The following is a 493,055-nucleotide window of genomic DNA, read 5'->3' as shown; positions in this document are numbered from 1 at the left end:
CCTCCCTATCTTGGCTGATGAATGTATCTGATATTGCAGACTTCTTTCTTGGTTCTTTCATGACCGCAAGACCAAAACTAATCAGTCCAATTAGACGAACTTCCAGATTATAGCTCTGAAGTCAACTCAACAAGTAACATATCCAACAATATAATTTGCCAAGTTTAATTCAGAGGTTGAGGGAGGGTGGCGGGTGGAGGAGAGACAGTTCCTGATTTATCACAGCAGCTAAAGCCATACTCCAGTCTGAATACAAAACAAAGAAATAAAGCTAGATTCAGAGCACTCTAGCTACTGATCATCGTGTTTTCCCAATATTAAAAAAAAAGGAAAGAAAGAAAAGAAAAAGAAAAACCTAAGTTAAGAACATTATCTTGTAAAAGCCCGCAAAATAGTTGCAAAATCTGTAAAACACCTTCAAAGGATTTAGTTAAATGTTAAAAAAATCAAACCCAAAGGGAACTAGAAAAATATACACGTAAATATTTACCTGATTGCAGGGCTTCCCTGGTGGCGCAGTGGTTGAGAATCCGCCTGCCGATGCAGGGGATACGGGTTCGTGCCCCGGTCCGGGAAGATCCCACATGCCGCGGAGAGGCTGGGCCCGTGAACCATGGCCGCTGAGCCTGCGCGTCCGAAGCCTGTGCTCCGCAATGGGAGAGGCCACAACAGTGAGAGGCAAAAAAAAAAAAAAAAAAAAAAAAAAAAAAAATTTACCTGATTATGATGGTAAGATGGTCTTTCTTAGAATGGAAAAGAAAAAAAAATAAGGAAAAAGATTAAGAGATTTTACCACATGAATACTTAATTTTTCTGTACTAAACAAAGACTACCATAAACAAAATCAAGGCCTGAGACAAATAGAAATATATATTTGCCACATATATAGTACTCAAATGATTTACATCCTTAGCTTTACTTTTAAAAGATACATTGGGATGTAATTCACATTCCATACAGGTTGTCCAGTTTAAGTGTACAATTAATGGTATTTTGTATATTCACAGGATTGTGCAATCATCACTACAATTAATTTTAGAGTATTTTTATCACTTCAAAAAAGACCCTCTGTACCTATTAAAAATCATTCCCATTTCCTCCCATCCCCTCAGCCCTAGGGGGTTTCCACTTTCTGTATCTACGTATTTGCCACTGAGGACATTTCATATGAATGGAATTATGCAAAAGGTGGTCTTTTGTGACTGGCTTCTTTTGCTTAGTCTGATTTTTACAAGGTTTAACCATGTTGTACCATCCATTAGTACTTGGCTTCTTTTTTTTTTTTTTCTTCAATTGGGATATAATTCCCACACCATAAAATTTACCCTTTTCAAATATACAATTCAGTGGTGGTTTTGTATAATCACAAAGTCATGCAACCATCACCACTATCTAATTCCAGACATTTTTGTCACCTCAAAAAGAATCACCATACCCATTAGCAGTCACTCCTCATTTCCTCCTCTCTTTAGTCTCTGGTAACCACAAACCTGTTTACTCTATGAATTTGTGTATTCTGGATGTTTCATATCAATGGAGCCATACAATATGTGGCCTTTTGCATCTCACTTCTTTCACTAAAAATACTGTTTTCAAGGTTCATCCATGTTGTAGCATGAATTGGTACTTCATTCCTTTTTATGGTTGAATAATATTCCATTATATGGATAAGCCATATTTTATTTATTCATTCACCAGCTGATGGACATTTGGGTTTTTTCCACTACTTAGCTATTAAAAATAACACTGATATGGACATTCATGTACAAGTTTTGTGGGGTTTTTTTTGTGGATATGTTTTCATTTCTCTTGAGTATATACCTAAGAGAAGAATTTCTGGGTCATATAGTAAGTCTATCTTTAAACTTTTGAGAAACTGTCAGCCTGTATTTTATTGTTGTTTTTTGTGTTTTGTTTTGCGGTATATGGGCCTCTCACTGTTGTGGCCTCTCCCGTTGCGGAGCACATGCTCTGGATGCGCAGGCTCAGTGGCCATGGCTCACGGGCCCAGCCGCTCCGCGGCATGTGGGATCTTCCCAGACCGGGGCACAAACCTGTGTCCCCTGCATTGGCAGGCAGACTCTCAACCACTGCGCCACCAGGGAAGCCCTGTCAGCCTGTTTTTTAAAGCAGCTGTATCATTTGACATCCCCATCAGCAAGGACTCCAGTTTCTCTACATCCTCATCAACATTTGTTATGATCTTTTAGTTTATAACTACCTTAGTGGATATAACTATCTCATTGTGGTCTGGATTTACATTTCCCTAATAGCTAATGATGTTGAGAGTCTTCATGTGCTTATTGGCCATTTGTATATTTTCTTTGAAGAAATGTCTGTTCAAATCTTTGTCCATTTCTTAATTGGGTTATTTGTGTTTTTATTACTAAGTTGTAAGAATTCTTTATGTATTCTGGATACAAGTCCCTCATCTGGTAGATAATTTGTAAATGTTTTCTCCCTTCTGAGGGTTGTCTTTCATTTTCTTTGAAGTACAAAAGTTTTTAGTTTGTTGAATTCCAATTTATCTATTTCTTATTTTGCTGTTTCTTTTTTTTGGTGTTATATCTGAGAAATCTCACTTAATGCAAGGTCATAAAGATTTATCCACATGTTTTCTTCTAAGAGTTTTATAGTTTTTAGATCTTCTACTTGTTTTTGATCCCTTTTGAGTTAATTTTTGTATGTTATAGATTCTCTTGTATTCTTTTTTTTTTAACATCTTTATTGGAGTATAATTGCTTTACAATGGGGTTAGTTTCTGCTTTATAACAAAGTGAATCAGTTATACATATACATATGTTCCCATATCTCTTCCCTCTTGCATCTCCCTCCCTCCCACCCTCCCTATCCCACCCCTCTAGGTGGTCACAAACCACTGAGCTGACCTCCCTATGCTATGCGGCTGCTTCCCACTAGCTATCTATTTTACTTTTGGTAGTGTATATATGTCCATGCCACTCTCTCACTTTGTCACAGCTTACCCGCCCCCCTCCCCATATCCCCAAGTCCATTCTCTAGTAGGTCTGTGTCTTTATTCCCGTCTTACCCCTAGGTTCTTCATGACCTTTTTTTTCCCCTTAGATTCCATATATATGTGTTAGCATACAGTATTTGCTTTTCTCTTTCTGACTTACTTCACTCTGTATGACAGACTCTAGGTCCATCCACCTCACTACAAATATCTCAATTTCTTTTCTTTTTATGGCTGAGTAATATTCCATTGTATATATGTGCCACATCTTCTTTATCCATTCATCCGATGATGGACACTTAGGTTGCTTCCATGTCCTGGCTATTGTAAATAGAGCTGCAATGAACATTTTGGTACATGACCATTTTTGAATTATGGTTTTATCAGGGTATATGCCCAGTAGTGGGATTGCTGGGTCATATGGTAGTTCTATTTATAGTTTTTTAAGGAACCTCCATAGTGGCTGTATCAATTTACATTCCCACCAACAGTGCAAGAGGGTTCCCTTTTCTCCACACCCTCTCCAGCATTTATTGTTTGCAGATTTTCTGATGATGGCCATTCTGACCGGAGTGAGGTGATACCTCAATGTAGTTTTGATTTGCATTTCTCTAATGATTAATGATGTTGAGCATTCTTTCATGTGTTTGTTGGCAATCTGTATATCTTCTCTGGAGAAATGTCTATTTTGGTCTTCTGCCCATTTTCGGATTGGGTTGTTTGTTTTTTTGTTATTGAGCTGCATGAGCTGCTTGTAAATCTTGGAGATTAGTCCTTTGTCAGTTGCTTCATTTGCAAATATTTTCTCCCATTCTGAGGGTTGTCTTTTGGTCTTGTTTATGGTTTCCTTTGCTGTGCAAAAGCTTTTAAGTTTCATTAGGTCCCATTTGTTTATTTTTGTTTTTATTTGCATTTCTCTAGGAGGTGGGTTAAAAAGGATCTTGCTGTGATTTATGTCATAGAGTGTTCTGCCTATGTTTTCCTCTAAGAGTTTGATAGTGTCTGGTCTTACATTTAGGTCTTTAATCCATTTTGAGTTTATTTTTGTGTATGGTGTTAGGGAGTGTTGTAATTTCATACTTTTACATGTAGCTGTCCAGTTTTCTCAGCACCACTTATTGAAGAGACTGTCTTTTCTCCACTGTATATTCTTGCCTCCTTTGTCAAAGATAAGGTGATCATATGTGCGTGGATTTACCTCTGGGCTTTCTATCCTGTTCCATTGATCTATATTTCTGTTTTTGTGCCAGTGCCAGACTGTCTTGATTACTGTAGCTTTTTAGTATAATCTGAAGTAAGGGAGCCTGATTCCTCCAGCTCCATTTTTCGTTCTCAAGATTGCTTTGGCTATTTGGGGTCTTTTGTGTTTCCATACAAATTGTGAAGCTCTTTCATTCTTTTGTGTGTAGGTCTCCAGTTGTCTCAGCATTATTTGTTGAAGTGACTATTCACTGAATTTTCTTGGCACTCTTGTCAAAAGTCAAGTGACCACACATATAAGGATTTATTTCTGGACTCTGATTCTATTCCATTGATATATTTGTCTATCCTCGTGCCAGTACCACATGGTCTTAATTACTGTAGCTTTGTAATAACTTTGAAATCAGGAATTTTAAGTCCTCCAGCTTTGTTCTTCTTTTCTCAATATTGTTTTGGCTTTTCTCAGGCCGTTGTGTTTCCATACGAATTTTAAGATCAGCTTGTCAATTTCTGAAGCTGTGATTTTGATAGGCACTGTATCGAATTTGTAGATCAATTTTGGGAGTATTGCCATCTAAACAGCACTAACTCTTTCATTCCATGAACATGGGATGTCTTTCACTTACCTAGGTATCCTTTAATTTCTTTCAACAATTTTTTTGTCACTTTCAGAGTACAAGTCTTGTGCACCTTTTGTTAAATTTATTTCTAAATATTAAATTTTAATGCTATTTATAAAGGAATTCTTAATTATTAACTTCATTTTTGTTTTTTGTTGTTATTGTATAAAAATACAATTAATTTTTGAATAATGATCTTGTACATACACCTTGCTGAACTTGCTTGAACTTTTTCAAACAGCTTTTGAGTAGATGCCTTAGGATTTCTGTATACAAAATTGTGTCATCTACAAACAGAAATAGTTTTACTTCTCATCTCCTTAACTTTTAACAAGTTCTTACAAATCAATAAGAAAAAGACAAACAAGCACCCCAACAAAAACTGGCAGTGAATGTGAATAGGTAGTTCACAAAGAACTGCACGTGGCCAATAAAATACGCTTAACCTCACTAGGAATTAAAGGAATGCAAATTTAATTAATATGATACTACATTTTGCCTATGAAAATGACAAGGCTTTTAAAAAAGGAATAATAGCCATTTTTGACCAGAATCCTACACTGAAGGGAGTGTACTACTCTCCTGTAGGGTAATTTGGGAATGTGTATTAATCATTTTAAAGAGGTTTACAGTATTTATCCAGTAATTCTTATTCCCAACATTTATTCTAAAGAACTAATCAGAGATGTGCAGAATGATCTATGTACAAAGAGACTCATAAAGCATTATTTGTAATATAGAAAAATGGAAAAATCTCAGAAGCTTGACAATAGCAAACAGATAAATTCACATCCATACAATGGAATATTATACTATCATAGAAAATTAATTGCTAGAGATATGCAAGGTCATAGGAACAGGCTCATGATATATTATTAAGTGAAATAAACATGCATAATATAATTCCAATTTTGTTCAAAATTACTATATGTATGTGTGTAATATGTGTAAATATATATACACATATATATACACACACACAGTGGTTCATTGCTGAATGAGGAAATGTGAATTCATGTGATTTATCTTCTCCTTTACACTATTTTGTATTCTCCAATGTTTTAATTTACACACATTTATTACTTCTATGATAACAAAAAGCCATAAAATCATTAGAAAAACTTATTGAGTCTGATGTTCTGGTCCATAGAGCCTCTAAAGCTAGGATGATTGAAGTGGTGTTAGAAACCAGATTCTTGCAAGTGAGAAGAAGAGGCAGATGGGCCAGGCCTTGGAGGGCCTTGAACACTAAGACTTACTTGTAGCCTGTGGTTTGATCAGCTTTGTGCTCTAGTCTGGAATTTGTTACCAACTTATTATATGGTCCTTGGACGATTTACCTTCTTTGATCTTTAGTTGTCTCATTTGTAAAATTAGAATATTGGTTTAGATAACCATTAAAATTATCCCTAGGTCAAAAGGTACTAATCTACTGTCTACCTTATACTAATAGGTGGCTTGCTACCTCATCCAGAGATTGCTGGGTCTCAGGAGCATGAGACACTACTGAGTGATAATAGGACAGATCCAGAGCATAGCCACCCACCTCAAGTGACCTTTTCTAAAACTTTCCAGGCTCCTGGAGAGCATGGTCTCAGTTCAAAGTCATGAACACTGAGGGAATCAGGAGATCCTGGTTCACTTCATCTTGGATGAGGTTTTAAATTCAGACATCATATTCAGTTATACAATTTATGAGGACTCCCTTGTGCATTACTATATTTATCTTTAAAACTTGGCCATTGTATGGGACTCAATAACTACTTGTTAAATAAATGAATGAACCGAAGTACAAATGACAATGTTAACTAGATTTACTGTGGTGATCATTTCACAATGTATATATGTATTGAATCATTATGCTGTACACTTGAAACTAACATAGGGTTATGTCAATCATACCTCAAAATAAAATAAAGAAAAATAGTGCAAGTTGACAATACATGTGAAAATACTGCAGCAATTGTAAAAGTCAGCACAACATATAGCTATTATAGCTCACTCTGATATGGAGGGCCTCTCACAAATTGTTATTTTTGCTAAAATAATAGGCAAACTGATAGTTTCCCAGAACAGATACTGATGGCTGTAAAACAGTCATGAGTTATGATTTCAAGGTGGTTCAGGAACCCACCTTGAAACCATCTTCTAATTTTAAAATTAAAAGAGATATAAAATTTAAATTGAAAAGCTCACATGATACATATCACCTAGGCCTGAACTAGGTCCATCTGATAGTTCTGAAAAAGATAGAAACAAAGGTCATGGGGAAAGAAGAGACATGGGAAGCAGTAGGAAACCCAATTTGTGGAACTTTATTGTTGACTTTTTGTGGGGGAGACTGTCAGCTTTCCTAAATTTCTCACTGAATCTTAGGATCATATTATCCAGGCCATTGTCTGAAAACTTAAGATTCCTTATATTAGACTATATTAGACTCTCTTGGTTATTATGGACAGACAACTCATAATAAACAAATAAAGGAAATTTTTTAAACTGAAAAATTCAGTGGCAGTGGTGGTTTCAGGCATAGCTGGATCTAGAGGCTAAAAAAAATGTCGTTAGGAATCAATCTCTCCTTATTTTGTTTTCCCCTGTTTTGGCTTTATTCTCAGGTGGGCTCTTTTCATGTGGTGACTCCTAGTAGCTTAAAAACTGTGTAAGAGAAAAGAAATTTTTTTCTTCCCCTAATAATTTCAGCACAAGTCCCAGGATTTAATATGACTGGGCCAACTTGGGTCATGTACTCAACCTGGAGCCATTAGTGTGGCCAGATGGATGGAATGCCTTAAATAGGCCCACTTGAATTATCTGCTAATTTCTGCAACCAAGGGACGGTCCTACCTCAAATTTATGGATAAAGAACGGGGGAAGGATGGTCACCCAAAAGAAAATCAAAGTGCTTTTACCAGAAAAGAAAATGAATGCTTTGCAGACAAAAAACAACAACTGTCTATAACTCCCCCAGGCCAGCTTCAATACATAGTCTCCCTACTTGTGTTTGTACATTCCTAGCATCTGGGGCAGTTGGCTCCATTGAGCTCAGCTGGGCTCATTAGAGTTCTTCCTAACATCATCATATCTACCTCCTGCTATAGCCGGTCTTTGCCACTCTCAGCAATTTCTTTCATCCCTACGAATTTAAAAAGATGAATCAGGTGAATCCTAATTCATAATTTGCCACCTCTTCCTGGAAATTGATATATGGACATTGGGTTTGGTTGCTTTACATCTATCCTCAGGATCTCATAACCACTCCTAATGAATTTACAGCTATTCTCTAGTCCCCAAAACAGGGACTTCTGTTTTGAAATGGCCTGAGGCCCTGATCCTGCCCATAATCAGAGGGAAGTGAGAGTGGGAGTCCATGGAAGGATGTAGTGTGGGAATGGGTTTTGCATCGTGGGAAGGCAGGAAATCAGCAGTCTAAGAGAGGGGCAGTGCAGGAGCATGGTGGTCCTGCCAGTCCTTGGAGGAAATGTCATCAACACCTCCACTTGGTGGAGGGGAGTTACAGGAGAAGGAAGCCAGTTGCCTATATGGCTGTCTCATCTGCTAGTTCATTCTTCCTCCGAGTATCTCAGCCCAAGGGTGATCTCATCATGGACCTCAAACTAATTTAAAAAGCTGTTTCTTAATATCCTTATGTGCAAAAGCACACATTTCCATAAACTTTTAGTTATATTTATTAAATAATGACTACTTATTGGCAAATCCTAATTAAAGGTTACTTAAAATATAGTAAGAGAATGGGCTACTAAGGGAAAAAAGAACTGTGTGTGTGTGTATGTGTGTTTTGGTTTATTTGACTTTGTTTTTCTAGTGAAGACAAACCCAAGGAGAATAAAAAAGCATCTGCTTCCCAGACCCTCTGCCCTGGGAAAAACAGACCTCCAATATGATTCTAAAGTATCTAGCATTCTATACACTATCTTAGTCCCATAAGTAAATGAATTTTGCACTTCAGGACCATTAAAGGGATTGATGCCGGCTCCTGAGAGTCAGAAAAGGCGGCATTGACTGGACTAAAGGGAGAAGACAGAGGCTGACAAAGGACAGCCTTGGGGGCTTGTGAGTCCAGCAGAAGCTCAGGTTGGATTTACTCTCTGGTGAAGTGGCTGCACGGTGCACCAGGTGAGGCTAAACAACAGCCTTGGCTGCCTGGAAAGTGCATGAGACTTGGGGAACTAGGTTTGGCCTGAAAGATTGGAGACAGCTGACTTTGTTCAAAATGGATTAGGCTGCCCACCGTAAAACTTGGTGATGACATCAATGAACTGAAGACCTGAGTGCCATTCCTCAAATGTTCTGGACAGCATCAGTCCAGAGACTCTGACTGGACCCTAGGAATGGGGTGACCCTTCCCCTCCTGTAATGATACTGTGCCTCTCAATAATCTGGCAAATAGCAACTTAGAGCTAGAATTTAAAAGTAATATACCTTTTTCTGCATCTGAGTGTCATGGATTGGATTCATAGCTATTTGGCAGTCATAAACCAAAATTAGCAAATTATTAGTGCTTGCTGCAGGCTAGTTCAGCATTTTCCTAATAAGTCTGGCAGAGGTATAGTAATCTGGCTTCTACTCTGTGAGGTATTAGGAATTCCTACCAGTTTCAGAAAGGGATACAGAGTTATCTGTGTATCATCAGTGTTGATTGAAACTTTCCATGGTTTCAACTGCCAATCTTTTAGCTTTTTCATTATTTCATTAATTTTTAATTTTACTATTAGTTTTGCTTCATTCTTATTATTTCAGTTTGCTATGGTTCGTTCAGTTAACCCAATGATATGTGTGATGATGTGTGTTTGCATCAATATAATTTTACCCTAAAATTTGCAAATGTATAAATAGATTTTTAGACATCGGTTGATCACTCAGATATCAAACAGCCATTCCTTCTTGCTAAAAACAGATGTTTATATAATAATTTCCCCTCTTCCCCCAATCAGCTTGAATAGTAGTATTTGATTGTGATTGTCAATTTTTTTTTTTCTGCTAAAATTTGGAATGGGTGGAGACTAAGCATCCTCTACTTACTAAATGAGATTTGAGCGGTAAGTTTGGGGACTGCTACTCAGAGATCATAAGTACCCTGCAGTCTCTGAGGCTCCTGGTTTCTTCTCCACTTTCTCTTGCCCTTGCCCTTGCACACAGGGATAGAAGAAAAGAGCTATTCTTTCCCTACCACAAATTTATCCCTAGATATAACACTGAGGAGGTGGACTTGTACCCCCTGGTCTGGAGGAGTTCTATGCTGTTTTGGGGACCAGACAATTGGCAGTGAGACAAGGGAGGGAGGCAAAAGGTGGGGTAAAAAGACCTGAGACTCCAGGCCTATGATCTCTGTTTATCCACCCCGCTCCCCTTCCCCATCAGAGAAATTTACATAGTCCTCCCAGTTTTATTCCTTTGGATTCTTTCTCAGGTCCAGACCAGTTTTCTAGTTTTTTTCCTTAACCAGTCCTTTACCATTTTCCCCAACAATAAAAACTATTATTAACACAATTTCTTTGGGTTGCCTAATTTTACTGAGTATGGATATGCCTATGCTTGATTCAGCCAAACTTACACAAAAGTTTTCCCTAAGTCACCTCTGAGTGAATGGGGACCCAAGAACGGTGGCTCCTCTATGCTTGTCACCATTCTAAGTGCTGTAAGTCTATTCACTCATTTCATCCTGATGACATCCCTGTGAGGGAGGCACTGTCATCACCCCACTTTTACTAACAGAAAAACCAGAGCAGAAGAACACAAAACAATGTGTCCAAAGTCACGCTGTTGGTAGTGGCAGAGCAACTGAACCCTGGCAATTTACTATGTGCTTTTAACCACCATGGTATCCTGCACCTGTAGAGAATATTCAGCCAATATCTATACACATGGTGTTTAAGCAAAGAAAGTAAATTTTATGTTGGCCCCAAATCAACATCTTCTGACCTGTGCTTTGGTACTTGTGGTTTTAACTATACTAACTTGTGTTTTTTTGTCTGATCTTTCGATTGATGCCTAGAGAGTAAAAGAGAATAAAGATCATAAATAGGTCAATATGTGATTGGCTTGTTTTGATTACTCTGAAATGCTCTGTTTTCTAAGATGACATCTTGGTGTCAACAATTTCCTGGCACAATTTGAGGGCATTTACCTACCCCAGTAATTTGAAAGGGAGGTGGGGAGAGAGAGAGAGAGAGAGCGCGAGAGCGAGAGAGACAGGGAGGGAAGTACACAGAGAGATTAAGTGGAGTGAAAGTTGCAGGAGGAAAAAAATGATCAAGCCTCTTGAAGTGTGGAGTAGGTAAAGAATTTATATGACTTTTGACATAATTATTTAAAAATTTAACAACAGTAAGAGAAAAGATCTCAAGGAAAGATTAAAAAGTGGGTGTTAAGCAGATTAAAGGAGGTTGCCAATGATGACCACCACTTTATCAGTGTTCCTTGGAGTCCCCTGTGCTTTGCTTGACCATTTGACTAATGTCTTCTAATTTCTTTTCCAAATAACCACACTGAACACGTTAACACTGATATCGGTTAAGCTCAGCTGATTCGAACACTGTTTATTATAGAGCAGGATGTTTTGTTAAGGTAACCAATAAGAAGGAGATTTTTAAAAATTGTTTTAGTTACCTGCAAGAATAAGTGATTTTAGGTTTCAGGTATCAGAGTTATTCAACATACACATTATCTTCTTAAATGGAGTTTTGTCTTGGGGAACTTTTAAAATAAAATCTGTAGAGCTGGAATTATCCAATGGCAAGAGAATCCATTAAAGCAAAGAAAGGGAAAAGCAAATCATGTTCTCTCAATATCTAGCTCAGTTAGGTTGCCAGTTATTGATTTAGTCTGGGATACAGTTACATTAAATCTTCCTCATTATACAAGTCCTGTATATCTTTTTAGCTTCTCTATCTATGCTTTAATCTCTGAGTTCAAAATGAAGCACAACATGCACAAACAATTTTAATATGTTTTTGTGTCACTGGGAGCATGTTTGTTCAGAAAGTCTCCCCCAGCATTATGATTTGGTTTGGTTTGGCCAGGAGTCTTTCTAATAATTAAAACATCCTACCGTTTATCCCGCATAGCCACCTAACCTGAAAGCCATTCAACATCAAAATGCTTTTGCTTGCGATTTCTTCTTTGGAATACTATATTACTTTTCTGAAATTCTGACTGTGAATTATGCATAATAACCTAGATCACAGTGATTACTTCAAGTTTGCCAAGGCCTTGCATTGGAAATGCAGAATCTGGAGCCCTACCTAAGAGCTCGTGAGATGGAATCTGCCCCCCTTTTTTTTTTTTTTTTTTGCGGTACGCGGGCCTCTCACTGCTGTGGCCTCTCCCGTTGCGGAGCAAGGCTCCAGACGCGCAGGCTCAGCGGCCATGGCTCACGGGCCCAGCCGCTCCACGGCATGTGGGATCTTCCCGGACCGGGGCACGAACCCGTGTCCCCTGCATCGGCAGGCGGACTCTCAACCACTGTGCCACCAGGGAAGCCCGGAATCTGCCTTTTAACAACCTCTAAGCTACTGGTAGATACATTAAAATTTGAGAAGTTTTGCTCTAGGAAATGGCTGTAGAGGGTGACGTCAGTCATGTAGAGGCAATGCCACTGGACAGAAAATAGCCTCTCTTCAACTTGCTCATGTAAATATAAAAGCATTTTTCTTAGGCAATGTATGTAGAAGTACCAAAAAATTGTATTCTTGAGCTGCAATTGTGTTTATTTCTGGGCAGAATAACATGAATAAAGGTATTAAAGAGAATGAAATGATAAGGTAGAGGGTTAATTTGACTGGAGGAAGTTTGGCCTGACCAGGTTTGGGGATAACATCCAGTCCTGTCTTTAGCACCTGCAGCCACTGGCTTTGGTCTTCATCTGTCACTTTTACTCATCATTTTTTTAACTGCCATTGACAACTTGAAGATCACCAGACATGATTAGCTGTTAATTGTTTTGGCAAGATGCTTTATGTTACCACCTTAATTGTTAGTAGCATTGATCTGGGAACATTATTTATTTCTTCTTTAAACATTTCTTTGTCATTTTGTACTCTTTCTTTGTCTAGACCATTGTAATATAGAATAAGGTAAGAGAAAGAATACGTGAATACTTCTGTTTTGTAAAAACAAGCATATACTTCATGTGGGCATTGACTTGAAAATATTCCAGAAAAATAGTTTAAGTTGCTAGATTTACAATCACTAATATTCATAATCCTGTCCACTGGGATATAAGAATAATAATTACAGGGCCTGTATTTTCTAGACCCCAAATTAGAACATACATGACCAAGAGCAAAATATGTAAAATGAGAATTATCCTGGGAAACTTGATTAGTAGGTTAGTTATTGTTCATAAATAGAATGGTGATTTTAGAAAAATTTACAAACAGGCTCATAGTGGAATTAAATGTAACTCATTATTTTGGATAACATCCCTAATCTTTTAGAGGACTCAATATGCACAGTTATGGCTTATATTTTTAAGACTGTTAGTTGAAATGCAATGTACTTAGAGAATGGTACATATTATCCTAAATATATCACTTGATACATTTTTACAGAAGGAAGATACTCAAGAAACAGAATAGAACCAGCATCACAAAGCCCCTCTTGTGCCCTCTTGTACCTCCTTTCAATTACTATCCTGCCTTTTAACAGCATAATTTAGTTTTAACTGTATTTGTACTTCTGTATAAATAAAATTATACAGTGTATCCTCTTTTTCCTTTCAACATTGTTTTTGAGATACACCCAAATTACTGTGTGTAGTTTTAGTTCATTCGTTCTAATTGCTGTATAGAATTGCACTGTGAGGATATAAAACACATTTTATCCCTTCTACTGTTGATGGCCATGTAGGCAGTTTCAGTTTTTAACTATTACAATTAGTGCTGTTCTGAACATTCTAGTATGTATCTTTGGGTGAACATAGATAGGTATTTGTGAATCTACTTGAGAGTGGAATTGCTGGATATACATTGTTGTGCTTTAGAAGATTCTGCCAACTAAAATTGTTGTACCCATTTATACTCCAGTATATGAGACCAAGTTTTTCCACATCCTCTCCAGCAGTTGTTGTCATCTAACTTATAAAAATTTTAGCCACTCTGTGTGTCGAGTAATATTACATTTAGATTTTGCTTTGTATTTTGATATGCCTTACATTTTAGCCAAGGTTCGAAGAGAACCTTTTGTTGAGTCTTTGTTATAAGTGATCACAGCTCTCCTACAGTTATCCAAGTGCCATAGTTAAGTAGGGTAAAACTAGGCATGATGTGAGAGATCCAAAATGTCTATTTGCTGAAAAATATCTCCTCCATGAGGTTTTACTTGAGATTTCCATTTTTGACATTTACTCTTTCAGGGTCTTGGGCAGCTGCGGACCTCTTGCCTGGGCTAGAGAATTATGCAGCCTGTAGAAATTACTTAAGTAATAATTGAATATTTAATTTGAGTAGCTCATCACCATTATTTATCACCTAATGGTGGGAAGGTCCTTGAAAATCAGAATATGTGACTCAATGGGAGTGTATTAGAGAATGGAACAGGGCAAGTGGGTGAATGAATGAGGCAGGGAAGCAAAGAGGTATCAAGTACAAAACATTGCTTGAATATGTAGGGCCTATCAGAAGGCCTGGGGGAGCCAGGCAGCCACCCACCAAGGGGAACAAGGAGTGACCCAAGAGGGCATTATTGCTCTAGAAGTCTAGATTATGAACAAATTAGAGTTTTACCCACAGTTGGCCCTGACTGCAATAGACAGGTGCAGATTCTTTTGTGTAAAGAGAAAATAGACTTAGTCCTAAACAGCAAATGTTCATCAACTTTAAATTACACCTCAAATGCTGCTGGTGTCTGGACCATTGATGGATGAGCTAGGTCTTTCCAGGTCTAATGCTGAGTAATGCAAATTAGATTCTCCTGAGTTATGCCTAGTGCAGCTGGAGGGCACAAAATATTTGCCAGGGACATACCTCCATGCCAAATTCTTGCCAGTGTTGTTAATAGTATTGTACCCTGTACATCTGCAAGCACTCTTAGTTTTATTAATGACAAAACTATGTTTTTGCCCTTTCTTTCACCTTTTCATTTTTGGATCAGTAATAACTTTGGTTTCATCCTGACTCTTCACAAAGCAAATGCTAACCTGAAAGGCATTCAGTCTGTTCTCCCACCATGCAAGCAGTGAGCGGGATCCACTGAGATAAATCTCAGCTGTGCTTCTCCATGTAGATTTGCATGCTATGGGGGATGGACAATGTGAAGAAGGGAGGGAAATGCCTGGGGACATCATGGGCAGGAATCGCATTTCTATGTTTTTTTAGGGTTTGTGGCTGGCTATCCATTCAGCCCTCGTCCTCTGATCCAGTAACAAACACCCTGTCACTTTTTTTCTGGGAGTTGTGAGGAGAAGTTATCACACAAGAGCCATGCTAATCACTGGTTATGAGTGAGAATATAGTGGGAAAATGATGGTCCTTCTCCCTTATCCACTAAGAACAGAGAGAAAGAAAGTGAAGATGGCTCTAGATTGAGCTGCTCTCACACTGTGACAATGTTCATTTGCAAGTTATGTAAGTAAAGGCAGTATTAACATATACAGTAGATTTTAATAGCTCTGGTAGACTTTTTTTAAGCCCCCTTACCACAGTGCCTCAAAAACTCCTTTGAAACACATCATTTCAATCCAATTTGAGTCTTTGCATGAAATACAGGATTACTGTCAAAGTGCATATTAAAACATGATACTATTACAAAGATGTAACCAATTTGCTCCTTCAAATCATGTCCTATATACTTTATTTAGGCTTCTGTTCCAATATGAGAAGGATCTTGCCTTGCCAAAAAAATTCTCAGCAGTCTATCAAATACAACTCATAGCAAAGAATGGTCTAATAGGAACCTCAGGTGAAACCAATAGTACCAAGACTCACCTAGGCATGATAACCACTAGAGGGCAATATTGGCCATACACTTAGGGGTTCTAACTCTCCTGTGGAGAGCAGGGTAGGTATAGAACTGATCGCCATAGAGACAAATTTTTGTTGAACACCCCAGGTGTGCTAGAGTGCTGGGTTCTGTGATGTTCCTGGGCATGAATAAGACCTTATTCTTCATCTTGAGGAGGATAGATTCAAAAATAAGAGCTTATAATCATGTATTGATTATGATTGAACTATAAACTATTTTATTTATTTACTTTTAAATTTATTTTTATTGAAGTATAGTTGATTTACAATATTATATTCGTTTCAGGTGATATAAACTGTATTTAAAATTTTTTTAGATATAAATTGATAGATGAGGTTGTAAGTGAGGAAAAATAATTTTCCCTCTGCCCTTCTAGGTTCTTGGTTGAGACTCTCCCTATAATAGAAGATTAACAGGAGAAAAACAAAGAGAAGGTTAATAACATGTATACCTCCTATATACATGGGAGATACCCAGGAAAAATGAGTAACTCCACCAAATGGCCCAAACCACCACCTTAAATACCATCTCCAGCTGAAGAGAAAAGAAAGATGTTGGGTCGGGGTGGGGGCGGGTATGGGAGGTTATCAGGCAAAGCACAGTAAACAAGGGTCTGGTTGTGAAGCAGATTTAAATCTCTGCCTTCTCTGTTGATAAGAGTTTCTAGAGATTTAGTCATCCCCCTCTTCTTGGTACAAGGAGGGAAACGCCCTTACAAATGGAGATTTCCCTTATCTATGTGTCTTACGAAGGGGTAACTTCCACTCAGTTTTCAAAGCTTCTCCTGTGTCTGATGTTACTTAAAAATAATCAGCCTAAAATAATTCTTATGCCAAAGAGGCATATTCTGCTCCCCTTTAATGTACAAATTTGATGTAGACAACATTAAAAGAGGTACAAATACAGCCACTTAAAAACTATGCAAAGCATAAATGGAATTAATTTGGAAGTCTGTTTGGCATAAATGAGTATTGGAGGACAGACTAAGCTATCTTCATTTTGTCTTGACTATAGAATACTCTAACTTAGTAAAGATGCCTTGCTAAATTGTTAAAAAGTCAATAATTTTTCTTCTGTTATAGGTAGACTGTTTTCCCTTAGTAGGTTTCATAATTTTTGCTAAATTTACTGGTGAAAAGATGAGAATACTGTCTTATTGAATTATTTGTCATTTGTCTCTAGGATTAAAAATTATTTTTAATTCAAATGAAATAATTAGATTAGCTAGTTATTTCATAAAATAATTGAGTGCTGAAGTCATTCAGCATAAATCCAGACTTTATTACTTTATTGACTTTGCCCATTAGCATAAAAAGTTATCTCAGGAATATTAGTTAATATTTATTAAGCACCTCCTAGATAGAGCAGTCCTATCAAGTGGAAGTTCTTAAATTTTTTTTTTTTTTTTTTTTTTTTTTGTGGTACGCGGGCCTCTCACTGCTCTCACTGTTGTGGCCTCTCCCGTTGCAGAGCACAGGCTCCGGATGCGCAGGCTCAGCGGCCATGGCTCACGGGCCTAGCCGCTCTGTGGCATGTGGGATCTTCCCAGACCGGGGCACGAACCCATGTCCCCTGCATCGGCAGGTGGACTCTCAACCACTGCGCCACCAGGGAAGCCCGGAAGTTCTTCATTTTTAACAAATATCAGACACAATCTTGGTATATTAATGTGATGTCAAGAAATCTATTTTAGATTAAGACAACATTTGGTTTGCATGTTTCTTAAACATCAAAGATAAAAAAAAAAGGTAGCACCATTAAAACTGATAGCTTTTCAGTCAATGTTGATTAAATTAAACTGAGTTTGGAGAGTAGGAAATGAAGAAACTAGACCAGAGCAAATAAAAAAGTCTCAATTAATGACATTACAGTTGTGACATGTGGACAAAAGCCATATTAAGCAGTTGCTATCATCAATTCATATGTTGTCACTTTTGCAATGTGGCAACTGGCTCCAGAGACAGAAGATCTTCTGGAAGTGGTGCATCCTGGGACACTGTTTTTTGTTTACTCCACAAATGATCATCAGTCATAATGATGCAGCAATATTGGTACTTGCATGAGGAACTGTCAAAGCAGAAATCAAGGGAGACCAAAGCATTAGCACATGCTATTCCTTTTTAAAATATCAAAAATACTACTTAAAGTCCTTTCCTTGAATTTCCTAGCTTCTCCCAAAAGGAAAACAAACTGTCCCTCCCCACCACCCAACAAATCTACAAGCATTTAAAATATATCAGCAACTTATTTATGACACACATACCTTAAGTAGCTCAAGAGACCAGAATTCCATCAAGTGAAGAGATAGGCATGCATTACATTGCTCCTTTATTTAATTACAAAATACAAAAGCCCGTTAGCAGAACGGCCTGTAAGCCTGGAGAGAGGATGCTGACCTGCCATGTGGTGGACTTGCAACTTTCTCTCTGGCTTGCTCTGGCTTGCCAAGCTGGCGGGGGCTTGAGAGCAGGCATTGTACGTATGGTCAGTCTCGAGAATGATGCTGAACTATGACCACTTCGTTGTTTTCACATTAGGGAAATATACGTATGAAATTCCTGCAAAAGACGGCTATAAAAGGTATTTTGTAAATTTTTATTTATGTGAGTTTAAATATCTTTAGGGAAAAAGTATGAAATTATAATATAAACCTATAATCTAGCTTGGTTCTGCTACCAGCTGTGTGATGCAGGGGCAGGAGTGTGAGTGGAAAGGGAGAAATCATTTTAAATCACTTGAAATGCTTGGTTTCCCCATTTGTAATATTGATAACTGGCCTGACCTAACTGTAGGAAGTTTGCATGGATCATATGAGATTATGTATGTGAACAACACCATGTAAATTGGAAAGCAAAAGTCCTTATTCTGGCATCCATGGCTGGTTTGGGGGCCTTCTCTGAAATTACATTCAGAACTGAGTGTGAATGTCCTTATAGACATTTTCCTGGAGCTTATATCTACTTCTCTAAAAGTTTTTGACCCCAAAATAGATTTAAAAGAAAGCTACTGCTATAAAATAGGAAATATACATGTGATCTTATTTTCATTATTATTCCATTAAATGATTCATTTTGATTATTTTTAATCTGTTATTTCAGAGTTGTATGGTGATTTTAATTTCACCAATGATAATTTCTACCCCAGCTTATACATATGCATCCCTTTCATATGCAAGGAGTAGATAAATCAATGCTTTTGATGTAAGATTATCATGCTTCTCAGGTTGAGAAATTTTTTAATGTAATTTTAAAAGTCAATAATACCAAACATCCACTGGAAGAAGGAAGAGATTCTTGGGAGGACAGAGCAATGCCTAAGACAATGGGCTAGTCCTTCTCCAAAGAGAACCTTTCACAAGAAGAGAGAGAGAAGTCTCCATTGGCTGGATTTGTATCAAGCTTTCTTTTATTCCCCAGTTCAATCCAGTTTTATTTAAAACAAAAAACTATTATTGTTTTTAAATTATAAAATATTACCTGTTTGTAGAAATTTTTTAGATAATACAAACTTGTAAGGAGTGAAAAATCCTTCTTCATTACCCAACTCTTAACTCCCTAATGGTAACTACTATTAAATACAAAGGAATTGATAACATTTTCAAATAATAACCTAGAGTCACTTTGGATATTATTTGTTCAGCTAGTATTTATGGAGTGCTGGCTCTGTGTCTGACTCTGCTAGACTCAGGGATAGAAAAAGGGAATAGGATGGGTTCAATTCCTGTCATCATGGAGTTGACAATTAAGTAGGGGGCATGGAAAAGCAAACCTGTGTGCTAAGCATGGTATCAGACAATGGGAAAATACAGGGGCACCATTGGAGGAGGGGAAGTAGGTCTAAGCTGAGATTTAGAGCAGGAGGGAGCTGGCCAGTTGGTGAGGGGGCAGAGTGGTCATGTTTTATTATAGTACATGTATAAAAAAGTCACTTACTCATATAATCAATTTTAGCAAATCTTGTTTTGGAGTCTTTCTGTAAATGTCTTATCTGCTCCATTAAATCATTGGCTGAACTGATGGTTGTTCTATAAAATTATCTCTACCTACACAGCATCCAAATGCTACTCATCTTCAGTGCCACCAACCATGTTACCAACTCACCTACCAAAGCTCCAAGTCACATCCATCATGTAAAACAGAATTGAGTCAGGTATTGTCATAAAATTATTCTGTTTCATCTGTACAAGTTTCAAACACATTAGAAGCAAGAAACATGTATTCTTTTGTATCTTTCAGCGCTGTATTATTCAATAGTTTTTACTACAATCCACAGAAAAAGAATACATTTTACTTTGGGATCCAATATGTACGTATATAATGCACTCTGATGTTTTCTATTCTATTTCATTTTCTTTAAAAAGACATGCTTGTTGTGACCCACCAAATGGATTTTTATGACTCTAAATTGGTTTCCTTATGGGTCTCAACACACAATTTGAAAAATACTTCTCTAGGATTTATAGTACAATGTTAGGCACAAATTTAGGGGTCAATTAAAAAATAAACCCTCTTCCTAATTGATCCGTTTAATCAGAATGTTACTTTCAGCCACACAGGAGGGAAAGCCATTGAACTCACAACTTACATTACCTGGTATAAAAGGAAGATAGCAAAATTAAATGGGCCAGAGCCATTCTTCCCAGAATTTTGATTTTAGTCGGTCTAAGTTGTAACTCTTCTTATCCCTAGCATGAAGTAGAGGCAAGAAGCAAAATGGAGAAGTTTTATGGTCCTGAGTCAAATCTTCACAGCATCATTTCTTTTGTGTTGCTTGAAGTGTTTTGATGGAGAACAAAATCAAATATAGATGATTTGGGCATTATCTGTCATTCCGAATTCTACACATTTATTCCATTTTATTTTTTGAGTTTACATAACAATATCTGGAGCTTGGGGAACACACAGAGGAAGTGATTACTTCTGCAGGGGTTGGAGATGGGTGCAAAAGCAGCAGAACAAGACAGATGGGTGATTTGGGAAGGTTTACCAGATTAAATAAGTAAAGAACCTTGAGGAATTATTCTAACATTGTTGGTGAGGAAAGAGAGGCAGGGAGGGCACTATAGAGAGACCAGCATTAGCAAAGTCCCAATATTGGAGTAACGGCAGGAGGATTAAATGCTGTGACAAATATAACAGGAGCCAAAAAAGAGAACGATCAAAGATAATGTCTTACACAATTAGCTACCTAGTGATGACAAAAAAAAAAAAAAAAAAAAAAAAAGGAACTCAGAATGAGGAGGGCTCAGAGCTTTGGGGAGGAAAATATTGCATTTGGCTTTAGACATACCAATGTCAGGTTTCATTTAAAGTAAACCATTTGGGGTAAAATGACAGAATCAATGGAAAATTGAATACAGTGAAAATTATATAAATTTGTACTACTGTAAATTCCTTTATATACTATCTCATGGAATTACTTATGAAACTAACTCAAGTTGGCTGAAATAAGACTACTAACAGGTATTAAAAACTGGCTGCAGGAATGTAAATATCAGCAATGATAAATCACAATGTATTGGATATAGGGAGTTGTCTAAAGGTGTGGTTGATGCAAAGGCTAGTCTTGTTTAACAACATTATTAATGAGCTAGAAGAGGAATTAGCAGATGATACATTAAAAAGATTAGAAAAATAACACAAATGGATGAGGATAAATTTCAATTATATTAGGAAGATGACTCTATGGGTAATTTATAAAACACAAATATTCAATGGCTGGGGGAAACAGCTGGAAAGTTACAAGGACAAAAGAGGTATGGAGTATAAATAGGTATTACATTGAACTTAATTTATAGTAAGAAATAACAAAACTGAGATGAATACATTACAAAGAGGTAATTTTTCCAAAACGGTGCAGTAATAGTTTTTTTCCACAAGCCCTTGGGAGTCTGACAGTCTGTGTAACGCTGAACAGTAGTAACAATTGGTTATGTATATGGAGCAACAGGTGACAAAAAATGAAAACAAAAAACCTTGTCAGCCAGGCTGATTAGTAATTTTCATGGCTTTTAAAACTCATGTAGGGACTTCCCTGGTGGTGCAGTGGTTAAGAATCCACCTGTCAATGCAGGGGCACATGTTCGAGCCCTGGTCCAGGAAGATCCCACATGCTGCAGAGCAACTAAGCCCACGTGCCCAACTACTGAGCCCGTGCACCACAACTACCGAGCCCGTGCACCACAACTACCAAAGCCTGTGTGCTTAGAGCCCATGCTCCGCAACAAGAGAAGCAACTGCAATGAGAAGCCCATGCAAGGCAACGAAGAGTAGCCCCCGCTCGCCGCAGCTAGAGAAAGCCCGAGTGTAACAACAAAGACCCAACAGAGCCAAAACAAAAACAAAAACAAAAACAAAAACAAAAACAAAACAAAACTCATATAAAATGCATGATTTTATATCATAATTGTGCAGCTCAGAAGTGAAAAATTAAATAAAATTGAAATTTGAGATCTATAGCTCTTATTTTCTTCTCACATTTTAGATAGCTGCATGCATCCAGTGAAATGTTGCTAAAGCTGTGGGCTGTTATGGAAGTAAATTTCTCCCCCTCAACATGTACAAGAAGAATTCTTTTTTTTTTTTTTTTTTTTTTTTTTGCGGTACGCGGGCTTCTCACTGCTGTGGCCTCTCCCGTTGCGGAGCACAGGCTCCGGACGCGCAGGCTCAGCGGCCATGGCTCACGGGCCCAGCCGCTCCGCAGCATGTGGGATCTTCCCAGACCGGGGCACGAACCCGCGTCCCCTGCATCGGCAGGCGGACTCGCAAACACTGCGCCACCAGGGAAGCCCAAGAAGAATTCTTTAAGGAAATCTTTCATTTAAAATTAGTCTTGGGGTATAAACTAAATGGATAACATCGTTTTCATCTTTGCTCTACTTTTCTTTTTATGAATATCTTTTTCTGATTACAATGTAACATTTATTGCAAACAATGATTTTTATAATTTTTTTTTTTTTTTGCCGTACACGGGCCTCTCACTGTTGTGGCCTCTCCCGTTGCGGAGCACAGGCTCTGGACGTGCAGGCTCAGCGGCCATGGCTCACGGGCCTAGCTGCTCCGTGGCACGTGGGATCTTCCCGGACCAGGGCACGAACCCGTGTCCCTTGCATCGGCAGGCGGACTCTCAACCACTGCGCCACCAAGGAAGCCCGCAAACAATGATTTTTAAAAAGCACAAATAAGTAATTTAAATTACTCATAATAATATCATCATTTATGGCTACCTAGAGTTAACCTTTTAGTCTGTATTCTTCCAGTCTATTTTCTATGCCCATAGAAACAAAATAAACACATTGCAAATATTGCTTTGTAAGCTTTTTCATTAAATAATAAATGATGAAAAGTTCCCATGTTTTTAAATTGTCTCCGATAACATGACTTTAATGACTACATAGAATTCCATCACATGAATGCGCCATATTTTATTTAGTAGTGTTTTATTTTGCATGTAAGTTGCTTATAATTTTTAGCTGCTATAAATAACAGCGATGAACATCCTTGCACATAAACCTTTGTTCATATGATTTATTAGAATCTAAAGGATATAATATAATTCCTAGGAGTGGAAATGCTGGATCAGAGAGTATTAATGCTTTTTCATAGCATGAAAATATATTAACAATATTCCTTCCATAAAAGTTTCACTGGGGCATGAAGTGCCTATTTAACCTCCTCCCTTCTCTGGATGGCTACACAGTGAGGAGATGTTTACACACAACATAATAATATTGTCTTATATGTGTTCAGTGTTCACATTTTTGCAAACTATTTCCTAATTTGGCTCTAACAAAAATTCACACAAAGTATATTGTACATCATAGCTGATCCCCAAAGGCTAGTTAATGTTTTCTCAGGGAAGAACAATGTTTAACTGAAAGAAATTTCTGTATTTGACATATCTAAAAACAATCTGTATCTGAGCTAGGGCCATGTAGTCAAAGGGGTGCAAACTTTAGATAGGAATGAGGCCTGGGAATATCATGTCTTGGCAGAGAAATCAAGGGTCTGGTCTAGGAAGAGATGGATCAGTCAGACCATCAGCACATACCTGGCAAAGGTCCCAGTGATGCAAGGATACATAACCCGGTGCTTAAGCAGAAATCAGAACATACTTGGAGGGAAAACACAATGACCTTGAATTTCTATAAACCTAATTTGACTCATCTATGAAATAGGCATCATGATAGCAGTAATAATATAAGCCCCAAATATTCCTTTGCGGATTAAATGAGATAATGTCTTTGAGAGTACTTTGTACATTTTAAATCACTATAGAAAGGTTAGTTATTATCAGGCTGAAGGGAAATGCAATGAGGTGACGATCAGGTAAACAATCTGGGATGTCACATGTGACAGTTTCTACATTTTAAATTTTAATTCTTTAATTTTTTATATAACATCTGTAAAAGTTATTATTTTCTGATTTAAGTGCTACGTGTCTACTATTAGCACAAAGAAGAAAATTAAAATGACCTTCTTTTTCACCACCCAGTGATAACCCTTTTAAATGCTTGGCTCAAATTCCTCTTCTGTTGTTTACTAGCAGTGTGACCTTGGGTAAATTATCTCATGCATAAAAGGGAAATAAGAGTAATAATAATAATAATAATAATGATTCGCATTTATTGTATACTTATCATTGCCAGTCCTGCAATCACTGTTTCATACGGATTAATTCGTCTCCTACTTCCACTAATCTTATGAAGTAGACCTTATAATTAGCCCCATTTTACAGATTAGGAAGCTAGGCTTAGACAGGTTCCTAACTTGCCCAAAGTTATACAACTAGTAGGATCATTAGTAAATAAAGTGGGAACATACCTATTTGACATTAACAATAATGTGCAATCAAGATGCATGAATAGGACACAAGTATGGAAGTACATGATAACCATTTGGTGATCATAGCTAAGAAAAATTTTGGGAAGTACACAGGGATTAAACTTAAGAAAACATGGTCTGTAAATAATGCCATAGCCTTTCCCGATGATCCAAAGTGTGATTAGAAAATTCGTAGTATGTGTCAGGGAGTCTCCCTCCTACACACACGGTAAAAATCAGTAATTGAAAGCAAACCAGTTTTCCAGGGATTTACAGTCCCAGAACCTTCCTCAACACAGTAAGCCAGGGAGCCACTTCTCAAATGATCAGAATCAAAGCATGCTATAAAACTTATTTGCCTTTCTGATGAAAATACTATACACGGTAACATTACAACTTATTAGGACAAGGGTTGGCAAACATTTTCTGTAAGGGTCAAGATCATGGGTCTTAAAAGAGTTGTAAGTAGGTCTCTCTACTTTTTCACATGTTATGAATTGACTCTTCCATCAAGCTGATCTATTCTGCTATGTTTCTTAGAGGTATGATCTCATGTTTTCTGTCTTGTAGATCAGGGGTCTCCAATCCCTGGGCCGCGGACCGCTGTCAGTCTGCGGCCTGTTAGCAACCGGGCCACACAGCAGGAGGTGAGCGGCAGGTGAGCGAGCGAAGCTTCATCTACTGCTCCCCATCGCTTGCATTACCTCCTGAACCATCCCCTCCCCACTCCCATGGAAAAATTGTCTTCCATGAAACTGGTCCCTGGTGCCAAAAAGGTTGGGGACCGCTGTTATAGATGGTGTCCTTCCTTTCTTTCTACAGCTGATATTAATCAAGGAGGGTTTCCTGTTTTTGTATTCCTGCAATGACTTCTATGTGATTCTGGGGGTGGGGGGGGGGATTGAGTGCAGTTTAACACCCATGCTCAATCGACTGTATTTCTCTGGAACCTGAAGAGTGTTTTTAAGTTTGAGGCTGGTACGCTGCTAGCAGAGCCTGCCTGGATATTCCATAGACCTTCTTCTTCAGAGTCTTTTTCCAGCACCTCCTTAAAAGAAACCACCTGATTCCTAGTGGGTGGTTAGATTAGATCCAGGCTACTGCGGAAAAAGCACAGGACTAGGAGTTGAGACATGATTTTTAGGCCCTAGTTTGTCACCAATAATTTGTATAACCTTAGGCAAGTCACAATTTCTCTAGGCCAGTTTCCTCATCTGTATATTATGGTGTTTGGTCTAGACTGGCGGCTTTCAAACCAAGATCCTTTGGAATATGGACACTTTACCTATGTGACTAAAGTTTTTGGACGTTGAAATGGGGTAATTATCTGGCTTTTTCCAATTCTCAAAAAAAAATTACTGAATAGAGATTTTTTTCTCAATTTAAAAGTCTTTACCTCTAATTTTTTTCTTAGATCTTTTTTCCTTTTTATGGTTGCTTGGATTAGCAGATGAAAAACACATATGAACAAGAAGTGAATGATCCTCATTTGAAATATTTGGAAACTATGAATTATTTCAGTTTTGAAGACCTGTGTTCATGCTAGTGATTGTACGCAGTACATATATAGTCATACTGTCTTTTTTTTTAGGATTAAAAATTTTTTTGAAACATAGTTTACAGTGTCATGTTAGTTTCAGGTGTACAGCACAGTGATTCAGTTATATATATATGTGTGTGTGTGTTTATATTCTTTTTCGGATTCTTTCTCTTATAGGTTATTACAGAATATTGAGTAGAGTTCCCTGTGCTATACAGTAGGTCCTTGTTGGTTATCTAGTTTATACATAGTCGTGTGTTTATGTTAATCCCAAACTCCTAATTTCTCCCTCCCCCCATTTCCCCTGGCAACCATAAGTTGTTTTCTATGTCTGTGAGTCTCTTTCTGTCTTTAGGCAAAACTGTTCTCAGTTCACATGGTTTTAAAAATCTATCAATATTTATGCTATTCCAAAAAGAATACCACGACTTACAGGTGCTTTCCACCTGAGCAAGTTTGAGAACCACTCTTCATATAAGTTTTTTGGTTGAGACTTCATATTGCATGCATACAGTATATTTTTCTTCCAGCAAAATTGTTCTCAGTTCATATGAAATTAAATATATCAGCATTTCATAATACATTGCAAAGAATACCATAGATTTTCACGTGCTTTCCATCTGGGCAAGTCTGAGGATGATGAAATATTCTATAAGTTTTCTCCTAGCTCCTTTTGAAATTCTTCATTTTTAAAAATATCTCCTTAAATTGTTCTTTTTGCTCATCCCTGTCTTGCCATTTTTTTAAACCCAATATCAGTTTTTTTTATCCTGCCATCATCTGTTCTGTACGCAGCCAACCCAGGAGGGTTGTTTTGCTCTGAGTACCTATGGGGAGGGCTGGCTATTTTCCAGTACCTCAGTACGGCTAGACTATTCTGCCATTTAGCTCTGGGGTCAGTCCTGGGAATTTGATTGAAGATCTTAAACAATGTCTCAGTCTAGCTTTTAGGCATAAATGTTGAAAGTCAATCGGTAATAGAATGTGTGTGTGTGTGTGTGTGTGTGTGTGTGTGTGTTAAGTGAAAGATAAGGCTGGATAAAGGCTAGATGACCTGGAGGCCTTTTCTAGGCTTATCTCTGCTCTATGACCTTTGACAGCAGTTGGATCCTACTTTACTGTAGTGTTTTTTCTACCTTGTCAATTTAGCAAGGTTGGAACTATTTTTCCCAGAATCTCTTTGCCTGCATGGTACTGGGTTAGGGATGCTGCCAAGAGAATTTTGCACAAAATTTGGAAGGCACAAGTGAAGGAGCAGTCACTCTGTTCTAAGGGTTGGTGCAGGGCACCAGGAACACTGCAGCTTGTGCACATTGTTGCTGATCTGCTAGCTCCAATCTGTCTTCCCAGGTTCTAGTTTTCTCCCTTTCTTGAATCACTTCCAGTATCTCCTTCCGCCTGCTGACCCTACTGCCCCAAGTGACTTCAGGCATATGCAGAAGCAGCATCCTTCTAAAGATTCCCAGCTCCTACAGTTGTGTAGGGTCTAATCCTTACAATAAATTTCTCATTCTATAGCACTCATGGTGATTCTACTTCCTTGATGGAACTCTATGTGATACACTTTCCAATGGCACAGTTTGCTTTTTGAACTTTGCTTTACCATACAGAAGTGTAGAATGAAGGAAGAAACACATCCATGCCTTTTCTCTCCCCAGAGCAGGTCAGCAGGCGTATGGTATGCAGTTGATCTCGCTTCTCTGAAGAGCACTGCTGTCTGACAATGACTCAGGGCACCCCACTTGGAAGGAGATATGGAGTGGAGGAAATGGACACAAAGATGAAAAGAAAACATCCACTAAAAAGGTAATCTCTGCTCTGGCTTCAAGTTTATGGCTCACATCTGCTCATTTTCAGAATGCTGCTTCAGTTTGATCTTATGATTTCTGTGGTGCCTTCAATCTCAGGAACTAAAGATATGTTCTAGATAAGTCATGACTGTTGGGACAACTCACTCCATCCTAAATGAAACTCTACTTATTACTTGTGCTATAAAGAAGGAGCTGAAATTTTGATGCAAGGCTCACAGGGATTGGGGGGTGGGGTGGGGTGGGTCATGACTGTTTTTCCAAGCAAACAATCACAGAAAAACAGGAGCCTCTCCTTAAATCCACCACCACTCTGAAAATAGGTAGAGCCTGTGATTCTCTACCCAGGAATGGGAGACTGAATGTCAGAAGTGTCTTTACTTTCAAGGAAGCCTACAGCCTGGATTTGCATTATTTTTTTTTCACATCTTTATTGGAGTATAATTGCTTTACAATGTTGTATTAGTTTCTGCTGTATAACAAAGTGAATCAGCTATATGTATACATATATCCCCATATCCCCTCCCTCTTGAGCCTCCCTCCCACCCTCCCTATCCGACCCCTCTATGTGGTCACAAAGCACCGAGCTGATCTCCCTGTGCAAAGCAGCTGCTTCCCACTAGCTAGCTATTTTACATTCAGGAGTGTATATATGTCAATGAACTTACATTTAAAAAATTTTAGGGTTAGTGCTCATGTGTTACTCTGACATATCTAGCAGTCAGAGCCAGAACTCAATCTTCCTTGTGCCAGACTAGTATTTTATAAACTTCACTCATTTACTCATCTACCTTCATAATTTCATACACCTGTGCTTTTTTCACTTAATTTCTACTTAAACTTAAGTATATTTACCATATTTCATTGAGTCTAATGTAGTTACCATTATAAGATACACCCTTATTTTTTGTACCACCAAGAAAAAAAATTTTTTGAACTAAATTGCACAATGCCTTCTTATAAGTTTTATTTTCCATTTATTGAAAGTGCTCATTTAGATTTCCCCTTGGCCCTGGATGAGTTTCCTAACTATTTCCTACCCAACTTAAAAAAAGAGTTTGTTCTGTGTCCATAGCTGATGAATATTAACACTGGGTCATGGCCCAAATAAATCCACTTTTCCTTGCAGTAGGCTTGTCCAGTGTAAGATTTCTGAGTTTTCAATCCAGGGACTCCTAGCCTTGGGTTTGGGATAGAGAAGAACAGGACAAAGAGACTGGATGGGCTGGGCTGGACAGAAGAGTTAGGAAGGGGTTGCTGAGTAGATATTTTAGAGCTGCTTCGCTCTGCTCCATGGGACAAGAGTGCAGTTTGAGGCGGCAAAAGCCAAAAGATTGTGAGACACATCCTGATTCCAGAGATATCAAAATATGAAAGAAAGTGCATATAGCTTGCCAGAAATATAAACAGAAAGTAATACAATGAAATATATGATGATAATCTCTAACAAGATACTATAACTGTGGAGAGCTCTCCACCTGAGGCATGCTCTAAAAAGGGAAATTTGTCAGTGTTAGGTGTTAAATCGTATTAGGACCAAACAAAGGCTTTCTCCTTTATTGAATCAGAAATATTGGAAGAGTTGAAAAGTGAATAACCTTTCAACTTGAGACTCAATGTTAATTAATGCTGGGTCTGGGAACCATCTAAAACCATGTTAGTAGATACCACCGGTAGTTTGCAGCTTACACTTTGGAAAACACAATGTAAATACTGTCCTTTATCGTTTCTGTTATTATCTGCTGCAAGAGCACTAACAAGTGGACCAGGAAAGATAAAAAAAAAAAAAAAAAGTGCTAATCACGTCCAAGCGAGGATGAGTAGATAACAGGGATAAGTCACAGGTGGAAAACTGAGTCCTTACATAACCTCAGAATTGACAGAACAATCTGCTGATCTAACTATTGAAGCACTGTTGTTTTATTTTTTTATGGCTTCATAACAAATTACCACAAACTTAGCAGTTTAAAATAACATCTATCTATTAGCTCTGTCTGTGGGTCAGAAGTCCTACCTACAATGCTCAGTAGAGTTTTCACAAGGTGACAAACACGCTGAGCTCTTATCTGGAGTATCAGGGGAAAAATTTGCTTTCTATCTCATTCAGGTTGTTGGCCAAATTCAGTTCCTTGTGATTGTAGGACTGAAGTCTTCAACGTTTTCTTGTTGACTGTCAGCTGGGAGGTCATACCAAGTTCCTCTTTGCTTTGGTCCTTGCCCTATGGCTCTCCATCTTAAAAGCATGTCAGATCCTTAGTCTTGACTTTGATTTTTCCCTTCTGCTACTAGTCAGAGAAAACTTGGCTTTAAAGGGCTCATGTGATTAGATCAGGATTTTACATCTGCAAAATCCCTTCACGGTACTATCTACATTAACATTTGATTGAATAACCAGGGACAGAAATCTCAGTGGGCCGTCTTTAGAATTCTGCCTACCACAGTTGTCCTTCGAGATCAAGCTTGACTGTATAGAAATAAAAAGGAGACCCTTGAGATGTTTCCATAATGACTCTGGACAGAATTAAAGATGGACCATAAACTGAAGTGTCTTCTTGTAGTTAATACTATAGCTAGTCTCCAAAATAAATCACCAGTCAAAACAAATACAGAAGAGTTAACCTATTTATTTTTATGTGACCACAGATTACTTCACAGTAATCCATTAGTGAATTTCACTTAGAAATAACAATTTGACAAAAGTATAAAATGTCTAAACCTCCACTTTTCTGTTTTCAGAGATGCTCCTAAACACTAATAGAGATTTTTTTTTCTTTGTTGTTAAATCTTAAACTGGGGACAATGTTCATAATCAAATTAATTCTCTCACCCATAAAAAAGAATTTTGGGGCTGAAAATATTGATATTTAAATATCTGAACTTCACATACACACATTCACTTTTAGCTATGTCTGCTTAAAAGCTGGAATCAACAGCTGACTCTCACTTTATTACTCAGAACTCAATCACTGTAGGAATACAGAGAAGTTCAAAGATACAACATGATTTTGAAGCCAAAATACACTAACTTCATCCTACTGAAAGGAGACAGTTGTGTCCCACTGAGATGATGGAGTTCAGGCTGCACCAAAAGTTCAGGCAGGCCCGCTGTAGCACCTCCCTGCTCTGCAGTATGCAGCTTCTATCTGGTGCTCCCCAGAGCTGGGAATTAACCACAAACACCGCCTTGGGGACCAGTGTTAGCAGCTGAGAAACTGCAGAAACAAGCTGCTTCTCAGTGACTTCCAGATATTATCAGAAGGCAAGAAAATAATTAAAATCCTAATTAAGTAGTTTCTCATCTGGCCCATTTGAAGACGCTCCAAAATGGTCAGATTTAAGGCATGGTAAACAACTGAAGTGTTAAGTGTGCTTTTTATTTGAAACCTTTGTCAGAGGTCCGGTCTACATAAAGAATGTGAAATGGAGAATTGAGGCAATATCTGCGTAATTCAAAGCCAAAGCAATTTTGCTTGTGTTATCTCTATTTTTCAAGTGAAAAACCTATCTTTCTTTTACTTAATTTTTTGCATAAATACTTATTCATCATTTTTTAGCATAATATTGTATCCAGACTAATTTTCCTATTCATAAATGATATGGAGAATATGGGAGATGGGCTGAAAAAAATCCTAAGAATACAATGAAGTTTTAAATACTAATTAATTTCTCAAAATTTTTCTAATTTTGGCATTTTTACTTATAAAATTATAAAGTTATACATATTATACTACCTGTATTAATTTTATGCTCAAAGGCTTAAATACAAAATATATGATATCTATCTTTACAAGTGAAATTTAATCATGGCTCTGTATTTTGGAGCCTGATTTTCTTCTGGCTACCTTCGCTCAGTTTTACTTTATTTCCTCTTTTGTATGGACCCAGTAAGAAACAAACATTACTGTGTTTTCCAGAAATGTAATTTCCTAGGAAACATTTGTTAGAATTATATTATAAAAAGGCATGTAACAGGCTTCCCTGGTGGCGCAGCGGTTGAGAGTCCGCCTGCCGATGCAGGGGGCACAGGTTCGCGCCCCGGTCCGGGAAGATCCCACATGCCGCGGAGCGGCTAGGCCCGTGAGCCATGGCCGCTGAGCCTGCGCGTCCAGAGCCTGTGCTCCGCAACAACAGTGAGAGGCCTGCGTACCGCAAAAAAAAAAAAAAAAAAGGCACCTAACGAGATTAAGCATACTAATCGACAACATTTGACCTATGTGTGTGTGTGTGTGGGGGGGGTGCTCTGTAGATTTCTCAGCAGTAATTTATGTTATTATTTGGAAATTGCTATTTAGAGGTGAATACACATACACATATTTAAAGTTTTAAGTATGAGTAATGTCATAATCAGTGTTATATCCAAGCGAATTTTTTTTTTTTTTTTTTTTTTTTTTTTTGCGGTACGCGGGCCTCTCACTGTTGTGGCCTCTCCCGCTGCGGCGCACAGGCTCCGGACGCGCAGGCTCAGCGGCCATGGCTCACGGGCCCAGCCGCTCCGCGGCATGTGGGATCTTCCCGGACTGGGGCATGAACCCATGTCCCCTGCATCGGCAGGCGGACTCTCAACCACTACGCCACCAGGGAAGCCCCAAGCAAATTTTTTAAAAGGAACATTTATTTCCTGTGATTCCTACCACTTTCAGATTCTCCCTGACCTTGTTGGTTTTGCCAAACCTTGCCTCTGGGACTCATCACTTTGTTGCTTTCTCTTCTCTGAGTATTCTTCCTTTTCTTTTAAAAAAAATACATTGAATAAATTTGACTTGTAACATTGTGTAAGTTTAAACAATCTGATTAAAAAATGGGCAGAAGAACTAAATAGACATTTTTCCAAAGGGGACATCAAAGTGGTCAACAGGCACATGAGAAGATGCTCAAGATTAGAAACCATCAGGGAAATGCATATCCAAACCACAATGTGATATCACCTCATACCTGTTAGAATGGCTGTCATCAAGACAAGAGACAACAGGTGATAGTGAGGGTGTGTTGAAAATGGAACACTTATACATTGTTGGTGGGAGTGTAAATTGGTCCAATCACTATGGAAAAACAATATGGAGTTTCCTCAAAAAAATATCTACCACATGATCCAGCAATTCCACTTCTGTGTATGTACCCAAAATAAATGAAAACAGGATTTCTACCATGTATTTGCACTCCCATGGTTATTGCAGCATTATTTACAATAGCCAAGATATGGAGACAACAACCCAAATGTCCATCAATGGATGAATGGGTAAAAAAGATGTGGTGCATTTACACAATGAAATATTATTCAGTCTTGAGAAAGGAGGATATCTTCCTCCCACTTTTCCTCTCTTTTCCAAATCTTTTCTTTGGAGAAGAGATTGGTGCTTCAAAGTATGAACTTTGGAACTGGACGGCCTGGTTTGAATCCCAGCTGTGCCACTTACAAACCATATGATATTGGGCAAATCACTTAATCTGTCATGCCTGTTTCTTCAAGCTGGAAAATGGGGATAATGTAGCACTAATCTTGGGTTATTTTGAAGAGCAAATGAGTTAAGCATATAGTATGCACTTTATAATTGTTAGCTAATATTATTTCCATTGTATTAATTATTTCTGGAACACCATTCTATAGTAAACAAAACCTCCTACTTCCTTAGCCTTGTCATATATTTTACCTCTTGACCTCAACTGAAACTTAGATCCTCTTTGAGGACAACTCAAGCAATTCAAGTGAAGGTGGCTCTACCTTGCAGGTTTAGCTTATCCCAGTTCTAGAAGGAGGGATCAACATCCCAGTCACTTCCAACCCAGTACTCCAGCACTATAAGCAAAAACTTCTCCTTGTTTGAAGCTTCTTTCTCCCTCCCTTCTAATTAAGCTTCGAATACATCTCAGTAAAAACTTTGACACCCGGGTTATAGTTTTCCTCTCTTCCCCATGTCTTCATACGTGTAATTTCAGTGTCCATGAAGAAGATTCACCCAATGCTCTAGCTTCCCAGTAATTGATCTCTTTATTCTGATGACTTTCACTTTCTCCACACTTCAGCCCCACCCTAGACTTTGTCATCACTCAGATCAGCTCTATCTCAGAAATAGTATCCTGAATATCATAGTCTTTGACCATAATGATGTTCATTGGAAAATGCGAAAGGAGCAACTACTCTATCTAGACTGTAAATTAAATTCTTGACAATAGGCCTGTGTCTTTTGCTTGCTCATTTGCCTTCCCCACAAATCACATAATAGGAGTTTAAGATCTCGGTTGATTGATTTATAGGTAACTATCTTTCCCAAGCATACTGGAGTAAACTGGTCACTATTCTTTTCTTTCTCTTAGTGTAATTGTAAATAGAGTTTCATCTTATACGCAGTTAGTTTAGTAACAGAGACTATTATTCCACATGTACATAGGTGTAGGCAACACTTTCTGAAGAACTGACCTATATTTCATGGAAATATTCTGATCTCCTTTGTTCCCTCTAGCTAAGAGTTTCCAGATCAGCTAGATTAGTTTCAGATAATTCTGATGGCTAGTCACAATTCTCTGATCAATGTGCTGGAAGGAAAGGGAGCAAAAAAGATGATATTCTTAGAGGCCATTGTAACAGAATAGTCTAGATTAAAGATAAGAAATCTATACATTATAAAGTTATTACATAGATGCCATTTTTGTTTTCAGAAATTGAATTCTAGAACCTCCTCCTATCTAACTTTTTTGTTTCTTATAGTACATTTTTGTATTATAAAAGCAATACAGCGTTATTATAAAATTATTTTTTAAAAAAGAAAAGCAATAAAGAGAAAATAAATACCGCCTATAATTCCACATTCTATTATAACGATATAAATGCCTTTCATACTTTTTGCTAGGTACATACTATGTGTGTAATACATGCTGATGTACACTTTCTCTTTTCAAGAAATTTTCAATACTGTACATATTTTGTAAACTTTTTCCTACTTAATAAAGTATATATTTCATATTTCTCCATGTTAGTAAGTATCCCACTACAACATTGTTTTTAATGAGTGTGCTGCATTTCACTGAATAGACGTAATATACTGTATTTAACCAAAATACTATTGTTGAACATTTAGAGTGTTTCAACAATGCTGTAGTGAAGTCTTTTCATACTTCTTTAACTATTTCCTTGGGTTACATTCTTAAAAGTTAATTCCTAGGTAAAACTACTTTACCTAGGAATATTTAAAAATAGTTTTTTAAAACATTACAAAAAGAATACATGCTAGTTGTAAAAAGAATCCAATTCAGTAAAATACATTCAAATGTATATTTGTCTACTCATATTCCCCATCTTAAGTGTTGCTAGAGTGAAATTTTAGAGATGTTTAATATTTTTATTAGACTAATTCCTGGATATCACATTGCTGGATCTCAGGATGTGCATTTTGAAAACTGTAACAGACACAAATGAACTTACTTACAAAATAGAAACAGACTCACAGACATAGGAAACAAACTTATGGTTACTACAAGGGAAAGGGAGTTGGGGAGGGATAAATTAGTTTGGGATTAACAGATACAAACTACTATACATAAAATATAGATAAGCAACAAGATCCTACTGTATAGCCCAGGGAACTATAGTTAATATCCTGTAATAAACCATAATGGAAAAAATATGAAAAATAATATGTATATATATGTATAACTGAATCACTTTGCTGTACACCCGAAACTAACACAACATTGTAAATCAACTATACTTCAATTAAAAAAAAATCACAAAACTCTGACATACACTGCCAAATTGCCCTTACAGAAGATGTATGCTTCTTCCAGCCTGGTATGAGACTATTGTTTTCCCCTGATCTAGTCCAATATCAGATATTATCATTTAAAAAGGATCTTTGCCAATTTGGTAAGTGAAAAATTGTAACTTTAAAAAAAAATTGTACTTTTGATTCATGGTAATGTTAAATGCCTTAAAATTATTGCATTTATTGCATTTTGGGGAAATTATCTGTTCATACGCTTGGTTACTTTTTCCATTGAGTCATGCTTCAGAGAGACTGGCTAGCTCTTCACCAAACCCACTTTATTTTTCTCCTAAACACACATCTAGACTACATTTCTTAGCCTCCCTTGAAGTTATATAAGAATACCAAACCGAGTTCTAGCCCAGACTGTAATAAACCTCTGAAGGTCACAAGTCTGGTACAAGTCTCACCAGGCTAAATTCAAAGTGTCAATAGGGCTTGTATTGCCTTCTGCAGACTCTAGAGGAGAGAGAATCTGGTTCTTTGCTCTTTCAGGTTGTTGGTAGAATTCATTTCCTTGTGGTGATAGGATTGCATTCCTCTTTTAGTTTGCTGGCTCTTAGGTGAGGGCTGTTCCTAAATTCTAGAGACCACCAACCTTCTTTGATCTGTGGCCTTGCCTTGTCCACCTTTGAAATCAGCAATAGGAGTCCCTCTCATGCTACAGATTCTCCGGCTGCATCTCTCTGACTCATGCTTCTGCCTTCTTCCACTTAATGGGCCAATGTGATTGCAATAGGGACACCTGGGTGATACAGGATAATCTCTCTATTTTAAGGTCAGCTGATTAGCAACCTTAATTCCAACCTAGATTTCCTTTTTCCATGTAGGGTAATATATTCATGGACATAATACAGGTAAGCAGCCACAATCCTGCTGACCACACACTCTCTTTCTTTCTCCTTCCAGAATATAATGTGTAGGACAGATACCATGTTTATTTTTGTATCCCCCTTGTTTAGACCAGTGGTTGGCACAAATAATATAACTAAGGATTTGCTGATGAATATATGAAGAATATTTTCATCAAATAACTTGTTGAAACTGTACCATTAAGCCTACATTCCAATAGTCTTGTATTTGAATAACTGTTCCATGTGGAATTAAATATTTCTGAGAATATTTTGGCATAAACAAATAGCATATATTTTCCAAAACATACCATTAACATTTGATATAATACCATTTTGCTTTTTTTAATATGTTATTTTCTACACATCTTATTCTATTTTTTTTTCTTTTTTCTTTCTTTTTTTTTTGTGGTATGCGGGCCTCTCACTGTTGTGGCCTCTCCCGTTGCGGAACACAGGCTCCGGACACGCAGGCTCAGCGGCCTTGGCTCACGGGCCTAGCCGCTCCGCGGCATGTGGGATCTTCCTGTACTGGATACAGGTCTTGTGTCTCCTTAGGTAGGTTTATTCCTAGGTATTTTATTGTTTTTGTTGCAATGGTAAATGGGAGTGTTCCCTTAATTTCTCTTTCAGATTTTTCATCATTAGTGTATAGGAATGCAAGAGATTTCTGTGCATTAATTTTGTATCCTGCAACCTTACCAAATTCATGGATTAGTTCTAGTAGTTTTCTGGTGGCATCTTTAGTATTTTCTATGTATAGTGTCATGTCATCGGCAAACAGTGACAGTTTTACTTCTTCTTTTCTGATTTGTATTCCTTTTATTTCTTTTTCTTCTCTGATTGCTATGGCTAAGACTTCCAAAACTATGTTGAATAACAGCGGTGAGAGTGGACATCCTTGTCTTGTTCCTGATCTTAGAGGAAATGCTTTCAATTTTTCACCATTGAGAAGGATGTTTGCTGTGGGTTTGTCATATATGGCTTTTATTATGTTGAGGTAAGTTTCCTCTATGCCCACTTTCTGGAAGTTTTTATCACAAATATGTGTTGAATTTTGTCAAAAGCTTTTTCTGCATCTATTGAGATGATCATATGGTTTTTATTCTTAAATTTGTTAACATGGTGTATCACATTGATTGTTTTGCATATATTGAAGAATCCTTGCATCCCTGGGATAAATCCCACTTGATCCTGGTGTATGATCCTTTTAATGTGTTGTTGGATTCTGTTTGCTAGTATTTTGTTAAGGATTTTTGCATCTATATTCATCAGTGATATTGGTCTATAATTTTCTTGTTTTGTAGGATCTTTGTCTGATTTTGGTATCATTGTGATGGTGGCCTTGTAGAACAAGTTTGGGAGTGTTCCTCCTGTTCCTCCCTCTGCAATTTTTTGGAAGAGTTTGAGAAGGATAGTTGTTAACTCTTCTCTAAATGTTTAATAGAATTTGACTGTGAAGCCATCTGGTTCTGGACTTTTGATAGTTGGAAGATTTTTAATTACAGTTTCAATCTCATCACCTGTGATTAGTCTGTTTATATTTTCTAATTCTTCCTGGTTCTGTCTTACAAGGTTGTACTTTTCCAAGAATTTGTCCATTTCTTCCAGGTTGTCCATTTTATTGGCATATAGTTGCTTGTAGTAGTCTCTTATGATCTTTTGTATTTCTGCTCTGTCAGTTGTAATCTCTCCTTTTTTCATTTCTAATTTCTTTGATTTGAGTCCTCTTCCTTTTTTTTCTTGATGAGTCTGGCTAAAAGTTTATCAATTTTGTTAATCTTCTCAAAGAACTAGCTTTTAGTTTTATTGATCTCTGCTACTGTCTTCTTTGTTTCTATTTCATTTATTTCTGCTCTGATCTTTATGATTTCTTTCCTTCTATTAACTTTGGGTTTTCTTTGTTCTTTTTCTAATTCCTTTAGGTGTAAGGTTAGAATGTTTATTTGAGATTTTTCTTGTTTCTTGAGGTGAGCTTGAATTGCTATGAACTTACCTCTTAGAACTGCTTTTCCTGCGTCCCATAGGTTTTGGATAATCGCGTTTTCATTGTCATTTGTCTCTAGGTATTTTTTGATTTCCTCTTTGATTTCTTCAGTGATCTCTTGGTTATTTAGCAGCACACTGTTTAGCCTCCATGTATTTGTGTTTTTTACTGTTTTTTTTTTTTTCCTGAAGTTGATCTCTAATCTCATAGCATTGTAGTCGGAAAGTATGCTTGATATGATTTCAATAATCTTAAATTTTCCAAGGCTTGATTTGTGACCCAAGATATGATCTATTCTGGAGAACGTTCTGTGTGCACTTGAGAAGAAAGTGTATTCTTCCACTTTTGGGTGGAATGTCTTAAAATATCAGTTAAATCAATCTGGTCTATTGTGTCATTTAAAGCTTGTGTTTCCTTATTTATTTTCTGCCTGGATGATCTGTCCATTGGTGTAAGTGAGGTGTTAAATGCTCCCACTATTATTGTTTTAACGTTGACTTCTCCTTTTATGTCTGTTAGCATTAGCCTTATGTATTGAGGTGCTCCTATGTTGGGTGCATAAATATTTATACTTGTTATGTTTTCTTCTTGGATTGATTCCCTTGTTCATTATGTAGTGCCCTTCCTTATCTCTTGTAACTGTCTTTATTTTAAGGTCTATTTTATCTGATACGAGTATTGCTACTCCAGCTTTCTTGTGATTTCCATTTGTATGGAATGTCTTTTTCCATCCTCTCACTTTCAGTCTGTATGTATCCCTAGATTTGAAGTGGGTTCTTGTAGACGGCATATATAAGCGTCTTGTTTTTGTATCCCTTCAGCCAGTCTGTGTTTTTTTGTTGGAACATTTAATCCATTTACGTTCAAGGTGATTATCAATATGTACGTTCCTATTACCAGTTTCTTAATTGATTTGGGTTTGTTTTTGTGGGTCTTTTTCTTCTCTTGTGTTTCCTGCTTACAGAAGTTCCTTTTTCATTTGTTGTAAAGCTGGTTTGATGGTGCTGAATTCTTGTAGCTTTTACTTGTCTGAAAAGCTTTTGATTTCTCCATCAAATCTGAATGATATCCATGCTGGATAGAGTAATCTTGGTTGTAGGTTTTTCCCGTTCATCACTTTAAATATGTCCTGCCATTCCCTTCTGGTTTCCAGAGTTTCTGCTGAAAGATCAGCTGTTAACCTTATGGGGATTCCCTTGTATGTTATGTGTTGTTTTTCCCTTGCTACTTTTAACATTTTTTCTTTGTATTGAATTTTTCATAGTTTGATTAATATGTGTCTCGGTGTGTTTCTCTTTGGGTTTATCCTGCCTGGGACTCTCTGAGCTTCCTGGACTTGACTGACTATTTCCTGTCCCATGTTAAGGAAGTTTTCGACTATAATCTCTTCAAATATTTCCTCAGACCCTTTTTTATTTTCCTCTTCTTCTTCTCAGACCCCTATGATTCAAATGTTGGTTTATTTAATGTTGTCCCAGTGGTGTCTGAGACTGTCCTCAGTTCTTTTCATTCTTTTTTCTTTATTCTGCTCCCTGGCAGTTATTTCCACCATTTTATCTTCCAGCTCACTTATCCATTCTTCTGCCTCAGTTATTCTACTACTGATTCCTTCTAGAGTATTTTTAATTTCAGTTATTTTGTTGTTCATCACTGTTTGTTTGCTCTTAGTTCTTCTAGAACCTTGTTAAATGTTTCTTGTATTTTCTCCATTCTGTTTCCTAGATTTTGGATCATCTTTACTATCATTGCTCTGAATTCTTTTTCATTTAGATTGCCTATTTCATCTTCATTTATTTGGTCTTTAGGTTTTTACCTTGCTCCTTCATCTGTAACATATTTTTTTGTTGTTTCATTTTTTTTTTCCTTATGGGTGGGGCTGTATTCCTGTCTTACTTGTTGTTTGGCCTGAGATGTCCAGCACTGGAGTTTGCAGGCAGTTGGGTAGAGCTGGGTCTTGGTGCCGAGGTGCAGACCTCCAGGAGGCCTCACTCCGATTAATATTCCCTGGGATCTGAGGTTTTCTGTTAGTCCAGTGGTTTGGACTCTGAGCTCCCCCCACAGGAGCTTGGGCTTGACCTCCAGCCTGGGAACCAAGATCCCATAAGCCATGTGGCGCGGCAAAAAAAAAAAAGGAAAGAAAAAAAGGAGCAGTATAATAACAAAGAATAAAAAAACAAAATAATATTAGGAAGATAAAAAATACATTAGAAAATATAAAAATATAATTGACACAACTGCAACAAGGTAAAGCAAAACCACAACAGAAAAAAGAAAAAAAAAAGCCTTGGCTATAGAGGGTGGATTTAGGTGGGGGGGTGGAACTTAGACAGGGGTGGGGTTTAGAGTGGGGTGGGACCTGGGGGTGGTGACGTTCAAGCATGGGGCAGGGCCTCTGCTTAGGACCTGCGGGCAGAAGGGGAGAGACAGCGTGCATCCAAAGGGGGCCCTCTGGAGTGTGGAGTTCCAGAGTTTAGACATAAGGCCCTGGGTGAGGGTGTGTGGGTGGGGTTTAGGCCCAGTGTGGTTGGAGGGGCGTTTTCAGAGAGGGTCTCCGAATGTAGAGGTAGGGCCCTGGTGGGGGTGTAGGGGCAGGGCTTGGGCTCTCGTTGTTAGGAGGGAGGCTCCAAGGACAGAGGATTAGGCCCAGGAGCCCAACAGGCTCCCCAGAGCCTAAGTGGACAGGGAAAGTGCTGGCCATATTCCCTTCCATTCCTCTGCGCCACCTCCTCCCTGCCTGGATCTCCCCCAGGGTTTCCGCCGTCCCTGCTGGACCCCTAACCAGGCGTGGGTCTGGCTGGGTATAGGACCTCCTCCCCTTCCCCCCAGCTGCCCCTCAGGGGTGCTGGTCCTGGAGGTCTGGCCCCCTTCCCACCCTCCCACTCCCTTAGGACCTGCGCGGATGGAGGGGGACTTGGTGGGTAGAGGATCAGGCCTGAGATCTCAGCAGGCTCCCATGGGTCCAAGTGGTCAGGGGAAACCTGGCCACTCTCCCTTTTGACCCTCTGCCCTCCCAATGGTCCCCCAATTTCCCCCTTCAGGCATGGGATCCCTTCTCCTCCCCCAGCTGCCCCTCAGAGGCGCCAGTCCCATTCTGCCTCCACTTCTCCTTCCCCCTCATCCCCCCCATGCCCCATGTCCTACCTGGTCACTGGGGGTTCCTCCCATCCCCTTAGGTGTCCGTGGTTCCCCACCAGTGCCTGGTAGGCCCCTTAGTTGTGCAGAGACGCAAATTCCAGTCCTTCTAGTCCACCATCTTGACTCCACCCCTGAGTACTTTTTTAAAAGTCATTTGGTTGGTAGATTTAGAACACATCTGGCTGGCTATCACCTACAATGAAAGTACAAGTAATGTTAAATTCAGTATAACCTAATTTGTTAAAAAAACTTTTCAATAAATGTATGTTCTACTTATGTGAAATTCAGTGGGGTTAAATTTTAAAATTGCTGTAAGAATCCCATTTTAAGCTGGTCTTTCCCATAAGAAGGCCCCATAGACCTTCTCCAAAAAGATCACGTGAAATGGTAAGAAATACTAATTATACATTATTACCATAATACAATACTACACTTACTAGTGTAAAACTAACTGGTGGTAGAATGATTGTGTTAGTTACAAACAATTGACACTAGAAAATTATTTTCTACCTAGTAATTTTAGAATTACATAATATGATCTCCTTTTATTCATTCTTTCCCAGAGAAATTTAACTGTAAATACTTTTCTACACATATGCATGCATGTACACACACACAATCTGATGAATCTGATTGGCAAAGGCATTAATTGCAGCTGGCGGGGTTGTGGTGTCTCTGTGTTTTTGTCCTTTTAGAGTTATGTGTTATTGTTTTTATATTGCTACTTCTTGAAAGCAGATTGAACTTAGATAGCTTTCCCTTTAAGAAAAGAAGATTTTTCCAACTAATTTAACAAAAACAATTTTTCCATATTTCTAGAAGAGATTTGAGACCTGAAAGTTTTTTTTTAACATCTTTATTGTAGTATAATTGCTTTACAATGGTGTGTTAGTTTCTGCTTTATAACAAAGTGAATCAGTTATACATATACATATGTTCCCAAATCTCTTCCCTCTTGTGTCTCCCTCCCTCCCACCCTCCCTATCCCACCCCTCTAGGTGGTCACAAAACACCGAGCTGATCTCCCTGCGCTATGCGGCTGCTTCCCACTAGCTATCAATTTCACATTTGGTAGTGTACACATGTCCATGCCACTCTCACTTCATCCCATCTTACCCTTCGCCCTCCCTGTGTTCTCAAGTCTATTCTCTATGTCTACATCTTTATTCCTGTCCTGCCCTTAGGTTCTTCAGAACCATTTTTCTCTTTTTTTAGATTCCATATATATGTGTTAGCATACGGTATTTGTTTTTCTCTTTCTGACTTACTTCACGCTGTATGACAGACTCTAGGTCCATCCACCTCACTACAAATAACTCAATTTCGTTTCTTTTTATGGCTGAGTAATATTCCATTGTATATATGTGCCACATCTTCTTTATCCATTCATCCAATGATGGACACTTAGGTTGCTTCCATGTCCTGCCCATTGTAAATAGAGCTGCAATGAAAATTGTGGTACATGACTCTTTTTGAATTATGGTTTTCTCAGGGTATATGCCCAATAGTGGGATTGCTGGGTCATATGGTAGTTCTATTTTTAGCTTTTAAATGAACCTCCATACTGTTCTCCATAGTGGCTGTATCAATTTACATTCCCACCAACAGTGCAAGAGGGTTCCCTTTTCTCCACACCCTCTCCAGCATTTATTGTTTGCAGATTTTTTGATGATGGCCATTCTGACCGATGTGAGAGATGATATCTCATTGTAGTTTTGATTTGCATTTCTCTAATAATTAATGATGTTGAGCATCCTTTCATGTGTTTGTGGGCAATCTGTATATCTTCTTTGCAGAAATGTCTATTTAGAGACCTGAAAGTTTTTAAATGATACTATTATGTCTGTTGAAAAGTTCTATTTACAATGTTATCATTAAAAATTTTCATTTTTCAGTTTAATTTTTATGATTTTTGAACATTTTTAATTAAATTATCCAGGTTTACTTAATTTATTTTTTAAGGTAATCTTTGAAAGGCATTATTGTGATTATTAAAATCCAATTCAAATTAGAAGCAATACAAAAAAGTTTTAATCATTATTATTTTTACTACAATTCTGGTTAGTTTGAACATTTAAAATATGAATTATGACACATTTTGTAAGGGATTCTATACATTATACATTTCCATATGTTAAATATAAGGGGAGTATAAGTCCCATATAATAGTATTACTAATATTTCTAAATTATAAAAGCACTATTTTGGGTTTAATAATTTGCCAAATTTACTAAAGTTAACAAAAATCTGGAGGGATTCAAGAAGAGAAAATGGGTTTTTCTTCATAAACATATTTTGACCCAATATTCTAAATGGGTTATAAAGTTTATTTTAGTGAATTAAGTTCTACTATTTGTTACTCTGGGGTAATAGTTGCTCTCAATTTGTTTTATTAAAGTACACTTTAGTTTTAGTTTACTTTCTGATGGCTCTTGAAACAAGATATGAGTTGATTCATTTGAATGAATCTAATTAAGAGGCTATGATTGAGAAATGAAAGTGAGGGAGTCTTTTTTGTAATATGTAGACTTCCTTAAATGTCAGAAATTGCTGTGATGTACAAGGAACACAACATGGAACCTAGCAGAAGAAAAAAAAGTAATTTTATCTGCAACGTAAATGTTCCAATTTATTTGTCTGACTAAAGATATGGCTGGCAGCTTCCCATGACAGTTGCCATCACAGGGTACCATTCGATGATCCACAGTTACTTGGAATTGGTAAGTTTGATAAAGGATTTTTTTTTTCATCAAACATGTGCCTACTGAAGCTTGGCTTCTCAATTTTATTTTCATCAATTTTAGGATATTTTCCTATGAAAATATTTTAGTCTAAAGATGTAGTAAACTTGGACAACTAAAAATGAATATGCTTGGGCTTCCTGGGTGGCGCAGTGGTTGAGGGTCTGCCTGCTGATGCAGGGGACACGGGTTCATGTCCTGGTCCGGGAAGATCCCACATGCCGCGGAGCGGCTAGGCCCGTGAGCCATGGCCGCTGAGCCTGCACGTCCGGAGCCTGTGCTCCGCGACGGGAGAGGCGACAACAGTGAGAGGCCCGCGTACCGCAAAAAAAAAAAAAAAAAAAAAAAAGAATATGCTTTAAAGCAAATGTAAAAACTTCTTTCTGATAAATATTACTGAAGATATCTTTAAAAAACCACAAAGAGACCGGGAATGGAAATTATTAGAGACTGTACAGTTGGGGTGGGTGAGAGGATTAGAAGAGTCAGTTTCAGGATAATACGAAACTGGCACTCCATCAACAGTAGAGAATCAGGGTAGGGTGTTGTAATCTCCCACCTACTTCCCACTGCCGTTTTGTTGCACTGCTGTTAACATTGTGCAGATTTTCTAATTCTTCCTTAATCTTTACCTGTAAATGAAAAAAATGTTTGTTGCTCTTAAAACATTATGGAATTGTAAACATGTTGTCTATTTCTGCCTCCATCCCACTCTATGTTTGGGGAGATAATATCAAAGCCCTGAGGAAGAATCACAGAAATCTGTTTTCTTTTAAAATTCAACACTCTTGACAGGGATTAGATTTAAAATGGTTTTCAAGGAGACCTCAACATTGTGGAAAGTGGATTAGTAATAAATCACATTCACTTGCTAGTTCGGGTTACATGGTGTTAACAATATGAATATTTAGTTGTTATCGATAACAAGGTATATGTATACCTAGAAAAAAATCTTTGGGTATATTGAACAATAAAAAAAATGAAGAAACTTTTGCTTGTTTTGTAAAACAATGGACAAGCTTCATTACATAATATATGAGGAGATGGAATCTTGTGGAATTAAAGAAGAAAACTCATCTTATACCCAAACTAACTAATGTTTGAAACATAAAGAGGCTCACTCTCTCCTCATATGCTCCTCAGTCTGAGGATGGGATATAAATGGGGAGTTTGGTGGTGTGAGATGATGGATGAGGGTCTCCTCTGGTTGCCAGAGGATCTGTGACCAGCACAAAAACTGCTTGGTCTGGGTTAATTAATTGCAGGAACAGTTTATTCAGATGCAGGGCAAGCACCTTGGCTAAAATCTCAGCATCTGTGTTGATTAAAGATCTGAGGTTGAAGGAAGCACATAGTTGGGGGTCTTAGATATGTTTGTGAGCCATATGGGCTTCTTTTAATGAGGGAGGGCTCTGTGATCCAAGTCTCAAAGCTATGCTGTTCTAGTCAGCATTAATGGAGTATCTCTTGTCCAGCACCAAGGTACTTCACAGTTCTATTAGGGCAATCATTTTTCCTGGTTATTTGTTTCAATAATGTATTCAGAATCTCACCAGTATATTTCATTTCTTACAGACCTAGTGATAAGAGAACAGGGTGCAAAATCTTGCTGGCCTTATTCTTGTTTCAGGGTAGATCCTGAACAAAAATCTGTTTGTTTTTTTTAACATCTTTATTGGCGTATAATTGCTTTACATTGTTGTGTTAGTTTCTGCTGTATAACAAAGTGAATCAGCTATATGTAAACATGTATCCCCATATCCCCTCCCTCTTGGGTGTCACTCCCACCCTCCGTATCCCACCCCTGTAGGTGGTCACAAATCACTGAGCTGGTCTCCCTGTGCGATGCGGCTGCTTCCCATTAGCTGTCTGTTTTACATTTGGTAGTGTCTATATGTCCATGCCACTCTCTCACTTCATCACATCTTACCCTTCCCCCTCCCCATGTCCTCAAGTCCATTCTCTACGTCTGGATCTTTATTCCTGACCTGGCCCTAGGTTCTTCAGAACCATTTTTTTTTAGATTCCGTATATATGTGTTAGCCTATGGTATTTGTTTTTCTCTTTCTGACTTACTTTACTCTGTATGACAGACTGTAGGTCCATCCACCTCACTACAAATAACTCAATTTCATTTCTTTTTATGGCTGAGTAATATTCCATTGTATATGTGTGCCACATCTTCTTTATCCATTCATCTGTTGATGGACACTTAGGTTGCTTCCATGTCCTGGCTATTGTAAATAGAGCTGTAATGAACATTGTGGTACATGACCCCTTTTGAATTATGGTTTTCTCAGGGTATATGCCCAGTAGTGGGATTGCTGGGTCATATGGTAGATCTATTTTTAGGAATTTTTTTTTTTTTTTTTTGCTGTACGCGGGCCTCTCACTCTTGTGGCCTCTCCCGTTGCAGAGCAACAGGCTCTGGATGCACAGGCTCAGCGGCCATGGCTCACGGGCCTAGCCGCTCCACGGCATGTGGGATCCTCCCAGACCGGGACATGAACCCGTGTCCCCTGCATCAGCAGGCGGACTCTCAACCACTGTGCCACCAGGGAAGCCCCCTATTTTTAGTTTTTAAAGGAACCTCCATACTGTTCTCCATAGTGGCTGTATCAATTTACATTCCCACCAACAGTGCAAGAGGTTTCCCTTTTCTCCACACCCTCTCCAGCATCCATGTGTATACTTGTGGTTCATTCATTTTTACTGCTATAGAGTAATCTGTTGAATGAATATACCATAATTTACCAATCCACTCTACTGATTCAGGACTCTGGATGGTTTCGATTTTTGCTATTGGGAAAAGAGCTAATATAAGCATGTCTTCTTGCACAAGTGGGCAAGAATTTTTCTAGATATAGACCTAGGAGTGGAATTTCTGGATCATGACATACGTATGTACCAGATTGGAAATTTCTGGGTGTTGTCTAATGGTTTTCTAAAGTGATTTTTACCCATTTTCACATTCACTACTGTGGTATGAGAGGTCCTGAGGCTCCAAGTCTCTGCCAACACTATATGGTCATAATATATGTTCAAATATGTATATTTTCATAATATATACAAATATATATGTAATCAAGTTGTGATATCCTATATCATTATAATTTTAATTGGTAGTTCACTAGTTACTCATGAGATACAACACATTTTTGTATGTTTATTTGCCATTTTTCATCTTCTGTGAAATGTCTTTGCCACGTTTCTATTGGACTGTTGATAATTTAAAAAATTTTTTATTCATTCTTTATATAGTCTGTATACTAATCCATTATGGGTTAGGCAGATATCTTCCAGTTTGTGGTTGTCTTTTCACTGCCTTTGTTGTGCCTATTGATGAATAGAGTGCTGAATATTTTTGAATTTTTATTTTGAAATAATTGTAGGTTTACATGTAGTTGTAAGAGATAATAGAGAGAGATTCCATATACCCTTTTTGCAGTTTTTCCCAATGATAACACCTTGTTCAACTGTAGTACAGTATTACAACCAGGGAACTGACATTGATACAATCTACTGATCTTATTCAGGTGTCACCAGTTTTACATAAACGTGCGTGTGTGTGTGTTAAATTCTATTCACATTTTATCACTTGTATCTTGGTATAACAACCACCACTTTCAAGATACAGAACTGTTCCATCAACACAAGGCTGTCTCATATTATTACTCCTTAATGCTCACATTCATCCCCTTTCCCCCACCATCCCTAACTGCTGGTAACCTCTTATCTGGCCTCCATTTTATCATTGCAAGAATGTTGTATAAATGGAATCATAAAGTATATAACTTTTTGAGATTGGCTTTTTTCACTTAGCAGAATTCCTTTTAGATCCATCCAAGTTGCATGTATCAATAGCTTGTTCCTTCTTATTGCTGAGTACTATTCCATGTTATGTAAGATAGACGTATCGCATTTTGTTTAACCATTCACTCATCTGGGTGTTTCCAGTTTTTGGCTATTGTAAAGAAAGTTTTGTGAGACTAAAAAATTGTTGTTTTTAAAAAAATAATTAATAGACTTCATTTTTAAAGAGGTTTTAGGTTGACAGAAAAAGAGCAGAAAGTACAGTGAATTCCCATATATACCCCCTTTCCCCCAGTTTCCCATCTTATTAACATTTTACAGTAGTTTTGTGCATTTGTTACAATTGGTGAGCCAATACTGATATAGTACTATTAACTAAAGTCCATATTTAAACATTACGTTTCACTCTTGGTGTTGTACATTCTATGGGTGTGGAAAAATATATAATGGCATGTAGACACCATTAGAGTTTCATACAGAATAGTTTCCCAGCCCTAAAAATCCTCTGTGCTCTGCCTATTCATCCCTCCCTCCCCCAACCCCTGGCAACCACTCATCTTTTTACTGTCCTCACAGTTTTGCCTTTTCCAAAATATCATATAGTTGGAATCATATAGTATGTAGCCTTTCCGGATTGGCTTTTTAAAGTTAATATGCATTTAAGTTTCTTCATATCTGTTCATGGCTTGATAAGTCATTTGTTTTTAGCACTGAATAATATTGCATAGTCTAGATGTACCACAGTTTACTTACCCATTTATGTACTGAAGGACATCTTGGTTGCTTCCACATTTGGGCAATTATGAATTAAAATACTATAAACATACACATACAGGTTGTTGTGTGGACATAAGTTTTCAGCTCATATGTATTAGTAACAAGTCGCACAATTGCTGGATGATAGAATAAGAATATATTTAGTTTTGTAAGAAAATATCAATCTGTCTTCCGCAGTGGCTGTACCATTTTGCATTCTCATCAGCAATGAATGAGAGTTCTTGTGCTCCACCAAATGACAATATTTGGTGTTGCTAGCTTTTTTATTTTGGTCATTCTAATATGTGTATTGTAGCATCTCATTGTTTTAATTTGCATTCTTTAATGACATGTGATATTGATCATCTTTTCATACGCTTACTTGCCCCCTGTATATCTTCTTTGGTGGGTGTCTTTTGAGCTCTTCTGCCCATTTTTTTACTGGGTAGTTAGTTTTCTTATTGTTGAATTTTAAGAGTTCTTTGTATATTCTAGATAACAATCCTTTATCATGTGTCTTTTGCAAATATTTTTCTCCCAATCTGTGGCTTGTCTTATGCTCTTGACAGTGTCTTTTGCAGAGCAGAAGTTTTTAGTTTTAATGAAGTCCTGCTTATCAATTGTTTCCTTCATATACGTTGCCTTTGGTGTTGTATCTAAAAAGTCATTGCCATACCCAAGGTAATCTAAGTTTTCTGATATGTTTCTAAGAGTTTTATAGTTTTGTGTTTTACATCTAGGTGTAGATCCACTTTGAGTGAATTTTTGTGAAGGGCATGAGGTCTGTGTCTAGATTCTTTTTTGCACATGGATGTAGAGTTTTTCCAGCACGATTGTTATAAATACTGTGTTTTCTCCATTGTATTGCCTTTGCTCCTTTGTCAAAGGACAGTTGATTATATCTATGTGAGTCTATTTCTGGGCTCTCTATTCTGTTCCATTCATGTGTCTATTCTTTCACCAATACCACACTATGTTGGTTACTGTAGCTTTATAGTAAGCCTTGAAGTTAAGTAGTGTCAGTCCTCTGATTCTGTTCTTTTTCTTCAATATTGGGTTGGCTCCTTTGGGTCTTTTCTTTCTCCATATAAATGTTGATCTCCACAAAATAAGTTGCTGGATTTTGATTGGGATTCATTGTGCTTTTAATTTGCATTGCAGACTAACAATGTTGAGCATCTTTTTATGTGTTTATTGATATTGGCATTTATCTTTGATAAAATGAGTTCAAATATTTTTCCTATTTTTTATTTTTATTTATTTATTTATTTTTTTGTGGTACGTGGGCCTCTCACTGTGGTGGCCTCTCCTGTTGTGGAGCACAGGCTCTGGACGCACAGGCTCAGCAGCCATGGCTCATGGGCCCAGCCTCTCCGCGGCATGTGGGATCTTCCCGGACCGGGGCATGAACCCCTGTTGCCTGCATTGGCATGTGGACTGTCAACCACTGTGCCACCAGGGAAGCCCTTTCCTATTTTTTCAATTGAGTTATTTGTTTTCTTATTGTTGAGTTTAGAGAATTCCTTATCTTTTCTGTCTTGAAGTCTTTTGTTGGATATGTGATTTGCAAATTTTTTTGCCCAGCCTGTAGCTTGCCTTTTTATTCATTATATTTCTCAGACCAAAAGTTTTTAATTTTGATGAAGTTTAATTTATCAAATATTTCTTAAATGATAGTACTTATATCGTATCTAAAAACTATTTTCCTATTTCCTATTTTCCTAACCCAAGGTCACAATTATTGTCTTCTAAAAGATTTATAGTTTTGTATTTTACATTTAAGTCTATGATACATTTTGAGTTAATTTATGTATAAGGTGTGAGGTATCAGTTAAAGTTCTTTTTTGACATAAGCACGTTCAGTTGTTCAAAAAAGAAGCAACATTTATTGAAAGACTATTCTATTTCTATTGAGTTGATTTTTCACCTTTCTCAAAAATTGATTGATCACATTTATTTAGATCTATTTCTGGACATCTTTTCTGTACCTCTAATCAATGATCTATCCTTTCATTGTTACAATATAGTCTGGTCACTCTAGTTTTATATCAAGACTTAAGGTTGTGTCATGTCAGTCTTCCAACTTTGTTCTTATTTTTTGTAATTGTTTTGATTATTCTCATTTCTCAGCCTTTTGCATAAATTTCAGAATCTGCTTGTCTATACCTACAAATTCCTGCTGGGATTTCGATTGGGGTTGTGTTAAACATAGATAAGTTTTGGAATTATTGACAAATTAAGTATATCAAGTGTTTAAATCATGAGCATGGTATCTTTATCAGTTCATTTAGGTCTCTGATTTCTTTAATCAGCATTTTATAGTTCTTAACATACAGGTTCCTCACATCTTTCTTGATTCTTAAGTATTTAATATTTTGAGCTATTTTAAATGGTACGCTTTTAAGATTTGGTTTCCAATTGTCTGTTGCTACTATATGGGCACATAACTGCTTTTTGTAAGTTGACTTGTATGTTTTTTGTATATCTGACCTTGTTTGTATACTGTAACCTTTCTAACTCAGTTTTTTTGTAGACTCTTTGGGGTTTTCTATATAGACAAACAACTTATTATCTTTATCATTCTTTCCTTCTGCTTGCTTAGGTTTTAATTTGCTCTTCTTTTTCTTATTTTCTAAGATGGAAACCTAGATTATTTATTTGATATCTTTATTCATAATATATGCATATAATGGTATAAATTTCTTCTAAGTACTGCTTTAGTGTATCCCACAAACTTTGATATGTTGTGTTTTTATTTTTTACTTACTTTAATATATTTTCTAATATTTTTGAGACTTCCTCTTTGATCAATGGATTGTTTAGAAATTTGTTGTGTAATTTACAAATATTTGGTGAATTTTCTAAATATCTTTCTGTAACTGGTTTCTAGTTCATTTCCACTATGGTCAGAGAACATACTTTCTATGTTTTTAATTTCTTTAAATTCATTAAAGGCAAATTTAAATTAAATGACACAAGATATGGTCTACTTTTATAATGTTTCATGTACACTTGAAAAGAATGTTTATTTGGCTATTATTTAGTTAAGTGGTCTAAAAATTTTAATTAAGTTAATTTGGTTGATGGTGGTTTTGAGGTATTGTATCTCCTTACTGCATTCTGTCTAATTATTCCATGGATTATTAAGAGAGGAGTGTTGAAATCTCCAACTTTAATAGTGGACTTTTCTATTTATAGATTCAGTTCCATAATTTTTTGCTTTATGTATTTTGAACATCTTTTGTTAGGTGCATACATCTACTTAGGCTAGCGATGTATTCTTGGTGGATTTTTATCATTATGTAATGTCCCTTTTTTTATCTTTATTGGAGTATAATTGCTTAACAATGGTGTGTTAGTTTCTGCTTTATAACAAAATGAATCAGTTATACATATACATATGTTCCCATATCCCCTCCCTCTTGCGTCTCCCTCCCACCCTCCCTGTCCCACTTTTTATAATAATCCACTTTTTATCCCTGGTAATTTTCTTCTTCAGAATTGTATTTTTTCTGGAGTGACATCAGCAAGTTGGTAGAATAGGAGTTCTCTATTATCATCCCAACACAGAACACCAATCTTGACAGTTATCCAGGGATACGAGTACCTTTGTGAGAGTCTGGGAGTCGAGTGGAGAAGTTCCAGCACACTCTTGGGGCAAAAAAAAAAAAAAAAAAAAAAAAAAAATCTAACATTAGACACACTGAGGGTAAGAGAAACAGTTTCATTTTGCCCACATCACTCTTCCCCCAAAACAGCAAGACTTATTGCCAGTAGAAACCCCATAGCCCATGACTTCTCCCACAGGGGAAAGTGAGAGTGTGTGAGTGAGAGCCAGGCTTCCCTAGCTGTGTGGGACACTGCTCAAGAGGCCCAACTCTTTCTTGCTTCATCCATATTGCTGAGGAAATCTCCAAGACTGAGGGACTGGGAGATGCTGGAAGACACTGGGAGCAAAGTAGCCAAGGCTCAGAACTCATCAAAGGGACACTACTAATGACCTTTCAGTTCTTCCTACTAACCAAGTTACAGACTCTATTAGGAGGTTCACCCACTAGCCACTGGATATAAACCTCACCTGTGGGCCTCCACAATGGACCCACAAGTACCTACACCACTCTGTGTGCCTCACCCATACCCCCATCTCACATCCCTCCCCCATTCTAGTACAGACTCCTATGGGTGGCAAGAGTGAGCCTTTTCAGGTAGCCAGTAAGGAGGTGTAGAAAGTCAGCCTGACTGTGGGATTGGGAGAAAGCTCACAAACTTGAGCATTTCAGGTTATTGCCTGAGAGAAAACAAATAGGAACCTCAAAGCACTTAGCCTGACTTTGTGGGATTGAGAAAAGGCATACAATTTTAAGAACTCCTCACTAAGAGGGAGGACTTCCCTCGTAGTCCAGTGGTTAAGACTCTGCACTCCCCCTGCAGGAGGCACAGGTTTGATCCCTGGTCGGGGAAGTTCCACATGTTGCACAGTGCGGCCAAAAAGAAAAACAAATGCACTCACTAAGAGGGAACAAGAAGTGTGAATCAGGCACATCCATTGAAAAGGGCTGAGAAAGCCTCAGAATCCTTAAGCAGACTGACAGGTGCAGGTATATGTCTCCCAAAGCCAGTCAGCAAGACTGGAAAAGTGATTACTGCTTCAAATGCAAAGACATCAATGCAAAATTTCAAGGAACACATAAAGTCAAGGAAACATGACTCCACAAAAGGAACACAATAGCTTTCCAGTAAGTGACCACAAAGAAATGGAGATCTACAAATTTCCTGACAAATGACTTAAAATAATTATTTTAAGGTTGCTCAGGGAGCTACAAGAGAACATAAATAGATTACTCTATGAAATCAGGAAAACAATACATGAACAAAACAAGAGGTTCAGCTGAGACCTATAAATCATAAAAAGAAAAAACAAATTCTGAAGATGAAGAATACAAATAATGAAGTGAAAAATGCAACAGAGTTCTTCAACAGCAGATGTGGTCAGCAGTAGAAAGAGTCTGCGAGCTTGAAGACAAATCATTTGCAGTTATTCAATCAGCATACTCTGATACCACAGTAATACATAGTATCGAAGAGACCTTTATGAACAATTATATGCCAACAAATTGAATAACTTAGAAGATATGGATAAATTCCTAGAAATACACAATCTACCAAGACTGAATCATGAAGAAATAGAAAATCTGAATAGATCTATAACTGGTAAGGAGATTGAATCAGTAATCAAAAACCTCCCAAGAAAGAAAAGCACAGATGCACATGGTTTCACTGGTGAATTCTACGAAACATTTAAAAAAGAATGAATGTTAATCTTTCTCAAACTCTTCCAAACAACTGAAGAGGAGGGAACACTTCCACATGCATTTTACAGGGCCAGCATTACCCTAATACCCAAATCAGACAAGGACATTACAAGAAAAGAAAGCTATAGACCAACATCTCTGATGAACATAGATGCAACAATCCTCAACAAAATACTAGCAAACTGGCTTCAACAATATATTAAAAGGATTATACACCATGACGTGGGATTTATCTTGAGGAAGTAAAGATAAGTCAACATACACATTAATAAATGTGATATACCACATTAACAGAATGACAGATAAAAATCATATTATTATCTCAACAGGTTCAGAAAAAGCACTGGACAACATTCAACATGCTTTCAGGATAAAAAGTCTCAACAAACTAAGCATAGAATGAACGTATGTCAACATAATAAAGACCATACATGAGAAGCCCACAGCCAACATTATGCATAATGGTGAAAAGTTGAAAAAATTTCTTCTAAGATTAGGAACAACACAAGAATGACCACTCTTGCCACTTCTATTCAACGCAATATTGGAAGTCCTAGCTAGAGCAATTAGGCAAGAAAAAGAAATAAAAGGCATCTAAATGGGAAATGAAGAAGTAAAATAGTCTGTTTGCAGATGACATAATCTTATATATAAAAAATTCTAAATACTCCACTAAAAAAACCTGTTAAAATTGGTAAGTTAGTTCAGTAAAATTGCAAAATACAAATTCAAAACAAAAATCAGTTGCATTTCTATACACTAACAATGAACTATTTGAAGGAGGAATTAAGAAAACAGTCCCATTTATAATAGTATGCAAAACAATAAAATGCTTAGAAATACATTTAACCAAGGAGATGAAAGACCTGTACATTGAAAAGTTGAGACATTAATGATAGACATTGAAGAAGACGTAAATAAAAGGGAAGATATAGCATGTTCTTGGATTGGAAGAATTATATTGTTAAAATGTCTGCATTACCCAAAGTAATCTACAGATTCAAAGCAATCACTATAAAAATTCAATAGAATTTAAAAACAATTCTAAAGTGTATGTGGAACCACAAAATATCCTGAATAGCCCAACGCATCTTAAGCAAGAAGACCAGAGCTGGAGGTGTCACATTTCCTGATCTCATACTATATTACAAAGCTATAGTAATCAAAATGGTATGTACTTGTTTTCAAAGAAGGCTGTGTATTTTAGTCTTTTAGCTGGCTATATTGCCTGCACACATAAATATACATATTTACACACACATTCACATACATCTGGATTTGTTTCTAAATAAAAAGTGAGAATGGCTAATAGGCAACTAACTATCTCTGCTTTAATGTACTTTTGGTGTTTACCTATACTATGAGGATATATGTAACCATTCTTTCTCTTTTGGAAAAATTAAATAATTTATTTGATCATTTTATGTAACATTTAAAGTATCTTGTTAATGTTATTCTTTTTGTTCAAGTTATTCAACATACTTTTAATATAAAAACACATCACTCCTAGGAAAGTGTAGAGGAACAATTTTGTCTTTGTTTAACAAAATAAGCTTATTTTGTCATGGGGGTTTAAGGTTTCAAATTTCTTAGCAATCGTTTGTTTTCAACAACAATTTCTCTTTTAAGAATGCATTTTTCTTCAAAGAAAAAAAAGTCAAGAATTGCAGCATCAGCCATCTTAAGTGCTTCCCCATGAAGTTTAAATCAGTTTCTCAACTTCTTGGGACAAACTCTCATCCCAGGAGAATACAGGGTATGAGTACCTACAACCTGGAAGAGCAGCCTGTTATGTGACACCACTGTGGGAAGTAATCAGGTCACATGTGGCATTTTATTAGTGGAATTCCTCTTTCTCTGATGAAAACCAACTATTTTAATGTATTTTTTAAAACCCAAAGAATATAAATACTCTTTTAACGCAATATGCTGCTATCCAAATGCATGTTTGCTACACTTGAATATAGAATGTATATTATTGTCAAACGGAATTCAATGTGGTAAAATAAAAAACACTAAATTGGGGCTTCCCTGGTGGTGCAGTTGTTAAGAATCCACCTGCCAATGCAGGGGACCCAGGTTCGATCCCTGGTCTAGGAAGATCCCACAGTTGCTCCTGCCCATGGAGCAACTAAGCCCGGGTGCCGCAACTACTGAGCCTGCACTCTAGAACCCATGAGCCACAACTACTGAGCTCATGCACCACAACCACTGAAGCCTGTGTGCCTAAAGCCTGTGCTCTGCAACAAGAGAAGCCACTGCAATAAGCCTGCTCATGGCAACAAAGAGTAGCCCCCGCTTGCTGCAACTAGAGAAAACCTGTGCACAGTAATGAAGGCCCTACGCAGCCAAAAAATAAAATTTATTAATTTTTTAAAAAGCAATAGATCTAAAAATTATATATCAACATTTATAATATTTATTCCTTTTATTTAGTTATATCCCTCTAGGTTGGAGCACCCAGAACAGAAAATTATATTCAGAGGAAAAGCACTTAGCTGGATAATAGAACATAGCATTATAAAAGTTTTTCCAACACCATTCTCCTTATTTTCATCTTAGCCCCCATTTCTGTTGTCATCCTGCATTGAGCTATACCAGAAAATGGATTTAATTTACCCTCAAATTTGGCAATTAATCTAATTTAAGTCCATTAATGTTTGAAACTATTTATCTATTGTTCATTGTTCTGTTTGTACATTTTAATTTAACATGATATTTAAATGTGATCTCCTAGTTTTGAAAAATATATGTCATACTTTTTCTTGGACATTAACACATATCAAAAAATTACCTCCTAAGATAAATTCATTTATCTTAAACATAAATATAGTTATTAAAAGTAAAGAAAAATATTTGGCTAATAACACATATTTACACATTATCTAAACCTGCTCCGAACAAAGTTATAAATATGAACTAAGCACATGGATTTAGAGGGAGGAAAATTCACTGTAAGATGGCATGAAATAAATTCAAAACTCATTTCCCATACTCACAGATTATTACCCAAATCAGCATGTATAAACAAATCCTTGTTTGCATTTCAAACTATGCTATTTTAAATATTTCTTCATTCATAGAGAGAAAATTTACAAAATTAAGATATAGCATTTAAATCTGAATGGAGTATGCTGCTCTAAATGTGTGGAATGATTATTTATAGGTGAGTATGAGGCTTATAGTTTCATAATGTGGAAAACAGATAAACAAAAAGATAAGTGGTTGACAGAGGACCACCTAATATTGGCCTCAGCCTACTAATATTATTTTCAGTTAGTAAAACTCAGACAGAAGCAGAAATGTTTAATTTAGGGCATAGGAACAAATCAAATGGCACAAAACAAATGTCATGTAAAACAATTATTGAATGCCGTAAGCAAGCAAACAGGTTTACGGGTCTCAGAATTGACCCTGACTTAATGTAAACTCAGGAGGATATACAAAAGGTAAGTCAAGGAGAAAATGATCAGTGCACATGATCATAAAAGAAAGGCCAAGTTTTAAATAACTGCCACATCATGAAGTAATTTCAATCATATTACAAACATTTAATTACTATTTTCCCTAGTATAACAATAAGCCTATAATGACTACCTCTTGCACACTATTTGTTACTCTGTTTAGACTAGCCAATAATTACAGGAGGCAAAATTTCACCCAACATGTTAAAGTTGTCCAGCTGCCCTGCTTCTGGAAAGTACCAAAGCCAAGAATGTCTACACAACCCTTGTAATATCATATAGTTTTCTGTAATTTTGCACATGTACAGCAGAGGGCACTAATATAATTATAGTAGTTGGACCTGATGGGAGTAGTTATCTGTGATTCTGGGATTCACCAGAAGTAGTAAACTAGAAAGTCTTTCTCATCTTCATCAGTGAATAGTTTCCTACTATCTAAATAGGGAAATTCTTTGCATGAAATTTACTTAAATTTTATAGCTAAAGGGCCATAATAATAGAAAGTTAATGTTGATTATTCCCTAAGAAATCAACAACACAATGAGTGATCTTTGAACATCGTAAACCAGCTTCCTCAGAAGACCAATAACACTCCATCAACCTTTCTCCCACTTCCTCTTGCTCTCACATAGCTACACTCACCTAACTGCATCTTCTCCCAAAACATCGTCCCAGAAATCTAAAAGTGAAAAAAGTTGTGGCTATGTTAGCAGCTTTTTATGATACAGTTGAAGCATTGTCTGATCGTAATGATCTCCACAAGGTGATGGAAACTTACAGACAAGTGGAAAGACCAACAATTAGCTGTTGTGAAAGAGTGAGAAAGTTAACTGAAATCATACTCAAATATGTTGTTTCACCACAGAGAGGGAGAGCAGATGGTCACACAGTTTTGTGTTCTTCATTTTCTAGGTAAAGTTAATAGAATAATTGCTATTCTTAGCAAAGTATGAAGTATGTAGAGAGAACAGTCACTTGTTTTACAAATTTAACTGTGATAGATGTATGGGCTTTGCTTTCTGGCAGACTGCCATATCCCTCTTTTCCCCCCCGCAGATACCCTGGTGCAAGCCACCATCATCTCTTGCTTGAAATGGTTTTCCTGCTTCTATTCCCCTTTTCCTAACCCCACAATCCATTATCCCCGCAACAGAGTGGTCTTTTTCTTTTTTAATTAAAAAAAATTTTTTAAACATCTTTATTGTGGTATACAATACTACAATGGTGTGTTATTTTCTGCTGTATAACAAAGTGAATCAGCTATATGTATATATATATATCCCAATATCCCCTCCCTCTTGTGTCTCCTTCTCACCCTCCCTATCCCACCCTTCTAAGTGGTCACAAAACACGGAGCTGATCCCCCTGTGCGATGCAGCTGCTTCCCCCTAGCTATCTATTTTACATTTGGTAGTGTAGATATGTCAATGGCACTCTGTCATTTCATCCCAGCTTACCCTTCCCCCTCTCTGTGTCCTTAAGTCCATTGTCCACGTCTGCGTCTTTATTCCTGTTCTGCCCCTAGGTTCTTCAGAACCATTTTTTTTTTTAGATTCCATATACATACAGTACTTGTTTTTCTCTTTCTGACTTACTTCACTCTGTATGACAGACTCTAGGTCCATCCACCTCACAACAAATAACTCAATTTCATTTCTTTTTATGGCTTAGCAATATTCCATTGTATGTATGTGCCACATCTTCTTTATCCATTCATCTGTCGATGGACACTTAGGTTGCTTCCATGTCCTGGCTATTTGTAAATAGTGCTGCAATGAACATTGTGGTACATGACTATTTTTGAAATATGCTTTTCTCTGGGTATATGCCCAGTAGTGGGATTGTGGGGTTATATGGTAGTTCTATTTTTAGTTTTTTAAGGAACCTCCATACTGTTTTCCATAGTGACTGTATCAATTTACATTCCCACCAACAGTGCAAGAGGGTTCCCTTTTCTCCACACCCTCTCCAGCATTTATTGTTTCTAGATTTTTTGATCATGGCCATTCTGAGCAGTGTGAAGTGATACCTCATTATAGGTTTGATTTGCATTTCTCTAATAATTAGTGATGTTAAGCAACCTTTCATGTGTTTGTTGGCGATCTGTATATCTTCTTTGGAGAAAAGTCTATTTAGGTCTTCTGCCCATTTTTGCATTGGGTTGTTTGTTTTTTGACATTGAGCTGCATGAGCTGCTTATGTATTTGGGAGATTAATCCTTTGTCAGTTGCTTCATTGCAAATATTTTCTTCCATTCTGAGGGCTGTCTTTTCATCTTGTTGATGGTTTCCTTTGCTGTACAAAAGCTTTTAAGTTTCATTAGGTCCCATTTGTTTAATTTTGTTTTTATTTCCCTTACTCTAGGAGGTGGGTGGGTCAAAAAGGATCTTGCTGTGATTTATGTCATAGAGTGTTCTGCCTATGTTTTCCTCTAATAGTTTTACAGTGTCTGGCCTTACATTTAGGTCTTTAATCCATTTTGAGTTTATTTTTGTGTATGGTGTTAGGGAGTGTTCTGATTTCATTCTTTCACATGTAGCTGTTCAATTTTCCCAGCACCACTTATTGAAGAAGCTGTCTTTTCTCCATTGTATATTCTTGCCTCTTTTATCAAATATAAGGTGACTATATATGTGTGGGTTTATCTCTGGGCTTTCTTTCCTGTTCCATTGATCTGTATTTCTGTTTTTGTGCCAGTACCATACTGTCTTGGTCTGATATGAGAATTGTTACTCTAGCTTTCTTTTGATTTCCATTTGCATGGAATATCTTTTTCTATACCCTCACTTTCAGTCTGTTTGTATCCCTAGGTCTGAAGTGGGTCTCTTGTAGACAGCATATATACATGTCTTGTTTATGTATCTGTTCAGCCAGTGTATGTCTTTTGGTTGGAGCATTTAATCCATTTACAATTAAGGTAATTATCTAAATGTATGTTCCTATTACCATTTTCTTAATTGTTTTGGGTTTGTTATTGAAGGTCTTTTTCTTCTCTTGTGTTTCCTGCCTAGAGAAGTTCCTTTAGCATTTGTTGTAAAGCTGGTTTGGTAGAGCTGTATTCTCTTAGCTTTTGCTTTTCTATAAAGGTTTTAATTTCTCTGTCAAATCTGAATGAGATCCTTGCTGGGTAGAGTAATCTTGGTTGTAGGTTTTTCCCTTTCATCACTTTAAATATGTCCTGCCACTCCCTTCTGGCTTGCAGAGTTTCTGCTGAAAGATCAGCTGTTAACCTTATGGGGATTCCCTTGTATGTTATTTGTTGCTTTTCCCTTGCTGCTTTTAATATTTTTCTTTGTATTTAATTTTCGATAGTTTGATCAATATGTGTCTTGGCGTGTTTCTCCTTGGATTTATCCTGTATGGGACTCTCTGCACGTCTTGGATTTGACTGACTATTTCCTTTCCCATATTAGGGAAGTTTTCAACTATAATCTCTTCAAATATTTTCTCAGTCCCTTTGTTTTTCTCTTCTTCTTCTGGGATCCCTATAATTCGAATGTTGGTGTGTTTAATTTTGTCCCAGAGGTCTCTGAGAGTGTCCTCAATTCTTTTCATTCTTTTTTCTTTATTCTGCTCTGCGGTAGTTATTTCTACTATTTTTTCTTCCAGGTCACTTATCTGTCCTTCTGCCTCAGTTATTCTGCTATTGATTCCTTCTAGATAATTTTTAATTTCACATATTGTGTTGTTCATTATAGTTTGCTCTTTAGTTCTTCTAGGTCCTTGTTAAACGTTTCTTGTATTTTCTCTATTCTATTTCCAAGTTTTCGATCATCTTTACTATCATTTTTCTGAATTCTTTTTTAGGTACACTGCCTATTTCCTCTTCATTTGTTTCATCTGGTGGGTTTTTACTTTGCTTCTTTATCTGTGGAGTATTTCTCTGTCTTCTCATTTTGCTTAACTTGCTGTGTTTGGGGTCTCCTTTTTGCAGGCTGCATGTTCATAATTCCCATTGTTTTTGGTCTCTGCTCCCAGTGGATAAGGTTGGTTCAGTGGGTTGTGTAGGCTTCCTGGTGGAGGGGAATGGTGTCTATGTTCTGGTGGATGAGGCTGGATCTTGTCTTTCTGATGGGCAGGACCACATCTGGTGGTGTGTTTTGGGGTGTCTGTGAACTTAGTATGATTTTAGGCAGCCTCTCTGCTAATGGGTGGGGTTGTGTTCCTGTTTTGCTAGTTGTTTGGCATGGGGTGTCCAGCACTGGAGCTTGCTGGTCAGTGAGTGGAGCTGGGTCTTAGCGTTGAGACGGAGATCTCTGGGAGAGCTCTCGCCCATTGATATTACATGGGGCCGGGAGGTCTTTGGTGGACCAGTGTCCTGAACTCAGCTCTCCCACCTCAGAGGCTCAGGCCTGACACCCGGCCAGAGCACCAAGACCCTGTCAGCCATGTGGATTTAATCTGGAGAAAAGTCATTTCTAAGCCATCAAGTCTAACCAGCAGTTCTCAGTGGAGGGCTCAAAAAAAATTTTTTTTTTTTGATGTGGACCATTTTTAAAGTCTTTATTGAATTTGTTACAATATTGCTTCTGCTTTATGTTTTGGTTTTCTGACCCCGAGGATGTGGGATCCTAACTCCCCTACCAGTGACCAAACCAACCCCCCCTGCACTGGAAGGCAAAATTTTAACCACTGGATTGCCAGGGAAGTCCCCAGAGTGGTCTTTTATTAATGTAGTGAATTCACATCTGTCCTCTGCTTTAAAATCCTTGAGGTCCTAGAACAAAATACAAATTACTTTCTTCATCTTACACCACATTTCCTTTCACTCTAACTCCTGTCATAGTTGCCTCGTCTCTGATTTTAGAACACACCAAGCAACTTTGCTCCTCAGGGCTTTGCATTTGCCATTCACACTCCAAACTTTCTAAATGGTTGTTTTCTTTTCATCTTTCAGGTTTCTGCTTAAATTATACCTCTCAGAGAGGGCTTCCCTAGTCAACCTAAAAAATTAGTCACTACCCAGATACTCTCTGTCTCATCACACTTTCTTTCCTTTCTAACACTTATCGCACTCTCTATCTTGTTGTTGCTTTTAAAGTTGTTTACGTTTTTGTCATTGCCTTTCCCCATTTTGAGTTCCACAGATGTAGGGATTGGTTTACCTTTTCCCTTCTGTATCTCCCATGCTAGGCCTGTAGCGCATAATAGGTAGTACTCCATACATAATTTGACTCACTAATTAGATCATTGTGAGATATCTTTTGCATTCCAGAAGCAATGCCTGGCATGATTTAAAAAAATTTTTTTAACAGCTTAACTTATGTTCTTTTTCTCAAAACAGATTGATTCTCAATCAGCTGCATATTAGACTCACTTGGGGAGCTTTAAAAAAATTACAACACCTGGGCCCCACACCACAGCCATTAAATCAGAATCTCTGGGGATGGGACACATGTATTATTATTTGAAAAGATCCTTTAGTTGATTCTAACCTAAAGCCAGCATGGGAAAAGCTATTATTAACTATTGTTCCCCTTTCTTTAAACTCCAGATCAGCTCATTTGTTACTCCATTAATATCTTTTAGTATGATTCCTTTTCAAATGATTTCTTTAAGAAATGTTTCTGGGGAGACCAGGGTCCCTTTGTGGCTCTTACCAAATGCTTTGTAAAAACCACTTCAAACTTGGAGTTTACTTATGGATCACAAAACTTGTTCCCTAGCCATGTGGATACTTTAATCTACTTGGGAATGGGCTTCTTTGGGATAACAGACATTTCCTGGGAAATAGTTTATATGGATGTGTCAACCGATGAAGCACAGCAGTATTTGATTTCACTCATAAGCGTTTGCTTTTTATTCCTACTTTCACTTTCCCTGTTGTCCGATAACCTCCCAGATATGTGCTTGGTGTGCTTCCCACTCAATCGAAGGAACTATCATTTGCTTAAACTTTCCTTATTGGAAATGCTTTCCCTGACCACTCTCCCTAAAATGGGGCTCAACCACTGCCTTCACTCACTCTTCCCTTTCCTTGCTTTATTTCTGTTTACATAACTTTTCACTAATTAACAAGTATATTTACTTGTTTATGGTGTATTTTCTCCTACTAGAATATAAAGTCCATAAAAGCCAGGATTGTGACTATTCACTGCTATATCCCTAGCAATGTTCAGTAAGTATTTGTTGAAAAAATGAAGGAATGAATGAACAGTGTCTGGCAAGGGTTCCCCAAATTTAATTTCATTTTCTCTCTTTCTTCCTTTTATTATCCCATGGAATTTTGCTATATCAGGAAGCATGATTTGGGGGAAAAAATGTTGGCAGCACAGGAACCATTTTATTAATTTAAGTCTCATTTTTCCCCAGTAGTAGTTAGCATGCATGTGATCTATTTATTATCTTATTTTAACCTTGATAAAAGTTACCCATAAAAATATTTCCTGTTCATAGCAAAGCAATGTCCCACTAATGTGAGATATAATGAACAACCATAAGAAATGTCTGGTAATTGCTGAAGACAAGACTTTCTTTGGCTTATAGGGAGCTAGTTGAGAGACATTTCTCAAGTGCTTCCTTTGTAAGGGCGTTGTGATAGGTATCATGAGAGGTACAGAAAAAAGAGAGTTATCTTCTGCCTTCTAAATGTTCTAAATGTGAGAATAATAAAATTATGGATGCAAAATATAAAATAGATGCAGAATGAAAACTGAAAAAAATAATATCTTGGGGGATTCCCCCACCATTAGATAAAGTGGCCTAAAACTTCTGGAAACCAAGTTTTAATGCAGAATGTGAATTCAGTAACGAAAGTACATGCATTCACTTTGGTGCTTGTCTGTTCACAAGCTCTGTACTTTTTCTTTCTTTTTCCTTAAGATTTATTTATTTATTTATTTAGTTTTTGGCTGCGTTGGGTCTTCCTTGCGATGCGTGGGCTTCTCATTGTGATGGCTTCTCTTGTTGCGGAGCATGGGCTCTAGGTGCACAGGCTTCAGTAGTTACAGCATGCGGGCTCAGCAGTTGTGGCTCGTGGGCTCTAGAGTGCAGGCTCAGTAGCTGTGGTGCCCCGGGTTAGTTGTACCGTGGCATGTGGGATCTTCCCAGACCAGGGACCGAACCCGGGTCCCCTGCATTGGTAGGCGGATTCTTAAGCACTGCTCCCCCAGGGATGTCCCAGCCCTGTACTCTTTATCTAACTCTTGCCTAGATTCTGTTCCCTCTTCTTTATAACATGTGATTTCCCTTTTCCTCCTTTATGGACTTGTAAGTTAGAGTAATATCCAACCAGCTGCCATGTGAACAACACAAGGGTTGTTACTTTAACTCATTTATTGGGTATAACAGGATGCTATTTACACTCTGTCCCAGGTGTTGCTTATTAGACTACATTGGCCTCTTGGGCTGGATACCTTCTGTTTGCCTCTCCACCTTGTCTCTTGATGTTTCTTCACCCTGCTCTGTGTCCTGCTGGGCTGCCATGTAAAAACTGGTTGAGTTCAGCCAGTGGGGAGCATGGGAGGAGATGGGCCTGAGGGAAGAGAGTGAAGTTTGAGTATTTGTTCCCCTTGCTTCCTGTCTCTTGGGTCTGTGTCTTTCACCAGGCAGCTCTCTGTACACAGCCCTTTCTGTCTCCTCGTTCCAATAGCTGCTGACTCCCCTCACCCTTTCAAGTTTAGGGTGATAAAATCTCCCACCCTTTGATTAGCATTGAGGTACTACACTATCCCTTGTGCTTTCTCTAGATCCTACCCTTACCTTTGTAATTAGTCTGTATTTTAACTGGTCCTCAAATTACTCAATGTGAGTTGCCATCAAATTCCTACTGGGACTCTGATCAGCTTGCCAAGCAGGAAGAGAATCAGAGCCTGGAAATTCCAACCCTCTATTCACATGATTGGTTGGCTCCCCATGGCAGCCAGCCTCCATCCTTAGGTTCGTTCCAAAAGTCAACTCATTAAGATAATAAAACACATTTAGGAAATTACAAGGGTTTTATGTGCTCTGTGCCAGAAATGGGGATGGGGACAAAGACCAAATATGTGTTTCTTATTATAAATCACAGTATCACAAAAGGCAAAATGCCACTGTGTGTGTGTGAGTGTATGCATGTATGCCTATATGCTATGACAGTGTATGAACACTGTTATAGGGAATAGATAAGCATCATTAAGACAGAGATGTTAAACCAGATCACTGGCAATGGAAGAAGAAGGCCTTCATGTTTGGGGTGAAGGCAAAGAAGAAAAATAGGTGGAAGAGTTGGAGTACTTTTGCAATATTGCCTTGAGGGTAAAGAAAATCTACATAAAATACCAAGGACCATGGTTCTATCATCGCCTCTCTTAGGGAAGAGGAAACTGAAATACAGATGAGAAAGCTGAAAAAAATAGTGTTGTCTCATTCTAGCCATGTGTTCAAACAAAGAGCCTAAACTGTGAAACCTTGTGTATTGAATCAGTGGAACTCCTCAGGGAATTTGGGATTGTATTCCAAACTTCACCTAGCTAAGTAAGCTGATGACAGTTACTCAGAACAACAGCACACAGCTTATTTTTTTCTCTAGAACAACACCCACACTGAGAGTTAGGACTTAATGGAGATAATTTTAGAAAAGCCTATTAGTAAGGAAAGAAAAGACAGTTATTTAAACAGTTTTGGACTGTTATGTAATCATTGAAGATGAAAATGGAAGATGAAGTTTTGTTGTTGTAGCTCTGTAAGGTCATCCTTTTTGAACTGTGGGAAAATCACATGGGACAACTGGAACTGATGATGCCATCCTTAGATACCTATGATCTTGACCTAGAACACTCTCAGGACTGATCAATACTTGCCAGGCATCACTCAAACAAAATTGTGTTACAGTCTTCCTTCAGTATCCTTGAGGGATTGGTTCCAGGACCCACCTGGATACCAAGATCCGCTGGTGCTCAAATCCTTTGTATTAAATCAAGTTGTATTGCATATAACCTATGCACATACTTCCGTATACTTTAAACCATTTCTAGATTACTTGTAACGCCTAATACAATGTAGATGCTATGTAAATAGTTGCTGGCATGTGGCAAATTCAAGTTTTTCTCTTTGGAACTTTCTCGAATTTTTTTTCTGAATAGTTTTGATCCATGTTTGGTTGAATCTGCAGTGTGGAACCCATGGATACAAAGGCCAACAGTAATTACAAGTACAAAACAATTTTCTTGGTTTACTCTTGACTCCTGGATTGCAGTTTGTCCACAGTAGACTGACATGATATGTCTACTGCTGATTCAAGTGCCACAATGGCACATTCTAGCTTGTGGGATTATCTTTTTTTTTTTTTTTTTCGGTACGTGGGCCTCTCACTGTTGTGGCCTCTCCCGTTGCGGAGCACAGGCTCCGGACGCGCAGGCTCAGCGGCCATGGCTCATGGGCCTAGCCGCTCCGCGGCATGTGGGATCGTCCCGGACCGGGGCACAAACCCATGTGCCCTGCATCGGCAGGTGGACTCTCAACCACTGCGCCACCAGGGAAGCCCTGGTATTATCTTTTAATGTTGAAGGAGTGGTAATTGGCTATTCTTGATTTAGATCCCTAGAATATGGCAAGAACCTTAAAATTGAGATAAATGTCAAAATGATATGAAAGAAATCTATGATATTTAATGTCTTACCAATACCTAATAGTAGCTTTAGATTTAACAATTAAATCCATTGCCCAAATAAAGAGTATACCAAATTGGTAAACATGTCTTAAAATTTGGCATTCTTTCTGAAAAACAAGAAACATAAAGGCTGAGAAAGTGCTAACACATTTTTCTCTTTTTAAATAGAAGTTAGATTTAAATTTTTAAAATTAAAGTGAGAGATGCAATTTAAATGCCATATTAATTTGCACATTTCCCTCATTTTCCCCAATATTTCAACTATACAATGGTGATATAGATAGAATCGTGTGTTTCTGTAGTTTAATATACTTCATCCTCAGCAGACTTTATTATGTATTTCTGAAGGACAGAAATCATCACTTTTAAATGTTTGAACAGAAAATTGCACAGGAGAAACACTTGATTGTTTTGGACATTTTTATTCAGGTATTATTTCAGATCTTTAACTTTCTGAGTTGCAGGTGTTAATATACAGTGTTTCACACATTTCTGTCATTTTAGCAAATAACTAATGCAAGAAAGAACTTCCTATGTATGTTTCTGAAAATGTGCAAGTTTCAATTCTTGAAAATTGTCTGCCAGTAAAGAACTGTTAACAACTCAATAATGAAAAGACAAACAACCCATTTAATAAGTGGACAAAGGACTTGAATTGACATTTCTCCAAAGAAATAAACAAATATCTAACAAGCACATGAAAAGATGATCAATGTCATTAGTCCTTAGGGAAATGCAAATCAAAACCACAATGAGACACTATTTCCCACTCACTAGTATAACCAATATAAAAAAGGAAAATGATGGGCTTCCCTAGTGGCGCAGTGGTTGAGAGTCCGCCTGCTGATGCAGCGGACACGGGTTCGTGCCCCGGTCCGGGAAGATCCCACATGCCACGGAGCGGCTAGGCCCGTGAGCCATGGCCGTTGAGCCTGCATGTCCGGAGCCTGTGCTCTGCCACAGGAGAGGCCACAACAATGAGAGGCCCGCAGACTGCAAAAAAAAAAAAAAAAAAAAAGGAAAATGACAAGTGTTTGTGAGGATGCAGAGAAATTGAAATTCTCATACATTGCTGGTGGGAATGTAAATGAGGCAGGTGGTTCTTCAGTAAATTAAACATAGAATTACCAAATGACCCAACAATTTCACTCCTAGGTATATACACAAAATATTTGAAAATAGGTGTTCAAATAATAACGTGTATGCGAATGTTCATAGTAGCTCTATTCACAATAGGCAAGATGTGGAAACAACCGAAATGCCATGAATGGATGAATGGATAAACAAATTGTGGTATATCCATAAAATGGAATATTATTCAGCTATGAAAAAGAATGAAGTACTGATACATGCTAAAAATTGAATGAAGCTTGAAAACATGCTAAGTGAAAGGAGCCAGACATAAAAGGCCACATGCTGAATGGCTTCATTTAGATGAAATATGCAGAATGGGCACAACTATAGATACAAAGCAGATTCGTAGTTACCTGGGGCAGGCTTGGGAGATAGCAGAAATTGAAAGTAACTGTTTAATAAGTAAGGGTTTTTGGTTTGGGGTGCTGAAAATATTCTGGAACTAGATTGTGGTGATTGTTGCCTAACACTTTGAATGTACTTAACAACTCTGGATTGTTCTTTATTTGCAGCCACTTAAGTGGCTATAATGGTAAATTTTGTGTTATGTGTATTTTAGCACCAAAAAAAATTTTTAAAAATTGTCTACCTAGTCATAGATTTAGATATTTTCCTTCTTTTCAGTCAAATATGTATTTTTTTTTTTTTTTTTTTTTTTTTTGCGGTACGCGGGCTTCTCACTGCTGTGGCCTCTCCCGTTGCAGAGCACAGGCTCCGGACGCGCAGGCTCAGTGGCCATGGCTCACGGGCCTAGTCTAGTCTCTCCGCGGCATGTGGGATCTTCCCGGACCGGGGCACGAACCCGTGTCCCCTGCATCAGCAAGCGGACTCTAAACCACTGCGCCACCAGGGAAGCCCTCAAATATGTATTTTTATCCATTGTACATAATAGAAGAGACTCCACTACTTTTCAAAAGAATTTTTCTATTTATTTTTCATTTTAGATGAAATGATGCCCTTCTGAGTGAGTACCAAATAGCCATTGAAAATGTACATTCGCATTGATTTCATGCCAAACATGTGAGTCATGTGATTAGAATTCCCATTGTTTTAAACCCAACAAAGTCTCATGTGCTATCAGACCTAATGCTGTATTTCAAGTGACAGGTATGGAGTAAGGGTAGGGATCAAAGGCACGGGTTTTAGAGTTAAGTGGATCCGTATTCTAGCTTTTCTAATACCAGATGTGGGACTTCAGACAAGGTAGAGTAATTTCTCAAATCTCAGTTTTCTCACTAGTAAAATGGGGATAATAATATCTATTTTACCCTCATGTTGTGAGAACTGAATGAGTACATATATGAAAAGTAGTTATCACTGGACTCAGCATATAGTAAATGTTCAATATGGTAGCTCCTTTTAAGACAGGCTTATATGTACTTTTTCTAGTGTAATCCTTTTATAAATTTTGTTTAATATTCACCTTCAGTGGGAAGAAAGCACAATCATCCTGCCTCAGCAGAATTCTGACTGGGAGAGTGCCTTTTTTTTTTTTTAACATCTTTATTGGAGTATAACTGCTTTACAATGTTGTGTTAGTTTCTGCTGTATAACAAAGTGAATCATCTATATGTATACATATACCCCCATATCCCCTAGGGAGGGTGTCTTTTGATGTGCTGACTAGATTCACAAAGCGGTACTTTTGATTAAATGAAGAGGTCATCAGTTAAAACGGTCACCTCCCTATTTCCACAGTCCTCCTTACCCCATCTAGCTCTCCAAGTACTCTGGAACCTTTTCCGCAGAGGACAGCAATCTAGCTTTCGGTAGAACTCGAGTGCTAGCTCAATGCGCATCTCCTTACTAAACACATCAGGAGTAGGACGTGTTTTAATGACAGAAAAAGAGGTTATTCAAAGTTTATAAAGAAAGGAAGCCGGAAGGAAGGAAGGAAGGAAAAAAGAAAAAAAAAGAGGATGAACAATAAAGAGAGTTGGTCTTGTTTCTTTAACCACGCTCCAAATTAGTCCAAGGATCCAAACTTTGGGAATGCGGGTCACACTCTGATACGCAGCCAACTGCGTAAAGAAGCTGACATAAAACTCAAAGGAAGTCCTGACTCTTGCAAAAGACAAAGGGTGCACAAAAGTTCATAATTCAAATGGGAAACCTGCCCGCTAGTCCCAGCTCAGCCCAAGGCTTTCCACATCTCCTCGACATCAGTCAGCTGGTTGTCAGCTGTACGTCAAGCAGTTTTGCTAAAGGGTTTGAAGAAAACACTTAAGTGTAAAACTTATTCCCTGATCCTCAAGGAGTTTACAACAGCGCTGGAGGGATTAGCCCTGTAACTAACACTACAGGGCGGTCAAAGAAACGTGACAAACGAGTTGGCAGGGGCCTTGAAGGCAGAGGAATTCACAGTTAGGGATCATTTGGGGGTAGGGGCTTGTCAAGGAAGCCTTTAAGAATTGGGATGTAAGCTAGGCGCAAAGCGGCGGGTAGGGTTTTAGGCGTGCGGGAAGCCGTGACGTTGCAGGTTAAAGACTGACCAGGGCACGCGGGGGTGGTGCGCGGGGCGGAGCCGCCTGACTCCTTGGGCCACGGCGCGTGCGCCGCTAACGCTCGCGCCGGGCGCGCGGCCCGTGGGAAGCCCGCCAGGACCCGCGAGCGCGAGACCCCGCGCGCCAAGGCGGGAAAAGTCGGGCGCATGCGCAGCTCAGAGCTTCGGGCTCGCTAGGATGGGGAAGGGGAGGAGGAGTTTCCTAGAGGGAACTTGACCCGTTAGCAGCCGCGGCCATGGCGGCGCGCTTGCCGCCCTCACAGCTCCCTCCGCCCGCCGCGCGACAGTTGGGGCCCGGGTCCCCACGTGTTGGGCTGGGAGCTGTGGCACACGAAGTGCTAAGCAAGACTTCGGGTCTTGCGGGCGCAGCGCGGGAGGGCGTCGTGGACAAAAGCGATTTACCCCGGCGGGGCGAAGAAGGGTCAGAGGGCCAGCGAGGGCCAGGGGGGACAGCTGCGGCTCAGGCTCCCCTCCTCAGCGCGCCCATGGGGTCCATGCGACTAGAGGGCATCTCGGTAGAGGAGGCGATGGTGACCCGGACGCAGCTGCTGGAGGAAGAGCTGAGCAGCGTAAAGGAGGAGCTGGCCCTGTGTCAGGTATCGAGGTGGCCGCCGGCCTTTCCCCTCCACAGCCGGGCCGGGGCCGGTGGGAAGTGCGCCCGTCTCCTTCTGCCTTCGGCTGCGTAGCTGCGCGGGTTTGGGACCCACCCACCTCCGCCCGGCGGCGCCCGGTGCCGGCTCCCACACCCAGCCTGGCCCGCAGCTCTGGGCTGAGGGAGGCGGCCTCGCCCGGCTCGCCGACCTCGGGCTCCCGCCCTTCTCCGGACAGTGGGCGGGCAGGGTCGGCCTCGGCGCCCTGGGTTTGGTTGACCTCACTTGGATCCCACCAAAACGCGCAGTCGCACCCCCACCGCCCCCAAGCCCAAGGGCTGTGTCGTGACTGTAGTGGTACTTGGTGCAGCAGGAATGCAATCCTTGAGTTGAAATGTGGAACGGGAAAGTGGAAACACTTTTACTGAAATAAAACCCATGGATGAAGGAGCCTGTTTTTAATTGTCAAACCCACACTTGCCCTTGTTCTTAAGTAAAACTTAAGTTGTTAAAACAGACCAATAATTTTTAGGGAGTATCAGGCTGGGAACTTTCATTCACAGTAGATGATGCTTAATATTTATTAACCAACTATGTTAATTCCATACTTCTGGAGTGAGAAATCTCATTTTCATATTGCCTGGGAAAAGCATTTACTAGATCAATTGCCTTAACATTACTTTCCTGTTATTTGTAGAGTTCGTATACACCAAAGATGGCTTGACTACTCATGTTCAGAAAGATTTGATTTTCCTTTATAGTTTTGCATCCTTACCACCATCTCTTCTCTGATTTTACCAGAACCTTTGGCAGGGTTGGGTGACTAAATGTTGGGAATTCACTCAACAGTAGATCTTTGAGTCACTCTGTCTTCAAGACAGAACCAATTAAGAACTGCTAAACAACAAGGTAACTTTATAAGCAATATCATAAGTTTAGATTAATAAAAATTCATGAATTTCATTCTCATAATTCTATTGGATTCTTTTGCAGGATTTTGTTGATTGAGTCAAGGATGTAAAAACACAGCAGTCTTGTTCAAATTGAATATGTCTTTGCTTAAACAAGTTGGGGAGGTATTATGTGACTGCCTCCTTTTGACTTTCCATTCTGTATTCTTCACTGGGTAAGGAGCAAAGGGATAAATAAAAGACACCAAGGAATTAAAGCATTTTGTCATCTCACTCTTCACCTTTGGGTAGTTTAAAGATGTGAATCCATGATAAAGGGCTTTGTTACTTTGGCAAGTCCTAATCTAAGATGCTATTTGCCCATATCTTATACACCCTTTCTCCCCTACCCCTTACTCTGTATTTACCATAGTTATGCCCTGAGCTGGATAAGGAACTAAGATGTTTACTTTTGTGACTGACTTGATTAAGAAATCAGTCTGTTGGAAACAGCCCAATGATCCTCTTCCCCCAATCCATTAACTATTCTTTCAAAATGTGACTACGGAAGATGTAAGAATTGAGATGGTCATAGGTAGCCTGGAACAATGGTTCTTGAGTTTATAGTACTGACACTGTTAGATGATCATAGGCATTCCAGTAATGTGAGATGAGGTTGGCACTATCCCATACCATAAAACTTCAGTCAAATCATACTCCTGCTGTTGGGGAAATTTGGGAGACATAATAATTGAATTGTTTTATAAAAAGCATTTAATTAAACATTCACTTTTACATTTTTAAAATTAGTTCTTCCACTTATATATTAAGCTAGAAATCACAGTACCCAAGAATACATAGTATTAACCCCTATGTTTTCCACAGCTCTCAAAAATTATACCCAAGATAAGAAATTCATTTTACATGTCAACCTAGTAAGTAGACACACATACACATGCATATAATTTCAGAAAGAGTATTTACCCTGTGTGTCCTGAACTCTGATGTTTTCTTTTAAAATCTATTATTTAAGAAAGTGCTGCTAATATCTACTAAATTAATTTCACAGCCCAGTAATGGGTCAAATGTATAGTTTGGGAAAAAGAACCCCACTAATTAATTAGTCTCAGGTCATAAGTTGCAGCTTCATTTAAATTAGTTGGTTTTTTCCCACGTTTAGCTTACAGGAATTCAATTATATGTGCTTGGTGAAGAAAAAGAAAGTGATCCCATGTACCATTCTAGTCCATTGGAATGACTCAGAATAAGCATGTAACAGAAAACAATCTCTGTTCCAACTGTTTCTCTTAATATCAGTATCTCATCCTACTCTATGTGATTGTGATATTTAAACTTTTTTTCGTATGGCCCCAGATTAGCAAGCAATATACACATACTTAGATGAAGAAAAAGTGGTTGATTTCAGTGTGGGAAGAAAAGTTGTCTGTATTGGATTTACTGAGGATAGGTTAGCTTCCAAATCTAGCTTTTTCTAAGGAACTTTCAAAGGTACTCCAAAGATCAATTTTAAGTTCATGACAGTCATGCTTTATTCACTGATTTAGAACCTAACTTCACCATCCTCTTAGTTTTGATTTTGTATTTCAAGATTGTGGTCTCTTTGTGACCAAGAATGGGGTTGTGGGTATGTGTATGTGCACATTTTTCACCACTTGTAGAATATCAGATGAGAAAAAGTTAGGTATGTGTAATGTATATATGTATAGACACACACAGGTGTACACACACACACAAATTTATGTATATCTCAAACCATATTTCTCTTTTTAGTCACAGCCAAAAACTTTTACTAAACCTATATACCAATTTCAGGTAAAGATATATTATAGCATTTAAATGAAATATATGTGCATTACTCCAACTTTCATGATGAAATTAACTTTCATGATGTATGTGATGTTGGAATTAAGAGTATATGACTAGAGAAATCAACCAGTTACATTTTGTATTAGACATTTAGGTGTGTTGAAACCTTGTCCAGTCATTCACAAAAAAAAAAAAAAAAATTGAGGGACTTCCCTGGCGGTCCAGTGGTTAAGACTCCGTGCTTCCACTGCGGGGGGCGCAGGTTTGATCCCTGGTGAGAGAACTAAGATCCTGCATGCGGTGCAGCACAGTCAAAAAAAGAAAAAAAAATTGAGAACATGTTGTATAATTAGAATTCTCACTGTTGTTAGGAGCTGTATTCTAATAGATGAATCTTTTTGTACAGTTATTTTTCATAATGATAATTTAGTGAGTGGCTAGTTTGTGCCATACTTTGTAATTAAACTCTTTCCATTGTTTTCTTTGAGTTCTGGTAGGAAATTATTTGTTTAAAAACAGAAAATAGTTTTCATATGTTTGTTGAATTCATTCCTGCAGTAGAGGTCGATCGAAGGCCTATTATGTTTGCAAATACTAAACTAGGTGGTGGGAGAGTAGGTACCCAGTGAAAAAGACAATTTTGCGTGTCTATATCTGTAAAGTTGATATTTATTTCCATGTTGATAAGTGAAAGTCAAAGCCAATCCACTGCTAAGATAACTCAGACCCAAATCTTCGGGCATTTAGTCATCTCTCATTGGCTGAGTTTAATAAACTTTGTGAGAAGGAGTAGGATTTTTAAATTTATATTTTAAATTATTTGATTCGTGTGGAAGTCCTGTAGTAAGAATAAAATATTTTATAATGAGTAATATTTAAGTATTTTTACTTTTACTTTTTTGAAAAGAACATTTTAAGTGACCAAAGGAAAGGAAAATATAAAGATAATATGGTTGGTAGTAGTTAGTTTCCTTGTTTTAATAATGCGTGGAATAGTTTGGAAACTAGTTTTGTGTTTTTTGGGGGCTTTGTTTCTTTTTGTATATGAAGGAGCGTCTTTTTAATAATTAGAGGTATAATTCACATTGAAGATAATATAGCATTTGAATAACTAAAAAACTTACAAAAACGAATACATATTGTACAGTAGTCCCACAATCCATTTGTAGCATTTTATTGCTCAGAAAAGAACTTCTTATTCTCAAGTCAAGTATCACTTATACATTTGAGTATTTTTAGGTGACAAAATCTGAATACCATTGCTGATAATAAATTAATAACAAAAGAAATTAGTAACTGAAGTTTAATAGAGAAATTTGGAAATTAGAAAGTTCTCCCCCTAATGACTTCTGGGTATAAATTGTAGTTATAAATTAACAATAGACTGTTTCTGGAGGAGTCTTTTCTTCTGGTTGCTTTTTTTTCTGGCCTCTATGATAAAAACAATTTAAGGAGAGTTTGTTGTTACTTTCTCTTTGGTGGGGATTAAAGAGGAGATGTGAAATAACCATTAACCATAACAATAGCAAAAGGAAAGAAAAGAAAAAATGTATAAATTAATATGTAAAGATTTTTTTCATCAGATATTTATTGATTTCTTACTTTGTCCCTCTAACTGTATTAGAGCTAAGTCCTTTATTAGTAAGTCATACTTACTTAAGCTGGAGTAACTCAGTTATTTTTTAAATGTTGAAAACCTACTCCTTTTTAAGTTTTTGCTTTTGTTAACCTTTCTTGCTTAGTATTTTGGGTAGAGCAGTTGAGGTGAAAAATACATGTGACTCTTTACTATTTTTTTTAACATCTTTATTAGAGTATAATTGCTTTGCAATGGTGTGTTAGTTTCTGCTGTATAACAAAGTGAATCAGCTATACATATACATATATCCCCATATCTCCTCCCTCTTGTGTCTCCCTCCCACCCTCCCTATCCTACCCTTCTAGGTGGACACAAAGCACTGAGCTGATCTCCCTGTGCTATGGGGCTCCTTCTCACTAGCTATCTATTTTACATTTGGTAGTGTATATATGTCCATGCCACTGTCTCACTTCGTCCCAGCTTACCCTTCCCCCCACTGTGTCCTCAAGTCCATTCTCTACATCTGCGTCTTTATTCCTGTCCTGCCCCTAGGTTCTTCAGAACCTTTTTTTTTTCTAGATTCCTTATATATGTGTTAGCATATGGTATTTGTTTTTCTCTTTCTGACTTACTTCACTCTGTATGGCAGTCTCTAGGTCCATCCACCTCACTACAAATAACTCAGTTTTGTTTCTTTTTATGGCTGATATTCCATTGTGTATATGTGCCACATCTTCTTTATCCATTCATCTGTCTATGGACACTTAGGTTGCTTCCATCTCCTGGCTATTGTAAATAGAGCTACAATGAACATTGTGGTACATGACTCTTTTTGAATTATGGTTTTCTCAGGGTATATGCCCAGTAGTGGGATTGCTGGGTCATATGGTAATTCTATTTTTAGTTTTTTAAGGAACCTCCATACTGTTCTCCATAGTGGCTGTATCAATTTACATTCCCACCAACAGTGCAAGAGGGTTCCCTTTTCTCCACACCCTCTCCAGCATTTACGGTTTGTAGATTTTTTGATGATGGCCATTCTGATTGGTGTGAGGTGATACCTCATTGTAGTTTTGATTTGCATTCCTCTAATGATTAGTGATGTTCAGCATCCTTTCATGTGTTTGTTGTCAATCTGTATATCTTCTTTGGAGAAAAGTCTGTTTAGGTCTTCTGCCTATTTTTGGATTGGGTTGTTTGTTTTTTTGATATTGAGCTGCATGACCTGCCTGTATATTTTGGAGATTAATTGTTTTGTCAGTTGCTTCGTTTGCAAATATTTTCTCCCATTCTGAGGGTTGTCTTTTCATCTTGTTTATGGTTTCCTTTGCTGTGCAAAAGCTTTTAAGTTTCATTAGGTCCCATTTGTTTATTTTTGTTTTTATTTCCATTTCTCTAGGAGGTGGGTCAAAAAATATCTTGCTGTCATTTATGTCATAGAGTGTTCTGCCTATGTTTTCCTCTAAGAGTTTGATAGTGTGTGGCCTTACATTTAGGTCTTTAATCCATTATGAGTTTATTTTTGTGTGTGGTGTTAGGAGGTATTCTAATTTCATTCTTTTGCATGTATCTAGCCATTTTTCCCAGCACCACTTATTAAAGAGGCTCTCTATTCTCCATTGTATATTCTTGCCTCTTTTATCAAAAGTTAAGGTGACCATATGTGCATGGGTTTATCTCTGGACTTTCTGTCCTGTTCCATTGATCTATATTTCTGTTTTTGTGCCGGTACCATACTGTCTTGATTAATGTAGCTTTGTAGTATAGTCTGAAGTCAGGGAGCCTGATTCCTCCAGCCCCATTTTTCTTTCTCGTGATTGATTTGGCTATTTGGGGTCTTTTGTGTTTCCATACATATTGTGAAATTTTTTGTTCTAGTTCTGTGAAAAATGCCATTTGTAGTTTGATAGAGATTGCACTGAATCTGTAGATTGCTTTGGGTAGTAGAGTCATTTTCACAATGTTGATTCTTCCAATCCAAGAACATGGTATATCTCTCCATCTGTTTGTATCATCTTTAATTTCTTTCATCAGTGTCTATAGTTTTCTGCCTACAGGTCTTTTGTTTCCTTAGGTAGGTTTATTCCTAGGTATTTTATTCTTTTTGTTACATTGGTAAATAGGAGTGTTTCCTTAATTTCTCTTTCAGATTTTTCATCATTAGTGTATAGGAATACAAGACATTTCTGTGCATTATTTTTGTATCCTGCTACTTTACCAAATTCACTGATTAGCTCTAGTAGTTTTCTGGTAGCATCTTTAGGATTCTCTATATATAGTATCATGTCCTCTGCAAACAGTGACAGTTTTACTTCTTCCTTTCTGATTTGGATTCCTTTTATTTCTTTTTCTTCTCTGATTGCTGTGGCTAAAACTTCCAAAACTATGTTGAATAAGAGTGGTGGGAGTGGGTAAACTTGTCTTGTTCCTGATCTGAGTAGCAATGATTTCAGTTTTTCACCATTGAGAACAATGTTGGCTGTGGGTTTGTCATATATGGCCTTTATTATATTGAGGTAAGTTCCCTCTGTGCCTACTTTTTGGAGGTTTTTATCATAAATCGGTGTTGAATTTTGTTGGAAGCTTTTTCTGCATCTATTGAGATGATAGTATGCTTTTTTCCTTCAATTTGTTAATATGGTTTATCACATTGATTGATTTGCGTATGTTAAAGAATCCTTGCATTCCTGGGATAAACCCCACTTGATCATGGTGTATCATCCTTTTAATGTGCTGTTGGATCTGTTTGCTAGTAGTTTGTTGAGGATTTTTGCATCTCTGTTCATCAGTGATATTGGTCTGTAGTTCTCTTTTTTTGTTACTATTTTGTTTTGAAGCAAGCTATAAGATAAATTTCCAGATAACATTGGTTTCAGGGATTTTGTAGTTTCATCAACATACCTTTTAAAAAGAGCACATAATGCTACATAGTTTAACATTTCCTTCACCAGAGGTTTATGACATGTAATTTCTATATATGTTGACATTTCTTGTCCTTAACTGAAATCATTTTAATACCTAAATGCTGAATTCTTGCTTCTAAAAGATAAAGTATGACATATAAGAATAGTTAGGTAAGGTAGTACTTTGCAGTACTCCCGCTGTCAAAAGTCTTTAAAAAACAGTCAAACAAAATCAAAGATTTGAGCATTAAAAAATGAAAACATAAAAATTTAAGAAGTAAGTATGGGTAAATATATTTCCAATCTTGGAGCAGAGAAGGCTTTTTTCTAACTTGTAGAAGAAAACCATAAGCCATAATGAAAAAGATGTTTGAATATATAAAAGTAATAACTACCTTTTCCCCAAAAATCTCCATCATAAATAAAGTCAAATAAACAACAACATACTGGGAACAAATAATTGTAACACATTTGGTAGACTTAAGTCCAATTTTAAGATTTCCAATGACATTTCTTATATTTAATTGGTGGAACTCAGTCACAAAGCCCATAGGCAAGAGAGGCCAGTCTTTTAGTTGGCAGCAAAGATCAAAAATGGTTTCTGTTACTAAGAGGAAGGGGAGAATGGATGATGCCACACAAGTAAAACCAAACAAATAAAATAACAAACAAATATAGTATTATGAAATGAAATGTGATTTGAAAAAAAAATTAAACAGGGTAAGGGGTTACCAGAGATTTGTGGGTTTTGGTGGCTATAAATATAGTAGTTAGGGAAGACTTCTCTTGAAGAGGCAACATTTAAACAAAGACCTGAGTGATGTGAGGTAATAATGTACATGAAAATCTGGTAGATTGTATATTTAAAAGGACCTGGTACAAGTAGAGCCAGAAGGTCCCTGTGAATAAGAGGGTGAGTGATAGATGAGGCTGGAGGGCCAGATGGTGTAGGGTCATGTCGCCTTGGTAGAGTTTGGATTGTTTTCCTAATCTGATGGAAATCCACTGGACGATTTTGAGCTGTAAGGAGCCCAGGAGACCATTGTAGGGAGCTAGGCAAGAGGTAGAGTTGCTTGTAGTAGGATGGTGGATAGTACTTGTTCCACTTGTACTAGGTAGAAGTGTTCAGAATTGGGATATATTTTGTAGGTAAGGCTAATAGGATTTACTAATGGTTTGGATATGAAATGTGAAGAAAGAGAGCAACCAAGATTGATTCCTAGATCTTAAGTTTTTAAACAATAAGTAGGTGGTGGTGTCATTTTCTGAGATGCAGAGCGGGCAGGTTTGTGAGAGGGTAGGAAGTCAAAAACTTTATTTTGGATAAATTCAATTTGAGATGCCTATTAAGAATTGACAATATAGAGGACCTTGAAAAATGATTTTAGCGTTATGGTGGGGAGGGAAGTCTGACTGGAGGAGATTACAGAGTGAATGGGGAGTGAGGAAGAAGAGATCATGATTGTAGGCAACTGTTTCAAGGAATTTTGCTGAAAAGGGCAGCTGAAAATGAAGCAATAGCTAGAGGACAGTCTCATTTTAGAACAAATTTACCTTGATATTCAGCCCTTCAGCATTTGCACCCTTAAATGTGAGTAGTAGAAATAGTAAAATAAATGTGGGTTACCAGTGTAAGAACTTTTTAAAATAAAGCTTTCCTGTTAAACTTTTCAAGAATCTGTTTTATAGTTATAGAACTAGGGATCAAGTAATTATGTTTTTAATTTTTTAATTTAATGCAGTATATTGCCTTCTGTGCTGTAGCTACAAAGCAATGAATTTAAAATGTCTTTTATTTCTTTAAGGCTGATAAAGAATTCGTATGGTCTTTGTGGAAACGTCTCCAGGTGACAAACCCAGATCTCACGCAAGCAGTCAGTTTGGTTGTGGACAGGTGAGTAACCAAGTTATTTTTTCGTCAGTATTTAGTTGGTTGAATTTGTTTTTCTTCATTATTAAAATTAACACTTGGTGTTAATCCCCTGAAGAGATTCATTTGATTTCCAAAGGAATGTTGAGCATGATATTACAATTACTGGATTTATTTCAAGGTGTGTCAGTTTGCTAAGTACAGCTAGGCCTTATCTTCTGCTCATATTCTGACATATTTGGGAAGTTTGCAGGTAAGAGAGACACTTTGTGTGTATGTGTTTGTGTCTGTGTGTGTTTGTTTTAAGCTCTTACTACTCAACTTTAAAAATTGGAGAAGTTCCTGTTGTTTGGCTTCAGAGACTGACCCTGTAGGCAACTTCCTAGACATGATCCTTCCTAGACATGGCTCAGTTTTCCCCTAAGATAATTGCAGTGTGTACTTGAGAGCCTGGGTTGACCTTGCCAGAGTAGAGTAAGTGTTCTGGAATAGGTTGAGAGATTTCCGTATTACCCTGTAGGGGATGCCCAGTCATTTAACTATAGATTATTGGGCCTCTCCTTGGTCATTAGAAACAGTGGAGTGATGCTGGGTACTTCTTATCAAACATTTGGTATACAGTAGTCTCATGACACTTAGATAGCAATTAAAACACTTGCTTTCCTATTAAATGGATATCATTATATTTCCTAAATGAGAAGCTAAGCATATGGTTGCCTTTTCTTCTTTTTAATTGGAATTATGATTATATAATCTGAATATCAGTTTTTGATAACTTCAAGTATATTCACCTTTGGAGTCGCTAGCCCTGGGATCATTCTAATATTGTTTGGAATTTGACTGAAAAATCTATGATACATACCCATGGCTAATTTTACCATCCTTGGTTATCGTGAACTCTTAAAACAGAATAATTAGATTCTTCTCATGGTCTTGTATGTCTAATTCATCAATGAGATTTTCCTTTTGATGATCAGAATTAAGTCTTTTGTTGAAGTACCCTTATTAGTTCCTCAGTCATTCTCGAGATTAAATGTGATCACTCTCAGTTTTACTGTTTTTTAGCAGAATAGGACTTCAGAAGATATATTCTTGGGATTTCTTTAGTCATTTCTGTGATTCTTTCATTATCCTCCTCTCCTTTTAGTTGTATACATTTTTCAGCTTTCTAATTTGTTTATTTTTTACAACTTTCTAAAGCGATTCTTAATTTTCCCTTTACTCTTGGTTGAGACAGAACCAAATAATAAATTATTGTTAGGTCATCTTTCTCATTCTTTAAGATTTTTATTTTTCACATTTTATAATATACATAATATACAGTCACATAAAAGTATATCAACAATTTATAAATAAATATACACATGTTTTGGGGTGGGTACTCAAAAGCCTTTTGCTCATAAGATATGTAATGGAAAATTTTGGAGATTACTGCTTTACAGCTATAATCTTGAAAATTTTAATGTGTGCAAGGTATACTTGGAAAATTTCTTTAAAAACATTTTTAAATTTTTAAAATTTTTATTGGGCTATAGGGGATGGGTTGGGAAATATCTCTGCAAGTTATGCCCTACTAGGGAAATGTCCATTCTAATTTTCCTGAGATAGCTTTTGGAGCTTTTTGTTTTTCTTGGAGCTGCTGCTCTTGCTGGCAGCAGCCTCTTCAGGTCCACTGCTGAGTGGCTCCTCCTTGGAAGAGAATTTCCTCTTTTCCTTGGGGACTGGAAAATTTCTTAAAATGCAGGTCTCTGGAACTTTCCCCTGATCTACTGAATCTTTAGGGATGAGGCCCAGGAGTCTTTAAAATAAGCTTTCCAGGTAATTCTGTTGTCCATAGATCTGATGTCCAGGTAATTCTGATGTCCACAATGAGATACCTTGGAATTTGAATTGACTTTTGAAATTGGAAACTTGTAATTTGCATTTATAATTTTATAATTATGTAAATATTATTTCCTTGAGAACCATGTAGTGTGTTTGGACCTGTTGATAAGGGAAATGGTATGACAAAAAAAGAATATTCCAAATATCAAAGTCAAATAGAGTATCTTTCTTTATAGTCCATTAATTACCCAAATTATGCTACATTTAAGTTATTTTATATTTGTGCCTTGGTCTTCCTGGACAACATTTTTTCCCCCTGGAATTTCTAATTGCCTTTCTTTTCTGCTATTTCTTACCATAAAGAATGTCAATGTTCAGACATTTGAATAATGGGCTGAAGACATTCTTCCTTGGGCCCTTTGGTTTATGGTATGAATTTTGGCCAATTGCTTTCTAAACCTACTCATAGCTGCCATCCTAGGGTTTTTTCTTATTGTACTCCTGAACTAGTTCCACAGTTTCTAAGATCCTATGTCTTCCTCTTTCTTTTGTTGGATTATATTTTCAAAATTTTTTTCTCAGAAGGGATGCATAAGTGGTCCACTTTCTGACTCCTTACATGCCTAAAATGTCTTTCTTTTGTCCTTATGTTTGGTTGATACTTCTGCTGAGCATATAACTTCCCTCAGATTTTTTTTTTTTTTTTTTTTTTTTTTTTTTTGCGGTATGTGGGCCTCGTGCTGTTGTGGCCTCTCCCGTTGCGGAGCACAGGCTCCGGACGCGCAGGGCCAACGGCCATGGCTCATGGGCCCAGCCGCTCCGCGGCATGTGGGATCTTCCCGGACCGGGGCACGAACCCGTGTCCCCTGCATCGGCAGGCGGGCTCTCAACCACTGCGCCACCAGGGAAGCCCTCCCTCAGATTTTTTAAAGTATAGCTTTGTTATCTTCTTTTAGCATACAGTGGTGTTATCAAGTGTATGTATGATCCCAGTGCAAGTGAGATTCTTATTTCTTTCTAGGTAGCTTGCTTGAAGTTTTTAGGATTTTCTCTTCATATATATGATATTTTAAAATTTCAACATCATCTTTTAATTTGAGTCTTTTAAAAATTCAAACTTCTCAGCCTTTGTGGGTTCTTTTAATATCAAGACTTGAGATTTTATTTCAATTGAAGAAAAATATGATTCTCATATTTTCCCCCTTGTCTGTTTTTTCCTTCTGTACTCTATTAGAGATTGGACCTTCTGGACTTGGCCTTCTTTTCTGTCATATTTTCCATCTTTTAATTTTGTCTCCTGAATGGTCTTCTTACATTTTCTTCCATCAGTACATGGATTTTTTTTCATTTACCCTATTTAGTTATTTGATTTTTTTTTAGTTTTAGAAATCAAAATTTTACTTCTAAGAAATTTCTTATTTGATTTTTCCTTTTTCATAGCAGTCTTCTTTAAAAGGATAACTTTTTAATCTTTCTGATTATAATTTTTAAGTTCTTCTCTGTTTCTTACATTATCTTTGTTTCCTGTTGGGTAACTTCTGTTTGTTCCTACTCTTTTACTTTAATGCTGATAGTTTTCTTCAAGTGTATGACGATTCTTTAGTGACCATGTTTTTATATGAAGGTCTATATTGCTTAATGTAGAAATGTTGCTTTTAATGAGTTTACTTTGCATTTTTATATAACTGTTACCAAGAGGCTTCTCATCTGAATGAAAGGATTGACTATGGGCGTTGTGTAAGAAAAGGGAGGGGACTATCAACAAGCTTTCCTGAGGGATGTATGGCAAATGCGCTTCAATGTACAGAATGAGAAGTAAGCTCTTAAGTCAGTCCCTTCTCTGATTGTATTGTTTGTCCCAACAACCATAGTAGGGACCTTTTTCAGGAACATGGTTCTTTTGAAAGTAGCCTTGGGCCATTTGTTATAGGCAGATACTGCAGGTAGCTGTTCTGAACATGGATGAACGGGAAGCCCAGATTTTTGATTAATGGTTTCTTAGTCATCTTGATTCCTGTGGACTTATGCTCTCCATACTTACTGATTGGGTAATTAGAGCCTCTCTGAGCCTCTTCCAGAAAAAAATAGCTTCCTCTTCCATTATAGACACTATTTGGATTTTGATTTTCCTCCTCTGGGTTTGTCTCAGTGAGTCCATTCTTCTGTCTTTCAGATATTTGTCCATTTTGGACCCCTTTTCTTATTTCCAGGCTAATAGACTCAAGGCAGTGTGATTTGGGCATGTCAATGAGATGTTGTCAGTTCATTATTTTCAAGAGGAATATAATTATTATTCAAAAGAAAATAATATTTTTAGAGTTACAATATATTCTATTATTTTGATATGCCATATTATTTAGTCAGTGTCTTATTGTTGTACATTAAGTTTCCTTTTTTTATGAAAATTGTATGATGATGCTGTGATAAATGGCCTTGTGGATAAAGCTTTGCCAGAATCACTGGTTTTAACCAGTGGTGCTACTGACATAGTAGATGGAGGCTGGGATTGCTAAACATCCTGAAATAAATAGGATAATCCTGCTCAATTAAATAACCCTCAGAGACTTTGAGGGTTCAGTTCCAGACCACTGTAGTAAAGTGAATATTGCAGTAAAGCAAGTCACACAACTTTTTGTTTTCAAGTGCATATAAAACTTATATTTATACTGTAGTCTATTAAGTGTGCAACAACATTATGTCTAAAAAACAATGTACGTAATTTAAAAATATTGTTAAAAATGCTGTCATCTGAGTCTTCAGAGAGTTATACCCTTTTTTCAATAGTAACATCAAAGATCACTCACTGATCACATATTATCGTAACAAATATAATAATAATGAAAAAGTTTGAAATATTACGAGAATTACCAAAATGGGACACAAAGACATGAAGTAGGTTTTGTTGGAAAAATGGCGCTGGTAGACTGGCTTGATGCAGCATTTTCACAAACCTTCAATTTGTAAAATGCAGTATCTGTGAAGCACAATAAAGCAAAGTGCAATAAAATGAGGTATGCCTGTACTGCTTCAAATGCCCTTGGCACCCATTTGGAAACATGCTGGTCTTATCAATAATTCTTTACTTTTCTGCCTTTTTGGTACTCTTTTATAATGTCCTTGTAAGTGTTTTGGTGGGGTGTCTGTTTACATGTTTTTGTGCGCATGTGTTTTTATTATGGAAAATTTTAATTTGATGCAAGGATAGGGAGAATACACTAATGAACTCCCATGTTTACTCATCACCCAGCTTGGACAATTATCAGCACATGACCAATCTTGTTTCATCTATAAACTTCTACTTCCTTTCTGCTCCTCTGCTCCCTCTACCACAGTGGATTATTTTGAAGGAAATCCTGGACATCCTGTTATGTTACCCACAGTTCCATTGGTGTTTACAGTCAGTTTTTGTTATTCACAGGAGTTATGTTTTATAAAGTCATGTGAACACTGAATTAGCAAACATGGAAATATTGCTCCTAGGGGAGATAAAGGATTAAGTTCCTATGAGCCTCTGGTCATAACATTTTGTCAACTGATCAACGTATAACCTTGCTTTACAGGTGTTTCTATTTAAAGACATTTAATATATATTGTTTATTTGTTACTATTGAGCTCATGACCAATGGTACTGTAACTCATGCCTGAACACAGTTTATCTAACACAATTTTTTCTCCATATGCAAGTCACAGCCTTCTTGCACTTAGGAACACTAGACAGCACTTCAGCACTATGCTTAGTGGTCATTTGAAACAGTGAAATCATCAACAGAAGGGCAGAAATGTGAAAAATGTGGTACTAGATAGACCATGAGAAGAATACTTGTTTATAGTATGAGAGCTGAAATAAGAAGACAGAGCATCCCCTTGTTTGACCTCAGCTTGGAACATGTGGTTCAGGTGACTTAAATTTTTCACCACTTTCTGCATGTCTGCAAATGACTGAAAAAGTGCAATGGTATTGATTTTAGGCTTAAAATAAGTTTTAGTGAGTAGGAAAGTTCACAAATTCTGAATCTATGAATAAGGATTGACTCCATCTCTAAAAGATAAGGCCTTTTAAAAACATAACCATGATATCTTTATCATACTTAGAATTCTATAATTATTCCCTAATGTAATAAAATATCCAGTTTTCAGATTTCTCCAATTCTCTCATAACTTTTTTTGAAAGATGTTTGTTTCTATGAGGACTCAAACATAGTCTCCCTACTGAGTGTACAGGTTCCTTTTCCTCCTCTCCGTCTTTCTCTCTTTTTATTTGCAACTTATTTTTGGAATAAGTTGGATTATTTATCCTGTAGAGTTTCCCACATTCTGGCCTTCTTTTTTTTTAATAATTTTTTTTTTTTTTTTTTTGCGGTACGTGGGCCTCTCACTGTTGTGGCCTCTCCCGTTGCAGAGCACAGGCTCCGGACGTGCAGGCCCAGCGGCCACGGCTCACGGGCCCAGCTGCCCCGCGGCATGTGGGATCCTCCCAGACCAGGGCACGAACCCACATCCCCTGCATTGGCAGGCAGACTCTCAACCACTGCGCCACCAGGGAAGCCCTGGACTTTTTTGATTATAATCTTTTTTACTCTGTAATTATCATAAATTTTAAATGAGACCTAGAGGTTTATTCAGTTTCAGGTTTGATGTTTTGGCAAAGAAATCTTCGGTGTAATATGATTCTTACCACATCATATTAGGAGACACATAATGTGTTATCCAAATCTCTTTTTTTTGTGTTGTTAAGGTTGATCACTGGATTATATCTCTAATTTAGAATAGCCTATACTCTTCTTCTTTTTCTTCTTTTAATGGATAAGTTTGGGTAATGTTGCCATCTTAACAATGTTAAATCTTCTATATTATGAGCATGGGATGTTTTTCCAGTTACTATTTATTTGTCCTAAAATTTCTTTCAATACCGTTTATAGTTTTCAGAGTATGTTTTACACCTTTTTGGATAAATTTTTAACATTTTATTCTTTCTGATTTTATTATAAATGGAATTGTTTTCTTAAGTTTATTTTCAGATTGTTCAGTGTAAGTGTATAGATTGTTTTATATTGATCTCTTATCCTGCAACTGTGCAGAACTCATTTTTCAGTTCTAATTTTTTGGGTAGATTCCTTAGTATTTTCTACTTACAAGATCATGTCATCAGCAAATAGACATAGTTTTGTTTCTTCTTTTCCAAACTTGATGCCTTTTATTTCTTTCTCTTGGCTACTTGCCCTGGTTAAAATTTCAATACATTGTTGAGTAGAAGTGGCCAGAGCAGACATCTTTGTCTTATTCCTGATCATAGGGTGAAAGCACCCACTCCTTCACCATTAAGTATAAAGTTATCTGTCAGTTTTTCATAGATGTCCTTTAGCAAGTTCAGGAAGTTCCCTTATATTCCTAGTTTGTTAAGTGTTTTTATTATGAAAGGTTGTTGAATTTTGTCAAGTATATCTTCTGTATCTATTGAGATGATCATGTGATTTTTGTTTTCTATTTTAGTGATATGATTTATTATAATAATTGATTTTCAGATGTTAAACCAACCTTACATTCCTGGAATAAATACCACCTGATCATGATACATAATTCTTTTAATATGTTGTTGGATTTGGTTTGCTAGTATTTTGTTGAGGACTTTTGCATCTGTATTCATAAGAGGTATTAGTCTGTAGTTTCCTTTCCTTATGACGTTTTTGTGTGTTTTTTGTATCAGGGTAATACTGGCTTTATAAAATGGGCTGGGAAGTATTCTCTTCTCTTCTATTTTTTGGAAGTTTTTTTGAAGCACTGGTATTAATTCTTCTTTGAATGGTTGGTAGAATTTAGTGGTGAACCCCTCCAGCCCTGGACTTTTGTTTGTGGGTAATTTTTTTAAATTACAAATTGAATTTCTTTACCTATTACAGGTCAACTTGGGATTTTATTTTTTCTTGAGTCACTTTTGGTATTTGTGTTTTTCGAGAAATTCACCCGTTTCTTCTAAGTATCTAATTTGCTGGTGTACAATTTTTCATAGTATTCCTTTATAATTATTTTTAGTTTTTATTAGGTTATTAGTAATATACCCTTTTTTATTTCTGATTCTGGTAATTTGAGGCTTTTCTTTTTTTTAATATTGTCAGTATAGCTAAAGGTTTGTCAGTTTTGTTGATCTTTTCAAACAACCAGCTTTTGGTTTTCATTCATTTTCTGTATTGTTTTTCTATTTTCTATTTCATTAATTTCTTCTCTAATCTTTATTCCTTTCTATTTGCTTTAGGTTTAGTTTGCTCTTATATTTTTCAGTGTCTTATGGTAGAACATTAAACCTAATGTTGACTTAGGACCTTTCTTCTAGCTTAATATAGGTATTTATAGCTATAAGTTTCTCTCTAAGCACTGTTTTAGCTGCCTCCCACGCATTTTGATATTTTGTCCCTTCATTTTTACTCATCGTACAGTATTTTCTGATTTGTCTTTTGATTTCCTCTTGACCCATTGCTTTTTTAATAATGTGTTTAATTTCCACACATTTGTGAGTTTTTCCATTTGATTTCCAGTTTTATTCCATTGTGGTCAGAGAACATACTTGGCATTATTTCTAACCTTTTACATTTATTGAGTATTTAAAAAATAGTCTAGCATATGGTTTATCCTGAAAATGTTCCATGTGCACTTGAAAATGATATATATTTAACTGTCATTTTTTTAGAAGAGTATTCTAATGATGTCAGGTCTAGTTTGTAGTATTGCTCAGGTCTTCTATTTTCTTGTTGATCTTCTGTCTAGTTGTCTATCCATTATTGAAAGTGGGTATATTGGAATTCTCCAGAGAGCACAGAACAAAAAGGATTGTGTGAATGTATATGTAGAAAGAGACTTATTATAAAGAATTGGCTTATATGATTTTGGAGACTGGCAAGTCCACATCTGCAGTGTGGGCTGATAGGTTCGAGACTGGGAGAGTCGATGGTGCAGATAAAGGCAATCTGCTGGAGATTTCTTGTTCAGGGAGGCTGGTCTTTTTGTTCTGTTCAAGCCTTCAACTGATTGGATGAAGCCCACTTACATTATGGAGGGCATTATGCTTACTCACGGTCCACGAATTTAAACATTAATCTCATCCAAAAATACCCTCCAAGTTGACACATAAAATTAACCATCACAGTAGGATATTGAAGTCTCCAACAATTATAATTGAATTGTCCATTTCTTCTTTCACATCTGTCATTTTTGCTTCATGTATTTTGGTCCTCTGTTATTAAGTATGTATATGTTTATAACTGTTATATCTTCCTGATGGATTGACTCTGTCAGGGACTCGTTATAAAATGTGCCTCTTTTTTTTCAGTGACTATTTTGTTTAAAGTAAATTTTGTCTGATATTAGTATATTTACTACAGCCTTCTTGTGGTTGTTATTTGCATATTGTTTTTCTCATCCTTAACTTTCAATGTATTTATGTCTTTGAATCTTTCTTTTGCATTACGTAAATATTTTCTAATGTAGCATTTTAATTTAATGAATTTTTCACTATATTTTTTGAGGTTTTTTTTTTTCTTTAGTTAATGCTCTAGGGTTCGCTATATGTATCTTAACAAAATCAGCTTCAGATTTAGCCAAGCTTAATTCCAGTGATATATAGAAACATTAATTCCAGTGATATATATAAATACAACTATATTCCCTTCAGTCCCTTTTTGTGGTATTGTTATACATATTATCTATTAATATTACAAACACAGCAATGCATTGTTATAATTATTGCTTTATTATTCAGTAGTCATTTCCTTAGCCCAATAAAACTTTGCTACAGCTGACCTCATTTATGCTGTTATTGGCAATTATATTACACATATATACATTTTTATATGTTTTGAGCTTATCGATACATTATGTACGTATTATTTTAAGCAATTGCTTTTCAAATCAGTTAAGAGAAGAAAGTAGAAAGAAAACTTACTTTTAAACTTTTGTTATGTTTATATAATTACCTTCACCAGTAAATGTTTTCACATGTGGATTCAAATTATGGTCATCCCTCAATATCCACTGGAGATTGGATCCTGGAACCCCACAGATACCAAAATCCTAGGATGCTCAAGTCTCTCATATAAGATGGTGTAGTATTTGCTTATAACCCATGCATATCCTCTGTAAACGTGAAATCATCAGCATCTCTAGATTACTTATAATAACTAATACAATGTAAATGCTATGTAAATAGTTGCCAGCACATGGCAAATTTGAGTGTTTTTTTTTGGAACTTTCTGAAAAAAATTTTTTTCAAATATTTTTGAGTTGCAGTTGATTGATTCCATGGATGTGGAACCCATGGATATGGAGGGCTGACTGTACTGTCTTGGTTCACCTGGTTCTTTTACAATTTCTTTCTCTTTTTGATTTTCTCTATTTGATGTAATATTCTTATGAAACCTTTCTTTACTTTTTAAACCATGGTTTCCTTTAGTTTTGTGAATATATTTATAATGGCTAATTTGAAGTTTTTTTTCTTTTTCCCAAGTGTGGTCACTCTCCCAGATAGTTCCTGTTGCCTGCTTTCTTTTCCTGGTGTCTGGGTCATATTTTTCTGTTTCTTTGCATGACTTATAATTTTTTTGATGGAAAGTGGTTGTTTGAGACATTGTATTGTAGCAAATCTGGTTACTGTTCTGCACCCTTCTCCTCCAAACTTGTTTATATGGTTGGCGACCAACTGGATTATTTTAGTAAAGTCTCTTTCCCCTCCCACAATGTTAGGTCACGGATGTTGCTCCTAAGAAGGTGCAGGTTTTGGGTACCCAGCTTTGTCACCCTAGGATGACAGTGATTTTGGCTCTCCTCCTCTCTTTTCTTTTCTTTCTTTTTTTTTTGCGGTACGTGGGCCTCTCACTGTTGTGGCCTCTCCCGTTGCGGAGCACAGGCACTGGACGCGCAGGCTCAGCAGCCATGGCTCACGGGCCCAGCTGCTCCACGGCACGCGGGATCCTCCCGGTCCGGGGCACGAACCCATGTCCCTTGCATTGGCAGGTGGACTCTCAACCACTGCGCCACCAGGGAAGCCCCTCCTCTCTTTTCCTGACCACAACCAGTTGTTAAACTTCACAAATTGATGGCTGATTGCTCAATTGTTTTTAACAATGCCCTAGAGCATAAAATGCTCTAAAAACCAATTTAATCAAATTGTGGCTCCTTTGATATTTCTGAGTCAGTGTTTGATATTATTTTCCACCCTTGAAGGACTTCTTTCATGTGTCTTATTCCTCATTTCTCTCCTGCAAATCAGCAGGCCTACAATTTAGCCTGTGTCTTAACTCTCCTTCCAATTGACTTTCACCATAACCTGACTCTTCTTCAGAGTGCCTTTAGGCTTGAACTTCCCTACACTGTGATGCAAATGAAGTCATTTCCCTTTGGGAAGAGATTAGGATCTGTGTGCTTTATATCCTGCCTCTCTACCCTGTATTCCCAACCAGGCAAAATCTGAGCCAAGCCTCTGGAGCTGGAGGTGGGACCATATCATGCTTCTCTGAGTGATACCTCCGTTCTACGTGCTGATTGCAGTAGTCTTCTGTTCTCTTGGGTTGCTTCTCCTGGTGTGGAACCACTGTGTCATAAGCTGGGGCAAGGGAGTTTGGGTCTCCAGCATTCTCAATGCTCTGCACCTGAGGTAGAACTTTTACTACACAAACAGAGGCTGGGCAGAAGAATGGGTCCTCACGGCTCAAGTGCACTTGCCTAGGACTTGGCCTCAGCCATAGTTACCTCTGGGATGGGGAGGGTTGAGGAGGGGAGGATGAGAAATGGTGATATCTTGCTCTTCCTAGGAAAAAAGGTCTCTGACTGGGAACCTGGGGGAGATGGAGTCTTGTTGTCTTGGCTACAGCAATCTGGAGTCGACTCTTCACCTTGCTGAGCTGGGAGGGTTAGAGAGAGGGAATGATCTTGGTTCAGATACCATAAGAGGCTTTAAATTTTTTTTTTTTTTAATAGCAGTCACCAGTTTCACTAGGTGGTAGATTAGTGAGCTCCTCACACTGTCATGTGAGAAGTCAATCCCCCAGTGTTTGTTCTTTTGAGCTGCTAAATTCTGGGGTAATTTGTTATCTAGCAATAGACAACTTATACACTGGATCAAAAGACCTATGCAATTATACATGTTAAATACTGCCAAATTGTTGTGCCAGTTTGTACTTCCACTAGCAATGTAAGAAGGTGTCTGTTTTCTCCACATCCTGGCCATCGCATTGTTTTCAAATTTTTGTATCCTTGTTTATCTGAAAGGTAAAAAATGATATTCTGAAATAGGTTTTACTTGCAGTTTTGTTATTATATGTGAGTGAAGACTAAGAGCCATTTTATATCTTTTTCTGTGGACTTATTTTATATATCTCTCTATGTCCCTTGCCTGGGCATTTCTAATTCATGTCCTGTGGTGCTCTTCAAATTCAGTATATTATCTCTAGAACTTATTGGCTTCTCCTTTGAGTTTTTTTACTACCTAACTTTTTCACTACTGCAAACATGCCATTTTCTTCCTTTTCTTTAAATTTCACATCTTAAGGGTAATCTTTGATATCTTTTGGTCTCTTTTGAACAGAAAATCAATTCCCAAGTTCAGTCACTTTCTCTTTTGCAGTGTCACTCAAATACAATAATTCCTCTGTGTCCTTAACTTCCAGACCCTCCATCTAGGCTCTTAATATCTCAGCTCTGAACATCTTATTGATTTCTTTCTCAAACATCAGTTCTGTTTTACATCTTCACTTTGAGACAAAGCAAGAGATAGGGCACCAAAAAATTTATAAAATTCTAGGACCTTTTAAATGGATACCTAGAGGAAACGTTACCTTTTGGCATGGATGCCAAGGGGACACCAAATGTTGCAAGGAAATAGGACTGTGAGATTTAGAAATCCATGGCCATCATTAAAACAGCTATCTCTACTACATTTACTCATTCAACAAATATCAATTGAGTGTTGTGTGAGTGTCAGACACTATTCTAAAAGTTAGAGAAAGCTCCGTGTTTGGCTGTTAAGGAGTACTGTCTAGTCAGAAATATATTTGTAGAAAGAAACAATTTGTTATAGAGTTTGCTAAGTAATATGATAAATGTATTCATATTTATGTAATTATTTCTTTCCTTGATCTGGAAAAAGATGTAATAAGAATTATCATTAATTCTCTTTAGGTAGAAGTTTATGTTGCTGAAAATAAAACTTTGGTTTTCTTAATAGAATGATATAATACAAATAGAAAACTTTTGTGTATATTATATTTTCCTTATGAATTTATTTGTAGAAAATATTAGTTTCTATGATTTATAGATACTTGAGTTTACCTGTCATTTTATGAGTTTATTATGAACTGCTGCTGAAAGCACATTTTGGATATATCACTTCTTATTTATTAGCCCTGCAAATCTGATTTCCTTGCTATTATGTATAAACTCTCACTTAACAGTATCATTAGTGGCATAAGAGTACAACCACTGTATTTTAATTTTGAATGTGTAAGGAAACATTACAACTTGAATAGGTAGGAATGATAAACATTGAAGAATCAGTAATATGGAGTTTCAAAGAATATCAATACATTAGGAACTTGAATTGTTCAACTTTTCTTTGGATAACTAAAAATGTATTAAAGTGATTTTTGTGACTCAGCCAAATTTGTGCTTCAGACAGAAACTTCATCCTTTTAAAATTAATGATACATTGTCTATAAAGAATGCTATTTTGAGTTTGAAGTAGAACAATAGAAACTGCTGTTATTTTGCTTGCTAACATTATGTAAATAATCTTCTGGACTTACCCAATACTATACAGTCCTGCATTTTGTGTAGCTCTCCCTTAAGGTACTGTGCTTGTGATCCACCTAGAATGACAAAGAATCCAGGAAGTGGCTTTCTCTGTTTTGTTGCTACTAATCCATTCAGAGTTGGGCTATAGTTTTCTTAATCTTCTTACAGTCCTCTTAATCTTTCTCTCTCTCTCTCTCTCTCTCTCTCTCTCCATTTGCTACTGGTTCTAATCTGTTTGTCTTGCATACTTTCTGTTCTTTCTTTTCTGTTATTTGATATATATTTAAATGTCTTAGGGCAATCATCTAACTAAGTATGGTCTGTAGACTTGTGTCAGTAGAAAACACTAAGGAACATGTATCAGAATGTAAATCAAACTTATGCCTTCTTCTATGAGAAAGTCTTGTTATTTATACTGCCTTATTTCATAGAAGACCAGTAATAACCAATTCACAGCCCTGCATTTTGAGTAGTACTGCCTTACATTGCTGCACTGTGATATGTACCACCTTCACTAGAGATACGCTAAGCTCTGTGAGTAGAACAGAATAAATTATGAAGAGAACCAGAATAGTAGTCTTCAAGGAATCACCAACAATTCTTGAGGCCATAATTAAACATACAGTTGAGGAAAATGCATCATAAAAGTGCTGTTAAATTTAAAGTTTTGTGGGGAACCTTCAAGATGGCGGAGGAGTAAGACGTGGAGATCACCTTCCTCCCCACAGATACATCAAAAACACATCTACATATGGAACACCTCCTACAGAACATGCACTGAATGCTGGCAGAAGACCTCAGACTTCCCAAAAGGCAAGAAAATACCCATGTACCTAGGGCAAAAGAAAAAAGAAAAAACAGAGACAAAAGAATAGGGACGGGACCTGCACCTCTGGGAACTCTGGGAGGAAAAGTTTCCACACACTAGGAAGCCCCTTCACTGGCAGAGACGGGGGTGGGTGGGAGGGAAGCTTCAGAGACACAGAGGAAAGTGCAGCAGCAGGGATGCAGAGGACAAAGTGGAGAGATTGCCGCACAGGGGATCAGTGTCGACCAGCACTCACCAGCCTGAGAGGCTTGTCTGCTCACCTGCTGGGTAGGGTGGGGGTTGGGAGCTGAGGCTCAGGCTTAGGAGGTCAGATCTCAGGGAGAGGACGGGTTGGCTGCTTGAACACAACCTGAAGGGGGCTAGTGCAGCACAGCTAGCTGCGAGGGAGTCTGGGAAGAAATCTGGACCTTCATAAGAAGCAGGAGACCATTGTTTTGGGGGTGTGCAAGGAGAGGGAATTCCTTCTCCGTCTGCCCACAGAAAGCAGAGAACCACCTAAGCGAGCTCCAGAGGTGAGCTCAAGCCTCGGCTATCAGCTCGGACCCCAGAGACAGGCATGAAACGCTAACGCTGCTGCTGCAGCCACCAAGAATCCTGTGTGCAAGCACAGGGCACTATCCACACCCACCACCCCAGGTGCCTGTGCAGCCTGCACTGCCAGAGACCCATGATCCAGGGACAACTTCCTCAGGAGAACACACGGTGTGCCTCAGCTTTGTGCAGTGTCATGCTGGCCTCTGCTGCCACAGGCTCGCCTAGCATTCGAATTATAACTACCATTATCCTCCTTCCCCCCGGCCTGAATGAGCAAGAGCCCCCTAATCAGCCGTTGCTTTAACCCCTTCCTGTCTGGGCGGGAAACAGATGCCTGAGGGCAACCTACCCTCAGAATTGGGGCCAAAACCAAAGCTGAACCCCAGGAGCTGAGCAGACAAACAAGAGGAAGGGAAATTTCTCCATGCAGCCTCAGGAGGAGCAGATTAAATCCCCCAAAAAAACTTGATGTACCCTGTATCTGCGGAATACCTGAAGAGATAATGAATCATCCCAAAATTGAGGAGGTGGACTTTGGAAGCAACTGTAGACTTGAGGTTTGCTGTCTGCAACTGATTTGATTCTGATTTTTATGTTTATCTCAGTTTAGTTTTTAGCACTTGTTATCATTGGTGGATTTGTTTATTGGTTTGGTTGCTCTCTTCTTTTTTTTAATTATTATTATTTTTTATTTAAATTTTAATAATTTTTAATTTATTTAGTATTTTATTATTTTATTTATTTTCTTTATTTTTTCCCTCCCTTTTCTTCTGAGCCATGTGGTTAACAGGGGCTTGGTGCTCCGGCTTGGTGTCAGGCCTGAGCCTCTGAGGTGGGAGAGCCGAGATCAGGACATTGGACCACTAAAGACCTTCTGGCTCCAGCTAATATCAATCGGCGAGAGCTCTCCCAGAGATCTCCGTCTCAACACTAAGACCCAGCTCCACCCAGCAGCCAGCAAACTCCAGTGCTGTACACCCCATGCCAAACAACTAGCAAGACAGGAACAAAACCTCACCCGTTAGCAGAGAGGCTGCCTAAAAGCATACTAAGTTCACAGACACCCCAAAACACACCACTGAACGTGGTCCTGCCCACCAGAGAGACAAGATCCAGCCCCACCCACCAGAACACAGGCACCAGTCCCCTCCACCAGGAAGCCTACACAAGCCACTGAAACAACCTTACCCACTGGGGGCAGACACCAAAAACAACGGGAACTACGAACCTGGAGCCTGCAAAAAGGAGACCCCAAACACAGTAAGTTAAACTAAATGAGCGGACAGAGAAATATGTAGCAGACGAAGGAGCAAGGTAAAAACCCACCAGACGAAACAAATGAAGAGGAAATAGGCAGTCTACCTGAAAAAGAATTCACAGTAATGATAGTAAAGATGATCCAAAATCTTGGAAATAGAATGGAGAAAATACAAGAAACGTTTAACAAGAACCTAGACGAACTAAAGAGCAAGCAAACTATAATGAACAACACAATAAGTGAAATTAAAAATTGTCTAGAAGGAATCAATAACAGAATAACTGAGGCAGAAGAATGGAGAAGTGACCTGGAAGATAAAATAGTGGAAATAACTACCACAGAGCAAAATAAAGAAGAAAGAATGAAAAGAATTGAGGACAGTCTCAGAGACCTCTGGGACAACATTAAACACACCAACATTCAAATCATAGGGGTCCCAGAAGAAAAAGAGAAAAGGAAAGGGACTGAGAAAATATTTGAAGACATTATAATTGAAAACTTCCCTAATATGGGAAAGGAAGTAGTCAATCAAGTCCAGGAAGTGCAGAGTCCCATACAGGATAAATCCAAGGAGAAACGCACCAAACACATATTAATCAAAATATCAAAAATTAAGCACAAAGAAAAAATATTAAAAGCAGCAAGGGAAAAGCTACAAATAACATACAAGGGAATCTCCATAAGGTTAACAGCTGATCTTTCAGCAGAAACTCTGCAAGCCAGAAGGGAGTGGCAGGACATAGTTAAAGTGATGAAAGGGAAAAACCTACAAAGAAGATTACTCTACCCAGCAAGGATCTCATTCAGATTCCATGGAGAAATTAAAACCTTTACAGACATGGAAAAGTTAAGAGAATTCAGCACCACCAAACCAGCTTTATGACAAATGCTAAAGGAACTTCTCTAGGCAGGAAACACAAGAGAAGGAAAAGATCTACAATAACCCAAAGCAATTAAGAAAATGGTCATAGCAACATACATATCAATAATCACCTTCAATATAAATGGATTAAATGCTCCAACCAAAAGACATAGACTGGCTGATTGCATACAAAAACAAGACCCATATATGTACTGTCTAAAAGAGACCCACTTCCGACCTAGGGACACATACAAACTGAAACCAAGGGGATGGAAAAAGATATTCTATACAAATGGAAATCAAAAGAAAGCTGGAGTAGCAATTCTCATATCAAAGAAAATAGAGTTTAAAATTAAGACTATTACAAGAGACAAAGAAGGACACTACAGAATGATCAAGAGATCAATCCATACAGAAGATATAACAATTGTAAATATTTATGCACCCAACATAGGAGCACCTCAATACATAGGGCAAATGCTAACAGCCATAAAAGGGGAAATCGACAGTAACACAATCATAGTAGGGGACTTTAACACCCCACTTTCTTCAATGGACAGATCATCCAAAATGAAAATAAATAAGGAAACACAAGCTTTAAATGACACATTAAACAAGATGAACTTAATTGATATTTATAGGACATTCCATCTAAAACCAACAGAATACACTTTCTTCTCAAGTGCTCATGGAACGTTCTCCAGGATAGATCATACCTTCATACCTTGGGTCACAGATCAAGCTTTGGTAAATTTAAGAAAACTGAAATCATATCAAGTATCTTTTTCCAACCACAACACTATGAGACTAGATATCAATTACAGGAAAAAAACTTAAAAATAGACACATGGAGGCTAAACAGTACGCTAATAAATAACCAAGAGATCACTGAAGAAGTCAAAGAGGAAATCAAGAAATACCTAGAAACAAATGGCAATGAAAACACCGTGACCCAAAACCTGTGGGATGCAGCAAAAGCAGTTCTAAGAGGGAAGTTTATAGCAATACAATGCTACCTAAAAAAACAAGAAAAATCTCAAATAAACAACCTAACCTTACACCTAAAGCAATTAGAGAAAGAAGAACAAAAAACCCTCAGAGTTTGCAGAAGGAAAGAATCATAAAGATCACATCAGAAATAAATGAAAAGGAAATGAAGGATACCTCAGCAATGATCAATAAAACTAAAAGCTGGTTCTTTGAGGCCGGAGGAAGATGGCGGAAGAGTAAGACGCGGAGATCACCTTCCTCCCCACAGATACATCAGAAATTCATCTACACGTGGAACAACTCCAACAGAACACCTACTGAACGCTGACAGAAGACCTCAGACCCCCCAAAAGGCAAGAAACTCCCCACATACCTGGGTAGGTCAAAAGAAAAAAAGAATAAACAGAGACAATAGGATATGGACGGGACCTGCACCAGTGGGAGGGAGCCGTGAAGGAGGGAAGGTTTCTACACACTACAAGCCCCTTCGAGGGCGGAGACTGCAGGTGGCGGAGGGGGAAAGCTTCGGAGTAGCGGAGGAGAGCACAGCAACAGGGGTGTGGAGGGCAAAGCAGAGAGATTTTGGCACAGAGGATCGGTGCCCTCAGGCACACACCAGCCCGAGAGACTTGTCTGCTCGGCCGCCAGGGCGGGCGGGGCTGGGAGCTGAGGCTCGGGTATCGGCTTTCAGTCGGAGCGCAGGGAGAGGTCTGGGGCTGGCGGCAGGAAGAGACCCTGAAGGGGTTAGTGCTAGCCCGGAGGGAGTCCGGGGAAAGGGTCTGGAGCTACCGGAGAGGCAAGAGACTTTTTTCCCTTTTGTTGCCTGGTGCGCGAGGAGAGGGCATTCCCCTCCCTCCCCTCTGCCTGAGTGAGCCAGAGCCCCCGAATCAGCGGCTCCTTTAAACCCGTCCTGTCTGAGCGAAGAACGGACGCCCTCCGGCGACCTACGCGCAGAGGCGGGGCCAGGTCCAAGGCTGAGACCCGGGAGCTGTGAGAGCAGAGACAGGGAAATCTCTCTGTGCAGCCTCCGAGGCAGCGGATTAAAGCTCCACGGTCCATTTGATGTGCCCTGCGTCTGTGGAGTGCATGAATGGACAGCGAATCATCCCAAATTGAGGAAGTGGACCTTGAGGACAAGATTTAAGACTTTCCCCCCCTTTTTTTTCCTCTTTTTACAACGAATTATCTCAAATTAAGGAGGTGGACTTAGCAAGATTTCAGACTTTTCGCCCTTTTCCTCTTTTTACAACGAATTATCCCAAATCGAGGAGGTGGACTTGGAGAGCAAGATTTTTGATTTTTCCCCCTGCTCTCTTTTTGTGAATGTGTATGTGTAATCTTCTGTGTAAGATTCTCTCTGTATAGCTTTGCTTCCACCATATGTCCCAGGGTTCTTTCGGTCCGTGTTTTTTTTCAATAATTACTTTTTAATTTTAATAACGCTACTATATTTCATACTTTATTCTATTTTACTTTACCTGCTCTTTCTTTTTTTCCTCCCTTCCCTTCCTCCCTCCCTCCCTCCGCTCCTCCTTTCCTTCTTTCTTTTTCTTTCCTCCATCCCTCCCTCCCTCCCACCCTTCTTCTTTCCACTTTCTTTTTCTTTCCTTCCTCCCTCCCTCCCTCCCTCCTGTCTTTCTTTCTTTCTTTCCTTCCTCCCTCCCTCCCTCTCTTCTTCCATTCACTCTTCCTTTTGCTTTCATTCCTCCCTCCCTCCCTCCTTTCTTTCCTTTCTTTCCATCCTTCCTCCCTCCCTCCTTTCTTTCTTTCTTCCTTCCTTCCTTACTTCCCTTCTTCCTTTCTTTCAATCTCTCTTTCTTTCTTCTACTAATTATTTCTTTCTACTTTTTCTCACTGTTATTCTGAGCCGGGTGGATGAAAGGCTCTTGGTGCTGCAGCCAGGAGTTAGTGCTGTGCCTCTGAAGTGGGAGAGCCAACTTCAGGACACGGGTCCACAAGAGACCTCCCAGCTCCACATAATATCAAGCAGCGAAAATCTCCCAGGGATCTCCATCTCAACACCAGCACCCAGCTTCAGTCAACGACCAGCAAGCTACAGTGCTGGTCACCCTATGCCAAGCAACTAGCAAGGCAGGAACACAACCCCACCCATTAGCAGAGAGGATACCTAAAAACATAATAAGGCCACAGGCACCCCAAAACACACCACCAGACGTGGACCTGTCCACCAGAAAGACAAGATCGAGCTTCAACCACCAGAACACAGGCATTAGTCCCCCCCACCAGGAAGCCTACACAACCTACTGAAACAACCTTAGCCACGGGGGACAGACACCAAAAACAACGGGAACTACGAATCTGCAGCCTGCAAAAAGGAGACCCCAAACACAGTAACATAAGCAAAATGAGAAAGCAGAAAAACACACAGCAGGTGAAGGAGCAAGATAAAAACCTACCAGACCTAACAAATGAAGAGGTAATAGGCAGTCTACCTGAAAAAGAATTCAGAATAATGATAGTAAAGCTGATCCAAGATTCTATTTCCCAGATCCAAAATCTTGGAAATAGAATAGACAATATGCAAGAAACAGTTAACAAGGACCTAGAAGAACTAAAGATGAATCAAGCATCGATTAAAAACACAATAAATGAAATGAAAAATACTCTAGATGGGATCAATAGCAGAATAACTGAGGCAGAAGAACGGATAAGTGAGGTGGAAGATAAAATAGTGGAAATAACTGATGCAGAGAAAAATAAAGAAAAAAGAATGAAAAGAACAGAGGACAGTCTCAGAGACCTCTGGGACAACATTAAACGCACCAACATTCGAATTATAGGGGTTCCAGAAGAAGAAGAGAAAAAGAAAGGGACTGAGAAAATATTTGAAGAGATTATAGTTGAAAACTTCCCTAATATGGGAAAGGAAATAGTTAATCAAGTCCAGGAGGCACAGAGAGTCCCATACAGAATAAATCCAAGAAGAAATACGCCAAGACACATATTAATCAAACTGTCAAAAATTAAACACAAAGAAATCATATTAAAAGCAGCAAGGGAAAAACAACAAATAACACACAGGGGAATCCCCATCAGGTTAACAGCTGATCTCTCAGCAGAAACTCTACAAGCCAGAAGGGAGTGACAGGACATAATTAAAGTGATGAAGGAGAAAAACCTGCAACCAAGATTACTCTACCCAGCAAGGATCTCATTCAGATTTGATGGAGAAATTAAAACGTTTACAGACAAGCAAAAGCTGAGAGAGTTCAGCACCACCAAACCAGCTTTACAACAAATGATAAAGGAACTTCTCTAGGCAAGAAACACAACAGAAGGACTATACCTACAATAACGAACCCAAAGCCATTAAGGAAATGGGAATAGGAACATACATATCAATAATTACCTTAAATGTAAATGGACTAAATGCTCCCACCAAAAGACACAGAGTGGCTGAATGGATACAAAAACAAGACCCATATATATGCTGTCTACAAGAGACCCACTTCAGACCTAGAGACACATACAGATTGAAAGTAAGGGGATGGAAAAAGATATTCCATGCAAATGGAAATCAGAAGAAAGCTGGAGTAGCAATTCTTATATCAGACAAAATAGACTTTAAAATAAAGACTATTAGAAGAGACAAAGAAGGACACTACATAACGATAAAGGGATCGATCCAAGAAGAAGATATAACAATTGTAAATATTTATGCACCCAACATAGGAGCACCTCAATACATAAGGCAAATACTAACAGCCATAAAAGGGGAAATCGACAGTAACACAATCATAGTAGGGGACTTTAACACCCCACTTTCACCAATGGACAGATCATCCAAAATGAAAATAAATAAGGAAACACAAGCTTTAAATGATACATTAAACAAGATGGACTTAATTGATATTTATAGGACATTCCACCCAAAAACAACAGAATACACATTTTTCTCAAGTGCTCATGGAACATTCTCCAGGATAGATCATATCTTGGGTCACAAATCAAGCCTTGGTAAATTTAAGAAAATTGAAATTGTATCAAGTATCTTTTCCGACCACAATGCTATGAGACTAGACATCAATTACAGGAAAAGATCTGTAAAAAATACAAACACATGGAGGCTAAACAATACACTAGTCAATAATGAAGTGATCACTGAAGAAATCAAAGAGGAAATTAAGAAATACTTAGAAACAAATGACAATGGAGACACGACGACCCAAAACCTATGGGACGCAGCAAAAGCAGTTCTAAGGGGGAAGTTTATAGCAATACAATCCCACCTTAAGAAACAGGAAACATTTCGAGTAAACAACCTGACCCTGCACCTAAAGCAATTAGAGAAAGAAGAACAAAAAACCCCCAAAGTTAGCAGAAGGAAAGAAATCATAAAGATCAGATCAGAAATAAATGAAAAAGAAATGAAGGAAACGATAGCAAAGATCAACCAAACTAAAAGCTGGTTCTTTGAGAAGATAAACAAAATTGACAAACCATTAGCCAGACTCATCAAGAAAAGAAGGGAGAAGACTCAAATCAGTAGAATTAGAAATGAAAAAGGAGAAGTAACAACGGACACTGCAGAAATACAAAAGATCATGAGAGATTACTATAAGCAACTCTATGCCAATAAAATGGACAACCTGGAAGAAATGGACAAATTCTTAGAAATGCACAACCTACCAAGACTGACTCAGGAAGAAACAGAAAATATGAATAGACCAATCACAAGCACTGAAATTGAAACTGTGATTAAAAATCTTCCATCAAACAAAAGCCCAGGACCAGATGGCTTCACAGGCGAATTCTATCAAACATTTAGAGAAGAGCTAACACCCATCCTTCTCAAACTCTTCCAAACAATATCAGAGGAAGGAACACTCCCAAACTCATTCTACGAGGCCACCATCACCTTGATACCAAAACCAGGCAAGGATGTCACAAAGAAAGAAAACTACAGGCCAATATCACTGATGAACATAGATGCAAAAATCCTCAACAAAATACTAGCAAACAGAATCCAACAGCACATTAAAAGGATCATACACCATGATCAAGTGGGGTTTATTCCAGGAATGCAAGGATTCTTCAATATACGCAAATCAATCAATGTGATACACCATATTAACAAGTTGAAGGAGAAAAACCATATGATCATCTCAATAGATGCAGAGAAAGCTTTCGACAAAATTCAACACCCATTTATGATAAAAACCCTGCAGAAAGTAGGCATAGAGGGAACTTTCCTCAACATAATAAAGGCCATATATGACAAACCCACAGCCAACATTGTCCTCAATGGTGAAAAACTGAAACCATTTCCACTAAGATCAGGAACAAGACAAGGCTGCCCACTCTCACCACTCTTATTCAACCTAGTTTTGGAAGTTTTAGCCACAGCAATCAGAGAAGAAAAGGAAATAAAAGGAATCCAAATTGGAAAAGAAGAAGTAAAGCTGTCACTGTTTGCAGATGACATGATACTATACATAGAGAATCCTAAAGATGCTACCGAAAAACTACTAGAGCTAATCAATGAATTTGGTAAAGTAGCAGGATACAAAATTAATGCACAGAAATCTCTGGCATTCCTGTACACTAATGATGAAAAATCTGAAAATGAAATCAAGAAAACACTCCCATTTACCATTGCAACAAAAAGAATAAAATATCTAGGAATAAACCTACCTAAGGAGACAAAAGACCTGTATGCAGAAAATTATAAGACACTGATGAAAGAAATTAAAGATGATATAAATAGATGGAGAGATATACCATGCTCCTGGATTGGAAGAATCAATATTGTGAAAATGACTCTACTACCCAAAGCAATCTACAGATTCAATGCAATCCCTATCAAACTACCACTGGCATTTTTCACAGAAGTAGAACAAAAAATTTCAAAATTTGTTTGGAAAAACAAAAGACCCCGAATAGCCAAAGCAATCTTGAGAACGAAAAACGGAGCTGGAGGAATCAGGCTGCCTGACTTCAGACTATACTACAAAGCTACAGTAATTAAGACAGTGTGGTACTGGCATAAAAACAGAAAGATAGATCAGTGGATCAGGATAGAAAGCCCAGAGATAAACCCACGCACATATGGCCAACTTATCTTTGATAAAGGAGGCAGGAATGTACAGTGGAGAAAGGACAGCCTCTTCAATAAGTGGTGCTGGGAAAACTGGACAGGGACATGTAAAAGTATGAGATTAGATCATTCCCTAACACCATACACAAAAATAAGCTCAAAATGGATTAAAGACCTAAATGTAAGGCCAGAAACTATCAAACTCTTAGAGGAAAACATAGGTAGAACACTCTATGACATAAATCACAGCAAGATCCTTTTGGACCCACCTCCTAGAGAAATGGAACTAAAAACAAAGATAAACAAATGGGACCTAATGAAACTTCAAAGCTTTTGCACAGCAAAGGAAACCATAAACAAGACCAAAAGACAACCCTCAGAATGGGAGAAAATATTTGCAAATGAAGCAACTGACAAAGGATTAATCTCCAAAATTTATAAACAGCTCATGCAGCTCAATAGCAAAAAAACAAACAACCCAATCCAAAAATGGGCAGAAGACTTAAATAGGCATTTCTCCAAAGAAGATATACAGACTGCCAACAAACACATGAAAGAATGCTCAACATCATTAATCATTAGAGAAATGCAAATCAAAACTACAATGAGATATCATCTCACACCAGTCAGAATGGCCATCATCAAGAAATCTAGAAACAATAAATGCTGGAGAGGGTGTGGAGAAAAGGGAACACTCTTGCACTGCTGGTGGGAATGTGAATTGGTACAGCCACTATGGAGAACAGTATGGAGGTTCCTTAAAAAACTAAAAATAGAACTACCATATGACCCAGCAATCCCACTACTAGGCATATACCCTGAGAAAACCATAATTCAAAAAGAGACATGTACCAAAATGTTCATTGCAGCTCTATTCACAATAGCCCGGAGCTGGAAACAACCTAAGTGTCCATCATCGGATGAATGGATAAAGAAGATGTGGCACATATATACAATGGAATATTACTCAGCCATAAAAAGAAACGAAACTGAGCTATTTGTAATGAGGTGGATAGACCTAGAGTCTGTCATACAGAGTGAAGTAAGTCAGAAAGAGAAAGACAAATACCGTATGCTAACTCATATATATGGAATTAAAAAAAAAAAATGTCATGAAGAACCTAGGGGTAAAACGGGAATAAAGACACAGACCTACTTGAGAATGGACTTGAGGATATGGGGAAGGGGAAGGGTAAGCTGTGACAAAGGGAAAGAGAGGCATGGACATATATACACTACCAAACGTAAGGTAGATAGATAGTGGGAAGCAGCCGCAGAGCACAGGGAGATCAGCTCGGTGCTTTGTGACCACCTGGAGGGGTGGGATGGGGAGGGTGGGAGGGAGGGAGATGCATGAGGGAGGGGATGTGGGAACAGATGTATATGTATGACTGATTCACTTTGTTATAAAGCAGAAACTAATAAAAAAAAAAAATCAAAAAAAAAAAAAAAAAAAAAAAGAATCCGCCTGCCAATGCAGAGGACACGGGTTTGAGCCCTGGTCTGGGAAGATCCCACATGCCATGGAGCAGCTAAGCCCATGTGCCACCATTACTGAGCCTGTGCTCTAGAGCCCGTGAGCCACAACTACTGAGCCTGTGTGCCACAACTGCTGAAGCCTGTGCACCTAGAGCCCGTGCTCCACAGCAAATGAAGCCACCGCAATGAGAAGCCCGTGCACCGCAATGAAGGGTAGCCCCTGCTCGCCACAACCAGAGAAAAGCCCGCATGCAGCAACAAAGACCCAACGCAGCCAAAAATAGCTAAATAAAATAAAAATAAATAAATTTATTAAAAAAAAAAAAAAGCTGGTTCTTTGAGAAGATAAACAAAATTGATAAGCCATTATCCAGACTCATGAAGATAAAAAGGGAGACGACTCAAAGCAACAGAATTAGAGATGAAAAAGGAGAAGTAACAACTGACACTGCAGAAATACAAAGGACCATGGGAGATTACTACAAGCAACTATATACCAAAAAAATGGACAACCTGAAAGAAATGGACAAATTCTTAGAAAACCACAACCTTCCGAGTCTGAACCAGGAAGAAATAGAAAATATAAACAGACCAATCACAAGTACTGAAATTGAAACCGTGATTAAAAATCTTCCAACAAACAAAAGCCCAGGACCAGATGACTTCACAGGCAAATTCTATGAAACATTTAGAGAAGAGCTAACAACTATCCTTCTCAAACTTCCAAAATATAGCAAAAGGAGGAACACTCCCAAATTCAATCTATGAGGTCACCATCATCCTGATACCAAAACCAGACAATGATGCCACGAAAAAAGAAAACTACAGGCCAATATCTCTGATGAGCATAGATGCAAAAATCCTCAACAAAATACCAGCAAACAGAATCCAACAGCACATTAAAAGGATCATGCACCATGATCACGTGGGGTTTATTGCAGGAATGCAAGGATTCTTCAATATGCAAATCAATTAGTGTGATACACCATATTAACAAATTGAAGGATAAAAACCATATGATCATCTCAATAGATACAGGAGAAGTTTTCGACAAAATTCAACACCCATTTATGGTAAAAACCCTCCAGAAAGTAGGCATAGAGGGAACCTACCTCAACATAATAAAGCCCATATATGACAGACCCACAGCCAACATCGTTCTCAATGGTGAAAAACTGTAACCATTTCCTCTAAGATCAGGAACAAGACAAGGTTGTCCACTCTCACCACTCTTATTCAACATAGTTTTGGAAGTTTTAGCCACAGCAGTTGGAGAAGAAAAAGAAATAAAGGGAATCCAAATCGGAAAAGAAGTAAAACTGTCACTGTTTGCAGGTGACATGATACTATACATAAAGAATCCTAAAGATGTTACCAGAAAACTATTAGAGCTAATCAGTGAATTTGGTAAAGTAGCAGGATACAAAAATAATGCACAGAAATATCTTGTATTCCTATACACTAATGATGAAAAATCTGAAAGAGAAATTAAGGAAACACTCCTATTTACCAATGTAACAAAAAGCATAAAATACCTAGGAATAAACCTACCTAAGGAGTCAAATGACCTGTATGCAGAAAGCTATAAGACACTGATGAAAGAAATTAAAGATGATAGAAACAGGTGGAGAGTTATACCATGTTCTTGGACTGGAAGAATCAACTTTGTGAAAATGACTATATTACCCAGAGCAATCTACAGATTCAATGCAATCCGTATCAAACTACCAATGGCATTTTTCACAGAACTAGAACAACAAGTTTTACAATTTGTATGGAAACACAAAAGACCCCAAATAGCCAAATCAACATTGAGAATGAAAAATGTAGCTGGAGGAATCAGGCTCTTGGACTTCAGACTATACTACAAAGCTACAGTAAACAAGACAGTATGGTACCGGCACAAAAACAGAAATATAAATCAATGGAACAGGGTAGAAAGCCCAGAGATAAACCCATGCACATATGATCACCTTATCTTTGATAATGGAGGCAAGAATATACAGTGGAGAAAAGACAGCCTCTTCAATAAGTGGTGCTGCGAAAACTGGACAGCTACATGTAAAAGAATGAAATTAGAATACTCCCTAACACCATACAGAAATATAAACTCAAAATCGATTTAAAGACGTAAATGTTAGGCCAGACAGTATAAAAGTCTTAGAGGAAAACATAGGCAGAACACTCAATGACATAAATCACAGCAAGATCCTTTTTGACCCACCTCCTAGAGAAATGGAAATAAAAACAAAAACAAATGGGACCTATTGAAACTTAGAAGCTTTTGCACAACAAAGGAAACCATCAACAATACAAAAAGTCAACCCTCAGAATGGAAGGAAATATTTGCAAACGAAGCAACCTACAAAGGATTAATCTCCAAAATATACAACAGCTCAATATCAAAAAAACAAACAACCCAATCCGAAAATGGGCAGAAGACCTAAATAGACATTTCTACAAAGAAGATATACAGATTGCCAATAAACACATGAAAGGTTGCTCAACATCACTAATCATTAGAGAAATGCAAATCAAAACTACAATGAGGTATCACCTCACACCAGTCAGAATGACCATCATCAAAAAATCTACAACAGTAAATGCTGGAGAGGGTGTGGAGAAAAGGGAACCCTCTTGCACTGTTGGTGAGAATGTAAATTTATGCAGCCACTAGGGAGAACTGTATTGAGTTTCCTTAAGAAACTAAAAAAGAACTACCATACAACCCAGTAATCCCACTACTGGGCATATACCCTGAGAAAACCATAATTCAAAAAGAGTCATGTACCACAATGTTCACTGCAGCTCTATTTATAATAGCCTGGACATGGAAGCAACCTAAGTGTCCATTGATACATGAATGGATAAAGAAGTTGTGGCACATATATACAATGGAATATTACTCAGCCATAAAAAGAAACGAAATTGAATTATTTGTAGTAGTTGGATGGACTTAGAGTCTGTCATACAGAGTGAAATAAGTCAGAAAGAGAAAAACAAATACTGTATGCTAACATATGGAATCTAAAAAAATTGGTCTGAAGAACCTAGGGGCAGGACAGAAATAAAGACGTAGACATGGCGAATGGACTTAAGGATACGGGGAGGGGCAATGGTAAGCTGGGACGAAGTGAAAGAGTAGCATTGACATATATACACTACCATATGTAAAAATATATAGCTAGTGGGAAGCAGCTGCATTGCTCAGAGAGATTAGCTCTATGCTCTGTGAACTCCTAGAGGGGTGAGATAGGGAGTGTGGGAAGCAGATGCAAGAGGGAGGGGATATGGGGGATATGGGGATATATGTATACATATAGCTGATTAACTTTGTTATATAGGAGAAAGTAACACAATATTGTAAAACAATTATACTCCAATAGAGATGTTAAAAAAATAAAGTATACATGATATTTAAAAAGAAATTTAAAGTTTTGCAAATATTGTAGCTAAGAAAGCTAGAAAGAGGCTTTCCCCCTTTCCATACTTTATTGGTAGAGAAAGAATTTATGGGTGGGTTTCATAAACTTATGAGCTTTAGGTCTTTTTTGGATTTAACTAATTCCTATTGCAGTTGGATGTTTCCCTGAGTTGCTGAATTTGAGTGACTTTTTACTGCACGTGAGGATGGATCAAGGGAGGTTGTTTGGTGGGAAGGACAGCCTATAGATCACAGGACATAGAGCAATGATTTTAAGTGAGTCTACTAGAAACATTTCTAATTGCGTGGGGTACAGTTGTGTTTTTCATTTTGGTTTCAGTGGATTGAATGACTTTTCACACTTATTATTGATTTGAAATTAGGTCAGAGAATGTTAACTAGATTCTTACATAGATTGCTGGTTTGGGTTATATCTCAAGAATTAGTACTAATGTATTTGTTTGACTATCATGATAATTATACTCTCTTTCTCCCCATTTTCAGAAATTATTCCAGAGATAGGAGCATAATAAATTGTGTTTAAGTTTATGTTAATTGTGTTCTTGTGATTGATTAAATATCATTAAGAAGATCATATACAGACACCTCTTCTACTCATGTGGGTCTATAGCTTTTTTTGTTTTTTTTAAAGATTTTTAATTTTGATATCGACCATTTTTAAAGTCTTTATTGAATTTTTTTACAATATTGCTTCTGTTTTATGTTTTGGTTTTTTGGCCACGAGGTGTGTGGGTTCTTAGCTCCCCAGCCAGGGATCGAACCCACACCCCTTGCATTAGAAGGCCAAGTCTTAACCACTGGGCAGCCAGGGAAGCCCCTGTAGCTTCTTGAATACTGCTTTCACAGCATTTATATTTCAGTGTAATTATTTATATGTGTCAGTCTTTTGACTTTCCTATTGCAGATTGTGAGGATAGGACCATATTATACATGTTTTTCATAGTGCTTAGCACAGTCCTTGAATTAGTGCACAAACATACTGAATAAATGAATGAATGAGCAAATGAGTGAATGATATTAAAATACAAGGTAGTAGAAGCTAATGTCTTGAATGTAAGAATAAATAAGTGTATTTGTACGTTAAGGAGGTAATGTTAGGAAATAGTCTAAGAAAGTCCTCAAATTTGTTTTGTTCATTGCATCCAGTGAATTAACTGCATGATTCAGTAAATATATTTTAAAAAGTAATGTTGATTTATTGAAAGGATCTTTCAGTTTTTCACATAAAACATTTGTTAGGTTTAATTTAATAAGCACAAGACCAAGTTTTGGATTTGACATTAGTATTTGTGATGGTCCCTATTTTTACTTAGATCTTTAACCTCTACTGGCCTGAAAGTATAGATTCCTAGAACATTTTTAAAGTTACTTTTTAAAAAAATAATTAATTTGAACATTGAATCACATATTATCAAAGAGAGAACATCACATCATTAGCATATGTAAAAAGGAAATTTGAAACTGTGACAGCAGGAGCTTGAGTAAATATGATGCCTTGAGTATAAATATTTATCTCTGCTTCCTCCCAAAATCTCACTAAAATGACTGTAAAGGATTTTCAAAAATATATAAGTGCCTATGGATAAAGAGAACAGGGGAAAAGATAATGGGCAAGATATGTTAGTAAAATTTTAAATGATAAAAAATAAATTTATAAGTGCTAACTGTCCAAGCAAAATGGAGAAAACTGAAATCTACAGTATCTAGAAAGTCTTAGGAATGGGTGACAACTCTGACCTCTGATGATTGGAGTGAGGGATGGTGATGCTGGAAAATAAGAAAATTGAATTAAAGTCTGTATAAAGAATATATATACACTCTCTAGTCCTCCTCTTGTCAAGGTAGGAGGCAAGAGCTTTATTCCAAAATAGAAACAAGTAGTCACTGCACTTAAGGAGATCAGCATATTAAGGTACAGGCCTTAGGTTTATGTTGAAAACTGAGCAAATAAATGAAAGCCCATTCTTCTGAACAATGAGTACTCACTGAATTGTTTAGCTTTGAGATTGCTGGAAGCTATTATTCATTGTCCTATCCAGGCAGAAACCTTAAAAATTCATGTCTGGAGAAAATGAGTAGATTTAGAGAAAGAACAGAGATATAAGAATATTTAAGAGTCTCCTAACAAAATGCAGGTCCCCTATTCAGGTACCTATAGAGAATATGTGTTGGCAAGCTGCACCTCCCCCAGGTCAAGAAAACTACCAACAATCTTTTTAGTGCCACATTTTTATATACAAATGGACAACAAAGGACCTTAATACATTTGAGGAAAACCCCCAACATGGAAGACAAGAAACCAAAAGTAACAAAAATGGAACTCATAGGAGACAGAGGTAATGCTGAAGAAAACTAAGAAACTATAATAAATATCATATAATAAATATCATAATAAATATAATAAATATCATAAGGCAGTAAGATTTTGCCTGTATGAAACATGACCAGGAGGCAAAGAATGAGAAAGAGCACATGGAAGTTAAATATGATTGTCAAAATAAAGAAGTAACTGGGGGCAGGGGTTTGGGTGGCGTGGAGAAACAAAAAATTGAGTAAGTTTTCCAAAAATTAGAACAAAGATTTAGTAAATAGGAGCAAAAAGAAAAGAACATTAGAGAAGCAATCTAGGTACTCTAACAGTGATTATTAGGAATTTCAGAAGTAGAGAACAGAGAAATGGACATTAGTAAAGAAGTAGTTGAAGAAAATTTTCTGACTCAAGGGACATGAGTTTCCAGATTGAAATGCTTTTGACCATATAGGTAAAAAAAAAAAGTATAGGTCAATAATATAGAAAGGTATTTTACATTTCTCTTTGAGAATTCTGGAAAGAGTTAAAAATGTAAGTTAAAAAACTGAGCAGGGCTTCCCTGGTGGCGCAGTGGTTAAGAGTCCGCCTGCCGATGCAGGGGACACGGGTTCGTGCCCCGGTCTGGGAAGATCCCACATGCCGTGGAGCGGCTGGGTCCATGAGCCATGGCCGCTGAGCCTGCATGTCCAGAGCCTGTGCTCCGCAACGGGAGAGGCCACAACAGTGAGAGGCCCGCGTACCGGAAAAAACAAAACAAAACAAAAAAACTGAGCAAATAAAAAAGTGGCACAATTTTTATTTTTTAAAAAGGAAGAAGAGTTTTAATACTTCTCTCCATTTCATTAGTTAACCACTAAATCATCACCTCCTGGTAGGATTTCAAATGTGATGCCACATTGATTGTGAGAGGAATGTGAGCCTCAGTCCCTTGAGATTTTCTGTTCTGGAGAGTTCCTTTAAAAAAAAATTCCTCAATGTCGTATTCGTTTTCATTTCTCAGTTATTCCATCTACCTTTTATATTACAGATTAGAGACATGGTCTGTACTGATTTTACTTTGTGATCCACACACAATTCAAGGTCCTGAAAGTTCAGCATGAGTTGCTTTTTCTCTTAGTGGGCATGTGTTTAATAATGGAAGGAAAGAAGGAGAATAAGGCTATTAAAGGCCTAATAGAACCTAAAAGTAAAAATGTACAAACGGTATTTAAAGGGGCACTACAAAGCAAGTAAGGTATTTTTTTGCTTGCCTTTAACAGTTGGCAGTACGTGAAAAATTCTACAATGAGATGGCATATATATCTTTACAGTGACATTAATTCAGTCAACCAAATGATGAGGTCACTGATAGCAGAGTGACACATTTCTTAATTCCAGAAGAAACAGTTATATATGAAAGGAAATGTAATCATAGTACACTATATTGCTCAGCTGTGAACAATAATTATTATGTATAGAAGTAATATGAACAATTAGTATTGATGGAACCAAAAAGTGGCATATATAAGGATAAGTCAGAATACCCCCCTAGAGGTGCTTGAGTAGTCTTCTTTGGGGGAAATTCACAGAGAGGGGATGCCTGGTAAATGTGCAGGTACTGCATTGTCCTCTTCACTCTGGGGCTGTATACAGCATTCTGGCAAGGCTGCATATATCTTACCCTGGGAGAATGACCCTCATCACTGCATGATGAGGACAGCACCTCTCCTGTTTGATGAGAGGCTGGGAATCAGTAAAATACGTATAATTATTTCTTGCTATCCAAATCTTCACTTCCTGAGTATAGATAATGAAAGCTTGGAGAGTGAGAATACTAAGTTATTGAAGTCTTTTGGTTACTGTATTTTAGATAGCAAGTAGCAAAAGTTCAGATAGTAAGGGATATAAGCTCTATCTCACACACAGAAAATAAAGTATGCTTAAATCTCTTCCTGTGACCATTGGACTCAAGTGAAATCTATATTGGGAGGAGATGGGTAAGAAGTAAAAAGATTGTCTCAAATTAAAAATTCAAAAAATGGTATAAGGGAGAAGTGACATCAGCAAGATGGTGAATAGAAAGTCCCAACCTTCGTTCCTCCACAGAAACACTGACTCAATGACACACAGATCAGAATACCTTTATGAGAAGTCTAGATTCCAGTTAAGTTGCAGTACCCAAGATGAGCACAAAACCAAGAACGCCACATTGAAACAGGTAAGGAGAGCAATTTCATTTTACCTGCATCAGTCCCTCCTCCAAGCAGGCACAGCTCAGCACCAAGAGAGGTTGCCTTAGCCTACTACTTCTTCCTTATGGTAGATAGAGGTGGGGAAAAGAGCGTGGAATCTCCATCAAATGTTGTTGGCCTTTTGATGCACTGCCTGAGGGGCTAAGATTTTGTCTCACCTCACTCAGAGTGCTGATGGATTCAGTATAGTTCAGGTACCTGGGACAGCTAAGAACAAAGGAAGACAGCAGGCAGCTTGCTGTTGCCTGGCACAGCTGTTTGGGATTAGGAGAAGGCACAGAAACTGAGGCTTCTCCTCCAGAAGGGAGGGAGAGGAGTGGAGCATTCCTGGCCTTTCAGTGTGCTACCTGTTCATCTCAGCAGGGCCACTAATGAAACTGGCATACCTTGGTGGGGGCAGCTAAAAATAAAGGAAAAGGGATGGGTTCTTCCTGTTTGAGAGGCTCCCTGAATCTCAGCTGGGCTTATTGCCGAAGATCTTTCCTTGTCAAAGCCAGTTCATGATGCCTGGGAGAGGGGTGGCTGTTTCTTCAAATGCACAGATACCAACACAGATCTATGAGGAACGTGAAGAATCAGGGAAACATTAAACAATCAAAGGAATAAAGTTAATCTCTAGTGACTTACCCTAAAGAAATGGACATTTTTGAATTGCTTGATGATTTCAAAGTAATCATCTTTAGGAAGCTTACTGAGTTACAAAAGAACACAGACAACTAAAGGAAATCAAGAAAATGATACATGAGAAAAAAGTGAAAATACCAACAAAAAATTACTGTAAAAAACCACTGAACAAATTTTGGAGCTGAAGAATACAGTAACAACTGAAAAATTCAGTTAAGGAGTTCAGTAGCATATCTGATCAGGCAGATGGAAAAGTCAACAAATTCTAAGACAAGCGATTTGAAATTAGCCAGTCAGAGGAGCAGAAAGAAAAAAAGAATGAAAAAAGAGTAAAGAGAGCCTAAGGGACTCATGGACCAACATTAGTGATTAATAAGCATTATGGGAGTCCCAGAAGCAAAAGAAAGAGGTGTAGAAAACTTATTTAATGAAATAATGGGCTAAAACTTCCCAAATCTGGGTAGGGAAATGGACATCCAGATTGTTGAAGCTCAAAGGATCCCTAAAAGAATGAATCTAAAAAATTCTACGCAAAGAACAGTTGACCATTCAAAAACTGGGTTTGAACTGTGCAGGTCCACTTATACCTAGATTTTTTTCAATAAATATCTTTTGTAGTTAGTCTTTTGTAGTTGCAGTGTTTTTCCCCACGGATTCAACCTACTACAGATCAAAATTTCCATCCACTGTTAGTTGAATCCACAGACGTGAGATCTGGAGATATGGAGGGTCTACTATACTATGCCATTTTATATAAGGGACTTGAGCATCCATGGATTTTAGTATACATGGGGGCTCCTGAAACCAATCCCCCATGGATACTGGAGTCCAGCTGTATGATCAGATTCTCAGAAGTCAAAGACAAAGAGAATTTTGAAAGCAGCAAGAGAAAAGTGACTGGTCATATACAAAGGAGTCCCCATAAGACTATAAGTAGATTTCTCAGCAGAAACCTTACAGGCCAAACGGTTGTGGGGTGATATATTCAAAATTTGGAAAGAAAAAAGCCTGCCAACCAAGGACACTGTGCCTGGCAAAACTGTCCTTCACAAGTGACAGAGAGATAAAGACTTTCCCAGATAGAAGCTAAGGCAATTAATACATCACCACTAGAACTGCCTTACAAAAAATGCTAAAGGAAATTTTTCAAGTTGAATCAAAAGGATATAGAACAGCAACACAAAGCATGTAATAGTATAAAATTCACTGCTAAGGTAAATATATGGACAAATAAAGAATAGTCTAATACCATAGTGGTAGTATATAAATCACTTTTAATTCTAGGATATAAGTTAAAAGACAAGTCTTGAGAATAACTAACTATAACTGCAAGAATATGTTTATGGGTATACAATATTAAAAAAAAAACAAATTGTGACCTCAGTAACATAGAGTGTTTATGAGGTGAAGTAAATGTATTTTCTGTATGTGATTGAAGTTTAAGTTGTTATTAGCTTTTAATAGAGTGTTATAACTTAAGTTGTTTTTCTTTAAAATTAATTAATTATTTATTTATTGGCTGCGTTGAGTCTTCGTTGCTGTGCACGGGCTTTCTCTAGTTGCAGCGAGTGGGGGCTGCTCTTTGTTGTGGTGCGTGGGCTTCTCATTGTGGTGGCTTCTCCTGTTGCGGAGCACAGGCTCTAGGCATGCGGCCTTCAGTAGTTGTGGCACACAGGCTCAGTAGTTGTAGCTTGTGGGTTCTAGAGCGTAGGCTCAGTAGTTGTGGCGCATGGGCTTAGCTGCTCCATGGTATGTGGGATCTTCCGGGACCAGGGCTCGAACTCATGTCCCCTGCCTTGGCAGGTGGATTCTTAACCACTGTGCCACCAGGGAAGTCCCTTAAGTTGTTTTATGTTAGCCTCCTGATCATCACAAAGCAAATACCTATAGAAGACACACAAAAGAAAAAGAGAAAGGAATCAAAGAATATCACTACAAAAAGTCAACAATTACAAAGGAAGATATCAAGAGAAGAAAAGGGGGAGAAGAGATGGGGAGAAAAGAGTTACAAGACAGAAGACAATTAAAAAAATGGCAATAGTAAGTCCTTATATATCAATAATTATATGTAAAAGCATTAAACTCTTTAATCCAGAGACCTAGAGTGGCTGAATGAATAGAACTTATATAAGACAAAATAGATTTTAAGCCAAAACTGTCATAAGAGACTAAAAGGTCATTATTATATGACAAAGGAGTCAATTTATCAGGAAGATGTAATAATTATAACGAGATATGCCCTTAACATCAGAGCACCTAGATATATAAAGGAAACATTGACAAATCTGAATAGAGAAATAGGTAACAATACAATAATAGTAGGAGACTTCAGTACCTCACTTTTAGTAATGGATAGAGTATCTAGGCAGAACATCAGTAAGAACACAGTGGACTTTAACAACACTATTGACCAAATGGAACTAAAAGAGGTGTATAGAACATCTACCTAATAGCAGCAGAATACGCATTCTTCTCAAATGCCCATGGAACATTTCCAGGGTAAATCACAAGTTAGGTAACAAGACAAGTCTTAACAAATATAAGTAAATTGAAATCATATCTGGTATCTTTTCCGGTGAAGGTGGAATGAAGCTAGAAATCAATAACAGAAAGAAAACTGTCAAATAAACAAAGATGTGGAAATTAGACAACACATACTTGAACAACCAATGGCTTAAGAAGAAATCAGGGGAAATAAAAAATCTTGAGACAAATGAAGTGGGATGCAGCAAAAGCAGTACTAAGAAGGAATTTTATACTGATAAAGATCTACATTAAAAAGAGGAAAGATCTCAAAAAACTAGTTAACTTTACACCCCATGGAACTTGGAAAAGAAGAGTAAACAGCCCAGGGCTAGCAGAAGGGAAGAAATAAAGATAGAGCAGGAGTAAAAGTAGAGATCAGAAAAACAACAGGGGAAAAAACCCAACAAAACTAAGAGTTGGGAAAAAATCAGTGACACTCGGAGCTGTTTTTGTGAAAAGATCAACAAAATTGACAAACCTTTAGCTAGTGTAACTAAGAAAAAAAAGAAAAGGCTCAAATAAAATCAGAAATGAAAGAAGTGACATTACAACTGATACCACAGAAATACAAAGAATTGTAAGAGACTATTATGAACAAATTTATGCCAACAAATTGGATAACCTGGAAGAAATGTACAAATTCCTAGAAACAGACAACCTACCAAGACTGAATTCTGAAGAAATAGAAAATGTGGAAAACCTATGAGTAAAGAGATTGAATCAGTAATCAAAAACTATCAAAGAAAACTGTAGAAGCAGAGGCTTCATTGGTGATTTTACCTAACATTTAAAGAAGCATTAACACCCATACTTCTTAAATGCGTCCAAAAGAATTGAAGAGGTGGAAATATGTGTAAACTCATTGTATGAGACCAACATCACCCTGATACCAAAGCTAGAAAAGGACAATATAAGAAAAGAAAACTGCAGAGCAATATTTCTGATGAAAACAGATGTAAAAATCTTCAACAAGGGCTTCCCTGGTGGCGCAGTGGTTGAGAGTCCGCCTGCCAATACAGGGGACACGGGTTCATGCCCTGGTCTGGGAAGATCCCACATGCCGCGGAGTGGTTAGGCCCATGAGCCATGGCCGCTGAGCCTGCGCGTCCAGAGCCTGTGCTCCGCAACGGGAGAGGCCACAACAGTGAGAGGCCCACGTATCGCAAAAAAAAAAAAAAAAAAAAAAACCTTCAACAAAAGACTAGCAGCCTGAATTGAACAGTACTTAAAAAGGATCATATACCACAATCAAGTAGAATTTATCCCTGATGTGCAAGGATGGTTTGACTTGTGCAGACTGATAAATGTGGTATACTACATAAATGCAATGAAGGATAAAAATCATATGATCATCTCAATTGATACAGAAAAAGCATTAGACAAAATTCAATGTTTCATGAGAAAATCTCTCAACAAGCTAGGTATAGATGGAATTTACCTCATCATAATAAAGACCATATATGAAAATCCCACAACTAACAAATAATATTTAATAATGAAAAGTTGACAGCTTTTCCTTTAAGAGCAGGAGCAAGGCAAGGATGCCTACTCTCTGCACTTCTGTTCAACACAATATTGGAATTCCTAGCCAGAGGAATTAGGCAAGCAAAAGAAATAAAAGGCATCAAATTGGAAAGGAAGAAAATTGTCTCTAGAGTTGACATGATCTATTTGTAGACAACCCTAAAGGTTCCACAGAAAAACTGTTAGAATAAACAAACTTAGTAGAGTTGCAGTATATAAAATCAATATACAAAAATCAGTTGCATTTCTATACACTAACAAAGAACTATCCTAAAAAGAAATCAACTATCCTTTCAATATCCTTACAATATTGTCAAAAAGAGTAACTTAGGAATAAACTTAACAAAGGAGGTAAAAGACTTGTACACTGAAACATCAATGAAAAATTTAAAAGATACAAATAAATGGAAAGACATCTTGTGTTCATAGATTGTTCATAGTTTAGAAAGCTAAATATTGTTAGAATGTCTGTACTACTCATAGCAATCTACAGATTTAATGCAATCCCTATCAAAATCCCAATGACATTTTTCACAGTAATAGAACAATCCTAAAATTCATGTGGAACCAAGAAAGACTGGCTATCTAAAGCAATCTTGAGCAAGAAAAACAAAGGTGGAGGCATTATACTTCAACACAAAATGAATTAAAGATTTAAATTTAAGACCTGAAACTGTAAAACCTCTGGAAGAAAGCATAAGGGAAAGCTTCATGACATTGGTCTTGGAAATGATTTCTTTGAAAAAATTTCTGAAAAAATTAGAAATAGAACTAACATGTGACCCAGCAATCCCACTTCTGGGTATATATCCAAAGGAAACAAAAGCATGATCTCAAAGAGATATCTGCACTTGCATGTTCATTGCAGCATTATTCACAATAGCCAGGATGTGGAAACAACATAAATGTTCATTGATGGATGAATAGATAAAATGTGATTTTATGTGTGTGTGTGTGTATATATATATATATTTATATATATACATATGTATATATTTATATACATGCAATAGAATATGATTAAGCCTTAGAAGGAAATCCTGCAATAACAACGTGGATGAATCTGGAGGACATTATGCTGAGTAAAATAAGATAGTGACAGAAGGACAAATACTGCACGACTCCACTTACATGAAGTATCTGGAATAGTCAAACTCATAGGAACAAAGAGTAGAGCTGCTTTTTTTTTTTTCAGGGCCTGTTGGAGAGGCAGAAGTCGGGGAGACTTAGTCAGTGGGTATTAAGTTTCAGTTATGCAAGGTGAATAAGTTCTAGAGATCTCCTGTACAATATTGTGCCTGTAGTTAACAATACTGTATTGTGCACTTAAAATTTTTTTTTTTTTTTTTGTGGTATGCGGGCCTCTCACTGTTGTGGCCTCTCCCGTTGTGGAGGACAGGCTCCGGACACACAGGCTCAGTGGCTGTGGCTCACGGGCCTAGCCTCTCCGTGGCATGTGGGATCTTCCCGGACCGGGGCACGAACCCGTGTCCCCTGCATCGGCAGACGGACTCTCAACCACTGCGCCACCACAGAAGCCGTGTGCACTAACAATTTAAGAGGGTAGATTTCATGTTACATTTTATTACTACAATAGAAAAAATTTTGATATAAAATACATGAGGAGAAGGAAATGACAAACAAGACGTAAAGACAACCCTCAGAATGGGAGAAACATTTGCAAATGAAGCAACTGACAAGGGATTAATCTCCAAAAGATACAAACAGCTCATGCAGCTCAATACTAAAAAAACAAACAACCTAATCAAAAAAATGGGCAGAAAGGGACTTCCCTGGTGGTCCAGTGGTTAAGGCTCCGCACTCCCAATGCAGGGGCCCGGGTTCAATCCCTGGTTGGGGAACTAGATCCCACATGCTTCAACTAAAAGAGCCTGCATGCTGCAACTAAAGATCCTGCATGCTGCAACTAATGATCCTGCATGCCACAATGAAGATCCTGTGTGCCGCAACTAAGACCCGGCACAGCCAAATAAATAAATAAGAAAAAAAATGAGCGGAAGAACTAAATAGACGTTTCTCCAGAGGAGACATACAGATGGTCAATGAACACAGGGGAAGGTGCTCAACATCACTAATTTTTAGAGAAATGCAAATCAAAACTACAATGAGGTATCACCTCACACTGGTCAGAATGGCCATCATCAAAAAATCTACAAACAATAAATGCTGCGCAGGATGTGGAGAAAAGAGAACCCTCTTACACTGTTGGTGGGAATGTAAGTTGATACAGCCACTATGGAAAACAGTATGGAGGTTCCTTAAAAAACTAAAAGTAGAACTACCATATGACCCAGCAGTCCCACTCCTGTGCATATACCCAAAGAAAACCGTAATTCAAAAAGATAGACGCACCCCAATGTTCATTGCAGTACTATTTACAATAGCCAGGTCATAGAAGCAACCTAAATGTCCATCAACAGAGGAATGGATAAAGAAGATGTGGTACATATGTACAATGGGATATTACTCAACTATAAAAAGGAATGAAACTGTGCCATTTGCAGAGATGTGGGTTGGCTCTAGAGACTGTCATACAGAATGAAGTAAGTCGGAAAGAGAAAAACAGATATCGTATAATGTCACCTATATGTGGAATCTAGAAAAATGATACAGATGAACTTACTTGTAAAGCAGAAATAGAGACACAGATGTAGACAACAAACATATGGATACCAAGGGAGGAAGGGGCTGGGTGGGATGAATTGGGAGATTGGGATTGACATATATACCCTACTATGTATAAAATAGAAAACTAATGAGAACTTACTGTATAGCACAATAGGTGCACAGGAAACTCCACTCAATGCTCTGGGGTGACCTAAATGGGAAGGAAATCCAAAAAAGGGGATATATGTGTACATATAGCCAATGCATTTTGCTGTACAGCAGAAACTAATACAACATTGTAAAGCAACTATACTCCAATAAAAATTAAGTAAAAAGAAAAGGTAGACTACCACTTACTAGCTGTGTGACCTATGGCAAGTTATTTAATCTCTTTGTGTCTCAGTTTTGTCACATCTGTAAAATGGTAATAAAAGTATTTTCCTCCTGGGGAAAAAAATAAAATAAAATACATGAGAAATAAACAGTTCCTCATCCTATTAAAGGAATTTTAACAACAAAAAGAAATACTATAAAGATATATGACTTAAGGAGGACATTTATGGGTGGTAATAAGTACTGTTTTTTTTGTTATGTCCTATTAACATGTTTGAGTGAAAAAGTAACAGACATAACTTGGATAAAAATATATAAAAATATGTTGCCATTCTGTTTCTGAATGTGCTGATCTATTAATTTAAAAACTGTATAAGCATAGCAGATTTTTAGGCCTTTTATTATTTTGAAAACTCTTAAGTTACTTGTTGAATAAATATCCTATATTAAGCAGCATTTATTAACCACAGTATTTATTTTGTTATACTTTATGTACCATTTGTTATAAAGACCTATCTTTTTCCTGTTTTGGCTTTACTTGAAACCTGAGATGTTTAAAGCCTTACTGAATAAAGATTATGACTGGGGACAGGAGGTGTGGTAGGGCGGGGTAATCAGTTCTGTGGTTTTGTGTTGGTTTTAGTGAGGGCAATAGTTTTATCAGAAGACCAGGTCAGTTTCAGCCACAAACTATGAGGGCAGGAAATTTTGTTCATTGCTCATAGTCTGGCAACTGGTTTTTACATTTACTTTGAATAGATTTGGAATTTTGAGTAATCCTAAAACTGAGTATAATGGCAGTCTTGTAAATATCCAGGATCTCTTTTGATTGCTTCAGATAATTCCTGGTACATTGTTTTGAATCACTGAAATTGGCTCTGGCTCTAGGTATATGACTTGAAACTAAAAATTAAACTGTTTAGAAACTCTAATTTATGCTTTCATTAGAAGGAAAAAAGACTAGGTCATTTTTGTATTTCTGGGGGGAGTCTAAAATACCCCTTCGGACTTTAAAGAGTAAAACTTAAAATGCTGATGTCACTCCTTACAGTTCGTTATGCTGAAAGTCAGATCTTATTTTCTTTACATACAAATATAGTGCTTCCACTTCACTGTTATGCAGAAAGTTGCTAATTAGTGGACACTGAATATTAGAATTTTAACATGGTTTCTTTTTTTGATTGATTGACTGATTTAACATCACATATTTATTGAATGTTTAGGAGAGGCCCTGCACTGTACCAGGCACTGTGAATACAATGATGAACAAGACAAATATAACCTGTTGGTGCTTACAGTCTTGTGGCCAAACCATACTTATGTCCACAATATAAAGAATATCAGGGCTTTCCTGGTGGCACAGTGGTTGAGAGTCCGCCTGCTGATGCAGGGGACGTGGGTTTGTGCCCCGGTCTGGGAAGATCCCACATGCTGCGGAGCGGCTAGGCCCATGAGCCATGGCTGCTAAGCCTGCGCGTCCAGAGCCTGTGCTCCGCAACGGGAGAGGCCACAACAGTGAGAGGCCCACGTACTGCAAAAAACAAACAAACAAAAAGAATATCAAACTGTTAAAAAATATTTCAAATATAATTTTATCATTTCTTCAGACTTCTAATAAAGTTCTGTTACTGTCGTGGAAGAGACTGCTAGTGCTAACCAGCATCTGTAATCTTTTTTCTGGGCATCCAGCTAGACTATATTTCCCAGTTTCCCTTGCCTTTAGATATGATATTGTGACTTGAGTTCTGGTGAATGGATTCTGAGTGGAAATGTATATAGGCATGTCTTGTTTTATTGCACTTCGCTTTATTGCACTTTGCAGATATTGCATTTTTTACATATTGAAGGTTGTGGCAACCGTGTGTCCAGCAAGTCTATTGGCAATATTTTGACAACAGCATTTGCTCATATTTGTTATGGTGATCTGTGATCAGTGATCTTTGATGTTACTATTATAATTGTTTTGGGATGCCACAAACTGTGCCCATGTAAGATGGTGAATGTAATTGATAAATGTTGTATGTGTTCTGACTCCTCCTTGGACTGGCAGTTCCTGAACCTCTCTCCCTCTCCTTGGGCCTCTGTATTCTGTGAGACACAGCAATATTGAAATTAGGCCAATTAATAACCCTACAGTGGCCTGTGTTTAAGTGAAAGGAAGAGTTTCAATTCTCTCACTTTAAATCAAAAGCTAGAAATGATCAGCTTAGTGAGGAAGACACGTTGAAAGCCGAAATAGGCCTAACACTAGGCCTCTTGTGCCTGTTAGCCAACTTGTGAAAGCAGAATTCTTGAAGTCAATTAAAAGTGCTACTCCAGTGAATGTATGAATGATAAGAAAGCGAAACAGCCTTATTGCTGACACGCAGAAAGTTTTAGTGGTTTGGATAGAAGATCCAATTGGCCACAACATTCCCTTAGGCCAAAATCTAATCCAGAGCAAGGTCCTAACTCTCTTCTGTGAACGCTGAGAGAGGTGAGGAAGCTGCAGGAGAGAGGTGAGGAAGCTGCAGGAGAAAAGTTTGAAGCTAGCAGTGGTTGGTTCATGAGGTTTAAGTGAAGAAGCCATCTCCAGAACATACAAGTGCAAGGTGAAGCAGCAAGTGCTGATGTAGAAGCTGCAGCAAGTTATAAAAGGTCTAGCTAAGATCTTTAATGAAGCTGGCTACACTAAACAAGAGATTTTCAATGTGGATGAAATAGCCTTCTACTGGAAGAAGATGCCATCTAGGACTTTCATAGCTAGAGAGGGGAAGTCAACAGCTTGTCTTCAAATCTTCAAAGGACATGCTGACTCTTCTTAGGGGCTAATGTAGCTGGTGACTTTAATTTGAAGCCAGTACTCCTTTACCATTCCAAAAATCCTAGGGCCCTTAAGAATTATGCTAAATCTACTCCGCCTGTACTCTATGAATGGAACAACAAAGCCTGGATGATAGCACATCTGCCTATACCATGGTTTACTAAGTATTTTAAGCCCACCGTTGAGACCAGGTGCTCAGACAAAAAGATTCCTTTCAAAATATTACCGCTCATTGACATTGCACCTCGTCACCCAAGAGCTCTGATGGAGATGTACAATGTGATTGTTGTTTTCATGCCTGCTAACACAACATTCATTCTGAAGCCCATTAGGAGTAATTTTGACTTTCAAGTCTTATTATTTAAGAAATACATTTTGGGGGCTTCCCTGGTGGCGCAGTGGTTGAGAGTCTGCCTGCCGATGCAGGGGATAGGGGTTCGTGCCCCGGTCCGGGAGGATCCCACATGCCGCGGAGCTGCTGGACCCATGGGCCATGGCCACTGGGCCTGCACGTCCGGAGCCTGTGCTCCGTGGCGGGAGAGGCCACAGCAGTGAGAGGCCTGCATACCGCAAAAAATAAAAAAATAAAAAAAAACAAATACATTTTGTAAGGCTATAACTGCCATGGATAATGATTCCTGTAATGGGTCTGGAAAAATTGAAAAACTTATGGAAAGGATTCACCATACTGGATGGCATTAAGAACATTTGAGATTCATGGGAAGAGGTCTAAATATCAACATTAACAGGAGTGTGGAAGAAGTTGTTCCATCCCTCATGGATGACTTTGAGGGGTTCAAAACTTCAGTGGAGGAAATAACTGCAGATGTGGGGGAAACAGCAGGAGAACTAGAATTAGAAGTAGAGCCTGAAGATGTGGTTGAATTGCTGCAATCTCATGATAAAACTTTAACAGATGAGAAGTTGCTTTTTATGGATAAGCAAAGAAAGTGGTTTCTTGAGGTGAGATCTACTCCTGGTAAAGATGATGTGAAGATTGTTGAAATGACAACAAATAATTTAGAATATTGCATAAATTTAGGTGATAAAGCAGCAGCAGGGTTTGAGGGGATTGACTCCAATTTTGAAAGAAGTTCTAGTGTGGGTAAAATGCTGTCAAATAGCATTGCATGCTGCAGAGAAATCTTTCCTGAAAGGAAGAGTCAATCCATGCGGCAAACTTCATTGTTGTCTTATGTTAAGAAATTGCCACAGCCACCCAGCCTTCAGCCACCACCACCCTGATCAGTCAGCAACCACCAACATCGAGGCAAGACCCTCCACCAGCAAAAAGATTACAACTCGTCGAAAGCTTTTTTAGCATTTTGAGCAATAAAGTATTGTTAAATTAAGGTATGTACATTTTTTGACATAATGCACACTTAATAGATTACAGTATAGTGTAAACAAAACTTTTATATGCACTGGGAAACCAAAAAAAAAATCTGTGACTTACTTTATTGTGATGTTTGCTTTATTGTAGTGTTGGAACCAAACCTGTAATATCTCTGAGGTATGCCTGTACCACCTTTAGGCCTGGCACATGATAAGCACTTTTTAGGTCAGGCACTCTTTTACTAGCTCTCTTGTCTCATCTGCCAGTTGAGTGGAAAGGATTTTAAGGATTCAGCATACCCAAAAGATGCTGGAAGCCTGGGTCTCTGAGTGGCTCAGTAGAGCAGAGCACTCTCCCTCTTGAATCCTTTTCTAAGTTGTATCAGACTGATGTGAGACTGAAGTAACTGTGTGTAGGCGTGTGTTAAGCCATTGAGATCTTAGGGTTGCTTTATTTTAATAACTTGATTCTTTTTCTTTTGAAAATTTTGAAGCAGCAGTTATTGTTTTAACATTTTCTAAAATGCATGTTGAACTACCTTTTTTCTTGATTTCTTCTCTATTTTGGATTCCTGGTTGGAGATGATTAAGGATAGTTTTCATTGCTATCATTCACTATGCCAGTCGGTCAAGAAATCTATGGGTGTTTTAAGAATCCCAAGTGAAAAAAATATACTATGGGTGTTAGCTAGAGTGTTACAAAGTACTCAAATAAAATAATTGCAAATATTTGGGTTGTTTACTGACTTTAAATTATATATTTTTCATAATTATAACAGAAATGAAAGCCTAAAGTTTTTTATGCACTGTTCTTTTAATTTAATTTTATTTTATTGAAATATAGTTGATTTACAATGTTGTGTTAGTTTCAGGCGTACAGCAAGTGATTCAGTTATATATATGTATATATATCTATTCTTTTTCATATTCTTTTTCCTTATAGGTTATTATAAAATATTGAGTATAGTTCCTGTGCTTTATAGTAGGTCCTGGTTGGTTATCTATTTTATATACAGTAGTGTATTAACTGTTCTTTTTATTTTCTGGATATCATTCTAAAATTGGCTAAACTTTTAAAACTTAAAAATGAATTTTAGGGCCTCCCTGGTGGCGCAGTGGTTGAGAGTCCGCCTGCCGGTGCAGGGGATACGGGTTCGTGCCCCGGTCTGGGAGGATCCCATATGCCGCGGAGCGGCTGGGCCCGTGAGCCATGGCTGCTGGGCCTGTGCATCCGGAGCCTGTGCTCCGCAACGGGAGAGGCCACAACGGTGAGAGGCCCGCGTACCACAAAAAAAAAAAAAAAAAAAAAAAATGAATTTTATTTAGAAAAGTCTGAATGTAATAAAATGCATAGTATGTCATACATAAACCTCTAGGGATTTTAGTGCACTTATTGCCAAGTCTAGTTATAAATGTACATACTTTGCCTCAATAAAGTATTTGATGTAACAAGTGTTTACATTAAAGCCTCCAACATTATCAGTATCTTACTGGTTTTTGCTGATGTTCTGTCTTTGGTGTCATACAGTTTAGGGAATAACCTTTGAAGACGTGTGGGGGAAACTTCTAGAATTTTAAAAAGACTTAAAAAAAATTTATTTCCTCCCTCCCTCTCTCCCTCCCTTCCTTCATTTTTTGGCTGCATTGGGTCTTAGTTGCAGCTTGTGGGCTTCTCTCTAGTTGTGGCCTCTGGGTTTTCTCTCTGTAGTTGTGGTGCGTGGGCTCCAAGGCGCGTGAGCTCTGCAGTTGTGGTGTGCGGGTTCCAAAGCGCATGGGCTCTGTAGTTTGTGGCAGTGGACTCTTTCATTGAGGCGTGTGAGCTCGGTAGATGTGGCGCACGGACTTAGTTGCCCTGCATCATGTGGGTTATTAGTTCCACGACCAGGGATTGAACATACGTCCCCTGCATTGGAAGGTGCATTCTTTACCACTGGCCCACCAGGGAAGTCCCTGAAAAGATTAATAGTTATGGTTTGTTGGAGGATTTCTAGAAATTTTTATGGAGCAAAAGTTAATGTGTTCAGCAGAAGTGAGGACCAGTAGTCTTTATTTCTATTGTACTCTCTTCTGGTTCACTGATTCTCACTCTGTTTTCTACAGAAAGCTATTGAGCCCATCCATTGAGTTGTTTATTTTGGTTCTTGTACTTTTCACTTCTAAAATTTTTATTTGGTTCTTCCTTTTTTAAAAAAAAAGTTAATTTATTTTTGGCTGCATTGGGTCTTTGTTGCTGCGCATGGGCTTTCTCTAGTTGTGGTGAGCAGGGGCTACTCTTTATTATGATGCACGGGCTTCTCATTGTGGTGGCTTCTCTTGTCGCGCAGCACGGGCTCTAGGCACGCGGGCTTCAATAATTGTGACACGCGGGCTCAGTAGTTGTGGCTCGCAGGCTCTAGAGCACAGGCTCAGTAGTTGGGGTGCATGGGCTTAGTTGTTCTGCAGCATGTGGGATCTTCCTGGACCAGGGATCAAACCCATGTCCCTGCATTGGCAGGCGGCTTCTTAACCACTGCGCCACCAGGGAAGTCCCTTATTTGGTTATTCTTTGTATCTTCTATCTCTTTGCTGAGACTTTCTACTTCTTTGCTGAGGCTTCTAGTTTGTTTCTTGTGTCTTTATAACTGCTTGTTAAAGCATTTTTATGATGGCTGCTTTAAAATTGTCATATAATTCTAACATTTCTGTCATTTTGGTTTTAGTTTTTATTGATTGTTTTTATTCAGTTTTATATATTACTGGTTCTTGGTATGATGAATGATTTTTTATTGCAACTAGACATTCGGGTATGATGGGCTGTGCGTCTTATTTAAACCTTCTGTTTAAGCTGGCTTTCTCTGAAACCACTCCATCAGGGGAAGAAGTGGTGCTTCTCTTTTACTGCCAGGAGAGGTTAGAAGTTCAGGTTCCTTTCTTGATTCCTGTTGACGCTTGAGGAGTGGGGAAGGGTTCTCATTACTGCTAGATTGGCTTGGGAGTTACTGCTTTCTACTAGGCCTCCACTGATATACCCTAGCTGGGAGGAGCAGTGGTACCTCTTTACCATCCTCATGTGGCCTCCACTGAGACATGGGAGGAGGGGAGCCTTGTTACTGCTGGGCGGGGGTGTTACTGACAAGGGTTCTTGGCCTTCCCCAATGGATAGAATTGACTAGAGGCCAGACAAGAAATTCAGGCAAGGCGTTATTGGAGCTCCTGCTGCAGCAGTGGGGAGCGAGAACCAACAACAGGTTCCCTTGCTTGCTCGCTCCCTGGGCCGGGAGACTGCTTTTGCTCCAGGCTCTTCAAAAGTGGCAGTTGGGTTTTTTTTGGTCTCTGTATCTTTTGGGTCCAGAATTTGTCCCAACTGCGCATGTACGCAGTGATTTTTAGTCCCATACAGTTTCTTTGTATTTTGTTGCTCGAGGAGAGGTGTGTCCAGGTGCAAGCATTGCAGCACTGCAGCAAAGGGCCCCAGGTCCCAGCAAAGGGTCCCAGGTCCCAGCCTGTCTCATTGGTTCTGACTCTCTACTAGCCACCTCGGACACTACCCCAGTGGGGAAGGGGATGTGGGGAGCCTCATTACAGCTTTGCAAGGATTGAAGTCTAGGTTCCTCACTTGGCCTTTGCTAGTGTGGGTGGTAGTGGGAACAAGTTTTTTTTTTTTTCTTGTGGAGATAGGCTGCGGTAGAGTGGTTAATGTGTAAATATTTTCTTTTTTATTAGGCTATCCCCTTCCTGTTCCCTTTTGCTGGGGCTTTTTTCTTACTGCACTTACTGCACCATTTATACTGCACTAGGTTGTTGGCTTTTTTCCCTCCAAGTCTGGGATATATGAGGCAAAAAGAAAAGCAGCATTTTCTCATCATTGTGTTGTTTCTTAGCCAATCTTTCTTTCAAGATTCCTAGCCAGTCTGCCTACCTTCGGAGGCACCCCACCTTCGGAGTTTTCCTATGTTTGTTTTACATATAATGCCCATGGTTTTTGGTTGTGCTTTGGGGGAGACAAAGAGAAAAAATACATTGTAATTCTTTTTCCCAGTAGTGGAAGATGATCATGTTTTTTAAATCTTATATTTTGACACTGGATTTGAGAGTTAATTGAATTGACGTTGTTGGAACCCAGTGTTCAGAGCAGGGCTTAAACAGTTTGATAAGTGAAGATTTTACCTTAGGGAAAGGTGTTGTGTCATCATCCTTCCCCTTCCATGTCATAGTACTCTTTACTGATTGTTCACAACTCTCTTTCCTATTGAGCTCTGAATTAAAACAGCATTCCAGTCAGCCCTCTGCTGTGCTTTTGCACAGGTGAGGAAGCCTGTTTGCCATGTCTGCCCTAGAGCTTTATTCAGTTGGACGTAATTATGTGAATTATAATAGGAGGGTCCCAGCTGGAATACATCCAACATCTATAAAATTGATATAGTTACTCATAAAGTCAAGTGAAATAAGTCATCGTTACTTGAGGGTCTTTGTCTTTAAATTATCTTATCTTCATGTATGTGTGGGCTATTTTATCCCAGAATTATAGCAGTTAAGTGTAGGCCTTTCAAGTCCTGCCATTGGGAATTATCATTTAGGGTTTCTTTTTGTCTTAGGGGGCTTATATAATAAATTTATAATTAGTAAAACAAACCAAAAAGTTTAAAAACCATCTGTAAGTCTAAACTATATTATACTCATGAATGGCAGGCATATCATTCTGTCATCTGGAAATACCACTGAGCAATCCTCATTCTTTTAACAAACTTATAGTTTTAAAGGTTACTCAGGAGAATATAAACCGAGTAGAAAGGGGAGATCACAAAAACTCATTGAGTAGGATTGTAGTGCTTTGCCATATATTAGACTTTTGAAAACTATCTTGTAGCAATAAATATTACCTTATGAACAAATGTTTCTTCTTTTTAAAAAATTAAGAAAAGGCATGTAAATGTTCAAATAAAACCTCAAGCATTAGAAAATATAAACAATTATGGTAACTTTAAAATTTTCACATGAGACCACAACAGTAATCTTTGACCACTCAGTAACATTGATAAAGGCTTCCCTATTCTTTTCAATGCCTTTGGTAAAATTTCATGTTATCATCAAAAATAAATGTTTCAAAGGAAAATGAACTAGATATAATTATATATAAACAATGCTGAGATCAATAGCATTTAAAGTAGTTGGGAAGTAAACTGAACATGAAATACACTTCTGCATCTGCTTATTTTAAAATACCTGGAGGCCTTGTTTTATCCCAAAGGCATTTCTAATTTACATAGCAAAGATAATATTATTTATATTTTCCTTTAATATTCAGATATGTTTATTTTCACCAGAGAAGAAATGCACCTAACATGTGAAAGCTAGTATCTAAATCTGTGGTTAAGAACCAGTCAGGTGTAAAGTAAATAACTTCTGGTTGAAATGGAAAAATAGTGAACTTTTTGAAGTTTCACACTGGGGTCATGAGATAATCTCTTTTATGATAGCTTATGAAAGAAAACAAATGATCCCAAATGACCATCTCACACTTTGGATTAAACTGAGTCTCTATAGACATTAATATTATGACTAATTTGAAAAACAGATTTTTTTGAATTATCTTTAAAGTGTATTGGTGATTTCACCAACAAAATGACTCTTGGAATCTTAAATGAACTTTATTATTTGAAAAATTATCAAGTATATATATGTATAAATAAAATGCTTGCTATTTTGGAATTTGAAGTTTTAAATTATATAAACATGAATAATATTTGTTAAAACATACACAGTATCTTTGTAATATTACTTCAACAAATTTAAAACTTTTTTATTTTAATAAAGAAGCTGTTAAATATAGTACTTATGATAAATAATGATTTCAAATTTTCACTTTATGTGTAAGACACATTGCTTTTCAAGAGTGAGCATTCATGGAAGGAAGAAATACTATGAAAAGATAAAATGAGATAATCTTCCAGCTGTGTATATGGATAGTTGTGAGGTAGGAAGTAGTAGCTTTTGTAATTGTGAATTGTATTGAGGGAGAAGTACAGCGTTACTACTATGACCATGTACACAGTTGCCATTGGAATTATGGATTGGCTTCATTAGGATTCAACACTACCACTTCATCAGAATTCCCACCATCATAGTTGGTACTGCAAGATTAATTTATTAAAACAATAATAATAATACATATTAATAACTATACTCATAAAATAACTGCCCTCCCCAAATAAACATGCCTTTATTCAGAACATGGTAGGCTCTAAGAGGATCTCTTAGGTGAATATTTGAAATGGTAGAGGAAAGGATACATAATTCTTTTTCAGTCTAAGGGTTCTCCAGAACAGTGAAGGGCTTCAGCCATTAAGGAGGTAGAGGAGGATGCAAAACACGTAGAAAGAGCTTTCCTATGCCTTGTAGGTTTCACCATGCTAGACAGGCTTTTCTTTCATGTCTTTTCTTTTTTGAAGTATTTTTCTTTGGTTCTCAGAATAAGTGAAACTTTTTTATGTTTCCCAACTGAAGGTAATTTCTCTCATCTTGAACCCCGTTTATAATTTTTTTTGTAGATTTTCCATATTCTGCTATGTGCATATGCCCACTGAATAGACTATAAACTCCTTGAGAAGGGTCTTCATCTTTGATTCACTGATAATATATAGCAAATCGTTCATAATGCATAGTGTCTGTCAGTGCTTCTCTAGAGAGTTGCTCCAGGTCATCTCTTTGGGAATTGGGTAGTTGTTATATGAAGAGAATCTCATAACAAACAAAATAGGATACATGGTGGTAGGCATTAGGAAGTAGTGAGAACATATGTTAGAATTAATTTTGGCTTCCTTAACTAAGACATTTGTTAACTCTGTTTCCAATCTGTTATTCAAGAATATTTATTAAATATTTACCTTTTATTTGATTTTGGATTAGAAATCTTAGCCAGGCTATCTTGCCCAGTATACTTTAGTAGTGGGTGCTCACTTTCCTTTCTCAGGGTTGTAGGTGTTATCGGTTCTTTTCCTTGTTTTTCTGATTCTTAGTTTATAGCTGCCCATCATGTGGATGTATTTTGGTTTTGTTACCATTTACAAGGCACATTAAACAAACATTACTTTATCTAATTTAGATACTTATTGTCTAAAATACTGTAAAACATCATTTGATTATCCACATATGGATAGTTGATAGTTTGTTTTTATGCATATTTAATATAAATATTACTGTCCTTTCTACAGTATATGTGCTTTCTATATTCTCCACTCTAACCAGATTGTCTACTTAATATTTTATATGCAAACACAAGTTTGATGAAGCAGGATTTATAAATAAGGTTTTTGAATGGAATTGGAAGTTGCTTTACATTTAGAGCCGAGTCTTTGACATCTGGATTGTTTGGTTCTTTGTGTACTACTTTTACCTTGTCCAGTGACATAATTTCTGACTCCTGATGTTCTAATTGAATTTTCAGAAAGGCCTTGTCAGCAAGTGGAAAGAACTCAGATATGGAGTTAGAGCCGTGTGTTTGAATTTTGACTTTGTTGCCTGTTAGCTTTGATTTGATAAGTTATATAGCCTCTCCTAAATTTCCTACTCGGCAAAGGCAATATCTACTTTACCTACTGTGTGTGTTGTTAGTAGGAGTTAATTTGAAAATGTCAATAATTTGAAAATTATTATACACTATAGGAGTTTAAGTGACTGCTGGTATTGCTTCTACCTAGTTCATTTGATAGCAGTCCTTGCCCATTCCTGTGCTATCTTGTTCTTAAAGAGAAGAAAATGAAAGGGTCAGAGAAGGGTAAAACATTTTTTTTTATATGAAGAAGCAATATGGGTCATTAGAGAAAATTTGAGAAAGGAGAAAATAGCAATCATTCATAGACCTACTACCTAGTGAAAACTTTTGTAATGTTTGACATATTTTTCCCAATATTTTTCCTATGCAAGTAGGAAATTTAGGGTTTGTTTTTGTTTTGCAAAAATTGGAGTGTATTTTTGTATTGTGCTATCAATATCAATAACATTTTCTTATTTTCCCTCTGCTTTGAAAACTTTATTTTTCAGGACCTGTATAATATTCTACTTTATGAATTTATAGTAATTTATTTAATCCCTTACCTATTGTTTAATATTTATAGATAGTCCATTTTTCACTGTTAGAAATATTGCTGTGATAAATATATTTGAAAAAAATCTTGAAAATCTTGGATCAAAGATCTGAACTTAAAGAAGCTGTATAATATGTAGCCAGTAGTACTATATAAGAGTACCTATTTCATGGCATTCTCACCAGCTTTGTGTAGTTTATTATCATGAATAATTTAGGTGTGTAAAAATGTATAAAGAATAATTTAATAGCACTCTTATACTCTCTGCTTAAGTATTAAAACATTATATATGTATAATTGTAATTTTTTGGTATTCTTTCCAAATGCTAATTTTACTTTCCTTCTACGCTTTTGTACCTAAAGACATTACACTTTTCTTAACAAAGTGTAATATTATTTTTTACAGTTTTATTGAGATATAATTAATAAATTTTAAAAATTGTATAAATTTAAGATGTACAGCATGATGTTTTGCTGCATATATACTTTGTGAAATCATAGTTACCTTTTTTATGTGTTTTGACTATTTAAGATCTAATCTCAACAAATTTCAAGTATACAATATAATATTAATAACTATAGTCACCATGCTATACATTCTATCTTCAGAACTTGTTCATCCTACATAACTGAAACATTGTACCCCTTGAACAACGTCTCCCCAGTTCTCCCATCCCTTAAAACCTGGCAACCAGCATTCTACTCTCTGCTTTTGTGAGTTTGACTTTTTCAGACTCCACATATAAGTCAGATCATGAAGTATTTGTCTTCCTGTGTCTGACTAATTTTACTTAGCATAATGCCCTCTAGGTTCATTCATGTTGTCACAAATGGAAGTATTTCTTTCTATTTTAAGGCTGAATAACATTCCATTCTATACATATACCAAATTTTATTCATCTTTTCATCCATTGATGGACAATTAGGTTGTTACCATATCTTGGCTATTGTGAGTAATGCTGCAGTGAACATGGATGTGTAGTTAACTCTTCATGATCCAGATTTCATTGCCTTTGGATGTATACATGGAAGTGGGGTTGCTAAATCACATGGTAGTTCTATTTTCATTGTCTGAGGAACGTCCGTACTGTTTTCCATAGTGGCTGTACCAGTTTACATTCCCACCAAGAATGCAGAAAGTTTCCCTTTTTTTTCCCACATTCTCACCAACACTTGTTATCACTTGCCTTTTTTTTTTTAATCACTTGTCTTTTGATGATAGCTATTCTAACAGGTGTGAGGTGATAATTCATTTGATTTTGATTTGCATTTCCCTGATGGTTAGTGATGCTGAGCACCTTTTCATGTACCTATTGGTCATTTGTATATGTTCTTTAGAAAAATGTCTATTCAGGTTTTCTGCCCATTTTAAAAATCAATTTTTTTTTTGCTATTGAGTTGTATGAGTTCTTTATATATTTTAGACATTAACCCCTTTTGAGATATATGATTTGTAAATATTTTCTGCCATTCTGTAGGTTGCCTTTTCGTTCTGTTGATTGGTTCTTTTGCTGTGCAGAAGCTTTTTAGTTTGATTTAGTCCCACTTTTTGATTCTTGCTTCGTTGATTGGGGTTTTAGTGTAATATCCAAAAAAATTGTTGTCAAGAGCATTATTAAGGAGTTTTTCCAAGTTTTCTTCTAGGAGTTTTACAATTTCAATTTTTATGTTTAAGTCTTTAATCCACTTTAATTCTTGTGAGTGGTGTAAGATAAGGGTCCAAATTCATTTTTCTGCTTGTGGTTATATAGTTTTCCCAAATACATTTATTAATGAGAAGTTCCTTTTTCTACTGAGTATTCATGGCTCCCAATTAAAATATTAGTTGACTATATATGTGAGTGTTTATTTCTGGGCTTTTGATTATATTCCATTGAGTTTTGTTCCTGTTTTTATGCCAGTACCATACTATTTTGATTACTATAGATTTGTAGTATAGTTTGAAATTGGGAAGTGTGATGCTTCCAGCCTTTTTCTTCTTTCTCAGGATTGCATTGGCTATTCAGGGTCTTTTGTGGTTCCACAGAAATTTTAGGATTGGTTGTGTTATTTCTGTGAACATTGCCATTAGAATTTTAATAGAGATTGCATTGAATCTATAGATGGCTTTATGTACTATGGATATTTTAGTAATATTAATTATTCCAATCCATGAACATGGAATATCTTTCCATTCATTTGTATCTTCTTCAGTTTCTTTCATTGAAGTCTTGTAGTTTTCAATGTACAGGTCTTTTACCTCCATGTTTAAATTTATTCCTATAATTGTTTTTGATTGTATTGTAATGGGATTTTTTTTCTTTATTTCTTTTTAGATGTTTCATTGTTAGTGTATAGAAACACACTGATTTCTTGATGTTGATTTTGTGTACTGCAACTTTATTGAGTTGATTGATTAGTTCTACCAGTGTTTTGGTGGAGTGTTTACGATTTTCTATATATAAGATCATATCATTGAAAAAGAAAGACAATTTTACTTTTTCTTTTCTAATTTGGGTAAATTTTATTTCTTTTTCTTTTGTGATTGCTCTGGATAGGATCACCAGTACCATGCCAAATAGAAGTAGTAACAGTGGGCATCTTTGTCTTATTCCTGATCTTAGCAGGAAAGCTTTCAAACTTTTACTGTTTAGTATTATGGTAGCTGTGGAGTCATCATATATATCTTTTATTATGTTGAGGTATATTCCATTTATACCCAATTCGTTGAGTGTTTTTTAATCATAAAAGGATGTTTTGTTTTGTGAAATTCCTTTTCTGCATCTATTGAGATGATCATATATGAGTTTTATCCTTCAATTCTGTTAATGTGGAGTTTCACATTTGTTGATTTGAATATATTAAACCATCCTTGCATCCCAGGGATAAATCTCACTTTATCTTGTTGTATGATCCTTTTAATGTGCTGTTAAATGCAGTTTGCTAGAATTTGGGGGGGTGGATTTTTGCACCTTGTGTTTATTGGGAATATTGGTCTGCAGTTTTCTTTTAGTTTTCTCATCTGGTTTTGGTATCAGGGTAACTGTGGTGTGGAAAATGAGTTTAAATGTGTTTTTTTCTTCAATATTTTGGAAGAGTTTAAGAAAGATGGCATTTATTTTTTAGATGTTTGGTAGAATTCACCAGTGAACCATTGGACCTGGGATTTATTTTGTTGGGATGTTTTTGATTCAATTAATCTCCTTTTCAAATTTTCTGTTTCTTCATGATTAAGTCTTGGTAGGTTGTCTGTTTCCTCAAATTATTCCATTTCTTCTATGTTATCCAATTTGTTGGCAAATAACTTTTTATAATGTCTCTTATTATCCTTGATATTTCTGTTGTATCTTTTGTGATAAGTCATTTCATTTGTAGTTTTATTTGAGTCTTCTTACTTCTTTCTTAATCTTGCTAAAGGTTTGTCAATTTTATCTATTCAATAAGTCAACTCAGTTTCATAGATATTTTTTTTTCTAGTCTCTGTTTGTTTCATTTATTTCTGCTCTATTCTTTATTAATTCCTTTTTTCTGCTATTTTTGGCCCAAGTTTGTTTTTTTGTTTAAGTTCTTTGAAGTGTAAAGTTAGGTTGTTGGAGATCTTTATTTTTTCTTAATGTGGGCATTTCTTGCTGTGGATTTTTCTCTTAGAACTGCTCTTGATCTTCCCCCAAGTTTTAGCCCCTTGAAAGCACTTTTTCATTTGTATCAAGTTACTTTATTTCTTTTTTGACTTTTTGCTGTTCAGGAGTGTGTTGTTTAATTTCCACATATCTATGAGCTTCCCAAAATTCTCCTGTTATTGATTTCTGATTTCATGACATTGTGGTTGTCTGGATACTTGATATGATTTCTGTCTTCTTAAATTTGTTAAAGCTTGTATTATGGACCAGCATATGATCTGTACAATAACACAATAATAGTAGGAGACTTTGGCACCCCACTGACATCAATGGACATATCATCCAGACAGAAGGATCAGTAAGGCAACAGGATCCTAAGTGATGTAATAGATCAGTTGGACTTAATTGATAATCTACAGGACACCATATCCAAGAAAAACTAGAATACACATTCTTTTCAACCATGCATGGAATGTTTTCAATGATAGTCCACATACTTGGTCACAAAATAAGCCTCAACAAATTTAAAAGTATAGAAATTATGTCAAGCATATTTTCTGCCCACAACTGTATGAAACCAGAAATCAACCACATAACGAAAAATGGAAAAAGGATGAAAACATGGAGACTAAGCATCATGCTATTAAAAAACCAATGGGTCAGTGATAAAATCAAAGAAGAAAACAAAATACCTCGAGACAATCAAAAATGAAAACACAACCTTATAAAATCTAGGGGATGCAACAGAGCAGTTCTAAGAGGGAAGTTCGTACTGATACAGGCCTTCCTCAAGGAACAAAAATCTCAAATAAACAACTTAACCTTCCACCTAAAAGAATTAGAAAAAGAAGAACAAACAAAACCCAAAGTTTTGGGGGAGGAAAGAATGAAGATCAAAGAGGAAATAAAATAGAGAGCAAACAAACAATAGAAAAGATCAATAAAACCAAGAGCTGGTTTTTTGAAAAGATAAACAAAATTGACAAATCTCTAGTGAGGCCTCACCAAGAAGAAAATAGAGAAGGCCTAAATAAACAAAATGAGAAGTGAAAGAGGAGAAGTAACAACTGATAGCACAGAAATACAAAAAAATCCTACAAGAATACTGTGAACAGTTATATGCCAATAAACTGGACAACCTAATAGAAATGGACATGTTTCTAGAGACATAACTGCCAAAACTGAGTAAAGAAAAAACTGATAATTCAAACAGACTGATCACTATATGTGAAATAGAATCTATAATTAAAAAGCAAAACAAAACAAAACAAAAAGACTCCCTGCAAACAAAAGTCCAAGACCAAATGGCTTCACTGGAAAATTCTACCAAACATGTAGAAAAGAACTTCTACCAATCCTTCTTAAACTATTCCAAAAATTGAAGAGGAGTGAGTACTTCCAAATTCATTCTATGAAGCCACCATCACCCTGATACCAAAACCAGACAAAGCCACTATAAATAAAATTACAGGCCAATAACTTTGATGAATATAGATGCAGAAATCCTCAACAAAATATAAGTAAGGTGAATCCAACAGTACATAAAAAGTATCATACACCATGATCAAGTTGGATTCATTCCAGGGTTGCAAGGATGGTTCAACATATGCAAATCAATCAATGTGATACATCGCCTTAACAAAAGGAAAGACAGAAACCACATATTCATCTCACCAGATGCAGAAAAAGCATTTGACAGAATTCTACATCTGTTCATGATAAAGACTGTCACTAAAATGGGTATAGAGGGAACATATCTCAACCTAATAAAGCCATTTTCTACAAATCCACAGCCAACATAATACTAAATGGTGAAAAGATGAAAGCCTTCCTGCTAAATTCAGGAACAAGACAAGAATGCCTGCTCTCACCACTTGTATTCAACATAGTATTGCAAGTCCTAGCCACAGCAATCAGACAGGAAAAATAAAGGCATCCAATTTGGAAAGGAAGAGGTTAAATTTTCCGTATTTGCAGATGACATGATACTCTATTTAGAGGACCCTAAATTCTCTACAAAAAAAGTATTAGAACTAATAAATGAATTCAGCAAAGTAGCAGGATACAAGATTAATACACAGAACTATGTTGTATTTCTTTACACTAACAATGCAATTTTAAAAAGAGAAAGTAAACAATCCTGTTAAAAAAATTGCTTCAAAAAATAAAATACATAGGAGTAATCTTAACAAATGAGGTGAAAGATCTGTTTGCTGAAAACTGTAATACATTGATAAAGGAAATTGAAGCTGATTCAAAGAAGTGGAAAGATATCCCATTATCTTGTATTGGAAGAATTAATATTGTTAAAGTGCCCATAATACCCAAAAGAGTCTGCAGATTTAATGCAATCCCTGTTGAAATACCCTTGGCATTTTTCACAGAACTAGAACAAATATTCCAAAAATTTATATGGAACCACAAAAGACCCAGAATTTTCAAGGCAATCATGAAGAAAAAGAACAATGTAGAGGCATAACCTTTCCAGACTTCAGACAATACTACAAAGCTATAGTGATCAAAACAGCATGACATTGGCACAAAAAGAGACATATACATCAATGGAACAGAATAGAGATCCCAGAAATAAACCACACACCTACGGTCAATTAATCTTTGACAAAGGAGGCAAGAATATACAGTGGAGAAAAGACAGTCTCTTCAGCGAGTGCTGTTGGGAAAGCTGGACCGCCACATGTAAATCAGTGTAGTTAGACTACTCCCTTATACCATATACAAAAATAAACTCAAAATGTTTTAAAGACTTTAAGACATGACACCATAAAACTCCTAGAAGAGAATATAGGCAAAACATTCTTTGACATAAATCATAGCAATATTTTCTTAGATCAGTCTCCCAAGGCAAAAGATATAAAAGCAAAAATAAACAAATGGGACCTAATCAAACTTACAAGCTTTGCACAGCAAAGGAAGCCATCAACAAAACGAAAAGACAACCTATGGACTGGGAGTAAATACTTGCAAATGATGCAACTGACAAGCAGTTAATTTCCAAACTATATAAACAGCTCATAGAACTCAATATCAAAAAAAAAAACAAAGAAAAAAAACAAACAATGCAATCAAAAAATGGGCAGATGGCCTAAATAGTTATTGGTCCAAAGAAGACATACAGATGGCCAACAGACACATGAAAAGATGATCAACATTGCTAATTATTAGAGAGATGCAAATCAAAACCACAATGAGGTATCACCTCACACCAGTCAGAATGGCTGTTATCAAAAGTCTGCAAATAATAAAAGCTGGAGAGGGTGTGGAGAAAAGGGAACCCTCCTACACTGTTGGTGGGCATTTAAATTGGTACAGCTACTATGGGAAACAGTACAGAGGTTCCTTAATGAACTGAAAATAGAGATACCATATGGTTCAGCAATTCTACTCCTGGGCATATATCTGCAAAAGACGAAAGCTCTGATTTAAAAAGGTGTGTGCACCCCCAATGTTCATAGCAGCACTATTTACAATAGCCAAGACATGGAAGCAACCCAAGTGCCCATCAACAGATGATTGGTTTAAGAAGTTGTGTTATATACATACAATGAAATATATAAAAAACAGTGAAATTTTACCATTTGCAGCACCATGGTTGGACCTAGATGACATTATACTTAGTGAAGTCAGACAGAGAAAGATAAATACTATATGATGTCAATTATATGTGGATTCTGAAAATAGTACAAATGAATCAATATAAAAAACAGAAACAGACTCACAGACATAGAAAACTAACTTATGGTTACCAAAGGGGATAGGGAGGAGGGAATGACAAATTAGGAGTGTGGGCTTAACAGATACACACTATTATACATACAATAGATAAGCAAGAAGGACTTACTGTATATTAAAGGGTATTATATTCAATATCTTGTAATAATGTATAATGGAATATAATCTGAAAAAATCTGAATCACTTTGCTGTACACCTGAAACTAACACAATATTGTAAATCATCTATACTTCAATTAAAAAAAAAAAGGTCCCATTAGTGGTTGTCAGGGGAGAAAAGATATGAAGAAAATTATCACATGTATAGATTTCTTATTTGTGTTTCTAAGGGCAGTTCTGAAGATTAATTCATTTCTAATTTGAAGGCATGTATTATGGAGCATATTTTTCATGTTGAAGTTAAAACAAAGATTATTAATTTTTAAAAATTATTTTATATTTACATTGAATGCATTTATAGTTTCTAGAAAAACTCGCATTTGTTTTTTTAATTTGGCATTCTTTTTAAATTACTTTTTTTCACTGGTGAGAATTGTTAATTATCCAGATGAACACAATATTGTTTAAAAAATATTGTTTGGAAAATACTGTGGTACTCATAAATAAGACTGAGTAATTCAGCTAAAGGGTCTTAGGCATTGGTAAGAAAATACTTCAGTTTAATTTTAAATAACTTCTATTCCTATTGTTTGAAGTTTTATGATATTTTCCTATGCACTATCTAATCTCCTGTTAATCCCTTCTAATGTGTTTTTCATTTCAGATACTAAATTTTTCACCTCTAGAAGTTCTTACATTTTTTACATATTCCATTTGTTTGTTATAGTCATGTTTTCCTTTAAAATCTTGAGTATATTTTTAATATTTATAATAGGCATTTAAGGTCCTTGAATTTCCTGATTTCATTATATGAGTCATTGATATTTCTCTACATTATGGATCATATATTTCTTATTTGCATGCCTGGTGATTTTTGATTGGATTCTGGATAGTGTGAATTTTATGTGTGTTTGATGATTGTTGTATTCCTTTAAAAATGTTGGACTTTTTCTTGAATGCAGTTACTTGTAGTTCAGTTTGATCTTTTTGAGACATTGTTAGCATAGATACAGGGAAGCATTTCTTCCCGTGTAAGGTGAATTTAGTTCCACTATTAAGACATGGCCCTTGTGGGAACTCTGTCTTATCTTCTGTAGATTACAAGGTCTTTCCTCTCCAACTGATGGTAACATGAACTATTTTTAGTCCTCTGTCACCTCTAGAAATAGTTTATTGCTTTCCAGTGATTCTCTCCCTTGCTTGGAGTACTTTCCTCTCAGTCATGGACAGATCAGTTTTCAAACAAGAGCCCTCTGCCATCCTCTCAGTGCAGCTCTATCCTCCAGTATTTTGCCTCACAAATTCTATGTACCTTGGCTTTCCTGAACTCCAGTCTGTGTCTACTCCACTTAATGAGACCCTGCCCTGAGTTCTGTTTGGGTTTCCCTTCCTTCACTGTAGCTTGGAAACTGCTTTTAGATGGTGACCTGCAGCAATCATAAGCTTACCTCATTAGTTTCCTTCCTTAAGGGATCACTGTCCTTTGCTATCTGTGTCCAGTGTCTGAAAATATTCTGTATGTTTTGTACAGTTTTTAAGTTTTTTAAGGCAGCAGGGTAATTTTCGGTGTTTGTATCTCTCTATGGTTGGAAGCAAAATTTAACTCAGCTTTATATGCTGAGGAATGACCCCCAAAATTCAGACAATTTAAAATACATAATGCATTGTGAACAGATAGTAACTTAATATACAATTGAAATTATGCCAAGAAAGGAGGTTTTTAAAAAATCTGATTAGCTTAATTTTATTCACATTGCAAGTTAAATTTTCCACTAAATTACCAGATATAAAAAATTCAACAAATTTTATTGTTGTATTCAGAGTTTCAGATAGCCCTCTTACAGTAAAGTTGATTGACTGATGTAAATAATGATGTCTGTACTTGGAAATTCTTAGTGGTTAAAAATTTGTGGCAAAACAACTATATTTAACCTTGAGGGTATACAACTTACTTCTTATTACTTGAGTTGTTATATTCTTAACACTTCTTCAGTTTTAGACTTGAAGAGCAATGTAAGAGCCTGCTGAAATGCTTAGGATAGTATAGGATGAGGTGAGATTAAAGTTGACTGAGACTGAGTAGAATTGTAATTAAAGGAATTAAGAACTACTACCAGAAGTTGAGAGACGTTTTAGTAAAGATTTCTGTTACTGTAAGTGTTGTAATTAATAACTATTCACAGATTGTAATCTTTAGTCATTTAAATAATAAATTTGTTTTCTTTAGATATTAACTCATAGGTTCCCAAATTGTCTCAGTTCATAGTGCCCTAATTATCTCAGTAATATTTTCATGGCACTTCAATTTAAGGAGAAGTACCTGAGAGTTCTATCAACCAAGTATGTATGTCCTAACAATTTAATAATCATCAAAAATATACATATAAATTAAAAATGTTTTAATTTAATTCTTTAATAGCCATTATTATTTGTTACAGGATGTGTGAGACTGTTGGGTACTAGACAAATTTCTCAAACCTCGGGTTCAGATTGGACACTACCACCCTCATTTCTTGTTTCACTATGCTTTTTGCTCTCACCTTGATTTTTATCACAGCAGTTGTCAAAAACCCAACTTCATAAGGACATGACGCCATGAAAGGAATGTAGTGCAATATGATATTGAAACTCTGAACTTACTTTAGCTAGTAGTTGGTGCAGTGTCCAACAGATGTTAAGTACTGCTGTGTTTCCCCTGTTTAAAATATCCAAAAGAACCCCTGTGTGTTTGCTACAGCACCCCTGGGAGCCTTGACACACATTCTGTGTGCTAGAATTAAATCATTCTCTTTTACTTAAAACATTTTTATTTATTTATTTATTTTATTTTGGCTGCGTTGGGTCTTCGTTGCTGTGCATGGAATTTCTCTGCTTGCAGTGAGTGGGGGCTACTCTTCGTTGCAGTGCGCAGTCTTCTCATTGAGGTGGCTTCTCTTGTTGCAGAGCACGGGCTCTAAGCGTGCAGGCTTCAGTAGTTGTGGCTCGCAGGCTCTAGAGTGCAGGCTCAGTAGTTGTGGCACATGGGCTTAGTTGCTCTGTGGCATGTGGATTCTTCCTGGACCAGGGATCAAACCCACCTCCCCTGAATTGGCAGGCAGATTGTTAACCACTGCGCTACCAGGGGAGTCCCTTGTCTAATGTTTATTTCTGTTTTGTTTGGAATTCCAGCATGATTAGTTCCTAACTAATTTTTCTATTTCAAAATGTAGAACCCTTTTTGATCTTTTGTGATTAACAAAGTTTCTTAAGAAAGTGATTTAATAATGGTGAAATAAAGGAATAGTGTTTTTGGCATTTTTCCTTGGTGGAAAAGTATTTACAGCAGAGACTTCATAGAAAAATGTTTGAATACGTTGGTTTTGTTTATAAAAACCTGGAATACAAAGAGAAATAGTGAATAAATAAAATATTAAAACATAAGAATAAATGGGATTAAAATGAGATACATTATTACTGTACAAGCTAGTGTGAATAAATAGAAAAGAAAAATATGAATTTTATTACAGGGAGGTTTAAGAGAAAATAATTAAAACTATTGATGCTGTTATTGGGTTTCATAGTATCAATTATTGTCTTGTAATAGACAAAGGATATTCTTGGTTAATCCTTAAAGGTAACTTCCCACTGAACTGAACTGTACTATGATTCAAATGATTTTTTTAAATGATGTATTTATAAGGAAGTATATTTTGAACTATGTGGAAAGTATTATTTTTGTGTACTATTATTATAAGTATATATTTTCAGTTACATGTGTTTGTAGTTTAATACATCATAGAACAACCATAATGATAATAGTGTATGTTTATTGAGTGGGCCACACACAGTTATTAGTGCTTTCCATGTATTGACTAAATTCCTACAATAGTCCTATGAGATAGACTCTATTATTATTCTCATTATATAGATCAAGGAAATGAACCACAGAGAGGTTAAGTAATTTGCCCAAGCTTATAGAGGTAATGAGTGGTGGAATCAAAGTTTGAAATCAGGCAGTATGGTTCCAGAATTTCTGTTTTTATCCACTCCCCAAAGAGAGAATTAGCTTTCACCTGAGTGTTAACAAAGAAAATGTTGTCGCTTAGGAAAAAAGAAAACAAGTGAATGTGATCTAAATTTATTTTAAGATCCTAGACTTTAAAGTCTTTTATAAGTAGATTAGTTCAGGGAAAAGGAGCCAACCACAATGCCTTTAAACTTTAAGAAATAAAATAAATATATTACTTAGTCATATTTTATTTTATTTAAGATTAAATTAGGAATCTTAAATTCAGGACTAAAATTTGAATATGTTTCATGTTGAATTCAAGGAATTGGATTTTAACGAGTAACTACTAGAAGGTAGATCTGTTGCAGAGGTCATACTAACGATTTGGGGGGAGAGTATAACCATGCCTAATCATAATTTTGAACTATAGTACTGCTAGAAATGAAAGATACTTGGTTTATTGGGCCAGCAATATGACATTTTCCTTGTATCCTTTGCTTCTTAATGAAGACTATTGTTTCTTCCTTTTAAAATATACTTTCATCTCAGCACAAAATACCAAAGCATTCAATTTATATGTATGTTTTTATTGTCTTTAGTCTTCTTGAAATTTCTGTATTTTTTATGAGTTTTTAAGTTCTAGATTTATATAGATTGTGGTATAGTTTGTGTACCTAATGGTGCTTATAAATACTTTTTATTTAATTCAGAATTATTACCTGAATGCCTAATATGCGCTCAGCATTCTGCTTATTATGTGAGGGGAGAGAGGGTCAGGGGAAGAAAAAACAGTGTTTCTCAGGAATCTGGTTGTGGTAAAACATGTAATAATTATTTTAGAGATATCTTCCCTGACCTCCTTTATTAACTAAACAAACTCTCTTTCCTGCATTTATTCTGTCTCAACATCTTGTTTGTTTCATTTGTCATGCTTGTTAAATTAAAAGATGACTTTTTCTGTGATTAAAGATTTGTTTTTCACCCATGAATTGTGAGTGATTCACCCATGAATAGATTCACCCATGAATCTATTAAAGATTTGTATAAAATCAGAACTTCTGGAAATCTGTTTAAGATTAAATTTTAATGTCAGGAATTTTCAAATCGACAGTCGGTAAAGATGGTCTCTCAGCTCAGGCTGTCTTAATAAAATACCATAAACTGGGTGGCTTACACAACATATATTTATTTCTCACTTTCTGAAGACTGGAAGCACAAGGTCAGGGCACCAGCATGGTCAAGTTCTGGTGAGAGTCCTTTTCTGGGTTGCAGGGTGCCAACTTCTTACATCTTCATGTGGCAAGGAGAGCTCTGGTCTCTTCATTGCCCTGTGAGGGCACCAATCCCATTCATGAGGACTCTACTCTCATAACTTAATTACTTCCCAGTTCCACACCTCCAGATACCATCATATTGGGGATTGCATTTCACCATATGAAGTTTGGGGGCACACAAACTTCCAGTCCCTAACAGATGGTTGAGAGCACAGACTTAGAAGTCATACAGATTAGAGTTTAAATTGCAAATATTTCCATGCCTTCCGTACTTAAATTCTTTAGGCCTCAGTTTCCACATCTGTTAAAAGGATTTTAAAAAGAGTTTGTTGAGGGATTGGAGAAGCATCTAGTTAAAATCTTGTCCTGTAGGAGGTACTCAAAATTGGCATCAATACTTAAAAAGTTCTCTCAAGTGGTCAAAACTTTGATCAGGGATGTGTAAGGAATGTCATATTTAATTTTAATCATTGAAGAGTTATAATAGAGAAAAGGCATTTATATCAATATTATCTTTACTGAGTTGTAGATTCATTTGTTTTAAGAGGTTTCTGAGCTGTAATTTACTCATGACCTCTATGAGATTGTGATTTATCAAGGTTTATGATGAGATTGGGGTATCTGCATTTTAAAACAGCTTCACAGGCAATTCTGACATTCCAGAAGACACTCTAAACTAGAAGGTGAATATTTTTATCTTTACGCATAAAAAAATCTGAGTCAATATTTAACAGGTGTAAAGACTGTTAGAGAAAAATTTACACATCTTTCATTGAAACTTGTTTAATATTGAACTCATATCTGTAAAGAAATTATTTTTCATGATTCTTGGTTAAGAACACAGCTATGAGCTATGGGGCTTCCCTGGTGGCGCAGTGGTTGAGAGTCTGCCTGCCGACGCAGGGGAGACGTGTTCGTGCCCCGGTCCGGGAAGATCCCACATGCCGCGGAGTGGCTAGGCCCGTGAGCCATGGCCGCTGAGCCTGCGCGTCCGGAGCCTGTGCTCCGCAACGGGAGAGGCCACAACAGTGAGAGGCCCGCGTACCGCAAAAAAAAAAAGAAAAAGAAAAAAAAAGAACACAGCTATGTAGACAGGGCCATTTGGTTTGGAACCTTGGCTCCACCACTTGCTTGTTGTATGAATTGTGGCAAAATAATTACTTTTATATGCTTTAGTTTTCTTTTTGTGAAATGAGAATAATGAGTTGTTTCGAGTTAATCAATGTGTAGTAATTTTAATCATCATCATCATCATCTCATGTTATAGTTTAAATACGTTTTATGTTTGTTTTTGGAGAGTCTTGAGAAAAGCCAGTTAGCATCTTGTAAATAATAGGCTTTCAAAAGTAACTCCTTTTTGATGTTTAATAATTCTTTAATATTAAATCTTTTACTTCTTAAAATAGTGTATACTGTACTTGAATTTGAATACTCAAATTCAAAAATGTATCTGAATCTCAAATTGAAGATGTTTAGATTTTACCAAAATTAATACTTTTTACTTTTTAATTTATATTTTCACATGAAACCTATACAGAAATTGCTTTATTTTCCTAGTTGTTTTTACATCCAAACACCTTATCTTTGTATAAATCTTGAAGACACGTTTTGCTTTCCTTTTAACATTCTATACTTATAATGTGATAGGCTTCTCAATACTTGTTTTATTTTGCTCTTCTATTTTCAAGGATTCTTTCTCTCTCTCTTTTTCTTTCTTCCTTGAAATGAAAACTCAGTCCTGAAAAATGTTAACTATAAAAAGGAATTTAAAAAGTAAGATGATTTTTAGTATCTATTGCATGTTTATTTAGGTATGCATGTTATATCCTTGAAATACTATTGTTTAAGGATTTAACCTCACAGAGGATGAGAGATTATCTCATATTTATGTTTATAGTTAAAGTTTAGGTGCTTAATAAGCAGGCTGTTCTTATAAGGTTATATTATATACTCTCATGACTGGGAAAACCTCCCTCCTGTTCCATTCCACTCCTAAACACATGGGTTGCACAGCTGCTGTATAGTTGTACACTGTCCCATGTGTATTAAGCGAACACAGCCTGCAAAAGGGTTGCATTTTGGAGCATGGTGGTAGCATGGCTGGTTGGAGACCACAGAAGTATAGCTGCCAGAGTTCTTCCATCTGGCAGCAGTGCTGCTAGGCAGCTCCACACAGGGCATAAATATATTTTTGCTGAGCACTTTTCCTGTTGCAACATCCACGAATGCCTAGGCAGCGATGTGGATGGCTGGCAAGATGGTCAAAGGGACTAACAGAAAGGTGTTTAATTGGAGCCACTCTACTGTTTAAGGTGAAAGAACATGCAATAAAGTACGAAGAAACACATTTGAACTCTTACTATACATGCAGGAAGCTTGACAAATAGTCTTTTAACTTTTAAGAAGACCTTTAAATTAAAGAATTGTGAAATTGTAGTAAAGCATAATTACTTTAAAAAATTAGTGTTTGTATGCATGGCAGAAGGTGACACAGAAATATAATTTTTGATTTTAAGAGAAGATAATTGTGATTGTCTTCATTTGATGAAAGTTTATGTCTGCTTTCATTAAAAATTCCCAGAGCATTGAACATAAGTCAACATTCCATGGAGAAGGAGGTATTATGCAACTTGCATGTGTGCATATCTGCATATCGGAGCACAAAATATTGACATGATAATTGCAGTCAAGCCTGAGTGAACAGTGGCCTGTGGGAATTCAGCTGGTGTTGTACCAACTGGATGGCTGCTCAGGACACAGTTTGAAATGCAAGGTGCAAGTTAGCACTTTATTCAGCACAGGCAGGCATCATTTAAAAATCCTTGGGGGCAACCCTGGTGATGTGCAGATGTTAAAACAGTCTGTTCTGAAGTGCTGATATTTTTGAACACTGTAAGAGACTTCTCAATTCTGGGTAAAAAATATTTACACAATTATTAAAGACATATAATACACAATCTTTTCCAATTCTTTTATGGATTTTTTAGATGAAAAATGTTGAGTATATGCAGAAGTAACTGGACATGCAGTTAAAAAAAGGAACAGGAAAATCAGGAACTAAATAGAGTCACTTAATTTCTAACTATAAAATGGAAGAGATTTTGAGTTTCAACTTTGTGTACTTAGAAATGATGTTAAATGAATAAGGATATCTGAAACAATGGTATATTATTTAGTCATGTATCAAATCTAAACTGTTATGTTCTATTAAGTTATCACTTCTTTGTTTAAACAGTTCATCAGTACTCCATAATTTTACAAATTCAGATTCAGATGTTGTAGCCTAATTCTGTTCTTTGTTCTAATTTGGAGCTACCTGATTGAATAGGGAAAAAAAGAATAATTTTTCATGTCTCAGGCTGACTCTTCTAGCACAGGTTTTGGCTTTCACCTGTAGTTTAAATATATATTTTATATTGAAAAACAAAATAGGGTAGTTAGACATTCTAGATTATGTAATAAAAATTAAGTTGTGATCTTCAGACAAAATAGATGTTCCAAGTATACTTGAACCTTTAAAATATTTTATACCAGAGGTTTTATGTGTATTAGGATCTGTTGACTTAGTAATGTGTTTTCATTCAGAATATTAAGAGTTTTTTCTATAGCTTTTTTTTACTGTGGAATAAATGTTTGAAAAATATTTGTGTTAAGTTTTCAGGTTTTTCTCTTTTTTGAGTTTTCTTATTACATTATTCATAGATAGCATTCTAGTAATTTATTATACATACTCAAAATAAGAAAATAGTTATAAAACAGTTTGTGGATAAAAGAATAAATAACTTGTAATGGTATAATTCTCATTTCCCTAAACTTCCATTTTTGTAAGTGTTACTGTTTTAGAATCCTAACGCATAGTAGAAATTGAGAATGCATTTAAATGGAAAGCCCTTAAAAAGAATAAAATGTACATTTTAATAGATTCTGTTCTTAAATGAAAGAAAATGTTAGTACAATGTTTATTTTGTGCATTAGTGTTAATTAAGAATAATCAACATCGGTGAGTTTTGCTTTTTTATTTTCTTTGTTTTCTAATTCAGACCAATATCATTGCCTCATTTATGGTTAAATGTTTCTTTTAGACTCTAATATTTCATTTTTGACATCTCATTAAAAATGGGCTCAAACCCAGAAAGTATGATCCTGTCATATTGTATAATATATGGCATGGTCTATAACACAATAAAATTTTGTTTCTTAATGATTTAGAATAATTTCTCAGATTTTTGAGTCTAGAAAAAAGGCAAGAAGTTAGCATGGTAATTCATGTGGCTAAGTACAGCAATGTTAAATGCTTAAATGGGTGGTACTCTTGGGAAAAGTGATTGGAGCTTTAAACTTGTACAAATTTGACAGCCTCTCTTCACTTCATTTTTCATCCTAAAGAAGTCTGCAGATATTCTTAGCTCACATCATTATTGCACATCAGTGGTTCTAATTAGCTAAACAGGAGTTTGTCTCAGTCATTGATCATCATCAACTTCTTGACAGTGTCTTTATTTTTAGGAACCTTTTTTTAATGTCTTTTAAATACATAGACTGTACATTAATTAAATTGACCAGATAGGTTGGTGATTTTTAAACTCAAAGCAATTTTTTTCATTGTGTTATTCCAAGTAAAAAATAGTGTATTCATATTGTAGCATTGTTTTCTCTTGGGAGCATTTTCCTGTTAAGAAAATATTAGATATTCCATACCACCAGGAGGAGCTGCTGAACAACTCTCTATATAGATTTTGAATTGTGATATTTTTTTCAACTTCAAAACTATAACATAGTAGTGAATTTTGGAATTTTTTGTTATAAAATATATCATTGAGGTGTATTTTTGAAGTTTATATTTTATATGAAGATTCATATTTCATTTATGACCTATACTTTCAGTATTATATTATTCACCTTAATCTATTGAGAAATGTGTCAGTTATTGTTATTTCAGTGACTCTCAGACTTCAGTATGTATCAGAATTTTTTGAGGCTTTGTGTCTCAGTCAGTTCGGGCTGCTATAACAGAATACCATAGACTGGGTGGCTTAAACAACAAACACTTATTTCTCATAGTTCTGGAGGCTAGGAAGTCCTATATCCAGCTGCCTGCCAACTCCATTCCTTGTGAGAGCTCTCTTGTAGACAGCTGCCTTCTTCAAGTATCCTCACATGATGGAGAGAGAGATCATCTTTCTCTCTAATCTCTGTCACTAATCCTATTCATGAGGGCCTTACCCTCATGACCTTCCAAAGGCCCTACCTCCAAATACCCTCACATTGGGGATTAAGGCTTCAACATATGGGTATGAAACTTTCAGTCCATAGCACCTTATTGTTAAGCACAGATTGCTGGGCTGTACCCTCGGAGTTTCTTCCTTCAGGGTGGGAGGAAGATGGTGCATTTCTAACAAGTTCCTAGGTGATGCTGATGCTATTTCTTTCCTGACCCACAGAGTAGCACTGGGTTAGAGTGTGAGTTGTGTACATACTTGCATCGTAGGAGATAATTGCTCTGGTACCAAGCTAATTTGGAAGCTGTAATAATGCTTTTGTTTGGGGTTTGTGGCCTATAGTCTAATTTTATCCTTATCTCATTTAAAAGGACCACCAGAATTTATTTTGACAAGAGTTGGTATTTTTTAGGCTTGTTACAAAAGAGTGGATTAGAAAGACTTTATCCTTGTAAATTAAACTAATTCCTGGGAAGTTAAAAATAGATTCATGTATATTCAGGAAGGAATTTACAGAGGAAGTTTCTGACTGGAATTAATATCTTGGCTGTCTCAACCTGGGTCTTTGTCCTTGGCTAAATCCAATCATGCCCTGCCCTTTGGGATTTGAAGTTATTTTTCTCTGGATCCATATACAGTTGACCCTTGGGCAACCAGGGGTTAATCCCTGTATAATTTATAGTTGGCCTCCATATTCTTGGTATCTCTGCATCCACAGATTCAACCAACCATGGACCCTATAGTACTGTAGTGGTTGCTGTTGACAAACATCTGCATATAAGTAGATATGCATTTCAAACTTGCCTTGTTCATGGGTCAACTTAAATGGATGTACCTTAAATGGATGTAGTATTCTTTTTCAATAGTTATGATTTTATAATGGTAAATTAAAACTTCAAGTGATATTTTGAAATTGTATGTTAGTGACAAATAAAAAAATATGTATTTTTAATATATAAAATAGTTTTATAGATCAGTAAAAATAGTAAGATATAAAATAGTAGATACATTGACAGGCAATGGCAAATTAGGGGGGAAAAGGCATTTTAATTTCTGAAAGTATGTTTAGTTTCACTGTTAATAAAAGAAGCAAATAAAAAGAAAGCCTGGTTGAAGACAGTGGATTGTGATCATGCATTAAATGTGCTGATAATGCTTGGTAAAGAGGAAATAAAATAATAAAGCAGGATAAAGTGCAAACAGTAAAAATAATAGTCATAACATGTTTGTGAAATTTCAAACGTTGTTTATTTCAACTCTCCATCTACTGTGTGCCTACATCCAGAGGGCTGACCATGGCTAGAGAAAAACATTGAACCATGATGACTGGTCTTATGTAAATTTACGACCATTAACCTCAGTGCTTAATACTGCCTGGTAGTCGTCCTGTTTTGTTTTGTTTTTTTTTTTTGGTTTTCTGGCTCATTTACTATCCCAGTATCCTAGAAGACTATTTTATGCTTACTCACTTGTCAACTTCTTTTTTAATCTTTAAAAAAAAATGTTTTTGGCCACACCATATGGTTTATGGGATTTTAGTTCCCCAACTAGGGATTGAACTCATGGCCTCAGCAGTGAGAGTGCCGAGTCCTAATCATCGGACCACCAGGGAATTCCCAACTTCTAACACTTTGTTTCTCATTCTCACTGTCAGCTGGTAGCTGTTATAAATTTGTTAAATTAATACTTGTTAAGTAGAGCACAGGGTCGTGGATGGTGAGCCATGGTTCAACAACAGACCAGAAGAGAAATTGAAATAGAAAAATTTATTACTCAAAAGTCCTGGAGGAAGTACTTGGCATGCTTCAAGGGACAACACGGGGGGATCAAGGCAGAGTGCAGACAGAGAAGGACAGACCTGGGGCAAATGCCTTTATTAAAGTTTATGGGTGGAGTACTTTCAGGTAAGTCCCACAGGGTGTCTTACCTAAGGGGCACATAAGGGAAAGGCGTTGGAAGGCAGTGGAGACTACTGAACAAGGGCTATTGGGAAAGTCATATCAGGGACTTAAATTTACTTGTGACTCTTAAAGCTGCTATCTCTAGGGCATGTGCTTGCATGAGGGACTAGAGTCAGTTTAAGTTTGCTGTTCTTTGAGTTATGCTCTTGCCTCAGTGCTTTGCACTTGTTACAGGTCCCGTGGCTTGGAAAACTCTTCTGTGAGAGCTCCATGTCTCTCACTTCCTTTGTTTAAGTCTACCCAAATACTACCTTTAAGGACAGTTATTTGTTAATTATTCAGTAGCAACGTGCAACCTTCCTTTTACTCCCCAGTTCTCTAAAGCTAGGCATCTCTTTCTCTGTTACCCTAGTTCACTGTTCTTATTATACTTATAGCCAATTAACATATTATGTATTCACTTATATATCATTTATTTTCAATATTCATAAACTAGAATGTTAATTCCATGAAGGCAACCACTTGTTTTATTTTGTTCACTGCAGTATCCCTGGTCCCTAAGAGAGTGCCTGTCATATAATGAGTGCTCAGCAAATTCTGATGGAATGTAGATATGGATTTGGGGGATGGTATTTATTTTGTTACGTACTCTTTTAGTCTGAGAACTCTATTTCTGAAACATTCTCAGCAATTATCTCCTAAAAATATTGCTTTATCTTTCATCCCACTATTATCTACTTCTAAAACTCTTTAGGCATATATTGGAGTATCCCAGTTAAAACCTACATGTCTTAACTGTGGTTTCATATTTTTCATCTCATTGTTTTTCTATGCAGTATTCTGGATAGATCCCTCATTACTATCCTCCTTTTCACTAATTCTATTTTTGCATCTATTTTGAGCTTAGCCCATTTAATTGTTTTTTGATTCGTTGATCATAATTTTTATTTTCAAGGTTCTTTTTTTAATGAAGTTCTATTTTTAAAAAATTTATTTATTTTATTTTTGGCTGCATTGGGTCTTCGTTGTTGAGGGCTTTCTCTGGTTGTGGAGAGCTGGGGCTACTCTTCATTGTGGTGCACTGGCTTCTCATTGCAGTGACTTCTCTTGTTGCAGAGTACGGGCTCTAGGCACGTGCGCTTCAGTAGTTGTGGCACGCAGGCTCAGTAGTTGTGGCTTGCGGGCTCTAGAGCGCAGGCTCAGTAGTTGTGGTGCATGAGCTTAGTTGCTCTGCGGCATGTGGGATCTTCCCGGACCAGTACTTGAACCTGTGTCCCCTGTATTGGCAGGCGGATTCTTAACCACTGCGCCACCAGGGAAGTTCCGTATTTTCAAGGTTTCTAACAGATTGTTTAGATCTACTTGTTTTTGTTTTATTTCTTGTTTTTGTTTATAATTTTTTTTTTTTTTTTTTTTTTGTGGTACACGGGCCTCTCAGTGTTGTGGCCTCTCCCATTGCAGAGCACAGGCTCTGGATGCGCAGGCTCAGCAGCCAAGGCTCACGGGCCCAGCCGCTCCGCGGCATGTGGGATCCTCCCGTACCAGGGCATGAACCGGTGTCCCCTGCATCGGCAGGCGGACTCTCAACCACTGTGCCACCAGGGAAGCCCCCTGTTTTTGTTTATAATTTTAGTCATTATTTTATGTCTTTAAAGATACTTATTTTAAAATCTTTTTCAGAGTGTTCTAATGTTTTCATTTTGTCTAGAATGATTGCTTCACATTATTGCGTTAGTGTGTGCATGTGTTGTGTTTGTGTGTAGAGCGTGTTTTTTCGTAATGTGTTTTGGATTTTTTGTTTGTGGTCAGTCACATCTTGTGTGGGAGGGTTGCTGTTATGATTCTGATCCGCCTCTTTCCCCACTACTCCTCCTCTTCTAATGCTTTTTTCTCCAGAAATTTTGTTCTTGTCACTAAATTGTCACCCTCACTGCAACCCCCCATCCTGAAATCTGTTTTATATTGGTAGTTTGGGGCTCTTAGCCAACAATACAACAGAGGATTTGCTATACTTAGTACATGAGCTGTGGGGGTGCTTTGGCTCAGCCTGTGATTGGATGCTGTATATATAAACTTTTGCCTTTATAGACTTTCATGTAAGCCTTAATTCCAGGCAAGGATGGGCAGTTTTTTCAGCCTTCTTTCAGGTGATGGGAGTTCCACCCCAGTCTCTGATTTAAACAATGGGCCTGGCTATGCTTCTACTTATTGAGCAGGACATGTTTATTCCCTGCTGTCTCCAGGAGCCAGCCTCCTTTCCACCTTAGCCTGCATCGGGATCTGGACAGCAGACAGCAGCTTCATCCCCATTCATAGCATTGTACTTCTGTTTAGTTTGTGATCCTCAGATGTGACTGTGTCTCCTTAATTTTTTTGCTTTGTGTTTTTCTATTAATACTATAATTTAGAGAATATAGAGGAGGCTCAAAGTGTGAACTTACTATGCTAACTTATTGGAAGTCTAATTTAAAATTTTTTAATGTATTATTATGCCATCTGCATCTATCTCCTTTAAGTAGTGGTGTGTTTTTGTTTTTTGTTTTTTTAATTGAAATATACTTGACAGATAATATTATATTAGTTTCAGGTGGACTACATAGTGATTTAACATTTGTATACATTATGGGATGATCATGATAAGTCTCATAATCAACTGTCCCCATGCAAAGTTATTACACTCTTACTTACCCTATTCCTTATCCTGTATGTTGCATCGGTGTGGTTTATTTATTTTATAACTGGAGGTTTGTACCTCTTAATCCAATTCACCTGTTTCCCTCCCCTCCTTCTCTGGCAACTACCCATTTGTTCTCTGTATCTATGAGTCTTCTTCTGTCTTGTTCTGTTTGTGTTTTTTTTTCTTCTTCTGTTTTTCAGATATCCCATATAAGTGAGTTCATATGGTATTTGTCTTTCTCTGTCTGACTTATTTCATTTAGCATAATTCCTCCTAGATCCATTCAAGTTGTTGTAAATGGCAAGGTTTCATTTTATTATACTTAAGAAATATGCCATTGTGTATATATACCACATCTTTATCCATTCATCTACTGATGGGCACTTAGGTTGCTTCCATACCTTGGCTATTGTACATAATGCTACAATGATCATTAGTACCCTTATATCTTTTTGAACTAGTGTTTTTGTTTTCTTTGGGTAAATACCCAGAAGTGAAATTGCTGGATCATTATGGCAGTTCTATTTTAAACTTTTTTAATTTTTTGAGGAACCTCCATCCTGTTTTTCATAGTGGCTGCACCAGTTTACATCCCCACCACCAACAGTGCACATCCTCACCAATACTTGCTATTTGTTGTCTTTTTGATGATTGCCATTCTGACAGGTGTGAGGTGGTACGTCATTGTGGTTTTAATTTGCATTTCCCTTATGATTAACGATGTTGAGCATCTTTTCATGTGTCTGTTAGTCATCTATATGTCTTCTTAGAAAAATGTCTATTCAGGTCATCTGCCTATTTTTTATCATTTTTTTTTCTTTTTGGTGTTGAGTTATATGAATTCTTTGTATATTTTGGATATTAACCCCGTATCATCAGATATACTGTTTGTAAATATCTTCTTCTATTTAGTATGCTTCCTTTTTGTTTTGTTGATTGTTTCCTTCATTGTGCAAAAGTGTTTGATTTTGATGTAGTCCCATTTTTTAATTTTGCTTTTGTTTGCCTTGCCTGAGGAGGCAGATCCAAAAATATATGCTGTAACTGATGTCAGAGAACATAGTGCCTAGGTTTTCTTCTAGCAGTTTTATGGTATCAGATCTTTTATTTAAGTCTTTAATCCATTTTGCGTTTTTTTTTTTTACGGTGTGATAAAGTGGTCCAGTTAGATTTTTTTTTTTTTGCATGTAGCTGTCCAGTTTTTCCAATACCATTTATTGAAGAGGTTGACTTTTCCCCATTGCATATTCTTTCCTCCTTTGTTATAGATTAATTGACCATATAAGCGTGGGTTTATTTTTGGGCTCTATTCTGTTCCATTGGTCTATGTGTCTGTTTTTGTGCCAGTACCATACTGTTTTGATTACTGTAGCTTTGTATTATGGTTTGAAATCAGAGAGTGTGATACCTTCAGCTTTGTTCTTCTTTCTCTAGATTGCTATGGCTATTCAGGGTTGTTTTGTGTTTCCATACAAAGTGTAGAATTATTTGTTCTAGTTTTGTGAAAAGTGCCATTGGTGTTTTGATAGGTATTACATTGTAGATTTCCTTGGGTAGTATGGTCATTTTAACAACATTGATTCTTCCAATCCAAGAACATGGTATATCTTTTCATGTATTTGGGTCACCTTAAATTTCTTTCATCAGTGGCTTATAGCTTTCATAGTATGAGTCTTCTACCTCTTTGGTTAGATTTATTCCTAGGTATTTTATTCTTTTTGATGCAATTGTAAATGGGATTTTTTCTTAATTTCCCTTTCTGATAGTTACTTGTTAGTGTATAGAAATACAACTAATTTCTGTATGTTGATTTTGTATCCTGTAACTTTTTTGAATTCATTTATTAGTTCTAATAGTTTTTTTTGTAGCTTCTTTAGGATTTTCTATAGTATCATGTCATCTGCAAACAGTGGCAGTTTTACTTTTTCCTTTCCAATTTGGATTTGTTTTATTTATTTATTTTTCTAGTCTGATTGCTGTGGCTAAGAGTTCTAATACTATTTTGAATAAAGTGCTGAGAGTAGGCATCCTTGTCTTGTTTCTGATCTTAGAGGAAATGCTTTCAACTCTTTACCTTTGAGTATTATGTTGGCTGTGGTTTTGTCATATATGGCCTTTACTATGTTGAGGTAAGTTCCCTCTATTTCCACATTCTGGAGAGTTTTTATTGTAAATAGGTGTTGAATTTTGTTAAAAGCTTTTTCTGCATGTACTGAGATGATCATATGATTTTTATTCTTCAGTTTGTTAAGGTGGTGTATCACATCGATTTGTGGGTATTGAACCAACCTTTCATCCCTGGGATAAATCCCACTTGATCATGGTGTATGATCCTTTTAATATATTGTTGAATTTGGTTTGCTAATATTTTGTTAAGGATTTTCAACAAAATATTAGCAAAAAATCCTCTAATTTTCTTTTTTTGTCTTTGTCTGGTTTTGGTATCAGGGTGATCCTGGCCTTGTGGAATGAGTTTGGAAGCATTCCTCCCTCTGAAGTTTTTTGGAATAGTTTGAGAAGCCTATGTGTTAACTCTGCTTTAAATATTTGGTAGAATCCACCTGTAAAGCTGCCTGGGCCTGGACTTTTGTTTGTGGGGAGTTTTTTGATTACTGATTGAATTCCATTACTGTTAATTGGTCTGTTTATGTTTTCTGTTTCTTCCTGATTCAGTCTTAGGAGTCTGTACATTTCTGGGAATTTGTCTGCTTCTTTTAGGTTGTCCATTTTATTGGCATATAATTGTCCACAGTAACCTTTATGATCCTTTGTATTTTTATGGTGCTGGTCTTAACTTCTCCTTTCCCATTTCTGATTTTATTTATTTGGGCTATTTCTCTTTTTTTCTTAATAAGACAGTTTTGGATGGAATGTTCTGTATATATTGATTAATTACATCTGGTCTAACGTGTCATTTAAGGCCAGTGTTTCTTTATTGATCTCTGTCTGTATGATCTGTCCATTGATATTAGTGCTGTGTTAAAATCCCCTACTGTTATTGTGTTACTGTCAGTTTCTCCCTTTATGTTTCTTAATATTATCTTTATGTATTTAGGTGCTGTTATGCTTAGTGCATGTATATTTACAATTATTATATCTTCTTGTTGGGTTGATCCCTTGATCATTATGTAGTATCCTTCCTTGTCTCTTGTTACAGTCTTTAAAGTCTATTTTGTCTGATATAAGTATTGCTACCCTAGCTTTGTTTTTGTTTTCATTTGAATGGAATTCCTTTCTCCATCCCCTCAGTTTTAGTCTGTATCTACATCTGAAGTGAGTCTTGTAGGCAGCATAGATACAGAACTTATTTTGTGTCCATTCAGCCACTCTTTGTCTTTTGATTGGAGCATTTAGTTCATTTACATTTAAAGTAATTATTTAATAGCTATGTATTTATTGCCATTTTGTTAATTGTTTGGGGATTGTTTTTGTAGGTCTTTTTTGTTCATTCTCTTCTTGTTCTTTTGTTTGCTCTCTTCCCTTATGATTTGATGACTATCTTTATGTTATGTTTGGGTTCCTTTCTCTTTTTTGTTTGTGTGTTTGGTATATGTTTTTGATTTGTGTTTACCATGAGGTTCATATATAACAACCCATATATATGTGATTAATTTAAGTTAATGATCTCTTTAAATTCAATACAGTCTAACAACCCTACATTTTTACTCCACCCATCCCCACATTTAATGTTTTTGATGTCATGTTTTACTTCTTTTTGTATTTTGTATCCTTTACATATTATAATAATTACTTAGTATGGATATAGATGATTTTACTATTTATGTCTTTTAACCTTCCTACTAGCTTTATCAGTGACTGATGTACTACCTTTACTGTATGTTTATCTTCACCAGTGAGATTTTTCTTTCATAATTTTCATATTTCTAGTTGTGGCCTTTTTTTCTGCTTATGGAAGTTCCTTTAACTTTTCTTGAAAAGCCATTTTAGTGGTGCTGAACTCTTTTAGCTTGTGCTTGTCTGTAAAACTCTATCTTTCCTTCAAATCTGAATGATAGCCTTGCCAGGTAGAGTATTCTTGGTTGTAGACTTTTTCCTTTCATCACTTTGAATATATCGTGTAACTCTCTTCTGGCCTGCAGAGTTTCTGCTGAAGAGTCAGCTGATAGCCTATGTTAGTTCCCGTGTACATAACAGGTTGCTTTTCTCTTGCTGCTTGTAAGAGTCTTTTATTTTAATTTTTGCCATTTTAATTATGATGTGTCTTGGTGTGGACCTCTTTGGGTTCATCTTTTTGGGGAGTCTATGATTCCTGGCCTTGGATGTCTGTTTCATTCCCCAGGTTAAGGAATTTTTCTGGTATTATTTCTTCAAATAAGTTCCCTGCTACTTTATCTCTCTCTTCTCCTCTGCCACCCCTATATGCAAACGTCAGTATGCTTGATGTTGTTCTAAAGGTCTCTTAAACTATTTTCCTTTTTAAAAATTCTTTTTTTCTTTTCTGCTTGGGAGAGTTCTACTACTCTGTCTTCCAGGTGCTGATCCTTTACTCTGTATCATCTGATCTACTGTTGATTTCTTCTACTGTATCTTTTATTTCAGTTATTGTATTTTTCAGCTCTTGTTTGGTTTTTCTTTATATTTTTAAACTCCTGTTGGAATTTCCACTGTGTTCATCCAGTTTTCTCCCCATTGAACCTCTTTTTGATCATTACTGAACTCTTTTTCAGGTAGATTGTTTATCTCCACTTTGTTTAGTTCTTTTTTTTCCTGAGGTTTTGTGTTATTTATTTGTTTGGAACATATTTCTCTGTCTCCTCATTTTGCCCTATTCTCTATGTTTATTTCTGTATGTTAGGTCAGTCAGTTGCATTTCCCAATTTGGAGAAGTAGCCTTATGTAGGAGACACTCCATGGGGTCCAGTAGCACACTCCCCTCTCATCACCAGAGCTATGTGCTCTAGGGGTTCTCCTTATGTTGGCAGCATGTACCCTTCTGTTGTGGTGGGGCCAACTACTGTGGATATGTTGTTAGGCAGAGCTGGCCCCTGGCCCAACTGGCTGTGAGGCTGTGCCTCATGCAGTGGCCGTAGGCCTGCTGGAGAAAAAGGTAGGTTTTCTGTGTCATTGGCTGTATGCCCAGGGGAGCCTGGGGCTGGGTCCTTGCATAGCTGTCTGTGCAGCCTTGGGTGATTTACAGCTGGTGCTAGCCCACAGGTGGGTGCCAAGTCCCCCGGTTGCTGGTAGGGTAGAGGGAGGATTCCAAAATGGTACTTGCCAGTGCTGGTGTTATTGCAGTAGAACAAGTCCCCCAAAATGGCTGCCACCAGCATCTCTGTCCCCCAGGGGGTCCCAGTTGCCTCTTGCCTCTCCAGGAGGCTATCCAAGCCCAGCAAGTGGATCTGATCCAGACTCTTTTCATACTGCTGCCTCTGCACTGGAACTTGGACTATGTGAGATTTTGTGCATGCTTTTTAAAGGCGGAATCTCTGTTTCCTGTAGCTTCCAGCTCTCCTGAACATGAGCCCCACTGGTTTTCAAAGCCAGATGTTCTGTGGTGTCATCTTCTTGGTGTAGGATATCTGGGCTGGAGAGCTTGACATGGCACTCAGATCCCTTGCTCTTTGGAGAAGACCTCTAAAATTGTGATTATGCTCCCAGTTGGGGGCCACCAATCCTGGAGTGTGGATCCTGACTATATTGTGTCTCCACCCTTCCTAACCATCTTATTGTGGTTTCTTCATGTCTTTATTTGTGGAGTATCTTTTCTGCTAGTCTTCAGTTTACTCTCATAAATAGTTGCTTCATAAGTAGTTGTAATTTTCATGTTGTCCAGGGAGGGACAGTCCAGTTCAGGGTCTTCCTACTCTGCCATCTTGGTCACCAGCAGTGGTATGCTTTTATGATTGGTGTCTCTTAATTCTAATATCCCCTGTGCTTTCTAAACTCCTTTGCTTCATCTCACTCTTTCTTAAGTAAGGGTTCTTTCTTTCTTCCCTGTATACTTTGTGATTCATGAGTGATTTAGGTACAGATTCCTATTTATTTTACCTATTTTTAAAGTTTAAAAAAATATATAACTGAGCACCCAGTACAGTTCTCCCCCATTTATTTATTTATTGGCCACATCCCCACGGCATGTGGGATGTTAGTTACCTGACCAGGGATTGAACCTGTGTGCACTGCATTGGAAGTGCAGAGTCTTAACCACTGGACCGCTAGGGAAGTCCCCCCCATTTATTTAATGTTGGTTATTAGTAAGTCTTTGGTTTTCTCTCTTTTGGGGCTTTTACTTAAAAAATGATAACTATTTCATTCTTAACATAATTGCATATATAAAGCATTTACATTAACAAGAGCATATTGACATATTCAGTAATTATTTTAAATTTATGATATAGTGGCTGTTGTAATCAAGATTAAATTGTTTTAATATGTTTTGTAATGTATCTAAATATATAAACTAAACTTTTTTTTAGTATGAAGTTGTCTTAGTTGTCAGCAGTTGTAAGTTGTTGTCACTTGCCATATGGCTTCTGATTAATTCTGAAAGAGCTGTCAACTTCCGATAATTTAATTTTCTATATTTTAATGTGAAACTCATTATCAGGATGTGAAAATTTAAAGAATTGGCTACCAATTATGACTAATAAAATTTTAATATATATATTTTTTGTTTCTAGAGAAAAACAGAAATCTGAAGCAAAAGACAGAAAAGTTTTAGAAATTCTGCAAGTCAAGGATGCTAAAATACAAGAATTGGAACAGGTTGGTGTTACAACAGAAAATACTAAATTTATAATATTTGTTCCAGGTAGTAGGTCTTTACAAATATTTAAAAATTTTTTTACAATAATGTTCATAAATAATATCAGGGTCATTATGTCAAGCTATTACTATAGTCAAGTTACTATAGTACCTTAGTCAGTTATTCTTTGTCTTCTGAATTAATAGACTATGTTATTTATACAATAAAACTCTTAAGATGATATTGTAATTTTATAGTAGTAACTATCAATCACTTTTTGTTGAAATCTGCTTTTTTTTAGCAATTATCATTCACTTCTGAAACTTAGAAATTTTAAAACGGTTTAATTTGTAGAAAAGATTTAACAACTGGGATGATTCTATTTGATCTTTTGAAAACTTGCATTTTCAAATTATGCAATTCTATAATTGTAATTATACAATTTCATATAACTATATATTTTAAATTATATGTAATTATATACTCAGTATATTATCGCTACAAAAATCCATGTGGTCATTGCTTCCAGGAATAATCTTCAAGGTATTAACATCTTAAAAATAAAGGTGAAAGAAATTTAGGAATGGCCTATATCATGATATAGTATTTAAATTCATTTTATACCCAGTAGCTCTTTATAGGCTAAATTATCTGTATTTTCTAGATTAAATGAAGGTTCTTTCTGGCACCTATGCTCTTCCGACTTCTTACTCTATTTTCCTTCCTAGCCAATTAAACAATCATGAGAACTTTCATCTAAGGTTGGTTATTGTTATTAAGTTGTTTTATTAAAGGACTAAAAATGGAAGTTAATGTAGATAAAAGATTAAACAATTTGTTCATTCTCTACATCCATATAAACTTGTTCTAAAATCAAATATAGATTCCTATATGACATATAAATTTGAAATTTATACCTTTTCCAGCATTGTATTTTCCTTATGAAAATGTCATAATTGGTGCTATAGTGATAAAATTTTAAAAATAACTTTTTAGTTTATTTTGGGAAAAAACAGTTGTATTTGCCACTCGAATATCAAACAATATCCAAATGAATTTTAAGATAGATAAATATTGCCATATGCCTTGTATATTAACTAGGCTAGTCTAAGCTGTGTAATAGATACAATGTTAAGACTTGGAAGTGGCAAACATGATTTGTACCAGCATTTCATTGAGAAAAACCAGTCATGGCCACCGCAAGATTCAGGGGATTTGGGAAAATGTAGATCCAGGATGAGCAATCTCTTCCTCAGTCACAAGTCTGTTCTGTGGGGGAGAATGGATTTTGGCACTCTTTTTGATATCCTTTGGCATTAAGTTTGCAATGCTTTAGGGAATGCTCAGTTTACCAGGTCTAGATAGTAATAGCATAACATTTAAAAAAATGTTGACTTTCTTAAATGACAATATATTTTTCCTTTGTCTTTGCTAAATTCTTTTTCTACTTCCTTTTCCTTGGGTAGATATTATTTCACTATTTACATTTTGAGTAGAATCGTTCAGCTCATAAAATATTAAATGCCCATGAGAGAAATTATTTGTTTTTTAGGCACCTAATTTGTTTTCTAGGGCCTTTAATTTCTTAGTCTAAACCATGTATACATGATTGTCACTTTCTACAGGGTATATTTTCAGTTTAATTCAACAAATTGCTGTATTAAATGTAGACATTATCTTGTGATGGTACTGTGGAAAATTCAGAGTTAAATTTCTTGCCTTTAATGATTTCTAAGTCTCTATGAGCAGTAGGGTGGGGATAAAAGTGAGGTGCAAGTAACCATATTCTGCTACATTAGATTAAGGTTCTGTGAGGGTGGGGACCCTTGTATACCCAACATCTAATATTTACCATATTGCCTGATTTATAATAGATGCTCTTTGAATATTTTTAAATGTGTGTCTTAAATTGAATAAAACCAATGTATTTTAAGTGCCATGAGAGAATCACAAGCAGAATGCTATAAAGATTTGAAGGAAGGAGAGATTAAATTCTGTGGAGAGGTCTTAAGGTATTCAAATGTTTTTTTTTTTTTTTTAAATAAATTTATTTATTTATTTTTGGCTGTGTTGGGTCTTCATTTCTGTGTGAGGGCTTTCTCTAGTTGCGGCGAGCGGGGGCCAGTCTTCATTGCGGTGTGCGGGCCTCTCACTATCGCAGTCTCTCTTGTTGCGGAGCACAGGCTCCAGACCCGCAGGCTCAGTAGTTGTGGCTCACGGGCCCAGTTGCTCTGCGGCATGTGGGATCTTCCCAGACCAGGGCTCGAACCTGTGTCCCCTGCATTAGCAGGTGGATTCTTAGCCACTGAGCCACCAGGGAAGCCCCAAATGGTTTTAATAGGTAGAGATTATAGGAGGATTTGCCCATGGTGAACATCAGGCAAAATTCTTGAAGCTGGGAGTATAGAGTATGTTTGGGTGATACTGAAATTTATTGTTTGTTTCATAGATAATATGTAGCAGTGTAGGCTGAGATAAGACAAATGTTGTATTGGACCTGTATTAAGGAAAGGCCTTGATTGTTTGAATGAAGTAGTTGGACTTACAGGCCAAAGGAATCTATCTAAGCTTTTCATTCACTTAAGTTAATTAATCTGTAATCTCTGAAAATAAAACTGATAATCCAGTATACAATTAGAAAAAGAAAAGCAGAAAGTAGAATGATCTGTAAGAAGATTATTTCATAGTATAAGAGTAATAACATGAACCTGAACTATTAGTTTTGCAAGAATTAAAGATATATAAATTAGAACCATAAGGAACTGACAGTAATTTGAAAGTGACTCCTGGTTTTCAGCCTGGAGAATCCAGGAGAGTAGTGGCGTTGTCAGAAAGAGGGTTATTATAAAGAGGTACAACTTACTGTGAGGATGACTTCTGAGCTTCTTTTAGACAATTTGTGTTTTAGTTATTGGTGGGAATTCCATTTAGAGATTTTTAAGCAAACCATTGAAAGCATGGATCCAATCCTTGGGAAGGAGTTTTTTCCTTGATATATAGATATCTAATGTTATAGTTAGAGGGAAGACTTTAAACAGAATTCTAAGAACTAGATATTTGCTGATATTATTAATGGGTGAGAGGAAGAACAAGTTTCAGTTAAAGAGATGAAAAGACTGTTCAGAGAAGTAGAAAGAGAGAAGTATAATATCATATGTCATGAATTGAGAGAGGAGAGTTTCAAAAAACAAAAGGTGGTTAATGTAAAATGTTACAAAATTCATGGGGTTTGTGAAAAAATATTAAATTCAACAATCACGAAGTTTTTAGTGATTTTTAGAAAGCAACACAAGTGGAATGGTATATGACATTTTAAGAGATCACTGAATTCTTAGAAAGTAGTGGAAACAAATGAGGAAATTTAACAGTGCAGAGAAAGAAATTTTTACATTCAAAAAATGTTAGGCAAAATATTTGAAAGTAGTGGAGAAGGAAATTAAAATACACAATACAAGAAGACTTAATTGAGTTAACAGAATTCTAGTTGAAGGTGGAGACCATGAGATCAAGAAGATAACAAGACTTAATATATTTATTCTAATTTTTTCATCTTTAGTCATTCAGATTATATCTTAATTTTCTTCTTAAACTATTATCTTTCCTCCAGCATTCTTTCAGTTAAATTTGTTATATATTTGTTCATCCTTTAACATTGCATATTTAGATGAATCTCTTGTATATACTCTTTGGTTGAACTTTGTGTCTTGACTCAATATTTACGTCTTTACCTTTTTTTTTTTTTTTTTTTTTTTTTTTTTTTTTTTTTTTTTTGTGGTACGCGGGCCTCTCACTGTTGTGGCCTCTCCCGTTGCGGAGCACAGGCTCCGGATGCGCAGGCTCAGCAGCCATGGCTCACGGGCCCAGCCGCTCCGCGGCATATGGGATCCTCCCAGACCGGGGCACGAACCCGTATCCCCTGCATCGGCAGGCGGACTCTCAACCACTGCGCCACCAGGGAGGCCCCGTCTTTACCTTTTTAAAGATAAGTTTATTCCATCTGCGTAAGATGTGATATACTTATTTGATCTTTGTTCTCTGATTGACCTTATGCTTTCTGCTTTAGTATTTTCTTTGTCTTTTTAGAATTTGCCACATACCTGTCTTCTCTTCATTTGTGTGTGTGTGTGTATATGTGCATGCACTCTTACGTTGATAATTTGGAAGGTTTAGGGTCTGTATCAGTTCTTCTAGTGATTAAGTTTATTATTTTATATATAATATTTAACACTACACTTCTTAAAATTGAAGTATAGTTGATTTACAATCTTGTTAGCTTCAGGTATATAGCAAAGTGATTCAGTTATATTTATGTGTGTATACATATATGTATATATATTCTTTTTCAGATTATTTTCCACTATAGGTTATTATAAGATATTGAATATAGTTCCCTGTGCTATACAGCAGGTCTTTGTTGTTTATCTTCTTTATATATAGTGGTGTGTAGCTGTTAATCCCAAACTCCTAATTTATCCAGCCCTCCCTTTTCCCTTTGGTAACAATGTTTGCTTTCTATGTCTGTGAGTCTGTTTCTGTGTTGTAAATAAGTTCATTTGTGTCATTCTTCTGGATTCCACATATAAGTGATATCATGTGATATTTGTCTTTGAACAGTATACATCTTGATGCTAACATATTCTAAAAAATATAGACAGTATCTCTCAACTGCATACTGTAAAAAAAAAAGAGAAAATTAGCAAATTTTTACTTATTCATCCTTTCACCTGCATTTTAAAGTGAACTTAAAGAGAGTAATTGGAGGACTTAATTTCCTGTTCTTAGCATTGTTGGTTGTATTTTTTTATACTGTCAAGATTTCCAGTGTTTATGTTTCATAACCATTTTCTCTATTATTTTCTATTATAAATTCTATAGGAAAATATCTTGTGGTACATTAGTTTTTCTCCTGCTGTATAACAAATTAAAGCCTTAAAGGAATGTACACATTTATTAAATTGCTGTGAGTCAGGAGTCTGGGCAAGTTTAGGTGGGTCCTCTGCTGATTATCTCGATTGTAATTGAGGCTTCAATTGGGTTATGTTTTCATCTGGAGGCTTAATTTGGGAAGAATTTCCTTCTAAGTTTATTCAGGTCGTTGGCAGAATCCAAGTCCTTGCAATTTTAAGACTGAAGTCCTAAACAGGAACAAAGTCTGTAATAGGATTCTCCAGAGAAACAGAACTAATTGTGTGTGTGTGTGTGTGTGTGTGTGTGTGTGTGTGTAGAGATAGATAGATAGATAAAGATATGATAGAGAGACAGAGACAGAGAGAGATTGAGAAGTTGATTTTAAGGCATTGTTTCATGTATTGATAGTTGTGAGCTGGCAAATCTAAATTCTGCATAACAAACTGGAGACCCAGGGAAGAGTTGATATTGCAGCTGAATCCAAAAGCATTCTGGAGGCAGAATTCCTTCCCCCTCAGAGGATTAGTTCTTTTTTTTAAGGTCTTAAATTTGTTGTATGAGACCCATTCACATTATGGAGGCGTTACCTGCTTTACTCAAAGTCTACTGATTTAAATGTTAATCACATCTACAAAACACTTTCACAGCAACATCTAGACTGGTGTTTGATTAAAAACTGGTTATTGGGGCTTCCCTGGTGGCGCAGTGGTTGAGAGTCCACCTGCCGATGCAGGGGACATGGGTTCGTGCCCCGGTCCGGGAAGAGCCCACATGCCACGGAGGAGCTAGGCCCGTGAGCCATGGCCGCTGAGCCTGCGCGTCCGGAGCCTGTGCTCCGCAACAGGAGAGGCCACAACAGTGAGAGGCCTGCGTACCGCAAAAAACAAGCAAACAAACAACAAAAAAAACTGGTTATCATGGGTAGAGTAGTTTAACCAAGTTGACACATAAAATTAACCAAGTGGGTAAAATGTACTGAGAGAAATAGGCCTTTAGTGTGAGGGTTTTATGTTTATCTGCTAGGGGTTAGGCTGTGTTTACTGTTTGTTTAGCAAAGGCTAACGTTTGCTTTGGTGTCCTTTTTATTTGGGTTTCTTGAGAGACTTCTTAAATATCATCCGAAACACAAAGTTCTTTCAGTTGTATTACCTTTTTATTATACAGAAGCCCTATTGATGAAACCTATTGTGAGGTGTCTGGGGAGGGGAAGTATTCCATAGTCTTATGTTTAGGTCTCAGTCTTGTAGTGAGCTTGTGCCCCTAGGCTCTGGCCTTCACAAGTGCTTCTCAGTTTTTTCTCCCTTAGGAAAGATTGGAAGGCTAGAGGGTTTTGGAGTTGGGTTTTTACATCCTGGGGGTTGGTTAGTCTCTGGTAAAATCCCAGCAGGCTCGGGTAAAATAATTTCTCTCGAGGAGGGGCCTTGTTAAGAAATATATACTTAGGGGAAATTTTATTTTATTTTATTTTTAAATTAGTTTTTATTGGAGTATAGTTGCTTTACAATGTTGTGTTAGTTTCTACTGTACAGCAAAATAAATCAGCTGTACTTATACATATATCCCCTCTGTTTTGGATTTCCTTCCCATTTAGGTTACCACAGTGTATAAAGTAGAGTTCCCTGTACGATACAGTATGTTCTCATTAGTTATCTATTCTACACATAGTATCAATTGTGTATATATGTCAATCCAAATCTCCCAATTGCTCCCACCCCCACCCTTTCCCCCTTGGTATCCATACATTTGTTCTCTATGTCTCTGTCTCTCTTTCCACTTTGCAGATAAGATAATCTGTGACATTTTTCTAGATTCCACATGTGTGTCTTACTGTATGATATTTGTTTTTCTCTTAATGACTTACTTCACTCTATATGACGCTCTCTAGGTCCAACCATGTCTCTGCAAATGACCCAGTTTTGTTCCTTTTTATGGCTGAGTAATATTCCATTGTATATATATGTACCACATCTTCTTTATCCACTCCTCTGTTGATAGACATTTAGGTTGCTTCCATGTCCTGGCTTTTGTAAATAGTGCTGTAATGAACATTGGGGTGCATGTGTCTTTTTGAATTATGGTTTTCTCAGGGTATATGCCCAGTAGCGGGATTGCTGGGTCATATGGTAGTTCTAGTTTTACTTTTTTAAGGAACCTCCATACTGTTCTCCATAGTGGCTGTATCAGTTTACATTCCTACTAAGAGTGCATGAAGGTTCCCTTTTCTCCACACCCTCTCCAGCATTTACTGTTTGTAGATATTTTGATGATGGCCATTCTGACTGGTGTGAGGTGATACCTCATTGTAGTTTTGATATGCACTTCTCTAATAATTAGTGATGTTGAGCATCTTTTCATGTGTGTGTTGGCCATCTGTCTGTCTTCTTTGGAGAAATGTCTATTTAGGTCTTCCACCCATTTTTTTGATTGTGTTTTTTCTTTTTTGATATTGAGCTCCATGAACTGCATATATAGTTTGGAGATTAATCCTTTGTCAGTTGCTTCCTTTGCAAATATTTTCTCCCATTCTGAGGGTTGTCTTTTCATCTTGTTTATGCTTTCCTTTGCTGTGCAAAAGCTTTTAAGTTTTATTAAGTCCCATTTGTTTATTTTTGTTTTTATTTCCATTACTCTAGGAGGTGGGTCAAAAAAGATCTTGCTATGATTTATGTCACAGAGTGTTCTGCCTTTGTTTTCCTCTGAGAGTTTTATAGTGGCCAGTCTTATATTTAGGTCTTTAATCCATTTTGAGTTTTTTTTTTTTTTTTGTAGGGTGTTAGGAAGTGTTCTAATTTCATTCTTTTACATGTAGCTGTCCAGTTTTCTCAGCACCACTTATTGAAGAGACTGTCTTTTCTCCATTGTATATCCTTGCCTCCTTTGTCATAGATTAGTTGACTATAGGTACGTGGGTTTATCTCTGGGCTTTCTATCCTGTTCCATTGATCTATATTTCTGTTTTTGTGCCAGTACCATGCTGTCTTGATTACTGTAGCTTTGTAGTATAGTCTGAAGTCAGGGAACCTGATTCCTCCAGCTCCGTTTTTCTTTCTCAAGATTGATTTGGCTCTTCGGGGTCTTTGTGTTTCCATAAAAATTGTAAAATTTTTTGTTCTTTTTCTGTGAAAAAAGCCATTGGTAGTTTGATAGGGATTGCATTGAATCTGTAGATTGCTTTGGGTAGTATAGTCATTTTCACAATATTGATTCTTCCAATCCAAGAATATGATATATTTCTCCATCTGTTTGTGTCATCTTTGATTTCTTTCATCAGTATCTTATAGTTTTCTGAATACAGTTCTTTTGCCTCCTTAGGTAGGTTTATTCCTAGGTATTTTATTCTTTTTATTGCAATGGTAAATGGTATTGTTTCCTTAATTTCTCTTTCTGATCTTTTGTCGTTAGTGTATAGGAATGCAAAAGATTTCTGTGTATTTTGTATCCTGTGACTTTACTAAATTCACTTATTAGCTCTAGTAGTTTTCTTGTGGCATCTTTAGGATTTTCTATATATAGTATCATATCATCTGTAAATGGTGACAGTTTTACTTCTTCTTTTCCAATTTGAATTTCTTTTATTTCTTTTTCTTCTCTGATTGCCATGGCTGAGACTTCCAAAACTATGTTGAATAAATAATGGTGAGAGTGGACACCCTTGTCTTGTTCCTGATCTTAGAGGAAATGTTTTCAGTTTTTCACCATTGAGAATAATGTTAGGTGTGGGTTTGTCATATATGACCTTTATTATGCTGAGGTAGGTTCCCTCTATGCCCACTTTCTGGAGAGTTTTTTTTTTTTATCATAAATGGGTGTTGAATTTTGTCAGAGGCCTTTTCTGCATCTATTGAGATGGTCATATAGTTTTTGTTCTTCAGTTTGTTAATATGGCGTATCACATTGATTTGCGTATATTGAAGAATCCTTGTATCCCTGGGATAAACCCCACTTGATCATGGTGTATGATCCTTTTTATGTGTTGTTGGATTCATTTTGCTAGTATTTTGTTGAGGATTTTTGTGTCTATGTTCATCAGCAATATTGGCCTATAGTTATCTTTTTTGTGATATCTCTGTCTGGTTTTGCTATCAGGGTGATGATGGCCTTGTAGAATGAGTCTAGGAGTGTTCTACCCTCTGCAATTTTCGGAAGGGTTTGGGAAGAATAGGTGTTAGCTCTTCCCTAAATGTTTGATAGAATTTGCCTGTGAAGGCTTCTGGTTCTGGAGTTCTGTTGGTTGGAAGATTTTAAATCACAGTTTCAATTTCATTACTTTTGATTTGTCTGTTTATGTTTTCTATTTCTTCCTGGCTCAGTCTTGGGAGGTTGTACTTTTCTAAGAATTTGTCCATTTTTTCCATGTTGTCCATTCTGTTGGCATATAGTTGCTTGTAGTAGTCTCTTATGATCCTTTGTATTTCTGTGGTGTCAGCTGTCACTTCTCCTTTTTCATTTCTAATTTTATTGATTTGAGTCCTCTCCCTTTTTTTCTTGTTGAATCTAGCTAAAGGTTTATCAACTTTGTTTACTTTCTCAGAGAACCAACTTTTAGTTTTATTGATCTTTGCTATTGTTTTCTTCCTTTCTATTTCATTTATTTCTGCTATGGTCTTTATGATTTCTTTCCTTCTACTAACTTTGTGTTTTGTCTGTTCTTTTTTCTCTAGTTGCTCTAGATGAAGGTTAGGTTGTTTATTTGAGATTTTTCTTGTTTCTTGAGGTAAGATTGTATTGCTATAAACTTCCATCCTAGAACTGCTTTTGCTCCATCCCATAAGTGTTGGGTTGTCATGTTCTTGTTGTCATTTGTTTCTTGTTATTTTATGATTTCCTCTTTGATTTATTCAGTGATCTCTTGGTTATTTAGTTGCATATTGTTTAGCCTCCATGTGTTTACAGTTTTTACATTTTTTCCCCTGTAATTGATTTCTGATCTCATAGCGTTGTGGTTGGAAAAGATGCTTGATACGATTTCAATTTTCTTAAATTTACTGAGACTTGATTTATGACCCAGGATGTGATCTCTCCTGGAGAATGTTTTGTGTGCACTTGAGAAGAAAATGTATTCTGCTGCTTTCAGATGGGATGTACTGTGAATGTCAGTTAAGTCTATCTGGTCTAATGTGTCATTTAAGGCTTGTGTTTCCTTATTAATTTTCTGTCTCTCTGATCTATCCATTGGTGTAAGTGGAGTGTTAACGTCCCCCACTATTATTATGTTACTGTCAAATTCCCCTTTTATGGCTGTAAGCATTTGCCTTATGTATCGAGGTACTCCTAAGTTGGGTGCATAAATATTTACAATTCTTATATCTTATTCTTGGATTGATCCCTTGATCACTGTGTAGTGTCTTTCCTTTTCTCTTGTAATAGTCTTTATTTTAAAGTCTATTTTCGGGCTTCCTTGGTGGTCCAGTGGTAAAGAATCCACCTTCCAATGCAGGGGATGCCGGTTTAATCCCTGGTTGGGGAACTAAGATCCCACATGCCGTGGGGCAACTAAGCCCACGTGCTTTAACTATTGAGCTTGGACGCCTCAAGTGGAGAGCGTGCGTGGCACAAACTACAGAGCCCATGCGCTCTGGAGCCCGCATGCCACAACTACAGAACCCACGTGCCCTGGAGCCCATGTACCACAGCTAGAGAGAAGTCTGTGTGCCACAACTAGAGAGAAGCCCACATGCTGCAATGCATGCTGCAATGAAGAGTGCGTGTGCTGCAACTAAACATACTGTATGCTGCAACGAAGACCTTGCCTGCTGCAAGTAACACCCGGCGCAGCCAAAAAAATAAATAAATAAAATAAAGTCTATCTTGTCTGATATGAGTATTGCTACTCCAGCTTTCTTTTGATTCCCATTTACATGGAATATCTTTTTCCATCCCCTTACTTTCAGTCTGTATGTGTCCCTAGGTCTGAAGTGGGTCCCTTGTAGACAGAATATACACGGGTCTTGTTATTGTATCCATTCAACCAGTCTGTGTCTTTTGGTTGGAGCATTTAGTCCATTTACATTCAAGGTAATTATCAATATGTATGTACATTTGAGGTAATTATCGATATGTATGTTCCTATTACCATTTTCTTAATTGTTTTGTGTTTGTTTTTGTAGGTCTTTTTCTTCTCTTGTGTTTCCTGCCTAGAGAGTTCCTTTAGCATTTGTTGTAGAGCTGGTTTGGTGGTGCTGAATTCTCTTAGCTTTTGCTTGTCTGTAAAGCTTTTGATTTCTCCGTCGAATCTGGATCAGATCCATGCTGGGTAGTGTAGTCTTGGTTGTAGGTTTTTCCCTTTCATCACTTTAAATATGTCCTGCCACTCCCTTTTGGCCTGCAGCGTTTCTGCTGAAAAATGAGCTGATAACCTTATGGGGATTCCCTTGTAGTTTATTTGTTGCTTTTCCCTTGCTGCTTTTAATATTTTTTTCTTCGTATTTAATTTTTTTTAGCTTGATAACATGTCTTGGCATGTTTCTCCTTGGGTTTATCCTGTATGGGACTCTCTGCACTTCCTGGACTTGGGTGGCTATTTCCTTTCCCATGTTACGGAAGTTCTTGAGTATAATCTGTTCAGATATTTTCTTAGGCCCTTTCCCTTTCTCTTCCTCTTCTGGGACCCCTATAATTCGAATGTTGGTGCAGTTAGTGTCCCAGAGGTCTCTGAGACTGTCCTCATTTCTTTTCATTCTTTTTTCTTTATTCTGCTCTGCATCAGTTATTTCCACCATTCTGTCTTACAGGTCACTTATCTGTTCTTCTACCTCAGTTATTCTGCTATTGATTCCTTCTAGGGTATTTTTCATTTCAGTTATTGTGCTGTTCATTACTGATTGTTTGTTCTTTGGTTCTTCTAGGTCCTTGTTAACTATTTCTTTTATCTTCTCGATCCATGCCTCCATTGTGTTTCTGAGATCTTGGATCATCTTTACTATCATTACTCTGAATTGTTTCTCAGGTAGATTACCTATTGCCTCTTCATCTATTTGGTCTTGTGGGATTTTACCTTGCTCCTTCATCTGCAACATATTTCTCTGTCATCTCATTTTGTCTAACCTGCCTTGTTTATGGTCTCCTTTCTGTGGGCTGCAGGGTTGTGGTTCCTCTTGCTTCTGTGGTCTGCCCTCTGGTGAGTGATGTTGGTCCAGGGGCTTGTGTACGTTTCCTGGTGGAAGGGACTGGTGCTTATGCTCTGGTGGGTGGATCTGAGTGTTTTCCCTCTAATGGCAGGGCTGCATCAGGTCGTGTGTTTTGGGGAGTCTGTGAGCTTAGTATGACTTTAAGCAACCTGTCCGTGGACGGGTGGGGCTGTGTTCATGTCTTGCTGGTTGTTTGGTGTGAGGTGTCCAGCACTGGAGCCTGCAGGCAGTTGGGTGGAGCCAGGTCTTGGTGTTGATATGGATACCTCCAGCAGAGCGTACTCCAATTAATATTCCCTGGGCCTGGGAATTCTCTGGTGGTCCAGCCTGCTGGACTCTGTGCTCACACCATGGAGGCCCATGCCTGACCCCTGGCCGGGGAACCAAGACCTCGGAAGCTGCACAATGTGACCAGAGAAATAAGAAAAAAAGGAAGAAAAAAACCGAAAAGTAAAGAAAGCTACCAGAGAAATAAAACCTAAGACAAATAGCAAAAACAAAAGCAAACAAACAGCAGCAACAACCACACAACACACACACAGAAAAAAAATAAGAGAGCAAACAAACTAAAGAATTCAAAAATGAGAGAAATCAATATGGACTAAAGTAATAACAAAAAATGAAAAATGAAACAGAAAGGAAGCAAGCAAAAAAGTGAAGAAAATATAAAATATACACATGAAAGCATTAAAAATAAAATAAAAATCAAAGAACCAAAACCAGAGAAAAACCCCAAAACAACCAAAAAGTAAAATAAAAATAGAAAAAATATATATATTAAAAATATAAGTATAAAAGATTAAAAAAAAAGCAGCAACACCAACAACTGAACAAAATGAAACAAACAATAAAAGCATAACAGTAATAAATATATTTTCCTGGGGCATCCTCTCTCAGTGTCCTTGCTTCCACAGTGAGCCATAGCCAATCCCCACCTCCCAAGGAGGCCTTCCAATACCTCTGCATAGGTCTCTGCACCTGCTCTGGGCACTGTGGGGCAGCTCAGAGTCTGACCTGGCCTGACTCTCGGGTGTACTTGCCCCCAAAGTTCACTGCTGCGAAGGCTATACTGAACTCAATTGTTGGAACACTCGTCTATTCAGGTATCTCACAGATGCAAGATTTACCAACCCGATCTCGGGGATTAAATCCGCAGCTTCTGCAGCTGCATGGAAAGATTTCTGTTCCTCTTCCTTAGTTGCACTGCCCCTGGGGCTCAGCTTTGGTTTTGATCCCTTCTCTGCATGTGCGCCACCTTCCTTCCTTGCCCAGGCAAGAGAGAGTGGAAGCAGCAGCCGATTGGGTCACACTTACTCAGGCCGGGGAGGGGTACGGCGGCTACAGTTGGGGGGGGTGGCCACAGTTGGGGTGTGTGTGAGTTACCTGCGGTGGCCGGGACCAGCAGGCAGTTACAACTGACTGTGGTGCACTGGCTCTGGTGGGAGTCCCCCTCCCAGTACCCGTGGATGCAGGAGCTGGCGTGTGAGGGTGGTGACTGCCCTGCCCCGCCCCCCATGTGCCACTCAACAATGGCACTTCACCTTCCAGGCAGACCACACTTCCTCTAGGGGCATTCCTGGCTGTGCTTCCCTCACTCCTGTCCCCTCTGCTGTGCCCCGGGGAGGCAGAAGCTGGCTGCAAAGGGGTTGTAATGGTGGCCCCACCCCTTGCATACCACTCAAGAGTGGCACCTTGCTTCTATGGTGTCTGGAACTTTTCCCACAAACTTTCGTGGTTGTAGAGCTCCTTACTCCTGTCCCTTCAGGCTGTCTTTTGGTAGCCAACAGCTGTCCCCTCCCTGGCTCCTTACTCCAAACCCCATTTTCCAGCACCCAGACCTTGTTTGCAATAGGTGACTCATGACTCAGGCTGGAATGCACAGAGCTGTGGTGTAGACCATGTGTGCAGTTCTTACTTTGTCCTGCCTTCCACTGACCAATGGCTGCGTTCTCCTTTGTTTACCCCGAAGGTCCTTTTCTTTCCCAGCTGATTTACCTACCATGAGGGAGTTAGAATTTCTGAGTTGCGGGGACCTCTCCTCACCTTCAGCTTCCCGCCAGGGTTGCTAGTCCCATTTTTTATTCCTCTTTTTTTTTTTTCTTTCTTTCATCTTACCCAGTTGTGAGGGGATTTTTCTTGTCCTTTTAGGTTTCGAAGTCTTCTGCTAATGTTCAGCAGGTGCTCTATGAGACTTGTTCTATTTGTAGATGTATTCTTGATGTACTTGCAAGGAGCAACGAATTCCACGTCCTCCTATTCTGCCATCTTGACTCCTCCCCACTAGGGCATATTTTTAAATGTCTGTGTTCCCTCTCCCCCCACAGAAAGCAGGAAGGGACTTTCTCTGATCTTCACGGTGACAATCTGATCGTGCTCCTGTGTGTAGAATTCACGAAATTATGGGAACTCCTCTAGACTGGGCCCTCCTAGACGTTTTAACTCTCAAACATGTCCACACTGATCCTCCAGTAATTTGTTACTTGCAAATTTGATTTTCCTACCCTGTTACTGGTTTCCATGGAGTTTCCTTTCTTCTGGGTTTTTGCTCTGCTAAATTGTCATTCTCTGTATCTGCCTGTCTCTCTAGTTTCGGGAACAGCAATTTGCCCTATGACCTCAGTTCTCTGATGACTCTAGGAAGAGGTGTTGATTTTCAGTTTGCTCAGCTTTTTTCATGTTGTGTGAAAAGGAGAGACAACTTCCAAGTTCCTACATCCTGGATTGGAAGCCAGAAGTCCCTCCATTATGTTTTTGTTTTTCTACTGAGTAATGTTCAATAGCCGCTACTTTTCCAAACTTGTAGTCTGTGGAATGGAGTAACAGTTAAGAATGATGATTCCTTTAGTTTATTTAAATCTTAACTATGTTTCTAGTCAAACTACTAGAAAGTCACACACACACTTTTTTTTAGGTAGTTGCAGGAAAACTTTCATAGAACAATCTAATAATATAACATATTTTATTGATAATAGTGTAAAAATTGCCATATATCTTCTTTTGTTAAGACTACACTTTACCTTTGTTGCTATTAGTTATAAAGTAAATCTTGTAATAAATTTCTCCTTCAAGTATTATATTAGATAACATGACTCTGCTAATAACCGAGTGTATTGTATTCAATTAGATGATTTTTTTAAACATTATATTTCTTTTTCCTTACCTCTAGGAAGCTCATAGATAAGTTTTGTTTCTCATTTACATTTAATTCTCTCACCTCTTCCCCTTTCTCCATTTACCATTGTTTTAGTTGTTGAGGTTTCATTACTTCTCTATTTTTTTATTAAAATTTTTATGTGCATTTGAAAGTAGGTCATATAAATAATATATTAACTATGCTCAAGTATTGCCTCCTACAGTTTTAGGTCTTCTGTGCCACTGCTGCCACTCCCCACTTTTTTTCAAAAATGCTTCATATTCACGATCATTCTCTTCTTACTCTATAGACTTCTTTTGACCATGATTTGAATTATTCATTTCATGGCTTATCCATAATAAATTATTTGTTTCAGACATACTTTCTCTTGTCACTCTTTATGCTTTATGGTTCCTCTGAGTTCTATCTGCTATTTTAATATTAACTCAAGGCAGACCATTAAGAATGTACTCTACTGTATCCAGAAAAGTTTGTTTGAAAAGGTTTCATGAAGCTAAATTTAGGACTTAGAGGGTATTATGCTTAGTGAAGTAAGTCAGAGAAAGACAAATAATATATGATATCACTTATATGTGGAATCTGAACAATAAAACAAACTAGTGAATATAACAAAAAAGAAACAGACTCACATAGAGAGAACAAACTAGTGGTTACCAGTGGGGAGAGGAAAGGGGGAACGGACAAGATAGGTGTAGGGGATTAAGAGGTACAAACTACTATGTATAATGTAAATAAGCTAAAAGGATATATTGTACAGCACAGGGAATATAGCCATTTTGAATAATAACTATAAATGGAGTATAACCTTTGAAAATTGTGAATCATGTTATATACCTGAAACTTATATAATTTATTATAAATCAACTATACTAAAGAAAACAAAATATATGAATTGTAACTATATATACCTATGCTTTCATTATAGAAACTAGATCATTGAGGGTATATTTTATCAGGAAAATATTTTGAGTTGTACAAAATTTAACAGATGTTTGAGAGTTTATCAGTCCTCTTCCACTGGGAGTACATCTTTGTCTAACTTATTACTTTAATGATTATAATATATAATACCAGTTATTAAACTAATTATCAAAATTTGATAGTTTTGGTTAACTAAGTTCCCACTGTATTTTGTGTTTTTATTTAAAAATTAAGTCTATATTTGTCCTGTGGATTACTAAATTCACTCAACTGCCAACATTTTAATATATTAAATAATTTTCATGAAAGGGCTTGCTATTGGTGTCATTTATATTGTCAAGTTAAGTTTAGTTCACGTTATTGGGCAAACCCTTCTGAACCTTAAATCATTTGATCTAGTGTCGCACCTTCCTGATAGTCTCCAGAATAGATGAGAATGCTCAATTTTTGTCAGTTCTTCTTTGAAAGGATAGGCCTGTAGGTATTTCACTCTTAGTGTTCATATGATTGAATTTATCATTCAGTGTCAGTCTCATTCATAAACACTTACTATAATCTAGTTTGGGAGATAGTATGAGTACATAGATAATCAGTAACACTAGGTAATTTGTTATGTGTCAAATGAATAATGTAGGCAATACAGAAATTTAGAAATAGCAGAAATTACTGTGATAGCTGGGGAAGGCTTCATTGAGGAGGTAGAAATTGAATCTTGAAGAAGGCTGAGACTTAGATGAGAAAAGAAAAATAGGCTATGAATTGTGGATGGGCCATGTTTATGCATCTGTTTTTATGCTGTTTGATTGATGTCAAACACATTTTGATATGCCCTAATAATTAAAATAGGAAATAAAAATTAAAACTAATATGAGGTACCATTTATAGCTCATTTGTAAAAACTTACCAAGCTTGAGCGTCATGTTGGTGCATATGTGGAGCTATGAGAACTCTTAAAGTACATATAGCCTATGAACTAGTAATGCCACCTCTTAATATAAATAATCAAGAGCAATGTTTTATTAATGTGATCCCCACAATGAAAAAAATATATTTTACTTCATGACCCAGTATACGCAGAGATGAAATAAAAGTTTCATATATACACTACTATATATAAAATAGATAACTGATAAGGATCTACTGTATAGCATGGGAGCTGTACTTAATACTCTATAATGGCATATATGGAAAAAGAGTACAAAAAAGAGTGGATATATGTATGTGTATAACTGATTCACTTTACTGTGCAGCAGAAACTTACACAACATTATAAATCAACTATACTCCAATAAAAATTTAAAAAATAATGTAGTTCTTACTGTATATAATAAAGGTAAAATATAACAAAACATATATCAAGTATGAATTTAATAATGTTTAAATAAAATAGAAATTGTAAATTAAACACTGCAAAAAAATTTAAGAGATACTAGTTTCAAATATTGGTTGAAAAAATGAGTGGGTTGACAAAAGTTGAGTAAGTTTAGTAAAGAGTTAATATCAGGACATGGATGTCTGCTTTAGCATGTTGGTTCGAGGTGGCAGCAGATAATTCAGATGGAGGTATTTTAGAGAAAACTGGAAATGTGGGATTGGTGATTGGGAAAGTGTCAGGGCTGGATTATGGATTGGGTAGTTTTTCAGACAGAGATGAGATCAGAAGCCAAGAGAGTGGATAAATTTTCTGAGGGAAAAGCTGTAAAGATTTGAGAAGAGGGAAACTAAGAATTGAGTCATGGATACATCCTCCAATTAGATATCATTTACTCTGGTAGGTGAGAAGAATATTCAGTTAAAAATTATGGCAGTTTTAATATTCTGAATATTCTTTCTACAGAGCAAGATACTTTTTGTATCAAGGCAGACTTTCCATTTTTCATTCTTTAAAATTGCTTATGCTTTCACAAAACTGTATTCGTTTCTCTAAAAAATGTTTTCTTCCAAACGATAGTAAAATAGAGAATAATTCTTATTTTAGCTACATAAGCATTTTCTTTAATTAGAATGTTTTGTAAATTTTCATTTTTTCCCTATTACACACAGAAATCCAAAAAGTTTTCTTTCTGTATGTGGCTTAATATTTGGTATCCAGTTTTTATGGGTTCTTCATCTTAAACTAGTAAGTCAGTACCATATTTGCACATTTTACTTGAAAATCTCTGGGAATGTCATAGGAAATGAGTATTATGATAATGGATGTTATTTTGAAAGGTAGTTAATTCTAATATTATCAGTCAAAATCTAAAACTTTTTACATAAAATTATTTTTTCTTAGAAATACCAGCTCATCAGTAATTTTGCTTTTTTCCATAGAGAGAATCAGGACTAAAACAGGAAATAAATGACCTTGTAAAACGGAACATTGCAGTAGATGAAGAAAATGCTTTCTTAAGGAAAGAATTCAGTGACTTGCAGAAGAAATTTAAAGATAAAAGTCAAGAAGTTAAGGTGTGTTGACTTGTACATAGTTTTACAGTACTTTCTTTGAAGTCCTACTTAAAGCTTTGTCAGCCTTTGTGGCACAGAAAGTGACAAGCTTGGAGGAAAAATTGCCTTAGGCCCTGCTGTACCATACAGTTTTATCACATGCAGAAATTCTGAGAAAGATGCTTTAAAGCTAAGACTCTAAGCTTTATAACTTTCAGATAAATAGTTAATGATGGAAATGGAGCTAAGAAAGTAGGAGTGTGAATATGTGGCTTCTTGTAATTAGATTCTGATGGGACTGGCATTATTAATTGATAAAACCCAGGTCTGGGAGGATATGTCTGTGTGGGTCTCAAAAATAGCTGGGGACAGCATCAAAGGCAGCTTGATCAATTAATGGGCTCTTTGCAAATGTGTACTTATCAAAGCTGTCATCCAGTGAAAAAATATGACCCATCCACCTGCATGAAAAGAGGCCAATAAAAGTATACAGGTGACCTTGGCCATCAAATATAGAAGCTGCGGTGGGGGTAAAATTGTACAGTTTATATTTGCTGATTAGTTCTCACCTGTTTTTTGGTTTGTTTCATTTTATTTTGTTTATCGGCCCCTGTGGTACTGTTCTACAGGACACTAAAGAGTGTGTACAGAATAAGGAAGAGCAAAACAGACTGGTTATAAAAAATCTGAAGGAGGAAAATGAGAAATTAAGTACCCACTGCGCTGACCTGCTAAATGACCTGGAGAAACTGAGGAAGCAGAAAGCACATTGGAGAAAAGAAAAGCATAGCATTGATGCAAAAATAAAGGTATGCAGTGAGAATGGAATCTGTGCTGTTATTTTGGATCTAACTTCTTATAGGAAGTTTATTACATGTTATTTTCTTTAAATAACAAGTTATATATTCATATCCGCCAGTGGGGACTAGCATTAATTTATATTCCTTCAGTTAAGACCCACAGCTTTTTAAAAATTGATGTTGCAAAGCAGGAAACTGACTTCAAATACTTATCTAAAATGTAATCATTAAAAAATAAAGGCTATTGCATTTTGAAATAAAACATGTTTTGAAAAAACATATTTAGAATTATGAATTTTGGCTTTTTTCAGTTAGGGATTAAATTTATAAATATAGCTAGGATTCATTGCAATACAGTTTTAATACTGTATTTTCCAGGTCTTTTAAAAACTATGTAAAAAAAAGCACAAAACAGTTAAAAAATACTCACATGTGTTTTATATGTGTTTCTTTGGCTTGAGAGGGCCTTATTCATCGTAAAATTTTATTTTTATAGAAGATAAAAGGTACAATCAATCTTTATAATATTCTTATATCCTTTTTGATCAGTTTTTTTCAAAATAATATTTTTTTGTAGCTTTCTCTTGGTCTTGAGAATGTTTTTGTTCATTTTTTCCCATTGAATTTCAGGTTTCTCTTTTAACATAGATCTTGTTGAAAAGGCCTCAGACAAATTTTAGTGCTAGTAAATATGATAGTCCCTCTATGTATACATGCTTAAGAAGAATATATAACATAAGTATACACACACATATATATATAGCTATTAAAATATAGTAAGAATGGATATGTGTGTCTATACATGTGTGTGAGTGTATGCATGTGTGCCTGATTATTTAAGGATTTGTATGTGAATCTATTCATTGCAGATATTTAAGGAAATACATACAGTAATTCTGTTAGTGCACAATCAGGGAATGACTGAGCCATTGAGAGAAGTGAATTCTGGCACATTTGTTTTCTTATTTTTATATCAGTTTCTGCTTCCCTACAGCCTTTAAGCAGTTTGGTAGTGTCATAAGGGTAAGTGGTACTTCCTTGTGTTAATCATAGCTACATGATTTTTTGATGATGATTTCATTTCCTTATTTACCTTCAAATAGTCCATTCTATGATTTACTCTGATTTTCAGTTCTGATTTTTTTTCTGTTAGAGTGCTTATCTTTTCTTATTAATTTGTAAGCATTCTTTATTCTAGATAACAATACTTTTAAAAATATATATATATCACACATACCTTCTGTTCAGTGAGTCTTGAATAAGGTGAATTAAACATTCAAAAATTTGTGAATTTTTATAGAGTCATTTTTATTATTTTCTTCTCTAATGTTTTTGTTTTAGAAGTCTTATATTCTTAAGTATTCCCTACCCTAAAAATTTTAATCTATTTAGGATTCATTTTTGGGTGTGGTCTTCCACACCATTTATTCAGTAGTTTATTGATTTGTGATTCAGTCTCTCTCACATCTCTAAGTTTCCATGGGTGTGTTTGGGTTTGTTTCTGGACTTCCTGTTATTTTCATGGTTTTAGGTATTGTCGTTTTAGAATTTTACTCATTATTTTGTAGGGTGATCTACTTTTTCTTCTTTTTGTAAGTCTTGAGCCCTATATGTGCCTCTTCACTATCTAATAATATTTAAGGATCATTTCATTAGTTTTACTGAAAAATTCTGTTAGAAAGCAGGTTGGAACATCATCTAATTTATGAATTAATTTTGGAAGAATTATAATCCTGGTATTTAAGAATGTGGCATATGGTTTTGTAAGTTTCTTAAAATGGTGCTGTTCATTTTTATTAGATTTATTCCTAGCTTTTAATATTAATATTAAAATATTGTTTTATGCTAAATAATTATTTTTGCTAAATAATATTTTAAATTATATTTTTAATCATTTCTAGAAGACAGCAATATTACTGAATTATCTTGAGCTTCTTTTCAGCAATTTTCCCCAAATGTCTTATTCGTTCAAAAAATGTGTACATTTTCTAGATTTTTCTAAGTTATATAATTAAATTGTCGTAAGAAAACTGCCTCTTTCTTTCCTTTTGGTGTATAATTCACATACCATACATTTAATCCATTTAAAGTATACAGGCCAATAGTTTTTAGTTTATGCAGAGCTGTGCAACTATTATCAAAATTACTTTTAGAACATTTTCATCATCCCCAAAAGAAGCCCTGTAACCTTTAACAATCACTTCTCATTTATCCTTAGCTCTGCAGCCCGAGATAACCACTTATGGCCTTTCTCTCTATATAGATTTATCTGCTCTAAACATTTCACATTAATGAAATTATAGTATATGATCTTTTGTGGCTGACTTCTTCCACTTAGAATAGTGTTTTCAGGGTTTATCCATGTTGTAACATGTATCAGTACTTCATTCTTTTTATAGTTTAATAATATTCTATTATATAAATATCCTACATTTTATTCATTTATCTCAAGTAGAAGGACATTTGTGTTATGAATAATACTGCTACAAATATCTGTGTACAAGATTTTGTGTATACATCACACATTTTTATTTCTCATAGGTACATACCAAAGAGAGAGATTACTAGGTCATGTGATAATTCTGTTTTTAAGCTTCTGAGGCACTGTCAGACTGTTTTCAAAAGCAGCTGTACTATTTTACATTCCAAACAGGAGTTACTGAGGGTTCTGATTTCTCTCTGTCCTCGTCAGCACTTGTTCTTGTCTGTCTTTTTGATTGGAGCCATCTTTGTGGATGTGAATGGCATCTCATTGTGGTTTTGATTTGCTTTTCCCTTATGGCTAATAATTCTGGTCATCTTTTTATATGTTATTGGCCATTTGCATGTCTTTGAAGAAGTGTGAAATCATTTCTTTTGCATATATTCTGGATACAGGTCTCTTTTTATTGATATAATTTGAAACTATTTTCTTCAGTTTTCTGAGTTGTTTTTTATATCCTTAATGGTAGTATTTGAACACAAAAGTTGAAAATTTTGATAATTAATTTATCTACTTTTTCTTTTGTTGCCCATGCTTTTGGGCATTCTCAGATACATCTCAGATATGCATCTTGAGAAACCATTGCCTAATCCAAGATCATGAAGATGGACACTTATGTTTTCTTCTGAGAGTTTTATTTCTTACCTTTAGGTCTTGATCCATTTTGAGGTAATTTTTGATGTTATGATGTTTGATAGGAATCCAGCTTCATTCTTTTGCACGTGTATTCAGTTGTCCCAGCTCCGTTTGTTAAAAAAGACTATTCTTCCCCCACTGAATTTATCCTGCCATGTTGATCGAAAATCAGTTGACTGTAAATATAAGGGTTTATTTCTGGACCTCAATTCTATTCCTTTGATCTATACATTTATCCTCATGCCTATGCCACACTACATTGATTATTGTAGACTTATAGTAAGTTTTCAGTTGGGGTTTGTGTGTCCTCCAGATTTATTCTTCCTTTTTCAAGGTTGGCTATTCTGTGTGTCTTGCATTTCTATATGAATTTTAGAATCAGCTTTTCCATTTCTTACAAAAAAAAGCAAGCTGAGATGATTTTGGTAGAGATTGTATTGAATCAGAAGATCAATATGGAGAGTGTTACCATCTTAATATTATAACTCTGATTCATCAACATAGGATGTTTCATTTAGTTAGAAAATTCTTTAATTTCTTTCAACAATGTATTAAAGTTTTCAGACTATAACTTTGTATTTCTTTGGGTACATACATTTTGAAATATTTAATTATTTTTATGTTATTCTAAGTGGAATTGTTTCTTAATTTTCTTTTTGGATGGTGCATTCCTAATGTAAAGGTACACAATTAATTTTTGTATATTAATCTTGTATCTTGCAACCTACCTAAACAGGTTTATTCCTTAGAATTTTCTATGTGTAAGATCATGTCATCTGTAAGTAGAGATTGTTTCCTTCCTTTCTAATATGTATGTCTTTTATCTCATTTTATAGCCTGTTGCCCAGACTAGAACCTCTAGTATGAAGTTAAATAGAAAAAAGAGAGAGTGGACCTCTATGTCTTCTGATCTCAGGAGGAAAGGAGTCACTCTTTGACCCTTAGGTATGGTATTAGTGCTTCTTCCTGATCTCAGGAGGAAAGGAGTCACTCTTTGACCTTTAGGTATGATATTAGTGCTGAGTTTTTTTGTTGATGTACCTTATCAGTTTGAGGAAGTTCCCTTCTACTCCTAGTTGGTTACTTTTTTTATCATGAAGGGGTATTGCGTTTTGGCAAATAAATGCTTTCTATGTATCTATTGAAATGGTTATGTGGTTTTTGTCTATCATTTTATTGGTATAGCATATTACCATACTTGATTTTTGGATGTTAAACAAACCTTATGCTGGTGGGATATCTTTATCTGGCTTTGGTATCAGGATAATGCTGGCCTTAAAGAATGAGTTAGGAAGTGTTCCCTCCCTTATATTTTTTGGAAGAATTTGAACAAGATTGGAATTAAGTCTTTTAAAATGTTTGGTAGAATTCACCAGTGAAACCACCTGGTCCTGGAATTTTCTGTGTTGGGACGTTTTGATAACAGATTCAACCCCTTTGCTTATTATGGGTTTGAGATTTTCTATTTATTCTTGAGTCAGTTTAGGTATTTTGTATGTTTATTGGAATTTGTGCTTTTCATCTAGGTTGTCTAATTTGTTGATGGACAACTGTTTATAGTATTCTCTAGTCATCTTTATAATTTCTGTATGGTTAGTACTAGTGTCTTTACTTTCATTTCTGATTTTAGTTACTTACATCCTTTCTCTTTTTTTCTTTGTCAGTCTAGCTAAATGTTAGTTAATTTTGTTGTTCTCTTCAAAAGAGTCAGCTTTTTGATATAGTTGATTATATTGTTTAGTTATTCCCTTAAAAATGTTTCTACAATAATCTTCATTGTTTCTTTCCTTCTTCTCTCTTTGGATTCACTCTGCTATTCTTTTCTGTTCTTTAAAGTATAAAATTACATTATTGATTTGAGATATGTCACCTTTTTTAGTGTAGGCATTTACAGCTATACGTTACCCTCTGAGCATTGCCTTTCTTTGCTACATCCTGTAAGTTTTGGCGTGTTATGTGTTTTTTAAAAAAAATTTATTTAGGGCTTCCCTGGTGGCACAGTGGTTGAGAGTCTGCCTGCCGATGCAGGGGACACGGGTTCGCGCCCTGGTCTGGGAAGATCCCACATGCCGTGGAGTGGCTGGGTCCGTGAGCCATGGCCGCTGAGCCTGTGCGTTTTGAGCCTGCTCCGCAACGGGAGAGGCCACAACAGTGAGAGGCCCGCATACCGCAAAAAAAAAAAAAAATTATTTATTTTTGTCTGCGTTGGGTCTTCATTACTGCATGCAGGCTTTCTCTAGTTGAAGCGAGTGGGGGATACTCTCCGTTGCGGTGTGCGGTCTTCTCACTGCGGTGGCTTCTCTTGTTGCAGAGCATGGGCTGTAGGCATGTGGGCTTCAGTAGTTGTGGCATGCAGGCTCAGTAGTTGTGGCTCGTGGGCTCTAGAGCGCAGGCTCAGTAGTTGTGGCACACAGGCTTAGTTGCTCCATGGCATGTGGGATCTTCCTGGACCAGGGCTTGAACCCGTGTCCCCTGCATTGGCAGGCAGATTCTTAACCACTGCTCCACCATGGAAGTCCTAGCATGTTATGTTTTTGTTTTCATTTGTCTCTGGATATTTTCTGATTCTCTTGTGATTTCTTCTTTCATCTATTGGCTGTTTAAGTGTGTATTGTTTAATTTCTATATATTTTGAATTTTTCAGTTTTCTTTCTGTTACTGAGTTCTAGCTCCATTCCACTGTAGTTGGAAAAGATACTTTGTATGAGTTTAATTTTTTTAAGTTTATTATGAGCTTTTTTATTGCTTGACATATGGTCTGATATGGTGAATGTTCTGTGTACTTAAGAAATATGTGTATTCTGCTGTTTTGAGGTAGAGTGTTCCATGTATATCTGTTAGGTATACTTGGTTCATAGTGTTTTTCAGGCTCTTTGTATCCTTAGTGACCATCTATATAGATGTTCTATCATGATTTAAAATGGCCTATATTCTCCAACTATTATTGTAAAACTCTATTTCTTCCTTCAATTCTATACTTTATATATTTTAAGGCTCTGTTTTTTGGTGCATGTATGTTTATAGTGCTTACACTTTGATGAATTGACTCATTGATCAATATATTATGTCTTCTTTTGTCTCTTATAACAGTTTTTGACTTAGTTTATTTTGTCCAATATTCTTATGTCTATCCTAGCTCTCTTTTGTTTATTATTTTCATGGAATATCTTTTCTCATCATTTGATTTTCAATCTTTTTGTGTCTTTGCATATGATAGCCTCTTTTAAAAACATATAGTTGTATAATGTTCTCTTAATCCATTTTGTGTCTGCCTTTTGATTGGAGAGTTCAATCCATGTACATTTAAAGTACTTACTAGTGAGTAAAGACTAACTTCTGCCAATTTATTACTTATGTGCTGTATGTCTTATAGATTATTTTGTCCCTCATTTCCTCTATAACTGTCTTCCTTTGTGTAAAGTTGATTATTTGTAATGGCACATTTTGATTCCCTTCTCATTTGGGGGTGTATATTCTATTTATATTTTCTTTGTCGTTACCTTGAAGATTACATTTAACATCCTAAACTTATAACAATATAATTTCAGTTGATACCAATTTATCTTCAGTAGCATACAAAACTGTTCTGCTATATTGCTTTTTCCTTCCATTTTCAAGTTATTGTTGTCACAAGTGACATCTTTATAAATTGTGTGCCCTATAATATAGATTTATAATTTTTTATGTTTGTCTCTGAAATTATGTATGATTTACTTCTTCTTCCTAAAGAAGTAGGGTTAAAACCAAATATAAAACAGTATTGGATTTTATATTTGACCATGTATTTACCTTTACTGGAGCCTTTATTTCTTCATATGGCTTTGAGTTATCATTATATATTCTTACATTCTGTCTGAAGGAATTTCATTAGCATTTCTTGTACATTAGATTTAATAATGAACTCCCTCAGCTTTTATATGTGAATGTTAAAATTTTTGAAGGACACTTTTGCTGGGTATAGAATTCAATGTTGACTTTTTTTTCTTTCAACACTTTAAATATATCATCCCATTGCCTTCTGGCTTGCATGATTTCTGATGAGAAATCAGCTGTTAATCTCATTAACAATCCCTTGTATGTGACAAGTCACTCTCTTTTGTTACTTTCAAAATTCTCTCTTTGTTTTTGGATGAATTTCATAAGTTTGATTTTAGCATATCTTAACGTAGGTCTCTTTCTGTTAATCTTACTTGGAGTTTGTTATGGTCTTTGGCCTTATAGATACATATCTTTCATCAAAATTGGGACTTTTTTGGCTCTTATTTCTTCAATGTTGTTTCTGCCCCTTTTTCTGTCTCTTCTCTTTCTGGAACTCCCTTAATGTATATATTGGTCTGCTTAATGGTGTCCCACTGTTCTCATAGGCTCTATTCACTTTTCTTCATTCTTCTTTTTTTTCTGCTGCTCAGATTCAATAATTTCGCTTGTTCTGTCTTCTAGTTTGCTGATTCTTTCTTCTGCCTGCTCACATCTGTTGTTGAACCCTCTGGTGAATTATTCATTTTTGTTATTATACTTTTTACCTCCAGAATTTGATTCATTTTTATAATCTCAAGCTCTTTATTGATATTCTTTTGGTTTATACATTGTTTTTCTGATTTGCTTTAGTGATTTTTACATATTTTTCTTCAGCTCTTCGGGTATATTTAAAATAGTTGTTTTAAAGTTTTGCCTTGTAAATCTGGTATCTGAGGTTTCTCAGGGATAGTTTCTGTTAATTTTTGTGTTCCTTTGAATAGGCCATACTTTCCTGTTTCTTTGTATGCCTTGTGATTTTTTTGTTGTTGTTGAAAATTGGGTATTTGTGATAGCAAATTTATAATGTTATAACTCTGGAAATCAGATTCTACCCCTTCCCAAGACTTTGCTGCTTCTTTAATTGCTGAAGGGTATGGTAGTCTTTTTATCTTCCAATTTACTTTTGCACAGTCTCTAGTCCTGTTCTGTTGAGTCATTGAAGTCTCTGTCTTTTAGCTTTTGTCTGTTCCTGTTGTGACAGAAGTTTTCCTTGGCTGACAGGAGCTAAAACAAACAAACAAAAACAAAACAAAACAAAAAAAAGAAAAAAAACACACACAGAGATACAGAACAAATCTCTCCCCCAGTCTTTGTAGATTGGCTCTCCAATGGGACATTCCTTTAATACTTTCCCAGACTTGCACTAAGCTCAGGGGTTATCCCAAAGTGAAAGCATAGGGTAGCTCTGGAATTTTGTGAATACGCATCTTTCTATGAGCATATGTTTGGATTTCAGAACACTCCCATATGTATCAGTATTTTTGAATGTCTTATTTTCCCGAAGAATTTCCCACAGAGTTTAGTCCCATGACTTAGGCATTGTATTGAATATCTCAACCAGTCATCTTTTGCCCAAGGAATCTGTGGTTTATTAGTTCACTTTATGGCATTTTTGAGCCATATTCTCCACTTTTCCAGTCGGTGTTCCCACTCAGGTCTGAGATAATCACTTTGCATTATTTCTTCAGGTCACCCCTAGACAAATTAGAACAGACACATATAATAATTTGCTAAGAAAGTTTGTTCTGCTCTCTCTCAAACCAGGAAGGATTCCTTACTGGGAACATTGGCTACTGCCACTATATGAATTATACTGTTTTAAGATTCCTGGCTTTAAGATGGCTAGTGTGCTGAGAATAAGGTGGGGAAGGGCAAATAAAAACTTCACAAATCTGTTAATCCAGTTTTTAAGTTGCTTTTTTCTTGGTTCAGCATTTTCTTTGTTACTGTAAAATTTTGAATGCTTTCTAGAGTTTTTGCAACATTGGTTCTAACAGTTTCTGCTATTTTTCTCCGTGTTTCTGCAAGAGTGCTTGGAGCTGCATACTCTCCAATTGAGCATTTTGAATATGTTATCTCATTGTCTCTATCCTCCATCATTTCTGAAGAAAAGTCAGTTGCTAATCTTTTTGAAGTCTGTTGGAAATGCTGAGTCGTTTTCTCTTTTGTTTTGTAAGAATTTCTCCGTGTCTTTGGCTTTCAGCATTTTTACCATGATGTGTCTGTTTGTGGATCTCTGTGTTTATGAATAGTACTTGGAGTTTGTTGAGCTTCTTGGATTTGTAGATTAATGTTTTTCATCATTGTTTGGTAGTTTTTGACTATTATTTCTTTGAGTATTTTTTTCTGTTCTTGTTCTATTGCCTCTCGTTCTGGTAGTCCCTTTATGCTTGTATTGGTGCATTTAGTGGTGTGAGGTATTCCTCTGGGGCTATTAATTTGTATTATTCTTTTTTCTTGATATAGCTTCAGGTTTTTTGTTCTTATTCCTGTCAGTTCATATTAAATGTTGAGCTCTTCTAGTGAGGTTTTTTTGTTTTTTTGTTTGTTTGTTTTCATTTTAGTCATTGTGCTTTTTAGCACAAGAATTTCCATTTGGATGTTTCAAACCAATTTATATTACTTTATTTATATTTTCCATCAGATGAGATATTGTCATTTTACCTTTTTAAAAAAGATATGATACTTTTTAAAACATGGTTTTCTTTTACTTTTTAAATGTACTTATAATGCCTCTTTTGAAGTCCTTGTGAAGGCTGGTATCTGGATCCTCTCATGGGCAGTTGCTATTGCTTGCTTTCTTTTCTTTGCATGAATGACACCTTTTCTTTGCATGTTGTAATGTTTTTGTTGAAAAATGTACATTTCAAATTATATGCTTAGAGGAGTCAATTTAGCACCGTGGCAGAATAAAAAGCTATCTTTGTCTTTACCCTTCAATCTACAACCACTAAAATATCCAAAATACAATAACGATGCCTCTGTCCAATATATCAGGTTGCTGGAGAATTCCACACATCTGTGCATCTAAAGGTGGGTGGACTGGAACATATGGAGGAGGCCGAACCAAGGGAACAGCAGAGGCATGCTTGAAGTCCTGGTCCATCAGCCATGGCAGCTGAGCCCACAACCCCAGAGAACCTGGCAGTGGCAGGGCAGGTGGTGCACATGACTCAAGCCTTCTGGCCACATGGTTACTACAGCCACAAGTAACCGGGCAGCAGTGATAGTGGGGCCTGGTACCCCATTCCTCCAGCTTCTAAGGCACCCATTACTCCAGCCCCTCACATGCACATCTGCAGCTGTGGAGCTTAGGACACTGGACACCACAGAGGCACTTGCAGGAAACTTACAACACTGGACACCATGGAGGCACCCACAAGACCCTGGCTCCCCCTTCCCTTTCCCCCATGATAGTGGAACCTGCACCTTGGGATCCCAGATGAAGGAAGAGCCCACCATCCAAGGGCCCCAGGCAGCAGCAGCTGTGACACTGGCAGAAGCAAGGCACCAATGACCCCAGAGACACAGAAACAATAATGAAGGCACAGGGCCACACCTCTGACAGAGGCAGTGGAACATGGAAAGTGCAGACTCTCAAATAGAATCAGAGGCAGCTCAGGTAAGAGAAACCCAAAACTTGTGCTATATTGCTACCTACTGGAAATCAAAAGAAAGACCTCTAATTTCTAACGTGTTGAATTGCTAGAATCAAGCAGAAAGGTGTTCCCTACTTCACATGCACCAGCAGAGGAACAATTTATCAAGCACCATGAAAAACCACAGTAATATTGTACCACAAAAAGAAAATGACAATTCCACATAAATTAAACTTAAAGTCATGGAACATTGCAATCTGATTGATAGAAAATTCAAGAGAGTTGTCATGAAGAACCTCAACTAGCTACAAGAAAACTCAGAAAGGGTGTTCATCGAGCTCAGGAATAAAATTAATGAACAGAAGGAATAATTTACCAAAGAGGTTGAAACTAAAATAAAAGAACCAAACAGCAATTCTGGAGCTTAAGAATTCAATAAATGACATGAAGAATGCATTAGAAAGCATTGGATATAGAGCAGACCATAGTGAAGAGAGAATTAGTGATGGACTTCCCTGGTAGCACAGTGGTTAAGAATCTACCTGCCAATGAAGGGGATGCAGGTTCGAGCCCTGGTCTGGAAAGATCCCACATGCCTTGGAGCAGCTAAGCCCGTGCGCCACAACTACTGAGCCTGTGCTCTAGAGCCCGTGAGCCACAACTACTGAGCCTGAGTGCTGCAACTACTGAAGGTGGTGCGCCTAGAGCCTCTGCTTTTCAACAGGAGAAGCCACCGCAACAAGAAGCCTGGGCACTGCAATGAAGAGTAATCCCCACTCGCAGCAAGTAGAGAAAGCATGCATGCAGCAACGAAGACCCAACACAGCCAAAAATAAATAAATAAAATATAAATAAATTTGTTTAAAAAAAGAGAATTAGTGAGCTCAAAGATAGAAATCTTGGAATGATACAGTAGAAGAAGAAAGAGGATTGAGATATAAAAAATGAGGAAATTCTACAGTAGTTATTCAGCTCTTTTAGGAAGGGCAGCAATAGGGTAATGGGTACCCCAGAGGGAGAAGAGAGGGGAAGGGAGCAGAGAATTTATTTATAATAGCCGAGAACTTCCGAAACGTGGGGAAGGAACTAGATACATAAGCCCATGAGGCTAAGAGAACACCTAACTGCCTCATTGCAAAAACCTTGTCCAAGACACATTATATTAAAGTTGTCAAAAGTCAATGACAAAGGAAGATTTTGAAATTCAGCCAGGGAAAAAAAGATGGTAACCTACAAAGGAACCCCCATTATGCTATCAGCAGATTTCTGAAACCCTACAGGCCTGGAGGGAGTGGAATGACAGGCTCAAAATACTGAAAGATTAAAAACTATCACCCAAGAATACTCTGTCCAGCAAAGTTATCATTCAGATATGAAGGAGAAATAAAGATTTTCCCAGGTAAATAAAAGCTCAGAGATCATCAAAACTAGACCTGCCTTACAAGAAATGTTGAAAGGTGCTCTTCTACCAGAAACATAAAGGCAAAAGTACACAAAAGTTTGAGCAAGGTGATAAATAGAATCAGAAAACTGTAATTAATAGAATTGGCTTTTAAATGCTTTATTATAGCATAAAATTTAAAGGGGGAAAAGTAGGAAAAATAACTATCTACTTCAATTTGCTAACAAACTCACAACATATAAAGGGATAATTCAAGACAACAAAAACAAAAAGGGAAGAGAAAAAGGATGTAATTTATATATGTAAATGAAGATAAGATGCTATCAACAGAAAAAAGAGTACTTTATCCATGAGACGTTTTAGACGAAACTCACAGCAACCACAAAGCATAAATCTAGAGCAGAGACATGAAAAATAAACAAGGAGGAAACTGAGAAAAAAAATCATAGAAAACCACCAAACCAAAATGGCAGACGAAAACACAAAGAAAAAGAAATGATGGAGATATAGAGCAACCAGAAAACAAAAGGTAAAATGGCAGTGATTAGTTATCATCTATCAATTATAACTCTTAATGTAATTGATTGAATTCACCAATCAAAAGACACAGAGTGACTGGATGCATTAAAAAACAAGACTCAGGGCTTCCCTGGTTGCTCAGTGGTTGAGGGTCTGCCTGCTGATGCAGGGGACACGGGTTCGTGCCCCGGTCCAGGAGGATCCCACATGCTGCGGAGCGGCTGGGCCCGTGAGCCATGGCTGCTGAGCCTGCGCGTCTGGAGCCTGTGCTCCGCAACGGGAGAGGCCACAACAGCCAGAGGCCCACGTACCGAAAAAAAAAAAAAACTAAAAAAAAAAAAAAAGCAAGACTCAAGTATATATTGTTTCCAGGAGACTCATCTCAGCTCTAAAGATGAATGTAAGGTAAATGTGAAGGGACTGACTATGATACTCCAAGCAAATGACAACCAGAATAAGTGGATGTAGCCATACTCATGTCAGACAAAATAGACTTCAAGCCAAAAAAGGTAACAAGAGACAAAATTGAACAGTATATCATGATAAAGGGGACAATTCGTCAAGAAGATATAATATTTATATATGCATCTAACATAGAAGCACCGAAATATATAAAACAGTTATTAGTAAAACTAAAAGGAGCAATTGACACTAACACAGTAATAGTAGGGGACTTTAACACCCCACTTGCATCAGTGGATAGTTCATCCAGGCCAAAAGTCAACAAGGAAACAGTGATCTTAAATGATACATTAGACCAAATGGATTTGATAGATTTGTACAGGGTATTCTGTCCAAATGCAGCAGAATGCATATTCTTCTCAAGTGTACATGGAACTTTCTCAAAGTTAGACCATATATTGGGACACAAAGCAAGTCTCAAGAAATGTAAGAAGATTGAAATCATATCAAGCATCTTTTCAGTGGTATGAAACTAGAAATCAACTACAAGAAGAAAGCTGGAAAAAATCACAAATATGTGGAGAATGAACAACATGCTACTAAGCAACTATTGGGTCAACAAAAAATCAAAGGAGAAATCAAAATTTATTTGAAGATGAATGGAAAGGAAAATAGGACAAACCAAAATCTGTTGGAGGCAGCAAAAGCAGTACTAAGGGAGAAGTTTATAGACATTCAGGCCTACCTTAAGAAACAAGAAAAATCTCAGTTGAACAATCTAACCTTACATCTAAAGGAACTGGAAAAATAATAACAAATGAAGCCAAAAGTCAGTAGAAGGAAAGAAATAATGAAGATCATAGTGGAAATAAATTAAATGGAGACTAAAAAGACAAAAAAATCAATGACATTAAGAGCTGGTTCTTTGAAAAGATAAAACCTACAAACCTTTAGCTAGACTCATTAGGGAAAAAAGACAAGGCTCTGGTAAATAAATTTGGAAATGAAAGAGGAGGAATAACAATGGATACCACAAAAATACAAAGGATTATTAGAGCATATTATGAACAGCTATATGCCAACAAGTGGAACAACCTAGAAAAAATAGACAAATGTTTAGAATCATACAGCTTCTAAGACTGAATCATGAAGAAATAGAAAATTTGAATAGACCACATAACTAGTATAGAAATTGAAACAGTAATCAACAAGCTCCCCAGGCCTGGACAACTTCACAAGTGAATTCTACCAAACATTCAAAGAAGATTTAATACCTATTCTTCTCAAACTCTTCCAAAAAACAGAAGAGGAGGCAATGATTCCTAACTCAATTTATTAGGCCAACATCACTCTCATACCAAAACCAGACAAAGACAGCACACAGAAAAAGAAAATTACAGGCCAATATCTTTGATGAACATAGATGCAAAAACTCTGAACAGAATATTAGCAAGCCAAGTAAAATAATACATTAAAAGAATCATCACCATGATCAAGTGGGATTTATCCCAGGGATGGAAGGAGGTTTCAACATCTGAAAATCAATCAACGTGATACATCACATCAACAAAAGGATGAAGACCATATGATTACCTCAATAGATGCAGAAAAGGCATTTGACAAGATTCAACACCGATTTTTGATAAAAACTCTCAACTAAATGTTTATAATAGTAACATACCTCATCATAATGAGAGCTGTAAATGACAAGCCCACATCTAACATCATACTCAATGGTGAAAAACTAAAAGCTCTCTCTCTAATATCAGGAACAAGACAACAAGACAAAGAGGCCACTCTTGCCACTCTTATTTAACATAGTATTGGAAGTCCTAGTATTGGAAGTCCTAGCCAGAGCAATTAGGCAAGAAAAGGAAATAAAAGGAATCCAAACTGGAAAGAAAGGGATAAAACTCTCACTGTTTGTGCATGACATGATTTTATATAGAGAGAACCATAAAGACTCCACAAAAAAGGCTATTGAAAAAATAAATACGGCAGAGTTGCAGGGTATAAAATCAACATACAAAACTCTGTTACGTTTGTATATGCTGACAATGATCTAGCAGAAAGAGAAATTAAGAAAAGTCATATTTATAATCACAACAAAAAGAATGAAATACATCAGAATAAATTTAACCAAGGAGTTGAAAGACCTGAACACTAAAAACTGTAAGACATTGTTGCTAGAAATTGGAGAAGACACATAAATTGAAAAATATTTTATGCTTATGAGTTGGAAGAATTAGCATTGTTAAAATACCCATACTACCTAAAACAATATATAGCTTCAGTTCAATCTGTTTCCAAGTCACAAGGACATTGTTCACAGAAATAGAACAAAAGTTTCTAAAATTTATAATGGAACCACAAAAGACCCTGAATAGCCAAAGCAATTCTGAGAAAAAAGAACAAAGCTGGAGGTATCACAGTCCATGATTTCCAGCTAGACTACAAAGCCATATTAATCAAAACAGCATGATATTGTCAGAAAAACAGATACATAGATCAATGGAATAGAATTGAGCACCCAGAAATAAACCCACACATATATAGGCAATTAATATACAACAAAGGAACATATATATATAAAGACATTATAGCCTTTTCAATAAATGGTGTTGGGAAAACTGGACAGCCACATGCAAAAAAATGAAACTAGACCACTGTCCCACACCATACACAAAAATCAACTCAAAATGGATTAAAGACTTAAATGTAAGTCATGAAACCATAAAACTCTGAGGATAACATAGGCATTATGCTCTTTGACACTGGTCTTAACAGTGTCTTTCTGGGTACGTCTTTTCAGGCAAGGGAAACAAAAGCAAAAATAAACAAATGGGACTACATCATCCTAAAAAGCTTCTGCACAGCAAAGGATACCATGTACAAAATGGAAAGACAATCTACTGAATGGAAAAGACATTTACAAATGATATATCTGATAAAAGGTAAAATCCAAAATATATAAAGAACTCATACAACTCAAGAAATAAACAGTCCAATTAAAAAATGGGCAGAGGACCTGATTATACATTTTTCCAAAGAAGACATACAGATGACCAACAGGCACATGAAAAGATGTTCAACATCACTAATTATTAGGGAAATGCAAATGAAAACCACAATGAGATATCAGCTTACTCCTGTTAGAATGGCTATTATCAAAAAGACAAGAAATAACAGGTGCTGTTGAGGATGTCGAGAAAAGGGGAGCCTCAGATACTCTTGATGGGAATGTAAATTGGTTCAGCCACTGTGGAAAACTGTATGAAGAGTCCAAAAAAATTAAGAATAGAGCTACCATATGATTCAGCTACCCCATGTCTGGGTATTTATTCAAAGAATATGAAAACACTAATTCAAAAAGATATATGCACCATTATGTTCATTGTGACATTATTTACAATAGCTAAGATATAGAAACAACCTGAGTCCCCATCAACCAATAAATGGATAAAGAAGATATGGTATATACACACACACACACACACGCACACATACACACACACATGCACAGAGTAGAATACTACTCAGCCATCAAAAAGCTGGAATCTTGCCATTTGTGACAATATGTATGGACCTTGAGGGTATTATACTAAGTAAAAGAGTCAGATGGAGAACTGTGTGATTTCACTAATATGTGGAATACAAAAAACAAACAGACAACAAAATAAACTAAAGAGAAACAAACACATAGATACAGAGAACACAATAGTGGTTACCAGGGGAAGTTGTGGTGGTGGGGGGTGAAATGGATAAAAGGGGTTAACTGTATGGTGATGGATGGAAACTAAATTTTGGTGGTGAGCATGCTGTAGGGTATACAGAAGTAGAAATATAACGTACACATGAAACATAATATTATAAACCAATGTTATCTTAATAAAAATAAATCTAAAATAAAGTAAAAAGAAAAATAATTGTTTCAAAGCAAAAAAAGTTAATAAAAATAAAATTATATACTGTAGCTGTTTTGGGGTTTTGTTTTTTGTTTTGTCTGTTTGTTTGTGTTTGTTTTTATTTTTGGCTGTGCTGCATAGCTTGTGGGATCTTAGTTTCCTGACCAGGGATTGAACTCACACCCTCAGCAGTGAAAGTGTGGAGTCCTAACCACTGGACCACCAGGGAATTCCCACTGTAGCAGTTTTGGATACTGGTTCCTCACTGCCGTAACATCAGGGCTTGTTGACGTTTGCTCATTGTTTTTTTAATGTTTTCATTGGGCCATTTTAGGAAATATGTTTCCCATGCTGTTAACAGTCTCTTGTGGTTGCTTTTCATAGAGCACAGACCTGGACATGTACACATTCACCCTGTGATTTTAGCAGGGCTCTACTTCACTGTCTGTTCTCTTGATTTGTCTGTTCATGTGTCTGTCTCCTGATTTGTCTGTTAATATGTTTGTTTGTTAATATGTCTGTTGGTATCACACCCAGCTGTTGGCCTCCAAAAACTGACTGATTAGATTCTTCTATTGTTTTTGTCAGTGTCCTGGGACACAAATTGCTCCACAGTCTAATCTAATTAAATCTTGGCCTCTCCATAGGGTTTTTTTTTTAATTGTGGTTAAGTAATATAACATAAAATTTAGAATCTTTCATCATTTTAAGTATACAGTTCAGCAGTGTTAAGTATATACACATTGGTATGCAGCCAAGTTGCAGAAACATTTCATCCTTCAAAAGTGAAACTATATTCAAAAACAACTTCCCATTTCTCCTCCCCCCAGCTCCAGGCATCCACTAGTCTGCTTTGTGTCTCTATGAGATTCTTCATATAAGTGGAGTCATACATTATTTTTTGTAAGTGGCTTGTTTGGCTTTCCATAATTATCTCAAGGTCCATCCATGTTCTTTCATATGTCAAAATTTCCTTCCTTGTTTCTTGTGGTAAAAAACACATAACATGAAATTTACCACCTTAACCGTTTTTAAGTGTACAGTTCAGTAGTGTTAACTATATTTACATTGCTGTGAAAGAGATCTCCAGAACTTTGTTGAACTTTGTTGACTTCAAGACCTGCAACTCTGTTTTTTAATAACAACTGCTTAGTGCTCCCTTACCCTAGGCCTTGGTAACTACCATTCTATTCTGTGTATCTATTAATTTGACTACTTTAGATACTTGATATAAGTGGAGTCATCTGGTATTTGTCCTTTTGTGACTGATTTGTTTCATTAGGCATAATGTCCTCAAGGTTCATCCATGTGGTAGCATGTGACAGGCTTTCCTTTCTTTTGGGGGCTGCATTGTGCTTCATTTTATGTGTATAGCACGTTTTGTTTATTCATTTGACATTTAGGTTGCTGCCACTTGGCTATTGTGAATAGTGCTGCTACGAACATGGGTTTACAGATATCTCTTCAAGACCCTGCTTTTAGTTCTTTTGAATGTACACCCAGATGTGGATTATATGGTGGTTCTGTTTTTTATGTTTTGAGGAACCCCCCATACTGTTTTTGAGAGTATTTTTACAGTCCCAACAACACACAAAGGTTCCTACTTCTTCGTGTCCCAGTGAACACCTGTTATTTTCTGCCTTCCCTTCCTTTCTCTCATTTCCCTTTCATTCCATGTTTCCTTCTTTCTTTCTCTCTTACATCCACCCACACACCCACCTATATATCTATCATTACTCTTTTTTAATAAATGGGAATTTAAGAAGTATAGATATACCTCAGAGATATTGTGGGTTTGGTTCCAGACTGCCACAATAAAGTGAATATTGCAATGAAGTAAGTCACAAATTTTTTGGTTTCCCAGTGCACATAAATGTTATGTTTACACTATACTGTAGTCTGTTAAGTGTGCATAGCATTATGTCTAAAACAACAGTTTACATATCTTACTTAAAAAAATATTTTATTGCTAAAAACAGCTAACTGTCATCTGAACCTTTAGCAAGTTGTAGTAGTAACATCAAATATCATTCACCACAGGTCACCATAACAAATATAATAATAATGAAAGAGTTTGAATTACCAGAGTATGGCACTGAGACATGAAGTGAGCAAATGTTGGAAAAATGGCATTGATAGACTTGTTTAATGCAGGGTTACCACAGTCCTTCAATTTGTAAAAAAAAATGCAATATCAGTGAAGTGCAATAAGGGGAAACATGATAAAATGAGATATGCACGTACTCACAGTGCTATCTTGGCTGAAAGCCAATACTTTTATCTTCAGAAGTTCATTCTAGTTGCTGCAGGGAGAATATATGAGGTATGGGTGCATTGCTAGAGTAGATTTTTAGTGCTTGACCTAAAGCTTGTTGCTCGCTTTTGTAAATAATGAATGTATAGTGTATTTTTGGGTATCCTCTACTTTTAGATAAAATATTTATTTAATATTTTATGAAAATAAATTAATTTTATAATATATTTTTGAGTAAAAATATTTTTGAAAAAATGTACATCAGTTTTTTTAAACATTTTTATTGTTGGAGTATAATTACTTTGCAGTGGTGTGTTATTTTCTACTGTGTAACAAAGTGAATCAGCTATACATATACATATATTCCCATTTCTCCTCCCTCTTGCATCTCCCTCCCACCCTCCCTATCCCATCTCTTTAGGTGGACACAGAGCACCCAGCTGATCTCCCTGTGTCATGCAGCTGCTTCCCACTAGCTATCTACTTTACATTTGGTAGTGTATATATGTCCATGCCACTCTCTCACTTCGTCCCAGCTTCCCCTTCCCCCTCCCTCAAGTCCATTCTCTACATCTGCATCTTTATTCTTTATACATCAGTTTTAAAATTGTTTCAAAATGAAAAAAAGATTTAGAGAGTTATCAGGAGGAAAAGACCAACTTTGAACTTTAGGTGAAATTTCACCACAATCAAGTGAACTCAGCATGATCTGAACCTGAAACATTGTAAAATTATTTTTATTTTTTTGCTGCACCATTTTTTCTTCTCTGAGTGTATCTGTATTTAAAACTGAGGAAATAATATCTATTTGTTTTGAGTAATATTTAAGTAAATGAGCTCTTTTTTTTTGTTCATTGTAATTAACTTTTTTCATTGTATAATACTTCCTTTATTGTAATTTTAATAAGTAAATTTCTACATAGATTTTCAAGTTTATTAGCTTCAGATTCTTAACTTTCACACTAGGAGACGATGATACTTTTACAGTTTCTGAAAAAAGTAACCTGTGACTGGTGTAAAATTTATTGATTGTATTAACATTTTTTAATTTAATGAAACAAAAAAGTAAAATTTAAAGCACTACTGATTTTTCACTGTTATTTTGTGGATTAGTTAAATAGACTTTTAATTTTATTTATTTATTTGATATTTATTATATTTGTGATATGAATGCTCTAATTTTAGGTCTTTGAAGACAGTTTAATGGAAGCAAGGAAAGAAATTGAAGTATCACAGAGTAAATATAATGCTGTATCATTACAGTTGAATAATAAACAGACTGAACTTATCCAGAAGGATATGGATATTACCCTGGTCAGGCAAGTATACTCACTACTTAATTTAACATTTTAGAAATGTCCTTTGTTATGCAGAATGCCAGCATTTTTGTTTATTATTAACACCCTAAAATGACAATATACATCTTCTGTGAGTACTTATGTCTGTGCATTGAAACTATCTAGAATTAACGGGGACAATCAGGGGTTTCGCAGGACTGGAAAGAATCATGCTCAAAGAGTAGCCTTGGTTCAGTTTTTAACAAGGAGGATGCATTCATTCCTTGTTTCCTTCTAAAATTCCTACCCATGCATTATGTAATATTATTGTTATAATGAATAATAAATGAGTGATCCAGTTTTGACGTTTTATTTTATTATGTTCTAAATAGTTTTAGTTTGTGAAATATTCTTTCTATATCAAAATAGTTAATTTTGTAGCACTACTTATAAAGTGGAAGTACTTGAAAAACTTTTTAAGTGTTTTGAGAGATGTTAAACTACCTATTAATTTATTTTATAATAATCTTTATCAGAAAATATTGTTAGAACAGACCATAAATATATATATACACATATACACACATATGTTATACATATATACACATGTATGTATGTGTGTACATTTTAAAATTTGAACTAATTAAAATAAATCATACAAAGTTTATCACATACCTGTATAAGCACAATTTCATTCTCTGAAATATGTCATATATTTATATATGTAATATACTATCTATATAATATTTATATAGATATACAATTATAATTAACATTATATATAATTATGATATACATAAATATTTATATATACTTAATACTTATTTTTATATATAGTGTATTACAATATATATATTGGAGTAGTATTTTTGCTTGGGTAATAGATTAATACATATTATTATATATTATATATTATATATTTATATATAATATATATTAATTTATATTATATGTTTTATTATATATAAAAATATATAAGCATTATATATTATAAATAAAAGCAAAAATCCATTGTGTCACATTTTAAAAACCTTTTTACCATGGGGTGAGGAAAAGTATTTCTTTACAGATGATAGACTTTATGCACTCACGGTATAATTTTTTTAAGCCAGTAATTTGATGAAGTCAAAAAAGTAATTCTAAACACTAATAGAATCTTAGTTTTAGAAGCAATCTTAAAATTTTAAATTATTCCTATCTTCTTCCCTATAAAAAGGCTTTTAGTCTTTGCTTGATACTTTTAGTTTATAAGTTTCTCAGTACTCTTCAAGACTGTTCTTTTTTATTTTGTTCAAATTTCTAGATTGTTTCATATATTTAGTTGACATTTGCCTTTTTACAGTATGCACCCATTTGTATCTTGGTTCCTTATCTAGAGAATCTCAGGAACAGTCTAATCTGTTCTGTAGTTCAGACCTTCAAATAATAAAAGATAACTTTATTAATAAATTTTTTTATTAACTTATTAACTGCTTCTGTTTCTCATAATTTTTCATGTATATGTTTCACAGACGTTATATTGTTTTGGGTTGCCTTTCTTTCTCTTTTTTTTTGTTAGTAAAAGTATGTAATATAAAATTCCCAAATAAATGGTTAAGTGGAATATTATACAGCTGTAAAAAAGAAAAATGTAGCTCTGTATATATTTACACAAATCCTCCAAATAAAAAAAAGTGAAAACAAGTTGTAAAAAAGTGTGAATAGTTTGCTACTGTTTCCTTTAATAAAGCACATTTGTATGTGCACAGACTTCTGATAGAATACAGAAGGTAAGGGGGCTTCTGGAGAGAGGGATGGGGTTTGGGGACAGGTAAGACAGGGAGACTTCTTCATTAATGGTCTCTTGTAACCTCTGCACATGTGGCCTCTTAAATTTTAAAACATTTTTCTCGATTCAAGGACTCCCAAGGGTTTACTCTGGCTATGAATGTAAGTGAAAGCTGCTGGGTTAATTTTTCTACTGAGCTCTTGGATAATCATTAAAATATCAGATAAAAATAATCTCTGTTTGTTTTGGAGCTGTAGTCTCAACATCAATTAGTATTATGGCAGGTATTACATAAAGAAGATTTACTACAGTTTGCGTTAACGTAATCTTGTGTTCCTTGCAAAAGTTCCAACTGAGAGGAGGTCAGGCAAAAGGAAATTAACCTGGGCTTAAAATGTGCTCACGGGTAATCCAGGCAGTTTACTAAGAGTTGACTGTAGTTCAATCTAAATTTACCAGGGAACTGTCATTATCTGCCAACACCACTCTCTCAAGCAGACTGCCCACATGGCTGCATTTCAGCCCTCTTCATTGTAAGAGTGAAACACAGCCAAGCATATTTTTCATCTCTTGTAAGTGTCTCTACTTTTCTTCCACTCTCAGTTGAAAAGACCTACATCTAACATTTTTGTTTTTGTTTTTGTTTTTGGCTACGTTGTGTCTTCGTTGCTGCGTTGCAGGCTTTCTCTACTTGTGGTGAGCAGGGGCTACTCTTTGTTGTAGCGTGCGGGCTTCTCATTGCGGTGGCTTCTCTTGTTGCAGAGCATGGGCTCTAGGTGCGCAGGCTTCAGTAGTTGCAGCATGCAGCCTCAGTAGTTGTGGCTTGTGGGCTCTAGAGCACAGGCTTAGTAGTTGGGGCACATGGGCTTAGTTGCTCTGTGGCATGTGGGGTCTTAGACCAGGGATGGAACCCGTGTCCCCTGCATTGGCAGGCGGATTCTTAACCACTGCACCACCAGGGAAGTCCCTACATCTAACATTTGATCTAGTTAATATATTTTCAGGTTGGCTATATTACAAAATTCAAAAAGTAAAATTTATGAAAGAATAATAATTTGAAAGATCACTAAAACAAACTTGTACAATAAGCTATAAACTCACCATATTTGTATCCTGAGCATTAAATCTTTTGACTGTTTTTACAAATGGGTGTTATGACAACATAACATTGTTTTTCCTGTATTACATGAAATAATATTTAAGAATTAAATTCCCCTGAGGTAATAAAAAACCTTTTTAGAAGAAGTATATATATTCCACCTTCCAGTGTGATATGGTGTCCAGGTATAAAGGACATCTAAATAAAAATAAAATCTTGGAGAAGTTAAATGCTAATATTTTTCAAAAATATCCTAGGCAAATTGTACAGATTAAGGAATGAAAATCACATTTAAACCAATCCACGTGGATTAAACTACTGTTGCTATCACTGGGCTATGACAGTTACAATTCCACAACTTTTATAATGCGACATAATGTGAAGGGCAAGAAAAAACCACCTTAGTTTTCCAGCTCTTTGGAGAGATCTGGGGCAAAGCAATCAGAATTCAGTAACAGGATTTTCTCAGCTGAACTAAGGACAGAGAATAGACGGTATGAGTCAACTCCCTGGCTGACTGTTACCTTTGGCCAAATAAGGAAAATGTCTTCTACAGCCAAAGGGAGATGAGAACCTCAGTAGGTAGATGGATTTCAGATTTGCACTAAAATTGACTTCATTTGGGATGTGGAAGCGTCTAGGTGAAGGCCGGTTAATTGATAATTGACATCTCTTCCCAGTCTCTGCTCTCAGACACTGAGTTGATTATGCTTCTTAAATACTTTATGAACTCCATCCTGATCTCTTCCGGTCACCCTTAAGATTTGAGTGCACCAGCTTCAGCTTGTTCAAGGGTGGTGCCAAAGCAGGGTTTGCTTTGTCACTTCCAGAGCCTGGTTTATGGTGTGCAGTTAACAGACATTGACTATCCTGTAAAAACTGCTGCTGGACAAAGCAGGAATACCACATCTCAATTTCCTTCAGGTGGCTTGGGATGTCAGCATTGAAGATGATCACCACCCCGTAAGAGTCCTTCATCAGGGCTGGCCAAAAAGACTCAAACTTTGGATCGCCACCACAATCCCAGAGCTCAGATTCATACCCTGTGCCTTTGTTGTTGCTGGTAGCATATGGGTTCTCAAATTCCAGGATCCTCACTCCTTGGGTTGGGTTGTATTCGGCGATGTCAGAAGATTTTGTCAGGAAGTTGGCCCAAACGGTTTTTCCAGTCTCACAGGGCCCCACAAAGAGGATCTTGGCTATCAGCATTGCGGTCTGCTGCCCAAAGACCTGCCAGAGCCCACCCAGGTGCTGCCGGAGCCCTTGCTGCTGTCAGGGCAGAGCCTGGGTTGCCTTTCTGAATGCATTCCATCTTGTCAGAGTTTATATCATCAATATTCTTCTTAAAATATGGCACCTATAACTACATAAAATATTCCGACAAGACCTTTCCATTTTAAAGTATGATGATTTTAAACTATTGGATGGAACATGCGGTCCATTCTAGGGTATGTGAATGGGATTTGAAAAATTATGTTTTCTACTAAATTTTGCACCTGCATTTATCTGTATACTTGAATTTAGTGTACTGCAAGAACTATAAGCTTCAGTAAATAAGGCAATGATATCCATAGATGGACATTTTCTTACAAGATGGTAAAGAGATGAACTCTGTGTAATTTTAAGTGTTTGATTATAGGACTCAAAAAGGAGGAGGTAACAGCACAGAGCTGGAAGATTTCAGAGGACTTTGACTCAGACCCTCATTATAGGGTAGTAGTTGAGATGTCTTCAGTGTTTTTCCTGAATTGTTTGAATAATAATTTTCTGAATACACTACATGTCTCCTTCATTTTTATTTCTTGTTGGTGTGTGGTGGTTATGATATACCAGCATTACTGTATTGAATCTGTATATTGTGCAAAAGACATACCAAGCCATAACTGTAGGAAAAGTGGTCTAGGCACTTTCTTATTTGGATATACTTTTACTTGTTGATAAATGATGGAGTTGACCTAGCTTTATTTCTTTATGGGTTTATTTCTTTGAATTCCTAATTATTTGCTTATTTATTGAATAATTAATCCGTGTTACCCATTATGCTATGGAATATTGCTGTGAAGTACCACAAATGATTTTTACCTTGTGTTAGAATATAAATAAATAATATACATGTCTGTAACATATACAGAACATCTTAGTATAAACCTAGAACTTGCATAAAAGTCAGTAACCAGTTAAGTTGCCTAACTAAAATTTTTGCCTGACTAGTAATGATTCAACAGTTACGTGGAGAGTGAGCTAAATGAATAGCTTAACTTCCATTGAGAAGGTGGGCTAATGTCAATTGATTTGGGAATTTTAGAAATTAGTTGTGAATCTCCAAAAAAAAAATGAAAAAATAAAGGTCAAGACAGAACAGTCACAATTTTGGTGAGGAATATCATCAAAGTCAGAATCCTGAAATTGGACTAATGCATCTGGATTGCTGGTGTTCCTAGGCACTTAGCAGAAGCAAGTGTAAATTAACTCTGGAGGATAGTAAAGCAATTCTGTCCTCAAATTATGTCTACAGTTTTACAAACTAATGTCTAGCACATAGTCAGAAATATCAAGTATGTGGTAAAGCAGTAATAAAAATTAAAAGACGTAAGAACTGGAGGAGATTGGTTCAAGATGGCATAGTAGAAGGACATGCGCTCACTCCCTCTTGCGAGAGCACCAGAATCACAACTAACTGCTGAACAATCATTGACATGAAGACATTGGAACTCACCAAAAAAGATACCCCACATCCAAAGACAAAGGAGAAGCCACAATGAGATGGTAGGAGGGGCGCAATCACAAAAAAATCAAATCTCATAACTGCTGGGTAGGTGACTCACAAACTGGAGAATAATTATACCACAGAAGTCCACCCACTGGAGTGAAGGTTCTGAGCCCCATATCAGGCTTCCCAACCTGGGGGTCAGGCAACGGGAGGGGAAATTCCCAGAGAATCAGACTTTGAAGGCTAGTGGGATTTGATTGCAGGACTTTGACAGGAGTGGTGGAGAGATTCCACTTTTGGAGGGCACACACAAAGTAGTGTGTGCATCAGGACCCAGGGGGAAGAGGCAGTGACCCATAGGAGACTGAACCAGACCTACCTGCTAGTGTTGGAGGGTCTCCTGCAGAAGCGGGGGTGGCTGTGGCTCACCGTGGGGACAAGGACACTGGCAGCAGAAGTTCTGGGAAGTACTCCTGGGCGTGAATCCTCCCGGAGTCTGCCATTAGCCCTACCAAAGAGCCTGTAGTCTCCAGTGTTGGGTTGCCTCAGGCCAAACAACCAACAGGGAGGGAACACAGCTCCACCCATCAGCAGACAAGCGGATTAAAGTTTTACTGAGCTCTGCCCACCATAGCAACACCCAGCTCTACCCACCACCAGTCCCTCCCATCAGGAAGCTTGCACAAGCCTCTTAGATAGCCTCATCCAGCAGAGGGTAGACAGCAGAAGCAAGAAGAACTACAATCCTGCAGCCTGTGGAATGAAAACCACATTCACAGAAAGATAGACAAAATGAAAAGGCAGAGGACTATGTACCAGATGAAGGAACAAGGTAAAACCCCAGAAAAACAACTCAATGAAGTGGAGATAGGCAACCTTCCAGAAAAAGAATTCAGAAGAATTGTAGTGAAGATGATTCGGGACCTTGGAAAAAGAATGGAGGCAAAGATTGAGAAGATTCAAGAAATGTTTAACAAAGACCTAGAAGGATTAAAGAACAAACACCTAGAAGAATTAAAGAACAAACAGAGTTGAACAATACAATAGCTGAAATGAAAAATACACTAGAAGGAATCAGTAGCAGAATAAGTGAGGCAGAAGAACGGTTAAGTGACCTGGAAGACAGAATGGTGGAAATCACTACCGTGAACAGAATAAAGAAAAAAGAATTAAAGAAATGAAGACAGCATAAGAGACCTCTGGGACAACATTAAACCCACCAACATTCACATTATAGGGGTCCCAGAAGGAGATGACAGAGAGAAAAGACCCGAGAAGATATTTGAAAAGATATAGTCTAAAACTTTCCTAACATGGGAAAGGAAATAGCCACCCAAGTCCAGGAAGCACAGAGAGTCCCAGACAGGATAAACCCAAGGAGAAACATGCCAAGACACACAGTAATCAAATTGCCAAAAATTAAAGTCAAAGAAAAATTATTATAAGCAATAAGGGAGAAACGACAAATAACATACAAGGGAACTCCCATACTGTTGACAGCTGATTTCTCAGCATAAACTCTACAAGCCAGAAGGGAGTGGCACGATATTTCTAAAGTGATGAAAGTTAAGAAACTACAACCAAGATTACTCTACCTGGCTAGGATCTCATTCAGATTTGATGGAGAAATCAAAAGCTTTACAGACAAGCAAAAGCTAAGAGAATGCAACATCGCCAAACAACTCTACAACAAATGCTAAAGTAATTCTCTAAGTGGGAAACACAAGAGAAGAAAAGGACCTACAAAAACAAACCCAACACAATTAAGAAGATGGTAATAGGAACATACATATCAATAATTACCTTATATGTGAATGGAATAAATGCTTCAACCAAAAGAGAGAGGCTCACTGAATGGATACAAAAATAAGACCCATATATATGCTGTCTGCAGGAGACCCACTTCAGACCTCAGGACACATACAGACTGAAAATGAGGGGATGCAAAAAGATATTCCATGCAAATGGAAATCAAAAGAAAGCTGGAGTAGCAATACTCATATCAGATAATACAGACTTTAAATTAAAGAATGTTACAAGAGACAAGGAAAGACACTACATAGTGGTCAAGGGATCAATCCAAGAAGAAGATATAACACTTATAAATATATTCACCCAACATAGGAGCACCTCAATACATAAGGCAATTGCTAATAGCTATAAAAGAGGACATCGACAGTAACACAGTAATAGTGGGGGACTTTAACACCTCACTTACACCAATGGTCAGATCACCCAGGCAGAAAATTAATAAGGAAACACAAACTTTAAATGACACAATAGACCAGATAGATTTAATTGATATTTGTAGGACATTCCGTCTGAAAACAGCAGATTAAACTTTCTTCTCAAGTGCACGTGGAACATCGTCCAGGGTAGATCAAATCTTGTGTCACAAATCAAGCCTTGGTAAATGTAAGAAAATTGAAATCATACCGAGGATCTTTTCCAACCACAACACTGTGAGATTAGAAATAAATTACAGGGAAAAAAACTTAAAAAGCACAAACAGATGGAGGTTAAACAATACATTACTAAATAACCAAAAGATCACTGAAGAAATCAAAGAGGAAATCATGAAGTACCTAGAGACAAATGGCAATGAAAAGATGATGACCCAAAACCTATGGGATGCAGCAAAAGCAGTTCTAAGAGGGAAATTTATAGCAAAACAATGCTACCTCAAGAAACAAGAAAAATCTCAAACAATCTAACCTTACACCTAAAGGAAGTAGAGAAAGAAGAACAAACAAAATCCATAATTAGTAGAAGGAAAGAAATTATGAAGATCAGAGCAGAAATAAATGAAATAGAAACAAAACAATAGCAAAGATCAATAAAACTAAAAGCTGGTTCTTTGAGAAGATAAACAGAATTGACAGACCTTTAGCCAGACTCATCAAGAAAGAGGGAGAGAACTGAAATCAATAAAATTAGAAATGAAAAAGGAGAAGTTGCAATGGACACTGCAGAAATACAGAGCATTATGAGAGACTACTACAAGCAACTCTATACCAATAAAACGGACAACCTGGAAGAAATGGACAAATGCTTAGAAAGGAATAACCTTCCAAGATGGAACCAGGAAGAAATAGGAAATATGAACAGACCAATCACAGGTAATGAAATGGAAACTGATTAAAAATCTTCCCACAAGCAAAAGTCCAGGGCCAGATAGCTTCACAGGCGAATTCTATCAAACATTTAGAGAAGAGCTAACACAGATCCTTCTCAAACTCTTCCAAAAAAATTGCAGAGGAAGGAACACTCCCAAACTCACTGTACGAGGCCACTGTTACCCTGATACCAAAACAAGACAAAGATACTACAAAAAAAGAAAATTGCCGACCAATATCACTGATGAATATAGATGCAAAAATTCTCAACAAAATGGTAGCAAACAGAATACAACAACACATTCAAAGGATCATACACCATGATCAAATGGGATTTATCCCAGGGATGCAAGGATTCTTTAATATACGCAAATCAATCAATGTGATACACCATATTAACAAATTGAAGAATAAAAACGATATGCTTATCTAAATAGATGCACAAAAAGCTTTTGACAAAATTCAACACCCATTTATGATAAAACTCTCCAGAAAGTAGGCATAGTGGGAACCCACCTCAACATAATGAAAGCCATATGTGACAAACCCACAGCAAACATCATTCTTAATGTTGAAAAACTGAAAACATTTCCTTTAAGATCAGGAACAAGACAAAGATATCCATTCTCGCCAGTATTTTTCAACATAGTTTTGGAAGTCCTAGCCACAGCAATCAGACAAGAAAAAGAAATAAAAGGAATACAAATTGGAAAAGAAGAAGTAAAACTGTCACTGTTTACAGATGCCATGATACTATACGTAGATAATCCTAAAGATGAGACCAGAAAACTACTAGAGCTAATCAATGAATTTGGTAAAGTAGCAGGATACAAAATTAATGCACAGAAATCTGTTGCATTCCTATTCAATAACAACAAAAGACCAGAAAGAGAAATTAAGGAAACAATCCCATTTACCATTGCAACAAAAGGAATAAACCTACCTAAGGAGGTAAAAGACCTGAACTCAGAAACCTATGAGACACAGATGAAAGAAATCAAAGATGACACAAACAGATGGAGAAATATACCATGTTTTTGGATTGGAAGGATCAATATTGTGAAAATGACTGTACTACCCAAAGCAATCTACAGATTCAGTGATATCCCTAGCAAATTACCAATGACATTTTTTACAGAACTAGAACAAAAATCTTAAAATTTGTATGGAGACACAAAAGACCCCGAATAGCCAAAGCAATCTTGAGTGAAAAAAACAGAGCTGGAGGAATCAGACTCCCTGACTTCAGACTATACTACAAAGCTATATTAATCAAGACAATATGGTACTGGCACAAAAACAGAAATGAAATATAGATCAATGGAATAGGATAGAAAGCCCAGAGATAAACCCATGCACCTATGGTCAACTAATCTATGACAAAGGAAGCCAGGATATACAATGGAGAAAAGACAGTCTCTTCAACAAGTGGTGCTGGGAAAACTGGACAGCTACATGTAAAAGAATGAAATTAGAACACTCCCTAACACCCTGCACAAAAATAAACTCAATATGGATTAAAGACCTAAATGTGAGAGCAGACACTATAAAACTCTTAGAGGAAAACATAGGAAGAACACTGTTTGACATAAATCTCAGCAAGATCTTTTTTGACCCACCTCCTAGAGTAATGGAAATAAAAACGAAAATAAAGAGATGGGACCTGATGAAACTTAAAAGCTTTTGCACAGCAAAGGAAACTGTAAACAAGATGAAAAGACAACCCTCAGAATGGGAGAAAATATTTGCAAACGAAGCAACGGACAAAGGATTAATCTCCAAAATACATAAACAGCTCATGCAGCTCAATATTAAAAAAACAACCCAATCCCAAAATGGGCAGAAGACCTAAATAGACATTTCTCCCTAAAAGACATACAGATGGGCAAGAGGCACATGAAAAGATGCTCAACATCACTAATTACTAGATAAATGCAAATCAGTACTACAATGAGGTATCACCTCACACTGGTTAGAATGGGCATCATCAGAAAATCTACAAACAGCAAATGATGGAGAGGGTGTGGAGAAAAGGGAACACTCTTGCACTGTTTGTGGGAATGTAAATTGGTACAGCCACTATGGAGAACAGTATGGAGGTTCCTTGAAAAACTAAAAACAGAATTACCATATGACCCAGCAATCCCACTACTGGGCATATACTCAGAGAAAACCATAATTCAAAAAGAAACATACACCCCAATGTTCATTGCAGCAATATTTACAATAGCCATATCATGGAAGCTTCCTAAATGCCCATCAACAGACAAATGGATAAAGAAGATGTGGTACATATATACAATGGAATATCACTCAGCCATAAAATGGAATGAAATTGGGTCATTTGTAGAGACATGGATGGACCTAGAGTCTGTCATACAGAGTGAAGTAAGTCAGAAAGAGGAAAACAAATATCATATATTAATGCATATATGTGAATGTAGAAAAATGCTAGAGATGAACTGGTTCGCAAGGCAGAAATAGAGACACAGATGTAGCGAACAAATGTATGGACATCAAAGGTGGGGGAAAGCAAGAGTGGGTTGGTGGTGGTGGGATGAATTGGGATTGACATATATACACTAATATGTATAAAATAGATAACTAAGAAGAACCTGGTGTATAAAAAAATAAATAAAATTCAAATTAAAAAAACTGGAAATGAAAGATAAAGACCTAGTTATTTGCCTATATATGAGTAATTAACATAGCAAACCCAAAAAAATTTATAGAAAGATTTCTAAAATTAATACGTGGATTTAGCACACTTGGTAGATACAAGGTCAGTGTACAAAATTCAAATGCATTTTTTATGCCAGCAAAAAAATTAGGAAATAGACTTAAAAAGAATATAATTTATAATATAGGTAAAAATATGAACGGCAAATATAATGAAAGATATGTGTTACCTCTATACAGAGATCTGTAAAACATTATTGCTTGAAATAGAAAGTCTAGTGTGTACAGATAAATACGGAGTTCATGATTTGCAAGACTCAGTATGATAAAGATGTCTATTCTCTCCAAATAGATATTGAGATTCAGAGGAATACAAATTATCAGCAACAGGAAACTGTTACTACCCCTAGGCCAGAAGGGGCAAGGAGAGAAGCTTTTACTGGATCTCTGTGAGAAGTCTAGCCCTGGGAGAGAGGCTGACTAATAGGAGAAGTATTCTTAGATAGAGGAACAGAGACACTGCCAACTGTGGCTCATTGGAGAGGGAGATAGGGAATGAAATACCTTGACCTCTTTTTCCTTTACCCTCTAATCATGGACCAGCACTTTCAACTACTCAAATATAAACCCAGAAGAAAGGGAGCCAATGTAATGTAGTCTGTGGAAGTTGGCCTCTCAGGCTAGATTGTAGACTAGAGTACAGAGAGTAATAGTGTAGAGATGATGAATATTGGATAAGAGAATATGTGGTGCATTCTCCATTTCTGCTCTTTTTCAGAGCTTTCCTGGACATTTATTGCTTAATTAATTTTTCCATATAAACTTTAGGTTAAACTGGCTTATTTCTTGTCTGCTATTTTATTATGGCATCAAATTTAAAAGCAAACTGAAGGAGAATTGCCCTCTTGATGATGTCAGTTTTTCTGTCCCAGAGTATGGGAATGACATTACATTTGTTTCAGTACCTTTCTGTCCTTATGAAATGTTTTGTTCCTTATGCTGGTTTTGACCTTTCTTCTTAAATTTTTTTCCTAGCTCTTTCATGGTTTTTGTTACTGTTTTAAATGGAATCTTTCTTTTCCCTATAGTTTCCTACTGATTTTCCTTTTATTACTTGTTGTTTTTTTGTGCTATTTTGTTTTGATGTGCTATGATTTGGTGGGTAAAGTGTCCAACAAAGTTATTTTGTTTTTACTGTGAATTGTACTTTTTACTTTTTTTCTGTATAATTTTTTTTGCCTTGAGTTTTAATTCCTCTGAAATTAATATTGCTATTCTTTTTTGGGATTTATATTTATATGGTAACAAACTAAGTATATAATTGTTTAGGTATAATGATACATGTGAATTACAAGAAACTACATGTAGTACCGAAAAGTACAAAGAAGATAGAGGGAAAAAATTAGAGTTAAAATACAACCCCAGAGGAATAATAGCTGTTAAAATTTTATTGGAATCATTCTATATTTTTCTCAACACATATTTATAGATTGAAGAGTAGGTAAACAAGTTCTTAGATAAAAGGGACTGTATTGAACATTTTTGTTTGTTTGTTTTTGGCTGCATTGGGTCTTCGTTGCAGCACATGGGATCTTCGTTGTGGCATGCGGACTTCTTAGTTGCAGCATGAAGGCTTCTTAGTTGCAACATGCAGACTTCTTAGTTGTGGCATGAGGACTCTTAGCTGCTGCATGCATGCGGGGTCTAGTTCCCTGACCAGGGATTGAACCCGGGCCCCCTGCATTGGGAGCATGGGGTCTTACCCACTGGACCACCAGGGAAGTCCTGAATATGTTCTAATAAGTGATAACTTCAGTTTTTGTGATATAATGGAACAATAAGACACTGAAATGAAATTGAAAGAATTATTAAATCTCAGATAATTTTTTCTTCTCTATAAGAACCACTAACTATTTTTCTAAAGCTAAGAAAGAAATGGCATGAAAAAAACTTTGGAGGTTGATGTAATTATGTTTTTTTTAAGAAAAACTACATTTCATCTTGAATTGGATTTGATACCCTGCTACATACACTTAGTAAAATAGGACATACATTCAACCATTTTAACTCCTTCTCATTTTGCATCTCAGGATTCATAACCTTTATCTCCTCATGCATAACCACCGTGCCTAAAGATATTTAGACTTAGTTTTCTATATTGCTTCAGTGCTCTTCATTAAACTTTTTACTCTTGATGTGTTTATTCCTATACTCAATTTTGATTCATCTTAAAGGCCCATTTTTACCAGGGCCTTCTCTGTTGCTGGAGTATGCTTTCTCCTCCATTAACATCAGATTTAGCCATGTGACTTATTTTGGCCTGTGGAATGAGTGTGAAAGTGACGTATATCATGTCCTGGCAAGTGTTTTAAAAGAGTCATTGCTTGAATTGCCTTTACTTTTTGCCCTCTGCCGTTAGAGTGGCATATTACTAATGCCGTCTACTGCTCCAGTTTGGGGCTTAGGATAGGGGAAAGCCACATGTAATGTGAGCAAGCAAATCTTTGTTTTTGTAACTGTAAGTTTTTTTTTTTTTTTTTTTTTTTGGTAACTGCAAAATAACCTATAGATGCTGTCTGAAACCCTTTGTCAGTCTTTGCTGTCAAATTTGATGTCTAAAGGGATATTCCTAATTTATCCTATGGCTCATTCAATCCCTTAGTAAACATCACTATAACTGAGCAATACAGTATTTTTAATCAGCTTAACATTCTTCTTCTTTTTTTTATCTTAAAAAGTATTTTTTTCACACACACACACACACACACACACACTGTATTTTATTTTTACAAGAAAGAAATAAACTGACACCAAGCATTGTAAATGGATGACCACAACAACAGCAACAATGATTGCAATTACCAAACACAAAACACACTCATACTATGTCATAATATTGACAGAAACATAGATCAATGGAACAAGATAGAAAGCCCAGAGATAAACCCATGCACCTATGGTCAACTGATCTATGCCAAAGGAGGCAAAGATATACATGGAGAAAAGACAGTGTCTTCAATAAGTGGTGCTGGGAAAACTGGACAGCTACATGTAGAAGAATGAGATTAGAACACTCCCTAACACCATACACAAAAATAAACTCAAAATGGATTAAAGACCTAAATGTAAGACCAGACACAACATTCTTCTTGAGATGGGAAGAAGTGTTGTTGGTTCTCAGCATAGTCTCAGTTCAACCCACACTTTCGTTTATTCTTTTTAATCGTATCTGGAGGAACTTCTCAAGTTTGAACCTACCAATTAATTTTACTTTCCATAGTTTTGGTTTGCCTCATAACTTCTCTCATTATGGATTTTAATGCTATTATGACATCTTTCTTTCTTAACAATCTTTCTTCTTTCTTCTTTATGTTATCCTTATCATTTCATGCATTCAACAACTGTCTTATCCCATGTATCCTAGAAAACAGAGGCTGAGTGAAGGTTACTGATTACTTACTTGAGAGATTCAATTCCAAGGCAGAGTGAGTGAGAGAAGAATAATCTGAGGCAGGGAAGGATAAAGAGTAGTTCAAGGAAACATCATTGTGCTGGCCACTGCTTCATGATGAGCCATGAAGAGACATCAGACGCATTGAATTAGCCACTCAGGTTGATTCTGGACAGACTGTAGAAAGAAACCGTGCCCTATAGCAATCCATCAGATAGAAAAAGCAAACAAAACAAACAAAAAAACTCTTCTTGTGTTTTATCTTCCATCGATCAAAGTTTGCTGCTTATACCATGCCTGTGTTGTAGCATTTTATCCTAATCTGGAAGTGGTACAAGGAGACAAATATGCTAGGCATGCAGCTGGTTGACCTCAAGTGATGGAGCCACATGAGCTGCATAAATGTTATAGGCTTAAGTGGTAGTTAATAGTCTGAGGCAGAGCAAGGGACTAAGAATCTAGGAGGCTGGTGAGCTGAATCTGAAAAGGTATATAAGATGTGTCTAAGACAACAACAAATATTTAATAGGCTACAGGAACTATGCTAGGTTGTCCATTTATAGCAGTTAGCAAAAAAGTCCCTACCTTCACAGACATTTTTGTTAAGATTATCTTCCCGTCTTGGCTTTCTATTGAGATAATTAAGAGAAGTGCAATGGTTTCTTTTTCGTACATTTTCTAGACCTTTCTTATAATTCCTTCAATAACTCCTACTCAGAGGTATAATTTTCCTCTGAGTATGCACAATAAAATTTCTTTTTTCTTAATTCTAAGTACTCCTTTTAAATAAGTCCTGTTTGTTTTTCTTTACTCATTTTCAAATGAAGATAGGTCTACACAAGTTAAGTGTTTTCCAGCTGTCCAGATGTATGTTTCCAAAGCCTTATTTGCAGCTTACTTTGATACTGATCAAATTCCACTTTCATATTTGCAACATTGTTGTACATTCTATCTCATCTACTTTTCAGAGGGTGGTGTGAGAAGACACAAAGAAAGAAACATTTATACATAATATAAAATTATGCTTCCATTCCATTTACTGAGAGTATGCCCAGAAAATAGCACAAGATGAGAGACAAGAATATGCTCTTCTCTTAGTTGATTTTTACTCCCCAACTGTCTCATAGTATGAACATCTCCCAACTCAAGTGTTTCTTCTGATTAAAGATACATATATTTTGTTCCAAATGACCCTTAAATCCAAGCCAATTACTGATTCTGGCCCTCTCTTTAAGAAAAATTATCTTCTGTTATTAGAGGAGAAATAAGTTTTTTGTGTTTTGTATTGTATTGAAAGATGATATGTATTATCATCATGTCTTCTTTCTAAACGCAACATTTACTTAGGTCTCTTGGCTAACACATATCTTGACTATCTATGCTGATGGAATTTTATTCTACAGCTACTGCCTATCTCCTTTGATAATTCTTGCCAGTGTTATTCTTGAAAAATGACAATACTCAGCAAGAATCATTACTATGTGTCTCTTCTCTCCCTCTCTTGTATTATATTTTCTCAAGGCATGTGCCATTATTGATTCTCTTCTTTCCCTTCCCCCATTTTTGGACTATTATTTTCTACAGGTTTCAGTTTTTTGAATAGTTACAGAAAAAAAGTGCTATAGTCTAAATGTTTGTGTCCACCCAAAATTCATATGTTGAAAGTCTAATGCCTAATGTGATGGCATTAGGAGGTGGGGTCCTTAAGGAGGTGCTTCGGTTATGAGGGTAGAACCCTCTTGTAAAAAAGACCTCTCAGAGGCCCCTAGTGCCTTCCACCGTGTGAGGATGTAACAATAAGTGTGCGACCTGGAAGAGGATCCTCACTTGACTATGCTGGCAGTCTGATCTCAAACTTCCAGCCTCCCCGACTATGAGAAATAACTTTCTGGTTTTTGTAAACTACCTAGTCTGTGCTGTTTTTGTTATATCAAAAGGACTAAGGCAGATGGTGTATGTACATGTATCTGTGTGGGTTCAGGGGTTTCTGTTGTATCTGGAGAACATTAATATTCTAAACCTGTAAAAAAGCAGAGTTCCGGAATTCTCTGGCGGTCCTGTGGTTAAGACTCAGCACTTTCACTGCTGTGGCCTGGATTCAATCCCTGGTCAGGGAACTGAGATTCCGCAAGCCGTGTGGCATGGCAAAAAAAATAAAATAAAAATAATAAATAAATAAATAAATAAATAAGCAGAGCTCATTTCTCCCATATTAATATTCATCCATGTTCAACAACTGTCTGCATATCTTTTATGTTTTTTCTGACTTTTAAGATTTATCTTATGTGAATGAATCACCAGTTTGAGGTTATAAGTAAAGAAAAGTCTCCATTAAAAATAGTCTCCAAAATATATACTATAATGTATAGTTCTGTGAAATACATCTCTATAAATATCTTTCTCTTCAAATTTATTTTACAACATATTTTCTAGTTTTATATGACCTGTATCACACAGGATTCACCAGCACAGGAATCTGGAAACCTCTATCCCAGAGGTGTGGTTTTCCTGGACCCTTAGGGCCATGAAGACTGTCACTCCAGTTCATTTGTCCTTCTACTTACCAAGTTTACCCTGGGTTGGTTGGAAGGAGTGATTTCACCTTGTATTGCTCTCCTTCCTTCTGACAAAAAACCTCATCATTTCCTTGAAGATGGGTTAGAGGAGTCACAGGAAGCCCAGCCTAGGCCCCTGAGGTGACAAACTAGTGGTGGTTTAAGGAACTTTTGTTTGAAAACTTAATTTACCTTTTGGGATTCTTTTTAATACATTTAAGTTTCTATATAATATAAAATGAAAGGTTGAGTTACCCTGTATTCAGAACTGATAGTTGGCATCAGTGCTTATTAATTCTTGGAACTGAAGTGTAACTTAATTTCAATAAGAAGGTGGTTGTATGACTGTATGTCCAGGGTTTTTATTACTATCAAGCTATAAAAGAAAATTGATAAGCGTTTGGCTTTGAAACTCATAGTAGTTCTATCAATACTTCCTAGGTGTATGTGATAAATATTAAATACTTCATATTTGTCTTATTAATGTTTGCCTGCAGTAAAAAATAATAGATGAAAAAACTGGAGGCTGATCTATAACTTTAGATGAACAAAATTATTTAACTAAGATGATCTTTATTCATGCTTCTCTCTATTTATTGCTTGCTTTGCACAGGAAGGAGTTGCAGGAGCTGCAGAATCTGTACAAACAGAACAGTGCGCATACAGCACAGCAAGCAGAACTGATCCAGCAGCTTCAGCTTCTGAATATGGACACACAGAAGGTACTGAGGAACCAGGAAGATGTTCACACAGCTGAAAGTATATCGTATCAAAAAGTATGCTTTTATTCTGTCATAAAAATGTAAATTTATATGTGTGAACTTATAAAAATATATAGAATTCAAATTTTTGCACATTTCAATATTGCTTTATTACTCCCTTTTATATTGCTTCTTCAAAATTAAAAATGAAATATGATTCAATTTGGTAATATTCAAAATTATGTGAGTATTTTTATGGCTGTTAAGGCTGAAACATTTAAAATATACATGCAAATTTATTCTGTAGGATATTGTTTTTATAAATTGGAGTTTTGATATCTACTATGAAACATACTAGGACTGTAGTCCTCAAACCAGGAAGGATTTGGAGAATGGGATTATTCAGCCTTCTATAATGAGAAATTATTCAACAAGTATGATTCTAGTTTATGACCTAAAGCAGTCTTTCAGTTATAGAATTTGCACATTATTTTATTGGCAAATCTGCACAAACACAAATGGGTATGCTGATGAGGTCTTTAGGATCAATATTTTCCAAGGATTTTTCTCTCTTTATTTTGTGTTTCTTTTAAGTAGTCATTTTACTTTACAGTTGTTTAAGGAGCCCCTCAAGAAGGCTTACCCAGCTATTTAGGTATGCTGACACAGCAGCAATAATTACAGCTAGTAATTAAAAAACACTTTTATTGAATTCTTTATGTTTTGTGTGGTGTACATATTTATAGAAATAATTTATTTTCTACACAGATCAACCCTATGAGATTGATGTTATTTCCTCTTAATAGTTGAGGCAGCCAAGGCTTAGAGAGGTTAAATGGTGCAGTCTATGTTATTTGGGGATTATTTCTGTCTAAACTTACTCTTCTCCTAAAAAAGCACTGTGGAAATTCAACATCTACAATTAATATGAAATAAATAACTATTAAGTAAACTTTATACACATACTTTCAAATGATGCTTTGTAACTGTGGTTTTTCGACTAAATTCTGTGTTTCCTTCGAGTTTCTGTCAGGACGAGGATGACACCAAGCATCAGGGTAGTGTCCATCCTCTCCACTTTGAATAGAATAGCTCTACCTTTTTGTTTTATACGGTGGGATTGCCCATTATGCTTTTGTTCCTAAACCAGACTCCATTGCTAAATTGACTTGAAAAATTGGACCTTATTCGTAACTTTAATTCTTTTCTCTTTTTCATTGTGTAGGTATTTAACGCAAACATTTCTTCCTCTTTCTTGATTTTTGCTTGAAAGTCCCTAACCCATGGCAAGTTATATTAAAATATGTCTTTAGGGTTGCTTGTTGTTAAAGTTCATAACTCTTTTCTCTCATGTGCAAATACTTTTGCTGTTTCTCCTCTCAGTTAGCAAGAGAGAACTTGGTAAGGTGGAAGAAAAAGGCAGTGTTTCCTTTGCTATTTACTTTTTCAGTCTTTTGTTCCAAGATTCCTTTTTCAGCCTTGCTTAACTTAAAATTTAAGATAAATTGTTTCAGCCTTAATTCTACTTTTTGGTTGATCCTCCTTAGCAGCCTTTGCAGAGAGCAACCATTTTTTTAATACCCTACCTGAGAACTTTTGTAAATTCAATATCATTTCAAACAACTGAATACTTAAACATTTTTATTTGAAGTGATTATTACCAAAGTAATACATGCTTGTGATAAATTTTCAAAAAATTCAGAAGCGTATAAAAAAATAAAGTTCTCTGCCCTCCTGCCTGAAGCCCTTGCCCCAGACTTTACTGCTCTTAATATTTGAGAGTGTATCCTAGAGTTCCTCTAGAAGAACAGAGTATTTTAAAATTATTTCATCTTTTTAATTATATAAGAATTATATAAATATATTATCATAAAAATTTGAAATGATAATAGAAGTACTGATAATGCTAATATAACAGATTTGAGTTCTCTTCCACTCATCCCAGTTCATTTCATTCCCCTCCCCAGGGGTAATCATCTGAGTAGTCATTCCAGACCTTTTCATGCATTATATACTGTGTTTGTGTACATATACACATATCACCAATCTAGGTATCTTACATTTTTAATATTAATTAATTTATCCTTACTGTTCGTTAACTTGTTGTTTTCAAATAATATGCCTTGGGTATATTTCCATGACAGTATGTATAGCTCTTGCTCTTCTCCTCCTCCCCATGCTCCAACAGAAACATGTAAAGTACAGCGTGGATTTACCAGAATATAATTTGATGATTACTGAGGTCTCCCTCCTCAACTTTTTATTATAAACTTCAGAAGGAGGTGTTCCTCATCTCTTCCCCGGCGTCAGTTTTCCCTACTGGATCATTTCTAACCACATAAAAACATGCTGTTGTGTCTCTGATCTGCATGGAAGAACAAAACAATTAAGCAACAACAAAAAAAACCTGTCTTGACCTTACTATATTCCTTTCCTTCCCTTCCTTTGTCTCCTTTTCCAGCAATATTCCTTGCAAGAGTTAACTTGTCTCAAAGTGCTCTTCTTCCATTCTCTTTTGAACCTATTCCAATCAAGTTTTTGCCCCTTTCACTCCACTAAAATTTCTCTTTGCAGAATCATTTGTGACTCCCATATTGCTGAATTCAGTAATCTTCTAGCAGTCTTCACCTTACCTTACTTACCAGCAACATTGTCACAGTTGATGACTCTATCCTTTGAAACCCTTTTTTTCCTCCTGGCTTACAGCATATCACAGTTGTGTGGTTTTCTTCTTTCAGCTTCTAGCTGTTTCTTTTCTGTTGCTTTCTAGTCTTCCTTAGTCGCCCTGTCCTCTAAATGTTAAAATGTTCCAAGCCAAAATCTTAGGACCTCTTTTTTTCCCTCTGTTTAAATTCATACCCTAGGTGATTTTATCTACTCACCTAGGCTTTCAAAATCATACTGTCTATATGCTGATGACTCCCAGATTTGATTATCTGCTCTGGATCTCTTCCCTGAACTCTAGGAAAGAGTATATCTAATCGCCTACTTAAGCATCTTTTAACTTGATGCCTAACGGGCATCTCAGACTTCACATGTTCAAAACTAAGCTGTTGTCTGCTCTGCCTTCAGAGGGTGTCTGGAATCCTACTACTTCCCACTACCTCTGCTGTGACTACTAACTTGTATTACCTGAATGATTGCAGTAGTTTCCTACTTTGTTTCTTTGCTCCTGACCTTACCCACTTTGAGTTTATTCTTAACATAGATGCCAGAATGTTCTTGCTAAAACTTAGTAAGTCAAATCAGGTCATTCCTCTCTTAAATTACCCCCACTGGTTTCTTGTCTGATTAAAAGCAAAAGCCGAAGTCCTTACTACAACCTGTGAGACTCTACCTGATCTGGCTCTGCATTACCCCTCTGATCTCATCTTTTTTTTTTTTTTTTTTTGCGGTATGCGGGCCTCTCACTGTTGTGGTCTCTCCCGTTGCGGAGCACAGGCTCCGGATGCGCAGGCTCAGCGGCCATGGCTCACGGGCCCAGCCGCTCCACGGCATGTGGGATCTTCCCGGACCGGGGCACGAACCCGTGTCTCCTGCATCAGCAGGCGGACTCTCAACCACTGTGCCACCAGGGAAGCCCTGATCTCATCTTTGCCTTCGCTTCTTAATCTCTCTGTTTTGGCCACATTTAACTTTGTTTTTTCACTTGAACATACGAGGTATTCTTCACCCTCAAGGTCTTTGCACTGGGTTCCACTGCCTGAAATCTCTTCCCCCAGTTATCTGCATAGATGACCTTTTTACTGCCTTTATTCTTCACCTCTCACAGCTTAAAATCTATTTGATAACAGACATTAAATAGGAGATGTAAGAATGATACATGTTCTAACAGTAGTAGGAGGTTTGGGAACATAGCTGGGGCAGGTTCCTAGTTTAGGGATAAAAAAGACTCTCTTTGATGAAGTGATATTAGTAATGTTTATTCTGAGAAGATAAGAAGACATCAATGAGAGAAATTTCTCATAACTCTTCCACATGACTATAGCTGAAGCCATAAATTCCCTAGTCAGTCAGTGCTTTTACTAAATTTGGAGAGGTAGAGTTTATATGCTCCTATTTGGAGAATGTGTCATAACCTGAACTTTGATCTGGGATACTTTTTGAAACCATGTAAACCTTCCCCCAGGATCATGACTATCCCCTCCAAGAATTATCATGGACAATAATGAGAGATATGATGCCAATATGGTGTGCTTATGAACAGCATGGAGGCAAAAAGAAAAAAGCAAGCAGATCTGCTGCTTTAGAGAACTGGCTTAGTTTTCCTTGTATTTGTTCTATTTTTTTCTCTTTCCCACCCCCAGTTTGAACTCCCTTTTCTTTCTATTAGTTCGTCAAAAGTTAACCTCTCAAGGGGTGGGGGTTGGAGAGGAGAACTTCACTGATTTTTAACTTGATACTCATTCTGAATTTATAATTTTAATGGTAGCATTTTAATTTTGATATTATTTTAGATCCTTGAAGTTGTTCCTAAGGTTTTCATTAGTATTTTCAACTAGACTTAATTTAAAAGTTCTTGATTACTTATTTATACTTCATAAATTTTGCCTACAGTTAGTAGACATTATAGTTAATATTTCTTTGGTAGTCTGTGTGTAAATAGTTATCCATAAAAACACAGGAAAAAATCTTTACTGTATACTTCCATCTTCCAGAGGCAAATACCATTAACATTTCGAGTATTTCCTTTTAGGTTTTTAAATGCATTTTAACATATCTTGAATACCCTAATTATCTTTTCACTTCATGTTATATAAAAACAATATCATGACATATAACTATTTTGGAGGCACTAATATAACTTATTTAACCATTTTTCCAGTGTTGATCATGTGTGCTGTTTAAATATTTCACTATTATAAATAAAGCTGCAGTAAACATCTCTTTGTTGTCAGCTTAGACTATTAGCATTCATTAGAGAATATTGAATATGTACACATACACACACACACACACTCACTCACACACACCCCTAGGAAACAGTTTCTTTTATGAAAAGGCTAGTGACATTATATTAATGTTGTACAGTTCACTCTTAATTAGTTCATACATAAAGATAGCTTTTTAAAGTTATTAAATAGGAAGAAAGAACAGAGGATCATGGAGTTTGAAGGAGACCTGCCTACCACATGAGAAATGATCAGTAAATGTTAAATTATTGAACCTTGAGGAGTTATGTACAACACTATCCCACTTTGGATAATGCAATTTAAAAATCATAGATGTTTATTTGAATTGTTAAAGTATTTTTAAACTTTACAGGCATATATTTCTATCTTAATTTAAATATTATTCCAGTCCATTTAATTTTTAACTATTTGAGTGAGTGGTCCTGGAGTGTGTAAAAATGTAGAAAAACTAAGAATACAAGTTGGAAGGCCTTCCAGTTGGAGCATAATCATAAATAAAGATAAAGAACATAAACTTGTGCTATAAGCCAGGGAGAATGTGTGTTTACATGTACACACACTATTTTAGAAATATATTATTTAAGCTGAGGTACAAATGTAAGTCACCTCCAACAACCATATATGAATAATGGTTAATATTTATTGAGCTTATTTTGTATCAGCCACTGGAAAAAGGGCTTTTGCCCACTATTTAAGCCCCACACCAGCCCTGTGTGGTATATTAGTAGTAGTATCCCTTACTATTTTATAGATCAAGTAACTGAGTCTTAGAGTATTGTTTTAAATCAAACAGCTACCAGGTGGTAGAATTCAAATGTAGGTAATCTTGAGTCCAAAACCCACAATGTTAAACTCTGTTATAAAGCCCACAGTATATAGTTCAGTTATGCATAGAATAATGTGGTCTTATCCTTAAAGTGTTCTGTAATAGATTCTATAAACTTGCATAATTCATTCTACTCAAAATTCTTTCAATACTCAATAACTTTTAATGTTGGGGAGTTTGTTTTGATATCTGAGTTAAATGTTATTCAAAATATTCCATTGCATTCTTTTTGGTGAAAGGGGAGCCCAGCATGTTATCATCCTCTGTGAAAAGAGCCCCCATCATTATTCTTCAGCCACTGTTTCTCCTGATTGTACAAATTTGCTTTCTTCTATTTTGTTGCAACTTTAAACTTTTTGACCTACAGATTTCTTTTGACCTGCAGATTTTTTTTTTACTAGACCTGTCACCCCCCCCACCCCACCCCTAAAATATATCAGCTGTGGAGTTAAGGATTTTTAAATTTGGGAATGATCACATTACATTATTTATCATGAATAAACAGTATGCTACTGTTCAGACTTCCAGTGTTCATTTACATCAAATTATTCATTCTAATCCTAGAATATTTTACTTAATACTTGTCTTTATTCCTCTTCCACATGTAGTTTTCTACATTTTTTTCAATAAATTTGAGTAATCAAGTAGTCCATGCAACAATGAAACGAAACTGTTTACTTACAAATTAAGATTTGTAAATATATTTTCACATTAATTAATTATATTATCCCCAAATAATAATTGGGGCCTAGCTGTAAGACTCAGGTGAGTTGAATTACAGTAATAGTTTATTTCCAATTCTTACTAAGTTTACTTCTCTAAGAGTTAGGTCTTTTTAATTTACTGTTTCTAATGGAGTTTCTCTGTTCCCTCTGTTCTCTCAATTCTCCTTTCTACATTTTTTTCCTCTCATTTCCCTTCCTTTTTTCCCAGTTATTAAGTTGCTTTATATCATAGTATTTATTTTGTTATCTGAAAGGATAAAAATAGTTGCCTTCAGTGGTAGGATAAGGAGAATGAGGAAGGGAGATAAAGGTGAAGAGAAAAAAGAAAAAAATTTTGAGCACAGGAAAGAGGTGAGTCATATTTTCCTCGAGGTCTCCATAACAAATCATTAGTCTCATACACAAAATTACCTAACAAATAATGTGGAGGGCTCCTCTAGACGATAAATACCCATCAAGAGAAATAAAGTAGTGTGTTTTCTTCCTGTGAGCATGTTGTAACCATTTATTTAAGTTTTAATAGTTTTTCTACCCTTGCATGTCATTTATATACATGTGTATGATTTAAACATAGGAATTGTATCAGCATTTTCAACTTCTAGACCATCTAGCATGTTTGGGGTACTAAATATGTATTTTATCAGTTTTTGTTCTGTTTAATGATAATTACATGATGTGAGCTAATATCAATCCAGGAAAATAAGGAGTTAGGTTATGCATACTTTAGTTTAAACTGGATGTTAAATCAGATTGTTTTCTTTTCATTTTTATGCTTTGAAGAGTTATAGTTTTCACTTGTAAAATTTATTATCTCAGAGTAGCAGATAGTATACTTACAAAAATGGAATATTATATTTTTTAAACAAATTAGTCATTGGGTCACAGAGCTTATACATTTCCAAAATTTTTAAGGTAAATAATATATCATCTTGTTCCTCAACACTAATAAAAATATGAGAAGAAGAGTACTTCAGTCTAAGCCCCTGAAAATTAAAGGACTTGGTGTTTGGGGTGCTATTTCTGGAGATAACTTGCTTTCTGTCCCCTAGAGATCCTTACAGTGTTTTTTCACTTTAATTTCTTCAACAAAAAATAACATGAAGAATAGTAAACATAATAAATTGCTTATGGATTATAATGATTGGTACTTCTAAAGTATATAGGGGAATGTATGATTAAATTTTTCTATGCCAGAACCTTGCAAAAGATTCTCATCTATTCCAGCTTTTTGGACTATTAGAGGAAAGAAATTATAGAGAAAAGTGCCTCTCTGAAAACTTCTGAAAGCAATTGCAATTGCTAATAGAGAAAAAGCATGCCTAATCAGGATGCCTAAACCTAAGCAGATGAATGAATTTGTTATATTACCTAATTGACTCACTTGAGAGGTATTTTTTGACTCACTCTGCTGTTATTAATGGGATGAGAATAAGATGGTGTCTAGCCAGGGGACCAGAACATCCAAAACCTTTGCCTTCTTGTAGGATCTCCTAGAGAAACAAACATTCTATCATTCTGAGGCTTTGTCACCAAAAAATACTTTAGAAATAAAAATAGACAGATGACCTTCTTGAAGGCTTTTCTAGCTAAGTTTACTGGTGGACTGGGGCCTAGAATTAAAAATGACTGGAGGACTGTCTTTGCTTTCTTTAAGTTCACAGCTGAGTGGTCTGATTGCTATTAAATAAGTGAAGTCCAATTAGCCATCAAGAAAATGGGCAAGTAGGAGATGTATATTTTGAGTAAGAACTAAGGAATAATAGAGAGAGTGTCCCAATTCCTAGAGTAAGGCTGACCTAGATCACCTGTTTCAGGCTTTTTAAAGTTCTTTTTCACCTGCTGCTTGGTGGAAGGGTGGATATTTTCAGAGAAAGATAGAGCTTGCCTCAATGTCTAGAGTTGCCCACCTAGTCATATGAGATTAAGCCAGGGCAACTTCTGAATAGGAAGTACAACCGCATAAATTTAATGGCAGAGAGAGCCAAGTAGAGAACACAAGAGAGCTGTTAGTCTTCATTTTTATGGAAACAAGAAAGAGAGGAGAGAAGAGAAGAGACAAGAAAACAGACATTAAGATAGAGCCTTCATCCATGAAGGAATAGGCCCTGGAGCCTTACATCTATGAAGGAAGATCCCAAGACATGGCACCCAAGAGAAAAGTATCCACATCCTTGATACTGATGGCTAGGAAATTGGTCTTCATTCCTGATGACACACTATCATTATGCCTGCACCTTGGGCAATGGGGGCGGGGGGAACTGTGTTGCTAATACTTATTAATGTTCATGAGATTCTTAAATATTTGAAATCTGTAAATTCTTTTTAAAAAATTTTTATTGAGGTAGAATTTGAAAACTGTACATTTTTAAATTATATTATATTCTATTATTTTCCTCCAAAGATTTGTGCTGATTGGGTAAAAGCTGATTAGTATTAATAAAGCATATAAATAAGAGGGAGAAGGGTTAAATAATCTTTTACTGAATAAATGACTCTGTATGCTATTGGGCACAGCTTTAGTTCTTTCTAGTCAGCTTCTCTCTTGTCTTTAGATTTTGCTTTTTCCTTTTCTACCCTGAACTCAATCATGAAACTCAGCAACACGGCACAGGTAGGTCTCTGAAAGGCCCACTATGATCCCTTCATTGTTCCTCAAACCTGTCAGGTTCCTCCTCTCTCTTCCCTTTTAGAATATCCAATGTATCAGCTGTGGAAAGAATATTGGACATATTCCCTGGTATAAAGGCAATTGGAAGGAAAAGTACAAATTTATATCCTGCAATTCTTTATAAATCATGAAGGACAACGCTTTCTTTATAAAACAATTTTTAGACTGGCTGTAAAGTGAAATGGGTTATTTAAAGTATTTATAATAGTATAAAGGTATAATCCCTTACAGAAAATAAAAAGTATGTTGAACTAATTGTATGTCAGAGGAGTGATTTGGAGGGTCTTGTTTTTATGACAAAGTATATATCTGAAGAAAAGCATTGAAAAAGAGGTTTTACAAGCCTTTTTAAAAATTTTAAACTTAAAAAAATAAACTATAGCATACAAACAAAAAAATACTGTGCCAACTTTTCTGTAGTTAAGTTTCTTCCCATGAGGCAAGGCCAACTAATCGAAGATCCTCCCCATCTTGACTCGGATGAGCAAACCTAAAAACCTACTGTATTAACATAATTTTGAGCTTCTGTCTTTGGAGATTTTGCTTTTGTTATAAGATCTCACTATCTCACTATTAGCCTTATTTTTTTTTTTAAGTAGATGTTAATTCTTAGGTCACATTCCAAGTGTCATCAGCAAATATATATACAGGTTTTTTTTTTATCAGAATCAGTTACCACAAATTGAATTATGCCTCATTAATTCACAATCGTAAGTTAGGATTTTCATCACCAAGTAAGTTCGTGTGTATTGGAGAAATACCATTGTTTACTATATATGACTTTATGCCACCAGTTATATACCTTATGCTGTCTCACAGTCTTAATAAACCCTAGTTTTAAATTTATTTAATTCATGTTGCCTTGAGTTAAAAAAATTAAAATTAGCTGTCATCACTTTGGACCCTGATTCTGTTTTTATCACTCTGACTGAGGTCTTCAGTGATTTCCTGTTCTCTACAGGAATAAATCCATCTTCCTTAACCTGTCATTCAGGAGTCTTTACATTCCATCTACAATCTTATTGCCTGGCTTTCTCTCTTATTATTCCTTCTGCTGCTCCTCCTCTACTTTAGCAGTAGATGCTAGTTTTTACTAAATGGGAACTCTTAATGAAAGTTTTTCTTTTTTTCTTTCAAATGTATATGTTGAATCCAATTAGGCTGTTATATCTTACTCTCCCTTTCTGTTTCTTCCTACCACTGTACGTATTTTTTTTTTAACATTTCTTCTATCTTTAGAATGACTTTTTTATTTTCATTCAATTTCTATAATACCATCATGGCTCAGTTCAAGTCCGTTCTTTATCATGAAAATTAATATAGCTAGCTTAAAATGTTTGCATCCCTGTATTACAACTGGCCAATAGAACATCTTGTCTTTTTAACATCAGTTGGAGTTTTATATTGGTATGTGGTTATATCATTTAGTTTCGCATATGTTTTTATATTGTTTTTCCTCTTAGACTATTAAAATAACTTGAGGGCAATGAGTATGTCATATATAGACCATATATATGTATAAGTTTGTATATATATATATAGACATAACTATTTTATTGATTATTAATAAATTTGGTTATATGTTTTGAAACAGCTTTACAATGAGTTACATATTTGGTTTGAAACCACAAAATCAAGTGAAGCTATGCTCCGACAAAGTGTTGTTAATCTTCAGGATAAGCTATTTCAAAAAGAGCGAGAAAACGCTAAATTAAAAGAAAAGCTTCATGAGTCACAAGGAGCACTCTATCCTTTACCTCAAGAATGTGATTCAGACCACTCAGAACAGGTGAGACATTTTCTAAAAATATTACCCAGTATAATATCTTATTAAATTTTCTAGTATAATTGACTAAAACACAAAAATTGAATAAATTTGCATATATTAGAATGTAAGCGTGGCAGATTTATGTTGTGCTATTTTTTGTACTCTGTAGACATAAATATTATATACAATGTGGATTCATATAGAAATGCGTATAGAAACAGGGTGTATCTGGTATAGTTATTGGGATGAAACATTTGGCTGATATATGATAATGAAGAGGAAATTAATAGGTCATGTCCATTTTGAGACGTTTTATTGAATGGGGTAATGGAATGAAAAGAGTATTGAATAGAAAGTCACATAAAAGTACTTGCCATAATTCCTGGTATGTGGTAGTTAATACCATTTAGTCCCAGTTCTTTCACTATCTTGATATATGATTTTGGACAGATCAGTTGACTTTTCTACCTATTTTTGTCCTGTTAAGTGAGGTAGTACAAATGTATAGATAAATATGCAGATTCAGGATTCAAATAAACCTGGGATCAAATTATAGCTTTGCCTGTGAGCTTTGTGAACTTGAGCAAATTTCTTAACCCTTTAGCCAAAGTTTCTTCACAAATAAAGTGTTGATATTAATAGTATCTTTGTCATAAGAGTTTTGGGAGGATTAATGAGGTAATGCATGTCAAATGCAGAGCCTGTCATATAGAAAATATCCAGTGGTACCTCTTTTAGATAATTTTCAAGGTAACTGTCATCTCTAAGTATGTATTATAAAACAATCTTACTCCTATAAAGTTATTTGTTTTTAAGGCACTCAGCACTTCTTTAAATATTAGAATTTAAAGAAATGAAATTAACACAAGTACGTAATTGGGAGCTTAAATGTTTATTAATGATCCTTTAACTTTAATGATCCAGTAATTTTTCAACCCAGCATATTTTGTCTTGCTAACAACTCAAACATAAGATTTTTAAATTTGTATTGTATTATATTGAATTTTTTGGACATCAGGTGCACAGAATTGGATTAGTCATAAGATTTGTATCATGACACAGTATTATTGGTTGGTCCCACCAACCAATTATTGTTGGTCCCACCAACTAATTCAAGGGTAGGAAATTACTAATAACTTATATCTACTTGTATCCTTCACCCTTTACTGGCACCCTGATTCTCTCACCAGAGGTAACTACTGAACTATTTATCATTTTGATTATTTTTTAGAAAGTTTTATCTCATATAAATTTATGAGGAACTAGAATATTGTTTAGTTTTGCCATTTATAAAAATGTATCAAATTGTATTGTTTCCTGGGATTTGGCAATTTTGACTCATCACTGTGTTAAGATTCATCTATGATGTTTGGTATAACTTCATTTATTTTGACTGATATAAAATATTCTGTTATATGTGATTATATCATAACTACTTGTCCATTCATTTGTAGATGAGTATTAGGGTTATTTCCAGTTTTTTGCTGTTATGAATAATGCTGCAATTGACATTTTTGTACATGATTCTTAGTACACACGTGCATGCATTTTTGTGGATTAACTATCTCAGAATGGAAATCCTAGGTCTAGGGTGTGAAAATGTAAACGTTCACAAAATACTGGTCACTTATTTTTCAAAGTGGTTTTCATCAATTTTACTCATATCAACAATGCATTTGGTTGTATTTCCTACGCTTACTAGTCAAGTGAGTGCCCTCCTCTGTAAAATGTCTATTTATGTCTTTTATCCATTCTTGTACTGGATTTTTTCTTATTGATTTGTAAAAGTTCTTTAAATATCCTTGATATTAATCTCTAGTAAGTTGAATATGTGGCAAGTATCTTCTCTCAGTGTGTACCTTGTCTTTTCATTTTCTTTAACATGTCATATGATAAACAGAAATTCTTAATTTTAATTTAGAAAATTTAATCTTTTATAGTTAGTGCTCATTTAAGAAATTCTTCCCTACCCCAAATATGGAAATATTTGTACCTCTGTTTCCTTCAAAAAGTTTTAAAGCTTTGCTTATGTCATTTATGTTCATAATTCATTCGGAATTGTATTTCACATACAGTATAAGGTAAGGATCCATTTTTATTTGTTTATTTTTCCCCAAATATTAGCCAGTTTTTCCAAATCAACCCATTGGATGATCCACCTTTTTTCTTGTGTAGTGCTGGGCTACCTCTATCATATATCCTAGTTTAGTATATTGAGTTTCTTTCTAGACTCTTTTCTCTGTATTCCTGGATAATGTTACATCATCTTAATCAGTATAGCTTCTTAGTAAGTCTTTATATTTGGTAGATTACTTTCTTACTGTTCTGTAAAGTCTCTTGGCCATGTTGGCACTTGGCACTATAACTTTAAGGATAATTTAGTTTCATGAAAACACTTGAAATTTTTTGTAAATGATTTTATTGAAGTGTAACATACAAATAGTAAACTGTACAAACCTTAAGTGTTTAACTCAATGACATTTCACAAATTGAACACATCCATATAAATACCACTCAGATCAAGATGTAGAATATTACCAGTATTCAATAAACCTCCATAATGTTCCTAATTAGTGGCTACCCCTACAGTGTAACCAGTTTTGACTTCTATCATCATTGATTAGTTTTGTTTCTTTTTGAAACTTACAGTATTTTACCTTTAAACACTCTATGCTATGGGGTTTTTTTGTAAATATCGTTTATCATATTAGGAAGTTCCCATCTATTCACAGTTTGAAAGCTTTTTCATGAACAGGTATTGATTGTATACAGTGTGTCTTTTAAGATGATGCTAGGGTTTTTCTCATATATTCTGTTAACATGGCTATTACATTGATTGTTTTTCAATTATTAATTCAGTTTTGTATTTGAAATAAACCTAACTTTGTTGTAATGTTTTATTATTTTCATATTGCTGGATTCAATTGGCTACTATTTTTCTTAGGATTTTTGCATCTATATGAGGGATATTGGGCTGTACTTTTCCTTTCTTGAATGTTTCTTATTAGATTTTATCAAGGTGATGCTGGTGTCCTAATATGAATTGCAAAGTATTCTCTCTTTTTTACTTCACTAGAAGAGTTTGTATAAGACATATTTCTTATTAAACACTGAATGCTCTCCTTCTAACATAAGGAACAAGTCAGTTATATTCAACATTGTACTGGAGATTCTAACTAGTACAGTAAGGCAAGAAACAAATAAAATCATGCTAATTAGAAATAAGGAAGTAAAACTCTTTTTATTCATAGAACCTGAGCATCCGTATACAAAGTATACTGAATCTATGATGAAACAACTAGAAATAGTAAGAAAATTTAGCAGTGTTGCAAGATACCATCAATTTACAAAAGTCAATTATATATCTAAGTATTAGAAACAAATAATTAGAAATTGAAATCGAAAAAGACCATTTATAAGAATATCAAAACCTGTGTAATAATTAAGGATAAATTTGATAAAATATGCCCTAGACCTATACACTGAAAAGTACAAAACATACCAGAGTGAAATTAAAAGACATATGTAAGCGGACAGCTAGGCCAAGTTCATGAATCAGAAGATACAATGTTGTCAAAATGTCAGTTCTCCCCAAATTGATCTATTTATTATGTAATCCCAATCAAAATTCCAGAAAGCTATAGTTTTTAGATAAATACAAGCCAATTCTAAAAATTATAGGGAAATGCAAGGGACCTAAAAGAGCAAAATAAAGTATTGGGTTGGCCAAAAAGTTCATTTGGGTTTTTCTATAAGATGTTATGGAAAACCCTGAACGAACTTTTTGACCAACCAAATAGTAAAAAATAAAGTTGGAGGACTTACACTACCCAATTTTGAGACCTATTTATCAAGCTAAAAAAGAAAAAATGGTGTGGTATTGATGTAATGATTGACAAAATAATTGATATAACAGAATAGAGTCCAGAAAAATACCCACGAATACATGTCGCTGTATAGTACCTCTTGAAATGCGGATACTGTAAGTCACTTTGTTCTTTTTCAAGGATGCTCTGTAGACTCTTGCTCTACTGCTTTTTTATAGAACGTTTAGTATTAGCTGGTCAACTTTACAAATAAATATTCAGTTAGAAATGTTTCTAATTTCCCTTGTGATTTTCTTTTTGCCCCTTTGGTTATTAGAAAATGTGTTATTTACTTTTGAAATGTTTGTGTTTTTCCCTTGTATATCTTATTTTTATTCACTTCTAATATACTTCCATTATGGTCAGAGATAGTGTTCTATAAGATTACTGTATTTGGAAATTTATTGAGACTTGTATGGTCCAGCATATAGTTTTGAAGAATGTACTATTTATACCTGAAAATAATTTTTAATCTGCAGGTATTGACTGGGGTGTTCCTTAAATATCAATATTAATTATGTCATTGTGGTTGACAGTGTTCAGACCTTCTGTCTTTAGTGATTTTTATCCTTAGTTTTTTTTTTTTTTTTTTTTTTTTTTTGCAGTACGCGGGCCTCTCACTGTTGTGGCCTCTCCCGTTGCGGAGCACAGGCTCCGGACGCGCAGGCCCAGCGGCCATGGCTCACGGGCCCAGCCGCTCCGCGGCACGTGGGATCCTCCCGGACCGGGGCACGAACCCGCGTCCCCTGCACCGGCAGGCGGACTCCCAACCACTGCGCCACCAGGGAAGCCCTATCCTTAGTTTTTAAATCAGTTTTTCTGTCAGTTGCTGAGAGAGGTGTTAAAATCTTCCAGTATTATTGTAGATTTTTCTGTTTTCCCTTTAGTTTGTCAACTTTTGCTTCATGTATTTTAAAGCTGTTTTATTAGGGGCATACATATTTATGATTGTCATTTCTTTCTAATTAAATGAACCCTTTGCTATTGTAAAATGCCACTTTTAACTATAATAATATTCTGTTGACTTGAAACCCAATTTTATGATGTTAATATAGACAATCAGTCTCTTTAATGGTTACATTTTCCATGGGAGATTACCTTTTTCTTATTCTTTAAATTTCCATCTATAGGTGTCTTAATATTTAAACTGTATACAAAGTAAGATTCTGTTTTTTATTCATTCTGACAATTTCTTCCTTTTCATTGCAGCATTAGTGCACTTAAATTTAATTATTAATATGGCTGGGTTTAGGTGTACCATCTTACCATTTGTTTTCCATTTGTCCTATTTTTTGTTCCTCTGTTCCCATTTCCTTCCTTTTTCTGGATTAATTGACTGTTTATATATTTTTAAAAAGCAATTTAAAAACATCACTTTTCTGTCTTCTGTACTCCACTGTTTCTCACAGTATCACTGGAAATTTGTTTCATTGTTCACTTAAATGTGATGTGTCAATTTTGGCTGGCTTTTTTCCTGAATATTTAACCTTTGGTTTTAAGCACTTAACTGTGATGTTCCCAAGAATGATTTTCATCGTAGTCATCATTCTTGTAGTTTGATAAGCTTCTTCTTTTTTTTTTTTAAAGGTTAGACTTTATTTATTATCCAGATTCTATTTCTATTTCCTGGGAATTAAAAAAAAAATTTTAACATCTTTATTGGAGTATAATTGCTTTACAATATTGTGTTAGTTTCTGCTATATAACAAAGTGAATCAGCTATATGTATACATGTATCCCCATATCCCCTCCCTCTTGTGTCTCCCTCCCACCCTACCTATCCCACCCCTTTAGGTGGTCACAAAGCACTGAGCTGATCTCGCTGTGCTATGCAGCTGCTTCGCACTAGCTATCTATATTACATTTGGTAGTGTATATGTGTCAGTGCTACTCTTTCACTTCATCCCAGCTTACCCTTCCCCCTCCCCATGTCCTCAAGTCCATTCTCTACATCTGCATCTTTATTCCTGTTCTGCCCCTAGGTTCATCAGAACCATTTTTTTTATATCCCATATATATGTGTTAGCATACAGTATTTGTTTTTCTCTTTCTGACTTACTTCGCTCCATATAACAGACTCTAGGTCCATTCACCTCACTACAAATAAGTCAATTTCGTTTCTTTTTCTGATGGAGTAATATTCCATTGTATATATGTGCCACATCTTCGTTATCCATTCATCTGTCAGTGGACACATAGGTTGCTTCCATGTCCTGGCTATTGTAAATAGTGCTGCAGTGAACATTGTGATACATGACTCTTATTGAAGTATGGTTTTCTCAGGGTGTATGCCCAGTAGTGGGATTGCTGGGTCATATGGTAGTTCTATTTTTAGTTTTTTAAGGAACCCCCATACTGTTCTCCATAGTGGCTGTATCAATTTACATTCCCACCAACAGTGCAAGAGGGTTCCCTTTTCTCCACACCCTCTCCAGCATTTATTGTTTGAGATTTTTTGAAGATGGCCATTCTGACTGGTGTGAGGTGATACCTCATTGTAGTTTTGATTTGCATTTCTCTAATGATTAGTGATGTTGAACAGCTTTTCATGTGTTTCTTGGCCATCTGTATGTCTTCTTTGGAGAAATGTCTGTTTAGGTCTTCTGCCCATTTTTGGATTGGGTTGTTTGTTTTTTTAATATTGAGCTGCATGAGCTGTTTATATATTTTGGAGATTAATCCTTTGTCCGTTGCTTCATTTGCAAATATTTTCTCCCATTCTGAGGGTTCTCTTTTCATCTTGTTGATGGTTTCCTTTGCTGTGCAAAAGCTTTTAAGTTTCATTCGGTCCCATTTGTTTGTTTTTGGTTTTATTTCTCTTACTCTAGGAGGTGGTCAAAACAGATCTTGCTGTATTTATGTCATAGAGTGTTCTGCCTATGTTTTCCTCTAAGAGCTTTATAGTGTCTGGCCTTACATTTAGGTCTTTAATCCATTTTGAGTTTATTTTTGTATATGGTGTTAGGGTGTGTTTTAATTTCATTCTTTTAGGTGTGTCTATCCATTTTTCCCAGAACCACTTATTAAGGAGGCTGTCTTTTCTCCACTGTATATTCCTGCCTCCTTTATCAAAGATAATGTGACAGTATGTGCATGGGTTTACCTCTGGACTTTCTATCCTGTTCCATTGATCTATATTTCTGTTTTTGTGCCAGTACCATACTGTCTTGATTAGTGTAGCTTTGTAGTATAGTCTGAAGTCAGGGAGCTGGATTCCTCCAGCTCCATTTTTCTTTCTCAAGATTGCTTTGGCTATTTGGGGTCTTTTGTGTTTCCATACAAATTTTGAAATTTTTTGTTCTTGTTCTGTGAAAAATGCCATTGGCAATTTGATAAGGATTGCATTAAATCTGTAGATTGCTGTGGGTAGTATAGTCATTTTCAAAATGTTGATTATTCCAATAAAAGAACATGGTATATCTCTCCATCTGTTTGTATCATCTTTAATTTCTTTCATCAGTGTCATATAGTTTTCTGCATATAAATCTTTTGTCTCCTTAGGTAGGTTTATTCCTAGGTATTTGATTCTTTTTGTTGCAGTGGTAAATGGGATTGTTTCCTTAATTTCTCTTTCAGATTTTTCATCATTAGTGTGTAGGAATGCAAGAGATCTTTGTGTGTTAATTTTGTATCCTTCTACTTTACCAGATTCCTTGATTATTAGCTGTAGTAATTTTCTGGTAGCGTCTTTAGGATTCTCTATGTATAGTATCATGTCATCTGCAAACAGTGACAGTTTTACTTCTTCTTTTCCGATTTGGATTCCTTTTTTTCTTTTTCTTCTCTGATTACTGTGGCTAAAACTTCCAAAACTATGTTGAATAAAGTGGTGAGAGTGGGGAACCTTGTCTTGTTCCTGATCTTAGTGGAAATGGTTTCAGTTTTTCACAGTGAGAACGATGTTGGCTGTGGGTTTGTCATGGCCTTTATTACGTTGAGGTAGCTTTCCTTTATGCCTACTTTCTGCAGAGTTTTTATCATAAATGGGTATTGAATTTCCTTGAAAGAGTTTTCTGCATCTATTCAGATGATCGTATGGATTTTATCCTTCAATTTTTTAATATGGTGTATCCCATTGATTGATTTGAGTATTTTTAAGAATCCTTGAATTCCTGGGATAAATACCACTTGAGCATGGTGTATGATCCTTTTAATGTGCTGTTGGATTCTCTTTGCTAGTATTTTGTTGCAGATTTTTGCATTAGTGTTCATCAGTGATATTGGTCTGTAGTTTTCTTTTTTGTGACATCTTTGTCTGGTTTTGGTATCAGGGTGATGGATGTTGGCCTTGTATAATGAGTTTGGGAGCGTTCCTCCCTCTGCTGTAGTTTGGAAGAGTTTGAGAGGATAGGTGTTAGCTTTTCTCTAAATGTTTGATAGAATTCGCCTCTGAAGCCATCTGGTCCTGGGCTTTTATTTATTGGAAGATTTTTAATCACAGTTTCAATTTCATTACTTGTGATTGGTCTGTTTATATTTTCTATTTCTTTCAGGTTCAGTCTCGGAAGTTTGTGCTTTTCTAAGAAGTCCAATTCTTCTAGGTTGTCCATTTTATTGGCATATAGTTGCTTGTAGTAATCTCTAATGATCCTTCGTATTTCTACAGTGTCAGTTGTTACTTCTCCTTTTTCATCTCTAATTTGTTTATTTGAGTCTTCTCCCCTTTTTTCTTGATGAGTCTGGCTAGTGGTTTATCAATTTTTTAAGGTTTTATTTATTTATTTATTATTTATTTTTTTGGCTGCATTGGGTCTTCATTGCTGTGCACGGGCTTTGTCTAGTTACAGTGAGCAGGGGCTACTCTTTGTTGTGGTGTGTGGCCCTCTTATTGCGGTGGCTTCTCTTGTTGTAAAGCATGGGCTGTAGGCACACAGGCTTCAGTAGTTGTGGCACACAGTCTCAGTAGTTGTGGCTCACGGGCTGTAGAGCACAGGCTCAGTAGTTGTGGCACACAGGCTTAGTTGCTCCGCGGCATGTGGGATCTTCCCAGACCAGGACTCAAACCCGTGTCCCCTGCATTGGCAGGTGGATTCTTAACCATCTGTGACACCAGATTAGTCCTAATGGTTTATTAATTTTCTTTATCTTCACAACGAACCAGCTTTTAGTTTTATTGATCTTTGCTATTGTTTTCTTCATTTCTTTTTCATTTATTTCTTATCTGATCTTTATGATTTGTTTCCTTCTGCTAACTTTGGGGATTTTTTTTTTTGTTCTTCTTTCTCTAACTGCTTTAGGTGTAAGGTTAGGTTGTTTATTTGAGATTTTTCTTGTTTCTTGAGGTAGGATTATATTGCTATAAACTTTCCTCTTAGAACTGCTTTTGCTCTATACCATAGGTTTTGGGTTGTCATGTTTTCATTGTCATTTGTTTCTAGGTATTTTTTGATTTCCTCTTTTATTTCTTCAGTTGTCTCTTGGTTATTTAGTAGTATAATGTTTAGCATCCATGTGTTTGTATTTTTTACAGTGTTTTTCCTGTAATTGATATCTAGTCTCCTAGTGTTGTGGTTGGAAAAAGATACTTGGTACAGTTTCAATTTTCTTAAATTTACCAAGGTTGATTTGTGACCCAAGATATGATCTATCCTGGAGAATGTTCCATGAGCAGTAGAGAAGAAAGTGTATTCTGTTGTTTATGGATGGACTGTCCTATAAATATCAATTAAGTCCATCTTGTTTAACGTGTCATTTAAAGCTTGTGTTTCCTTATTTATTTTCATTTTGGGTGATTTGTCCATTGGTGAAAGTGAGGTGTTAAAGTCCCCTACTGTTATTGTGTTACTGTCAATTTCCCCTTTTATGGCTGTTAGCATTTGTCTTATGTATTGAGATGTTCCTATGTTGGGTGCATAAATATTTACAATTGTTATATCTTTTTCTGGGATTGATCCCTTGATCATTATGTAGTGTCCACTTTGTCTCTTGTAATAGTCTTTATTTTAAAGTCTATTTTGTCTGATGTGAGAATTGCTACTCCAGCTTTCTTCTGAATTCCATTTGCATGGAATATCATTTTCCATCCACTCACTTTCATTCTGTATGTATCCCTAGTTGTGAAGTGGGTCTCTTGTAGACAGCGTATATACAGGTCTTGTTTTTGTATGCAATCAGCCAGTCTCTGTCTTTTGGTTAAAGTATTTAATCCATTTACATTTAAGGTAATTATCAATATGTTTCTTCCTATTACCATTTTCTTAATTGTTTTGGTTTTGTTGTTGTAGGTCTTTTCCTTCTCTTGTGTTTTCTGCCTAGAGAAGTTCCTTTAGCATTTCTTGTAAAGCTGGTTTGGTGGTGCTGAATTCTCTTGGCTTTTACTTCTCTTTAAAGGTTTTAATTTTTCCATCAAATCTGAATGAGATCCTTGCTAGGTAGAGTAATCTTGGTTGTAGGTTTTTCCCTTTCATCACTTTAAATATGTCCTGCCACTCCCTTCTGGCTTGCAGAGTTTCTGCTGAAAGATCAGCTGTTAACCTTACGGGAATTCCCTTGTATGTTATTTGTTGCTTTTCCCTTGCTGCTTTCAATATTTTTTCTTTGTATTTAATTTTTGATAGTTTGATTAACATGTGTCTTGCTATGTTTCCCCTTGGATTTATCCTGTATGGGACTCCCTGTGCTTCCTGGATTTGATTGACTATTTCCTTCCCATATTAGGAAAGTTTTCAACTATAATCTCTTCAAATATTTTCTCAGTCCCTTTCGTTTTCTCTTCTTCAGGGACCCCTGTCATTCAAATGTAGGCACATTTAATGTTGTCCCAGCGGTCTCTGAGAACATCCTCAATTCTTTTCATTCTTTTCTGTGAATTCTGCTGTATGGCAGTTATTTCCACTATCTAATCTTCCAGGTCACTTATCTGTTCTTCTGCCTCAGTTATTCTGCTATTGATTCCCTCTAGAGAATTTTTAATTTCATTTATTGTGTTGTTCATCATTGTTTCATTGCTCTTTGGTTCTTCTGTGTCCTTGTTAAACATTTCTTGTATTTTCTCCATTCTGTTTCCAAGATTTTGAATCATCTTTACTATCATTACTCTGAATTGTATTTCAGGTAGACTGCCTATTTCCTCTTCATTTGTTTGGTCCGGTGGGTTTTTTACCTTGTTCCTTCATCTGCTGTGTATTTCTCTGTCTTCTCGTTTTATTTAATTTACTGTGTTTGGTGTCTCCTTTTCACAGGCTTCAGGTTTGTAGTTCCCGTTGTTTTTGGTGTCTCCCCACAGTGGGTGAGGTAGTTTCCGTGGCTTCTGTAGGCTTCTTGGTGGAGGGGACTGGTGCCTGTGTTCTGGTGGTTGAGGTTGATCTTGTCTTTCTGGTGGGCAGGGTCACATACAGTAGAGTGTTTTTTGATGTTTATGGACTTATTATGATTTTAGGCAACCTCTGTGCTAATGGGTGGGGTTGTGTTCCTGTCTTGCTAGTTGTTTGGCATAGGGCAGCCAGCACTGGAGTTTGCTGGCCGTTGGGTGGAGCTGGGTCTTAGCGTTGAGACGGAGATCTCTGGGAGAGCTCTCGCCCATTGATATTACATGGGGCCGGGAGGTCTCTGGTGGACCAGTGTCCTGAACTCAGCTCTCCCACCTCAGAGGCTCAGGCCTGACACCCGGCCAGACTCCCTCCCAGCTAGCTGTGGAGCACTAGCCCCCTTCAGCTGTGTTCACGCAGCCAATCCATCCACTCCCTGGGATCTGACCTCTGAAGCCTGAGCCTCAGCTCCCAGCCTCCATCCTCTCCAGCGGGTGAGCAGACAATCCTCTCAGGCTGGTGACTGCTTGTCGGCACTGATCCTCTGTGCAGGAATCTCTCCACTTTGCCCTCTGCACCCTTGTTGCTGCACTTTCCTTTGTGGCTCCGAAGCTTCCCCCCTCCGCCACCCGCAGTCTCTGTCCGTGAAGGGGCTTCCTATTGTGTGGAAGCTTTTCCTCCTTTACAGCTCCCTCCCAGAGGTGCAGGTCCTGTCCCTATTCTTTTGTCTCTGTTCTTTCTTTTTTTTTTTTTTTTCCCTATCCAGGTACGTGGGGATTTTCTTGCTTTTTGGGAAGTCTGAGGTTTTCTGCCAGCGTTCAGTAGGTGTTCTGTAGAAGTTGTTCCACATGTAGATGTATTTTTGGTGTATTTGTGGGGAGGAAGGTGATCTCCATGTTTTACTCCTCTGCCATCTTGAAGGTCCCTCTCTCCTGGGAATTCTGATGAGCTTCTTGATTTTTGTAAATAATATATTTTTTACTGAATTGGGGAAATTTTTGACATTACTTTCTGAAACATTTTTCTGACTTCTCTCTCCTCCTTTTGAGATTCCTATTTCCCTTATGTTAGACTCTTCAGTGTTACCCCAAAGCCCAATGAGTCTCTCTTTATTTTTTTCAATCTTTTAATTTACATTCTTTAGATAATTTATGTTAATTTTTATTCAATTTAAGTGACATTTCTGTTATCTCCAGTTTTTCTGTAAGTCTTTTTCTGTGAATTAATCTTCAAATGTTGTACACTTCAGTTCTACAATTTTCATTTGATTCATTATTGTAGTATGTATATATGTGTTGAGTTTTTCTATGTGTTCATATCTTATAATCATAGTTTTCTTTAGATCCCTATAATAATAGTTAAAGTAGATTCTTTAAAATTATTATATTTTAATTCTATCTTTTGGGTCTTCTTGGATTTAATTACTAGTGGTTTTCTTTGCTTTGAATATGGGTCATATATTAATGTTTTGTCTGTGTAATGATTTTATATTATTTAGTGTATATAGTAACATATTTTTTAGAGACTCTGGTTTCTGTCATATTAGTTATGAGTGCTGAACTAACTTTTTCTTTTTCTCCCCCTCCTCTGTCTCTTGAATTCAAATAAGTTAGATGTAAACTCCAAACCCTGATTTCCTTCAGGTGGGAACAACTAAGTTGCTTTTAAGTTCTTTTAACCTTATCTGGATTGCTTAGAGGACTGCCCACTGCATGACTACTTCAGGTGTCAGTCATAGTTTCGGCTGTCACCCTTCCAGAATTTCCATTTTTTCTAGCTTTAGTGGTGGACCTGAACTTTGTCCTATAGTTCTTCAAGCCAGTAAAACTGCAAGTTACTATTGGAATTTTAATCTCCCCACATCATGTCTGTTATGAGCCTCTCTCAGATAAAAATTCACAAAAATGGGAAACTTACCTAGGCTCTTCTGTTTTCCCAGTATCAATTCTTGTCCAGATTTGTCCTGTGTTTGATCATTCTCTGTTACCTTCAGGTAGTTGTTTTTATATTTTGCTCAGAAATGAAACAGTTATATGCAGGAGACTTAATCTGATAGAAATCTACTCAGCTATTATTGTAAATGGAGCTTCCCAGTCTTTGACTTTTTAGTGTATTTTAACTAACTTACTTAACTTACTTTAGAGTGTATTTAATTTTTCATACAGTGGAAGGAACTTAATTCATTCTAACTGCTTTATCTTACCTATTTTTGCTATTGTTATCTTAACATTTTAATCCTACATATATTTTTACTCTGTAAGCCATTATTATTATTATTTTTTTTTTGTGTGTGTGTGTGTGTGGTACGTGGGTCTCTCACTGTTGTGGCGTCTCCCGTTGCGGAGCACAGGCTCCGGACGCGCAGGCTCAGCGGCCATGGCTCACGGGCCCAGCCGCTCCGCAGCATGTGGCATCTTCCCGGACCGGGGCACGAACCCGTGTCCCCTGCATCGGCAGGCGGACTCTCAACCACTGCGCCACCAGGGAAGCCCAGCCATTATTATTATTAAAAAATCAGTATTCACTGAGAATTTTTATCCCTTTGAAAGCTCTTCATTCTTTTCTGCAATTCTGTGTTTCCCTCTAGGATCTTTTGCCTTCTGCATTAAGCACTTTTTTTAGTATTTCTTTTAGTGAGAGTCTGTTGACAGTGAATTCTCTCATTTTATACTTATCAGAGAATGCCTTTTTTGCCTTCATTTCTGAATGGTATTTTCAGGTGGTTAGAATTGAAGAATCTTTTTTTCTTTTAAAGATGATATGCATTGTCTTCTGGCTTCCATACTTTGAGTTGAGAAGTCATCTCTCTCTTTCTCCTTTGAAAGTAATATGTCCATTCTCTGACTACTTTTTATGTTTTCTCTATTTTTGGTTTTCAGCAGTTTTTATATGATTTCTCTAAGTGTGGTGGTGTTTCTGGTTTTTTTTTGTGCTTTCAAGTTTATAAAGTTTTTTTTCTTTATATGCTATTCCTCATTCTTGGAAAATTCTTGCTAAATATCTCTTCAAATATGGCTTCTGCATATTCTTTCTCTCTTGTCCTTGTGAGATTTTGATTACATATTAGACCTTTCCACCATGTGCCATATAGCTTTTGACTCTTTAATATTTTCAAAGGTTTTTTTCTCTTTGCTTCAACCTTGATGCTTTCTTCAGTTCATTCATTCTCTCTTCTGTTATGGGTAGTCTGATGTTTCATCCATCTACTAAATTCTTGAATAGAATGTATATTCTACTTTTATTGGGTGGAGTGTCCGAATTGTCTGTGAGGTCTATTTGGCTTGCAGTGTTCTTCAAGTCTTGCATTTTTTTTTGCCTGTCTTCTGTCTCGTTGCTCTACCCTTTATTATTTGTCTATTTCATTCTTCAATCCTGTCCATTTTTGATTCACACATTTTGGGGCTCTGCTGTTAGGTGCATATATATATTTATAATTGGAATATCTTCTTATAGGATTCACTTTTTTATCATTTTAAAATGTCATCTTTATTTGTAATGACAATTTTTGCCTAAAGTCTATTTTGCCTAATTTTGTTTATTTATTTTAATTTCCTCCCACTTTTATTGAGATGTAATTAACACATAACACTGTATTAGTTTAAGGTGTAAATGATTTCATATCTGTATATATATTAAAATGATTACCACAATAAGTTTAGTTAATGTCTATCACCTCACAGTTACTATTTATTTCTTTTGATGAGAACATTTAAGATCTACTGTTTTAGCAACTTTCAAACCTACACTAGAGTATTGTTAACTACAGTTACCGTGCTGCACATTGCATCCTCATTACTTAGTTATCTTATAATGAAGTTTGAGCTTTTTAACCACCTTCACCCATCATTACCCGCAGCCCCCACCACCCATCTCTGGCAACCACTTACCTGTTCTCTGTTACCTGTAAGTTTGTTTTTCTTAGATTCCACATATAAATGATATCATACAAGTGTTTGTCTTTCTCTGTCTGACTTATTTCACTTAACATAATGACTTCAAGTTCCATTTGTCACTAATGGCAAGATTTCCTTCTTTTGTGTGGCTTAATAATATTCCATTCTGTGTGTGTCTGTTTGTGTGTTTGTGTATACACAAATCCCTTTATCTGTTAATGGACAGTTAGTTTGTTCCTGTGTGTTGATTATTGTAAGAAATGCTGCACTGAACATAGGGGTGCAAATGTCTTTTTGAGACAGTTTCTTTCATTTCCTTCAGATATATGTCCAGAAGTGGAATTGCTAGGTCATATGGTAGTTTTATATTTTGAGGAACCTCCATACTGTTTCCCTTAGTGTATTTACCAATCTACATTCCCATCAGCATTGCACAAGGATTCCCTTTTCTCCAATACTTGTTATTTTTTGTCATATGGTAATAGCCATTCCAACAGGTATGGGGTTTTATCTCTTTCTGGTTTTGATTTGCATTTCACTAATGATTAATGATGTTGAGCACCTTTTTCCTGGACCTACTGGCCGTCTATATGTCTTTTTTGGAAAAAATGTCTATTCAGATTTTCTGCTTATTTTTAAATTGGATTTTTGTTTTTGTTTATTTTTTGTCTATTGAGTTATATGAGTTTTTAAAAATATATTTTGGATATTAACCTTTTATCAAATATATGATTTGCATATATTTTTCCCACTTGATATGTTGCCTTTTCATTTTATTGGTGATTTCCTTTGTAGTGCAGAAGGTTTTTAGATTGTTATAGTCCCACTTTTTCACTTTTACTTTGTTGCCTTTGCTTTGATGTCAAATTCAATAAATCTTAGCCAAGACTGATGTCTAGCAGCTGAATCATCTGCGCTTTCTTCTAGGAGTTTTATACTTTCAGGTCTTACATTCATTTTTAATCCTTTTTGAGTTGATTACTATGTATAGTGTAAGATAGTCTTCCAGTTTCATTCTTTTACAAGTGACTGTCCAGTTTTCCCAGTGCCATTTATTGAAGAGACTATAATTTTCCCTTTGTACGTTCTTGACTCCTTTGTCATAAATTAATTGACTATATATGTGTGTTTTTATTTCTGGGCTCTCTATTTTCCGTTGATCTATGTTTCAGTTTTTATTGCAGCACCTACTGTTTTGATTACTATAGATTTGTAGTACAGTTTGAAATAGGGAGTGTGATATTTCCAGCTTTGTTCATCTTTCTCAAGATTGCTTTAGCTATTTGAGGTCCTTGTGGTCCCATACAAATTTTAGGATTCTAGTTCTGTGAAAATGCCATTGAAGTTTTTTTTATTTTGTTTTGTTTTGTTTTGTTTTCAGTACGTGGGCCTCTCACTGTTGTGGCCTCTCCTGTTGCGGAGCACAGGCCCCGGACGCGCAGGCTCAGTGGCCATGGCTCACGGGCCCAGCTGCTCCACAGCATGTGGGATCTTCCTGGACCGGGGCACGAACCTGTGTCCCCTGCATTGACAGGCGGACTCTCAACCACTGTGCCACCAGGGAAACCCCCATTGAAGTTTTGATGGGGATTGATTTGATCACTTTGTGTACATTTGAGCAATATTAACTGTTCAATCCATGAGTGCAGAGTATCCTTCCATTTATTTGTGTCTATTTCAGTTTCTTTCACCAATGTCTGATAGTTTCCAGTGTACAGGGCTTTCTTCTCCTTAGTTAAATTTATTCCTAGGTATTTTATCCTTTTTGCTGCTATTGTAAATGGAATGGTTTTCTTAATTTCATTTTCAGGTAGTTCGTTGTTAGTATATACAAATACAGCTGATTTTTGTATATTGATTTTGTATTCTCCAACTTTATTGAATTTGTTTATTAGTTCTAACAGTTTTTTTGGTAGAGTTTTCTATACATAACATCATGTCATCTGCAGATAGAGACAGATTGACTTCATCCTTTCTGATTTGGATGCCTTTTAGTTTTTTCTTTTGTATAATTGCTCTAAGGACTTCCTGTACTATGTTGAATAGGAGTAGTGAGAGTGGGCACTCTTATCTTGTCCGTGGTCTTAGAGAAGAAGCTTTTAGTACTTTATAGTTGAGTATAATGTTAGCTATGGACTTGTTCTATATAGCCTTTATTAAATTGAGTACATTCCTTATATACTCAGTTTGTTGAGAGTTTTTATCATGAATGAATGTTGAATTTTGTCTAGTGCTTTTTCTGCATCTATTGAGATGATCATATGATTTTTTTCCTTCATTTTGTTAATGTAGTGTATCACGTTGATCGATTTGTGGATGTTGAACCATTCTTGTATGCCTAGAATAAATTGGTTTTATGATGGTGTATGTATTTTAATACATTGTTGAATTTGGTTTGCTTATATTTTGTTGATGATTTTGCACCTATGTTCATCAATAATATTGGCCTGTAATTGTCTTTTTTGCACTATCCATGTATTGTTTTGATATCAGGGTAATGTTGGCTTTGTAAAATATATTTGGAAGTGTTCCATTCTCTTCTGTTTTTGGAAGAGATTAAAGATTGATATTAATTTTTTTGTAAAATGTTTAAATCTTTAAGCCATCTAGTTCTAAACTTTTCTTTGTTGGAGGATATTTAGTTACTGATTAAATCTTTTTACTAGTTATTGGTCTGTTCAGATACTCCATTTCTTCATAATTCAGTCTTAGGGAATTGTATGTTTCTAGGAGTTTTTCTGTTTCTTCTGGGTTATCCAATTATTATTATTATTATTGGTGTATACATTGTTCATAGTAGTCTCTCACGATTCTTTGTATTTCTGTGGTGTCAGTTGTAACATCTTGTCTTTCACTTTGAGTTTTCTTTGAGTCGTCTCTCTTTTTTTCTTGGTAAGTCTACTAAAGTTTTGTGAAGTTTGTAGTTTTGTTTATCTTTCTTAAGAAACAGCTCTTTGTTTCATTGATCTTCTCGGTTGTCTTTTTAATCTCTATTTCATTTATTTCTGCTCTAATATTTATTCCTTCCTTCTACTAACTTTGGGCTTAGGTTGTTCTTTTTTTTTCTGTTCTTTGTAGTATAAAGTTAGAATGTTCTTTTGAGCTGTTTTCTTTTTCTTAACATAGGTGTTTATCGCTATGAACTTCCTTCTTAATATTGCTTTAGCTACATCCCATATATTTCGATATGTTGTGTCCCTTTTTTGTTTGTCTCAAGATATTTTAAATTTTTTCTTTTGATTTCTTCTTTGAATCCTTGGTTGCTCAGTATCATGTTGTTTAATGTTTTTGAATTTTCTAGTTTTCTTTTTGTAACTGGTTTCTTGTTTCATACCATTATGGTTGAAAAAGATGCTTGATATGATTTCAGTCTTTTGAAATTTATTAGGGCTTGTTTTGTGTCCTAACACATGATCTATCATGGAGAATATTACATGTTCCCTTGAGAAGAATGTGTATTCTGATGCTTTTTGGATGGAATCTTCTGTACATATGTGTTAGGTTCCTCTGGTCTAATGTATATTTTAAGTTCAATGTTTCTCTTTGACTTTCTGTCTGGATGATCTATCCATTGTTGAAAGTGGGATATTGAGTCCCTTACTGTTTTATATTGGTGCCTATTTCTCCCTTCAAATCTGTCATTATTTCCCTTGTATATTTAGGTGCTCCTATGTTGGATATATAAATATTAATAAATGTTATTTCTTTGTGTTGGATTGACCCCTTTATCATTATATAATGACCTTTGTTTTCTCTCTTTCCAGGCTTTGGCTTGAAGTCTATTTTGTCTAATATAAGTATAGCTACCCTGCACATTTTTGTTTCCATTTGCTTGGAATTATCTTTTTCTATCTCTTCACATTCAGTCTGTGTGTGTCTTTAAATTTGAAGTGGATTTGGATGTCTGTTTCCTTCCCCAGGTTAGGGAAGTTTTCAGTCATTATGTCTTGTAATAAGCTTTCTTCCCTTTTCTCCCTCTTTTCTCTTTCTGGGATTCCTATAATGTGAATATTGTTCCACTCGATGGTATCCCATAAGTTCCTAAGCTATCTTCACTCTTTTTCATTCTTTTTTTTCCTTTTGCTCCTCTGATTGGACAGACTCCACTCCCCTGTCTTTGAGTTTGCTGATCCTTTCTTTTGCTTCACCTAGTCTTCTGTTAACCCCCCCAGTGTATTTTTCACTTCAGCTGTATTCTTCAGCTCTGTGATTTATTTCATAAGTTCTTGTATTTTTTATTTCTCTGTTGAAATTCTCACTTTGTTTATGTATTGTTCTCCTTGTTAAACATCTTTACGGCTATTATTTTGAACTCTTATCAGGTAGATCACTTATCTCCATTTCATTAAGGTCTGTTTCTGGGGTTTTATATTGTCCTTTTGTTTGGAACATATACCTCATTTTTTTCATTTTCCTTGACTATTTATGTTAGTTTCCATGCATCAGATTAAACAGCCACCTCTCCTAGACAGGAGTGAAATCATGTAGGAGATGAAATTTATCCTTCCACCTTACCTTAGCTCTTGATTGTCTCTCAAACTTTTGTGATTGTCCAGACATTCTTCTTTGTTCTTAGTGGCTCCCAGTAGTTGAGGGTATGCCAAGATCTTTCAGTGTCCCATAGGGGAGGATTTCAGTCAGCACCCAGCTGCAGGCTGATTGGAAGTCAGACTCTCAGGCAGCAGCTTTTACAGTATGCAAATAGACCTCTTTTAGGGAAGGACTGCTCACTTTGTACTGAGCCCTAGAAGGATAGCCAGTTAAGAACTGTTTCTTGTTCTTACCACACAGAAAACACACACACACACACACACACACAAAAAAAAAAAAAAAAAAGAATACAAGGAAACTTTTGGAAGTGATTAAATCAATTATACATCAATAAAGCTAAAAATAAAAGATGAAAAAAAAAGAAAACTGTTTCTTTGTTTGCTGCAGTCCTGTTGAACCCATGGATACAAACCTCACTGGCCACGATAGTTAAGTGATAAAGAGGTGCATTACCTGGGCAGCAGCTGAAAAAGCTAGGGTGCCAGATGGGTCCACAAATCTTCTTTCAGGGTGATACTGGTGACCTGGAGTAGGGTAGAAGGGGTGTGAAGATGGCACCCATTGGCCTAGGCTGGCAACTTTAACTCACGCAGCTGGAAAAGCCCAAGCTGCCTGTGGGTGTGGCTCCAGGTTCTGGTGTGGGCAAAGTGGGATTTATGCAGCTGATGTCTTATACCTGTGTAACTGCAGATACCTTGGATGGCTCCAGTGTGGTTCCTGGCTTCAGCAGGAGTTGGGGGAGGTCATGTAGATGGAGTAGGGAGGAACTCAGGCTGCTGGCATCAACTAGCTCACAAACCTGTGGGACAAAACCTTGTGAGATCTGCAAGGATCCTTGATGAATTGGTGGCCGTTGGCTTCATCAGTGGTGAACTCTGCTAAGATTGTTTGCAGAGCAGATCTCCGCGAACCAACCATCGCTCTGCTGCCTATCTGCTAAAAGTAGCCTCTGCTTTTCTTCCTTGTTACTAGCTGGCTCAATGTCTCAAGCTTTGCTGGTCTGGGTGGGGTGAAACTGAAGTCAGACTTTTGTGTAGTGCCCCTAGAGGCTATAAAAGCTGGTTTGCTCACCTTGCTGTTTCTTTCCTGGCGAGAAGAAAATTTTCTAGCTTGGAAGTTCCTTCTTGGTGCTGAACAGTGCCAACATAGGTTATGGAATGATGCAGACAAAATGAACTTGTTTTCTTTCTTTTCTTGTGCAATTACTCTGTTTTTTTTATTCCACTGTGTGCTAAAACTTACTAAATATACCCTAGTGACCTCCCAGAGCTGTTTTCGTTCATGGAGAGCTGTTCAATTGTTGATCTTTGTGGGGAGACAGGGAAGCTAGATTCTCCTATGTCACCTTTTTTTTTTTCTTCCACCAGTACTTCTTTTTTTTTTTTTTTTTTTTTTTTTTTGTGTGGTACGCGGGCCTCTCACTGTTGTGGCCTCTCCCGTTGCAGAGCACAGGCTCTGGACGTGCAGGCTCAGCAGCCATGGCTCACGGGCCCAGCCGCTCTGCGGCATGTGGGATCTTCCCGGACCAGGGCACGAACCTGTGTCCCCTGCATCGGCAGGCGGACTCTCAACCACTGCGCCACCAGGGAAGCCTTATTACTTCTTTTTAATACATATGTTTTTGTGTACCAGGTTACTAATACTATTAATGAGGTTACTCTGCTGGAGTATTAATTTCAAGGGACATGACAATACTTCAGCCGTGAAATGTATTATATATATAAATTTCAGCTTAGGATTTATATTCTATATAGCTCAGCCATATTTCTCCCAAAGTTTGGCTAAGCATGTTTCTCCTTCTTCTGTGGTATAGTTTGAATGGATTCATTCTAAGCAACGAAGACAAAACCCTCAGCAATTATGGACCCTATGCTTTTGAAATTATGAATGTTAACAGAGAAAAGTGAAAAATAATAACTATTCATAAGAGTGATTTTTCAAACAGATTTATTTAATCCTTTTTGCAATAAATATTAATATTTTACACATAAATTTAAATAAATTACATTTTAAAAATGTAATGTGATGTATTTTATGTTAATAGGGAGTATATATGCTCTTTTAGTCTCTCATATTGGTTGATTTTTCTCAGAATCTGACCTAGACTTTCCTAAATCTGCATTGACTTATTACAGACTGCTGTTTGTTGTTCCATTAAGTTTGATCATTAGATTCATTAGTGGGGTAGTTAAGACAGATATTGTTAATTATATATAAAATAAATTTATGCATAAATATATAAAACATATTTATATGTTTTCATAAATATTAGGTGCTAGAACGGCATATGGTATACTAGACACAGCTGTCAAATGTTTTCAGGACTGTTCAGGTTAGTATTTGTATTCACCTGTGAGGAAACTAAGGCTGAGACAATGAAAGAAAAAACTCAAAATAATTTTTCTCTCCCTGCCTTGTGTAACTGGAGTTTGAAAGTGAAGTGGATGAATATTAATTAGATACTGTTCAACATGTTTTTCTTTTCTTTCTTTCTTTTTTTTTTTTTTGTGGTACACGGGCCTCTCACTCTTGTGCCTTCTCCCGTTGTGGAGCACAGGCTCCGGACATGCAGGCTCAGCAACCATGGCTCATGGGCCTAGCTGCTCCACAGCATGTGGAATCTTCCCAGACTGGGGCACGAACCCGTGTCCCCTGCATCAGCAGGCGGACTCTCAACCACTGCGCCACCAGGGAAGCCCCAACATGTTTTTCTGAATGACCATTTTTTTTGTAGCTAATGAGATGACCTTAAAATATATACATTTTATGGACTGATAACATAATGACTCTTCTCTTATGTGGAAGACTGATGTAGATGTTTAAAAATAGGATTTTTGAAATGAAAGTTGATTGTCCATATATTAAGGACATTTTCTTTAAAATTTTATGGCAAGTGCAATAATCATACTATTAATCAGAACTCTCTATTAGTTGATATACCTAAACTTACTTTATAAATATTTACTGATGTCCTACGATGTGTTAGGCACCGTTCTTGGTGATGAGGAAACTTTAGGGGACAAAATAAGGTCTTGGCACTCATGGAGCATACATTCAGGTCAGAGAGTCATCGTCAAAAAAATAAACACACGTTACATGGTAATAAGTATTATGAAGAAAAATAATGCAGTTTGAGACACATGGTGATAGAGAGTGGTAGTGCTATTTTATGTATGGTGGTGAGAGAAAGCTACTCTGATCAGGTGACATTTGAGAAGAAAACTGGAAGGAGTGAACTTTTTTAGATATTTGAGGGAAGAGCGTTCTAAGTGGAGGGATCAGTAAGTGCCAAGCTCATGAAGCAGGAGTTTGCCTAGCAAGGAAGCCAGTGTGGCTAGATCCAAGAGAGCTGTGGGGAAGAGAATGAGAAGTGACCTCAGAGGGACAGATGTGGGATCATGGTCCTAGGGCCTCGTTCGGCCTACGTAAGCACATAGGTTTTACTCTGAGTGAGATGGAAAGCCATTGGTGTGTTTTAAATAGAAGATCAACATGAAACCTGTTGGAGTGTTTTAATCGGACTCTTTATGCATCTCTCCATCCTTCCATCCATTCATTCATTATTCAGTTATATAGTTAATATTTATTAAAATCCTACTGTATTCTAGGTACTGGATTTAGTGTGAAGGGATACAAAGATGAATAAGGCAGTCTGCTCTTATGAATCTCATTAATGCAGAGGGGAAAATAATTATTATAAAATGTGCTATTATGGAAACATGAGCAAAGTATGAGCTCTGTGGAAAGAAACTTTGCAGGGAACATGTGTATGGAGAGGAGGGGGAATGCCAAACTTTTCACGGAGAATGTGGAATATGTCAATTTGAAATTTAGGAGTTTCTATCTTTTTTTTTTTTTTTCCTAGCTTCTTGTTGGAAGTGGATTAGCATTGTGTTAGAGGTGAGAAAGTTTGTGGTGTGTCTTGGATATTGAGAATAGTCTAGGTAAGTGCTTCTCGGATGTGAATATGCATCTCAGTCACTTGGAGTTGTAGGGGTCAGGGGCATTGTTGTAAAATAGTTTCTGATGTAATAGTAGGTCTGGACTGGGGTCTGAGATTCTGCATTTCTTTTACATTCTAAGATGATTCTGTTGTAGCTGGTCCAGGGATCACCCTTTGATCAAGAAGAGACTAAGTGGGCAAGTGGATTATACAGTTGAGGAGAAATACTAGAAAGATTTTAGTTTTTTCCATTTTTTGTATCCTTAAATAATTTTTTTCAAATGCTTATAGTGGTGCTTTTCAGTGCGTGATTTTGGGGAGATATATTTACAGAGTAGTAAATAACAACCTAAATTCTGGAATCTGGGTCCCTTATCTGTGTTACTTTGAATAGTTACCTTTTCTAAGTCTCAGTTTTGTTACTTGAAAAATGGCATTATAATAGTACTTACCCCATAGGAGTTTTATTAAGATTACAGGAGGCAATGCATGATGGAGCAATAAATGTTAGGTCTTAAAAAAGCACTTCTTATGTGATTTTAGCAAATTTGAGGGTTTTTTTCTGTACTGGTGGTGATTTATCTTTTCTTTTTCCTGATCTCACTTGTAATCTGAATTATTGGTGAGCCAACTGACAGTCTTTGCCAGAGAAAAGGACAAAGCTAATTGGTTCATATGGGATTGAAACCTGTGACCTATGATTTCGTAACACCCTGCTCTTAACTAGCTATATTCGGAATGACTGCCTCTTCTTATCTCAGAGTGATTGTTTATCTTTTCCATGCAGAAGTACTGTTTCTTGCCTTGGAGGAATATCTTGCAGTAGAGGACAGGAGAGAAACCTAAGCCTTAAAATTACTCTGTTTATCTGTGAATGAGATATACTCCATGTGGCTAACAGCAGGCGATAAGATTGTGAATTTTAACCACAGGCTTGTTAATTTTTATTTCTTTGCACAGATACTCTATTCCCTCTTTTCCTAAGTGTTAGAGAATTGTCCTTTTGTATGTTATTTTAGCTTATGTTCTCACTTTCTTTTAAAAAAATTTTATTACTAAATATTTGAAATCTACAAAAGAATAAATGTAATGTCTGGGTACCCACCAGTAACTATCCCCAACACTCTTGATGCTACCTATATGCTACTCTCTGATCCCATCTTACTTCTTTTCTTGGACTTCTGTTGATTAATTCCTGCCTATTAAAGCTATGTTTTGTTAAATAATATAAATGATTATAAATAATATATTGTTTCTTATAGCTTTTATTTAAACCTTAGCCATTTCATACTCTGTGTATATCATGCTTTGCAACTACATTTTTTCTTTGAATTTTATTTTGTAATGTAACTCATTGTTCTTGAGCATAGCTTTAATTCTTTTCCTCTTCTGTGCAACACTCTATTATATGAATAGGCTACAATTAATTTATCCACTCCTTTTGTCAATGAACATTTTTTGTTTTAATTTTTTTAGCTATAGGAATATTTACACACTGCTGCTGTGAACTTTCTAGTACATGCCTCCTGACACACATATGCAAAACTTTCTCTAGCATATATTGCTAAGGGTGAAATCACATGTCATGAATATGAAGATATTCAGGCTTATAAGAAAATGCCAAATTATTTGCCAAAGTGGCTGTCTCAAATTATAGACTTCTTACTTGCATTCTTAAAAGAAGTAAAATGATACCTCATTCTGGTTTTATTTTGTATTTCTTTGATTTCTAATGAGCTTGAGCATCTTATGTTTATGTTATATGAAATACTTGTTTGTGTCCTTTGCCAGTTTTTCTATTAGAATGTTTATCTCTTTGTTGAAATTCTTTATTTTGCATACTAATCTTTTATTAGTTATTACATTAGTATTTGATATAATGTCAGCTTCTGTATTACATAAACCCCAAATCTCTGAGGTTTAATGTGATTTATTTCTTATTTATATATAAGAGTATACTGTGGGTATTACTTGGATTTTCAACTTCCAAACAATGATTTAGAGATCTAGTCTCCTTTATCTTTTGGATCCACTAGCTTTAAATGTGGCTCCTAAAGTTGTCCTGAAATCATCTCTACTCCAACCAGCAAGAAGGGAAAAATGTCCTAGGGAATCACATTTAGGAAGTTTTTATGAATAAGACTTAGAAGTGGTACATATCACTTCTGCTGGCATGTCCTTAGCTATAACTCAATTATTTGGCCACATGTTATCTAACTGCAAAGAAGCTTGGGAAATACGTGCGCCCAAATATTGGGAGGTATGTGCCTATTTCCAAAAAGGGAAATGAGTTTGGAGATCAACCAACAGTCTCAGCTATCAGTTATGATTGTTGCAAATATCTTCTTGCTTATAGCTTTTCTTTTCACTTATTCTATGGTGTCTTTTGAAAAATGAAGTTATTCATTTTAATGTCATTTAATTTCTCTATTTTCTTCTCAACTTTGGTGCTTATTGTATCTTGTTTAATAAATCTTACTTTATCTTAAACTCATAAAGATATTTTCCTAGATTTTCATCTAAAGCCTTATAGTTTTGACTTCCACATATGAGTCTTTAATCTATGTGGTATTGATATTTGTTGTGGTGAAGAAGATAATTCAGTTTAATTTTTTAAAAATCTGGATATCCGTTTCAGTACTATGCACTGTGCTAATAATCACTCCATTTCTCAGTGATCTACAGTGCCATCTCTGACATTTATTATTGCATGTATATATGGGTTCATATTTAAGTGGGTCCATTTGCATTGGGTGATTTTTTAAAAATCTCTGAAATAACAACACTGTATTTATTATTTTAGCTTTATAATGAGTCTTGATAACTGATACAACAGGTCTCTTTACCATATTGTTCTTCAACAGTGTTTTGGATATTATTGATCCTTTGCTCTTTAGTATAGTGTTATAACCAGCTATCAAGTTCCCTGAAAAATCTCGTGAAGATTAATTTGAGGGGAATGGATATTTTTGTCATTTTAAATGTTTCTATTCCTGCATATGCTGTCTTCTTCAAGTTAGGTCTTCCTTAATATATTTAAATAAATTTTTGTAGTTTTACAAGTTTTTGTAGTTTTTATAAAGTTTTGTAGTTTGTATAAGACCTTCATAGAGGTCTTATATCTCTTTATTAGATATGTAATATGTAATGTCTTTTATTAGATTCTGAGTAGCTTACATTTTTGTTGCTGTTTTAGATACTTGCATTTTTATTAGGTTTTCTGTTTCTTGTATATAGCAGTGCAAATGATTTTTAAATGTTTATCTTATTTCCAGCTACCCTAATAATCTCTTAATAATTCTAAGTTTTTTTTAGACCCTCTGGGTTTTCTATGCAAACAGTATGTGATGATGGCAGTTTTGTTTCTTCCTTAAAAATCCTAATTTGTTATACTGATCTTTGTATATTTTACCATATAAAAGTTCAATAGAAGTGGTTTGAGTGGGTGTCCTTGCCTTGTTCCTAATTTTAAAGGGACTATTTCACTATGGACTATGACGTTAGCCATAATTTTCTTATGGATACCCTTTTATCAGATTAAGGAGTCTGATAAACTAATATCATAAATGGTGATAAATTTTATCAAATGTTTTATCTTTTGATACCTGGGACACTTCTAGACTTTTATATATTGCTTTATTCATCTTACTGATATTTGTTTTTTAAATCTCTATGTATGACTGAAATTGGTCTGTTATATAACTTTTTGTACTATCTTTATCTGGTTTTGGTAATAATAGGGCCCTCATACAATGCGTTATTGAGCTAAAGAAAGAATTAGAAAATTGGACTATTAAGATGACAAAATTACTCAGAATATAGTACAAAGATACAGCATGATGGGGAATATGAAAGAGGTGAGTGGACATGGAGGAGAGAGTGAGAGTCTAATTGTAAAAGGTGAGATAGAGAATAGAGGAGTGGTAGTAGACTCTTCAGCTATATTTTGGGTTTTCTCAAATCTGCCTGGTCAGTTTGACTTTAAGTCTGCAAGCTTCTTACTGCTTCACTTTTTGGTTTTTACTTTTTTCTTTTTTAAAATAATTCATAACTAGCATGAGAGTATGACAATTCCAAGAGAAACTCCATTGACACAAGAGTTAGGGCTTTTATGGTGACTCACATAAATCAGGATAAAAGGCATAATGAGGTTAGTTTAGTGAATTCAAGGCAGATAGTGGTGGCAGGCAGTGTATTTGGGGATAGAGAGGGCTTTGCCTAAGGTTCCTTATTGACATCTGTAGATTGAGGTGAAGAGATCTATGGAAATTAGGTCTTAGCCCCAATGCGTGGCCTTTCCTTCAGCCCCAAATGATGGTGGAAGAAAACCTAAGGGAGGCATGGTCTTAGACCCTGCATGTGGCTCTGTGTTTGTATAAAGGGTATACAAAGTAAATGAAGAAAATATATTTTATGTAATTGGAATCAGACAGTATATGAATTTGTATCCTGCTTGTACAATTACCGTTTCATTATAATATGATTAAATGTTTGAAAACATTTTTATGACTGCCTAATAGTCTAATTAGGAATGTACCATTTTTTTAACCTAAATATTTCCCTACTGTGGGGCATTTAACTTATTTCAATATATATTTTTTCTATTTCCTCTGATTTTATACCATGATGAATATTTTCATTTGTCTATCTTTATTCTTATCACTTGTTTCTGTAGAATGAATTCTTAAAAGTAAAATCTCTGTGTCAAAGATTATGAACCTCAGGCTTTTGAATATATATCATGCAGACTAAACTACATTCCAGAAAGATTATACCAAATTATCTTCTCACAGTGTATGAGAGTGCCCACTTTTTATAACCTTGCAAGCTTTATTATCATCTAAAAATAGCCTTGTTAATTCATTCTTTTGTTTTTCATCTCTGGAAACTAGTGAGGTTTTTCACTTTCACTTTTCACTTGATTTTTTTTTTTGCAAATGTTCTATCAGTTTGCATTTTTTTAAAAAATGTATTTATGTACATGACCTCAAATATATACTAAAGGAAATAAACTCTACATATTTATCACACATATTTTCACATTTTATTGTTTGTCTAGTTCATTAATGATTTCTAGACCTTCTAGACTCAGTTCTAAGATTATTATTGATAACTTTTTCCTGAACCTTTTTTCTTAAGATTGAGATGTACACCTCTTTTGTGCATTAGCAGGTATTAAACTTCATTGTTTTCCTTGTCTGTCTCCCCTCTGAAGTGTGGGCTCCTTGAAAGCAAGAAAAGTTGGTGTCTTATGCTTTTATCCTCACTGTTCTTTGCCAGTGATTGATACTTTGATTTAGATAAATGCTTTTTAAATGAACATATGAAAAAGTGTATATCCTGGTTCCATACCCATTTAGCCTATCCCAAAGTGATCCAAGTATTCTTTGACACAGCAATTCCAATAAGTAGGAGGAGGAGCATTAAAGCATCAGTTTTGCAAAGGATTATCTTGTTATGATGTGGAATAGTTGTCATTTCTTTAACAGTGCTGAATTGATTATGTATAATTTTCCAACATAGCAAAGGAGAAAAAATACCAGTATTAGTTAACTCTGATTTCTTGCCAATCAGGGAGTGTAGTATTGATAGTGGCTACTAGGCATCAACTAAACTATTTTAATTTCTCAGTTGGCAGAAAGGAGATCAGATTGTAGTAACTTAACTTAGACTCAGAATGCTATTAAGCCTTGTCATACTGTAGTTGGGAAATATTATGCCAGAGTTCATAATTGGTTCACTTTTGTTTGCTTTTTATGATTTTTATTCTCTTATCGTTTCAATTATACTTTTTTCTCATTTTCAACATGGAAGAATATCAGTCTTATACTTTCTCTAGGTATCTTACTGCTACAGCACCAAAATTATTTTTTAATTATTTAGGACAAATGTCATATATAAGTAATTTTAAATTATACTTATCATCATCTTATTTCACACTTAACTAATTTTTAATTTGTATATGTAAACTCATTTTGAAAAGTTGATTTACTCTACAGCATTATTTTAAGTAAAAACTGCTTTGTAATTTATTGCTTGATTTAATTATACGCAACTAGTTTATATTTTTCATCTATTTGTATAGGTAGGCATGGCCACAGAAGTATATGGGGAATGATCTCCTGACAGTTTCATATTTAATCAACCTTCGGGAGAAAACAGTAATAAAATTATATTATGACATCATTTTTAACCTTGATAAATGAATAATTATTTTATTTAAAAGAAAAATTTGAAGTCTTTGTCTTTTATAGGTTAACTATAAACTTTTTTCTTTCCTAAAGCTATTTGTGTATTATATCCACAACATTTAAACTCGTTATAATCATATAACTCCACTTCCCTGCTTGAAAAATAAACTATTTCTTCCAAAAAAAAAAAGGCTTCCAATGGATATTCTGATATTTTAAGGCTGCCTTAAGTTCCAAGCAGTATGAAACAGCCCAAGATATTAAAATCTAGAAATGTATCACGTATAATAGAAACCACAACTCAGCTTTAACTACTCTATAGTGGCACTTCTCTTGCCGCTATAATAAAACTTAAGAATGTTTTAGTGATTTTTTTCCCTACTATTATTCAAAATTACATTACCCTTACTGAAATTTGAATGGCTTTTAGTGGATTAATTAAACTGTAGCTGGTTTGCCATCTGGGTGCAGCTTGTTTAGCTGCCTTTCCATGGAAAGATTTCTCATGGAAGAAAGACTATTTTTTTTTGTTAGAATACAGCTGCTAGGATTCACTTTCTAAAAAAGAAATAATTATTCTTTCTTACATGAGATTTGTGATGAAATTCAATTTGTAAAATAAAAAAACATATTTTTGCCTTTCTTTTTAAAGGTTATTCATAGTACAACACAAGTTTTTAATATTTTTTATAAATTTGTAAAAAATATATTTTGTGTCTTGATAACTTGTAATATTAAGTAGATCCTAGGTTTAGGCTAGATGTGAAAAAATGGAAAAGAGGGAATTAACTAAATCTGATTTTTATGGCTCAAGTGGTTTCATTAAATTAGAGTGCTCTGTGTTGTTCATTAATGAACTTGTGCCATATGCTTTAACTGTTCTGGTCAATAGCTGATAAAGAAAGGCTTTTGGGTTTGCTTTTTCTTTATTTTTTTATTTTTACTTTTTGTAAAGCTGGATAAAAATATCCATGTGATGGGCTTTTATCAAAGGAGTTACTTTGAATTCAGTAACTACTACTGAGGCAATATGGCTCGCAATTTGCGACACAAAGGTAGTCATACATTATTGGAATACAGCCTACTGCGCTTCACATTACACAGATGTGAAGGCCTGATTATAGCTGCTTCATAATTAACAGTGATCCGATTTGTTTTGTGGCATAAATGGTGCATGTGTAGAACATTAGCCATGGCACTCTCATTCAAATTCAACTCAAGGGCTCAGCGGCAGGCGGGTCACGAGCTTCAGGGAGTAGAAGCACAAGCTCCTCCATATGTTCTTGCTGCATCTTACTATGGCTATGAGTGCAAGATAAGTTCCCCAAAGAACCTAATCGTGTTCTGTAATTACAGCGTGGCTTTCTGCTGGCTAGAAATGAGGGAGAAGCTAAAACACTCCCTCATCAGATAATTTGTAAATTACTTTACATGGCGGATGCCTAACTCAGTTGGTTTTCAACTGCTGAAATTATAAATAATTGTAACAGATGTGGCAATATGGCTGGCCTCCAATAAATGAGGCCCTTGATAATTTGGCCAACCCTTTGACAGGCCAATTTAATAAAATGTGAACAAAATCTTCTTGCTAATAATTTATCATCCTTTTTCCCAGTAGAATAAATTTAATTACCCTAGCAGTTAACAAGGTCACACCCAGATGCCAAACTCGGCTACAGTTTTGATAATGCAATCAGGAATTGAGAGGTGATGACAGCGTTGTTGTTTTTTTCATTACCTGGCTTCACATAAACACAGGTGGCGTAGCTTTCTTGTCAGTTTTTAATAATTACAGGCTATTATGGAATGCGTAGTTAGCAGATTGAAAACCACACTTTAGTGAATTTGTTTGAGTATGATTGAGGTTTTAATGTATAGAGATGATAATGCATAACAAGCATAGTCCCTTGCTTATACCATTAGTGCACAAATTTTGATTTTTTTACTGGTGACATAAGTGTCAAATGTTTATAAAACTTAGAGTATGCATTATAATAGGTAATGGATTACACATTTCATTCCTTGAATCTAGAAATTCATTTTAGGATACCATTAACAGATATACTTTAAATATTCAGAAATCTGGCAGACTGTGAGGCTTTATAACATATTTTGGAAAAACCTGATTGTGTTTAATTTTGCTTTTTAAGGTAAAAAAACAAATCTATAGAAAAATCACTTAGTCTTTTTATCCTAATTTTTAAGTAAGGCCAGGATTAGTTTACTGTTGGTATTAGAATCTGTAGTCAGTGTGTATACTACACAGTTAATACTCTAAACACTGTTCTGTGACATGTAAATATTACTAATTATTGTCAGTGCAGCCTGATATTTACATGTCATAGAAGAAATAATTAGCTTTTGGTTTCTCAATTTCATAACAAAGATACTGTTGTCTACTGGTTGTGACTCTAAGCCAGTAAAGCATCCATTTGTAATCCATTCAGTGTAAAGCTTTATATGGTGTATGGAAATAAATTTATGACATTAAAATTTCCCCTTTTATTTTGCTGTGCCCTGATTTGGCTTTACCACACAAGTGTTAGATACTAAAGGAAAGTTTAATTTGACTATGTTATAGTACTGAATTTTTCAGTATTGTGTTATTAGGTTGGTGTTTATGAGAGGAAATGGTGACATTTTAAAGTTTACCTAAATGTGGTAAATAATTTCATTATATTTTGTGATCTCTAAATGTAATCTGAGTATATTTGGGTTAAAAGTGAATGGATGGAAGAAATGCAAATATTTATATATTTTTTAAAAGTGTGCTAGCTGACTTTGTTGATACATTTATTACTCAATTTCATAGTCTTTCTAAAAGGGAGATGTAAGTTTAAGTTGGTACACTTAATTCCATTTGTGAACTTTTGTGACAAGACTATTTTGATTTATGATATCATGTTGATTTAATAGTTTTCTTTTTTCTTTATTATCTTGACTATATGATTATTATTGAAGTCATCTGTTCTCAGGTTATGGATGAGTCAGCTAACTGTTGTATAAATTGGCAATAGATATATTTCTGCATTTCTAAAATCAATTTTAAATGAAATGTAAGTTTTTGTAGAGATTCAGGATTTCATGAGAAGAAAATTATGTGTATATTGGTAAATATATATATATATATATATATATATATATATATATATGCACTTTTTAAATATTCTGTCTTCTTCCAAGAGGATTTGAGTTGCTTTTCAGAGAACTGTCATTCAAGATGTCAGTTTCTCATATATACATATATATATAATATATATATATATATATATATATTCATAGGGGTTGGATATTTTATATACACAAATATTACAGATTTTAAACACACATATATGTTTTAACCTATACTTAATTTCCAGTGAGATATTACTTGGAGAGAAACTATTTCTTTTGCTGAGGTATCATGTCCTTTTTAAGTATTTTTGTTTTGCAATAGGCTATATTATGTGTTGACAGGTTTGGAATTTGTAAATTTCTTAAATAAGTGAGATAATGTATGTGAAATGCTTACCTAAAGCTAAGCACTCAACACTTTTCACTAAATGCTAATTATTATTTTAATGAAGTAGTAAATAAATTAGTATTTTAAATTAGAACTTATTAACAGGACAAAACAATTTAGCTTATAATTCTTTGTAATTGTGATAGTTGTGGAAAAAATTTCTATTTATTAAGCAGTATTCACTCAGCCTCCACTGTAGTAATGCCATACAATGTTGCTTGAATTTAAAGCAACATGACTAGATATTTAATTTATATAATGTTTTAAAAGTAATTGGCACAAGGCTTCACTTCCCCCCCTCCTTCTACTCTAATAGCTTTTACAGGAGTTTTTGATCAAAATTGCCTCTGTGAATCAATGTGAAAAAGAAGTTATGTATTAATAATAGTTAATTTAAAGAGATTAGTTCCAATTGGAGGCATTTGGATGCACACTCCACTGAGCATTTCTTATCAGATTATCTATGGTCTAGCATCATACCATTATCTTCCAAGATTATAAACTAAAAAGTACACAAGGATTTTTGACATTAGAGGAAAAAGTTTATTTATAAAATACTAATAATTCTTAGCAAGAAAAGTTAAATTTTCAAAGATTCTAGGATTTTAAGGGCAATCGATGGAGTGAACTTCCACAGACAGGCGATTGATTATCTTGATCTTGCTAGGCCTGTAAAGCAGTGCTTAAAAAAGGTAAGAATAAGTAAGGATATATGATGATATATATTATACCTATAATAATTATATGTGTAATTATTATGTTTAAAAAGCTGGTTAAGTGAGTACAGTTTGAATGGGGGACAAAAGAGTAACTTGACAGTCAAGTAACCTGACAAACACTACTTTGGTAGTGTGATCAAGTTCAGTGTCATCAGTCAAATCATGTTGATAGTGTGTGCCCTTGATATGATATGCTGGCTTCTGTGATCTTCCTCCCCAAAATTCATAACCCCAGTCTAATCATGAGGAAAACATAGACAAATTCCAGTAGAGGGCCATCCTATCAAAACAGTATACCTAAATAGTACTCCGCAACACTGTCAATGTCATCAAAAATAAGAAAAATCTGAGAAACTGTCCCAGCCAAGAGTTGCTGACATGACAACTAAATGTAGTGTGGTATCATGGATGGGATCTGGGAGCAGAAAAGAACATTAGGTTAAAAGCTATAGAAAGTTGAATAAACTAGGGACCTCAGTTAAAAATAGTGTATGAAAGTTGGTTCGTTAATTTTAACAAATGTACCATATTGATTTTAATTGTTAATAATAGGGGAAACTGGGTGGGTGGGGATGGGAGGTGTAGGAGAAGTCTCTATAGTATCTGCTCAGTTTTTCTGTAAATGTAAAGCTGTTATAAAAAATAAAGCTAGTAATAAAAAAAAAAGTTAAAGGTCAGAATTAAAATGGTTTTCCTTTTCTCTTTAAAGTATGGGAACTATATCCCAAACTTATCATTAGTGAATTCTGAGAGATGATATGATAGAGGCTTTCATTTATATTTCTCCTATCTGTACTGAAATTTTTATACTGAACTTTTTATCCCTTTTATTTGCAGAAAAAATTACATTTTAAAAACTATTTAGTGACATGTTCATTGTAAAAATATTAAGGAAATTCAGATATGTATGAAGAAAATTCACATATAATACCTCCATTCAGAAATAATGCTGTAAATTCAGGGTTTGGAGGAATTTATGTCTATACAGTATGCTGTATTCTTCTGTAACCTGTGCCTTCCTCACTTAACAGTTTATCATGGATATCTTTCTGTATCAACCCTCAGCATGATTAGAACAAAGTCCAAGGCTTGGTACATTATTATGTTCTTTGATTCATATTTCAAAATTTCCCTAGGAAATCTGTAGCAGTTTATACTCCCACCACCATGTTCTCAAGATACAAGAGTCATAAACTGTGTCTGGCCAATATTTTAAAATTAGATTTCTCTTAGAAATTTGAATTCCTCCATTCTTTTGAAAAATCAGTAGATCTGGCAGTAGTGGGCCACATTCCTCTGTGAAAACAACTGGCTGGAGCTAAATAGCTACTACCACAAATACCCTCCTTATTCCCTCAAAATGAGGGTGACTGCGATTTGATGTTTCATTTTACTTATACTTTTTAAAGTGGTTATATTAAGAGAAATGTGAAATACTTCATGTGCATGTATCTCTAGCAAAAGTGATAAAGGACAAGAGAGAGAGGGAGAGAAAGAAGACTCCATTTTTGAAAAACTGGGAGCATTCATAAGTTTCCTTGTGGAAGTAAAGTATATATGTATATGTTCAGTATGTATACAAAGTGTCTCTGTCGAAAGAATTTTAAAGCTATAATTTAAACATAACTCATTTTACTTATTTATTTACATTATGGCTCCTATGTGAGCTGGAGTTAATCACTACTTTAATAGTATTTTAATTTTGAAGTTCTGTTATTGTTTACTGATGAATTTTAAAGGAATTCTGCCTAAATAAGAAATCTTTTATTAATATAGTAGTAATGTCCACTGTTGGAGGCTTTTTAATATCTTCATAAATATTTTAATGATTTAGAATTGCAGCTTCTTGACCAAATATTCATGTTTTTATATTCTTATCTGTTGCATTATAACCCAATGATGACTTGGAAAACTCATTTATTAAAGAGCAGAGGATTGCTTATTGGATATACCAATAAGCTAAAATTATGTTTTTCTGGTTTTTTTCTAAATTTTTGTTTGATTTTGAACAATTTATTTAAAATTTCTTTGGTAAATGATGTGATATTAATATATTCTTTGTAATTTTATTTAACAAAACCAGAACAAGAATAGGTAGCCTTTGTAAATTGTTCAGATTGGCAGCCCAAAGGAAAAATTTATAAGCATCATAAATCTGTTTACAAAAGAGGAGGAAAGAATAAATAAAAGCCATACAGTGGTTAAAGGAGGAGAAAAGAATATGTCAAACTTCTTTAGAGTTTGGAAGAAAAGTGCTTAAGGTATTTTAATTTGATGTTCAATGCAAGCTAATAGAGTCAGTATTTAATATTGTAAGTGTGGTAACAGTACAATATAAACAACATTCTGAGGAAAATATTTAGTGTTGTGATAGAATAAAGATTGGGAAACAAATCAGGTGACTTATATATGAGGAAAGTGTAATAGAATGATGATAGTATACTGTAATAGTATGATGATAGTATAATGAGATGATCCTTCTCTTTATAAAAATTACAGGTTAGGATTAGTAAAAATTTGCCTATCCCCTAAAAAAAGAAAAAAGTAGTCAAAACCAGGAAAAGGTAATACTTCTCATTGTTAGTTCAGAAAAGTTAAACATACATATTTTGCTTATAATCCTTAGGAATATCATTTAGGAAGGATGGGACTCTCCACATTTTAAATGAAACTATTTTCAGGGCTACTGGATCCATGTTGGTAATATTAGAATCATAAATCTGACTTTTCTTTCCTGGAAATCAACAAAAACTTGGTTTCACTATGATCTAGTGTTTTTGTTTTTTGTAAATGGAGTGGTTAATTTGAAGTAGTGTATACGCATGGATTTGAATGGTCTCAAGTATATTCAGTTAAGATGGTGGTACAATTTTGTTGAATGATAGTTTTCATTAATAGGTTTCTTACAAACTTAATTTTCCTGTGATTTCTGTTGTTAAAATGTGGTGCTTACCATTAACAGTTTATCTGGCATGGGAATAAATTTCAAAGGAGAATACTGTGAACTCTGCTGACTTTAAAAAGTATCAGAGTTCTTTGAGTTATTACTATATTATAATACATTAAAAGCTAATTAGACCTATAGTGCTGTTGGTTTCCTTTTCTCAGGTTTATATTCAGTGGTATTGCATTGAGCATTTACTGAGGAAATACCTATGTGTATAATCATTAATTTGAAATAATTTTATAGATGAGTTGTGTATATCATGCACAACTTGAAATTTTTTCTCCTGAAAATCTGTATGACAGTATTACTTATGAAAATATTTACACAGACTCTTGGTTATTTTATTGAAAATGCCGTTCTATAAGGATGATAGAAGCTTAGCTAATGCAGGTTTACAGTTTATTTTTGAAATGAAATGTCCTTTCTTGGAATACTTATGATTTATATAATATAGGAACATATATAAATATTTGCATGAATGTGTAAATAATGTAAGATACAAACATACTTTTTAAAATAGGTTTCTCAACAGCCATCTTTATCAAGCTTAGAAACCTTAATGGTCTCACAGAAGTCTGAAATTGAGTATTTACAGGAGAAACTGAAAATAGCAAATGAAAAACTATCAGAGAACAGATCTACCAACAAGGGTTCCTCAGAGAAGAGCATCTTGACAAGTACTGAAAGGAAACATAAGGTAGGGACATTTGTCATTTTGTGAATTTGTCAGGATGAGGCTGGCAAGGCAAGTGATGAAGTTAAAAAACAAACAGCAGCATTTACTTCTCTGCTTATATTTCTGGAAGCTTTTAAAAAATATTCTGTGTCAAACGTTTTATAAAATCATGGTTGGGAGTAGCAAGTTTTCCCTTTTTGAACTGAATAATCTGTTCCTTATTTAATTAATTAAATATATTAATAATGATATACATCTTTCACAGTAAATTAACATTCTTATATTAAAAAGTTTTGATAAGTATCCCTCATCTAACTAATCTATAGATAAATTAAGTAGAAATTTTAATGTGGTATTAGTCCTTAATTCAATTTTCTAATTTTAATTAGAAGAAAAATATCTTAATGTTTCTGTTTCATTCAGATGTGATATTTAAAATACTTCCCATGTGGAATATAAACTATAAAATGGAATTTAACATTAATATGTGCAGTTACATATTTTCAGATTTAAAGGTGTAACAGTGGAGAATAATAAGCAAATTTTTTGTGGCATGATTCTTATTTATTAATGTCTCAGCTTTTCCTTTTTGTAGTATTTATTGCATATTTTTATTATATTGCAAAAGATTCTATGAACATTAACTAATATAAACATTTCAGAATATCACATTGTAAATATATTATTTCTATATAAATTGAATTAAGCTTTTCCTAAAAGTAAGGAGTTTGAGAGGTATATTTCTCACACTTGTTACTTCAGCAGTAGAAAATATTTTTAAAAGTAGAAAATCATGTTTTCAATATAATTGTTTCTCATTCTTTTCATTTTTTCCTATGAGTAGGACTAATGTCTTAATAAAGGAAGTATTTAAAATGAGACCTATGTTTCTGTGGCATTCTTATTTACTCCCCCTAATATTATTAGTAATTTTCAGAAGAACTAGCTTTATTTATGTATGTATGTATGTATTTAAACATAACTGCGTTATATGTTTCTTGCCATTTTGGAGTAGTTTCACAGCATTGAGCTTTATTTAAATGAAAGAAAATACTCCTAAAATTGAGAGACCTTATAGGGCCTAATTTGGTTGTGTGCAGTATTGTTGAGCTTTAAAAATGTACTGCTTTGATGTTTCATTGCTTTTAACAAAAGTCAAGAAAATGAGAGTGATATTTTGAAAGAATTTTCTTTCTTTTTTATAAGGACATGCAGTAAGTATGAACAATATGTTGCCCAGCTTAATAGTTGCTTTCACATATTCCTTCTCCAGATTGGTATATGAAGCTGTACATAATATAAACACACATTCTTGTCTCTAGTTAGCCACATTATAGTTAATGACCATATGGTCATTATGGTATAAGATCTACTGTCTGTTGTATTTATATTCCTCAAGCATATTGTTCCTTCAACTTCACAGTGTGTTAAACTATTTCAAAGGGAAAAAAATCCTTTCCCTCTTGTTTCTGGTTGTCCTATCAAGTGTAACCTTGGACCCTTATAGAGCAATTAGACCAGCCTCTATCCCCTCCTTTGTAATGAGGTTTCTTGCATTTCTGAGTCTATAACCCTTTAGTCTTCCCTAATGGGACATCATTATTCTGAAAGAAACAATGTAAATGTAAATGAATATTCTCATTAATGAGTCACAGAGAAACCTTTAGCGGTAGCACTGTGGTAATTCTGCTTGTTATTTCTCTGGTATTCCATGCAAGATTTTTTTTTTTTATAATTCATTATTAGTATTCAAAATTACTTGTTCTTTAATTTTGCATGTCTTTCATAATGCAGTGTTCCAACTAGTTCAACCATGTCCTTGTTTTATTCTCAAGGAACCACCTGTGAAACGCTCAAGGTCTTTGTCCCCAAAGAGCTCTTTCTTAGACTCAGAGGAACTAAAGGAGCTGAGAAATGCTGAAAGAAAGATTGAAAACTTAGAGAAGGCACTACAGCTAAAGGTGAACATTAAATCCTTTCTTTAGTAATAACCTTGCATATGTAAGGATATGCCAAAGTAAACATTCATTTCACAAATTACTGCTTATCATTTATCTTTCCTGAATTTAATTACTTTTTTAAAAATGTGTAAATTGGTTAGTCTAGTTCTTAAGATTTCTGAGGATCGTAAAGTAATAAAAAATTTTGCTACTTTAAAAACTAAATGTTTATTCACTACTTTAAAATTATTAGGGAATATTTTGACTCTGTATTGGGAATAAATTTCTTATAGTTCTCAGAGGCCAAAAAATACAACTACAGCAAATGGAAAGAGGAATTTCCTGTGGTTCTTTATATATGATAAACATACACAAAGAAACGTGAGTTAACAACTATGCTAACCTAGTTCAGGCCACTTAAAATTGTCCTTTACAGAAAAATTATATAGTCAAAGTGGCAAATAAATATGTATTTTTTTTCCATTTCAACTGAATTTGTCTCAGAATGCATGACATTTGAATCTGTGTTCTTCCAATCTTTAAGAAGCATATGCATTTATTGTTCTATCTTTAAGAGTTTATACTTTCCAACTCATACTTTGTGAATTATCTTTCTCAGAAGAAGTTGGTTACGTGTATTGAACCAATTTTATGTGACTATATTGAGGGCTTTAATTTTTTCTGTGAATTTAATATGGCTAAACTTGTCATTCTTCATTCACAACTACCGGAAGGCCAACACTGTTTGAGATTTAGCCATTTAACTGAATCTCAAATAGTTTTATAATATTCTGTGACAAGCCCAATTTATAGATGATTAGAATCCAAATATTTAAAACTTAGATTCTTTGTCATATAGATTATTCTTAGGAGGAAAATGTTTTGTACTCTAGAGCAAAATATAGTTTAGAGATATAGTTAACCGTAAGCTACAATTAGAAGTTTTTTTCTGCCTTTTCACTAAACATTGTTTTAATTTATATTTATTCAGATTTAAACTATTACTTCTAAACAAAGGAAAATAATCATCTGTTGTTTCTCCCCAAAATAAAATGATCAGATGACCTCAGCTTGCTAAGATTTAGCCTACTTGAAATTTATACACCTGTAGTTATTTGCTCATTCATTTGTTTACTCATTTGTAACTTATTGGCTAATGCAATTAACCAAGCATTGTGCTAGTCACTTGTATAACAGGAGAAAAAAAATGATGCTGAGTGAGTAGTTAGAATCTAGTGTATTGGTGTGAACGTGGAGGTACAAACAGGATATTATGAGCATGTTTAGGACACCATCATCCTTCTTTTGCATAATTCTTGAAATTTACATACCAAGGCTTCTACTTCTGTCCTCTATTAATCTGGGTTCTCTGGAGAAATAGAAACAATAAGATACAATCCTTTAGTCTTCCCTAATGAGATATCATTATTCTGAAATACATATATGTGTGTGTGTGTGTGTGTGTGTATATATATATATATATATATATATATAGCGAGAGAGAGAGAGAGAGAGAGAGAGAGAGATTGATTTACTCTAAGGAGAATTGGCTTATATGATCACATGATTATGGAGTCTGAGATGTCCAAGATCTGTAGTTGTCAAAATTGGAGATCCAGGAGAGCTAATGGTATAGTTCCAGCCTGAGTCCAAAGGCCTGAGAACCAGGAGAGCTAATGATGTAAGTTCCAGTCCCAGTCTGAGTCTGAAAGCAGGAGACCAGTGTCCCAGCTCAAAGACAGATTGGGGAGGGCAGTCTTCTTTATTTAGTGTGTTGATTCAAATGTTAATTTCATACAGAAACACCCTCACAGATACACACAGTAACAGCGATTAACCAAATACCTGGGCAGTCAAATTAACATAAAAAATTAACCATCACATATCCCACTCCACTCATTTGCCCCCAAAAGTCTGTGAGTCTTTTTTAGTTCCTTGTTTTTGGCAGGAAGGAGTAGAGGAATTCAGACATTTTTAGATCTATTCTCTTCCACTTCTTAAATTTCTTGTTTCAGAGAGTCTCAGAAACATTATACTAATTTATTTCCTCATTCCTTTTTTCTAACAATGGCTCTCTTGGATGAGGCCTCAAGTTTATTTTTAGAGTAAAATTATTTTTCACACGATTTCTTTTTCATTTATATTTTTTCTGTATTCTTTCAAGTTAATTGATGATAATTGTGAATTTCAAATGATTGTTTTCTTTCACAGATTTGCAAGATAAGGGAAAAAATGGGAGCAAATTTTTTTCTTTGCATTTTATCATTTGGTAAGAAAGGATTTCTTATTTTAAAGGAGCAAAATAGCTGAATGAAAAAGGCACTATAATCAATAGAATTTGACAAAAGGAATGGGTAAAAAAAACATGTATATTAAAACAACTCCAAGGAGTGTAGTTGGGCCCAGGGCATTTTTTAATTTACAACCTGACTTTAGTAAATGTAACTCATATTTAGTGAAGACAGAAGACCTGTTTCTATCTTCTCGATTATTAAGCTATAGTATTAATGCTATTGCTATTACTCAAGCACGTGACTATAACGTAAGATAGGAATTAGTGGTGTGTTTGTGTCAGTTTCCTAGGGCTGCTGTGACAAACTACCATAAACTGACTAGCTTTAAAAGAACAGAAATGTATTGTCTCAAAGTTCTGGATGCTAGAAAAGTCCAGAATCAAGGTGTCAACAGGGTTAGTTCCTTCTGAAGTCTGTGTGGGAAAATCTGCTCCATTCCTCTCTCCTAGCTACTGGTAGTCTCAGGTGTTCCCTGGCTTATAGATGGCCTTCTCCTTGTGTCTTCGCATCACCTTCCCTCTATTCAAACCTCTCTCTGTGTCTAAATTTCTCCTTTTTATGAAGACCAATCATATTGGATTAGGACCCACCCTATCTCATTTTAACTTGTTTATCTCTATAAAGATCCCGTCTCCAAACAAAGTCACATTCTGAGATAATGGGTTTAGCACTCCAACATATCTTTTAGGGAGAGATTCATTTCAACACATAACAGTGTCTTATGGTTTTTAAAATACATTGGGATCATGGAGCTCCTTTTGAAGACCATTCCCCACTAATACACCTTGAATTTTTGTCATGGTCTTTCCCATGTTGGTATTCTTTTGAATACTGCTCTGCAAGAAGCTAATGGGAACATGACAGACAACATGTTCCTTGCTTAAATATGTGAGCAATGGATTAATGTTTTTCTATTTTTGTGATCCTTTAACATACCAATGTGCATTGTGAATCTATAGGAAGGTAGAGATACATTATTTATCAGATTTACTTGATTATACCTATTAATATTTCCCAAAAGACTGTTGCTCCATGGAAGATACTGTTGGAAACACTAAAGACAAAAGACATGATCATGGCATGGTAGGTAGCTTTAGGGTCCCAAGTTGATCACCAAGGTGGATTGAAGGGAGGGAGGGAGGAACAAAGAAATTTCAGGAGCCTCTGGTACATATGTATATAAATTTTGATACATTGACATGCTCTTCATGCATATTGTTCTAAAACTATATATTATAATAATATATAATTGTATAAACATTAACATATTGTCTTACTAAGCTCTCTTCTGTGGCTAGTTGTACCTGTTTTCAAGATGGGCAACCAATGTTGTAATTGTAGAGTCAATAGTAACAGAAGAGATGAAAGTTCTTATTATAAAAATCCCACCCAATTCCAAATCCTGAATTCATGGGTGTAGTGAATTATAAAATTTAATTTGGAAACCAGTGCATCAGAGCTTTATGAAATTCTTACTATCCTTGAGATTACTAGTGCCATGAATCTCTGCTTTACTGACTTTCATGCATTTGGCAACTTAATTCTTTTAGTACTTTTCTATGCCATTTAATAACATTAATATGTCCTTTGAATATAGTTTATATGTCTTTTATTTTTTAATGCTCTAATATTCATGAAGTTTATACATTCTGCTGAAATTAAACATCCATGGAATCCTTGGTATTCTATAAATGTTTTTTTTCTTAACTTAAGAAACCTTGCTATCATACTCTGAAGATTGAGCCACTGTTTTATTAATAGTGTTCATGTTCTTAGTTTGCTTTATGCCTGTCAAGAAGCCTTTGAGCAAACTAGATGATTTGATCAAGAATCATTTCTATTCTTATCAACTCAGAAGTATAATTACAAACATCATTGAGAAAAGTCAGTTGATACAACTTTACTATTTTCTAATATTTTAGTCATTGAGACTTGTTTGTACAAGTTAGAGCCTCTAGTTTAGCTAGTTTAATTGCAAAATACATAGAAGTTACTCTGTAAATATTTTATTGAATGATCTAATAAATGGACCTAATTCCGTGACTGCCCATGGGATATTTTTGGCTTGCTGACTCTAGAACTCAGGCTCAGTAGTGGTGGCGCATGGGCTTAGTTGCTCTGCGGCATGTGGGATCTTCCCGGACCAGGGATCGAACCCATGTCTCCTGCATTGGCAGGCAGATTTTTAACCACTGTGCCACCAGGAAAGTCCGTAAATAGCTTCATTTTGAAGATGGAGAGATTGAGACGTTGAATTTAAGCAGCTACGTCAAGGTAAAATTTAGTAAGTTTGAGCAGCAGGAGTTGAACTCTTATCAGCACTTAACACCCTGCATATAATAGGTTCTTAATATATGGTTCTCCAATTGAAACAAACAAAATTGAATTCTGTATCCTGAATTTTTAACCATAGTATTAAACCGTGCTACTTTTTAGCAAGTAATTATGCAGTTGCTGTGATTTATATCTTCTAAAACTCTTTAGAATAACATTTATTCTAGTTTCCCCATCAGTAATGCCGTTTTCATGCTTTTTCATCAAGCACTTCCATTTCCATATGGCATACATACCACTCGGTACACACAGGGCTCAAATACATCCTAATAACTACTTAAGAGAATTATTGAAGTTATCCTACTAGATATATATTCAAAGTATAATGACAACATATAAATACTGTTGAGACAGGTAAAATTGCAGTAAAATAATGCAGACTCTACAGATTCAGTGCAGTCCCTATCAAACTACCACTGGCATTTTTCACAGAACTGGAGCAAAAAATTTCAAAATTTGTATGGAAAAGCAGGAGACCCCGAATAGCCAAAGCAATCTTGGGGACGAGGAACGGAGCTGGAGGAATCGGGCTCCCTGACTTCAGACTATACTGCAGGGCTACAGTGATCAAGACAGTGTGGTGCTGGCACAAAGACAGAAAGATAGATCAATGGAGCAGGATGGAGGGGCCAGGGATGGACCCACGCACATATGGTCACCTTGTCTTTGATGAGGGAGGCAGGAGTGTGCAGTGGAGAAAGGACAGTCTCTTCAATAAGTGGTGCTGGGAAAACTGGACAGGGACATGTAAAAGTATGAGGTTAGATCACTCCCTAACACCATACACAAAAATAAGCACAAAATGGATTAAAGACCTAAATGTAAGGCCAGAAACTATCAAACTCTTAGAGGAAAACATAGGCAGAACACTCTATGACATAAATCACAGCAAGATCCTTTTTGACCCACCTCCTAGAGAAATGGAAATAAAAACAAAAATAAACAAATGGGACCTAAAGAAACTTCAAAGCTTTTGCACAGCAAAGGAAACCATAAACAAGACCAAAAGACAACCCTCAGGATGGGAGAAAATATTTGCAAATGAAGCAACTGACAAAGGATTCATCTCCAAAATTTACAAGCAGCTCATGCAGCTCAATAGCAAAAAAACAAACAACCCAATCCAAAAATGGGCAGAAGACCTAAATAGACATTTCTCCAAAGAAGATATACAGACTGTTAACAAACACATGAAAGAATGCTCAACATCATTAATCATTAGAGAAATGCAAATCAAAACTACAATGAGATATCATCTCACACCAGTCAGAATGGCCATCGTCAAAAAATCTAGAAACAATAAATGCTGGAGAGGGTGTGGAGAAAAGGGAACACTCTTGCACTGCTGGTGGGAATGTGAATTGGTACAGCCACTATGGAGAACAGTGTGGAGGTTCCTTAAAAAACTACAAATAGAACTACCATATGACCCAGCAATCCCACTACTGGGCATATACCTTGAGAAAACCATAATTCAAAAAGAGTCATGTACCAAAATGTTCATTGCAGCTCTATTTACAATAGCCCGGAGATGGAAACAACCTAAGTGTCCATCATCGGATGAATGGATAAAGAAGATGTGGCACATATATACAATGGAATATTACTCAGCCATAAAAAGAAACGAAATTGAGCTATTTGTAATGAGGTGGATAGACCGAGAGTCTGTCATACAGAGTGAAGTAAGTCAGAAAGAGAAAGACAAATACCGTATACTAACACATATATATGGAATTTAAGAAAAAAAAAATGTCATGAAGAACCTAGGGGTAAAACAGGAATAAAGACACAGACCTACTTGAGAATGGACTTGAGGAAATGGGGAGGGGAAGGGTAAGGTGTGACAAAGCGAGAGAGAGGCATGGACATATATACACTACCAAACGTAAGGTAGATAGCTAGTGGGAAGCAGCCGCATAGCACAGGGATATCAGCTTGGTGCTTTGTGACTGCCTGGAGGGGTGGGACAGGGAGGGTGGGAGGGAGGGAGACGCAAGAGGGAAGGGATATGGGAACAGATGTATATGTATAACTGATTCACTTTGTTATAAAGCGGAAACTAATACACCATTGTGAAGCAATTATACTCCAATAAAGTTGTAAAAAAAATCAACTGACCATAAAAAAATATATATATAGATTTCTGTGTTCTTTTCCATATTCTATGGTAAAAGAAATTGAATTAATTTAAATAGTGTTCTTAAGATTATGGTCTTACTATGATTAGTGTCCTTACACTAATTATATGTGCACTTATAACTAACAAAATAGTGACGTGTTATGTGTGGACAAATCCTGAAAAAGAAAAAAAATTGAATATGTAAGATTGGTTCATAAATACATGTATATATACTAATTATCAAAAGGAATGAAACTAATTTGATGCCAAAATTTTGAGATTACTTAAGTGATTTTTAAAAATGCCATGAGTGCCTCAAATTTATCAAGCAAACCTGTTCTGTGACTTTAGGAATTCTTCTTTTTCTTCTACTTAAATAAGTATTACAAATTAATTCATATTTATATGCTATTTTCTTTCAAATTTCATACTTAGATTGGTAGCCTTTTATTTGTAACAGTATACTAATACTTTGTTCAGACTTGTATACTTGCTTTTTTGTGTTCTACAGAGCCAAGAAAATGATGAGCTAAGAGATGCCCATGAAAAACACAAGGAAAGGCTACAGATGTTACAGACTAACTACAGAGCAGTAAAAGAGCAATTAAAACAGTGGGAAGAAGGCAGTGGCATGTGAGTTACATAGCTCATAAAGCCATTTCCCTAAATATTAAATGGAATGGAGTAGCATCATATAGGTGCTTTAATGGCTTTTGTTTGATTTTAAAGAAATTATTTGGTAGTCAGATCTTTATTGAGGATTTTAAAATAGAGAATATAATAAATGAAAATAGAAATATCTTAGCAATAACTATAGATTTTCCTATCATTTGCAGAAATCATTAGCATAGGTGATTATGAATTATTGTATATATTTTTAATATCTATAGAGTAACAACAAAAGTATATAACAAAGCAAAAATAGTTCACATCCATATGATTGAAAAACTACTTTAAATAAATAAAATACTGATGTTACAATATATATAACTCAAAAAGTATTTAAGTTTTATTTGAAAGACATGAGAAATAGGAAATTCACATATATAGTTAACTATCTTAAAACTACTTCATCCTAATATGCAATTTGAAAATCTTTACTATCCATCAGTTTGTTCTGCAGCTTATCTGAATGAATTGGCAGTCTCAGTTCAATTGCTCTGAACAGGTGTTCAGATCTTGGTTAGTCGTAAATGGCTCCCCTGTTAACAGTATCAACAGAGGGCAAAGGACTGAATGAGTACAGAAAATCTACTACCGTCTCATCTTTTGAGATGGATCCTTTAGGGCAATGTTGATGATACACATTGGTCTGTTCTACAGAGAAAGTTTCTAAATTAGCCAGTACTGCACTTTTACAAAAGAAAAATGAACAGTTTGTTTTATGTACAGAGAATGAAAACGTAAAGGTCATTTGGCATGTTTTATAGGTTATTGTCACATCTAATTTTTCCTTTGAAGAACAGAAAGTGTTTCATATTGCTTTTCAGTAAAGCAATGATAAATCTATTTGTCCTGGATTTAGCCTCTGCTTACCTAACTTTTTAGTAGTCACTAGAAGTGTGAAGGCTGCTTGCTAACTATCTGATATTCTGATAGTCACTGATAACTGCTTGTTTTAAGATAGAGCACATAAACCACTTTCAGATTGGTTGACAGCAAATTCTATATGTGTTGATTGCTTATAGTCCTTTTTTAAACTGTGACATTTCTGCAATGTATGTTTTATTACTAGTAGAATAAATGAGAGAAATAGACCTGAGAATATCACGTGTCTGCTTAAAAGTTTGCTTTCCATAGCAGCAGTTTAGCTTTTTAGGAAATCGTGATCTAGGATTTTAATTTCTACATACTTAGGTTTTAGGAAATTCATTGCATAGTGAACTTGATTTAGAAATTTGGTCAATAGATATTTTTAAATTTTAGGGAATGTATAAATGAATTTTTATTACACTTTGAGCATGTTAAGTAAGAAAGCAATTTCATTTTAAAAATAGGATGGAAATCAGGAAAATAAAGAGAGCAGATCCCCAAAAACTTCGACAAGAAGATTCTGACGCTGTATGGAATGAACTGGCCTATTTCAAAAGGGAGAACCAGGAGCTAATGATTCAAAAGTGAGTTTCCTTTTTTAACAATGTCTACTTAGATAAACATTTGAGAGAAATTCTTTGTGTCTGAAAGGCCATGAGAGAAATTCCTTATAAAACTTGGAAAATGAAATAATCTGGTTTGCCTGTAAAAGTGAGAAAAAAGATTAGCTTTTAAAATATATATATGTATAATGCAATAACAAGTTGCACATTTGCTAGCTCTAGCTGAAACTGTATAATATGATCTAGGGACTGTGTTAATTAATGTGGCTCTCATCTGTTGGAGGTGTCGCTCTTCATTAGCCTGTATTTTAGACACTGCCGTGCTTCATTTTTGGAATGAGGTGGAGAGGGGATAACCTAGCCAGGCATCCTTGTTTGATCTCCTAGATACATACGCAATGCAGAATGCCTGAGCTCTCTTGGTTCCCTGCCCTGTCCTGCTAATCCCAGCTGAGCTCATTATGGTGTAGCCTTGCTGCTACTCTTGGAGCTAGAGCTGTCCAAGCTAATTACTGGTAGCAGCAGAACTGCCTGTTAAAGGTCTGGTATGGATCTGCTAACATGGTCCTTGGCGGTGACCTGCAAAAGACACGAGGGAATTGCTTTCTTTCTTGCTGTGCACTGCCTGTCCTTTGGGCTTAATGCTGATCCCTCCACATAGGTCTTTTAGCTGCCCTAACTATAAAACTTGATGAAGGATACTCATATTTTAGAAAACATACAGTTTGCTTCCTTGATCTTATAATTCACAAGCTATTATATTCAGCTTGGCAAAGAAAGGACACTTTTTTTTTTTTAAACAGAAAGGAGTTAGACCAACACAATTAGCCTCTTGCTACTTAACTATTTCTTCATTTAGAGTTAAATTTTTTACACTCAGACCATGTAATTTTTTTGAAGGCTGGATGTCTTTTAGATTACTAGAATTTAGTATCATGTGGCATAATGTAATTAAATATTGAATTTTCATAGCTGTAAATTAGAATCTTATTTTACATACTATATAATAACACATGTAGCTTTAGATTGCCACCTTTTCCATGCAATGATAAACTTTTGAAGAAATGATCATATCAGTATACATTTAAATGTATACTTCCAATTACCTCAAAGTATACTATGTTCTATTAGTATTAAATGTTTGATGCTGATAATAAAGTTTCTTATCTTGAAAATTTTTGTAGATTTTATAGATTTGTCCCAGATATATTCCCTGATAATTTTTGATAGCTTTGTTGAGATATAATTCACAAGCTATGTAATTCACCATATAAAGTGAACAAGTCGGTGTTTTTTAGAATATTTGAAGAGTTGTGCACCCATCATCACAATAAATTTTAGAACAATTTCATTACCTACTCCCCCCAAAAAGCCCCACACAGTTTACTTGTTACCTCCATTAATTCTTCCACTGCTCTCCACCCCTTAGCTAACCACTAATCTGCTTTCTGTGGGTATAGATTTACCTATTCTGGATATTTCATATAAATGGAGTCATATAATATGTGGTTCTTTGTGACTAGCTTCTTTCACTTACCATAATATTTTCATAGGGTTTATCTGTGGTGTAGCATGTATTTGTACTTTCTCTGATAATCTTAAGTGATCTTTTTGTCTCCAAATACGAAAGTTAATTTTGGACAAAATAGGTGCGAAACCTAATTAACTAGATGCAAGATCTAATCTATTCAAAAAAAATTCAAGCAGAGGTTAGTTGTAAGTGGTGTTTATTTGAGGTTTATTTTGCTCATTAATGAAATAGAACTAAAGAAAAACTAATAAAGCCTTTTTAAGGAAGTTTGGGAACTGTTAGAACCCTGGTCTGTTCACCCAGCAGTATGCGTATGTTACAAGTAGCTCTGTAAATTAGATGCTAAGAGTCATTAAAAGTGTGGATTTTTCCCCCCTGAAGTTCATTTAAATTTATTAATGTGATAGCCATTTGCAAAATATTTATTTTTCATATCAGTTTTAATTTATTAAATAAGAGTGAAGTTTGAGGTGATAACCTTGAAGAGTGCTAAATAATTGATGTAAACTTTAAGTCATATAATAATGTTTTGGGGTGTGTGTTATTTTGTGAAACATTTATTCAGTTAAGAAATGTGTTTGAGTTACTGCTGTGTGACAGGCATTCTGCTTGGTGAATGAAATGAGAACATCAGACAAACTTCCTACTCTCAGGGAGTTTTCTTGGGAACGTTCTGAGGAAATATAATGTTAAAAATTAAACTAGAAATATCATGATGAAACAATAAGAAAGGAAACGTCTTTTTATTCATTGAAGTTTGTTTACTGATGACAGAATTTTTTTTTTAATTTATATATAGTACATTTTAGCATACAGTTTTTTGAGTTGTAGCACATATAGTGTTATAGATATATTACATATATCTATAACATGCACAATAGATTCAAGTAACTCTTACCACAATCAGGATACAAACTAGTTCCATCATCTCAAAAAATTTCCTTGTCCTACCCGCTTGTAGTCACATCCTCCCACCATCCCTAGCACCTGGCAACCACTGATTTGTTGTTCCTCCCTGTAGCTTTGCCTTTTTTCAGAATGTTATATGCATGGAATCATATAATCTGTAACTTTTTGAGACTGGCTTCTTTCACTTGGCATAATGCCTTTGAGATTTATTCATGTCGGTTCGTCCAGTTTGTTCCTTTTTCTGCTAGATGGTATTCCATTGTATAGATGTACCACAGTTTGTTTGTCTGTCTCCTGAAGAATTTTTGGGTCTTTTCTAGTTTTTTGCAACTATGTATAGTTTTTTGGTATACATAGATTTTTTTTTTTTTTTGGCTGCGCTGCACATCCCGGGGGATCATAGTTCCCCAACTAGGGATTGAACCCACGGCCCCTGTGTTGGAAGTAGGGCGTCTTAACCACTGGACCGCCAGGGAAGTCCTATACATAGACTTTTGTGTGAACATAACTTTTTAATTCTTTAAGGTAGATACCCAGGAGTAGAACTGCTGTGTGTATGGTCAATGTCTGTATAACTCTGTAAGAACCTGTCAAACTGTTTTCTAGAGTGGCTATACCATTCTTATTCCTACCAGGAATTCATATGAGCCAGTTGCTCCACATTCTTGTCAGCACTTGGTGTTGCCATTTTTTTTAAGACCATTCCCATAAGTGTGTATTAGTATTCCATTGTAATATTAATTTGCATTTCCCTAATGGCTAATGGTAATGATCTTTTCATGTGCTTATTTGCTGTCTTTATATCTTCTTTTATGAGTGTCTTTTCAACTCTTTAGCTCATTTTTAAAAGATTGATTGAACTTAATTAAACAATACTTGTTCTTTATATATTCTGTATGCAAGAACTTAATCAAATATATTATTTGAAAATATTTTCTCCCCATCTGTAGATTGCCTTTTCATTCCCTGAACAATGTCTTTTGCATGACAAAATTTTAATTTTGATAAAGTCCAACTTACCAATTTTTTTCCTTTATGGATTATGGCTTTGATGTCATACCTAATAACTATTTTTCTGACCTGATGTCACAAGTATTTAGCCTATGTTTTCTTCTAAAGAGTTTTATATTTAGCTCTATGATCCATTTCTTAGCTAATTTTTGTATAAGGTGTGGGTTATAGGTTAAAGTTCATTTTTTACAAAGATATATGCCCAATTGTATCAACATCAGTTTTGAAAAGACTATTCCTTTTCCAATAAGTTGCCTTTGTAACTGCCAAATATCAGCTGACTATATTTCTGCAGGTCTATTTCAAGACTCTTTATTTTATTCCATTAATGTGAATTCCTAAACTTTTGTGAGCCCCATACTGTCTTGATCTCTGTAGCTCTCTAATAAGTCTTGAACTCAGTGTGAGTCAAATAGCTTTATTGTTTTTCAAATTGTTTTAGCTTTTCTCATCACTTTGCTTTTCCATAAAAGTTTTACCTATAAAAATAGGTTTAAAAATAGCTATAACTACCAAAATCTTGTGGGAATTTTGACTGGAATTGTGCTAAATCTATAGATTAATTTGGCTAGAATTGACATATTAACCACGTTGAGTCCTCTATTCTAAGAAGACTTAATTTGTTGAGATTTTCTTTTATCAGTGTTTTGTAGTTTTAGCATGCAGATTCTGTATGTCTAATACTGTTGTTAGATTTGTACAAAAGTATTTAATTTTTGGAGCTATTAGAAATGATATTATAAACTTTAGTTTTGGTTTCTACTTGTACATTGCTAGTGTATAGAAATAATTTACATTTTTACATGCTGACATATCTTGCATTATTGATATGTTACAGCTAAGTCTACTATGTTATTATTTATATTTTCTGTTTGTTTCCTCTGTTTCTCTTGTCCTCCCTTCCTATGTGTTACTTGAACATTTTTTTAGAATTGGTTTTTATTTATCTATAAGGTTTTGGAGTATATCTCTTTGAATAAGTTTTTTTGGTTGTTTGTTTGTTTGTTTTGTTTTGTTTTGTTTGTTTTTTTTAGTGTTTGCTCTCAGTATTTTACACATATAACTTATTATAGTTTATTGGTGTCAACATTTTACCACTTCAGGAATGTAGCAACCTTACTTCTATCTGTGTGCTTTTACCCTCCTCCCTTTATAATATGTTGTCTTAACTCTTGTCTCTAAATACATAGAGAAACCTATTAGTTGTACATCAATATCAAAGGATATTTTCACTGGATAGAGAATTTTAGGTTGGCAGTTTTTTTCTTTGGCACTTGAAGGATGTACCACTTATTTCTGGCCTCCGTGGTTTCTGATGATAAATACACTGTTATTTGAATCATTGCTCCCTTAAAAGTAATACATCATTCTCTCTAACTGCTTTCAAGAATTTTTCCTTTGTCTTAACTTTTTAAAAGTTTGATTATGACATGTCTTGGCATGAATTTCTTTGGGTTTACTCTTCTGTGAATTCTCTAAGTTCCTTGAATCTCTAGGTATGTGCCTTTTGTCAAATTTGGGAAATTTTGGTCATTATTTTTTCAAATAACTTCTTTCAGCCCCACATTCTATTTCTTCTACTCTGGGACTCAATTGACATAAATGTTAGATCTTTTGGTATTGTCCTACAGGTCCCTGAGGCTTTGTTCATTTTATTTTTCAGACTATTTTATCTCTGTTGTTCAAATTGGGTAATTTTTATTGTTCTGTCTTCAAGTTCGCTGATTCTTTCCTCTTTTGTCTATCATCTCTGCTATTTAGCCCATGCAGTGAAGTTTTTTTGTTTTGTTTTGTTTTGTTTCTTGGTTATCGTGATTCTTAATTCTAAAATTCCCACTTGATTCTTCCTTATTTCTCTTATTTATTTGCTGAGACTTTCTGTTTTTTTCAAGATCATTCATAACCGTTCATTGGAGCATTTTAATCATGGCTACTCTAAAATCCTTATCAAGTAATTCTGACTTGTGTGTTACCTTGTGGTATCATTTCTTAGTTATGGTTTCTCAATCAAGTTGAGATTTTCTTTGTTCTTGGTACGATAAGTGATTTTCAGTAGTCTCTTGGACATTGGAGTATTATGTTTTGAGACTCTGGATCTTATTTAAATCTTTTACTTAGCAGACCTCTGATGACATCATGCCTGAGGGAGAGGGTCACATTATTACTGCCTGGAAGGGGTGAGAGTCTTAGCTCCTAACTTGACCCCTGCTGACATTACATTGAAGGGAGTGTGAAGGAGTGTCTCATTACCACTTGATGGGCATGGGAGTCCAGGCTTCTCACTTGGCCTTCAGTGTTAGAGAGAGCAAGACTGTTTTTCTGTTTTTCTTCCTCTAGTGGTATATGGCTAGAGTAGGGGTGGTTATTGTCAATAAAATTTCTGTCCTGTTAGTCTGTCCCTTTCCTGGCTCTTTGGCTTGAGAGAGCAGACTTTCCTTGAGACATTTTGTTTGTGTCTGTTGGCATTTCTGGGTCATGAGTTTCTCCAGTACTTAGTTTCAGATATTTCTGAGCAAAGAAGGAAGCCAGGGAACTTATCACTGTGAGTTGTTCTTCTAGTGCTGTTCCTCTACTCCTAAGGTCCCTATCCTATTCTTCTTCTTTTCTTTGCCTTTCAGTCTTCTTGTATTTGTTTTATGTACTGATCTTCCTCAGCTATTGATGACGTTCTGTCCCAATAAACCCATAATAAGTTTAAAATATCATAAGTTAAAAATACATTTAATATACCTAACCTACCTGACATCATATCTTAGCCCAGCTTACATTGAATGTGTCAGAACACTTACATCTGCCTACAGTTGAGCAAAATCATCTCACACAGAGCCTATTTTATAATAAAGGGTTAAATATCTCATATAATTTACTGACTAGTGTACTGCAAGTGGAAAACAAAATGGTTGTATGGGTGCAGAATGGTTGTAAGTCGTAAATGGCTGTTTACTTTCATGATTTCATGGCTAGCTGGGAGCTGCAGCTCTCTGCAGCTGCTGAGCATCGTGCAGGAGTATTGCACAGCATATCACTAGCCCAGGAAAAGATCAAAATTCAAAATTCTAAGTACAGTTTTTACTGAATGCATATTACTTTTGCACCATTGTGAAGTTGAAAAGTCATTGTCAAACCATTTTAAGTCAGGGACCTCCTGTATTGTGTTCAGGGTTTTTATATTTAATTAATGGTAAGAATAGGGATAAATATGTCTTCCCCCTGTCAGCAACAAGAAGTTTCAGCTGGTTTTTCTATAGACCAGGCACTCTTATTTTTGTGGCATACAGCAGGATCTAGTTTAATAATACTCAGTCCTGACTGTTTAAGGAGTAAGATTTATCCCTATTTATACAGTAATAACTATCTTTAAAATATAAGGCTAGAAAACATTAAAAGAAGATGTCTACTAAAACTACTTTTAAAACAAATTTGAATAGTACTTCTAAGACAAATCTTAAAAATTGAGTTAATTTTTCAAGACCCTGATAAAATATTCTGTGGCAACTGTAAATCCAATCCAATTGTAAAAGTTGAGTTAACTTTTCAAAATCCTAATAAAAATTTGTGTGGCAACTCCAAATCAGGCTTTAAAATATAATTAAAAATGACACTACCACTGACCTATATTACAGGTGTTTTTACCACTGAGTATGGTCAGAGTTATTTGTTGGGACTGTAGTATGGAAATCTGAGGCCTTGAGAAATTTGCATGGAATATAGTTCCTATAATAATTCATTTAGATTTATAAAATACATCTACTTATTATCATAATGATATCTTAAAGGACTAAGAACTTAGTAACGTATGAACTAATAAATTGGCTGGTTCCTTCGATATTTATCTAACAGATATTCATATCTTCATTTATTTAGGCATTCAGTATTTAAACAATGTAATTTAGAACTAGGCACTAAGCTAGGAACTGAATATGCAATGTTGTACTGAAGAGTACTAATTTCAGACTCTAACGAGGTTTATTCTAGGGGCAGCTGCCGTGTGCTGATGAGGTGAAACCACTCTTTGGTATGCTAGAAGGAAAGAGGCAAGGAAAGCTTTCAGAAATGCCAGTAGGCTCACAGCTTTTTCACTTAGTTGAGGATGTTGCCTTACTGACACTAAGTTAGATTTATGAACCAACAAAGTCAGGTTAACATTCTGCTAAATAAAAACATTAGTATATAAGTATTTGTGTACATTTTTTCTGAGTAGTGATATAAAACTATAAAAGGGGCTCAGGTGCCACAGGGTATTAAGCTTTTATTATACAGCAAATCCAGCTTGTCTTTGATAGGAACCCTAGAAGTCAAGGGAAGGTGTGCAGACATTCACTGTATGTTTTCTGTATCCTTGGCTAAATAAATCAGGAGCTTGCTGTAGGTGGGGTAGTTTTGGTCTTTTAATACTAATCTGTAGTCTGTATAAAATGCTGCAGCTAGGCACTCTGCTAGACACAGGTACACAAAGAGAAATAATATGCCACCCTTTTTATCAGGATCTCACAGCTTAGCAGGGAAAACAAGCAAATTATGATAAGAACTTTTAATAAGGGAATAGTATTGGCATAAAACAGGGAAAATGGCATTATGATTTTTCCGTTTGCTCAAACCAGAAACCTAGGGGGTTATAATTGATTTACTCCTCTATCTGACCTCCTTATAACAGTCCATACCAAATCTTAATGATTCCACATCACAAATATTTCTGACTTCTGTATGGGAATGCAAAATATTTGCAAAGAATTACTGATATTTTTCCTAGTTGATGCTGAGTAGTGAACTTGTCGATGAAGGTAGTTAGAGTTGGGGGTCAATTATAAAGGAGTTTAGAATTTGCGATTAAAAACTTGTTTTGTAGATATGGGGAATTTGACCCTCTAAATAATAACTAAAGTCTTTATTTCAGTGATCTTTTGATCATTTTTTTAAATGATGAAAAGTAAACAAGCTGTAGATCAATGGCATAACCCAGGATGGAGTGCTTTTGTCTCTCTTAGGTTTAATATTAAATATATGTAGGTTGTAATTTCACAGAATATTTTATAAAATTCAATAATAATTTCTTGAGGAGTTAAAATCAAAATATCATGGTAGGAAATTTCAGCTATTTTTTTCTTCTGCAAAGCAACTCACTGTCTTCCTAAGCAAGAATATTTTTTTTTCCATATGTAGAAATGAAGATTTTAGGAACTGCATTTCTCTAACATGATTTGGAAATAAAATTCCTAGCCAAAAAATGTCTGCTAATCATAACATATTTTGAAAACAAATGTATTTTTGGATAACCATTAGCAATGTACAAATTACATATTAGTTTTATTTTAAAGCATACAATTCAGTGGCATTTAGTACATTTAACATGCTGCACAGTGGGTTCTTTCCATTTTTTCCTCTTCTTTCTCTTTCCTTCCCTTCCATCTGGCTAATATATAGAAATGGTTTGTACTTTTGTTTTCTGTATAATCAACCTAAATCATGGGGGATATAATATATTTTTATTGCAGTAAAATATACAAAACGTAAAATTTACCATTGTAACCGTTTTTAGGTATGGAATTCAGTGCCATTAAATATACTCACATTGTTGTACTACCATCCATCTTCAGAACTTTTTTTATCTTCTCAAATTGTAACTCTGTACCAATTAAATAATAACTCCCATTCCCCCTTCCCTTAGCACCTCTTTCTTTTTTCTGTCTCTATGAATTTGCCTATTCTAGGTATCTCATATTAGTGGAGCCATTTTTCTTTTTGTGTCTGGTTTGTTTCATTTGTGATAATATTTTTAAGGTTTTCCATGTTGTAGCTTGTGTCAGAATTTCTTTTCTTTTTAAGGTTGAGTAATATTACTCTGTATGTATATACCATGTTTTGTTTATCAATTCATCTGTTGATAGATATTTGGGTTGTTTCTACCTTTGGGTAGACTATAGTAATATTTCTGTTGTATTTTCATTATATTTTGCTGAACAGTTAACAAGATTGTTAGCTAAAAATATATATAATTTTGTATTTATTGACAGATATTTCACTGAAGTAAATGGCAAGTATATTTTTGAGTTTTATTTTCTAACTCCAGAGATTAACTTTTGATGTTGATACCTTAAATGTTTTTCATACATATGAGACCATATACATATGGTATTTATTTTTTGAGGTATATATCTTAGTCCATTGGTCTACTATAATAAAATACCACAGACTGAGTAGCTTATGAACAACAGAAATTAATTTTTCACAGTTCTGGAGGCTGGAAGTCTGAGACCAGGATGCCAGTATGGGCTGGTGAGGGTCTTCCTCCAGGTTGCAGACTTCTTGTCTTATCCTCACACTATAGAAGGGGTGAGGGAACTCTCTGGGCTTTCAGTACTAATCCCATTCATGAGGTCCCCACTTTCATGACCTAAGCACCTCCCCAAAGCCCCACATCCTAGTACCATCATCTTTGGCATATCCTTTACCAGAGCCTTGTTTATCCCTATTCATTAGAATGATCCTTTTGGGTTCTTTGTTGAGTACCCCTGGTGGTCAACAATATTCTTCTCTCTAGCTGGTCAGAGTTCAAATGTCTCCCAGTCCGTAAGAGCTCTGCGAATAGTTCTGTTTATAGCTCTGGTTGTCCTCTGCTTGCCTTAGTGAGTTTCATACTATGCGTGTGCAACAAAATATTCAGCCACAGACTCAAATGAGTTCTTATGCAGATTTCTGCAGTTCCTTCTCTTTGTAGCTTCCTTCTCTGAGTACTGTGCTTTACAAATTCCAAACATTTCAGCTTTCCCAAACTCCAGTCTCTTTTTCTTCAACTCAGTGAAGACCCCCTCTCCCTACACCATGATCTAGCAAGTGCCTCCTGGCAGAAATCTGGACTATCCTTAGGGTTCTCTTTGTTGATTTCCTTTCTCTCAGGGATCATGGCTCTTTGTAGCCTATTGACCAGCTTCTGAATACAGTCATCTCATATAATTTGTCCAGTAAGAAGTAAATTTTGAATTGTGGTTCCCGTACCAAACAGAGTATCAGAAACACCATAATAAATGGGTAATAAATGAGAGTCAGTAAACAGCCAGTATCCACCCTGTATGGGGGTGCTTGAGCACTGACTCTTTGGAAGTCAGCCACTTTCGCAACACCCATCAAGATGTGGTTTGTTGGTGCCTGGGTTGACTCAAGAACAAGATGGTCCCTAATGTTTATAAATGCATCATAGTAAAGGTAGGGACTGTGTGAATTCTTCCTAAAAAAAGCCAAACTGTAAGCATAGAATACCTCTAAAGAAGCATGAAGTAACATTTGTAACAACTGTAGCCCTGTGTTCCACTGGATTAGTGATCTGAGAGCCAAGGAAAACTAAGTTGAGATGAGCTACATCTGCTTTTTCTTCGTGGGGCCATCTTGCTACATTATGTTCTATGTTCTTAGCAAAACAAAGCAAAAACCTAATTTAGACTTAATCACTTTGTAGATGGGTATGTATGTGTGCATGTATGTGTGCCCTTCCCATCAATCTGTAACCTAAGTTGCAAATGTATAAGATCCCAATTTATAAACTCTTTATATGTGTGTATTTATGTTTGTTTGAACAAAAATATAACTATATGTATAAAACTGTAAACATCAATTTTTTCAAGAAGTAAACTACTTGTTTTGTTTTTTACTTTATATACCTTCTTATTTGAATTATTATAAGAATTGTTTTTATTATTTTGTTGAGTACATAAAAGTTTAGAACTGTTATATCTTCCTGGTAAATCATTTCTTTGACTATTATGTAATGACCATATTTATCCTTAATATTGTTTTTTTTCTTAGTGTATATTTTATTTTTTATTGTGATTACATTTTTAATTTCTTTTTTTGTCCTCTTCTGGTTTGTAAATTTTTGATGTGTTTTCCATTCTTTAAATGTTTTTTCTTGAAATTTTAACATGGATCATTTATTTGACCATCTGAAGTTTGTCAGTATACCTCTGTTCTCCTTTAACAATACAAAGATCTTAAAATGCTTTAACTCTGATCCTTTCCTTCACCTAACATCATTTTGTTGTTCAGAATTTTAGTTCTACCTTCACTTAGGTATTATGATTGCTTTGCTTAATAAATATTTGCTTACTTCCATGTACACATTTACACGTCTTTCATCATCATTCCCTATTTTGTTTCATACATTGCTTTTGAGTTTGTTTTCTTCCTAAAATCTATTCTTTATTAGTTCTTTCATCTAGGATATATGAATAGTAAACCATGGAATGTGGAAAACATTACTTATTTTCCATCTGACTTTTCTTGTGATATCAGAAGTCTACTGCCATTCCTGAGTTCTTTGTTAGTTGATTTTTTTCTCAATCTTTTGATTTTAGAGTTGTCTCTTTTTCTTTGGTGTCCTTCAGTTTCAGTATGTTTCTAGTGTGAATATAGTTTTATTAATTCTGTTTTCAATTTTTGATACTCTCTTAATCTGTTAATTACTCTTTTTCATCGGTTCTCAACTTTCAGTCATTGTGTGTTGAATATTGTTTTCTCCCCATTTTCTTAATTCTCTCTTTGAATAATTTCTACTAGATGCTTTCTGGCCTTCTCATTCTAACACACTTTATATATAGTTACTATTTCCTTCTGTTTGTTTCTTTGTGTTGTCTTTAATTTTACAAATTTTCATTAGCTTTGTCTGTGTGCTATTTAACCCATCCACTGAGTTTTAAATTTCAATTATTATGTTGTTATTACTACCTTTAGTTGTTTTATTTATTAGCATTTCTAGATTTAGTATTTGGTTCTTTTTCTTATTTGTCTTCTCTTGTATCATAAACCCCTGTTCTTTTTAATATATGTTTATCACCTCTTTTTCCTTTTTATCACCATTTTAAAAACTCTAATTTTTTAAGAACTCATTTTGAATTATTCTATTATCCTTTTTTCCTTGCTGTACATTCTCCCATTTTGAATGGGGTGATATTTAGACTGTCATTCATGGCTTTGAGCATATTCATATTTATTCTTCTCTGCAAACCTGACTTCTTTGAGAATTATTTTCTGTGGTGGTTTTCCTCCTGTCCATTCTCTCAGTTTTAGACACCTCTGCAGTGGATGATTGTGTCTGCCTGAACTCTCCAGTGTACATGGCCATAAACCAGTTTTTACATTGTTGTCATTTCTTTGGTTCTCTGCAAATGTACAATGGCTCAATTTTGAAACCAGTAATATAGACTTAGGATCCTAATCTCACATGGTTGACTCTGTCTTGCTCTCAGACTAGGACAAGAAACCTCTTTTTAATGGAACTTCAACCAGATGAGCCCAGATATTCAGGTATTCATTCAGCAAAATTTTTTCTCCCAGCTTTCTGCAATTAGTCCAGTTTTGTCTGTCAGCCCTGAAGGGCCTTGCACATAAACTTTCATCTCCACTCGGGTCTCAAGGTCTGAAGTCTCCATGGGCAGTATTTGATCCAGGACTCTTGTCATGGTACCTCAATTCCATTTTACTAGTAAGGGTTTTTTGTCTTTACTTGGCATCTAGAGAGTTACTCTTTTGGCTTTCAGTGATATGTATTAACAATTTTATTATTATTTCACATAGCGTATCTGTTAGAAAATGATCTGGTAACTCGATAGATGTTTTTTTTAATTATACAGTTTATGTTTTACCTATTTAGCATGTTTATTTAGACAAAGTTAAAAATCAGTTGAAACATTTTACCTTCCAGATGCTCATTAAAATTCAATTTTAATTGTTAGGATTTGTTAATATTAATATACTCTAGCTTTTATTTTACTACTGTCTAATTCATGTATTTTTAAAATATTTTTGCCACTGTTATATGTTTGCTATATTATTCCTTAACTTACACATTTAAAATTATTGTTTATTGTGTTAATTTTCATAGGATGAACCTTCAAGAAGAATTGGATAAACTTAAAGTACATATGTCTGTTGATAAAGCAACAATACAAGAATTGAATACATTTATGGCAGAGAGAAGAGAAGGTAATTTTTTGTGAGAATAAATGTTTAATGTAAGCAGTTTAAAATTATCCAGTTCTTTATGTTTTACTTTCATTTTCTTCTAAGAATCTCACCCTGTTCCCCCTCTTTCCACTGCTTTACTCATTCATATCTCATTAACATTTTCACCTTTCATGAGAAAATCAAATAGAGAAAACACTTAAAAGTCAGCTTTATAATTTATTAAAATTTTTAAAAATATTTGATAAGGAGAAAATATTCATTTTTACTATTCATTGACAAAGTTTTACTAGGTGTGTTTGTCCAAAGTTTTATATGTAATATAGAGTTATTGATAATATAGAGGTAGTTACTATCAATAATTCATTTATATTTTTATATGACATTACATTTTTCTGGAAGTCATTTAGTTCTCACCTGGAATCACAATCTTAGAGCTAGAAGGAAACTTGGAGATCTGCAAATCTGAAACCTGCCTGACCCCTAGCCTGAGAGTGTTGAGTAAAAGGGGATGTATCTATTTCAATTGCAAGATTATTCCTTTGTTAAAATCAAGATTACTATATTTACAATATGACTTCAGTCCATCCTCAGATACCTCATTAAAAAAATAAATAAGGTTGATATGATAGAATTTCTTCTTATTTAACCTTGCTACAGCTTAATTGTTACCACTGTGCTTTTTAGGTGTTGACAATTTATACTTAATAATTCAATTAATAATTTATACTTAATAATTTGTATGTAATATTTATTTAAATTTTTATGTATCACTCATCTGGAAGTTGTCCCAATTACTTTGTTGTTCCAGTTGCTCTTATTTAGTTTACTAGTGAACTTGTCAAGGCCAGTATTTGAATCCTTCTATTTTACACCATTGATTTATATCATATTTTATGCTTACTCCTTCATTGAGTTCTTTTTTTTTTCCATAGATCAAGGCAATGATCATTAATGACTACTAAGACCATTGGGTGAAAAGCTGATGGGGCCTTTTTTTTTTATTATTCTTTTTTCTTTTTACCTTTTGACTCCCTTCACCCATTTCTTTTATCACGTCTGGCCACTACCAATCTATTCTCTGTATTTCTGAGCTTTTTTATTTGTTTCTTCGTTTGTTTAGATTCCACATATGACAGGCATCATATGGTATTTGTTTTTCTCTCTCTGACTTATTTATCATAATGTCTGTGAGGCCCATCCGTGTTGTCACAAATGGCAAGATGGCATTCTTTTTTATGGCTGAATAATATCCATTGTGTGTATGTATATATGTATCACAATTTCTTTATCCTATCATCCATCAATGGACATCTAGGTTATTTCCATATCTTGGCTACTGTAAATAATGCTGCAGTGAGCATTGGGGTGCATATATCTTTTCACGTTAGTGTTTTCATTTTCTTTAGATAAATACCCAGAAATTGCTGATCATATGGTAGTTCTATTTTTATCTTTTTGAGGAACCTCCATATTGTTTTACAAAGCGGATGCACCCATTTACATTCCCACCGATAGTGCACAAGGGTTCTATTTTCTCTGCATTCTCACCAAGATTTGTTACTTCTTGTCTTTTTGACAACAGCCATTCTAAAAGGTATGAGATGATATCTCAGTGTGGTTTTGATTTGCAGTTCCCTCATGATTAATGATGTTGAGCATCTTTTCACATATCTGTTAGCCATCTGTACAGGCATATCTAGGAGATTCTGTGGAGTTTTTTTCCAGACCACCACAATAAAGTGAATATTGCTATAAAGTGAGTCATGTGATTTTTTTGGTTTCCCAGGGCACATAAAAATTATATTTACACTATATCATAGTTTGTTAAGTGTGCAATAGCATTATGTCTAAAAAATGAATGTACCTACCTTAATTAAAAAATACTTTATTGCTAAAAAATGCTAACCATCATCTGAGTTTTCAGTGGGTCATATAGTCTTTTTTTGCTGGCGGAGGGTTTGAAATATTAGGAGAATTACCAAAATGTGACACAGAGACACAAAATGACCAAATGCTGTTGGAAATGGCACCAATAGACTTGGTTGACAGAGGGTTGCCACGAACATTCAATTAGTAGAAAAACACAATATCTTCAAAGAACAGTAAAGCAAAGCACAATAAAACAAGTTACGCCTGTATGTCTTCTTTGGAAAAATGTCCATTTAGATCTTCTGCCCACTTTTAAATTGAATTGTTTGGTTTTTTGTTATTGCGTTATATGAGTTTTTACAATACATTTGGATATTGGCCCATTATCAGATATATGATTTGCAAATAGTTTCTCCCATTCAGTAGGTTGCTTTTCTATTTTGTTGATGGTCTCCTTTGCTGTGCAGAAGATGTTTAGTATGATGTAGTCCAACTTATTCATTTTTACTATTGTTGCCTTTGCTTTTGGTGTCAGATTCAAAAAATCATCCCCAAGATCTAGGTCAAGGAGCTTACTGCCTGTTTTCTTCTAGGAATTTTAGGGTTTCAGATCTTATGTTCAAGCCTTTAATACATTTTGAGTGAATTTTTGTATATGGTATAAGATAGTAGTCCAGTTTCATTCTTTGCTTGTGGCTGTCCAGTTTTCCCAACACCATTTAATGAAGAGACTGTCCTTTCCCTACTGTATATTCTTGCCTCCTTTGTTGTAAATTAATTGACCATATAAGCTTGTTTTTATATCTGGGCTCTATTCTGTTCCATTGATGTATGTGCCTATTTTATGTCAGTACCATACTGTTTTAATTATTAGCTTTGTAATATAGTTTGAAATCAGGGTGTACATGATGCCTCCAACTTTTCTTCTTTCTCACATTGCTTTGACTATTTGGGGTATTTTGTGGTTCCATCAGATTTTAGGGTTATTTGAATTTGTTTTTTCTTTTGAAAAATGCCATTGGAATTTTAATAAAGATTGCATTGAATCTGTAGTTTGCTTTGGGTTGTATAGACATTTTAACAATATTGGTTCTTTCAATCAATGAGCATGAAATATCTTTCCATTTATTTTTGTCTTCTTCAGTTTCTTTCATTAATGTCTTTTAGTTTTCAATACACAGGTCTTTCACCTCCTTGGTTAAATTTATTCCTAGGGATTGTTTTATTAATTTTTCTCTGATAGTTCATTGTTAGTATAAAGAAATAGAACAGCTTTTTGTATACTGATTTTGTATCCTGCAAATTTACTGAATTTATTTGTTAGTTCTTAGAGTTATTAGCAGTTCTAACAGTTTTTGATGGAGTCATTAGGGTTTTCTATATCATGTCATCTGCAAATAGTGACAGTTTTAGTTCTTCCTTTCCAGTTGGATGCCTTTTATTTATTTTTCTTGCCTAAGTGACTGGCTAGGACTTCCAATACTATGTTGAATAAAAGTGGTGAGAATGGGCATTTTATCTTGTTCCTGATCTTAGAGGAAAAGCTTCCAGCTTTTCACCATTGAGTATGATATTAGCTGTGGGCTTGTCATATATGGCCCTCATTATGTAGAGGTAGATTCCTTCTGTACCCAATTTGTTGAGGGTTTTAACCGTGAAAGGATGTTGAATATAGTCAAAAGATATTCCTACATCTGTTGAGATGATCATATGATTTTTATCCTTCTTTTTGTAATGTGGTGTATCACATTGACTGATTTACAGATGTTAACCCATCCTTGCATCGCTGGAATAAATCCCACTTGATCTTAGTGTATGGTCCTTGTAGTGTATTGTTGAATTTTGTTTACTGATTTTTTTTGAGGACATTATATCTATATTCATCAAGGATATTGGCCTATAATTTTCTTTTCTTGTGGTGTACTTTTCTGGTATTGGTATCAGGATAATACTGGCCTTGTGAATTGAGCTTGGAAGAGCTCCCTCCTCTTATATATTTTGGAAGAGTTTGAGAAGAATTGGTATTAATTCTTCTTAAAATATTTGGCAGAATTCATTAATGAAGCCGTCTGGATCTGATTTTTGTTTGCTGGGAGGTTTTTGATTACTGATTCAATCTCCTTATCATTTATAAATCTATTCAGAGCTGGTTCTTTAAAAAGATAAATAATATTGACAAGCCTTTAGCTATACTTACCAAGAAAAAAAGAGAGAGAACTCAAATGAAATAAAATAAAAAAAACAGGAGATGTTGTACCTGATACCACAGAAATACAAAGAATCATAAGAAAATATTTTTAACAAATATATTCCAACAAATTCCACAACCTAGAAGAAATGGATAAATTCCTAGAAACATACCACCCACCAAGACTGAATCATGATAGAATAGAAAATCTGAACAGAACAATTACTGTATGTCTGTCTGTTTCTCCCATTAGGTCTCTTAATATTTTCTTTCTGTATTTAGGCACTCCTATGTTGGGTGCATGAATATTTACAAATGTTACATCCTTTTGTTGGACTGACCTCTTCATCGTTATATAATACCCATCTTTGTCTCTTCTGACAGTCTTGTCTTAAAGCCTATTTTGTCTGATGTAAGTGTAGCTACTCCAGCTTTCTTCCGGTCTCCATTTGCATGGAATATCTTTTTCAATCCTTTTGTGTTCAGTCTGTGTGTGTCTTTAAATCTAAAGTGCGTCTTTTGTAGGCAGTATATAGATGGGTCTTGTTTTTTTATTCATCCAGCTACTCTGTGCCTTTTGTTTGGAGAGTTTAGTGCATTTACAGGTAAAATAATTGTTGACAGGTATGTATATATTGCTTTTTTGTTCATTGTTTACTGGCTGTTTTTGTAGTTCTACCTGCTTCCTTTATCCTTCTCCTACTCTCTTCCCTTTTGTTTTGATGACTTTCTTTAGTGGTATAAATATAGTTATATTCCTGTCTGTTTATCTTTTTTTTTTTGCATTACGCGGGCCTCTCACTGTTGTGGCCTCTCCTGTTGTGGAGCACAGGCTCTGGACGCGCAGGCTCAGCGGCCATGGCTCACGGGCCTAGCCGCTCTGCGGCATGTGGGATCCTCCCAGACCGGGGCACGAACCCGTGTCCCCTGCATCGGCAGGAGGACTCTCAACCACTGCGCCACCAGGGAAGCCCCCTGTCTATCTTTTATGTGTTTATTGTAGGTTTTTGCTTTGTGGTTACTAGGAGACTTACATATAACATCTTATAACTGTCTGACATAACTTGACAGAAACTTAACTTTTAAAAAAAATTTTATTTTATATTGGAATATAGTTGATTTACAATGTTGTGTTAGTTTCAGGTGTACAGCAAAGTGATTCAGTTATGCATATCCATATATCCATTTTTTTCCAGATTCTTTTCCCATATAGGTTATTACATATTATTGAGTAGAGTTCCTTGTGCTCTAATACTAGGTCCTTGTTGATTATCTGTTTTATATATAATACTGTGTAAATGTTAATCCCAAACTCCTAATTTATCACCCCCCACCTTTTCCCTTTGGTAACCATAAGTTTGTTTTTGAAGTCTGTGACTCTGTTTCTGTTTTGTAAATAAGTTCATTAGTATGATTTTTTTACATTCCACATATAAGTAATATGATATTTGTCTTTCTCTGTCTGACTTACTTTACTTAATATGATAATCTCTAGGTCCATCCATGTTGCTGCAAATGGCATTACTTCATTCTTTTTTTATGGTCGAGTAATATTCCACTGTATTTATGTACCACATCTTCTTTGTCCATTCCTCTGTCGATGGACATTTAGCTTGCTTCCATGTCTTGGCTATTGTACATAGGCTGCAGTGAACATTGGGGTGCATGTTCTTTTTTTTTCTGGTTTACCCCACTTTAAATAATATTAAGATTAATTAGGAACTTCAGGTGGTTTCAGCCTAATCCCTCTATTATTAAATTCCCAATCAATGTTTCTTTTACTGGTTTTAGCATCCATTGGTTATTGTTACCAAAATTCATTATTTCATTTGGGGTTGCAACACAGCAATTTTCTGATTTTAACACTTTTTGTGCACTTTTTATCTGGAATTCTATGAAGAAGAATATGGAAAGAAAAATCTTGATTATTCCTCTTTACCAATTTTCATTTGGTGACTTAGCATCCTCCAAAGGTGATCAATGAGTTGGTGGCTTTTGTTAGTGTTAGAAACTCAGAACTTTTGTTGATATATTTAAAGTTTCTTTTATCCATTGAAGGCATTATTCTTTTTGATATTCAGATTGTTCCATCTTAGGTCAGTGGGAGCCTTCATAGTATATTTTGTTTTGTGTATTTTTATTTATTCTGGATTATTCTTTTTGTAAAGTTTTTATTGGAGTATGGTTGATTTACAATGTTGTGTTTCAAGTGTACAGCAAAGTGAATCATTTATACATATACATATATCCACTCTTTTTTAGATTCTTTTCCCATATAGGCCATTACAACGTATTGAGTAGACTTCCCTATGCTATACAGTAGGTCCTTACTAGTTATCTATTTAATATATAGTAGCGTGTATATGTCAATTCCAATCTCCCAATTTATCCTTCCCCCACCTTTCCCCCCAGAACCATAAGATTGTTTTCTACATATGTGACTCTATTTCTGTTTTGTAAATAAGTCCATTTGTATCTTTTTTTTTAGATTCCACATATAAGTGATATCATATGTTATTTGTCTTTCTCTGTCTGACTTACTTCACAAAGTATGACGGTCTCTAGGTCCACCCATGTTGCTGCAAATGGCGTTATTTCGTTCTTTTTATGGCTGAGTAATATTCCATTGTGTACATGTACCACATCTTCTTTATCCACTCCTCTGTTGATGGACATTTAGGTTGCTTCTGTGTCCTGGCTATTGTTAATAGTGCTGCAGTGAACATTGGGGTGCATGTATCTTTTCGAATTATGGTTTTCTCTGGATATATGCTCAGTAGTGGGATTGCTGGATCATATAGTAGTTCTACTTTTGACTTTTTAAGGAACCTCCATACTGTTCTCCATAGTGGTTGTACCAATTTGCATTTCCACCAACAGTGTAGGAGAGTTCCCTTTTCTCCACACCCTCTCCAGCATTTATTGTTTGTAGACTTTTTGATGATGGTCATTCTGATCAGTGTGAGGTGATACCTCATTGTAGTTTTGATTTGCATTTCTCTAATAATTAGTGATGTTGAGCATCTTTTCATGTGCTTTTTTGGCCATGTGTATGTTTTCTTTGGAGAAGTGTCTATTTAGGTCTTCTGCCCATTTTTGGATTGGGTTGTTTGTTTTTTTGATTGTGAGTTGCATGATCTGTTTTTATATTTTAGAGATTAATCCCTTGCTGGTCGCTTCATCTGCAAATATTTTCTCCCATTCTGTGGGTTGTCTTTTTATTTTGTTTATGGTTTCCTTTGCTGAGAAAAAGCTTTTAAGTTTAATTATGTCCCATTTGTTTATTTCTGGTTTTATTTTCATTACTCTAGGAGGTAGATCCGAAAAGATATTGCTGTGATTTATGTAACAGTGTGTTCTGCCTATGTTTTCCTCAAAGAGTTTTAAGTATTCAGTCTTAAATTTAAGTCTTTAATCCATTTTGAGTTTATTTTTGTGTATTATGATGTTAGAGAATGTCCTAATTTCATTCTTTTACATGTAGCTGTACAGTTTTCCCAGCACCACTTAGTGAAGAGACTGTTTTTTCTCCATTGTATATTCTTGCCTCCTTTGTTGTAGATTACTTGACAATAGGTGCATGGGTTTATTTCTGGGCTTTCTATTCGGTTCCATTGATCTATGTTTCTGTTTTTGTGCCAGTACCATACTGTTTAGAAGGCTGTAGCTTTGTAGTATAGTCTGAGGTCAGGGAGCTTGATTCCTCTAGCTCTGTTTTTCTTTCTCAGGATGGCTTTGGCTATCTGGGGTCTTTTGTGTTTCCATACAAATTGTGAAATTTTTTGTTCTAGTTCTGTGAAAAGTGCCACTGATAATTTGATAGGGATGGCATTGAATCTGTAGATTGCCTTGGGTAGTATAGTCATTTTGATGATGTTGATTCTTCCAATCCAAGAACATGGTATATCTTTACATCTCTTTGTGTCATCTTTGATTTCTTTCATCAGTGTTTCATAGTTTTCTGAGTACAAGTCTTTTGCCTTCTTAGGTAATTTTATTCCTAGGTATTTTATTCTTTTTGATGTGATGGTAAAAGGGATTGTTTCTTTAATTCTTCTCTCTGATCTTTCATTATTAGTGTATAGAAATGCAAGAGATTTCTGTGTATTAATTTTGCACCCTGCAACTTTTGTTGGTGTCTCCAACAACATTTTTATATACAGCTTGTGTTAAGTAGAAGTGAAATATAAAGGAAAATAGATTTATGGAGAACCTTGTGCAAAGAGGCTTGTTATGAATAACAGAAGATAATCCTCTCACCTCTATCACTCATGAAATTCCAAGGATTTTAGAAGCTTTGTGTGGGGAGCCAGGGAAAAAGACCAAATATATATTTCTTACTGTATATTATGGCAAGTACCCTCGAAAGTAATATATTCACTTTTCCTAAAAGTGAAGGAAAAATAGTAATATTGATGCCAAAAACTCGGCCTCTGTGCCCTGGTGCCCAGTTGAATCTCAGAGACAGAGTTTTGGGTGAAGTAAAAAGAATAGCTCTATTGCTTTGCCAGCCAAAGGGGGACACAGTGGGCTCCTGCCCTTGAAAACCGTGTGTCCCAGCCTGGAAGGATTTGGTGAGGAGTTTTATAACAATAGTTCAGGGGTGAGTTTGCCGATAAGATTGGGGTGTGTGCAGGGCCTGCACTCCTTTAATCTGGTCTCAGGCCATCTCTTGATTAGCTTCTGTGGTTCCTTTAATCTGGCCTCATCTGGTCTTCTCTGGAAGGAAGAATGCTAACATCTTCCATTTGTTGGGGGTTTTAGTTTTGTAAAGAGCTTAAAGATACTGTTGTGTGTATCCCTTGAGGTGAAACCAGGACCCTGCCACAAGGCTGCAGTATTGTTTCTTGGCTGCTCCTCCCTTGTCTCTGCATCCCCTCCCTTCTGTGATTAGCAACTGTTTGAATCTGCCCTTTGGGACTCAGGGAGGGTCATGGAGGCTGGAGTCTGTTCTCTACAAACAAGGAACGGGGGACACAGAAAGGCTTTCATACCCAGGAGCCTCCACAGGGTCCTGCTCGGTTTCAGTATTTTTTAGGAAATTGCCAATACACAAGATACCTATTCTCCTTTCTTTATATCCCAAGTTGATACAATCACAAACAGACCTTTAAGATAGTGTAGGAAGCATCATATTAAGAAGAGTAAAAATATAATTGTAGGGGAGGAATAAGAATTTTCCTTCTACCCTTCTGAGTTCTTAGCTGAAATCCCTATAATAAAAGACAGATTAGCAAGAGAAAACCAGAAATTTATTAATGTTTATACCTCATGATATACACATGGAAGAAACCCAGGGAAGAGCGAGTACTCAAAGAGGTGGCTTTAGAATTCAGGATTACATACTTTCTTAATAGGGAGAGAGGAGGAGGGATGTAGGCCTCTTAGGGAAGAGTAAATGGTTTTAGAAGAGATGAATGGGCCCATAGAAGACTAGCTGAGAGGAATGATAGTTTGTAATAAAGCTTGTCTGGGTATAGTATGGACTTCTAGTTTCCTCCCCTGTGATAAGAGTTAATCTTCTCTGGTTGGTGAAACTTTAGGGGAGTGGGTAATAACACTCAAGTTCCTTCTGGAGGGTCTTCTGGCAGATAAGGGGAGTTCAGAGAAAGCCTCTCCCTGCATTTGCAGCTTTTGAAGTTCCTACTGCTGAAAACAATCAATATACCAAAGTGGCATATATTAGGCTGGCAAATTCTGCAATCCCTTATAATGGTAACAGATTTTTAATAATTTGTTAAGATAGCTAAAAGAGAATCTAAAAGAAGGAGAAAAAGTTGCAGAGGAACTTACATTAATTTATAATGTAATCCAGGAGAATTAAGGGGACCAAAAAAACATAGGCGATAGAGAACAATGTTTAAAACAACTATGAGTAAGCAAAGTTAAAAGTTAAAAAGAAAAAGTGGGGAGAGAAGAAACTCCTGAGAAAGAATATAAATCAGAACAAATTTATATAGTGATAAAAGTAAAGCATTTAAATCCACAGTTTTTAAAATAAATTTCCAGTAAGGTGGAGCGTATTCTCACACATCCACCAAAGGACAAAAACAGAACTGTATATTTCTAACTAGGTCCTCTTGGTTCACTTCCCAAATCCTGAGATCCTTGAAGGGGAAGGGAATCAAGGGGCAGAGAGTTGGGTCTTTGTTCCTCTCCATGGCCTGGGCCTAGCTGCCATGTATTCTTTATAAAACCTGTGAAGGTGAGAAACAAAGTTTTCAACAGAAAACCACAAGTGAACATGGTCTTCCAGTCCACCAGGGAATTTTGCACACACCTAGGAGCACAAAAGCAGCAATCAAATTCATTTTTAAATCAGTCTTCAACATTTATATTGTTGGAGTTATCTAGCTACCTTTAGCACTCTACAGTCTTTGAATATAGAACTATTTTCTTATTTTTAAGTGTAAATATTTTACTTAGAACTATAGCAGATATTTAAATGACTAGAACAGATGAATTGTATTTGCATATTATTTCTATATTGCTGAAAGAGCTTTGTAAATGAATTCAGCACCATGGTGTTAAGGGACTAGAAAAAGAAACTCGGGAACCAACAGATTATCATCAAGATAAAGGTACATATTCCCCGGGTGGCAAATTCTACCTATTCTAGCTTTTATTATCCTTAGGATAGTGTTCTATTTATTTCAGGAGTACAGAAGTTTTAATTGGATATGTCATGTTTCAAAGACAAAAGAAATGCCTAATTCACTCTAACAAACTTGTTAGTCACTGTTTATACCAAGAGGATTTCTACTCTACAGAGAATAATATTGTTTTCTTTTTTCTTTGTTGATAAATCAAAGTTTCATACTGACCTACAGCAGCCAAGCATACTTTAAAGCAAAATCATCTCAGACTAACACAGATATGTATCCTTTTAGCTTTATGCATTCTTTTTGCCCCCTTTTTTGATTCTTTGAAAAATGTGTATTTCAAAAATAATTCAATAAGAAAATATTAATTTGTCACTGTAATTTATCTTCTAAGAAAAAATATTTATAGGTTTTAATGTATTTCAGTTCTAATAATATTAACTGAAGTTTTATGATTTTTTTCCTTTAATGTTGTTATGTTGCTTATGCAGTTTTGCTTGTTCGAAGGGGTTTTATTAGTCAAATGCCTGGGCAGTGTAGGAATGATTTGTAGGAACAACTTTACGCATTACCTGGGTTTCTATTTGTTATAAAGTCAGTTTTTCTGGAAATGTGATTTTTATGCTTTACTCTGCCCAGTGCATGATCTTTTACTTTAAAGAAAGGTGGTGGTAGGGGGTGTTACAGTTTCAGTCTACCCTAATTCTGTTACTGTTTGCTTTGTTCAGCAATCACTCTGATCCTCCTGGCAGGGAACAAGATCCAGAGAACAAAACTAGTAGTGACTGTGTAGATAAAAAGGCAGTGAATTCTGCTTTTAAGGCAAAGGGGAATGGTCTACAAAAGAATGAAAATGGGAATAAAAGTACAGCATTGTTAACCTGCAGATCTGTTATACCTTTGAAAATCTTACGCTGCAAAAAAAGAAAGGGACACTACAAAGATACATAATTGTGTGACTGAAAATCTTGAAAAAGGTCACCGTTCAGTTACTGGCCAAATACTTGACAATAAAATAGACTACGTTATTCATAGTTGAGAAACCATACACCCCTTTATCTTAAAATGACAGGACAGTGTTTCAGCAGTATATGAGGTACCATAATATATTATTTATTCTCTGCCAGACGAACTCTTTAGATACGGTGAAGATGATGGGGTCAAGAAGAGTACTCCAGAGAAGAATTGGAAAGAAATGTCGGAGCAGACATTGCAGAAGGTAGTCTAATCTTTACGATATTGAGCTGAGCAAGTTAAATCTGAATTTTAACATAAAGGATTATATTTTAAAACGAGGCCTCATGAACTTAAACTTTGTGTGAATCCTTAATTTAAATTCATAATTCAAAATCATTGGCTTACAAAAACGGGATTAAAAAAATCAGTGTTAGTGAAGTAAATGTGGAAACACTTATGCTTGTGTTGACATAGGTTTAAAATATTTTCAAAGATAAAAAGAATGATAACAATAGAAAGTATAAAAATTTACCCTCTATGTGTTTATTAGGTATAACTTAACTATTTTACTTTCTCTGTTACATTTCAAAACACATACAGATGTACAATATTTGAACTAAAAAAAAAAGCATAGTTTTAGCTTTATGCAGTAAAATGGTAATATGTTTATAATTTTAATTTTAAACTTGAAAATTATACATGTCTCATCTCATTTTAGATAAAAATTTATGCCCATATGATTTGGTGTAGCTCTCCCTGTTTTAATAGAACCACTCTGTATAAACCCTATACTCGCTTTACAACATGGCTATCTTTAATAGTAAAATGTTGTTTAAAAATCTTAACATTTATTTTTACAATTTTGTACTTAATTTACATTTTTGTGTATAAATAACATTGTCATCAATTTCAGTTAAGTGGACTTGGTTTTATTTTAATACTTTTTGCTATTGTTATAAAGGAAATATTCTTAGAAAAAACTGGAAGTGTACAGATATATAGACAAAAATATTAATGTAGCTACTTACATTTTGTATGTCTGTGAATTGATTCGTAGGAAATCTAGTGATATACAGCAGATGATGTGATTCCTTATACTCCTAACACTTTCCATATGCTCAGGTAACAGAGGCCATCATCTCATTATTACTGAATGGCACATATCAGTTTTATATTATAACATAAAGAACAAGAAATGCTCATGTTCATTTATCTTAAGATAAAATAAGTAATTGAAATAATGTATGTACTACCAGCTAGAATGTGATACAGTTTATAGCAATTTATCTTTTTTGTTTCAGAACAATATTCTTTTTTGCCAGGTTTTGTATAATTTTAATTTCTGTGGGTATGTTGTACTACACGACTACTTACTGTGTTAGGGTAGGAACCTAAAGAAGTTTATTATTTCATTCCAACTGTCATAAATGATGTGGAGGAGGAATTTTTCCTCTATTCTTTTAGGTTCTCAGATGAGATATCCCCGGTAATAAAAAGACAGATTAACAGGAAAAAACAAACAGAAGTTTAACAACAGGCATACCTTCTGTATACATAGGAGATGCCCAGGAAAACTGAGTAACACCCTGAAATGGTCCAAGCCGTCACCTTATACACCTTCCTCAGCTAAAGACAAGAAAAGATGTCGGGGCTGGGCAGTCAGTTACTACTCAAGTTTTCAGAGCCTCTCCTGTGTCTGCCGTTTCTTAAAAACAACCAGCTCAAGATAAGACATATGTCAAAATGACATTTTGGGGTGGCAAAATTCTGCTCCCCTTCATTGACTACTACCATAGTAGATCCAGAAAGCCATTTTAAGCCCTAAAAGCCAACAGAAATTGTTTTCATTGGACTGTGTGTCAAATTAGTGTGCTAATTTGTCACTGTTTTTTTTAAATATTAACCTAATGCAATTGTATGAGTCATGATTTAACCCCTTTAGTTGAGTTCCCTTATTTTAGAAGGATATATATGAAATTCATTCAAAATGGGCTTAAAAGACAGTAAAAACATGAAAACAATATTTTTATAATACATAGTAGAAATGAAACATATAAGTAGATCCTTTGTAAAATAATGTCTTAACATTTCACTCTGTTAAGGGATAAGTTGTGTCCCCCACCCAAATTCTTACGTCAAAGTCCTAATCCCCTGTATCTCAGAATGTGACTATATTTGAAGATGGAGGTCTTTAAAATTTTAATTAAGTTAAAATGAGGTTATTAGGGTTTAAGCCACCCAGTCTGTGTACTTTGTTATAGTAGCTCTAACAAAGTAATGCACAAACTTTAAAAAGTCAGGTGTTTTATTTCATTTTTGAAAGGAGCCATCTTTTTGGTAAATTAAATGCTCAGTACTGGACTTGAGATGAACTAATAGCACACAAACCAAATGCCTTTAACAATTCCTCAGACTTGCATTTTCAAATATATATTGAAATTTTCCTTTCTGTTTTTGGAGAGGTGAAATCAGTTTAACAATTTTTTGAGAGTATACCTTGAATAACACTTTCATATGTGCTATGGACTTTCCCTTATCAAATTCTTTAGAAGTAGTATCTCTGTTGTCCTCCATTTTAAACTTAAATGCAAATAATTTTGACCAGTTCTTATGATTAAACATAGATTCACATTAGGCAGTTAACAGACTTTAAATATTTTAAACATAACAGACCTTAAAAAGGTACTTTTCCATTGGTATCTAAAATTTTCATGAATTGTACCCAATCTTAAAATAAAAAAATAATGCCAATTTCCAAAACTGAAATCTCAAATTTAAGATGCTTGTTACATTTCTTCATTATGTTATATTTTAATCAAAAGTATAAAGTTGAGGGGCTTCCCTGGTGGCGCAGTGGTTGAGAGTCCGCCTGCTGATGCAGGGGACGCGGGTTCGTGCCCCAGTCCGGGAGGATCCCACATGCCGTGGAGTGGCTGGGCCCGTGAGCCATGGCCGCTGAGCCTGTGTGTCTGGAGCCTGTGCTCCGCAACGGGAGAGGCCACAACAGTGAGAGGCCCGCGTACCACAAAAAAAAAAAAAAAAAAAAAAAACAACAACTGTAAAGTTGATTTAATAGCTAATTCAGCAATATTTAGTGCAAGTAATTATATTTTAGCTCAAGTAATTTTATTAAGTAGCTGTTATGATTAACAGTAATAGAGACAATAATGATAATGATGATGATGATGGTGATGATGATGAACCGTTTAGAACTTACCGTCTATTGAGAATTGTGGTATATGATCATATTTAATGCTTGTAACCTGCAAGATAGCTGTTACTGTTCCTATTTCACAGATGAGGAAACTAAAGGTAAAGTAGGTTAAATATTTTACCAGGTAAAGCAATCAGAGCTAGAAGTGAGATCCAGACCAGGCTCAAAATTCAATTTCCCCTAGACTGCACTGCTTCTTACTAATATTTTTATACCACCACTGTCAAAATCATTTTTTTAAAGGTATACTTTTTTATTTTCATAAAATAATTTTTAAAAATACAGTCTCTTCTATTCACTCCACCCTGGAATCTAACATGCTAAAATATTTTAAAGTATATTTATGAAAACTGTGCTGTTTGGGGCAGTGATTAAAAACCACTGAGAGAAACCAAAGAGAAAAAGGTGATATTCTTTTTCTGCTTGTAGTATTTTTTAGTAAATTGAGAGTATAATTTGGTGATAGAGTGATTTGGAAAATGTAAAAATGTTCATGTATTCCTGAACACTGTATTTTTTGTCACATTATCCAGCTCTCCAATAAAGTATTTGCATTGAGAAGGAACAACAGAATTTGTTTCACAGAAATATACATAGGTCTACAATATTCTGGTAAAAACTCATATACCTCTATTTCAGGTCAAGAGTAAGCCCTACAAAGACATAAGTCCAACAGTAGGGAGTATATCATACTAGGGAAAAAAATGATTAAAATTAGCTGAGATTCTTCATATTGTGTTGGGAAATATCCATGTCCCAGGGCAGCATAACCAGTCGGTAAATGACTGTTGAATTAAATGAAGGGGGTTGAACTCACAAGAAGACTAAGGGTGCAGAAGGATCAGAGAGGACTGAAACTCACATTAGAAACAACTTAGATCTTCACCATCATGAGTCAAGTCCAGTAAACTGGAAAGTGTTAAGAGTATGCATAAGTTTTTTGTGTATTTCTCAAATATTATTTTAAATCATTGGTTATCAATGTATCAATAATGTTTTCTCCTTTGAAGAATTTGTTTTAAGGTAAGTATGAGTCCATATAGTTTTTCAATCATTGTATTTTTTTGTCACATTATCCAGCTCTCCAATAAAGTATTTGTATTGAGAGGGATCAATAGAATTTGTTTCCCAGAAATATACAGAGGTCTACAAGTAGTCTGGTGCAAACTCATATACGTCTACTCCAGGTCAAGAGTAAGCCCTGTTAAGACCTATAAAAGTTTCTTGCTTGACTCTTTCTTTCTTGACCCTAGTTCTTTGTTCATTTTCCACATATATCTGGGAAAGTCTTCTTCCCCATACAGCTTGTGGAATAGTGGGATGGGCACAAAATCCTGAACTTGAATCCCAGTTTAAACCAGGAAATGTTTACGTCTGTGTGTTAAGTTTTCAGAGCTTCCATTCCTCTTCTGGGAAGATAATTATCGGTTCTACTTACCTCACCTGTTTTTGAGATTATCAGAAGAGATTGTGTTTATTAAAAATTTTTATAAATGGTAAAATGTACTATAAGGGAACAAAATTTGCCACTACAAAAGTCTCTTTGGCATATGGATTATTTTGAGTCAAAAACAATCAGGGCCCAAAAGACTCAGGAAGAAACTTTGACCTTCCACCTGACTGCCTAAGAGAATGAAGATAGAGGACCTATTCCAGGAAGGGAACTATCACCATAGATAACTGTAGTATAAACTAGGTGTGTGTTGTCAGGGAAGAATCTAGCAAATTGTCTGTTAAAATTTCTCTCTGTGTCCTATTGTCTCTGCATGGTTCAGCAAACATTTGTTTACCATGAATTTGCTTTTCCATCTCCTTGTTAATTGCCTTCCTCCTAAACCACTAGCACCAACATCCTCTTTTCTCTTTAGCTGAAAATGGTATTTAAGGCGAGGAGGGTTTTGGCCATTTCATTGTTACTGTGTTTTCCTGGGTCTCTCCCATGTACACATGTTATAAAACCTTTGATTTTCTCCTGTTAATCTGTCTCATGTCAATTTAATTCTTAGACCAGCCATAAGAACACAGAAGGGTAGAGAGAAATGTCTTCCTCCGCAACAGTGCTTTACAAACAGTATTGAATATTTTTCAAGATTTAAGTTGAAATCAACTCCTCCTTGAAATTTTTGTACTCATGGCTTAGAATCAGTTGCTCTTTCCTTTATGTCCAGACTAATGGCACTTAGATTCTACCCTTTATTAGCTTTATTTGTGCAATTGTTTTTGTTTCTGAATAGTTTTTGAAATTTCTTAAGTTCAAGAATTATATATTATTTCTGTGTCCTACAACATGAACACTGTTTAATGAAATAAATGTAAAAAAAAATAATTCATATGAAACCTTGAAATAATTATTTTAACATTGTTAGATTTCCTTTTTTTTTTTTTTTTTTTTTTGGTAAAAAGTTCCTGTATTGTATAAACTAAGGACCTCACGACTATTAAAATTACATTTTTATAATTTAGGAAAAAGCAGCCTCAATAGATCATTTTGTATTTAGGTCATCAGTTTTTCATATGATAGTTAAATATTGAAGGCTAATTTTATTTTAATAATAAAGTTTCCCTATGTACTATTTTCAAACTTTTTGTATAAATTTTTTTTCTCTGAAAGTATTCTTTTTCACGAGTAATAAAATGAGGGGGAGCAAAATATATCACCCCAAAATATGTCTCTGGCATATTGATTATTTTAGGCTGATTATTTTTAAGAAACTACAGACATAGGAAAAGCTCTGAAAACTGAGTAGAAGTTATCCCTTTGTAAGAAACATTAACATTTATAAGGGAAATCTCCATTTGTAAGGGGGTATACCTTGCTGTACCAGGAAGATGAAGATGACCAAATCTCTAAAACTGTAATCAGTGGAGAAGGCAAGGACTTAAATCTGCCTAACAGCCAGACCCTTGTTTACTGTGCTTTTCCTGGGAACCTCCTATAACTGACCAAAATCTTACATAGTCTTTAGATGAAAATGGTATTTAAGGTGATGGCTTAGGCCATTTCGGGGAGTTACTCAGTTTTCCTGGGTATCTCCCAAGTATACAGGAGGTATACATGTTATTAAATTTTTGTTTTTCTCTTGTTAATCTGTCTTATATCAATTTCATTCTGAGACCAGCCAAAGAACCTAGAATGGTAGAAGGAAATTTTTTTTCTTCCCAACAGTAGACTATAAAGCCAAAGCACTTACAGTCTCAGAGAACTCTGCAGAGCTTATTAGCATACTTGGTTCTGTGTCACATTGTGTAGAATTTTAACTTCTTTTACCATCTGTCCTTTATTCAACAGATGTATTATTGCATTTTAGAATGTATTTATGTACACCACCTTAGAATTATTTAGAAATTAAGTACTTCAGATTTATTTTGTCCTTGTGCTAAATGAAATTTTATTTTCATAAATTAGAAATGACAATAAAAATACAGTAGATTCTGGATTTGGACTTTTAAAAGAATAAATTAAACTTTTCTGTTTAGGTCATTGAATTGGAAAATCGGCTAAAATCTTTTGAGAAAAGGTCAAGAAAATTAAAAGAAGGGAATAAAAAATTAATAAAAGAAAATGATTTCCTGAAATCCCTTGTAAAACAGCAGCAAGAAGACGCAAAGACCAGAGAAAAAGAGCTGGAACAACTGCAAAAGGGAAGTAAAGATGTAGAAAAAGACAAAGCTGAACTTCAAGTAAAACTCAGTGAGCTGGAGATAGAAGTCACTTCCCTAAGGAGACAAGTGGCAGAAGCTAATGAGTTGAGAAATGAAAATGAACAGCTGATGAATTCAGTGGAGAAATTACAGCGTTCAGCAGACAAAGCTAAATCTGAGATGACCACCACAGAAGTGAGATCTGGATCTAGACAATCTGATTGTAAGGCAACCACTACCAAGGTTAAATTTAAAGCGGCCAAGAAAAAGTGCTCCGTGGGTCCTTACCACACGGTTCTCAATCACTCCATCAAGGTCATGAGCAATGTGTTTGAGAACCTCAGCAAGGACGACTGGGAGGATGTGTGTGAAGGCAGGTAAGGCTCTCATTAACTTAGCTCAGTGGTGGGGACACTGTGCATATGTAAAGAACCAGCAAATGGAGATTGAATTTCAACTACTGTCGATTTGGTATTCAGAAAAAATACTGTCAGATCCTTTGAAATATCTTGGGAGGTCTTGTTCTGAGCTTATTGACTGAAATTTGCATGCAAAATTAGCCACAACTGCATGAGTGTTTGAATAGGTGCCAGGAAACCCAAAAGAAGGCAATGCTTGATTTCTTCCAGTGATGCTATTTTCATGCAGTCATGAGGCTTGAAATTGACAGTTTGGCAGGTTGATTTAATTTGCTGGCCCTTTGCATATTCACCACTGACAGCTAAGGATTCCCAGGCAAGCCTACTAAGTCGGTTTAGTTATCTTGTGACATGGCAACCTGGGAGGAGAAACATTTTTTCCCCTTAATTTAGTTAGATAAATTTTGAATGACCCATTTCAGCTTGTTACCAGATGTCTACAAGCTGTTTAACATCCTTTAAATTAAGAACCATCTTCACTAATTATTTCATGTATGTATTATGCAGAGTCATTGTGCTAACTTTAATTGAAGGAGGTTAAAAATTAGTTCTTTAAAGTTAAAGCTCTACAGATTCCTAGTTTTAAGTTATCTAACCCCTAGTGAATAACAACAAGGGAATACTAAAAATCTATAATATTTCTTACCCTTACCCCTGGCTATACAGTCATACATTGAAGCACATCAGTAAAACCACAAAGGCAAGTGGATAATAGAACACCTCTTTTTATACCTAGATAATAGGGAAGTTTAATGTGGCCAGAATTGTTAACAGACACATGGAACAATTTTCCATAATTCTGTCTTGGTTTATGATGGCGCATATTTCCTTTTATTTTCCCAAGTTTTTTTTTTTTTTTTTTTTAAATCTGCAGTCATGATCTGTTTTAGATTTGGGATGTTTCTGGATAGTTTTCTTAGACATAGATCTGAAACATTTTAAAATGCAATTCTCAAACTTGTTTGCATATTAGAATCACCTGGGGATCTTATAAAAATTCCAAAGCTCAGGCCACATCCCAGAACAATTAAATCATAACTTCTGGAGTGAGATACAAGCTTCAGTATGTTTTGAGGCTCTCCAGCTGATTCCAATATGCAGACAAGTTTGCGAACCACTGTTTTAAACGATCAGTGGTCATGCCTCTGGTCTTTAGGCAGGTGAAAAACTCAAAAACAAATTTAGGAAAGTAAGGAAGAAAGACCAAATCTGCGTTCCTGTTTCTTTGTTACCTCTTCTAAGGTTTTCTTCCCTGTTCTCAAAAGCAGTTAGAGATAAAATCCTACTTAGCTTAAAACCCACTAAGCGTTTATCTTTGTCTTCCAGGAAATTCTGGTTTCATCTACTAATTATATCTCAGCCAGTTGGTACTACCACACGCTTCATAATATAGTGGTACATATTTACTGGTGTATGTATGTCTGAATAAATATGTGAAAGTTAAGGAATACACTCAGTTCAATTTAATCTTCTTAGTGCATGTGCAGAAGGTCACATATCTTGGGAGATGTATCACACAATATCTCTTAAAACATAGGATTGTCATTTAAGTTATTAGCAGTGAAACTCAGTTTTACACTGTGAGGATTAATTGTTACATTTCCTGCCTGACAGAACGGTCTCAGGAATCACTCAGCTGCAAAGAATTCTCAAACAATTAGAAATCCCACAATGGAGCTTCAGGACTTCAGGACATTCTATTTCTTTTAACTTTTCATAGTCTGAAATATAAGAAATTTACTTGGATACTGAGGAAAATAGAACTTGGCCCTTTATTTATTTGTATATAGAATATTATATAATTATTACCTTATGAATATTTATTTCCCATAGTTGAATAGTATTACAAGAGCATGATGTCAAAGAACAAAAATAATATGATTTAGTAACGAGCATGAAGACCTCTATTCGTGGGAAAACACGCATGGATAAGGGGAGTCCAGTGCCTAACAAGCTGTGGAGCACTCTTTCAAGGGATTTGGGGCAGGAGGGAGTTTTATAGAGCATTATAAGAGACAAAGCAGAAACAGGGCATGATTTGCTAGGAGGTCAGGGATTTTCTTGTAAAGCTAGCGGGTCCTATTTTCTAGGGTAAGGTAGCTAGCTAAAGTTCACAAACTAGCTAAAGCTGAATTGGAGGATTGTGATTGGTATATGTTAGCTTTCCTTGACAGTGATGCATTTCTCATTAGTGCAGCTGACTTAGGTTCCGGTTTCTGACATGGGCCAGGCCGCTGGGGCAGCCTGCATTTTGTGGGTCCCGATATATGAATTATCTTTATCAGTGCCCATTCAGTGATAGGTAACAATCAGGAGGAGTTGTTAATACCTAGAAGAAGAAAAACAGAATTTCAGCAAAACATGGTTATCAAATCTGGATAATGTGACACTGAAAGGGCTGGAAAATACTTTACAAGATAAAATCAAAATCCCCAAAGATCTCAATAGACTGGGAAGATATAGTTATCCAAAAGACTACAGCGTCCTTTACTTGGCTATAAAATGTCAGTTGTTCAACTATGCAATGGGGAAAATATGGGACTTTGTAATAGTGAATGTAAAAATATATTTTGTTAAATCCTGTAAGAGTCTCAGTACAATATGCATGCTGGAAAAGCTTATACAAATTTAGTCTACATCTACCAGGAGTTCTACTAAGTACTTCTCATTGTACACTTGAAGTATGAAATTGAATTCTGGACATAATGCTCCATCAAAATAAGCTGGTGTACTTTTCAAGAGGGACCAGGATGGGAAAGCATCTCAAGAGCATTCATGTTAGGAGTACTTGAACAAGCTAGGAATGTTTTCCTTAGAGATGTTGCAAGCATCATATAACTATATCCAAATAGTTATATCATCCATGTGGAAAAGGAATTGAACTTAAATTTCTGCTCAGCATCAACACCAGCACTTCTAATCTTCTTCCCTTTATTTTTTTTCTTTAACACAAACTGTTAACATACTATGTGTTTTATATATATATATAACTTAGTCCTCTTCTTTGTCACCTGTCTCCCCACCCCACTGGGCTGAAAGCTACCTGAGGGCAAGGAGTTTCATCTATTTTTTTTTTCACTCACTACTTTACCCTTGTGCCCAGAAAAGTGCCTGGTACATAGTTGGTGCTTAACAAGTATTATAGTGAATGATGAATACCCATAAGAGATGGAACTAGATCAATGCATGAAAGGCTCAGAGATTCAGATTTTGTTCCAGACTAGGAGAAAACTTTCTGTTAGAAATATTAAAGCTTTCTGCCCTGGGTCAGAAAGTAGTGAGTGTTCCAACCCTGCAAGCGTTAAAACGTGCTTCCTGAGTTAACACTTGGAGAAATACTATAGAAGTGATGCTAGCAAGCATGTGATATTAGATAGTCTAACTTCTTGATGAGATTTTGTAATTTTGTAAAATATATTTAAACTAATTTTCTCTCAATATATTTTGAGTAATTTTCTCTCTTAACAATGAGAACCAGTAAATGCCCAAATTAAACTTGTAGCTATCTATATAACCTGTGATGTAATATTATTTGGTCTTGAACTTAAAGAGGTACGTTTAACAGCTCTTCTTCTTGGGCTTTATTCCCCCCCCCCCACTTTTTTCCAAAATCAGTGATTCTGAAACACAGACCTTACAAAATTTGGGAACAATTATTGTAGAAACATCCCAGAATATAAGTCCCACAGACGATAGAGGAGACCAGAAAGAAAGCCAAACAGAAGACAGCCAAATGCAAGGAAAAGAAATAGTACAAATATATCCAAATGTAGATGGAAAGACTCCAAAGGTATATCACAATTTTGCTTAATTATAAGCTATGTTTTTAATGTTATCTCATGCTTCATAACTTAAATCAATTTTTGTTGCCAGTGATTTAATTTAAATCCTTAAAAAATTGTTTTCCTTGGAATATACAGTGAAAATACTTTTTAATAATTTTCAAGTACAAATTTAGTATAATCTTTTGCAAAGATGAACATGGAAATAGATATAATTTCCCTGAATATAAATCTTAAGGTATTTATATTTCAGCCAAAAAAAAAATAAATGTGATAATAAGCTCATTGCTGTTTCCAGGTATATAAAATACATGAAAAGAAGAAATTTCTGTTTTTATATTAGCCTTCATGATAATAAATTATTTAGTATGACTAAATTTTTAAATTTCTGATTTCTACGTAATGTATTTTATTCCCCAGTGTATTTTTTTAATTTTGCTTTTCAGATTTTTTTCTAATTTCAACCTAATGTATTTTATTCCCCAATATATTTTATTTTATTTTTTATTTTCTTTATATTTATTTTTTCTAAAGTTTTATTTACATGTTTACAATTGAGATACTTATTCTGCTTATATCTTTTTTTAACATATTGGTGTATAATTGCTTTACAATGTTGTGTTAGTTTCTGCCATATAATGAAGTTAATCAGCTATACGTATACATATATTCCCATATCCTATCCCTCTTGCATCTCCCTCCCACGCTCCTTATCCCACCCCTCTAGGTGGTCACAAAGCACCTAGCTGATCTCCCTGTGCTATGCGACTGCTTCCCTCTAGCTATCTGTTTTACATATGGTAGTGTATATATGTCAGTGCAACTCTCTCACTTCATCCCATCTTACAGTTCCACCTCCCCGTGTGCTCAAGTCCATTCTCTACGTCTGCGTCTTTAGTCCTGTCCTGCCCCCTTTTTTTTTTTTTGACACTCCATATATATGTGTTACCATACGGTATTTGTTTATATCTTTCTGATTTACTTCACTCTGTATGACAAATGCTGGGTCCATCCAACTCACTACAAATAACTCAATTTCATTTCTTTCTTTGGCTGAGTAGCATTCCACTCTATATATATGCCACATCTTCTTTATCCATTCATCTGTCGATGGACACTTAGGTTGCTTCCATGTCCTGGCTGTTGTAAATAGTGCTGCATTGAACATTGGGGTACATGTCTCTTTTTGAATTATGGTTTCTCAGGGTATATGCCCAGTAGTGGGATTGCTGGGTCATATGGTAGTTCTATTTTTAGTTTATAAGGAACCTCCAATACTGTTTCTCCATAGTGGCTTTATCAATTTACATTCCCAGCAACAGTGCAGAAGGGCTCCCTTTTCTCCACCCTCTCTCCAGCATTGATTGTTTGTAGATTTTTTGATGATGGCCATTCTGACCGGTGTGAGGTGATACCTCATTGTAGTTTGAATTTGCATTTCTCTAATGATTAGTAATGTTGACCGTCCTTTTATGTGTTTGTTGGCAATCTGTATATATTCTTTGTAGAAATGTCTATTTAGGTCTTCTGCCCATTTTTGGATGGGGTTGTTTGTTTTCTTTCTATTGAGCTGCATGAGCTGCTTGTATATTTTGGAGATTAGCCCTTGTTAGTTGCATCATTTTCAAATATTTTCTCCCATTCTGAGGGTTGTCTTTTCGTCTTGTTCAAGGTTTCCTTTGCTGTGCAAAAGCTTTTAAGCTTCATTAGGTCCCATTTGTTTATTTTTGTTTTCATTTCCATGTCTCTAGGAGGTGGGTCCAAAAGAATCTTGCTGTGATTTATGTCATAGAGTGTTCTGCCTATGTTTTCCTCTAAGAGTTATATAGTGTCTGGCCTTACATTTAGGTCTTTAATCCATTTTCAGTTTATTTTTGTGTATGGTGTTAGGGTGTGTTTTAATTTCATTCTTTTACATGTATGTGTCCATTTTTCCCAGCACCACTTATTGAAGAGGCTGTCTTTTCTCCATTGTATATTCTAGCCTCCTTTATTAAACATAAGGTGACCATATATGCATGGGTTTATCTCTGGGCTTTCTATCCTGTTCCATTGTTCTATATTTCTGTTTTTGTGCCAATACCATATTGTCTTGATTATTGTAGCTTTGTAGTATAGTCTGAAGTCAGGGAGCCTGATTCATCCAGGTTTGTTTTTCTTTCTCAAGATTGCTTTGGCTATTCGGGGTCTTCTGTGTTTCCATACAAATTGTAAAATTTTTTGTTCTTTTTCTGTGAAAAATGCCATGGGTAATTTGATGGGGATTGCATTGAAGCTGTAGTTTGCTTTGGGTCGTATAGTCATTTTCACATTGTTGATTCTTTCAATCCAAGAACATGGTATATCTCTCCATCTGTTTGAATCATCTTTAATTTCTTTGATCAGTGTCTTATAGTTTTCTGCATACAGGTCTTTTGTCCCCTTAGGTAGGTTTATTCCTAGATATTTTATTCTTTTTGTTGCAGTGGTAAATGGGAGTGTGTTCTTAATTTCACTTTCAGATTTTTTATCATTAGTGTATAGGAATGCAAAAGATTCCTGTGCATTAATTTTGTATCCTGCTACTTTACCAAATTCATTGATTAGCTCTAGTAGTTTTCTGGTGGCATCTTTAGGATTTTCTATGTATAGTATCATGTCATCAGCAAACAGTGACAGATTTACTTCTTTTCCGATTTGGATTCCTTTTATTTCTTTTTCTTCTCTGGTTGCTGTGGCTGAAACTTCCAAAACTATGTTGAATAATAGTGGAAAGAGTGTGCAACCTTTTCTTGTTCCTGATCTTAATGGAAATGGTTTCAGTATTTCACCATTGAGAATGATGTTTGCTGTGGGTTTTTCATATATGGCCTTTATTATGTTGAGGTAAGTTCCCTCTATGCCTACTTTCTGGAGAGTTTTTTCATAAGTGGTTGTAGAATTTTGTAAAAGGCTTTTTCTACATCTAATGAGATTATCATATTTTTTAACATCTTTTTTGGAGTATAATTGCTTTATAGTCCTTTATGCTTTATAATTGCTTTATACTACTTTATATTGCTTTATGGTGTCTTAGTTTCTGCTTTATAACGAAGTGAATCAGTTATACATATACATATGTTACCATATCTCTTCCCTCTTGCGACTCCCTCCCTCCCACCCTCCCTATCCCACCCCTCTCGGTGGTCACAAACCTCAGAGCTGATCTCCCTGTGCTATGCGGCTGCTTCCCACTAGCTATCTCTTTTACATTTGGTAGTGTATATATGTCCATGCCACTCTCTCACTTTGTCACAGCTTACCCTTCCCCTTCCCCGTATCCTCAAGTCCATTCTCTAGTAGGTCTGTGTCTTTATTCCCATCTTCCCCTAGGTTCTTCATGACTTTTTTTTTTCTTAGATTCCATATATATGTGATAGCATACGGTATTTGTTTTTCTCTTTCTGACTTACTTCACTCTGTATGACAGACTGTAGGTCCATCCACCTCACTACAAATAACTCAATTTCGTTTCCTTTTATGGCTGAGTAATATTCCATTGTGTATATATGCCACATCTCCTTTATCCATTCATCTGTTGATGGATACTTAGGTTGCTTCTATGTCCTGGGTATTGTAAATAGAACTGCAGTAAACATATTGTTACATGACTCTTTTTGAATTATGGTTTTCTCAGGGTATATGCCCAGTAGTGGGATTGCTGGGTCGTATGGTAGTTCCATTTGTAGTTTTTTAAGGAACCTCCATACTGTTCTTCATAGTGGCTGTATCAATTTACATTCCCACCAACAGTGCAAGATAGTACCCTTTTCTCCACATCCTCTCCAACATTTATTATTTCTAGATTTTTTGATGATGGCCATTCTGACTGGTGTGAGATGATGTCTCATTGTAGCTTTGATTTGCATTTCTCTAATGATTAATGATGTTGAGCATTCTTTCATGTGTTTGTTGGCAATCTGTACATCTTCTTTGGAGAAGTGTCTATTTAGGTCTTCTGCCCATTTTTGGATTGGGTTGTTTGTTTTTTTGTTATTGAGCTGCATGAGCTGCTTGTAAATTTTGGAGATGAATCCTTTGTCAGTTGCTTCATTTCCAAATTTTCTCCCATTCTGAGGGTTGTCTTTTGGTCTTGCTTATGGTTTCCTTTGCTGTGCAAAAGCTTTGAAGTTTCATTAGGTCCCATTTGTTTATTTTTGTTCTCATTTGCATTTCTCTAGGAGGTGGGTCCAAAAGGATCTTGCTGTGATTTATGTCATAGAGTGTTCTGCCTGTGTTTTCCTCTAAGACTTTGATAGTTTCTGGCCTTACATTTAGGTCTTTAATCCATTTTGAGCTTATTTTTGTGTATGGTGTTAGGGAGTGTTCTAATCTCATACTTTTACATGTACCTGTTCAGTTTTCCCAGCATCACTTATTGAAGAGGCTGTCTTTTCTCCACTGTATATTCTTGCCTCCTTTATCAAAGATAAGGTGACCATATGTGCGTGGGTTTATCTCTGGGCTTTCTATCCTGTTCCATTGATCTATATTTCTGTTTTTGTGCCAGTACCGTACTGTCTTGATTACTGTAGCTTTGCAGTATAGTCTGAAGTCAGGGAGCCTGCTTCCTCCAGCTCCATTTTTTGTTCTCAAGATTGCTTTGGCTATTCGGGGTCTTTTGTGTTTCCATACAAATTGTGAAATTTTTTGTTCTAGTTCTGTGAAAAATGCCAGTGGTAGTTTGATACGGATTGCATTGAATCTGTAGACTGCTTTGGGTAGTAGAGTCATTTTCACAATATTGATTCCTCCAATCCAGGAACATGGCACATCTTTCCATCTATTTGTATAATCTTCAATTTCCCTCATCAGTGTCTTATAATTTTCTGCATACAGGTCTTTTGTCTCCTTAGGTAGGTTTATTCCTAGATATTTTGTTCTTTTTGTTGCAATGGTAAATGGGAGTGTGTTCTTAATTTCACTTTCAGATTTTTCATCATTCGTGTATAGGAATGCCAGAGATTTCTGTGCATTAATTTTGTATCCTGCTACTTTACCAAATTCATTGATTAGCTCTAGTAGTTTTCTGGTGGCATCTTTAGGATTTTCTATGTATAGTAAGTATCATGTCATCTGCAAACAGTGACAGCTTTACTTCTTTTCCAATTTGGATTCCTTTTATTTCTTTTTCTTCTCAGATTGCTGTGGCTAGAACTTCCAAAACTATGTTGAATAAGAGTGGTGAGGGTGGGCAACCTTGTCTTGTTCCTGATCTTAATGGAAATGGTTTCAGTTTTTCACCCTTGAGGACGCTATTGGCTGTGGGTTTGTCATATATGGCCTTTATTATGTTAAGGAAAGTTCCGTCTATGCCTACTTTCTGCAGGGTTTTTATCATAAATGGGTGTTGAATTTTGTTGAAAGCTTTCTCTGCGTCTATGGAGATGGTCATATGGTTTTCCTCCTTCAAATTGTTAATTTGGTGTATCACGTTGATTGATTTGCGTATGTTGAAGAATCCTTGCATTCCTGGAATAAACCCCACTTGATCATGGTGTATGATCCTTTTAATGAGCTGTTGGATTCTGTTTGCTAGTATTTTGTTGAGGATTTTTGAATTTTTTTTATCAGTGATATTGGCCTGTAGTATTCTTTCTTTGTGACATCTTTGTCTGGTTTTGGTTTCAGGGTGATTGTGGCCTTGTAGAATGAGTTTGGGAGTGTTCCTCCCTCTGCTATATTTTGGAAGAGTTTGAGAAGGATAGGTGTTAGCTCTTCTCTAAATGTTTGATAGAATTCGCCTGTGAAGCCGTCTTGTCCTGGGCTTTTGTTTGTTGGAAGATTTTTAATCACAGTTTCAATTTCAGTGCTTTTCATTGGTCTGTTCATATTTTCTACTTCTTCCTGGTTCAGTCTCGGCAGGTTGTGCATTTCTAAGAATTTATCCATTTCTTCCAAGTTGTCCATTTTATTGGCATAGAGTTGCTTGTAGTAATCTCTCATAATCCTTTCTATTTCTGCAGTGTCAGTTGTTACTCTTTTTCATTTGTAATTCTATTGATTTGAGTCTTCTCCCTTTTTTTTCTTGATGAGTCTGGCTAATGGTTTATCAATTTTGTTTATCTTCTCAAAGAACCAGCTTTTAGTTTTACTGATCTTTGCTATTGTTTCCTTCATTTCTTTTTCATTTATTTCTGATCTGATCTTTATGATTTTCTTTCCTTCTGCTAACTTTGGGGGTTTTTTGTTCTTCTTTCTCTAATTGCTTTAGGTGCAAGCTTACATTGTTTATTTGAGATGTTTCCTGTTTCTTAAGGTAGGATTGTATTGCTATAAACTTCCCTCTTAAAACTGCTTTTGCTGGGCTTCCCTGGTGGCGCAGTGGTTGGGAGTCCGCCTGCCGATGCAGGGGACACGGGTTCGTGCCCCGATCCCGGAGGATCCCACATGCCGCGGAGCGGCTGGGCCCGCGAGCCATGGCCGCGGAGCCTGTGTGTGTCCGGAGCCTGTGCTCCGCAACGGGAGAGGCCACGGCAGTGAGAGGCCCACGTACAGAAAAAAAAAAAAAAAAAAAAAAAAAAAAAAACTGCTTTTGCTGCATCCCATAGGTTTTGTGTCATCATGTCTCCATTGTCATTTGTTTCTAGGTATTTTTTTATTTCCTCTTTGATTTCTTCAGTGATCAGTTCGTTATTAAGTAGTGTAATGTTTAGCCTCCATGTGTTTGTAATTTTTACAGATCTTTTCCTGCAATTGATATGTAGTTTCATAGCGTTGTAGTCAGAAAAGATACTTGATACAGTTTCAATTTTCGTAAATTTCCCAAGGCTTGATTTGTGACCCAAGATATGATCTATCCTGGAGAATGTTCCATGAGAACTTGAGAAAAATGTGTATTCTGTTGTTGTTGGATGGAATGTCCTATAAATATCAATTAAGTCCTTCTTGTTTAATGTATCATTTAAAGCTTGTGTTTCCTTATTTATTTTCATTTTGGATGATCTGTCCATTGGTGAAAGTGGGGTCTTAAAGTCCCCTACTATGATTGTGTTACTGTTGATTTCCCCTTTTTTGGGTGTTGGTATTTGCCTTATGTATTGAGGTGCTCCTATGTTGGGTGCATTAGTATTTACAATTGTTATATCTTTTTCTTGGATCGATCCCTTGATCATTATGTAGTGTCCTTCTTTATCTCTTTTAATAGTCTTTATTTGAAAGTCTATTTTGTCTGATATGAGAATTAGTACTCCAGCTTTCTTTTGGTTTCCATTTGCATGGAATATCTTTTTCCATGCCCTCACTTTCAGTCTGTATGTGTCCCTAGGTCTGAAGTGGGTCTCTTGTAGACAGCATATATATGGGTCTTGTATTTGTATCCATTCAGCCAGTCTGTCTTTTGGTGGAAGCACTTAATCCATTTACATTTAAGGTAATTATCGATATGTATGTTCCTATTCCCATTTTCTTAATTGTTTTGAGTTTGTTACTGTAGGTCTTTTCCTTCTGTTGTGTTTCTTGCCTAGGGAAGTTCCTTTAGCATTTGTTGTAAAGCTGGTTTGGTGGTGCTGAACTCTCAGCTTTTGCTTGTCTGTAAAGGTTTTAATTTCTTCATCAAATCTGAATGAGATCCATGCTGGGTAGAGTAATCTTCATTGTAGGTTTTTCTCCTTCATCACTTTAATTATGTCCTGCCATTATTGCAAATAATGTTGCAATGAATATTCTTGTAAATGTCTTCCACTGTACTGGTATGGATTTGTCTGTAATTAAATCCCTAGGGGGTAGAATTGGTGCACCATAGACTGTGTTTCTACGATTTTTGGTAATTCGGCTATTTTCCAAAGTGTTGTACCCACCAATAGGCTGTAAACATTTTTACTGCTTCTCATCAACATTTGTTATATTAGTCCTTATCTCAGCCACTTTTGTTTGTATGTTGAGGTATATCATTGTGGGTTTAGTTTACATTGTATGATTACTAATAAAGTGTTGAATAATACTTTCTTACAATTATTGACCATTTGGAATTCTTCAGTAAATTGCTTCCTCAGCTCTCTGCCATTTTACAAATGAGTTGTCTGTCTTTTTCTTATTCATCTGTAGGAGTTCTTACATATGCTACATATGAGCCTTATGTTAATTATATACAATGTAGATATCTTGCCCTACTCCATGCTATGCCTTTTCACTCTTTTTATTGGAATCTTTTGGGGAATAGAACATCATAATTCTAATGTGGTCAAATTTAGCAATTTTTTTCCTGTATGAATAACACTTTTTATGTTTTCTGTAATTATTTTCTACCTACTTCAACTTAGATATTCTTATACTACCTTACTTGTTATCTTTTTCTATATCATCTGATTTACTGTTTTGATTTTTATGTCTGTCTGGCATTGATTTTTGCATGTGATGGATGATAGGCATTAAGCTTTATACTTTGCTCCACTGTGTTCAACAGCACCAACTTGCTGTAAATCACACGTGCATATACATGCTGGTATGTCTCTAGACTTTTTCTTCTGTTCCATCAGTATATTTATCTATACCATAGTGTCCCATTACGGTTATTGTATAGTATTCTTGATTTATAATAGAGCACGTCTCCCACCTTGTTTTCTTTCAAGAGTCTCTTCAGTATTCTTGGTCCTTCGCTCTTTAGAATCAGCTTCTCACAAACAATTCTTTGGGATTTTGTTAGGGACTGTATAAATATAAATTTAATAGTAAAACTATGAGAAGACTCTGAAAGGTGGAGAGGAGACACACCAGGTAGGGATCTCAGCACTGGAAGAACATGGTTGGTGAGTTCTCTGGGTTTTCATTTTGCCTGACATATCCTGGCTTGGGTACTGGAGAAACCTGCAACTTGGAAATGCCAATTGGTTAGATGATAAAAGCCACCTGTAAAACCCTGTTCTCTCTAGTCAAAGGACTAGGAAATGGACAGCCCAGTAAGACAGAAAACTTTTACACAATAACTGTACTACTCTAGCCGAACACCACAGAAAAAATTGCAACCCTACCGCTACCCCCACCAGTAAAGACCTAGTGGGGAACCTACACTTTCACTTTCACCTGGCTATAAGAAGGCATCCCTCCTCCTTCTAACAGGACCCGGTGAGGGGCCAATGGTAATGACTCCCTCCATTTATGTCATTAGAGACCACATGGGGAGCTGGACATCTACCTCTATCCAGCAATAAAGAGATGCCCCTTTCGTTTCCTAGCAGAGTTCCTCTAGATTTCAGAGGTGAAGTGCAGAAATTCGGACTTTCATAACCTCGCATATCTATAAAGCCTCCCACACCCTCCACGCTGTGTCAAGAGAGGCCAAGTTAGGAGCAGAAACAAAGTCATGCTCCACTTCCCAACCAGGGTGGTATTAGCAGAGGTCTGTGGGGAGCCTGAACTTTCACCCCCACCAAGAGTAATGAGGTGCCCCTCCCCAACCAGGGTGTCAGCAGAGACTGGACTTCTATCCCCAACGGGCGGTAATGAGGTGGTCCTCCTTGCCCCATGAGTGTGGCATCAGAGGAAGCCTGCTAAAACAAAAGATTTAAATAAGATATGGAGTCTTGAAACATAATACCCAAAATGTCCAGGATATAACTGAAAATCACTCATTATACCTAGCAACCAGGAACACCTCAACTTGCATGAAAAAAAGGAAACAACAGAAGGTAACAGCAAGATGACATAGACAATCAGATTACATGACAGCACTTTAAAGTAGCTGTCATTGAAAATGCTTCAACAAGCATTTACAAACAGGTTTGAAACAAATGAAAAAATAGAACATCTCAAGAATGAAATAGAAATTCTCATCAATGAAATAGAATATATAAAAAAGAACCAAATGGGAAATTTAACCAAAAAATAAGATAACTATTTTGTGTCTGCCCCACAGAGGATGTCATCATTCCCCACCACTCAATTTGATGTCAAGACTGGTGACACCAAACACCCACCAAGAGGGGAAAAAAGGTTTAATACTTACATAATGGAATGTAGAACCTAGAAGTGGCTCCACAAGTATGAAAAACAACTGATTTTTGAAAAGTGTGCAAAAGCAGTTCAATAGAGGAAGGATAGTCTTTTCAACAAATAGTGCTGGAACAATTGGAGGTCCCTAGGCAAAAAAAATAAACCTATACCTAAACCTCACACCTTATGCAAAAATTAACTTGAAATAGATCACAGATATAAGAGTAAAACAAATTATAAAACTTTCAGGAGGAGCCATACAAGAAAATCTCTGGGAGTTAAGACTTGCTGAAGAGTTTTTAGACATGTTATCAAAAGCATGATCCCTAAAAGTAAACATCAAATTTTGACTTCATCAAAAATTAAGAACTTTTGCTTTGTGAAAGACCCTATTAAGAGGATTAAAAAGACACACTACAGACTGGGAGGAAGTATTTATAAATCATATATTTGACAAAGGACTGATATCTTGAATATATAAGGATTTTGTTAAAGCTCAACAGTAGAAAATCAAACAATCCAAGTAGAAAACAGGCAAAAGACATGAACAGACATTTCACTGAAAAGAATAAATATATGGCAAATACACACACATAAAGATGTTCAACATCATTAACCATTAGGGAAATGCAAATTAAGACCCTGATGAGATACACATCTGTTAGAACACTTAAATAAAAAATAGCGACAATACCAAGTGCTAACAAGGATGCAGAGAAACTGGATCTCTTATGTAGTGCTTGTGTGAATATAAAGTGGTATAACACTCTGGGAAACAATAGGCAGTTTCTTTAAAAAAAAATTAATCATATGCTTACCATACAACCCAGCTCTCTTGCTCTTGGACACTTATAGAAATGAAAATTTATGTTTACCTAAAAAACTTGTACATGAATGGTCATAACAGCTTTATTTTTAATAGCTAAAAACTGCAATGACCAAAATTTTCTTTAATAGCTAAATGGTTAATCAAACTATGATACATCAATACCATAGAATACTACTCAGCAATAAAAAAGGTACAGGCTATTGCTATATACAGTGCCCTAGCTTTGTGACTTCTAATTTCTCATCTGGAGCTAGGGCCTAGGCTTTCTTTCCTTTCCTCCTATATTCTGCTTTGGTATTTAAATGGAATTTCAAGGTCACAAGGGATTATGAGTTGTCCTGTATTTTGCTAGCCACTTTGCTTGTCACTTGTCTCTCTGGATTCTTTTTTTTTTTTTTGGCTGCACTGCACAGCTTGTGGGATCTTAGTTCCCTGAGATTGAACCTGGGCCCCCAGCAGTGAAAGCCTGGAATCGTAACCACTGGACCGCCAGGGAAATCCCTCTGAATTCTTGCTTTACTTTATTTTTGGCCTCAGAATTTCCCTTAACACTTTGTCATGTTTGAAACATGCTTTAAGTGTGCTTCCTTCAAAGTATAAGAATATTTCTGGATTTCTGATCAGTAATAATACTGGAAATAGAAGCCTCTTTTTTATTTTAGGTCCAGTTAATTTGATATCAAGTCTGGTAACTAATATTGGTAATTTGATCGTTCTATTTTGGATGTTTTTATTGTTGTAGATACATGACCAGCACATAATATTAACTGAATCTTAATAAGGGAGTGAAACATTTAAAAATCTATCTTATATACTGGTTCTGAAGACAAGTTCAAATGAGATATTTAATGAAACATAGTTCATTTAAAGGAAAGTAATTCGTTTAAAGGAAAACCCTATCTTAGTTAGAAGTTTCTGGTATTTGTGTTAATAAATCAGTTCTATTACTTTAGGGCCATGCCTTATGTATAATATAGTATAGATTATGTATCTGTTGATATAAAATATATGGCTCATTGTCAAAGTAACATTTGGTCAAATTTATTTTTTCCTTCCATTTTTATTATAATTATTTATATGTTCCTGAATTGGGTTGTTTGAAAAAAATTCCTTTTTTTAAAGAAATAGTTTTCTAGGTTGATATTTTTCCTATTTCCCGGGCAATAAATTCTTAAACATATTTTATTATTAGGGTTTATAATATTTTGAAACATATTCCTATTTAAATTTTTGTTTTGGGAAAGCTTTTATAGATTGGTGAAACAGTTTGGAACGAAAGTCAACATGGCTTCATTTTATTTAGTCTCAGTGCATTGGAATGTCATGAGGAAAAGATACAGATTCAAGGAAAGTTACTTTATTATCATCAACATTATTTTAGCTTCATTTGTCAGAAGGGATTTGTCATTCTACAATGGAGAACAGTATTTGAGAAAAGGAACTAGATTCCCAGAGAATACGTTATTAAATATAGTTATTTTATTTTTGTCACTTTTACTATTTTTGCTCCTAGCTTTTTAAACTGTTCATAGGTTAAATTTCTACTACTTTTGGGTTCATTTTTGTATTTTCATCTTCTACCTGCTAGGTCAACGTTAGTGCACGTATTATGTTCATTTATGAGTTCTTGGCATCAATTATAGAATTTTATTGTCCAGACTTCTTTTTTAACTCTGCACAAATATGTTTTTAAGTAAAGAAATATTATATAGTATGTTGGTTCACTTGAAATTGTTATTGAGTAATAATCTAATTTTTGTGAAACTTTCAAATTTAGAATTATTTTCACAAGAATGCCAAAAACCCAACTTTTCAAAAGAAGAATAGTAATATTCAAAAGAGTTCACATACGACAGGTCCTACCAGAGGTAAGAATACATATGAAATTAACAATGTCTTTTTAATTTAATGAGATTTTTAAAAAAATTATTAACATTATTTTTATATAGTTAACAGAGAAAACTGGAAAAATATAACAGCCCAGAAGTCAAATAGCAGTATTATTTTATTACGAGAACGTATAGTATCCTTGCAACAACAGAACAGTGTACTTTTGAATGCCAAAAAAGCAGCAGAACTGTCTATTAAAGAATATAAAGAAGTCAATGAAAAGCTCCTTCACCAGCAGCAAGTGTCTGATCAGCGGTTTCAAACAAGCAGACAGACAATAAAGGTAAAGGGAACTTTACAAATAAATTACAGTAGACTATATTATAAAAATGAATATTTTGTTTTACTTGTGTTGTTTGGTTCATATTTGTGTTAGACATGTCTATGAGTTTAAAAATTTCCCAGACACTGCTAACTGATGAGATGTTTAATATCTAGATTTCTTAAACAAGGTCTTATTAAGAACTCCAAATCTTTTGACAAGTACTTACTAGAATTCCTTTTCCACTTAGTTTTTTTCTTTACCTTAACATTTTTATGTGATATTTATTCTGTTATATCTTAGATTTTAAAAGCAAGCTCCATAAATTCATTTACCTCGCCCATTTGCCCATGTCTAAAACTTTCCATTTATCATTATAAATCACATTATTAACTAGTAATTGCCCCAGCTCTTCTTTGCAAATACTAATATAAAATGTGAAGATTTTAATATAAATATCTATATTAATGTGTACCTGTATCATATATATTTTTACTCAGGTGAGTTGAGTTTTCTGTAACAATTTTTAGACACAGTATACCTTACTGCTGGTTATCATAATTTAATCTTAAAGCAAATAAAAAAGAAAAGATTATTCCTTAAGTCTCTATTCTTTTTAAAAATTTTTTATTGAAGTATAGTCGATTTACAATGTTGTGTTAATTTCTGCTGACAGCAAAGTGACTCAATTATACATATATATTCTTTTTCATATGCCTTTCTGTTATGGTTTTATCACAAGGTATTGAACGTAATCCCTGTGCTATACAGCAGGACCTTGTTTATCCATCCTGTATATAATAGTTTGCATCTACTAATCCCAAATTCCCAATCCTTCCTTTCCCCACCCCTCCTCCCCCTTGGCAGCCACAAGTTCTCTATGTCTCTGAGTCTCTTCTGTTTCATAGATATGTTCATTTGTGTTGTACTTTAGATTTCATATATAAGTGATATCATATGGTATTTGACTTTCTCTTTCTGACTTCTCTTAGTATGAAAATTCCTAGGTCCAACTGTGTTGCTGCAAATGGCATTATTTCATTCTTTTTAATGGCTGAGTAATATTCCAGTGTGTGTTTTTGTGTGTGTGTGTGTACCACATCTTCTTTATCCATTCATCTGTCAGTGGACATTCAGGTTGTTTCCATGTCTTGGCTATTGTAAATAGTGCTGCTCTGAACATAGGGGTGCATGTATCTTTTTGAATTATAGTTTTGTCTGGGTATATCCTCAGGAGTGGGATTGCTGGATCATATGGCAACTCTATTTTTAGTTTTCAGAGGAACCTCCGTACTATTTTCCATAGTGGTTACAACAATGTACATTCCCACCATCAGTGTAAGAGGATTCCCTTTTCTCCACACCCTCTCCAGCATTTGTTATTTGTAAATTTTTAATGATGGCCATTCTGACTGGTGTGAATTGGTACCTCATTGCAGTTTTGATTTACATTTCTCTAATAATTAACAATGATGAGCATCTTTTCATGTGCCTATGAGCCATCTGTATGTCTTCTTTGGAGAAATGTCTACTTAGGTCTTCTGCCTTTTTTTTTTTTTTTTTTGCTGTACGCGTGCCCCTCACCGTTGTGGCCTCTCCCGTTGTGGAGTACAGGCTCCGGACGCACAGGTCCAGCAGCCATGGCTCACGGGCCCAGCCGCTCCGCGGCATGTGGGTCCTCCCAGACCAGGGCACGAACCCACGTCCCCTGCATCGGCAGGCAGACTCTCAACCACTGCGCCACCAGGGAAGCCCTTCTGCCCTTTTTTGATTGAATTTTTCTTTGTTGTTGTTGTTATTGAATTGTATGATCTGTTTGTATATTTTGGAAATTAAGCTTCTGTTGGTCGTACCATTTGCAAATATTTTCTCCCAGTTGTTAGGTTGTCTTTTCGTTTTGTTTATGGTTTCCTTTGCTGTGCAAAAGCTTGTAAGTTTGATTAGTTCCCAATATTATTGTTTATTTTTGCTTTTATTTCTGTTGCCTTGGGAGACTGCTTAAGTGTCCATTCTTAAAGGTATTTGTGTGTATAAGGAATGATTTGTTGTTTACACAGAAGTAATATTTTCATCATTCTAGAAAATAATTTTTAAACCACTATCACACATAATTTTAAATTATAAATTCCCTACTTCCAATATCTAGTGCTTTGATTCAAGCAATGATTAGAAATGTTTTACTTATAAAAGATTAGTGGTATACTAGTTGTACTAACAGGAACTGTGTTTGGCCTTTATTCCAAGAGTGGACTTATACCCAGTCTTGACCCATGTTCCACACTTACACTGGAAGTTACTTTCTATGATCTGGTTTTTATAAATGTATTAAGACTTGTTTTGTGACCTAACATATAGTAGATCTTGGAGAATGTTCCATTTGCACTTGATAAGAATTTGTATTTTGCTGTTGTTGGGTTGAGTGTTCTATATATATCTCTTAGGTGTAGTTGGTTAATACTGATGTTCAACTCTTCTTTTGTTGCTGGTTTTCTGTTCAGTTCTGTCAGTTACTGAGAGTGAGGTAAATGAAGTATCAATTATTGAGAGTGGGTAAAATCACCCTCTATTATTATTTTTGGCAGTAACTTTAATGAAACATAATTCACATACCAGACAATTCTATCATTTAATTCAGTGGTTGTTTCAATATGGACAAAGCTGTGCAACCATCACCAAAATCAATTTTAGAACATTTTCATAACGTCAAAAAGAGACCCTGAACCCTTTGCTATCATCCTTCCATTTCTCCATCTCTCTGAGCCCTAGGCAGTCACTAATCTACATTCTGTGTATTTGGATTTGCATATTCTAGACATTTAATACAAATGGAATCGACAATATATGGCCTTTTGTGTCTGGCTTCTTTCACTTAGCATAATGTTTTCAAAGTTCATCCATGTTGTAGCATATATCACTATTAGTGTAAGGACTTTGAAAATTTACTCTTCCATAAAAACAATGGAAAAAAGGGCAAAAATTGTTGAGAATCAACATTTTCATAACACTGGGTACAGAACCAAGTCTTCTAAGGGTTAATGTAATACTCCTAAGGGAATTAATAGATGGTTCAAGGAAGTTACAGGTTTTCTAAGCTCTGAATTCCTTATCTTTAAAAAGATTGAAGATCGGGCTTCCCTGGTGGCGCAGTGGTTGAGAGTCCGCCTGCCGATGCAGGGGACGCGGGTTCGTGCCCCGGTCTGGGAGGATCCCGCATGCCGCGGAGCGGTTGGGCCCGTGAGCCATGGCCGTTGAGCCTGCGCGTCCGGAGCCTGTGCTCCGCAATGGGAGAGGCCACAGCAGTGAGAGGCCCACGTACAGCAAAAAAAAAAAAAAAAAAAAAAAAAAGATTGTAGATCAAGCAGAAGTATTTTACATGAAAACTATAAAGCATTTCATAGAGACTCTCTGTGCACATTAGGGATCACTTACAATTCTTCAGTGAAACTCTGGAAATTAACCATACTTGCAAGGATCTAAGGAGTGTTTATTCAAGAAAAACAAATGTGTCTAGATAAGAACAGAAAACTTTGATGGAACAGGCATTTTAATTTGTCCCAGCTCAGCAGTAGCCTTGGAAAAATAATAGTGCATGTTCCCCATACATCCTGGCAGCTACCAGAAGAAGCAGAATGGAACTGGAGCTCCTTGTAAGCCTCATTCCCAATTAATTGTCATTATTTGCTCTATCCATTGGTTCTCTGGAAGACCCCAGAGACTCTGATCTCATTCAGTGTGGACAGCTCTCTTCTTGGCAGGGAGGGGTTGGTGGATGGGGTTGTCAGCTACAGTACAGGCAAGTGTCTTAACTTCAGGTTGCCTGAGGTGATGGATTCCAGTTTACGTCAAACAATATATTAACCAAATAGCTTGAATGGGGAATGAGATGCCCATAAGAGTTTTGAAAGGCTCTGACATATTCTTGGGAATCTAGAGGACACATGCATTCATAGAGCTATGTGCATGCTCAGAAAAGAAATGAGAAAGCCCAATCTCTTGCCTTTATCTTACTTTAAGACACCATATAAGAAGACAGTCAATGTTAAGGCAGTATTATTCATAGCAGCATTATTAATAATAGCCAAAAGGTAGAAACAACTGAAATGTCCGTTTGTTAGTGAGCGGATAAACAGATTGTGATATATTCATACAAGGAATATTATTAAATCACCAATATTAGTGAAATATTGACACACAATATAACATGAATGAATCTTAATTTTTTCTTTTTTTTGGCTGTGTTGGGTCTTCGTTGCTGCACGCAGGCTTTCTCTAGTTGTGGCTAGCAGGGGCTGCTCTTCATTGCGGTGCACTGGCTTCTCACTACGGTGGCTTCTCGTTGCGGAGCACAGGCTCTAGGTGTGCAGGCTTCAGTAGTTGTGGGTCGTGGACTCAGTAGTTGTGGGTCGTGGGCTCAGTAGTTGTGGCTCACGGGCTCTAGAGTGCAGGCTCAGTAGTTGTGGCATGCAGGATCAGTAGCTCTGCAAGATGTGGGATCTTCCTGGACCAGGGCTCAAACCCATGTCCCCTGCATTGGCAGGCAGACTCTTTTATTTATTTTTTCATATCTTTATTGGACTATAAATGCTTTACAATGTTGTGTTAGTTTCTGCTGTACAACAAAGTGAATCAGCTATATGTATACATATATCCCCATATCCCCTCCCTCTTGAGCCTCCCTATCACACCCCTCTAGGTCATCACAAAGCATCAAGTTGATCTCCTTGTGCTATGCAGCAGCTTCCCACTAGCCATCCATTTTACATTTGGTAGTGTATATATGTCAGTGCTACTCTCTCACTTCATCCCAGCTTCCCCTTCCCACCCTGTGCCCTCAAGTCCATTCTCTACGTCTGTGTCTTTATTCCTGCCCTGCCACTAGGTTCATCAGTACCGCTTTTTTCAATTCCATATATATGGGTTAGCATACGATATTTGTTTTTCTCTTTCTGACTTACTTCACTCTGTATGACAGATTCTAGGTCCATCCACCTCACTACAAAAAACTCAATTTCATTCTTTTTATGGCTGAGTAATATTCCATTGTATATATGTGCCACATCTTCTTTATCCATTCATCTATTGATAGACATTTAGGTTTCTTCCACGTACGGGCTACTGTAAATAGTGCTGCAGTGAATATTGTGGTACATGTATCCTTTTGAATTATGGTTTTCTTGGGGTATATGCCCAGTAGTGGGATTGCTGGGTCATATGGTAGTTCTATTTATAGTTTTTTAAGGAACCTCCATACTGTTCTCCATAGTGGCTGTATCAATTTACATTCCCACCAACAGTGCAGGAGAGTACCCTTTTCTCCACACCCTCTCCAGCATTTATTGTTTGTAGATTTTTTGATGGTGGCCATTCTGACCACTGTGAGATGATACTTCATTGTAGTTTTGATTTGCATTTCTCTAATGATTAGTGATATTGAGCATTCTTTCATGTGTTTATCGGTAATCTGTATACCTTCTTTGGAGAAATGTCTATTTAGGTCTTCTGCCCATTTTTGGATTGGGTTGTTTGTTTTCTTGATATTGAGCTGCATGAGCTGCTTGTATATTGGGGAGATTAATCCTTTGTCAGTTGCTTCATTTGCAAATATTTCTCCCATTCTGAGGGTTGTCTTTTCATCTTGTTGAAGGTTTCCTTTGCTGTGCAAAAGCTTTAAGTTTCATTAGGTCCCATTTGTTTATTTTCGTTTTCATTTCCATTTCTCTAGGAGGTGGGTCAAAAAGGATCTTCCTGTGATTTATGTCATAGGGTGTTCTGCCTATGTTTTCCTCTTAAGAGTTTTATAGCGTCTGGCCTTACATTTTAGGTCTTTAATCCATTTTGAGTTTATTTTTGTGTATGGTGTTAGGTTGTGTTTTAATTTCATTCTTTCAGATGTGTCTATCCATTTTTCCCAGAACCACTTATTAAGGAGGCTGTCTTTTCTCCACTGTATATTCCTGCCTCCTTTATCAAAGATAAGGTGACAATATGTGCATGGGTTTACCTCTGGACTTTCTATCCTGTTCCATTGATTATATTTCTGTTTTTGTGCCAGTACCATACTGTCTTGATTAGTGTAGCTTTGTAGTATAGTCTGAAGTCAGGGAGCTGGATTCCTCCAGCTCCGTTTTTCTTACTCAAGATTGTTTGGGCTATTCAGGGTCTTTTGTGTTTCCATACAAATTGTAAAATTTCTAGTTCTAGTTCTAGTTCTGTGAAAATTGCCATTGGTAATTTGATAGGGATTGCATTGAACCTGTAGATTGCTTTGGGTAGTATAGTCATTTTCACAGTATTGATTCTTCCAATCCAGGAGCATGGTATATCTTTCCATCTCTTTATGTTATCTTTGACTTCTTTCATCAGTGTTTTATACTGTTCTGAGTACAGGTCTTTTGCCTCCTTAGGTAGGTTTATTCCTAGGTATTTTATTTTTTTGTTGCGATGGTAAATGGAATTGTTTCCTTAAATTCTCTTTCTGATCTTTCGTTGTTAGTGTATAGTGTAATGCAAGAACTTCCTTTGTGTTAATTTTGTATCCTGCTACTTTACCAAATTTATTGATTAGCTCTAGAATTTTCCTGGTCGCATCTTTAGGATTTTCTATGTATAGTATCATGTCATCAGCAAACAGTGACAGTTTTACTTCTTCTTTTCCGATTTGGATTCCTTTTATTTCTTTTTCTTCTCTGATTATAGTGGCTAAAACTTCCAAAACTATGTTGAATAATAGTGGCAAGAGTGGACATCCTTGTCTTGTTCCTGATCTTAGTGGAAATGCTTTCAGTTTTTTACCATTGACAATGATATTTGCTGTGGGTTCGTCATATATACCTTTTATTATGTTGAGGGAGGTTCCCTCTGTGCCCACTTTCTGGAGTGTTTTTATCATAATTGGGTGTTGAATTTTGTCAGAAACTTTTTCTGCATCTATTGAGATGTTCATATGGTTTTTATTCTTTAATTTGTTAATATGGTGTATCACATTGATTGTTTTAAGTTTATTGAAGAAACCTTGCATCCCTGGGATAATCCCACTTGATCATGGTGTATGATCCTTTCCATGTGTTGTTGATTCTATTTGCTAGTATTTTGTTAAGGATTTTTGCATCTATGTTCATCATTGATATTTGTCTATAATTTTCTTTTTTTTTTTGTAGTATCTTTGTCTAGTTTTGGTATCAGGGTGATGATGGCATCATAAAACGAGTTTGGGATTGTTCCTCCCTCCACAATTTTTTGGAAGATTTTGAGGAGGATAGGTGTTAACTCTTCTCTAAATGTTTGATAGAATTCACCTGTGAAGCCATCTGGTCCTGGACTTCTATTTGCTGGAAGGTTTTTTTTTAATGTTTTTTTTTTCTTAACATCTTTATTGGAGTATGATTGCTTTACAATGTTGTGTTAATTTCTGCTTTATAACAAAGTGAATCAGCTATACATATACATATATCCCCATATCTTGCGTCTTCCTCCCACTCTCCCTATCCCACCCCTCTAGGTGGTCACAAAGCACCAAGCTGATCTCGCTGTGCTATGTAGCTGCTTCCCACTAGCTATCTGTTTTACATTAGGTAGTGTATATATATCAGTGCTACTCTCTCATTTCGTCCAGCTTACCCTTCCCCCTCCCTGTGTCCTCAAGTCCAATCTCTGTGTCTGCGTCTTTATTCCTGTCCTGCCCCTAGGTTCTTCAGAACCTTTTTTTTTTTTAGATTCCATATATATGTGTTAGCATATGGTATTTGTTTTTCTATATCTGACTTACTTCACTCTGTGACAGACTCTAGGTCCATCCACCTCACTACAAATAACTGAATTTCTTTTTATGGCTGAGTAATATTACTTTGTATATATGTGCCACATCTTCTTTATCCATTCATCTGTTGATGGACACTTAGGTTGCTTCCATGTCCTGGCTACTATAAATAGTGCTACAGTGAACAATGTGGTACATGACTCTTTTTGCGTTATGGTTTTCTCAGGGTATATGCCCAGTAGTGGGATTGCTGGGTCGCATGGTAGTTCTATTTTTAGTTTTTTAAGGAACCTCCATACTGTTCTCCATAGTAGCTGTATCAATTTACATTCCCACCAACAGTACAAGAGGGTTCCATTTTCTCCACACCCTCTCTGCTGGAAGATTTTTTTTTCTATAAATGTATTTATTTTATTTATTGATTATTATTTTTGGCCGTGTTGCATCTTCGTTGCTGCACGTGGGCTTTCTCTAGTTGCGGTGAGCAGGGGCTACTCTTTTTGCAGTGCAGAGGCTTCTCATTTTGGTGGCTTCTCTTGCTGCGCAGCATGGGCTCTAGGCACGCAGGTTTCAGTAGTTGTGGCACACGGACTCTAGAGCACAGGCTCCATAGCTGTGGCGCATGGGCTTAGTTGCTCTGCAGCACATGGGATCTTCCCAGACCAGGGCTTGAACCCATGTCCCCTGCATTGGCAGGCGTTTTCTTAACCACTGCGCCACCAGGGAAGCCCTGGAAGATTTTTAATTACAGTTTCAATTTCATTACCTGTGATTGGTCTGTTTATATTTTCTTATTTTTCCTTGTTCAGTCTTGGAAAGTTGTACTTTTCCAAGAATTTGTCCCTCTCTTCCGGGTTGTCCATTTTATTGGCATATAGTTGCTTGTAGTAGTCTCTTATGATCTTTTGTATTTCTGCGGTGTCAGTTGTAATATCTCCTTTTTCATTTCTAATTTCATTGATTTGAGTCTTCTCCCTTTTTTTCTTGATGAGTCTGGCTAAAGCTTTATCAATTTTGTCTATCTTCTCAAAGAACCAAGTTTTAGTTTTATTGATCTTTACTATCATTTTCTTTGTTTCTATTTCATTTCTTTCTGCTCTGATCTTTATGATTTCTTTCCTTCTCCTAACTTTGGGTTTTCTTTGTTTTTCTTTTTCTAGTTGTTTTAGGTGTAAGGTTACATTGTTTATTTGAGATTTTTCTTGTTTCTTGAGGTGAGCTTGAAATCCTATGTACTTCCCTCTTAGAACTCCTTTTGCCGCTTCCCATAGGTTTTGGATTGCTGTGTTTTCATTGTCATTTGTTTCTAGGTATTTTTTAATTTCTTTGATTTCTTCAGTGATCTCTTGCTTATTTAGCAGCACACTGTTTAGCCTCCATGGGTTTGTGTTTTTTACCGTTTTTTTCCTGTAATTGATTTCTAATCTCATAGTGTTGTGGTCAGAAAAGATGCTTGATACGATTTAGTTTTCTTAAATTTTCCAAGTCTTGATTTGTGACCCTAATATGTAGTCTATTCTGGAGAACGTTCCATGTGCACTTGAGAAGAAAGTGTATTCTTCTGCTTTCATGGGGAATGTCCTAAAAATATCAATTAAGTCTGTCTGGTCTGTTGTGTCATTTAAAGCTTGTGTTTCCTTATATATTTTCATTTTGGATGATCTGTCCATGTTGAAAGTGGGGTGTTAAAATTCCCCTACACTGATTGTGTTACTGTCAATTTCGCCTTTTATGGCTGTTAGCATTTGCCTTGTGTATTGTGGTGCTCCAATGTTGGGTGCATAAATATTTAAAATTGTTCTATCTTCTTCTTGGATTGATCCCTTGATCATTCTGTAGTGTCCTTCTTTGTCTCTTCTAATAGTCTTTATTTTAAAGTCTATTTTGTCTGATATGTGAAATGCTACTCCAGCTTTCTTTTGATTTCCATTTGTATTGAACATCTTTTTCCATGCCCTCACTTTCAGTCTGTACGTGTCCCTTGGTCTGAAGTGGGTGTCTTATAGGCAGCATATATACGGGCCTTGTTTTTATATCCATTCAGCCAGTCTGTGTCTTTTGGTTGGAGCATTTAATCCATTTACATTTAAGGTAATCATCAATTTGTATGTTCCTTCTACCATTTTCTTAATTGTTTTGGGTTTGTAGTTGTAGGTCTTTTCCTTCTCTGGTGTTTCCTGCCTAGAGAAGTTCCTTTAGCATTTGTTGTAAAGCTGGCTTGGTGGTATTGAATTCTCTTAACTTTTTGCTTGTCTGTAGAGGTTTTTTTTTTTTTTTTTTTTTTTTGAGGGGTACGCGGGCCTCTCACTGTTGTGGCCTCTCCCGTTGTGGAGCACAGGCTCCAGACGCGCAGGCTCAGTGGCCATGGCTCACGGGCCCAGCTGCTCCGCGGCATATGGGATCCTCCCAGACCGCGGCACGAACCCGTATCCCCTGCATCGGCAGGCGGACTCTCTACCACTGCGCCACCAGGGAGGCCCGCTTGTCTGTAGAGGTTTTAATTTCTACGTTGTATCTGAATGAGATTCCTGCTGGGTAGAGTAATCTTGGTTGTAGGTTTTTCCCTTTCATCACTTTAAATATGTCCTGCCACTCCCTTCTGGCTTGCAGAGTTTCTGCTGAAAGATCAGCTGTTAACCTTATGGGGATTCCTTTGTATGTTATTTGTTGCTTTTCCCTTGCTGCTTTCAATATTTTTTCTTTGTATTTAATTTTTGATTGTTTGATTAATATGTGTCTTGGCGTGTTTCTCCTTGGATTTATCCTGTATGGGACTCTGTGCTTCCTGGTCTTGATTGACTATTTCCTTTCCCATATTAGGGAAGTTTTCAACTATAATCTCTTGAAATATTTTCTCAGTCCCTTTCTTTTTCTCTTCTTCTGAGACCCCTATAATTCAAATGTTGGTGCACTTGATATTGTCCCAGAGGTCTCGGAGACTGTTCTCAATTCTTTTCATTCTTTTCTCTATTCTGCTCTGTGGTAGTTATTTCCACTATTTTATCTTCCAGGTCCCTTATCCTTTCTTCTGCCTCTGTTATTCTGCTACTGATTGCTTCTAGAGAATTTTTAATTTCACTTACTGTGTTGTTCATCCTTGTTTGTTTGCTCTTTAGTTCTTCTAGTTCCTTGTTAAATGTTTCTTGTATTTTCTCCATTCTAGTTCTGAGATTTTGGATCATCTTTACTATCATTACTGTGACTTCTTTTTCAGGCAGACTGCCTATTTCCTCTTCATTTGTTTGGTCTGGTGGGTTTTACCTTGCTCCTTCATCTGCTATGTATTTATCTGTCTTTTCATTTTGCTTAACTTACTGTGTTTGGGGTCTCCTTTTCATAGGCTGCATGTTCGTAGTTCCTGTTGTTTTTGGTGTCTGCTCCCAGTGGGTAAGTTTGGTTCAGTGGGTTGTGTAGGCTTCCTTTTGGAGGGGACTGGTGCCTGTGTTCTGATGGATGAGGCTGGATCTTGTCTTTCTGGTGTGCAGGACTGCGTGTGGTGGTGTGTTTTGGGGTGTCTGTGAACTTATTATGATTTTAGGCAGCCTCTCTGCTAATGGGTGGGGTTGTGTTCCTGTCTTGCTAGTTGTTTGGCATGGGGTGTCCAGCACTGGAGCTTGCTGGTCTGTGAGTGGAGCTGGGTCTTAGCGTTGAGATGGAGATCTATGGGAGAGTTCTCACCGATTGATATTATGAGGTGCTGGGAAGTCTCTGGTGGACAGATGTCCTGAACTCATCTCTCCCACCTCAGAGGCTCAGGCCTGACACCTGGCCGGAGCACCAAGACCCTGTCAGCGACACAGCCAGGTACATGGGGAGTTTCTTGCCTTTTGGGAATTCTGAGGTCTTCTGCCCGTCTTCAGTAGGTGTTCTGTAGGAGCTGTTCCCCATGTAGATGTATTTTTGATGTATTTATGGGGAGGAAGGTGATCTCCACGTCTTACTCCTCTGCCGTTTTGAAGGTCCTTCAGATGGATGAACCTCATTCAGAGATTCAATGCTTACAACTTTACATCCTCCAAATCCAGCAAAAATCACTTTCAATGGAAACCCACTGCACAATTGCTTAGGATTATTTTCTGTTGTCTGAACCTCTTCTTGTGCAAGTCTTCTGGGACTGCTGCACAGAGCCTACTTCCATCTAAGCAGAAAGCCCATTCTAGACTCTCTTGTGACTCACATTCCAGGCCTCTGACTTCTCAACCATCCTTCCTCACAAACTATCCATTCACCCTTTAAAACTCTTCCATCCACAAGCCCCAGGCGAAGAGGATTCATACAGATAGAAGTGCACCTTCTAAAGTGGCTTTACCGTTTGCCCTCCAAGTCCATCTCTACAGCCCTCATGTCTGCCAGGCACTCCCCAGAACTAAATAAGGGACAAGGCACCGCTTGAGGGCCAATGGCCTAGTCGACTAGCTGCCTGGAACGTGGTGAGGAGAGTCTTGATGAATTCTTGATTCCCTTGCCCCCTTAATCAGATACAGCTAAATTCTGCAACAGCAGTTTTCTCCTCAGAAACTATTTTGGTAACATCCATCTGAAACAAAGCAGGTTCATTTTAGGATTTGAGTTTTCAAGTTTGCTTCATCTCTTGTCCAATTACATAAACCAATTAATCTTAAATGAGTTTAATCTATCCCCAGATAAAGGACTTTTGCCAAGTGTCAGAATCTGGCATTAAAAACCACGGAGCATAACCTATTCAACGAATACTTTGGGTCTTTAGGTTAATTTAGCAAATAAACGTTGAACATGATAACTACTGAGTCTGAAGAGTCTTTCAGTAAACCGTATAATTTTGTATTTTGTGGATCTCCAAAAAACCATTTTCGTCTACAGAGATTTATATGGTTACTATTGTATCCTAAACTTATGTTTGTCTTTGCTTTATATTTATTTACGTAACAGCCTTTATTAAAAAGATTGAAGGTGTTTATTGTTCGGGACCCATTTTTTTTCTGTCAGAAATTGTAGAATTTTAAATAGCCTCATTTCCATTTTTATGATCTGTGTTCATGCCTCTCGTAATAATGAAGTAGAAAACTAGTACTCTCTTATTGTACTTCATTGTTAATCTCCAGAGTTTTCTTTTATCTTACCCCAATAGCTTGTGTAGTACACATTCCTTGTAGGGTATTCAGTTTATATATGTCAGATTCTCTAGGGCCATGGCTTTTGCCAGATGAAGCACTTTTGATTTTGAGGCTGATGAAACACAGTGCTATTATTGATCTGTGCATGACATAGCCTGTCTCTCTCCTAGCAGAGTGTAGCAACATTTATCCAGGAATTTGTGAAATGTCACTCGGATCATGTTCGAAAGGTAAACTGTGCAAAAACCAGGATCTGAGCTGACAATCCATGTGGAATTGGACGTGACCGTCTTATTCCTATGTCCTATCTTCTAGATGAACCAAGTGATATTTGTAACAGAATGTCTGTGCCTTTTATTAGACTTTGTTAGGAACTATTATTATCACTCAGAACACAATGTACTGTAAAATCATACTCCCTATACTGTTTTCAGATTCACTTGTGATCTTACCACAGAAAATATTAAGAGAATGTGACCTGAAAACATCACTTAGAAATTTAGTCTCTGTTTATAATGAACCAGTGTTATAATATACTGCACAGTCTTATATTCCTAGTAGTGTTTTCACTTTGTATCAATATACTTTTAGGAAAGTATCTCTCATTAAAATATCAACATAACTGGAAATGACAAATTATAACATTTTTCTCACTATGGGATTATTATGATTTTTAAATATGCATATATTTCAGAGTTTGATTTTAAATGTCTAAAATATTGGTTTGCACATGGATAGTTATGTATGTTTAGATTGGTTATAATTCAATTTAGTTTAATGCACCGAATACATGTAAGACTCTCTAATAATGGGATATTCAGTAATGAATTAAACATGATCCTTGTCCCCTGTATAAGATACATTAGGGAAGTTGGACATGTGTACCACTGTACAAGGAAGCTCTTACATATATAGCATGTATGTAATATATACCATGGACATGTAGTGGACAAAGACAGACTGTTATTCATTGCTGTCATTATTTAGTAAGGCTTTTGAAGGTGATGGCATTTGGGCTTAGGCTTAAAGTTTGATTTGATTTTGAAAGGTTTGTGTGTAGAACAAAATCATTAGAAGAAAGAAGCTTGGAAAAGCATCAAAGTGAGAAAGTAGATTGTTGAGACTAATGATTAATCCAATATATCTGTGGTTTTCAACCCTAGCTGCATGCTGTCCTCACCTGGGGAGTTTTAAAAATACCTATGCCCAGGTCTTATGCTAGACCAATTAAATTAAAATAACTGGGGTGGTCCCTGCACCTTGCTAGTTTTTGAAAGTTCTCAGGTGCTTCTGATATACAGTGAGGACTGATACTAAAGTTCAAGAGAACAGAAATTCAATGCAAGTAGCTAGATAAGAGATTGTTTCAATATCAAGGCAAAAGATGATAAGTATTTAGACAATACTAATAGAAGCAGAAAAAGTTAGAAAAAAAGCAGAAGATTTTGCATTGGTGTAACACACAGAGTTTGATGACCAGTCATATAGGGAAAGGTTAAAAAAGTTAAGTCTTTAAGGTACCAGTGATGATTCTAATTAAAGTGAGCAGAAAGTTGATGATAGAATATATCTGACAATATAATATACTAATTATTGTGGGGTAGTGGGAACCTTATATGAAAACATACCAACAAAGTTGGATTAAAATATAACAATTATTCTTATAAATGCACACCAGAATTTGCCAAAAAATCAATGTAAAACCCTAGGGGCTAAAAATCATTGACAGCTTACCATTGTAGCCAAGTGCTATTTGTCACTGAAATGAAGATATCAAGTGAGCAGTAGGATAACTGAGTATAAAATTTAGAGGAGAGGGCTGGGCTGGAGGTATGAATTTTGGAGTTAGGAGTATTTAGATTATATTTAAAAACATGAGGCTGGATGGGATCACCTAGGGAATGAAGGCAAATAGAAAAAAGAAGAGATACCAGGTCTGAGCCCTGGGGCCTCCAACCCTTAGAGTTTGGGCAGATGAGGAAGGTCCAGAAAAGGAGAGGCCAGTTAAGTAGAAAGAAGACCAAGAGAAAGGAGTATTGAAGAAGCCAAATGATGAAAATATTTTGAGACATGAACAACCATCTGTCAAATGCTGCTGATTAGGATGAGTCCATGAGAAGAACTGAGAAATGAGAAGAGAAGGAGAATAATTGAAGAATGTAATTAAATGTGCATGTATTTTAGTTATTTCAATGAGTTTTGCTATTAAGGGAATCAGAAAGCTTCTAAAATATAAACATTTAATAACTTAGGCTCAAAATAACTAATGTAAAAATTGATAACTTCAGTACTTTTAAGATAAAGCTGACAAAAAGTCATTAAGGATATACATTATTTGAAGAAAGCAATAAAAAGTCTTGCTGTAAATATTTACCAAAAATGGTCACATTACTAGGCCAAAACACAGCTCTCCACAAATTTCAAAAATTTGGTATCATATTAAAAATATTGCCTAACACAAGTGAAATTAAAAATCAATTTATAAGTTTAAAAATTCTGATGCAAACTTATAGAGACATTTCTGAATAACTAATGGGTCAAAAAAGAAAATGAGAATTGAGAAAATACTTCATATTAAATGATAATGAAACAATGCATATCAAAACTTATAGAATGCAGGCAAACTGGTACCTATATGGAAATGTATACCTTTAAATACTTATATTAAAACTACAGAAAAGCTAAACTTTGAGCAGCTAGCCATTCAATTTAAGAATGAGGAATTGAATAAACCCAAGGAAAATAGAAAGAAGGAAATATTAACATAAGGGTAAAAGTTAATATTGTAGAAAGCAAAGATGCAGTAGACATGATCAAAATAAACAAAGTTGGATCACTGAAACTAATAAATTGACGAACAATAACCAGTGTTGATGAGGATGTAAATGAATTGGAACTTTTATACATTGCTGATGGGAATGTAAAATGGCACAGCTATTTTGGAAAACAGTTTGGCAGTTCCTCAAAAGGTAAAATGTAGAATTACCGTATTATCCAGCAATTTCATTCCTAGATATATACCCAAGAGAAGTGAAAACATAAGTTCACACGAAAATGTGTACATGAATGTTTATAGCAGCGTTGTTCATAATAGCCCAAAAACGGAAACAACCCAAATGCACATCAACTGATGAATAGAGAAACAAAATGTCTGTATAGTGGATTATTGCTCTGCAATACAAAGGATTGAAGTAGTGACACATGCTGCAACATGAATGATGAACTTTGAAAACATGCTAAATGGAAGAAATAGTCACAGAAGACCACATATAGTAATATTTCATTTATGAAATGTCCAGAAAAGGCAAAATCTATAGAGACAGAATTTAGATTAGTGATTGTGTAGGCCCCGGGATGGGAGAGGAGTGTCTATTAATGGGCATGAGGTTTCTTTCTGGTATGGATGATGGAAATGTTCTAAAATTAGTCTGTGGTGACAGTTGCACAAGTCCATAAGCATACTAAAAGTCATTCAGCCATACACTTAAAAATGGGTGAATTTTATGGTATGTAAACTATACCTTAATAAAGTTCTGAATAAAAGAAGTAATACTATATTATGAACACTTAGGTGAAATTGAAATTTGAGTTTCACATTTAAGTTCTACCAGGCGTACACAGTTTTCCAAAGAGTAGAAAAGTAGAAACAAATTCCTTCTAATTTTATGAGGGTAACGTAACTTTGACAATACAAGATAAAAAAATGTTAGAAATGGAAATTAATGTGAACATAGTTGTAACACTGATTTCCAAACCCTTGGTAAATCTAATCAAACAATGTATTTTAAAAAGTCATGAGTAAGCCAGGAAATCCCAGAAATAAAAAGTTTGATTAGAAAATTTATCCGTGTAATTTACCACCATAACAAAGAAAGGAAGAAAATATGTTAAACATGCAGAAAATCTGGGGTAACATCAACAAGATGGCAGAATAGGAAGCACCAGACCTTCTTTTTCCCACAAAGACACCATTTCAACAACAATACTCGGACCAGTTCCTTTTGTGAGAAATCCAGAAACCAGCCAAGAGGCACCTGCACCCCTGGCAAGTACACAACCAGCTGCACTGCAGTTGCTTGGGAAATTTGTGGCACTGTCTTGGCAGAGTCCTACCCTCTGGCATACCACCTTGTGATCTGGGGGAAACTCCCAGTTCCCAGTTTCTCCCCAGGGAGGAAAAAAGTATACTGGACCTTAAGCCTGCCTGGAGGATGGGCTTCTTTCTCACCTGTCTCAGAGCACTGATGGGACCTGCCATACTCTAGATGCCTGGGGGCCACTGAGAACCAAAAAATGCTGTATGGCATGCTGCTGTTCCAGAGGACCCGTGGTACAGCAGACAGAAGGTGATATAGCTTGGTGGCCTCTCCCTCAGAGAGAAGAAGAATGGAGTGTGTGTCCAGAATTCAGGCTTTTCAGGAGCTGCTTGAGGGATGAGTATCTATTTAGCCCAGCTTGGGGCACTGAAGGAACTGGGCATACTCTAGGTAAATGTCTGGGTGCTGCTGAGAACAAAAAAGAGCTATGTGGCATGCTACTATTTCTGAGGACCCCAGTACAGAAGACAGCAGAGGGAGCAAGAGTTTATCAGCTCCTGAAGAAAAAAAAAAGGAAATCCCTCTAATTAGAAATCTACACACACAAGTTTGGGAGAAAAGATTTGAGTATTCCTGGAATCTCTAGCTGGACTGACTGATGAAGCTCTTTCCTTATGCAAAGCCAATCCATAAAGACCAGAAGAGGTAGATATTTCTTCAAGTTCATGGATAACAACACAGAGTTACAAGGAACACAAGGAGACAGTAAAATGGCCCAATCAGAGGAACAAAATAAATCTCCAGAGATCTACCCTAAAGAAACAGGCATATTAATTATCTGAAAAAGAATTTAAAATAACCATCATAAAGATGTTCAGTGAGCTCAAAAAATGATTCATGGACAAAATGAGAATTTCAACGAGATAGAAAATGTAAAAAAGAAACAAATTTTGGAACTGAAGAATATAATAATTGATCTGAAAATTCACTAGAAGGTTCAACATCAGACTTGATCAAGCAGAAAATAGAATCAGTGGAATAAAAGACAGGTCATTTGAAATTATCCAGGCAGAGGAGTAAAAAGAAAAAAGAATGAAAAAGAGTAAAGAAAGCCTAAGGGGCTTATGGGATATATCAAGTGGACTAATACTGTGGGAGTTCCGGAAGGAGAAGAGAGAGGGAAAGGGGCAGGAAGCTTATCTAAATAAATAATGGCCAAAAGAAAAATCTGCCAACCAACAATATTATATCTGGCAAAATAGCCCTTCAAAAATGAAGGAAAAATATTGGGAGATTGGGATTGACATATATACACTAATATGTATAAAATAGATAACTAATAAGAACTTGCTGTATAAAATAAATAAATAAAATAAAATGAAGGAAAAATAAAGACTTACCCAGATAAACAAAGGCTGAGGGAGTTTATCACCACTAGATCTGTCTTACAAGAAATGCTTAAAGGAGCTCTTCAAGTTGAAACAAAAAGATGCTAAACAGCAACATGAAAATATATGAAATTATGAAGCTCACTTGGTAAAGGAAAATATATAAGCTATATAGATGAATACAGAATATTGTGATACTATAATGATAGTGTGTAATCACTTTTAGTGTTGGCATAGAGGTTAAAAGACAAATGTATGTAAAAAACTATAACTATAAAATTATGTCAATGGGCAGACAATATAAAAAGATGTGATTGGTAACATCAATAACATAAAATGTTTGGGAAGGAGAAGTAAAAGTGTAGAATGTTGTATTTAATTGAAGTCAAGTTGTTATCAGCTTAAAATAGTTTGTTATAACTATCTGATGTTTTATGTAAGCCCCATGGTAACCACAAAGACTATACCTATAGAAGACACACAAAAAGATATGAGACAGAATCAAAGCATGCCACTACAAAAAATAACAAAATACAAAAGAAGATAGGAAGAGAGGAAAATAAGAACAAAAGAGCTATAAGATAGACAGAAAACAACAGAATGGCAATAGTAAGTCCTTTCTTATCAATTATGACTTTAACTGAATTTACATTTACTCCCCAATCAAAAGACAAAGAGTGGCTCCATGGATTTTAAAAGCAAGATCCCGGCTTCCCTGGTGGCGCAGTGGTTGAGAGTCCGCCTGCTGATGCAGGGGACACAGGTTCGTGCCCCGGTCTGGGAAGATCCCACATGCCGTGGAGCGGCTAGGCCCGTGAGCCATGGCCGCTGAGCCTGTGCATCCGGAACCTGTGCTCCACAACGGGAGAGGCCACAACAGTGAGAGGCTCGCGTACCGCCAAAAAAAAAAAAAAAAAAAAGCAAGATCCAACTGTACTAAACTCATAAATTTGTTAGGGTAGATCTCATGTTATATGATTTTTACCACAATGAAAAAAATTACAGATAATCTTTTGATACAGTTAAATACCTGTTCATGATAAAATTCTCTTAGTAAGCTAGAAATAACTGAGAACTTTCTTACTGTGTTAAGTATATACCAAAACCTTGAAACAATCATCATACTTAATGGTGGGAGTTAGAAGCATTCTTTTTAAAACCAGGAAGAAGACATTTATACCTACCATGACTGCTTGTCTTAGACATTGTGCTGGAGGGCACAGGCAACACACTAAGATAAGAAAAAGAAATGAAAGTTAAAACTATTAGAAATGAAGAAACAAAACTATCATTAATTCCAAACACTATGCTTGTCTGTACAGAATCTCAAGACAAATTACTAATAGATTTCAGCAAGATTGCTAGATATAAAATCAATATATGCTAAGATGAGATTTCTGTTTACCAGCCTTCAACAAATGTGCTATTTTTAAAAAGAAATATTATTTAAGTTATAGCAGGAATTATATGGTATCCAGTTATGGAAGATGGAACCCAAATTCAGAGATGTTAAAATGTGAAGAAGGAATGTCTTAAAAGCACTATATGTCTTTTGGAAATACAGACATATATGTATTAAAAGTATAAGGAAATAGCAGGGAATGATAAACACCAAAGATGTTCAGGATAGTGATGATTTCTGGTCAATCAGAGGGGATAGGATCATGGCCTTCAATTCTATTAGTAATACATTGTCTTTGTTGAGTGATTGATAAAGGGACATTTGTTATATATGTATTTTTATTTATGTATTACATATTTGAAATATTTCATAAAAAATAAAAAAAGAAACCTATTGATGCCATTATCCCAGAGAAGGATGCTGGGAGTGGAACAAATCTTTGCAGCATGACAAAAGGTTTGTGGGAGTATGAGCAGAAGAGGAGTCAGAGAAGGAGAAGGTGGGAGAATGTTGTAACAGAAACAAGTGAGGGAATGTTTCCAGTAAGAAAAAGGAGAAGAGTTGGTCAACGGTGTCAGATGCCATAGAGGAATAGAAAATAGGACAACTGAGAAGAGGTTTTTGGACATTTTTTTAGACAGCTTTATTAGCAGGACTCTTGATAGCAAGTGACTGAAACTGAACTCTAAATAAGGAGAAAAAAAAAAAAGCTCACAAAATCAAAGGATAAACTCAAGAGAATAGACTTGTGAAGAATAGCATTAACTAGAACCAGACACTAATGTCTTTAAAGGTTTCTCTTTATCTCATGTGTCTTCCTCTCAGACCAGCTTTCTCCATATGGCTCTGGCCTTGGGTACCAGCCATGTGGTAACATCCTTAGAGCTTAGACCCCAGAGAAGAAAGTGATTTTTCTTTCTCATCTTTCAGTCTTCCCTTGATTTACATAGTTTATAAATTTCTGGGACCACAGGAAAATATGCTTTGTTTATATGTAATTTTTAGTTAGGATTTAGATTCATTTCATTATATGCATATTTTTCATCTACATGAATAATTGTCAGGAAATTTGAAAGTCATGCAGGAAACAAGGCAGTTTCTGTTGGGCAGGACTGATATAGACTTTGCAGTACATCTACTGTTCCTGGCTCTCACCCATTTCAGTGCTAATCATTATGGCACTCAAAAGTGCCCTCACTAATTTCCAAAATATATGTCTAGGTAGTATGCACTCTTTGAGAATCACTGATATAGGAGAAAAATAGAGAAACCAGCTTGATTAGTAAAAATGGAAAGAACTCCAGACTACCCTCTTCCTAAAGAGCTGTATAAATCATAATATTTCACTTAGCACAACTGAGTAAGAGACAATTTACTGAGTGACTACTCTGTTAGGCCAAGCTTTACTAATGGAAAGAATATGATAAACAGAAGATAATTTTAAGTAGAAAAATTAAATGAAGGATGGTAGAAGCTCCTATATGAAATTTTTGTGTTAAAAAAAAGTTTTTCAAGTGAAACCAATAAGAAATATCTTGTATAATTTAGTCTAAGTCAAAAGATTTGTAAATCTCTTTTTTCTCCTTTAAAAGAAATTTCTACTCTATGTCATGAAAGTTGTTTTTTTACCTTTTTAATATATATTTTCACATATATTCATTTTTAATGAAAAAATCCCATTTTAAGTGATATCAATAATCTTATATTTTATCAGATCCAATTATAGCAAAAACTATTCTTTTAAAGAAATGTCCTCTTTTTTTTACTCTCTTGAATCTTGTGAAACTTGCATAGGAAATAGAGAAAAACATTATTAACTTGCTTCCCTTGAGAATTTTAGTAGGATGTACTTATAAGTGTAATCAAAATCATATGAATACTTAGTGCTGCTGCTATTAAATTTGTAATGAGTTGTAGGGTTTCTTTAAAAATACCCCAACTGGCTCTCATCCAAGTAAGTTGTTTGCAGAGCTTAGGTGTAGTACAAATCATGAAAGACGTGGTTAACTGTGGACCCTATCAGTAAAAAAATTCAATTTCTAAGTATTAAGACACTATTCATATTTAGTATGTATTTAAGAAATGTATATCCTTTTACTCATTTGAATATATGAAGTCAGAGCTAGAGATGATGATCTTTAGCCTTTGGGTTTATTACCCAGAAAGATGGTAATATTTCATTTAGATTAGCGTGATAATGCACTATTCATATGAATTGATTTCAGTATAATTTAAATAAACTTAATGTTCATTTACATGCATTTTACAGGCTTACTGAAAATCCTTTACCTTATAAAAATGTGAATTCTAGAAATATATCATGGTCTATTATAAATTTTTAGAAGTCAAAATTGTTTGAAGGAATATTGATGCCTTCTGAAGTCTATGTGAGAATTAAGTATTATGAGCAGTTTTTAATTGTCTGGACTCTGGCTTCCATTTAGTAACAATACTATATATGTGGGCATTAGTTTCCTCAGGCCAGTCCACTAAGGCCTTTTTGTGCAATAAAATACAGTGCATTAAGAAGCAATTATCGGGGCTTCCCTGGTGGCGCAGTGGTTGAGAGTCCGCCTACCAATGCAGGACACACGGGTTCGAGCCCTGGTCTGGGAAGATCCCACATGCCACGGAGCAGCTGGCCCCGTGAGCCACAATTACTGAGCCTGCGCGTCTGGAGCCTGTGCTCCGCAACAAGAGAGGCCGCGATAGTGAGAGGCCCGTGCGCCGCGATGAGGAGTGGCCCCCACTTGCCACAACTAGAGAAAGCCCTCGCACAGAAACGAAGAGCCAACACAGCCATAAAAATAAAACAACAACAACAACAAAAAAAAGAAGCAATTATCAGCCCACTAGGATGGAAAAAAACAAAGTATTGAAATCTATTGCTTAGGAAAACCAAATTTAACTGGGGAGAATGAGGCAGACTTCATGAGACTTCTACGGATATTCTAGAGTTTGATAGCCTCTGTTCCTGATAACTCAATCACTGTCTGTAACTTCACTTGAAATTTTATGGCTGTCCTTTATGTAGATACAGATACAGTATTAATATCGCCCTGAAACACCAACTGTTGTTTTTGGTGATTTGGCATATTTATTTCTTTTTTTCTTTTTTCTTCATTGTTTGAGTGGTTCAGTTGGAGCGGATTCTTTTCCTCCAGCCCACACACACCTTAAATAACCGAAAAAAAAGTATTGATAAAAGTGGTAGAGGAAAAATAAAGAGAATATGTGTATACAGTAACTGTGAGGAATAGATATTTCTGTTTCGAATTAGCTGATTTTAAGCAATAGAAAGCAGGAGAAAGAGAGTGAAAAAGAGGGATTTAGAAAGACATTGCTCAGTTTCTCTTCAGGACATCAGATGGCCCTGCCATCTTCTCGCATTTCTATTGGGGAAGGGAATCAGAATGGGAATGCATTGCAACTTGATGGTCATCGGTAAGCATGCCATGTGTAGATCAAATATCTGGAGGGCTGAAACTGAACTTATAATATTACCATATGAACATTGAGAAATTCTTATAATAGTGACAATGATGAATTACTCTGGATATACTTTTGGTTCCATATATCTGTCTCTGTATTTAGTATGTGGTATGTACGTTTTAAGGGGAATTTTATCTTAGTAACTACAGTAGAGGATTTGAAATAATAACAAACCTACAGTTGAGCAATTCTTGCTATGAATAAACCAAACATTGATTGTTTTTCCATGAATGCTTGAAAGTCAGTTGTATTAGTTAGTTTTCCAAGATTCACATATAATACATTTTTGCTGATTCTTTTTCTGTAGTTGTGGAAACAGAAGTTTAAGCAATGTGTTTTAACTTCAGTCCAGTTAAAATTCATCAGTTTCGTTGTTCAGATTATTTTGAAACACACTATATTGCTAGTATCACATAGATTAATTGTTACTATAAATGCCTATTACGTCAAGGCTATGAATACAAATAAAAAGATACATGTTAAATGTATTTAGTATTGGGGGCTGTTTTAAAAATTAAAAGTATTAGTAAGCTGTTTTAAACAATTTGACATTTGAAATAATAGTGCTGATTTTCATTTTGAGAAATAATATTCAGACATATTTACAAAATAAGTGTTGGGCATTATCTGGAGCTTACATTACAAAGGATAAGGGCATTGAATTAATTTTACTCCTTGTAAATGTTATGAGAGTAGCATATCTCTTATCCATATGCAGATATCCATATTTCTTTGATAGAATCTAATTTGAGCACATCAGGACAGATTGGCATTTTCAGTACCATAAAAAATGCTTTGTTAATTGCAAACCATATTTAGTATGACCTTATAACAAAGTAGCACCTTAAGTGTCACGCTTTATCTTTAATCTGCACACTAGAGCTGGGTTCATCTGTACTAGACAACTGCACTTCATGAAAAGAGTTTTTTTCTTGATAGGCAATTAGCAGTAATTAGGAAGATTCACCTCAGTAAGATGTCAACATGAGATTGTTTAAAAAAGTTGAATGTCAGTGACTTAAAAAGAAAAGTTCTTCTGACACATAGGTATGGCATGTGAAACATGAAATGTTAATTTAAGTTTTCTGCTTATTATTCATGCACAATATTATTTTGTCATTTAGACGCTACACTGACAGAGTGTAAAGGGTATTAAAATAGTGCTGCTAGAATAAAGAGAGGATTAATCTACCATTGGCCAATTAGCCAAAGGGTACTTAATGGTCTCTAAAGGCTACTGAAGTCTAACTACTAGCAAAAGCATTGGTAAAAAGTCCTCTATATTACCTTCATTTGCTTGACATTTTGTGAAACATAGTATAGGCTTTTAATAACTGAATTTGTCAGAAAATAATTTATAAATGAGTGTTGTTGTAACTAAGTGTATTTTTCATAAGAAAATTTTGTTACGTAAATAATTCCACCTCTGCCTAAGATCTTTGTTCTTTTTTTGGTTGGTGGTTTTTAATTTTTAATTCTTTTTCTTGAATATCTCAGGTATCATAATGAAGGAAAATTCATGTTTTAAATTTAAAACACTGATACTAACTTGAAAGAGTTATTAATCTGAACTATTTATCTTTCTAGATAAATACTTTTATGGAAAATATTTTGCTAGTGACCTAGAAACTTACGTACTTTTCTTTGTAACTCATATGTTTTAATTAAGTGACTGTGCTTTTAGTCATACATGGATGACATGCAGAATTTTATTTCTTTCAGTTTTATTCCTTGTAAAAGAAAAATTTTCCCAATGAAAGAATATTAATACTATCCACAGGAGGGAGAAATATCATTAAGATCATGGTGACTTTCTAGGAGAGTCTTGCCTATAGAATTTACATGGATATTGTTCAACTAGAATTTTCTCTTCAGTCTCTTTTGCTTTAGTTCTGGTAACGAAATCCTTATGTTATAATTTTTTAAGATCATAATATAGGATTTTTTTAATTGCTGCCTCTACTTAAATGTGAACCAGAAAAAAACTGATTGTGAGATATAAATGAACTTATGTATTCAATATGAAATGATTTCATTCACTATTCTCAGTTCTATGCAGAATTCAAGATTAAAGATTTTGGTGAAGTAATTGGAAACAGACCATTCCCATTAAATAATTGCTTTTCCCTACTTGGACTGTCAAGGCCTTTGGGTTTCAAAAGGAGAAAGAAAAATAAGAGACTCCACTATCATTATAGATGGAAACTAACCCTCACTTTCTCTGGTTACTTATTGACCTTTTCTAACATTTGACATCTCACCTTTGCCCCAGCATGGACTGGAAAGAATCCTTCTGCCACCAACTATTTCCTCCATAGGCTTCCCAGAAATCCTGTTCCTGTGACCCTGACATCCACCCTCATGTTAAGCTGGGTTTTCTAGCATTTCCATGTGTCTGCTTTTCAGATCCCACTATCCCAACTAAGAACATTTTCAAACTTTTTAAATGGTTCATTATTTTAAGTTTCTAATCCAGTGGTGAAAAATATATGAGGAGAACTGAATAGTGTTTTTCAATGCTATAAGGTCATTACTTTCTGGTAGTTATCAGGAAAAAAAAAAGTTAGGTCAGAATCAACCTTTTATTAGAAATGAAGAGTTATACCGCATCCTATTCCTTTACTGCTCCTAAACTAGTTCAACACTCAAAACCATTTTCTTTAAACAACTAGTATCATGTCCATTGAATAGGCAGATGTTGAATATTTTATTCTTTGGAGACAGCAAGATCAGAGAGTATCTAAAAATATATTGTTTGGGGGGGCGATTAGGGAAATGATTCTTTCCGGTTTGATTTTTTTCTAAACCCTTTTCTTCTTTTCATTTGGGCTATAGAATATTTTCCATGGGCCCTGTTTTATTTTTTCTGATAATTCGTTCTTGAACACTAAAATGTTTACCGAGGCTCCCTGCTGGAGAAGAGACCCTCCATCTCATCAGGACTGCCCTGAATTTACTCAGCAGTTTCTGATAGATGCCTTCTCTAGAGTAAAAGTTGGAAAGCAGGATGATTGTATATCTAGCCATGGCCTTTAATGTTATACCTAGCTTCTGGGAAACTTTTGACAAAACAAATCAGGAGGAGTACACGGAAGGAAACTGGCTGTAACTCGCATTTACCAGACAGGATTTGAAGGCAGCAGCAGTTCCCTTAGCTCCCTGATTTGTTTCTCCATAGCACTTACTGTAGTTTATCATGATACATTTCTAGGTTATAGACTGGTAACTACCTAAAGGCAAGGATTATAACTTTTTTATCATCGAAAATACAGAGTTAATACAGTGCCTACCACATAGTATGTAAAAAGGAATGAATCACAGATATTGAGTCAGGTCCTGAATGTAGATCTTACCTAGCAAAATCTTGCAGAAAATATCAAGTTGGGGCCCAGAATAAACAAAAGGCATGAATGAACTCCCATGTAAGAGAATAAAGGAGAGTACAACCAGGGAGCCTTATCTACCCTGTTCTTGGGATTACTGTTGAGAGCAGCAAAAGGAAACTTCTGGCCAGAGGCTTTTTGCTTGGCAATTAAACTACAAAATGCAGATCTGGAAGAGGCAATTTATATTTCTAGCATAGAAACTGGAACAGTTTTTTTAGAGCTATTGAAAAAATAAACACAAAATTATGGATGAGGAAAAGAAAAACCAGAGTGAGGATGTTATATAAACTATGTACTGTGGATTCAGGACACTTGCTTAAGGGAAGGTAGGGAGGCAATAAGGGGAAAAAGGAATAGGTTCAAAAAAGGGGCTGCTTTTTAAAATTTGGGATTCATACTAGTTTTCCATGTTATATAACAAATTACCACAAATTTAGCAGCTTAGAAGCGATATACACATTACCTCACAGTTTCCATAGTCAGGATTCTGGCATAGGTTAGTGGGATCCTTTGCTCAGAGTATCACAAGCAGCCAAGCTGCCTTTCTTTCTGGAGTTCAGGCTTTTCTTCCAAGCTTCTGTGTTTGGAAAATTTAGTTCCTTGTGGTTGTAGGACTGAAGTACCTGTTTTCTTGCTCAAGGACCATTCTCAGCTCCTGAGGTCTTCCTTAGGGCCTTACGTTATAGCCCCCTCTGTAGTCCTCTCATAACGTGGCAACTTACTTCTTTAAGGCCAGCAGGAGAATCTTACCTCAGGGAGAGCCCCTGGCTTTTTTTTAAAGGGCTCACCTGATTATTCACCAGCCAGGGTAATCTCACTTTTGATTAACTCAAAGTAATGTGACTAGGGACCATAATTTACATCTACAGAATCCCTTTGCATATAACATAATGCAAGTAGTGTAATCATGGGAGTGATAGCCTATCATATTCACAGTTCCAACACACATACAAGGGCATAGGCCATTGGGGGTCATCTAAGAATTCTGCCTACCACAGTGCTCATTACTGAATAATGAATTCTCTGATTTTTCCATGTTTCTTCTTACAGTTGCTTAGAGGGTTCTTTCCTCTTTAGAGACTTATGCTTCTTCAATGTTATATTTAAATAAATAATTAATAACTAGTATCTCATTTTAAACTTTTATAGTGTTAACTTCTATTTTATAACCTTTGGTTAGGATAATTGACTACACATAAATCAATACAAATCTCAGTATTATTCTCATTGACGTCAACTTTTAAGTTGAAATAGACTTTTAAAAGATTGTAGAGGAACTGCACTTGTATCCTATTAGGGAATCCTAAGTTAAGATCAAACAAATAACTGTCACTTAAGACAAAGTAAAGTTTCTGTCATGAGAGAAATTACAGAATTATTTGGTATTTGTATGTGTGTGCGTGTGTGTGTATGTATATAGCAAAGCTTTTTATTAATTCAGGTCCTCAGCCTTTAGGACACTTCTTAGACTCTGTATGGTAGCGTTTTCCACAAGCTAATAATGCTAACAATAATACTGTAAATTTAAAGTTTACCAAGTGCTATCACAGATTTAAAAAAAAATTCTGCCCTCAAGATTACCTTTGCTAGGTAGGCAAGCATCATCTCTGTTTTTAAAAAGAGAAACAAAGCCAAGTGTTTGCTGAGTGTCACTCAGCTGGTAAGCAGTAGACCCCAAATTAGAATCCAGAAATTATGACTCTTCTATGTGTTTTAATATTATGATTTTAATGTAATATGACTTAAATATTTTTAAATCTTTTATTGGACATGGAAAGGTAATAATATAGAAATAGGAATCATGCTTCTGATAAAAAAGAAAAATAATTTTAATTTGTTGATAGATTTTACAATGCAATCACTGTTTTTTAAATAAATTTATTTATTTTTGGCTGTGCTGGATTTTCGTTGCTACACACGGGCTTTCTCTAGCTGCGGTGAGTGGGGGCTACTCTTTGTTGCAGTATGTGGGTTTCTCTTGTTGCGGAGCAGGGGCCCTAGGCGCGCGGGATTCAGTAGTTGTGGCACGCTGGCTCAGTAGTTATGGCTCACAGACTCTAGGGTGCAGGCTCAGTAGTTGTGGTGCACGGGCTTAGTTGCTCCACGGCATGTGGGATCTTCCTGGATCAGGGCTCAAACCTGTGTCCCCTGCATTGGCAGGTGGCTTCTTAACCACTGCGTCACTAGGGAAGTCCCAACAGCACAATCACTTTCTAACAAGGTCACTACAAAAGTCTCACATTCCAAACCAAGTATAAACAAAAGAAAGTTATTATTTATCATTCTTGTCTCATCTATAAAACTTCTCAATTAAGAAATAGAATGCTTAAACTGAGAGAAGTTAGTAATAGAGCCATGATTACTTGTCCAAAATGCTAAGGGATAATCAAAGGATTCGAAACTGATAGAATGTATGATTTGTCTATTTCTTCTATTTTGACAGGTGCTCTGTAGCATTTCTAGACATATATAATTAACATCAGAAATATGTTTTAAAGATTATAGAGTTAAAATAGTTTAATCAAAGCATGATTTATATTTTAATAAATTATAAGTCATTTGGTTTACTGTCTCCATAATTTCAATATTTCTTTGTTTACTAAATTTTTATACCATTAAATTGAAGTTAAAATCTACATATGCATATCTTTTAAAGAGATATATTTATTGTCTTGGTCTTTGCTCAATGAAGGATATATTTATAATGTCAGGATTTGCCACTGTGGAAAGAATAGATCTAATGGCATACAATTTTAACAAATGAGAGAAGCCACCAGGAAGAAAAGAGCCTCATTAAAATTTAGTCTTCTGTATGCAGATGTAGAGAATGGACTTGAGGACACGGGGAGGGGGAAGGGTAAGCTGGGACGAAGTGAGACAGTGGCATGGACATATATACATATATACCAAATGTAAAATAGATAGCTAGTGGGAAGCAGCCGCATAGCACAGGGAGATCAGCTCGGTGCTTTGTGTACACCTAGAGGGGTGGGAGGGAGACTCAAGAGGGAGGAGAAATGGGGATATACATATATGTATAGCTGATACGCTTTGTTATACAGCAGAAACTAACACACCATTGTAAAGCAATTATACTCCAATAAAGATGTTAAAAAATTTTTTTAAATTTAGTCTTCTGTGTTGCCTGAGACTCCACCTAGAATTGTAGCCATGAGTTATGTCTTAACAAATGAAAATCTCAAAAAGTCTAATTTAGATGCAGAACATTAACTTTAGGATTGATAAATGTTCTGCTGCATACTATTTAAGTAAAAGCTTAATAATACTACATTGCTAATAAAAGTGTATTTTAATTTATATAGTAATAAAATAATAGATTATATATAAAAGCTGAAATCAATATGTGTGTTTATAGCACCATCTATGCGACAAACGTGTAGGCTTTAATTTTTGAAACCTTTCTGTTTCTTAGTATACAAAAGGCATTGTTTTTAGATACCATGGTGGGGGGGTGGGGGTGGATACATAGGTTAACAAAGGCACAGTCCTCTCTCAAGCCTTTGCTAGGGCCGTGGTTGAGGAACAGCCATAATGCTATGGGCGCTAAGAGAATGGAGAAGCTACTTGGTTGGAAAAAAGGAGACAACTGCAGAGAAGATTTCATAAAGGAGGAAATACTAAGCTACTCTTTATGCATGAGAGAGATTTCAGCAGAAGGAAACACCATGTGTAGAGTCATCAGTGTTGAAATGGCTGAAAGTTTTGGGGAAGGGCAGACAAGTTTGACTGCAGGTGATGTGTGACTGAAACACAAATTGAAGTTAAATCTTACTGAGCTTTATTATAACCACAAACATCTGAGCTTTATTCTATTGGGCTGAGGAACCCCTGAAGAGTTTTGAATAAGAGAATAACAGGTCAGTGTTGTCTTGGGAAGTTGTATAAAAGATGGTTTGAATGTAGAGAAAGGTTGCCCATAGGGGAAAGGCTATTGTAGTGGTCTTAGTGGGATGATGAGTCTTCATTAAGAAAGTGGCAGAAGGAAATGAATATGAGAAATATTACATAATTTATAGAACCTGACAATTGGACACAGAATTAATAAACAGGGAGGGAGATGTATTCAACCTTGAATAATAACCAGGAAGATTTTCAGATTTAGGGAAATTATGAGTTTGCTTTTGCTTTTTGATGTTATTTGTTACCTTTGGGACAATCCAGGGATGAATATTTCCTGAAAAATATAAAAAACCACGCTTTTAGATCATAGGTTAAAATACAGCCAAAGAAATTTTTTTTTTCACCGAAACATACTTGTTATTTCACCAAAACATTTAATCTCAAATATATCAAGCCCTAGTTTTGAATTCATGATCTAAAATATTCATATTTAACAATATACACATGTATACACAAATATATATGTAATTACAGATTTATTGATATACTTTTTAGAAATTGTGTTTAAACATAGTGTTAATAATTAAGTAACTTATGTCCCATATATATATGACTATACATGTTAGCCACATCTTTTACTGTTTTAATTAGAATTCTTAACAAAGAAAGAATTTTTTCCCCCTCTGAGAGACTTCAGTACCATTTTGTATAATTGGTCCTTATGTTAAACTACCATTATTATAAGCTTCTTTGGAATAATAAAGTAATAGTGCAGTTATCCTCTTAAGGATCTCTAAGTTGTTATGCCATTATAGCTTGGTGGCATTCTGCTGACTACAGATGGGTGAATGAAAGGGGCTAACATTAAGGCGGTTTCTTTTACAGTTTCATAAAAGCATTACCAGTATGCCATTTAGTAAAATGTTCATGTTATTAAAAATTTAAATGTAAGGAGTTTAGTGCAATCTACCTCAACATTACAAAGAGGACTTGTCAACTATCAATCAAGTGCATAAAACTGAGTGAATGTGTTTGTATGCTATTTATTTGAACTAAATCTCTAATAAGCCTCTTCTGCTAATTGGACTTAACATTTCTGTTGCTAAATGAGAAGCATTTTGGCTGCTATATAGGGTAGTAAGACCTACCCAGTGGAATAAACAACTAACATCTGTTATCCTGTCCTGCTCCAGCTTGGCTTTTACCAGTTAAGTACAGCAGCCCTGAAATCAAGGTTATCAAATATGTGAATCTCTGGCACACCCATGTTTATATGAAGGCAAAGAAATAACACATCATGAGTAAAGACCAGCCAACCAAAAGATATTGAGTACAGCTGGTCTATTTTGTTTTAACCTTTACAAGCCCTCCAACCTTAAGCAAAAACTAGTGAAAGTTAGAATTTTTGTAGTTTTTATAATAACTATTTTTGTAATCAGTGTCACTTTTTTCTTTAGCATTTTCCTACCTGTACAATTTGATGCTGATAATTGTTAGGTTAAATGTAATTACTTTTATAATAAATTTATATTTATTTTCTTTAAAAAGAGGCTAAATTTGGATTTGGCTGAGCTTCAGAAAGAAAAAGAAGATTTACTAAAGAAATTGGAGTCTTCATCTGAAATCACAAGTTTGGCTGAAGAAGTTGCCCAGGTAACAGTTCCACGGATACAAGTTACATCACTTGCCCCTTCAAGTAGCATGGATTTGGAAATGAAGCAATTGAAGTGTAAACTAAAGGTGATTATAAATCTTATTAAAGATGAAAACATTTATTAAGTTACTGAATCCTTAAAGACATGTTTCTATCAATTCTAATTTAATTCTACTAATAAAGGTAAATTATGGTATAAATAATCCCTAAATTATTAATACTACATTCAATCTCATCTTTCTATTTTAGCCTGGTAGATTCTTATCTGGTAACTTATAATACTATTCTCTGAAAAAATAGCAAGACACCATGAAATCCTAACTTAGGAGACGATGGAAACTGGCCATTATCATTCTATTCCACTATTCAACTCCTCTCTGCCTGCCACTGAACAGAATTCTTTTTGAACATAATAATGTATCAACATAAATAGAATTGCTTTCCTTTACACATTTTGCTGCTGTTTTAACTTGGTGGTTCTTTGTTGGAGATGGGGAAGGAGGAGGGAATTAGGGGAAAGGAGAAGAAGCACAGAGCAAAGGTGAGTTGGTTTAATCAAGTTAAACCTGAGAGTGAGAATAAAGACCAGTGTTCCTTTTGCTTATAAAGAATTGTGTCTAAGTCCAGGTGAGACTGTCAACAACTTAAAAGTAAGGCTGGCCTTAGGTTAAAGAGAATTATCTTGTAAAAAATGGGATTTGTGAGTTCTAATCGGAAAGTTCACTTTCGTACTTCTTAAAACAAGCTCATTTATTCCTCACATATTAATTATTTTCTTCAGTGGGGATTGCTAGCTGGAAGCTAAAAGGACAGTGTATATGGGACCATAGCTATAATGAGAGTTACTAGAAAGAAAATTCTGGTTGAAAATGCACAGAATACACTAGAAATGTAATAAACATGACTGTTAAGGAGGGTATTAGGGTATAGAATTGTCAAATAGACTCAGTTCTTTTTTTGTTTGTTTGTTTTTGTTTTTTCCTGTGGTACGCGGGCCTCATTGCTGTGGCCTCTCCCGTTGCGGAGCACAGGCTCCGGACGCGCAGGCTCAGCAGCCGTGGCTCACGGGCCCAGCCGCTCCGCGGCATGTGGGATCTTCCCAGACCGGGGCACGAACCCGCATCCCCTGCATCGGCAGGCGGACTCTCAACCACTGCGCCACCAGGGAAGCCCTAGACTCAGTTCTTTTCAATCCAAAATATTATATGTGTGCTCTTTCTAATAATAACATCTTTAAATGAAGGATAACTAGTAGGTTAAACTAGGATAAAGTTTTAAGTAAGTTTGTATACTATTGCTTGAAAATATTTTGCTTTGTTATTAATAATCAGATATACCAGTTGGTATTAATTTAGATGCTCCTTAAATACCATTTTCTTCAGAGAGTTTTTATATGCAGAACTTGCCTCAACAACTACATTTTATAAGTTTAAATACCTTACATAATAGAAATGAGAAAAAATAGTCGTGCAAGCTTGGAACTTTATATCTTCTCTTAAGATATGTTTCTGTCTGATAAAATGGAGTAAAATGTATAAATTGAACATTTCAGTGTTTAGGTTTTATATGGAGGATAAAATCATTGCCGTCTTCTTTGATCTTATCTACTACAGATACTTTTATTCACAGTTCGGTGATTCTTCTTATATTTAAGTCTTCATGTGCCTAATACAACTTTTGTTTTCACCAAGATAAAATAGAATGTTAAATCCAGTAATGTCTGATCTGACTTCTAAATTTTTTAAATTGTTAATAGTTTTAAGTTGATTTTTATTTTATTTATTTCGTTTTACTTACTACTAATACTCTAACAATTTTTGGTAATAATAGGCCCATATCTGATATCTGTAAGCTTCTTGCATCATGGTTTACCAAGGCATAAGTTTTTACCCATATATAAATCTCTCTCACTTTGAAGGAATATGTGAGTTACAAAGGTAAGACTAATGAGAATGCCTAAAGCAATTTACATCATGCTTGATGTAAGTTTGAAGTGACATTGTCCATATCTAACCTGGAGTCCTGGAACACTGACCAGGCTGCATAGGGACAAAAAGGGTAAATCTTTACTTTTGTCTTATTTCATGCTTTAATATGGAAATATTCTGGATGACTAGGTACTTTTAAGTAAATAATACTCTTGATACTGCAAATTTCTGTTTTGACATTGTATTAGGTGGCTAGGGCTGCCATAACAAAATACCACCGAGGGCTTCCCTGGTGGCGCGGTGGTTGAGAGTCCGCCTGCCGATGCAGGGGACACGGGTTCGTGCCCCAGTCCGGGAAGATCCCACATGCCGCGGAGCAGCTGGACCCGTGAGCCATGGCCGCTGAGCCTGCGCGTCTGGAGCCTGTGCTCCGCAAACGGGAGAGACCACAACAGTGAGAGGCCCGCGTACCACAAAAAAAATAAAAAATACCACCGAGTGGCTGGCTTGAATAGTAGAAATTTATTTTCCCATAGTTCTGGGGTCTAGAAGTCCAAGATCAAAGTATCGACCTGTTTGATTTCTTCCAAGGCCTCTTACCTTGGCCTGTGGATGGCCGCCTTCTTGCTGTGTCTTCACATGGTCACTGCTCAGTCTATGAGGTCTGTGTCCTAATTGCTCCTCTTATAAGGACACCAGTCATGTTAGATTAAGGCCCACCCATGTGACCTCATTTTACTTTGATTACCTCCTTAAAAGCCCTATCCAAATACATTTTGAAGTACTGGAAGGGGAGGTTAGGACTTAAGCATATGAATTTTGCCAGGACACAATTCAGCCTATAACAGATATCAGATTGCTAACATAATAAATTTCCAAGAAATAGCTTATTTTCTACTTGATGTTTTCTATGCCTAGTAAAACAAAAATGGTTACATTTGAATCTCTTAAAGGTCTACATCCATCTTTTTTATTTTATCCAATTAATATTAGACTTTTCTATGTAAATTCTTAGGTGTACTTCTGAGATGTACATGGTTCATTCAGAAATTAGAGTGCTCATGTGCATTTCTGTGTCTTCATTTTTACCCATATTAGACATGTTTCCTCAAGGAACCCAACTTTATATAGATAGATAATAAAATATTTAGTGACATATAAATTCCTTCCAGTGAATGATATATACATCAGTTATTTATATTTAGTTTAATTTGTAGTTCTTTATACAATCTGGATTGAGTAGTACTCCAACTTATATTTGTGATTTTTTTTGACCTCCTGATTGTTGAAAGGATACCTTTTGGTATATACCATGTTCTCTTCCAGTTTTTCAGTAAGTTAATAATGAAGAATAATAGTTTTTAAACTACTGTTAATTTATATATAATCTATTGCCAGTCTAGTTCTAAGTCTTTTAAAAATGTTAACTCATTAAATACTCGTTTCAAACTTATGAGATAAATTCTGTTATTATATCTATTTTACAGTTAAGCAAACTGAGTACGTTAATTGTCCAAGGTCACACAGCTACTAAGAGATAGAGCTGAGATTAGAACTCAATCCATAGGGCTCCAGCATCCATGCTTTTACTCATTTTGCTATGAAAAATTTTTTAAGTGTTTAATAAACTTAAACAGGAAAGCTCTAACCAAGATAGATTATTACCATTATGACATCTTCGAAATATGTGTTTTACTCCAGATTTTGTCATGCTGCAGATAAGTATTATGTTGTAGGAAATGGAAAAGGGTCAGAGGACCTGGGTTTTGATCATTTTTTGTCCAGTAACTTCTTGTGGGACCTGACTGAGGAAATTACTTAGCTTCTCCAGAGGTCTAGAGCAGGAATACCTTTCTACCCTCTTCAAAAGGATTTTTGAGGATTAAACAAAATAACTGTGAGGTTTAGAGAGTCTGGCAAAAGTGTTTATCAAGCTGGCATTGTTTTATTTATTATAATTCTGTAATCCCTCAATTATCCAGAAGTCAGAATTACAGCATTTTTCAGCCACCTAAAATAACAGGCTTAAGTCTAAAAACATAAAAGAATCAAACAGCTATCTTAAAATCCACTTAATTTATTCTGTTGAAGATATTGTCAGGCTTCATTTACTGCCTTTTGTCTTTTATTTTAAATACAGCTGTAATGAGTTTATTTGTTTAACTTTTTAGCAGAAAACACCTCAAAAGCAGCAAATTAGAAGTATGTATATTAAGGGCCAGGATGCTTGTTTTTAGACAGGAATATTGAGAGAATCAAGAAATTATGATCAACAGATTGACAGAAAAAAATATAAAAATGCTAAGGTAAAAATACAAAATTAGAAAAACAGCAGCCTGGGACCATTCAGAGTAGGGCTGAGTAGCCATTTATATCATAATAGTTCTTAAAGGCATCATTATATAATGATACAGTGATAATAAATTAGATACAGTAATATAACAATTAATATAGTGATAATATTTATAATATAATATCATTATATTAAAGTATCACTATTGCTTAATGTAATTGTGGATTGTCATTTCTAAATGAATGAACAATCATTCCGGAAAGAATTTAAGTTTAATGATTAAAGCAAAAGCTTCAATTTTTTGGTAAATTTACTAGTGTGGAACATCTTACTCTGGCAATGCTAGAAATAAGACACCATATGTCACTGTAAACATGTAAAACATGATGGAAATTTAGATTGTATAACACGAAATTTAATCAAAACTTTTAGCATTCAATACAGTTGCCAAGTTGAGGTAGCCTTGGGTTTTTAAGAAAATTAATATAATATTTAATGGAAATTTAAAATTTATATATGCCATACTAATGAGTTATTTAAAGTCTGTCTGATGAGTTTGACTCACATTTACATTGTGTGGTTAATGGTTTCATCTTTTCAGATTTATATTTTTTAGAATAAGTTAGTCAAACCTGGAAATAGTTCTCATAGAAACAATTGACTATAGTTATTAGAAAAATTAGCAAAATAACTACTACAAATATTTTTAAAGTTATATTTTATTCTATTTATATTATTTAATACTTTTTAAATTTAACAAATGAATTAATGTATGTCAATGCTATCTTACAGGTAGAAAAAACAAAATATCAAATCACTAAATAATATCTCAGAGTACATGTTTTCTTGGAACTTGAATCAAAATTGAAAGTTAGGTGTCCCTAACACTCTAGCTGCTACTTCTGGCTCCTAGGCCACACAGGCAACAAATAGCACAAAGGTGTCCTGCTTTGAAAAACTAATAATTATGTATAAATACTTTAATAATTAATATTGTTTATAAGTTCAAGTAAGGAAGTATTCAGTATTCATAAGGTTCTTTATTAGTTAACTTTTACTATCTAACATTATCCTAAAAGGTAGCAGCTTAAAACAGTGGCAATTTATTACTTCTTATGATCCAGTGAGTTCACTAGGTAGTTCTTTTGCTGCTGTCTGCTGGGTCCCCTCATATGCCTGCATTCTTCTAAACCAAGGATTTACCTGGGCTGGAAGTTCCAAGAGAGCCTCACTCAAAGGCTGGCAATTGGTCTGCTGGCTGTCATCTGGGGTACCTCAGTACTCTCCCAAATGGCCTTTCCTCTATATTTGTTGGAAGGTGATCCCAGAGCAGCATTCCAAGAGGGCAAAGAGGCAGGCTAGAAGGATTTAGGGCCTAGATCTGATATTTGCACAGTGTCATATGCCACAAACTTTTGGTCAAAGCAAATCGCAGGCCAGGCCAGATTCAAAGGGTTGGGAGATGGATTACACCTCTTGATGGGAGGTGCAGCAAAGCTTTGTGACTATATTTAGTCTGTTACAGGTTATTAGTAAATCCAGAATTAGTTTTAAGTGATCTTACTAAACCATAAAAATAATTAATCACGTACACTTTTACATTTTACATATCCATATTTCCCGTAAATGTATTTTGGGTATATACTCTTTGCAATTATTATGTGAGTATGTTCCTCTATGATTTTGGCATGTTATATAAAAATTTTAGCGTGCCATGTTATTTCTGTTAGAACATACAAAATGAAGCATTTTAAAATGTTTAGATGTTCATTTTAATTATAACCATAATTCTTGCAATTTTATTATATTCATGAAAATGGCATTTATATTTTTGCTGCTTTAGAACAAGATTGAAAGACATATTTGAATTTATGTGTATTTTTAATCTAGAATGCAACTAATGAACTCACTAAACAATCATCAAACTTGAAGTCTCTGAAATGTGAACTCCTAGCAAAAGAAGAACACATAAAGGAAATGCATGAAAAGTATGTGCTTTATATTTTTATCCATTGTATTTGGTGTCACCTAGTGGCGGCTAACTCTATTAAACATTGCACACCAAGAAACAATACCAACGTGTTGTTTGCCTTTCTTAGTTCGTTTTTAAGCCTACACAAGATGAAAGTTTAAAGAATATTACATATATCATGGTTTATGGCAAGATAGTCACTATTTTTTAATTAGAGTAAGAATGTTTAAAGTTAGATTTTCCATCTTAAACACATTTAATTCTGAATAAATATCAATTAATGGCTGAAAGACTATGAACAGAAAACTTTAGAATGTAGTAATTATTTGACTAAAAATATATGTATAGGTTGATCTTTATATTGGATTTAATGCCTAAGCTTATAAAGCAAAGGTGGAAAAAAATGTAAGTTTTGTTTGTGTTTAAAATAACTGGAGGGTTATGAAATATTATAATACTTTGTGTATTTATACTAAAAAGGAGTTTAAAATGTTCTATCTCACAGAATCAAAATTATTTCCTTTCTATATCTTTTATAGATATACTAGAGCTTAGAAGTTGTAACATGTTTAGAAAGAATTCTAATCATTCATAATTTGAGATACATATACCTCATGTACATACATGTATACCACGTTATAAGTGAAGATCACTTAAAATCTTAACCAATAAAACTATTAGACAAAAAGATTGGTTAATTTTTTTAAACAGACTATCTTGAAGCTTATTTATGGATTGAGTTAGTCTTGCTTACTGTTTACCAGTGAGGACTTTAGAGAAACATTCTATGAATCATAGCTTCTTTATCTGCTGGCTCTGGGACACAATTTAATAGAATTAACTCATAAAGTTCTTAGAATTAAATGAGTTAGTATTTATAAGTGCTTTACTTATGTAAAGCACTTATAACAGTGACTGGCACATAGTAAACACTCAATAAATATTAGCTGTTGTTCTTTTTATAGTAGTAATTGTAGTAGTTGTTACTGCATCTATCATTTTATACTTAGCATTATCAATTTAAGCTAAACTGATATATCAGTTCAATCTCATATGATATTAAATTTAAATAGCTTTAGGGCTTCCCTGGTGGCGCAGTGGTTGAGAGTCCACCTGCCGATGCAGGGGACATGGGTTCGTGCCCCGGTCCGGGAAGATCCCACATGCCACGGAGCGGCTGGGCCCGTGAGCCATGGCCGCTGAGCCTGCGCGTCCAGAGCCTGTGCTCTGCAACGGGAGAGGCCACAACAGTGAGAGGCCCGCATATCGCAAAACAAAACAAAACAATTTAAATAGCTTTAAAGTGAAAAAGAAAAACTATTTTCTTTGGCTATTCTTTGAAATGTATAATAAATGTATAATATTATCAAATTTTATATTTGTTTACTAGAGTATAGAATTCTTATCGGTGTTATGCTTTTTGATAATCTCTAAATATTGTTTTATATTTTTCTTAGAATGCAAGAATGGAACATAAATATAATAATTTTAAGTTTTCATAAATTTTATTAATTTTTCTCAGTTCTTTTTAAATGTTTTAATGTATATATATATGTATAAAATACTGTAATTACCAAGTCACAACTGGATTATAGATTTTAATATTTTACTCAAATTATTAATAGAGCAATATTTTATGCCATGCAGTTATTTTATTAATTTGCAACTTCACTAATATCAGATAGCATTTAAAAATTAACAGTAGGTATAACATTGGATAATATGTAAGATATCATCACTGTTGAAGTATTTTCTATCACTCTTGATAAAGTGTCTTTTTTTCCCTTTCAAGGATGTCTCGAATGGGGAGAGATATAACCATGAAAAGACATTTGATAGAGGACTTGAAATTTCGACAGAAAGTAAATTTGGAAAGTCATGAGAGTATTAATGAAATGCTAGAAAATCTTGAAAAAAAGGTATCAATTTTTATGTTCACTGACACTGAAAAAAATCACTTCCCCTTGTATTTACTTTAACTCAAATATTCAATCTTAATAAAAGGTATAGCAAATATTCATAAAATGTGTATTGTTACATAATTACATCATTTGTTCTGAAAGTACATTATTTGTTTTAAAATTCAAGACTCCAAACCGTCACACATAATATAGTCATTCATTCTTTTTATATTTGTAAACATACCATGAGAAGATAATCAAGTTTAATTTTTCAAATCTTTAATATTTCTGGGATACATAATTCCATTTTATTCAGCATTTTCTTTTATTTAAAGCTATTATTTATAATGATAGAATTAAGCATATATTTTAAATGAAAAATATTATAGTCAATGACTATCAGTTCTTTAAAAAGTGTACTCACCGCGGTTTTTTTTAAAGTGTACTTTTTCCTTATATACATTTAATTCAGTGTACTTAGGAAAAGAGTCATATTTAAAATAGTTGTATAATATCTGATCCCAAAGTAGAAATCAGTGATTTGCTGACAAAGAGATATTTTTTTGCTTAAAAAATTTTAAAGCTGCTATTTACACAAATCATAAAACAAATCATAAAACAGCTTGTGCTTTGGCATTCACTAAATGTCATCCACTCCAGAGAGAGCGTTTCCCTTACTTTCCTTGTTGGAGATAAAAATGTAAGTAATGCTCAGATGGATTTAAGAGAGAAAATTTTACATGAGCAAGACACATGCATACAGATTTTCTTTCTCTTTCTCTTCCACAGACCCACATGAATTATAATTACTTCGTAGAGGTTTCTTCAACGCTATTCTTAAAATTTTGTTCATTTTTTAAACTTCAGTAATCATTTAAGGTAGTCTTACAATGTTGGTGTAAGTAATCATTTATCTTTAATAGCTTTAAAGTGAAAAAGAAAAACTATTTTCTTCGGCTCTTCTTTGAAATGTATAATAAATATGTTGTATTACTTATTTAATTTTATCCTAAAAAGTACATGTTATACTTTTACTGGAGAATGCAAATGAAAATTATCCATGACTTGGCTTATTTAAGAATCAAAACCAACCATCTCCTACTTAAGGAAGTTTAGGTTAGTAATTAAAGGAAATATAGTTTAAATTAATTTTATATTATTAGATAGAAGGCTACACATACCAATATTCATGCTTTTTTGTGCAATTTTGGGGTTTTGCTATTGATTTAAGGATTGTTAGTCTCATTCACAGTATGAGTTCTACAAATCTTATACTTGAATTTGATATCATTTATGAGAAAATAAACTAGACTTATTCATGTATTCATTTGGTTTCCGTTTGAAACAAATACAGTACGGAACTAGAATGCCTTTACCAATAATAATTACCTTCATGCTTCTATTGTAGGTGAAGACATTAACTGAAGAGTGTTCCAACAAGAAGGTATCAATCAATTCACTAAAGCAAAGACTTAGTGTCGCCGTAAAAGAGAAGTCACAGTATGAACAGATGTATCAGAGAACTAAAGAGGAGTTAGAAAAAAAGGTATGGTTTTAGGACATTTTAGCCTGGAGGTGGACCATAACAATGTCTTTTTCATTTTTAAAGTTGTCCTTTTTTTCTCCCCAAAACTACTATGAGCTATTTAAATGTTTCAGATAGCTGCAAAGAACATTTATATCTCTACATAAAACACTAAGAATTTGTTTACTATTAAAGGTAGTGCTGTATTAGAGAGACAGATTTACTTGTCTTGATAATTTCTAATAAATGAAAACTGTTGTTAAGAACTGGCATTTATATAAGTGGATATAAATTTTTAAGTCCACCTAAACTTATAAGCTAATTAAATACTTCCATTTGACATATGAAATCTTTCGGTCTAAAATGGCTTCCATGTCTTTAATGATTTATAATTTTTAAAAAGCATAAACTTTATTTGATGATAAATATATGATAATATGTGTGCAGGATATTCATTGAAAATAAACAAAAACAACCATCAATTTTACTCAAATAAAAATGAATACAAGATACAGAGAGAATAATGAAACCCTTTCCTTATTTGACATCTCTAACTAACATCCAAATCTGTTTAAGAAATATTTTTTAATTCTATGATTACTGGTCTTTTGCAGGATCTCAAGCTTACTTTCCTCATATCAAAAATAAATGAGACTGAATCTGCTATGGCAGAAATTGAAACAGCAGCATCTAAGCATCTTCAAGGATTAGCAATGCAAAGTGAGCAGGCCCTAGAAGGTGCACAGAAGAAACTGCTGCTAGCCAATGAGAAAGTGGAAGAGTTCACCATATTTGTGAAGGTTTGAATTCTTTGTGCTTTACTAACTTGTACTTTACTTCAGGCAGAGTGGACAGTGGTCTACTTCAGAGGATTTGGGAAGTATGTTTAAGTTCCTTTCTGCTTTCCTAAACCACAAAGCATCTTCCCCTACTTGCCACACTGTTCAAATTTTCTCTATAAAAGATTTGTTTTTATAGCTTGAGTTTAGAAATGTCCACTCTATTATTAATATTCTTTTCTTAATGTCATTTTAGTTATGAAATTGTGGTAATCACATAATCAAGACAGGTGGGGTTTTTTTTGTTTTTTTGATTATTTTTATTTTGGCTGTGTTGGGTCTTCGTTGCTGTACGCGGGCTTTCTCTAGTTGCAGTGAGCGGGGGCTACTCTTCGTTGCGTGTGCAGGCTTCTCATTGTGGTGGCTTCTCTTGTTGCGGAGCACGGTCTCCAGGCACTGGGGCTTCAGTAATTGCAGCATGCGGGCTCAGTAGTTGTGGCACTCAGGCTCAGTAGTTGTGGCTTGCGGGCTCTAGAGAGCAGACTCAGTAGTTGTGGCGCACGGGCTTGGTTGCTCCGTAGCATGTGGGATCTTCCTGGATCAGGGCTCGAACCCATGTCCCTTTCATTGGCAGGTGGATTCTTAACCACTGCGCCACCAGGGAAGTCCCAAGACAGATTTTAAGACAAAAGAATTGAGTCATTTTCATTCCACTCTCCTTTTAAAAATCATCCAAGCAAGGACAACTTGCTCCATGATAATTGAAGTTAAGAGACATTGCACCCCAGCCCATGACCTATCAGACATGGAATGGATAGAGGAATGGTAAATAATCTAGCAGGACAAAAGGAAGACAAGCTGAAGTGTCTACAAAGGGTGTACCATCTGGAAATTATCTGACCACTGAAGACTCCCAGAACAGTTCTGGCATTGGCTGCACAAGGAACCACCAAAGCTGAGGGTGGTGGGGGAGAGGAGAATACCAGGCTAAAATGGGTGTTTTGTTTGAAAGTCTTTATAAGGAATTTTTAGACCTCTGGCCTGTACTTCTGCCCCACATGGTCAGCCAGTATTCCTCCCTTAACTATTCTGGAAAAACTCAGGAGGAGCAGTTCTAGTTTCAGCGATATGAGGCACTGAGGGCTGGGAACCTGGTGATTGCTGCGCTCCTTTCAATCCCACTGTGAGTTGTTTGCACCCCTGTTTAGTGCCTTTTATTCTGCCTCGTATTATAGTCAGTAAACGGATATGTTTCCATTATATAAATTATGATGAGTTCCTTAAAGTCAAGAACAACGTTCTATTAATCTCTACCTCCACAACATGTACCATAGTGACTTGCAAAGTGTTGGCATGCAATAATGATCACTAACTAATCAAATTGAATTTCTCTTAGGAATATGAAATTTTAATAAAAGCCCTTTTGTCCTTTAAAAATAAGAATTAAGACAACCACTACTGTGGGACGGTAACTCTTTACTTTCCCCCTTTTATCTCCTGAAGTTGCAATGTTCTCTTTTTTTCTTTAACCAATCTTCGATGAGATTGAGTTCTTCCCGCTACTTGTTTCTTTGGCTGGCATATATTATTAAAAACTTGCCTATCCTAACAGTAGAAACTTACTTAAGTATATAAATATTTTTAATTGATGGAATCTTTATAAAATTAAAGTTTAAATGTCCTTCTATGGAATAAAATAACATCAACACTTACTGTCTTCTTTCTCAAATAACCCTACTATTATTTGAACCACTCAGCTAGACTTGCTGCATATATAATTATTATATATATAAATATGTTAGTGTTCTCAAATCAGTTACCCCCTTAGGTATTGATCTTATTTTTAAGAATTAACATTCCTGGGCTTATAATTTGAATATAAGATGGCAAATAACTGGATCTTATATATAGTACCATTTTCTTTATTCCTCTGAAAATAACAGCTTACAACATTTTATGCCAGTGTTAATAGTACCCCATTTAGAACAAATCCCTTACTTTGTTTCTTTGGAAATCATAGATACCTTGGGAGTTTTCTCATTTAAAAAATATCTACAAAAGGAATGGAATAAAACATTTTATCTCTTTCAATGAAGGTTTCAAATGGTATAAAGTCAGACCAATAATGCTTGCCTCAGAGGACTCTAAATGATTGCAGAGTATTAATTTAAATTTATTAATTTAATATTTGCTTTTCCAGATTTAAAATGTCATTCCTTCCAAATGCTTGTTGAATAGTCTCACTGTTTAACTTATGATAAGCACTCTCATTGAATATTGTCATTATTTTACTCATGATATAGAGCTATTTTTATTATGACTTTTAGCTTCATAAACCTTTGTTTTCCGTGTTTTATATTCAGCTTAGAGTTGCATTTTTTGTACTGTTAGCCAATATATAAAATATGAAATGCAGGGCTTCCCTGGTAGCGCAGTGGTTGAGAGTCCGCCTGCCGATGCAGGAGACACGGGTTCGTGCCCCGGTCTGGGAGGATCCCACATGCCGCGGAGCGGCTAGGCCCGTGAGCCATGGCCGCTGAGCCTGCACGTCCGGAGCCTGTGCTCCGCAATGGGAGAGGCTGCAACAGTGAGAGGCCCGCGTACCGCAAAAAAAAAAAAAAAATATATATATATATATATATATATATATATATATATATATGAAACGCACACTTATAAGACTTACTCAAATGCTAATTATGATTTTTCCTAAAGTATTCCTTGAACGTGTCCTGTTTAAAAAATAATTGATAACCAGAAGTTTTTAAAATAGAAAAATGAATTTTATGATTAGATATCTGATTATTATAGACTTGACGAAGTTTCATGACCTTTATGATAATGTAATGGGTGTACTTCTTCACATAGAGTAGTTTGGCAAAATTTATCTTTTAAAAAACAAACTTCTTATTTATGTCCAAGGATATGAATAGTATTTAATGATATAGTGAATGTCTAATCGCTAGCTGTTCGAGAGTAACATACTAATCCTTCATATATTTCACCAACAATGATATAGAGTATAGATGTCCTAGTAGATAAATTCAGGATTGCCGTGGTTTCATGACTTTTTTTTTTTTTTTTTTTTTTTGTGGTATGTGGGCCTCTCATTGTTGTGGCCTCTCCAGTTGCGAAGCACAGGCTCCGGACGCGCAGGCTCAGCAGCCACGGCTCACGGGCCCAGCCGCTCCGCAGCATGTGGGATCCTCCCAGACCGGGGCACGAACCCGTGTCCCCTGCATCGGCAGGCGGACTCTCAACCACTGCGCCACCAGGGAAGCCCCATGACTTTTTAATTTGAGTAACATATTAAAGGTCCTATAGTAGAGAATGATAACAGATATGGATAAAATATTTTTAGTACTCTGTCAGAAATTTTCCATGTTGTTTCAGTTTGGTATTTAGATTGCTCACATTAAAATCAACAGATTCTATTACATTTAAATAACATTCATAATTCCGGGCATTATTGAATCAAAATCTTGGTTGGGATGAGAGCCAATAATCTGCATATAACAACTAGGTGATATTACGCATTAATACTGTTTTGAAAACATTGTGTTTTTTTTAAAACCCAACATTGCTTTTATGGATTGAATCTATATAACAAAATATTTATCAGTTTGGTATTTAATAGCACCTTTTACCACTCATGACTTCTAATGGTAATTCGACATTTGTTTTACTTAACTTTGTTTTAGGGTCAATATGTTTTTGATAATGGTACCACTTCTACTGCTTAATCCATTTCTCTCATAAAGGGCCACAAGCAAACTAATGCCCAAACCAGAAACATTGGCAAAGACTGGATATTTGGGTCTGAGGAAGGAGATTACTGTCATCCTTCTCTTCCTCACACATATGGCCCACCCTAGGACTGGGCAGAAATGCTCAGGAGCTGCCATCTGCAGTGACATACCATCAGTGACGTCCTAAACACTACTGCATTACAGCTCAGCTTTCACCTTTTAAAAAATTTAAGACCTTCCATAATTTGACCCTATTCTGTTTAGAATCTAATTTTTTTCCCACTACTCTCCAAATTTCACCCAGATTGTGTTCAGTCTTGCCTTTCCTCAAGTTCTCCTTCTTCCTTGACATATCCTTCTCTCTTTGCTCTTTGCTCTAAATCCTTCCGATTTACCTCAGGGCCTTCCTCTTTCATGAATCATTTCTTTAACTCTGTGGTTAAGGGGAAAGGGCCCTACTCTGCCAGTTTCTGGTTCTGTTATCTCAGGCAAGTGACCTAATCCTCTGTGTCTCAGTTTCCCCATCTATAGAATTAGTGTAATGATGGGACATACCTGAAGTGAGGATTTAAATAAGTTAACATAGATAAAGCTCAAACATTGCCCAATATGCTCAGTGTTATCTGAGTGTCAGCTAGTAGTATGGCTATTATTTATCTCCTGAATAATTATTGTATATACCATATAAATTAACACATAACTGCAAACTCTCATATTTTTCTTTTTGTTTCAAGTAGATTATTACAGTCAATTTGAAGTTAGGGTATTGTCATTTATTTACCCAAAGTACTGGCACATAATAGGGCTCACTAAATTCTTGAAGAATTGATTTTACATCTGCTTTAAGAATGGTACAGGACACATAATCACTGCTCAGATTGAAACCTCTGTGAAGGCAAGAGCTGTGCACATTGCTTAACGAGCATAGTTAAAGAATGTGCGTAGTTCCTACATGGAACATTATGATCACCAGGACTCATTCTGTGCAGAGCTTATTAGGGTATCAAGTACACAAAAGTATTTAATAAATATTATTAGTAGTATTAATAGTAATAATGTTTGTTCTGGCCATGTTATGGAATCTGTGTTCCCTTTACTCTTTTCATTTATGCATAGGGCACAACCAGATTATAGAAGAGGAGTGGCCATCTGTTCTAGATCTAGTCTTGAATATGGAATTTTACCCTGGAGTAAAATCAGGTGCTTTGAGCATCTGGGCTGGATATATGTGGCAGAGCTGAGGCTTTGAATTCTCCTAATAACTGAATAAAACACACAAGGGAAATTTCTAGAAGTATTTGCTCAGTTTGATTGAGCCCTGATATAGGCTTGTTAATGTGCTTGTATGTGAGAGTCATATGCTCGATTCCATCTTCTCGATGGCTTTTGTTAGCTGATAAATAAATACCAGCCAAAGAACAACATTTAGCCGGAAGCTTAAATCATTTAATTATCAATATGTACTTGCTTGGTAAGATTTAGTATGATGATTGGGGCATATAAATTGCTTGCTTCTTTAGTGAGAACATTTGTAGAGCATTATAATTTTATTTTTAATAGGTACAATTGTTAATACTTTGGTACTGATCTACTCTATTATGATTTTTTTCTATTTTTCCAACTTTATTGAGATACGACATATAACAATATATAAGATTAAGCCATACAATATGGTGACTTGATACATGTATATATTATGAAATGTTTACTACAATAAGGGTAGTTAACACATCCTTAACCTCACATAATTACCATTTTATTGTTATTGTTATGGTGAGGACATTTAAAATCTACTCTCATAGCAAATTCCAAGTATACAACACAGTATTGTTAACTATAGTCACTATGCTGTACATTAGATCCCTGGAACTTATTCTTATAACTGGAAGTTTGTACCACTTGACCAACATCCCATTTCCCCCACCCCTAAGCCCCTATCTTTTTCTGTCTGACTTATTTATCTTAGTATAATACTCTCAGGGTCCATCCATGTTGTCACAGATGACAGGATTTCCTTCTTTTTCATGGCTGAGTAATATTCCATTGTGTGTGTGTGTGTGTGTGTGTGTGTGTGTGTGTGTGTGTGTGTGTGTATCCACAGATACACACACATACACACATGCCACATTTTCGTTATCCATTAATCCATTGATGGACACTTAAGTTGCTTCCATGTCTTGACTAGTGCAACTAATGCTGCACTGACCATGGGAATGCATATGTCTCTTTGAGATCCTGTTTCATTTCCTTTGGATATATACTCAGAAGTGGGATTGCTGGTAGTTCTATTTTTAATTTTTTTGAGGGACCTCTATACTGTTTTCCATAGTGGTTGTACCAATTTACATTCCCACCAATGGTACATAATGGTTCCCTTTTCTCCACATCCTCATTAGCATTTGTTGTCTCTTGTCTATTTGTTAATAGCCATTCCAACAGGTGTGAGGTGATATCTTGTGGTTTTGATTTGCGTTTCTCTGATGATTAGTGAGGTTGAGCACCTTTTCATGAACTTGTTGACCATTTGTATGTGTTCTTTGGAAAAATGTCTGTTGAGGTCCTTTGTCCATTTTTAAATTGGATTATTTGGGTTTTTGTTATTAAGTTATATGAGTTGTATATAGTTTGAAGTCAGGAAATGTGATACCTCCAGCTTTGTTCTTTCTCAAGATTGCTTTGGCTATTCAGTCTTTTGTAGTTTCATACAAATTTGGGGATTTTTTCCTATTTCTGTGAAAAATGCCATTGGAATTTTGATAGAGGTTGCAGTGAATCTCTAGGTGGCTTTGGGTGAATGGACATTTGAACAATATTCACTCTTTTAATCAGGATATCATTCCATTTATTTGTGTCTTCTTTAGTTTCTTTCATCAGTGTCTTATAGTTTTTGGTGTATAGATCTTTCACTTCCTTGGTTAAATTTATTCCTAAAATTTTATTGTGTTGGGTGCCACTATAAGTGGGATTGTTTTATTCTTTTTTACATGTTTAATTCTTAAGTGTATAGAAACACGACTAATTAATTTTTGTCTGTTGATTTTGTATCCTGCAACTTTACTAAATTTGTTGATTAATTCTAACAGCTTTTTGATGGCGTCCTTAAGACTTTCTATATAAAAGATCATGTCATGAGCAAACAAAAACAATTTTATTTATTTATTTCTGATTTGGATGCCTTCTATTTCTTTTTACTGCCTAATTGCTCTAGCTAGGACTTCCAGTACTGTGCTGAATAGGAGTGGTGAGAGTGGGCACTTTTCTCTTGTTCCTGATCTTAGAGGAAAAGGTTTCAGCCTTTCACTGTTGAGTGTGATGTTAGTTTGGGTTTGTATTATATGGCCTTTGTTATGTTCCAGTATGTTCCTTCTATACCCAGTTTGTAGAGAGTTTTATCATGAAAGGATGTTAAATTTTGTCCAGTGCCCTTTCTGCATTTATGAAGATGATCATATGATTTTTATCCTTCATTCTTTTAATGTAGTGTATCACATTTATTGATTTGTGTATGTTGACTCATTCTTGCATTCCAGGAATAAATCCCACTTCACCATGGTGTATGATCCTTTTAATGTGTTGTTGAATTCAGTTTGCTAGTATTTTGTTCAGAGGTTTTGCATCTATATTCATCAGGGGCATTGGCCTGTAGTTTTCTTTTCTTGTAGTGTCCTTATCTGGCTTTGGTATCAAGTTAATGCTCACCTCATAAAATGAGTTTGAAAGTGTTTTCTCCTTTTACATTTTTTGGAAGAGTTTAAGAAAGATTGACTTTAATTTTTCTTTGGTAGAATTCACCAGTTGAAGCCATCAAGTCATGGACTTTCCTTTGTTGGAAGGTGTTTGATTGCTGATTCAGTCTTCTTACTCATTATTAATCTGTTGAGATTTTCTGTTACTTCATGATTCAGTCTTGGTAGGTTGTATGTTTTAGGAATTTATCCATTTCTTCTAGGTTGTCCAATTTGTTGACATATAATAGTTCATAGTATCCTCTTATGATCCTTTGTATTTCTGTAGTATCAGATGTAATATCTTCTCTTTCGTTCCTAATTTTATTAATTTGAGTCCTCTCTTCTTTTTCTTGGTAAATCTAGATAAAAGTTTATCCATTTTGTTTATCTCTTTAAAAAACTACCTCTTAGTTTCACTAATCTTTTCTATTGACTTTTATGTCTCAATTTATTTATTTCCACTCTTCTCTTTGTTATTTCCTCCCTTCTACTACCTTTGGGTTTAGTTTGTTCTTTTTGTAGTTCCTTGAGGTGTAAAGTTAGATTATTTTTTTGAGATTTTTTTTTTTTGATTAATGTAGGGTTCCACATGGCAGAAGAGGCCAGTGACAGGAGTTGGGTGTTGGCGTGCAGGTGCTCAGGTGGAAGGGCTAGCTGCAGGTGAACCCAGCGGTGCAGGCCAGTAAGAGGAGACAGAGCCAGATCTGGGCCCACAAACAGCTGTGGGGGCCTTAGCTGTCAGCATGTAGTCCTATGGCTACAGGGCCTCACCACAGGCACTTGCATGTCGTTGGAGGCCAGTGACAGGAGTCAGACCAGTGGCAAACTGGTCCACAGCTGAAGGGGTTAGCCCCAAATGCATGCACAGCAGTGTATCAGCTGCAGGGGTCTAGGCTGGCATCTTGCACTTCTGCAGCTGCAAAGGCCAAGCTGACTTCCAGTGCAGATTGGAGGGTCCAGTTGGGGACAGGGGAGGGAGTCAGTCAGGTGGCATCCGTGAAGGGGGAAACCTGTGGGGGGAAATCACAGTGGTGAAATCTGCAGGGGGTTCATGGCAGCTGTCCTGGGCTTTGGTTTCTTCAGTGGCGAAAGCTGTTGGGATCCTGCACAGAGCTGTAAACCACAACTGCTCTTGCTGCATAGCTGATATTGGGAGCCCCAGGCATTCTTCCTTGCTCCAACCTGTCTTTATTTGTCTTAGCTCTGTCAGTCTCTGGGTGGTGTGAAACTGAAGTGGGTACTTCATGCAGTGATATGAAAAACTGGGGAACTTGGTTCCTCACCTCATTCTCCCTTTCCCAGCGAGAGAACTCTTTTGAACTGGGCAGTTCCCCCTTGGCACTGAGCAGTGCCACCCTGGGGTATGCAATGATGCAGGCAAAATGAAACTGTCCTTCTTTTTCTTTGTGTGGAGTTATTCTTAGGTTTTTTGCTCCACTGTGTTGCTGAAATTTCTTAAGTGGACTCCTGAGCTCTTCCAGAGCTATTTTTGTGTGTGGATATCTGTCTAATTGTTGATATTTGTGGGGAGATGGAGGCTGGATCTCCCACCCTATATTTTGGTGACATCACTTCTTAATTATGATTTTTAAACAGTTTTATAATAAAATCCTATTTGAGTTAAGTCTTTCTGTCCTATCATTATATAAGAAAGGTAAATGACATCCGTTTTTAAAAACAAGTTTTTTAATAAAAATACATTACTTTAAGTGGGTGAACTTTAAAATATGTAAATTATATCTTGATAAAGCTGTTTAGGAAGCTGTTAAAAAAAAAGACTTTACTTCTCCAAGAAACTATGATGGTAGAAGTGACTCCACAGTATTGGAGCAGCCAGTTATAACCTTCATCATAATAATCAAATCTTACTGAAAAATCTAATCAGTCCATTATGATTCAGTGAAATTTAAAACTTTTTGTAGTTTGCTAACACAGATCAAGACTCATTATAAAGACTGGAAAACTAGATCTTAATAAGACTGGAATGAAATAGCTTGCTGTCTTTTGCTCTAACACTATTGCTCACTGCTTACAATAAATTATAATATTGAAAAACATAGTGACTTTAAGTTGAGATGTAAATCTAAGAAAGTAGTTTTACTTTGAAAATATAATCAAATATTGGGACAATTCCTAGCCCATGATATTCCAAGAAGTTTAAGAAGGCTGACATAAATTTTTAGAAAGTCAGTTAGCATTAATTGAATGCTTATTTTGTGCCATACAGTGTTTTTACTTACCTTGACAATAAGTGATAGCCATTATTCAACTGATGCAAGCAGAGTGAAACTTTTTTAAGCTTCTATTGTTTTTAACATTGGAGTATTTTTAAAGTTTTGCACAATTTGGGAGTTTTAAAGTTGCTTGGGGGGGACCTTCAAGATGGCGGAGGAGTAAGACATGGAGATCACCTTCCTCCCCACAAATACATAAAAATACGTCTACATGTGCAACAACTCATACAGAACACCTACTGAACGCTGGCAGAAGACCTCAGCCTTCCCAAAAGGTAAGAAACTCCCCGTGTACCTGGGTAGGGCAAAAGAAAAAACAGAGACAAAAGAGTAGGGATGGGACCTGCACCTCTGGGAGGGAGCTGTGAAGGAGGAAAAGTTTCCCTGCACTAGGAAGCCCCTTCACTGGTGGAGACGGGGGGGTGGGGGGAGAGCTTTGGAGCCACGGAGGAGAGCGCAGCAACAGGGGTGCAGAGGGCAAAGCAGAGAGATTCCCACACAGAGGATTGGTGTCGGCCAGCACTCACCAGCCCGAGAGGCTTGTCTGCTCACCCGCCAGAGTGGGTGGGGGCTGGAAGCTGAACCTTGGGCTTTGGAGGTCAGGTCTCAGGGAGAGGACTGGTGTTGGCTGCATGAACACAGCCTGAAGGGGGCTAGTGCACCACAGCTAGCCAGGAGGGAATCTGGGAAAAAGTCTGGACCTGCCGAAGAGGCAAGAGACCATTGTTTTGGGGTGCACAAGAAGAGAGGATTCAGAGCACTGCCTAAACAAGCTTCAGAGATGGGCGCAAGCTGCGGCTATCAGCTTGGAACCCAGAGATGGGCATGAAATGCTAATGCTGCTGCTGCAGCCACCAACAAGCCTGTGTGCAAGCACAGGTCACTATCCACACCTCCCCTCCCGGGAGCCAGTGCAGCCCTCTACTGCCAGGGTCCCGTGATCCAGGGACAACTTCTCTTGGAGAACAAATGGCGTGCCCCAGGCTGTTGCAGCATCATGCCTCTGCCGCCACAAACTCACCCCTCATTCCAGTTATAACTAGCGTACCCTTCCCCCCCACCAGCCTGAATGAGCAAGAGCCCCCTAAAAAGCCACTGGTTTAACCCCCGCCTGTCTGGGCAGGGAACAGATACATGAGGGCAACCTACACGCACAGGTGGGGCCAAAACCAAAGCTGAACCCCAGGAGCTCTGCAAACAGAGAAGAGAAAGGGAAATCTCCATGCAGCCTCAGGAGCAGCGGATTAAATCTCTACTATCAACTTGATGTACCCTGCATCTCTGGAATACCTAAACAGAAAACGAATCATCCCAAATTGAGACAGTGCACTTTGGGAGCAACTATAGACTTGGGATTTGCTGTCTGTGGCCGATTTGTTTCTAACTTTTATGTTTATCTTAGTTTAGTGTTTAGCGCATGTGATCATTGGTGGATTTGTTTACTGGGTTAGTTGCTCTTTTTAAATTATTATTTTTTTCATTTTAATAATGTTTTTATTTATTATTATTTTAAAATCTTTATTTATTTTTCTTTTTTTTCACGCTTTTCTTCAGAGCCATGTAGCTGACAGGGTCTTCGTGCTCCGGGCTGGTGTCAGGCCTGAGCCTCTGAGGTGGGAGGGCTGAGATCAGGACTTTGGACCACTAGAGACCTCCTGGCCCCAGCTAATGTCAATCGGCGAGAGCTCTCCCAGAAATCTCCGTCTCAACGCTAAGACCCAGCTCCACCCAGCAACCAGCAAACTCCAGTGCTGGATGCCCCATGCCAAACAACTAGCAAGACAGGAACACAACCCCACCCATTAGCAGAGAGGCTGCCTAAAATCATACTAAGTTCACAGACACCCCAAAACACACCACCAGACATGGCCCTGCCCATCAGAAAGACAAGATCCAGCCCCACCCACCAGAACACAGGCATCACACCCCTCCAACAGGAAGCCTACACAAGCCACTGAACCACCCTCACCCACTGGGGGCAGACACCAAAAACAATGGGAACTACGAACCAGCAGCCTGCAAAAAGAGGACCCCAAACACAGTAAGTTAAACAAAATGAGAAGACAGAGAAATATGCAGCAGATGAAGGAGCAAGGTAAAAACCCACCAGACGAAACAAATGAAGAGGAAATAGGCAGTCTACCTGAAAAAGAATTCAGAATAATGATATTAAAGATGATCCAAAACCTTGGAAATAGAATGGAGAAAATACAAGAAACGTTTAACAAGGACCTAAAAGAACTAAAGAGCAAACAAACAATGATGAACAACACAATAAGTGAAATTAAAAATTCTCTAGAAGGGGGCTTCCCTGGTGGCGCAGTGGTTGAGAGTCGGCCTGCCGATGCAGGGGACACGGGTTCGTGCCCCGGTCCAGGAAGATCCCGCGTGCCTTGGAGCGGCTGGGCCCGTGAGCCATGGCTGCTGAGCCTGCACGTCCGGAGCCTGTGCTCCGCAACGGGAGAGGCCACAACAGTGAGAGGCCCGTGTACCGCAAAAAAAAAAAAAATTCTCTAGAAGGGATCAATAGCAGAATAACTGAGGCAGAAGAACGGATAAGTGACTTGGAAGATAAAATAGTGGAAATGACTACCGCAGAGCAGAATAAAGAAAAAAGAATGAAAGGAATTGAGGACAGTCTCAGAGACCTCTGGGACAACATTAAACACACCAACATTTGAATTATAGGGGTCCCAGAAGAAGTAGAGGAAAAAAAGGGTCTGAGAAAATATTTGAAGAGATTATATTTGAAAACTTCCCTAATATGGGAAAGGAAATAGTCAAGTCCAGGAAGCGCAGAGGTTCCAAACAGGATAAATCCAAGGAGAAACATGCCAAGACACATATTAATCAAACTATCAAAAACTAAATACAAAGAAAAAATATTAAAAGCAGTAAGGGAAAAGCAACAAATAACATACAAGGGTATCCCCATAATGTTAACAGCTGATCTTTCAGCAGAAACTCTGCAAGCCAGAAGGGAGTGGCACAACATATTTGAAGTGATGAAAGGGAAAAACCTACAACCAAGATTACTCTACCCAGCAAGGATCTCATTCAGATTCAATGGAGATATTAAAACCTATACAGACAAGCAAAAGTTAAGAGGATTCAGCACCACCAAACCAGCTTTACAACAAATGCTAAAAGAACTTCTGTAGGCAGGAAACACAAGAGAAGGAGAAGACCTACAAAAACAAACCCAAAACAATTAAGAAAATGGTAATAGGAACATACACATCGATAATTACCTTAAATGTAAATGGATTAAATGCTCCAACCAACAGACATAGACTGGCTGAATGGATACAGAAACACGACCCATGTATATGTTGTCTACAAGAGACCCACTTCAGACCTAGGGAGACATACAGACTGAAAGTGAGGAGATTGAAAAAGTATTCCATACAAATGGAAATCAAAATAAACCTGTAGTAGCAATTCGAATATCAGACAAAATAGACTTTATTTATTTATTTATTTATTTATTTATTTATTTATTTATTTATGGCTGCATTGGGTCTTCATTGCTGTGCGAGGGCTTTCTGTAGTTGTGGTGAGCGGGGGCTGCTCTTCGTTGCAGTGAGCGGGCTTCTCATTGCAGTGGCCTCACTTGTTGCCAAGCATGGGCTCTAGGTATGCGGGCTCAGTAGTTGTGGCTTGCGGGCTCTAGAGTGCAGGCTCAGTAGTTGTAGTATATAGGCTTAGTTGCTCCACGGCATGTGGGATCTTCCTGGACCAGGGCTCGAACCTGTTTCCCCTGCATTGACAGGCAGATTCTTAACCGCTGTGCCACCAGGGAAGTTCCAAAAATAGACTGTAAAATAAACACTATTACAAGAGACAAAGAAGGACGCTACATAATGATCAAGGGATCAATCCAAGAAGAAGATATAACAATTGTAAATATTTACGCACCCAACATATGACCACCTCAATACATAAGGCAAATGCCAACAGCCATAAAAGGGGAAATCAACAGTAACACAATAATAGTAGGGTACTTTAACATCCCACTTTCACCAATGGACAGATCATCCAAAATGAAAATGAATAAGGAAGCACAAGCTTTAAATGGCACATTAAACAAGATGGACTTAATTGATATTTATAGGACATTCCATTCAAAAACAGCAGAATACACTTTCTTCTCAAGTGCTGATGGAACATTCTCCTGGATAGACCATATCTTCAGTCACAAATCCAGCCATGGTTAATTTAAGAAAATTGAAATCATATCAAGTATCTTTTCTGACCACAATGCTCTGAGACTATATATCAATTACAGGAAAAAATCTGAAAAAAATACTAACACATGGAGGCTAAACAATACACTACTAAATAACCAAGAGATCACTGAAGAAATCAAAGAGGAAATCAAAAAATACCTAGAAACAAACAACAATGAAAACATGACGACCCAAAACCTATGGCACACAACAAAAACAATTCTAAGAGGGAAGTTTATAGCAATAAAATCCTACCCCAAGAAACAAGAAACATCTCAAGTAAACAACCTAACCTTACACCTAAAGCAATTAGAGAAAGAAGAACCAAAAAACCCCCAAAGTTAGCAGAAGGAAAGAAATCATAAAAATCAGAGCAGAAGTAAATGGAAAAGAAATGAAGGAAACAGTAACAAAGATCAGTAAAACTAACGGCTACCTCTTTGAAAAGGTAAACAAAATTGATAAGCCATTAGCCAGACTCATCAGGAAAAATAGGGAGAAGACTCAAATTGACAGAATTAGAAATGAAAAAGGAGAAGTAACAGCTGACACTGCAGAAATACAAAGGATCATGAGAGATTACTATAAGCAGCTGTATGCCAATAAAATGGACAATGTGGAAGAAATGGACAAATTCTTAGAAAAGCACAACCTTCCAAGACTGAACCAGGAAGAAATAAAAAATATAAACAGACCAATCACAAGCACTGAAATTGAAAATGTGATTAAAAATCTTCCAACAAACAAAAGCCCAGGACCAGATGGCTTCACAGGTGAATTCTATCATACATTTAAAGAAGAGCTAACACCTATCCTTCTCAAACACTTCCAAAATATAGCAGAGGGAGGAACACTCCCAGACTCATTCTACGAGGCCACCATCACTGTGATACCAAAACCAGACAAAGATGTCACAAAAAAAAACAACAGGCCAATATCACCGATTAACATGTATGCAAAAATCCTCAACAAAATACTAGCAAACAGAATCCAACAGCACATTAAAAGAATCATACACCATGATCAAGTGGGGTTTATCCCAGGAATGCAAGGATTCTTCAATGTACGCGAATCAATCAATGTGATACACCATATTAACAAACTGAAGGATAAAAACCATATGACCATCTCAATAGATGCAGAGAAAGCTTCCGACAAACTTCAACACCCATTTATGATAAAAACTCTCCAGAAAGTAGGCATAGGGGAACCTACCTCAACATAATAAAGGCCATATATGACAAACCCACAGCCAATATCATTTTCAATGGTGAACAACTGAAACCATTTCCACTAAGATCAGGAACAAGACAAGGTTGCCCACTCTTACCACTATTATTCAACATAGTTTGGAAGTTTTAGCCACAGCAATCAAAGAAGAAAAAGAAATAAAAGAAAAAGAAGAAATAAAACTAACTGTTTGCAGATGACATGATACTATACAGAGAGACTCCTAAAAATGCTACCAGAAAACTACTAGAGCTAATTAATGAATTTGGTAGAGTAGCAGGGTACAAAATTAACGCACAGAAATCTCTTGCATTCCTGTACACTAATGATGGAAAATCTGAAAGAGAAATTAAGGAAACACTTCCATTGACCATTGCAACAAAAAGAATAAAATACCTAAGAATAAACATACCAAAGGAGACAAAAGACCTGTATGCAGAAAACTATAAGACACTGATAAAAAGAAATTAATGATGATACTAACAAATGGAGAGATACACCATGTTCTTGGAGTGGAAGAATCAACATTGTGAAGATATCTGTATTACCCAAAGCAATCTACAGATTCAATTCAATCCCCATCAAACTAGCAATGACATTTTTCACAGAAGTAGGACAAAAAATTTCACAATTTTTATGGAAACACAAAAGACCCCGAATAGCCAAAGCAATCTTGAGAAAGAAAGCTGGAGCTGGAGGAATCAGGCTCCCTGATTTCAGACTATACTACAAAGCTACAGTAATCAAGACAGTATGGTACTGGCACAAAAACAGAAATATAGATCAATGGAACAGGATAGAAAGCCCAGAGATAAACCCACGCACATATGGTCACCTTATCTTTGATAAAGGAGGCAAGAATATACAATGGACAAAAAATACCCTCTTCAATAAGTGGTGCTGGGAAAACTGTACAGCTACACGTAAAAGAATGAAATTAGAAGACTCCCTAACACCATATACAAAAATAAATTCAAAATGGATTAAAGACCTAAATGTAAGGCCAGGCAGTATAAAACTCTTAGAGGAAAACAGGCGGAACACTCTATGTCATAAATCACAGCAAGATCCTTTTTGACCCACCTCCTAGAGAAATGGAAATAGAAACAAAAATAAACAAATAAACTTCAAAGCTTTTGCGCAGCAAAGGAAATCATAAACAAAGCAAAAAGACAACCCTCAGAATGGGAGAAAATATTTGCAAACGAAGCAACTGACAAAGGATTAATCTCCAAAATATACAAGCAGCTCATGCATCTCAGTATCAAAAAAACAAACAACCCAATCCAAAAATGTACAGAAGACCTAAATAGACATTTCTCCAAGTAAGAAACACAGATTGCCAACAAGCACATGAAAGGATGTGCAACATCACTGATCAGTAGCGGAATGCAAATCAAAACTACAATGAGGTATCACCTCACACCGGTCAGAATGGCCATCATCAAAAAATCTACAAACAGTAAACGGTGGAGAGGGTGTGGAGAAAAGGGAACCCTCTTGCACTGTTGGTGGGAATGTAAATTGATACAGCCACTATGGAGAACAGTATGGAGGTTCCTTAAAAAACTAAAAATAGAACTACCATAAGACCCAGAAATCCCACTACTGGGCATTCAAAAAGAGTCATGTGCCACAGTGTTCATTGCAGCACTATTTACAATAGCCAGGACATGGAAGCAAGCTAAGTGTGCATTGACAGATGAATGGATAAAGAAGATGTGGCACATATATACAACGGAATATTACTCAGCCATAAAAAGAAATGAAATTGAGTTATTTGTAGTGAGGTGGATAGACCTAGAGTCTGTCATACAGAGTGAAGTAAGTCAAAAAGAGAAAAACAAATACCGTATGCACATATATATGGAATCCAAACATATATATGGAATCCAAAAAAAATGGTTCTGATGAACCTAGGGGCAGGACAGTAATAAAGATGCAGATGTGGAGAATGGACTTGTGGACATGGGGAGGGGGAAGTGTAAGCTGGGATGAAGTAAGAGAGTAGCATTGACATACATACACTACCCAATGTAAAATAGATGGCTAGTGGGAAGCAGTTGCACAGCACAGAGAGATAAGCTTGGTGCTTTGTGACCACCTAGAGGGGTGGGATAGGGAGGATGGGAGGGAGACACAATTGGGAAGGGTTATGGGGATATATGTATACATATAGCTGATTCACTTTGTTATACAGGAGAAACAATCACAACCTTGTAAAGCAATTATACTCCAGTAAAGATGTTTAAAAAAAAAGTTGCTTAGAGAAGAACTGAGCATAGTTTGAACTAATAAGAGAAGGCAATTTTGCAGTGGATGGAAGGGAAATAAAAATAAAATCCAGATGGAAGTGGCACCCAGAGTTGAAAATAAGCAGAGACCTAGCATATATACAAAAGGCAAGTGTGATAATATGAAAACAAAAACTTAACTTGGATATATGGGTGGAAGGTAAAACATTTCAATGAACTTAATGCAATGAGACTGTACTATGTATCTGAAAGGTATAATTTGGAAGGGAAGAGGAATATTCAAGCATCATGTAGCATATTTCAACCAAATAACGTAACATTTTGTAATACTAGAGACTTTTGTTTTCCAAATACACCTATGTTGCTTTTAGCCAGCTGATGGCAACATTGCTAAAAACTAATATGTATCCTATTTGTAGAATGGCGGTTCAAAGTATTTTGAATTAGTTTGCCTATAGTTGACAAGTAAAAGATGGAAGCAATATTGATGATATGCATATTTATACAGGATTACTGCTTTTAAATGAGTAAATGTCTATATCCTAATATTGTCCCCTTTTTTCCTAACAAATACTGTAATTTAAAATTGTAACAGTTTTAAAAATTGAGATATAGTTGATATATAACATTGTATTAGTTTCAGGTATACAGCATAATGATTCAATATATGTATTGCAAAATGATCACCGTAATAAGACTAGTTAACATCCATCATCATACATAGGTACAAAAATTTCTTCTTGTGAAAAGAACTATTAAGGCATTTGAAGTGAAAGTATATACGGTACATTATTTAGTAACAGCACTGCTTCGTATGTGTGCCATGTAACGTTGTTTGATTCTACCTCATTTTGGTACCTCTTTTTTTAACTTATGGGTTTTTAAAATTTTTATTGAAATATAGTTGATTTACAGTGTAGAGTTAGTTTCAGATGTACAGCAAAGTGACTCAGTCATAAGTATATATTAAAAAATATATATATATTCTTTTTTTACACTCTCTTCCATTATAGATTATTACAAGATATCAAGTATCTTGATACTTGATATCAAGTATCAAGTAGGTGCTATACAGTAAATGCTTGTTGGTTATCTATTTTATATATAGTAGTGTGTATATTTTAATCCCAAACTCCTAATTTATCCCTCACCCCTTTCCCCTTTGGTAACCATAAGTTTATTTTCTGTGTCTGTGAGTCTGTTTCTGTTTTGTACATAAGTTCATTTGTATCATTTTTTAAGATTCCACATGTAAGCGATATTGTATGATATTTGTCTTTGGCTTACTTCACTTAGCATGATGATCTCTAGGTCCATCCATGTTGCTACAAATGGCATTATTTCATTCCTTTTTATGGCTGAGTAATATTCTATTGTATATATGTACCACATCTTTTTGTTGTTGTTGTTCATAAGGAGGATTTCAGGTGTTATTTATTTATTTATTTATTTGAATTTTTTTTTAAATTTATTTATTTTTGTCTGCGTTGGGTCTTTGTTGCTACGCATGGGCTTTCCCTAGTTGCAGCGAGTGGGGGCCACTCCTCGTGCAGTGCATGGGCTTCTCATTGAGGGGGCTTCTCCTGTGGCAGAGCACGGGCTCCAGGCACACGAGGCAAGTAGTTGTGGCATGCGGGCTCAGCAGTTGTGGCACACGAGCTCTAGAGCGCAGGCTCCACGGCATGTGGGGTCTTCCTGGACCAGGGCTCGAACCCGTGTCCACTGCATTGGCAGGCGGATTCTCAACCACTGCACCACCAGGGAAGCCCCAGTACCACATCTTCTTTACCCATTCATTTGTCATACCTCTTTACATATATATATATATATATATATATATATATATATATATATATATATATATGTAAATATATGTATTTATTTATTTATTCATTTTTGTCTGCGTTGGGTCTTGGTTGTTGCGTGCGGGCTTTCTCTAGTTGTAGCAAGCGGGGGCTGCTCTTCATTGTGGTGTGTGGGCTTCTCATTGCAGTGGCTTCTCTTGTTGCAGAGCACGGGCTCTAGGTGCGTGGGCTTCAGTAGTTGCAGCTCGTGGTCTTCAGTAGTTGCAGCATGCAGGCTTCAGTAGTTGTGCCTCACGGGCTCTAGAGCGCAGGCTCAGTAGTTGTGGCACACGGGCTTAGTTGCTCTGCGACCTATCGGATCTTCCTGGACCAAGGGTTGAACCATGTCCCCTGCATTCACAGGCAGATTCTTAACCACTACGCCACCAGGGAAGTCCCTGTTGTACCTCTTTATAATGATACTCTAGTGGTACGTGAGGGTGGATCATGGAATTCTAATATTATTCAACCCTATTTAGATATTCTCTTGGAATGCATAAGATTGAGAAATTTTTTTTTTTTTTTTTTTTTGCATTACGCGGGCCTCTCACTGTTGTGGCCTCTCCCGTTGCGGAGCACAGGCTCCGGACGCTCAAGCTCAACGGCCATGGCTCACGGGCCCAGCCGCTCCGCGGCATGTGGGATCTTCCCAGACCGGGGCACGAACCCGTGTCCCCTGCATCACCAGGCGGACTCTCAACCACTGCGCCACCAGGGAAGCCCAGAAATTATTGAAATAGATCTCAGAAATCCATTGAAACATATAATCACCACCAAATCTGTTTGTACCTCATTGTAGAAGGTTAGTCATATAGCTTTTCACCTGGTTCACAGTCTTTCTCTCCAACACGATTCTGTTATGATTTTGGATGACCTCCTATCCATGTAGGTCATCCAGCACCCTAGCCTCTCAATTCTTCACCATATTCAGTTCCAGTGATTAGTCTCATGATCATATCCATGACCCTTGGTTCTGAATTAAGGAAGGATCACCCACCTTATGGAGCATTTGGAAATGTGTGGGTGCTTTGGGTTGTCACACTGACTAGGAGGTGCTACTGATATGCAGTGCCCATTGGCCAGAGATGCTAAACATCCTACATTGTGAAGGTTAGTCCCACACAGTAAAAAAAATTGTCATCTCCACAATACCAAAAGTGTTCCCATTAAGAAATATTACTCTTGGCCTTGTCATTGCCAATAACTGCATCAACTCCAGCATCTCTAGCATCTTATTCTTTGACTCCCATGTCTTTTTGTACTTACACTCCAACAATTCTCTGACATGATTACAAACTGAAATTCATTGACCTTACCACTTTTCCCTAATTATTACCACCTTCTTTCCCATTATGCTTTCACTTCCCTCCTCATGAAGCAAGTACTCCATGTTCTGTCATGGTCACTTTTTAACATATATCCTCAGTCTGCTCATCTGTCCCTCTGTCATATTCACATGGAAAAAATCCATGCCTAGGGCTTCCCTGGTGGTGCAGTGGTTGAGAGTCCGCCTGCCGATGCAGGGGACACGGGTTCATGCCCCGGTCCGTGAGGATCCCACATGCCGCGGAGCGGCTGGGCCCGTGAGCCATGGCCGCTGAGCCTGCGCCTCCGGAGCCTGTGCTCTGCAGCAGGAGAGGCCACAGCAGTGAGAGGCCCGCGTACCGCAAAAAAAAAAAAAAAAAAAAATCCATGCCTAGTTTGTTTTGAATCTCTACCCACTTTTCTTCTGGACCCAAGCAGCTGAATGTCTCTAAAGAAAAACACAACCATGCTGATTGGTCTTAATTTAAGTTCATAACCAAGAACTTCAGGTGGGACCTCAACACTCTGTGTAAGACTGTTATACTTTCCCAGTGCATTTAGCCCCCAAGTTTCCCCAACATTCCTTTCTCCTATCTTCTTAGACCTCTAGCATCCACCCCCTCCTTAGTGCCTTAATCTCAGCTTCTTATTTCACTGAGAAAGCAGAAGTAACCTGAAGAAATTTTTTTTTTCATTACTAAGCCTACAACCCACTGGAATCTGTACTTCTCCCAGTCTTACTTCTGTTATAGTGTTCTTTGTCTCAGGATTTGTTTTTTCACCAGTCGTCCGGGTGGTGGGGCCCCAAACCTCGAATCATCCTTGTCTTTTCTCTTTCTCTCACATTGCATGTCTAATCCCTCATCAAATCCTGTGGGCTGTTATTTGAAAATCGATCCAGAATTCTGCTGCCTTTCAACACTGCTACTGTCCAGGTTATCACTACCTCTTGCTTGTACCTCTGCATACTCTCCTAGCTCATCTCCCTCTTCAGCTCTTGCTCCAGACAATCTTTTTCTCCATTTTTTGGTCAGAATGGTTCTTTTAAAACTGAAAACATATCGGGTCACTCCCTTGCTCAAAATTGTCTCATGACTCCTCATTACACGATAGAATGAAACGTCTTCACTGCCCTGCAAGGCTTCCATGATTAGTCTTGTTGTTACTTCTGTGACTTCACTTTCTACTACATGTCACCTCACTGATTTCACTTTAACCATACTGACTTTCTTGGTGTTCCTTGAATACTGCAAGCCCTATTCTTTCCCAAAGTCTGCTCTTTTCCTGTTTATATTAAAATAGTTTATCTTTTCACTTCTTCAAGTCTTTCTGCCCAAATGGGACTCTGTCAATCTTTAGAACATATGAAACAATGGAAAACAAAGACTCTAGTAAAACCTACATAACTGTTGATGTTAATGTTTACAATAACAGAAGTTAGGAGGAGGGGTTGGTTGGAAGAGTTAAGTTTCTTTTTTGCTTTGGTGGAACATGTGGAGGATAAGAAACTCTAGATATTGATTTAAAATATAATATTAATTTATTATATTAAATTAATCAAATTAAATACTTCAATAATATTAAATATATGTTCAGAAGTTTTAAAGGTGACCACAAGAATAGGAATCGAGTATTTAATTTTCAAAGAATTAGAAGAAATTAAAAAAAAATAAAGAAAGCTCCATCAATTCAACACAAGCCAGGAAGAAGAATGGAAGGAAGGGAAGAAGGAAAGACAGAACAAAGGAGAAGAACAATATATAAGAGACATGGTAAATAAAAAAGATAGGATGATCCAAACATACCAATAATCACAATATATGTAATAAAGTTGAAATGTATTTTTTTTTTTTTTTTTTTGCGGTATGTGGGCCTCCCACTGTTGTGGCCTCTCCCGTTGCGGAGCACAGGCTCCGGACGCACAGACCCAGCGGCCATGGCTCACGGGCCCAGCCGCTCCGCGGCATGTGGGATCTTCCCAGACCGGGGCACGAACCCGTTTCCCCTGCATCGGCAGGCGGACTCTCAACCACTGCGCCACCAGGGAAGCCCGAAATGTATTTTAAAAAAAGAAAAAAAGAGAGACTATGAGATTGAAAAAGATGCACCTAAAACATAACGATCCCTAAAGCTAAAAAAATAAAAGAATACAATTATGATATCCTGCAACTAGCTTGTACCAGCTTGTGAGAATCGATTTTGCATATCTCTTTCCAGCATCTCCTTCGTGTTTGTTGCTTGAAATCAATCATGGTACAAGTACTTAACGCCATAGAAATTGACAAGCATTACAAGTCATACCCGTCCCCTGAAAAAGAGCTTGTTTGCCAGCACACAATTGAATATGTTCCAGGTAAATGCTAACAAAAAGAAGATATAACAATATTACTTTGAGGCAAAATTAAAGAAAAAACCATTAATAAGGATAAAGAGGGTAATTTCATGTTGATAAAAATGGATAGTTTGCAAAGAAAATATAAAATTCATGAATTTTTATGTACCTGACAACATTAAGCAAAATTTGGTAAAATTACAAAAGGAAATCAATGAATCCACAAGTGTATTTACTATCTTCTAGTATATTTAATCTATATTATATTCAGAAATCAACAATTCAAATAGAGAAAATGTGAGCAAGGCTACTTTCTTTTCAAACCCCTGTGGAACATTCACCCCTGTGCAACATACATCTTATGCCACAAAGTTCAACAGGTTCAAAAAAAGCAAAAATCATTTAGGCTATGTACCCTTTGTAGGGTATAATATAGTTATGATTTTACAAAATAAGTGGCCAAATGTTTCTATCCACTTAGAAATTCCAAACTCATCTATATGATTTTGGGTTAAGGAGGAAATAAAAAGTCAGTTTATGAACTACAGTGAAATATCAAAACCTTTGAAATTCAGACAAAATTTAATTTTCAACTCAAGATACTAGAAAGAAAAAAACAATAAACTCAAAAGAAAATTTTTAAATGGCTTTAATAAAGATAAAAGAAAAAAATCCATAAACTATAAAGCAACTCCTCTTCTCCTTCCCCAAAATGAATTGAACGTATACAGCTAAACTTTGATTGTTAATGACATGTTTGTGGATCTAGGAAATTCAAGAGAATCAAGTCATAAACTATTAGAACTAACCAGATAATTCAGCAACAAGTTCAGAACAAGGTCAACATACAAAATAAAGTAGACTTTACAATTAAGAATATATTTTAAAATACTATTTTTTAATTTCTATTTATAATGATAAAAAACTATCAAATACCCAGGAATAACTCTTTTAAAAATGCAAGAAACCTATAAAGTGGACTATAAAACACTGAATGACATAAAAAAGAACTAAATAAATGGAGAGATATACTGTTTTTCTGAATGGGAAGAAATAATATTGTTAAATGTGAGAATTCATTCCATATCTCATCTAAATATGAGTGCTGTCCAAGATACAAACTGGTTCCAAAAATATAACTGAAAGAGAGGGAATGAAAATGGCTGAAGAATGGGAAGGAGAGAGGGAAATTTTTCCTAGCAAACATCAAAACATGCTATAAAGCTATATAAATAAAATAGCATGATTAGTGCAGAAATAGATGCATAGAGCATTGGCACAGAAAGAGTTGCAAAACTGACTCACTATAAGGGAATTTAGAGCATTACGTTTGGATTTTGCATTTCAAATCAGTATATGGGAAAGTAGTCAATAATGGCATTGGAGAAATTGCTTTCAATTTAAAAATAATAATAAGATTAGCTATGTATCTCACACAACCCCAAAATATATATTACCCATTGCTATAAAATCCAAGAATAAAGAAGAAAGTGGTTAAAGCATTACAAAAATTTTTATAATCTTGAGATGGGAAAAAACTTCATTATCAAAACAGAAAACCTAAAAGCAATAAAGGCCACAACTAAAAACCATGATTATATAAAAAACACTTAACTGTAGGGAAAAGATACTGTAAATAAAAGATTAGTGACATTGTAAAGCAATTATACTCCAATAAATGTAAAAAAAAAGACATTAAAAAAAAAAGACTAGTGACAATGTGAGAGAATATTTGCCCAGATAAAACAATATCTAGAATATATAAAGAAGTTTTGCAAATAAATGAATAAAAGACAAATAGCCCAGTAGAAATAAGGGCAAATAATAAAAATAATCACTAAAGAGGAAACACAAATAGTACATAAATATATTGTAAATACGCTCAGTCTCACTAGGAATCCAGGAAATGCAAGATAAATAAAAATTAAACATAATTTTTGTCTGTTTGACATCAGATCAAAAAACTAAAAAAGATATATAAAATCTAAAGTTAGCAAGAAGCTATGAAAAAAAGTACTCTCACGTGCTTTTGAAGGGAATGTAAACAGAAACAGTACTTTAAAGAACAACATGGCAGTTTCATAATTTAAAATGTACATAGGATAATTCTTTGCAAAGATCAACTATAAAACCCTAGCTAAAGTGATCAAAAGAAAACATACAAATTGCCAATATCAGGAATTAAAGGTGGGATATCACTACAGATCCTAAAACAGGTAATAAGAAAATGTTATGAACAAGATTATAGCAATAAATTTGACAATTTAGGTGAAATGGACAACTTCCTTGAAAAGTACATCTTACCTGTCATGTAGGGGCATCACAGTCATACACCACTAGCACCACACATTTCAGATAACATTGGGTTTGGAGGCAGACAAGTAGTAGAATGCACACAGCCCCAGAGCTCCCTTTATTCCACAGCAAAGACTGAGTATAAATGTTTGGTATGCACCACGGCCAAGTTTCTGGCAGAGAGAGGTCTGCTTAGGCCAGCAAGCTGGATGTGTGACAGAGTGCACTCCAAGAGAGAGGAAGGGCCCCATCCCCACCGTTGAGCACACTGGGAATCCTAGGTTGAGCATTGCCTATTAGAGCACAGACGTCAGCCAAACCCTTTGCTCTTTCCTCCGACTGACTCAGTGTAGCTATTAAACTATCCTGAGTCCCTACTGAACTACCAAGAGGAGAAGGAAAATGAGCTTCCAGAACCATTCAGAATTAACTCTTTTCATCACAAAAACTGACAAGAGATGGAATTGAAAGTATGAGTAGCTCTTCATTAGTTAAAGAAATTGGATTTTTTTAAAAAAATCTGAAACCTTCATTCAGAAAACACATGTACTTTCTCCAGATCCAGAGGGTTTCACTGAGCAATTCTATCAAACATCTGAGGAAAAATATAGCACCATCTTACAGAAACTTTTTCAGAAAATGGAAGAATAGATAATAAGTCCCAACTCATTTAATATGGCCAACATAACCCTAAAAGCAAAACCTGATGAAACGTTATTAAAAAAAAAAAGAACCACAGGCCAACATTGCACTATGAACATCAATGTAAAAAATCCTCAACTGCATATCAGTTAATCGAATCCAGGATTATGCAAAAATGATTTATACCATGAATAAGTTGATATTATCCTAGGAACAAAAGGTTGATTCAACAGTTCTAAGAAATCAATGTAATCCACCCCATTCAGAAAATAAAAGGGAATTTCAAACAAATACTCCCTAAAATCATTTGACAAAATTCAACATGCATTTATGATAATAAAAACAACAAAACCCAGAAAACTTAAGTGTAGAAGAGAACTTGATATGTTAAAGGGCATCTACAAAAAACCCACAGGGCACATCACACCTAATGGTGAAATATTAAACACTTTCTCCTTGAGACTAGGAGCAAGGCAGAGTTGTTTATTCACCACTTCTATTCAATATTCCAGTGCAATACAAGAAAAAGGGTGAAACAAGATATAAATATTGGTAAAAATAATGTTTCTATTTGCAGATGACCTGATTCTTTTTTTTATTGTGGTAGAAAACATAACCACAATAATTTACCATCTTAACCATCTTTTTAAGTGTATTAGTTTAGTAGTGTTAAGTATATTCACATAGTTGTGAAATAGACATGCAGAACTTTTTCATCTTGCAAATCTGATACTCTATACCCATTAAACAACTCCCCTTTTTCCCCTCCCCCTAGCCTCTGGTAACCATTCACTTTCTGTTTCTATGGAGGTAGTCACACTTCAGATACCTCATATATGTGGAATCATACAGTGTTTGACTTTTTGTGACTGGCTTATTTTACTTAGCATAATGTCCTCAAGGTTCATCCATTTGGGGAGCATGTGACAGGATATCCTTCCTTTTTAAAAGCTGAATAATATACTATTGTACGTATATACCACATTTTGTTTGTCCATTCATCCATCAGTGGACATTTGGCTTGCTTTTACCTCTTGGACATTGTGAACAGTGCTGTTGTGAACCTAAGTGTGCAAAGACCTTGCTGTCAGTTCTTTTACATATATCCAGAAGTGGGATTCCTGGATCATATAGTAGTTCTCTTTTTTTAAAATTTTTGAAATATCTCCTTTCATTAAAGTTGCACCACTTTACAATCCCACCAACAGTGTGCAAGGGTTTCAGTTTTTCCACATCCTTGCCAACACGTTTTTTGTTTTTTCAATAATAGCCTTCCTAATGGGTGTGAGGTGATACCTTATTGTGATTTTGATGTACGTTTCTCTGATGAGACATGATTCTTTACATAGAAAATTCTAAAGATTTATAAAACAGCTACTAGAATTAACAAGAGTTTAGCCATTTCATAGGATACAGGGTCAAAATACAAAAATCAAAAGTTTTTATATATTAACACTAAACGATTGGAAAACGAAATAAAAAACTTTCAACTTACTATAGCATCAAAAATACAATTCTTAGAAATAAATTCAAGAAAAAATAGGTAAGCCACTAAATGTTGGAAAGAATGTGGAGGATGGAGAATTTTCATCCACTGGTGGTGCAAGTTCTAAGGGAAAGCTATAGAAGTTTCTAGTAAATGAAACAGTCACCTACCATATGACTCAGGAGTTCTACTTCTAGGTATTTACTCAAGAGAAATGAAAACATGTGTACCCACATACACACAAAATGCACAGGAATACTCATAGCAGTTTTATTCATAATAGTCAAGGACTGGAAACAACCCAGGTGTCCATCTATATGAAAATGTATAACAACGTTATAATTATGTAATGGAATAAAAGTCAGCAATACAAAGAAATGAACTACTTATACATGTAACAATGTGGATGAATTGCAAAAACATTGTAAGTGAAAGAATCCGAACACAAAATAATGCATACTGTATGATTCCATTTGTAAGAATTTATAGAACAGGCAAAACTAATCTATAGATATTAAAAAAAAAAAAAAGACAGTTGTTGCCTGCCTCTTGGAGCTAGGGATGGGGATTGACTAGGAAAAGACACAAGCCAACTTTCTGGAGTGATGGAAATGTCCTTTACTTTGATCTGGGTGTGAGTTACCCAGTGTTTTCATTGTCAGAATTCATAAAATCATACAGTTAAGACTTACGCATTTCACTGTATATAAATTTCACCTCAAAAAAATAGTAATGAGAACTATAAATAAATATCGATCATTAGTTAAGAAGTGAATGCTGAAGTGTTTAGGGGGGAACTGTACCGATGTCTGCAACTTCCTTTGAAATGCATCAACAAAATAAGATGGAAGATAGCTATGTGATAAAGCAAGTATAGCAAAATTAATTGTAGCCTATAGGTAGTGGGCACATGGTTGTGCACTGTGCGTTTCTTTAAACTTGTCTGCATGTTTGAAATTTTTTATAATAAAATAGTAGGGGAAAATGCACTTTGGAGAATTCTGACTTGATTATAAAGGGATAAAATCATCATTTCCCCTTCTCTCCCTTGGAATCACATGACAGACAATGAGAATAAGAAACAAAAATTCAGTTCCTTTTTACAGCAAACCTAGGTCACAGTTAAAACCCTGTATTTCAGAAGACATGGAAGAGTAGCCAAAACCAGGTAAGATTGGTGAAGACATCCAAAAGGAAGCAAAAATAAGATAACAGAGAGAGAAGACTTAGGTGCTGTAGACTTCGGAAAGAACAAGCAAAGATACAGTCTTCGATGACAGTCACATGAGGTACACATCCTAATCACCTGTCTGCAACAGTGGAATGAGTCTGCACCTGTTTGTATAGGAGCTTCCTAGAACTAGTTTGCTTCCAGAGAAGAGGAGGAGGCAGGACTTAATGAAGTATAACGCAGACAAGGTGTATCTGCAGGAGGCGGCTTTCCTCATAGCAGCCAAGAAAAAAATTCCTTATATTATAAAAAACCAAACAAACCACAACCAAAATAACCTGGCTAATAGAATTCATCAGAAAAAATATTAAATTCATATATAAAACTTCACCAGCCTGCAGCACAGCACAGGCCCTTCTGCCACATAACTTTCTACAAACAGGAAATCTCGGAAAAACTCTTCTCTTTCAAAAACGAGTCCTGAAAAATGAACCAACATAGTATCAGCAAAAATAGATTAGGATAAGAATGGAGGAAGGAAACAGGAAAAGTAAATGGCAGGAAAAGAAGTTTTGCCACAGATAGTTGCTGCAGAGCAGATGAAAATATTTTACTGTGAATAAAAATATTAATGAAATAATTTCCTCCAAAAAGCACATGTTTAAGGTGGAAATAAATGTAAGAACTTCGAGAAAAGGTGGTGAGACCTGGGAACAAATGAAAGCAAGTTGTCTGACAAAGCAAAGAAGTAAAAGAAAATAAATAAAATTATCACAGGAAAAAAATATATTTCTGGGTTTTATATGAATGTGTGTATAAATATTGTTGAACTTATTGCAATTAATATAAATTAAAAGGAAAAGAACAAGTTACGGATACACAAAACAGTAAGGATGAATCCTTAATTTAAAACACCACGTTAGGACTTCCCTGGTGGTTCAGTGGTTAAGAATCTGCCTGCCAATGCAGGGGACACGGGTTCGAGCCCTGGTCCGGAAAGATCCCACATGCCGCGGAGCAACAAAGCCCATGCTCCACAACTACTGAGCTTGTGCTTTAGAGCCCATGCTCTGCAACAAGAGAAGCTACCACAATGAGAGGCCCGTGCACCTGCTCACTGCAACTAGAGAAAGCCCGCTTGCAGCAATGAAGACCCAACGCAGCCAAAATAAATAAATAAATGTTTAAAAAAACAAAAACAAAAAAACCCCACCATGTTGAGAAAAAGAAGTCAGACATGAAAGAGTACATAGTGTATTATTCCATTTAGGTGACATTCTAGAATAGGAAATATTAATCTAAAATGATATAAATCAGAGCAGTGCTGTCTGGATGTGGGAGGAATTGACCTAGAAAGGAGCATCAGGGAAATTTCTTGAGTATGGAGATGTTCTATATCTTGAACAGGGTGTTGGCTACACAGAAGCATACAATTATCAAAGCTCATTAAACTAATCACTTAAAATGTGTGCACTGTTTCATTCTAATTATGCTTCAGTTAAACAAAACATACTGTGGAAAAAAGGATTTATGAAGCAAATGACAGAGATTCAACACGTATAATTAGAGGCTTCAAATTAGAAAAGGAGTGATGGAACAGGACAAATACTGAAGCTATAATCCAAAAACAATTTTCAGAATTAAAAAACTTCTAAGAACATAACATGGAACCAGGGAAAATTGATCTAATATGTCATCCCCTGTTTATGTTTTAGTAAAGTTTCTGGACTCAAACAAATAAAGAACAGTGATGTAAAAAAAAGTTCATGTCATGTATAAGGGGGAAAAACAAAGATGAGACAACTCTGAAAGGCTATCTCGGCTCCAGCGCTCCTTACACGATGGCGTGAAGCCTCTGTTGGAACCGCAGTGCAGATCAACATTTCCCTCTGCCTGCTCCTGCTTCCCTAAGTTTCTTATAGGTGTTGCTTCTAAGCACCCTGTCCCACACAAATCTCCACCCCTCAGAGTGTGTTTTCAGGCATTCCAACCCAAGACACACCACAAAGAAACCTCAATTCTGAAAAGTAGAAATAGTATAGATGACAATCTCTGAGAGTAATTCAATAAAACGGCAATCAATAACAAAACCAGAAACAGTCACTAGCACTTAAATAAAAAATTATTGGGTTAAGAAGGAAATGTGAACAAATTGCAGAATATTTTTAAAAGAATAACATTCTAGAATTATCAGAACCCATAGGATAGAGTTAAAACAGTGCTCAAAAAATGTATGGCCTTATATATTTACATTAGCAAACAAGAATAAATGAAAGTAAATATTCAACTCAAGAATTAAATAGAATCTAAAGATTGAAATAGAAATTAATGAATTAATAATGTGGAATTAATAAATGAATACAAGAGTATTTTTTTGGAAAAGAAAAGTAAGAAGCAATAAAATAGATTGAATCTTTAGCTTACCTAATTAAGAAAGTAGAAAGCACAACTATACAAAATAACAAGTAAGTGACAATAAACATAGACACAGGGGAAAAAAATCGTGGCAGAATACTTAGTTCAACTCTGCAAATAAATTTGAAAGCCTGGATGAAATAGATCATATTCTAGGAAAATTATGACGTACCAAAACTCCCTCCAGAACAAATAGAAAATTAAAATGATTTGCCAAAAAGGTATCTTTCTTTGCAATAAATACTAGGCCAAATTCAGATGAGTGCTACCACATCAGTAAAGAGCAGATAGATTCAATCTCATTAAAACTACTGTAAAACATGGAAAGAGAAGATTCTTTCCAAATATTCTTGGAAGAAACGAATCAATCTCTTATTAATATAAAAATTCCAGATAAAATATTAGCAAATAGAATTCAGCAGCACATCAAAAAATAATATATCACACCAAGTGGAGTTTATTCCAGTGATGCAAGGATAATTCAATACTAAGAAAATTATTTAAAATTGTATTAATAGATTTATGATGAAAAATCATATGGTAGTTTATATGGATGCTAAAATGGATTTAAGACAATTTGGTTTCCATTCTTATAAGAAATAAAAATAAAATGAGTAGATAGTTAACTATATAAAACTGTATATTATATATTAATATATTAAGATGTATTTTTTAGTATATTAAAATACAACTGTCAACTCAAAATCTGGCATAGTATTTCCTATGAAGTAGAGAGATTCCCACTAAAATCAGGAACAAGTTGAGTATGTCCATCAATATTACTATTTAATATTGTTCAGGAGGAACTTAATAATCAGTTCAATAAGAAAAGAAAGAAATTAGAGGTATAAAAGTTGGAAAATAAGGAATTCCCTGGTGGTCCAGTGGTTAGGACTCTACGCTCTCACTACTGAGGGCCTGGGTTCAATCCCTGGTAAGGGAACTAAGATCCCACATTCCATAAGCCTTGCAGCATGGCAAAAAAAAAAAAAAAAAAAATTGGAAAATAGGAGTAAAATTATCAATATTTGCAGACATTCAATTCCTGGAAGCTAAGGAGGAATCAGCTGAAAAACTCATAACAAATAAGAGATTTCAGTAAGCTTAATATATATTAACAATCTTTATGTATACAAGCAACAATCAGTACTAGAATCAGTGCCCCCCAAAAAGTAAGAGGCCCAGGGAAAAAAAAGATCTACAAAGAGAAAATTTTTAAATGATCCTCGGAAACACAAATAAAGACTTAACCAACTGGAAGGGAATACCATGGTCTTTGATTAGGAAGACTCAACATTCTAAAATGTTAACATGATTCAAATAAAATTTAACTTGATTTAAATAAAATTACAAGTAAAATGTTTAGGGGAAGGGTATCCAGACAAGCTCAATGTGAAGTTTATGTGAAAAACCAAACAAACAAAAATTACCAAGAAAAATCTGAAAAGAAAGGTAATAGAAGGGAGATACCCCTACCAGATTATAACATTTATTATAAAGCCTCACTAATAAAAATATACTATAAAGCTTCACTAATAAGAAGACAGATGGAACAGAATAAAAAGTTCAGAACCTGACCTAAACACACATGAAATCAATGGGGAAAATATGGACTATTTAACAGGTGGTGGTGAGACAACTATGATTGTATGTAATAATTTTCTAGATGATTACAAATGGATAAAACATTTAAAACTGAAAAATAAAATCTTAAAAGTGGCAGAAAAAAATCATGGTTTGAAAATGAGTATATATATATATATAATATATGTATATAAAATCATGGAGAATGCTTTTTAAAGTATCACACTAAATTCAAAAGTGAGAAAGGAAAAGATTCATTTAGTACATTAAATAGTTTTTACATTTTTTTCCTAGGTATAAAATACTATAATTACTGTCAGAATAAAAATATAATTACTGTCAGAAGAAAAATACAAAATATGAAAAAGATTAGAAATACCCAACAGACAATTATAATTTCCCTAAAGTATAAATAACTCCTATAAATCACTAAGAAAAATAGAAAAAAAAAGACAAAAGAAATATAATTATCTGTTAAGGCTGATGCTCAACTTCATTTTTAATAAGAGAAATGAAACTTTATAATATAGTGAAAAAAGCAAACTACACTGAAAAACCAGATTGGTGTTTTGCCAGTGGTATGGAGAAACAAGTATTTTCCTATGTTCTTTGTGTAGGTGTAAATTGGTACAATCTTGGAGAGAGGGAGAATTAAACAGCTTTCAAAATTACAGTTATACACACCCTTTGGTCCAGCAATTTCACTTCTAGGGATATATCCTAGGGATGCAAAATGTATATATGAGCACCATTATTTATTGCAACATTGCTTAAGCTAGCAAAAGATTGAGAACAACCCAAACATCTAGCTAGCCTGCTCTCAGCCCACAAAGCCAGGCATCAGGCTCCAGAGCTCTGTCCACCCAGGGTAAGAGCTACCTTTTTCTTATGCACACATAGGCATGTGTTCTCAAAGGGAGAAATTAGAGACTCTTGTGGAAGCAAGCCTAGACTTTTATGATTTTTGTCAGTCCTTTATTGTTGTCTTGCCCACACATAATTTAATTGCACTTTTACCCACCTGGCTTTATCAAATCCTTCCAAAGATTTCCAATCCAGTTTTAATAAAATAGGAACAACCCTCTTTATGCAGTTATATTTCATTATTTATGCAATAATTATGTAACTAACCTGTTACAACAAATATACACACTTAGGAATAAATAGATCTGACAATTGGGATCAGCTCCACTGGTGGGAGTAGTTGTGCTCTGGCATGATGCTAAGTAGCCTGCCTGCTACAAGTATTCACCATCCAAGATAACAGTTGGAAATCTGAAAGATGGATTGGAGAGATTTGGTTAATCCAGCAAGTTGGTTAAGTGGTCATTTGCGAGAGCTTTTATTGCATCTGACAATAAGTAAAGAGCAATCCATTATGTTCCAATATAAATAAAATCAGAGTAATCCTAATAAAAAATTATTTGCTAGTATCTTCACATTTTTATGTTATGACTGCTTTTTCTTCATTTATGACTTCCATATGAGCCCACATTCTTTCCAATATGTTGCAGGCTTTGGTCAGAGAGTTACAAAATGATGTCCATTCAATAAGGCGACAAATCAGAGAACTTAAAAAGATGCAGAAAAACAGGGATGCTTGTAAAACCTCAACCCATAAAGCCCAGACCTTGGCAGCATCTATCCTGAACATTTCACGGTCAGATCTAGAGGAAATATTGGACACAGAAGATGAAGAAGTAAGATCACTTAAATATTTATTAACAATGGGCTTGTTACACATTGAATGTAAGTACATATTTTTGTTTTATAATTCTTAGAATTTCATCTTTAAGATAATATTAATGAAGGCAAGAATATTAGTGTACCAATGAAAGATATATCAAAAGTATTAACCAACTCAAAAAACCTTTAGAGAAATTTAACTATGTAATACAGAAGTAAGCCAGTACACATAACCTTTAGAACTGCTTGCTTGTTATTCAAGTCAGTTATCCTTTCATGTCTCTTCCATTTTCTTTAGTTCATCATATATCTTGTAAGCTAGTATTTTTAATTAAGCCAGTTTGAATGGATTTAGTTAGCTGAGTCACGATTGATTTGAGGATTTTTCGTCCTACATGAGATCTTTTAATGTAGTGAATCTATTGGCTTTTCTAGCTAAATTCAAAGTTATTGTTGATGAAGTTATAGAAAAAGATATTTATTGCTTTAAAGTGGGGAAAATACTCCCATCTGAGTGAATTTATGTGCATATACATATAGGTCTTCAGTAGCATTTCTGTACCTCCTGAGGAGGGCACTGCATTTTTGATAGTTATTGCCTCATAAACAGCAGAATCTCATCTTATACACAGTCTTCCGTGAAACCTGTGGAGGATACTCAATCCTGTTCTATTGTGAAGTCTCTGAACTTTAATACATAAATATTAGATTTTTTATTGTTTAGAAAGACTAAAGAGATGATGGTACTCTTAGCTTCCCCATAAATATTTGCTCAATGACTAAATAAAATGATACTTAAATGTTTGTATGAGAACATCCTTCAGCACCCCTCCCCCATCAGTTTCTCATAAAATTTCTGGAATAGAGCAAATCTACAACTTGTAAAAGTTTTTAAGCTGCTAAGAATTCTTAGAAAAGAGGTCAATGGAGTCCTGCAGAGATTATTTTCATCCTATGGGTGAACAGGATAGTGAATTATCAGTTTCCTATTTTCAGCACCTATGCCACAGTGTCTGTGAATTCTGAACTTAGAAGTACAAAAGCATTATGAAATATAGTATCAAATATAAGACACACAAGAAATAATAGTATCTGAGGCAAGGGTGTTAACTGTATCTTATTATGGACATTTAAAATTTGATTGATAAAAAGAAACCTAACAAAAAATTAAGGTAGAGTCCTCCACTGTTTCCTAAAAGTTTTAAAACAGACTTAGCAAAATCCCTCATGTGTATATGTGTGTATACGTGTGTGTGTTCCAGATACATATTCTGGAAGACAGCATCACTGCCTTTGTGTGGTCTTAAAAGATGCCCTCTCTGGGCTTACAGATTAGAAAAAAGAACCCCCTTTGAGTAGACATATTGGAAAAAGTTGTCCCCTTTGAGTATATTAATTAGAAAAGGATCTCTCTTGTTAGTCCCAAAGAGTAGCTAGCACATTTCTATGAAGAAATGGCACTCTGGCCTCTGGGCAGATGCAGTTTGGAGCCAGGGATGCCAAGCACCAAAATATGCATACCACACAACCTTAAATGGAAGTCCTCCTGGAAACAAACACACTGTTCCATGAAGACTCAGTGCACACACCTGGATATATTTACTAGATTTAATTATAGATCGAGCTTATTTGGACTGATCCCCACCTGCATCTTTCAGAGGTCTAAAGAGTTGAGTGACTTACCCAAGTAGAGCCCAAACCACCTGAATTTTATGCTTTAAGCTACATCGAACTCTTGTAAATTCATGTAAAACACTATGACAACCTATGCGAAGTACCTAGCTTGATACTTGGCATACAGTAAATTTCAACAAATGTTAGTTTTCCAAACCCTTCCCTTTTTGAAAAGTCCATTTTTTTGCAAACCGAATCATGATTTTAACTGAATAATCAGTTGCACATGTGAATACATTATACTTTCAGAATATTTTACCTTGATAATTGATGCATTGAAAATATTTAGTGACTTAGCAATACTTTAAGTTGGAGCATCCCTTACCTATCAGCTAGATATTGGATATTTTAAATGAGTAAGCATTTAAGTACACCAGAACCATGCATGTCCTATTTTGTCTGTGATTATAATAATTACTCCTTAATTATCTACTGATAAGTCAGAGTTTTGAGTATAAGGTTTTATGTCATCTTATGAGGGTCACTTATAAATGATTCTTTTATACAGCTCCATCTTCTTTTTCATTTTATTTTAATCACTTCCACCTCCACCTCAGTCCAGTGTGAGCTCCACTGTGAAGGCAGAAATAAAACATTCCTGAATTATATTATGAAATATAGAAATACAGCTTTATCTTCCACATGTAGGTAGATATTTATACATTAAAGAGCATCGATTTGAAGATTCTCTACTTTGAAAGGACAGGCTGCTCTTTGCTGAATCTAATTCCACCAATATTTCTCTAGATTTATTCAGTATCTAACAGTATGATCAAGTTCATATAAATGAAATTAACAACAGTGTTTTTATTTTGTTCCTTCAGGAAATCGAAAGGACAAAGATTGATGCTGAAAATGACAAGGAATGGCTGTTCTACATTCAGAAACTTCTTGAAGGACAGGTATTTTGTTTTTCTACTTCATATATTAAAACTTGCAGATAAAAATTCCAAGCCTTACTTTTTGTTACTAGATGCCTAATTTTTTGTAAACAGACACATTACTTACTTCTGTTAGGTAAATAAGTATTCTAGTAAGTAGACAGGAAAGTTAACTCTCCATTTGTACTTTTGGACTTAACAAATGAAGCAAATGCCTTGGGAAGGAGCCAACATGGGTTTTAGCAAAGGCATTAATTAAATTATTGAGTCAACCTCTATGCTTGCTAGACTGAAAAGGATCCATTCTCTCAGCCCTCTTAGGAAAAGAGATTCTTTATTATGTGTCTTTAAAGTTAGTAGTTGATATGGACACCTGAGGAGTTCATGGGTTTCAGTGACCTTTTACTATGGACCTGTTTCCAGTCAATTCATGTTTTCCTCACAGCCAGACAGCTGTTTATTACTGTGTCTTCCTGCATTCTCTACAATATTTTCTACTGAGACCTCGAGCAGCTTGTTAGTGGGAAGTAAATATTGATTTGGCATCCTGTCAATGCAGAAAGAATGAAAAAATTTCCACCAGAGGCCCCTCAAACATTTTCCTATCGACATTTTCTGGGCCGAGTGGAAAGCTGCATAGAGGATGACAAGGCCAAGACGAGCTGAAATCCCTGAGGGGTCTATTGAGACTGCTGCTGTGACCTGTGTGATACTTTTTCTTCCCTTTCAAGTATTTTTTTAATACACATATAGTCTGTTGGGATGTGCCCCTCTTGTAAGTGATCAGGGCAGTTTATTGGCAGGTGAGAGCCCTGCTTTTCTAGTCATAGCCAACTTTTGTTTTGATATCACTGACAGCATGTAATATATTCTAAAACTTTTTCATTATAGTTCTTTTTGCTCAACCTAATTGTTGTCTGTTTTTAAAATGAACTGGATTAAAAACAGCTAAAACATATTTCTCAAAATAGCAAAAAATATATATTGTTCTGTGAGTGCAGTATCTATGTTTTTGGAAAAGTCAAGAATAAGTAAATAATATATGAACTATTCATATTCTTAGTACCCATTTTATATATTTTTGAAACATTATCTGGAAACACTAATACTATTACTATCAATAGTAATAGAAGGTGATGGGCACTCTTTTGCCTCAGGTTGTTTAAGTGCAGACGTGCAGGTGCTGGGCAAAGCCTTCTTGCTTTTGAGAAGAAAGGCCATTTCTCAATCATGTTGCATTCCCAGCACCCAGCCCAGTGCCTGGCACATCAAAGGAGTTCAGTAATGGTTACAGGTTATTTTTTTAAATGTGAAAGTTATAAAAATAAACTTTGTAGTGGATTTTTTAACATTCAACTTGTAAGTATGACCTTTTAATATGGAAGTTTTATCATCAATTATGAACATAAAAATAACAAATCGATATGTATAAATCTTTATTAAATTTTACTAAAGCTCTATTGACACCAGATCTGATTTTTTGACTAACACATGTAGATATACATATATACATTCTACATTATCTGGGTGTATGCTTATTCTGTCCAGTTATTGTAAAAAAATCCTGTTGAAAATGGCATTAGACTGCTTAATACTGCAGTTTGATATAGTGCCTTTTTGTGCCACTGAGCCTGGACTCTAGAATATAATTGCCTGGCTGTATTGATTTAATTGCCCACGTTTATTTGTGGACTCCTAATTATTGACTGGAGGTAAATTTAATGGAGCAGCCTCTATGAACACTGGGAAACCACTGCTGTTGCTATTATACATAATGAACTGCACCATGTGCCTTTAGAGCATTTGTCAAGTTAATTTTATTCCACTGTGACAGTATGATAACATTTAAAAAGTCAAAGACTTTTTATTTTTATTACTGACATAGGTGGTTTTGCTGATGCCTTTGAATTCTGTGAGAAAAAAAATAGAGACTTCATTGGTTGCACTTGAATGTCACTTTATAATTACACCCAAGAGAAAAATCTATAAAATAGAAAACATCTTTTTTTTTATCCTACTTTTCTTCTTTCTCTACTCTAGCAATTATATTTGTCCTGAATTTTAGAAAAGGTTTTCTTTGTCCACCAGTTTTGGGGAGTCTAAATTATGCTCACAGGATTGCGAGGGCAAAAGTATAAATATGTTCATTCATTTGTTTAGTTTATGGCATGCAGCTCCGTGTACCTGAGGTTACACGATCTTGAAGCTGTGGAATAACTGAGTGCATTCCCTGAAAAGAGCCCTAATTAATTTAATATTGATATTTGATTATTAAAATATTTTGAAAATAAAATTATAAGAAAACTTCCCTTTTATGTCCTCCCTCTGTGTTGGGTGGTATATGTAATGGAATTCTGACATCATAGGAGTGAATCTGGCATTGTGGTTTTATCTTTTGTTTAAGGATTAGGCCACAGAACTATTTTCTCTTAAAGAAAATTTTCTCTACATTCATTGGATTAAAATTTATATAAATAAGATATTTACCAGAAAATAAAAAGCTGTCCTGCCGTGTGGCAATATGGGCTGGCACAATAGTATACCTACTTGTACTGTTAGCCAGAAGCTCATGAGAATTAAAAGGCCTAAAATCTTAACTTATCTGTATTTAACAAAGAATGTAATATTTGTCCTCCTTTCAGTGGTCCTGATACAATTGGTAATTTTAAGTATTTGATCTTTATCTGCATCTAACCTTTGTCCCCACAGATTTCTAATAATAAGAATCACACTGAAAAAAAGTTGTTCTAATACCTACTTTCATTTTTTATGGCATAGCTGCCTTTTAATTGCTTTGAAGGTTTTTACTTGTATTAATTCCTCTTTTTGCATTTTTACATTTTTTAAAACTTACAGTTTATGGCAGAGACAAACAAGCAAATTAATGATTATAATAGAGTGGGAGAACCACCCAAAATTAGTTTTTCTGTGTCTTAGGACATGGGAGAAAAAGAAACAGAAATAGGAAAAGTAGACTGGGACTAAACAATAAACGCCTTTGAGCAGGAAAGGGATGTAATCAGAGTTGTGCTTTAGAAAGATACATGAGATCAGCGTGTAGGATGGTTTGGATGGATAAGAGACTGGGAGCAAGAAGGTAGTCAAGGCAAAAGGAAGTGGGGCCCTGCATGTGCCCTCACTATAAAAATGGGAAGGACGAGATAGATGTGACCCACTTTATAGAAACTGAATCCATAGCAGTACTGAGATTAGATGAAGGGGTCAGAAAGCAGAAACCAAAGAGAGGTGAGTTTAATACCTTATATGATGAGAAAGATGATGATACCTTTAAAAGTTTTAGGGATCAAAAGAGGTAGATCAGATTTGGTAGAGAGAGATGTCAGTGATTGAAGCCATAAAAAATTTAGTTGATACATGTCAATAACAATATTCAGGGACTCACAGTTTTTCATTAGTTCATCCCAACCTGCTGTGCGGCTTTTCTCAGTGAAATCTAACCATTTAAGAACACATTTCAAACTCTTACAACTCAACAACAAAAGAAAAGAAACTGATCTGAATAGTCATTTCTACAAGAAGATATACAAATAGCCAATAAGCACTTGTACATATGCTCAATATCACTAGCCATTAGGGAAATGCAAAACAAAAACCAAAATGAGATACTACTTCATACCCAGTAGGATAGCTATAATCAAAAAGACAGAAAATAGCAAGTGTTGGTGAGGATGTGGAGAAATTAGAACCCTTATACATTGCTTGTGAGAAGGTAAAATGGTGCCACCCTTGTGGAAAACAGTCTGGCAGTTACTCAAAAAGTTAAAAGTAGAGATTATATGACCCAGCAGTTCCACACTTAGGTAGGTATATACCCAAGATAAGTAAAAACATATGTCCATGTAAAAACTGCTACATAAATGTTCATAGCAGCTCAATGATAGTTCATAATAGCTCAAAAGTGGAAGGAATCCAAAGGTCCATCAACTAATGGATGGATAAACAAAACATGGTATATGTATACATGAAGTATTATTCAGCCATGAAATGGAATGAAGTACTGATAGTGCTACAACCTGGAATAACCTTGTACACCTTATGCTACATGAAACAAGCCATACACAAAAGGTAACTTACTGTATGATTGCATTCTATGAAATGTACAGAATAGGCAAATCTATCAAGACAGAAAGTAGATTAGTAGTTGCCAGGGGATGGGGGAAGAGGGACCATGACTGCTAATGGGTACAGGGTTTCTTTTGGGGTGATGAAAATGTTCTGGAATTAGATGAAGGTGATGTTCTGGAATTAGATGAAGGTGATGGTTGTACAACCTTGTACAACCAATGAATTATACATTTTTAAAGGGTGAACTTTATGTTATGTGAATTATATCTCCATTTAAAAAAATGAATTCCTTAATATGAGGCACAGTGAAAAAGAATACCTTTTTATTTTTAAGTAAATCCAATTAAGTTCTTTTTTTAGCAGCCAGAGATTATTTATTTTTTAATTTTTTTAATTAAAAAATTTAATTTTCAAAATTTATTTTTGGCTGCGTTGGGTCTTCGTTGCTGTACGTGGGCTTTCTCTTGTTATGGCAGGTGGGGGCTACTCTTCATTGCGGTGCGTGGGCTTCTCATTGCGGTGGCTTCTCTTGTTGCGGAGCACGGGCCCTAGAGCACGGGCTTCAGTAGTTGCGATGCATGGGCTCAGTAGTTGTGACGCATGGGCTCAGTAGTTGTGGCATGGGCTTAGTTTCTCAGCAGTATGTGGGATCTTCCCAGACCAGGTGTCAAACCCGTGTCCCCTGCACTGGCAGGCGGATTCTTAAACACTGCACCACCAGGGAAGTCCCCAATTAAGTTCTTATATCTCATGTGCTATTTCCCCACCATTAGCAGGGACTGCATTAAACGCATTTGAATTTGAATTTCTGTCTACTGGCCATAACTATGAATAAATGAGGTAAATTATTTTATTTCATACTTAATATGTTTCTTTTCAATTGACAAAGAAGGAGCTGTCCCTCTGTCATACTCTAGTTGATATTACTTTTTCATATATGCAAACAAAAAGGAGTCAGTTATTTATACTCTGCCCTCTAAGAGACATTGTTTATTTGTTCTGTCCATTCTGATCCTCAAAATTAAAATTATAGTAAGGATCATTTAGTTTTGTTTTCAGGCCTTAATAATACCTGAAACAGTCTTTTGTACTTGTGATTTTATAAAGGCAGTGGAAAGAATTAGTGGAGATAAAATTGAACCCAAGCTGTGAAATCCATTTTTAAAATGTGTATTGAGTGTCTACTGCATGTAAGGTAATGTTTCAGGTTTGGTGGTATAGCAGTGAACAAGAGACAAAAATCACTACCCTCATGGAGCTTACATTTCTGGTGATGGAGGGCAATAAACAAATAGTTAAAATATATAAACTGTGAAAGTTTTTAAACAATTAACTTGAACAGAATTATGGGTATGTATATTAAAATATGTATACTTGTATAAAACAAATAATATACAGTTATAACCACAATATGGTTCTTTACTAGGATTTATATAAAAAACACTTAGCCAGGAATGGCTAGAAAATGTGTCTTGATCTTGTTTTGTTGTTGCCTTATTCTATGTTGTTTGTTAATCCTTTTCTAGATTTCATTCAGTCCATTTTCATCCACTTTGTATAGATCATTTTCTTGTATTGGTACCATATCAAAAATTCTTTCTGCCTTCAGTTGTTGATAATTGAAAGTATAGACTTTGATCGATGTTTTTTCTTTAGCTTTAGATATCCCTGTTCCTATTAGTTGCTTCAGATCTTGCAAATGGTGAAATTTAAAATGGCTCTTTCCCCAGTGCCCTTTCTGCAAAATATGCTTACATTCTATAGATGCTTTGCAATATGGCAGTGAGAAGGTTTTATAAATCTCCCTGGCTTTTGTAAATAGAATAACTTCCAAACTGAAGGTTAACAGAAAGTTTCTCTTTACAACCCTGAAGACACTTACTCTGTTGCTTTCAGTGTTGCACTTACAACACACTGATAACACGCACATACTGCAAACTCCTACACTCACTCTCTCCACACACAGTCACCCACATACACTTACTCCTCACATCCAACTGAAGTAGCAAAAGTTAAAAATTCTCCATTCAGAGCCTTACTGGGATTTCTTTTTTTAATTTAACAAATTAAAGCCTACTTTCATGATACCAGAAAAAAGACATGTCATTAAAGTTAAAAGGTAAATTTTATGTGTATTTTACCATTATAAAAAATTGTGGGGGGCTTCCCTGGTGGCACAGTGGTTGAAAGTCTGCCTGCCGATGCAGGGGACACGGGTTTGTGCCCCGGTCTGGGAAGATCCCACATGCCACGGAGCGACTGGTCCCGTGAGCCATGGCCGCTGAGCCTGCGCGTCCGGAGCCTGTGCTCCGCAACGGGAGAGGCCACAACAGTGAGAGGCCCGCGTACCGCAAAAAAAAAAAAAAAAAAATTGCCGGGAAATGAAAGGAAAACAAATTATAGCGTTCACCAAAGGTTAAGAATAGCAGTTACAGACTTCAGTATTCAGCAGAACACCAAGACAGATAGATAGGTAGAAGGACAGGTAGAAGGATAGATAGATAGACAGACAATGCGCCAGAAATATAAACATTTAGGAAACTTAGCTCACAACTCAATGCCAGTTTTTGTTTGTTTGTTTTTTTTGTTTGTGGTACGTGGGCCTCTCACTGTTGTGGCTTCTCCTGTTGCGGAGCACAGGCTCCGGACGCGCAGGCCCAGCAGCCATGGCTCACGGGCCTAGCCGTTCCACGCATGTGGGATCTTCCCGGACCGGGGCACGAACCCGTGTCCCCTGCATCGGCAGGCGGACTCCCAACCACTGCGCCACCAGGGAAGCCCAATGCCAGTTTTAAATTATAAATAAATTGTTCTTCCTGATACCTTGCTTGGTTATTTTAACAAGTTCAGTCTTTCAATTACAAGATAGTAGAGTGGGTGTATAAATATTTATTTATTCCAAATTTTCCACCTTTAATTTTATAATAATCAGACTACATTGGTTTCTTACTAAACTCTCAATCTCACTGAATCATATCCTTTGTTAAAGCAGGTATAATACATAAAATTTAATATCTTTACTTTGAGTACAGCTCTGCTAAAGTCAATTTTTATTTTTATATTTTATTTTATTTATTTTATTTTTTTAACATCTTTATTGGAGTATAATTGCTTTACAATGGTGTATTAGTTTCTGCTGTATAACAAAGTGAATCAGCTATACAAAATATACAAGCAGCTCATGCAGCTCAATAACAAAATCAAACAACCCAATTCAAAAATGGGCAGAAGACCTAAATAGACATTTCTCCAAAGAAGATATACAGATTGCCAACAAACACTTGAAAGGATGCTCACCATCATCACTAATCATTAGAGAAATGCAAATCAAAACTACAATGAGGTATCACCTCACACCGGTCAGAATGGCCATTATCAATTTTTATTTTAAAAGCAGTATCTTTTGGTAATAGTTTTCAAACCAAAAATAACAATGAAAATGGTTAAAATGTTAATTTTGTCCTTTAGATTTAAAGAGGTACCCTTATTTCAATTTTTTTCTTTCAATACAAAACTTTTCAGTTTTATACTATTAAGAGCACATTCCAGTTAGTGCTGATGCTATAAATTATCTGTATGTTTCACACTTATGGACTTGAGGCTTTGTTATTCTTCCAACGTAGCTCTCCAGCATCTGCAACTATCATTCATATCTTACCTTTATACAGAAACACCTCTAAATGAAGTCATAATTATTGTGAATGATAAGTTTGAGGTTGTGTCACTGGCACACCACTTCCTAAAGGCAAACATCTGTAGGCATTTACATATAAGAGAAGCCTAAAATCTGAAGTCAGAGGAAGTCCTTCCAGTAAGAGAAGTCACCTTTGGCAACAGGGACAGCCAGAATGACCAGGAAGACCCACTTTAAGATTACAGTATAGACCAAGCAAAACTCACAGTTATTCCGATGCCCTAATTAAATTCCCATTCCAAGAAATCTCATGCAGTATCAGCTCTTCCCCTGTCTATTTTTCCCCTTGTGCTGAAGAGTTCAAGCTTGTGTAACTGCAATGACATAACTAAGAGTATCACTTCTTTTTTAGGCAAGAGAATAAAATTATGCAGAAAGTCCAGCGGACTTTCTGGACTTCATAGGCCCCAGCACATGCCATCTGAGATGAAACCCAAGACAGCATAATTGTTGGGTTTGTTGTTTCACATATATTTGATGGGGCAAGTGAGAAAAGATCTCTGCTGTTGGCTAGTTAGGTTGCCACTTCAATCCAAATCCAAAATCCTGTCAGTAAAAGAACGGTTGTGCTTTCTTCTGTATCTGAGGGAGTTCCCTCCAGAATGCAGAGAGAGAGAAAGAAACAGACTCTATGCTGCCTGTACAAAATAAATCTGCACTTAATCTAGACTCTAAAAAGTTCAGATTTCCTCGTCTTCTTAGTGTTTTTAAAACATTTTGCAGTTCTAAAAAATATGGCAAACAAATAAGCAAACGATGCGAATTTTTAAAGCACTTCCTGAGGCATTTTATATATTAAATATAGTTTCAGTGGTAACTCTATCCACTCTATATCTGTATGCTGAGAATTGATATTCATATGGTACCATAGGATTTCGAAGAGCTTTCTTGAGTCACTGTAGATTAAATTATATTCCACTTAGTCTTCAGATTAACTATAATTTATGAGATTTAAGTTATTGATAATCTATGTGATATAAGTGATTACTCTCAATTAACTAAAAATAACCAATTAACTAAAAATCCCATTTTTAACCTTTTTCAAAAAACAAAACTTTTTGTTAATTCATCCTTCACTAATCAGAAATTATCTGTACTATGAAAAAAGTTTGTGAAAAATGAATAGTGTAAAATTGGTAAGAGAGGCTATTTTCAAAACCAAGGCTGTTAGTGTATTTATTATTTGAATTTGTACTGAGTCTGCTCCATAAGTAAGGAACTATTTGTAAAATAGAAAGGAGATCTACTAAAAAATTTTGGTTAACAGTTACTTTAAGTTATTTTATCCATTTGAAAACAATAAGTATATTTTATGAAATAAGTATGTTTTGTGAAATGTTTATTTTTTAATTTATTTTTTCAAGTATAGTTGACTTACAGTGTTGTGATAATTTCTGCTATACAGCAAAGTGATTCAGTTATACACACATATATATACATTCTCTTTCATATTCTTTTCCATTATGATTTATCACAGGATATTGAGTATAGTTCCCTGTGCTATACAGTAGGACCTTGTTGTTCATCTTATGAAATGTTTTATAATTCTGACTTTTCCTTAGTCTTCCTCTAACTTTGTTTTAATTATTAACTGTTTCATCATAAATTACATTAATTTTATATTATTACAGAATTACAATTGATCCTTATATATTAAAAAAATTTTTTTTAAAGACCGATTTGAGGGCTTCCCTGGTGGCGCAGTGGTTGAGAGTCTGCCTACCGATGCAGGGGACACGGGTTCGTGCCCCAGTCCGGGAGGATCCCACATGCCGCGGAGCGGCTGGGCCCGTGAGCCATGGCTGCTGAGCCTGCGCGTCCGGAGCCTGTGCTCCGCAACGGGAGAGGCCACAACAGTGAGAGGCGCGCGTAATGCAAAAAAAAAAAAAAAAAAAAAAAGACCGATTTGAAAGCTGGTTGCCAATGAACTACAATTCATAAACAGAAGGTAGAACACTGGGTTTAGTGGGGGGGGGGGGGAGTAGGAATCTTTGCATTTAAAAGGAAAATAGAAAAGTTGGATTAAAATAGATAAAGAACCATCTCCAACTACCTTGTAAGATATATGAACTTTTGTCTAATATTATATAAAGGCAGATACTAATCTTTTTCTGACCTATTTGTAGAGAAAAATAGAAGAACCTACAAGGGCAGATGGATGTGCACAAATCCTGCATCTTGATTAAAGGATGGGTTGCTTTTTGAAATGCATAAAGTGTTAGGCTCTGTATGAAGCTTAAAAGAAGCTTACAATCTAATAAAACAGGTTTGACAAACAGTTGTGTTTAACTGTGGGTCTTTTCGTTTTTATTGGGAGCCTGAGGAAAAGAATAAAAGGGGTTGTCATTAATAAATTAGTAAATGGACCTCTTGTTCCACTTTGGAGGCTTCCTGGAAGAGAGGTTCTTCAAGATAAGAAGAAGCCAAATGTCCAAGTACATGACATGCTGAAAATTGTTCTGATCACAAGATAATAAGAGTGGGTTTAGTTTTTAACTTGAAAATGAACTGTGCAAATAAGATGATTAATGTCAGTACATTGTGGCCTGGTAAAAGTGCTGTGACATTATTATACAGGAAATCATAGAGCCAGCATGTTTCCCAAAGTGTATTCCATGGACCACTAGTTCCACATGATAAGTAGACTATGAGAAAAGTGTGGACAAATGAATTTAGAAACAGGGTATTACATTGCCCTTTTGGAGAAACACAGTACCATTAGCACCTTAAAGTCTCTAAGAGATCCTGAACTAAAATAACATTTTAAAGTTTGGTTTCTTTCCCAAACTTATTTGATCAGAGAACCCTTTTTTCTTAGAACAACTTTTTTAAACACTCATTTCTGCTTTTGCTTCTACCAGGAAGAGATGGGAGGTGATTCTCATCTTGTTTGTTTGCTCTTTTGTTGGAATGCATATGGTACTGAGTGCCATAGTCAAAATAAAAGAAAGTTACCTGGTAGTTTTGCCTTTGTGTGTGTGAGAGTATTCCTTTAACATCTAATGTTAATGCCCTGAGAATTTAAAGTGTCTCATTTGTAAAACTGGCAGTTTCACCAAGTATAACTGTTTTCTGCATCCCAGAGGGCAGTTTTCTCAAAGTAAGGATTTGCAGTGAGTATCATTATCTTCCAGAAGGGAATCTAATATATTCTTTTTCCTTGATTCTATGATGCATTTCCTCACATTTTCACATTTCTGAAATTGAAATGCATATGCAGTTTGTGTATATTTAATGTGATAGTTTTCTTTTTTCCAGAAAAAGCTGTTTTTAAGTCAATGTGGGTATCTTATATTCACCTGTATCTTAAGAAGTGAAGAAATGTGATATTTTTGTATCTTATGCTTTATTTAGTGGTAAGTTTCAAGTAAGACAAATGTCTAAAACTCTTGACATAGACTATAGATAGAGTCTATCCTGACAGAGACTCAGAGTATTTTAAGGAGAAGGCAATTTATTATAAATATAAGAAGGAAGTTAAACTAGAAAGCTACTTAGGTTATGAGGCAATTCTATGGACCAACACCAGTCTCTATATTTTCTCCATGGCCTGCATAATCTGTTTGTGCCTTTTGTGCCTGTTTCACTGCCCAATCTGTTTCACTGCCACTGGCCAGTCTTTTCTCTTTTTCCCAGTTTGCATTCAGAAAAGAACCATTATGCTGGGTTTAGCTAATTATAATCACAGCTGAGCATAGCTGATCTGAGCACAGCTGAACAACTCACACAGCGGACATCAGGCTGATTTTGTTCAGATGCTGACCAGTGTTGCTGTCTGTCGGTGGTTGTCCTAGCACAAAGAAGAGCCTGACTCTACATCCCTGTAGGGAAGGGGACTGGGCTTGATAAGGATTTTCGTTAATATATTCAGGGAGACAAAAGTAGTCTTTACTGGTTAATGAAAAGGACAATTCCAAAAATGGCTTAATGAACTTCTTGGTTGTTGTAAACCTTTTATATGAAACTAGGTAGCTAGGAAGGAGGATAACAGGAAGTCGGTAGGCCTTTGGGAGGTAACTGGGCAACATTTAAGATTTTCTTTCACTTATAACCCATAAGTGTATTATGTGAGTTCTACGGGCACCTCAGTGAAGCACAGGGAACAATAAAACTTTACCAGAAAAGTTATATAAATTATGAGATTTTAAAATGTAGTCTATATTTTATAAACTTAGCAGTTTGCAACATGTATATTACACTTTGATATGCCAAACTTTTCTATAACAACTTAATCAATGGATATACTTTTGCCATTTTTTTCCTCTGAAATTTCACCCTACAATTCTTGAGATGTTCAGCTCTAACACAGACAGGTGTATTGATAGTTCTTACTCACTCTTTTATGAGTGATGAACATACAGTACTACTGTGGGCCTCTGGGCCCTAGAGAGGACTGTAACCTGCTATTGATCAGCTGACTGAAGATAAATGGCTTAACTGCTTGTATTGCAGATTACAACATTAACATGGTCAGTAAACCATGAATTGTTCAATAAGGCGTTTATCTTTTTTCATTTTACTTCTGCTCCTTTATCATTTTTATTATAAAAGACAAAATTACCCACACTAACCAGCAAGATCAGTTGAAAAGAGACCCAGTAGGGTACCATTATGGGTGCAAAGTTGCAGATAGCTGAGTTCTAATGGTTTAATGATATTTAATATATGTTTCTGAACTGAAGAAAATATAGAGTTTTGATCTTTTTTTCTGTGTTTCTTTTACAGCTTCCTTTGGCTACATATTTACTAGAAGCAGTACTGGAGAAAATAAATGAAAAAAAGAAACTAGTTGAAGAATATTTTGCAATTATGAAAGATATTAGATGATATTATGATTGAGAACATTTTTTCAAACGTGAAAACTTTATGTGGTGTGATCGGAAGACATGCATTGCAGTCCTGATAACAGTATCTGCTCCAACTATCAATAGTCAGGATCAATACCAAAATAAGAAGTCTGTGAAACCAATTAAGTGCTGCACAAGTGAAACTAATTAAGTGCACAGCCATTTAGAAGGAAATAGTGTAGCATTTGATTGTTGAATACAAATATTGCCACAAATCAATGCAAACTTGAAAATGATATTCTTTCAAGTACATTAGAAGGAATTAGAACAAGCTTGGCATACACAAATTGGTCTGAATATCAAAAGAAAAAAGTGTGAACTGAGGATTTAATGTTCTGAGTTTTATAAAGAAACTACACTTTTTACATAAACCTATACATAAACCTAAACATAAATCACCTGATAAGCAACACATTTGTATTGTAAGCAAATATAAAGTAAAGCATTATCACTTAAGGATGAGCATTTAGTGAAATAAATGGTGTGGTCCAATTGTATCTGTTCTCGGTCTACTGGATTATATAGGAGATATTGTATTTCCTAGAACAGTTCAGCAAAAATAAAAACATTTTCTCCTTTGCTCCCTCTTTTTTTTTAAACTCACAGTATTTTGTGTGCTCATATAAATTAGCAAGGGCCACAAACCCAGTGTATTAGTTAGGCTAGTCCTCACAGTGTGCTAATTAAATTAAATTCTTAACAATGGGCATCCATCCTTATTTAGATTCCCGAACATTCCCAAGCCATTTCTCACCTTTCTGTGTTGCTGCCACACCTGACTTTTTGGTTCTTCCAATTCACCAGACTTGTGCCTGCCTCCAGCCTTTGCCCTTGCTGTTCTCTCTTTGTAGAATACTCTGTACTCTTTTCTTTTGACTGGCTCCTACGTATCATTCAGGTTTGCCTTACATATTTCCTCAAAGAAGCATTCCCTGGCCATCTTGCTATTAATTTCCTTTATAACACAAAAGCATCTTTTACCTCTTCACTTATTTTCTTGTTATCCCCCCCCCAAAATATAGATCCCATGAGATTAAGGCAAGGGTTGGCAAATCATGACCCACAGGCCAAATCTGGCCTGCCACCTGTTTTTGTGTGGGCTGCAGTAAGCTAAGAATGATATTTACATTGTTAAATGCTTTAAAAAGAGCAAAAAGAATTATATTTTGCAGCATGTGAAAGTTATATAAATTCAAGTTTTAGTGTCTATCAGTAAAGCTTTATCGGAACACAGCTATGCTCATTCGTTTTAGTAATGTTTATGGCTGCCTTCACACTACAATAGTTCAGGTGAGTACTTGCACAGAGACCATATGTAGTGTGCTCACCACTTTGCAGGACTGCAAGTCACAGTGACACAGTTACAACTTGACAAAATTTTGTGTCACAAACACTACCATACTGCAATTTTTTAATACCAATGCATACCCATCATGTTAAAATAAAAAGAGAAAAATGACTGTCAAATGTCACACTTTTTTTTTTTTTGCGGTACGTGGGCCTCTCACTGTTGTGGCCTCTCCCGTTGCAGAGCACAGGCTCCGGACGCGCAGGCTCCGCGGCCATGGCTCATGGGCCTAGCCGCTCCATGGCATGTGAGATCTTCCTGGACCGGGGCACGAGCCCATGTCCCCTGCATCGGCAGGCGGACTCTCAACCACTGCGCCACCAGGGAAGCCCCAAATGTCACACTTTTAAGCACAGTGAAGTGTGGATTATTTTTTTATTGAATTCAGTGGCAAAGCATTATGTTTATTAAATGACACTCTACCTATGCTAAAAGAATGCAATATATACATTATCAGACTAAGTACTCATCACAATATTCCCAACTCATGGGAAAGCAACAGTAAGAAAAAATTACAAAATTTAAAATGTAATGTTTCGGGCTTCCCTGGTGGCACAGTGGTTGAGAGTCTGCCTGCTAATGCAGGGGACACGGGTTCGAGCCCTTGTCTGGGAGGATCCCACATGCCGCGGAGCAACTAGGCCTGTGAGCCACAACTACTGAGCCTGTGTGTCTGGAGCCTGTGCTCCACAATAAGAGAGACCGCGATAGTGAGAGGCCCATGCACTGCGATGAAGAGTGGCCCCCGCTTGCCACAACTAGAGAAAGCCCTCGCACAGAAACGAAGACCCAACACAGCAAAAATAAATTAATAAACTCCTACCCCCAACATCCAGATACCAAAACCAAAGACAGTACAAAGGAATAGAGTGTGGTAGCCTAAATTTGTTCTTATATGGCAAAAGGGACTTTGCAGTGTAATTAAATTAAGGATCTCAAGTGGAGAAATAATCCTGGATTATTTTTTTGGGCCCAGTGCCTTCTAAGAAGGAGTCAAGAGGAGACATACAGAAAGCAGTGTTACTGCATAAGCAGAGGGATGGAGAAATTTGAAGATGCTACCCCCATAGGTGTATGGATGGATGAAGAGGACCATGAACCAAAGAATGTAGGCAGCTCCTGGAGACTGGAAGAGGCAATGAAATGGATTGTATCCTAGAGCCTCCAGAAAGAAACAGATTTGTTGGCACCTTGACTTTAGCCTAGTGAAACCAATTTTGCATACCCAGAACTGTAAGAGATTAATTTTTGCTGTTTTAAGCCACTAAGTTTGTGGTAATTTGTGGCTGCAGCAACAGAAAACTAATGCAAATTTGCTTCAATCCCATTTAGAATTTTTCTGTGTTAATGAAGGATATTGGTCAGAAGATGCAAGATCTAGGCTGGTTCAGCATTCAAAAATCAGTCAGTGCATGCCACCATTTTCACAGACTAATGAAGAAATATTATGTGATCATAAAACTTTAGAAAAAACATTTGAAAAATTCAACACCGGGCTTGCCTGGTGGTGCAGTGGTTGAGAGTCCGCCTGCCGATGCAGGGGACACAGGTTCATGCCCCGGTCTGGGAAGATCCCACATGCCGTGGAGTGGCTAGGCCCGTGAGCCATGGCCGCTGAGCCTGCGCGTCCGGAGCCTGTGCTCTGCAACGGCAGAGACCGCAGTGGTGAGAGGCCCGCGTACCAAAAAAAAAAAAAAAAAAAAAAAAATTCAACACCCATGCATGAAAAAAAACAAACTGAAAACTAGGACGTTCCTTAATTTGATAGGAATATCTACAAAAAGCCTACATCTAATATTATGCTTAATGATGGAAGATTGAACACCTCCCCTTAAGATCAGAAAGAAGACAAGGATGTCCACTCTCATCACCCTAATTCACCGTAATATTGAAAATTCTAGCCGGCACAGTAAGGCAAGAAAAGGAAATAAAAGGCATACAGATGGGAAAGGAAATAAAAGGCATACAGATGGGAAAGGAAAAAGTAAAGCTATCTAGAAAAATAAGCTAGCTCTCTCAGAATTAACAAGTGACTTCAACAAGGTCTCAAAATATTTAAGAGCAACATATAAAAATAGTTTATACAATAGTAAGCTAGTAATAAATATGTGGAAACCAAAATTTAAAATACAATGCAATTTACAATTGCTCAAAGAAAAAGTATACCTAGGTGTAAATCTAACAAAATATGTACAAGATTGTATATGGAAAACTACAAACACTGATGAGAGAAATCAAAGAAGATTAAATGAGAAGGCATACTGAGAATATAAATTGGAAATTCAACATAGCAAAGACAACAAAATTGTCTCCAAATCCATATACAGATTTAAGACAATTTCTATCAACATCACAGCAAGATATTTTGAAGATGGAGACAAGACTCTTCCAAAATTTATACGGAAAGGCAAAGTTGTTAAATGGGAGAAATCACTCTATCCAATTTCAAGATGTATTATATAGCTACACTAATCAAGAGTATGTGTTGTTGGTAGCGGAATAGACACACAGATCAATGAAACAGAGTAGAGGACCAGAAACTATACCTATGCAAATATGCTCAACAGGTTTTAAACAAAGTTTCAAAAACAATGGAGTCAGAATAGCCTTTCAACAAATGATGCTGAAATGATTAGAAATCCCTAGGTTAAAAAAAAAAAAAAAAAACTTGACCTAAACTTCACACTTCAGGCACAAATGATCTCAAAATGAATCATACATTGAAATGTAAAATATAAAAGATAATGTGAGACAAAATCTTAGGGATCCAAGACAAGGTGAAAAGTTTCTATACATGACACTAAAAGCATAATGCACAAAAGAAAAATTGGCGAATATGACTTCATCAAAATTAAAAATTCTTGCTCTGGGAATAGACAAGCTACAGACTGGGAGAAAATATTTGCAAACTACAAATATCTGACAAAGGATTTAAATCTAGAGTAAAGAATTCTCAAAACTGAACCATAGGGAGACCTTCAAGATGGCAGAAGAGTAAAACATGGAGATCACCTTCCTCCCCACAAATACATCAAAAATATGTCTACATGTGCACCAACTCCTACAGGACACCTACTGAATGCTGGCAGAAGACCTCAGACATCCCAAAAAGCAAGAAACTCCCCACATACCTGGGTAGGGCAAAAGAAAAACCAGAGACAAAAGAGTAGGGACCTGATCTGCACCACTGGGAGGGAGCTGTGAAGGAGGAATAATTTCCACACACTAGGAAGCCTCTTCAATGGCAGAGATGGGGTGGGGTTGGCGGTGGGGTACCTTCGGAGCCACAGAGGAGAGCACAGCAATAGGGGTGCAGAGGGCAAAGTGGAGAGATTCCCGCACAGAGGATCAGTGCCGACCAGCACTCACCAGCCCGAGAGGCTTGTCTGCTCACCTGCCGGGAAGGGTGGCAGCTGGGAGCTGAGGCTTGGGCTTCGGAGTTCAGACCCCAGGGAGAGGACTGGGGTTAGCTGCTTGAACACAGCCCGAAGGGGGCTAGTGCACCACAGCTAGCCAGGAGGGAGTCCATGAAAAAGTCTAGAACTGCCTAAGAGGCAGACCATTGTTACAGAGTGCACGAGGACAGGGGATTCAGAATACGGCCTAAACGAGCGTCAGAGACAGGTGCAAGCCGTGGCTATCAGCATGGGCACCAAGAGACAGGCATGAGATGCTAAGGCTGCTGCTGCAGCCACCAAGAAACCTGTGTGCAAGCACAGGTCACTATCCACACCTCCCCTCCCAGGAGCCTTTGCAGCCCACCACTTTCAGGGTCCCGCTATCCAGGGATAACTTCCCTGGGAGAACTTCCTTGGGAGAACACACGGCGCGCCTCAGGCTGTTGCAACGTCATGCCGACCCCTGCCACCGCAGGCTCGCCCTGCATCCCGTACCCCCCATCCCCCCGACCTGAGTGATCCAGAACCCCAGAATCAACTGCACCTTTAACCCCTTCCTGTCTGAGCAAGGAACAGATGCCCTCGGGTGACCTACATGCAGAGGTGGGGCCAAATCCAAAGCTGAACCCCAGGAGCTGTGCGAACAAAGAACAGAAAGGGAAGTCTCTCCCAGCAGCCTCAGGAGCAGTGGATTAAATCTCCACAATCAACTTAATGTACCCTGCATCTCTGGAATACCTGAATAGACAATGAATCATCCCAAAATTGAGGTGGTGGACTTTAGGAGCAACAATATATATATATTTTTTCTTTTTCTCTTTCTGTGACTGTGTATGTGTATGCTACTCTGTGTGATTTTGTCTGCATAGCTTTGCTTTTACCATTTGACCTAGGGTTCTCTCTGTCCGTTTTTTTGTTTTATTTTCTTAATTACTTTATTTTTAAAAATTTTTAATAATTATTTTTTACTATTTATTTTAATAACTTTATTTTATTTTATTCGGAGTAATGATAGTAAAGATGATCCAAAATCTTGGAAATAGAATGGAGAAAATACAAGAAACGTTTAACCAGGACCTAGAAGAACTAAACAGCAAACAAACAATGATGAACAGCACAATAAGTGAAATTAAAAATTCTCTAGAAGGAATCAATAGCAGAATAACTGAGGCAGAAGAACAGATAGGTGACCTGAAAGATAAAATAGTAGAAATAACTACTGCAGAGCAGAATAAAGAAGAAAAATGAACTGAGGACAGTCTCAGAGACCTCTGGGACAACATTAAACGCACCAACATTCGAATTATAGGGGTCCCAGAAAAACAAGAGAAAAAGAAATGGACTGAGAAAATATTTGAAGAGATTATAGTTGAAAACTTCCCTCATATGGGAAAGGAAATAGTCAATCAAGTCCAGGAAGTGCAGAGAGTCCCATACAGGATAAATCCAAGGAGAAACATGCCAAGACACATAATAAACTATCAAAAATTAAATACAAAGAAAAAATATTGAAAGCAGCAAGGGAAAAGCAACAAATAACATACAAGGTTATCACCATAATGTTAACAGCTGATCTTTCAGCAGAAACTCTGCAAGCCAGAAGGGAGTGGCAGGACATATTTAAAGTGATGAAAGGGAAAAACCTACAACCAAGATTACCCAGCAAGGATCTCATTCAGATTTGACGGAGAAATTAAAAGCTTTACAGACAAGCAAAAGCTAAGAGAATTCAGCACCACCAAACCAGCTTTACAAGAAATGCTAAAGGAACTTCTCTAGGCAGGAAACACAAGAGAAGGAAAAGACCTACAATAACCCAAAACAATCAAGAAAATGGTAATAGGAATATACATATTGATAATTACCTTAAATGTAAATGGATTAAATGCTCCAACTAAAAGACACAGACTGGCTGAATGGATACAAAAACAAGACCTGTATATATGCTGTCTACAAGAGACCCACTTCAGACCTAGGGACACATACAGACTGAAAGTGAGGGAATGGAAAACGATATTCCATGCAAATGGAAATCAAAAGAAAGCTGGAGTAGCATCTCTCATATCAGACAACATAGACTTTAAAATAAAGACTATTACAAGAGACAAAGAAGAACACTACAGAATGATCAAGGGATCAACCCAAACAGACGATATAACAACTGTAAATATGTATGCACCCAACACAGGAGCACCTCAATACATAAGGCAAATGCTAACAGCCATAAAAGAGGAAATCGACAGTAACACAAACATAGTAGGGGACTTTAACACCCCACTTTCACCAATGGACAGATCATCCAAAATGAAAATAAATAAGGAAACACAAGCTTTAAATGATACATTGAACAAGATGGACTTCATTGATATTTATAGGACATTCCATCTAAAAACAACATAATACACTTTCTTCTCAAGTGCTCATGGAACATTCTCCAGGATAGATCATATCTTGGGTCACAAATCAAGCCTTGGGAAATTTACGAAAATTGAAACTGTATCAAGTATCTTTTCCGACCACAACGCTATGAGACTAGATTTCAATTAGAGGAAAAAAATCTGTAAAAAATACAAACACATGGCGAGTAAACAATACATTACTTAACACCCAAGAGATGATGGAAGAAATCAAAGAGAAAATCAAAAATACCTAGAAACAAATGACAATGAAAACACAACGACCCAAAACCTATGGGATGCAGCAAAGGCAGTTATAAGAGGGAAGCTTATAGCAATACAATCCTACATCAAGAAACAAGAAACATCTCAATTAAACAACCTTACCTTACTTCTAAAGCAATTAGAGAAAGAAGAACAAAAAAACCCCAAGTTCACAGAAGGAAAGAAATCATATCGATCACATAAGAAATAAATGAAAAAGAAGGAAACAATAGCAAAGATCAATAAAACTAAAAGCTGGTTCTTTGAAAAGATAAACAAAATTGATAAAACATTAGCCAGCCTCATCAAGAAAAAAAGAAGACTCAAATCAACAGGATTAGAGATGAAAAAGGAGAAGTAACAACTGACCCTGCAGAAATACAAGGAATCATGAGGGATTACTACAAGCAACTATATGCCATTAAAATGGACAACCTGGAAGAAATGGACACATTCTTAGAAAAGTGCAATCTTTGGAGACTGAACCAGGAAAAAATAGAAAATATAAAGAGACCAATCACAAGTGCTGAAATTGAGACTGTGATTAAATCTTCCAACAAACAAAAGTCCAGGACCATATGGCTTCACATGCAAATTCTAACAAACATTTAGAGAAGAGCTAACACCTATCCTTCTCAAACTCTTCCAAAATATAGCAGAGAGAGGAACACTCCCAAACTCATTCTACGAGGCCACCATCACCCTGACACCAAAACCAGACAAAGATGTCACAAAGAAACAAAACTACAGACCAATATCACTGATGAACATAGGTGCAAAAATCCTCAGCAAAATACTAGGACACAGAATCCAACAGCACATTAAAAGCATCATACATTATGATCAAGTGGGGTTTATCCCAGGAGTGCAAGGATTCTTCAATATATGCAAATCAATCAGTGTGATACACCATATTAACAAGTTGAAGGAGAAAAACCATATGATCATCTCAATAGATGCAGAAAAAGCATTCCACAAAATTCAACAGCCATTTATAAAAACTCTCCAGAAAGTAGGCATAGAGGGAAATTACCTAACATAATAAAGGCCATATATGACAAACCCACAGCCGATATCATTTTCAATGGTGAAAAACAAACCATTTCCACTAAGATCAGGAACAAGACAAGGTTGCCCACTCTCACCACTATTATTCAACGTAGTTTGGAAGTTTTAGCCACAGCAATCAGAGAAGAAAAAGTAATGAATCTAAACTGGAAAAGAATAAGTAACTTGTCACTGTAGCAAAGTCATGATACTATACATAGAGAATCCTAAAGATGCTACCAGAAAACTACTAGAGCTAATCAATGAATTTGGTAAACTAGCAGGATACAAAAATAATGCACAGAAATCTCTTTTATTCCTATACAATAATGATGAAAAACCTGAAAGAGAAATTAAGGAAACAATCCCATTTACCACTGCAACAAAAAGAATAAAATACCTAGGAATAAACCTACCTAAGGAGACAAAAGACCTCTATGCAGAAAACTATAAGACACCGATGAAAGAAATTAAAGATGATACAAACAGATGGAGAGATATACCATGTTTTTGGATTGAAAGAATCAACATTGTTAAAAATGACTATACTACCCAAAGCAATATACAGATTCAATGCAATCCCTATCAAACTACCAATGGCATTTTTCACAGAACTAGAACAAAAAACTTCACAATTTGTGTGGGAACACAAAAGACCCCGAATAGCCAAAGCAATCTTGAGAAAGAAAAACAGAGCTGGAGGAATCAGCTCCCTGACTTCACACTATACTACAAAGCTACAGTAATCATGACAGTATGGTACTGGCACAAAAACAGAAATATAGATCAATGGAACAGGATAGAAAGCCCAGAGATAAACCCACACACATATGGTCACCTTATTTTTGATAAAGGAGGCAAGAATATACAATGGAAAAAAGACAGCCTCTTCAATAAGTGGTGCTGGGAAAACTGGACAGCTACATGTAAGAGAATGAAATTTGAATACTTCCTAACCACCATACACACACATAAACTCAAAATGGATTAAAGACCTAAATGTAAGGCCAGGCAGTATAAAACTCTTAGAGGAAAACATAGGCAGAACACTCTATGACATAAATCACAGCAAGATCCTTTTTGACCCACCTCCTAGAGAAATGGAAATAAAAACAAAAATAAAAACATGGGACCTAATGAAACTTAAAAGCTTTTGCACAGCAAAGGAAATCATAAACAAGATGAAAAGACAACCCTCAGAATGGGAAAAAATATTTACAAATGAAGCAACTGACAACGGATTCATTTACAAGCAGCTCATGCAGCTCAATATCAAGAAAACAAACAATGCAATCCAAAAATGGGCAGAAGACCTAAATAGACATTTCTCCAGATAAGATATACAGATTGCCGACAAACACATCAAAGAATGCTCAACATCACTAATCATTAGAGAAATGCAATTCAAAGCTACAATGAGGTGTCACCTCACACCGGTCACAATGGCCTTCATCAAAAAATCTATAAACAATAAATGCTGGAGAGGGTGTGGAGAAAAGGGAACCCTCTTGCACTGTTGGTGGGAATGTAAATTGATACAGCCTCTATGGAGAACAGTATGGGGGTTCCTTAAGAAACTAAAAATAGAACTACCATACGACCCAGCAATCCCACTACTGGGCATATACCCTAAGAAAACCATAATTCAAAGAGTTATGTACCAAAATGTTCATTGTAGCTCTATTTACAATAGCCAGGACATGGAAGCAACCTAAGTGTCCATCGACAGATGAATGGATAAAGAAGATGTGGCACATATATACAATGGAATATTACTCAGCCATAAGAAGAAACGAAATTGAGTTATTTGCAGTGAGGTGGATGGACCTAGAGTCTGTCATACAGAGTGAAGTAAGTCAGAAAGAGAAAAACAAATACCATATGCTAACACATATACATGGAATAAAAAAAAAAAAAAAGGTTATGTAGAACCTAGGGGCAGGACAGGAATAAATACGCAGATGTAGAGAATGGACTTGAGGACAGGGGGAGTGGGAAGGGTAAGCTGCCATGAAGTGAGTGGCATGGACTTATATAAATGTAAAATAGATAGCTAGTGGGAAGCACCAGCATAGCACAGAGAGATCAGCTCAGTGCTTTGTGACTGCCTAGAGGGGTGGGACAGGGAGGGTGGGAGGGAGATGCAAGAGAGGATATATGGGGATATTTGTATATGTATAGCTGATTCACTTTGTTATAAAGCAAAAACTAACACACCATTGTAAAGCAATTACACTGCAATAAAGATTTTAAAAAAACTCAACAATAACACAAGCAAAGCAATCTTCTGTGAGTGACATTCATATCCTGGGAAATTACAAAATAAGCCTAGCAGCCATGGCTGCTATAAGCAAAAGTTGTCATGATTATGTGTGTTTCAGAATATGGGACAGAGGAAGGGGTAAGTTTTTTTTTGTTGTTTTTTTGTGTTTTTTTTTTTGCGGTATGTGGGCCTCTCACTGTTGTGGCCTCTCCCGTCGTGGAGCACAGGCTCCGGATGCACAGGCTCAGCAGCCATGGCTCACGGGCCCAGCCGCTCCGCGGCATGTGGGATCCTCCCAGACCGGGGCACGAACCCGTTTCCCCTGCATCGGCAGGCGGACTCTCAACCACTGCGCCACCAGGGAAGCCCAGGGGTAAGTTTTATTCTTTAACACTGGCCCTTAATTTCCTGTTAAAAGTTTTGCCTAAAGTAATTGTTTCTCAAAGTTATGCAGGATTCTACCAGGTAGACCAACTTCATTTAGATGGTCCAAAGTGAAAACAGCTTTAAGAAATCAACAGCCACATGAGAAAGCCTCTGAGTATCCTCATAACTTAAAGCCAAGCAGAAGGGAGGAGTACTAGAAAACGTTTTGAAAGAGCCCTTTTCTATCTATGTTTAGAAGGATTCATGAAATAAAAATAAATGGGCACAGGAGTTGCTATTTTTAATTCCCACATTCCTGTGCAGATAACTGCATTTGGTATTAACACAAAATTTATATGAGTGACTTAATGTAACATAACACAATAAAAATGAGTTTTTTCTTGCCTATCTGACAAGGTTTCATCAAATAGATGATTGTTTTTTAAAAAAAACCTCTTGGCTTACCTTTTAATTTTTAAAAATACAAACACATATTTAATTTTTTTCCTACTCACTATGGAATGGTGAGCACTGCACAGATTTCCTCTCCACTGCAAAGATTTCCTCTCCACAGTCCAGTCCTCAATTTCCTTCTTTTCTCTTAAACACACATGGTCCACAAAACCACAGTCTTGACATCAACCCCTGCCAACACTTTCTGCCATTCTGTTTTCCTTCCTCCTAGGATATCATTTAGAATAAGTGAAAAGAAGGTGGTGCCCTCCTGCCTCCTTGTACTCATGGTTTACAGGAGAGGGAATGTCACTCTCTGTTAATGTTAACCCTGGCATGAGGAACCCAGAGCCATTAGTAGAGGGGTATTGGAGACTTCCCTTGTTTTGTGCCCCACCCCTCTCCAGAAGCTGGAAAAATATACCATTTACCTACCTGAACCTACTTAAAACACTGTGTATTTGGGGATGAGATTTAATAAAAGAGAATAAATGTAAAAATTATAAATGAAGTCTGCATTTTCCTACAATGTCTTCTCAGGTCACTACTATTCAAACTGAGGGTGCAAAACATCTTCCTGTTGTCTTGACATGTTTCTTTGGCTTAGGACCTAGTTTTTTTTCTGGAAATTAATCTCCACTGTATGCTCCCTATTTTAGACACTGGTCCACTATATGGGCCATCAGTCTTGCATCATTACTCCTACTGACTCACTAGCAAAATTTTTGCTTCTTATCCCTGTGACCCTATACTTTGCTGTCCTGGAGTTCTTAACATTAAAGGAAGTAATGCTTACACCAGGAGACACAACAATAATTCTATTGAACTGGAAATTAAGACTCCCACCTAGCCACTTTGGGTTCTGCATGCCTTTGAGTCAATAAGCCAGGAAAGCAGTTACTGTACTCATTTGGATAATCGATTCTGACTACCAAGGGGAAATCGGACTACAACTTCACAATGGGTTTATGGAAGAGTATCCGTTCCCAGGGATATGCCCCAGGAGATCCCTTAGGGCATCCCTTATTTACTAAGCTCTGTGATTAAAACTGATGGAAAGTCAATGGAAAATCCAACCCAGGCAGCACTACTAATGACCCAGACCCTTCTGGAATGAAGGTTTGGGTCATCTTACCAGGTAGGGAACTATAACCATCTGAGATATTTGCTGAGGGCAAAAGGAATACAGAATGGGTAGTGGAAGAAGGTAATTATGAATACCAGCTATGACCACGTGACTATTTACAGAAGCAAGAACTATAATTATCATGAGTACTTCCTCCTTACTTTGTTATGAATGTATATGTGTGTGTATATAAAGTTGACAAGGAGTGGACTTATGATAGTTAATTTTATATGTCAAGTTGCCTGGTCCACAGTGCCAGATATGTGGTCAAATATTCTGGATTTTTCTATGAAGGTGGTTTTGGATGAAATTAACATTTAAATAGGTGGACTTTGCTCAAAGCAGTTTGCCCTCCATGATGTGGGTGGGCTTCATTAATAATTTAAAGACTTAAATATAACAAAAGACTGACTTTCCCCAAGCAAAGGAGAATTTTGCCAGCAGACAGCCTTTGGACTTGAATTGCAATACTGGCTTTTCCTGGTTCCAGCCTGCCAGCCCACCTTGCAGATTTTAAACTTGCCATTCTCCATAACTGCATGAGTCAACTCCTCAAAACAAATCACACACATATATATATATGTATGTATGTATATCTCCTATGTCCTATTGGTTCTGTTCTCTGGAGAATGCTGGCTAATATACCAGGTCAGGTTTGGGCTATTGCATATAAAGTTACTACAAACATCCATGTATAGGTTTTTGTACGAACATAGCTTTCATTTCTATAGAATAAATACCCATAAATGTGATGGCTGGGCAATGCAGTTGTAACAGGGAAGAGCTAAATCGGACTCCATGTTTGATCTGTTTCTTTGACTTTAACCTTTGCTTTTCATTGCTTTTGGGAACCCTGCCCCTCTGCCTGAATGTTAAACTAAAGTGCCTTTGTTCAGCTCACAGGGAGACAATCTGACCCTGCCCACCCGTGGATGGCTGCAGAAAAGAAGAAATTAACACATCCCCTCCCTGAGGCTGGCCATTCCAGGAGATGTTTTGCAAGACCGATGGTCCTTTTTACTTTACTTCCTCACCACCTCTCCCTCTCTGATTCTTAAAGAAACTGGCATCCAGACCCCCATAAGATGGTTCTTCAGAGACACTAGTCTGCCATCTTCTTGGTCTGTCGGCTTTCCGAATAAGGTATTCCTTGCTTCAGCACCTCATCTCCGATTCATTGGCCTGTTGTATGGCCAGCAGAGCGAGCTTGGACTCAGTAACACAGTAAGTGTGTTTAACTTGGTTAAAAAAAAACCCTACAAAAATGGTTTCTAAAGTGGCTAATACCGTTTTACAATCTCACCAACAAAGTCAGAGATCAAGTTGGTCTGTATCTTCTTCAGGACTTGGTATTGTTGGTATTTTTTATCCTAGCCATTCTAATAGGCATGTAGTGATAATATTTTTTTAAGTTCTATTCTCTCCCTGATCACATTTAAATTATCATTTTTTTTTGTTTGTTTTTTCTATCTCCAAAATCTGCACCTGTGGTCTTTTCAGAAAGCATGGGCTGATGGGAACAGGGTGATTGGGGTTTGATGGGGCACATAAGTCTTTTCCAGACCAATTATCTGAAAAAGCAAATCCCAGTAATCACCATTTTATAAGGAATTTCTGAAACACAGATCTATTTATTGCTTCATAAAAAATTACCCTAAAACTTAGTGGCTAAAAGCAACAATATTTATTGGTGCCAGTTTCTGTGTGTCAGGAGTTTGAGCACAGCTTAACTGGGTTCTCTTGACACTGGGTCTCTGAGAAGGCTGCAGTCACATGAAGGCTTGACTCAGAAGGATGAGAAGCTCACTTGGGTAGCTGGCAGGATTCAGTTCTTTGCAGGATGTTGAACAGAGGGCTTCAGTTTCTTGCTCACTATTGGCTAGAGGCTGCCCTTAGTTCCTTGCCATGTGGGTCTCTGCAGTATGGCAACCTCCTTCAGCTCACACACACACAGAGGGGATTACACAAGAACATAACAGGCCATGGAGCTCATTACGAACCATTTCAGGACCTGCCTACCACAGCAGGTGTTTAGGTTTGACAATCTGGATGAAGCAGAGGCTGCTGGAGAATTTGCCTTTGGAGACTTCTTTCAAGGTAAGCATAGATTTTACTTAGAATAATTATTTATTTGTGGTGGCTTGGGGAAAAAGACAGATGGAGCTTATGGGCTACGACATTGCACATACCTCTTAGCAGTACCACTGCAAGATATAAGCCAGAGGAGCCAAGAGCGGGGGCCATCACTTAGATGCTTAACAGATGAATTTAAGGAAATCGTTAATTCTCAGCAGTACGCGTGAGATCAAGAGGCTGGGACAGCATAATTCGTCTTCCAAAGCAAAGAAAATAAAACCATTATCAGAAATTCACAAATTTAGAAGGCCAAGTGAGTCCAGTCTATGGCCCTTTCTCAGATTTGAACTGTAGAAATATTGTTGGTAGGTGGCAGTAAAGGATTAGAGACAAGGCTTGTACTCTTCAAATCTATCACACAAATGGCCTTGAGAAGCCTCCTAATGAATTAAACTAGAAGTTAAGGAATAGTTTTCAAAACATGCATTTGTACAGTATATTCATATTACTAAATGGAAACACCAGAATCTGATAATATTAGTTATGGCCAGAGAGGAGTAGGGGGTCTGTGCTGGGAGATAGACTTGCTTGTTCCAGTATAGCCGTTTATACTGTTTCAGTATGATCCCATGGACATGTATTTGTCTTTCAGTTTAAAAAGAGTCTTTAGGGCTTCCCTGGTGGCGCAGTGGTTGGGAGTCTGCCTGTCGATGCAGGGGACACAGGTTCGTGCCCCGGTCCGGGAAGATCCCACATGCCATGGAGCGGCTGGGCCCGTGAGCCATGGCCGCTTAGCCTGCGCTTCCGGAGCCTGTGCTCCGCAATGGGAGAGACCACAACAATGAGAGGCCCACGTACCGCAAAAAAAAAAAAAAAAAAATAGTTTGTCCATTTTCTGTTAATTCTGTCTTTCTTCCCTACCTTAAAGTTATATATTTTACAAAATCCTCCTATATTCAATCTAATACTGGTTGTATAGTTTTGTTCTTTTGTGTTGATTTTAGTCCATCCTGAATTTATTTTATGTGTAGTGTGACATAGGGATCTACTATTTTTCTAAATTAATGGCAAATTTTTCTATTACTTAGCCTTTCATTTCCCCAGTGATATGACGTATTGCCTTCATAATATACTTATTTCTCAAATATACGTGGTTCTGTTTATGAATTGTCTATTAGGTGCAATTGATTTCTTGTACTAATAGCACTCTTTAATTATTGTGGCTTTATATTACCTCTTGATATCTAGTAAGATATATCCCCTTTAGTTTTATTTGTGTGTGTGTGTTGTAATTTTAGAAGACTGTTATTATGCATTCTCTTCCAGATAAAAATTTAATTGAAGTGTTTATTGAGATAATTGTAGATTGACATGCAATTGTAAGAAACAATACAGCGAACTCATGTGTATTTTACCCAGTTTCTCCCAAATAGCAGCATTTGTACAAGTATAATATGTATATCAAAACCAATATATCGATATTGATACAACCCACCAATCTTCTCAGATTTCCCCAATTTTACTTATATTCATTTGTGTGTTTACGTGTGTTTAGTGCTATACAATTTTATCACATGCGTGGGTTCATGTACTCACCACCACATTCAAGATAGTGGATAGTTCCATCATTAAAATAATTCCCAATGTTGCCCTTTTATAGTCATACTACGTCCCTCCAACCTGCATGCCTTACCCCTGGCCGCTATTAACTGTCCTCTGTTTCTAAAATGTTGTCATTTCAAAAGTGTTATATCAATGGAATCATGCAAATGTAACCTTTGGAATTGGAATTTGTAACGTTTTTCACTCAGTATAATTCCCTGTAAATTCATTCAATTTGTATGTATCAATACATACAATAAAAAGCATTTTATTACTGAGTGGCATTTCATGGAATGGATGTACCACAGTTTGTTAAACTATTCATCTGTTGAAGGACATCTGGGCTGATTCCAGTTTTGGGGTATTACAAGTAAACCTGCTATGAACACTTGTGTACAGATATTTGTGTAAACATAAATTTCCATTCCTCGGAATAAACGCCCAAGACTGCAATTGCTGGCTTGTATGGTAATTTAGGTGTTTAGCTTTTTCAGAACTGACAAACTATTTTCCAGAGTGGCTGTACCAATTTACATTCTCACCAGCAATGTATGCGTGATCTAGTTTCTCCACATTCTTGACAGCATTTTGTTTTGTTACCATTTTATTTTAGCAATTCTGATAGGTGTGTAGTGATATCTCATTGTGGTTATAATCTGCATTTTCCTGATGACTGATGATGTGAAACAACTTTTATGTCCTTATTTGCAATCTGCACATTCTCTCCAGTGAAATACCTCTTCATGTATTTTGCCCATTTTCTAATTGGATTGTTTGGGTGTTCTGTTTGTTTGCTTGCTAGAGTTCCTTATGTATTATAGATCTAGTTCTTTGTTGGGTATATGTTTGTAAATATTTCCTTCAAGTCTGTACATTATCTTTTCAGCCTCTCCACATGGGCTTTCTCAGAGCAAAAGTTAAGTTTCAAAAAGTCCAATTTATCAAACTTTTGTTTATGGATCATTCTTTTGATGGCAATTCTAAGAACTCTGCATAGCCCTAGGTGCCAAGGATTTTCTCTTATTTGAAAAAAAAACATTATTTATTAATTTTTTTTTTTTGCGGTACGCGGGGGGGCCTCTCACTGCCGCGGCCTCTCCCGTTGCGGAGCACAGGCTCCAGACGCGCAGGCCCAGTGGCTATGGCCCACGGGCCCAGCCGCTCCGCGGCATGTGGGATCTTTCTGGACTGGGGCACGAATCCGTGCCCCCTTCATCGGCAGGCAGACCCCCAACCACTGCGCCACAGGGGAAGCCCTGAAAAAAACTTATGGTTTTGTGTTTTATTTTTCAAAGTGGTGGCCTTTTTTGAGTTAATTCTTACATAAGATGTGACAGTTACATCAAGACTCATTTTTTTTTTTTTTTGCCTGGGTATATCCATTTGTTGAAAACACAATTGTTTATTGGGTTGTTTCTGCCTTTCTGTCAAAATTTACTTGAGCATATTTGTGTGGGTCTACTGCTGAATTCTCTATTCTGTTTCATTGATCTGTCTTTTCCTCTGCGAATGTCACACCATACTGATTACTGTAGTTATATATTGAGCTTCAATATCAAGTAAAGTGATTTATTCAACTTTATTCTTCTTAAAGAATTCTTCTTTAAATTCTTTAAATTCTATTCTTCTTTAAATAAAAAGCAATCAAGATTGCTTTATCTATTTTATGGCTGAGACTTTCCATATAATTTTAGAGTAACTTTGCTATATCTACAGAAAATCTTAATGAGATTTTCATAGGAATTACATTGTCTATAGATCAATTTTGGGAGAAATGATATATTTATTGTTTTTAGTTTTCCAGCCCATGACAAGGTATGCCTCTCCAATTACTTAGATATACTTTGATTTCTTTCATCAGAATTTTGTAATAATCAGATCCTGTATATTTTTTGTTAAATGTACACCTAGGTATTTCATTTTCTTCAGAGCAATTGAAATGGAACAGTATTTAAAATTTTGTTTTCCATGTGTTCATTGCTAGTATATAGGAACAGGATCAATTTTTGTATGTGGTTATGTGTCCTGCAACGTTGATGAATTTAATTATTCATTCTGGGAAGGTTTGGGATGTTTTTTTGTTTGTTTGTTTGTTTTTTTCTGGTAGGTTCCCTGGATTCTCTACATAGATAAGCATGTCATAGGCAAATAGAGACAGTTTTATTTCTTCCTTCCTAATCCTTTATTTCCTTTTCTTGACTTATTTCAGCGGTTAGAATTTCCAGTACTGTGTTGAGTAATGGTTGTTAGAGCAGATGGACAGTCTTGCTTTGTTCCTGATCTTAATGGGAGAGTCTTTCACCATTAAGTATGATGATAGTTGTTAAGTTTTTTGGTAGACATTCTTTATCAAGTTAGGGTTAATTCACCTCTAGTCCTTACTTGGTGAGAATTTTTGTACTGAATAAATATTGGATTTTGTTAAATGCTTTTTTGGAAGAAGGGGCATCATTTGATATGATCCTATAAATTTTCTCCTTTAATTTGTTAATATGGTGAATTACACTGATTAATTGTCAGATGTTCAAACAGCCTTGCATACCTGGAATAAATCCCACTTGGTCATGGTGTATAATAGTTTTTATACATTATGGGATTTGGCTTGCTAATATTTTGTTGAAGATTTTTGTGCTAAATTCATGAGAGATGTTGGTCTGTAACTTTCTTATTTTATATCTGTCTTTGCCTGGTTTTAGTGTCAGAGTAATATTGGCTTCATAAAACAAGTTTGGAAGTATTCCCTCCTCTTCTATTTTCTGGAAAACAATTTGTAAAATTGGTGTTAATTGTTTAAATGTTTGGTAGCATTCTCTAGTGAAACCCCCTAGGCCTGAAGATTTATTTTCTGGTAGCTTTTAAAATTATGAATTCAATTTCTTCAGATTATATTCAGATTATATCCTCCTGGTTGAAGTTTGGGAGTTTGTGGTTTTCGAGAAATTGATCCATTTCTTCTAAGCTGTTGATTAATGAATGTAAAGTTGTTTGGATTATTCTTTTATTATCTTTTCAAGGGCTGTAGTAACTGTGGTGATATTCCCTACTTCATTTTTTTTTACTTTATTTCTGTCATTGGTGATGTGTGTCTTTTGATTTTTCCTGTCTTGCTAGAGGGGTATCAATTTTACTGAATTTTTTTAAGAATCAGTTTTTTATTTTTTCTATTATTTCCTTATTTTCAGTTTAATTGATTTCTGCTCTTTTTAAAATTCCATTTCTTCTATTTGTTTTGAATTTATTTTGATCTTCTTCCTTCTAGTTTCTTGAGGTAGACACTAAGTGCTATAAATGTTTCACATAGCACTGCTTTCTTTATCTGTACTCCACGTATTTTGATATGCTGTATTTTCTTTTCATTCAGTTCTACATATTTTTGAATTTCCTTTAAGACTTTCTATTTGACACAGGGATTATTTAGAAATACACTGTATAATTTTCACATATTTAGAGATTTTCCTGTTGTCTTTCTGTTATTGATTGCTAGCTTAATTCCTTTACAATAACAGAACATACTCTATATGGTTTCAATTCTTTTAAATTTGTTAAGGTTTGTTTTATGGCCAAAAATATGGACTATTTTGTGAATGTTCCATGTGCACTTGAGAAAAAAATGTGTATTGTACTATTGTTTGGTGGAGTGTTCTATAAATGTCAATTAGAACCTGTGGGTTGATTATCTTGTTTAGACTCTCATATCCTTGCTTATTTTTTTCTCTAGTAATTTTATTGACTGCTGAGAAGGGGGTGTTGAAGTTCCAAATTATAACTGTAGATTTGTCTATTTCTCCTTTCAGCTCTCTCAGTTTTTACTTCATGTGTTTTGCAGCTCTGTTGTTTGCTCCATACACATTTAGGATCATTATGTCTTCCTGGTGGAGTGATCATTTTGTCTTTATGTAATATCCCTCTTTGCCTCTAGTTACTTTTTTTTTTTTGCTCTGAAGTCTACTTTATCAAATGTTAATGTAGCTACTTGTGATCTTTTTTGATTAACATTAGTTGTATATTTTTCCATCTTTTTCAACCTATGTCATTGACTTTGAAGTATGTCTCTTGTAACCAGCATATAGTTGGGGGTGTGTGTGTGTGTGTGTATGTGAGTGTTATCCACTCTGCCAATCTCTGTCTTTTTATAGTGTATTTAGACTATTTACTTTTAAGGTAGTTATTGATATGTTAGTGCTTAAGTGGACCATTTTACACTTTGCTTTCTGTTTGTTTTCTCTATTTCTCATTCCTTTGTGTCTCCCTTCTATTGCCTCCCTATGAATTACTTGTACACTTTTTAGTATCCAATCTTGGTTTATTTATACTTTTTGAAATTATCTCTTTATACAGTTGTTTTTTTTGTTTTGTTTTTTTTGTTTCTTTTTTTGCAGTACGCGGGCCTCTCACTGTTGTGGCCTCTCCTGTTGCAGAGCACAAGCTCCGGATACGCAGGCTCAGCAGCCATGGCTCACGGGCCCAGCCGCTCCGCGGCATGTGGGATCTTCCTGGACTGGGGCACGAACCCGTGTCCCCTGCATCGGCAGGCGGACTCTCAACCACTGCACCACCAGGGAAGCCCCTATACAGTTTTTTTTATAGTGACTTGTAGCAGCATACTTATATCAACATCTTATACTTTGAAGTGTAGAAACCTCACATCCATCCAGGTCCCTTTTCCTTCCTCATTTTTAAATATCATTGTGTTGAGCATCAGACTGTGTTACAATTTCTGCTCTAGTGTTTCAGTCATCAAATATGTTGTAAAAACCTCATGAGAAAAGGGAAAGTGCAGTGTGAACCCATATTTTTGCCCTTTCTGTTGTTTCTTCTTGCTGATGCTCCTTTCTTTTATCACTTCCTTTCTGTTTTGAAGAAGTGTTAAAGGTAATCTTTAAGAGCAAGTAGAAAGAGGGACATTACATAATGATAAAGGGGTAAATTCTCCAAGAAGACATAATTTTTTTTTTTTTTTTTTTTGCAGTACGCGGGCCTCTCACTGTTGTGGCCTCTCCCGTTGCGAAGCACAGGCTCCGGACATGCAGGCCCAGCGGCCATGGCTCACGGGTCCAGCCGCTCCGTGGCATGTGGGATCTTCCCAGACCAGGGCACGAACCCGTGTCCCCTGCATTGGCAGGCGGACTCTCAACCACTGCGCCACCAGGGAAGCCCGAAGACATAATTTTTAACATGTATGCACCTAACCCCTTCTTCCCATCTCTGGTAACCACTCTCCTACTCTCTGTTTTTATGAGTACTGTGTTTTTAGCTTCCCCATGTAAGTGATATCATACAGTATTTTCTTTGTCTGACTTATTCACTGAGAATAATGACCTCCAGGTCCAACCATGTTGTTGCAAATGGCAGCACTTCCTTCTTTCTCATGGCCGAGTAATATTCCATTGTATGTATATACCACATCCTCTTTATCCATTCATTGATTGACGGACACTTAGGTTGTTTCCATATCTTGCCTATTGTGAATAATGCTGCAGGGCTTCCCTGGTGGCTCAGTGGTTGAGAGTCCACCTGCCGATGCAGGGGACGTGGGTTTGTGCCCTGGTCCAGGAAGATCCCACATGCCACGGAGCGGCTGGGCCCGTGAGCCATGGCCGCTGGGCCTGCGCGTCCGGAGCCTGTGCTCCACAATGGGAGAGGCCACAACAGTGAGAGGCCTGCGTACCGCAAAATAATAATAATAATAATAATGCTGCAGTAAAGATAAGAGTGGAAATATTTCTTTTAGCTAGACCTTTTTTTAATGTTTAAGCCATCATTATTTTGGGTGCTCTAGGACGTGAAGTCAAAGCTAATCCTTTCTGATACATCAATGATCTGTACATTGGCAAATCCTATGGCCGATTTTCAGCCCTCATCTTTCTTCACTTATCAGCATTTGGCATTGCTGATCATTCTCTTTTTATTGAAATCCTTTCTTCACTTGGTTTCTAGGGCCCTACTCTTTTGCAAGTCTTATCTTTGCTCATTGGCTGTTCTTTCTCAGTCTCAATTGCTAGATAACACTCATTTTCCTTATTTCTAAATGTTGGGGTGGGGACTCACAGTTAAGAATCTTCTTTATCAACATTCAGTCTGTAGTTGATTTCATTGAATCCCATGGCTTTAAATACCATTGATAAGCTATTGACTTCCAAACTTATTTTCTAGCCCTGACATCTTCCTTAAACTATAGACTCGTCTTATTGCCTGTTCAACATCTCACTTGGTTATCTATCTGGCATCTCAAGTTTCACATGTCCAAAACCAAACACTGCATTTCCCCCCTCTTTTCCATCTCAGTGAGTGACAACTCTAGCTTCTATTTGCTTGGGCCAAAAAATCTTGGCGTCATCCTTGTCTCCTCTTTTTACTCACACTCCATCAATCCATCAGCAAATTTTATTGACTACCTCAGAACATGTCCAGAATCCAACAAGTTATCACCACTTCTCCATTTTCATTCTAGTCAGATCATCAATCTGAACTGCTGCAGGAGCTCTAATCGATCTTCTTGCCTCATCTGTTGCTCTAACACAGAATATTTGCCACCTAGCATTTACTTAAATCACATGAGATCATGCCACTCCTCTGCTCACATGCCCCCAGTTGCTTTCCATCTTATTACACTTTCAAGGGCTTTGTGGTCTGGTCCCAAATTACCTCTCAGACTTCATCTCCTTCCTCTATTTTCTGTTCCTTCCACTCTGCCACAGTGTCATCATCAAACACATCATGGTATGTTTCTTCTCTGAGAAGGCTGGCTGCACTGCCCTTTATGGTCGTGCATGCTCAGGACCTTTACACTTGCTGTTCTCTGTCTGGAACTCTCTTTCCTCAGTAGTCACATGATTTTTCCCTCCCTTCATTCAGAGCCTTTACTCAAACTACCCTCCATAAAGAGGCTTCCCCCACTACCTTACCCACAGTCACATACTCCACTCTGTCACTCTCTATCATCTTACTCTGCCTTATTTTTCTTCTTAGTGTTATTGTATTGTATATGTCTATCATCCATTTCTACCATAGATTGTAAGCCCTAGAAAACTGGTAGAAATTGGTTGAGAATTTTGGTGGTTTTACTGTTATGACTGTAACCCTAGTGTCTATAACAGTGCCTGGCATATAGTAGGGACTAAATACATATGCACCGAGTAAAGGAATCTTTCTGTCTTGATCACAGAGCCTAGAATGCAGTGGGCACTGCAAAAAATGTCACATACATAGTTATGTAATCAAAGGGTATAGATTCTAGTTCTGTTGATTTCCCCCAAAAGATATGTTGAAGTCCTAACCCCCAGTACCTGTGAATATGACCTAATTTGGAAGTAGGGCTTTTGCAGATGTAATCAAGTTAAGGTGAGATCATTCTCTATTAGGATGGACCAAATTCCAGTGAATATTGTTTTTATAAGGAGAGAGAGATTTGGAGACATGCAGACACACATAGAGAAGACAATTTGAAGACAGTGGCAGAGATTAGAGTTATGCCGTCACAACCCAAGGAACACCAAGGATTGCTGGCTCCCCCCATAAGCTAAGACAGACACATGGGACAGTTTCTCCCTCAGGGACTTCAGAGAGAGCAGGTTCTACTGGTACCTTGATACCTTGATATTTTAGACTTCTAGCCTCTAGAATTATGAGAGAATAAATTTCCATTATTTTACATCACCCATTTATGGTCATTTCTTTCAGGAGCCCTAGGAAACTAATACAAAGGATGAGAAGAACTAAGCTTTTCAAGCTAACTGAGTGATCAGTTTACTGATCTCACTCAATGCCAGAATTTGAATGCCTCCTTCCCGATTCTTGAATTCAGTATACTTTCTGCTAGACCAGTACTTCTCAACTTTATTTTCATTATTAACCCCCCTAGGGAGCCTGTTTATACTTTTTCCCCAATCACCCCAGAAATGAAATTTTAATATCATAGTATACCTGTTTATATAATATGGCCCTTTGGAGGGCTATAGATCATTGTAATATTTAGGTTTTTGCCCCTCAACCCATAATGACCCAGTGTTCTTCCCCTAGGGAGACTGTTGTCCCCACTGATAATGCATGCACTCACTAGACTGTAATATAAGCTGACAATGGCAATAAATGAAACAGTTTTCTGTAAGCTGAAAAAGAATTTTAGCTATGGTTCAGGCATGCATATTCCAGTTCTCCTTCTGGCCTACGATAAGGTATTAATTCTCCACCACTCTGAAGTTAAGTGAAGCCAAATGACTTCTTTAGGCACTGGAATGTGAATGCAAGTGGTGTGTGTCAACTCCAAGTAGAAGCTTGAAGAGTGAGTGCATGAGTCTCCACCTCTCTTCCTCCTGCTCATGTGATTCTGGAAACACAGGGTGCACTAGAGTCTCCAGTAACCAGGATGCCTGGGTGAGGGTGATGGGCACGGCTTCCCTCATGGCTAATAGTGTACTGTGTATGTGAGTGAGAAACAAACCTGCTGTGAAATCCACTGGGGTGAGGGGGCTGTTTGTTACTATGGAAAAGCCTACCCCATCCTGACAAATACAGTCTTGCATGGGGAAAAAGTCAGATGCAGGAAATTAACTCTTCTTCTCATTTTAGTTTTAATTTAATGTAGTCCTCACAAGAGAAATCTAATAAAGTTTTAAAACATAATTATAACTTTTCTGAGTTTTTTGTTTGTTTGTTTCTTTGTTTTGTTTTTTTGCGGTACGTGGGCTTCTCACTGTTGTGGCCTCTCCCGTTGCGGAGCACAGGTTCCAGACGCACAGGCTCAGCAGCCATGGCTCACGGGCCCAGCCGCTCCACAGCATGTGGGATCTTCCCGGACTGGGGCACGAACCCGTGTCCCCTGCATTGGCAAGCAGACTCTCAACCACTGCGCCACCAGGGAAGCCCCCTGAGTTTATTTTTTAATATTTAAGTAAGAACTGGTCTTATTACATAATAAATGTTAAAGCATATATATAAAAAAAAGTTCACTCCTCTAGAATGCTAAATTAGAAATTTAATGCAAACATAGATGGACAAGTGGGTAAATATGCAGGACGAAGGGAGACCCCACCACCACACACCATGCCAGCATTCTGAAAGCTCAATGCTTTTTCTCTACTTTCTTTGCAAGGTATATGGTACTAGATCATGAACCCCATCACCAGTGAAAAATAAAATTCTGTGTTTATTGGAGTTGTGTGACCTTTTCCTCCAACAAGCTCAGAGCCCGAACTTTTAGCACATCCATTGCTTAAGTAATTTTAAAATGCAGTAAGGATGAGAAGGTCAGACAATTACAAGAAGTCTGCTAGCCAGTGTTGGTGGGATGCATTAGGTGTCAGTAGAGCTCCTATTTCAGATATTAACAAACAGGACATAAAGCTACAGTGTAGCTGGGGTGAGGCAAGAGGCATGCCCGGGAATATACTAAATTACCCCTGGGAATTGGAAAGTGCAGCCAGCCTTTTCAGAGAAGATAGGAGAGAAAGCAGTATAAAACAGTTTTCAAGTAAAAAAAACCTAGAAGTTTTACCAGTAAAGATGCCTAATACAAAATCCTCACTTGCATTCAAATATTTCTTTTTCTTGTGTGAATTCAGCCATTTGTAAAAGTAGAAAACTTTTTTTTTTCATTTGCTCCATTAATTACTATTGTTTGCCTCCTTTCACTGGACAAACTTTGGTAGGACTTTGTGAAGTTTTTCCTTGTCTGATCTTCTATAACAACCATTAGTACAATTTTTAGTAATGGAAATGGGTTCAGTCAGGAAACAGAGTCACTGCAAACATTACAGGAGGAAAGGGATTTAATAAAGGAATCAGGGCTTACACATATGTGGGAGAGCTGATGGAGAGAGGCTCTGGCTGTTACAGGGAGAGGATCAGAGAAAGAGTCCATCAATGATGTCAGCATTAAGAACTGGAGAGGAGAAGGAAGCTGAAATTATCAAAAGGCCCAAGATGCCATCACCCCTGGCCACACTGACATCCTGAGAAGGATGGTTTAACTTTCAAAATCCCATGCAATTTCCTCTGATGGCAAAAAATCAAACCCTGAACCATACAGAAAAGGCATTCTGGGAAACATGGCACCCAACCTTGGAAGTGAGAGGTGGTCCTGCTGAGATGACCAGAGAACCCAGCACAGTCAATGGCACAGTGCAAGTAGAACTCTGTTTATCGAAAACAGGGTTTATTTATTTTAACTGATAATTGGAGTACAGACTAGCGGTAGGATAAAATCAGAAATTGAGTTTAGTACCTTTTGCTTTTGTTAAGAACAAAATATCAACTGATGCTTCTTAAATTTTTCCTGGAATTATTTCCATTAGATTTTAGATGTGTGCTTGCAACAAAGGAAAGTCTTAAGTTTCATGGTCAAGGTTGAGGCCAGACAGTGGCAATATTTTGAGTGTCTGTTGTGTAATAAAGAAATTAATTAAAGCTGCCCTCTTCTTCTGGTTATAAAACATAATTCAGGTCAGAAGCATGAAAAATTCTATCGACTGTTATTTGCAGTAGAATTGAAAACTGGGTTGTAATACAAGTTTATAAAATGAATACATGAGCCTTCAAATTGTTTATCTGCAAATAGTACAGCCAGAGAGGGTACAAGGTAACTGTCAAAATGGAGCTTTAACAAAAGAAAAACTGCAAGCTTTGGTTAAAGATTCTGCAGTTATTTGGGGATTTGAAGGTTCCTGGAAGCCAGAAAAAGGTCCGTTGTGGTTTAGAAAAAGCCTTAGAGAAGAGAGGGAGGGAGGGAAAGTGGGAGGAATGGAACACAAGGAATCGTAGGGAGAACTGTGGTGATCTGTGATGGAAGAGGAGGCTGCAAAGGCACTGCTAGAGCAATCTAAGCTGTAAGTAAGCCAGAGCAATCTAAGCTGTAAGTAAGCCAGAACAACCTTGTGACCGGGTTCTGTAACAAAGCAGAAGAGGAATGTGATTTAGCTGGTTCTAGTAATGAGAACCAGCAAGAGACTTGCTCAATTGCATAATTCCTTTTTCCCCCTAATTCACTCTTGAGTATATCTGTGTGGATAATACTTGTTTAATTTAATAACCTAGTGTCTAGCCATTGTTTTTCTAGAGAAACCTACTCCTTAAGCAAAAACCAATTGGCATTTTTGTGGCTTATTTCATATTTAGGAGCGCCCATTCCTCTCAGATGGCGTGGATGGAACTCTGCTATCACCAGGTGGCAACTCACAACTTTGCAGGTGAGAGAAGAAACTGTTCCTTTCAAGCAACAAATAGCACTGAAATTATGACTGTCTTTGACATTATAAGCCATTACTTGAAGGAAAAACTGCATTTCAGATTTTGGATCGCTTAGACAAGTTCTGAAAAAATAGTTACAGTTGTTTTCCAAGCGTTGCTCTGAAAAATTGCAAACGTTGATTCATTATAATACAGTGTTTGAAAGGTTGTATTTTCCCCTTTGAAATTCCTGTCAATATTGAGAAACCTGACTATAACTCTATTCACATTCTCTTTATCATATTGGGTCATAGAATTAGGACCTGGTAGCTGAAGGAAGCATTAGCAATCATCTGTTTACAATGAGACACCCCCTACCCCCTCAGTGTATTTTCTACTATACTTTGCTGTGATACAGTCTCAGTTCCAGACTCCTGTGACATAGAAGAGGAATATCCTATCTCTTGGGGACTTTGTAAGAATTAAAGGAGGTCATACCTGGAAACGACTAGTACGGTGCCTGCCGCATAGTAGATGTCATTTTAACGTCAGTTGGCTTCTCTCCATATGTTTGGTTTAGGTGATAGGAATAGGGATGGCTGCCATTTGTTGAGCTATGGACTGCGCATTATGCTAACTGGTTTCATCCCTAAAACAGCCTTGTAAGGAAAATGAGGCTCAGATACTAACTTGCCCAAGATCCCACAGCTAATATGTGGGTAAGCTGGATATTCAACCTCTGGACTGTCAAACCTTTTACCAATATGCCATCCTGGGCTTCCCTGGTGGCACAGTGGTTGAGAGTCTGCCTGCTGTTGCAGGGGACACGGGTTTGTGCCCTGGTCTGAGAAGATCCCACATGCCGCAGAGTGGCTGGGCCCGTGAGCCATGGCTGCTGAGCCTGCACGTCCGGAGCCTGTGCTCCGCAACGGGAGAGGCCACAACAATGAGAGGCCCACGTACTGCAAAAAAAAAAAAAGCCATCCTGACCTTGATTCTTCAGACCAAATATGAAATCCCATCATACTTAGTGCAGCCTTGGAATCACTTAGGGAGTTGGACTCCTATGGAAGAAGAATTTTTGTGGTTCCACCACATTCAGTTCTTGAAACTACAATACAATTCTGCCAAGCCCTAAAGCTTAAGACTGATTCAGAAAGGCAGCCTTTTTGGGCGCATGACTGACAGTGGGCCTGCCTTTCTTCTAAGGCACAGGGATCTTAAGCCCATCTAGCCTTTTGTATGAGATATATGAAAATAAACAAACAAAAAGGAATATTTTAAATTACTCTTATTCTAAGACTTGATGCACAAACTCAGATCCAACTTGTTCTTGTCCACTTTGATTTTCCTTTCATCAGCATGGTACCTGCTGACAAAATCCTTTTGATTCCTGTCCATTCATTCATCCAAGTCTTCTTAAATTCTGGTCCCCTCTTCCAGGGTCTTATCTCTTTTTCAACAGGTGCTTTCTTCTAAATTGCTGCCCCTTTTTTGGTGACTCAGTTTCCAAAATCACTGAGTAAAAGGTACTAATGCACCCCTGGATGTGTAGGTGAGTTGGAAACCTTTAGAATGCAGATGCCTAGAATCTCTTAAGGAGGCCCCAACTTCATCACCCCTTTATGACCAATCCAGAAACTCCAATATCTAGAGATTGCTTCATCTAAAAAACTTTATAACTTTATAGTCATAAGATTTTTCCTAGAAATACACATGTATTTCTTTTTTTTTTTTTTTTTTTTTGCTTTTACGCGGGCCCCTCACTGTTGTGGCCTCTCCCGTTGCGGAGCACGGGCTCCGGACGCGCAGGCTCAGCGGCCATGGCTCACGGACCCAGACGCTCCGCAGCATGTGGGATCCTCCCGGATCGGGGCACGAACCCGCGTCCCCTGCATCGGCAGGCGGACTCTCAACCACTGCGCCACCAGGGAAGCCCCACATGTATTTCTTTAAAGAACGCTACTAAATGAAAATCAACTTGCATATAATTCTACCTTGACTTTTCACAATGGAAAAATGAATTTGAAGATAAATTTATGGATTGTTTGCTTTGTGTTTTGTTGTTATTGTTTAGCAGTAGAGTGTGCTGTGTGAATGTTTGGCCTTATACAATCTTTTTTTTTTTTGTCATTTGCTTAATATCTCTGAGACTTCTAGACCTTTTACATTTATATCTCAGGGACTGGAATATCTGGTGTCTTTTTAAATTTTTATCTCTTAAGAGGGACCCCATAAAGAAGCTTGGGCCTATGACAGAGAATCAATTAAAGCTTGTATTCAGGAGCACTCATTAATTGAACATATTCCTCCGTCACAGAGTCCTGTGAATCTGTAGAAATGTCTTTGGTCAAAGAACATTAAGAACACTTTTCACTAGTAAGTTCTTTGCTTTTCCTCTTGAAAAGATTCCTTTATTCTTATAGCAAGTCTGTGAAAGGTTTCCTAAAATTGGAGTTTCAAGAAGTGGTTATTTGTAAACTGACTTTCTGTGTATGACTCATACCAGTTCATTGTACCTTGATATTTGGATTAGTCAGCATTCTCCAGAGAAACAGAACCAATAAGATATGTGTGTATGTTTGCTATATAATCATTTACAGAATGAGTCATATGATTTATTATAAGAGATAAAGAAATTTATTATAAGTAACTAGCTCACAAGACTATGGAGGCTGAGAAGTTGCACGATCTACAGTCAACAAGCTGGAGACTTAGGCAATGTGAGGGCGTAGTTTCAGTCCAAGTCTGAAAGCTTGAGAACTGGGAGAGCTGATGGTGTGGTGCCATGGAAAGCCCAGAGATCCAAGGAGGGCTGATGTTTCCATCCTAATTGGAAAGCAGGACATTGATGTTCCAGCTCAAGGCAATCAGGCAGGAGGAGTTCATCTCTCTCAGCCTTTTTATTCTATTCAGGTCTTCCATTCATTGGATGAGACCCACTCATACTAGAGGGAAAATCTGCTTTACTCAGTCTACTGATTCAAATGTTAATCTCACCCAGAAACACCCTCACAGACACACCCAGAATAATGTTTGAGCAAATGTCTGGGCACCCTGTGGCCCAGGCCAGTTGGCAAATCAAATTAACCATCCCAATATTCCATTACTGATAACATTTAATCAGATTAAACTTTCATTCTCAGCTTGTATTAAGGCTCTTAAGAACATAGCTATTTGTTATAAATTTAACCTTTTCTTTGTGGGTTGTGATTCCGTAGCCCTGTCAAAACACACTTGACTGTGAGCTTTAGGCATAGTTATCTTGAGGTTTGCATCCTACACATTTAAAAGAAAGAGAAAAGCCGCCCTCGACAGCTGGGAACTAGCTTGATACTGTCTGCTGGCCTTGTTGTTGCTAAGAGCTAGACTTGGTATTTTCCTATTAAACGGAAATAATTTCACAGAATATCAAACTCAAACGAGACCACTCTATAATCATCATGGATCATGACAAAAACAATATCACTCTCTAATCATGCTTGAACATAGACAAAAACATGAATGTTGTCTAAACCATATAAAGCAGTGGTCCCCAACCTTTTGGCACCAGGGACCTGTTTCATGGAAGACAATTTTTCTATGGATGGAGGTGGGGGGGGGCTGGGAGTGGGGGGGGGGTGGTTCAAGCAGTAATGCGAGCCATGGGGAGCAATGGGGAGCAGCAGGCAAGCAAGGGAAGCCATGGCCTGGAAGTTGGGGACCCCTGATATAAAGGACCAAAATATTCTCCTATCCTGGCTAATATGAGTGATGCTGCTTTTCTTTTCTTTCTTTTTTTTTTTTTTTTACCAATTATAGACTGAGCTTCACTCTAGTCTTCCTTCTCTCTAGGTAAAACTTATTGAGATACTTATATATAGAATTACCCCCATTTCCTGATAGCACTCAATCCAAAGTAAAGCTCCAATTCTTTAAACTTCCCTTAAACTCTGTAAGTTCTTTCTGACACTTCTTACTAAGTTACCCCACGGTTCCCCATGTTTGCGTTCTCCCTCACTGTGATGAGTCACAATCCAACTTACTCAACTACAGATGTGCTCCCAGTGGTCACAGACTGAATGACATTAACAAAAATGAATCTTTGCTGAGATTCAGCTGAAGTGCTCCCTGCCTTGCACTCAAATCAGCGATCGTGTGCACATTTGAGACCCCTCTTCTGTACCTATTTTCTGCCAGCCCTGGACTGAGAAAGAAATTCACACTGAATTGAGCTCTGATATTTCATTAAAGACTTTCAGTGCTGGGCTTCCTAGGAATAAAGTTCCTTGGAATTTTTTGTGGTTGTCTGATTGGAGTTAAAGTGTTTCTTGACATGATTAATTTCTAACTTTGTAACACAGGACTCTATGGCCTGTCTGCATGTCTTGAGAATCTGTCCAGTTGTCTTGGGCAACTTTAGTGCTGTTTACTAACAAGAGGAAAAGTTTATAAGTACAAGATAGATAGACTAGGTCTGATGACTCTTTGTTTGAGCCAACCCTGGGGGCTGAAGAGTGCAGAAGGTCTCCCAGGACCTATGTTTCTTGGATGAACTTTGCCTCCAGTCACCAATAAAGATGTTAAGAAAAAAAAAAAAAAAAGATGATCATTGAAAGTTTTCCAAGATAGATCAACTACTTGTTTGAGGGCTAAGGGGTATTTCTTTCTTTCTTTTTTTTTTTCCTTTTAATAAATTTATTTATTTAAAACAACAACAACAACAACAAAAAACCTTATAGGGATTTCTTCCTCGGTCTTTGTGTTCTTGAGCTTGGCTTTGTTTAGTTTAATCTGCCCATTATCAGGAGGCTTTTCCCAGTCCCTGAGTAGTGATTCTTGGCCTTTGACTGGGTTCCAGAGACACAGTTACACAGCATTATCCTTATACACCAGATCACTCAGTTCTCATGGAACTCTCTCAATCTACAGTGGCACTTCTTCTAGGCTAATATCTGACTCCTTCATCATGTTTCCTCACCATACGCTACCTTATACATTGATGTCATCACTGGCAACATTTCACCAAGGAGAATCTGGAATTGCAGTGGTCATTTTGGGGAAATTTTGACATGAACAAGATTGTTTATTTGAAAAAAACCCAAAAAACAAAGGAGACTTCATGAGGAAATTGCCTTGCTCATCTAAAAGAGATCATTTTATTCAACGTAGGCATTAAGAGTTATCCTCTTCTTTGCTTCTGTACTTTTAGGATTAATCACTGATGGCTTTTCTTAAACTGTATGACTTGATAATATTGTCAAGAGCCCAAGTTTTGGAAAAAAAAACAGCTGTATGCCACTTTCTTTTTGTTCTTTTATCCTTTCTGCTAAAGTCTAAAGATCAATTGATCCCCCCAAAATTATTTTTCCAAAGAACTGATCAAAAAAGTCATTTCTCGTGCACTGTGGGGATATATAATACAGATAAACAGTAAATATTTTCTAAAAGAAAGAAAAAGTTATTAAATTGTGTTTCTTTTAATGGGTACTGGAAAGTATCTTTACATATTAGCCTTTGTTTTTATAGCTATGAGGTAGTAAAAAAAAAGTTTTAATTTTGAAGTAAAAGAGGAATTTTTGGAACATGATCAGAGTTTTTAAAAATTAGCTTATCATATAGAAATAATGTTAGCAAAATATTTTGATTTTTTCAAGACCAGGGTTAAAGTTCACATAATTCAAAATTTCCTACAATGGTTTTATAAGTTAAATAAACTAACAGTTTCCAAGGCTTGTTTAAAATGAAAAATTATACACATATAATTATATTTAACTAAACAGAATGATAATAATTATTATCTTTTTTAAAGGTTTAATATCATGAAAGCTTACAATGCTCCAAATCAAAAATATAATACTAGTTAAATTGTAATTTCCAGATCCTTCATTAACATTAAGATCATAGAGAAATGATTAAGTTCACTGAAGATCCGAACAGTTCCTAAACAAAATTTTTAAAAGATACAAAACACTAGTTACTAAACGTAACTTAACCCATATCTCTTAAAATGGCAATAGAATAACAAAATATAAAAATGTCTTTGGATAATTACATAATGGGCCTCCTCATAATGGTCAAAATTATATGAAATCAGTGCTCATAGATCAATACTTGATCAATAGATCAATAAGAATTACTAGGTTTATCTAAGATTCTCCAAATTTTAATTAAGTAATTGTTATGAGACACTTTCTACTAGACTTAGTACGCAAAAACTGATAAATTATAAAGACAGTTTAATCTTCTTTGGAGAAACATACTGTAGTTTGAATATGCTAACACAAATATCTCTCAATTATTGAATACCTTCAGGTTAAAAGAAACATACTTGTGCTTAAGCACAAAGGCTGATACAATAATTGTGTGCCAAAAGACTTTTTCATAATTTTAGATTCACGAGCATTTCCCCCCTTTGTTCATAAAAGGTTTGGACATACTCTAGGAATACTGAATCATGGGAATCATTAGAGACCTAATGAAAGGTCTTTCATTAGCTCCAATAACCAAGTCATACGCACCTTCTCTAAGAGTTATAATAGTAATGGCAAAAGGTGCAAAAACCTCAGTTTATTTCTGTAATCTCCACTAATTTTAATGATTCCCATCCTTTGCATACTATTCTACTGACACAAATGCTCACCACTTTTCAGCTAGTCACCTAACCTCTTATGAAATGATGTTGCTTTTCCATTCATACATCACCGTCCATTGCTGTGATACCCCAAATTCAGCCACCCTCCTTCACTTGCCTGTAGAAGAAAAATATCCCATGGTTGCTTGCCTCTGTCGACCAACCGTCTATACCCTGCACTACTTTCTAGAGACTCCTATTAGTCTTTGATTTAATTATGTTTGTTAGCAGTTCATATTTTTAAGGAAAAGCTAAAAATTTCCTAGCAGACTATGCTATCCACGGCTTAAGTTTATCTTTGAAATATAAGCTCTCATTGTACTCTAGCAAATAAGGTTGTTTCCCATGGGTGTACACGTTAACAATTCTGATACCACTATACATGTACACTGGAACTGAAGATTTTAGTAAATGGATGGAAGATGGTGGGAGCCAGGTTTCTTCCTGTTGGAGTGGGAAATCACAGGTAAGCAAGAGGAGCTTAAAATGATCCATGTGGTCATTAATTAGATTTGGAAACGTGAATAGGAACTCATGTTTAGCTTAATACAGATACAGATGGTTACATATAGAAATACTTATGAATGTGTGTATAAGCATGGTTAGTATACATATATATATATTTCCTTGCTCTGTAAGCTGAGAAAGGCTAGAAGGAAGACACCCCAGTAACAACAAGCACACCTCTCACTGGGATCTTGATTTCCAATAAAAGGAACTTGGGCTACTTGGAGAAATGGCTGATTCTAGAACTGGAGCAGGAAATATACAAGATGAGCCTGGTGCATCTTGTTAATGCCAGAAAGTAAGGAAGTGCTCAAGGAAAAACAAAACAAAAAACCCTACATGGATGGGGTTTTTCAGAGGGACTCAGGAGCCAACTGGAAGAATTCCCAAGGCCTGGAACAATTTGATCAACAAAATAAATAGAGTAGTATTGGATTATCACCAAAAGTATAAACTAAATATCCATGAGTCCATATTGGCACAAATAAGAAATTGAATTTTAAAAAATGGACAAATTTTTAAAAATTCAATTTAGACAAATCTGCTGTGCAGAACTCCAAATAATTTATGTAGATACCCTTCACTCAGGGAGGGGAGCATAAATCCCTGCTTTTTATGTGTGAGTTGCTCGTAGGGAGTTCTTCCCAAAGAACAGTATGGAAGTGCAGGGGAACAGTAACTTCACAGTGGCAAAGTCTGATAAACATCACCTCAGGGATCAAGGTCAGTATGAACAGTGATAAGTCTCAACAGTACGTAGAGAGTACGTACCCTTGACATGAAGTGATGAAATGGCAATTTACCTTTGTGGTTTTTCTCCCCTAAACTCATCATCCCAGTCTAATCATGAGTTAAGCATTAGAGAGATTCCAATGGCATCGTATAAAATGCTTGACCAGTATTCCTCAAAACTGTCAAGATCATCAAAAGTAGGAAAGTCTAAGAAATTGTCACACCCAAGAGTAGCCTCAGGAGTCATGGCAACTAAATGTAATGAGTTGTCTGGATGGGATCCTGGAAACAGAAAAAGGACATTAGGTTAACACTAAGGAAATATGAATAAACTATGGATTTTAGTTAATAAAAATACATCAATACTGGTTTATTAACAAATTCACCATACAAATGTAAGCATCCAATCCAGGGCAAAGCCCTGCTTCCTTAAACCTTAAATCCTATAATAAGTCTTTTATGAGGCCCTGAGCACCCCATCGTGAGTGTCCCCACCTCACTGCAACTTGTAATAACCCAGCTTTTTCAACTCCACGTGTGTTTCTGTTGGTCTTTGCCTGGAAGGCATTGGCAAAACCGTGATTCAATCAGTGATGACTGTTAACACGTTGATAGTGGCAAGCTTTGGATTCATGTTTTCTGAGAGTAATTCATGTTTTTTTTAAACCTATTATTGCAGTTAAAATATTATCATTCCAAATGGGAATGCTTATGTTCTTTTTTAATGTTATAGACTTTATATGGTATAGATTCCCCCCAAAGACTAAGTATTTCTCCAACTGACCTCAAGATGGCAGGCTTGAATAAAAGATAGTTCCATTTTTGAAATTATGGGCTTCTCAAAAGTCTTCTCTGTAATTAAAAAAAAATTACTACAAAAAGTTTTCTTTGAAGCAAAATTATAATTTTTTTTAGTTTTTTTTCTCATTCCATATAGGCTTTTACAATATTCTACCTGTGTTTCTTCTATCTTAATTTTTTCATTGTTTTTTTAAGGGTCATGACACTTTATGTGAGAATCTGGAAATCTCTTAAAATGAAGATAAATGGAAAAAGAGGTACATTTAGGCAAATGTAGTAGGATTGGATTAGGGATATGCATCCCCACACTGTGCTATGACAGTGCTAAATTATTATTGGTAATACTTTAATTGCAATAAACCTTAGAATATTTGTTCTAAGTTACTATCATGTATCTACAATAATTTTACACTTGAAATTTGGAGATGAATTTATCCACTGTAAAGGTTTGTCTTTGAAAAAGTAAAGACTAACATAGGAGCTCCAACCAGTGGGTTTGCAACATCATACTGTCCAAAATTCTCCCCAAAGAAGTGAAACAATGTTATGATTTAATTTAGTCTAAAAAACTGTACTATTTCCTTTCCTCCTCATAATTTTACTAGAAAAGGCAACATAGCATTGTAGTTAATTAAGTACATAGGTTTTAGAGCTAGACAAACTCAATTTCAGATCTAATTCTGCCTCTTACTGGCTGTGTTACCATGGGCCTATTACTTAATCTCTCTGAACTTCACCTATAAAATGGGGATAATATCACTCACAGAGTTGATGTAAGGGTCAAATCAGATCATGAATGAAAAGCACTTACAGTTTAGTAAATGACACACCTTATTATTATTATTTTGAGGGAATGAGGAGAGGGTGAGTGAGGAGTGTCACTTAATGTATTATGAATTATGAGTTACAACTCCTAAAAGTTTAAAAAAAATACTGATTTTTTAAAAAGTATGTGAGCTACCACAAGTGGTCAGAAGACCCAACTTTTAGCAATGATTCTACTAAAGATTTGCTGTGAATTTTTTTTTTTTTTTTTTTTGCGGTACACTGGCCTCTCACTATTGTGGCCTCTCCTGTTGCAGAGCACAGGCTCCGGACGCGCAGGCCTAGTGACCATGGCTCACGGGCCCAGCCGCTCCACGGCATGTGGGATCTTCCCAGACCGGGGCATGAACGCGTGTCTCCTGCCTCGGCAGGCGGACTCTTAACCACTGTGCCACCAGGGAAGTCCTGCTGTGAATTTTTTAAAAAAAATTTTATTGAAGTATAGTTGATTTACAATGTTGTGTTAGTTTCTGATGAATAGCAAAGTGATTCAGTTATACATATATATACGTACTCTTTTTCATATTCTTTTCCATTATGGTTTATTACATGATATTGTAATATCCCTGTGCTGTACAGTAGAACCTTGTTGTTTATCTATTTATATATAGTAGTTCATACCTGCTAATCCCAAACTCCTAATTTATCTCTCCCCCACCTCCTTTTCCCCTTTGGTAACCATAAGTTTGTTTTCTATGTTTGTGAGTCTGTTTCTGTTTTGTAAATAAGTTCATTTGTGTCATATTTTAGATTCTGCATATAAGTGATATCACATGGTATTTGTCTTTCTCTTTCTGACTTACTTCACTTAGTATAATAATCTCTAGGTCCATCCATTTTGCTGCAAATGGCATTGTTTCATTCTTTTTTATGGCTGAGTAATATTCCATTATATATATATATATATATATATATATATATATATATACCACATCTTCTTTATCTATTCCTCTGTTGATGGACATTTAGTTTACTTCCATGTCTTGGCTATTGTAAACAGTGCTGTTGTGAACATCGGGTTTCTTGTATCTTTTCGAATTAGAGTTTTCATCTTTTCTGGATATATGCCCAGGGGTGGGATTGCTAAATCATATGGTAGCTCTATTTTTAGTTTTTAAAGGAACCTCCATACTGTTCTCCATAGTGGCTGCACCAATTTACATTCCCACCAACAGTGTAGGAGAATTCCCTTTTCTCCACACCCTCTCCAGCCTTTGCTATTTGTAGACTTTTTGATGATGGCCATTCTGACCCATGTGAGGTGGTACCTCATTGTAGTTTTGATTTGTATTTCTCTAATAATTGATTTGCTGTGAAATGTGAAGCAAATTTTCTAATAACTTTATGACTCATTTTTTTTATCCATTCTCGCAGCCTCTCTGTGACCGCAAATGTGGATCAGAGGTCAGTAGGCATTTCTCGAATGTTCTGTTCTGCATAAGTCTACCTCAGAAAATTCTGAGCCGAGGATGGGAGTGGGGTTATAGGAAACCCCAGTAATAAGCCTGATTGAAATCCCCTCCAGCCTAACAGAATAGGGGCTCAGAAAAGATTAAATTTAAATTAGAACAAATATAGTATTTATACACCTAATGATTGCAAACTCCCACTAATCCATACATACACATAGATATAAACTTCTTTTATATTCATTCTGCAGCTTTGTGAGCTTTCAAAGAGTAAAGAATCATGTTGGCTTGTTCAGTGTATTTGGTGACTCAACATAGTTGATGGGGCATGAGCAGAAAAGTGAGATACTTCTAAACCTAGCCTGGACCCTCGGAATGCAAGTGGTGACAAAAAGTTGTTGTAGGATTCATAGGAATCTAAGGAAACACCCAGATCTCATTTAGCTCCATCTGTTATTTTTATTTGAAGTAGATGCTGTTGGTGAATGAAATCCTCACTCTCAGAACTACCAGAGGTGCTAACTGGTGACCAATTGATGGGCTGGCGGTTAACTACCTCTGTCAACTCCCAGGGAAGAAATGTTAAGAAATAGCCAAGGGAGGACTTCCCTAGTGGTCCAGTGGGTAAGACTCCACGCTCCCAGTGCAAGGCGCTGGGGTTCATCCCTGGTCAGGGAACTAGATCCTGCATGCCGCAACTGAGTCCACATGCTGCAACTAAGAAGCCCGTATGCCTCAACTAAGAGTCTGCATGCCACAACTAAAGATTCCACATGCTGCAACTAAGACCCGGCGCAGCCTAAATAAATTAATGAATTAAATATTAAAAAAAAAAAAAGAAATAGCCAAGAGCCACAGGGCTGGGGGAGGAGGACAATTTGTTATAGAAAGTTGCCTGAGTGGTTTCAACTGGGAATTATGGGTACTTCCTCTTTTTCAAATATCATTAATTTTGGAGTACTGTAATGAGGCTTAATATTCAAAGCAACCCCTTAGGTCACCCAATTCTCACTCCCAGTCTTGTTTTGTTCTGTTTTGTCTTCCCTTGATTTGTAGGCTCTCAATTCTGAATTCTAAATTTTCAACCCATGAAGAGAGTGAGAATTCATTGAAAATCGAACAAATCAAACTATCTTCATCAAAATTAAAGAAAAGTCAGGAAGGCACCACCAGGGAGCTGATCTTTCCAAATAAAAGACACGTGTCAATAATGGCAATGGACGCTGGGGGGCAGTAACACACAGCATATGCAATCTTTATTCCCATCAAGTTTCTATTAATCAAACAATGGTTTTCTATATCTCCACTTCGAAAATGAATTTCCCCAATAGCTTCCGTTGTTCAAGAGATATTGCTCAGGGATATGTGGTCCTAAATGTTGTTCTTTTGGACCTTAAGTCAATCAGAAGATTTGATCCAGTTTGTTAATTCAGTTGTTATCTTGACAATTGATGGGACTTTGCAAATTAAATTGTTTGCCTATTTTCTTAGACTCAACACTAGAACAGACTTTTTAAAAAAAATTGACTTTTACCATTTTGTCTCATTTTCATGGTAGAATCACCAAAAACTATCTTTAATTGCTTATCTCCATTTTCCTAAGTCAGACCATCCTAGCTTGAGAGGTCTGAGGGATGTGTTCAGGCCCCCTGACGGTGGTGACGGGCATGACTGCAGAGTGCTTCCGAGGGGCTGAAGAGCAGGGGCAAGGGGATGGGGCTTCTGTCTGACAACTGTTTCAACGTTGAGGTCACCTTGAGACAGGTGCACAAAGGCACCATGGAGAGGAGAGATGAGGAGACCTGGAGCCACCTGTGGTTTGGGAACAGATGGAGAGCCGACCAAGCCCAGAGCTCGCCTTCCTTGGGGCCTGGATCAGGCACAAGGTCCTCCTCAGCCCCTGTGCAGAGCTGGCTCTGGCAGAACAGTGGCATCCCCCCCTCTGGCTTTCCTGTCACTGGGAAGTCCTGGGTTTGTTTTTTGTTTTTCATATTTTCTCAAGTGCCTCAGCAACCGTCAGCACTCAGCCAACAGCTCCTGGCTTAGCCCTTTTGACTCTAGGGACCTAGGGCAGGGAAAATAATTCAACCAGAAATAGGGGAATACCAAGTCCTCAAACCTTTGGAAAGCTACTGCCATATTTTTATAGAGTTCAGGAGAGAATGAAACCCTCAAGTATCTGAGGTATATTTAGAAATAAGTATATAAACTGCAGTTTTATCCTGGAATATAGCTATTATTTAATGGGACTATATATAGTGCTTACTGGGAATCAGGTACTATTCAAAATTCATTTAATCTTTATAATGATCCTATGGGGTAAGGTAGCATAAGTATCCCCATTCTACAGGTGGGGAACCTGGGGTCCCGAAATGGTTAAATGACTCAGCCAAGGACACATTACCTACTAAGTATTGGAGCTGGGATTTCAACCCAGGCAGTCTGATACCAGAGCCTACACTCTAACTATTATGGTATAATACTCTCAAAATGATAAATGCAGTTTCCTTCTGTGAATGAAAGAAATCTTTAATTTGAATTTCAGTAACTGGATTTGGAGATAAATAATTTGAATGCATATAACTTGTTGGTATGAAAAATGCTATTGTTTTTACAGTGAAATAAGTAACTCTTATTTGAAACTTATAATGGGATTTTGCCCCCTTAAATTTTTTTAATTCCACTCCCTAGTTACAGAATCTTTTTTTTTTAACTTTTATAACCTCTACTAGAAGCCAAACATCTCAAGAGAAGAATCACATCTTTGTCATTATTTTTTAGCATTTGGAATATTTAGCATTGCATCTAAACCAATAGAAAGTATTCAAGAAACGCTTATTAGCTGCTTCAGTATTATTCAATATTATCTTGCTTGAATGAAATTATCAAAATAACAAATTCAGGATTCTTAAGGGAAGGGAACTAATACTATGTGTCAAGCAGTATACTAGGAACCTTTATAATTACCTTACTTTAGCTTTCACGTTTCACAGATGAGAAAACTGTGGCTTAGGAAGTCAAGTTAATCACTTTCCAACTAGTCAGGATTTGAATATGTCTGTTTCCAAACATTACACACTATATCAATCAAGAATGCCTCCTACAGTAATAGAATTTGTCTGTGGTGGTTTAAAGCAGCAGGGGCTTATTTTCTCAATAAAAGGCAGTGTGGAGGCACTTGTCTGCTGGCATTGGTCCAGTGGTTCAGTGATATCAGGGTGGGGCAGTGGTGCTGTAATTATCCTGGCCTTTCCTTCATGGTTGCAAGATTCAAAGGAGAAAGAGGGAAGAAAAAAGTAGGCAGAACTTGCACCCCAAACCCGAAAGCTTTTCTAGGATTCCCCATAGCTGACTTCCATTTACATCCCATTGGCCAGAACAGGGCCAGTGAGGAGGATGGTGAGAGATTAGACAAGCCAGTGAACAGTGTCTATACCATCGTGTTGGGTTGTTTGATAGTAGATTCCTGTCTAGCTAGCTCTGTAGAGTCGTGGGACTTAAATATCAAGCAGCTGTTCCAAGCCCACCTCCAGGGGTACACACTGGGTCAGAGCAACTGAGTTGTCAATGGTTGCCCTTGCTCCTGCCAAGATAGCCTTGTCCAGGTGTCACAGAGACGACATGCTGGTAAATGCTGCTGCCACCTTTCATTTGCTTCCTAACAAGTTACCTGTCTGTAGTGCAATGCTGCAGGGCTGTGGGCATTGGGATTTTCCCTTTGTCTGACTGTTGGTTTTCAAGTGGCCATAGAATGATATCAGACAATGGTAACCAAAATTGTCCATGTTTCCTATTAACAGAATGGATTTCCGTTACTGTTTCAATGTCATTCTTTTAAGTAAGATGGAACTTTGAGTTTATTAGCATGCTTCGCACACTTTCTGCTGATATTTTATTAAGTCACTACATAAAGATAGAAATTAGGGAGAACCTGCTCTGTATGACTTACTTTCTTCTCTGAGATGACTGTGGCACTAAAATATACACATGTGAAAGAGCTAGTGTCTCTGTATCATGGAGTGTTGCAAACAAAGTCTTAGCTGATTGTACCTTCTGCACTCAGTTTCCTACAAGTGTTTCAGCAATGGTAAGAGTAAGGAGATGCTAGTATTTAAAACTGCATTGATATTCTTGTTCACTGTAGGAATTATTAGATCAATTTCTCAAAATATGCTTGTAAAATCGGGCAGGAGCTGGATACCAAGTGGATTTGCTCTTTGCTGTTCAGCCTATGATAATAAGGCTATCTTACCATATTTCTCTTTGCTGAAAATAAATATAAGTGTTTTTCTTAATGAGTAATTAATTGATGGGCCAGACTAATGGTTTCAAAATGACAGTTCAATCCCACCTGCTTAGAATCCCTGACATCTATTGAAATAAATGTATGTGAAACCAAGGGGAAAAACCCCACTAAATTATTAAATCCAGTAAGTGGGTAAAGGTACTATCAATTGGCTAGAAATATTAATGGATATCTAAAAATACATTGCAGATTGATTTATATTGTGATACAAACAAAACTGGTTGATATCAAAAAATAGGTAGGGACAGGAAACTTTTGAGACATGTGAATGGAACACAGTACCACAATAGTACCACAAATTTAAGGCAGTAGAGACTTATAACTATCTTATAGTATGGAGCAGTGTGTGGAGCCCAAACCAAAGGAATGCTACAGTGGCAGAATTGAGTAGTTGTGACAGATCATGTTGTGCACAAAGGCTTTAAGATATTTACTGTCTTGTCCTTAAAGAAAGTTTGCCAACCACATAGAGGATTCAATTCATTTTTATACATTGACCTTGTACCCAAGAATTTTGCTAAACTTATTAATCAATACTCATGCTTTTTTTCTAGAGCATTTTAGATTTTCTATGTATGCAATGATGCCATCTTGTAATAATGACAGCTTTACTCTTTGGGTCCAAATCTTTGTACTTTTAATTCTTTTTCTCGTTGTACTACGTAGTACCTCCAGTTGAATAGAAGTAGTGATAGTGAATATTCAGGGGAGGATAATTCAGTATTTGGCATATACGGTTAGATTTAGTTTTTTTTTTTAAAGGTACCTTTTCTCAGAGTAAGAAGTTTCTTCTCTTGTTGGTACTTAGCTATAATCATATATATATATGATGTGTCTCTAAAACATTGGTTTGTAAAAATACAAATGATCTTTCATTAAAAATTACTGCTTAAATATGATACATGCATTCATGCACACACATGTATACATGCATATGAGTATATATGTAAGGTATGTAAGGGATATGTGTGGAAGGATATACAAGAAAATAGATTAGTGTTTATGTCTTTTAAGTGGGCTAAAAATCTTAGAGTAAAACTGATTTTTTTATTGTCTACCCTTTCATATGTGTACATGTTATACATAGCCTTTTTAATTTTTTTCATAAAAGTGATTATAACAAGATAACTTTTTTTAAAAGTGTATGCCACAACATTATAGGTACCTCATGATTATAAATATAAATAAATTTCATTTTTACTGAAAAAAAAAAAAGAATGATATCAGACAAGGAGTCAGAAGATCTGGATTCTAGTCCAGCTCTGCCACCCACTGAGAGACTTGGAATAAGTCCCTTAAGCCTTTATTTTTTCATTTGTAAGGAATGGGGATAATTTTCTTGCTTATTTGTTGCCTCAAATACAAGGACTGCTGTGATCCTCTTGGGCTGTGAGGCTGTAAGATCCCAGAGGGCAGAGCTGTGTTGTCCTTATCTCTGTCTCCCCAGAACCAGCACAATATTGTGCTTAGGACTCAATAAATATTCATTCAATGAGCGACTGAGTAGGTGAATGGCTGGACAAATAAATAAGTGAATGGAGGCTTATCCTCAACAACTGAATTCTGGCCTTTAGCTCTGCCTTCACTCTTGCATGTCTAACTGCCTGCTAGAGGCCACTTCCTGGCTGTCCTGAAGCACCCCAAGATCAATCTTACCCCTCACTATGGTAGCTCTCAGCTTCTGCACAGAACTGTGGTCACTTTGTATTCCTGCTAATAGCAACTCTCCTCTCCAGCCCCTGGGCGTGCAATTCCAGATTTATATTTGTATCTTTATTTCCCCTCATTCTCAATATCCTATCATTTGAAAATTCTCTGTAATCTACCTCTGTGATATTCAGGCACAATACACATCTCAGCCACCACACAATTTTGCAAAGAGAGGCTACTGACTATAAGATTTGATCTTCTTTCATAACATATTGATATGGGGCTGGGGAACCTTATTTCTGTTCCTGGGTTTAGTCAGGATCTTGCGCTGAGGCAGAGATTAGGCTGGATGTTTTCAGATGATTCCATACCATCTTAGATGCCCCTGCCTGCATTTCTGGCAGCACACATGCAAGTTTATAAAGACCTAGTGCATTAGTCAATGATAGTGCTTGTTCAAATGAACAATTAGACACTCAGGTTGGATCGGAGATTCCTTCTCACTTCCACTATCGGTTTGCTTCTGTAGAGTCACTTTACAAATAACATCTTAAGATATAATTCCCATACCATTCAATTCACCCATTTAAAATATACAATTCAGTGGCTGTTAGTATATTCACAGAGCTATGCAACCACAATCAATTTTAGAACATTTTAATCAGCTCCCCAAAATCCCTTACCCGTTGGCAGTCATTCACCTTCTCTCTCCCTTATCCCCCTCCCCCAGCTCTAGGAAACCACTAATCTACTTTCTATTTCTATAGATTTGTCTATCCTGGACACTTAATATAAATAGAATCATATAGTATGTGGTCTTTCGTGATGGGTTTCTTTTACTTGGCAAAATGTTTTCAAGGTTCATTCATGTTATAGCATGTATTAGTAATCCATCCCTTTTTATTGCTAAATAATACTCTGTTGTATAGACACACCACATTTTATTTACCTAGTCATCAGTTGATGAATGTCTGGGTTGTTTCTATTTTTGGCCATTATAATAGTGGCCAAAATAATAATGCTGCTGGAACATCTGTGTACAAGTTTTATGTGGACATTTGTTCTCCTTTCTCTTGGGTAGACACCTAAGAGTAGAATTGCTGCATCATAGGATAATTCTATGTTTAACCTTTTCATGAGCGCCCAGACTGCTTTCCAAAGCAGATGTGCCAGTTTGGAGTCATTTTTAACTTGGTGGCATTATTAGCATCATAATAGAGAGGGGCATTTAAAGTGAGAGTGCTTCGAGGCTTAAAATTTAGACATGTCAAAAGAAACACAATTTTATTTTTTAAGTACTGTGCATCTGTGCATTTATAACTTGTGTCAAGTCATCATCAGCAAATCTTCCAGGAAACAGGATTGCATTGTGCTATCCAGTTTGTCCATGGTGAAAGGCGAGATACCTGGTTAAATATCCTTTCATTTAAAGTCACCTTCACTGGAATGTGGTCTTGAGCCAGCATCTTTCTCTGCTCCCACTTGTGTCTCCTGTTAGGAGATCCAAGGACAGCCAGCCTCAGTCCTTCCGAATCATCCCAGCCCTGGGGCCAAGGCTCAGCACAGTCTTGTGCTTGTGGACTTTTTCAATATTGGGTGGCTGTAGAAGAACATTATGTCAGAGACAACATTGTGACCTCTCTGTAGAACGAGAGAGAGAGAGAAACCATGCTGGGAACATGCATGCCACCACCCCAAAGTGGGTAAAGAAGAAGGAGGAAAAGAAAAATCCATTTTCATGACTTTAAGATTTTAAAGGGTAGGTTCCATAACTCTGAATACATAAACTATAAATGCCATACTCTGTGTTTAATTAGGTTGGCTTCCACAATTTTAAAAAAATGGAAAGAAAGAAAGAAAAAGATACTACTGTCAGTTTGAGCTTAACCTTTATTTAGATTCTATATATCTCACCTCTGGGGATACTGAAATTAGATGAATTTCTTATTTTAGCAAAGTGGAGACAAAGCGTTTCACTAACAGATCTGAATGCCTCCTTAAAGTAGGACCGGCAGTCACTTTCTCACTGTTTCTTCTTGTAAAGACTTGGGATTTAATGGACATAGTTTTAGGAAGCTAATAATAAGTTTTTAAAAATACAGATTGTTAGACATAGAGGTGAGGCAGCTGGGGAAATGGAAGCCCAGAGAAATTAAACATGTTTTTCAGTCTCCTGGTCTGTGGTGGCCCTGGAAGCATGCCCAGAGCCTTTGACTCTTGGACCAGTGCTCCCGACCAGGACCACACTGCCTCAGGCTGCTCCTTGACCTTGACTGTGACTGGGGTGGGGTGGCGGGGGCAAAGAAGAGCCTGCTAGCCAGGGTGCACACAAGCTCCTGTCCTTCAGTGCTGAGCACCATGAGGCATCCAAGGGGTGGGGCTTGATGGCATACATCTGAGTAGAGGGTGATGGGGAAAGAATTTCAGGCTCTTGTGTTCTGTCCTTCAACTTTTGGGGGCTGCTACTGGCACAGACAATGCCTTTGTGTGAATTAGAAAAACCCAACATTGCTCCGGGCAGGTAGAGCTCTGTGCAGGTGCTTGATAGCAGTGCAAAGGCTCCATCTCAGCCCCACTGTGCCTTTGCCTGGGAACACTTGTGCAGGGCCCAACCAATGCAACTGTGCAGGGTGATCTCATTAGTCCTCAAAGAGGCTCACTGTCCTCATCTGTAAAATGGGGACATCAATAATAAGACTTCTCAACTAAGGATCCCTGATGACTGGGTGAGACCCTTTTGATGAATGTGCTTCATAAACCAGAAAGGATCACCACAGGATAATTATTGTAAATATATGCGTACACATACACATATGCACACACACTTGGCTTTTACCATTTTAAAATGCCTAGAATGTTATGTTCTTGGAGTCCTTATAGCCTAGTAAATGGGCCTTTGTAACCAGTGAAATGCCCCTGGTTCTCGGTGTCAGAGAACTTGTGAGTAGATATCTCAACAAAAGATAAAGAACAATATGAAATTTATCCCCTAACCCCATGTTTCTCAGACCTGGCTGAATATTAGAATAATCTGGAGAATCAAAAAAATACAGATACCTAGGCCTCACCCCCAGAGAGTGATTCAGTTTATTTGGTAGGTATGGGGGTGGGTAGAGGCTCCAATCACGTTTTACGTGATTTCCCAATCATGAGGGAAATGCCATTTAAAAAAAAATTATGCCCCAGGCCTCTGGCTCTGTCTTTGGTTTGTCTGTAAATAACCTTGGAGCAAAACTTCTATTGTGGAATAAAAGATAAGGAAACGTAATAGGTTATTGAAACTAAAACCCTCATAAGAAGCTGTTCCAACCAGACTTTCCTTTCCTGTAAAGCTCTGAGGCTGCTGAAAAGGCATTTCCACCAGCCCTCTGTTTTCTGCATCCCTTTCATTCCCACAATTCTCTGTGCTTCCTCTGCATCCTCTGCCCTATTGCCCCCCTGCTACCCAAGGCTGCCCTTTCTCCAATATGGAATATGTGATGCAGCTGGAAGAGTCAGCAAACAGATTCTAATTTAATCTCCCACCTTAAAAAACAAAACCAAATAATCATGGCAACAAGCCCTCCTTGACCACCTGCATTTCTTCTTTTAAAAAATATTTATTATTTTTTTTAATCTATATGACTGCATCGGGTCTTAGTTGCCGCACAAAGGGATCTTTGTTGCCACGTGCGGGATCTTAGTTGCGGCATGCGGGCTCTTTTAGTGACGGCATGTGGGCTCTTTTAGTTGCGGCATGTGGGATCTAGTTCCCTGATCAGGGATCGAACCCAGGCCCCCTGCATTGGGAGCACGGAGTCTTAGCCACTGGACCACCAGGAAAGTCCCGACCATTGGTATTTCTGCCTTATTTTTCTATTTTCACCCATTATAAAAATTCTTGAGAGTTATCTACATACCCTCTCTCCAGTTTTGCACTCTTTGGTCACTCTGTAACCTACTTCAGTCTGGCTTCTATCCCCTTGTCTCCACCCACTGCATTTGCTAAAGCCATCAATTACCTCTAGGGAGTCAAATGAGGTCACTTTGAAAGAAGTGATACTTTTCTTTTTAATAAAGTTTAATGATGTTATGGACTGAACAGTTGTGTCCCTCCCGCTCTCCCCACCGTCATTCATTTATTGAGACCTAATTCTCAATATGATTGTGTTAGGAGGTGGGGGCCTTCAGAGTTGATTAGGTCATGAGGATGGAGCCCGCATGAATGGGATTAGTGCCTTTATAAAAGAGACCCCAGAGAGCATTCTGGATTCTTCTACCATGTGAGGATATAGTGAGAAGAGGCCCTCAATGAACTAGGAAGTGAGCTCTCATCAGACACCAATCTCCAAAGCCTTGATCTTGGATTTCCCAGCCTCTAAAATTGTGAGAAGTAAATGTGTGTTGTTTAAGTCACCCAGTCTATGGAGCCCAAACTAAGACAAATTAACATGTAAAAAAGCATAAGCATACAGCTTGATGCAGTTTCTGAAAGTGATCACATCCATTTAGCCATCATTCAGGCCAAGAAACAGAATACTTTCAACACAAAATCCTCTGTATGGCCCTCCCCCAGGTCACCACTGTTCTGATCTATCAACATATTAGTTTTGCCTCTGAAACTTTATGTAAATGAGAATATATAGTATGTGCTTTTTTTTTTTTTTTTTTTTTTTAACGTTTGGCCTCCTAGTCTCAAAATTATGTTTGTAAGATTCAGGTATTTGAGACCAAGTTATGAATAGATCTCAACTTATTAATTTATGCTACTCTTGATAAATTGAGCTGTTTTCCAGTTTGGGATATTGTAAATGATATTGCTAAGAAGATCCTTTTACAGGTTTTTCATGTACATACGTGTGCATTTCTGTCTGTTATATACTGAGGAGTAGAATTGATGGGTCATAGGGTATGCATATGGAGATTGCCAGTTTTCAAAAGTGGTAGTACTAGTTTACCAGCAGTCTGTATGAGTTCAAATTGCTATGGAATCTCACCAACATGTTTATTTTTACTCTTTTAAATGTTTGCCATTCTGTGAATTTTAGTGCTATCTAATTATATTTTCATTTATTTAACAAATACCAAGGTGAGCACCTTTTCAAAAGCTTATGTGCCATTTGGACATTTTCATAGGTGATGTGTTCATTCAAGTCTTTTGCTCATATTTTGAAGTTGTGTTTCACAACCTTTTCGTATTTATTCACAAAATAACTTTACATTTTCTGAATATGTCCTTTCTTGAATATCTGAACTTCAAAACTTCTTCCACTTTTGTGGATTGGCTTTTCTCTCTCTTAATGGCTTCTTTTGGTAAATATGCTATATCTCTCCATTTATTTAAGTCTTCTTTAATTTCTCTCAACAATGTTTATAGCTTTATTTGGAGGTTTGTCTACAACTTTCATTAGATTTATTTTTATTCTTATACATTTGATGGTCTTTAGTATTAGCGAACATGGTATCTGTTTTCCTTTTAGAATTTCACTGTTGCTGGCATATAAAACTACAGTTGATTAGCCTTACACCACCCATATTTCTAAATTCACTTATTAATTCCAATAAATGTTAATTTATCTGAAGATTCTTTTTTGTTTTCTAGACATATGATAATGTCATATGTAAATAAAATTTTATTTCTTACTTTCCAATCTTTATTACCTTTTATTTTTTAATGTTGTCTTTTGTACTGGCCAGTAGTACCTCGAATAAAATGTTGAATAAGTGTAGTGACAGCTGAAATTATTGTCTCATTCTTGATCTCCAGGGAAACACTTTCAATATATCCCCATTAAGTACGATATTTGCTCTATATTTGTAGATATAGTTTATCAGATTAGAAAGTTGTCTCCTATTCATAGTTTGCTAATAATTTCTTATTACTAACAGTTTGTTACCATAAAGGAATGTTAAACTTTTTCTGTATTCATTTAAGTGATCATATGATTTTTCTTTTTTTGGTCTGTTAAAATGGTTAATTGATTGATTTTTTTAAAGTGTTAAACCAACCTTGCATTCCTGGAGTAAACTCAACTTAGTTGTATTATCTTTTAATTTGTAGCTAGATTTGGTTTGCTAATTTGTAAAGAATTTTTTTCATCTATGTTCATGAGAAAGATGGACCTGTGATTTTCCTTTGTTGAAAAGATCTTGTCAGGTTTCAATATCTAGGTCATTCCAGCATCATAATACTGGTTGGGAAATGTTCCCCCCTTTAAATGAATTTTCCGGAGAATTTATGTAACTTTGGACTAATTCACTTATAATGCCATAAGAACCTAAAGTTTTCTCAGAGAGAAGGTTTTAATCAATTTGTTTAAGACATATAGTACAATACTTTTCAAACCACTAGGCAAGGGGGAAACATGGAATATAACAACTTGATCAGGTCAGAGTTTTAGAAGTTCACTCTGGTGTTATTGGAGCGGGTGGATTGAAGGCAGACTATACTGGACAGAGAACACCAGTCAGGAAACTGTGACAATAGTCACTTGACATCAGTCTAGGCAGTGGCAAAGAGCTGGAGAAAAGATGGCAAGTAAAAATAAATATTTGGGTTTTTTTTTTTGGGGCGGTATAGTTGTTCTTACAATGTTGTGTTAGTTTCTACTGTACAGTGAAGTGGAGTTCCCTGTACTATACAGCAGGTTCTTATTAGTTATCTATTTTATACATATTAGTGTATATATGTCAATCCCAATAGGTTTTTTTCTTAAATAAATTTTTTTGGAAAAGATAATAGTTAGCCAAGGATGGTCTATTTAAAAAGTCTGAATTGACTGTGTATTTTCTTTACTTCTGTAATGAGAACCAGAGAGCTGGCACCATTTCAGTAGCTTCTTGGCCAGTTTGAAAACTATGACCATGGAGCATCACTTATTCAAAATGCTAATCAAAACACAGGATATCAAAACCAGTCATTTTTTACCATATGGGAAATGATACCCAAATGTAATATGGTATTCTTATTATTTCTTGACTGAGATATAAATGTGGTTAGAGTGGACCTTAAACTATGATATATCCTTCTCTTCTCCCTGTTCCCTTCCCAGTTTCCTTTAAATACTTCCTACCCATCCATCTGGGCCCTGCTCATGACTTGACAGGGTACAGGAATGATGGTCATTGGGAGCAAGTTGAGCTAGGAGATATTACCTGCAAGTTCCTCCTAATTATCCAGGGGAGGTGGAAAACAGGAGTGCAGAAGTAAAGCTAAGAATAGAGATACCCATTAACCAAAAAGGGCTAATAGATGAGTCCAGAGAAAAGATAACACAGATGGTGAGGAGAACACAGTGAGCCATGGTAAGGGTAGGAAAAAAAAATTTAAGATTGAAGTCTGCCAATACTGGATGGCTATGCAGATTACCTTTGTATGTGGGCTCTGTCTTTTCTCAGGCTCAGATTATTTAAAGAGCCCTAATAAGCCAGACAGTCTCCTCCCCTGTGTCTGCCTTTGTCAGGTTGTAATCTGGCCTTTCAGGTCCCCAGTATCTCACATTATCTTCCCTTTTTAACAGGCCTTAATCACACCTTCCTTTTTTTCCCAATTGGTTGATATTGACTTATTAAATGAAATGTGTTCCCTACTCTTAAGGAGTTAAAATTCTGATAGAGAAAAATAAACAGTATAGATACAGATGATGTCAAGCTATTCATGTTAAGCAGAGAAGTGCAGACCAATGGGCTCTAAGTTCAGGCACACACAGCAGCACAGTTGAGATATTGTGAGAAGGTGGTTTCCTCAGTTTGTTTGCGACATGGATGTGCACACTTTTACAGCAGCACAGATACACCTGGAGACTTTTCTTTCACACAAGACTTAGAAAGTTAGTCTAATCAAGAATGTGTTAATAAGAAGGCCCTGGGATTGACACTGTCTTGGTAAGCATTTTGCAATTTATATATAGCAGACCTTGGGTATTCAGGACACTTCACCTGCTAAGTGTCAACACAATACAGCTGAGGTTGTGATGAAGTGTCAACACAATACAGCTGAGGTTTTTTAAAATTAATTAATTTTATTTTATTTATTTATTTTTGGCTGCATTGGGTCTTCCTTGCTGCGTGCGTGCTTTCTCCAGTTGCAGTGAGCGGGGGCTACTCTTCGTTGCGGTGCGTGGGCTTCTCATTGCAGTGGCTTCTCTTGTTGCGGAGCACGGGCTCTAGGCACGTGGGCTTCAGTAGTTGTGGTGCACGGGCTTCATTGCTCCGCGGCATGTGGGAACTTCCTGGACCAGGGCTTGAACTCGTGTCCCCTGCATTGGCAGGCGGATTCTTAACCACTGCGCCACCAGGGAAGCTGAGGTTGTGATGTGTCAGCAAGGATGTCAGGGAGGAAGTCAGAGGGCCAGATCTTCAGGGACATGGCTTGTTTAGCTTACATGGATTTCTGAAAGTGTCAGTGGCTCATTCTGTTTGGCAGCTTGGAGAGCTATCCAGGTTCAGAACTAGAAGTATTCAGGCCACAAAGAAGGCAATAAAAGATTGGAAACTGACTTACTGATACTTTCCAGAAGTATCAAGTCTGGCAACTGGAAGTCTGGAAGCTTCCCATGCAGTCATCGCCATAGACAGCACTTGTCTAGATTTTTTTAAAAAAGCATCTCTCCAGTTTCTCATTTTGCCACCAAATCACCTGGTACTGGTTAAAATGAACATTCTTGAGGCCCACTTGCAGAGACTTGCACACGACTCTCTGGGGTTGGGCTCAGGTAACTACCTTCTTCCAAGCACACCAGGTAGTCTAGATCAGGTGGTCTGTGGACCATATTTTCTGAAATGCTGCCCTAAAGTCTTCCATGTACCTCAGCTATCAAATCACTGTGTGAGGTGCCATAATTTATTTCCAAAGAAAGAGGTCTAGAAGTAGTTTTTCTTTCTCCTCCCACATTCAAGCTGTCATCTCCTTCTGCCACAATGTTCCAACATTTTCTTTATGTTTGCACCCTCTTCTCAAGCTCCTCACCCCAAGTCATCATCTAAGATCAAGGCATTTGAGTCAGCTCCCACCACGGGCAAACACCTGAGAGGTGCACAGAGTCATTTGGGCAACCACCTTTCTAGACCTCGATGACTGCATTTTGGCTCAACTTGCCAGATGTGCCAAAGTGATGACCAAAAGCTGAGTCTTATGAAGAGTTTTTTTTTTAGTTTGAATTTCTTGTCAATATTTTCAAATGGGGGAAATTTCCCATACACATCCATATTTCTGGCTATTCTTAAAATACCAAAGGATCTGGCCACTCTGGCCGGTTTTCCTAAGGATAATAGTCAGCTGGGGTTGAGGAGAGGCTGTCCCCTTGAGACACAGAGGAGAGGTGCATATATTGCAAAGATAAGGAAGCTCAAGGTCAGGGCCCTGCTGCTCCAAGGCCCTTGACCTAACATTGCATTCATAGTTTTGTATTTTTTTCTTAAAGAGGCCACCACAATTGTGTAAGTTTTAGATTTTGCGAAACTTGGATCCACTCCTGCCATTCTGTTCTATGTACTACTTTGCTACCAAAGATTGGTTAGCATTTATCATCAGATTTGCCAGTAGATTTTGTTAAAGTAGAGAAATATTTCTCTGAACTCTTGGGTCTATAAAAACAAGAGACAAATGGAGAGGGCCTCATACTTTAGGCAGAAAGGGAGAGGGCTTATCTTTACATGGATGTGATCTGGCCTGCATCCCTAACATTTGATTTCATGATCCCTGGCTGCATCTAGTTCTTCTACAGTTCATGATTCCTTAAATTCCCTATAGTGGGAACATTTTTGTACATAGTCATCACTCTTGGTTCCTTCTCCATTTCTGTAAAGACACATTTAAATCCCATCAATTTAATCCTCGCTTGGGGTGTGGATGCTAAGAATCCCTGTTCTGGAGAAAGAAAAATAAAAGTGATATCTGCCTATAGAAAGGCATATTTTTGAATGAAATGTCCTAGGGGGAAAGGACTGCATCTTCTCTGATTTTTACTGCACGTGTTTTCAGACATGGCTAAATGCTTTCTGGGATCTCACTAAATATTCACTGACATTGATGATAAGACATGGATAGAATAGATTAAGGTATCTGTTCTCCAGTTACCTTCTAAGATATTATTTTTCTCTGTTGGTCACTGCTTGGAGCAGATTCTTTCATCCCACAGCATTAAGCTCTATGGAAATTCAAATATTTTTATTGTAACAACATGCTGTAATATTGGGAATTCAGCCATTGCATTTCCCCCTTCCAAGATATTATTTGCTTTACTTCAGTATTTCTTGTGTTGTTCATAATGTTGTTTTAAAACCTCATTTTTCACTCTTGAGATTGTTAAGGATTTGGTGATGTTATCTGTGAATATATTTATTATGCAGCATTAGCCTGCCTTTGCTCCTCTGCGGGAATGGAGGAGAAGTAGCATGCATTATAGATCATCGGGGAGGGAGTCTTCCCGAGCCATTTACCTGAAGCTTATTTTAACACTTCTCATTTGCACAGACTGTTAGCTCCTCTTTTTAGATAACATCTTAGGAAAACACCTGTTTGAAGATGTGAAAATAAAACTAAATACAAACAAAAGGGCAAGTTGTTGAACATGGGCGTTTGTCATATTTATTTTCTAATCTTTCCTGTCTGGGAGTGTAGTGAGGGATGTGACTTATTACTCTGAGTCTGAGCCATTAATTATTTTTCTACAAAATAAAGGGTTGAGAGCCAGTGTCCACTAGGCCGATGTGGACATTTGAGTCAGGACTGTAGAACTATTTAAGGGGTTGATTATTTTAATGATATATTTTTTTCCCATATTGAGATAATTTGATCTTTAATAGGATGTCAAGAAAGCTTTAGATAGAGAGATTGGCAAAAATTACACTGATGGGTATTTATTTACAGCAGAGATATCCAAGCCTTCTATATAATAACACCTCATTTACTTTACTCTGTTTTTCCAGAAGATGAATTTTGAAGGTAATGAAAGTTTATCTTTTACACCAAAAGTTCAGGTAAACCCTTTTGAAGTAAATCTTCCTAATTTTAGAATTATATATTTTTAACGGCACTAACTTAATTGTTCAATAGTTCCCCATCTTAGTTGTATTTTTCCTACATAAGTGTCAATCTAGTGTTTTTCTCTATTTTTAAAAAATTCTAAAATTTTCAGTACTGTCGCTAGGCACTATGAACACACTTCCTGATTCCTCTCCAGAGATAAAGAACCTGGTTTCTCTGTTAAGAGAACTGTTTTATCCTGAATAAAATCATTCAACAGATAACTTAAATTCTTATTCAGCCATATCATCAATGGCACATTGTATTTTTTTCAAACTTTGCTTTGAATCTACTACCCTTTGCATTATGCAGGAGACAAGCAGCTCTTTCTCTGTGAAGTGAACATTTTGGTAACCACCAGTGAATTTCAGACCTTATTTTATGCAATCACTGCGTAACTTAAAAGCAGCCAGGAACATCTGAATTCAGTGATGGTGTGCAAAGAAATTGGGTCAACCTTTTGCTAAGGCCAAATAGGAGCGCTAAACAAAATATTTTTATCAATCTGCTTCAAGGCATTGGAGATTTAAGGCAGTGAAAAATCACCAGGCCATAATCCCACGAAAAGAGGGGAATCTAGAGAAGTTAACATGATTTTTTGGAGCTGCTTTTCCTTAGGGAGCTTTGCAAATTCTAGAAAAGGCAGCTAAAAGGCTGAGAGCTAAAGAACACTTTTTAAAGCTTCCAGAGTTGAGGAAAACAAAATTTGAAGTCTTAAGTCCTGCCAAAGTAATGGTGGTGGGTAAATCCATGTTTTGGGTTGACATTCAGAGGGGAATAAGGGCAAACAGGGAGTAAATAGCCTGGTGCCCTCAGGAACTGCAGCCAGTCTGGAATTATCTCTAGTTCTGTTAATTATATTAAGGTGATTTGAGAATGCTTGTGCCCTCAGATGTCTGAAAGAATCAAACAAAAATCCTGAAAAGAATTACGCAAGAAAGGAAAATGATAAGCCAACTTCTCTTATGAACATAGATGTGAAAATCCTAAGTAAAATAATATCAAATTGAATCTATCAATACACAAAAAGTATATTGTACTTGTATATGACCAAATTGTTTATTTCCCAGGAATGTAAATTTATTTAGATATTTGAAAATCAATGTAATTCAGCACAGAATAAAGGGGAAAATATCTGATTATTTCAATAGATGCAGCCAAAATATTTGATGAAATTCAACCATGTTCCAAAGTAGATGGGAATATCTTAAGTGGAATAAAAGCTACCTATAAAAAAGAAAAAGCATATGTAGCACTTAATGAGGAAATATTGAAAACTCTCCCCTGACATCAGGAAAAAAAATAATGCTTCCTATTACCACTGCTATCCAACATTTTACTAAGTTCCTAGTCAGTCCTAGTCATAAAAAAGAAATAAAACATTAGGAAGGGAGGAACAACTGCCATTCACAGACCACATGTTTGCATTCATAGAAAAATCCCAAAGAGTCTTTAGACAAACTATTACAGTTAATAAATGAATTTACCAAGGTGGTTGAATAAATGCTCGATATACAAAAAATAAATTGTATTTTTAAATACTATCTCAAAAAACTAAATAATGAAAATTTGAACATACTTAGGAATATAGCTAACAAAAGATAAGCAAGAATGAAGCATAGAGAGATAAAAGGGCAAAAAATACAAAGGAGAAGGTAAAATACATAGAGGATATAGTGAAAAGGCCTAGGATATGAGTAGTTGTAGTCCTAGAGAGGATGTGGCAGAATTAATAATTAAAGACACAATGGCTAAGAAATTTACCACACTGATGAAAAACATCAAGGCACAGATCAAGAAGTCCTACAAACTACCAAGAGATTGAATAAAAGAAAACCACACCTATGCACATCACAGTTAAACCGCTGAAAACAAATGACAAGTAGAAAAATCTTAAAAGCAGCCAGGGGTGGGGAGGCGGGAAGACATATTACCCTCAAATTACAATTAGACTGCAGGCTGACTTTGTATGAGAAATAATGCGATCCAGAAGAAAATGGAGAAATATACACGAAGTACTGAAAGAAAATAACTGCCAACCTGAAACTCTATTTTCATCCTTAAAGAATGCAAGTGAAATGAAGACACTTTCAGATGAACAAAAACTTAGAGGATTCATCATCAGCATATCTTTTCTTAAGAAAATACCAAGGGATATTTTTTAGGCAGAATGAAAATATTCCCAGATGGAAGGTGGGAGAAGCAGGAAGAAAGGAAGAGCAATAGAAAGGAATGTTTATGAATAAATCTGAATGAATATTGGCTGTGTAAAACAATAATAAAAATGTCTTATAGACCTATGTCAGGAGGCAGGTAAATGGAATTAAAGTATTCTAGAGTCCTTGCGTTGTCCAAGAGAAGGGGAAGAGTACTGATAAACATTGTATTCTAATAAGTCAAGAATGCATGTTGTAATCTCACAGGTAGCCATTAAAAAGAATAGTAAAAGGGCTTATAATTTTGAGCTTAATAGTAGGAAAAAATGGAATAACATACACTGGGGCAATCCAAACAAGTTAAGAAAATCAAGAATGAGGAAGATAAAGCAGGTGCAGTAAATAGAGAACACAGTGTAAAATGACAGTTTTAAATCAAATACATCAGAAATTATATTAAATGTAAATAGGCTAAATGATCAAATTTTAAAAAATTAATAAACTTTTATATGACTAGATAAAAAATATTATATAAGGTTCATAAAAGATACACCTAAATCATGAGGATGCAGAAAATTTGAAATACAAAGACTAACCAAAAGAAAGCTAAGGTGTAATATCCATCTTTCATCTAGATTAATATCAGATAAAATATTTTTAATTAAAAAAGCTTTTGCAATAAAGGTCATGATTAATAAAATAAAGCATTTTACTCACCAGAAATATATAATAAAGCTAAATTGTATGTGGCTAAGAATACAGCCTCAAAGTAAATAAAGCAAAATTTGACAGAAATGTAAGAAGAAATAGACACATTCACATTCATGGTGGGAAATTTTCACACAACATTTTTAGTTATTGATAAATATATAGACAAAAATCAATAAGGACATAAAGGATTTAAAAACATAATTAGCAAACCACCTATAGACATACATAGTGTATTGTACTCAGCAATGACAGAATGTACATTATTTCAAAAACTGCACAGCATATTTACAACATTTGACTATATGCTGAGATCTGAAGCAAATCTCAACAATTTTCAAAAGATTCAAATTAAGCAGCATATCTTTTAAGTCTACCATGGAATTAAGTTAGAAATCAATTATAAAGAGATTTTTATAAAATTGCTGTATATTTGGAAATTAATCAATATACTTCTAAATAACTCATGGGTCATGGAAGAAATCATAGTAGAAATTAGAAAATATTTTGAACAGAATAATTAAACTATTACATATTAGAATCTGTGGTATACAGCTAAAACTATGCTTAAAAGGAAATTTGTAGCTTTAAATGCAATGGGGATGTCTGAAAACCAATGAGCTAACCATTCTTCTCAAGAAGCTAGAAAAGAATATCAAATTAAAGTAAGAGGAAGGAAAGAATAAAAATAAGAACAGAAATGAATGAAACAGAAAGCAAATGTAAAATACAGAAAATCAATAAGCCAAAAATTGCTTCTTTGTAGAAACTAATACAACTGATAACTGCCTGCTGAGACAGATTAAGAAAGTGAAGTCAAAAATAATCAATTTCAGGAGTGAAAAAGGAAACATCATTAAAATCATAACTTACAGACATTAAATATATGAGAATATAATGAACAACTTTATGCAAATATATTTTAAAATTCAGGTAAAATTTACAAATTCCATGGAAAAGAGAATAAATTTGATATAAGAAATAGAATAGTTCTGCAGATATTGAAAATGTTAAATTTGTTATTTAAAACCTCCCATAAGGAAAACTTTGGGCCTTGATGGCCTTAGTAGTGAATTCTACCAATCATTTAAGAAGGGAATACCATCAATATCACATACACTCTTTTAGAGAATAGGACAAAAGAGAACACACCTAACATGATTTATGAGACCAGCGTAACCTTGATATTCCAAACCTGACAAGGACACTATGAGAAAGGAAAATTACAGGCCAGTCTCCTTCTTGAACAAAGACAAATGGACTAATAGAATACAGAAACATTACCTGTGACATACATAGCTGATAAAGGGATTGATTGTAGAATATATTGAGATTGCTTACAAATCAATAAGAAAAAGACAATCCATTATGGGCAATAGATTTAAATAGGTATTTATTTCACAAAAGAGAGTATTCAAATGACCAATAAAAATATGAGAAGATGCTTGCAACTTCACTAATAATCAGGGATATGCAAATTTAAATCATGAGATACCACTACATATCTACCAGAACGGCTAGTCAAAACGACTGATATTACCAAGTTGTAGCGAGAATGTGGAACAAAGGAAGCTGTCAAACACTACTAGGGAAAGTGTAAATTGGTGCAATCATTTCCTTTGGCATTATGTAATAAAATTGAGCGTACACTATCCTGTGCCTGAGCAATTCTATTCCTGGGTAAATCCCCAACAGGTATGCTTGCATATGTGTGGCAAGAGTATCACATACAAGAATGTTCTCAGCAGCATTATTCCTAATAGTCCAAAACTGAAAGCATCCCAACTGTTCAATAGGAGAAAAGAAAAATTAATTCCTGCAGGAGAATCCTCTGTAGCAGGGGCCAGGGAACTTGGGCTGGTAGAAGAACAAGCCTGAAAGTGGTTCATCCTCTGGTGTAGACAAGTTTGGGTGGGGAGAAACTACATCAATATGGAAAGGATAGATTAATTTACATCAGCAACTGTCTGCTCTTCATGAAAGCCTATCTTTAAGAAGTGCCATCTGGACTTCCCTGGTGACACAGTGGTTAAGAATCCACCTGCCAATGCAGGGGACATGGGTTAGAGCCCTGGTCCTGGAAGATCCCACATGCCACGGAGCAACCAATCCCGTGTGCCACATCTACTGAGCCCACGTGTCACAACTACTGAAGCCTGCGTGCCTAGAGCCCGTGCTCTGCAACAAGTGAAGCCACCGCAATGAGAAGCCCACGCACCGCAGTGAAGAGTAGCCCCCACTCACTGCAACTAGAGAAAGCCCACACACAGCAACGAAGACCCAACACAGCCCAAAATAAATAAATAAATTAAGAAAGAAAAATGATAAAAGAAGTTCCATCTACTGAAAAATTCCCTAAAGGCATGTTATCTTCTCCATTTGACCTACCTCAAATTCTAGTCTTCATCGTGCGGGATCACCAGAAATCTATATTCTCGTACGCAGTCAGTTTAGCTCCTGAAAGAATTTCCTTTTCCAAGTTGCACTTAGTGCCCTTCTCTCTCCAGGTCAGGACTATGACCTGGACGTAGGAGAAGCAGACATTGTCCTGGTGCAGGAACAACAGAGCTGGTGGGAGAAGAGTCCTTAAAGACACACAGGGCTAGGTAGAATTCCTGCTCCACCTCTTACCAAATTGTAAGCATGAGCAAATCCTCGCTCATAAAATGAGGAAAAGAATCCATACAACATACAGTTAGATGAGAATTAATGAGGTAATGTCTATAAAATGTCACGCACAGAAAGATGCTCAAGTGGTAGCTATTAGTATTTTTTGTTGACAGAGTTCTACTAGCTTTCATTTTAAAATATGTGGTTTGACCTTGACTCAGACCGTGTCCTCCCTCCCCACTGGGTACATTAAGAAGCCCAAGAATGAGTTAAGTTGTTCAAACCAAGTGCTACTGGACCAGAGAACATGGGCTTATCCCCACCTGAGCTGGTCAGGGAAGGCATTTGTGTGTCATCTGAATGCAGGCTGATTTCCGTGGACAGCAGCCGGAGGGGGAAGGGATGAAAGAGGCAGAGGGAATGAGATAAGCCTTGGGACTCTCTTCTGAAAGCAGCAATGTGAATGTTCATAGCCTTCCTGTACCTTGCTAGCTGGAGGGGAATTTCTGCTTTTTTCCCCCATCCTCTTTAAAAGGACTTCTGTCTGTGCCAGCTAGTTCCTAGATGTCTGTGTTGTAGAATCAGGCAATGTGCACAGTAACACAAACTGGACTCTGGGAAAGACAAAAGAATAGGGGCAGACAGAAAATAACAGTGAAAGGAGACAGCAGGCTGGGTGTTGAGGAAAGTTTTATTTGGAGTTGAGAATTGGAGAAAGGAAGGAATTTGGGGGAAGCAACTGATGGTGATTTCAGAGAACATTGTAAGTGGCAGAGGTAATCAGATAACCACACATGGCAAATCCAAGATTTGGAACCAGTTGTGCATCCTTCACCACCATCCATTTTAGAACTAAATTTCATCATCCTCAAATGAAACCCCACTCTTTCTAGCCAGCAGCCCCAATCCCTCTATCCTCCCCAGCCCAAGGTAACCACTAATCTACTGCCTCTATAGATTTGCCTATTTTAGATATTTTGTATAAGTGGAGTTATACAATATGTAGTCCTTTGTGACTGGCATATTTCATTGAGCATAGTACTTTCAAGTCTTATCCATATTGTGGCATCTATCAGCACTTCATATCTTTGTTGCCAAATAATATTACACTGTCTATATCACATTTTATTTATTCATTCATCAGTTGGTAGACATTTGTTTTCACCTTGGATTGTTTTAACTTTAGCTATTTTAAATACTGGTGTGAACATTCATGTACAAGTTAGTGTGGGCATATGTTTCCATTTCTCTTGGGTATGTAAATAGGAATGGGAATGCTAGGTCATATGGTAACTGTATGTTTAACCATTTTAGGAACTGCCAGACTTTTCCAAAGTGGCTGCATGATTTTATATTCCTACCAGCAATGTATGAGGCTTTCAATTTCTCCACACCCTCACCAACACTCATTATTATCTATTTTTTAAAAATTATAGCCATCCTACTGGAAGGGAAGTGTTATTTCATTAAGGTTTTCTCTGATGGCTAATTGCCTGAATCTCTACTCAATTAAGGTACTTAAGGTACTTTTTTGATATAAAATTACTGAATTTGGAGTACAATTTTTAAGTTGATATGTAGTGCCAAACTGCTTTTCATTAATTGTATCAATTTTACTCTGCCTGGAAGTATATAGGACACTTATTTCATAATATCTTCATCAACATAAATATTATATTTAAAATCTTTGCCAATTTAGTAAGGTTGGAATGATTTATTTTAACCCTATTCCTAGTGATATTGGGTTTTTCCATACACATAATAATTATATATATAAATTCAGTCAGCTCATATTCTTTGTACATTTTCCTCTTGAGTCTCAGTTTTTATTCTGAAAATTGTTCTTAAAATCGCTAAAATTCATCTTGAATAGTTTATGCTAGATAAGAAACATTTGAGTAAATTATAAATATAAAATATTTTGAGAAATATTAATATTTTATGGTCCTGGCAATAATTAACCAGAATAACCATTCTGAAGCTTTAAAAGGGACTTAGAAAATTTAAAAAGCCTCTATTTGGTTATTTACATAATGCAAAAATTAGACAAATGGAAACTAAATGAGAGAGAATGCTTTGATTAAATGAGACATTAAAAACCAAATGGAAACCTCAATTAAATAGAGTCAGAAGACCAGAAGGGGGCGCTCTCACACCCTGCAACAATAGCAGAGCCCAATAGGAAGAAGGCTCTTCTTCCTTCCTGACAACTTAGCCAATGAAAAGCCATGGACCCTTTGCTTATTGTAGTCCTTCCAACTTCCTTTTCCCCTTTAGAAAAGAGTTCTCTCCATTTCCGCTGGAGACTTGAACGTCTCTACCATGGTTGCAGACTCCAGATTGCAATTCTCTGCTGATCCCAAATAAACCCATTTTTTTTTGCTGGAGAAATAACTGGCAGTCTATTTGTTTTAGGTCAACAGACATATCAATGCTTCTCCTTGAATCTAATTGAAAATTTGATGATAGTGTATATTCAGTGAAATGAAGGAAGTTAGAAGAGGTAATTATTTGGAGGTTGATCCATTCATTTAGCTTCTTAGGCACTTTAATTGCATTCATGGAAATAGTTGAAACTTTTAAAAATATTTTCCAGTGTAGATCTCTCAGTGTGTACTTGTGTTTAAAAGAATCACATAATAAAATTGAGGTCTAAGTGCTCTATCATTTTTTGACTAGCAAAATTCTTAAACAGAAGTTGCTGAAGTGTAAGGTGCACCCTTACTAACAGAATTTCCAGGAGGCAGAGTGTGAGGGGTGAGCTGGTGAATACTGAATCACCAGCTCCATCTCTCCCCCTGATTGTTTAATGCTTAAAGGTCAGAACTGCTCATAAGATAAATGGGTTACAAACATCTCCAGTTTTTCTTTAGGAAGATCTGTGAGCCCCAAAGGGCTATCCAAAACTACAGAGTAGTTCTGAATTTACAGTCTTCTGAATTTAAGTTCTGTTTTTTGAGACCAGATGAGTATCCCCTACTACTCAGAGTTGGTTTTTTTACATGGCTAGAGCCAGAGACACATACTAATGTGGGATGGATGATGACCCCATGTTCTTTTCATTAAACTATGTCTTTAAATAGTTGGATATCAATCCAAGAAATATGAGGAAACTATTTATTATGTTTAAATGTACCAGATATGGAAAGGGGAAGAAGCGTCCCAGAAAATATCCTAAGTTAGCATATCTAAACATCATTGGTTTGGGGATACACACTGTGTGAAGGGAGTAATTTATCCCTCTGTGACTTTTGCTCTGCCAGTGGCATTAAATAAGGAAATCTGCCATGTCCCTGTGTTCCTGGTGTCAGGGAGGTGACAATGCTGAGGAATGTGAAGTGTTCTCAACAGGAGTCCTCAGTCGGGGCCCTGTTATGGGTTCAGCTGTGTCCTCCAAAGATCTGTGGAAGTCCTCACTCCCCGTACCTCAGAATGTGACTTTATTTGGAAATAGGTTAATTACAGATACAATTATCTAAATTAAGATGAGGTCATACTGGAATAGAATGGGCTCTTCGTCCAATATGACAGGTGTCTTTATAAGAGTAAAATTGAGACACAGGTACACACAGACTGTAGACCACCATGGGAAGACAGGGGTGAGGATTGGAGTGATGCATCTAGAAACCAAGGAACCCCAGAGATTCCTGGCCATTAGGAGAAGCTGGGCAAGATGCATAGAACAGAGTCTCCGCCACAGCCCTCAGAAGGAACCAGCCCTGGTGACACCTTGAATTTAGATTTCTACCTTACAGAACTGAGAGAATGAATTTCGGTTGTTTGAAGTCACCCAGTTTATGGTAATTTGTTACAGCAGCCCTAGCAAACTTATACAGGCTCCAAATTGCTAGTTCAACTGCTTAATAAGTTTGTATCAATTTCTTGTAGAATGGAAATAAGAATACCTGCCCATCGTGAAGACCCAATGAGCTTCTATAAGGGGAAGGTTTTATGTTTGGCTGCCTGAGCCTCTGGCCTTAGGCAACTTCCTAAGACTTCTACCCTCTTCTCTCAGCACTACCAATGCAGTTTGGAGACCAGTAGCTCTTAAACTTGGGTTTGCATCAGAATCACCTGGAGGGCTTGTTAAATCAGATTGCATGGCTCCACCCCAGAGTTGTTCATCCAGCAGGTCAGTGGCGGGGCTTGATAATTTGTTAATCTAACGAGGTCCCAGGTGATGCTGATGCTGCTGGTCTGGGGAGCGCATTTCAAGTACTATGGGGTTAGATGCTTGGGGAAGATGTATGGGGGAAAAGTAACAAAGTCAGCCTTAGAGGGAGTCCTGAAAGGGTGGGGGCTTGGCATCATGTGCAGATAAACCTTAAATCATATTATCCTGAATGGGCTCTCAACAATCCTGTCCTTCCCCCATGCTGTAGCAAATGAGTCTTGTAGTATTTTATTGGTTACAGGTTCTTGTCCCATCTTCATTCTGAATTTGGATTTTTTTTTTTTCTTGTACGTCTGGGCTTGGGCTTGAATGTCTACCTATTGTTCCATCCTGAGCTTCCCTGAGCGATGAGATTTGAGATCTGATGGAAAGTTAACTTCAGGATCTATGTCTCACCTGCCCCAGGAAGCCTTTTCACCATGACTCTGCCCCTCCTTGGGCTCATGACACATTTTTCATATTACCTGTTAGGTGCTTAATCTTACATTCACCAGTGGATCAGTTTTCATACGGTGGTCACCCAGTGAGCTTCTTGTTCATTGGCGGGGCCCCATATCACGTTTAGCTAGGCTTAGGAAACTAGGCCATCCTTGTTCCTCAGAAACACTTTAAATTTCTTCTGTCTTACTAAATTTCCCAAAACTTCTCTACCCATTCACTCATGCATTCATTCATGAAATGCCCTATGGAGCACCTCCTTTATTCCTTATGGAAATGTGTAGAATAATGGGGGAAAGGAGGAGACAGATATAAAAAAAATCACATGAATACATGCAAAATTACAGCTGTGCCAGGTACATCAAAGGACAACAGTACTTAATTCTAATACTGGTGAGATCTGGCCCTGCTGGGGAGGTCGGGGAAGCCTTTGAATTGATATCTGAAGGACATGCTGGGAATTAGCCAGTTGTAAAGCAGAAAACAACTATTCCAGGCAGGGAGAAGGGTGCCTGCAAAGGCCTGGTCAGAGGAGGGAGTGCACAGGGACTGATCTTTGAGCGTGGAGAGGAAGGGCCTCAAGGGACATGAGCCGTGCTGGATGCCCAAAGCTGGAGAAGTGGGGGATGGCCCAGATGGTGTAAGGCCCCTAATGCCATGTGTTCACAGTCTGAGCAGGTATGGGCCGTTGGGCATCTCCCTTGACTCCATCGATTACTCTCCTGCCTCATTGTTCCTGGCTCCATCCTTCCTTTACCAGCTGACCTCTCCATTTGGCCTTTCTTCCCTTTCCTCCTGCATCCTCCAGTGACTGGGCTGATTTGCCACTGTGACTCTCATCTGCCATTTAAACTGGCTCCTTTCCTTTATTAGTTAACTGGTCCAGATCACCCCAGCGTAAGGGAAAAAAAGGCTTCCCTCTCTGTTATATGTGTCATTGGTCTTATGCTTGCAGGCTGAAATGGGCTTTCCTTCCTCCCGTCCTACACCTTCAAAATTAAGGACATCTTAAGAATTTCTGTCAGAAGTTCTCCCCATTCAATTCAACTCTATTCACAGGAAGCTAAAAACTTTTCACGACCTTTGTTCTAAGGAACTCCCTACTTGGCAAATTTCCTGTGACTGGACCTTGAGAGAAAACTGGTATTCTTGACAGGGTGATGTATTCATGTTAACTTAAATGTTTGAAAGGCTGTTTTAAAATATTGCTTTATATCTGATTCTTTGTCACTGAAGAAAGCTTTATATGTGTGGGCCAGAGAAAATACAAGCTGTGCACATTAAATAAAATCATCAATAATTTTTTAAAGGACAAAAAATTAGACCCCCCAAATCAAAGATAAATCACTTATGTATAAATTGTCTATTAAAAACATAAAATAGGGACTTCCCTGGTGGCACAGTGGTTAAAAATCTGCCTGCCAATGCAGGGGACACAGGTTCGAGCCCTGGTCTGGGAAGATCCCATATGCCACGGAGCAACTAAGTCCGTGAGCCACAACTATTGAGCCTGCACTCTACAGCCTGTGAGCCACAACTACTGAGCCCACATGTCACAACTACTGAAGCTCGCGTGCCTAGAGCCTGTGCTCCGCAACAAGAGAAGCCACCGCAATGAGAAGCCCGCGCACCCCAACAGAGTAGCCCCCGCTCACCGCAACTAGAGAAAGCCCACGAGCAGCAATGAAGACCCAACGCAACCAAAAGTAAATAAATAAATCAATAAATTTATTTTAAAAATTAAAAAATAAAAACATAAAGTAGAATATATTACTTTTTTAGTATATAAAGCTGATGTTGATAGAAAGAATATTGGTAGGTTGTACCCTGAGTTCTTAGTATTGTTGACAGGTTTTTGCTGAACTAAAGTATCTCTTTTTTCTCACCTGGACTTTTCTGTAATCAAGAGAATGCAGCCTTGAGATGACAGGGTGGAATACACACTGTACTAAGGAATAACTTTTCTCTGCATGGCTAACTGGCTACTAAAATAGCAATAGAACTTGGCCTCTTTAACACCATACTTTATCAGGCTGACTAGCCAGAGCTTATGTTCAGGGTTAACAACATGCCTTCAGAATCTCTAATGATAATATCCATCCAGGAATAGAATAAATAAGCCAATGGTAATAATGCCCTAGCAATTTACACTTAATTAAGGTTCCTCTTATTCCAGGAGTGGGCACTGCTGTCTCTGAGTCCAGTTGCTTAGCATTTAGTTACCAGCATTCAGCTGCCAATTCCCAGGGGCTTGAGAGATTCAGACCCTGGCAGCCTGACACATGCTAATCAAATAAACAAAAGATTTGATTTGTAAATCAGAATGTCAATGTCTTAGAGGGACAATTGCCACTTGCTAAAGTTACCTTGTTACTCAATCTGTCCACCCTTGTCTGAGAAGGAAGCTAATGCAGTGCTTAGCAGGGGACCATAGTTGTGTAAATTGCTGTATTTGCGTTGCTATATCCGAACTAGAAAAGGAACTGAGATTAGAATATTATTGCAGGGGTTGGATGGGAGAGGGGATATATCATTTGGAATTTGTTGATTACAAATAACAGAAAGCAATATTGGTTGACTGAATAAAGGGGAATTTATGGGAGAGTCATTGAGGATTCTCAAAATTACAGGAACTTGGAGATTCAGGCTTGGATACAGCAAGGAAGCAGCAATTAAGACCATGAACAGTCTGTCTGCTCAGCTGGAGAGAAGCAAGCTAGTTCCCATCTTTCTGGACCGCTGCTGGATTTAGCTTTAAAAATTTCACCAAGCTTTTAAAATTGCAATTAGACCATATCTAGTGTTTATATTATCTACTAGGAGTTGTAAAAGTAAAGACCCTACACTCAAAGAGTTAAGAATCCAATACTACATATCAATACGTAAAACACATTAGACCAAGTTCATGGCAGAGGTGCCAAATCAGGGCTTTGTGGTTTGACAAATGAAGCAAGAATATGGGGTTAGAAGGATGGGGAAAGACTTCAAAAGAAAGACACTGGAGATGAGCACTGGAGATGGCATGATTTTGCTAGGGAAGTTGGGAGCATTTCAAACTGAGGCGTAAGTAACAAATACAGACCCAGATGTAAGAGCCTAATGTGAATCACATACTTGGTTAAGTTCCCTCCTCCTCCTCCTGTGATTGGGTTTACAGGGTTTACTAAATGAAGAGAAAGGTTTTGCCGGGAGAGGCCCCTGTGCTTTGGAGGGAGGAGGGCTGTGTGGGAGAGCAGGAACGGTTGGAGGGGAGAGCAAGACCCACACATTTCACCTGCAGCAGACAAAAGTGTGCTTCTCTCAGTGTATCTGATGGAGGGTGGGTGGTAGGTGACAAACCTGGAAGCAAGGAAATGAAGGTGGTCTTTCCTTGATTTCTCCTCTCTAGGAAAGGGCTCATTAGCCCTGTTGATACTGGGTGGGCGTCCAATGCTAGTGGCAGCATCCAAAGGTACAAATTCTTATGTTAAGTGCCATCTACCCCAGAACAACCATCTGGGTCCTGCACAATCCATGCTTTAATACAAGGCTATTGGGTGAAGGCTGTTGAACATCAGACCCAATGTGGTAAGAATACAGCATCAGTGACAGTGACAAACAGTTCAATCATTCATTCATTCATTCCAGTCTATATTTATTAACACTGATTGGAGTCTCTGCCCAAAATTGAGGCTAGAGGCTGAAGTAGAAAAAGTAATGATAAGTCACTTCCTTTTCCTACTTCTGTGTTCTCTTCTGTCAGACGAGAAGCTGGAGTTTAATGCCTTTGCTTTGCTGTGTCTCCTGTGCTTCATGAGCTTACACATAAAGGCAGGAGCAGTTTGCCCTGGCGTGGGCCAGAGGAATGGCGTCAGGGGCTGAAGGGCAAAGGATAAGAGGCGCTGCTTGTCCTCTGTCTCCTTGGAATGAGGTACCCTCTGAAAGGTGCTAGGGATGTACCAGCTCTGTGCAAACTAGAGGTCTGGTATTTGCCAGAAGCTTTGGCATAATGCAAGGAGAAATAGTGCATGAATGATGTGATGGAATTATTGCTGACCATGAATTTCCTGCCCAATTAGTGAGATGAGGTTGTGCGGGGTTTCATTTAATTGGAACTTTCCTGAGCAGATCTAGGTTTATTTACCATTTTACAAGATCTCAGGAGATGAGAGGGCAGCATGTTGAATTACAATAACCTTTCATTAAACAAAGTTCTTCCTCATTGACCTTTGATTCCCCTTTCCTGCATTGTGCTTCTGTGTTTCTCCATAGAACCTCTGTCACAGCTTCTTTGCAACCAAAGAGGGTACTTGGGTTTGAGTTATTTTCAGTGTCTGGTGCATTTGTCCCTCTATATTCAAGTCACAATAAATGTCTATAAGAAGAATTTTCTGAATTGCTAGACTGGAAACTCCTTGGGGTTCAATGTCTAGTCTATGTGCATCTTGGTATTTCACCTTACCATGCATCCCCCAAACCTCCTACTGATGCCTGCTAGAAGACACTCAACAAATCTCTTTCAAAACATCTTGATTTATAGGTATAAATTGTGGCTTCCATAGAGATACTGGGTTTACATGAAACCCAGAGGATATCTGGGAGAGTTAACCATGGTTTCAAAAGATTTAAAGTCCTTTCTCCCAAGGTAGTTAGTTCCTTTGAAGGATGAGCGTTCTAAGTTGGTGGATGAAGAATGAGGGAAAGAGAGAGACTTGTTTTTGTTACATTTAGGGTTTAGTTAAGTATTCAAAGTTCTGAGGAGACTTTTCAGGGCCCCCTTTCACACCATTCACATTTAGAGGCCAGAGCTCATGCATCCCCATGCCCTTCCACTTTGTAGATTAATTGCTCTATCTCTCAGCAGCTTCAACCAAGGCCCATCCTTCTCTGAACATGTTCCATTGCTTAGATCAGGAACCAGGCAGGAAAAATTAACTATATAATACTTGTATTATATAAATAATGGGAAAACATTATAAAAATTGGGAGACTAGAGAAAAACTTCATTCCTAATATCTTTACTCCAGTCCAGGGGTTTTCAAAGTCTGGTCCCGAGACCAGAACATTAGTATCACCTGGGAACTTGCTAATAATGCACATTCTCGGGCCCCACCCAGTCCTATTGAATCAGAAACAGGCATGTGGTCCAGCAATTTGTGCTTTAACAAGTCCTTTGGGGGATTCTGAAGCACACTAAAGTTTGAGAATGGCTGTTCAGGCAAAACTATTATTAGCATTTTATGGCAGTCTTTTCATGAGTGCATGAGAGAAAGTGTGTGTGTGTGTGTGTGTGTGTGTGTGTGTGTGTGTGTGTGTATGCAGGCTTTACCAAACTGTTAGAGTACAAAAGCAGCCGTTGTAACACTAACCCGAAATCTAATCTCTCCAGCCTAGAGCCCCACCTAGCCCTGCAGTGAGTCCAAACTCCTTCAGAGTTTTCTAATATCAAGAATCTGGGAATCATCACGGTGGACCTTATATATGTGAATATATGTGCCCTAGGCAAACCACTCCATGGGATCTCAGTAACTTCACTTTACTGGTTTGTTTCTGGGCTCGGATGGATAAGTAGCCCTACTTATCTATCGGCAGGGCTTTCACCTTTCCCTGTCTGATGTCCCTGTGAAACACAGATTGTTCTTTGCCCTGACATTCCTTTGGAATTTCCTATGGATCCCCAGAGCTAATTGTTCACTGTCTGTAGCTGGTAAGGAAAACACAGGGTAAGAGTTCAGGGTATGGTCACTGCACGGCGCCACACTTACCTCTGACCCTCAGGCCTGGGGGCTTAGTCTGCGCACTGCTTCAGTGAGGCTGCAAAAAAAAGAGAACACACCTTCCCAAACTTCAGTGAGGCTTTTGTAAGAAAAAAAACAGGCCACTTCATGGACATCTAATGACAAAAAATAAAATACATGTGGGCCATGGCAGGAAATGGAAAATCTCCCCTCATCTTCTGAGAAATGGGAAAGCATTTTCTCTCTTGTGCATTAGTCAGGAGAGACTAGTTTGGCTACAGTAACAACCCCAGATTCAGTGAATTAAAATTACTCAGGTTTATTTCTCACAAATGCTAAATGTCTTTCAACATTAACTGGGGACTTTACCCTGCTTCATCCTCACTCTGGATTCTGTTTGACAGACCACAGTGACCTAAAATACTGTTGGAGAGGGGAAAGGGCTTTGTAGCATCTCATTCCAACAGTTAAATTCTCTGCCCAAAAGTGACAGTCACTTACCTTCCTAACCCACTAGTTAAAACTTGTCACAGTGCTCCACTTAACCACGAGGGTTTTGGCAGGTGCAACTCTACCATGTATGTGGAAGGTACCTGAACATCAGTAATGACTAGCACGCTGGAGATTTGCTCCTTTTGTCTGCTTCCCTTTGCAACCTCAGTCAGGAGTCCATGTGCTCTTGTTGCTCTGTGATCCACCACTAGCTGCTTGATTCTGCCGTTATGAGTTTCAACTCACATTATCAAGAACGATGATAGGTAGATCAGCGGGTGGACAGGATTCCCTTGTATCCGCTGTTCACCCAGTGCCCAAGCAGCCTGGCTGGCAGGGTGGGAGTGGGGCCTGTGGTTCCTCCCAGGCAG

The 493,055-nt window shown here is 36.3% G+C and overlaps 2 protein-coding genes across 2 annotated transcripts; one reads left to right on the top strand and one right to left on the bottom strand.

The window, feature by feature from the left end:
• Positions 1–71,222: 71,222 nt before the first annotated feature.
• Positions 71,223–421,019, top strand: CNTLN (centlein; the record flags this gene model as incomplete). The annotated part of the gene is made up of 26 exons (XM_079706500.1): positions 71,223–71,582; positions 80,581–80,669; positions 163,226–163,310; positions 181,714–181,848; positions 182,457–182,636; positions 202,810–202,947; positions 220,897–221,055; positions 231,707–231,901; positions 269,260–269,436; positions 271,251–271,376; positions 278,614–278,735; positions 280,100–280,219; positions 293,521–293,621; positions 305,390–305,481; positions 311,911–312,452; positions 316,110–316,284; positions 328,831–328,921; positions 329,003–329,226; positions 361,169–361,360; positions 367,386–367,483; positions 369,260–369,386; positions 370,777–370,914; positions 371,508–371,693; positions 405,686–405,871; positions 408,356–408,433; positions 420,918–421,019. 26 exons carry the CDS (start codon positions 71,223–71,225, stop codon positions 421,017–421,019), a joined length of 4,218 nt encoding a protein of 1,405 aa, XP_079562626.1.
• LOC307054701 (intraflagellar transport protein 22 homolog) lies at positions 206,492–206,977 on the bottom strand (the record flags this gene model as incomplete). Its single annotated transcript, XM_079706547.1, has 1 exon — positions 206,492–206,977. One exon carries the CDS (start codon positions 206,975–206,977, stop codon positions 206,492–206,494), a length of 486 nt encoding a protein of 161 aa, XP_079562673.1.
• Positions 421,020–493,055: the final 72,036 nt, after the last annotated feature.

The sequence above is a fragment of the Hyperoodon ampullatus genome (genome assembly GCF_949752795.1).
Source record: "Hyperoodon ampullatus genome assembly, chromosome: 6".
In the NCBI taxonomy this organism is placed as follows: Eukaryota; Metazoa; Chordata; class Mammalia; order Artiodactyla; family Ziphiidae; genus Hyperoodon; species Hyperoodon ampullatus.
This window is presented reverse-complemented; position numbering and strand designations above follow the sequence as displayed.